This window comes from Podarcis liolepis (assembly GCF_965112155.1).
Source record: "Podarcis liolepis genome assembly, chromosome: 15".
In the NCBI taxonomy this organism is placed as follows: Eukaryota; Metazoa; Chordata; class Lepidosauria; order Squamata; family Lacertidae; genus Podarcis; species Podarcis liolepis.
Window position 1 is genome coordinate 43,795,180 of NC_139566.1, and position 530,275 is coordinate 44,325,454.

At 46.0% G+C, this 530,275-nt stretch overlaps 1 protein-coding gene and 1 long non-coding RNA gene across 51 annotated transcripts; one reads left to right on the top strand and one right to left on the bottom strand.

The window, feature by feature from the left end:
* Positions 1–14,461: 14,461 nt before the first annotated feature.
* On the bottom strand, positions 14,462–387,309 carry NCOR2 (nuclear receptor corepressor 2). 50 transcript variants are annotated; one of them, XM_083476607.1, is made up of 47 exons: positions 386,622–387,309; positions 301,363–301,611; positions 281,995–282,122; positions 270,925–271,099; positions 255,698–255,877; positions 249,163–249,276; positions 228,575–228,631; positions 219,640–219,692; positions 207,218–207,284; positions 199,089–199,261; positions 197,469–197,562; positions 195,765–195,943; positions 191,047–191,101; positions 181,531–181,629; positions 159,000–159,145; positions 156,691–156,863; positions 150,695–150,757; positions 124,734–124,876; positions 105,882–106,035; positions 98,451–98,991; positions 88,722–88,842; positions 86,974–87,202; positions 78,954–79,115; positions 77,246–77,382; positions 75,983–76,088; positions 75,663–75,767; positions 74,601–74,704; positions 68,561–68,711; positions 63,311–63,460; positions 61,176–61,262; positions 60,262–60,368; positions 56,468–56,852; positions 39,002–39,229; positions 38,245–38,493; positions 37,250–37,402; positions 36,742–36,891; positions 36,422–36,584; positions 34,962–35,515; positions 32,672–32,818; positions 32,017–32,165; positions 30,238–30,431; positions 28,849–28,989; positions 27,489–27,634; positions 25,570–25,623; positions 22,824–23,054; positions 20,922–21,098; positions 14,462–19,544 (listed from the first exon to the last, which is right to left on the bottom strand). In XM_083476607.1, the coding sequence occupies exons 2-47, from the start codon at positions 301,465–301,467 to the stop codon at positions 19,363–19,365; spliced, it is 7,461 nt and encodes a 2,486-aa protein (XP_083332733.1). In that variant the 5' UTR covers positions 301,468–301,611; positions 386,622–387,309; the 3' UTR covers positions 14,462–19,362. The 50 variants fall into 50 exon arrangements, with proteins under 50 accessions (XP_083332733.1, XP_083332714.1, XP_083332727.1 ...); XM_083476588.1 differs by having other exon boundaries at positions 37,250–37,399; positions 60,088–60,368; XM_083476601.1 differs by having other exon boundaries at positions 35,076–35,515; positions 60,088–60,368.
* LOC310694061 lies at positions 48,182–57,049 on the top strand. Its single transcript, XR_014519510.1, has 3 exons — positions 48,182–49,094; positions 49,391–50,855; positions 55,202–57,049. It is a non-coding gene; the product is annotated as an uncharacterized lncRNA (long non-coding RNA).
* Positions 387,310–530,275: the final 142,966 nt, after the last annotated feature.

A 530,275-nucleotide genomic window follows, 5' to 3' on the forward strand; every position in this document is an offset into this window, starting at 1 on the left:
GAAAGGTTAGCTCAGTTAACAGTTCTTACTATGCTCCAGGTTGGGCAACTAGTAGACTAAAAATAGGGGCAGAAGACATTCTGCATTGATCTGCAGCTTGTTTTTATGCCCATGGACACCTGCTGTCTCAGATACCAAAGCTCAAATATTTGCAGTATGGATTCTGGTGGACATATTTTGTTTACTGTTTTCGTGTTGACCTTTTGGATGCCTAGTATACCGAAACACCAGTTTGCTTGTTTTTAAAAGTGTGGGTTCTGAAATCTGGTTGGGGGGCGGGAATCAATCCATTGGGCTAATCTGGGCCAATATCCAAGACATCCATTGAAAGCAGTTCTGCATTAATTATCTGAATTTGAGAGGGAGGTGTCTGGCCATGGGTGTAGCTGGGGGGGGGGCGGCAGCGAAGGGCAGCTGCTCCCCCTAAATCGATAAAAATAAATATAAATACATAGCTAACTGAGGTTCTGCCCCCACAACAAAAGGCCTGCCCACCCTAATAAAAATCCCATGTGTCTGGCCAAGGGGGTGGAAGGGGCTCCATTTGTGGGGAGCTGAGACCAGCAGGGGGGGGCTGCACTCTTAGCTTCCATTTTCAAAAAGTAAGTCCCTACATGCTCTAGTTCAGGGGTCAGCAAACTTTTTCCGCAGGAGGGGGCTGGTCCACTGTCCCTCAGACCTTGTGGGGGGCCGGACTGTATTTTGAAGAAAAAAATGAACGAATTCCTATGTCCCACAAATAACCCAGAGATGCATTTTGAATAAAAGCACACATTCTACTCATGTAAAAACACAGTGAATTTCTGCTGCTAGGAAAGCAGAGCCTATGAATTGTGCAAACCTAAAATTCTTATATGTGCTTGAATCCTTCCTGCAGTTGTGGAGGAACACAAAATAATTCAGGCCAAAGATCAATTTTCTCGGGCAGCTGTTAAGCTTTCCTCCCTCCTCCCCCCCGGTAAAAGTACCCTTAAATGTTTCAGGCTTCCTTCCAAGCTTCAAAGAGGGGACCAAAAGTCTCCAGATGGCGTTTAGTGTTATTACTAAGACAAAAGGCTTCATCAAATTACACATTTACATCACGAAGGCGTTTTGATTGTTCCCAAAAGGTGAAATTCAAAGTGGAGGCCTGGCTTCCGGGGGCTGACTTTGCACAGAAAGCAGGTCAAGGGACTGACTACACTACTGGGTAACACAGGTCCAACTCCCCAGGGATTTCTCCCTTTTGCATAAGTATCCACACCTGTTCCAGATTCTTTGCTGCTTCATGGTGAAAGTTGGCCTCCCACGGTGGTAGCACATTTTCAGGGCACTGCCTGGAGAAGGACGTCTCCAATTTCCTTCTGTGCCAAGGGGGTCTGCCCCCCCCTTATAACTAGATCCCACTCTAGGTCCTCTCTGTAGGAATACGTGCAGTTTAGTTCTGCTGAATGGAGCAGCATGAAGGTTGGATCCCTGCTTTTGTATCTCCTGACAATCTAAAAACCTGGCCATTCACAACTGATGGCAGTGCATATATATTTTGCAACTTAAGCCTTGGATACATGGAGGCGCAGATTGCAGCTATAACAAAGGCGGCATTTTTCCATCTCCGCCATGCTAAGCAGTTGGCTCCTTACCTCTCTCGCCCTGACCTAGCCACTGTGATCCACGCGACGGTCACCTCCAGACTGGATTATTGTAACTCGCTCTATGTGGGGCTGCCCTGGAGACTGACCCAGAAACTCCAGCGGGTGCAGAATGCTGCAGCGAGACTCCTTATGGGGTCTTCGCTGCGAGATCATATCCATCCGGTGCTGTACCAGCTGCACTGGCTCCCGGTGGAGTCCAGGATCAGGTTTAAGGTGCTGGTTTTAACCTTTAAAGCCCTATAGGGCCTAGGACCCTCGTACCTACGGGACGGCCTCTCCTGGTATGCCCCACAGAGGAACTTACGGTCTTCAAATAAAAACATCTTGAAGGTCCCAGGCCACAGAGAAGTTAGGCTGGCCTCAACCAGAGCCAGGGCTTTTTCGGCTGTGGCTCCGATCTGGTGGAACGCTCTGTCACAAGAGACAAGGGCCCTGCAGGACTTGACATCTTTCCGCAGGGCCTGCAAGACAGAGCTGTTCCACCAGGCCTTTGGCCAGGGCGCAGCCTGACTCCCTCCTCTGGCAACCTGCACAGACTTTTGCTTAACGGTTGCCATTAATTTGATTTTAATTAATTTTATAATGAATGATTTTAGAGTGTTGTTTGTGCTGTACTTTTGTACTGTTTTATTGTTGTTAGCCACCCTGAGCCCGGCTTTGGCTGGGGAGGGCGGGATATAAATAAAATTTATTATTATTATTATTATTATTATTATTATTATTATTATTATTATTATTATTACAAGAAGTTCAGGAAGGTGCAGGTTGTCTCTCAGCACAGGGGGGGGGGGTAGACCAGACTGGGCAGGATGGTTGGATCTAGTTCATTTGGGTTCAAGTGAGAGGCAAAACTGGTTTTGAGTGGTGGCAATATGCTTAGAATTAAGGAAGAAAGAGGCTTTGAGCACATCCTGAGCCCACTAACTGGTTTTCAGTTCCAGAACTGAGCTCATAGCTTTATCATATAGTTTTGGGGCCTTGGCGAAATCATTAAGATTCAGGCTGGCTTGGTTTTTTGTAAACAAAAGAGTTTACTATACACCACCATCCCAGGTAGAACCTTTTTGGCACAAAGGTGGAGAAGAAGTCTAGTACCTCCTAAGGAAGAATGGCAGTGTAAAATGTTTGAATATGCTGAACTGGCTGGTCTGACGAACAGGATAAGGGAAAACAAAGATAAGGAATATAAGGAGAAATGGACAATGTTTCAAGAACCAGTATAGACAAATAAATAGCTTAGCAGGTCTTGAGTAAATCCAGCAGAGTTGAAATAGATAAAAATATTTAACAGATAACAGTTTGGATGATTAAAAAAATGTGGATTATGTGGAGTAGTAGAAAAGCAAAGGAACCAGGAAAAGAGCGGAAGGGAAGTCATGCTGTGTTTGGTATGAGGTTTAAGTGGGATTTTTAGTTCCACGCTGGCTTGTCTTGAGGAGCCCTGTCTGTGGGCACCTTATTTGCCAAACAGGAAAAAGAAGAAGCAAGGCCCCTGCAAGTGAATCTTGGGGCTCAATCTGCTCTCGTGGTTTGGCAGGCAAATAGCAACTCCTCACTCAACCCTCCTGGCAGGAGCAGCATAGCACCGCCTCCTTCTCTTTGGGCCCCTAGCAGACCATCTCCGTGCTGTTGGACTGGACTCCATTTCCAAGGCTAGCAAGGAGAGAGGCTGGAGGAAGCAGGAGGCCATGGGGCGACCACCAAGCTCATTGGCAGAGTAACAGCAGTGCACACAGACGTTCCCAGCATCTCCAGCAGTGGCAAACCTTGGGCTTTAGAATTTCAGAGGCACTCCCTGGGCAATGCCAACATTTGGAAACCCCTCCTGCGCTGTCCTCTCGGTTTGGCGGCCAGTGCGGGTGAACTGATTGTGCCCCCCAACTCCACCTCTGTCTCCAAATCAAAGGCTCAGGCAGCAGGGGGTAGAAAATACACACTCTCTACTTGTGTCTCAGCATAGCTCAGTGGGTTAGAGCATGGTGCTGATAACACAAAGGTTGCAGGTTTGATCCCCATAAGGGACAGCTGCCTATTCCTGCATTGCAGGGGGTTGGACTAGATGGCCCTCAGGGTCCCTTCCAACTCTGCAATTCTATGATTCTATGACCCTGAAGAGCCACTACCTGCCAGAGTAGATATTACTTGGATAGATGGACATACTGGTTGCTTTCTATCCTTATTGAAGTTCATGGCTTCTTTTAATACCAGGTCTAGCCAACCCAGTGGCTCCATGCTGCCTGCCAGTTATAAGAGACAGACTTGTGCATTATTGGCACCGGAAGAGAGATCTGAGACTATGCAGTTCTTAGTAACCCACTATTCTGAAACCGCATCTCAGACTGCAAGGTTATTGGGCCCATACCCCAGAAACCCTGGCACACAGATTTGCCAGTGCTACTGCTAACAGAGAACTGTTAGATAAAGATTATTTATTTATTTATTTATTTATTTATTTATTTATTCATAAGCTTATACATTGCTGGATCTTTAAAAAAACTCAAAGCAGTTTTAAAAAAGATAAAACAACAAAATCAAGGAAAAAGTTACAAGCCCGCTTAAAAAAACCCCAAAAGTTAAAATGCTGAGATTTAGAATGCCTTGGCTTTCTACGCAGCTGGGCAGGCTTGTCCATACAGGGATGTTTTGGACAGGCCCCCAAAAGGTGAAGGCACCTGCGTGATCTCAACAGGCAGGGAGTTTCAAAGTGCAGGTGCTGCCACAGTAAATGATCGAGTTCTTACAAATGCAGAGCCAGTGTTATATGGTGCCCATATTGGTGCCAATTGTGCTGATTGAAGCAGTCAAGTTGCCACGTCATGAATGCATTAACTTTGTTGCTGATATAACTAGCAATAAAGGGCAGCTTTGGTAAGTAAGGGAGGCGATTATGGATTTGGGCTAGACTGGCCTTGTGATGTACAGGAACAGAATCTGTAGCTGTTGCTGAGCTCCCAGTTCCCATCAACCCCAGGCAGCATGGCCAGTGACCAGTGCTCAGGATGATGGGAACTGGAGTCGAACACCCTCTGGAGTCTGCCCCCCGCTGCTTCAGAGCACCCATCAATCTTTGGCTCTACATGTATGGTAAGCAAACCTCTTTGCTCCTCCTGCCATCTCTTCTCTTTTATTAAATTTGACATCATTTCTGGGCTGCTTGAAACTCAACCCTTCCAGCTCCCAGGCTGTGGCAAGTGATTTATGATGGTTCTGCTGGCTGGACTCCTTAAATATTAATTTCAGTAATTATTAGAGGCAAGAAAAGTGAGAGGATAAATAAAGGTTAACATAAATTTGTACACAAAAAAGGGAGCAGAAGGAGAGATGCCCTACTATTTGCCACCTGCGCTGCTATTCTGGGGGAGACAAGAGATTCTCACCCTCTGGCTGGGAGTTTGAGCACCCCAAAGTCTTCAGATCACTAATAGAACAATGAACAGCATCCCACAGCTGCTCTAACTTTTCCTCCACAATTCCTGCCAACCTTGAAAACCTTTAATGCACTGCCAAAATCAACTCTTTAGCCTGCTGCATCGTTATCAGAGATCACATTTAATTTCGTGGCAAGGCTCCAGGAACTGATGAATGATTTGTTTTGGATTGCAATTGTCAGGGGAGCAGGGAACTCTTCCTGTTGTGAGGAATGTAAGAGATGCTGCTCATCTTTTGGGCCAAGGATGGGACTGTCCAGTAGAATCCAGTAAACTTTAATAACAGCAGCAGCAACAACACCACCACCTCTTTGCTTTCCTGGAGGGAAAAGACTGGCAGCCCATTCTGTCAAACTGGAAACTATTTTCCAGGCACTCCTTGGGATGCCTACCATCCACATTGCCCACGACAACATAGGGAAACTCTTCTGGGAACTTCCTGGAGACCAACCAATTTTCCTCTGTCCAGAACGATAGAGGGGGAGGGAATGAGTGAGTAGGTTATGGAATGGCTCAGTCTTTCTCCTTCCTACTTCCAGACTCCCCCCCAATAAAAAGCAGATAAGAAGTGGCAGTGGGGGTTAGAGCAAGAATTGTTTGGAATAATCTTACTATCTAGATCTGACCTGGCAGTGGCAGACTTGATGCCCTGTGCCAAACCAAAATTTGATGCGCCCCCCCCCCCAGCCCTTGTGCTGCCTTTCCAAAGGCGAGGAAGGAGGCATCTGGCTTTGGGAAGGAGGAGCAGGGGCTCTGGCAGGGTCCTTCCCAGCCTTATTCAACCAGGGACCTTCTACATGCAAGGTTTGCTCTCCACTACTTCCCCAAAACTACAGCCTGACTCCAGGTTCTCCAGGTTTTCACCTGAGGAAGAATCACACCACGAGGCCAACGAGGCTGAACCTGTTGACCTTTCTGCATCAGTCCCATTCTGCATTCTGTTTCTGCCTCATGCAAGAACTGGTTTTTATATAGTTTTATCTAATTTATTTAGAATACCAAGAGCTGCTTTTATATAATCTGATGAGCAGAGCCTCAGCTGCTCATGGCTGAGGAATGGGGCAAATCTGTCAGTTTTGGTTTCTCTCATTCTTCTAGTCTTAAGTTCAGTTCTCCACATTTCTGCAGCAGTTTGCAATTAAAATAAAAAAGAAGTCCTTATGACAATTCATCAGCATTTCAGTGCAGATATATTTTAATATACACATTTTTGAATTTGATTATGCTAAACATGCACATTTTTCGCAAAGCAATTTTCCTTAATATACTTTATTTTTTATGCTGTTTACATGAATATATCCAGTTTTGTGCACACATTACCCTAGTACATGTGATTTCGTAAACATCACTTAGCTGGAGATCTGCACTGCAAAATTCACGGGAATGAGGATTTTGAAGGATCACACACGGTTTCAGAAAGTGTGGATTAGGTAGGTTTGCCTTTAAATGTGAATGGAATCAGATTTCTCCTTTATCCTGACTCCTGGCTGTGATTTATTTTTCCAGTTTATATTTGCACATCATACATTGCTTCTATAGAGACTTCCCAACTCACCACGCCATGGCATTCTAAGTATCCCTTGTTTTGCGGCATATCCGTTAGTTTTTCTACCCCATTTTCCTCCCATCAATTTCTTTGTTGTTGTTGACTGTTGCTCAAAGTACTGCCCCTACTTGTAGAACAGTTTTGGTGTCATATCATTTTAGGTATTCTTCAAAATATTCCCACTCGCCCCTTATTTTGGCTGTCATATTTTCTAGTTCTTCAAGCATCAGTTTATACAGCCATTGTTCTTTTGTTGGAATGCCTCTTTCACCCCAATTTCTGGCATTTGCTCTTCAAGCTGCAGCTGCTGCATAGAGGAATAAATTATATGCCTTCTTTGGTATCTTTTTTTTTAATGATATTTATTAGAAGTTTAAAAATTACAGAAAAAAGAAGAAAAGAAAACAACAAAAAAATTTAACAAGACATACATTACAATACATTAAAAAAGAAAAAAAAACCATAAAAACCAATACAACAATACAGCAAAAAGAACAATAACATTAAAACACACATCCAATATTCCATATCTTTATCTTTCATTTACTTGTTTCATCGACCTCCTCACACCTCCCTTTTTGTATTCTAGTTTAATTAATTATTTCAGCAAATTCTTTCCATCTTTCTCAATTTTTGTTAAATAATTTAACGGTCTAACCTATTAATCAACTCAGCAAATCCTTTCCATCTTTCACTATGTTCTGTCATTCAATTTACCTTAATTTATTTTAACCTTATCTTACCATAAAATACCTTAAAACTTAAAACTTAATACCTATTTATACATAACTCCTTATATCATTTCTACTAAAGCCAAATAGTTTCATTCCAACATTTTTCCTAATACTCATTAATTTTACACTAATTCTCAAAATATTGTTTTTTAAAAACTTTCTTCCAATCCTCATCCAACGTCTCTTCTTCCTGGTCTCGGGTTAAGTCAGTTCTTACTGTCCATTCCATCTAGTCCATCAACCTGGTGATCTTATGTCCGAGGCTCTTAAGTCTTTTCCATGTCCCTTCTGCAGATCTTCTTCTTGTTTATACCTGCACTTTACCTTGTCTTTTGTTGATCTTTTTCTTAATTTCTTTCCTTTCTCACTGAGAAGTAGGTCTCGGGGGGCTCCAACCCAACAATATCTCCGTCTCCCCTCAACAGATCAGCCCATTCTCCACAGTCAGCACTGTAGTCCAGAAAGTATTTAAAAGCATGTTTCAAAGTCCCTCCAAAGTTAAGAGCCCCCGCAACTCCAGACCCCCCCTGGCCCAAAACCAAATCCGCAAAACCAATACGTCCCTGCCTAGGGGGATCCAACCAACTTCCTATCTCCCAACCAAACGATACTCCCTCTCTCCATATCTGACTTTCTCCAGGTTCAGTCTTCAAAAACAGCAGCTTATGCTCCTGCAGGGCCTTGGGTTTCTCCATTTGTGTTACTTGAGGTTCAACAGCAACCTCCTCCATTATCTTCTGCCCTTGCACTTGCCCTGTCAAAACAGGTTCCTGGGTTGGTTCCTGAATGGTTTCTATATGAGTATTCACTGTTTGTCCAAAGTTTTTGACTGCAACAGTCATCAAATCCATCTTCTCATGCAGCTGCTCCAACAAAACGCTTGTCTTGCAAAAAGCAAGCACCAAAACTTCTTCTAAACACATTTTTATCCAAGGTCACAGTCTGGTCTCATGATCCTTAATCTCCACAGCTGTGAAATCCCCAGATCGACTCCAGCAACAGTTTAACAAGCTCCCTCTAGAGGAGACAATTTCTATTTGTATCCATCTTTTGAAAGCAGGTCCAACAAAAGAAAGTTACTTTCATTTTTCAAATATTTTGTTTCTTTTGAATGCAAAAGGCAACACTGGAATCAATATGTTTCTCTTTTTTAATTATCTGTCAAAAGACGTTCCATTCACAGTCAATGAACTTCCCCAAAAATTTCTGTCTCTGACACCCCGTTCCCAGGTTTGAGACGGTGGAAATTTATCTTTCTTTACTCTCTCTCTTGCAGGCTTGAACAATCTAAGATTTCCCCCCTCTTCTCCTGCTTCCAAGAGGGGTTTTGATGGTTATAACTGAAGGAAACTTAGTCCTTTATATACGACTTTCCTGACTTTAGCTTGCAAAGTTTTGCTTCAGTCTATTTACAAAAGCGGAAGGCGGACTTCCTGTTTAGAACCTTCCCGCTTCGGTGCCAAATTAAAATGTTTCGTAGTCCAATTTTCCATTCTACTCACGGGTACTTGTTTAGAGTCCAATTGTCCACAGGAAAAAAGTCAGCGCTCTCCGGCAACGGCTGTGCGGCTTCACTCCGTAAAAGAAGCGGTCGATTCAAAAAGGGGTTTCCCTGCGAGTAGGGGAGGCGCTCTTGGTGTCAGCTGAATCCCACGTTCCCAGGCTTCCTCCGCCTGGGATTTTTGAGGGGTCTCCGCCTTCACCGCGGCGGCAAGACCCGATTTTCACGGAGCGGGTTCCTCTCTTTCAGAGGAACTCCACCATTGCCGATGGCACTAACCCAGAAGTCCCTTTGGTATCTTTTTTTAATTCCTCACGTACCATCTCCCAAAATTCTTTGGCATGTTTGCCGCACCACCACATATGCATAAGATATCCTTCCACCTCTGAGCACTTCCAACAGAATTTAGACCCTCTTTTATACATTTCAACGTGTTTGCTGGCATTAACTACCACCTGTAAACCACTTTTTGTATATTTTCCTTTATCAAATAACAGGTCGCAAAATTCATTGTTCTATTCTATAGCTGCTATTTCAATGCTGTGTCCAATAACTATCGCCCAGTGTAGCATTGTAGTTGTAACTAATTCATCTTTAATCTCCTACTCTAATAGGATTTTATATGTTTTATATATTAGGGTTTTTTTGTTACTTCCCAATACTGTGTGTTGCTTCTGAGCCACCATGATCTCAGAAACACATTTCCTGAGGCGAATGTGTCAGTCCCTGAAAAGGTGAACAGTTGCCTAGACAAGAGCAAGTTACTGTCAATGTGAAAGTGCTCGGAAGAGATTTCTTATTGCACCAGAGAATCTAGTCATGGGGCTTTACAAAGGTGCCGCCATTTCCCGTCACCTTTCCCAAAGCCAAGACACAGCCACGAAAGAATGCAGCATGGAGATTTTGGGAGAGCTGAGAGGCTTTAAGATTCCCCTTGAAAACATCCAATAAAAACAGTCTACTGTGCATGGAAAAGAAGGGAGGGAAGGAGCCTCCAATCACACGTATTCTGTGGTCAAGTGTTTCCTGCCATTTGTTAGCACTGCCAGTAAAAATGAGGGATTGTTTGATCCCCTTCCCTTTTTATCGAGATGCAGGAAATGGCAAGCTCACATTTTGAAAAGAACCCCCCTCCCCGCCGCCCTCTCCTCCTCAAAATATGACATTTAGGGAATAGAGTATTTCAGTGCTGACAGGACGGATCAGCTCAGAGAAGTTGGTGAATTAAAGCAGAGCCCTTCCACACCCTGACAACTTGGCTGCGGCCTAGCCGCTCTTACAGCCCGGTCCCCTTGCTCCTTCCCCCTTTCTGAGAGGAGGAAACATTTGACATTTAGGCCACTGCAATAGTGGGAAATGTTTCTGTGCATTTTTGTGTACTGTGTGTCTGTAGGTGTGCATACTTGGTTTCTGTCCGCTGCTGACACCCACACCTCCCTACCTCCATTTTCCGCTTAGACTAAAAGTCCCATCCAGCTGGAGGGGGCTACTGTGAGGCCAGCACCCCAGGACACACCTGCTGGATAGACATTCTGTGACGCCTTTGAGCCTTCCTTGCTTTGCGCCCAAACTCAAGCTCTGTGGTTGCAAGTGCGTTGCATAGGAAAGGCGAGGATTCTTGATCCTCTTCGCAAAGTTAAGTTGGTGCATTTGTAGTCATGCTGCTGTGTTGCATTTCTGCTCACATTCATAGATCATAGAATCATAGAGTTGGAAGAGACCACAAGGGCCATCGAGTCCAACCCCCTGCCAAGCAGGAAACACCATCAGAGCACTCCTGACATATGGTTGTCAAGCCTCTGCTTAAAGACCTCCAAAGGAGGAGACTCCACCACACTCCTTGGCAGCAAATTCCACTGTCAAACAGCTCTTACTGTCAGGAAGTTCTTCCTAATGTTTAGGTGGAATCTTCTTTCTTGTAGTTTGGATCCATTGCTCCGTGTCCGCTTCTCTGGAGCAGCAGAAAACAACCTTTCTCCCTCCTCCCATTGGAAGCTGTTTCTTCCGCTTCCCTTGTCCATGGCTTTTTTCAAACCCCTGCCTTCCTTTCCTTGACCCTTTGCTCCTTTTCTGTGCCTTCTGCCCAGTGCAGACTTCCCCAGAAGACATAAGCTGTTCTGGGTGCCTCTGGGCACTTCAGCAAACTGAATCCTGCAACCTGACCACCACCACCGCCCCCCCCCCCCGAGTTCAGATTTTAAGACACAGCGGGAGGCGGGGAGTGGGGGCAACCTCTGCTTGAAATTGCAAAATGACACTCCATCATATCCTCATAGCCAAGAATGGTGATGGTGATCTCAAAGTAAAATTGCACTTTATTTAGCACTTCAGAGCAGGGATGGGCAAATGTGTCAATTTTTCTCCCAGTTTCTCATTTTTTCCAATATTCAGTTTAGTTCTTCATGTTTCCACATCAGTTTGTGATTTTTAAAAAAGCCTTCCTCAGGATTTTAGCATGCACTTTTTCTAATATACATTTTTGTATGCAGTTTTGTCAAAGGTATATCTTTTCCAAGCAATTCCCCACCCCCGCCCTGAATGAATTTTTTGTATGTTATTTTCAGTAATCTTTTAATGCACACTTTATCCTTGCATTCACATTTTTGTGCACATTGCTTGGCAGGAGAAGTGTGTTGCAAAAGTTGGAGAAGTGCAAATGTTGAGAGATTTCTTCTTTCTTGTATTTTTGGGGGAAGTGCCATGTAGGGCCACCTTTAAACAGGAACCGGATTGAACCTATTTATTAGGAAGGGTTTGGAAACAATTAATCTACTTCACAGTTTGGGAGATTATCAGCCATTACCAGAACAAATCTGCAAATGGAAGGCGCTTGCAGAAGGAGCTGAAGAATTGCAGTGGAGTTAGGCTGGCATGGAAGGAATGAAGGAAGAAGAAAGGAGTCATTTAAAGAGCTATTTTGCCCCTCAGTGCAAGTCCAAAGTAAACCCCAGGCCTGTCTGTGGTGCCTTTAACAAGGCAGGGCTTTGCTTGCTTATTCCACCTTCCCTGTCTCAGCCAGGTGAAAAAAACATGGGGGTGGGGTCTCATTTAAAAGCTCCATTTATAAGTTACACAAACATGCACCCCTACGTCCTCTGGCATGTTGTCTTGCTGAGGCGCTGGCAGCAGCATACAGGTCCTCGCTGTCCTCGCCGCTTCTCAGCCTTTTCATTTCCCAATTTGTCTTGTTTTGGGAAAGAGTTTGAAAATATGTTCTGTCTGAAGAGCAGCACTTAGTATTCCTTGGAATGAATTGGTTTTGCAAAGTTTCTCACCATATATATATATATATATATTATATCTCACCATTGGAGGGGGCAGTGGTGGTGGGCGATGCAATGGGGAAATGAGCTTTTATTTTGGGGGATCAGTCATACATACCTCTTAACAAACAGACAGAAACAAAAGGCCCCTCAAGATGTCCTTTTCATTGTGCATTCATGACTTTTGTGCTCATAATCTTACTGGGGTGGTCACATACACGATCCTGCTTTCAATATTGTTTCTGCCTGCTAATTTCATGCAGACATACTGCTTTGTTTCCAATCACCACGTCCCAGAGTGTCCTGCTGAAACCCTGATTCAGGTGTGTGTGTGTTGCTTTTGTTGCAAGCATGCCCCTCCTGACGGCAGCCTTTGAATAACATGCCAGGACAACGAATAACAAGCAGAATGTGTGGATGGTCCAGCATAAATCCACCATTACTATTGTTGTCTCACTGTTATGTTGCAAAATACACCTGCTCCAATATGGAATGTGTGACATGGGCTGTGCAGTCAACTGCAATTTAAGTGGCTAAGCTGGGAAAGGTTGCTTGGCTGCTAGGACTAGTCTTGGAGCAGCGTTGTGTAATTTCAGCAGTTGCAGGGCAAGCTAGGCTGGTGGACACCCCTTTCTTCCATGCCCCCCTCTCCCCCCACATGGCTGGGCTTGCTGATTTGCGATCCAAGTTTCTTAGGGATCAGCCCTCCATCTGTTCTCTGGGGGAACAGGATCGTGTTCGGCCACACAGGTTATAATTTCTTCATTGTGATTAGTGAAGTTTTCGGCATTCCCTTTTCTTAGCACTAAAGCAGTTTTGGGGGTGGGGGAAGGGGAGCAGGAAGATCTTCTATCCACCTTAGAAAAGGGCCATTTATGGGACTACGTCTGCACCAAAAACTGCTGGCTAGGTCAGAAAAGCCTGCCTTTGTCCAGACTGGTTTTCTGCCTCTACAATTCTCAACTTGTTCTAAAGCAAAGAAAAAAGGCCTGTGTGTTGGCTTCTCTAGGGAATGATGCTCAATAAAGCCAACGCAAACTGCTGAGGGAGGAGAAATAAGGCCTGGTTTTGGTTCCTGCTCCCTTCTGCTGCCAGCAATAAAATGTACCACCGCCAGCAGCTGAGCACCCCACCTTCACTCCTTCCAAATAAATGAAAGCGCTGGCCTTAAGAAATGCTGCCATCTAGCTGGCCAGACCTGGAACAGACACACATCCTTAAGGAAGACAAACTTCTCACTTGCCACCAATGGTGCAGCAACATTCAATGTACCAAACTTCAGTCCTCTGAATTGTAAAGTGATGCATGTGATTTTACAAGATTGGCATCTATATGAGGAGGTAATGTGGGTCCCTAGCTGACCACAGCAGACTGCTTTGTGGGCAGTTCTCTATGGTGGAGTGGCAAGGTGGGCAGTACAGCTGTGACTTTGTTCAGGTGTCAGAAGTGATGACCTCACCTGCCAGAATGCCATAATTGATGGACCTTCTTTGCTCTGGAAGTGAAAAGGAGGCTTCCAAATTCATTTGCGACAGATAAGCAGAGAGGATGTTGGGGAATGAGGGAAATAACTGCAAGGTGAGTGCTGCTTTCCTTTCCTTCAATAGGGTTCTTACTTTACACTAGCAGATTCAGGAAATGTGTTATTTGCAAGATTCTCTCTCTCTCAGTGTGTATAGACTAATACACTTTCCATATAATTTATACAGAATGGATAAACAGAGCTGCCTACATTTCTGGATTCTCCCTGGGGGTATGAAAGAAAGGACAGCTTAACTTGAGGCACAAAGTCAATCCAGGAAGCCGTGCTAGCAGCTTTCAAATTGTGAACGTGCAAAACAACACTTGAGGAAGTGCTATGCAAAATGTGTTTTAAAGCTGCTCCATGCTGCATTTCCAGCCTCTGGGCTGGGCAAATCTCTGAGCTTCTATGTGATGCTGAACTTCACTTCACATAGCCAATGATTAGGGATGACTATGCAAGTTGAAATTCACCAACATCTGGAGAGGATTACAGGTTCCCTAGTCCTACTTTAGGGTCACGGCTTCCAGATTTTAATATAAGGATGAGGCCCTCCTGTGGCTTCCAGCAACTGGTATGCCAAAGCATACGGCCTCTGCTCACGGACAAACAGCACAGCCATCATGAGTGGCACCCATGGAAAACACGCAAGTCTTCCAAATGAAATATTATAAAAGCCTTAGAGTAGCAGGTGCCCGTTTCCTCCTTTAGACAGTTGCTCTGCTCCACAAGTCTCCCGCTTGGGTTCAGTGGTGAGGACTCCTGCATGCCTTGCCCCATCCTGTCATATGAAATAGCCATTTTTAACATCACACACAAGAATCATGAGAGCTCCATTTTGCTGGCAATAAGCTTCTCCCCTCTCTTTTTTTATTTAAACAGTAAGGCAGTGCTCTGACACTGCAAACCCACAGTGCTTGCTTAGTGGGCATGTAGAGCGAAAAACCAAAATAACAACAGTGAACAAAAACTTCACTTTCAGTAGAAGAAAAAAAACCCCCAACCTTTTAGAGCAAGCTGCATAAATATTTACAACTTAGCAGTTTCTATATACAGTCCATTCTATCATACAACTTGCTTTGAAACAACTATGCACAATTTGGTTGTACAAAAGATAGATTTCTTTTCCCACCCTCCCCCTTGTACATTTCAAACAATAAAATTGTCCTTTTAATCTCTTTTTTTTGTTTTTTGTTTTTATGTGTTTGTACAAATTACAAAGTTGGTAACACTTCAAACTTTAATAGTTTAACATAACTTCCTTTTTTCTTGATTGCACAATTAATAAAAAAAAATCATAGCCAGGTAGCACAATAGAGATCTATATGTCACTAAAACCGACACAAATTATGCAGACAGTTGTGTATGAAGGATGGCTTTCCTTTGAAGCTAACACACAGTGCTCGGTGCTCACCTTACGTAGAGCTAACAGTCAATGGGGACGATGCTCGTCTGCATTTGGTTGAACTGTAGTGAGTTGGGTTTTACCGAGATCTGGCTTGTGTGTGCAAGTGCACACATGGATATGTGCCAGGCCACTGATTCAGGCACAAAGAAAATGTGTGTGCATGTATTTCTTCTACATGCACACGCAAATGGAATAATATGTATACACAGAACCCAAGAGTATATATATATATATAAATATATACACACACACATGTACAGAGAATGTACAATGTCTGGTAATGCGGGAATAACCTTTTGGAAGGGAGGAGGGGCTATTCCTAAATCCCTTAGTGGAATGTACACATGACCTCAACTTGCAAGCAGTGACAAGAGATGGTGTTCCAAAATTGTGAACGTGTCGGTCAAGGAAAGGCTACGTGAAGCGGCACAAATTCAATATGGTCTAACAACAACAATAAAATAACCTCGTCAGCTGTGAGCAAATCCTATCTGATCTGTGCAAATTGTTCTGTGATGAGTATGACAAAAATTTTTGTGGCCAGCAAGTCTACAAAAATGTGGTCTGTGTATGTCACTTAAAAAAACCCAAACACAACCAAGGGAATTTGGACCAGTGATATAAATATGTATATTTTTTAAAAAGAGCAGGGTAAATATTGGTTAAAGTACAAAAAACCTTAGACCTACCCTGCACAATGTTTTTCCTACATGGAGATAATCTGAGTGTAGGGAGAAGCATGCATACCATGATGTAAGAAGCAACAAGCACAAGGCAAGCCGTCGTCACACACAGACTGCCTTTCTGATTTATGTGCTTGTGGTAAACTAAACTTTCTCCCTGCACATGGACTCCACATAGATTATCTTTGCATAGGTAAAAACTATGTGTGAGGCCACCCCCAAGATAAGACAAGCAGTGGCTGGAAGCGACAGGGACGAAGCTGTGCAGGTAAAATTAACACTGCCAGTGTCCAATAAACACAATAAATGCTGCTTCATCTATCACTGGGTTTGTTGGGCAAAACATGATCTATTTTCCAGTTATTATTTGATTGCAAATTAGGATGATTGTGTAAGAGTGAGCTACTGACTTGGCCTAAATGAACTGATGGCAGGAGGGATGCTTTCGTGTTAAGATTGACAGTCAATTACACTGCAGAACAGTCACTGGCAGAAACTCCATCTGTGTCAACAGGCTGACACTGGGTGTAATCCCAGCCAAGTCTCACCTCTTGGCAAGCTATTTGGCCCAACGTTGCACAATCAGCATCCAGTCATGCTTGTGGGGGCGTCCCTTTCCTTGTCAGAGTGGAGTGGGCCTTTTGTCACTGGGAAACAGTGGCGTAGCGTGGGGGGTGCAGGGGGGGCTGGCCGCACCGGGCGCAACATCTGGGGGGTAGGGTTAGGGGGCGCAAATCCACGGGTTAGGGGGCGCAAATTACTCGCCTTGCCCCGGGTGCTGACAACCCACGCTACGCCACTGCTGGGAAAGATTTAAAGGTTTCACTACTGTGAACTGTAGCTCTTGTGACAGAGCCAGGGTTTTAAGCGGCATTCATTGATGACCCCCAAAGTGGTAAAACTTCAGGTCTCGCTAGGACTGAAGAAGCAGGTATCGCTGGCATTCTTGCAAGAATGGTCTTAGGCACATGCGGCTAAGTATATTTCAGTATAAAACTCATTAACCACTTTTCTGCTAAGAACACTCAAAGGTGGTGTATGTGAAATGATAAAACGATGCAAATCAGATGAAGTGACACAAAACAGCATGCAGGCACAAAGTACTGGTTTGGTGGTGGTTTCGTCACTAACACAACTGTGGCTCGGTTCTGGGTTATGACATTTCCCATAAGCTGATGAGCAAACTGTTTCACTGTCTATGCAGACAGATTAAGTACAATATACAGAATAGTGTCTGGGGGGGGGATGCACATGACTGTATTTCTTGCCCAGTGAGAAAAGTATCCTCAGGTGGGCGTCTAGAAGGAAGGACTGGGCATTAAGGGGGGAAGGCCCCTGGTGCAAGCTCAAGGCAGCTTCTACTCGCTTTCTGGTGTGGGCCTAAGTTGGGTTCTCCTGACCCTGGATTTCAGAGTCCAATTTGGGTACATGTTCACAAAGCGGTCTTTTGGAAGGGTGGCTGTGCTGCTTAATCTCCTGCAATCCACATGCAACTTGAGCTGAGCTAAGAGGAAGCAGCACTTGGAAAGGTATACCATGCACGGCTCTAGAATTCCTCCTCTGCCCTGCCTTTTAACCTCCCCAACGTCCTGGCCCTTTTCTTCAGAGCAGTTTGCATGGCGGTCAATCTGTGCCAAACACATGTGCTGGGGATTTTTGGTTTTGCAATCCTTTAGCAACCAGCAAAGCACTGCAGGGCATGAAACTGGAGGCAGGGGAGTGTCATTCTACAAGAACTGTAGCTCTGCTGGGGACAAGTGTTTTAGGAGCAGAGGCTTACAGGATAATGAGATGGATTCTCTCAGTAGATGTTCTTGCACGGAACCTCCACATTTTTGTGTCTTAACTAGTTTAGCAAACAACAAGCAACAGTTTCATCATCAAAACTGGATGGTGTGTGGGAGAAAGATGGGTGAGAAGGAAAACAAAATAGCAAATCTCACTGTAGAAACAAACTCACACAGTACAAAAACTCTGGTGCTGTGATGTTGCTGCTCCCTGGATGCTGTGTCAAAATACTCAGCTTATGAAAACGCGACTCTTGTCTGTTCCTGCAGAGAAGCTGTTCCCCAGATCTGCTCCCTCGAGGGCACAGAATGAAAATGATGTGTGAAAAAAGGAGGAGACTATATATATGACGAAAAAGGAAGCCTAAAGTGTTATGATTGGGGGAGAAGCAAACACCCACAAATGGAAAAACAGAACATTGTGGGCAAGTCACCAAAAACATGTAAACTTCCTGTGAGTGTCTTGGCCTCTCTCACTGCTCCCAAAAGAGACAAATCTCACTTGAAAAGTGTTCATGTTATCTCCATGCTGGAGTGTTAACTATGCAAATAAGGGCCCTACAGTTGTGACTATATATTTATATATATATAATATATTATATATATACTTCTTCATTTTCTTTTTCTTTTTTAAAAAAACTAAGTTAATACATTCTACTGAATTACAGAACCATTTTGTTGGAACATTGTTACCTCTTGACAGTTCCATACAATGGACAAACCCATCAAAAGCTGTCATGCAACATAGAAATCCTCTTTGTACAGGAGCAGAGACCGAAAAGCAGCATATAACACTGTTTTTAACATCCTTCCTTGCGCAAACACACCATTTGCCAAAGGTATCAAAAATATACCCTGTAGACCATATACACAGCGTTGTTTTGAAGAAACAACATATTCAAAACAGCTGCTTCCCCCAATCCCACCCCCCTCTATCTGCAGCTAATGCCAATATAGAGGAATTTGTTTCAATTGCAATGCAAACCCAGCATTCCTTTCTCCAAAGGAACCATTCCTTTTCTTTTCCTGTTTCTGGCTTGTCCTCTGGCTCCTGCACCCAGAGCACTGCTGCCTGAATCTGTATTTGTTGAAAGTTCAGGTGAAGCTCCCCTCCATATATCTCTATGGGTGCAGAGAAACAAACTTATTTAACTGTGAGAAACAGAAGAAACCAACACTTTCTTCCAGAGGGCGGCTCTGATTTGTCTCCCTAAACGACCAACATGCGCCTCCATGGGTGAAACCCCTCGTGAAGGTAAAAAAAGAGGCAGGTTGAAGGAAGGGGCGGCTGAATGAATCCTATTTTCAAGTACTGGATTAACAGGCCACTACAGTGTGCAGAGGAAAGATGGGTCACAGAGGTGGGAACACGCAAGCAGCACACACCATCTTCTCCCAATGGGCCCCCCGTTCCCCCTCTCTCATCTGGGCTGAAGGACAGAATTGGAATCCCCTGAGTGTTAGTAACCGAGATTCAGCGACTGGTTACAGTCCCTTGGGGGAGCTTTCAGGGCTCCCCACTGCTGCCCCCCCCCATTAGCTTGGTTTAATTTCTTGCTGCAATGGCTCAAGGTATCAGCACCAAATTGGGAGAGAGGATTGGGATGGGTTCCATTTGCTTGGTTTGTTTTTTTAAGGCTTTAAAACTGAAGAGATTTTTTTCCCAACTCCCTTCCAGATGTGACAAATAATATCAGCTGACTGGAACAGTGCTGCTCCTGCGCCTGGCCTAGGACAGCCGCACTCTGCGACAGCCAGCCACAGTCCCCAAGCCCTTGGGCTAACTCAACAGCCAACCTATCAGTATCTGTCCATTTGTTGCTGGGCTTTTTCTCCATCTCGCTTCCTCTTCTCCCTCCTCATTCACTGTCCGAGAGGGTCTCGTACTGCGAGACGAGCAGCGGCTTGGGCTCCTCCTCCCAGCCGTGGTGCTGGCTGTTGGAGTTGCCCTGTGGAACGGAGGCAGGCGGTGGTGGGGCAGCTGCCACCAGACCCGTGGGAAGCCTCATTGTCAGCGGGTTGTATGGAAATGGCGTTGAACCTGCGTTGAGACGGGAGGACAAGGCAAGGTCAAAGAGCTGGCCAACCACTGGCCCAGAAGGTCTCAAATTCTTTGTTCCCAAGGAAGCAGCCTCCCTCTTTTCTTTCTTGCACACTTTCCCATAAATGTGGCACTGATCCTAGCATTTATTACTCTCCCGCCTCTAGAAGGCGCTTTATTAATTTAATAGATTTCTGGCTTTCTTCTAAGGGTTAAAATTCACACAAAGAGGATTACAACATATTTTTAAAAGCAGAGTAAATAATCAAACCATTAAACCCCCCCCCCAAATATGAACCAGAGAAGGAGGGAGGGAGGGAGGGAGGGAGGGAGGGCAAGCCTCAGTACAGGCTCTTTAGAAGAGTGTTGGATTTTCTTGCTGGAAGCAGAGGTGACCAGGTTTCATTCCCATCCTGGGGATGCTAGACCTTAGCCTGCACTGCATGTGAATGGAGAGGAGAGCAGGCAGTATGTGAGTTGTGTCGTGCATGCAAAGTATTGCATAAGAATTGGTCCCCAATGCTGCAACCATGAGGTGTATATTGGAGAACATAGCTATGACTGGCTTTTTCCGCCATATAACTGGGAAGCAGGTGCTGGGCAGTTTAAACAGAGATTCCCAAGTGCCAGCAGCATCTAAACTGGGTCAATGAGAAAGCTCTCGCGAGATGAGGTACCATGACTAGAGTAAGCTGAACTGAAGGCTGGTTTGAGGAGGAAAACTGCTGCAGCGTGGCCAGGCTAAGCCTGTTTGCACTGTGTGGCAGGGGACTGGTGGGCTGGCTAAACCACAGCAGGGTGACTTGTCACCTTCATTATTCATTTCTGTGGACACTTTTGAAGTGTTAGAACAATCAGAAAGCGATCACTTTTCAATATCAGCGTCGTCCCTGTGTCCTCTAATAGAACGCATAGCTACAACTGAATCTGCAAGTGTGAGTGGATAAATACAGGGCGTATAAAGACTGAAATCGTCTCACAGATTGAGCAGCGCTATCCGAGATACACTCTATAGCAACTGTCTGATGAGTTTCTGTCAATTTTTTATGACCAGGTCTTCAAATCCTGCTGATGTCTTCTAGCAAATTGTAACAGAACTCAGACCCTATTTGATAACTTCTGCAATCACTAACTACAAATAATCAACATACCTTGGTTGGTTTGATGGTCAAGGCAAATCAGCTAAGAAAGTTCTGGCTAAGACAATCAGGGTTTCTTGTACGAATACATCAGAGGAATTCACTTGTATTGCTGACTCTGGCTCCCTGAAATTCATTTCCTCACATCTTTGTACTTGCTAACACCAACCCAAGTGCTTCCTGACTGTTTCCAGCCACTAGATGCAGCCAACATGGCACAGACTCCTTCCCTTGTTACCTGCAGATGACGGCCTGTCCTCCCAGACGCGGTTGGTGAGAGGTGTCCTTCTGTTACAGTCTCCCTCTGAATGAACCGATGACACAGATGGTGGCCTCTCAGAGGAGGACAGGCCTGGTCCTGGCGACTTGGCCTTGCGGCTGTTGGCTCTGGCAGCAATCTTTGGCTTCCCTCCTCCTGACAAAAGAAGCACCATTCAAACAACCAAATGGTAGCCACGGGTTCTCACATGACTAGGGAGGGCTTGATGCCCTAAAAGGGGCTCTTTAATGACAGGAAGAGGAAAACAATGCTGAGCAGATAGCAGGGCAGATTTAGAAAGCTGGGAGACACAGGTATTAAATCCTTCCCACTCAAAAACTGGCCGCGAATTCAGTATGTGGCCGATGGGGGCAAACTGCTACTAGATTCAGGTTCCCATCATGCAAAATGAAAACTCCCCCCTCCTCCCCCAGCACATCATAGGGTGTGTCCCTTCCTTTTGGCATCTAATAGATAGATGTCAGGGATTCATGGAAAGAGATCCCTCTTTAAGGCTGTGGGTGCTTAGCCTTGGTTCCCTTTTGGGGACAGGGAAGAACTAGGACAAGATCTCCAAGATCTAATGCACACCTGAGTGCAAGTGTGAGTTATCTGCACTATGCTGCTTTTAATGGGACACATCCTCTGGACAGATCCCCAAACAGGCACCTTGCACGGGCTACCAAATGCACATTCTGTGGAAAGCCAACATGGTGCAAACAGGCCGCACTTGCAACTTGGATGTGCAGCTCCTGGTCTGGCATATAATACATCCGGAAAAGGCTGCTTTCACATGCACAAATGGTTTGTTCAGCACAGCAAGGCAAACTATGGCTTGCCACAATTGCAAAGATGTGTGGGCTCCCAGAGAGGAGTCTGCAACAGCTTTGTTGCTTGATGGTCCTTCTTACTCTTACTCTTGCATTGTGTCAAGGTTTGACTTAGCTGTCTGCCTGAACTGGAGCTTGTGATTAAGCCCTCTCCTCACTAACCATGAGTTGGAGCCAAGGTTTGTTCATGGTTTCACCTTCTGGTTAGTGAGGAGAGTGTTTAACCACAGGCCCCTGGCGCAGATGATATGCTGAACTGAACTGTGGCTTAGCTCAGCATGGCAGTAAAAAGGATTGGGAAGGAGCAAAGTGGCTGCCAGCTGCTCCCTTGGCACCCACATGTTGTGCGGTCCCAGTAAGCCATAGTCTGACTTGCTGTGCTGCAAGATCTCTGTTGCTGTACTAGGTGAGGCAACGTGGGTGGTGGGAAGAGGAAACCTTTCCTTCTCTGTTTTTCTGAGGGTGGGACATCACAAACAAAAGGCAGGAGCAAACAGACAAACCATGGACACACTTTTCGCAAGTCTGCATTTGTAAATGAGTATATTGACAGCATGATGTTTAGAAAACAGCTGAACATAAACACCTAGTTCTCCCTTAGCCATACAAATGTACTTTGTTCACACCCTTCCTTTGCACCCTCCCTTCACTTATCCCGGCCCTTCCCACCAAGCCTGGAAGAGGAGTTGGGGGATTTCCTGTTTTTCCTCCATGACCTCAGCATCTTCAACCCCCCAGCCTTTCTGACAATTGCACCCCTCCCCATCAAATAAAGAAAGGACAGCACCAATGGTCAGTGTTCCAGAGGAAGCAAAATGGCACTTCCAGCCTAACAAATTAAAGTGCTTCTTATCAAACCAGAAACTGAGATTAATCGGTGTAATTAAAAATGGGAACAGAAAGTAAATGCCCAAAAGCTTAAAGAGAAAGGATCTGGGGTGGGGGTGAGACACGAAAACCACTAAAAAGACAAAGAGAGAGGGGTTAACAGCACAAAGAGAAGGTTTAATAACACAGCGAAAAGGGCAACAAAGGGGGGAGGGCTGCAGACCTGGCAAGGAGGAGTGCATGTCGTCAATCCGTCCGTCAGCAGTGGTTACAGGCATAGCAGCGGGCAAGCTTGCACTGGCATTCAGAGGGTTAAAAGCATTGGCACTGAGAGGAGAGCGCTCGTCCCACTGCTCGTCATATTTACCCATTAGGGCCTTCCTAATAATTGCCTCCAACCCCATGTTGGTACTGGAGTTTTCTTGGACCGACTGGCTCCTACAACTGATTAACCCTGGGAGGTGTGGAAGGAGGGGGAAGGAGAAAGGAGGGAGGGGGAGAAATTGGGTTGGGGGGAACGGGAAACCAAATAAGAAATTGGGTTGGGGGGGAAGAGGAGGAGGAGGAAAGGCGACAAGGGAGAAGGGAAGAAACAAACAGTCAGCACATTCTTGCAAAGCAACAAACTCTGTCCGGCTGTCTTCTTGGTTCCCCCAAACCCCCTGGCACAGCCAGCTCCTCACCTGCCCCCAAGGAGATTGCAGGGACACCAAAAAGGAAGCAGAAACTACTCACAGATTTTTGTTTCTGGAATGCCACACACACACATTCACACACAGAGAGACTAAAGGACTGAGGGCTGTGTGTACCAGTTTCACATCCAGTGGGGAAACCTTGGGTTGTCTTCCAACTAAATTCTACTTAGATTGGACCCACTGAAATTAATGGGCCTAAATTAGTCATATCCATTAGTTTCAACACATTGAATCCAATTCCTTCAAACGCAGAGCAGTCCCAGGGAGGAAGGAATGCTTCCCCAGGTGTCTGCCCAGCAGCATGAGCTGAAAAAACGTTAAGACGTGGGCTCATGCAAATCACCAGGGAACAGGGCACTTAACTGAGGCCATGACATGACAGGCTCTGTTTGCTCCAAGTGGAGGAATTTCAGTTGTGTGACATCACTGCTTCTGGACACGCTTAAACACAGCACTGAGCAGCAGAAAGAGCAGCGTCAACCACGTTCTCTCACAGCACAAGTGATGTTCATATGGGAGAAAATGCTCTGAGATCAAATCGCTACAGACCTGCAAAAGAATTATGTTCTCCCAGGGAGAGCATGCGGGCTAAGAACATTTCAGGCTGCATTCCTGAGCAAACTTGCTTGGAAATAAGCCTTGCTGAAAGGGGTGGGATGTTGTAACTTCCAGATGTCACCAAAATCACTTTTTTGCAGTTGAGTGTCAGTGAGATGCTGGATGTCCGCAGACAACCATATTACATAGACCTCCACTCCAGATGTGCAGGCAAGTTCACCTTCCTTCTTGGGCAGGTTGGCATGGACAACCAGGAAAGCTGATCTCCCTGGGGTGGGGATCAATATGAGAGTCTTCCTTCAAAAAATAATCTTGATCCAAATGAAAGGGATGGAAATTTGAATAGAAGGAATATAAGGAGTGGCTGGGGAAACTCAGCCAGATGTAGAAATAATAATATCTATCTATCTATCTATCTATCTATCTATCTATCTATCTATCTATCTATCTCTCTATCTCTCTATCTATCTCTCTATCTCTCTATCTCTATCTATCTATATATATATATATATATATAGATGAGTTCAAGTCAGATTTTTGTCAATTCCCTTTTCTCAAAGGATTCCCCTTGCCAACATCCTTTTTCAAAATCAGTGCTTTCATTCATTCATCCATCCATTCATTCATCCATTCTCTCTCTCTCTCTCTCGCACACACACACACACACACACACAAATCTTAATTTTAATGTTTGGCATGTTATTATGTTTTACGTGTGCTGGTCTGATTGGTGGGGTATGAATAATAAAATTATTATTATTCCTCTAAATTTATCCTTTCTAACCAAAAAGCAAACTTTGTCACTAGAAAAAGGAGGATGCCAAACAGAAGGAAGGAGGCAGGTGATGCCCAACTTCTATGCCTCACAGGAGAAACTGCTGATATATAATCTGGAAGTGGATTATTGTCATCTTTTCCATCCTTAGTATACATGGGAATCATTGGGCTGTATCCAACTAAGTTATACGTCATGTTCATGAGTTTCAGTGGGTCTAAGTGTCAGGAGGGCATATACTGGATACAACCCATTCCTTCTACTGTGCTACTTGGATTTCCCAAAATCCAAACTCTGCCACCCAATCTTCATCCTTCCAGCTTGATTCCACTTTCTGATGGTGGAGGCTGTGAGGACAAAAGGACTTCTATATGGGAGACAGGCTGAATAAACAAGTGTGTGTGTGTTGGTATTGCGATTGTGAGTCATTAGAAGCCATGCAGTTAAGGTGCGGCAATGCACAAAGACCAGAGGCGGCATTGTGGGTCAGTAGATTGCTAACCATTCCCAGGGCAAGAGGAGCCAAAATAAATAAAATAAAACTTTTAAGAGAGACTGAGTGATATGGAAGAGAAGGAATGTTCTTTGTAGAAACATAAAACATTAAATTAAATCCAGCCTATGATTTGCTCCCCACTCTGCCTTCCTGGGTTGACTTCCCCATTTCCACACAGGTGCCTTAATGGGAGTTCTTTGACAACCAGTCTCATACAAAATGGCAAATGACGCTCCCTCCACCACTACTTCCACACGACTCTCTTCTGCTGTCTTGTACAGCTGTTCAGGAACATGGCTGAGTTATCAGGAGTCTGACACTTTGCCCAATGAGACTGCATGGCCACATTTGCAATGCTTAAATTCTCTGAAGGCATTTGTGATCTGCAGAGTCCTGTGTGGAATGGGAGTGTCAGACGCCGGATGGAGCGGAAGCACAGCTGTACCTGTTCCAGTAATGGCCGGCATGTTGAAGATCTCTGTTCCAGGTTGCCCGACATCTGGAGGAGGGGGAAAAGAGAGAGCCTCAAGCACAAGTCACATTCCCAGGTAGGCTAATTATAGACTGTAAACTCCCAATCATTCCAACAGGAGGAGTTGCATAAAAGCCCAATACTTTTTATCTTGGAGAGCAAAGATGGAATTGGGTTTGTTGTCCTTGAAAGTACAGAACACCTTGCCTAATACAAGGCACTACCCATTTTTCTTCATTTCCCACCTCTATGGGGAAAAACAAAAGCGAGAGGCTGCAGGACTCGGGGCCACGCCTTGAAGAAGCCATGATGAAGCAGTTGGGATACTGGAGATATTAAGAGGAACATCGCTTAACTCTCTTGTCCAACACAATTGTTCTATGAGTGGCTCGGATAAAATTGAAAGTGACTGCTTAGCATGTTAGGATACAATAAAATACAGATCAATTTGTAGTTAAATGAGCAGATGGGAAGCATTTCTAATACAAATTGTCCACTGTCACAGGGAAGGGCTGAGCTCTTTAGAGGTTTGAAAGCAGCCACCTGGCTGAGTCACTATAGTCTGCTGAGTCTGCACTATACATTGGGAGCAGGATCACATGACTTTCAAGAGTCAAGACTCCTCCCAATGAATCCCAAGAACTGTAGTTTGCTCAGGGTGCCGAGAGATGTTAGGAAACCCTTGTCCCCCTCAAGGAGTTGCATTTTCCAGAGTGAATCAATCCCTGTGGAGTCCTGTAAGGGCAATAGGGGTTGCCTAACAACTCTCAGCAGCCTTAACAAACTACAGTTCCCAGGATGCTTTGAAGGAAGTTGTAACTGTCTAAGGTGCGGCTGGGCCAGATTCAGGCAGGACTGACAGCACTTGTTAGTTTATGACATTCTGAGCAAATGACACCAGGGCTCCTCTATACTGCCACCTAATGTGGATGCTAAGCTTCCCGTGACTCCATTGTGCCGTTCTCCCAATCACTGCCTTCTCACACTTTCCTCTCCCTCAGTTTGGATTGTCTCATGCCAGGGATTCTCCGAAACAAAGAGGGCATGGGGAAATCTGGACTGGGGGAAGGGAAAGTGTGGGAAGGCAGTGATTGGGAGGGTGGGTTATATTAACAACAGGGAATTAATGGGTGTATAAGAAGCTTACTATCCACATTAAACAACGGTATGGATGAGCCCTGAGTTCATAAGGGAGCAGGTGGCACTGTGGTCTAAACCACCAAACCTCTTGGGCTTGCTGATCAGAAGGTTGGCGGTTTGAATCTGTGTGATGGCGTGAGCTCCCATGGCTTTGTCCCAGCTTCTGCCAACCTAGCATTTTGAAAGCATGCCAGTGCTCCCTCGGCCTGAAAGCGAGATGAGCACCGCACTTCATAGTCGCCTTTGACTGGGTTTAACCATCCAGGGGTCCTTTACCTTTAATTAAGGCCACCCTTTTCTTCCGATCTGTTAACTGTTTTACCTGATTTTATTTTCATATTGTTGCCATCTACTTTAGGACCTTGTAGTGAAGGGTGGGCAAGAGATGTTGTTGTTGTTTGTCAATTAATTTATTTGATTATATTTGAATAAACCTGCCTTTGTAATGAAGTAATTACTTTTTAATATTTTGATGCATGTGCCATGGCATTCCCTGTTCACTCTCACACTCAAATATCCCTTCTAAAAATGACACTTGCAATATTCAGCTTTTACATGTACATGCATAAAAATAATAAAAATAAGCTGACCAATTCATCAGGGAAACTCTTTGAGTCAATCAGAATACTTTAGTTGATTCAGTTTGATTAGCTGACTGAACATTGCAGCCCCAACTGTAACCATCACTTCATTGCTCCTGCCCTGTCCCCACAGATAACAGGAATAAATTCCCAGCCCAGAGAAGTCCTTACTGTACTCTGCCTCGCTCCTGCTGTTCGTGCTCAGTTTCTTGATTATCTCTTGCTTCTTGGACTTCACCATAGCAGAATTGCTCTCTGTCAGTTTGCTGAAGAAGGCTGGTGGTTGCACATTGTTTCCTGGAGATTTGGAGCCCATCCTGCACAATTGAAAGCCCATCAAACTGATTTTGTTGGAATCCTGATACCATCATGTTCGGCCTAGAGAGCCCTGATCACAAAATGTATCCCAAATAACAAGTGGCCCAACCTCCTAACCCACTAGCAGTTTCACGCTCAAAGTAATAAATGTTCCTGGAAGGGGGTGATCTATCTGTTGAATAATTGTAGGAAGGATGTTGTGGAGAATGTGGCAAGATTTTTGAGTGACATCATGAAATTACATCACCACAGGTCCTAGGAGCCACTTTTGCATCTCACAACGTCTGAACAGTTTTATCCTAAAGTACCTCCAACTATGTTTTGTCACCTGTGCTGTGTTCTGATCCATGTATATGACGTACTCTTACTACGCCAATAAGGGAGTTTGACTGATTGTTCCTGGAAGGGCAAGGAGTGCCCTCCAAGGGCTGCTCCACACGTTCTCCAGCCTGCTGCTTTTCTCCTATGGAAAATGGCAATTCGGGTTTGCTCTGATTTTAAGCTTAAGAATGTGTTTTTAATGAGCGGGGCAAAGGGAAAACCACTCGGACCCAGGCCTAGAAACCGTGGGTCAAGCTGAAAACTGCTGCCCCCCATGCTTTCTAGGCATGGTACAAGCGGAGGTATGGATGAGCCCTAACACGAATACACGTGCACACCTACCTAGGCTCACTTATACACTGTTCCGCATGCACGGTGCACAATGCACACAGCTGGACTAGGTGAGCCCACAGGCTGCCCCGTTAGCAGGGACAGAGCTCAGTGGAAGAGCACCCACAGCTCAACCCCCAGCCTCTCCAGGTAGGGCTGGGAAAGACTCCTGGGCTGAAACCCCGGACAGCTGCTAGTCAGTGTAGACAATACAGATGGACTCAATGGTCTTACTCCGTGTAAGATAGTTTCCTATGCTTCCCACAACCATGCCTAAGTATGCCACTGATCTAAAGAGATCCCATCTGTTTTCCCTAATCACTGCTGGATGCATTGAATGATTGGTTTCTGAAAGAGTTATGCGGCTTTAGAAGATGATTTTAACCAATCTGCGATGTCCAGCATTCAATACCTGATTGCCCAACCACAGAGCTAGTGTTGTTTGGAAGAGAACGACAAAAATCACTGGTTGCCCAGCGGGGAATACACAATGGGTGGAGTGGGGAGGCGGGATCATCCTCAGAAAACTCCCGCTGGACAGCCCAGCTGCTGCCTCTGTTACCTCTGCTCCAGCTGTTCCCCTTCTCGATACAGGATGGGATATGTGGCATTTCGCACGTGATCGGCTTCTCCCACCCCATCTGGTGGAGAGACGGGCTCTATGCAGTTGTTCGGAGCAGGTGTTCTGATCTGCTCAGGAGACCTGAGGAAGCAAGCAGCAGGACTGCGTGAACCACACGGCTCTCTTTTCCTTCTGACACAGAAGAGTAGGTAAAGGGGTGGGGCAGAAAACCCAAATTTTTAGAGTGGGCAGAAAAGTGACAGACTTGCACTGGAAGAAATGAACAATTGCTATGGGGAAGGCTGGGGCAAAACAACACCACCCCACTCCTGCAAGGTTTTACAGTCTGGGCTTTCCTCTCCATATCCTATTGTGATTCCCTTACATTGAAACTGGACACTACTATACAGTATGAATGTGATTGTGGTGATTGGTGCTCTCAATCAAAGCTTGCAAAGTGATTTCTAGGGAGAGAAGGGGGAAAGAAAGAATAATGCCAGTTCCAATTACTGCTAGTCTAAAACAGACAAGAGCTTCTATTGCATCAGAATACAAAGTGTAGCAGCTCCAAGTCCTGCAACTGCTGGGCCTTTTGAATGAGGTGCTCCCTAAATCGCTGGCTGGTGCCGCTCACTGGAGCAACACTCAGGGGGCATTCTCCAGTCCGTGATATCTGTGCACGGAGTTCGTAAGAGGAAGGTGTGCAGATGGCATTCTCAGTTGTTGCTCCACATCTGTGGAACTCCCTTGCTGTTGAGATTCGGTACAAGAGGAAGGGCTGCAGCTTTGCATGCAGGCGTCCCAGGTCCAGTCCCTGACACTTCCAGAGGACTGCCTGAAATCTCGGAGCGCCACTGCCAGTCAAGTTAGGCTTCACAGGCTCCGCATTAGCAGCTTCCTCTGCTCCTATGAAACTTGCCTTGGGGGTGTATGGAAGGCAAGGAGGATGATTCAGCTCGAAGGATCCCAATAAAGTCCCTTCTCTATCATTCAGAGATTGGGAGGGGGCCGGCCTTGCTGGACTGCGATTTGCAGAGCTAGAATCCAGCAGACAGGAATTGCATCCAGCTTCCTTTCTCCTGGGGTAGGAAGAGGTGAGGAGATGAGTGAAGCAGCTTGCCATGTGTGGCAGCTCATGGATATTGCCTCTCCCGAGGTCCCCCGTTTCACTGACGATACCTGTGCTCCTTTGGGTTTGGATTCTATATCTGCCTGAGCTTTGGACACAATCTCCCTGATCTTAAACCCCATTTGCTTCAGTGGAACCCTGTGCCTTCCCCTCTTGCCCCAGCAAAGGGACTCTCAACTCTGTAACTTTGGCTGGAACACACCAGTAGTATCAGAATGGGGTGAGGCAATGGCAAAGAGACAGGGACGAAGTGGGCTCACCTCTTGCTTTCTTCACTTTCTGGGGAGATTCTTGAAGCAGGGATGTGCTCCATTTGCTGCTGCTGCTGCATGTAAGCCTCACTAGGAGTTCGCCGAAGATCCAGCACAGACCCTGGGAAGGGGTACATAGGGGTCTGGATGTGGGAGTTCAGCTGCTGGGGATGATGGCGCGTATAGTCTTGGGTGATAACCTCCTGCAAGAAGAGAACACAGCTCTGCTTTTGTCTTCAGATCATTCCTTGTGCGATCCAAGCAGCCTGCTATGAGGGAGGCTGAGGATGCAGGTGGCATGCGAGTGCTCCTGCTCCAAGGCGCTGTGAGCACCAGTTGTGTGGGTGGTGTGCTGCAATCTGGCCCATGCAGGTGCTGGAAGGGGATCTATGCACTTCCCCCCCTCTCTTTTCTGGGGGCGGGAACTCAAAGGGCTGCAGAGCCAGAAGAGATTCCTCACCAAAAATGTAGTAGGGAAAACCAGATCTCTTATTTGGGGAAGAGTGGATCACTCTCGGGCAGTCCTTTCCAAGCTTGCACTTTCCTCAATGAAAGCCTGTGTGCCCACTGTGGAACAATGTCTGGACTTTGGAGTGTGATCCAGGGTAGGGTTTATCAACTTGAGGCCTAGGGGCCAAATGTGGCCCTCCAACCTTCTATCTGGCCCTCAGGACTTTCCCCAGATTGCACACGCCTAGGCCACACCCCTCATGAGTGAATCACGGGAGGCTGCCCAGAAGGGAATGAAAGAGATTCCTACCCCTGGTTCTAAGGTTGAATACTCTTGTGCCCACCTGGGCCTTGGCACTGCCCTGTGTGGACCGAGAGGGCACAGCAGAACAGAGCTAGCTCCCTGCTTGCAGCTGTGCGTGGCAGGCAAAGATCAGCTGCAATGGCGGGCAAGGCTGGCTGCCTGCCATTCCAGAGCTGCTCACCAAGGAACCCCTGAGCAACTTCCAGGGAGCTACAGGGCTCCCCAAAACACACAGGAGGACATTTTAAATTCACAAGCAAAGGCACTGGCAGCACCCACATTTTGGAACTCCCTGCCTAAAAGGACATCAAGAGGCACCTTCGTTTCGGAGCCCGCTAAACATCAGGAAAAGCTTTCTGCCACGGATGCTTTAGCTGAGAGTCCTGCCTTGCAGGGGGTTGGGCTGGATGACCCTCACGTCCCTTCCAGCTCTATGAGTCTAAACTTCATTGTTTGGCTGAGTCTACCCAGGTGCTTAGAAAGTTGAGATAACTTCAACCTGTTTTAGTATTATAACTTTTGTATGTTTTAAAGCAGGGTTGTAATTTTTTCTCGATTTTACTGTTTTATCATTTCGTAAACTGCTTTGAGGTTTTTCACAACCAAGTGGTGTATAAATTTTATGAAATAATAAGTAAATAAATTCACATTTTTGCCAGTCGAGTTGGTTATTTTATGTTGTTAGCTGGTCCTACATAATGCTCTACAACTGCAGGGCAGTTAATACTCTGAATGAAAATGTTTTATCTGGACGAGTCAGCCATGCTGCAACCTCCAAGTCATTTATTCTGAGCTTAAAAGCAGAGACAAAGTCTGCTCCATGGATGAGTCTTGGAAGGGGCTGCATGGATCATTCCTTCCAATAGAAAATGACTGTGCTTACAGGAGCTCTGCTTAAACCTAGCCTGGGATTGCGAGGCTTTGTGTGCTATGGACTCTTTCCAAACAAGCACGGCTTTAGCACTCCGCGTCCAAGCCTGTGCAAGCACTCCCCGTCCAATCCGTTGGGAAGCTAAGTGACTAATGCTAATTACATTGATATGCTGAGCCAACGTGACGACCCGCTGGTGGCCTTTGGCGCTCTGCGACCCTTGGAATGGCTGGCTCGGAGACTGCCGATCTTCAGGGAGCTGGTGGAGCTGCTGTATTTGTGAGATTTCTGCTGCGGAAGGCTTAAGAGAACCTATGAGGAAAGAGAAAGATGGGCAGAGCAGCCCAGGAGGAGTTAAGACACCTGAAATTCATCTTGGCCAGATGCTTGCTGCTTCTTTTAAAATTCACATAGGCCATCCATTTCCAGTGCTCTCACCTTTCCTTTAAGTCAAGAAAAATAATCCCTTACGTATAAAGCAAGCAAAGGCAGACAGGCAAAAACCGAACGACAAGAGCCAGTGATGATATGTCAAACATTTTAGAGGTGAAAATTTGATCTGAAGATTGCAAGCACTAGTAAAATCAATGCCACGTGCTGACTAGCAGAGATAGTCAACATGGTGCCCTTCAAATGGTGTGGACTCCAAATCTCATCAGCCAACGTGTCCGCTGGTCAGGAGTGCTGAGAATTTTAGTCCAGAGCACCTGGAGAATGTCAGGTTGGCTTGTTCCTGCTATTGGTTGTGCTTTTGGACAGAGGTGATGCAACCAATGTTCGCTAGGTGTATGGTGGCCCTTTCCAGGAAGTCCCCTCACCTGGCTGCTTCAGCCGTGGGTCGTGCTCCGCCCCGCGCCCTTTCTCAGCCTCCTGGGATGGCTTTGCCCCTTTCTCATGGAGAGTGCTGGGTGAGCTCACGGGACTTATTGCTTCTATGCCATCAGGGCTGTAGCTTCCATGGAAACCTGGAAGGCATGAAAGAGAGCAAAGGGTCTTTTAAAATGGCAACAGCACTCTTTCCTTCCAAGCACTAATGCAGCAGTTGCAAAAGATTCGCGCTGTATTTAACAGAGGGGTGGACAAAAGAAACCCTTAAAAGACTTTCCTGACAGCCATAAAAACCTACGACTGGTTTCCATCCTTGCTCGGCACCTGGTGGTTCAAAGCAATTTGTCTCTGTGTTCTAAACTTGGTGGCACTTACTGATGGGGAAGGAAGGTGAGGAAAGGGGCACAGGGGGCAAATGTGCCAGCTTCTTAGTGCTTCTTTCCTGAACAGAAAGCCAGAGGCTGACACACCAGGAAGCCAAACTAAGTAGAGACGCTGTAGGTATAACATGTGGCTGCTCTCAAAGCAAAATGAAACTTAAAGAGAGATAATAATCAAATCTCACAGAATCTAGTTGGAAGCAGGGAGCCTGGGGGTCACCCAATCCAACCCCCTGCAACGCAAGTGAATTTTCTGTCACCTGTGGAAGCATCTGCATCCTTACATCTCAAAGTGCTTTACTCCCTAGATCTTCCTACTTACAGCATTGGCTTTCCATCAGATTTAGTTGGTGTGCCAAGATGTGCCCATATATAAAGAAACTGGACATGGCTGCTGCCACTCATGCCCTAGCTACACCCAAGCTGGATTATTACAGAAGTTTTTACTTGGAGCTGCAATTGAGAAGTGCCTGGGAGCTTCAGCTGGTTCATTACACAGCAGCCAGAGTGATACCTGGCATGAGCTGGTATGATCATATTACCCCAGTGGTACTTTCGGCTCAAAAGCTTGCTAAATCACTTCTAGGCTCAATTCAGAAGGAACCTCCATAGTACCATGCAGCGGCTTAGCTTTCTGAACTTTCAGGAAATGTCGTTTCATTGGCAGAGATATACAGAGCTAGGGTGTAGTCTGATGTGAACGTGCTTCAGAGCTTGGAAACCCCCTGCTTGGCAGGGGGTTGGACTCGATGGCCCTTGTGGTCTCTTCCAACTCTATGATTCTATGAGATTGTAACTGCCATTAAAGAAAGTCCTAGATGCATGTATTGTGTGTTGGCATCTGTCTGTCTCGAGAGACAACAGAGTGTGCCTTCAGAGTTGAAGTCAAACTGCTGTGTTAGCAGCCCCAAGGCGTCCTCCCTGGGGCACAAGCATGTGTGGACAGCATGCATGGAGGACCTGGGCTGCCCAGATGACAAAGCCCCACTCCAGGCCTCACTGATGTGGTCCAAAGGAGAGCAGAGCAAGACGTTTGGCACCAGCTTGGCTGCAGGGGTTGCCGGAAGGAGGCACACAAAGCGCCATCCTTAGGGATTCCACTCCAGATTTGTGTGAGGTTAACTCCTTAGCCTTTTCTTCTTTCAGAGGAGGTTCAGGATCAGTTTTCCTTCTCCTAGGTGGGCTACCTGTTTGGTATAGACTCTGACCTTTCAGAGGCAGGGAGCAGGACGGTTGTCCCAGCCCCTGGTGCCCAGCTGAATTATGAAGGCAACAACCTATGACAGGGATGGGGAACCTGTGGCCCCTTCCAGGATGTTGCCCCAGCCAGCATGACCAATGGTAACAGCTGTAGTCCCATGACACCGGGAGGCCCCACTACTGCCCAGTGCCAAACACAAAATATACATGCTATGATCCCTATATATCATACAAACACTGAAAATCATGCAACTTATTCGAAAAATGTAAATCTTTGGAATTTGGAGCAGAGAATAAATTAAAGCCCCTGAAAACAAAACTCCATCCCAAAGTATCCATGCAGCATACAGGACTGTTGCCCATGACACTCTCATTCATGTTTTCCTTCAGCCACCTCTTTTTGCCCGTCACAATCACAGCCATGTACCAGGAACGGAATGATAATGCAGAACAGCAGCAGCAACAAACAAAACCAAACCCAAGAAGGCATGTAGATGGGCAGGAGGAGAAAACAAATACAGGAGCAAGAGCCTTCATATGAGACACCACATGAAATAAAACAGGCCGTCACCACAAATGCAAAAATCAAATTTAAAAAATTGATGGGTGAGAAGGGTCTTCGGGGGGAAAAAAGGTATTTGTGTGTGTTTTAAGGCCACAAACTTGGAAGAACCGCCCCGCTCCCCCTCCAATTTCTTACCATCGCTATTGGCGTCGTTACTTAGCGAGCTTCTCTCTCGCTTCCCCTTATCGCAAGAAATTTGACGCATGATAATCACATCTATGAAGCTGGCCGCTGTCATGGTGGTCTTACCGAGTGCTCGGAGCTCCTGTTCCTGTACTGAAAAGGTTTTACTCTTTTCTCTACTGGGCTGCTCACTGGCCGAAACTGCGTGCAGCGACTGCTCCAGGGGCGGGTGGTGCTGAGGGTGGCTTTTCCCCTGTCCTCTGCTATACAGGTGGGTTGGACCTGGCCCAGAGGAGGACAAAGGCCTGGGCTCCATGGCTTTAACGGGTGAAGGCGACTGTTCCAGGCCGCCCCCAGCAGGCAGCTTGGAGGAGAACAGGTTGCTGTCTGCCTGAGGCCGCTCCGCTTTGACATCCTGCGCTCTGGAGGCCTCCTTCTGCATGTGGGCAGGATCCATCATAGAGGTATAGCTGTCCAACCCACCTACGGAGCTGCGTAGTGACGATACCGAGGAGTATCCTGAGGAGCGAACTGGTGATGTGGTGGCGGCAGAGGAGGAGGTGGATCTGAAGAGCAGAAGGCAAAGTAAGAGACCTGTGGGAAGCTTTTTGGGTGGGGGCAGAGGTGGATTTAGGGCACAACTGTGGGTTCCCTGGCACAACTGGGCAAGCGCTAACTAGGCTTCGGGAAGGAGAAATGAGGGCTCTAGCAGGGCCCTAGAGTCCTCCCACCTCCTTCCCAAAGCCTAGTTAGCATTTGCGCAGCTCTGGGAAGGAGATGGGAAGGCTCTAGGACCCTCCCAGAGCCTCACATCCTCCATGTATTTATCCACCCTTTTGGAAAGCCATCTAACCAACCAGCAATCAGAACCTCTTCGGACAGCAAGGTCCAAAAACTAATTATGTACTATGGGCTGTAGCTAGTGCTAGTCCTACTCAGAGTAGACATAAATATATCAGGCCCATTAGTTTCAGTGAGCAACACCGACATTGGGATATAACTTTATGCAAGGCTTTGAGTGTTATTTTTCCTGCTGTTCTGAAGTTTCATTCTGACTCTGTTTCTGTAGTTTCCCTGTTCTCTTCTACAGTATCTATTCTTGCTTTCATGTAGGATTTGCATTTTAAATGGTTGCTGAATGCCCCCCTGGGGACCCTTTTAGGCTGAAGGGTGGGCTTTGAATGTTTCAGGTATATATATGTATGCTACAAACCTCTGCCACATCCCCCACGTGCCACCTTAGCCGTGACACTAAAATGTCCTCTTTGCAACATGATCTGCACCCAATGCAATTTCCTCCCTGCAAGGCCCCAATCGGCAATGTGAAATGTAAATTGACCTGTGATCCTTGGATGAAGGGCAGTACAGAAATTTAATAGATAAAATAAAATATATAATAAAAACATGTGCTGAGCAACCCTGCCCATGGCACGTCAGGAACCAATAAGGCCGTTAGCGCATCTCTGACATACCGCAGAACTGAGGGGGCAAGGTTCTCCGAAGGGATCATCTTCATGTTTGTGTTATGCAAGACGCTGGGGCGTTGCTGGATGTTCTCCTGGGTGCGGGGCGAGACAGGGGAGTGCTTGTGATTGTGAGAGTGTGCTGACGGCCGACTGCTGCTTTGGTCTGTGCCTGCCACAAAACACAAAGAAACACTGTGAAAACTCTAGATGTGGAAACTCCAAAATGAATAACAGTTGAACAAGAAAGAACTTAACCAAGTCCCTGCCAGGCACCTCCACCCGCTGCCCCCCCCCCCCCCCAGGTCACTAAAGGAATGCGATCCAACCTGGTCTCCAGATGGGGGCATGCTCCACAGTGGTTGTGGCCGCTAAGACCGACTTCTTGCGCTCCTTCTCACGCTCCCGTTCACGGTCTCGTTCTTGCTCCCTTTCAGAAACTGAAGGTCCTGTCTGCTTGGTCAGGTGTGTGTGGCCTCCTATGAATCATTAAACACACAGTCTGAACATGCTCAGAAAGCAGATGTTTTGACCTGAATATTAAAGCAGCTATTCTGCAGGCCCCCTGCCAGCAGCCAAAGAAAACTGCAGCCTGAAACATCCGAGGACACCCAGATATAAAATGACATACCCATTTTAAAGTACTGCAATTTTAGCCCCTTAATTTTGCTTTGTGTCCCTTTTTTGGGGATATCCATGTGTTGTTGCTTCTTATTTTCCTCCTCTCCATGTCCCTTATGTTCTTCTAGGCTGAGAGTGCACATGTGTGTGTGTGTTAACTTAGGCTCCTGAAGAAGCCCCTAATGAACTTCAGCCACATATCCAGAACCCGCCTACCTGGGGAGAGTGGGGAGCTGCTGTGTCGGCTGGTGAAGGCCTGGGGGGCACTGTGGATGTATGTGATCCGGTCAATGGAGGCGGCAGACGTGCCCGGGGTGGGGGGCACCAGCACAGGCAAATGTGGCACTTGAGACAGGTCAATTATTCCTGCTAAGAGAATGGAGGGGGGAGAGACAGTCAGGAGAAGCAACATGCCTTGGAACTAGAAGTGCTGTATCAAAAAAGCAGAAACCTCTTGTGGCATTGTAAGACATTGCAGCCTGTGCTGTGTCAGCTGTGAAAGGATGCCTTAATCTGGACACTGGGTACCACTTTCCGACTTTCCTGTCTGCCCCACGCCTCCTGCACTTTTTAGGGAGATCCATCTTCTGAAAGCAGCAAGTTCTGTCCGTGTCACATGGTATCACATCACCTGAAGGGCAAGGCCAGCTGCCCAAACTGCCTGCAGCTTGTTCAGAACGGCAGGCAAAGAGGTGGGCAGACAAAACACAGTGAAGAACCTCTCTCTTGTCAGTTACACTTCATGCAACTTGGCAATGCGGAACAGGGAAAACTACAGGCCTGAGGAAAGAGTTGCTGAAGAGTTCTAGGTAATGCAAAAGCTTCATCACCAGAATTACTGGTGCAGTTAAGAAGACCATTGGATCCCCATGATCTACATGCATCATGTGAAGCATAAAAAATGTTGCAGCTGATTGATGCCTTCACCAGTTAATGTTGCCAATTTAGGCCCTTATGCCTGAAACTTGCTCCGTGTTCACAAAGTCCTCCTGGTCTCAACAACACAGAGAGCCCTATGACACCTTGAATCTAACCAGTGAATTGTGGGAGATACTTTTGCAGGCTTTGTCCAGCAACAGACCAAGTCTGGCCCATGGAAACGTATGCTATAAACGAACATGTGCTTCAAGGATCTCTCTTGCTTTTGCTGCAACAGACAAACACAGACACCTGCCAGAATTTGCCACACAACCCCAAACCTATTTTCGGACCTGCTGCATAATTGAGGGCTAGCGAGGGCTCTCGCGGAGACAGGCCACGCAGCAGGTCTGCCCTCTGGGCCATTGCAGTGGCAGCCGCAGCATTGTGGTGCATCTGCTGGGAGGTGATGTAGTCGTTGATGATGGTCTGCCTGTTCTCCATGGCAGCCGTATCTGGGTAGCCGCGGATTAGGTATGGTGGGTAGAGATGGGGGTACGTAGGGCTAGGAGCGAGGTGCCTTGGCAAGTAATAAGCGGCTGCTGGACAGAACAGAGAAAAGGGGCAATATTAGCTTTTTCATATGCTGTGTGTTTTCTTCAGCAGAGTTTGTTTCAAAACAAGAGAACTTGGAGGGCAATTGGAGCCGTCTCTGCTCTACTAGATCTCTTCTTCAACTCTATTTTTGGCTTCTCACTGTAAGTTCACCACTACCACCCATGTCCAAACTCTTCTCCTCTTTACCTGAACCTTGCCCACCCCCACCCCCGTTCTTGCTGCAACTATCCCAGGGTGTCCGAAACCAGAGATATTCTTCTTTACTCTGCATGTTGCTAGAATGGCCTCAAACATCTCCCAATGTTCTCTGTCCTTTTCCATTGTCTGTTAAATTGTTCTAAACTGAACAATGCATCCAGATTCTTAAGAACTAACCCAGTCGAATCTGTACAGAGAGACTAAGCTGTGTAATGCTGGCCTAGATAACTCAGCAAATTCCAGCCACGGTGATCGTTTCACTGCTGCCATTTTCTGAACCTAAGACATGTTTACCTGCTTCCAGGGGGATTCCTCTGGGAATAGCTGCTGGGTCAAAGGCCAATGGAATGTGTCCCCTGTACAAGTCCACACCACTCACTCCCCGGAGCAGGTGCTCATATGGAGAGATAGGGGGGTGGTGGTCTGCAAGGGTAGCATGAGGCGACTTGGAGCTGGCCATTTCTCTTGGCGTCGGGGTGATCTTTCTGTCCTGGGATACAGGCTTTCCAGCAGCAATGCTCCCTGTCGAAGTAAAAACGGTTTGTTACAAGAGCCTCTGTGGAAACGCCCTCGAGATCTCAAGCCATTCTGAGACAAGTACTTCCCTTTACCTGTTAGATTTGACTGTTGATTTTTTTGGCTAAAATGTTTGTAAAAGTTGAAAAATGAAATTATATATTTAAAAAGAGACAAGCAGAAGAGGTACTGGAAGAGGTTATGTATTTTTTTCCCTCATAAAAATAAAACTACCAAGATGAGAAAACACACAAAAACAACTATTGATGTCTCCAATATCAGAAGTTGAGATTGGGGAAACAATCTCAAATATGGCAAATGGTAATGCACCAGCGCTAGACAGCTTTCAAGTGGAATGGTATAAAACATATACTGATCTCCTGTCACCTAGATTATATCAGTTATATGATGAGATATTTAGAGAAGGAATCAGCTCAACATTATTCAACCATGCTTACATTACTGTTATTCCAAAGCCTGGCAAGGATCTGATGCAATGTGCCAACTATCACCCAATTTCTTTGATAAACATTGATACGAAAATAGTAACAGCAATATTGGCAAATAGATTGCAAAGAGTGATACCAACTATTATTAAAAATGACCAAACAGGGTTTATAAAGACGAGACAAGCTGTAGATAACATCAGGCTGGTAGTGGATTTGATAAATTTAAACAGGAACAGTGAAGATTTAGCTATTGTATACTATCTCTAGATATAGAAAAAGCTTTTGATAAGATCCACAATCTATGTGTGGGAAAAGTACTACAAAATTTTGGTTTTCCATTAGACTTTATAAAATGGCTGCCCACTTTGCCTTTGCTTTTTAATATCTGTTTGGAGTCCCTGGTATGTACTATTAGACAGCATAAGGAAATCTTTGGTGTAATTCATAACTCATTTGAATTCAAATTGGTAATGTTTACAGATGATATTCTTCTATTTATTACGAAACCTCACAGTACTATTTCAATATTAATGCAAAATATAGATTTTTTGGGCAGTATTTCTGGATATACTATAAACTGGTCCAAATCGGAGTTGATGTTAATAGGAAATAACTTTTTGGTTCAACTGTTTAAACAATGCCAATTTCATATTTGCAAAGACAACATTAAATATCTAGGCATATTAATACCACAACTTATCTAAATGAGCATAATTAAACATCAACAAAATATATCATGAGGTATCAATAGACATCGACAGATGAGAGTCATTGAACCTGACTCTGTGAGGGAAAGTCAATGCTCTTAAAATGAGCATAATACCTAGACTACTTTATGTCTTAAGAGAAATTCCAATTCACACGACTAACAAATACTTTCACAAAATTAAATCTTTTACTAGAAAATGCCTTTGGGGCTCTTCAGTTCCAAGAATATCTATGCAAAAAATGCAAATACTGATAAAAGATGGAGGAATTGGGATCCCAGACTTAGAATTGTATCAACAAGGATATTTACTGTCAGGTACACTATTCTGGAGACCCAGAACTGAAAACAACTGTCCAAAATGGGCTGCTTTGGAATATGTAGCACCTCTAGAGAGATATAGCACTTCTAGAGAAATGGCATTTCCGTGCGCTGCTCTGGTTCACCAGAAGCGGCTTAGTCCTGCTGGCCACATGACCCGGAAGCTCTTATGCTGGTTCCCTTGGCGTATAGAGCGAGATGAGCGCCGCAACCCCAGTCTCGTCCGTGACTGGACCTAGTGGTTAGGGGTCCCTTTACCTTTACCTAGAGAGATGGGCAGAACTCGGGTCTAAATACATTAATACTTAAGATGCTACTTAATCAGTAACATCAGTTCGAACAATATGGCACCATATGTCCCCAAATTATAAATTTGACCTTTTGTCCCATGACAAAATGAGTTTGTGGGGAAACAAGTCTTTATAAATCGGGAAAGAAATGATCATATGGAAGAGGTGGATGAATTTGGGTATATGTATTAATGGACATGTACATTGGTAAAGGCTTTCTGGGAAATGATATATAATGAACTAAAGAAAATGTTTAAAAATACATTTGTTAAAAAACCAGAAGCCTTTTTACTAGGTATAATAGGTGAAGAGTTACCAAGTGAAGATAAAAGACTTATGCAATGACAGCAGCGAGAATGCTAGTAGACCAGAAATGGAAGGAAGGTGAAGTACCAACAAAAGAAGAATGGCAGATGAAACTGATGGAATTTGTGGAGATGGCGAAACTGACGGGGAAGATCCGAAACCAGGAAGATCAAGTATTTTCTAAAGACTGAAGCAAATCTGTAATTTATTTAAAGGACCAGTGTAAACAGTTAAAATCACTGACAGGGTTGTAATGACAATTGTAATGTGGATTTTTTTATGATAATTATGGATATTTAATAGATGGATAATGGTAAAAGATGCAGCAAACTTACTCTTAAACATGGAACCCATGGAGGGAGGAAAGGAGGCCCGAAGCTTCAAATGTACCGTATTTTTCGCACCATAGGACGCACTTTTTCCCTCCTAAAAAGCAAGGGAAAATGTGTGTGCGTCCTATGGAGCGAATGCAGGGGGGAGGCAGGCAGGAAAAGCCCTCAAGAACCGCACACAAGCTTTGTGCGCTTTTGCGGGCTTTTCTCTAGGAGGGAGAAGGGACTGACTGGCTGCAGCAGTCCCTTCTCCCTCCTGGGGGAAAAGCCCCCAAGAGCGGCACCCTCTTTAAAGGCTGCGCGGCTCCTGCGGGCTTTTCTACAAGGTGGGGGAATCCCCCCACCTCCCAGAAAAGGCAGGAGAAGCCGCACAGCCCCTTTAAAGAGCGCGCGGCTTCTGCGGGAGTTGGGGGAAGCTGCAGCAGATTCCCTCCTCCCGGGCTCCCTTTGAAGCGGCAATGTGGGAGGGGAGCAGCTTACACTCGTGTAAGCAGCTCCTCTCCCACTTTCCTGCTTCAAAGCAACCAGGGAGGAGGGAAAGAGGGGACCCATGGATCCTCTTCGCTGCTCCAGGCTGCAGCAGATTCCCTCCTCCCGGGCTCCCTTTGAAGCAGCAAAGTGGGAGGGGAGCAGCTTACACTTGTGTAAGCAGCTCCTCTCCCACTTTCCTCCTTCAAAGCAACTACGGAGGAGGGAAGGAAGGGGACCATGGATCCTCCGCTGCTGGAGGCTGCAGCGGATTCCTCCTCCGTAATTGCTTTGAAGCAGGAAAGTGGGAGGGGGGCAGTTTACACTCGTGTAAGCAGCTCCTCTCCCACTTTCCTCCTTCAAAGCAACCACGGAGGAGGGAAGGAAGGGGACCATGCATCCTCCGCTGCTGGAGGCTTCAGCGGATTCCCTCCTCCGTGATTGCTTTGAAGCGGCAATGTGGGAGGGGAGCAGCTTACACTAGTGTAAGCAGCTCCTCTCCCACTTTCCTGCTTCAAAGCAACTACGGAGGAGAGAAGGAAGGGGACCATGGATCCTCCGCTGCTCACGGCTGCAGCGGATTCCTCCTCCTTGATTGCTGGGAGTTTCTCTGGGCAGGAATTCCCTCAGCTTAAGTGGGGTGGGGGAAGTGTGGCAGGTAGGGGGGTACTGAGAGATACATGTCTCTCAGATGAAAATTGGGGGTGGGCATTGTGTGAAGTGGCTGTGGATCTCCTGCCGCAGAACTGTAGGACTGTATAGAGTTGGGAGGGCCACCCAAGGGTCATCTAGCCCAGCCCCCTCACAATGTAGGAATCACAGCTAAAGAACGCCAGGCAGATGGTCCCCCAACCGCTGCTTAAAAGCCTCCAGTGGTGGAGACCCCCAACACCTTCTGAGGTCATAGAATTGCAGGGTTGGAAGGGAACCCCAGGAGTCATCTAGTCCAGCCCCGGTGGACAGCGGGCGCAATCCATCCTGTTGCGCAAGACTAAAGATGCTGTGCAAGGCTAAAGAAGAAGCCAAGGCAGTGAGCGGGATGGATCGCGCTTGCTGCCTTGTCTTCTTTAGCTGCACTGGAGAGGTTTAGCTCCTGGCTGGAGAGGTTGCGCGGCTATGGATCCCGCGCGCTGTCTTGGCTTCTTTGCTCTTTGGGGCTGGTGGGGGGGGGGAACCCGGGCTTCCCCCGCAGCCCCGAGAAGCTCTGGGAGAAGTGGACAGGCTGCATGCAGCCTGTCCATTGCTCTTTGGGGCTGGGGGGGGGATAATATTTTTTTCCTTGATTTCCCCCTCTAAAAACTAGGTGCGTCCTGTGGTCCGGTGTGTCCAATAGAGCGAAAAATACGGTACCTTGTATTTTAATGTTTGAAATGGTTATGTTAAAATGTATAAAATTCTGAAAAAACCTCTCTCTATATATATGGGTATATTAATGTTAGACCAGCTGATAAATGAAGAGGATGAATATTATATATACTGCATCTTCAGAGACAAATACAGATTACCTACAAGTGCTCAATGGCAATATCTCCAGATAAAACACTTGCTAACCACCATCTACAGACCAGCAGCTTTTACAGCCTCAGAGACCCCAGATATATTGAAGCAGTTGATTGATTCTTACGCCACAAAAAACTGGCCGTCAACATATATAAACCTTTGTTATTAGCAAACCAAATTGATATACAGGTACTGAAGGAGGATTGGAATAAAGAATTAAGAGATCTCAATTTCGACCTTAAACAATAACAAAAAATATTTAGAATATACTGGACCCCATTATGTTTAAAAAAGGGCTATCTAAGGTATCTAACTGTTGGAGATGCAACAGGGATAATGCTTCTCTAAAACATGTTTTTTTCATTGTCCTATATTGAAAGTTTTTTTGGCAGACGGTAACTGAAACTACAGTGGTGCCTCGCAAGACGAAATTAATTCATTCCGCGAGTTTTTTCGTCTTGCGATTTTTTTCGTCTTGCGAAGCACGGTGTCGGGAAAGTTTTGGAAAAGCTTCAAAAATCACCAAAGTCTTCAAAAACCTCAAAAAAGGGGGGTGCTTGGGAGGGAGGGAGAGGCGGGCGCGGGGCGCGGCGGGAGGCGGGGCGGAGGTTGCTACCTGAGCCCCCAGGATCGGTTCGGCTCACCTTGCTCCGACCCTTTGCACTACAGTTAGCGCAGTCTTGCTGCTGGTGTCGCCGCAGTAGTCAAAACTCCTACCGGCCTAAAAGTTGTCTGGTGCAAAATCCCTTCTGCAGCAGCAGCCCGAAAGAAAGCGAGAGCGCCAGCCAGCCAGCCGCCCGCCACGGGCAGGAGGGAGCGTCGGTGACGGTGGATGCCTATTGCCCCTGTTGCTGCTGCAGCCGGCCAGCCAGCCAGAAGCGTGCGAGCGGAGAGGAGTGCATCCAGCCCGTTGGACAGGAGCGCGGGGGCGCATCCCCGGTGGCTCCCGAGCTGACCTTGCCTGGCCCGGCGCTTTCCGCGCTGCCAAAGGGCGACTCACCTGCTGCCTGCGCTGTGCCGGGACTAACTCGAGCGGGGGGAGGAGAACACACACTCGCGCGCACACACACCGAGAGGCAAACTTGCCGCAGCCGTCGACGTCACGGGGTTGGAAAGCGCGGAGATGCAGGTAGGGGGCGCCCCTCGCAGGGCAAGCGCCGGAGGGCGCAGGCAGGCGCTCGTCACCGCCGGGGCGCTGGGGGGGGAGACAGAAGGAGCCCCGTCCGAAGAGCCCCGGAGCCTGGCCTCCCTAACTGGGAGTTGTGGGGAGGGAAGTGTGCGCGCCTTGCTATTTTTCGCCGAAACAAAGCTCCCTCTCCCTCAGAACCCGCCTTCATGTGTTCTTGCCCCTAGGGAGACGCACACCGTGTGCTCCGAGTTGCTCCTCGAAGTCAAGTCGCAACTGTATTAACTGTTTTAAGAAAAAGGAAACAAACTTGCAAGACGTTTTCGTCTTGCGAAGCAAGCCCATAGGGAAAATCGTCTTGCGAAGCAACTCAAAAACGGAAAACCCTTTTGTCTTGCGAGTTTTCCGTCTTGCGAGGTATCACTGTATCAACAGAACTGTACGGAATATCCTTACATTTACAGTGGTGCCTCGCAAGACGAATTTAATTCGTTCCGCGAGTTTTTCGCCTAGCGAATTTTTTGTCTTGCGAAGCACGGTGTCGGAAAAGTTTTGGAAAAGCTTCAAAAATCGCCAAAAACCTCAAAAAAGGCTACCACACCGCGTTCTATGAGTTGCTCCTCGAAGTCAAGTCGCAACTGTATTAACGGTGTTAAGAAAAAGGAAACAAACTTGCAAAAAACGCAAGACGTTTTCGTCTTGCGAAGCAAGCCCATAGGGAAATTCGTCTTGCGAAGCAGCTCAAAAACCGCAAAAGCCTTTTGTCTAGCGAGTTTCTCGTCTTGCGAGGCATTCGTCTTGCGGGGCACCACTGTACAAAGCAAAATATCTTCTTGAATTATATACCCAGCACATGGAACCTTACAAAAGGACAATATGAGTGGACTCTCCATGCCCTGACCACAGCAAAAAGACTGGTTCTGATGAACTGGAAAAATAAAAATGCGGCTCCCTTCTATGACTGGATTGAAGACTTATGCAAACTCGCAACATATGAACAACTTGCATATAAACGCAGACTTGCCATGGACAAATTCAATGATATTTGGAATCCAGTCTTACAAATACTGTAATAGGTTAAGATCTGGTGAAGTACAATAACAACCTTGTAAAATATACAGTTTGGGTCCCCCCTCCCCCCTTTATTTCCCCTTTTACGCGGGTTCTGTTTTTCTTTTTCTTTTTCTCTTATTTCCGTCTCATCATGTTTAGTGCACATATAATTATGTACTTTTAAAACTTTCAATAAAGATGTTTAAAAAAATTCAAGACAGAAGGCATGAAAACAGTTTCATTGCATTTAATAATAAATAGAAAGAGAGAAACAAGCCCTTCCTCCTGCTACCGACAGGTGTGTTATCACAGCACTTGAAACCTATAGTAAATACTATCATTTTGTTCTTTGGATAAAAGAAAACAGCAACACCATCCTTATTCTTTATTTTTTAACTTTTCTCCAGATGGAACACTAGTTTCTGCCTCTGTACAGCAGGATTTAACATTCCTTTATTTAAATCCACGGCTCTCCCAATTCAGTTAGAATTCCCACAAAATCCAAAGTCACCCCTTTCTATTTCTTAACCTGATAGCTTCTGTTGATGTTAACCTTTCGTTCATTCTGTTAAACCTTGGCTTTGTGGCAGTTTGATAACTAAATACAACTAAACTAAACATAACAAGAACCCTGCTGGATGAGTTCGAAGGCCCACCAAGTCCAGCGTTCAGTGCTCACAGTGGCCAGCCAGATGGCCTCTGGGAAGCCCACAAGCCTTCTGCCACTCCTGGTCTCAGAAGAACAGCACCTCGGATTCTGGAGGCAGTACATAACCACCATGACTTCTCGCCATTGATGGTCTTATTCACCTCTCCCAACTTTCAGCTGCACTGGATGACCCTGAACTCTAGTATTACAAGAGAAATCCATTTTCTGCACACTATGCAGAATTTTAACACCCCCTCCTTTACTCAGTTTTTCTAAACTAAAAATCTCCAAACACTGTCACCTTTCCTCAGTTGCTCCTGTACTATTATAATTTTGGTTACCCTTTCCTGCACCTTTTCCAGCTGTACAAAATAAATTTCCAAGTTGCAGCAACCTGAACTGTACACAGTATTCAAAGTGTGGTCACACTACAGGTTTGCAGAAAGGCATTATAATAACTGGAGTTTTATTTTCAGACCCTTTGCTACTGGCCCCAACATGGATTTTGCCTTAGCTGCTTCACACTGTGTAGACAACTTCATTGAGCTCACCACCTGAAACAAATCTGTTCTCGTCATCAATGCAGTTCATACACACTAAGGCATTGCTTGGAACTTGACCACGCTATCAGATCTCTTTTGAGAATGCTATATATTACTCACCAGATACCCTGATTCAAAGGGTCATTTCACATCCTTTCCCCCAGGTGTAATTGAATGTGCCAGACATGCATTGTGCCAGGACAGTCACTAGAGAGCCAGGATTGGCTGTGGCTCCCTCCCAAGTGAGTCACAAACCCAGGTTGGCTATCAAGTGTGGAACAGCCGCCTGTGCCATTTAAAGGAGCTGCTGTGCCCCAGTGGTTCTTTCTCAAAGTATATTGATAACAGGTATCTAAATCAGTGGATCGCCAAAACCCAGAAGTACTGGAGCGGGTTACTTCTGGGTTTCAGTGGTCGTGAATGCGCAGAAGCGCCAAACTGCAACCCACGTGTGTGCAGATGCTGGTTGTAAACATGCCTCCTGCACGGATCACGTTCGCAACCCAAGCATCCACTATATAATAATAGTACTAGCACCACCACCACCACCAGCAGCAACAACAACAACCCCACAACTCTACTGGATCACCTTAAAGGGAAAGAGTGGTTTGCAAGTCCTTCCTTAACAGGAGTCTTGTTGTGTTTCAATGGAGATGACGTGCAACACAGATCCATAGAAAAACTGTCTTCTAACGAGATCAAACTAATTGCACGCCTAGCTCAGTCTTGTCTACTCTTTGATCAGCAGCAGCTCACCAGGGTTTTGGGCAGACTCTGATCTGCTCATTTGAACTGGAGTTACCAGGGACTGAACTGGTGACGTGCAAACCATTTACATCGGCCATGGGGAAAGGAGACACAGAGACGCCAAGGGGGGAAGTGGCACAGATCAGTGAGGGCTGGGATTTGGCTTTTGCTCTTTTGGCATAAAGTATGGAGCTAGAAGATCTAGTAGGTTTAAAAGGAGCAGGGGGAATGATTCTGTAAGCATCTAAGGAAAGCGTACACTGAATGTACCCTTGCCTTATATATTCTGTCAGCGGACAATAGGTTAATGTGAAAATGAAAGTGTGTGTGTGTGTGTGTGTGTGAGAGAGAGAGAGAGAGAGAGAGAGAGAGAGAGAGACCCACCCAGCAACCATGGAAAGAATTAAACACATGCAAGGTGAAATCGAAGGCCAGATGAGGCTGACAGCCTCCTCCTCTCCTGGGGAGCTGGAAGCATTTTTGCAACTTGCAGCTGGAAAGATGACAGGCTCTTTACATTTTCCTTCTCATTTGGCAATGGCACCTCAACGTTTAAATACTTGCCTTGCCAGCCCCTCCTGTTCTGGACTGAACAAAGCAAAAAGAGCTTATTTGAGACTGAAAGGAACTGTGCCCATTTCCCAAACCTGCTCTTATCTGAACCAGTTTAAAACAAAGCCTGGAGTGTGACCTGGATCTGCCCGATGAGAACAGTTTGGGTTCTGCAGTCATACAAACACATCGTTTATCGTGGCCACAGCTGCAACAGGCCCAGAATAGGTTGTACACCAACGCTTGCTTTATTTATTGTTCATTTGACTTATTTATAGACTACCCTTCACTCTACGACCTCACAGCACAAACAAATCACAAGGTCATCAAATGATCAACCAACACTATAAAATATTACAATAATAGAACAGGCACGCCTGAAGGATATAAGAGCAGGTGATGAAATTATCCAAGTGGCTCCAAATGTCAATCCCTCCTGAAGACCTGGGGAAATAGCTGCTTCTTTTGCTGCCAATGAAAAATTAACAGTATCTGTGCTCAATGCACCTCAGAGAGAAGGCTTGCTCACATGCTGACACCCCTCTACCTAGATTTCTCCTGGCAGCGGGATCACTGATCGTAACTCAGAGACAGTTCATATGGAAGGAGCCACTACTTGAGATATTGTATCACAAGTTATGTAGTGCAACATAGGCATCTATGGGCTTGGAATCAAATTGGTAATCACTACTATTACATGGATTCGACCCAGACGTGTCCATCGGCACTCTGGTTGCTGCATTCTGCACTAGTTGCAGCTTCCAGATCTACTTCAAGGGCAGTCCCACATGAAGCGCACTGCTGTAATCCAAGCTGGAGGTTACCAGAAGGTTAGCCAGTGTGGTGTAGTGGTTAAGAGCGGTAGTCTCGTAATCTGGGGAACCGGGTTCGCGTCTCCGCTCCTCCACCTGCAGCTGCTGGGTGACCTTGGGCCAGTCACACTTCTCTGAAGTCTCTCAGCCCCACTCACCTCACAGAGTGTTTGTTGTGGGGGAGGAAGGGAAAGGAGAATGTTAGCCGCTTTGAGACTCCTTAAAGGGAGTGAAAGGCGGGATATCAAATCCAAACTCTTCTTCTTCTTCTTCTTCTTCTTCTTCTTCTTCTTCTTCTTCTTCTTCTTCTTCAGAACCGTGGCCAGGCCTTCCCAATCCAATGGTCACAGCTAGCAAACTGGCTGCTGCTGGGATTAGGCACACCTAGGCACTGAAGTCAACTTGGCTTCAACTGGCAAAGCTAGACTGAACTGCACCCCCAAACTACTCAGCCTGCTCTTTCAGATGGAAAGCAACTCCATCAAGGGCAGGCTAAATTCCAAATCCACAGTACCGCCATCTTGTCTGGGTTCAGCTTCAATTTATTAACTCGCCTCCTGGTAACTGACCAACAACACTGGATTCAGGTGTAACAGAGAAAGAGTTGGGTGTTATCTGTATATTGATGATGCCTTGTTCCTAATCACCTCATGACATCTCATAGTGGCCTTGTATAGCAAGATTAATCCTTGAGGGACCCCAGTGAGTAGTTCCCATGGGGTCAAGTAGAAATCTCACACTGCTACTCTGTCTAAATAATCAATGAGGTGGGAGTGGAACCACTGCAATGTGGTGCCCCCAACTCTCTGAGTTGCTCCAGATGGATGCCATGGTTGATGGTGTCAAAAGTTGTCAAGAGACTGAGAAGAAACAAGAAGGTTGTACCCCTCCCTTCCTCTCCCTTTCCCAACAAGAGTCCTCCATCAGGGCAATGTTGCTTTAGTAGCATCATGAACAAGATGAACAGGACACCACAGAATGACTGGTCTGGAGCAGGATTGTCCAGCGGCCTGGCACAGACTCAGCACTCGATTCCACAGTATTTCCTGCACAACAACTTAGGGCTTATCCACACTTGACTTTCCTCCATGCTTTCCAGGCATGAGCCGTGCTTTAAAGCTCCATGTCCAAACATCTTTTTTTTTTTTTTTTTTTTTTGCTCCAGAGTGTTCCCTGCGAAAACCTGTTCTTTAAAGTTGAACTGGAGCAAATGGCAATCTGTGGTAAACCTGGACTGGTGTTCTGATGTTTGCTCTGACTGAGCGCTAAAGAGTGGGTTTTCGTGAGGAAAACTCTGGGACAAACAACAACAATGCTCAGTTGTGAGCTTTTAAGCTCATACCTGTGCCTGGAAAGAGCAGGGCAAAAGGAAAGTGTGGATAAGCCCTTAGTCCGCAAGAACCAAAACAACCCCCAGGCATGGTGGGCGGCTGCACAGACTGTTATTGTTTCCTGCTCTAGACTCATTGAAAAAAGTTGGATGCTGTTGGTGGAAACCACCAATGCCTTTCAAATAGGGCAGGGGCACACCTTATGATTTTTAGAAAACCCACCAAGTACACCTGAAGTTCCAGCAACACAAATATTTCTTAGTACCCTCCTGTACCCGGCAAACTCATTTAGCATCAGAATATGATTAACCTACACCTGAATACTGCCTTTGTTTTGTACCCACATGCCATTTATGCGGTGTGAAATAATGATGAAGGCTTTTTGAGGCATGGCATTTAAATATCCATGCCACTAATCTGCTTTGCATAAGCCAGCAATGGGGAACCTGTGGTCCTCCTGAAGTTCATAGAATCATAGAGTTGGAAGAGACCACAAGGGCCATCGAGTCCAACCCCCTGCCAAGCAGGAAACACCATCAGAGCACTCCTGACATATGGTTGTCAAGCCTCTGCTTAAAGACCTCCAAAGGAGGAGACTCCACCACACTCCTTGGCAGCAAATTCCACTGTCGAACAGCTCTTACTGTCAGGAAGTTCTTCCTAATGTTTAGGTGGAATCTTCTTTCTTGTAGTTTGGATCCATTGCTCCGTGTCTGCTTCTCTGGAGCAGCAGAAAATAACCTTTCTCCCTCCTCTATGTGACATCCTTTTATATATTTGAACATGGCTATCATATCACCCCTTAACCTCCTCTTCTCCAGGCTAAACATGCCCAGCTCCCTTAGCCGTTCCTCATAAGGCATCGTTTCCAGGCCTTTGACCATTTTGGTTGCCCTCCTCTGAACACGTTCCAGTTTGTCAGTGTCCTTCTTGAACTGTGGTGCCCAGAACTGGACACAGTACTCCAGGTGAGGTCTGACCAGAGCAGAATACAGTGGCACTATTACTTCCCTTGATCTAGGTGCTATACTCCTATTGATGCAGCCCAGAATTGCATTGGCTTTTTTAGCTGCTGTGTCACACTGTTGGCTCATGTCAAGTTTGTGGTCAACCAAGACTCCTAGATCCTTTTCACATGTACTGCTCTCAAGCCAGGTGTCACCCATCTTGTATTTGTGCCTCTCATTTGTTTTGCCCAAGTGCAATACTTTACATTTCTCCCTGTTAAAGTTCATCTTGTTTGTTTTGGCCCAGTTCTCTAATCTGTCAAGGTCGTTTTGAAGTGTGATCCTGTCCTCTGGGGTGTTAGCCACCCCTCCCAGTTTGGTGTCATCTGCAAATTTGATCAGGATGCCCTTGAGTCCATCATCCAAGTCGTTGATAAAGATGTTGAATAAGACCGGGCCTAAGACAGAACCCTGTGGCACCCCACTAGTCACTCTTCTCCAGGATGAAGAGGAACCATTGATGAACACCCTTTTGGTTCGGTCAGTCAGCCAGTTACAAATCCACTGAGTGGTAGCATAGTCAAGACTGCATTTTACCAGCTTCTTTACAAGAATATCATGGGGCACCTTGTCGAATGCCTTGCTGAAATCAAGGTAGGCTACATCCACTGCGTTCCCTTCATCTACCAGGCTTGTAATTCTGTCAAAAAATGAGATCAGGTTAGTCTGACATGACTTATTTTTCAGAAATCCATGCTGACTATTGGTGATCACAGCATTCCTTTCTAGGTGCTCACAGACTGTTTGCTTAATGATCTGCTCCAGAATCTTCCCTGGTATTGATGTCAGACTGACTGGGCGGTAATTATTTGGGTCCTCTCTTTTCCCCTTTTTGAAAATAGGGACAACATTTGCCCTCCTCCAGTCTGCCGGGACTTCGCCTGTTCTCCAGGAATTCTCAAAGATGACTGCCAGTGGTTCTGAGATCACATCTGCCAGTTCTTTTAATACTCTTGGATGCAGTTCATCTGGCCCTGGAGACTTGAATACATCTAAACTAGCCAAGTATTCTTGTACTATCTCCTTAGTTATTCTGGGCTGTGTTTCCTCTGCTGAATCATTTGCTCCAAATTCTTCAGGTCGGGCATTGTTTTCTTTATCGGAGAAGACTGAGGCAAAGAAGGCATTGAGGAGTTCAGCCCTTTCTGTGTCCCCTGTTTGCATTTCACCATCTTCTCCTCTGAGTGACCCCACTGTTTCTTTGTTCTTCCTTTTGCTACGAACATACCCATAAAAGCCTTTTTTGTTGCTTTTAACCTCTCTAGCAAGCCTGAGTTCATTCTGTGCTTTAGCTTTTCTGACTTTGTGTCTACACGTGCTGGCTATTTGTTTGAATTCCTCTTTGGTGGTTTCCCCCCTTTTCCATTTTTTGTACACATCCTTTTTTAATCTTAACTCAGTTAAAAGTTCTTTAGATAGCCACCCTGGCTTCTTTAGGCACCTTCCATGTTTCCGTCTTATTGGTATTGCCTGAAGTTGTGCTTTTACTATCTCCCTCTTAACAAACTCCCAGCCATCATGAACTCCCTTTCCTTTTAGTATTACTGTCCATGGGATCTCACCCAGCACTTCCCTAAGTTTTATGAAGTCGGCTTTCTTAAAGTCAAGAAATTGAGTCCTAGTATGCTTGGCTGCTCCTTTCCGCTGTATAGTAAACTTCAGAAGAGCATGATCACTCGCGCCTAATGATCCTTCCACTTCTACCCCACTAACCAGCTCATCAACATTGGTTAGGACCAGATCTAAAATGGCTGTTCCTCTTGTTGCTTCTCCCACTTTCTGGACAATGAAGTTGTCTGCAAGGCCAGTGAGGAATCTGTTTGACCTTATGCTCTTGGCTGAGTTTGACATCCAACAAATATCTGGGTAATTGAAGTCCCCCATTACTACTATCTCCCTTCCTTTTGCATGCTTGGCCATCTGTTCCAGGAAGGCATCATCTATGTCCTCCGTTTGGCTTGGGGATCTATAGTAAACTCCCACAATGAGGTCTCTGTTATTCTTCTCTCCCTTAATTTTGACCCAAATGCTCTCACTTTGGTTTTGAAGTTCTAAATCTTGGATCTCTTCACAGGTATACACATCCCTGACATATAACGCCACTCCTCCTCCTTTCTTGTCTGGTCTGTTTCTCTGAAATAGATTGTATCCCCCCATTATTACATTCCAATCGTGGGACTTATCCCACCAGGTTTCAGTGATGCCTATTATGTCATATTTAGTTTGCTGTACCAAGAGCTCAAGCTCATCTTGTTTATTTCCCATGCTTTGCGCATTAGTGTACAGACATTGAAGTCCATTAATCATTCCCCCGTGTCTCTTATTTAAGGATTTTTTCCTCCCACCACTATGTCTGCGTGCTGTTTGCTCCATTTGGTCTATGATATTTGGATGATCATCTTCATCAATTGATAGACTCCTACCTTCAGGAGCACTGTCTCCCTCCCCCACATTAGTCAGTTTAAAGCCCTCCTGATGAGGTTTCTGAGATTTTTGGCAAAAACATTCCTCTCAACCGTTGTGAGATGCAGCCCATCGCTTGCCAGAAGTCCATCTTCAAGAAACTCCAGTCCGTGATCTAAGAATCCAAACCGTTCCTGTTTACACCATTTGCGAAGCCAGCTGTTCACTTCCACTATTTTCCCCTCTCTCCCTGGGCCACGTCGTTCAACTGGGAGGACGGATGAATGACAATTTGTGCATTTAGTTGCTTCAATTTCCTGCCCAGAGCCTCGTAGTCTCTTTTGATCTTCTGGAGGCTATTGCTTGCAGTGTCATTGGTTCCCACATGAACCAAGAGGAAGGGGTATTTGTCAGTGGGTTTTATGATTCCTTGCAGTCGTTCAGTTACATCTTGGATCTTAGCCCCGGGGAGACAGCACACCTCCCGAGACATCTTGTCAGGCCCACAGATCACTGCTTCTGTTCCCCTCAGTAGGGAATCCCCTATCACCACTACACGCCTCCTCTTGGGTTTGGTCGGGGTTCTTCCGTGAGCTGTCCGTTCCAAGGTCGCCTGCACATTCCCTGAGGACTGACTTTGCTGCTCGTCTTCATATACCTGATCGACTGTAATGAGGGAGAGATCCTCAAATGGAGTCTGTTCTTTGTCTTCCATGCTAGGGGAGAGGACTTCAAAGCGATTGTGTATTTCTAAACAATCAGAGCGAACCCTGAGCCTCCTACTTCTTTGAGTCACGTTTCTCCATTTATCTGGCATCTGTGTTGGTGAACTAGCCTCCTTCTCAGGGGAGTCCCCTGTCTCCTCCTTGGTGGAGAACGGTGTTCTCTGTTGCTTCCAAGAAGAGCTCCAGCTCTCTAATTCTTTGGAGCGTAGCTACACGTTCCTCCAGTTGCTGGACTTTGTCTTTTAAGAGGGCAATCAACATACAATTGCTGCAGGTAAAGCTGCCTGCAACCTTTGGCAAGATGGCAAACATTGCGCAGGAACCGCAGGCGACTGCAGCTGTTCCCTCCCCCTCCATCTTGAAAACGTGTCATTGGGGGTGGCTACAGTGGTCCTCCATCTTAAAAAGCGTGAAGACAGGACAAATAACCCCCGCAAAAAAACCTAGGTCTCCCCCAACAAATGTTTGAGACTAGCTCCCCTAAATCTGAAAGATGGATCAAACTGCGCACGCCGCCCTGCAAGCTCTGATAAGCTCCTCCCACAGCTAATCACCTGACTCAACAGAAACCCTGCCCCCTCTGACCTTTGCACAGGGAGAGCAGCTAATCAGCCACAAAGAAACACACACACAAGAAAACCCTTTTGCTTCTCCTTCAGCTGCTGCCCTGCAAGTTGCTGGACTGCCCCTCAGCACCCCTGACCACTGGCTGGTTGGGACTGTTGTGAGTCCAACAACATCAGGAGGGTAAATGGTTCCTCATTCCTAGCATAAGCAGCACATCAGTACATCTTTAGAAATATAGTAATTATTTCCAGAGAAAGAGTTCATATTTGCTTTCAAAGTCACCCCCAAATTCTACAGTCTTGCTAAATTACACCCCTGGCCTGGAATTTAAAACAAGTTTAAAACTGGGAATCCTCCAAACCTCTTGGCTACAATCTGCCCTGGAATCTTGCTTGCAGAGGGCTGGCCATATGTGTACATTACATAAAGGCCAGCCAAGAGAATCTTCTGTTCTTAGAAATGAACAAGATACTTCATTTAACAAATATGTTGATTCTCTTAAGGCAAGGGGGGGGGGTCACAAACTAATAGGCATAAAGACTGTATTTGTAGGGAGAATAAACGTGCTCATCTTTTTCAAATGCATTGGTCAAGTCTGGAAGAAAAAAATAGGCTGACATAATGAAGTCTCCCTGTTTCTGCAGAAGTGGATCATGCAACTCTGGGAGTAGAAGCCGGCTCTTCCAATATGACTGACAGCTTCCTCAAAAGCAGGTGGAATCTGCAGCGAACCCCCCCCCCCCCCGCTGGCCAAACACTGCTAAAAAGCAGCAGCAGCAAAAGGGGCAACTTTCCTCTTGAAAGTTATCATGGTGGTATGGACAGTAACATACTGGGTCCCGCCCAGAGCTACTGCTGATTTGCATATGCTAATTAAACATGTATATATGCAAACTTGGGCTTTAATGCCTGGACTTAAATGCCACAGAAGGATGTATGCTAACTAATTCCTCGTTCAAATCACTCCAGATAAGCTATTCAATTAATCTGCACTGTACCACAGATCAACCAAAACCAGTTCCTTTTTCATTCATTTACCCCAATTAATGTCCCGAACAACCCTGTTCCAGATAAATTGAATTTCCTTCAATTACCCCTATTTGTTACCCCCTAAGCCATAATTAGTTAATTTATTTCCCCAAATATCCTACCCTGTAAACCTAATTACCTCTGGTTCAATTCTCCTTGAATTCAATATTAACCAAGAAACATTCAGGGCTCTTAAAAGAATGTCTGGGGCCTGTGCCCCATAAGCTCATCCCTGGACATGTCCCTGGTTCCGGTGCCTCACAACCGGCCTGAAACGTACAACCTGAAGAAGCCCCCTAATCCACAGCCTGCAAAACAGGACCACTGACCTTCATGCTGCCGCGCGCTTGGCTCCCTCGTGGATACTGGGGACCCTCGGTGCAAGTGGCTGCTGAAAGCCGTCCCATGGGCTGCCTGGTGGTCCTCATAGGCAAGAGGGCTGTGGCGAGGTTTCCCTGCTTCAGGCACGATCACAGGGGCTCCTCTGGTGATGGAGCCGCCAGAGTTTGTCACTGGGCTGGGCCTGCTCTTCAAACTCTCCTCGTAAGCACTTTTCAAACTCTCCCCGTAAGCTCTTTCCAGAGTCCTTGGGTCCTGCATGACATCCAGGGAATGCAGGGGATGAAAAGTCCTCCCCGGGCTTCCAATAATGGAACGGACATCATGCTTTTTGGCACTTGCCGAAGCGTTGCTGTCATATTTCAGCGGGGTTCCCTGGGGGGACAAGGTGGGAGACAAGAAAGAAAGGTCAGCAAGCTGGCAGGAAAAGGACAGCAGCACGGAAGGTCACAAATGGCTTTCTGAGGCTGCCGCTGGCATTCTAGGCTTCGCTTCGACAGATGAAAGGGGGGGGGGAGGCACACTGATTCGTTTATTTTGTCAGTTAATTCCCATTTGCAGTTTGCCAAGTCTGTATGGAAATTGAGGCCACCGGGTGATAGCAGAGGAGGGATGGGATGGGATGCAGGGCTGCCACTTGCTCTGCTGAGAAGTCAGGCTTCCCTCTCCACCAACTGCTGGCCCCTGGCAGCCGCCATTCCACCAGGCCTTGGCAATGGAGGTAAGAGAACGGATGTCGGGTCCGCTGCCCTGGCAACAGTGCAGAGACCAGAAGCTTCTGGTGCCTCCTCTCCGTGAACTTTTCCACCCCAATTGGTCATCAGAAGAACTTGTACCAAAGTTTGTTTATCTCCTACTCCTTCAATAATGCATTTTCTTTTTGTGTCATGTTGTAAGCCTGAGGGCAGGGGTTATCTTTTTTTAGCAATCTGGGAGCCCATTTTGGCTAAAGAGCATAATAAAATTTATTTAAAACAAACAAACAAACAAACAAACAAACAAACAAATAGCATCAGCTTCCTTTGGATGCTCTTTCCCATCTGTTTTCAAATTTTTCACTTTCTGGGAACACTTTCCTGCACTAACTTCATTGCTATGGAACCCCTATTACCTGTCACGTTGCAGAGGATTCTGGTACATCTTCTAGCCCAGCCTTTCTCAACCTTGGGTCCCCAGATGTTTTTGGGACTACAACTCCCATCAATTCTAGCCAGCATGGCCAGTGATCAGGGATGATAGAAACTGTAGTTCAAGATCATCTGGGGACCCAAGGTTGAGAAAGGTAGTTCTATACAGTAAGTTCATTGCACCAAAGCATTGGCTACAGAAACCAAACCACAAGAACATGTCACACCAAACAATGGTTAAGGAAGTTCAACCCTCTATTCCCTTCTCCTAAGATGTTTGTTTGTTTGTTTGTTTTAAGACCGAAAGGCTTAAAAAGGCTTATTGAGGGCTAGGACTATCCCACTACTGGCTTTTGTTAGTGAGTCTATGAGCCTTTCTGGCTAAAGGTATAAATACCTGCAGTGCTTTTTTAGTAAAAAATGTTTAGGGGTACTCTCATTTTCCTACTCATACTGAAATACTTCCCCTCAACGAGGCCAAACTTAGATTCACAAAATGTTTAGGGGTATGCGTACTGCTGCGTCCCCCCCAGGAAAAAAGCACTGAATACCTGCAAGAAACAAACTCTGCTTTGACTTGATGCTTTAAATGACAAACCATGGTTTGACCTAACTAATTTGGTATGATCAAGATGCATAAATTAACACACTGTTATCACAGCAACTGGAATGCCCTGGTTTTCCCGTACATTTGGAAGCTCAAACTATGGCTTGGGTTCTAAACTATGGTGAGCACAAACCATGGTTTGGTGTGGTATCTGTATTGGGCATCCGCTTATGCAGATGAAAGACCAAGCACATTGGGCCCCATGATCATGTCATATGAATTGAGAATGGACCTAAAAACACATTCAACGTTTCTCCTACAGCTCCACGTTGCAAGGAAAGATCAGAAGCGATGGTCAAACTGGCTTTGAAGGAAACATGTCCAGTGGGGAATCCATGACTAGGAACACTGAAATCACCACTCTACCTCACAACTGGTGGTCACTTACCACCTGAATGATTTATACCAACCAATAGGTTATTCACCATTAGCTACCAATAAAGTAAGCAGAAACCTTAGTATTAAGAAGAGGAGGACATCTATTTCATTCTTCCTCTAGGGCAGGACATAATGTGTGATTGGCAGGGAGTGGCGAGAGGGACTGCTAGGCTGGCCTGGGAGCAAAGGGTGCTCCTGGGTCATTAAATGAGACACCTCTCCCAAGGGGAAACAATCAGCTCTGTATAACAACAGGTGGAACCATTTGAGGCAGGATGCTTAATTCACACATCCCAAAAACGTGGCATGAGGTAAAGTGGTTAGTCACTCTCAAGGAATATCGACATACCCACCTCATCTCTCCATGGGAACAAAGCAGATTTGTAAACAGCCCTCACTGAGGCCCGGCATAGCTGCTATGGAAACCATCCAAATATTTTATCAGCCCACGCAGGAGACATGAGCCAAAAGCTGACTCATCATTAAATGAATCTGGATCTGCTTGGGTATTTTACTTGAAACTTGTAGCAGAGGCTCAACTAGGAGAACTAAAGAGCAAGACCTGGGTTCAAATCAGTCTATGGCCATGCTCTCACTTTGTAGCCTTGGAACAACACTACGACCCAATTTTAGGTGCAGTGCTGAGATAAATGAGTGGCTTCCTGTCCTGGCTTGTTTTAACTAACTGTCACTCTCTGTTTGGAAGCAGTAATAATAATAATAATAATAATAATAATAATAATAATGTATTTATCCCCCCCCATCTGGCTGAGTTTCCCCAGCCACTCTGGGCGGCTTCCAATCAAGTGTTAAAAACAATACAGCATGACGAAGCAATGACGAATAGTGGTTATTTTAAAGCAGATGTCAAGACCCCGGAGTTCGCCACTGACTAGAACCCCCCCAAGTCAGAAGCTATAGTGCTACTGACTGCAGATCCCACAGCACCAGGGCCCCTAAAACTGGACCCCCTGGGCACTTCCCCCTGTGGTGCCTCCCACACCACCTTGCCAGTCCAATGCTATAGGCTGAAGGTCATAAGAGTGCAGGATGAGTGCCCAACCTCAGGTCAGAGTGTTAATGTATTTATTATTTACAGTATTTATATCCGCCCAAAAGTCCTAGGATGGAAATATTCGCAGTCCAAACAAAAAATTACAGCTTGACCCTAAGCAAGATTCTAGTTCTCCCAGAAGGAGTGTACAGCATAGGAGAGATGGGACAGAGGCAGAGTCCCAGAAGGCCTTAGTTCACCACCAACCCTCACTGGAAGAACCTGCTCACTAGGAGTTCTCCATAGCGCTGAGACAACCAGCCTGGTGTGCTGCCTTGCCTCCCGGGCTCCTTTGCAGCACCAGAACATCAGGAAGTGGACAATTCCAATCTCTGCCTCTAGTTACACACAGCAGGAGCTCCTAAGCAACTGAGCAGAGAAGGACACTTGTGTCTTCGCATCCTCCCTACCCCAGTGCCTCTCTGTTGCGGACCGTGTGGATACCTGGGTGATAGAGCCCTCCTTCACAGGCCTCGTCATCAGAGAGATGTCAGGCGTGCGCCTCAGCTCCTCCCTGGGAATCTCATGGATTGACCTTCCTGCTTCCTTCACAGTGGCAACAAGGCCTTCATGAACTGCTTTCATTTTCAACGGGGTAAAACTCTCATGAGGCCTGACCTTGTAGGCCTCGGATAAGTCCCTCGGAGGTGTGCTTTCCCTCTTGAGCTGCTTAGCTTCTCTTCTGAGGTAGTCCTCGGAGGCTTCCACGTAAGATCGAGGTATTCCTGGGGGAACATACCAAAAGACAGAATCCATCAATGGGCTTCCTACAGAAAAGTAACTTCTGCAATTCTCTCTTTTATCCTCCAGATGAAGCACATCACACAATTTTCAACTCAACTAATTCAGTTCATTTGCAAAAAGGACCATACTTGAAGACCAGAGGCCAAAGCGCAGCCCTGTGGGCAACAAACAAAATAGAACACTAAACATGCCACGAAAATTTCCAGGCCTAATTTGTTAACACAGCCCAAAGACCAACATCATTACATAGTCTTTTCTAGCTCACAGAACTGACTTGCATCACTCTGCAGGTCAGACTGTGGTGAGGCTGTCATGAGATTGACTCCACCCCAATGCCAAATTTATGCACAGCCCTTTAAAGTGTCTCCACATGACTGGGACAGAGAACAAAGTCCTCTTCCCCTTACTCTCACTAGTTGACATTGTATTTATAGCCTCCTGAGCCTGAAAGCCCCACATTGGCACACTGCTTTATTATGGGAGGAAGGGGATTCGGGAAACATGCAGGGTGAGTGCAACTCATACCAGCTGCACTCCCCCTTTGTGTCTCCTGGATCCCTTTCCTCCCAGAACTTCCCACAAACTCCCACATCCTCCTGAAGAGATTATTCAGCTGTCATAGGCAGAAGGCTGGATTTGGCTGACAGACAACCTACTGCCTGACCCAAAACAGTTGCCAGAAAAGTAAACAACTACTGAATTAGGATTAGAAAGGAGATTATCAGCATGACAGGCTGACAAGTTCTGCCCACAGGTTAGATTTCCATGCTCCCTTTGCTACACATTACCTTGCGTGATAGAGCCCCGGATGTGATGCGGTTCTTTCAAATTGAGGGGACTGTGGCGGTCGGGTGGGATGGCTCGTCCCATTAGACCTAGAGTTGCCCCACACAAAAGAAGAAACATATTAAGACATTTCAAAATGTGCACTTTTTATGCTCCTCTGTTCCCTCTGAGAACTTCTAGAGTTTCTATAACCAAAAAGCCAGACAGCAGAACTGGAATGAAGAGCCTTCCCCTTACACCTCATTTCCTGTGTTTCTTTTTCATTTTAATTGGACTGTAATTTGGAAACTCCCCCAGCTGTCTCCAAGCTGGCAGGGGCAGACGAAAGTCACATTCCAAAGAATCTAGAAAGCACCTGGCTGGCAAACGTGGAGTTGCAGCTTGTTCCTTTATTACTTTCTGTCTCCTGCCCCCACCCGACTCACTCATCATTAAGCACATGAAAGCACCACAAGCAAATTTTGAAGACCTGCACACAGGGACCTTGCTTCCAATTATGAGGAAATGCAGGGGTCCCCTTCACAAAGGTCCCCAGCAGCACAGAGGCCTCTTTCACAAGGTGCAAGGGAACACACGTAAATAACTTAGCCATAAGCGCAGGGCCAAAAGTGGGTCCAGTGGTCAATAAAGCAGTTTCTGCATGTGCTACAGAGGGAAGTGAGGGGGAGATGGGACTCGTCCACCTGGGAAGGGAGCCCACCTAGGAGAAGAAAAACTCTGATCCTAAACCTTTGCTGCCTTGTGGGCTATCTTCAGGAGAGGAAAAGGCTAATCCTACACAAATCTGGAGGGGAGTCCCTAAGATGGTTGGATGGTGCCTTGTACACCTCCTTCCAGCAACTCCTGCAGCCAAGCTGGCGCCCAACTTCTTGCTCTGATTTCCTTTGGACCACATCAACAAGGCTTGCCATATGGGCAGCCCAGAACCTCCAGACACACTGCCCAGGCTTGTGCACTGAGCAGGTCACTTCAGGGATGCTAACACAGCAGTTTGACTTCACCCCTGGAGGCACACTCCATTGTCTCGAGACAGATGGACGCCAACAAGAAGAAGGGCAGGGCAGCTGGTGTCCTTCCACCAGTGGCCTAACTAGGACTGGGAAAGACACACTGCCCATGTAATCACATTATTAACATGCATTTCCTTGCATGCATTCAAGGTTTTGATGTATTATATCACTGCAATTCTTTTATTTGTTTTTATTTTCTATTTCTCTATTCTGCCATGGAACCTAATGGTGAAGGGTGGGCAAGAATGCTTACTAATAAATAAACACAAATCATAGAATCATAGAGTTGGAAGAGACCACAAGGGCCATCGAGTCCAACCCCCTGCCAAGCAGGAAACACCATCAGAGCACTCCTGACATATGGTTGTCAAGCCTCTGCTTAAAGACCTCCAAAGAAGGAGACTCCACCACACTCCTTGGCAGCAAATTCAATCTTGGGACTGCAAATTCCAGCTTACAAAATAAGAGTTAAAAATTTATTGAGATTCTTCAGTCTTTTCGCAAGCTGAAATAAGGAAATAGGTAACCCAGGATCAACAGGGATGTTATATTCAGGTCTTATGGATAGCAGATTTCTCTTGAGGGTCAATAAAGCATTCCCAGCTTGTTTGGTGTGCATGGAGGCTTATTGTGTAGGATGTCCAAATTAACTTTCTCCTCCAACCCTTCCCCTTTCGTTCTGAATGGTTGATTTTAGATGAAAGGAAACAAGAGGAATGAAATAAATCCCGAGAGACAGAAAGCAGATTAAAGGACACAGATGCATAACGCTGAATGTTTGGATGGAGTGGTCCGTATGCCGCCATCAGAGAAGAAGGCATCAGCCACCTTTATTGGAAACCTGATGCACTGGAGAGAGTACATATGAATGGACAAAGCTGCCTTAAATGGAGACCGGCCACTGGTCCATCTAACCCATACTGTCTACTGTGACTGTCAACAGCACTCCAGGGTCTCAGAGAGGGTTTTCCCAGTCACCTGCTACCCAGTGATCATTTTAATTGGAGATGTAAGGGACTGAACTTGGGTCCTTCTCCACGCAACCTTCCAAAACACGGCAAGGGCAACTGATGACAGGCAGTACAAATTTGACTTGGCTGTATGCAACATTGTTTGTGACAGCCCACCTTCGATGCTAGCAGATGGAAGCTCACGCCCAGATAAACCCCGTGATCCTCTCCCTTCCATCATGTCATAGGTCCGTTTGATGCCCATGGCCTCGTGTGGGGCTCCAGAGTTTCTGCTGTTCTCTTTGGGACACTGTGCAACAGCACCACCTGAAGGGGGAGAGGTAAAACAAAGCAAAATAAGAGGTGCATGAACGTCCAGGTGAAAGATTGCAAGACTGCGGCTCATGCTTAAGGCAGGACCCTGCCCAAGGGGAGTCTCCGAGGCCTCAGTCCAACATAACTCAGCAGCTTTTGTAAACATTCCAATTTGGAGTCAATTCCCGGGAACCAAGTCATGTTTTCCCTCCCAACTTGCAATTCCAAATTTGGTGGCCTTGTGCTTAGACTCACCCCCAAACTTCCCTAGTGCCCGTCTCTAGCCAGCAGAACACTGCAAGTCAAGTCCAGGCCTGGCAGAATTTGCCTTCGCCTTTGCTTTCTTCTCTAGAAAGAGCCCTTTGTGAATATAGTGGCCCTCCCTTATTTTCTTTATGTACTCCTTTAAGATCTCCCCAACCCCCGCACGCTGCTCATCAATCTGTGGAGAAAAGACAACTCAGAACCACTCCATATCAACCTGAACGCAAAGGGGGGACCTGCCTTTCTCCCCCTCCGCCCCCAAATTTGAACCAACAGATGGGCTACAACGCTCCAAGCTTAAAAAGCTGAAGGAAGAAATCTGAGGAGGAAAAATAGCAGAACAGAGGGGGGGGGGGGAACTACAAAGAGAGAGGCCAGTGCTGGGAACATGCTGTGCAGCCAGAGACCAGAATGATAGCAAGACATCTGCTGCGCCTGCTATCCAAACCTCATGCAAGTGAATCTTATCTCTGTACAAGTTCCGAACTCTTTGCTTCCCTTCCGTGAGACCATTTCAGACAACCATTCCTATTTATAGAAGTTCAGATTTACTGCACAGATGGTACTACAGTCTTTATCCATCTTATGAGAGACGATTGGCAGAGACCCAGCAGTGGTAACCCCAAGCAAACCTTGAAAACTACTCTAAAAACTCCTCCCAAGTTGAAAAAGCTGTATAGATTTTTTCTGCACTAGCTACTGAAAGGGGCCATGTGTTCGCATGTGTGGCATAACAAGAGTGCACACCATTACATCACAGGAACACTGAAATGAAGGAAAGTGCCCCTGAGTCAGGCCACTGGTCCATCAGGGTGAAGGTTACTCTGAGCTGGGCTGGTACTGAATACCACCCTTTGCTGCTTCCCCTCTCACCCAGCAACCAAACAAGATATGGGTGTGTGGAAGTAAGCTATTTGGGGGTCATAAAAATGAAATTTCTGCCCCAGTTGCCAATTCTTCCTGCTTTTAACAGGCTCAAGTCATGCAGTCAGAGTTTAAAGGAGCTGAGTTTTGAAACACGCGGGGTGTGTATGTGCATTCCTACATCCTGTCATCAACAAACATCTGTGCTGCTCTTTTCTCCCTCTGCTCCCGAGCATGTTTATGGGAAAGGGGGGCAAAAAGAGAAAGAAAAGGATTTTGTAAACATTTCCCTTCCCCACAGAAGAGCTATTAGCAATAAGAATAACCAATCTTCTGCAATTCAGCTTACAGACGCTGTAAGCTTTTGCCTCATTAGAGCTCTTTTCTTGGCAAGTATCACTGTGGCATCAATGTGTTGACAGTGCTCCCCCCTTCCTGTCCACCAGAACTCAATCACAGATTTATTTATTTTTAAGCTTCTCGATTCGACACTTCCATCCTTACAGACTTTGCTAAAATTCCAAAGAGGACTTTCAGATTTCAATATTTTTCTTTTTAAAAATCCAACTGAGATTTTCTTCCTCTGAAGAGCCAGTGTCCATGTGGCCCAACAGGCTGGTGTTTCACCCTTGTTTCAGCAAAAACCACCCACCAGGAAAGATGCCTAAACTGCTTTTATCCCTGTTGACTCTGCCAAGAGATTTTTGGGTAACTCTTGGCCAAGTCTTTTGTTCAACACTTGCTATCTGGTTGGGAAAAAGTTAAAAGGCAAGAAAGGAAGAGGAAGAAAAGATGCCTTATACATGATGCCAAGAATTTCCCTGAAAAGAGAGTGGGGCATACTTTAAATGCTTATCCACAATTACTTTGCCCTGCTCTTTCCAGGCAGAAGTCTGCACTTTCACGCTCCATGTCTGAGTGGTTGTGGGTTGGGTTTTGGTTTTTTGCCTGAGCTTTCTCCACGAAATCCCGCTCAAAGCTGAATCAGAGCAAATGTCAATTCAGGTTCTCTGTGGATAACTGTTTGCTCCGATTCAGCTTTAAAGAGTTGGTTTTTGCAGGGAAAGCTCTGGAGCAAAAGAAGAAAAAGAAAAAAAAATGCTCAGACACAGAGCTTTAAATGGCATACTGTTCCTGGAAGGAGCAGCTGCTATTATTCATTTTATTATTTATTTAGCCTGTATCCTGCCCTTTTGCCCCAAAGGAACTCAGGGTAACAAGCACATCTATAATTGACATTTTTTTAAAAAAATAAAAAGCAGTTTTTAAACATAAAAACAGTGATCTCAGGTTTGCCAGATACAGAAACGAGGGAGACAGACGCACCTTGCCAGGGCTGCCCCTGAAAAGGCCCTGACATGAGTCAGTGCCAACTGGGCAGCCTCTGATGGCACCACCACCACCAAGGCTTTGTGAGTGGGACACAGAGCAGGCAGGCAGCACTTTCTTGTTTCTTTTTAGACCAGTGGCTGGAAACTCAATCCAGGGCTTAGTACAGGGTTGGGGAATCTCAAACCGTAGGGCCAAATGTGGCCCCCAAGCCTCTCTTATTGGGACTCTCCCAAGGCCACGCCCTCTCACTGGCTCCGCCTCACTCGCCTGAGTGTTTGTGTCTGGTTGGAATGTATCTGTGACCTCTAAAAATGATTCCTGCTTGCCTGGCTAGAGGACATAGAGTGGTTTGCGAGAGAGTGTAGAAACCACCAGACCTCTGTACAAAGGTTAACATTTACATTCATTGCTCTGCCCGCTTTTGCCTCTGGCCCCACCTACCAGTGGTATGTGGCTCTCAGAAGGCTGCCCCTGAGAGAATGTGGCCTGTGGGGTCAGGAAGGGTCTCCACCCCTGAATTAGTAGCTTTAAGTACACACACACACAATGGTGCCACCTTGCAGGAAATGCCGCACAGACTTTGCTAGGAATCCCAAAGTACAGCTGGGGTGACAGTGGCCAGATCGACACTCACAGCCCACATGCATGAAGTCCACAGCAGAAAAGCTAAGGACCAGGTGCGCAGCCTGGAAGTCACTTTGGACTCACAGCTGTCCATGGAGGCGCAGGCCAATTCTGTGTCCAGGGCAGCTGTTTTATCAGCTCCATCTGGTACGCAGGCAGAGACCCTACCTGCCTGCGGACTGTCTCTGTTCGAAGCCGTCCAGAGTGGCGGGGGAAACCCAGCCAGATGGGCGGGGAATAAATAATAAATTATTATTATATTATTATTATTAGGACCCTTGATAATCCTCTTCTTCAGGTGAGGAGACGAGCCCAGAGCAAAGGTCTAAAAGCCGACCCTTCTCCTTTGGCAGCCAACATGGCAGTACTGTTCACATGGCCTGGCTTTAGCTCTGTAGCAAAGACAAGTGGAGGCAGGTGGAAAAATGTTACTGGGAAAGGAAGCCATCCATTCGGAGTGATGTGTAACTTATAGGCATGGTGCAGCTGCTGATTTGTGAGAGAGATGCAGAAGGGCATATGGGGCAACACAGATTAGGATCTGGCTCTTGCCTCCCAACTGTGATCAGCACAAAAAGTGATGCAGTCCATTAAAACAGATATTCACGAAATCACAGTTGCATCTTGCCACGCTGCCAGGGCAGGCAAGGCACGTGACATCACACACCACTGCCAATCTGCATATTCTGCAGCCCTTGCACTCGCACTGCTGGGCCCAAAATACGGCCTGCAAGGTTTATCCCATTCATCGAGTATTCTGCCAACTGGGGCAAATCAAGAAGCAGCCCACTCTCTCAGCCTAACCTGCCAAATATTCGTTCACTGCCCTGGCTTCACTCTGACCAGAACGATACTTGCCTCTGGCTCTTGTAAATGACTTCCAATAGGCATGACCTTACAAGGCCTGTCAGCAGGTTTATATGGAAGCAGGCAATCCTGCTATGCCTGGTTACCACAGGACTGTTCTCTCTACCTTTTGCAGCTTAATGGAAGCATGAGAAACAAGTGGGCAGGAGAGGTTCCCGTGGCCCAGCTGCCCCCGTACTGCAGCCTGCTAGGTGAGGTTTGATTAATTCCCTCTGCTGCTTCTGACCTGCTGGGCTCCTTTGTGGTCTGCTTCAAAATACAGTCAAAGAGGAAAGAGGCAGGAAATACACATGCTCAAATGACTGCTAAGCTTTCTGAAAACAAAGCCATGTAGGCACACTAGGCCCCAAAGGTTTCTTTCCCGTCCTTGGAAGGGGCTTCTCTGTGATGGGTATGTCAATAGGTTCTCCAAAGAAACAAATTGTTCTGATTCAGAGATAACACTAAACCACAGCAATAGCCTTATGAGCAGATTGGAAACAATCTCTCCCTGGTTTAAATGAAATACAGCCTGTTGATATGTCTGAACTGGGAAATGTGGTTAGTCTCTAAACCATGGTGTATTGAAATAAGTTGGGACTGGAAACCATGGTTTGATCTTGGTTTGTTTGAATAAACAATACTTTAAAAAACGCCAGAGTTTGTCTTTGCCACATATACTGACAAACCAGTGTGGTGAGAGCCAGTGTGGTGTAGTGGTTAAGAGCGGTAGATTCGTAATCTGGCGAACCGGGTTCGCGTCTCCACTCCTCCACCTGCAGCTGCTGGGTGACCTTGGGCCAGTCACACTTCTCTGAAGTCTCTCAGCCCCACTCACCTCACAGGGTGTTTGTTGTGGGGGAGGATGGGAAAGGAGATTGTGAGCCGCTTTGAGACTCCTTCGGGTAGTGATAAAGCGGGATATCAAATCCAAACCAAAGTTATAATTTTAACTGGAAGCAGAAACTTCCAACCTCCTCTTATAGCAGTAGTTGAGGGAGAAGGGAGGGTTTGAGCAAGAAACTCAAGCACACCTTAGTGTTATGTCTGAGCTGGGCTGATATTACTAACCCCTTTGCCACTCCTATATAACATATCCTGCCTCATTTTCAAGGGATGCTACTGGCTCCGTCATTCAAAGCCTTCTCTCACAAGTGGTGCCAGAGAGGAATTTTGACTCACCATCGTAGGTCAGGACATGTCCCTTCTTCCCCTCGTAAATGACGTGTCCCTTGGGCAAGGCGTCCTCTCTCACTTTCTCCGCTCTGCTGGGGCTGTCTTCTCCGATTATCCTGGTAATGGTTCCTTTGTACAGCACTTCGGCTGGGGTACCCTTGGAAAGAGACCAAGATCCATATTTAACAGTGTCATAAACAATTAAGGCAGAAGCAGAGTGGGAATATGAGCACGCGCGCGCACACACACACACACACACACACACACACACTGTTCCAACAGGCAAGCTGGACAAAGGGGAGAAAGACAAGCAAACTCCATCCTGCAATGCCACTTGCTGTCACAACCAATAGATATGTACAGCTTAATTATTGATGGGCACAATAACTGTGGCCTGAGTTTTGTCCAGGACAGTGGGGGGTGGGGGTGGCGAAGGTTAAGTGTTTCATCTTAGGTTGCTGGGAAGAGATAAGGTGAGAGGAAGATGGAAATGACAGGGACCACAATTCAAGAAGATGGTGCAAGCCTGAGACCTGGTACGGTAGACTTTCTGTATGTGAAGCTGAAATGGATGCCAACACCCACCCACACACCCACACCTCTCCAGGTTTCTTTGATTTCTTCCTTCTCCCTGCACTGACCCTGAACCTCTGTATTGTAGAAAAGGGACCAGTGGGGATTTATGCCTTTGTGCATTTCAAAAATCAGCTTCCATTAGTCATAGTTGGGACACACCTTTGAATATGTAGAAGCAAATGCCTCTTAAAAGAGGAATCTGCTGTGTGCTAAGTCAGGTCATTGGCTATCTCCTCCAGTCATTCTCAACCTGGTGCCATCCAGATACTTTGAACTACAAATCTCATCAGCTGCAGCCACCTTCCCAGTCTGGGTGCCTGAGAGCCTTTTGTCTGAGTTGCTGAGAGTAAAATCGGGGCCATGGGATATGCAAAGAATGTTCTCTACCACTGAGTTCTAGTCCTACCCACCGCCAGCCACAATTTGCACAGGAGTAGAGGAGTTGTGCTCAGAGGAAGTTCTCCTGAGGCCCACCTTCCCTAGCAATTATTGATTTGGGGAAAGGAATAAAAGGACCACACAGAACCATAGAATTGCAGAGCTGGCCCAAGGGGGGCACAGGTGAAAAACACATAAATGGGGGGCAACGGCACGAGACTAGGGGGCCACAGTGGGAAGTGAGAAGTGAAGAAAAGACAGAAGTAACTGAGAAAAGAAAACAGAAAACAGAGAAGTGAAGAAAATAGAAAACAGAGTAGAGTGAAGAGAAAGTGACCGTGCTTCCCAGTGGATGGAGCGCCACGCGCACTTTGCAGCAACATCCCTTCCTCTTCCTTCTCCCTCTCATTTCGCACTCCATGCTGCCCGCATCTCCTTTGTCACAGGCAAGGTGCGTGGGTGCAGCAGGGTTAGTGGGGGGGGGGCTGTTTCTTTGTGCAAGTATTACTGTGAAAGGAGGTGATCTTGTTCTCACAGCAATATAACCAGATATAAAGAAGCCTTTTTTCTTGTCACCAAGCACAAGGGTCACATTGACTGAGAAATCAATTTTGATGTAATTGTATTTTGCATACATTATAAAAATTATAAATAAAATATGTTCTATTTACAAACAAAACATTTCTACCGGTAGGACAGGGGGCCACAGGAAGGAAACAAGGTCAGAAAGGGGTCACGGTTGGAAAAGGGTTAAGAAACACTGATCTAGTCCAGCCCCCTGCAATGCAGGAATCTTTTGCCCCCCAGTGTGGGGCTCAAACCCATGAGATTAAGTCTCATGATCTACCGATGTATTCTAGAAAAATATTTGCTTGTTTATTTAAAAGCATTTCTATATTGCTTAATATCTCTAATGAGTGCATAGTCTAAAATACAAACAGTATAAAATTAAAACAGAACCACAACCTAAAACCAGTAACACAGCAATATAAAAACTCATAAAACCATATAGAAGTGAATAAAGCAGAAATCATAAGACTCAATCATGTAAAAACAGGGTTGAATCTTATGGCTCAAGTTATCTAAAGATACTTGTGGCTGTTGCAGAAGGAAGGACATTCCACAAAGACACCCCTTGCTTCCTTATTCACAATCCCAGACACAGATTTGAGATCACACCTTGCCCTCTTCAGGCATCAAATCTAGGTAAGTGAAGACTACCAGAATGCAATCTTATGTATAAGTGGCATTTGTTTTGGGGGGGGAGCAGTTAGGCCACGTATTTTAATCCTACCCCTCCTTCATTCAGGAAGACGTATCAGGTGAGCGGATTGCTGAGCTACCGGAATGGTTGCTTGGAGAACATGTTTGTCTTTACAAAGAACTCATATAGAGGAGGGAGAAAGGTTGTTTTCTGCTGCTCCAGAGAAGCGGACACGGAGCAATGGATCCAAACTACAAGAAAGAAGATTCCACCTAAACATTAGGAAGAACTTCCTGACAGTAAGAGCTGTTCGACAGTGGAATTTGCTGCCAAGGAGTGTGGTGGAGTCTCCTACTTTGGAGGTCTTTAAGCAGAGGCTTGACAACCATATGTCAGGAGTGCTCTGATGGTGTTTCCTGCTTGGCAGGGGGTTGGACTCGATGGCCCTTGTGGTCTCTTCCAACTCTATGATTCTATGATTCTATGAACTGATGGTTCCAGGGGGTAAGGCTAAAGGAATGGAGATTGGAAAGAGATGAACAATGCCCCGCCAGGACTCAAGACACAGAACCAGAAAGAAGCAATCAAGAATATCGTGATCCAGCTCTTCACACATCGCTGAAGGTTGCTCTGAGAGCTTCCCTGTTCAATGTAGATGGAGTGCGCTGTTCCTGCGCAAGAGGCACAACGGCGCTGTTTTCAGTACCACGCCTGTTAGCCCAGCTTGACTGATAACATTTGGTGGCAGCTTTCTTTCTACACCTTCAGCTAAACTTCCCCTTTACAGCAGATGTGCTCAGAGGGGATTTGAAAAGAGAGGGGTGGCAGATGGCTGTGGAGAACACAACTCACCTTTAAGCATCTGCATTCTGCACATGCGGCTTATGAATGGGTAGTATTGGCTGTCGCAGCCAAGCAACAAGAAACCATGATTAGCCCTGGAGGATGTTGGGTGGGTGGGTGGGTGTGCACACACACAGCACTGTGCGCAAGAGGGCACTGCCAATCTAAAGTCCTTCTGTGTAGGAAACAGTGTGCAAATGTACATAATGTGTATTAAGTGTATTAAGTGCCTAACACAAAGCCTTACATTACATGGACATGTGATATATATGTATCGGGAAGTTGGAAGCACAATGGGGGCTTCATTTCACCCAACAAAATATACATGTGCCTGCAAAATAAGTACAGAAAATGTTCAGTGAAGGAATTCTATTGCATTAAGGTGCTGTAGCAAAGCATTAAGTGCTGCAGAAAAGATTAGCAACCACCTTCAACTCCAACTTGGGACGCACAGTAATTTGCTACTCCCCCCCCCCTTCCAGCAGCTGAAGTAGCAGAGAGAAAGATAATGGAGGGGGGAGCTACCAAGAGAGGGAGAGAATGACAGAAAGAGACAGAGAGAGGACTGGCAGGCATCCCAAACTGGGTATGTTGAAGACTGCCTCAAGGCAGGGAGCCAGCTGAGTGCGCTTAGCCCAAACCAGCATCCTGAATGTCAGCACCTTGCAAGTGACGTCTAAGCATCCATTAAAGGATCAGTTCTGAGCCCCAGATGTACCCCCCCCACACACACACTCCTGCAAAGGCAGAGTTGTTCTACATGGGACAGAAACCCTCCATCCTTGGTCAGCCCATTGAGTTTGAGGAAGTGAGATATGATCAATAGGATTTAAAACTGAATGCAAATCTTAATGGTTGGGGTGTGACATTGGCAATTTAAGAACCAGTAGGTGTGAATGATTAATGCGGGTGGCGCTGTGGGTTAAACCACAGAGCCTAGGATTTGCCGATCAGAAGGTCGGCGGTTCAAATCCCCGCGACGGGGTGAGCTCCCGTTGCTTGGTCCCTGCTCCTGCCAACCTAGCAGTTTGAAAGCACGTCAAAGAGCAAGTGGATAAACAGGTACTGCTCCGGTGGGAAGGTAAATGTCGTTTCCATGCACTGCTCTGGTTTCACCAGAAGCGGCTTAGTCATGCTGGCCACATGACCCGGAAGCTCCCCCAGCCAGTAAAGTGAGATGAGCGCCGCAACCCCAGAGTTGTCTGCGACTGGACTTAACTGTCAGGGGTCCTTTACCTTTTAGGTGTGAATGATTAAGGGGTTAAAGCACTTCAACTGCTATAGTTTTGAGCTGATGCGCAGTTTTCAGTATTTTTTAAAACCAGCATTAGACTAAAAGGAAGCCAACCTCAACCATTATTACTTGCCTCTGCCGTCTTCTGCAGCAGTTTTGGGCAGCAGCTTCACCCCTGCTAGCAAGCTCATCAGAAGAGCCAAGGGGCACTTGGTTTGAGGAGGCGGAGCGAGTGCAGTTCTGGATCTCCCAGTGACAGGCCTTCTAGCGGCAGCTGAGCTCTTATTTATCCTTCCCAGATAAGGAGCCCAAAGTGAGGGCAGAGGAATCCAGAGTGTTTATAAAGCAGCTTTATAGATCTGAACACCAGCCAGCGAAAAATCTCTAAGGGAAACGGATTCTCTCTGCTCGGTTTCCAGATAAAGCAATAACTCAGCAGCCCAAAGTGATCACCCACTTGGCAGGGATTCTGCTGCTGGAGATGACGGATGGCAGTCGGATCTCTCTGGGGTGTGTGTGTGTGTGTGTGTCCGAGGGACAACGCCTGGAAGAAGACCCAACCCATTTGGCAGCCCACTCTGTTTCCCTTGCCTACTAAATGATACACTGATTTGGGGAGAGAGGTTTGAGGAGCCGCCAAGCCTTTACCCACATTAGCGGCAGACCAAAGCCAGAGAGCCGTAAAAGAATGGCTCGTTGCCCACCTTGTTCCTTTTGCATTTCCTCACAGAGCCTAGTCTACTTCTCATGCTAACAAGGCAGGGGCGGACCCGGGAGTAGGTGGGGGCCGGTTACACGAATTGTTCTCTTTCTGTGCCCATTCAGAATGCCAGTATTTCAATAAATCAGAGAGGGAGGGCAGAGCCTGGTACAAGTAACTGGTTATCATTTGTGCTGCTCAAGTTGTACCTCTCCAGAACATAAATGAAACTTTATAAGGAATAATAAAAAGAAGACCCAGGTCCACTTCAGTAAGTCACTGTGAGGTTTATAATTGCAACATGGGGAAAAATATATTTACACATGCACTTCCAAGGAATAACAATTCCTAGAATATCAATATTGCTAGTAAAAATTATGTAATTAAAAACTGAAATAAATTATTTTATCAAGTTGTAAACTGCCTTGGGTGTTTCGCATGGAGAAAGGTGGGAGAGATTTATTTATTTTAGTCATTTACATGCCACCCAACAATAGAAGTTCACGGGGCAGTTTATAACAAGACTGTAGTTTGAGCCAGTCCTACTTAGGACACAACCTGCTAACGTTCCTTTTCATGAAGACGCTCCAAAGAATGGAACTTCATCCTATGCCTAATCCAAGCATCTGCTTTGGGCCACAAATAGATGCATTTACCCTCCGATGGCACGAGAGAAGCAGAGTTTCCAGCCACGAAAGCATTGCTCCAAAGCTTATGGGGCAAGAGTGCACCAAGTTAAATGTTGCAGTTAGAACTATTGTGGGGTGCCCCTCTTGACACATCCACCTCCCTGCCCTGCGCCCTTCAGCAAGGTTGATGCCTTGGTAGTAAAGCACTTTGTTCTATCAGGCTTCTCAAGCCTTTTCACATTGGGCTGGACTAGATGACCCTCAGGGTTTCCATCTGTCAGCGAACTCCCCTGTGTTGTTCAGCCTTGACCTGGGCCCCTTGGGCTCCACAGCCTCTCTGCACAAATTGAGAAATGCACTCAAGTACACAGGTCTCCCTGGTGGAGAGGGGAGGTGGACAAGCGCTTTCTCAGGGAAGCTTGCCTCCTGAGGAAGTTCCAACCCAATTTTCAGTGACCCCTGGAAGCAGAGAAGAGACCTACGTGTGTGATGGATCCTCGATACGTGATGGGAGACTCCGATGGTGGTCGTGGGCTTGGGGTGCCTTTCGTGATGCTGCCTCCCGACAACGAGCCCAGGGATGTTCCTGCAGGATACAACCATGTCAAAAATGCCGCCAGCCTGGAGGAAGCCCAGGCACTGCAAATGAAGGCACTGGCGGATAGGGTGGGGCTTTTAGACAGGGGTGGGGAAACTTTTTCCAGTTTTTTCTAAGGGCCGCATCAGCACCCGGGCAACCTCTTGAGGGCCACATGCCAGCAGTGGGCGTGGCCAGAAGTAAAAAGGGACAGGGCAATGGGTGTAAATTTCTGGTTTCTACACACCCTTCTCTGCTCTCCCGTTCAGGCAACCAAGACTTCAAGGGCCCATTCTAGACATGTGAATACACTCAGGGGAATGAAGCAGAAGCAGTGAGGGGGGTGGCCTGGAGAGGACAGGGGCCCGGAGAGCTGCAACTGGCCCCCAAGCCTGAGATCCCCCGGGCCCACTCCTGCTTTTAACATGTGCCAGTTTCTAGAGCACTTCTGGACACTTAGGAGGCCACTGTTGGTCCAGTATGCCAGACAGAAACAGCGTCCGCCCAGCTGTATAAGCCATGCAAACAGCTCCTTGGAGCAGCAAGGTTTTCAGGGACACTGAAGAAACATTGGGAAGGACTGCAGCTCAGTGGGGAAGTATCTATCTGCTTTGCATGCAGAAGGTCCCCAGTTCACCCCCAGCATCTCCAGGCAGGCAGGGCAAGGCTCTGGCCTGAAATCCTGGAGAGCTGATGGTTTTATTCTGTATTTTTATGTTGTGAACCACTCTGGGATCTTTGGATGAAAGCTGGTATACAAATAATAGCAATAATGATGATGATGATGTTCTATTTCAGCATAAGGCGGCCTCCTGTTTCCGAGAATCCTGTGCAATGGCATCAAAAATGCTGGGGTGCAACTCTCAAGACTGTACATGGCAGCTTCAGAGAGGGACACTGCAAGTGACCCCCCCGCCCCCCCGCCCAGGGAATAAGAACCTCAGGTGGCACAGTGCCCCTGCCTCACCCCGAAGGACGGAGTTCTCCTGCGACGTCTGCACAACTAAGCTTTCTGGTTGGCCAGCCTGGCTCCGCGGAGAGAGCTGCTCCTGCTTCACTCCGGGGAAAGGCACTAGAAAACATTAACATACCATGCAGCCATGTTACAGTGCCAGAACAGGAGTGGACTGGGGGTGGGGGCAGCTGTCAGGCTGCTTCCTGCCGTAATTTCTCAATATTCATTAACTGTGAAGTCTCTCTTCCAGCTGCCAGCTGTGGCTCTGGTGCTGACAGCTGCATGCCCCACCCCTGCAGTCCAACAGAATGGGGAATATTATGGCGCCTTACCCAGCTTCTTGGGGTCCAGGGTCAGAGGAAGGCCCATGCCGATGGAGCCAATGGGGACTTTTGCATGCTCAGAGCTGAATGGAGTGTGGAGCTGGATAGGCACCCCCTGAAAAGCACATCAAAGGGTGTTGTTACAGGGGAACAAGAGCAACAGGTGCAAGTACCAAAGTAGCTCTGCTGTCACACCTTCTGAAATAAGTCATTACTGCTGCAGTTTGATATTTCATTCATGGAAAGAGGGTGCTGGAGGACTGATGGGACAAGGATTGAGGGCAAGGATAAAGCTTGATAAAGCCAACCACATGAAACAGTCCAGGTAGCCTTTCGCTTATACTACTGTTTGCACAAGCATTTTCCCACAGTCACCTGAAAACTGATTATGGGTTTCGGTGGACCATTTAGGGCTTATTCACACTTACCTTTCCTTCACTCTTTGCAGGCACGGTCCACAATACAAAGCTACAGGTCAATGAGCCTTTTTTGCTCTGGAGTTTTTCCCATTAAAACTTGCTCTTTAAGGCTCATTTGGAGCAAACAACCATGGAAAACCCAAATTGATGTTTGTTCCAATTCAGCTTTAAAAAATGGGTTTTTGTGGGGAACCCTTGGTGCAAAAAACCCAAAACAGAATAAAAACGCCTGGACATGGAGCATTAAAAGCACAGACCTCTGCCTGGGAAAAGCGGGAAATGTTATTGCATTCTGCAGGATTCATACTGCAGTACAATAAAATGCAATCTAAACAATAAAAGAAGTAGAAAACACACAATTAAAGATCAACGAGAATGTTTAATGCAATGAATGCGCTGCTTCTTGTTTTCAGTCATAAATTGACAGACACACTGCAGACCTCCTAAAGGAACCTCATGGACAACTGTTGGTCTGGGAAGCACAATGTGGGGGGAAACCTTATACTTTTAATCCATATTCCTAAATGCAACCAAGGATGTAAATACATGGCAACAATGTCTGTCCAGATTCACGCTAGCCTCCCTTGGTCTCTCCCTCCTTCCCATCCCCGTTGCTTTCCTCACTGTCTGTTTCAGACTGGAAGCTGCTTGGGGGCAGGGACCTGTCTAATTTTTGCCTATGAAGTTCTGCAAAGTGCTGTACATACACAGATGACACTTAGTCTCTTACACCACTACCCCTCCCCTGCTGATACTCTTTGTCTGGGAGAATCTATAAAGATCAGAGCTGCCATGAAAGGACCTGCCTAGCAAAAGGAATGTCTTCCACATGCCCTGACACCTGAGCCTTTACCTGGGAAATAGAGCCAAGGGGCCTTTCAAGAACAGAAGGATGCTTGGTAGAGATGAGAGGGGGAGGGTTGGAGATGGCGGACAATCTCTGGAAGCCCGGCCGAGAACCTTCATGCATGTTTAAGGAGATTGAGTGACCTGCATACAAAAATAAATAAATAAATAAATAAATAAATAAATAAATAAGCAAGGAAAAAAGCAAGAGGCATTTATAATTTCGAATTATATTTTTAAAGAAAGACTGCTTCACTTGTTGTCTCAAGTTTCCAGTTGTGTGTGTGTGGGGGGGGTGTCTGTATGTGTGATAATACTAGCTCAGCTGGTTAGAGTGTGGTATGATAATGCCAAGGTTGCAGGTTTGATCCCCATAAGGGGCAACTGCAGTGAGAGTCATTGTAGACAATACTGTACTAGACAGATTAATGGTCTGACCTGGTACAAGGCAGCTTCCCAAGTTCCTAGTGCTGCCGCCATGGGGCCTCGTGCCTATGAGCACGGAGTTTCCAAGAACGGTGGGACAGAATGTCTCTCATGGAAAGCGCATAAGCAACAGATTATGGAAACTGCTTTCCAAGGGGGCTCATGGTGGCAACTGCTACCTGCACCAGGTTGTTCACACCAGCAAAGCAAGCCCACTTCCGAGTGCAAGGGCCTCAAGGACCCCTCTCCCCATATGACCAACATCTGAGGCCCTTATTTGTGTGCCTCCTCTGCAAGAGGTCCGGAGGATGACAACACGAGAACAAGCCTTTTCTGTGGTGGCTCCCACTTGTGGAATGCTCTCCCCAGAGAGGCTCACTTGGTACCTTCATTAGATACCTTTAGGTGTCAGGCAAAACACATTCCTCTTCTCCCAGGCCTTTGGCTAACTAAAGAATCCATGACTTTTAAACTGCATGTGTGTGTGTGTTATTATTTTGTTTGTTGTTATGTTATAAATGTTTGTGTTTTTATAAAGTGTCCTGTGATCCTTGGATCACAGCAATAACCCAATACCCTTTTAAATGTTCTGTGGGAGGAGGTTACTGGTTTTTATTCTTGTTTTTATTATGCCTTTTTTATCTTGTGTTTTTATGGTGTGAACTGCCCTGAGATCTATGGATGAAGGGCAGTATATGTCAGGAGCGAGCCAGCAATAAATCACTCAGAGTAAGTGAAGTTAACTCTCTGTTAGAAGAAATCAGGATGCGCTCAGAGCTGTCAGGCCTAATGAGCACAGCAATTCTTCTCTGGTAGGTCTTGCCCCTATGAAGCACTTGTGGAGACTGAAGGTCCCTGCCTTCCCACAGCTGCCTAAGTTTCCTCATCTCCAGGGTTTCCCCAAGCAATCTGAGACTGTGCCTGCATGTCTGCCTTTGCTCCTCCTGCTTCATGCCTCTCTCTTGCAGCAGGAGGGGAAGAAACCTGTGCATCTTCACCCGCCTGACTCCCTCATCCCACTGTCCTGTTTCAGCTTCTGCCTCTGATTCTTGGCTACTCTCTGACACAGCTCCCTAAGCCTCTTGACACCTCTCTCCCACCCCCCTGCCACAGTCTTCTCCCTCTTCCCCCTGGGACCACTCACTGCCCACTAATCCCCAGGCTCTGAGCCTTCCTTCCTTGGGGGTTCTCTAGCTGCTGCCTCCCACCATTCCTCTGCATCCAGCCAGTACATGATAGTATACAAATTTAACAACAACGCAACGCAAACCTGATTGAACCTCTCTCACCTGGAGGATTATACTGAAACACGTGAGGCTCAGGGTGTGGAGAGGTTCGGATCAGATCCCTTGAACCTTGGTAGGGAAGCACCGGAGGCCAGCAGGTTGTGATGGAGGGCTCTCCCACCAGCTTTGGCCCCTCCGGGAGGGAGGTGAAATGCACTGGTTTCTCTGCAAGAGAAAACAAAGGGACAGCCAATCAGCAGTCAGAAAGGGACTCCAAGGAGACAAAACACTGGGTTTGGCCGCACAACAACCATATGCAAATCCTCATTCAGCCATGATGCTCATTGAGTGACCTTGTGCGGACAATCAGGCTCATTCTCACACACACACACACACACACACACACACACACAAAATCAAGCAACAACTTCCAGGCGCAGATGGGCCACTGCATATGTAGCAGCAAAGAGAGAGCCGTTCGTATTGCTATCCTGCATCGCTTGAAACGCAGTGCTTTGCAGTGGGACCTGAGCATATATGCAGCTATCAATCACAATTCAAAGAAATCAAGTTTCACACAAGTACATATGAACTGCAGCTAATTATCCTCTATCAATCTAACTAATCTTGTAAAACCTTTGTGGGATGATCTGAAGAGTTTTGAGTTACGAAAAGCTCAGTGGGGGCAGGGAGAATAACAACAATAGGCAACTCTCATATGCTACAATCTGAAGGACACCTTGCGGAGGAAGAGCAGGTAGGAAAGGGTCTTATCTTATCGTGGCAACCAATCTCTGATGTACCCTCATCAGAAACTTTATTTATTTATTTGAGTCATTTATACCTTGTCCCTATTTAAGCCAAAGGGGCTCTCAAAGCAGTTTACAAAAAGACAAACAAACCCAAACTAGTTGCAAAACTAACTTGTTCAGTTCACAGTTCAGTTCAAGTTCATGCAAATTATTCTCTCTCTCTCCCCCCCCCCTCCACAGCATTCAGAATGTTAAACCTACTGCGCTGAAGTATGCAATGTACTTAAGAAGGCTCAGAGTACATCAAAGCACACACACAGAGTGGAAGTTTAATTTATTTTCTCCAACAATTACGATTCTTAGCCTTAAAGGCCCAAAGACGCTAAAGACTAAAAAGCACATTTAAGAGAATGAAGACAAATGAGAAACTGTTCAAAGTTCTACCCCAAACCAAACTTAATTCACATTCAGTTTGCCAGGCGATAATGAAAACTACTCTCGGGTGCAGCTTGGATGTTTTTGAACTAATTCAGTGAACGTAATTAAACTGAACCTGTTCCTTCCAAGCAGAGGACATGGGACCCAGCTGTTGCGCTCCAGCGCCCTGCCAGCCAGCATGGCCAAATCAGGGGCGCTAGGAGCTGCGAGTCCAGCAACATCTGGAGGTCAGCAGCTTCCTGTTCCCTCTGTAAGGGCTGCTTCACCAGGCCTCTGCCCACCAGAGAGGCAAGGACCTCCAGACAGCATGGCTGGGCTGAACATGGTTCTCCTGTCAGGAATGTACTCCTCCTCCATACACAGTACACAACTGTTTAAGAACAAGCCTGATTAAACGTTACCCAAAGCTGATTCTATCTGCTGCTCTGCTTTTAAATCTGTTGCCTTTATTTGCTTTATTCTGGATTTATTTGTCTCTGCTGTTACTGCTAGCCCACCCTGATGGGTGTTTGCACTTAAGCAGGGACTATAAACCGCTGAGTTAAAAATAAATAAACGAAGTTGCTTTTTTCCAAGTCAGAACATTGTGCCATCTAGCTCACTCTTGCCTACACTGGAGTTTGTGGGGACCTTTTTTGACTCGATGGTCACATTCCCTTGTCATCGCCAGGGTGGAGGGGCATATGCCAACGGCAGACATGGGCAGAGCAATGGACGTGACTTTGTGCAGTAGGCTACATTCCAGCCGTGGAGCCTCTCCATCCTCTCTCCAGGCAAGCAAAAGGCATTGCCACAGAAGAACACCCTCCAGCCAGGCAAGAAGATTGCAAGGAGGGTGAAGAGCAGAGCAGCGTGAGGCATGGCCTGGGGAGAAGGGGACCGGCTTGGCGAGAGGATGCAGGGCCAGAGAGAAGCCCGAGGAGCTGCCTTTGGCCCACCCCAGCCGACCTGGCCTAAAGAGTTTCAGGCCAGGGTCCCTCCCAGACCGACCTGGAGATGCCAGGGATTGAATCTGGGACCTTCTGCATGCAAAACAGGTGCTTTACTACTGAGCTATGGCCGTCCCCAAAAGGAATGAGTGAACAAATTATCCGTTTGCCTTTAGTTATGTAAAAACAACTTTACTGAGAGGCTCACAAGCCAACAAACAAATGCCCTTAAGGTCCTTCCAAGCACAACTAATATCTGAGACCAATAGAGAGATGAGGATTGCCAAGACCTTCACAGCACTTTATGTCTACGGAGGCAGGTCCCTCGAGAAAAGCAAAAGCCCAATAAAAAAGGAGCAGCATCACTGTCCCTGTGAAAACTCGTACGAAGGGACTTGTGTGACTCTAAAGTCTGCTTTTACTTGCTCAAACTGCCAGTAATGCAGATGGGGACTGTTTGGAGTTACGCCAGAGGTGAGACGGATACTGAGGGACTGAAAATGACCTGTTCAACCAAGGACTTTTTTGAGGGGGGCAGCCTAGGGCCTCTGCGTGGGCCCTCACAGTGCCAGGGCTTCGACCCTGGAAAGAGCCAAGAGGGAGGTCTATGTGAAACACCCCCCGCCCCCAATGCTTTGATGCGACACCAGTGTCCGGACAGACAATGGAAGGAATGGGCATGGAAAGTTCTCCCAGCCAAGCCTCACCATGTTGGATGCTGCCCCTCAAGGGGGCTATGTGCTCTGCTGGGAGGGGAGATGCAAAGCAATGGGGTTTACTGTCCTGAAATGCCTGTGTGTTATATAGGAATAGCTCCTCACACTTCTCCCTGGAAAGCCTACCTCATACTTCTGAGAACCAGGAGACTAAATTGCGTCCATGTCACCACCCCCCACTTTCTGGCTTTCATGATTTAAGATGTGAAACATGGTTTTTATCTGCACCTTCAAAGGATGGCATGAAGCAGATGGGAGACACGTCAGCATCAAAGGGTGAGGCTTGGAGGCAGACAGCAGCACAGAGGCCTCTGGCTCTTCAACGCCTTGTGCATATTTTCCTTGGTAATTCTCTGTGCTCCTCCCAGACTTCAACTCTCCCCTCACTGCACTCTCTTTGACTCTCCCACAGGGACAGCCAAGGCTACGCACGGAACCCGGGTGCAGGAATCGCAGCCCTTTGGAGGGCCTTTGCAACAAAGGGAAGGCGGCTGCCCCACAGCCAGCAAGGCGGAGGTGCCTTGACAAAATGGGGAAGCAATATGCCAAAAAAAGATTTGTACAAAAGCTCAGCTATGGCCCCATGAATAGGGTGAGTGCGGGGCCACCGCTGTTCTTCAAAGAAACAGTTGGCATTTATTTAACACTTGTTTTGAATAGTTTTCTTTTTAATTTAGCAAACCTGTGTTTGTCTCCACCAAGCAAAATATTTAGGGTTGCAGCCCATCTTGTTCCTACTCAGTAAACCCATTGAAATGAATGAACCTGAATAACTTGGGTCCATTAATTATACTAGGTCTGCTCTGAGTAGAACTTATTTGGAGACAACTCTTGGCATTTCTACAGCACTTTATAGTCCACGAAGAGCTTCACATGCAGTGGGGTGAATCCTGAGATTGTCAGGCAAGTGAGAGTGAGGGGGGAGTGCCATGTGCAGGGGCAGCCAGGGCCCCACAACCACTGATCGGATGTTTCATCCCTAGCTAGCAGGACCCGGGGTCAGGGGTGATGGGAGTTGTAGTCCAACAACAGCTGGGGACCCAAGTTTGAGAAACAATGCACTGCACTATGGGTGTCTCCAGACTGTCAATACTTTGTGGGAGGGATTCAATCACACCGACATATTGGGACTCTAGGTTTGCAATTAAAACCAATTAAGAAGCATTCTGTTGCCCCTAGTGCAACAAATCCACTTTAAACATCCTACATGCCGATTGGGGTGGACCACTCTTTTGTTTTATGACAGCTTTGTAAATAAATAATAAGAAAAGCTCAATGAAGACTGGATGGCGCCTAAATTCTGTGTAAGCTTTGTGCAAGCAAATTAGGATGAAGGTTTAATGAACGGGTTGTCTGGAGGAGTCTACGTCAGACCACTGCTCCACTTAGCCCAGAACATATTGGAAGTGGCTCTCCAGGGCAGCCTTCTCCAATAGGGTGCCCCCAGGGATGATGGGAGTTGGAGTCAGACAACATCTGGAGGGCAGCAGGTTGACAAAGGCTGCTCCACCTTCTTAGGCAGACCTCTCCTTCCCAGCCTTGCAGCCCAAGATTCTTTCAGATGGAGATGCTGGGAGCTGAACCTGGAACTCTTCCATGAGAAGGGTGGTAGCTCATTGGCAGAGCATCTGCAGGTCGGGCTGGGAATATCCCCTTCCTGAAACCCGGGAGATCTTCTGCCAGGGTAGACCTGCCTTTCCAACCTTGGGTCCCCAGCTGTTGTTGGACTACAATTCCCATCATCCCTGACGGCTGGCCCTTCTCACAAGGGATGGTGGAAGTTGTAGTCCAACAACAGCTGTGGATCCAAGGTTGAGAAAGGTTGGTATAGACAATGCTGAGCAAGATGGCAGGCTGGGCTGACTCAAGGTAGGGCAGCCTCCTTTTTCCCCCTAAGCACGAGCTCAGCTACTGAGCTTTAGATCGCTCGACAAAGAGTGCTGTTGCTGTTTCTCCCAAAGCAGCGGGAGTCGGGAAGCCTGTGCAGGAGCTGGGACAACATGTGCTTTTATTTCTATCACTGAGCGTCTGGCGCAACAGGGGAAATGGCAGGGGAAATTCCTAATGGGAAACGGCAGAGGCCCAGAAAAGTGCTGGATCCTGGTATAAGTCCACTGGCTGCAATATCCAACATACGTTATTTGCAATGGATCTTCAGCCTCATGCAAAGGAAAGACGTGTGCTGCACATATCTGGAAAGCTATTCCACCCCCAGCTGAGGGTGGAAGCGCTTTGAAGTCTGAAGTACAAATGCTTTATTTTGACCTCCTCTTGCCATGCCGCAACCTATATTAAAGGGGGGGCTATAACTCAGGGTCTTTTTGATAGAGCAGCTCTTATCCCCAGAAAGAGAGTTACTATTACCATTTATCAAGGCCCTGGAAATTGGAGCAAGAGAGACATCGTTTATACTATCCGTCATCCAAATGCATGCTCTTGGCTTTCAACTGGCCCTCAAAAGGCCAAGCTAAAAAGGGTGGCTAAATCAATAGGAAACATATTGCTAGCTCCGAAGCTGCCAAGAGAAAAGGAAAGAAAAAGGCAACAACCCCACATTCGCACACTCTTCCTCCTCCCTCCCCTCCAACCCCTTGCTCTCGCCTCCTCTGCTTGGCTTCTCCATACAAAAACAAAAAGCAAAACGCAGGGAGAGGAAAAAAACGGGAACCATCTGAGGGAGAAATGAGAGCCAAATGGGCAGCGCTCCCGTCCGCCAAACCAGAAAAAGGCCTTCATGCCAGAGGAGGAGGAGGAGGAGGCCGTGTGTGTGCAAATGCTTTGGCTAGAGCAGCTCCTAGCTGACAATGGTTCAGCCAAAAGACCTGCAGCACCGGGAACCCCTCACTCAGGTCGTGACGGTGCTCTCTTAAAAGCCTGGCCAACAAAGCCGCTCTGGATGTTTGGGCCAGTTTAGCTGGCTCTGTTCTTCACGGGGGGGAGTGGAGGAGATCCCTCCTCCCGCCACCATATTTGACTTTTTTGGGGGGCGAAATCCTCCCATCCAACCTGGGAGAATTGAAACAATGAACTCCCATTGCCTGAAAGTACAGCCCCTTTGCCAAGACAGCACGTGCCCTCCTGCGTAAGGATGACGCATCTCATTACCTTACAGCTCTGGTCTAAGGAACTTCATTCTCTGTATGCAATTCCCTCCCCGCCAGAAGAAGGGTATTCTAAATTCTTTAAGACGGGAATGAGAACAAGAACATTGGTGGGGGGAGAGACCATGTAAAACTAAACAGGACTGCACTTGCTGATTTAGTATATGGCATTTGTCTTGCTTTTGTGTCTCATCGCATCTGTCTGTTCCTGCATTATCTGGAATCAGTTGAGATTCCTGCATTCCAGGGGATTGGTCTAGATGACAATCAGAGTCTCTTCCAACTCTCCAATTCTACTAGAGGGATAAAAGAACTAATGACATACTGGTTGAGGTCAAATGCAAGGAACAGCACCAGGTAAGGGTCAAGGACATGAGCAGGGTGAGAAAGTCCTGGCTAGTAGAATGTGTTTGCACCAGGTAAGTAAGTGCAGTTTGCACGACATCTTGGGTGGAGTCACCTGTTAGTGCTCCGTTCCTGAGTTTTCTTGTGTAGAAATTTCTTTATTTAAAATGGGTCTCACTTCCCCAGATATTACGTCTCGACAGACCTAGGAAACATGGCTAACCAAGACCCAGCCAGACCGTTAGTCCACCTGGCTCAGCCTTGTTTACACTGACTTCTCCAGGGCTTCAGGTGGGTTCTCTCCCTGCCCTACCTGGAGATGCTGGTAATCGAACCTGGGATCTTCTGCATCCAAAGCAGAAGCTCTGCCAGGGAGCTACACTCCGTCCCAGTTAGACACCCCAAGGAATGCAGCCCATCTCCCTGCAGAGCAGGTTCAGCAAGAAGAGCACCTGGCCTGCGTGGAGGAGGACTCAGCTGAAAACCTCAGCACCTCCACTTTAAAGGGCATGCAAAGACTTTTGCTTGAGATTTCTCAGCCGAGGGGGGCTGGGCCAACTCCACTGCTGCGGCTCAAAGACCAGCAGTTTTTGGCTCTTCTGTCTCTTTCCACCTTTCCACCTTGTGACTAAGACACTGCACCCAACTTTTCTTGTTTCCTCCTCCCTCCCAATGCCTTTTCCTCTTGTGTCATGTCTTCATATAGAATGCAAACCTGAGGGCAGGAGCTGCCTTGTTTGCAGCAATTTGTAAGCTGCGCTATGGCTTTTAGTTTTATTTTTCTTACTGCAGAACTGGATAAAAAAATATTTAAATAAATCAGCCTTGGAAAGTGGCAGACTGGCAAGCGGTCCAACTCAGTATAGGGCAGCTTCATGTGCAAGCTGGAGACCTCCCTGCTGGCGAATCTTCTCATAAGTAAACACTTCACATGGCAGGATGGAGTGCCTACTGACAAGGACTTCCTCTGCTACTCACATTCCCCCCCAAAAAAACATGATTGTGTCCCTAAAGATAATATATCATAGCTCAGGGGTGGAACATCCACTTTGAATGCAGAAGGTTCAATCCCTGGCATCTCCAAACAGAACTGGAGATCTTGGAGAGCTGCTGCCAGTCAGTGTAGGCAATACTGATCTAGAGGCAGCAATGGTCTGACTCAGTATAAGGCAATGCCCGTATGCAAAAAGGCAGAGGCCCAGTAAGCTCCACTCTCTCTTAGCACAGAAGGGAGCCACCCAGCAGCGGAAGGATTCTTAGACATGCATTATGAGGTGACCAATTGCAGTGCCTCCTCAAGTGTTTTGCCAATCAATATCAGGGAGGCACAGAGAAGGGAAGAAAGCTACAAACTGCCCATTAGGTGCCCTAGCCATTTCCACCGTGAATGCAGCAGAGAATCTTTTACAGGAAGCCTTGCCCTTCCAGTCAGGGCATTAGCATTGATTCTCCAAGAAATAATGTCTCCAGCTGAACGCTAAAAGCCTTCTGAAGGCAGTGGGGAGTAGCTCACCCCACAGCCCTGGCCCTGCTCCAGGTCTCCTTGCCCCGCTTCCAAATGCAACGGCCGGGGACATTAATAAGAGGGATCTCCCGCCTCTTGGCATTTGATCAGGGCAGAGCGAGACACGATGTTCCCTCTAATTAGCCATGCCTGCCTGACTCTGTGGAGAGAGAGACAGAGAAAAAGGGAGGCAGAGAAAGCTTCCAAAGAGCCCATGAGGTTGGCATGGGGGGCTAATCTCCACCCTCCCCTGCACTTCTGTGACCACTGCCTCCCCGGACCCCAAACACCCACACACCTTCTTTATCAACCACAGCTGGGCTCCTGCTCTGGGCCCTGGGACTGCTGCTCAGTGGGGGGTCCTTTTCAGCTGGCTGCAGCTGCAGCTGCTTACTCTGTGCAGCGTCCTCGTGGGCAGATTCGTGGACCATGGTGATTTGCTGCTGGTAAAGGGCCAAAGCGTGATGAGGCACCTGAGACTTCAGGCTTCCGCTCTGCAGCACTCCCTCCTGTAAACCTTCTGAAATCTGCAGGGAAGGGAAGAAGGGAAAAAGTGGCTGAATCGTGCCATTTGCAGCTGGTGTGTACAAACACACACATGCATGCACACATCCATGGGGTATGAATGAATGCCACACTTCTGCAGAGAGCTTTTAAAAAGCCAGTTTATCCTCACTGAGCCCCTGACTTTCCCCTCCTTCTGGGGAACAGGAAAGAGAAACTGGAACAGCATGGGAATCATTTTTAAACCAAGGGCCTCATTTCCCTCTGGGAGCCACATGCTGGGGTGAGCAGGGCCAGAGGCAAAAGTGGCCAGGGCAATGACTATGACTCTTACCTTTCTACAGCGGGCGACATTCCAGCCATGCAAATGTCAGAGGTTTAGAACTACACTTGTCTCTCCCCATCTCGTCAAACAAGAGGCATTGGCATAGTTAAGTGAAGGGCTGGGGCAGGGAAAGATCGGCACCCTGCAAGACTTGATTTCTGCATCTGTGTGTGCCTGATTCAGCTGGTGCAAAATGCTGTAACTGCACTGTTGCTAGGGGCAGACTACCACCAGCACAGAACATCACTGTTTAAAAGCTTGCATTGGGTGCCATATGCTACTGAGTTACTGTAAGTTCAAGAGTCTTATATTAATTTCCAATGCCCTTGTAAACAACTTGGGTCCAGGATATCAAGGACCTCCTGCTCCCTTATATCCCAACCTGATCCCTGCTATCTCTGGGGTAGTCTCTGCTGGTGGTCCCCCGTGGCTGAGATGCACGTCTCGTAACTGCCAGGAGATGTGCATTAACTGTAGCGGGCTGAAGCCTAAGGAATGAGCCAAACTGAGATGAGGCGGGCATCCTTTTTGCTGAACTTCAGGTACATGACTAGGACTTTCTTGTTCCGGCAAACATTTTGAGGTAGTATTTGGTTCTATGAAAAATATTTATTTTTTATTGTCCCATTTTCTGTGGTTTGATTTTATGTATGCCACTTAGAAATAGGAATGATTAAGCTATACAGTGGTACCTCGGGTTAAGTACTTAATTCATTCTGGAGGTCCATTCTTAACCTGAAACTGTTCTTAACCTGAAGCACCACTTTAGCTAATGGGGCCTCCTGCTGCTGCTGCGCCACCGGAGCACAATTTCTGTTCTCATCCTGAAGCAAAGTTCTTAACCTGAAGCACTATTTCTGGGTTAGCGGAGTCTGTAACCTGAAGCGTCTGTAACCAGAGGTACCACTGTATATAAATGTCTTACATTAAAAAATAAGCGTTCAAGAGCCAGAACAGAGAGACTTGGAGGGTCAGACCCAGCTCCTCGGTCTGAGGTTCCCCTGATAAAACCTGCTGATTGCCTGACTAAAAGCGCAGCAAAGGGCAGGTGCCCTTCAGCCTTGGGGCTAACTCACTGTCACTTGGGGGAGCTGAATTATTCCTACCAAGCACAGTCTTGCAGGGGTCACCCTCTCCTCAAATCCCTGGGTTTAAACACAGCGGGAGCAAAATGTTTTGAGGAAGGTGTTGGAGCTGGTTTGGGAGCCGCTACTCACAATGGGCGGGATGGCAGCAGCTCTTTGCTTCAGCTGCTTCAAGTCCAGCGGCTTCTGAGGCGAGGCGCTGAGCCGGGTGTCATTAGTTGCATTGAGGAGACTGGGCCGGGAAGAGATCAGCCTGCGTGGAAACACAAAGCACTGCAGTTAAGAATGGCTACTGTTATGTCAGGAATCCTATGCCAGGGATAGGGAAACTGTGACCCTACAGATGCACCCCACAGTCTGCTTTCAAAGCAAGCAATCAGTTCAGGGATCAGAGATGGATAATCTGTATCTCTGTACATGATTTTGTATAACATTTCGTCTCACCCCTGACGATTGGTCATGATGGCTGAGGATTAAGGGAGCCAGAGTCCAAAGACACCTGGAGGCATTACACTGGCTACCCCTGATCTAGACCAATCCCAGTCCCAAGAGCAGCCTTCTGCACCTGCTCCACCTCCATCTGCCAACCACCTTCCAGGTGTCCATGTGCACCCTGTGATATTTCTGTTGGGAAGCTGGTAAAACGCAAGCTAGATATTGGTACAGTTCGGTGGATTTGCAGCTGGCTGATTGACTGCACCTAAAAAGTACTTACCAGCAGCTTCTTGTCAACCTGGACATGTGGTGCCCCATGGTTCTGTCCCGGGCCTGATGCTGCAAAGCAGCTCTAGAAATGACTGACTAGAGGAGCAGAGGAGTTACTGAGTTGCTGATATCTTAAGCCAACAGAAACGGGATCCAAGATGATACTGACAGAACAGAGAACTTGGCCAAAATGAACAAAATGAATGCCAGCAGAGATTAAGTGTAATTTTTTGCATTTAGGTAGGAAGAACAGCAGTAGACGTGTCAGTAGACCACAAGCTAAACATGAGGCAGCAGTACAATGTGGCAGCAAAAAGGGCCACTTGCTTGCCTTGCCAGCCCCTGTGCCCAGATGCAGCTGTGCTGGTGCCATCAATTACCTACCCAGTTCTTCAGAGCAGGTGGCACAATCAGTCAGTGTGTCTGACTGTTAGCCAGAAGGCTGGTGGTTTGAGCTCACCCAGGGATGACTGTGAACAGGATTCTTGCATTGCTGTGGGTTGGACTAGAGGACGCTCATGGTTGCTTCCAACTCTACAATTCTATGATTCTATCACCTGCCCATACCTCACTCTGAGTAAAGAAAGTGGCTTATACCCTTTTCCAGGATATAACTGCTCTGTATGGGTAAGCAGGACTCCCACCTTGCCTCTTCCATCCCAAGGAAGAGGAGCACGGCAGTGGAATCCAGGGAGGGTGTCAATCAACCATGAGGGCTGGAAGAACCAAGGTCAGAAGGGGAGGGTGGTACTCTTGTTGCCAGGAACAGACCATCACCCCTGACACAGTGAGCGGCTGCAGGCTCAGCAGTCTCGCAAGGCAGAGGGGTCTTGCAAGCAAGCTTGCCTTGCTCCACCTTTCAAAGCTTGACTTGTGGGAATTGGGACAACTCTGTTGGTTCCACGCAGTTCTAAACTCCTTGCTCTGATCTAGGACTCTCCAAGGCTGGCCTGTTGCCTCCAGCCTGATTAGTCTCACCTTTCCCATCACCTCGTCTGTGTGTAAAGGCTACTGTGAGTCTGTGCTGCTGAGTCTGTACCTCCAGTGCTGCCTCAAGAGCTCTTCCTCCCTATCAGGTAAGAGTCTCTGTCATCAGTTTCTGAGCAGCCATCAGGCAACCTGGAGATCAAGTCCTCTGAGGAAAGCCTGAAGGCGTTGGGAATGTTTAGTCCTGTTTAGTCCTGAGGACTGATGATAAAGGGGCACACACATATCAAAGCCATCTTCAAATATGTACAGTACTGTACAATATGTTATACAGTGGTTCTGCTCCTTCCTCCTGGGCCATGTCCAGAAAGAGGTGTTGGGGGATGAGTGTTCAGAACCCTGGGCTCTAACTTATGGGGTGCCTCAGGGTTCCATCCTCTCCCCCATGCTTTCTATCTATATCATGGGTAGGCAAACTAAGGCCCGGGGGCTGGATCCGGCCCAATCACCTTCTAAATCCAACCCTTGGATGGCCCGGGAATCATTTTTTTACATGATCATGTTTTTACATGAGTAGAAAGTGTGCTTTTATTTAAAATGCACTTCTGGGTTATTTGTGTGGCATAGGAATTTGGTCCCCCCCCCCAAAAAAATATATAGTCCAGGTCCCCACAAGGTCTGAGGGACAGTGGACCGGCCCCCTGCTGAAAAAGTTTGCTGACCCCTGATCTATATGAAGCCGCTAGGAGAGATCATCAGAGGGTTTGGGCTTGGTGTTCATCAGTATGCAGATAACACGCAGCTCTACCTCTCTTTTCAATTAGAACCAGTGAAGGCGGTGAAGGTCCTGTGTGAGTGCCTGGAGGCGATTGGAGGATGGATGGCGGCTAACAGATTGAGGGAGAATCCTGACAAGACAAAAGTACTGTTTTGGGGGGACAGGGGGCAGGCAGGTGTGGAGGACTCCCTGGTCCTGAATGGGGTAACTGTGCCCCTGAAGGACCAGGTGTGCAGCCTGGGAGTCATTTTGGACTCACAGCTGTCCATGGAGGCACAGGTTCAAATTCTAAGAAAAAGAGTTTAGACTAAACATGAAGAAGAATGTCCTGACAGTATGAAGTTGTACAACAGTGGGACAGACTTGTCTCCAAAAGCACCAGCCTCTTCCTTTGAAGAGGTTTTAAAGCAGAGGCTGGGGTCACATCCACACCACACAATGTAAGCATTTGGCTTCTTCCAGAGACTCCTAGGATCTGTAGCTTACCTGTGCAGAGCTGCAACTCCCAAACTACAGTTCCCAAGATTCTTTTGGGGAAGTCATATTCTTTTACTGTATGGTGTGGATTTGACCAGAATAGCCACCTTTCAGGGATGTGGTAGCAGTATGTGTCCTCCAATTGGAACAGAATTGCAGCAGATGACCTTCCCTGCTCAGAAGCCACCTGCAGATGAAAAAATCCTTCCCAAATACAGTGATCTATCAGAACCGGAGCAGAAGCTAAGGCAAACAGCTTTCCAACAAAAAATCGGGACTAGGCCAAGCTTGCCTTTCGTGCTGCAAGCCTAAAGGAGAGTTGAGGCAAAAGGGAGCCAATAGTTAATCAGCAAGTTTGAATTCTGTTCTCAGTTAGTGACATGCTCTGCAAGAGAGAGATAAGGATCTGGTTACGGAGAGAGGAGGCGGGAGAGGAAACAGGGAGAAGGGGAGGAATGACCACATCTGGATTAACTAGAGCGGAAGAGCACAGAGTTCAAGGACACAGAGAGTCTGAAAGTCAAGAAGGTGTTTTATGATGGGGAGTGTGTATCTGTGTATGTGTGTGTGCGCACACATGTTGTGTGTGTGAGAGAGGGAGAGGGAGAGACCAGATGAGTTCTTTTATATGATCAGCAGCCAAATAAGCTCAACAACTCGCTCCACTATGGTGCAACTGCTTGCCAGAGACAAGCCTCACAGATATGCAGTTGGAAACCCTTTGCGCTATCTACCTCATAACAAAATTTTGAGATACTAGCAAAATGCCTGGCAGGACAACAGGTAGGGTACTTCATCTCATGTGGATCTCTTTGTGTTTGTGTGGTAGAAAATCCCCCTCAGTGGCTGCCACATTATCCATCCTCACTGCAGCACTTTCCCTGCCCCTGACCCAGGAGTGAATGGCAGCATTCACTTACATGCGAGCAATAAAAGAGGGCTGACATTGTAATAAGAGGCTGGGGCCTAGCCACTAAAAATCAAGCTTCCTCTAGATCTGCATAGCCTAGTTTCTTTTTTGTGGTCACTCTAGAGCAAGGGTCAGCAAACTTTTTCAGCAGGGGGCTGGTCCACTGTCCCTCAGACCTTGTGGGGGGGCCGGACTATATTTTTTTTGGGGGGGGGGAATGAACAAATTCCTATGCCCCACAAATTACCCAGAGATGCATTTTAAATAAAAGGACACATTCTACTCATGTAAAAACACGCTGATTCCCGGACCGTCCGCGGGCCGGATTTAGAAGGCCATTGGGCCAGATCCGGCCCCCGGGCCTTAGGTTGCCTACCCATGCTCTATGGTAGAATGTTCGTAAGAGGCAAAACTACCTCATGGATACTAGCCAATAGCACCTGAATGAAGACAATTGGTGAAAAAGAGGTAAGCCAAAGGTAACAGAGCAGAAAAAGCCCACATAACGTTGCTCATCCGGTTATTGCTAATTTACTTGCTTCAGTCCTGGATTTGTTTACACATTTGCTCACCCCAGTGTGAGTCTTACAACTTGAAGCAGGCACTTGGAAACATCTGCGCTTACTGGCTTTCACCTATATTTCAAGAGATTTAGGCTACCTACCTCTGGGAGCTTTGCTTAATAATTATGTTTGCTCCTGGGTAAAAACTGTTAACAGTTTAACATCACTGGCTCTTACTCGCTACTCCATCTTGCGACACTTGGGTAAGAAAAAGCAGCCCAGTGCATTAAACTAAGATATCTTAAATAGCAAAACTCACTGGCTTTGGCAAAAAGGGGCGTGCGTGTCTGTGTATTTTGTTCCCTTTACTTTGGGATAACTGACCAGAAATTGAGCTTTAAAAAAACACCAAATTTTTAAAAATCACTGAGGAGCATATCAGAGCTTCTCAGCTGCTGCCACAAGGGCAACAAACACTTGACAAAAGGTTCATCAGGGTTTCTTTCAGAACACCCAGTTCTCAGTCTTGCTTCCTCAGTTTATTTTATTTGTTATTATTTAGAAAGCAGGTGCCAGGAGACTAGGCCCAGACTGAAGAGCAAGGATGTAGAATGGATCTATGGATCCCGATCTGTCGCATGGTTCACGCCCAAGGGGCCTACGAGTCAGTAAGCAATCCCTGGAACTTCTTTACAACCAGCAGTTGGGCTTCAGGCAGGGTCTAGGAGGCCAGAGTATGTAAGGTCTCCCTGTTGAGCTGGAAACAAGAGAGGTCTGTGGCTTCTTGATCCTGATTCCATTCCTGTCCTCCTCACTGCTTGCAATTCTTTTGATACTGATGGCGGATTGTTTCCCAACCTTACTTTTGGATCATGTGTGGGACCCTCTGTGTTTGAGACTATGCTGCACCTTGAACCCTGCTTGGGTAAGCACGTGGATAAATGTGTTTTACCTCCTTAGGCTGAGATCCTGGCTCCTGAGGGCAACCCTTGGAGCATAACAGTGGCGTATTAGTGCCAGGGGATACCAGGGTTTGGACATTTATGGGGCAGGGTAGTCAGAGTCCTAGTCTGTTAGGTAACAGGTTGGAAGGGCAACAGGTTCAACCGTCAAATGTTGTCCCAGGAAGTTTTAAACTACTAAGCAAATAGGATAAGGTTTCTGCTTGGCACCTTAGAACATTCTCTGGTCACCTGACATTAACAGCCTTACCTCTCTCTTAGCAATGAACTGACAACAGTTAACTTATGTCTCTACAGGCTGGCCTTCTGCATTCATTTATATTTAGCATGACCTACAGCTGAACTTTTATTCCTAGCACTGCCAGAAGTCTCTATAAAATATATATGTAAAGATAATTATCTTGGGGGACTAGGTTTTTTTAAAAAACACAACGGAAAGAGCTAAAAGCTGTTATTACCTTTGCTTTGGCTTGGCAAGAGCTGGCAAGAGCGGCAGAGTGATGGAGGGCAGCCAGCAAAGTACTCCCTGAGCACCACTTCTATGAACCGTGCTTCATCTCACTGCTCTCCTCGGGGCTTACCCACAACGTAGCTTTCCGCTGCTAAAATGTGCATGCTGGCAATTCACTGCCTGTGCTGGCCTTTTTATCTGGCTGCAGGCCCTGCTCCTAAATTGCTGAGAGGCACAGTGGATGGTGGCGCCTGGGCCCATCCTGCCACCCAGCCGAGCATCAGGACAGGGCAGGAGCCTTACTTCCTCCTCCAACACCAACACCCCCAGGCAGCCAGTAGCAACCACCTGACACAATGATGGCAGGTGACCCATGCTCCTTTGCACCTGCGGTTTGAAGTAAAACCGTGTAGCTGAATGCAACGGACAGCTGATTGTGGGTGCTTGCTCTGGAGATCCTGGCAGCCCTTGCAAAAGGCACACAGGGGCTTACAGGTGCCACCAACTGGCTGGTTGGTGGTACCTGCAAAGCCCGGTTTCAGCCACGAGCCTTATTTTCATCTGCCCCATACCCCTTATGGTATATGATGTCAGGTAGGCTTGGCCAAGTATCAAGAGGTTTCCTACAGTTGGTCTGCAAAAACTTAACGTTTGGAATGGATCTTGCAGGCCACCCAGCCCAACCTTTGGCACAGCATGGCCACCCAGCCCCTGTTTAAATGCCCCCTCTACTGGTCATAGAGTACATCCCATGTGCAGAGGCAGCAGAGACCACCAGGTGCAGAGGAGAAACAAGAGAGGAATGCAGCTGCCTGCATTTGTTGCCTATGGCATTGGGCTGGCCTTCATCCAGCCAGACACTGTCAGGTGGAAAGGGTTAACGGAGCCTTGTTCAGAGATATCATCATATGAGGAGCCTGGAATAGCTCAGTCAGTAGAGCAGGAGACTCTTAATCTCATGGTCGTGGGCTTGAGCCCGTTGGGCAAAAGCTTCTTGCATTGCAGGGGGTTGGGCTAGATGACCCTTGTGGTCCCTTCCAGCTCTACAATGCTGTGATTCTATGATCCATTGCCGTCATTAGTCCTGCAGAACTGTCAGGATCAGGCATGGGTTGGCAGACTGACACAGGAGGAGGAGGAAGAAATGGGGGGAGAGGCTGAATGGGGAGAATCTGGGTTGGATTCCCGTCTCCAATCAGATTTTGGTAATTTTGGAAGGGGGAGCAGGGGTGCCAGCTTTCCTCTCTGACCTTCCTGAGGAACAGGGAGCCACGGTGGAGGCTGGGGAGCACTTCGGACAGCTGAAGAGGAGAGGTTGAACAGGAGGCAGCTAAACAGGAGCCTAAACAGGGAGAGTGCAGCCTTGTCGCCTAGGACCAGGTGCCACCTCCGCTGATGGGAGCAGACCCACCCCCTTCCAACATAGTGCACACCTGCAATTCTGATATTCCCATCGGGCGAGAAGGTCACCTGAGTGAACACACGACATCTTGTCCATGAAAGGTACTGGGAGTGGCAGGAAAACTTGTTGGGACATCTTCATTGCTCCCTTCCAGGTCTCAGCTCCTTGCTCTGCTACAGAACTCCTGAATTGTGATTCCTGAGTAGTGTGTTTGCTGCCGAGCCTGTCCTGTTACTTGCCTGAATAAATATATCCTACTTACTTACAAGGAAGAGCTTCTGTCTCTCTGTGCTGGGAGGGAGCCAGGACAGTTCCACACAATACAAGAATCAGGCTTCAGTGCAGTGGCACCTACATTCTCATCCTTTCCCATTAAGGTATTAGTCATCTCTGTTGTCTTTTTTGGTGCCTACTGAAGACTCTCCTCTTCCAACAAGTCTTTTAAACGGAGATATTTGATCCGAGTCTACATCTATTTTAAAGCTGTTTATGTATGGTTTTTTAAAGTTTGTATTGTTTTGTATGTGAATTTTTAATTTTAATTTTTGATATATGGAACGTTTTGAACTTACTTTTACATTTATTCTGTTTTGTTTTATGTAATTGTTTTTATTTTTATAATTAAATATTTTACTGTTGTAAACACCCCCCCCCCAGGGTCTTATGGGTAGAGGGTGGGCAAGAAAGCTTCTAAGTTAAGAAATAAACAAAAGAGCGGGGCTTTTTAATCTCCAGCAGGAAGAGGGGCCTCCTGGACTGACTAGGGGGTGACCACTGCAAGGGCTCAGGGGCAAGCACAGAATCCTACAGCCAGGGTGAGGGCAAGACGTTAGGTCTGAAGTGCTCTGGGAGTGATGCAATCACAATGGCTGGGGATGGAAGGATCAGCGTGATTAAGAAAACTTTTCTGGATTAACCAATACACTGCATTGGACCTCCTCCAGAAACTATGGGTAGCCTGACTAAAGGGGGGGGCTCCTGAATAAGCCATTCGCTGGACGCCAAACGCAGACTGAACAGACTGTGAGCACCTATAATTGGGCAAAGAGAGAATGACGGCCTCCCATAACTCTAAGGTAGCTATAGCATATTTGACTTATTTAATTCATTTTCAAAGTATCTGTCTCAGCAACAAATCTATAAATCATTGTCTGCAAGCTTACTGTCTCATTTAGATGAAAGCCAAGATTCCCTGTGAGTTTGGGAACCAGAACTTTAAGCAGATGCCTAAGAATCAGAGCCGTTAACCTTCACTCATATTTAAATACGGCTACTTCTTTACTGTTCGGGTTTGTGTGTGGGCGCGCACTCACACATCTGGCCTGCTTCCACCCTAAGGAAAAATTTGTGCCCCCAATGAACCAAAGGCTTTTGTTTGTTCCTGCAAGTGCCCAACCCTCACTTGATGAATGGCTGTATGGGAGTATGGATCCAAGAGGCATTTAATGAAATTGACCGAGGCTATACACTAAACCACAAATCACCTGTCACCCAGCGAAAGCAGACACTTGTCCTAATCAAGAACAGGCCACTGGCATGAGATGTGACCATATTGCATCACATGACCTTCTTTAACCCCTGACAATGGGCATCGATCCTGAACAGTATGAGCACCAGGGCCATAAAGTTGCCCTTTCAATTACTGTCACTGGCAATGCGAGGCTCAAAGAGCCAAGGCGCCACAAATCATTAAGCAAGTGCAAAACCCCACTGAGGATAGCAGTGCAATAAGTCAGCGACTTTTAAGCTGCTGGTTACAGGAATGGTGCCCATCCACAGGCCGTTAAGAGAAATTTGCAGGCTGTTCTGTTAGCGTACAGGAAGTCATATTTCTTTGGCAACAAACACAACTCTCACTCCTAGATCCAGATACTGTCTCTCACTGCTGGATGGCTGGGACTTGAGTCCTCAGGACAGTGAAAAAGCAACCCCCCCCCTCAACCCCTCATTTCCTTTCCAATTCCTCCCCTTGCCCCACTCCCCAATTGATAAGAAAACCTAAACAATATAAAATCAAGTATGAGGCATTTAAACACCCAGAATGTGAAGTTTCTGATCAAAAGAACTTTTGGCAGATGGAAGCAAAATCCTACAAAGCTCCATAAATTACAACACACGAAACAACTTCCCTTCTCTGGTCCCTGAAGGCATTAGTGATGGGTTAACATGCGTTGAAAAGTCGGTGTCCCTTACAATCCTTTAATTGCCTGTGATTGGTACACACAAGTCAACCCCACCCAACTGAAAACCAGACACAGTTCTACAGAGGCCCTCACTCCAGGAAAAACATGATTTCAAATCTCCAGACACCAACATTAAACCTTTTTTAAAAATGCTTAGGTAACTTGGCAGCTGGGTTTAGGTATTAAGATTGCTCCTATAAGGGTTCCTCCATATGATCTATACATTCAGCATTCATCCTTGCTTGCGGGCATAAAGGTTGGATTATATCTGGTCTTTACTGAGAATGTGTGCTGATTTGTTTGCGGGGAGGTTACATAACAATGAGTATTCATCCTGTTTTGCTTCCTTTTAATCATTTGCTCACCCCACACTTCGCAATGCAATCCCTGTCACTTTCCTAACTGCAAAACAGTAAGTTTCTTTTTTAATGTGGATTTGTTGTGCCACGGCAACAAAGCACTTTAATGATCCACTTTAATTTTGCAAACCTTTCCCAAAATACGGAGTGTCTGGAGGCCTCTTAACTCTTCCACGTTCCCCACTCCATTTGCTCCTCACTCACTTGCTTTTGTCACCAGCATCCTGCTCGTCCATCTCATCGGCACTGCACGTGGCACTGGAGTCGCTGTCAGGATTTGCTCCCTTCCCAGCTTTGTGGTTCTCCTTCTTTTCTGCTTTGGGTGCTCCCTCAGCCCCTGTCACAACACTGGTGCTGGTGCTGCCACTGCTGCTGCTGTTTTCTGTGACCTGGTCACTGTCCTTCTCCTGGTAGACCTCTCCCTTCTCCATTTTTATTTCACCCCTGCTGGGTTCTGGGCTCTTGGGCTTTTCCTCAGCCTCTTCCGTTTTCACCACATCAACTGTTTGCTCCTCTTGTGGCTTCTCTTCAGTGCAAGTTGGTTCAGGGGCCTCCTCCTCCACTGCTTGGATGGTGGCAGGATTTGCTTCTGGGGAGCTAGCGGTTTCCTCCATCTTAACAGCCGGTTCTTCTCCAGCATTGCTTCTGGTGTCTGGGGCTGGTTTGGGTCCATTCTCTGTGCTCTCCTTGGCTTCTGGTCTTGGAGAAGGGAGGCTCTCTGTGTCTGAGCTATTATTCACTGCAACTGGAATTAGAAAAACACATTAAGAACACAAGAGCAACCCAGCTGGGTCAGGCCAGGGGCCCATCTACTCCAGCATCTGGTTCTCACAGTCACCAACCAAATGCCTATGGGAAGCCCACAAGTGCAACAGCCCTCTCCTCCCCGCCTGTGGTTCCCAGCAACCACTGCTTCCGACAGCACTCAGCCATCTATCCTAGTAGCCACATTATTTTCTATTTATACTTGGTGTGGTAGCATTTGCTGTGCCCAAATAGTAACACATAAAGCTATGAGCCCCCACGCCACATCCCCAAGCTGATTTATTTATTTTTTAATAGTCTGAACAGGGCATGGTGCAAAGCTAGAAATTTGATAGATGATTTCCCTAAACTGCATTGGGTGCATGGCATACACACAGAGTGCAAATCTTCTTTTCTATGCACCTATTATTTTTTATTATTATAGGCAATATTTTAAAGATGGAATTTTCACTACAGATACATTCAAGGATATTTTCTTGACACCTTCTTTTGAAGCAGCCACACCCACACCCACACCCCACCCTCCCCACACCTGTATACCACACTTAAACACAGCACCTATTTTCACACAATGTACACCTTCCCCATGCTACACATGTGAATATGACTCATCTAGAATGATTTATAAAAATGTCTTGCTTGTGCTAGACTGTCTGCAGACTTACAACTTAAAAATATATCCAGGGCTACACAAGGAACTGTCCAAGCAGTTTGCTTAAAAAGGACCTAATCAATCAATTTCTCAAACAGAAGGTTGCTCTCCTATAATCACAGATAATCAATAGGAAACTTAAATTACCCCTCACTTCAAGTTCTGTACTCAAAATCACTAATATGGTCTAGAATCGCTCTCTACTTCACCTACAGGAAACCACTGAGGGGGGCAGAACTCTGCAATGCTTTATCCAAGGGAAGGCCAATTGGCCGTCTACTAGCTGGATTCATACCCCAAAGGAATATAATTTACCCACTGGCTACTGAAGGTGTGGTAAAAGTTTGGACCATCACTTTCACTAGTGAGGGGAAGGGTTTTTATTTTTATAGGTATAGGTTGAATACAATGCTAGTCCTACTCAAGGTAGACCCATTGAAATGAACAAAAATGACTAACTGAGGCCTATTACTTTCAGTGGATGTACTCTGAGTAAAATTTAGTTGAATACTGCTGGAAGTGTCAGGGTACAGCTCCACTTATGTGAGAAAGGGTAGGCAGAGAGGAACTGCCAAGCTTCCTAGACTGTCCTCCTTATGCTGACCTTCCTTTGGTGTTAAGATGGGTGCTCTTAGGGGAGGGTTGCCGTATTTCAAAAAGTAAAAATCTGAATCTGGACATTTTTTTTGGCAAAGTTGTTGAGCTTTTATGGCAAAATCGCAAAAAATTGACGTTTTTGAGCTATTTTTATGGAAATTGGCAAAAGCGACCCTGCCGACATGGGTTGCCATATGCCTGGATTTTCCCAGCCATTTTGCTGGTTTCCACCCGGACACTGCTTCCGACTTGAGTATTCTGGATACGTCTGACCTGGCCCCACCTCCTCCTCCATGAGACATACTTGGAGCTTTCTCCTGCTGAGGTGAAAGAGAGGCATGGCTTCCACCTTAGACAGAACTAGATCTTTCATATCAAACATACATTTCCTGTAGTAAGCATAGCTTTCACATTTTGCAAATTCAGGGCTCATCCCTATTTCCTTTTGTGCCATGCTTTCTAGGTCTGAATCGTAGAATTGTAGAGTTGGGAGGGACCAGGAGGGTCATCAAGTGTAACTCCCTGCAATGTAGGACTCTTTTCTCCAATGTGGGACTTGAACCCAGGACCCTGAAATTAAGAGTCTCATGCTCTACTGACTGAGCTATGCCAAGTCTGAGCGGTTTCCCTTGGAAAACCCATGTTTTACCATTGAATTGGAGCTAATCTGCAGAAAACCCAATTGCAGTTTGCTCTGATTTAGCGGTAATATGTGGGTTTTCCCAGGGAAAGCAGTGGAAGTTAAAAAAAAACCCTGCTTGGACACAAAGAGCTGGAAATCCCAGACCTGTGCCTTAAAACGTGGCACAAAAGGAAGTGTGGATGAGTCCTTAGTCTCAGTGTGATTATATCCAGGGAAACAGATGCTTCTCCAACAGAGATTCTGCTGAGCATTTAATCTCCGAATGCCATCAGGTGCAACCCTATGTGTGTGAGAGAGTAATAAAGAGTTCCACACTTGAATGTTACATCTCCATCTGGCTTCTGCATGGGATGACCTCGCATGTCTGAGTGCTTATGGCTCATAACTGAGCAGTCCTTACTGCAAAGTGTTGCCTCTGTCATTGCAGAGCCTGACTAGCCAGGAAGCGGTTGGTTTGTATGACAAGATATGCTTCAGAGCCCTGGAACATTGACTAGAGAAGAAGACATCTCTTGAGCATACTGAAATGGGCCATCTCTGCCTAAACAAAATTTTCATCCAGACAAAACAATTGTGGTCCAAGGAGTTGTGATTTGTTGAATAGGGAACAAGATGCGTGCCCACAGGTTCCCCCTTCCCCATGATCACATCCCTTAATTCAATACTTCCTAAACTGGGAAAGTATGGTTTGAATGATCACTAATAACCAGAATATTAAATCACAGTTGGATATCCTGTTTTCAGGGATCTCTCAAGTCACAATGCTTGTTGTTCAAACACATGGGAGATAAAAGTTTAAGAAACCCAGAAGTATTGATTTGAACACACAGGGAGAGAGGTGTGGAGGGAGGTTGCTGAACCAGAATTGTTATTTCTGAATTAAGCCACTGACCACAGTGTTTATAGGTGCCCCTTGGATTTACTTCAGTATTTGTCTTATGAAGATTCCTTAAGGTTCATAAGATACCTTCTAATACCCACTGAATAGTTTAAAACTGAGGAAGAATCTGGTGCAGGAGGGGGAGGTTACTGTCAAAGTCACAGACTTAGAAAACTAGAGTATATGAATTTGAAGCTAGGTAGGTGGACATCTGCATATTTTAGCCATCTTTGTGTTTGTGAAATGGTTTGGGGGGGGGGGGGAGAAAAACTCTTCTATAACTTTCTCATTCTCTCCAAAAAAATTCCAGTCTGTTCTGATGGATCTTAGTATGTTTTGCCTAGAGAGCAAGATCTCTCCATGTAAAAATAATTATAAAAATAATTCAGCCTCCTCTGAACCTCAGTGAGGCAGTGTTTGTGCTGGCTGCCAAAAAACCCGTCTCCCATCAGACCATCTGTGAAGAAATCTAGGGAGCCTTCCAATATCCCCCCCCCCCCCCAGTCAAAGAGAAGGGAAAAACATGTCAAGGTCAGTAAGAAATTAAATAAAAAAGAATCTGACAAACACCTTCCAAATCCTAAGGACCAGGTTAATAATTAAAATGTGAAGAACTGCCTGGAAATCTTGCATTCCCCTAAAATGGAAATGCAGCTAACTATTAATAAAAGAAGAGCAAGAGGTGGAGTCACTTTGTGGGGAGGGGCATGTTACATTGCTGCAGATTTGGCAAAAGATCCCCCCACTGCTGTGGTTGCCAGAGTGAGCTGGTAAAACCTGTGGGCAACATGCAGAGTACAAACAATTCAGACCCAACTGAGAGATACTGTCAGAGAAAGAAGTGTGTGTGCCTGGATCACACCACACAGAAGGGGGGGGGGGGAAAGCCTTTTTCAGCCTGACATCCACATTCCTTTGGGGGCAGGGGCACATCAGTGGGGGTGGGACCAGAGGCAAAAGCAACAAAAACTAAATTTTGCAGGGTGTCTCTCAGAAGCTCTGGAGAGCAGCTGCCAGCCAATGTAGACATGAAACTGCTTGCATGTGCAGGCCTGTTAAACTCGTCTTCTTGGTAGTGGCTTGGTTGTGGGTCCCCCCCCCTCCAAAAATAATTAAAACAGTTGCAGTAGCATGGAGAAGATCCTCTGGTGTGTGTCATGCAACTTCATGTGAGTAACAGTGGCCATGGGCCACAATCTGAAACAGAGGGCTCCCCACTTGCTTGGGAACTGCTTCTACGTGAATGGGTTTTGCATGGACAAGTTAACATTTCAATGACCCAGCCACTTGCACAGGGACAAACCGCTTGGGTCTTAGCGACAGAATCAGCACCCTCCCTGGATGGGAAGGTGCTGGTTCCCCCATAGAAATCTACGTAGATGGCTGCAGTTGGCCATTTCACCACCACCCTAGTCACACAAGACCCACTGCTGTGTCCCCGTATTCCTTTCCCCCACCGCACGGACATGCCACAAAGAGATTTCGATATACTTTATTAAATTTCCCTTGTTTGTTTCGAGTGTAGAATCTGGAATTTCTGGCACAGTGGAAGAAAAGCTTATAGTGTATATCTTTATATATCCTTTTTGGCTCAGACAAGAAGTTTCTGACCTCTGGTGGGGTGGAGGGGACTGTGTTACATGCTCCACCCTAACTCTGGGATCGTATCCAAGAAGGGAATTGTAAGGATGGCAGAGTGAATTTGAGTGTCTGCTTTAAAATGGAGATTTCAGCAAATGTTGCCATAACTAAAGGAGAAAGTGAGGCATGAAGCCAGAATGCTGGACCGGGGCGGCGGGGAGGAGAGATGACCTCATCACAATCTGCAACATTCAGACATTTCCAGGTGCTAAAGGATCTGAATATAGAGTGAAGCACTCCTGGGGTTTAGGGATTTTGTCTCAAAGTGTACTAGGTGGGGTGGGCGTAGATTAAAATACATTCAAAAATGGTTATATGCAGAAAGAAAGTCCCCACATATCTTGTGAAAGGAAAGGAAGTGCTTTTGGGGGGCTATGCTGGATTCCTACCAAGTGGAATAGTATCCGCACAGCCTGGGGATATCTCACATTTTTTGGCCTCTCCAACCAAATTCCAAGCATCACTGGAGTTTATTTACTTGCCATGCAACTGTGAAAAAACCAGTCCCTCCCTCTGCTCCAAAAGCAGACAATGAGGAAGGAATTTGCAGCATTTAGGCTGGGGTGGGTTTAGCCAAAATGCATCACTGCATGGAATATATGAGCCTGCTTCTCTTCTCAGTTCAGAAAGGATTGTAGGTTTGGGGGTTCAAACCATAAAACTTTTTTTTTTTTAACTTCCCAAGGCAGTGAAGCGCCAGCGTGGGGTGATTGAGAAGATGTTGGAAATCCCATGGAAGAGGCAGTTGATCAGGAAGAACAATGCAAACCAATCATGGGAAAGAAAGCCAGCAGTGCGTTTGAGCGAGGCTGGAAAAGTCCTGGTGTGATGAAACCACCTCTAGGCCTTTCTGAATGCACACATGCGCACACACGCACACCCCCTTGGTATTCACTACACTGAAATGCCTCCCAAATGTCAAATGACAAACTGCTGAGGCAGAAGGCTGACCTGACATTTCTGCTCCTGTGACATTTTAGCCACCTTGGCTCAAAGGTCTGTTCAGTTTCATATCCCATTCTGGATAAGACAGTTATCCCTGTGCCTTCAAGTTATATAGAACGGAGGTTGCAAAGCTCCCAACTCTGTCAGAGCAACCCGCCTTTTGGGGTGTGTGAGGAGCATACGAAAGGTGTCCTCAACATCTGAGCCTACTCTTACAATTTGAATCTGGATGATGCACACTTTTTCTCACTGCTATCTCCCAATCATGCCTGCTGCCCTGACACAGAAGATTTACCTGGAAACTGTTTTGCAATGAGGCACTTACAACACTGATTTGAAAAGATTTCCAGTTGCGCATACCATTAGCCCTTCACTCCAGTGCCAATGAGGTTTTGTGTCTTTTAAAGCTATTAAATCACTCCTACGTAAGTTAAGTGGGGTGACTATTATAAGTTACACACACTTCTCCTAAGCTTGCTGGCTCTGCTCCTGAGTGAGAAATCACCATGGCTGAGCATTTTCAGTTCATCCTCTCCCTGCTCCCTCCCTATCTCTTTCTGGTGCCAACTGGACAATGACATGGCTTCAGTAGAATGGGCAGATACCACAGCACACTCCACTGTACTTACTGATCGTCCAGTGGCTATGAGGGGCCAATCCAGATGTTGCACAACTGCCAAATCAGCCTCACAACTTCCCTATTCCCAAATTCTCGAACACCTTACATGCGTTGAGCTATCACAGTGCTGTGTCTCTGTGTGTTTTCTCCCTCTTTCTCATGCCACACACTGCTCACTGGATGCTGCTGGTGTGTGGGGAACATGCTGTGTTGCAGCTTTACAACACAAGAAAGTGCTAACAGATGTTATGGAGGGAGAATCAAGGAGCTAGACGTGCAGCTGCTGTTGCTAGGGGGGCAGACCTGTGTATAGTGTAATGTTTAGTCTGGGCTTCAAACATTCAGGGGCCAGGAAGGGGGGGGGACAACCCCCCCCCCCATGAGGAGAGACTGCTAAATAGATAGATAAATTGCAATGAACAGAAGACAGGTCAACAATCTGAACTAAGAGAGGACACCGCTTTGGGTGTGAAGCTGAGAGGGGGCACTGCCCTAGCTGTGAACAGCACATGCATATTTAGATGTATGGGTTTCCTGGTTGATGCCCTATTTCCTAAAATAAACAAACATCCGGTCAGGCTCTGCAAACAAGAAACAGCATCTTTGTGAAGGAGCCTGGCTCTCTGCCTGCATGAGTGAGGGCAGTCAAATGTCAGCTTTCCCACATCTCTGACACTGTGTGAAAGTTTCACCCTCACACATCCCTCAGGGCGCCAGCTTCCTCCCTTCTCTGCTGGGCAACTGCTCTTGCAGACATACGGAAGCAGTGACATTTCCCAGGTTACGGAGAAAGCCTCTCATGCCATTCCCCTTGGCAGGACAGAGTTGCCCATCTACCTAGCTGTCTACCTATCTGTCTACCTCAGACAGAACAAGTGGGGCAAGTACTTTACCTTCTGCATCCTCAGCCATCTCCTCCTCGTTGCCACTGGTGCCTGACCCATCTTGCCCCATCTCCTCGTCTTCGGCTGCTGGAGGGAAGGCCGTTTCCTCGTTTTGGACGGTGGGGGCTTTTTTCTTTTTTCTCCTAGCATTCCTTTCTTTCTCCTGGAAAAGACAGGGTGACAGAAACAAATCTTGAGAAAACATCTTCCTGCCGTCATTCCTAATATCAGTATTGGCATTCTCAGTGAAGATGCACTAGAAGTTGAGGTGAGGGGGGAATGAGAGGGTATTATTATTTTTAAACTTTTTATTAAATCTGTATACTGCCCTTCAACCGTAGGTCTCAGGGCAGTTCACAACGTAAATGAAAGGAGGGAGCACCTACCATTCCAGGGTAGAAACATGTTATTTTTTGGGGGGGGGGGTTAGAATGACCACTCCTGAAACTGGCGGGGGCTTAGGGCTGCCCAGGTACCTGGATTTATACTGACAGGGAATACTGACAACAAAGCATGGTGTGTAAGCAGAAGCCTGGAGCTAAGCCAGGATGGGAGTTTGCCTGTGGACATCTAGCGGTTTTTTCGTCTTGCGAAGCAACCCTATTAGCGGCTTAGCGGATTAGCGGTTTAGTGCCTATTAAAGGCTTAGCGGCTATTAGCAGTTTAGCGGCTTAGAAAAGGGGGGAAAGCGGTAAAAAATTGGAACACTCGCAAGACGTTTTCGTCTTGCAAAGCAAGCCCATAGGGAAATTCGTCTTGCGAAGCGCATCGAAAAACGGAAAAACCCTTTCGTCTAGCGGGTTTTCCATCTTGCGAGGCATTCGTCTTGCGGGGCACCACTGTAGTAACACTGCTGATGATCAGGGCTGAGAGTATTCTATGGTTTCATTAAAAGGCTGTGCAAAAGTGGAATCTGCTATCGAGCCAGAATTAAACACCCTGAGGGTATTTCAGTTTCCATAAAAAACATCCACGCCAAAGTTTCCGGCTCTCATCAGCCATGAAAATGAATGGCCAAGTAGCTAATCTGAGAAGCCTGAGTGAGATTTCTAACCACCAGCCAATAGGGCTTCAATGACCAGCTGTCGGAAGCAGAACAGATTGTTTCTTTTTTGAAAGCAAATTTGCTTTAAAAGCCTAGTTTCTTGTAGGATGCCTGCATCTTGGTAGCACTGCTCTACGTTAGTGTGACATTGTTCAGTGTTAGCTTGATATTGTAGGCTGGGTACGTCTCTCAGAGCTGCCAGAGAGAGTGTGGCACGACCCCCAATACAAGGGAGTAGGAAATGGTCCTCAAGCTCTTAGGCTGCACCTGCTCTCGGCTGACCCTCTCCAGAACTGAAAATGAGATGCACAGGCCTGCTTCAGATCCCATCATATTGGGAAGCTGGACTGGCCTCACAAGCAGCTTTATCCACTGGTGCATTTCTGTGGGCTGGACGTTTGTCTCTCATGGCATCCCATAAACAAGGTTAAGATATTTTGCAACCACAAAAGCACAAGACGTGGGATCAAGCCGAAGATTCAGGATCCAGCTTCCTGCCTCCCACAGCGGCTGGCAGGATGTGTCCATGGAAGCACACGACCCACCTATTTAAAGCACCTTTACAGCACACAGCTCCCCCGAAAGAATACTGCAAACCTGAGTCTACCTCTCAGGCAATGACAATTCCCAGCACCCTTCAAAAAACTACAGTCCCCAGGATTCTTTGGGGGAAGCCATATGCTTTCAATGTCTGGTGTGTACAAAGGAGACAAGCCCCCCCCCCCCCGCCTTCTCCCTTTGCTGTTCCCCAGAGACTGGCAATTCACAAGCAGGCTACCTCTGAACCAGATAATGCTTTGTTGTTGCTGCATTTTATTGAGAATTTCTACCCTTTTGCTCTTACTTTTTGTTTTATTTGAACTGTTTTATTGTTGTTTTGGCTAGCTTTATTGTAAAACAGTTGCAAACTGACTTGGGGGTGAAAGGCAACATAAAGATCCAGGAGACAAGCCAATGATTAACTACTTCAGCCCGATGGGTCAGATAGGCTGATGTAAATTCTTTTTATGAATCATTGTCTGGGTCTCATCCTCCTGACATAGCTAATGCTGCAGGTGCCAAACCAAGTTGTTGAAGATTTAGGGCAGATAAAGGAAAGTCCTTCTTCATGTAGCACATAGTCAAACTATAGAACCTGCTCCCCCAGGAGGCAGCCATGGTCACCAACTTGGAAGGCTTTAGAAGATGAGACCAATTCATGGAGGAGAAGAGGGCTATCAATGGCCGTGAGCCACGATGGCTGCGCTCTGCCTCCACAACTGGAGTCAATGCTTCTGAAGACCAGTGGCTGGAAATCACAGGAGGTGAGGATGCTCTTGTGCTGGGATCCTGCTTGCTGGTTTCTCACAGGCATCTGGTTGGCCACTGTGAGAACAGGATGCTGGACTAGATGGGCCACTGGCCTGATCCTGCAGGCCCTTCTTGTGTCCTTAAGGTTATCACCATCTTCTTTTTTTTGGAAAGATTTCACTCTCTATAAGGAGATGCTTCTCTACACTGCATCTTTGTATGCTGGGAAAAGCTTGTTGTGTGGGTTGTTAAAAGCAACCAAGTAAAAGCTCTTAAAAAGTGGTGCACCCCTACACACATTGCCAAACACTTAATTGAGACGCTCCCCCTTCAAACAGAAATGGAAACATCACCTTCGTGATAATACTGAATTGCAAGAACAGGAAAATTGCTGCAACTCATCTTGATAACAGCCAATACCAAGATAAAAACAGCTTCCTCTCGTTTAATAACCATTTTGACAAAGTGTATTTTGAGGTCTACGGCAATATTAGGGACAATGCAGAAGGCTTTCACAAGAGTACATAAGAGACACGTTCCATGTCAAACATTAATTACCTAACTGGTGTGGCTAAAAGGTCATGTCTTTCCCCTTTAAAACACAGGAGGAGTGGTGATCAGGAAAGGGTCCAACCCTGGGCCTCAGGTCTTTCAAAGGGAGAAGCTGTGCTTTAAATGCTTAGTGGCCGCTACACAACTGAATGCAATAGCTCAGTATCAATGCTGGTGTGGGGGAACCTTTGGTCCTCCAGATAGTGCTGGACTACAATTCCCAACAGCCCCAGCAAGCATGGCCAGTGGCCAGGGATGATGGGAGTTTTAGTCCAGCAACATCTGGAGGGCCAAAGGTTCCCCACACCTGAATCGATGCATCAAAGTCTGATGCCGAGTACAAAGCCCTATCAGCTGAGCAGAGGGAAGCAACCATTATCTTTTGAGGGCCATTTTCCTTTGGGAATAAATCCATCAGAAGTCACATCCCTCTGGTGCCAAAAGGAGGTGAGACCACCTTCTTTCTCAATCCCCAGCATCTCCAGGTAAGCTTGTGAGAGAATAATACCGGATACCATGGAGTACTGCTGTTAGTCAGGTGTTGACAATATTGAGCTACATGGGCCAATGATCTGACTCGTACAAGGAAGCTCCCTGGCCTCCTCGTGAATCGCCACCTGCATGAAATTATGCCAATGGTCACAGCAGAACTGGGGCAGGGAGTCTGCTTGGTCATTGGTCTAAGCCAGTCTTCTTCAACTTTGGGTCCCAGATGACAACGTCCACCATTCCTGACCACTGGTTAAGCTGGAGATGATGGGCAGCTATAGGACCCAAAGTTGAAGAATTCTGGCCTTAACAACTAAGTTACTCTGCTCTTCCTTGCACTTACTATGGGTCATCTTCAGCTAGTTTAATGCTACCCCAAACCTGGCAGATGATACAAATTTGCCAAATATAAAATTGATCTTCTATAAATGGCTGAGTTACACCTCAGGGAAAGTCTTCCTAAACAAAAATGTATCCTGAGATGCTTAAGCATCATCACACTAGCCACTGGTCTGATTTCAGCTGATCATTGGCTCCAGAGAGCTGCAGCTACAACACTCAAAGCCTGGTTTCTGCTGCTGCTGCTGCTGTTGTTGTTTATATCCCTTATCCAAAGATCTCAGGACAGTGTACAATATTAGAAACACATTACAAAACATCAATGATCGAAACATAATAAAAAGATAGTAAAATGCATACTGACAGACAGACAGCCTAATAGTAAAATAATTGTAATACTAACAAGAGTCCTGGGTAAAGAATAATTTTTGCCTGGCATCTAAAGAGATGTAATGATGGCACCAGGCGAGCCTCTCTCCACAGTCGGGGAGCTAAGTGCAGGCTAAGCACAACTCTGGGGCAAAGGCTCCTCTCCCTAATGCCCCACCTGAGCTGTGCTTAGACACTTGAACTTATGGGCTTCCTGGAGGCATCTTACTGACCAGCTATAATAAACAAAGATGATGGACTAGATTGACTTCTTGTCTATCTTGGCATGATTCGTATGTCCTTTAGTTAGGCTTGAGGGCTTTGGTTCTTTTTGTTTACTTTTTAAATAAACAAAATAATGTTGTTGTTGTTGTTGTTGTTGTTGTTGAAAAGGTTAAAACTAGCTCAGCCAAAGCATTGGGAAAGTTGCTATATTTCAGCTGCCCCACTCATCTGTAAAATGGGTATAATAATGACCCATCAAAGGAGTCCTATTGCAAGGGTGAATGAGGCAAAGGCATCAAACAAAGCACTCTGTACAGTAAAAGTGCTGGATGAATGATGAATACTCATAGTCACCATTTTCAGGTCTTTATGAAACACCTGGTGAGAAAGATCAGCAAGGGTGACGCCTTTCAAAAGACGGCTTCACCTGGGCTGTAGGAATGGTGTTTCATATCTGATGCTGTTTCCCATCATTAACACCTGAATAACTAAAACTAGCAGGGACCTGCCCGCTGCCTCCTCCCACAGTCGCCAGGCACACAATAATGAATGCTATCCTTGTGCGTGCATACAATGAATGACGTCATGTAACGGTTCCGATGGAAACACTGACTTGGCCACCTGAGCTCAGAGAGCTGTTGAGTTCTCCTTTGCCTCCCCCCCCCCCCCACTTTCAGGTAGAACAAACAGTTCCTCACTTCCCACCCTGCAGGCACAACAATAAACACCCGCTTCTTTCTGGCCTAGCCCTTATCAAATACGTTCGTGAAATCCAAGTTTTCCAAGAAAAGAGATGGGAAGACCTTCCGCACCAGAGACAGGGTAGACTAAACAGTGTCTGGGTTGTGTGCAATTGCTAACCAGCAGCAATATAAAGAACACGCCATTTTCTTCTGAATTCATGCATCCATTCTTGCAAAAGCCCATGAAAAGCTACCAGCCCACAAATGTTCCAAAAAGCTACTAGCTCCTGTCACTACAATGCAAGTGCACAGGGGAATGGTGTGTGTTTGTGTGTGAAGTCACAGGTCCACCTTACTAAAAACTTGCCAGTCACCTGGGAAGTCTTCTTAGAAGAAAGTTGTTGCTGGCCCAAAATAAGCAATTTCCCTTCTCAGCTCTGTGTTCACGTACTGATATGCAGAAACAATTCCCAAAATTAAAATAACCCCAGCTACAAAAGAGGCAGATTTTTGAGGGTGGCAAGGTGCACAGCACATGGGTCCCAGCACCCCACATGGCTGCTTCGTGTATCTCAGACTAATGGAACTCACAAGGCTGTTGTGAGGCTAAAGTGTGTGTGTGTGTGTGTGTGTGTGTGTGTGTGTGTGAAAACCATGTATACCACCTCAAACTTCCTAGAGGAAGGATATAAAGCTAATATAAATACATATGAATGCTATGGGGCTAAACTGCCATAAGCCCCACAGTGCTGTAGGGATTGGGGTTGAGTTGGCAAGCTCTGCCGTAGGAGGAAGAAACAGAGGAGGGGATGATTTGTGGGAACTTGGATTGAAGGATGGGGGGGTCTTGCTTTTCCACCCCAACTTCAGTTGCTTTGGAAGGGCGAGCAGGGATACCAGCTCAACTTCATAGCCCATGGTTTGGAGTTAACTTGTTTAGCAACTTAACCATTGTTTGTTGTAAACCACAGCCCTCTGTTCACACGTAACACGAAGCCGAAATTATTTGGAAGTGAAAGTGAATGTGTCAGAATTCCTTCACTTGGCTGTATAGGAGGAAGAACATTGAGGACACAACCCAGATGATTTGCTCCGAGTTGTGGAGGCTTGTCCACACAGCACTAAATCAGTCTCCCTCAGACGGGTGCCCTCTGGATGTTTTACACTCCCATCAGCCCCAGCCAGCATGGCCAATGGTTAGGGATGCTGTGAGTTGTAGTACAAAACATCTGGAGAGCACTAGGTTGGGCAAAGCTACACTAAGCTGCAGTTTAGTTACATGTGATTGCAACCACTGTCTGAATCATACTTCTTCAGTTGTTTTCCACCTGCCTTTGATGAAGAATATGTGGCATGCAAATGGTAAGCATTATGAGAAACTGCAGAGAATTGCATATATCCAGTGTTAGCCCTACTCAGAATCACCAGAATTAATGAATATGACTAATTTAGGTCCATTAACTTCAGCGGGTCTGTTCTGAGTAAAACTTAGCTGGATATAATCCAGAATTTTTGGGGGGAGACAAAAAGGAAAAGGAAAAGGAAAACCGCCTCCCCACCCCCATGTCAGTTTTTGAGTTCCTTCTCTGATTTATTTTATTTTGTCTAGTTCATTCTGCCTCAATTCACCACCTGTGAGATGGGCATAACAGCACTTGCATCTCACAGGCCTGGTGCGCAGTGAAACAAAAACAAAACAAACAGCGAAGCTCTTGGCAAGTCAAAAAGTGCCGCTTCCTTTTCCAAGGAAAGCCTCGCCTGGGCTTGAACTGCTGCCAGACACAATTTCCATAAGTACTCATTATCAGCAGTTGAAGCAGCCTGTCGCTGGGGCACTGGATGATGCTAATGCGAGCACAGCTACGATCTCGTTACTATGGCAAAGTGGTCTTGGCCTTGCTGCCTCTTACTCGTGTTGTGTGTGACTCATGCGAACTGACGGAGCAAGAGATTAGGCCGGGGGAGGCTGCTTCAAAACCAGCCTTTGAATACGCACTGCTCTCCACTGACAGATGTTCTCCCCGAATGGCTTTTGCCATGGCGCAGTTGGGAGAAGGGGCTGGAAGAAAAAGAAACCCATCGCCTGATCACCGCGTAATCCAAGCATCAAGTGCAGGAGCATCAATGCGGCACAGGCAGAATTCTAGGCTCAAAACTGCGGGGGAACCTAGGGACACAGGAACCTGCATTATACCAAGTCAGACCAATCATCCATTTAGCACTGCATTGCCTGCACTGACTGGCAGCAGCCCTCTAGCACTTTAGGCAGGATTTTCTCTCAGTCCTGAGGGAACTGAACTTGGAAACGCCTGCATGCAAAGCAGATGCTTCCCCACTGACAAAAGAGGGCTTTTCCTGCCCTCAACGTGCTGGAGAGCACTGAGGTGGCCACTGTGATAAGAATTCAATCATGAGATCTGGAGAAGGAACCCACAGCCAATGGAAGTGGACTTGAAATGTCAAAACAGAAAACAAAGAGGCCTTCATTTCAGTGCTTTAATGATAATCTGGTTTGTCTTTGCCTTGTTTCCTTTCTTGGTAGTTACAGAACACATTGTTATGCTGGTGCTCAAAGCACTTTGCCTCTGTTGCCTTGGGAAACTTTACAATAGTCCTGCAAGGGAGGCTAGTATTAGTAATATTGTCAAATTACAGCCAGGAAGGGTGAGATCAGAGAGAAGGGCTTGGTGAAGGTCCAACCGGGGGGGCTACACAGTTAAGCAGGGTATCTGAACTGTCCTCAATGCTCCTCCTCCTTATTTAAAATACTTAGAACAACTATGTTAACATTACCTTCTGCACACCAAGTTCCAGCTTCCAGGGCAGAAAGAGAGTGGGCAGCCCTGGGCTGTGCACACATTGTTGACTTTACACACAGCTAGGTCAATCTTTTTCTCAATTCAGATTTTGAAAATGCATCAGAACACAGGATCAATAAAGGTTGTGGCCAGTGTTGTGTGTGCACCACTTCCCAAACCAATGGTGGGAGCACTTGAGGTGCAGAGTAAATGTGAGTGTGCACACAGCCTCAGCAACTAATTCCTCCATTCTCTGGAGGTTCAGCAGAGACTGAGCCCAAACAGATTTCAGAAGCAGCATTCTGAGCCGTTGATTTCGGTCAACTGCTTGGTATTTGGATGGAGAAAGGATGGAGTTATTTAAATTCAGATTTATTTATTTTGCAGGGGCGAGGTTGCGCACATTATTTTAAATTAATACATTTAACTTGTCATTAGTTTTTGGGACAGAAGAGGAAGAAAGTTATTTATCTACTTAAAACATTTATATGTGTTAAGTCATAATACAAAATAAATTGCAGCCCGTTCTCTATTCCATCTAGTTTGCGTTCAGCTGTTTTACTCTATTTTAGGGAAACGATATTTGAGAGTGACTTTCAAACTGTGTTCTGGAGAAGCCTGGGAGTTCCTCAGAAGCCTATCCGTGTGTGTGTGTGTGTGTGTGTGTGTGTGTGTGTGTGTGTTCCTCATACTGGAAGATCAATACCAACAGACATGTTTCTCAGAGCAGAACCTGTTTGCTGCTACCAACATTTGCAACCTTCCCGTGAAGTGCTCAGCTCCAGGAAGTCAGAGCTCAGGTGAACCAAATCACCCAGTGTGTTGGACATAACATAATGATGGCTGACTGGGAACAGTTATGGACCACAGGTATGAAATTCACGGCATGTAATGCCTTAAGAGAGAATATTATGAAAATGATTTACAGGTGGTACATGACACCAGTCAAGCTTGCAAAAATCTATCATTTGCCCGATAATAAATGTTGGAAATGTAAAGAAACTGAAGGTACATTCTTTCACCTTTCACTGGACGTGCCCAAGGATTAAGGCTTTCTGGGAGATGATTTATAATGAAATGAAAAGGGTATTTAAATATACCTTTCTGAAGAAACCAGAGGCCTTTCTCCTGGGCATGGTTGGCCAATTGGTGCCAAAGAAGGATAGAACTTTCTTTATGTATGCTACAACAGCAGCAAGAATACTTATTGCAAAGTACTGGAAGACACAAGATCTACCCACCTTGGAAGAATGGCAGTTGAAGGTGATGGACTATATGGAACTGGCAGAAATGACTGGCAGAATCCGAGACCAGGGAGAAGAGTCGGTGGAAGAAGATTGGAAGAAATTTAAAGAATATTTACAGAAATACTGCAAAATTAATGAATGTTAGAATGACGTTGGATTGAAGTTAAGTGGTTTTTAGCAGCAATGTTAAAAGGAATATGTAAAAATGGATTGTTAACAGGTGATAATTTAAAGCTATTATATTTTAAGATAAGAGATTAAGATAAAATCAAAGAGGGAAAGGATTTGCTGAACTAACTAATTTGAACTGGAATACAAAAAGGGAGGTGTGAGGAGGTAGGGGAAACAAGCAAATGAAAGATAAGACATGGAAAGACTAATCTGTTTTTTAATTATTTTTATCTTGTATTTTCATTTTTATTTTTTTTCCTTTATTTTTCCTTTCTTTTTTTGCTTATTTTTGTCATATGTTGAAATTTTAATAAATATCTTTAAAAAAGAAAAAAAAAGAAAAAAAACAAATCACCCAGTGTGGCTGCCATGTTATCTGACGCCTAGCGGCAGCTAGCGCACATTGGAATCGGTAGGGCCGGGAGACCAGCAGAGGTAGTGCCAGAGCCAATGACGGGCAGAGTCACCCTCTGAAAGAAGAAGGCACACAGGTGGGACCTTAATGGGGCAGTTCCACTGCCCAGACCTAGTTCTTACTGAAGTGGAAACCTTGTTGTCTGGAAAGCATCACTTCAGATTACAGGCCAGAGACTCACATGACGGAACGCTTGTCCATGCAGGACACTGAGCAGGGGAGAGTGAAATCCCCTCCCCATAGTATGTGCATGTGCAGATATTTATTTAAAAGCCTTTATAAACCACTTTTTATTCCTTAAGCCAGCCTTTCTCCAACTTTGGGTCCTCAGCTGTTGCTGGACTGCAACTCCCATCATCCTTAGCTAGCAGGACCAGTGGTCAGGGATGATGGGAGTTGTAGTCTAACAACAGCTGGACACCCAGGGTTGAGAAACACTGCCTTAAGCAATGCACAATATGAAAACAAGTAATCAGTATTAATACAAAAATACAACATTAAAACCAATAAAGCAGCAATGTAAAAGCACATTTTAAAACCCCAAATGAAACAGATTCCGTGGGTAGTTACATCCAGTGCTGGTTACAAGCTCTGGAGGGTCTACTGGAAATCCTTCAGAGGTCTGCCACTGCAACCCAGTCTAAATTCTGCACCCCCTCACCCGCCCCCCCCAAATCAGGATTGTCTGCAATGCAGAGTTGTTCCTCAGCTGAAAGGTTCACTGAAGCTAGGATGTCCAAAAGCCGCCACCAGACAGAAACAACATGGGTGATAAATCCCAATGCATATTGTACAGCAAGGCTAAGATAAGAACATAAGAACTGCTGTGCTGGATCAGGCCAAGGGCTCCTGTGGCTCAGCACTCTGTTCTCAGGGCCCATGGGAAGCTCGCAAGCAGAACTTGAGCACAACAGCGCACGCTCCACTTGTTTCGCAAAAGCAACCGGCTGGAGTGAGCACTCCATGCACCGCCCGGAACACCCCAGCTGGAGGGAGACAAACCTTTCTCTGTGTGGGGGACTGTGAAGCCGTCCTGCGCTCCGTTTTAACAGGGAGAGTCAGCCCTCACTCTCCAGGCAGGTTTATTTTCTTTAACCAAAGGACAGGCCCTCAAAAGCTCTGAACTAAACTTCGTTCCGAGCATGTGGGGGGAAGCTGTGGAAACATCCAAGCAGCGCATGTGGGGAGAGAGAAACAGGAAGCTCTCCGAGGTGGGGCTGGGGAGCCACATGCTCCTCCTGGCTCCTGATCAAAGGCGTTTGCCGGGAACAGGAGACACAGTCCCTTTGTCACAAGGCAGGCTGCGTCTCCCTCCCTCCCACCTGGAAAAGAAGCCTCCTCCAGCTCTTTCTTTTTCTGTAGTAGGAGTCTTTTGCTTTTCGTGGCGGAAAAAGCAACGTCCCCAGGCACCAGGAGGGCTGGCCCAGCACACCTAAAGGAGCACCTGCTTCCCAATGTGGTGAAGTGGACAGAAGGCAGGAAAGCTAACAGTTGTTGCTGCTGCTGTTCTTAGCCACCATTATTATTTGGGCCTGTGGAAACATTTTCTCTATGCTCCTCTCATCGGGATCAGCACCCCCGTCTCCTCAGAGACACAGAAAGAGAAAGTGTGTGCACACAGGCTTCACTTTTCCAAGGAATCTGGACAAAAACAGGATGCACTAGAAGAATTCATCTGAGCCTTCAAAAGCACCTGCAGCTGAAAGAGGAAGTGGGGAAGACCCCCAACTCTTCCTGCGTCCTCTTTCTATGTACTTTTCAAGGGAGGAAAAGGTCACCCCTCTCAGGATTAAAGGGGCAGTGAGGGGGGGGGCTCAGAGGCTTTGCGCACACTGGGGAACGACCTCAAGGGCACAGTTTTTAATGGAAGACTATAACAATTAAAACATCATTCAAACAAACAAACAAACAAACAAACAAACAAACAGAAATAAAGTAAAAAGGGATAGTTTAAATAGAGAACAGGAGTCATCTCTACTCCCTGTTGCTCTCACTAGCTGGCTGGGCCCAGAAGTCACCAATTCCACCCGCCCTGCTGCCAAAAGCAGCAGTAAAATCTGCACTGCAGGGGAAGCTGAGCCCCGTGAGACAACCTGTGACCACAAGCCAGGGGGTTCCAGGAAGGCCCCTGAAGGCCAAGGCTGCCAAAGTCAACACAGATGCCATAGCCATCCATTCCAGAAAGGGTTGGGTCGCCCCTGTTTCTGAGATGCCACCAAGGCCTAGTCCTCCCCTATAAACTGTGAGAGGCCAGTTGCTCCTTGCAAGAACCTTCATAACATGAAGAGTTGGGGGCCTGGGCTGGCTTGTTTTCGTTTTCCGTAAGATTTTACTAAGGCTTTTTCATAGTACAATAAAAGAAACTAACCTAAATAAAATCAAAAACAAGAGGGGGAAAAAGAGAGAAAAGAAAAAGCAGAGTCCTCTTTCCAAGGAAGATCTTAACCCCTGTCTCAAACAGAAAGGGGGGCCCTCTCAGGTCTCACCTGGGAGCTTCCGTTTCTTCTTCCAGTCTCCCATCCTGCGAGATCTTCCCTACCTGCCTCTCACTCAGAATCCTTCAGCAACCATCTCAACCCTTTTTTGTTTTGTCTAGTGTCATTTCAGATAACAGGGACCCAGGAATCGGACTTGTTTTTTCTTTTCTTTTTTTACGGGTTTCTGAATTGCTCTGGGAGCTTATCCAGCTGGAGACCAGGGTACAGCAAGTATTTTAAGCAAACAAATAAATAACAGATTAACCATTAAGGTGTTTTGGCCGGGTCTCTATCTTTCAGTCTAAAGGTCACCCAGTGAACTCTGTGGACAGGTGTGGATTTAGATACAAGTTAAAAATAAAATGGGAGGATACACCCAAATTTATATAGAGCAGTATTAGATAGATTTGAACCTGGTATTTCTACTCTGACACCCTGGCCATCAGGGCTCTTTTCAGTCACACCCCTTTCCCCAGGCCATGCACTTTGCCCTCCGTGCTCCACACCCTCCTTGAATGTTTTTGCCTGGCTGGAATATGTTCTTGAACTATTATAATGCTTCTTGCTTGCCTGGGCAGAGCGCAGTGTGTGAGGTTGTGTACAAACTAGCCCATTAAAACAAAGGTAACATACACATTTATTTTGTCCACTTTTTGCCCCTAGCTCTGCCCACCACAGGGGGGGTTGGGAACGAAGGGAGAAAACCACAAAAGCTGCCCTGAGATCCTTGGGGAGGGCAAAGCATGAAAAACACTGAAGAAATAAAAATACCTCCTAATTAATTAAGGTGAGCCTAGAAAACCAGCACCTCAGAGAGATGGATTCCAGGCAAGCCTTCTCCCTGACATGCTAGCTTTCTATGCGGGCCTTATTTTTTGTATGGAGAGTTTATTCCAGGAGTGGGAAACTTAGTGCCCTCGAGATGTTGCTAGACTCCAGCTTCCATCAGTCCCAGCCAGCATGATGCGAGTTGTAGTCCAACAACATCTGGATAGCATCCTTCTTCCCCACCTGTGACTTTCCACAGTCTTGACTTAGGCTGAGATGCAAGTTTACTGCCTCAGTTGGAAGTAAGCCTAACTGCAGGATTCCTTGCCTAAGGACACTCACTTGGCTGCAACTCTGCTGAGCTTCCACTGGCAAATTCCAAAAAGGACCACAAGACCACAAGACCAAAGGACCTGAACTTGGTCAACATCTGCCAGCTGTTGGCTTGTAGACTAGCTTCACGGTGTTGTTTAAAACATGCTATTAAAATATGCTATTAATTATTTGTATTCCGACAAAATAAACCACATAAAGAAAAAGTAGGCATTTGTAAAGGTGGGTTCATCAGGGCCCACACTTGTTTTATGAAGGTGGGGGGGTGGCTTTGAGGTGGGGGCTTTTTGGTCAGCTCTAGGCTGCCGTGATTTTAAACCAGAAGGAGAGTTGTGGCTCAGAGGTAGAGCATCTGCTCTGCACGCAGAAGGTCCCAAGTTCAGTCTCCTGCATCTCTGGGCAGGCCTGGGAAACCCTGGAGAGCTGCTACCAGTCAGTGTACACAGCACTGAGCTGGATGGACCAATGGCCTGACTCTGCAAAGCAGCTTCCTATTTTTCTGTGTTCCTATGAAGTCATCGGATACAGGAGGGAAGAACAGGGCCTGTCAGCAACAAGCGGTGGATCACCAAAGACTAGAAGCGTAAATCAGTATAAGAAACCCTTCTTGGGGTTGGCTCAAGACATTTCTCTGCCGGAGGTGAAGGACACAACTGCATGTACAGAGAAGCCGACTGGACTGGCAGCTGAATCCTAGCTCAACATGCCAGTAGGAGGCTCACTGAGGGGGCACAGGACAGGCCCCATGGCACACACAGCTCCATCTTCCAACGGAGTGAATAGCCAGGGAAAACAGATAGGGCACTGGTTCCCAATTAGCTAAGTATGGCGGACCCCTGCTTTTGAAAATTTTGATATCTCTATGGTAGTTTTTGTTATATGAATGGTGCGACCACCAGTTGGGAACCACTGAGCTGGGGGATAGGTGCCTGCCAAGATTTGCCACCTAAGGAGGTTGCCTCACTCTGCCTAATGGTAGGTTTGGCCCTGACCACTGTATCGGAGATAGTGGTGCACTGAGCCAGGCGAACCAAAGGGGTGACTTAGAACAATGTAGACCCTTATAGCCTTCTCCCATTTCCTTCCCTGGAGCTGATCAGACTACAAGCAGCAAGAAATTAGCCTTAATTCTGCTGTTGGGCTCCTCCTCCTGCCCAGAAGGTGGCCCCTCCATCTGAGTGTGCACGCTCACGCACGCAAAGCAGCAAATATGTTTAGGAAAACAGTTTGCTAGATTAACTGCAGATTTTGTCTCTCCGCTTTGTATTCAGCTGTATAACATCTGTTGCTGCCAACAAACAATAGCATTTTTTAAAAAACAACGAAAAAAGAGCAGCAACCAGGAACAGCTGAGTGCTCATTGTCCTTATGCAAAAAAGCAACAACACCCAAGACTGCCGCTGCTTCAAATTGCTCACCCAAAGAAAATGATCAATCCAGGCTAATGACATAAACTAGAGAGAGATGGAGATGCCTAACAATTAGCATGAAGGAGCTGAGATGCTACATCCGAGGAACGGAAGCTGGGGGAAATAATTGGAGCTAGAAGAAGAATTGTGCATGTAAGATTTCTGAAACGCAAACAGGAGAGAAAAGTATGCTGACATGTCCCAAACTAAGTCTGTCACAAAACAGCAGTCGGAGAGGTTTTCTCAAGTGACGTACAGTGGTACCTCAGGTTAAGTACTTAATTCGTTCCGGAGGTCTGTATTTAACCTGAAACTGTTCTTAACCTGAAGCACCACTTTAGCTAATGGCGCCTCCTGCTGCTGCCGTGCCGCTGGAGCACGATTTCTGTTCTCATCCTGAAGCAAAGTTCTTAACCTGAAGCACTATTTCTGGGTTAGCGGAGTCTGTAACCTGAATGCTTTGGCTTCAGGCCTCTAAAAATGTTCCTCTAGTGCGAACAGGAGCAGAAGGTAACCTTTGAATTTCATTTTTGTTGCTGTTGTTCTCTCTACAGATGGCTTCCTGCCCCACTTCTTTAAAACTGGCCCTAGTGAAATGCTGGAAGGCAGCTTTGCTAACTTGCATCCCAAATCCCCTCCTGTCCCGACTCCTCCTGAGCTGCCCTAAAGATCCTGGCGGGACTAAAAGGCTTTTACACTCCCAAGCTAGTAGTAAGCATGCTCAGTGGCATTTCCGAAGCGCCCCTTGGGCCAGGCGGGAGAGCTCTATTAGCACTGAGGCCCAGAACCCCCACAGTGCTTTTAAAATGAAATAACAATAATTGCAGCACTCGGCAGTTCCGGGGCAGCCTGCCGTGTCTCCAAAGTGCTTGCAGCGCATTAGCAGGTTCTAGCCACACTGGGCTTAAATGTACGCCCTCCGCCACAGCATCTACAGCCTCAAGCACAATACTTTTAAGCAGGTGGGGGGAAACTTAATAATTCTCCCATCTCAGGACAGCTGGGATACCCCTGGTACTTTATCTCAAGCTGGAAGAACACACCTCCTCTGCAAAACATGTGAGGTGACATTGCCATGCAGAAAACTTCCTCACCTTCCTGCTGCTTTGCAGGGGATGCAAAAACCTGCAGTGTGGTATTTGCTTTCCAAGTCATTTACTTATACCATTCTCTCTCTCTTTCTCTCTGTGATTTAAAAAACACGACTTTGGTCATAACGCCTTCAAAACAAACATAAAAATAATTTCCAACAAGATAAAATTAAGAATGGAGGAATAAAACCTCAAAAAAGAGCTCCCCAATTTTTAAAAAAGTTGTCTAAACAATAGTAAAGGTAAAGGGACCCCTGACCATTAGGTCCAGTCGTAACCGACTCTGGGGTTGCGGCGCTCATCTCGCTTTATTGGCCAAGGGAGCTTCCGGGTCATGTGACCAGCATGACCAAGCCGCTTCTGGTGAACCAGAGCAGCACACGGAAATGCCGTTTACCTTCCCGCCGGAGCGGTACCTATTCATCTACTTGCACTTTGAGGTGCCAACCGCTTGGTTGGCAGGAGCTGGGACTGAGCAACGGGAGCTCACCCCATTGCGGGGATTCGAACCGCCGACCTTCTGATCAGCAAGTCCTGGGCTCTGTGGTTTAACCCACAGCGCCACCCGCACCCCTTTTTATTGTCTAAACAATAAAAACCCTCAAATGCTGAGAGGCACAGAAATGCCTTACTGGATGCTGGGCAATGAAGGGGCTCACTTAGCATACCTGGGGAGGGAGTTTCACCATCAGGGTCCTACTATAAAACAGGCCCTTTGCCATGTTCCCACCGTTTGTCTTGTTCTAGTCTTGCTGAGGGGGCTGTTATTATAAAATGAGCAACCAGTCCATCTTTCAGGATCCAAAAGTTTGTTCAACAACATAATAAGAAAACAGTTGCTGCAAAAAACCCCGCGGAAATCACCAGACAGGCCATAAGGGACAGATACATGAATTTGTCACAAATGCCCTCTGAAGCAGCTGTGTTTTAACCTGTCAACTGAAGGCTATTAGTGAGAAAGTTAGGCACGTCTTCATAGGAAAGGTGGATCACAATCTGGGAAGCATCCCATGAAGGAGCAGAGAAAACAGAAGGAGCACTAAGGGAAGGCACCAGCACAGAGATGAAGGCACCTGCCTAATATTGACAATTGCCAAGGGGATCAAAGGAGAATTGAAGAGGGCAAGGCAATCAAGGACCAAACAATGACAATTATAACTGTCTTTTCTCTCCCTCCTACTTGCTTCTCAACTGTCTTGCTCCCTTCAATTCTTCTTTGATCCCCATGTCAATTGTCAATATTAGGCAGGCACCTTTGTTATATTGCGTTTTGATACCTGCTAAAAAATTCCTTTAGGCAAGCTTACCCAGACATGCAATTTCAGCATGCCTATTTTTAAACTTTTAAAAACTTGATTTTATCAGTATTTTGGTAATCCTATTCCATCTACTTGTTTCTTAAGTCTGTTGATTTTATCAGTATTTTCTGATAAATATTTTATATAATTCTGTGTGAACCACCCAGAGGTGTGTGGATTTCCCCCCTTCAATTAAGCAGTATCTGAATCTAGTAAAATAAACAAATAGGTCCAGGGGAGGCAGGAAAGCTTCTGCCTTTGCTTTCTCCTCTGGTGCCTTTAATAGCAGCAGCTCCTGACATAGAAAGTAAACAGGATGCTCTTTTCCTTTCCAATTATCTCCATGCCATTAAAAGCTTCACCTGCTTACTTTCTGTCTATCACGTAGCAACGCCAGCAAGAAAAGATGGAGAAGGAGAAGTTCGTGGGATTTCTAAAGGGGGGGCAGGGGGCAGGGAGCAGCAGCAACAACAATAACGTAATTCAACAACAACAACAACAACAACAACAACAACGTAATTCAAACCAGCACCATCTGAAAAGCAACTTGTCCCAAGACATACATGTCAACATGGCCCAAGGCAGATAAAAATAACGGAGTCATCACCACCTCACTGGCCCTTCACCAGGAATCACTGGCCCTTCACTTAATGGATGGGTCAAATTAAAGTGCTCTGAACAGCAACAAAGCACATTTCTCTTTCCTTCTCTCATACACCACAAAGAGTAATGTGAACGTTCGAGAATTATTATTTTTTTTAAAAGTTCATAAGCAAACTTTCTTCATAAGCAAATCAGGATAATTTGAGCTGGGAATTTTTCAGTTTGCATCATAATTCCCCCTGATGCCCTGGAGCTGAGATAGCCAATGGGGTGCCTTCCAGATGCTTCGGACCACAACTCCCATCATCCCAAGCCAACATGGGAAGTGGTCAGGGATGGGGAAAGCTGTGGTCCACCATCAACCAGAGAGCACCATATTGGTTAACCCTGCCCTAGGGAGTGTTTAGCATGCTTAATTTACTTCTATTTAGTAAACAGAACTAAAAACTTTAAAGCTGCCAAGCTTGCCTAAATATTGGATTTGCAGTTGGCACCCATTCTCATGTTTACTTATGAGATGATAAAATTTTCATAGAAAAATGAAGCACTGTGAAAAATTCCACCACATTTCATTGCACAGACATGTGGACCCTTGTTTCTGGAAGTATTTTCACTCAGTTCAAGAACATCAACTCAACTACCTTTGTGTGTCCACACCCACATTTAAAGCACATTTATGACACTTTATAAGTCACGGCATCCCCCAAAGAATCCTGGAAGTGCAATTTACCCTACACAGAGCTACAATTTGCAACACCCTTAACAAACTACAGTTCCCAGAATTCTTTGGGGGGAAACCACAAACTCTAAATGTATGGTGTGGATATGAACTTCAACAATAACTCATCGCTAAGTGCTAAATATGTATTCCTCCGTTATAGCCTAGAAACATCCTTACAGTGGCCGCTCCACACATGGTATATATATTTATGTATTCTAAAAGATGTGAGCTTAAGATTTTTTGAGAATACACCTAAACATGTAAAAGGGTTAATATGACAAAATAATGTCATTTCATAAAAGGAAAGGAAACTGTTGTGCAGGCAGACTCAACAGAGAACCAGGATTGTGAACGGATATGCTGCTGACTGCACTCTCAGTGGCAAACCTGGGTTTTGTTATTATGGACAGTGTGAAACAGCTCTATATCCAGGTAAATTCTGCAGGAGGTAAATAAATCCAAACCAGACACTGCAGACTCATCTTGGAAGATGTGCAAAAGTTCACCAAAATGTTATCTGAGAGGTCACTGCATTTACCATTTTCAGTTTGTGCTGCTGCAGGATCTCATCCAGGTTCTGTCTCTTCTTGTAGTTGAAGTAGAAATTTTTGCACTGGGAGACACTCTTGGATCCCACCATCCTGGAAATGGCTGACCAGTTACGTCCATGTTCAAGGAGACCTGCAGATCAGTGAGACATACATACAGTCAGAAGGGTTGAAACTAGAATTGAAGCCAAGAGGAAGGAAGGAAGGAAGGAAGGAAGGAAGGAAGGAAGGAAGGAAGGAAGGAAGGAAGGAAGGAAGGAAGGGGAGCATTTAGAACAAGGGCTGCAGTTTAGTGGTAGAGCATCTGGTTTGCATGTGGAAGTCCCCAGGTTCAATCCCTGGCATCTTCAAGTAGGTCTGGGATGAAACCCCTGTATGAAACATTGGAAAGCCACTACCAGTCAGTGGAGATCAAGATGGACCCTTAATCTGACTTAGTATAAGACAGCTTCCTATGTTCCTGTGAGGGATTGTTGTTGAAGGAAGAGGAGATAATCTCCTGTGATCAGCAAGTCACAGTAGATAATAATAATAATAATAATAATAATAATAATAATAATAATAATAATAATAGTTATTATTTATACCCCACCCATCAGGCTGGGTTTTCTCAGCCACTCTGGGCAGCTCCCAAAAGAATATTAAAAACACAATAAAACATCTGCCCTGGACACAGAATTGACCAGTGCCTCCATGGACAGCTGTGCGTCCAAAATGACTCCCAGGCTGCGCTCCTGGTACTTCAGGGGCACAGATATGCCATTCAGGACCAAGGAGCCCTCCGCACCTGATCGCCCCCTGTTCCCCCAAAACAGTACTTCTGTCTTGTCAGGATTCAACCTTAATCTGTTAGCCACCATCCATCCTCCAATTGCCTCCAGTCACTCAAACAGAACCTTCACCGCCTTCACTGGTTCTAATTGAAAAGAGAGGTAAAGCTGGGTATCATCCACATACTGATGAACACCCAGCTCAAACCCCCTGATGATCTCTCTCATTGGCTTCATATAGATGTTAAAAAGTATGGGGGAGAGGACTGAACCCTGAGGCACCCCACAAGTGAGAGCCCAGGGATCTGAACACTCATCCCCCAACACCATCCAGGAGGATCGGAACCACTGTATAGCAGTGCCTCCAGCACCCAGCAAAACTTGCTATTGTCTCTATTGTCCCTTGCAATAGCATGGGAAAGAAGACCATCAAAAGAGATATTTTGAGTCAGTGCTCTCTGTGCACCGCTCTTCCATCACAACATGTCTACTTTGAATCTCAGTATTCATTTAAAAAGAAGAAGCGCCAATAGGCATGTTTCTAGCACTCAGGGCTGCAAAGGGTTTCAAAACATGTGGGCAATACCTACAGCAAAAAAAGTGCTTGAAGAAGAGCATCTCATGCTTTGAATCCAGCTCCACACCCAGGTGAGTGATGTGCTGCTTGGGTGTCAGCGATCAAGGAGGAGAGGAGCTCAAACACTTCAGAAGACCTTGCACTCAAACCTCTAGGCACAAAAAACTGTTCAAGGAAGGCAAGCCTCTGAAGAGAGCAAGTCAGACCCAACTGCCATGAACTGCAGACAGGGCCAATCTTTGGGGCACACTATATTCCCTCCCATACGGGTTTTATTTACCTTTATACAGACGTTGTTAATAAATTTGCATTTTATTTTTTATAAATAATAAATAAACACAATTACAGGAACTTCCCCTCAAAATTATTTTCCCCAGCCTGCTGCCCTCCAGATTCTTTGAACTCCAACTCCTACCATCCTCAACCCTTGGCTAAATTGCTGGGACTAATGGGACAGTATGACATGACCAGTCATTCCCAGGTGTAGCCCACCCTTTCCTGAGGCTCCTGGTTTCCTCACCGTTCAGGTCTGAGAAGAAGTTTTGGGTTGGCTGAGAAGACACAGAGCCTGTGAACCTCGCCTCCTTCACCCCCTGAGGGGCCAAAGCCAACAGGAGCTGCATGAGGAGGTGGTTATGGGAAGGAACGGGTCCACACATGCTTTACACACTCCACATGAAAATGCAACCCAAGAGAAAACACTATTTTAAAATTGCCAGCTTGCTGAAAATCCTGCCTTAAAACAAATGCTCCAAAACCAAAGGTTCCCAAATTTTGTTAGCCCTTTATTGGTTTGTGTATTTCAATGTCCCTTCAAGACTCACATTACCCTTTCCCCCCTGGATGGCTCACCTTAGGAGAGAGTGATAAAAAGAACAACACAAAAGATGGAAAACAAGTCAACCAATCCCAAAACATGCTAATATGAAACCGCTGAGTCGGGTTATCCAGTGTTTTGGAGCATGTTGCCAGCAATATGCTGATGACACAGAGCTCTACTTCTCCTTTACATCTGCAGGTGGGGCAGTGGAAGTGCTGGACTTGCCTCAGTAATGGACCAGATAAGAGCCAATAAACTGAACCTCAATCCAGATAAGATGGAGGCAGTTTAGGCAGAGGTGCCAGGAGATGAACCTGGGAATTCCTGCAGGCAAGGCATGTGCTCAGCCACTGAAATAAATTCAATAAAACAACTAAAAATTCACGATGGCTGACAGATGACAGGTCATATTGACCACAAAGCTCTATTGAAAAACGGCAGCAGCAACAATAGCAACAACAACCAGCATGTTATATAGGTAACTTACAACTAACACAGCCCCTCCTAGGGGCTATATCAGGAAAAAATAACAATATTGGAGTCCTTTTCCAGCAATATTATTATTTATTAAATTTATATGCCAACCTCCCTCCGAAGATCACAGGGCAGTTTACAATCGCAAAGAGACCACAAAACCCTTGCGGACACCAGAGTTATCCTTTCTAGCAAGCTCCCAACTGTTAGGAAATGCACTGGGACATCCTTCCACAGAGGAACCCCAAACGGATTGGTGAAAAGCCCCTGGAACACCAACGTACTTTGGCAGACACTCATCAGCTACACAGTCGAGTCAAGGGCTTGGCATTTGAGGAAGAATCTTCTTTCTGTATATAAAGGTAATGTTTAAGCTGCCAAGAAGGGAGAACCCACTCAGAGATTTATTAGATACTGCTGGGGGAGGGAGACGGCAGCGGACAAAACACCAGCACTGCTCTAAGTGACTTACATTGCAAATTAAATGTTGAAAATTAAAAACGTGTCTGCAACAAAGAAATGCAGCATGATAAAAATCATTTACACTAACCAAGCAAGAGAAGCAGAAAAACTGGTATATAAAAAGTCGAACAGGAAGCCCAAGATAAAATATAAAATGTAGCTGAAAATAAAAGACTTGCCCAGCAGAGAATGCCTTCTAAATGGAAAGAAATAAACCCTTCTAACTTTACCTGTCCACCAAATGGGGGGTGGGGGGGGCGACAGTAAAGGCAGAACCTCTCCAAGAAGGGGAGCGCCACAAAGGAGATGCTGGCTGAAAGACTACTGAATTACACTTTGGGGGGAAATATCTGTCTTGAGATTTTAGAAACCCACTGCCAGTTGGAATTGGACCAGCTTTCCTCAATCTAGCGGCCCTAGATGTTATAGACCAGGGATGTCCAACAGGTCAAGCAGGATCGACTAGTTGATCCCCGGAGTTGATGGCAGGCTCCTTTTCCTTTGGGGTGGCAGAAGAGCACCCGCCCCCCTCGCCCCGTCCTCCATATTCGCATGACTGCTGGAACGTAAGACGGAGTTTCCGCTGTGAGGCAGATTGTTTCCTTAGCGATCTTTTGGTGAGCCACTTTCCCCCTTTACTCAATTTTGACATTTTTCTCTCAAGAACGGGACTTTCTTTGACCTGAACCCTGTGAGGAGATTGCAGTCTCTTGGGAGTTGGACATCCCTGTTGTAGACCATGACGCCCATCATCCCTGACCATTGGTCATGATAGCTGGGACCGATGGGAGTGGGGGTCTAAAACATTTGGAAGGTACTTGTGTGCTGGAACAGGCAGTAGTGAGCTAGGCAGCTAATGGTCTGACACAGGTAGCTGTTAACTTTCTCCACTATGTTCACCGCTGAAGAAGAATTGCCCATAGTTCAGTATGCCCCATAAGGCCCACTGCTGGGCTCTGACCTGCTGCTCTGGATTAGGAGAGGAGCAAACATGTGTATTTCAAGAGGCCCAGGTCCAGTCTCAGGCTAAGCTGCCAGATCTAAAGGTCCCCAGCATGCCTAGCTAGGTCTTGTCTTCCAGGGCACATGAGACTCACATTCTATTAACACAAGACAGTACAGGTAACTCACAGCTTACAGACGGTTCAGCTCTGGGGATCCATGCATACGTGCAAAATTGTAAAAAGCCAGGGACCTCTGAGACCACCACCCACCCTCACGCAACCATCCCTACCTGTCCAGGAAGGCCTTGCCCTGCGCATCACTTGCTGGACTCTGGGAAGGAGGCATGAGGGCACTGGGAGTGTTCCAGGGCCCTCACAAGACCTGGCCTGGTAAGCAGAAAGGGCAGTAAGATCTTCAGGTCACTGAGTGGTGGTGAGTGTTTGTTCTTCCAACCTTACAAGGCAAGTCTTTCTTGCCACTATAAGGGCTCACAGGATCTGCTTTTCTGCTCATTTGCTAGTCCCCAGCAGAGTTAGCTGTGTGGCAAACTATACTTCCAGCCCTGCTATTTCTATCTTGGGGTGGCAATAGCAGGCAATCCTAAAGGCACCTTGCTTGGGAATGTGACTGTAGTCCAGCGGCAGTGCACAGCGGTAGTCTTTACACCCCAGAGGGGTGGTCTGGTAAGAGAACCTATCTTTGAGGTCTCGATGGCAGATGCTGCAAGCATATTGTTGAAGCTTAGCAAGCCTGAATTGGTTTCTGGAGGACAGATTTTCCTGGAGGACGTGCTGCCCTGAGCACCTGAATAGGAAAGATAGGATAGTAAGGCAATACAGGCAACTCACAGCATACGATGATTTCACCGATGCGATCTCAACTTTACGTGGGCTGCAGGAAAATAAATAATTAAATGGAGAATGGGGGGAAACCGGCCATGGAAAGAGCCTTTTAAGCCTTCTCTCTGTCATGACATAATCAGTCTTGTTTAGATACCTATTTGGACATCTGGACTGCTTATACTATTTTATATGTCGCTGTTGGGATTGATTTAATATATACATGCTAGGATATTGCATACAAAAGTCTAAAGAGACAGGCAGCATTTGAGGTTGGGAGTCTCTTTCTCTCTCCCTTTTGCAACTTTTGCTTTTCCTTTGAAGTAAAACTCTGTAACACACCTTCACCAAAACTGGGAAGGACCACACAAAAATACCTTCAGGGATGAAGGGTGGACTAGATCTAGTAAAGATCTAGGAGTCAGGGAAAAGACCCACAATCTCAGTTCAAAGAACTTCTTGTGTCAAACACATACCAAGGCCTGATCTACACATGCCGGAGAATGGGATAGGTGAGTCCAGTCCTGACACGGCCTCCAGGCTGCAGGTGGGAGGTACCATTTTGAAACCCAAGTTCACTCTTGGTGCTAGTTTTCTCCTTGCAGGGAGGTAGTCTTGTTTTCAATGCAAGAGAGCGTTTCTTGTTCTGAAATACTACTGTCCATTCTGCCACTTCCTCCTCCCCTCCTTCTACTGTGTGTTTAAGTCCATGGCCAAAACTTCTAGGAGGAGGAGCAGCATCACCTTCTAAACATTCTGAGTCCTTTCAAAGGCACATCCCATCTTAGGCCAGGACATATAGCCCTTTCAGGAAGCACAACCTCATTTTCTTTTCATAAGAAGCTCCCTCGTCTCAAATAGCCCACCCACCCTTATTTAAAGACAGCAGGTTGGAAGCTGGGACAAAAGGCAGGAAAGTAGGATGTAAAAACAAACAAACAAACAAACGCCTGCATTTTTTAAAAAAAAAGTCTGAATTCTGCAATCTACATGAATTATGTAAAATGAATGTGTTTGTTTTTCTTGAATAATTTACGTAGTGAAAAGAGCAAGGGGCAAAGCAATCTCTAGCCCAGTGATAGCCAACTCTCACCAGCCTTAGCCGCCAAGGGAGGATGAGAGTTGCAGCCCAGCAACACCTGGAGGGCATCCCAGGGCCCCCTTGTTCCTATTCAGACATATGTTAATGCTGTGGGGGGAGGAAGCATGTCCTCCTCCCTTCCCCCTCTGCTGCCTTTGGGGTCATCTCATCCTGAGAGCTGGACAGTGGCCTTAGGCAGAACAGAGTCCTAATCAGCTTGAATAAGTTCCTTCTGGATTTTAAATGATTCTAAAATGTGCAGGCCCCTAAAGTCATCCGGGAACATAGAATCTAAGAGTTGGAAGGGACTCCTGAGGGTCATCTAGTCCAACCCCCTGCAATGCAGGGATCCTGCCCACAGCCATCCCTGGTTATCAGTCAGATGCACTGACCCACTGTGCCACCTCAGATCCCCCACTTCTTTCACCATGTGATTGGCATTGTGTGGAGGGAAAAAATGTCCAAGCAGGGCCTTCTCTTAGTGCTTCTTGAAGCTGAAAACTTATTTCACTTTCCCCAGCTCACCCATCATAGCCACAAGGACTAGAACATTGGTCAGTTTGTTTTTTCCTAAAAGAACATAAATTGAGTTTCTCGGCATACTGAGTTTTGCATCCAGCACCTTGCAAAAAACTTGTGTGGAAAAACACACAAAGTCCCAAATTACCTTTTATGTCTCAAAAGAAAGAGAACCAGAGTTAGTTAAATGATCTGGGCTTAAGCCTAACCTCAGCCAAACACCACCCCAAAGTACACCATCTATGCAGCTCTCCCAGAATCAGCTCCTCTTCTGTGACAATGGAAATATTTTAATGGACCGCTGTAGAGGACTGTTGTGAAGTTGTATCAGAAACTGCAAAATGCTCTGCACATTAATAGCAGGTCAAATGTTTAAAAGCAAGCGCTTGTTTTTTGAGAACACAAATCATCCATCCAGGAGCTCAGTGCCATGATTACTATCGCTTTCTTACAGTTATATCCTGCCTCCCCCCCCCCCCATCCACTCAATGCAACATGTATATTCCCTCCACCCCAGTTATATCCTCACAATCACCCTGTGAGGTAGGTTAGTCTGGGAGAGAGTGACTGAACCAATGCCACCCACCCAGCAAGATTCATGACTCATCAGAAATTTGAACCTGTGTCTCCCAGTCCTAGTCTCCCAGTAAACCAACGATGCCAGACTAGCTCCCAAAGTGCTGGACGTAAACCTGGTGGGAAATCGGGTTCAAATTCCCACCCAAACACTAGGCAACCTTTGTCTACTCCAAAGGTTGTGGTGACAACAATATCATTATTATATATTAAGTTTGTATGAATGTGGCCCTTCATTCGATGATTTCAGGGCGGTTCACAGCATAAAAATACAGAATAAAGCCAAAAAGTACATAATAAAAACAGGACAAAAGAAAACAAAACAATAACCCCCTCCCACAATGACATACAAAACGACATGTTGAAGAGGAGTGTTTTCGCCTGGCACCTAAAGGTGTTTAATAACGGGTGGGGTGGGGGGAAGCGTACCCAACCAGCCACGTATGCCGCCCTACGCTTGCGTGATGACATGAGATTAAAATATAACAAATATTGAGAAAGCAAATGGAAGTCCATTCTGGATGCATGCATACAGCCCCCCCCAACCTGGCTCTTGCAGGGTGCTCCCTCACAAGCCACGGCACTCTACAGTTCACGGTGCCTGCCCAGCAGGAATAGCCCTCCCAAATCTTTGGCGGTGTTCCCGCCTCTGATACTCCTGGCTGTACAGGTGTCCCATTTCTCTCTCATTCGGATGGGGCGGTCTTGTTTCCAGCATACACACCTGAGTCTTCCCTGCAGGAGCGAACTGGCAGGTACAGCTGCCCTTATCTTTACAGTAACGAAAACCAAAACACCAACACCTGCTTCCCAAAACTATAATTATCCACACACGCACTCGCCTGGGGAGGGAAATGTCAGCAGCCACCCTCATTCTTGCTAGGGAACACCCTGAGTTACATGGCACAAACAGGCCCATGCTGATCACCCTGTCATCTAAATCCCTCCCCACTGCAACCCCCCCCAGCACAAATCTTCCCATATAAATGCACGCCGTGACATTCAACCTATAAATCACTACCACAGGAACAGAGCACTGACTTCAGGTTGTGATGCACAAAAAAACCCAGCACTTTTTCCTGCTGCTTCCAGCGGAAAAAAGAAACCCAAAGACAGACCTTCAAGTCCAAATTGGCTCAAAGAGATATCACACAGCTTTACAGGGTATTTGTCACACACACACACACACACACACACACACACACACACACACACACACAGAGAGAGAGAGTCCCCCCCCCCGTGCCACACACTCCAATTTTCCACTGCCACCCCAAGTCTGTTTAATGACCCAAGACTTACATTCTCTTCTCCCAGCTTCGCCTGCTGGCAAATCCACTGAAAACATGCGGCAGGCGAAGGAGGGGAGCTCTCCGGGGGAGTCAGTCGTGATAGAGAGGAAAGAGCAAAACAAATCAAAACAAAAAACCAACAGAGAGCAAACAGTGCATTAAAAGCCCTCTTCTCTGGCCGCCTTCCGGCTTTCTTGGCTTTTTTCTACTCCACTCCAGTAGCCGAAAAAGCAAACTGGGAAAGCCATGCTGCGCTCCGCTCCAGCGCTGCTTAAGAGCAGGGGGGAACACAATCCGAAGCCAGGGGAGAGGTCAACAACTCCTTGGGCTCCTTTGTGCGAAGTTGCGGGGCACCCATGCCGGGTCTTTCTCTGCTTTGGGGCTGCTGCTTCCTTCCACGTTGGCTGGTGGGGGGAAAGAGGGGGGAACCCGATAGGAAAAAACACCACAGCACTCCAGCGCGCGCTCTCTCTCTCTTCTCTCTGTCAAGACTCCCACCTGCTTAGCTCCTCGGAGGTTTCCAACTGCCTGGAACTACAATCTGTTAAGGTGGATTGGAAAGTTCTTTCGGATTGGTTAGGCTTCCCCTCTCCCCCCCCTCCCGCCTTACAATCCTCCTCTGCCTTGCTCAGCAGCTGGGGGGGGGGGAGAAGAGGAGGCTGTGAGAGGCAAATTTCAGGAGATGCTCAGGGTGCTGCCAAAACGCAGAGGGCGACCTGCAGCAGGCTTCACTCGCTCATCAAGTCAGCTGAGGGAATGGCAGAGGAGCAGGAAGAGGAGGAGAGCTGGGTGCCTGTTCCAAGGCTGGAGCCAAATGAGCTGTGCGTAATCTGCTCCCTCCCCACCACCTCCCCCTCCCTCCCCACTGATCCTGCCCCCAGGTGACCCAGAAGTTTTCTTCTTCGTCTGAATGTGACCTCTAGACAGAGCGCTCATAAGCAGCATGGCGCTGGCCCAAGACGACAAGGGTGCGGCCAACTTGGCAACCCTTCTCCTCTCTCTCTCCCCTGAATGTCAACAGCAGGGGGAAGCGATCCAGGAAAACAAAGCTTTTCTTAATAGCTTCCTTTGCTCTGATGTGAATCAAAGGGGTTTTTCTTGGCAAAGGCAGGCAAAAAACCCGACAGCTGAGCTTGCCCCGCCTGTTGCTCCCCTGTTCTGCCCCAGAGGTGGACTTTGTCCAGGGCACATCTGCCCTCTTTGCAGGCAAAGCAAGGGCTCTGGAGCAGCATGCAATGGTAACTATTCACAAGGCTCTCCACACCAATAAGTGACCGGCACACCCAACAACATGGGGTGGGCACCACACTTTTAGGTGGGAGGGGGTTCACTTAATTGAGAGGTTCAGGCAGGGTGTGAGGTGTGGGTGGGCAGAGGAGCTGGATCTCTCCACATAGAATCATAGTTGGAAGGGACCACAAGGGTCATCTAGTCCAACCCCCAGAAATGCAGAAATCTTTTACCCATGACCCTAAGATTAAGAGTCCTATGCTCTACTGGCTGAGCTATTCACAGGGCAAGTGCCAACAGAGGGGCTTCACGTATCACACATTTTCTGCATGTGAGTCATGGTGCAGTGTAGTAGATAGAGGGAAAGTTCTGAATTGTTGTCAGCTCTAATCCTGCCTCTGCCATGGACTCAATAGGTTGGCTTAGGGGGCTGAAGCTGCTGAGGTAGTGATTTCCCATACATAATATGGGCAGAATGACCTACCTTGCAGGGTTGCTGCGATAATGTGTGCAAAGTGCTTTGAATGCTGCCAGCACACGTACACATGCCAGAGCTTGTGAGTGCACCAGTGAACCTCCTACTTCCTATGTGGAAATGTACGATTCTGCCTCCCTCCAGCTAAGCAAAAAGTCACAGGCTTTTTGCAAATGTGTACATTTCTTCAGTAAAGATACTCTTGGCTTCAAGTGAAATCTTGCCTCTTAAGAACAAGATAGGCAAGGCAGAGAGTGAGTGGCTTTTCCACAAGAGGGCATCAGGAAGGGAGCTCAGATGGATTTACAGATCAAGGTTAGAAAATGAAAAGAAATCAGAGACATCACTATTTCATCCCCAAAGAGCCCTAATATCCAGAGCAGCAAACTATGTTTATAAGGTGCATTTGTTGACTGACTGAACCCACAGACTGCTCACTAATGGTTGCTCATCATCCTGGGGAAAATGGACCAGTGAGGTGCTGCAGGGTCCTGTCCTGGGCCCCTTGTTGTTCAACATCTTTATAAACAACGTGGATGAAGGAACTGAGGGGGTGCTCACCAAATGTGCAGATGACACCAAGCTGGGAGAGGTAACTAATGCCACCTGCACAGATGGAGAACTCGGCCAAAACTAACAAAAAGGATTTAAACAGGGACAAATGTCAGGTTCTACATTAGGGCAGGTAGAACCAGATGCACCAATATAAGACTGGGGGAGGGCACCTGGCTTGCCAGTAGGAGTCTCAGTAGACCACACACTTAAAATGAGTCACTTAACTGGTGACTGGGGGTGGCTGCAGAGACCATATTTCACCAGTCCTGAAAGATCTGCATTGGTTCCTAGTACGTTTCGAAGCAAAATTCAAAGTGTTGGTGCTGACCTTTAAAGCCCTAAACAGCCTCAGCCCTGAAGGAGCGTCTCCACCCCCGCCGTTCAGCCCGGACACTGAGGTCCAGCTCTGAGGGCCTTCTGGCAGTTCCCTCACTGCTAGAAGTGAGGTTACCAGGAACCAGGAAGAGGGCCTTCCCAGTAGTCATGCCCACCGTGTGGAACACCCTCCCATCATGCGTCAAGGAAATAAACAACTGCAGTGGTACCTCGGGTTACAGACGCTTCAGCTTACAGACTCTGCTAACCTAGAAATAGTACCTCAGGTTAAGAACTTTGCTTCAGGATGAGAACAGAAATCGTGCAGCGGCAGTGCAGCGGGAGGCCCCATTATCTAAAGTAGTACCTCGGGTTAAGAATAGTTTCAGTTTAAGAATGGACCTCCAGAACGAATTAAGTTCTTAACCCGAGGTACCACTGTATCTGACTTTTAGAAAACATCTGAAGCAACCCTGTATCAGGAACTTTTTAATGTCTAATGTTTTACCATTTTTAATGTGTTGTAAGCCGCCCAGAGTGGCTGGGGAAACACAGCCAGGTGGGTGGGGAAGAAGAAGAAGAAGAAGAAGAAGAAGAAGAAGAAGAAGAAGAAGAAGAAGAAGAAGAAAAAGAAGAAGAAGAAGGAGGAGGAGGAGGAGGAGGAGGAGGAGGAGGCAACGGCGTGATGCAGCAGCAAAAAAAGCGAACGCTTTCTAGGCTGCATCAACAGAAGTATAGTGTCCTGATGAAGGGAAGTAATAGTACCACCCTATTCTGCCTTGGTCTAACCACACCTGGCGTTATGGAAGCTTCAATTGAGATTCCTGCATTGCAGGGGCTTGGACTAGAAGACCCTTGAGATCTCTTCCAATCCTATAATTCTATGATTCCCAACCTCAAGTGTTGCACAGGGACGATTGAGGTTCTTGGGACATTACCAAACTTAAAAAGGAAGCACAGAACCAGCTGGCCTGTGTAAATGTTTTGCTGTCAAACTTTTTAAAGGCGACAGAGCCAAGGAATAGCCATCCTAGGAAAAAGAGCAGACTTTGGCAGCTGGTATAAATTATACAAATTAAATGCATTTGGATATATACACTGATATTGCATACATTTGTTCTGCTACTGGAGGTCAAGGAGAGAGTCAAGGATCTGGGGAGGGAGATGAAGCCAGGCTCCCAAAGCATTAGATATGCTTGTTGAGGTCGTCCACTTTCACCTACCCCCAAGCTTTGAAGATATTGTTCTCCAAAGGCTTTCAAGACTTCACAGGCAGAAAGACAGCATGAAGCAACTACATTCCTGAGTCAGACCCTGGCACTAAGGGGCAGCGACTGCAGGGTTTTAGATGTAAGGGTGTTTCCCCAACTCTACTGGGAAGGTCAGGGATTGAACCAAGAATCTTTTGTAGGAAAACCATGTGATCTACCCTGAACTATGGCCCTTCCCCAAGATCAGGGGCGTGGAACCTCTAGCCAATGGTCCAGTCTTGGTCCATGAGGTATTTCCCCCAAACCACATCTACCTGACAGCACTCCTATGGGCCAGTGACATCAGCTGATGAGCAGGGTTCAATACTGTGTTGGCTCTGCCACTTCCCCTGGGGTGTGCGCAATACTGTTCAGATCCCTGCAGGGAGTGTGTTGGTGAAGTAGATCCCTGCAGAGAACAGGACTGAAGTCTCCTCTCATCAGCAGGTGAGCGGAGAGTTCAAACCAGCTTGGTGCTGTTTCCTGGATGCTTTCTCCTCCACCCCACCCCACAAGACAACTTTGCCACGTGGGCAGTTCATGATGACATTGGATGATTGACAGGTGGGTGGCGCTTCCCACTTGTCAAAGTCGGCTCGCAGACATGTGGGGAGATAAAGATCCAGCCCCCAGGGACAAATATTTTCCCCACCCTTCCCCAAAATGGTGAACCTATATCAAATCATGAGCTCCTCCCAAAATTTCACAGTTTTCTATGTTCTTGGACTGGCTCTCAGAAAAGCACCAAGGGCTGGAAAACTGGATTCATATTGGTGTATTACCAAGAAAAGCAGAATGAAGTAACAAGGTTTGAGGGGAGCTAAACTTTTTCATGTTTGCAACTTCAGAAGCGACAGAATATCATCAGAATGTGAATTAAAGCCTAGAGACTGGTGACCATTTATATTATGAAAAAGCATTTCAATTTCAAAGTCCACACAGCGTTTTAATAAGTTAGTATGAATGGAATTTAATCCTCACCAGATTTTAAATTTTTATCTTCACCCATTTCCCCATTTTTCCACGTGGTGTGTTGCACATGTTCAAACGAATGCCACCCAGCTGGACGCAGGCTAATGCTACAATCCAACACACCAACGGTTCCCTAACTGTGGACCATAAGCTTTGTTCACTTGGTCTGACTGCAGTGTGTCCACACTGAATACTCATATGTACTTTTATCACTTCCTTTGTTTATTATATTATCTTACAATTTGAATTCTGTGGAATGCAAACTGTAACACAACAAATTACAATGCAAAAAATAAAAGAAGCAGTAAAAACACAATGAAGAATCCTGCATCATCTAGCACAGGGCATTACAATTGCTGCAACAGGCAGAAAAATCATTAAATGGTCCACCAAGACCATCAGCAGTTTTCAAGTGGCTTGTGGGGGAAACTGCTATAAAGAGTTACTGGAAAGTGAAACCCATTGATCTGAGTGGTATTTACTTTTGAGTAGACATGGACAGGAAGGTAAGTTAGCATGAGCATAGCCGGGGGGGGGGGGAGCTGCCTCCCTAAATCAAGTAAATAAAATTTTAAAAAACTAAAAGTGGAAATAATCGTAAAAGAGGTGGAAATATTTTAGGGTAAAGGGACCCCTGACCATTAGGTCCAATCATGACCGACTCTGGGGTTGTGGCGCCTATCTCGCTTTATTGGCCAAGGGAGCCGGCGTACAGCTTCCGGGACATGTGGCCAGCATGACTAAGCCGCTTCTGGCGAACCAGAGCAGCGCTCAGAAAAGCCGTTTACCTTCCCGCCGGAGCGGTACCTATTTATCTACTTGCACTTTGAGGTGCTTTTGAACTGCTAGGTTGGCAGGAGCGGGGACCGAGCAATGGGAGCTCACCCCGTTGCAGGGATTCGAACCGCCGACCTTCCGATTGGCAAGTCCTAGGCTCTGTGGTTTAACCCACAGCGCCACTCGCGTCCCTGGAAATATTTTGCCCTGCCACAAAAAGGCTCTGCTCATCTCTCTTGCTCAGCCATGCAGCACTTGTACCCTGGAGCAGTCATTCAGTACCTTGACCAGAGTAAAGACCTGGCTAAGGTCAAAGATGGCAGAGGAGCATCTCCGTGGATTACACTTGGTGAGGGTGCACAGAAAAACTGTGCTGGCAGACAGGAGGACTTTAAGAAGGAAGTGCTGAAAAAGCTTTCAGCAAATCCAATAAAATTTGTTTTAGTTTAGATTTTTTAAAAATAAGATGAAAAAAGGCATGTTCTTTGTAATTTTGCAAAATCTAATCTTTAATTGCATGAAAGGTACCCCTTAGTGTTAATTTTTATTTAACTTCCTAGTTTACATTTTTTTAAAAATAAATTTTATTAAGGTTTAAAAATACAAAACTTAGTATTATTTTCCTTTTTTTCAACGAAACCAATATTTTTACCTAGATACAATAAAAACACAGAAAGTGGCAGGGGCGAGAAATAGAGAAGGAAAAAGAAATTTTAAAAAGAACAAAAAGGAGGTTAAAAGAGAAAGATAGAAAATAAGATTCATAACGTTTACTAACTTCATAGTTTTCAAATGACTGAAGACTTTGACAGATTTTTCTGAGCACTTGGTGCCAAAAGAAAGTAATTTAAAGCAATTGTTGTTGAGACATTTCATTCCGAATCTGCTAGACAGAGCCAGACAGAGGATGATGGCAGGCGGGTGTCCTGCTCTCTGCGAAGGGCAATCCTGGCTACACCCCTGGAAGTTAGCTGCAAGTAGCTCCCATCTGAATCAAAAGGACTTGAAGCCACTAACTTTTCACACTGTCAATGAGGCTGCAGCAGAAATAACTTAAGGGCCATTCCCACTTCTGCTCCACCCCCCCCACCCCCAACCCAAGGTTTTTAGGCAAGGGGAAATCAAAGTGTGGATGAGCCCTTAGTCTGGATCCGGTGTCCAGTTCTGGGCACCACAGTTTAAGATGGATATTGACCAGGTGGAATGTGTGCAAAGGAGGGCAAGCAAGGTCACAGAATCATAGAACTGTAGAACTGGAAGAGACCAAGAGGGTCATCTAATCCAACCTACTAGTGAATACTTTTGCACACTCTCATGCCGCCCCAACTGCCCCCTTTGCTTTGAGAAGCTCTGGCACCGCCCTCCTCTCCTGCACCACCTTCCCACCTCACCCAGGATGTATAGCTAGGAGACAGTTTTTTTGCTAGATATTCCACTCAATGCCTCCTTTATTCCTGCTGCCACCAGAGAAAACCTTTTATCTGAACACTTTGCCCTTCGTGTAGCCAAGAACGAGGCATGTCGTGTGGCATAATTAATATAGCAAATATTTGTATGTTTTAAATATTGTAATTTTCTTGATTTCGTACTACTCAGAGTAGACGCATCAAAATTAATGAAGAGGGCTCATTTAAGTCCATTAATTTCAGTGACTCTCCCTTGACTGTAACTTAGTCGGACACTACTGAGAATACTTTATTTGCAAGACAGGGTGGCTGCCATCCTGTGCCACCTTGTATGTGTTATTGGACTCAGTGTCACTTACTCCTAAGATTGTGAACTGCAATGGAAAGAAAATTTCTTTAAAATAATAATAATAATAATAATAATAATAATAATAATAATAATAATAATAATAATAATTCAAAGTAAAGGGATGTGTCATGTATTAATTTAAAACATTTGTCTCCCGACTTGCTGTCTAGAGGACCCCAAGGGCAGCTAAAAAATCATTGCAGACAACAAAACAGATTTTAAAACACTATTACAATAATAAAACAGCAAGCAGGAAAAGAAACAACAAAGCATTAGCAACTATTAAAAAACCACAGGCATCAAGAGAGTCTCTTTTCTTTCCAAGAAGCTCTAAATGCCATCTGAAAGTGCCTGAAGACAGAAAACATCACCTAGAGCTGTGAAGAGACTGTACTAACAAACTATTCTATACAGATTTAAAATAAAATGGCAAGGAGGGGATTTGCACTGAAGTAGCTGAAATTTTACATCACAAAACCCTAATTTTGCAACTAATATAAATCACTCCATGTGAATGTTATGGACTCCCTCCCTGCCCCCAATTTCACAATGCTTTGTGCTTTTGTTAGTCCCGGGGAGGGATAAAAACAAGCAGGGTTCCCCTGCAGACCCTCCCTCACCCTTGCACATGGGGGGGGGGGTGGACACAGAAACACAATTTCGTAATCAAAGAGCTAGAAAATTAGATTGTTGTAAGAAGAGATTCTGAGTTCTGTCTCCATTTGTGCCACATGTTTTCATGTTTTGCGCACACGCACTCCCCCTGCAAATATGTTATATGAGCAGTGAATACAGCTCAGGATCAGTTGATTCCCCGTGTTCTGGACATGATAGGTGTCCTGACCAGGGAAGGGCAGAAAGTCCAGTCATTACCTTCCGCAAAGACAAAAGGCGAATAACATTTTGCACCAAGGAATCTAGATCTGGCCTCCTTTCCAACCGCAGGCAGAGAACAAAGCCTTATTGATGGGGACATCCTGTGCCTTCAGGTGATCCTGGATGCTACAGAGCAGTTGAGAAAGCTTTGAATCTCAAAGGGGAGGAGATGGCTATGCCTAAGGAGATGTGCCTCCTGGGCTCCAGGAGGTGGGAGGGTTTTGAACCACTTCCTCACAGGAGGGGTCATGCACAGGGCAGAGCGGGCATTAGGGCTCATGTAGCAGGATGTGCCATAGTGATAAGCTCTGGGAGCCAGCTGTTCAATATGGAGCTATGGGTTCAAAAGGAGAGTTGGGTCAGCCTGCCAGCAGGTTCCACCACACTGGCCAACATCTCAAGAGTTCTTGCCAATCCAGCTGGATCAAATCAGTGCCAGCTGCTCCTGGTCAAAGAGCAAGGAGGGCCTTGCAATCTGCCAACCCCTAGGAGCTGAAGAAACAAACAGCAACTTGCTGACTATGGTCCCCTACTGTATACCTAAGGGAATGGCACAGTATGTCGCCAAATATCACATGCCAATGTGCTGCAAGCTGTTTCCTCTAACCCTCTGCTTATTCCTGAATCACTCCCTCCAAACACCCACCCACCCCAGAAGTGGAACTGTCCAGACAAAGATTCCATCATTTTACTCTGTGGGAACAAAGCCTGAAATGAAGAACACATACACGCAGCTCAGCTCGTGACCTCTGCATGACAACAATAACGATGACACCGCAGCAGAATTAAAAATGTAGGATGAGATAAAAATTAAATAAAATTTGCAGTAATTAAAAACAATCTCTCTGCTTACAACAACAACAGCAACAACAGAACAACTCAACTCTGCAAAGCTCCTCATGACAGACGGCCAAGTGTGCAGGAGGAGAGCAGCGCGACAGGAGAGACGCGAAGAGCTATGCTCAGTGCCTGCCCCCACACCTCCAACGCATTACTCAGGATGCTGCAGAACTGCCTTCCAAACAAGAATGTGTGAAAAACTCTGGGAGGGAGAGGAGAATGCCAGCTTGGAGAGCTGGAAGCAGGCAGCCAACTTATCCCATATGGAGACCTGCACTTAGCACTGCCAGTCTGGTGCCCAATTGTATTGGCAAGAGTGCCACAAAGACACAAGGATCCAAAAGTGTGCAAGCACCACTCTGGGTGTGCTGCAATGCACAGAGGCTGCTTGCTTTTGCTTTTGCTTTGGTTTCGGTTGGTCTAACAAGTCAAAAGTCTGCTCAGCCCAGATGCCCTTTCGTTCCTCCTTGCACCCAGAAGGGTGTCAAGGGCCATACCTACAAGCTGCAGAACTCTGGAATTCCCACAGGGGACAGGCAGGGTGTATGGGGTGTCAGAGGAGAGGCAGGGTGGTCTGCCCTTGGAGGCGGATGGATCCAATGGGTTTCCAGATAGCTCTGAGGAATTTCCCGACTGATATGCCTGGCGCTCTTGTGGAACATCAAGATGGCTTGAGCTGTTGACATGATCGCCCGTGAGCTCCCTCTTCCACTTTGTGGAGCCCATTTGTGCAGCTTAGGGCAAAGAAAAAAGCTGGGAGGCAGCTTGGATGCAAGTGAAAGAAAAACTAAGACAATTGCAACCAAACACTGGTGAGTGTGCATTATCGAGCTCACCCAGTGGCTGGGAAAGTAGCAAAAAAGGCATACTTTGCTATCTCCATTGCATCCCCATTGCGCCATCCGGCAGAGCTTTTCCAAGTAGTGAGGGGCCTCTTACAGTCTGGCCCAAGAGAGGTGGCTGTGAGTTGTTTGCACAGCATTTTGAGGATAAAATCGCTTGCATCCGCCAGGACCATGGACCTGTTATAGCAGATGAATATTGAGAACTGCCCAGAGCACTGTCTTGTCCTGTTACATTAGATGAGTTTTAGTTAGTAAGGCTTGAGGATGTGGACATGGTGCTTGGATCAGTCAGGACGACCACTTGCACTGTGAACCCTTCCACCTCTTGGCTGAAGGGGAAGGGAAGGGACAGCTGGCTGGGCCAGGAAGGTGATTAATGCTCCTTGCAAGAGAGGGTGGTCCCTGTCTGCTTGAAAGAGGCAGTGTTAAAGCCACTCCTCAAGAAACCCTCATTGGAATCAGAAAATCTAAGTAATTACCAGCCAGTAGCCAATCTCCCCCTTTTTGGGCAAGGACCACCTGTCCCCATATGAACCAACTCAGACCCTGCCATCATCGTCTGAGGCCCTTCTTCATGTCCCTCTCAATGAGAGGTCTGGAGGGTGGCAGCGGCTCCCCACTTGAGGAAGGCTCGCCCCAGAGAGAGCTAACTCACCTGGTGCCTTTGTTACGTATCTTTAGGCACCAGGCAAAACATTCCTCTTCTCCCAGGTCTTTGGCTGATCAACAACCTACATCCATTAAAATCTAATTGTTTAAGGACTTCCGGGACAGCGCCATCGGCAATGGCAGAGTTCCTCTGACAGAGAGGAACCCGCTCCGTGAAAATCGGGTCTTGCTGCCGCGGCGAAGGCGGAGACCCTTTAAAAATCCCAGGCGGAGGAAGCCTGGGAACGTGGGATTCGGCTGACACCAGGAGCGTCTCCCCTACTCGCAGGGAAACCCTTTTTGGGGGGTCCGAAGCGACATGGGGTGAGTGGCGCGGTGTTTTGAATCAACCGCTACTTTTACGGAGTGAAGCCACACAGCCGTTGCCAGAGAGCGCTGACTTTTTCCTGTGGACAATTGGACTCTAAACAAGTACCCGTGAGTAGAACGGAAAATTGGATTAAGTATTAAGAAATATTTCAATTTGGCATCAAAACGGGAAGGTTCTAAACAGGAAGTCCGCCTCCCGTTTTTTGTAAATAGATTGAAGCAAAAACTTTGTAAGCTAAAGTCTGGAAAGTCGTATATAAAGTTCTAAATTTCCTTCATTCATCACCACCAAAACCCCTCTTGGAAGCAGGAGAAAAGAGGGGGATTTTTGACTGTTTAAGCCTGCAAGAGAGAGAGTAAAGAAAGATAAATTTTCCACCGTCTCAAACCTGGGAACGGGGTGTCAGAGACAGAAATTTATGGGGAAAGTTCGACTGTGGACGGAATGTCTTTTGGCAGATAGTAAAAAAAAGAGAGAAATATATTGATTCCAATGTTGCTTCTTGCAATCAAAAGAAACAAAGTATTTGAAAAGTGAAAGTAATTTTTCTTTGTTGGTCCTGCTTTTAAAAGATGGATACAAATAGAAATTGTCTCCTCTAGAGGAAGCTTGTTAATTTGTTGTCAGAGCTGATCTGGGGACCTCACAGCTGTATGATTAGGATCGTGAGACCAGACTCTAACCTTGGGGGGAAAATGTGTTTACAAGAAGTCTTGGTGCTTGCTTTTTGCAAGACAAGTGCCTTGCTGGAGCAGATGCATGAGAAGATGGATTTGATGACTGTTGCAGTTAAAAACTTTGGACAAACGGCGAATACCCATATAGAAACCATTCAGGAACCAGCTCAGGAATCTGTTTTGATAGGGCAAGTGCAGGGGAAAAGAAAATGGAGGAGGTTGTTGTTGAACCTCAAATAACACAAATGGAGAGATCCGAGGCCTTGCAGGAGTATAAGCCGCTGTTCTTGAAGTTCGAATCTGGAGTGGACCGGGGGGGGGGGGTTGGAGTTGTGAGGGCTCTTAATTTTGGAAAGACTTTGAAACATGCTCTTAAATATTTTTTAGATTACAGTGTTGACTGTGGGGAATGGGACTGTGGGGAATGGGCTGATCTGCTGAGGAGAGATGGAGATACTGTTGGATTGGAGTCCTCCCGAGACCTACCCCCCAATGAGAAAGGAAAGAAAACAAGAAAAAGATCAACAAAAGATGAAGTAAAGGGCAGGTATAAACAAGAAGAAGACCTGCAGAAGGGACATGGAAAAGATTTAAGAGCCTCAGACATAAGAGCACCAGGTTAATGGACTAGATAGATGAGAAAGGACTGACAAAACCCGAGACCAGGAAGATGAGATGATGGATGAAGATTGGAAGAAAGTTTCAAAATTGTAAAATTAATGAGTATTAGAAAAGTGTTGGAATGAAATTACCGTATTTTTCGCTCTATAGCACGCACCCGACCATAACATGCATGTAGTTTTTAGAGGAGGAAAATCCGTAGGCATGCCACCCGTAGGCATTCCCTCCATAACACGCACAGACATTTCCCCTTACTTTCTAGGAGGAAAAAAGTAAGTGTTATGGTGCAAAAAATACGGTATTTGGCCTTAGCAGAAATGTCAAAAAGAATTATGAAAGAATATGTTATGGTTAAAAGAATTTGGTATATATAAGTTTTAAGTTTTAGAGTTTTTTAGGTAAGATAAGGTTAAAATAGATTAAGGTAATTTAAATGACAGAATATTGTGAAAGATGGAAAGGATTTGCTGAGATAATTAACAACTAGAATACAAAAAAGGGAGGTGTGAGGAGGTCGTTGAAATAAGTTAATGAAAGTTAAGGATTTGGGAATATTAGACTTGTTTTTTAATTGTTTGTTTATTTTTGTTTTTTGATTTAGATGTATTGTGTGTTGTTACTTTTTTTTGACTTTGGTTTTTATTGATCTGTATTGTTTAATTGTTATGTTTATCTACTTCTTTATCTCTTCTTCTCCTTCTCTTGTCTTTTCTTTCTTCTTTCTTTGTAACTTTAAAATTCTCAATAAACATCATTAAAAAAAATCTAATTGTTTAAATTAAACAATTTGAACTTTGTGCAGGTTGTTATTTTTATTTATTACTTGCCGATCGTATGGTCGGCGGTTCAAATCCCCGCGGCAGGGTGAGCTCCCGTCGTTCGGTCCCAGCTCCTGCCCACCTAGCAGTTCGAAAGCACATCAAAGTGCAAGTAGATAAATAGGGACCGCTTTATAGCGGGAAGGTAAACGGCGTTTCCGTGTGTGGCACTGGTGCTGGCTCGCCAGCTGCAGCTTCGTCACGCTGGCCGCGTGACCTGGAAGTGTCTCCGGACAGTGAGATGGGCGCACAACCCTAGAGTCGGACACGACTAGCCCGTACAGGCAGGGGTACCTTTACCTTTATGGTATATATTTTGTGTTTTATACTGCAAACCACCCTGTGATCCTCAGGTGAAGGACGGTATAGAAATTTAATGAATAAAATAATAAATAAAAGGGTGGGTCTGGAAAGACTAAAAACTACTGGTTCTGTTTAAGACTTTATTTTTTTAAAACATGGTTTTGCTTTTAACAGCCAGGCATAATCCACTATGAGGGTGGCTTTATTGGTATGTTTTTATCTTTTTAAAGCAGATTTTATACTGGACATTTGTTATGCATTATTTATATTTTTTATATTCTTGTTTCCCACCCGTGGCCTTCAGGGACAGTCTGGCTGAATATTTGGATGAATAAATCATTCAAAACAGATGAGAAAGGGTTTAATGGCATGTACTGGGGAAAAGATGGGACGCGGGTGGCGCTGTGGTCTAAATCACTGAGCCTAGGGCTTGCTGATCAGAAGGTCAGTGGTTTGAATCCCCGCGACAGGGTGATCTCCTGCCAACCTAACAGTTCGAAAGCACGTCAAAGTGCAAGTAGATAAACAGGTACGGCTCCGGTGGGAAGGTAAACGGCTTTTCTGTGCACTGCTCTGGTTTGCCAGAAGCGGCTTAGTCATGCTGGCCACGTGACCCGGAAGCTGTACGCCGGCTCCCTTGGCCGGTAAAGCGAGATGAGCGCTGCAACCCCAGAGTCATCCACATCTGGACCTAATGGTCAGGGGTCCCTTTACCTTTATTGAGGAAAAGGAGGATCCTCCACATTTGTAGTAGAGTTTTGCCCAGCTCAGTGACTAGAGGTTTGAAGGTTAGGAAACCACTGCACAGTCACCCCAAGCCATGCATTTCAGCCAATGTGATGTAATCACAGTACAATCACTGTTTAAACCTGTAACAACAAACCCCTTTCCAGACGTTGTACCACTGAAAAGAGAGGGAAGCCTGTCAGAGAAGGGAATCCCATAATTTCCCAAATTTCCTAAAGTGCCTAACTTTCAGGGCTGGATGGTGAACAAAAGGTACACGCTGAGCCAGGAAACAGATAGGTATGCATGCAGAAAAATGGGCAAGCATAGATGGACTCCAAAGATGGAAAGCAAATCAATCTGGCACAGCATTGGCACTGTCCTGGGCATACTCCAGTAGCTGCTGGGAGCTCACTGGGGCTGATGCCAACCCTCATTGCTTCAACATCCTCAGTAAGCAACACACACCCCACTGCCACCAAATTGCTGGTGCTCTTCCTACTGGAACCAAGCAACAACTTGGCTCCAATTGACCCTGCACAGCCACCATCTTTAATTTATCCAAAATGCAGTGCAATAAAGCACTTGATATAGCCCTGTTTCCACTTATCCTCTGCAGCATTTCATTGTGGAACATTAATAATGGTGGCTGGCACAGCTGAGTAAGTGGGGCTGGAAGCATCAGCACAGAAAAAGAAAGCTGGGGGTCACCTTTTGGGTGCTGCTGAAAATAGGCACTCCTTTACTGGCATGCAATGATGGTGCAGAGAGTAAAGTGTCAGGATCTGTAAGGTGCTTCGGAGCTCAAACTAGGGATTAAGGCAGTGGGGATCCAGGCACCTTACTTCCTGCAAAACCAAGCTGGCTCAAGAGCTGAAGGAATTACAAACCTGATGTTTCCCATGCTGCAGCAAAGCCCTTATCACAGCCAAGCACGCTACTGAAGGTCATCAACTCAGCAGGGCCCGGTGGCCTGAGAAACCGGTGAGAGTCTGGCTGGCTGTCTATAAGTAAAGTGCCACGCATGGCTCCTCAGTCTAAGCAACTTGTCTCATGGAATAGCTACAGAGACTGTGGCCAGCATCCTTGATCTGAACCATCGCTTCTTCTGCCTCTGGCCCATTTGCTCCTCACTTCCCTGCTTCAGACCCTAAATCCCCATCTTCTACTTGACCACATTGTCTTTCTTGCACCCTTCAAGGCTGCCGAACTGGACCCCTCTCAGTGGACCACCTCAGAGCTTGGCCACAGCCTGACAAGAGTGCCCTCCAAGTGACTTACACCACCGCAAAAAAAGCTCTGCTCTGTGCAACCACTATTTTAGACTCTGAGGGAGCCACAGGACCCAACCTGTACCCTGAGTGTGTGTAGATACGTGGGTAAAGGCACTCCTTGAGGAAAAGGATTCCTAACCATAGTGAATCAAACCCTGATTTTGCTCCAGTTATTTATTCCGCTCCTAGTTGAACGAGCTAGGATCAGGCTTTTTTTTTTAAGGAGGGGTACTACACCTCCAACAACATTACCGTACCCCATAATTATAATAGCTGCTGTATGTTTTGACAGCCTGTTGGTTCAACGGTTTATTTCACGATAAAAGTGTCATTAGGCAAGAACTTTCCTCTTGCCAGACTTGCATTTCCTTGCTTAATGCTAATTACAGGGTGCTTCCTTCTTTTGTCTCCTGCAGCAATACGTAATCCCTCCTTCCTCCACTTAAGCCTCCCTCTTGCCAAGAGATGCACTATCCCAAGTGCTGCTGAGCCTGTTCTGCCTCGCTTGCTTCTTGACAGCAACCCACATTGCCAACGTGGGGCTCCGCAAAGCAGCCTATACTTGCACCCCGTGCAGTACGTCTGATGTGCATCCATGTGATGCAATCCACTGTGCAACTGCCCCGCAAATAGACCTTGTGCACTCTGAACTGGAAGCAAAATTATGTATCAAGCAAGGTGAAATCCTGCTGGCAGTGACTCATTTTGTACTCATTAATCTGTGTTACAAATGTGCTTGTACTGACAGATTAAGCTCTATACAATTTAACACCTAGAAACAACTTGGTGGAGCAGCTGTCCCAGATGTACCTGCCTGAATGTTAAGATGGAGTGGAGGTGCCCTCATGTTGCTGCCACATTTGCTGAGAATCTGTGGTGGGGTGATATAAGAGAAGACATTGCCAATATAAGTGCCCCAACTGTGGAACTCCCTGAACTCTCAGTTACAACTGGCGCCAACACTTTAGGAGCTCTTGGTGCTAACGGAAGACTTATTTCTTTGCACCCTGGTCTTTGCTTGAAACGTGTTCTGTTGGCCCTGTTTCTTGGATTTTGCTGGCTATGTATTGATTGTTTATTGATTTTGGTGCTGCATTATTATTAATGCATATCAGACCTTTCCAGCATTTTGTTATATACTGTGGCTTTTACTGACTGTATGCTGCTGAGAGATTACAGCATTAATGATGAATGGGTAAGAAATTCCTCAAATAAATTAATGCACCGAGTTTTGCAGGGATTTGGTGGATGGCTTTAAAAGAGAATGAGACAAATTCATGGAGGAGAAGACTATCAATCGCTACTAGGCACAATGGCAATGTTCTACCTCTACTGTCAGAGGAAGTACGGCTCTGTATCGGAGTTTCTGGGAACTGCAAGTGAGACAGCAACAGACTCAGGTCCTCCTTGTGAGCTTCCCAGAGGCCTCTGGGTGGCCACGGTGGAAACAGGAAGCTGCACTCATTAGGTCTTTGGCCTTATCCAGCACTGTTCTTCACATGCAATCTGGATATTTAATGTGGGCAAACCACAGACCACCTGAACGAAGCTTGTGAACCACAGTCTGGGAACCTCAAATCTAGGTAAACCAGCCAGAATTCTGGTAGCTTAACTGTGTACTAGTTGAAAATGTTCTGAATCATTTTCAAGGGTAGCCTCACAAATAATGAATGCATTACAACAATCCAATTTGGAGGTCAGATTATTGTGTACACAGCATCATCAACATGTTTTATAGTATTTTTAATATTTTGTTGGAAGCTGCCCAGAGTGGCTGGGGAAACCCAGCCAGATGGGCGTGGTATAAATAAATTGTTGTTGTTGTTGTTGTTAAATTTTTGCATGTCTCCAGCATTTCCAATGCCTTTTCACTCACTGACTAGAACAGGTAACCAGAACTGGAAGGTGAGAGCAGTCTTCCCTTAACTAAGCAAGTCAACAGGCTACTTGCCTGCACACTTTCCATATATTCACCACAAAACAAAAGACAAGAATCTCAGCAAAGAAGAAAAAGAAGAGAGGGATCGTATAAAATCCTTGAGGAGGCTCAGACCTGCCTCTTGCAACCCAAGTGAATACACCTGGCGCTGCTCACCTCTGGCTGCAGGGTCAGCCCAGCAGGACACAGCAGGGCTACTGCACAGAAGCTGCTCAGACTCAAGGGGCATGTTTCAAATTGCTCACAAAAAACATCTTCAATTCCACAACATATTGCACCAACTATGCAAGCACTGAATAGATCTAATGCCAAGCAAACTTATTCAGGAGACAAGGGACATTTAAAGAGAAAACAAATGAATAGTTTCACCTTTTTTAGCCGTTTCCATCTCCTCCTCTGTCCAACGAGAACTTTCATTCATCTCCAGAGAGGCTGAAAAACAAACCAGAACTGGCTGTAGCAAATGGTGGGGGAATAGAGCATAACTCAATTTTTCTTCCTGCCCCATAGCTCAGGGGCAGAACACCCATTTTGCATCTAGGAGGTCTCAGGTAGCAAGCAGCAGAGCTGGGAAAAACCACTGCCGGAGGCAATCTAGAGCTGTTGCCAGTCAGAGTAGACAATACTAAGCAAGGCAGCTCAATGACCTGACTCAGTTCACCTACTTCTCACTTCCAGTTCTTGAATTGTGGAATTCTTGAACCAACAGCTTTCCCAGCATTGCAGCTGTGGCGAGGGGGTTACAAGGGAAAGGTGGCAGGCGAGGGGCAGGTTAGGCTCCCCGCACTACCTTGGGTCAGCTGCTGAGTGTGTGCTTCCAGCCTAAGCTGGGGGGATGCCAAGGCATCGAAGTTGGTAAAATACTGGGAAACAGAAACAGACATGGTATTTACAGATATAGTGCTAGAATGGAACATGGAAGTGTGACAAATCACACTTCCCACCCAAACTCGGTTTTCTCAAAACCAGGCCCAAAGCAATGAAAATCAGGATGTTCAGACGTAGCCAAGCTTTGTGGAAGGAATTGGGGGGGGGGGCTGGTTATAGTCAGTGCCATTCCTTTATTTTTAGATTCTGAGGCCAAAAGAGAACACAGCATTTCCACTGACAAACGAGCCTGGCCGCTCTTTGTGACATCTCTGAACTGGAAGGGATACAGGAGATGGCATTCTCAGGAGCCACACCTGGATTAACGAAGGTCCTACCTTGGAAAGTCCATGTGGCCCTTTCACTCCTACTTTAAGTTTTGATTTTGGTGGGCATTTGTCCTGCTGGAATCAATTAATTTGAGTGGCTGATCTCTTGTTCTTAACATTGTTTTCCCCTCTGGAGCCCATCTTCAGTTTTATTAGGTTTTCCCCCAATTATATTTTATTAAGTTTCAACATTTTTACCATATGCAGTCATAACACAATTTCATCTTTTCTCTTATTTTTGTCGACTTCCCACTCCTCTTCCATGGAGTTTTTTCTCCCCTTCTTCTGCACCCTATCTTCTATCTATCAAATCATAACCACAATATTATAATTAATGACTTCTGTTGCTCATAGCTCAAATCCAGAGATTTCATCATACTATAATATTTTTAAATAGTCTGAAAAATCAGTTTTATTATTTATTTATAATTTATTATAATAATTTTATTTTTATTATAATCATCTTTCTTACAAATGGTTTACTATTTGTTTTTAAGCTGTTCTGGGACAGCATTTACATTAGAAGTACAGAGGGCATTGGCTCCCACTAATGATCTCCGTCTTCTATCCTACAAGTCTCAAGGAGCACCAGCCTCTGCTGGGTGCAGTTGCTATCCTTGCAATGGCCCAACATTCTGTGGGTTCGCCCTCTGTGGAACCACAGTCAAAGCAGGGGTATCGGCTGGGGGCTGAACCGGAAGGTGCAGGAGGACTCCTAATTTTCAGACTTTAAATTTTTATTTCATGATTTCTACTTCCTATCTTAGCTTTCCATACTGAAACACAGTGGACAAGGGCAGCTTTGAGATTTTGTGTGTGAGGTAACTGTGCGTGTGTGAGAGCTGTTTGCTTCAAATCTTCCACCCTCTACTTGTAAAACATGTCAATTTGGGGGCAACCTGAAACCAAGGAGGAAGGCCTACAATAGCAAACCTCTGTGACTCGTTCAGAAACACACACACACACACACACACACACCCCCCAGTAAGAAAACAAGTTTCCATTTCAAGGTTGTTACTCTCTAAACCAGGGCTCAGAAACCTAAGGCCCAGGGGCCCGAAGCGGCCCACGGAGGTCATTTGACCGGCCCCTGAGCTGCCCCCCAACTGAGTTCCCTGCTTACCCACTGCGCTAAACTGGCTCAGGGACTCACTTCCGTGGTGTCGAACATCGCGTCTGCGCGTGCACAGACGCCAAACATAGTGTCTACAAAGACGCCGCACATCGCGGACAGGCGCTCACGTACACGATCCGGCCCACAGAGGAATCTCCCCAGGACCAATCCGGCCCAGGCAAGATAACATGCTGAGCCCTGCTCTAAACTAAGAGAAAATGTTATTTTGATCACAGTGAAAGATGTTTGGACAGTCTCCTTTATGGAAAGAAAAAATAGCCTTAGAGTCTCTGCAGAAAGAAAAGTTGCAAGAGTCCTAGAAAGACTTAAACAAAAATATAGAAAGCTAACCAGAGACAGGCAAGAGAAAAATCACACTTCCCAAGGCCCATGTCTTGTTCAGAGCCAAGGGCTTGGGAGGCAGAGGAGGGGCTGGCCTTCACAGCTGGAGGGATGGGGTTGCAGCTGGCTCCCCTTGCATGTCAACAGAGGTAGCTTCACCCTTTGCAAAACTGATTCCCCATAATGAGACAAGCTCATATGCGATAAGCACGTTGGGAAGAGGGTGAAAGGATGAAAGTTATCCAAGGAACTGGCATTTACTCAGAAATCTAGCTCAGAAATAATTACAAAACCCCTGGAAAGCAGGCTCATTGGGGCCCTATGATTAGATTACAGCCATGGATGCTTGCCTAAAGTTGTCTGTCGCTGAGATAAAGTTTAATTCAAGGTCTTTCCAGCTCATATCTTGCTCTTTTCTTTTTCTGCACGTGCTTTCAGAAACTTTTATGAGGTCATAAAAATGTAAGAGCCTAACTGATCAGTGGCACCTCAGAAGCTCCTTGTGCTCCAGTCCAGCCACTTTTTTACCTGCCCAAACCTGACATCAGCTTCAGGTAACTGGCAGGCCATTGCTTAGTCAAAACAGACTGTGGAGGGGAGGCCTGGTAGGACCAACGTGACCAATGGACTTGAGGTCCCCCACACCCTGATTTAAAACTTGAGCGCATCCCCATGTAGGTCACATTACAAACAGTTACACATCACTTGGGAAGACAGGCGAACAAATACCAGTGTACTGGAAAAGCAAAGATCACCAGTGTTGAAGCAATGATTCTTCAATGTCAACTTCATTGGACTGGTCATGTGGTTCGGATGCCTGATTATTGTCTTCCAAAGCAGCTACTGTATTCACAGCTTAAGAATGGAAAGCGAAATACTAGTGGACAGTAAAAGAGGTTTAAAGATGCTCTCAAGGCAAATCTTTAAAAATGCAGTATAAGCACAGATGATTGAGAAACACCGGCCTGTGAGTGCTCCAATTGGAGAATAGCCTCTACCAAAGGTGTCATGGACTTTGAAGAAGCGTGAACTCGGGAAGAAAGGGAGAAACGTGCTAAGAGGAAAGCACGTTTGGCAAACCCTCACCATGATCAACTCCTGCCTGGAAACCAATGTCCCCACTGTGGAAGGATGTGTGGATCCAGAATTGGCCTCCACAGTCACTTACGGACACACCATCGACCATGTTCATGGAAGACCATCTCACTTGGCTACGAGTGATCGCCAAAGGGTAGGTCACATTACAAACAGTCATGCCTAGAGGCTATGGAACTGTGAAATGGTTTTTAAATAGCACTCAGCCTTTCCCCCACTATCCCTGCTTATTTCTTTCATTTATTTTTCTTTTTCTGTGGAGGAGTATTTTAAAATGGTACCCCAGCTCTGCAATACGAAGAAACTATCCACTCTACCCCCTCAGAAGATGGCTGCCTCCTCCTGCTAGAGGTGTCTCTCGAACCTTGCAGAATAGCTCTAAGGCTGATGTTGCTAAGGAGAGGAAGCGCCACAGGTCATGTTTTCCTTTAGCTGCAATTTCTGCTGGCATCATCTGTCCTTCGGGACAACTGACCTTGACGCAGGTGCAGGAGGAAAGCCTCGCCTGTGACCGTCCTCAGTGGCATGTTCCACTAGGGAGGACTAAACCCTCCCAGCGGCTGTCTGTTAAAGGAGGTGCGTGAGTGTGAGAATGAGAGAAAATGGTCTCTCCTCCTTTTGCGCCAACTGCACCAGCGGCCTATTCATTTCCAAGGGCAAATCAAAGAAGTGCCAGTTTAGACCTTTAAAGCCCTTTCCAACTGCCTTTGATCAGTATCAACTGGTCAGTTCAACACAAATGACCAAAACCTCAAAATGAGCACCTTCACTGTACAGTGGTACCTCAGGTTACATACGCTTCAGGTTACAGACTCCGCTAACCCAGAAATAGTACCTCGGGTTAAGAACTTTGCTTCAGGATGAGAACAGAAATCGTGCTCCGGCAGCGCAGCGGCAGGCCCCATTAGCTAAAGTGGTGCTTCAGGTTAAGAACAGTTTGAGGTTAATAATGGACCTCCGGAACGAATTAAGTACTTAACCCAAGGTACCACTGTACTATGTCTACTTTCTCTACAGCATCCATACATTTTATATACCTCTAAAACTGCCTTTCCAATTGCTTAATCAACTAGTGTTTGGGTTGATTAATCTACCAGTTAAACTCAATTAAAGCTACAACCTTGGTTGGTATATATTCCAGCCCAGGAATACACACAGGCCCTTTCTCAGTATTCCAAGGCCCTCAAGTGGTTGAGAGGGGAAACTCTTCTAAAGTTTGCATACCAAGAGGCAAGTGAGCAGAAGAAGAAAACGGCATTATAAGATGATCCTAACCCCAAAGAATCTCATTTCTTGTTCTGGTGAGTAACCCCAAGTTGTGAGAAGAAATGAACCCCCGCTCCCCAAAACACCCATGCAATCACTAAAGACAAAATAAAGGTGGACAAGCAGTTGCAGATGCTCATTCTCAGCACAACTCTGGAGATAATTCCAAACAAGAAGAGGAAAAATAGAAGTGGGCATGGCCGTAACACCACCAGATTTTCCTTGTGTTAGGATCCATGGCCACATTCTGCTCCTAAGAACAGCCAGCCACAAATGCCTGTGGGCCCTTGCAAGCAGAACATGAAGTGAGGGGACATAGCTCAGCGGTAGAGCATGTGTTTGGCATCCAGAAGGTCACAGGTTCAATTTATTTAAGCCAGCACCTGTTAGCTGACTGATGGTGACGGCAAGCTTCCCTTGCAACAAACAATTGGGAGTGCTTCAATATGTTCGGCTCCCGACTGTGCACTGGTATCTCCACTGGCTCTTCTCCTGGGGCAGGTGGGCAGGGGCTGGAGACAACAGTCTTTGGGGGCAAATCAGTCCATCAGGCCAGAGGTTTCCTATCCCTCAGGCAAACATTAATGATAATCCCAGAGCACAACAGATACATTTTCCCAGGGGCTACAGTCTATTTTGTGCACCTACTGCTAGAAATACCGGAAGATATTCAGGTATTTCACCATATAAACTGTCCTGGATCCTGAGATCATATTCTGAGGCCCTTCTCCATGAAGTCTGGAGGGTGGCAACACGAGAACGGGGCGTTTTCTGCAGTGGCTCCCTGTTTGTGGAATGTTCTCCTGGGGGAAATTCACCTGGTGCCTTCATTATATATTTTTAGGCACCAGGCAAAAACGTTCGTCTTCAACCAGGTCTTTGGACGATTAATATTCTACAGCCTTTTAAATGTGTTTGTGGGAAGGGGGGTTATTGTTTTGCTGTTTTATTTTATTTATTTTCATCCTGTGTTTTATTCTGTGAAGTGCCCCAATATCTTATGATAAAAGGCACTATACAAATCAAAAAGATAAGACAGACAGACAGAGCTGACAAAGTTTCAGTCCCCGCTGGCATCCTTCCTTATACTGGTGTGCATGTGTTGTGTATGCATCTGGAGGAAGGGTGGTATATATAAACTGAATGAATGAATGAATGAATGGACAAAGAAACAAACAAGCAAACAAAAACAAGCAAGCCATTAATATGCTAAATAATATAATCAATAGTAACTAACTATATGAGTCTCTCCCCCCCCCCCCTTTGCTACTGGTCTCCTGCCTATCGGTTGCGTGCTTCACTACCCAGATGCCACCTCCTCCCTCCATGCCACAGAGGTAGCTGCTCCATACCCAGTTCTGCATTCTGCTGGGGAGCAACCACTTCCTCGCTGTTGGCTTCGCTGGCCATGGAGCGGGTGATGCGGCCCTTGCGCCGGCCCTGGCTGTTGGCGGTTTTGCGCCCTTTAGAAGCAACGGCTTCTTTCTCGTCATTGTCCTCGCCAGACGTATCCTCGTTCTTCTCCCTGTGCGAGCCAGAGTGGGGTGAACAGAAGAAAACTATCAGCATCAACCTGTGGTACTGATTTCCATTGCCTCTCCCTCTTGCAAGAGAGGCATTTTCCCCACTTTGTTCTCTCTGTCTTGCAGAGGGCTGCAGTTTCTCAGCCACAGCTGTTGAGGGACCTAACAGAGACAGGTTGAAGACCAGGGCAGCCAAATCATCTTGGCTCTGTCTCCTCGTTTATCTTCCCAAAAGGGATCAGCTGAGAAACGCATCACGAAGCCCGGATGCCACAAAGCCAGATGCTCCTTCAAGCCAAGGATTAAGCCCCATTAAAGAAAGTAAGCAAACATATGCCAAATCATCCACAGAAGTCAAGTGGTGCTCATTTCACTTCCCTGTTAACCGGAGGACATGCCAAGTCTCTATGGCAATGCTCTGCTGCACAAGTAGCAGGATCAAGCTCAACAGTCCCTGCACCAGCATGTTCCTGCAGTGTAGTGGGACAGACACCCAAGTAGCACTGTTGCAGCAACACTCCAAGATGCAACAGTACACAAGGGCAAAAGGAAGTGGCATAGATGCACCCTGTAAAGTTTTGTGCAAATGACACTGGGGAAGACACAAAAACAATCCTGCTGGATCACCACAAAAGGTCCCTCTGGACCCGAGGTAGGGGACCTTTGGCCCTCCGGATGTTGCAGAGCAGCCAATAGTCAAGGCTGATGTGAGTTGCAGTCTAAATAATCTGGAGGGCCAGACCACTATCTTGTTTCATACTTCAGCCAACGCACACCTCTGGGAAGCCCACATCAGCTCAAGAGTGCTGCAGCAGAAAATACGTCTCAAGCACTTTTTGTTAACAGCATAAAAAAGCTTCCGCTGAGAGTTTCCTTGAAACTCACTGGCAGCCATTCAACACTGTGCAGCTGTGTGTCTGCACACACCTTTTACATTTATATATTGCTTTCTATTTCAAACGTAATTAAGCGGTGTACTGTCTAAAAAAATATGGAGCACGTCACTAATTTGCATGAATTCCTATTTCTATTTGGTTCTCCACTGTTACATTTGTGTTAGAAATTGTCTTTATCATGTCAATGTTATAGCAGTTCATCTGTTCCCCCACCATCCCAATCTGCTCCTTATCACTGTGTGTGTCGTGTTGGGATATGCGTCCTTTGTTTAGTGTCTCTGCAGTGAGTGCCTAGCAATTTCAATCAGAAAAAGATATTGGATAGCGATTCCAGGACTTGGAGAGTTGCTGCCAGTCAGGGTGCATTTGGATGTGGGGTTTGCTGTAGTAGTCTTCCTGGTTACAATGCTAGTGCTTCTGTCCCTGTTCCCAACATTCATTTTACACTGCATAATCCATTTTGTTATGGATCTGTGGCTTTCCGATCCGTATGCTGCCACGACACGCCAAATATCATTTACACCAGTGGGCGTGGTGCAGCACAATAGCATCCGCCAATGGACATGCCGCCACTATTTATGAGTATGCTTGCTTCTGTTCCCTCATGATCCCCCCATGGAAACAACAGAAAAGAACTGGATGCCAGAATACTGCCCCAAATTTCAACATAGGCGTGACCCACGAAAACCACAGGAAAATCACAGCGTGAAACTCCAGCAATTTTCTGGGCTAACAGGGTTAAGCAATTAAAACAGAAATGAGCACTAAACCTCCATCAGATTCTGCTAGATTTCCAGAAGCGGCTTTTATGATGTGTGAAAGATCACATAAAAGGTGGGAATTATCAGGTGAGGAAACATCAGGAAAATTGAATAAAGTAGTCTCAGAGTAGCCAATACCGGGACCTGGAGAACTGCCGCCGTATTGGTACACTCCAGACAAACCAATTCTCTGACAGATTACAAGAAAGCTTCATATGTAGGTCAGGGAATATGTGAAACAAGTTTAGTATTTTGTTTAGGAAAACTGTGCTTCACCTTTCCCCTAATGCTTTCATTTTCTATTTTCACTATATTGTGTGCCATCTGGGACTAGGCCTTGAGCCTTGATTCTGCCAGCCAATGTCTGGGGAACGGAGCGCTTCTGCCTTGCACCTTGGAGGCAGGAAGAGGGAGCTGGTAAGCAGGTGCTGTCGTGCTGGCTCTTGGGTTGCTGGAAGGGAAGAGAAGTGGTCAGACTTACTTTGTCAGTTCCTCTTTGTCGTTTTCTGCTTCTGGCTTCTCTTCCTCCTTCTCTGTGTCTTTCTCCTTTTCTTTTTCATCTTTCTCGTCTTGGCTGCTACGGGGCATCTGTTGCTGCTGTTGCTGCTGCTGCTGTTGCTGCTGCTGCTGCTGAGAAATGGAGAAAAGGGAAGCCGAAACCAATGAGCACCTGGGTGACACTCAAGGGATGCCAGACACACACCAAGGCAGGGAGAGCTAAAAGGAAAGGAGAAAAAGGAAACTCCCCCCCCCCATCCTTCATATTGTTACAGATTTTTTTGTGACTGAATGCAATTATAAGGCAATCGTTTTATTTTATGTTTTTAAGTTATTTATATGCCTTCCGCCAATAAAAAAATATATTTTCAGGGTGGCTTATAAATAAAACAATAAAGCCAAAGTAGAATCTTTTATTTATTTAGATTTCTTGCCCACTCCAAACCATAGCGTCCCACAGTGGGTTACAACAGTAAAATAAACAATTATAAAACAAATAAAACAGCTACAACAATAACCCAGGAAAAGGGTGAAAACAATTAAAAACATTTCCATACAGAGAGCTGCTCCATCTATAAAGATGACACAAACATTGGGCGGCCTTCAACAAACACGTCCCATCAGTGCAAAGATTTCCATTTGCGCAATGGGGCTTTCCTGCTTCTCCTCCCCCTTGTGCACCCTGTGCCCTCCCCAACGCAGGTTGCCGCCCTGAGTATTTCCATCGGCTGTCCCCTCCACCTTAAGGTCTCTTCTTAGACTCACTGAATTGTAGAATTGGAAGGGACCCAAAGGGTCATCTAGTCCAACCCCCTGCAATGCAGGAAACGCAATTAAAGCGTACACACACACACACACACACACACACACACACACCGCACTTCTTTGTGGCAATTGCTCCCATAAACCTATGTCCTAAACAAGGTGGAAATCCAGGTCTAATGTGCCAACACATATATCTTTTACTCTTACCATTTATACAACATGCAAGTTACTCCTGGAAGTGTTTCATCTACATGGTCTATTCTTTTTCAAGATTTGCCATTTAGATGTGCTGCAGCAATGTTAAGAGGAAGGCAAGAATGGAGAGGGAGGATGGTGTGGAGATTTCCCCATACTTTCCCCTGCTGACACAAGGGACAGAAACTTGTTTTTAAGAAAGAAATGAACCAACCAAACTGATGGTCAAGAAGGCAACGCTAGATATAAACTGGGACACAGAAACTTGGGAAGCCGCTTTATACTGAGTCAAGACTATTGGTCCACCTATCTCAATGCTGGAAGAAGTGCTGCCAGTGTAGACCAAGATTTCAGACGGGGTTTCCCTAAGCCCTACCTGGAGATGCCAGAGATTGAACCTGGGACCTTCTGCATGCAGAAGAGATACCCAGCTGTGAGCCACAGCCCTTCCCCCAAGAGGAAAGGCGTCACAAATAAGAAGGTCAGGGAGAAAGGAGTAGAGTGCACAAGGTGCTGAGAAAGGAAGGAGGAGATCTCTCCTGCTGCCAAAAGCAACATGAGTCTAATCTTCTCATCCTTGATGCACTTTCTAGGTGCTGATGGATTTAATGGGAGTGGCCACCCAAGAGGAGAGTGTTTGCAAAAGCTGTAACTTGCACGCACCCTGCACAAATCTACTTTGACCCCCGGAAGCGAAAAGCACAGCTGGCAGAACACACCCATATCTAGGTTCCATTCCCTGTGCTGGTTGGGTCTGCAGTTGTGCCTAGCCCTAACCAGGTGCCAAATGCTAAGTTCTTTGAGGACACACCAGACACTCCACAGGTCGTGGACCTTGGGGAGAAGGCATTGTCTCCTGGAACCAGCATTTAGTATATTCTTGAGAGGCCCACTGGTAGGAGGCCTGTTAAAGAAGCCCTGGAGTTGTTTGGAGGCCACGGAACCAATCCTCTGTGCTTGAGAACCCTGGCACCAAAAGCCCAGGTCCAGGTTGAAAAGAGATGGCCCTTTTCAACTATGTCCTCAGATGCTGTTGGACTACAACACCCATCATCCCTATCCAGCATGGCCAGTGGACAAGGATGATGGGAATTGAAGTTCAAGAACATATGGGAACCCAAGGTTAAGAAAAGTTGCCTTAGACTGTAGCCTGACCTAGCCTCTGGATCATGTTTTGGACTTAGACTGGTTCCCTGTGCTTGGCTTTGGCTTGTTGAGACTATGCTGCAGCTTGAACCCTACTTTCTCGGGTAAATGCTATGCTCAAAGGCCTTACCTCCTGGGACTGAAACTCTAGCCTCTGAGGGCAACTCCTGTAGCATGGCATCTGTTGGGAGTCCAACAGCACCTTCAGGATGCCAGTTAGCAGAGGCCGCCCTCTACAGAATTCACAGCATGATCAGAAGGCCCAGGAACCTTAACTAGGAGTTCAGCAACCTCCTGGCTGACCCTGCGGGGAAGGCCACAGCAGGCTCTATTAAACAGAACGGGAAGGTTCTACAAAGAACATCCTGCTTCCCCTCCAGCTCAAGAAGAGACTTTAGCAGCTGCTTTACCTTTAAAGTTGTCAAAAGAGAGAAATCAAAAGCTGATTCAGACATGCGTAGGAGGAGCAGCTGGAAGTGAATCACTGGAAGGTGACAAGAAAGCTGGAGGATGTGGCTGTCATACCAGTTTACTTTACTCTACACAAAAAAATCCCTTTATTGAAAAAGGGAAAGAAAAGGAAGCACAACTCTAGTAGAAACACACATGCACGATCACACACACATTCCTGCCGCCTCAATCGCTGCTTTTGCAAAATGCTTCTTTGGTGACTAAGGGGACTCTTTGGGCTTCAAAGAGTCACACCTTTTAAGAATGCTAGAAGATCTGAAACCAGATGAAGAAGTAAAAGAATATGTTACGGATTGGCTGCATTATTTTCAGTTAAATGAAATGTTTAAAAAAGAGGTTTTAGAGAGGGGATATTCTGAAAAAGAATCTAGATTTCAACAAGAAATCTTAAACAATGAAGTGAAAATTTTATCTAAAATGTATAAAATATTGTTGGAATGGAATACTGTGGACGAAGAGGTTAAATCTGTTATGATTAGTTGGGCTAGATATTTCGGATATAATATTGAATTTGAGAAATGGACTAAATTATGGAAGGATGGGTTAAAGTTTACAGCTTGTACAACGATTAAGGAAAATGTTATGAAGATGTTATATAGATGGTATATAACACTAGTAAAACTGGGTAAAATGTATAAAGTGTGTAATAAATGTTGGAAGTGTAAGGAGACAGAAGGAACATTTTACCATATGTGGTGGGAATGTAAGAAGGTAAAAAGCTTCTGGGAGATGATCTATAATGAGTTAAAGAAAATGCTGAAATATACTTTTGTTAAAAAACCAGAAGCTCTCTTGTTGGGAATACTGGATAATGAAATTAGTAAAAAAGATGTGAAATTAGTTTTGTATGCAGTAACAGCAGCCAGAATTTTGCTGGCACAGAAATGGAAACAGGAAGAGATGCCCACGAAAGAAGAATGGAGGATAAAACTGATGGAATACGCAGAAATGGACAGATTGACAGGGAGGATTAGGAACCAACGTGACCAGAGATTCTCCGAGGACTGGAAGAAATTTACAGAGTATATCAAAAATTTATGTGATGAGCAAATAACGTTCGTTGGCTTTCAAGAAGCTCTGTGAAATTACTGTTAGAAATATTGTTTAAAAAATATGATGTGATTAAGAGTATTTGAGTGCAATATAATATTGGGAAACGTGAGACGAGGATAAAAAATAAACGGAAAATTATCAGACAAGCTGAGGGAAGTTCTGGAAAAAAGGGTTTAAGTTAAAAATGGATGTATAATTTTGTAAAAATGGTTTTTTTAATGGAAAATCTAATAAAAATATTTGTTTTTTTTAAAAAAAGAATGCTAGAAGATCAAGCACCTCCTCAAACCCTTTGACTGCAAAGGGCATCTACCGCAGCAGCAGACTGTGACGTTGCCAGTGACGTTACTATGAAAGATCTTTTAAGGCTGCAGAAGTATGACAATGCAACATATATTGTTGCATCCACAACGTTTCGAAAGTAATAAGGTAAATTGATCTCATGGGCTTAGATGGAGGGAGAGGAAGGAAACCCAAACAACTTTCACCTAAAACATTGTCAGTTTCACTCCCAAATGGGTATAGGAAATTTCTCATTATAGACATCAAAGAAAACACCCAAACTGTAGTCCATGAGCTTTATTCAGGTTGCCCACAGCACAACTGTATTTTATTGTACTGTATTTTATTGTACAACCATTTCAGTTATATGGAATGCAAAATGTAATACAATCAAATACAATAAAAAGTAATAAAAATACAATTAAAAATCAAACAGCCTCTTTGCAATTGCTGCAACAGGCAGAAACATTATTGTCCCCAAATACCTTCAGTAATTTCAAGTGCTCCATGTGGGAAAAGGTCTGGTGACCACTGCACCAAAGGACAAGTTCTTTGGAGAAACCTCCTGTTCACACCCAGGCAACCCAAAGAAGATGAATGGGGGGAAAAACAGTTCAGAACAAAAACAAAAAAGTAACTTGGAGTTCACAGAAATGAGATCCAACCTGGGAACTCTATAAAGGTATGCATCTGGGTTGCAAAGGAGCACAATCCCCTTTGAGTTCAGCTTATTTACTGCACTTATGTCCTCCATGAAGCTCAAGGCAGCATACATGGTTCTCCCACCTCCTACAACAACCCTATCAGGCAGGTTAGGCTGAGAGGAAACGTCTGGCCCAAGATCATTCAGCAACCTTCATGGCTAAGTGGGAACTTTGGGTGTATTCAACTAACTTCCACTGAAGAGCAGCCTCATTAAAATGAACCACCATGATTAACTTAGGCCCAGTAATTTCAATGGGTCTACTCTGAGGAAATGTTAGCTGAATACAAGCTTTCAACTATGATCTCTCCAGGCCTAGTCCAAAACTTTAACCACTATGCTCTGCTGGTCCTTACACTGTCTACAAGTATGTCAGGAGAGGGCTGCATCTATAGGCTTGGTCATGGCAGCCCCTGATGCGCCAGCTGGCCTGAGTCAGCATCAGGCTTCAGAAGGTCAGGATCTGAGAAGAGGGTGAAAGGGCACGACCACGACATTCTCAATATTGGGAACATGATGCACCAGAAGGAGAAGAACCAGCGTCCACAGTCAAATACAGGCAAGGGTCAAATTCTTAGGCAGCGCCCACAGACTGGAAGAGCAAGCAGGGAGGCCAGGGATTTATAAGGCCTGGTGGGCAGGGATTGGCCCTTTCGGTCAGCTGACTGGGTGTCCAGTTAGGCTGTTACCACAACCCAGATGGTGCCCTGAAATCCCAGAGCATAGTCTACTGGGATTGCAGAGCTGGTGGAACAAGAATGCAAGGACCATCAGCTCAACTGCCTAAGAGGACCCCCCTCACCTCACCCCCCAAAAAGAGCACTTCAGGCCTTAACAACCCATGTGACCTATGTCTCACTAGCAACACCAGCATCCTCTGCCTAGATAAGGAAGCAGTGCAGACTTCTGCTTAATGTTTTCCTGAACTCTTTAACTCCTTTCCCTTTGAACAACTGAAGGAGGTGGATCAGCAGCGGGAGAACCTTGGAGCCAGCTATCATCTCAGATAAAGAACTGGAAAATTCAGAAAAGGGCTCCCCACCTGCTGGCAACCAAACAGTTATCAAGAACAGTCTGCCACAGTTGGCTTGATTAAGTCCTTCAGCCTTTGCCAACCAGGTGCCCTCCAGATGTTTTGGACTAGAGCTCCCACCAGGTCCAGCCAGTAGGGCCTATCCCCACATTACACAGAGGACAGAACTCTGTACCAGTTTTACATTTTTCTTAAGCCACTTCCCACCCGCATATCCACACCAAACACCCCTTTATGTAGTAATCACACCAGGGAGCTTCATCGCCACCAGCCCTCTGCCCTGCAAACATTATATTAATTTGCTCTGAGATTTCCAACCTGGAAGGGCATTAGAACATTATACATAATCAAACACGCTGACAAAGGTACTGTCCAAATCTCTCACAGCTTGTTGCAGAAAATGTAGTTCTGCTTGCAGAATTCAATGACCTTTGGTTAAACTTGGACCAGAACCAAAATACATATATGAGAAAACGGGTGTGAGATTTGGATCAAGGAATAACCAGAAACAATGGAAATGGATTTGGAACAACTTCCATTCCAATATAATTCTAGCAGACCTAAAAGAGAACTATTTTAAAACCCTCTATCAGTGATATTTAGCACCTTAAATTGAATTTAATATATAAATTAGGATCAGAGAAATGTTGGAGATATGGATTAAATAAAGCAGATTACATGCAAATCTTCTAGGATTGTTCTCAAAGAGAAACATTCTGGAAATCTATTCAAGCTAATATCTCTGATATATTAGGATATTACATACCCTTGGAACCTAAAATATTTCTGCTTGGTTATCTAAAAGATGTTATTCTGGAAAATGATCAAGAACTAGCTGCTAAGATTGTTGCAGCTAAAAATGGGGGTGGGGGCAATTTGTCATACTATATCTCAGTGAATTGAGAAAAATTGGTCCATAGAAACTAACTTACTACGAAAGAATACATACCGTATTTTTCGCCCTATAGTACGCACTTTTTCCCCTCCAAAAATGAAGGGGAAATCTGGGTGCGTCCTATGGGGCGAATGCAGGCTTTTGCTGAAGCTTGGAGAGTGAGAGGGGTCGGTGCGCACCAACCCCTCTCACCCTCCAGGCTTCGGGAACACATCTGCAGCCTAGGCAGCCCTGTGGGAGGTCCCGCAGGGATGTCTAGGCTGCGGATAGCAGCCTGCCGCCTGGCGCGAGGGGCGCCCTGAAGCAGAGCACCCCCCGCGCCGGGCAAACATCCGCAGCGTGGGGAGCCTTGCAGGAGTTCCCCGCAGGGCTCCCCACACTGCGGATAGCAGCCTGCTGCCCGGTGGGCGGGGCGCCCTGAAGCAGAGCGCCCCCCGTGCCAGGCAGACATCCGCTGCGTGGGGAGCCTTGCAGGAGTTCCCCGCAGGGCTCCCCACGCTGCGGATAGCAGCCTGCCGCCCGGCGGGCGGGGCGCCCTGAAGCAGCGTGCCCCTCGCGCCAGGCAGACACTGGCCAGCCCCACAAGCTCGGGGGACAGCAGGGAGGCGCAGCGCTGCCATCCCGCTGTTCCTCGACCTGGTTCGGTTTCCCCGACCTGCTTTTTTGGGGGGGGAATAAAGGAAAAAATTTTTCCTTTATTCCCCCCCCCCCCAAAAAAAACCTAGGTGCGTCCTATGGGACGAAAACTACGGTATAAACCAGCCTAACAGCTTTATGGAGGAATGGGCATTTTGGGGTAATGTTTTGGAACAAGTTCAGTGAAAATGTTCGACCTTATGCTGCTTTCAGCCACCTGTAACACCATCTCCTTCTGCTCTTTATCTTTGGCTTATTTTAATAAACAAGCAAACAAACAAAGTGGCTCAATTCTTAGGTAATGGGCAATCCTGGAGGCTGCTTAGTCAGGCGACAGTCACTGCCGTTCTATTAAAGTTTGTGGGACTGCCTCTTCCTGCAGCAAGCAACAGACAAATGTTCAGTCAAAACATCTTCCCATGCCCCAAAGATGCTGCAACTGGGAGGCTGTACTCCAAATACAGCTAGCTGGCTGCATCAAGTGCGGTCCAGAGGGAGCCATCACAATTCCCTGGCTATAAACCAGAATGATGGTCCGGTTGGAAAACAGCTCTGGACTCAGCCTCCAGGAAAGCCTCTGTAATGGAACTCTAGATGCCAGAGTTTGTCTTTAAGGTTGTGTTCAAAACAAAGATGTCAATTCAGTGCTCAGTTACAGGCAAGAAACGGCAATTCACACAACCACATGGGGTTTTCTGTTATTGTTGATCCATGTGATTGTGCTGCAAACAGATGTTATCAGGGCACACAATGTCCCAGTGCAGTGAGGTAAAATGTTAACTGGGCTTGGACCTGGGAGGTGGTTGAATCCCAGAAGTGCCACAAGAAGGACACTCTTTCTTAACCTCCATTTTCCATTTCTAAAATGGGAATGACAGTGACAGTTCCACTGTAACACTGTGAAGGTTGCAAAACTTCCTTGCAAAATAAAAGGGTTATATAAATAGATGGACACTCGCTGGATTACCCCAAAGACCCTTCTAGTTCAGGGTTAGCCAGCATGGTGCCCTCCAGACTACAATCATCCCTGACCACTGGCCACACTGACTGGGGATGATGGGAACTGGAGTCCATCAACATCAAGAAGGCACCATGTCAGCTACCCATGACTAGTCCAACACTCTGTTTCTCCAAAGTCACTAGGCAGATGCCCTTCGTGAGAGCAAGAGAATGGAGGAGGAATGGCCGCCCCCCAATTGTGCCTGCTATTCACACCTGTGCTCATTACTCTCCTGTAAGGCATACTCAAGCAGAGACCTGAGTTTGAGGGTGGGGTGGGTGTGCCTATTACTATAATTATTGTTGAATTTATATACTGCTCTATATCCAGAGGTCTCATGGCAGTTAAATATGGGTATGTATGTATTCAAAGGTGAATGCACAAATTCCCCCTTGCACACGGGGTAGTGGTGGGGAACTGGATTCAGCTACCGGGCCAAATCACTCTCTCTCCCACTCCCCCATCCACTTGTAAACACTGCCGCCACAATGATGTCAGCTGACTCGTTTTAAAAACTAACCTGTGTGAGCAAAGGAGCAGGGCCCCCATGCACAGCACTTTGCAGGTGCCCAAAAAAGCCTTTTCAGTGGTGGCCCCACACCGATGGAATGAGCTCCCCAGGGAGACAAGCCTGGCACCATCATAAGCTGCTTTTAGGCAACAGGCAAAAACATTCTGATTCACCCAGACCTTTGGATCTTAATCTTAGATCTTAATTTTAGCAGGGTGGGTTGGAGATAGAGCTGTTTTAATATATGTTATTTGCATATTTCAGGCTACTTTATTCATGTTTTTATCCTTGTTTATGTGCCTGTTTTTTCAAAGTCACTTTCAGCTTTGTTTAGGGAGAAATGCATAATAATAATAATAATAATAATAATAATAATAATAATAATAGAAGAAACCTCCTGATGGCTGAATCACACCATTTGCAGCTGAGCAGCAAGGCCTGCAAAGCGCTATGCATGGGACTTTGCATGACCTGCAGTCAGCTTTGTCTTACAGAGGCACTTTGTAATTCTGCGTCACAAAGATGTCTGCTAACTTGACAGGAAGGTTGGCAACATCAACCCTGCCCTGTGGGATTCCCTTGCTGATGACTGCAGTGCCTGGAGACAGACAGTCAAGTCTTGCATCCATAGCAGTAACCAGAGAAGGAATAACTGCCGGGAGGACTGAAGAGAGGAGAAACGCCATGGTGCATCTGCAGCAGCACAATCAGCATCGGCCAGGACTCCCTGGTCCCGAATGGGGTAACTGTGCCCCTGAAGTACCAGGTGCGCAGCCTGGGAGTCATTTTGGACGCTGTCCATGGAGGCGCAGATCAATTCTGTGTCCAGGGCAGCTGTCTACCAGCTCCATCTGGTACGCAGGCTGAGACCCTACCTGCCCGCGAACTGTCTCGCCAGAGTGGTGCATGCTCTGGTTATCTCCTGCTTGGACTACTGCAATGCGCTCTATGCGGGGCTACCTTTGAAAGTGAACCAGAAGCTACAACTAATCCAGAATGTGGCAGCTAGACTGGTGACTGGGAGCGGCAGCAGGGACCATATAACACTGGTCTTGAAAGACCTACATTGGCTCTCAGTACGTTTCCGAGCACAATTCAAAGTGTTGGTGCTGACCTTTAAAGCCTTAAATGGCCTCGGCCCAGTATACCTGAAGGAGCGTCTCCTCCCCCATCATTCAGCCCGGATACTGAGATCCAGCTCCAAGGGCCTTCTGGCGGTTCCCTCACTGCGAGAAACCAAGTTGCAGGGAACCAGGCAGGGGGCCTTCTTGGTAGTGGTGCCCACCCTGTGAAACGCCCTCCCATCAGATGTCAAGGAAATAAACCACCATCTAACTTTTAGAAGACATCTGAAGGCAGCCCTGTTTAGGGAAGTTTTTAATGACTGGTGTTTCAATGTATTTTTAATATTTTGTTGGATGCCGCCCAGAGTGGCTGGGGAACCCAACCAGATGGGCGGAGTATAAATAAATTATTATTATTATTATTATTATTATTATTAGGGTTCAACGCCCTCTGGACACCTGGTTGTTTGAATATCCAAACAGCATGGAGCCTCTATACAAATGGTTGTTTAAGAAATGGCTTGTTATCGGGGCGCAGCTAAAAGTGTATTCATATGCAAATATGTCCTACACACTAATAATAATTTTACTATTTGTACCCTGCCCATCTGACTGAGTTAAAAAGAAACTCAACCTTAAAATCTGTTTCCATTTTTCTTAGGGAAAACTCCTTAAAATTACTCCACAGATGGCATCACACTTCTTTGCAAATGTTAAAATTTTTTTCCTCTATGTCACCTAATAGTTGGAGGGGTTGCAACAAACTTGGTGCATATTATCATTTATTGTGGGAATGTCAGCTGGTGCAAGATTTTTGGAATTTAATTTTGCCAGAAATGATAACTATTATTAAAGAAACTATTGTTTTTTACAGAATATTTTATATTGGCAGCACGAATAGTAATTGCAACTATGCAATTTCAATGGAAATCAGTCCCAAATCTTACCCTGGACACTTGGTACCACTCACTCTGAAATACACCTATAATGGAGGATATTATGCCTAATTTGAGACCAACAAGAACAGGCACCTCCAGATGATGATGATAATAATAATAATAATGATGATGATGATGATGTTTGTTTCTTTATATATACCCCACCCATCTGGCTGGGTTTCTCCAGCCACTCTGGGTGGGTCCCAACAGAATATTTATAATAATACAGCGGAACCATCACTTTCAAGAAAACCCTCATCACCTCTGGGAAATCTGGAGCTATACTTGATAATCCAATACTGTTGATAGCCCTAACTTGGGCTTTGCTATTTAAACCCAAGTGCCACTCTATGCATTCTACATGCCTAGTTTATAGTTTTGTTTTTCAGCTTTTAATGCTTGTCTGCTGTTATAATTGTTCTGCCTGTTTTATATACATTGTGAAATCGGATGTATGGGTGTGACCTGGTGCCCTCCAGAAGTTGATATACTACAACTCCCATCATCTCTCACCACTGAGCTAGCTGGCTGAGACTCATGGGATTTGGAGTCCAACCACATCCGGAATGGTCACAGCTTCCCTATCCCTGTCCTAAAGCAACTCTGGCACATTTCTGTGGCAAACATGAATCAATTATTGGCTGCATCTTGCTTGTGCTGCATTTCTAGTGTTTTCGAGTTTGCATTTTAAATTTTCTTGTACATTGTCTTGAGACCCAATGTGTAAAAATGTGTAAAATTTTCCCCCAAACAATCTTGTTCTGCCTGCCACTGCAAGCAAGGCACCCTGCTGACTACAGTTCTCCAAATTACCGACAGAGAGTCGGCAGGTCAGGCGCTCTGAGAAAAACTACAGTTCCTGGGGTTCTCTTGGGACTGGGGACAACAACACCCACCTAAGTTAAGACCTATTTGTGCCTGTACAGAAGCAGCCTTAGTGCCCTGCAAAACAAAAATAAAACCCATCAGCTTCAACAGGTGCAGTTCCAAGCCCCGCCCTGCCCTCCGCGCACTCCAAAATAATACTGTGGTGTTATGAAAATAAATGTGCTCCTTCCAGGCCACTGCTCAAAGGCACCAGGCCTCGTCAGCTGTTAGTGATCGGCCCCTGGGGCCTTGAGGCTGATGGCATCGTTCCCTGCCTCCGCATATTAATTATAAACAGCTGCTCACCTTTGTCCCAATTTCCAGTTGCATCCTGAGCGGCCCAGGCTGCCAGCATTCTCCCCACCCCACAAAAGTAGGGGGGGAGCCGAACGAGTTGCACACTCCACTTAGTTCCCACATCTACGCAATTGCAAGCACACACACATATCACCAGGGAAACACCACCCAGCAGATAGCTTATCTTCAGAATAGCACGCTGGCTCATATAAACAGAGCACAGGCGGTTGCAACATTTTCTGCCTTAGCCATGCCAGACTGAATCTCTGAACGGACGCTTCTCTCTCCCTCTCCCTCCTCGGGACCTGTTCCTGGCACCCTCCTTCCCACACGGCCCAAGCGTACGAGGAACACAGTTCCCAAACCCCAACAGCCTCTCTCTTCATCACCCTGCTCCAACCAACTTCCACGGCTGCGAGGTTTTGGCGGGAAGCAGCTGAACAATTGGGGAGGGGAAAGAGAAGACTTTGTCTTTTTGGGAGAAGTTTCCACACACGAGACGCTCAAAAGACACCCCTCACCTCCCCAACACAGGCAAGGACCCCTTTTTAAAAGCCTGGCACCCTGAACCAGCCAAGGAGGAGGGGAGAAGCACGTCCCCATTTGGCTCTTGAGGCAAAGAGGACTTTCCTCGAGCCTTTGTGGAAATCTCCTGCCAAAAGCTCCCTCGCAGCAAGGTCCAGGCCAAGTCTGTCCAGAGCACCGGACGTCCCTGCCTTCCCCCAGAGAACCCCCTGTCTCCCTGCAGAAGTGCTCAGCCTCCAGCCCTGCTGCCCCAGAGAGCCCCCCCATCACCTCCTCCTGGTGCCCCCGGTGCCTTTTCACAGCTCGGCCATCCCAGCTCGGCGTGCCTTACGCTCTCCGACTCAAATGGCTTCCTGGCGATTTGCATAGTTGAGCCGTAAACCAGCCACGGCATTCCTGTTATGATTTTGCAATCTACTGGAATAACACGGTCGCTCTCAGTCGAGCCGATGAGTCATGAGCTATAAAACCACAGCCCTCGTCACCGGGAGCTTGCAGTGTTGGCTACAGCCTGAGAGTGATTAATATCTGAGGATGGCAAACTCAACCCTGCAGCATGCCTGCCTCCTAATTTCTCCCTCCCCTCTCCGATTCCTAGGCTCTCAGAGGGTGCCAAGGTCCTCGTCTCTGTTGCCCGGCCAGGACAGGACACAGGCAGCCACGGTAATTCTTCAAGACAGTTACCCAGTAACACACAAATGAAAAAACAAACAAACAAACCCTTGGATGTTGGTTTGTCTGTGTGACTCAGGAACCAACTCTTGCTTTTTAAAACTTCTGGAGCTCTGGCTTTTGATCAAAATCAAACATATGTACATGCTTTGTTCCTGGGACAAAATAACCTTCCATCAAAACACACCACAGATCTGCTCCAGTCACAAAATGGGTCTAATAGGGGTTGTTTATTTGGGTTTTTTGCTTCCCATAATTGCTTCTTTGATGACAGAAACAGCCACTAGGCCATTTGCCCACTTCGCCATGTCCCTGGACAACAACCAGGGCAGGTTTTCCTAGAGGGATCCTTGGCCAGCATTATCACAGAATTGCAGAGTTGGAAGGGACTCTGAGGGTCATCCAGTCCAGCCCCCTGCAATGAAGGAACCTCAATTAAAGCATCCATGACAAATGGCCATCCACCTTCTGCTTAAAAACCTCCAAGGAAGGAGAGTCCACCACCTTCTGAGAGAATCTGTTCCACAGTTCTTGCCGCCAGAAAGCTCTTCCTGATGTTGAGTCGCAATCTCCTTCCATGTAACTTGAAGCCACTAGTTCAGGTCCTACCCTCCAGAGCAAGAGAAAACAAGCTTGCTCCATCTTCCATGTGACAGCCCTTTAGATATTTGAAGGTGACCTTCATATCTCCTCCCCGTCTTCTCTTTTCCAGGCCAAACATACCCAGCTCCTTCAAGCACTCCTCACAAGTCTTGGTTTCCAGATTCTTGATCATCTTGGTTGCCCTCCTCTGCACATGTTCCAGCTTGTCAATATCCTTCTTAAATTATGGTGCCCAGAACTGGACACAGTACACCAGCTGATGTCTGACCAAGGTAGAATAGAGTGGTGCTACTACTTTCCTTGATAGAGGCACTATACTTCCTGTTGATGCAGTCTAGAATAGCATTTGCATTTTTTGCTGCTGCATCACATTACTGACTCAAGTTAAGCTTGTGGTCTACGAAGATCCCTAGATCCTTTTCACGTGTACTACTAGCAAGCCAGGTGCCCCCATCTTAAATTTGTGTAGCTGGTTCTTCCTGCCTAAGTGAAGAACCTGACATTTCTCCCTAATGAAATTCATTTTGTTAGTTTGGGCCCAGTTCTCCAATTTGTCAAGGTCTTCTTGAATACTAATTCTACCTTCTGCAGCATTAGCTAGCCCTCGCTGCTTGGTGTCATCTGCAAATTTGGTGCGCATCCTCTCAATTCCTTTCTTTATCCAAGTTGTTTATAAAGACGCTGAACAATGCTGGGCCCAGGACAGAACCCTGCAGCAGTGCAGCCCTCTCCAGGGATTCTGCCATCTGTTCCTGCCCCCCACTGCCTACTGACACTGATATTCAGGGGCATTTTGGTCTTCAGAGTTCCACTGAGCTATCGTGGCTCATTACAGTAGCTGGATCTATTTTGCCTTCATTTTAACAATTCTCCCTTTAAATCCATCTAAAACCAGTGGCCACTGCCACTGAATTCTTTAGCTTAACTGGGCTTTTGTGCAAAGAAGCACAGCCCTCAGTGCACCCTGGTCACAAGGACTTTGCACGTGATTTGACTACATTTGAACGCATTTCACACAGGCAGCAATTTTGTGCAGATATCTATATAGATATGTGCAGGGCTCATAATAACTTATATGTTTAAGATTTGTGTACTGAAAGCCACAGTATCTGCAATGTAAATTGATGGAGGTCTGCTATTATTCTACTACTGGTATTATTATTATTATTATTATTATTATTATTATTATTATTATTATTATTATTATTATTATTAGCTTTTCCTTCTCCCTCCTGTATTTTTTAATATTTTTTCTTTCCTCATTAAATATGCAAGTAAGCTAAAATGTGTGAAAAGAGACCAGTGCTTCACACACAGACAGAACAATCTGTCCGCAGACTGTCTCGCCTGAGTAGTGCATGCTCTAGTTTTCTCCCGCTTGGACTACTGCAATGCACTCTACGTGGGGCTACCTTTGAAGGTCACCCAGAAACTACAATTAATCCAGAATGCGGCAGCTAGACTGGTGACTGGGAGTGGCCGCCAAGATCACATTAACACCAGTCCTGAAAGACCTTCATTGGCTCCCAGTATGTTTCCGAGCACAATTCAAAGTGTTGGTGCTGACCTTTAAAGCCCTAAACGGCCTTGGTCCAGTATACCTGAAGGAGCATCTCCAGCCCCATCGTTCAGCCCGGACACTGAGATCCAGCGCCAAGGGCCTTCTGGAGGTTCCCTCACTGCAAGAAGAGGGCCTTCTCAGTAGTCATGCCCACCCTGTGGAACACCCTCCCATTATGTGTCAAGGAAATAAACAACTATTTGACTTTTAGAAGACATCTGAAGGCAGCCCTGTTTAGGGAAGCTTTTAATATCTGATGAATTATTATATTTTAAAGTTTTGTTGGAAGCCGCCCAGAGTGGCTGGGGAAACCCAGCCAGATGGAGGAGGGGGTTATAAATAATAAATGATGATGATGATGATGATGATGATGAGTGCCGGCGTGGTTGCTCGAGAGCAAACAGGCAAGACTCCCCGTTGGTATTTCAAGTCTTTATTATCTGTCCAAAATGTTCACAATGCAGATCGACTCTTTTCCATGTCTGCTCAGTCGCTAGCAGAATCTGGGAGTGGGTGGTTCTTAAACTTTCCCCAGCAGAGTAGTCTCCTGAAGCCCATCCTACGCCTCCCCTCTCTGCGCCTAAACCGACTGCGCAGAGAGGGCGTGGGCAAAGGGGAACCTGCCTCCCCCCCCCACTTTGCTCATGCTCGGTGCTGTGGCTCTCCCTGGCATCCTCCGAGCCCTGCACCCCTTCCCTCTGGAGGCGTGGCTTCCCTCCTCTGCGGAGGAACTGCTGCTTCTCACGATCTTTGGAGGCTCCCTGTAACCCAACTGCCCTTCAACCTCTCGCCTCTGAGTTGATGGCAGTTCCCTGACAATCATCATCATCATCATGAGTGTGCTCCTGGTGGACCTTACTAATCATTGCATGCAGAAGACAATGCGACTTCTAGCATACACAGAGTCATCTGGGGCCCTACTTTTTTTTTTTTTTTTTTTAAAGGATATTATATACAAGAGGCAGCAGGAAGCCATGTTAGATAGGGAGGTGTTCAGAGGAACACAGCAGGTCAGCTTTACCGGGCCTTCTGCCTCAACTGCCAGCATCCATTCCAGCTGCAAGAGTGGAAGAGGTAGGAAGAAGGACTGTTCCATTGCAGGAAAACCAGCTCCATCACTAGGCTCCTCCTGTCCTTGAACTGTTTCCAATCCAGCTGGTCATTTTAAGAACTGTTCTTTCAACTTTTAAGAACTGGTGCCTGAGGTTGCTTTTTCTCCCCCTTCTTCTCTCTCCATCCCCCTTTCTTCTTGTGTTTTGTCTTTTAGGTTATAAGCCAGGGACCGTCTTGTTTTGATCAACTGCCTGTAAACCGTTGTGTGAGAGTTGGTGGCTGAACCGTTAGGTACAGATGTTACAAATAAATAAATGAGCAGCATCAAGTACTTCCATGGGAATTGCTCAGGGGGGCACATATTCTGCAAGAAGGGGCATATGATATGTAAAAATCCAAGTACTGACACCTGGCCTGCCTAAATCTAAGGGTCTGGTGCTGCCTATCCAGCACAGCATTTGTTGCGGCACTATTTCCTCTGAAGAAGACCCAATAGCCTGAAGAATATGCCATCCTGTGTAGCAGCCTCAACTACAATATTCCCAGGTGTGATGGCCTGGGAATCTGATTCAGAATCTGAACCTGAGGAGTCCCAGCCTGCACAGGAGTCCCTGCTTCCAGGGCCGGCCGAGCCGGGGCAGGGGCTTGAATCTGAAGGGTCTGCACCTGTGCCGGATCTTCAGGAGCAGACACCAGATGTATCCACTCTGGCTCCGGAGGTGATTGAGGGCCCATTGCCTGCAGGTGTGCCTCTCCCAGCCAAGTCAGGGGAAGGTGAAGCTGCCCCTGGGTCCAGTAACCCTCCAGCCTCTCCTGAGCTGCAGAGGCTCAGGGCAGAGAGGTGGAGGGAACTAAGTTCTCTGAGGAGGAGCGCTCGCCTTAAGGCCAGGAGAGGCGGGTCACCTGTGGGCCGGGACCGCCCCTGGCCTCAGAGGAAATAAAGGCCAGTCAGCCCAGCCCCAGGTTGCGGGAGCAACGTCGTTGGAAACCTGTTTCTGCCAGCACCCAGACCTGTTCTTCCAGAGTACCCGTCCACGCCCGGCTTCTTGCTCTGGACCCTGCTTCGCCCCTGCTGGACAGTCTCCAGACCCTCGACCCAGGACCGGACTCTGACCACGCCTCACGGTAACCTCCCCCCGGGACCAGCACACCAGGTCATACTATAGGCAGGTCCATCTAAACTAGGGATGGGCAAGCCAGAGTTCTAATTCATGATTTCATGAGTGTGACAAGGTGGGAGGGAGGTAAAGGGGTGGCAGAAGAAGTGACAGCAATAGGGTGTGTCTGTTTTTAACCTCTGGCCCCACCTCCTTTACATCTGGCCCCTCCCACCACGGGCACATGCCCCAATAGATATCTGCGGAGGGAATGCTGTTTTCAGCAGATTCCCAGCCTCTGAGGGAAACCTCTTATTTATAGCAGGGAAGGTTAATTGTACCTCTGGGGTCATCTTTTCCATTCTGCAAATCAAACAGTAATGTGGGTTTTCCAGAAAATTATTAACTGGAAAATTTCCCTACACAAATTGGGCCATGAAGCTGGAGAGAAAGCTGTTGCCCACTGCCCCCACTACTCCCCAATGTCTTTCTTGCAGGTTTCCCACAAGCGTCTGGCTGGCTACTGTGAGAATTGAACTAAGCATTTGCACAGAGGAACCTGAATTGGGGGAAATTTCAGTTTGCATGGGGAAATTTTTCTGATGCCCTAGTAGGTGATTTAATTTGGTATGCTTATTTTACATGTATTTAGTAAACAAAGTTTTTTAAAAAATTCTTTATTTAGTAAACAAAAATACTCCCTGGAAAAGACCCTGATGTTGGGAAAGATGGAGGGCGCAAGGAGAAGGGGACGACAGAGGACGAGATGGTTGGACAGTGTTCTCAAAGCTACCAGCATGAGTTTGACCAAACTGTGGGAGGCAGTGGAAGACAGGAGTGCCTGGCGTGCTCTGGTCCATGTGGTCACAAAGAGTCGGACACGACTAAACTACAATAACAACAACAACAATGATGTTGTGTTTGCAAATGGCATCCATTCACTGTCACTAATGAACTTAGGAAACGGATTTTTTCCCATGGAAATATTAAGCAATGGAAAAATTTCCATGTTAAAAAACCTTCCACCCCACATCACTGAAAGCATCTAAATGTTACTTTAGGATGACCGGCTTATACAACAGTGACAGATTCAAAACAAGGTGTTGGTGAGTGGTAAGACCCAACCAACTAGACTTGGGACATATAAGAGTAAGTACTTCTTTCCACAGCACACAGAATTCACTACCACAAATGTACAAATAGTCAACAACTTGGATAGCTTTAAATGGTGAAAGATTTATACGATCTGAGGAGAAACCAGAGTATAAATGAGAAGTACATCAGCTCCTGGTCAAAAACCAATGGCACATAAGGCCTCTTCAATAGGTCTTCCATCATCTTTTCTTACCCACCTGGGTATGACACTGCCCTCAAAACTGTGAAGGACGAGGTTATGGGATATTGCCTTTAGTGATTTGTGATCTTGCTCACATGTGACCTGTGGCCCATCTGTGTCAGGAATCCAATACCTACAGGGTTTTCTGTTATCTCCCTACCTTAAGAATTTGACTATCTAATTACTACCATCTGTTTTCTAAAGACAGATTAAATGTTTTCCCTTCTGAAATGCTGAGGGGAAGATTGGCTGGTGTCCATACCAAGCTAGGCTGTGCCCATGTTCCCAGGATATTAAATGTATGGAACACATTTTATTGCATTGTAGTTGAGACAACATCTAATCAATCCAATACTAAAAGAACAACCTGGAATGTCAAGGTTCTCCTTGAGGATAAGTTTGATACTATTACATTGTCTGTAGCAAAATCCTCTCAGAGGCAGCAAAAATCAGAAATCAGTATCTATCTACCGGCTAAAGCTCCTCTATTGGCTAGCAAGGCCGATTTTACAGCTTAATAACTGTTGATATTTACTACTGTTGTACTATTTTGGGTCCATGGACTGCAATAAGGCTGTGTGTGTGTGTTCTTCAAATGGGGATAAGACTACTAATCGTGTGGCGATATGCTTGCTCCAAAGTCAAAGGCTTTGAACACTAGTTGTTGGTGAACAACAGCAACCACTTTGAGATGTTTGAAAATCAAGTAGTATATAAATTTTATGGAATGAATAAATAAATGTTCTTCTTGCAGGGTTCCAAGAGACACCTGGCTGGCCCCTGTGAGAGCAGGGTGCTGGATCAGTTAAGCCACTGGGCCTGATTCAGCAGGGCTCTTCCTAGGCTCATACAATGCTGCTTTGCCACCAGTTTTAATACTGTTTTGCAAACATCTCCGTAGTAATTCCCCCTCTGTCTTCCTTCCCCTCCCCACCCCCGCCTCCCCACGTTCTCCATTGTGATGCTGTGACATGAAGTTTGCTCCCTTACATGGTATTGCTTTCCAACCAAATCTGTTTTGGGGAAGCTATTCTTAAAAGCAAGCTAGCAACCTTCTTAGCCCAGAGCCAGCCAAAAACAGTCCAGCATATTGAGGTGGAAAATCAAAACTGCGCAGCCCCACGCCACGCCGCATGCGCGTGTACACACAGCCCACTAGACATGTGGCAGGATCTTCCAGAAAGTTTTCCTCCATGTGCCCCACTGAAATAAATGAGAGCTGAGTCAAAGCATAGCTGAACTGCTCAGCTGCTCCTAAGGAAAAATAAAAGCACTTAATAGCTTGGGTTATAAAATAATGCACAACTCAAGCAATGTCAGCCTGGATCTTTTGTTTTAACACATAAAATGTCCTAAAGTGTGGGTGAAGAAAAAAGTCTTTGCCTATTTGCAGAAAGACGACAAAGGTGCCAAGCAGACCTATCTAGGGAGGCTATGCCATCACCAGGATGCCGCCACCAAGAAAGCCCTTTTGCTAGTGGTCACCTGCTTCAGATAACCTGCATTGAGCTTCTTGAAAAAAATGGTGCAGAAATGGCAAGATATTTAACCATGACTGGGCATTTTAGTCACATCACACCAGTGCTTTGTCCATGACACTGGTTCCCAGTCTGTTTCCAAGCCCAATCTAAAGGTAGATTTTCATTTTTAAATCCTCCATCACTTGGGACCAGGTTACCTGAAAGATCACTTTCTCCTGCACACGCCCACCCAAACATCTAAAGTAGTGGTTACCAGAGCATGGCTAACACTCTACTCTGACTTGAACTAGTTTCACGGAGTTTGTTTATTTGAAAGAATTTTGGAACTGCTTAATGTTTACAAACTGCTAAGCAGTGGGTTGAACCACAGAGCCTAGGACTTGCTGATCAGAAGGTCGGCGGTTTGAATCCCCGTGACGGGGTGAGCTCCCGTTGTTTGGTCCCTTCTCCTGCCAACCCAGCAGTTTGAAAGCACATCAAAGTGCAAGTAGATAAATAGGTACCACTCCAGGGGGAAGATAAACGGCATTTCTGTGTGCTGCTCTGATTCGCCAGAAGCGGCTAAGTCATGCTGGCCACATGACCAGCATGGCCGGCTCCCAAGGCCAATAAAGCGAGATGAGCGCCGCAACCCCAGGGTCGGCCATGACTGGACCTAATGGTCAGGGGTCCCTTTACCCTTTACCAGCATACATAAAATAACATAAAAGCAATAAAACAGTATCATTAAAAGCACAAAACAGGATTATAGAAACAGGAATTCAAAGTTTAAAAGGTTCATAACTTACAACACACGAAAAGCTTGGGCAAAAAACATCAGGGCTGTTTCACAAGATGTCCAAAGCAACTAACAGATGATGCTTCACATAACAGAAGATGCTTCAGATGGATCTGCTAAAGAGCTGAACCTGGGAAGGTGCCCTGCCAACTGAACTATGGACCTTTTCCAAGGCAGATATTGCCTACTCCTAACGGCAGAGGCTCTCCAAGGCCACAGGCAGTGGTCCTACCCAGCCCTACTAACAGAGACCTCCTTAAGTGGAGATGCCAGTGACCAACCCTGAACCTTCCATGTGCCAAGCAGGTGCTCTACCCCTGTGCTAGTGGGCCCTGACCTCCCTGCCTCCTACGCACCTACTCATTTTATGGTATGAAGGGTTCACATGCGCACCAGTTTTCAAAATAGTTGCAGGCCCAATTCAAGTTGCTGGCTTTAACCTAGAAAGGCTCACACAGTTTATTGCACACAGCACAATATACATAAAGCCTTACAAGGCTGGGGACCCCAGTACTTGAAGGAACATTCATTTCCCCATAGAAGGCCCTAAGATCATCTCAAGAGGCCTGCCCCCAAGGGCCCATGCCCGCTGAAGATCGGGGGGTGGAGGCTGCAGCAGGAGAGGGCCTTTTGGGTGGTGGCTCACCACTTGTGAAATGCTCTCCCCAAGAGAGTGTGCCCACCTGGTGCCCACTTCCACATCTTTTTGGTGTCACCTAACCTTTCTCCCAGGCCTTTTAATAACCCAGGCTTCATGTGTCAGTCACATTTGAATTGTTCAATTTGATGGAAATCATGTTTGCACTTGAGGTGGAGATTTCACTGTTTGTCTTTCACAGTTGCTTTGCTCTATTTATTGTATATTCCATGCAGCATATACTAGATGTATTAATTTTACTGTTAAGTCTTCAGGGACTTCAGCATAAGGTGACTCAAACTTAGTAATAATACTAATTTGTTTTTATTTACTCAGCCTGTGCCCTGTACAGATTTCTGCCCCACAAAGACAATTATGGAATTGTAAGCAACAAACAGTCCCATTCATACTAGCTAAATTCTACCTCCATTGTTGGGAGGAAATTTAATAAATAATAGTAATAATAAATATGCCTCAAAGTATCAGTTGCTGGCAATCACAGGTGGGGAGAGTGCTATTGTGCTCAGACTCTGCTTCTGAGATACCCAAAGGCATCTGCTTGGCCACTGTAAGAACAGGATGCTGGACTATGTAGGCCTCTGGCTTGATCCGGTCGGATTCAGCCACCTCTGCAATTCTTAGTGACAATTATTATTCAGAGCAAAGCCATGGGGTCTGCAAGCAGAAGATTCCAGATTCAGTCTCTGGCATCTCCAAGAAAAAGTAGGAATGTTCCCTTGTCTGAAAAGCTGAGGAGCCACTGTCAGTCAGTGTGGTCGGTACTGAGCTAGATGGACCAAGAGTGTGACTCAGTGCAAGACCCCTTCCCATGCTCACTTCCACATGGTCAATGCATGACAAATTAACAAAACCTCCATCACATCTGCTCCACAGGACCACCTCTGCCTTCCTCACCTGGTTCTTTCCACGCCTCCGGTAGTTCCTTCTCACGAGGTTCTTATAGTTCTCATTCTTCTTGGTCAGGTAATAGTAGAGGACGCAGTCGGCCACCGTCTACAATAACACAGGATGGGGACAAGAGTTAAGGTGGATAACTGGAGGACTAGTTGTGTGCACACTGAGCAATGAAATGCATAAGCAGCAGTTCTGTGGTCTGTTAGACCACAGAACAAAATATTTATTCTTCATTTGTACGTTTACAAACCACTTCACAATCAACAAAGTGGGGCATCATAAAATAAAATAAGATAACATAAGTGTTGCATCTGCAGCCCTCTGAAATCAGTTACCAGATAAAATTAGGTAATCATTCTGATGTTTTGGCATTTGTGGAAGATATTATTGTTTAAGAAGGCTTTCCTAGAAGTGTGACCCATTGTAAAAATGGTTTTATTGTTTTTCGTTGACTGATTTTGTAATCTGTTGTTTGCACTTAGCATATGTTATCTCATTAATCCCTTACACAACAACCTAGCAGGGTAGGTCAGTATCATTGTTTCCACGGTGAAGTTGGAGGGCTGAGATGGAGATAAGCAGCTTTCTGAAGGCTATCCCATGAGTTCATGGCACAGGTTGAGATCTGAACCAGGAATGTTCCTGACAACTGATTACACTAGCACCATATCTGTGCTTTCAAACCCTTTCTCATTTTACTGTCATTTCCAACTAAGCACAGATAAACAAGGATATAATATCATCATGCTGAGAAAAGTATGACCTCAAATTTCAATTGGCATTATAGGATTGTGACACTGTTCCGTTATGCAGCAAATGTCAACAAGTCCCCATCTCAACTCCTTGATTGTAAATGCTAACATCCTTGTTTCAACTACAGGCCAAACGTTCTCCAGCAACTCCTCTTGCAAGGGTCAAGGTTCTGATTTCCAGTTCTGAGCTAACAGCGTGTTGAGATTCCTGTATTGTAGGGTTGGACGAGATGACCCTCAGGATACCTTCCAACTCTACAATTATTTGATTCTATAATAGAGCTTTTTCGACAATTACAAAACCCCTTTGCTTTGCTTCACAGTCTGCTTTGACTATCTGCAAGATAGATGAGAGTCAGGGAAGTCCCAGCTATCCTAGCCTATGGCCTGTGAAACCTCTGTGACACCCACTACCCTCTGTAACCAATACAGATTGTGGGCCATCCCACACGACACCACCCATCCTCCTCTGAGCAACAGCTACTTTCTGTTGCAACTTCCTCTGTCTGTCTGTCTCAGCTGATATGTGCAGAGGCAAAAGACATCTGGTTAGCCTGTTTCCTTTATTGAGAATCTTTCCCTACTCTCTCTCCCCCGCCCCCTGCCAGTTGGGGCCTCAAGTGGAGCCAAAGGTGGAGAATTAAAGGGGAGGAAGAAACTCTGCATTGAGAAATCACAATATAAAGTGTTAGAGAACTGATACATGCCCTTAAGTGAATTGCATCTCTGCATTCTGGCAGAGTTTTATTTCAGGCATTATGGAAGACTGCACAGGAAAAGATGGAAGGACTGACCCCAGATGACTGGAGCAACTAAAAGCAAAAGGGGGAAAGGAGGGGGAGGAGGAGGAGAAGTCTATCATCCTTTAGCTTCAGTGGAACACTACATATAACCTGCCATACAACTGTCAGCAGCCATTATTTCCACCCATTAAGCTTGCAAGGTGGAACACACTTCACTTTCAGGCTGATGCATTCAGTTTCCCGCTTTCGGGAGCTGTCAACTGCATTCCAATCCCAGCGTGCTGAGGAAAGGGCAGGAAATCAGCTCCTCAGCGGTGTTTTGAGACTTGACAAGTTATATTTCAAGAGCAAAAAGGTTTCCCCATCCAGCTTGCTAGCAGATTAGCTCAAGATCCGGATCTGCCCAAAGCAAGGCTTCTTAAAATGAAGCCACATGAAGTTATTGTGGGTGGGGGGGCCCTTTGGATAAGGCCAAGTCACTGCGTTGCTCCACTGAGCTGCATAGGATATGACTGCACAGCGCATGTCTTGTAGTTCCTCCACTGGTGTAGCTCATGGAGCCATAGGAGGCTTTGAACAAGAGTGGACGAATCTCAATTTTGGAATCGAGAACCACTGCCTCTCCCTTGAAACCACCATGGGGCACATAGGGATGGGAGCACAATTTGTTTGGTTAGGATCTTAAGGCAAGTCTATGTAAGTTGCTCTTCTGAAATGCAGCCAGCCATCAAAACTCACACATGGCAATGCACTTGTAACCCCCACCTCCCCAAAAAGCATGCAAAAAGAGGGGTATGCACACCCAAAAACACACAGATTAGTGAAAATAACGTGCATTATATTAGGAAAATTGCTTTGCTAAAATGTGTAGTCTGAAAATTTTCATACAAAAATGCATATACAGTGGCACCTCAGGTTAAGTACTTAATTCGTTGCTATTCTGGGGAGGTCCACCTCCAAGCTAAATCATGCTTTTGGATCCTCTGAAGTGACTGCAAAACTGGTCTGTGTTGTACATACATACACACTTGTCAGGGGTTCAGGAGCAGAGGCAAGGGCAAGGGAGGAAACAGAGAGCGAAGGGGAGGAGGCAGAAGAAAAGATGAGTGATGACGACGACCCGAGATCTCCGAGTCTTTCCAGTGAATCAGAAGATTCACAGAAAGGAGCACCAGTGGCCAGGGCAAGGGGGGAGTCTAGGGGGGCACCCCAGGAAGATAGAGCCAGAGGGGACTCAGAGGAGAGCAGTTGGAAATCGGGACCAGCGTCACCGCCAGAGAGCAGGGAAGAGGAAGGGAGCCAGGGGGCAAGCGCTGGCAGCTCACCACAGGAGGGAGGGCATGAGTCAGGAGTGGCCACACCTCCATCGGGGAGCGAGGAAACGGTCAAACGGAAAGTGGAAAGTTGGGCGCGCGCGCCAAGTTCAAATGCACAGGAAAGTGACGCAGTGGGCAGTCCTGAAAGAGAGCCAGGTCCTAAAGCCCGGCGCAAGGAGACAGGAGGGTCCGGGGGGTCGGCGTCAGAAGAATCCAGGAAGGAAGAGACCCCGGGGGGTAGAGGGACCCAGAGGAGGACAGTCAGGCGGAAAAGGTGGAGCCGGGCTAGGATATTAAGTTGGTGCACAAGGGGCGGAGACTCAGACGGAGCTTCGCCGATCTAGCCACTAGATGTAGAGTTGCACGCAGCAGCTTGAGAATGGAAACTGTAACTCAATAAAGACTTTTACTTAATGATCGCTGGCTAGCGTGATCCTCTGTGAGCTAGGATCTTTAAGCAGCTCTGACAGTAAGCTCCGTCTCATAATTGTGGGCATCTACAGCCTCGAGGAGGGGAGAGAAGCAGGTGCCTACTAGCCAGCTCACGAACGGCAGCCGACATGACGGCTGAGCAGCAGATAGCGGAACTCAGAGAAGCAGTGTCACAACTGAATGCCGAGGCTCTCGCATCCAGGAAGAGAGAGGAGGAGGCAGCTGCCGCCTGCAGGGATCTCCAGGTCAGGTTAGACGTGCTTACAAAGCAAGGGCAACTGACACCCAGGCAGGAGGGAATTGGGTTGGCGAGACGAACAGGCGGTCTGGTCTCTCACTTCGATGGGAACCTGCAACAGTATCCCAACTTTAGAGCAGACGTACTGTGCGCACTGCAACTGCTGAATAAAGACTTTAGAGATGAGCAAGAGAAAGTGGGATTCATCATGTCCCATTTGCATGGGGATGCTAAAGCATGGCTGCGCAATTTGTGGAGAGATAAGGATCCGGCGCTCCAAAATGCGGATGCCTTTATTAAAGCGATGGATGGGTGTTTTTTATCAAGCATTGACGTGGATCTTGCCCGGAAGGAGGTGCATGGACTAAGGCAAGGGAGGGCCAGCGTGAGGCAGTACCATGCCCGCTTTTTCGCTTTGGTCAGTGCCCTGGAATGGGACAGAGATTCGGCCCCTGTAAGAGACCTCTTTTGGGAGGGGTTGCACAGCTCGATTAAAGATGAAATCGCGAGGGGGGAGAGACCCCGGACCACGCAGGAGATCGTTCAAAGGGCGCTGGCGGTGGGGGTGCGGATGGAAGAACGTCCATGGAGCAGGGACGAAGGGCGTGGAGGGTGCGAACCAGCCAGGGGCTCCTCCTTCCTTCCCAGAGAAGCAGCGCGTGCGCAATCCACGCCTCCGCCAGGAGGAGGGGCGGAATCTATGGAGGTTGGAAGTGCAAGGGCTCAGTCAGCAGCCAGAGCCCTAGCACCGGTGACAGTGAAAGCGAAGCCTCCTAGAGGGAACAGGAAGTGTTACATATGTGATGATCCACAGCATATGGCGAAAGAGTGTCCCCGGAGGCTCCACAAGCACACTGCAGCCTCAGCAATGGTGACTGCAGCAACGCAGCACGGAGAACCACAGCAGGGAAACGACGCAGTCTGGCTGGAGGAAGAGGCGCTGGGGCCCAGCCAGACGTGTTAGTGACGCAGTCCCCAGAGATTTTACAGCCCGTGAACCCCCTCCCGCCCAAACCAGTAGTGAGGCTCACCGCATCGCTCCAGCTGCCCAATGGAATCACCATGGACGTGCCAATCACCATTGACTCAGGAAGCAATGCGGACTTTATAGGGCAGGACTTTGTCGACCGGCACGCTATACAGTTGCTGCCTGCCACGCTGCCCCTGCAGGTTGTCACGGTGGATGGCAGGGAGCTGCTCGGGGGGCAAGTGGTGAAGCAGACGCCACCAATGGTGATGCGACTTGGGAATCACAGAGAAATCATCAGCTTCAACGTCACTCAACTATCGGACACGCCCATTGTATTGGGCATGAGTTGGCTGGACAAGCACAGCCCAACGCTGGCTTGGTACCAGAGGCAACTGACTTTCGGCTCTTCCTTTTGTGCTGAACACTGCATCGTGCCCCGGCAGGAAGGAGAGGAAGAGGAGTCACAGCTGCTGCTAGGCACGCTGCAAGCGATTCCCCACAAGTACGCAGAATTTTTGGAAGTTTTCTGCGAGAAGGAGGCAGACAGGCTACCCCCTCACAGACCATATGACTGCAAGATTGACCTGCTGCCGGGGGCGGCGCTGCCTAAAGGGAAGCTGTATTCCATGTCAGAGGACGAACTGCAAGAACTCAAAGAGTTCATAGATCATAATTTGGAGCGCGGTTTCATCCGGGAGTCCAAGGCAGCGGGGGGCAGTCCTGTATTCTTTGTTAAGAAGCGGGACACGCCCCAAAAAAGACTTGTAGTGGACTATCGCATCTTAAACAGTGTGACCAAGCCATCGGACTTCCCCATGCCCCGAATCGACGACCTCCTAGCAAAGGTGCGGAAGGGCAGCGTGTTCACCAAGTTGGACCTGCGAGGGGCGTACAACCTCATTCGCATGCGGGAAGGAGATGAGTGGAAGACAGCCATGTTCACGCCCCTGGGCACCTACGAATATAGAGTTATGCCTTTTGGATTGCAAAATGGCTCTCACGTTTTTCAAGCTTTCATGCATCACGTGTTGGCGGGACTTCTCTACAAGACGTGCGTCTGTTTCTTAGATGACATCCTGATCTTTTCGGAATCGCAGCAGGAGCATGACAGACACGTCAAGGAAGTGCTGAGCAGGCTAAGGCAGCATAGGCTCTACGCCAAGCTGGAGAAGTGCCAATTCGACGTGACTGAGGTGGATTTTCTGGGCTACAAGTTGTCTGACAAGGGGCTCGCCATGGACAGCGCCAAGGTTCGAGCGGTGTTGGATTGGAAAAGCCCACGCAACCGGAAGGAGGTCCAACGGTTTGTCGGCTTTGCGAACTTCTATCGCAAGTTTATCAAGGGCTTCGCTATGCAGACAGCGGCCATCACAGACACGCTTAGCTCCAAGAAAAAGAAGTTCATCTGGACAGAGCAGGCGGAGCAGTCCTTTCAGGCACTCAAGCGTCTCTTCGCGTCGGAAGAGCAGCTGCTGCATGTCGACCCCAGCAGGCCGATGAGGGTGGAGACAGACGCCTCGGACAGAGCCGTGGGGGCAGTCCTGCTGCAGAAAGACCCGCAGGGGGTTTGGCGGCCGGGAGCGTTTTACTCCAGGAAGCTCAGCAAGTCCGAGCAGAACTACACCATCTGGGACAGGGAGTTGCTGGCCATTCATGCAGCGTTCAAAGCGTGGAGGCACTTCCTGATCGGAGCCAAGCACACGGTGCAGGTTTGCACGGACCACAAGAATCTGGAGCACTGGCGCACAGCACAGTTCCTGAACCAGAGGCAGATACGTTGGGCTGAGTTCTTTGCGAACTTCGACTTCCGAATAGAGTATGTCCCGGGGGACACCAACATCATGGCGGACGCTCTCTCCCGTAAGCCACAGTATCTGGAGGACGCAACGCCAGCGGCCGCCATGCACATCTTCGCACCAACAGTGTGGGCGTGCGCCGCGGCAACCGTGGACCTGGAGGCGGTGCGACGAGCGTTGCAGGATGACTCCTTCGCGCAAGCAAAGATGGCAGAGGTGCAAAGGGGCAAGGCGGCGACCGACGGTTTCCAGCTGAGAGATGGATTGCTCATCCGTAAAGGGGCCATCTACGTGCCGGGAGACGAACTTCGCGCCAAGGTGCTGCAGCAGCTGCACGACGCGCCCACTGCCGGGCACTTTGGCAAGGAGAAGACGGTGGAATTAGTAGCCAGGGATTTCTGGTGGCCCGGAATGAGAGGGGAGGTCGCGGACTACGTGGCGAGGTGTGACACCTGCCAGAGGGCCAAGCGAGTGCACAGACCGCCGGCCGGACTGTTGGAACCGCTGCAAACTCCGGTCGAACCATGGGAGAGGGTGGCCCTGGACTTTGTCACGGATCTGCCCAGCTCGAGGGGCAAGACGGCAGTGCTGGTGGTGGTGGATTTGTTTTCCAAGATGGCACATTTCATTCCGTGTGCTAAGGTGGCCACGGCGGAGCAAACCGCCAAACTGTTCATAGACCACGTGTTCAAGGTTCACGGTCTGCCACGGTCTATTCTGTCCGACCGGGGGCGGCAGTTCATCTCGAATTTCTGGCAGAAGCTGATGGGCTTCCTGAACGTCAAGATCAACCTGGCGTCGGCGAGACACCCGCAGACCAACGGGCAAGCGGAGCGGGCCAATGCCATCATGCAGCAGTACCTGAGATGTTATGCGAATCAACAGCCTGCGACGTGGGTGGATTACCTGCCGCTCGCCGAGTTCGCCTACAACAACACCAAGCACGTGTCCACGGGGGTCACGCCGTTCTTCGCCAACAACGGGAGGCACCCCAGAACCTTCCCGGGACTGGAAAGACTGGGGGAGGGGGAGCCGCAGACGGCAGATGCGTTCGCGTCGGAGTTGCAGGAAGTCCACGATCAGCTGCGGCGCCACCTGGAGCTGGCCAAACACGCATACAAGGTACAAGCGGACAAACACAGGAGGGTTGGCGAAGAGATCCACGTGGGAGACTGGGTCTGGTTAGCAGCCCACGCAGTGCCGGCCAGGTCGTTGGCCAAGAAGAAACTAGGGCATAAGCAACTGGGGCCCTACCAAGTCGAAGAGCGGGTCAACCCGGTAGCTTTCAGGCTGGCGCTTCCGGAGGGTTCCAGGATGCATCCGGTGTTCCACAGATCGGTGCTCACTCCCTACAAGGCACCGCACAGGTTTCAGGAACCCGGAACGGCACCGAGTCCGTTCAGAGACAGAACCGGGCACGCGGGAGTGGCACAGGAGGAGCGCATCAACGAAGTCACGGAGATTTTGGACTCCAGACGGGGGGAAGAGGGGGTAGAATACTTTCTCGCCAAGGAGGGCACCCCGGCCAGTGCGAACAGCTGGGTACCGGGCTACGCCTTGGACGAACCTCTGCTCAAAGACGAGTTTCATGCCCTCTTCCCACATAGACCAATGCCACCAGACTTTTTCGACGACTGGCTTTTCACGCCCACGCTTTCGGCCAGCACGTTCCGGGGGTTCGACTCGGACGAGGACCCGACACGAGACGCCCGTTCCCCGGAGGGGTCACCCTCGGGATCTGCCTCAGAACCCTCGTATTGGTGGGACGATAGACCAGAGGAGCAGTGGCGCAGGAAGTGGCTGGAAGGTCCAGGACGAGCGACGCCGCCAGGAGGAAGTGAGGGAGAGACGGACATGGACGTTTTCGGGGACGACCCTGGTTTCGAGCACGGCGGCACAGAGATGGAAGCGGAGGTGACCGTCGTCGACGAGAGCAGGGAGGAAGACCCGGGAGACTTCAGATGGAGGCCCGCCACGGGAAGCGAACGATATCCGACGTTCGTCCCTTTGACACAGCAGCACCCAGCTCCCGCACCAGAAGGAGGGGAGGGGGGAATGGGGGGCTTCGAGGGGGGGGATGTCAGGGGTTCAGGAGCAGAGGCAAGGGCAAGGGAGGAAACAGAGAGCGAAGGGGAGGAGGCAGAAGAAAAGATGAGTGATGACGACGACCCGAGATCTCCGAGTCTTTCCAGTGAATCAGAAGATTCACAGAAAGGAGCACCAGTGGCCAGGGCAAGGGGGGAGTCTAGGGGGGCACCCCAGGAAGATAGAGCCAGAGGGGACTCAGAGGAGAGCAGTTGGAAATCGGGACCAGCGTCACCGCCAGAGAGCAGGGAAGAGGAAGGGAGCCAGGGGGCAAGCGCTGGCAGCTCACCACAGGAGGGAGGGCATGAGTCAGGAGTGGCCACACCTCCATCGGGGAGCGAGGAAACGGTCAAACGGAAAGTGGAAAGTTGGGCGCGCGCGCCAAGTTCAAATGCACAGGAAAGTGACGCAGTGGGCAGTCCTGAAAGAGAGCCAGGTCCTAAAGCCCGGCGCAAGGAGACAGGAGGGTCCGGGGGGGTCGGCGTCAGAAGAATCCAGGAAGGAAGAGACCCCGGGGGGTAGAGGGACCCAGAGGAGGACAGTCAGGCGGAAAAGGTGGAGCCGGGCTAGGATATTAAGTTGGTGCACAAGGGGCGGAGACTCAGACGGAGCTTCGCCGATCTAGCCACTAGATGTAGAGTTGCACGCAGCAGCTTGAGAATGGAAACTGTAACTCAATAAAGACTTTTACTTAATGATCGCTGGCTAGCGTGATCCTCTGTGAGCTAGGATCTTTAAGCAGCTCTGACAACACTTTATTTTATTTATATGCTGTATTTCCATAGTTCATGCTTGAGGCAGAGTACATGAAAAAAATATGTAAATACAACATAACAAATGTAGTTGTAAACATTAAATAAAGCAACCAAACCCCCAAATCTCATAAAGAAAGATTATCACACACACACACACACCACCACCACCACCACCACCATCAACAACAACAGTGAGAACTACCTCCCCCCAAAGCAATGCCCCAGGCCCAATAGTCTGCTCAGCAGCCTCAGCTTTTGTAGCTGGAGTCAGTCTGGGCCCCACCCTCCCACACCAGGTGAAAAAATGCCTGCGGGGGGAGAGCAGATCTTCCAGGACTCACAGCCAAGATGCAATCTAGATTGAACAATTTGGGCAAGAAAAATCTTTGCTTAAAAAGGTAACATAGGAAATGGGGGAGGAAGACTTACTTTCCGGTCCAAAAAGGAAGCGATGAGGCCAAAATTCTTTGGATGCTGCATGAACCTAGAAAACGGAAACAAGAGGGGCAGGGGGTGGAATTAAGAGGCAATTATAAAGGGTGTTTCACTTGAAAATCCTGATTGATTTTGTTCAAAGAAACAAAGCAAAAACGTTTCTGTTTCCTGCTGGTCCATGTGCTGATCATAGGCCCTTGCTCAGCAGTGGTGAACTGTTGGCCAGTGGGTCTAATCAGATCCCCCACACCTTCCCATTTGATCCGGAAGGCCACTGCAGCCAAGCCACACTCACCTGCCTAACACCTGATGTCATATATAGGTTTATCAGGTCTCTGCCTGTATAGTAAAAATGGTTGTTGTTGTTGTTGTTTTTGATGATGATGTGTGGGCCGATGTGCTGGTGTGTTGTTGGTGCGCGGCAGGTAAGGGCACAGCTGTGCCAGAATGGAGTTTGCAGGCACTGCCAATCAGCTGAGTCAGTGCTTGCAAGGCTCTTTTACCCTTGCTCATGTGGTTTGATCTGAAACCACAAGGGCAGAAATGGGTCACTGATACAAACATCAAGTGATTGACAGGCAGGCGGTAGCCCCACCCACCTGTCAAACTTGGCCTGAAGGGGTGGAGAATATAATGCCTGGATCTGCTGCCCACTCCTGATGGTATCTGTTTTATTTTATGATTTTCCTTTTTATCCCACCCTTCCTCAAGGGATTGCTGCTGTACTACCTAACCCTGGTGTTAGGCTCTGTGCAGCAAGTCCTGAAGCAGGACGTCTGGCCACCAGGATTCCAGACAGTATCTCATGGGCCTATAAATCTGGCATACTAGCTTCTGGGCTTCAAGGGTGCCATCTAGGCCACAGGTTTAGTCAGCTGATCCCAAAAACGAATCCCAGCGCACAAGAGCCCCGTATAGCCCAGGCCTCAGAGCGAACGCCTCATTTCAAGCGCAATCAGTTCCTGCTTACAGGGCTTCCCAGAGGTCTCTGCTTGGCCACTGTGAGAACAGGATGCTGGACTAGACGGCCCTCTGGTCTGATCCAGGGATAGTCTTGTGAAGGGAAGGGACCACCATTCAGTGGAAGAGCATCTGTATTGCATGCAGAGCGTCCCAGGTTCATTCCCAGAATCTCCAGGTGAGGTTGGGAATGTTCCCTGCCCGAAACTCCGGGGAGCCACTGAGAGTCAGTGTAGACAATACTGAGCTCCAGTGCCAGGCAACTCCCAATGCTCATGCTGCCCCGCAGTATCTTATCTCCTAATTGCTCCCTCAGAGCACCGTCTTCACGTGCGCTGGTCTTGAACCTACCCTTTTGTGCTTCAGAACTTGATCTTCTGCCCAGCGTGGACTATGGCCTCCTTCTGGACCTCATCTACTAATCGGCCTTCCTTGGAACCTGGCTTTGCCTGCTCTGGTCCCAGTTTCCACCTGCTGGGCTGACAGCCAGTTCCTCTGGGCCTTGGCACTTGGCAGTCTGAGTCAGGCTGCTGCTGAGGCACCTGGTGACTCCAGACAATGAGAAAGAAACCCTGCTCTAATCTACATAGTCCTGGCCTAGTTTCAGCGTCTTCGTCATGCTGCTGTGTGGCAGGATCTCAGCCATTCTAGATGAAGGTGGAATAACTTTGGTGACTAAGAAATTGTCTTTTCCACATCGGACTATAAACAGGTGTAGTACTAAATATAGCTGGACTGAAATTATGATATTAAGTGATGTATACTAGTTTACTGTATTTGGCAATTAAGACATATAACTGATGTAAAATCAATGTATTCATTTTATCCTGATATTATAGTTTTCATGTAAGTCCATATCAGGGGTGGCTAATTTGTTGGGTTCAAGAACCACATTTGCTGTTGGTCAATCCTCTGAGGACCATGTGTCAGCAGTGAGCAGGGCCCAAGTCTGCACAGCCACACATGCACACAAACCAACGCAGACACCTCTTTTTGTTTCTGGAGCATTCCAGCCTGTTAGCGGTGGTGTCTTGGAAGAGGGAAAAGAAGCATCAACAAATTTGTTGGGGGCAGATGGTCTACTTAAAGTTTGTAATAAAGTTTTGTAATATAAAAATATGGAAAACATTAGCATTCAGTGCAATATTTGTGCCCAAAAATGACTGGAACTCTTGAGAACTGTTTAGCCCTTTTGTAATGGGTTTTATGGTGGGAAACAACTACTGCCATTGGACTGTTTTATTTATTACAGGGTTTTTGCACGTGCCTTCTGCTCATCCTTTCAGCAGAGGGGGCCCTTTCGGTAGTTCCACTACCTGCAGAAGTTCAGGGTTTGCCCAGCAAAGCACCTTCTCTGCAGAGGTCAGGGGTCAGCAAACTTTCTCTGCAGGGGGCCAGTCCACTGCCCCTCAGAACTTGTGGAGGGCTGGACTATTCTTAAAAACTAAAACAAAAAACCACGAATTCCTGTGCACACTGCGAGGGGGGCAAGAAGGCCTCCTCCCCACGACTTCCGGGGTGGCGCCATCGGCAATGGCGGACTCCCTCTGATCTGGAGGGACTAGCTCCACGCGAAACGGGTCTTTTCCGCTACGGCGAAGTGGGGACCCTTTCAAAAATCACAGGCGGATGAAGCCTGTGACCATGGGACTCGGCGGGCACCCTTAGCGCCCCCCCAACCCACGAAGGAACCCACTAACGGGCTCCGGAGCGAAGAGGGGGAAGTGGCTTGGTGCTGAGAGTCAACTGCTTCTTCCGTGGAGCGAAGCCGCACAGCCGTTGCCGGAGAGCGCTGCCTTTTTCCTGGGACAATTTGGCTTCTAAAATAATCACCCGTGAGTACTTAAATTTCGGACAATTGGACTTTAAATAAGGACTTGCGAGCAGAAATGAAATTTGGACTTAAAAGTTTATTTCAATTTGGCACTGAAACGGGAAGGTCTAAACAGGAAGTCAGCCTTCCGTTTCTTTGTAGATAGATTAAAGCAAAGACATGGCAAACTAGAGCTCAGAAAATCGCTTGTGAAAGACTAACTTTCATCATTTAAAATTGTTGAACCCCCTTCGGAAGCAGGAGAAGAGGGGGGGATCTTTTTCGGACTGTTTAAACCTGCAGAAGTGAGTGTAAAGTAAAGTAACTTTCCACCGTCCTGATCCTGGAGCGGGGTGTCAGGACTGACGTTTTTTGAAGCTCATTGACCAGAGACAAACGTTTTTGACAAATAGCTAAAAGAAGAGAAACATAGTGATTCCATTGTTCCCCTTCGCATTTTAAAGGAACAAATATCAACAAAATATCTGAAAAAGGAAACTTTGTTGTTAAAAGAAAGAACAAATAGAAGTTTTCCCCCTAGAGGGAGGCTGTGAAACTGTAACCAATTCCAGGGAGCTTGCAGCTGTTACAGATTACAATCGTGGGAATAGACTTCTGACCTTGCAGGACAATGTATTCAGAAGCTCTGTTGTGTGCTCTCTGTAAAACAAATGCCCTACTGGAACAGCTACATGAGAAGACGGACTTGATGACTGATGCGATCAGAAATTTTGAACAGGCAGTGGGAAATTATATGGAGCCCACCCAGGAATTAAATCAGGAGTGTGCCCTGACAGAACAGAGGAGGGAAGAGGATGTTGCTGAATCTTGGGCGCCAGAGATGGAGGGAGCTGTGGCCCAGCAGGAACATGAGCTTTTGGATTTGACAAATTAACTTGGAAAAAGCCAGATTTGGAAAGATAAAGTTTGGTTTGGTTTGGAAATGGGGGTTTGGATAGACCCCCCTATGCAGGGATGTTTGGACTTTTCAAGTCTGGCAATGGGCCGTGAGATGTTTGGGGTTGTGGGGGTCGCCAACTTTGGAGGGACTTTGAAACATGCTTTTAAATACCACATGGAGTTCAGTGTGGATTATGGAAAAGGGGCTGATTTGTTGAGAAGGGTCAAAAATATTGTTAAGCTGGAGTTCCCACGAGTGAAAGGAGAATATGAAGAAGAGCCGCGGAAGGGACATGGAAGGGACTTAAGGGCCTCGGATATAAAGTTACCAGATTAATGCGCTAGATCGATGGGATAAAAAGGACTGACAAAACCCGGAACCAGGAGGAAGGGACGTTGGATGAAGATTGGATTGTTTTTATTTCTTCTTTTTTACTACTAGGATTGTTTTATGAATGTTAGAAAAATGTTGGAACGAAATTACTTGGCTTTAGAAAAAATGTTTAAAGAATTATGTAAGAATATTATGGTTATGAGAAGTTGGTTAAAAAAAAAGTTTTAAGCTTTAAGGTTCTTTACAGTAAGATAAGATGAAAATAGATTAAGGTAATGTAATGACAGAATATTATGAAATATGGAAAGGATTTGCTGTGACAATTAACAACTAGGATACAAAAAAAGGGAGGAGGAAGAGGTCAAAGAAAGAAGGTAATGAAAGTTGAGGATTTGAGAATGATGGATTTGTTTTTGAATGTTTGTGGTGTATTTTTGTTCTTTGAATTTGTATTGTTTGATGTGGTTTGTTTTTTCTTTGTTTTTTCTTTTTCTCCTTTGTTTTTTTTTTTGTAATTCTAAACTTTTTTCAATAAATATCTTTTTTAAAAAAAAAAAAAGTCCTCCTCCCCACACCCCCCAGCCCCAGCCGCCTTCTGGGTTTGCCGCCTGACTCATTCACCAAAAGGCTGGCTTCCTCCCCGCCCAGAGAAAGAATAGATGAATAGATGTGACTACGAATGGGCCCCTCCTCAGCACAACTCACTTTTCTCGGAAGGTTTCTTTCTCCTGCTCGCTCCACATGTTCATCACCTGCCGATCTTTGTACACCTTCATGGGGTCGTCCATGAGGCCATTCATGTTAATGAACTTGATGCGTTGCTGCTCAGCATCGTACAGCATAGGAGGGATGACAGCAAGCTGGCGCATCTGTTTCTCCAGATTCTGGGCAGGGAAAGCAGAGGAAAACAGGTCGCACTGAGAGCACCAAAGGAAAACTGACCCAAGAATGAAGAAATGAAAGACCAACCTTCGCCAACCTGGTGCCCTCCAGGTGCTTCGGACTACAACTCCCATCAGCCTCAGTCAGCACAGGATTACAAAACACCTGGTAGGCACTAGGTTGGTGAAGACTGGTGTAGGTGCTGCACGAAAGAAAGGAAGTTATCAGGGAGAAGCCAGGAAGTGATGCACAACATTCAGTGTTGAGGAAAGCTGCTGCTGAGACCAAGAGAGACCCACTGCATCTTCCCTCTCCAAAAAGGAAAAGCTTCAGCATTAACTGAAAGATGCTGTCTGGATTGTAGCCCCTAATAGGCAAAGGGTTTTTGGTATACTAAAAAACAGACCATAAAATTTTTGATATTCCCATGCAAAAATGACAAAAAAAATAGTTGGGGGGGGGAGGAAAGGGATAGGGTTGCGGACCCCCTGGGTGCTTTTTGCAGACCCCTGATTGGGAACCACTGGGCTAGAGGATGGACTGTGTGGCTAGGCCAGCAATTGTGTGTTGCTCTAGAGCTGGGGTGGTCAGCCAAATGCCCTCCCAATCTTGATGGGTTCCAGCTCCTATCGTAAGTGGCTGTGGTGGCTGGTGAGCATTGTAGTCCAACACCATCTAGAGGGCACCACGCTGGAGAACGCTGCTGTAGAGCCTCAGCTGTTTCAGCGTGAAACAATTCTCCCTAAGAATGCACATACAATATATAGGATTTATCACATTAGGCACACTTAGGGAAAATAGCACTGTCAATGGATATCAGTTATTGTAAGGCATTGTTTTGTTCTGTTTAACTTTTTATTGTTTCTTTCTTCTTTTTTCTGTAACTATTAAATCTCTAATAAATATTATTTTTTTTAAAAAAAGTCAATGGATATCAGTTATGACGGTTCTCTGGAACCCTCTATGTGTTCAGGATACTGGGGCTAGATAGATCTTTACTCCAATCTGCTAGTGCCTTTTTATGTTCTGATGACAATAACTAGGGAAGGCACAACCTAATAACACTCTGACATTTTTATCTTGCTGAGGCCCAGCAGAGTTCAAGGGAGCATCAGAATCCCAGAGGAAGGGGCACCTGACAAAGAAACAATTCAGGAGCCCCCTTTTAGAATGGCGTCACTGAATCTCATCAGCAGTGATAGGTAGCATCAACTGGCAGACACCACAGAAGCTAACAGACCCAGGAGAGGGGAGAGAGAGAGAGAGAGAGAGAGAGAGAGAGAGAGAGAAGTCTCCCTAAGTCCCCGTTTAGGGTCCTGTCAAATCCATCAAGGCATCACATTCCCCAACACAAGACAGTGTTTGCTAAACACAGCTTGGGCTGAAGCTAATGCAATTTGGCAGCAGTGTCAACAGTAAGTTCCAACGCCAAGGTCTGTTGTGGCTGCACTGGTTTCCCCAGAGGAAAGGAAAGAGAAGAGAAGGAGAGAATGCAAAAGGAAAAAGAAAACGGTGACCCAGCCTCACCTCTTGTTCCGAGAGCCCATCAATAATTTCTGACACCTCGTGTTCGCTGCGTGCCGCAGACATGGAGAGGCCACTGCCCCTCTGTCCTACCCTGCTGGGAAACGGCAAAGAAAGTGCTGAAAGATTTATGCTCCATTTTGCACTTGGCAATGTATCTTCTTAACAATTACTGTGGCTGCTTGCGTGCGATGAAACAAGTGCCACGCAAAGAGTGGAGAGGTCAAAGCTGGGAAAGGTGGAACCTGTGTGTGTGTGTGTGTGTGTGTGTGTGTGTGTACACATGGCATGGGGCACAACAAGAGAAGAGCAAACTTTACTGATAGCTCAGTCAAAGAATCAGAGAGCTGCCATGCAGATAAAACCAGCATTGAGGACTGGCTTCAGAGACTTTTTCAACATAGAGGTGATGGCACAATCACTGCCACAAGCTGACACCTGTGCTGTGGCCACAAGTCTTGCACACGCCACAGTATGTACCCAGATCCAGCTCTTGCAACTGGAGCCACTGAGTGGGTGAAGGAGGCGGCGTGCTTGGAAAGCCAGTCTGGACCACATTGGCTCATCTTTGTGGGTTTGGAGGACTGAGACCATTGTACAGTCTCTGTGCTAAACCAGTGATAGCCAAATTCCTGAGCTTTCAGGAACCGGATCAGACCTTTCCCAGCCAAGGTGCTTGAGGACTGCATCACCCTTGGCAACAGAATTCACTGCCACGAGATGCAGAGATGCCCACTAACTTAGGCAGCTTCAGAAAGGAGATCAGACAACTTCACAGAAATACACCTATCAAGAGCCACCCGTTATGATGGGTCTACATGACCTCCCACAAAGAGAGTGTGGCTCGGAGCACTAGTGGCTGGACTAATGGGAGCTGCGTGTGCTCTTGCCCTGAGGTCCTCCCGGGGGCTTCCCAGAGGCATCTAGCTGGCTCTAGCCAGAACAGGACACTGAACCAGCTGGGCCTTTGGCCTGATCCAGCAGTGCAATTCTTATGTCCATACAATAATATTTCCCCCTCTGGTTTTAATTAGAGGAAATTAAATATATTTATTTTATCTAGAGAGGATTTGGGGCAAGGTGGTGGTGGTAACTGAAGGGGAACCCAAATGGTTTGGTGCAGGGTCGACTGAGAAATTTATTGCGTATTTGATACTAACTTTTGTGTATTCTTTTTCAAACTTTAATAAAATTTATTGGGGGGAAATCAATTTATTTGTTGTTGTTTTAAAAGGAAAGTAACTGGAAGTAAACAAACTGAAAAAAAATCAGATTTGGGTTCATCTGGGACATGTTGCAAAATTAGCTAAAAAAATTATCTCAGGTGATTTGGACTAGAAATTAGTTGGCTTGACTTCTTTGATATTTCCATTCTGAATTCACATCTATGTACTTAATAGCATATTAAAATTCTATGCAAATTTCTGCTCATGGACTTCTTCCCCAAACCATTTTCGCGAGGCTGCTGCCTGGAGGCCAGCATTTTCCACACAAGGAGCTAGAGGAAAAGCCCCTTTTTACCACAAGACATTCCTCTCCACCAGAAACTGACATGCCATCTTCAGTGCCAAAGGAGTCTTAATGCTCTCCTGCCAACACACACTTGAACACGACTCCACTAACCTCTGCATGCGCTCTTGGAGTTCCCTCTGTTTCCTGATCTCTGGGAACTGCTTCTCATAATATTCACGTACTTTGCTTTCCTTTGCTCGGCGCCGGGGGTTGTTTTCTATGCGCTCCACTTTCTTTTCCCAGGCTTCCATAAGCTGGTCATAGCGCTGGCAAAATTTCTGTTCCTGAAACGGTGGGTTTTGTGCGGAGGGAGAAGGTGAGGGGAGAAAGAGAGGGTGAGGGAAAGAGAAAGAGAGCGGGGGGGGGGAGAGATCAAAAATGGTCCCTTGGAAGTCCATTTCAAATACCTTCTCACACCTCAGCAGCAAGGTCTCAGAGGAAAATTAACAACGATTCTCAATGCAAAGTCACAAAACTGAAGAACATGGCAAGGAAGATAAGCCATACAACAATCTCCTCATGTGCTCAGTATATGAAACAAATCTTTATCATTTAAGTTCTGGTGATAAATGCTTCTGGAAGGAGGGGGAGGTGCTAATGAAATGTGCAGTCTAGGAACATCTAGTCACTGAGGAACAGGATGTGGCGAGGGTGGTAATCACCTGAGACAAAGATGATTGTACATTAGGCAGGTGAAGGTGCATTAGGCAGATAGGATGGGGGAGCCCCAAATCCTGCCCCTTGAGCTTGAGATTTTATTCAGTTGAGCCAACTGATTAAAAGCTGCTCCCACAAAAGCACGAATGAGGATATAAATGGGTTTTGAGCCCAGACTTTCGGGAAATCCCCGAGAGCTTATCAAGGGGGTCCTTAAGGAGAAGATCAATGATAATAATAAATTATACGCCGCCCTTCCTCCCAAAAGAGCATGGGGCAGCAAACACACAAATGACAAAACACTTAAAATATATAAAAGTAATTCCAGTACATATGGAAACTAGGAAAGAGGTTTTTCAGAAGCCAAAGGTCTTCAGGAGGTGCTGAAAAGACAACAGAGATGTCTAATGCTTGGGTGCCAACAAGCAGGTGCCGCAACATTAAGGATCTGGTTCCTATTTTGTGAGGAACAGACTTCCTGATAAGGAGGACTTCCTGATCTGCAGGAGGCCCTCCCTTGAAGAGTACAAATCATGGTGGTCAAACTAAAAAATGGTGTGGCTGGAAAAGGGACAGAAAATAATCAAGGGCTTGAAGCAAATTCCCTATGAGGAAAGGTTGCAACTAGGTTCCTGAGTTGTAATGAGATTATTGTGACAACTGGGTGTTCACCCTGGGACATTTCCCAAACCGCTCTGTGGGGTCCTGGAAAAAACACCAACGGTCTCCTCAGCAGGCAAAAGTGGGTGGCAAAAGTTCATGGTAGTTTTGAAAAGCACTGCGGTTTTAAGAAAACACACACACAATTAAACAAAACAGGTAAAAGGTAAAGGTAAAGGGACCCCTGCCCCTTCATGGATCACTGCCTTGCCGTGGCGAAGGGGCCTGAATAACTCAAGATGAACAGGTCATAGTGGAGAGTTTTGACCAAACGTGATCCACCTGGAGCAGGAACCGGCAAGCCACTCCAATATCCCTGCCAAGAAAACTCCATGGACAAAGACAACAGGCATATAAAAGTTATGATGCTGGAAGATGAGCCCCTCAGGTCGGAAGGTGTCCAACATGCTACTGAGGAAGAGCGGAGGACAAGTACAAGTAGATTCAGAGCTGATGAAGCGGCTGCGCCAAAGCCGAAAGGATGCTCAGTTGTGGATATGCCTGGAAGCGAAAGGAAAGTCCAATGCTGTAAAGAAAAATATTGCATAGGAACCTGGAATGTAAGAACCATGAACCTGGGTAAGTTGGATGTGGTCAAAAATGAGATGGCAAGAACAAATATTGACATCCTGGGCATCAGTGAACTAAAATGGACAGGAATGGGCGAATTCAGTTCGGATGACCATCATATCTACTACTGTGGGCAAGAAACCCGTAAAAGAAATTGAGTGGCCCTCATAGTCAACAAAAGAGTGGCGAAAGCTGTACTGGGATGCAATCTCAAAAATGATAGAATGATCTCGATACGAATCCAAGGCAGACCTTTTAACATCACAGTAATACAACTTTATGCACCAACTACTGGTGCTGAAGAAACTGAAATTGACCAATTCTATGAAGACTTACAAGACCTTATAGAAGTGACACCAAAGAAGAATGTTCTTCTCATTATAGGGGATTGGAATGCTAAAGTAGGGAATCAAGAGATAAAAGGAACAACTGGCAAGTTTGGCCTTGGAGATCAAAATGAAGCAGGGCAAAGGCTAATAGAGTTCTGCCAAGAGAACAAGCTGGTCATCACAAACACGCTTTTCCAACAACACAAGAGACGACTCTACACACGGACATCACCAGATGGGCAACATCGAAATCAGATTGATTATATTCTCTGCAGCCAAAGATGGAGAAGCTCTATACAGTCAGCAAAAACAAGACCTGGAGCTGACTGTGGCTCAGATCATCAGCTTCTTATAGCAAAACTCAAGCTTAAACTGAAGAAAGTAGGAAAAACCACTGGGCCGGTAAGATGCAACCAAATCCCTTATGAATACACAGTGGAAGTGGGGAACAGGTTTAAGGATTTAGATTTGCTGGACAGAGTGCCTGAAGAACTATGGATGGAGGCTCGCAACATTATACAGGAGGCAGCAACTAAAACCATCCCAATGAAAAAGAAATGCAAGAAAGCAAAGTGGCTGTCCAACGAGGCCTTACAAATAGCGGGGGAGAGAAGGCAAGCAAAATGCGAGGGAGATAGTGAAAGATACAGGAAATTGAATGCAGATTTCCAAAGAATAGCAAGGAGAGACAAGAAGGCCTTCTTAAACGAGCAATGCAAAGAAATAGAGGAAAACAACAGAATGGGAAGAACCAGAGATCTGTTCAAGAAAATCGGAAATATGAAAGGAACATTTCGTACAAAGATAACCATAATAAAAGACAAAGGTGGTAAGGACCTAACAGAAGCAGAAGAGATCAAGAAGAGGTGGCAAGAATACACAGAGGAATTATACCAGAAAGATATGAATGTCTCGTAAACCCCAGGTAGTGTGGTTGCTGACCTTGAGCCAGACATCCTGGAGAGTGAAGTCAAATGGGCCTTAGAAAGCACTGCAAATAACAAGGCCAGTGGAAGTGATGGTATTCCAGCTGAACTATTTTAAATTTTAAAAGATGATGCTGTTAAGGTGCTACACTCAATATGCCAGCAAGTTTGGAAAACTCAGCAGTGGCCAGAGGATTGGAGAAGATCAGTCTACATCCCAATCCCAAAGAAGGGCAGTGCCAAAGAATGCTCCAACTACCGCACAATTGCACTCATTTCACATGCTAGCAAGGTTATGCTTAAAATTCTACAAGGTAGGCTTAAGCAGTATGTGGACCGAGAACTCCCAGAAGTGCAAGCTGGATTTAGAAGAGGCAGAGGAACCAGAGACCAAATTGCAAACATGCGCTGGATTATGGAGAAAGCTAGAGAGTTCCAGAAAGACATCTACTTCTGCTTCATTGACTATGCAAAAGCCTTTGACTGTGTCGACCACAGCAAACTATGGCAAGTTCTTAAAGAAAGGGGAGTGCCTGATCACCTCATCTGTCTCCTGAGAAATCTCTATGTGGGACAAGAAGCTACAGTTAGAACTGGATATGGAACAACTGATTGGTTCAAAATTGGGAAAGGAGTACGACAAGGCTGTATATTGTCTCCCTGCTTATTTAACTTATATGCAGAATTCATCATGCGAAAGGCTGGGCTGGATGAATCCGAAGTCGGAATTAAGATTGCCGGAAGAAATATCAACAACCTCAGATATGCAGATGACACAACTTTGATGGCAGAAAGTGAGGAGGAATTAAAGAACCTTTTATTGAGGGTGAAAGAGGAGAGCGCAAAATATGGTCTGAAGCTCAACATCAAAAAAAACAAAGATCATGGCCACTGGTCCCATCACCTCCTGGCAAATAGAAGGGGAAGAAATGGAGGCAGTAAGAGATTTTACTTTCTTGGGCTCCATGATCACTGCAGATGGTGACAGCAGCCACGAAATTAAGAGACGCCTGCTTCTTGGGAGAAAAGCAATGACAAGCCTAGACAGCATCTTAAAAAGTAGAGACATCACCTTGCCAACAAAGGTCCGTATAGTAAAAGCTATGGTTTTCCCAGTAGTGATGTATGGAAGTGAGAGATGGACCATAAAGAAGGCTGATCGCCGAAGAATTGATGCTTTTGAATTATGGTTATGGAGGAGACTCTTGAGAGTCCCATGGACTGCAAGAAGATCAAACCTCTCCATTCTGAAGGAAATCAGCCCTGAGTGCTCACTGGAAGGACAGATTGTGAAGCTGAGGCTCCAAGACTTTGGCCACCTCATGAGAAGAGAAGACTCCCTGGAAAAGACCCTGATGTTGGGAAAGATGGAGGGCGCAAGGAGAAGGGGACGACAGAGGATGAGATGGTTGGATGGTGTTCTTGAAGCTACCAGCATGAGTTTGATCAAACTGCGGGAGGCAGTGAAGGACAGAAGTGCCTGGTGTGCTCTGGTCCATGGGGTCACGAAGAGTCAGACACGACTAAACGACTAAACAACAACAAAGGGACCCCTGGGGACGCGGGTGGTGCTGTGGGTAAAACCTCAGCACCTAGGACTTGCCGATCGCATGGTTGGCGGTTCGAATCCCTGCGGCGGGGTGAGCTCCCGTCGTTCGGTCCCAGCTCCTGCCCACCTAGCAGTTCGAAAGCACCCCTAAGTGCAAGTACCGCTTTATAGCACGAAGGTAAACGGCGTTTCCGTGTGCTGCACTGGTGCAGGCTCGCCAGAGCAGCTTTGTCACGCTGGCCACGTGACCCGGAAGTGTCTCCAGACAGCGCTGGCCCCCGGTCTCTTAAGCGAGATGGGCACGCAACCCCAGAGTCGGTCACGACTGACCCGTACGGGCAGGGGTACCTTTACCTTTTTAAAGGGACCCCTGACTGTTAGGTCCAGTCGTGACCGACTCTGGGGTTGCGGCGCTCATCTTGCTTTATTGGCCAAGGGAGCCGGCGTACAGCTTCCGGGTCATGTGGCCAGCATGACGAAGCCGCTTCTGGCGAACCAGAGCAGCGCATGGAAACACCGTTTACCTTCCTGCCAGAGCGGTACCTATTTATCTACTTATCTACTTTGACGTGCTTTAACTGCTAGGTTGGCAGGAGCAGGGACCGAGCAACAGGAGCTCACCCCATCGCGGGGATTCGAACCGCTGACCTTCTGATTGGCAAGTCCTAGGCTCTGTGGTTTAACCCACAGCGCCACCCGCATCCCAAAACAAAACAGGAACAACATATAAATAATGAAGTACATAGAAATGCTTGTCATTTCTCGATGACAGGTCTGCAAAAATGCTGTACAATACAGTTCCTTAAGTAGATAGAATGAGAGCAAGAACTTTCACACACCCCTTTACACACACACAAACGTGAACAGGAGTATGACTCAGTTGGCAAGAGGCATGGGGGGGGGGGCTGAGCCGATTGTCCAGAACCCAAGAGGAAGGTACACATTAAAAACCACATAAACTGGCAGGCTTCCATGCCCCCCCACTGCTGCCCCAAAAAGACTGAAAGGGGGGGGGGGAGGAACCAAGAATGTTCAGAGAGTCCCTGCAGTAATCCTCTTAGGCCTCCTGGAATTACTCTGGTCTACCGCAAAAGCATGGCCGAAGCTCTCTAACAGTGAAGAAAAGCATGTGAAATCCATCTGACGAGAAGGCCACAGCCATTTCCTTTCAAGCTTGAGTCTCTGTCCTGCAGTCTTCACTGCACAGGCCCATCCTTAAGGACTGCCTGGAAGTTTCCAGGTTGATTCCCCTCACCTTTATCATGGATGGTTTGAGGCCAGTGTTCCTGAGAGGCCATTCTTCCCCTCACAGCTTCCATAGAGGTGCTGCTTTTTAACCTTGAGTGGCTCAAGCCTTACATTCCTGAGAGACCACTGTTCCCTTCACAATTTCTACTGTCTGTGCCAAATAAATAAAACAGCTTTCCACGTGGCAAGAACTCAATGGCCTGGGCACGCAGATTGGCATTTTCTCCTTAGGTGCTTCTTGTCACTCACATCTTTTCCTGCTCCTTTTCCATGGCCAACAGCAATGTGCTTTGAATGCCAATTGCCGGAAACTGCAGGAGAGCCCTGCTGCACTCAGGTCTTGTTTGCAGGCTTGAAATAGGCATCTGGTTCACTGTATGGAAGGCTAGATGGGCCACTGGCCAGATCTAGCAGGCTTCCCTTAACTTCTTATATTCCTTTGGCCAGAGTTCCTATTATGCAAGGTGTGGATAAACCTCTGCAGGTGGCAGATTGGGAAGAGGTATGGGTCCAGTCATGGGGATATTATGGAAAATCTGACCCACAGGGCAAACTCCATTGTGAACTTCACCAGAGGATACCTTGCCAAAGGCACAACTTGTATGCTGTCTGTGTAACCACACAGAGGTCAAAACAGTCTCAAAACTCCCATCATCCCTGACTACTGCGCACGTTAGCAGGAGCTGATGGGAACTGGGAGTCTAGTAACACCTGGGAGGGTCTCTGCCTGCCATAAAGAAACAAAGACCAGATTGACAGCAACTCACAGAGCAGCACAGGGCAGGGTTAGTCACTCTAGCCCCAAATGCCCAGGTAGGAAAGTTTGGCCTGCCCAAAATGAAACAAGCAGCACTTGGTCATTTCTCTGCTTCATAGCCCTAGTGATAAAGTGCCTGTATTTGAAAGAGGGGTGGTTTCTTTGCAAAACAAAGTCAACCCTTTCATTTTAGCAACAGCTTAGTGGCTTCTTGAAACAGGTCTAGATCCAGCCAAGAACAAAGTGCTGCTCTGCTTCAGCTGTGCTTGATGCCCAGCCAGGAAGAGAAATAGAAAGAGATTCAAGTTCGAGCTCCCAATTAATCCGGCTGAGGATTCAGTCACTTGAGCTTCTGTTTAGCTCAGTACCTTGAAACACCAAGCATCCATCTGACAAAACGAGTGTTCCAGCCAAACAGCATCTCCTCTGCTAACTAGTTAAGCTCTGAACTGTAATCCCTTTAGAATGATGATTTCAAAATAACTTCCAAAGAGCTTTAGAAGTAGTGGCAGAAAGTGGAACAGACCCCAGTTATGCATCTTGTCAAAGCATTTAAGATACTGGCATGACTCAGTCAGTACTGCTAGGATCTATGAGTAAAAGGCTGCAAGGACCTGGCCAGATTCTTCAGAAGCTGTACCCACATCTAGGCTTAAGAACACAAGAAGAGTTCTACTGCATCAGGTTAGAACCTCATCCAGCCCAGCATCCAATTCTTACAATGGCCAAGCAGATGCCCATAGGAAGCCTGCAAGGAGAACCTCAGTACAGCAGCGCTTTCTCCTCTTGTGATTCCCAGGAACTGGCATTCAGGGGCACAGTGCAACAGTGGCGGCAGAGCATACCTATTGCGGCCAGGAGCCACCGATGGCTTGAAGTGTTCGGAGAAACTGAAAGCCAAAGGAACTCTAAACAGGTGGCAGCTGGGGCCTTAAGCACAGGCGGCAAAGGGTCCTACTCAGCTGACCAGGCAACCCCCCCCCCTGCAATTTAACCCAGGGATGACTAATCCAAAGACATCATGTTGCCTGCCAATCACACAGGCTGAATCCAGAACACGAACACGGTTCTGGGTGGCTCGCCAAGGAGGGTGCCTTCCCACAAACTAGCAGTGTAAACAGAAAATGGGGGGGAATCATTTGCATGGATTGTTGACCTAATGGCCCCACTTTATTCTCCCACTAGCAGTGCTCATTTATAGCACCAACTCCTTCCAGTTTTAGCTATGCTCCTTCTTTAAACACTTAATTTAAATACAGTCTGGTTATTTCAAAAAAGCAAAACTCCCCTCCCCCTGCTTTCTCTACCTGTCCATTTCCCCTTGTCCTCTCCATCTACTTCCTCTGACCTGCTCTGCATCAGACTTCCTTCCCCAGGGATCAACTTTTCTTTCCCCTGCAGATCAACACATCTCAGTGCCACAGTGGGGGTGAAGCTGCATCCTCCAGGATCTGCATACATGAGTTGCCAATAGACGATGTAACTCCATCCTGGATGTTTGTTTTTTAAAGGAGTCCCACAGAAGCCACTGGGGCATCACTTACCCACTGCTTGCGAGCATGATTTCTCCTCTTGAAGTATAAGATTAACTTCTTCCGCATTGCCTGGTTTCTGTGAAGGAGAAGAAAAGGTAAGATTCTGTTAAAGTGCCTCTCTCTCCTTCTCCCTCTCCATCTCTCTCTCGCACACACACAGTTCTAGCATCAGTCTGCAAGGTCATTGTTCACACTGAGTTTTCTCCATGGCATGATCCTCAAGAGGCACATACATGCTTCCAAACCATGCAGAGAAGGTTCCAGCAGCATTTTCTCTGGTCCACGTTTTAAACAGCTGCAGAAGTTTAACTGAGCACCTACAGGCACCTGTCACATGCAAATTGCTTATATAGACGGTTCACACAAAGGTGGGGGAAAAACACAAGTCCTTTGGAATTACAGACAACCTGAAGAAAATTTCCCAGCACAACTTCAGTGTTATTATTTTTATTATTTATTAAATTTGTATACCACCCTTCATCCGTAGATCTCAGGGCAGTTTACAACATGTTGATGGATAACTGAACCCAACAGAGTACAAAAGGCTATTTGAATGAAGTTCTTTTTGCAGTAACTTCATTGAGCAGCTACAACAGACGTCTACATCTACACTATGGTTTTGAAGGAACTGCTGTGTACCTCTACACCACAAACTTGCATTACTACAATAATTATTGATATATTATACACACACATAAAATATAGTGCATAGAACCTATAAAACACAAAATATATTCACATTTTAAATTGATGAATATAATTCTTACACAGTATAACAAACAACTGCTATATATTACTTTTATATAATAACTTAGATAAACTGTCATTCATAGAATCATGGGAATAGTAGCATTTTCAGGAGATCAAAATTAGGATTCTCTAACAACACTCTTAGCAAACTACCATTACCAGAAATCTTTAGGGGAAGCTAAGACAGCTGAACTGGTATAAAACAAGCACATATTTAAAGTGAAGACAAGCCGCAGATATTTGCATGTGACCAAAATTTTGCCTGGTCAATCCTCACATAAATCTAAATCTCTTTGTGCTGAAGGCAGGGCAACCCATTTGCCTTCAATGCCCCCCAGGAATCAGCTGGTGCAACCCAAGAATAAGTGTGCCTCGAAGCAGATGACCGTGCAAGCGAGCAAAGTTACGTGCTGCAATAGCCCTTTAGATTCCCTGTGACTTTGCTTAATTGACTGAGCTCTGAAAATCATCAGGCCAACCTGGGGCATATGACTTTTCAGTTGCGGGCCGGAGACCATCCGATCAAAATCTACCTTTCCTAAGTTTGCTATCTGTTGCCACAGCTGTGTGACTCTCACCAAAGCGGAGCCCACTCCAAGCCTCCCTTTGTGCCCTGGTAGACTCAAACGATTAGCCAGGACAGGTACATACATTACTTTGTGGAAGTGGCCTTTTTTTAACCAGCTACATGAGGTGACAAGCTAACACCAGGTTCCCAAACAATGGCCATATTGAGCCCCATTTTCTCCAATTTGGCTGCAAAGGCTTTGATGTAAAAATAGGACACAATTTCCAAGGTATTGCTTGGTAGGGTAGCAGCTTCCTCCTTCCAACTGGTAAACAGGAGCTGACCCTCTGAATCAAAAACCCTCTACCCCATAAGCAAAAGCAACAGCAGAGGGAGAGCCCTCTGTGGTTAACCCAATTACAGCCAGCAAGAAGGGCAAGAGAAGAAGCAGGTCCACCATTAAACAATTCCATTACAAATCAGTCTGTTCCGTTTTGATCTGGTATGCTGAAAAACAACAACAGAACATCATCCCTCCGCTGCTGTTTGGAACAGCATCTGCCTCTGCAATTTAATTAAGTACCACAACGCTCCAGCTTGATTTATTTTACATGCATGTTTCTAGGTCTCATGGTGGGAGCAACAAACAAGCTTTTCGGGGGGGGGGGGGGACAACAACTGTGAGTCAATGAATGCTAAACAACAGCAGTACGGCAATGCCCACAAGCCCGTCCCTACAAACTTTGTGCTTGTTGCCCTGGGTTCCTTCAGTAGGGAGGCCAGAATAAAAATTTAATTGCTAGTAACAACAACAGTAAGACCTCTGAAGATGGTTTAGAAACTTCAGCTGGTGTAGAATTTGGTAGCCAGGTGTGCCTCACTGTGGTAAGATGGTTTGAGCGCATTACACCGATGCTGGTCTGGCTGCACTGGCTGCCCATTAGTTTCTGGGCCCAACTCAAAGTGTTGATTTTGACCTATAAAGTCTTAAATAGCTCAGGACCGCACTAACTCAAGGACCACCTCTTGCTATATGAACTGACCGGGACCTGAGATCAACACCTGATACTCTTCTACGTGTGCCTCCTCCACCAGAGGTCCAGAGGGTGACAACATGAGGACGGGCCTTTTCTGTGATGGCACACCCACATTGGAATGTTCTCCCCCAGGAGGCTCAACTGGCACCTTCATTACATCTCTCTAGGCGCTAGGTGAAAACACCAGGCCTTCAACCAGGCCTTTGGCTAGTCAACAACCTATAGCCTTTTAAATGTGCTTGTGGGAGGGGGTGGGGGAGGGGGTGTTAATGGTTTGTTTTTCTTCTTGTTTTTATTATGTATTTGGTTGTGTTTTTATATTATATTGCTATGCTGTGAACCACCCTGAGATCTTCAGATGAAGTGTGGCATACAAATTTATTAAATAAAAATAAAACAAAACCAGTAGGAACAACAAACATGAAATAAATGGCAGATCTTTAGGTCTGGGCAACCAGCCTCTGGACCCCAGGCTTAGTTCTTGGTATCATGCAGTGGTTTGGGGAGATAAACTGAATGTCCCAGGTTCGAGTCTCAGCCCAGATAGCAACTTACTCAGTGAGTTAGAAAAACCATTAAATTTCAGCTCCACCCCCCAAACACATGAGAATAATAGCAACACCCTATTCTGCAGGGCTCTCACAAGAAGAACAGACGCTATCTTTATAAAGCACTTTGAGAAAGTGCTACGTATATACTAAGTGTAGAACCAAAATGGTGCAGCACAAGGCTGGAGGATCTCAAGTCAGGGTCAAAGGTGGCCTGCTAGGGCCTCCCCATTTCGCCTGTGAGGTCATTTTGGTCGAAGTCATGCTCACCCGTTCTACACTTGCTGCCATTATGGGGCAGATAAGAGCAACACTTCCAAGGAACAATCAGGAGCTTAATTTCCCCACTGTTGCTCTGCGGGAGCAAGGCACACTCCCACTTCCCTCTCCCAGCATTGCTCTTTGAAGCAGCTTCTCACTGCTCCTTTAAACTTATGAGAATCATGAGTTTAATGGAACACCACAAAGCAGCTTCCCAAAATCTTTCAAACAGACCTGCACTGCTCCTTTAAATCTCCAATTTTCCCACCCTGTGCTTTGAAGTCCCAACAAATGGGGCTTCAAAGCACAGCATACCCAATGTCAGGTGATTGACAGGTGGGTGACCTCTCCCACCTGCCAAATTTAGCTAACCAGGAGTGGGGAGCCTCAACTCAGCCAGAAAGCTCATCAAGTGACTTTTTCCAGTCGCCACCTCTCAACCAAACATATCTCACAGGGTTGTTGTGAGTACAAAATGGTCGGGAAACTACTTTGAAAAAGTGTAGTACAAAATGCAATAAATAAATAAGAATTCATTATGAGGCAACTAATAAACATCAAATTAAATGACAACTTATTTGTTTAAGGGGTGTTTATCCTAATAATAGGTGTTCATGGAGAGCCAACCCAGTTTAACACCATTGTGGTTGCTTATTTTTGTGAAAGTTAATTGCTCAGCAGATCCTATTCCCATCTTGTTTTCATCACTAGGTGTGTGGCCTAGTGGTTAGAGTGTCAGACTCAGTCCTTGAATGTCAGGGTTCAAATCCCCACTCAGCTGTGACACTCACTGAGTGACTTTGGTCCGGTCACTGTTTCTCGGCCAGACCCACCTCACACGCTTGTGGTGAGGATAAAATGAAGAAGGAGAAAGTCAAGTGCACCCCTTGGAGCACCTTGGCAAAAAGGTGGGATATAAATGTAGTAATACATAAGATGAATAAGAAAACCCCATTGGAATTGTGCAAAAACCACAAAGCAACAACCCAATTAAGCACTCGGTGCAATGAGGCAACAGCAAAGGTGAGCTCCTCCTGTTCTGCCCTCATTAAGGACGGTGGTAAGTCATCTGTGAAGGGCCTTCCCACATGTGCTAAAGGTACCACACCATAAATCAAACCCCTGAGGTTAAGGAGAAGGGTTTCTGGTGCACAAGGGAGCAGCTCCAAAAGTGGGGGGGGGGGGGCAGAGAGAGAAAGACAGCAGGAGAGGGAGTAGAAGACCATCCCAGCAGCCTCACCTTCTCCCTGCTGGGCAAGACAGCTGAAATAAGTCAATAACAATCTTTTTCAAAAGCCTTGGGAACTGCTGGCCCAATCCGAGAGCAATGCAGGAGACCAGGAAGCTGTAACACAGAGACTCCAAGCACATCCAAAGGGCCTGAGAGAACAGAGATGCTTTACAATACCTGCCTCAATTATTCAGTTTTGCTGGACCCCCAAGGAGGTTAGTATGGAGGAGTGAGCGAGGCTGAGCTGGCTCTGTGCTTTTGCAACGGCAGCAAAGAGTTTCGAAAGCTGCAAAGCGTTTCCAAAGGGGCTGGGCTGTCTTGGTTTCCTTACCTTCTGCCCCCCACCACGCCTTGTGCGAGGGAGGGGGCACTCTGCGGATCCCACTCCGCTTCAAAAGGCTCCTGTGAGCATTGCTGTGCTTCGCAGCCAGTCCTCGCTACGTGCCACTGCCGTTACTTAGAAACCGTTTGCGAGAAGGTTAATTCGGGCCATGTATCGGAGGAAGCACATGTCGCGGTCCCTGGAGGCATAGCAAGCAAGCGAGGCTGCAGAATTTCTGCAGCGCAGCCGGCAGAAGGTAAAGAACTGACACACACCAGTGGGAGAGGCGCTCAGCGACTGCAAACAGCACTTTAGAAAGGTCAGAACTGCAACACGCCATCACCTCCCCAGCAACGATCTTCTAACTGTTTACATCGATTAAAAGGGAAGGAAAATCAGAGATGGCAGAAGCGCTGGGGAGGCCTAGAGGGTGGGACCAAGCTAAGCACACAGAAGCTCACCTTCGTAAGCAATGCAGAGGTTACATTTTTGGCTCTAACGGGCTCTTCTTTATTAAAAATAAATTGTAAAAAAATCCCCCAGACCTTGAGGGATACTTACATATAAAAAGTAGCAGGGTTGTTGTTTTTTTGCTTTTTTAAATGTCAGCTGTCCCTTTTGCCGTGGGAAGCTGTCTGCATGAAAAGATAGCTGCAGGGTTCAGAGCTGACTTTCATTTTTAAAAAAATTAGAAGTTCATTTAGTACCATTTCCAAAAATGTAACAGGGGAGATCTCTGCATCAAGACACTTACAATCTAAAATTCAAAAGGCAATATATGAAGAGGAAGGAATTGGAGACTGAGAGCAAAACAAGGGAAATTAGGTTTATTAGCAGTGGGGCAAGGGGACTAGCTTTGGCCAACGCAGCATGACCAGGCTCTTCCTACTTGTACTTGGGCTGGACATGCTGCTTGCCCACGACAGAGGCTGGTGCTAAACACCCAGGTGCCCTTCACGGCCTAAAAAGAGGGTCCTGGGCAAGCACAATTCTGGGTTAGCTCCTGGTTCAAACCTTGGAGTGCCTTACACCAGAGACAGGGATCCTCCAGCCTTCCAACAATATTTGTAGGGTTGCAGGTCCACCTACTTGCCTTCCTGAGGAGTACTAGCTTCTACGTGAAACGTCTGTAGGGTCAATAGCCAGCATAAGCAATGTTTATTCCCCCTGCTTAAAAGCCACTGGGCAAAGAGAACAATTCCACCTTAACGCTCTCATCGGGCACAGTTCCAAGCTCTTTGGAAAAGAAGTCTGTGAAAGAAGTTTGGTGTTTTGTATTCCCTGGCCCACAGCCACCTGAATATCTCTGGCCAGCCTCCAGGGGGGTTAACAGCTTCAGTATATTGTGTAAACGTATGCTGCACGTAGATTAAAAAACCCAAAGCCAGGGAGTGGCTGGCGGGGGAAAGGAGAGAGATAAAGGCAGCGGAGATATAAGAGAGGCCAGCTTTCCTGAGATGAAGCTGGAGCCAAGAGAGAGACAAAAGCATGTCTGTTAGGTGGTCACAAACTTTTATCGCAGGTATTACATTACACAGGAAGCCTTTTGACTCATCCAAAAGCCAGGATCAACAACAGCAGAGAGCTTGGCAAAGGGGAACGGAAAGAAGGGGACCAAGTAGGGCCGGCGGTTCAGATGGCAGAAATCAAACAGAAGGAGATGCCCAGGAGCTGAGGAGGAGCAACCCTCTTGCCTTTGCCCTTCCAGCCTAGGAAGAGATTCGCGCTGGCAGGTTTGGATGGAATGAGGCAACCCCAGTAAACAGGAACAGATGGTAACTTCATTTGGTCTGCATTTCAGAGAAGAAGCTTAATTCTCAGTTCAAAGGTTTATATGTGTGTTGGTGGTGTAATGTGATCCATGGGTGCTTGGTCCATGTCTTGAGTTAGCACATCCCCCAAGCTGCTGGACGTTCTGAGTTGCACTGGGTTACAGAGCAGAGTTTGAGTGTACGACTTGCTAAGTCATTCACCTTCCCTTTAGTTCAAGAATGCAGAGATAGGTATAATGGTCTCTAGGGCATTGCCTTCATTATGTTCTTGTATGCATGGGGCTCCTGATGCAAATCCTGGTGTTGCCCTGTTTGCTGTCAGGGTCTGACTCTGAATCTGTGAGAGTCCGGGGAAGAGGCTGTGAGCAGCGTTAGCTAGCATGGTGACAGTGTTAGCGGATCTCTCTGTACCTCTGTATCTTTACTACAGATACCAGAAGATCTGTATATAGTAGATAGCAGTGTTCAGCTTTGTCTTGTGTCTGGAGACCATAAACACTTTGCTACTTTTAGCTGTGTGGCAGAGGAGTTTTCCTCTAACTGGGACTCTGGAAGAAGCTGTTGTGCTGGAGCAGGAAATCTCTGAAGACTCTGCTGAGACATCACAGTGGCTGAGGTGTGGTGAACTAACAACCACCTTCCACAAGTCACCAACATGTGTGTCAGAGGTGCTCTGTAACTCAGTGGCAGGAGTTTGCATATTGCATGCAAAAGGTCTCCGGTTCAACCATGACATCTCTGATTTAAAGAAGGATCACAAAGCCAAACTGGCTCCCCCCAGATACTACTGGGCTCCCAATTCCCACCAGCCCCAGCCAGCCTGGCCAATGGTCCAGCCCTTTGTGTTGGTCTCATAGATTATGCGGAAAGGGTGTGGCTCTGTGGAAGAGAACCTGTTTTGCGAGCAGAAGGTGCCAGGTTCAATCCCTGGCATCTCCAGCTAGAGTTGGGAATGCCTCCTCTCTCAATCCCTGGAGAGCTACTGCCAATCAGTGTAGACAACACTGAGCTAGGGGGACCAAGAATCGGACTGCATATGAGGCAGCTTCCTATGTCCCTTCCAGTTCAGCAAAATCTGGAAAGCACCGGGTTGACTACCCCTCAGCTAGAGGGAGAGGTAGAAGGACCTGTTGTAAAACAGCTTCCTATATTCCTACTCATACTTTGCTCGCCACAGTTCTTGGTACCTCATCCACTTGGGTTGAGGTGGGGCAGGGGAGAGGGAATGGTACATAGTATTTGGGAGTCAGGGGTTGAGGGAGAAGGAAACCACCAAGGCCAGCAACATGCTACTCAAGCATTTAAATAATTCATCCAAACACTTTCTTGCAAGCTCACAAGAGAAACTCTGGATGCTAGGGAGCAGAAAAGGGACGTGGGGAGAGTTTTTAATTGAGGGGGTTGCCAGCTGTGTTTAAAAGGGGAAAGGGAATCAAGCACCCAAGAAGACTATACTAGTATGTGGCCACCTTGGCAACTTGCTGCATACCTTCAGCATGAAGCAGAGCGTATTACAGAGAAGAGAAGGCAAAAAGGTCAAAGAAGGAGAGAGCCTCCAAAAGCAAGATTTTAATAATTGAAAACAGTAGAAATGCAATCCTTTTATAGCCCTGCTCTTACCGGTGCAGATTCATTAGGGTCACTCCAGGCTAAAGGCATTTGAAGCTGTAGCCCAAGGAGGGGTTGGTAGCAGTGGGATTGCAGCACCTGCCTTGGAAGCAGAAGGTCCCAGGATCAAACCCTACTGGCATCTCCCGGTGGGGCTGGGAGAGACTCCTGCCTGAAGCCCCCGCGGGAGAAGAGCTGCCACTCCGTGTGGACAATACAAAGCCACGTGGCTCTTCAGATGCTGGACATTAACTTCCACCAGCCTCAGCCAGGATGACATGAGCTGGAATCTGAGAGTGTGTGGAGGGCCATGGGTTTCCCATCCTTGTGTTAAAGATCCCATGCTATTTGTTTATTAATTTATACACTGCCCTGGCTACATGCCAAAAATGACTTCAAAGCAGTTTACAACTCTAAAATCAAGATATAATTAAAATTAACAATAGCCATGCTTAATTAAAATATACAATCAAACTATCAATCAAAAAGCCCAACAGTTTGGAAAGAACAGCTAGATCAATAAAATCAGCTCAGGGGACCACCTGCCTAAACAGATGAATCTTCAGGAGCTGGTAGGATGCCAATACTGATGAGGCTCCATCAGAGTTGGCATTCCACCAGCTCCCAAAGACATACCTGGTTAGGCTGGCATTCCCCTGAACCCAATTTCTGCTACAAGGGAGGGAAAGGCCTCTCTCTGCCTCAGGTCTGGGAGAGCCACTGAAAGTCAAAACAGTGTCAAAGCTGGGCTGGAGTCACTAGAGGCCAGATTTTACATTAAGGCAGCTTCTTGTGTTACCACCACAGCTAATGTACAAAGTCACAGTGAAGCTCTTTAAGCCACACTGCATCTTGGTCTCCCAGGGAGCTGAATGCAATGATTTAGAAGCTCCTGAAATTGCAGATGCAGGAATGAACTGGGGCATGAAATTAATTTTAACTGTGCACTGTTAAAAGGCAGAAACATTAAACATCCAGGCATTGGTTACGTGGATCAAAAGGGCACACTGTGCACAGGAAGAGAGGACAGCCTTATGGGGCCAATTGTTAAGAATGACATGCCAGAATGGAGACTCATCATCACATCTCCAGGCCCACAAAAATGCAACAATGGCGTACCTTGGTAGCAGTGGAAGGAGAGGCGAAGGAAGGAGAGGGAACAGATAGGAGGACAAGGAGTTTCTGGGCTCAGAGGCTCCCTGGGCAGCCTCAGAATTGATTGCATGACTTCAATCACGGGTGGGCTACCTTCCGAGGGTAACATTAGCCATACACAAGAGTATGCCCATTAAAACTGGTGGAGATGGCTAACTTCACTGAGTAAAACGTATTTGGATACAACCCTATGGTTTCTTTCATTTTAGTTAAACACACAGAGAGACAAGTTCCTAGTCCTTGTTAGTTGTGCGGCACTGAGACCGAGAAGCCAAAGATAAGAGGCAAAAGGAGGTTGGGGGCTGGCAAGGGCTTCTCGCAGTCTTCAATGCTGTTTCTCAGTCCAACTACGGCCTTAGGCTCAGTGGCAGAGTATCTGCTTTCCATGCAGAAAGCCCTAACTTCTCCAGGTACGACTCCAGGTACAGCAGGTGGAAAGCTGCTGCCAACCAGTGTATGGAAATACTGAGCCAGGCAGACCTGTGGGCTGACTCGAGATAAGGCAGCTTCTGGTGTTTGTTCCCCTCCAGGTTTGCTGTGCCAAGTCTCAGCTGCACAGGGCCACAAATGCCAACCCAGCAGTCCATTCCGATTTTATCTCCTCACTCACTGGCTTGGGCTGACAGCCTCCGGGCAGCAATACAAGCCTGCTGTGGCTGTTCTTAGGGCGCTAGCATTACACTCCCTCCTCTAGCTGCACTGTGGCTGAGCAGGCAAGGGACAGTCCTCCAGAGGGGACCACAGAGGATATACATTACCATCATGTTCCCCTCAGTGCGTTCCTGAATGCCAGGGCAGCCACCCACAGCTGACAAGAACCGCATTTAAGCTATCCAATGAGGTGAGCCACTAGGAAACATGCAAGGACTGTGAGAAATGGCCTTTGAATCCTGAGCTGCACCTATCAGGGTCTGGGGTTGGGGGGTGGGAAAGGGCATGCACACTGCCTCAGGACCAGTATCTCAGGGTCCCAGGATATGGCATGAAGCAGGGGTCAGCAACCTTTTTCAGCTGTGGGCCGGTCCACTGTCCCTCAGACCATGTGGTGGGCCGGATTATATTTGGGGGGGGGAATGAATGGATTCCTCTGCCCCACAAATAACCCAGAGATGCATTTTAAATAAAAGGACACATTCTACTCATGTAAACATCCGTGGGCTGGATTGAGAAGGCGATTGGGCCGGATCCAGCCCACAGACCTTAGGCTGCCTACCCCTGGCATGAAGGCATAAGGAGCTGCCACCCTGCTAAAGCTAAGTGGGTGTGGATCTGGTCAGTACCTGGTATATGCCACCTTGGGATCTATGATGGAAGACATGAAGAATATAAATATAAGAAATGCAATGCCACACCGAAGACCACCCTGGCCAGCTCTGGCAGGGGAGCCTCCTGGGCAGCATGGCATCTGGGGCACCAAAAGAACTCCAATACTGTCTCACATACACACTGTTTGAAGGGGAAGCACTCAAAACCTGGGAACTAGAGAACTTTGGCAGGGGGCTGGTTTGTTCCTTCACCCCACCTCCCCAGTCTTGGCTGCAGCGAGGTTTGAAATCTGTAGGTCCACAACAGGAGACCTCTCCCACCTCCTCCAGCTGGTGATGCATGACAGAAATAGGTTTGCTTATTCTGGATCAATTCCTGGATTTTATGATCTTATTATTGGTGGCATTAACCCCCAGCACCCAGAAACGCAGGAGGTTGCCAACAAGTCTACTAGGCCTCCCCAGATGAGGCGGAAGAAAGGCCCTCACAGTTGTCCTTCTCCCATCATGGAAGCCCAACCTCCTTCTGCCCACTGCTGTGTAAATGTCAGCATCCAGCCCAACAACTCCCAGCCTTCCAAAAACACGTATTGGGACTCCGTCAGCCATCCCAACCCAAAGCTAATAACAAAACACCAGGGAGAACATTAAAAGTCCCCACAATAATGAACAGGTCCAGGGAGCATTATAGCCAAAGCAGGGCCAGCACAACTGTTAAGGAAGGCGAGGCAGCTGACTCAACCAGCAGAAGCTGAGGGGTGGCAGTGGCAGGAAGACAGAGATGAATCTCGCATGCAGCCTGCCATGTGGCCTCTATGTTTGCCTGCTGCTCTCAGTACGACGGAGCGTATTGTCCTGTCACTTGCCAGTTCTGTCAGCTTCTGTACATGGAAGGTGCCACCCTTTCCTTTGCTTCAAACACCAAATATGTATCAGGAAAGCCAAAATATTAATGTAATGGTGGAACCAGAACAACAGAGATAAAGCACAGTGCTCCCAGCTCCCTCCCCTCCTCTCTGTCTGTCTGTCTGTCTGTCTGTCTGTCTCTTTTACACACACCCTTCGCTACAGTTTGGCTCAGTCTTCCAAAGCATGGCACTCAGTGGACTTCGTTGGACAACAACTCTCATCAGCCGCAGCCAGCATGGCCAGAGATCAGTCATGATGGGTGTTCTAGTCCCAAACATCCAGATGTGGCCAGGTTGAGGAAGCCTGATGATCTACACCAACTCAAAACCCACACCTGATCTGCTGTAAGAGCTGCTGTAAGATGACACACTGCGGTTGTGGTCTTTTGGGGGGAAGGACAGGAAACTAGACTTAAGTTGCAAGGCTTCACTTCAGGATAACTTCTGGATCAGGTTGGAATTTCCGACCTGAGCACCAAGGGACCTGGCCTCACTCCCCTCGTCCCAATCTTCTGGCTGTGCTGACCAAAGCCACCTTGCTCCCATGGCTAGTGCAGGATCCTCTACAGACATCCCAAACGAGCTCTGTGCAAGTGCAGAATCCTGTTTGCTGAACTGCTCAGGGATGGTGAAAAATGCCATGAATCTTCAGGTCGTTTCAAATCTCCCATCCAAACACAGGCACACGAACGTCCCCCAATTCCCTTCTCATCACACCCCTTTCTGTTTTCCAAAAGCGGATTCCCTCCCTCACCTTCCACAGCAATTACCCACCACACTCTAGCCACCCCTGCTCCATCTCTCCACTGACTCCAAATGACAAACCACTTAGGACATTTTGCTGCTTCAAGCCTCAAAAGCAGGAAACGCAGCACGAGGGCAAACAGGAGAGATGTCCCCTCCTGCTTTTCTGTCTCAGCTGCGGAGGAAGAGATTTGAGGCAGGAAGGGCAAAGAATCTCTTTCTCCCCCTGCCTTAATCTCACTAATGCACAGACATTTGAAAGGAAGGCGGGGAGGGGGTAGAGAGAAAGAGATGGAAGAGGACTTTATTGCCATGTACTTACATTTTAATGTTCTCATGGTATTGCCTTGTGTCTGAGGGCTGGTTGTAGAGTGGCTGAAAAGGAAAAGGAAATTTGAAGTGTAAATCACAGCGTGGGCTAGCATATCATAATTATGGAGCGCTGACAGCAAGACACCCTGTACCGCTTGTGAGCTTTGGCTCCCAGGGAGCTGAAGGCGCGCTAAGTCCCTACAACTCCAAACGTCAGTGCCAAAGGCCCACTTGCTCCACCGCCCACCCACAGCCTTCCACCATCACCTGAGATGCTTCTCCTCTCCATTCGCTTCTACTTTCTTCCCCAAGGTGCTGCCTGCCTGAGTCACCGCAGAACCAAGAATACACTGTTCAAAAGCAAGCTTGTTCAGAAACAAGCAATTTGCAACGTAACTCCTCTGAAGCCCCATGTGCGACACAGCAGAGAGTAGCAGGCTGGGGAGGGGGCAGGCTATTACTCACTTTATGGTGGAAGTAAATGTTCACGTCGCACACATGGGAACTCAGGGGATGGGCCGGGGATGTGGGGAGTGTGGCTGCAAAGGACAGAGCAACCTCCACAGCTCAGTGGTAAAGAACAAGCTTGGCATGCAGAAGGCTCCACACAATCAGCCCTCAGCATTTCCAGTTTTAAAAGACTCTCAGGAAGCAGAGTTGACTAAGATGCAGCTGAGATGCTGGACAGCTTCTGCCAGAGAGGGCTCATCCACACTTAGAAAGAACAGGTCAAAGTGGTTTTCTGCTTGACCCACGTGTTCTAGGCACAGGTCTGAGGGGCTTTCCCCTTGCCCTGCTCCTTTCCAGGGAAAAACCTGCTCTTCAGCAACTGAATGGAACAAATGGCAATTCATGAGAAACCTGAATTGTCATTTGCTCCAACTGAGCGCTAAAGAGCAGTTTCCCCCAGAAGGAAGCAGCAGGACTCAGTCCGAGCAGAGCATGCTCAGGAACATAGGAATCTGCCTTATACTAGGTTGGGTCATTGATCCATCGACTGGCAGCAGCTCCTCAGGGTCTGAGGGTGATGTGACCCCACAATCCCAGCTGCCTTAGGGCTGGGGTGGGGCCTGGGAGGGAGGGTGGGCGCCCTGCTTCTACACCTTTCAAGGGCACGAAAGGGGAGACCTATTCTGCCACCAGCCAGGGAGCTGTGAGATTCCCTAGCAATGACCAAAGATGTCAACCAGCCGAGAGGAGGGAGAGGAGCCATGGGGAATGACCTCTGTCCTGCTGACAAAGACTCAGTCGCCTCCACCACGGGGAGCAGACCCAGGATCCCATTTGGAGGAGTGCATGCCTCCAAGCGCTCCAGTGCCATAGGAGGAAAGAGCCTTGCGAGTGAGCAGGCCACATCTTGCCTTTCATAGCTGGCTATTTGTCGAGACACATTTGCAGCTCTCGTATGATCTCAAATCCTTGATGCAGTTCTCAAACTCACTTGGGCGTTCTGCACCTATAGCCTGCCCTGCACCAGTGCAAGTCTTGAGAAAAGCTTTCTTACTCTCCACGTAGAGATGTAAAATTTACAGAAATTGTCAAGCTTCCCACCCCCACCCCTGGTTTTTCTGGAAGAAACTTTCCTCCCCTTGTGACAATGGCAGAAATTGCATTTTGCGCTTGCATTTGAGAGTTGTACTCTCAGTAATGGTCTGTAATTATCTGATACTGTGCACAGTCTTACATAAAGGTCTCCCTGCTGCATAGTTCTAGAAATAATTTTGGACACCTGGCCTTAACATTTTGCTCACTGTTCCAAAAGAAATTATTTCATAATCCCACCCATCCCCAATGCATTCCCCCCCAAATCTTCCTGCTTTTGGGGGGGTGCAGAGGGAGATTTTGGGGCAGTGGAGATTGAATTCTTTCCAGGGCCTTCACATCTCTACTCTCACATGAGAGCCTCTGCTGCGGAATTTGGGATGGGAGCCTGGGCAGCGAGGGGACCTTCCCAGCCCCACCTGGAGACTCCAGAGAAGGAACCTGGGACCTTCAACATGCAATGTGGACGCTCCGCAACTGAGCCATGGTTCTTCCACAGTATTGTGAGGTTTGTTTTTATGGCATAGTGAATTTATAGTAGTGTTTTTAAAAGACTTTTAAAAGTCTCTTAGAGACCTTTGGGTAACAAGTAACCAACAAGTATAAATAATAATAAACAATAATAGCAACAACTATAATGATGGACCAAAGGCCTCGTTGAGCTGGGATATACTTTATGTATGTTCTTTTGACCAATAAACACCTAAGCATCAGGACAAATATGTATCAGAAAGCCTAGCCAGAAACTACATTTGGCCATACACAGGGTTGGATCCAATGCTACCCCTACTCAGAGTACACCCATTTAATTAATTTGTTAACAAATTTAATTAATGCAGGCCCATTAATTTCAGTGGGTCTACTCTAATTAGAACTTAGCTGGACACAGATGTTAACTGCTGCATTTATATTTAATGATTTTAAACTGAACCATCCAGAGAATACAGCTGAATGGGCGAAGTGTACAATTTTTTAAACAACAACAACAAATTTCATAAAGGGATTGTGATTTGGGTCCCTAGAGAAAGCAAATGGTGCAGCAATTCAAGAATTAAAACTCACTTTCACCTGGAACAAGATATAACAGCTGCTCAGGGTGAGCCTTGAATCCAGTCTTGATAGTGGATCTATTCCCTCCCCCCACATATCCTGATGATGTTCGGGAAATTTATCTAATTGCTTTGTTTCAATACTGCAGAAGGGTTTGTTGACACCCATCCACTGTTACAAGACTCTCCCCACTTCTCTCCTCTCTATCCGTTTAATTTTTCAGACAGAAAACAACAAAGCTATAAAGAAAACATCTTTGGAAAACCACAAAAAAACGGTAAGGTCAATAAATACAGTCCAGTAACTTTAAAAATATGCACACACACACATACCCAGGATCTATTTCCCTAATTTCCAGGTGGGCAGCTATGTTAGTTTGTTGCAGCAAAACCAACAGAGAGACTTGTGGTATTTTCAACACAGACAACTCAATGCTGAATTCCTTTCATGTACTACAACAGAATTCAGAGACTGTGGAGAACACCAACCTGTACAGTAAAACTCTGTTTCTGTTGGTTTTTTTAAAAAGTGAGAGGGAGGGAGAGCTGTCTCCTCCTTGCCTTCCCCCAGAAAGATATTTTGCATGTCTAAAGACTACATGTTCAATCTCTGGCGCTGCCACTTCAAAACATACTGGCTATTAAAACACCCGCCAGAACTGCTGCTGGAGTGTCACTGCAAGTCAAAATAAGACAGCCCTAGGGGAGGTGGAGCAGGCATGTGATTCTTGCGTCTTCAAAACAACAAAGCCCAGACCAACCCAATGTGTGAATGAGACTGAAGCCCTTCTGGGGAAACATCCTGTCGCTCAGTGACTTCTCTGGGCCTTCTCACTTAAGGAGAAGGAACAAAGTGCCCTCAAGGCCACCTTAAGCAGCTACCTCCTCAGACATGACTAACACTTCGCTTATGAATCATTCATCAAAATTATGGCCATACTTGGGCTGTTTCCAGATGAGTAATGCAACCAGGGCCTTCGGAGTTGAACACTAGTCATGAGTTGGGAAGCTGCAGAATGTCCCAATTTTTTCAGGGTCAGCACGACAAATTCTCCCTGTCTGCTGTGCAAGTTGAGGCCAGCACAAACTAGAGAAAGCAACTTGCACAGGGGATTTCCTCAAACAAAGTTTCAGAGTGAAAGTTTGAAAATGAGTCGAGTGGAAGCCAGGCAGACCAAATGGCACAGCTTCTCCTGGGATGCACTGCTACACCACACAGGTAGATGGGTTATGGTTTGAATAACCCCCATGCATTTAAAAAACAAAACAGAAAACTAGGAAGTCAGAGAGAAGGACTTTCTGTCTGAACATGTTTGTGTTTTTTTTAATCTGTAAGGAGGCACATCCTCCTTGGCCACTGGGCCATGCTAGGTGCAGCTGATGGGAGTTATAGTCCAGTCACACCTGGAGAGCTCAGGGTTGGGGAATGCAGGATTGAGGCATGGCAGTTTCATAGGTCATAAGTCTCTCTTGATGGAGCCAGGTGGGGGCTTCATCTCCCAGTTTACCTTCAGAACTCCCTCGCTTTGCACTGTATCGCAGACATGGTTGTCTGTGCACTGACCCCAGAAAGTGTTCTATGGAAATTAATCACAGTCACACTTTGGGGAGCATTTCGCTGTATGCAAACCATGGAGTCATTTCATGAAGCCACCTGAGCAGGAAATGTTACGAGTGAAGCCAGCTGATTCCCATCTCCAGGTGGGTCATTGTTTGCTTCCTCAGTGCTGGGGCCATGCATTTACACCACTGGATGACTGCAGCATCAAGTGATGCCTTGCATGTGGGAATAGAAGCATAGATTTAACAATACGTCTAAAACTAAGAGAGACTGGAAGGATAAATATTCACCAACTGTAACGCAATGGTCTGAAGACCTTACTGCCCTAGCTATATTCAAACTTATTTCATATAGCTGTCAATTTCGGGTGGGTATCTAGGTCAGCATCCAGACAGCTTATATGTTTAATTCAAGCATGTCCATAGTCTGGCCTGCGGGCCAAATCCGGCCCGCTGGTCGGTTTAATCCAGCCCCACAGGCACTGAGGCTTGCTCACCCGCCCACCGGTCGGCTCTTGCAGCCACTCGCCGTGCATGAGCCCTGAGTGCGGCTCTAGGACCTGCCCAGCCACAGTTTCATGCATGCGCCTGCCTCTCTATCCCGGCTGCTTGACTGGCTCACGCAGGTGCCCAGCGTGAAGCTTTAGGTCCCGTCCACCCGTCGGCTCTCGTATGTGCCCTCTTTTGTATCCCTGCCGGCGACCACATAACACGGGTGACTGGTGTTTGGCTTTTTCTCCCACCCGCCATTTGGCTCGTGCTGCGGATCATCTGTGACTCCTGCCTGCCGTTTGTCTGTGATCTGATCCAAAGGGTAGTTCAAAAGTATTTTGTGCTGCTTAATCATAAAAAAGGTCAACAAGTTTGGGGTTAAATCCCAAAAAAGCTCAACAACATCAATCCTAAAAAAAGGAGACTTTGGTAGGCTAGCTGGAGCAAAGCTGCAGTTTGGTATTATACAGCTTCCTGTGTAGTTTACCATCAGAAATCATTTGTGGTATATAGAATGGCATAGCTGGGGGGGGGGGAATGGCCCCGGTGCAGAATTGGGGGAAGAGGGGCAAACAAGACACCACCCCTAGGCCCCCAGCACCCAAGCGCCCTCCTATCAGCAACAGGGACTGGGTGAGTGCGGAGAGCTCCCTCTGAAGGTGAAGAGCACCCTCCGCCCCCTGCCCTGCCCTGCCCCCCCCCCAGCTGGCAGGCAGGCAGGCAGGCACTCACACGCCTTGCAGGGACAGAGCGTAAGGCAGGGCTCAGCAACCTTTTTCAGCCGTGGGCCTGTCCACCGCCCCTCAGGCCATGGGGTGGGCTGGACTATATTTTGAGGGGGGGAAATGAACGGATTCCTATGCCCCAGAAATAACCCAGAGATGCATTTTAAATAAAAGCACACATTCTACTCATGTAAAAACACCATGATTCCCGGACCGTCCACGGGCCAGATTGAGAAGGCAATTGGGCCACATATGGCCCATGGGCCTTATGTTGCCTACCCCTGGTGTAGGGGGTGCTCTTCACCCTCTGCGCCCCACTTCTACCCGGTGAAGAGTAGCCTCTGCGCCCACCCCATGAGGCATATGAGCACCCGTCAGCAGCGGGGGCTGGGTGATGGAGGCCTCCACTCTCACCCAGCCCAATGGGTGCCTGCGCACTGGGCAGGGACAGGGTGGGGAGGGTGCTGTTCACCTTCCTAGCCCTGCCATCACCTGGTGGCTGGCTAGCACACTCCATCCCTGGTTTTTTTTTGGGGGGGGGCGCCCAAGCTCTTGCGGTGGGCACGGGTAGCACTATGCCACTGAGTATATAGCACGTTACTCCCAAAATCTGAACAAACACACTCTCATGTGCCGGAGTAGCCACAAGAAGGGCTTAGACAATTAAAAAGGAAATCTGTTTCAGTGAAATGCAAATTCTGCAATAAGGAAAATGATTTCAACTCACATTGAAATTATAAATATGATGTGACTTGAATCCAAATTAACCTTCTGTCAATCAAAGAGGAGAGGCAAAGAGTTATAATGAGCACTGGTCCCACCCACTAATCACTGAAAATTCTGCTGAGACTCTCCCCTCCACAATCTAACAGTCACTTTAATCCTTAAAAAAACAAACAAACTGGGGTTTGCCAGTGGGCCTGTTCTACACGGCCAGTACCAATGTTCCACACTTGAACTGCCAAATCTACAAAGCCACAGATGTAAGTACTAGGGATGTGATCCTTGTGGGGTATTTGACTTTATGTACAGACCCAACCAACAGAAACTAATAGCACACTATGTTACCATAGCTGTCATTGTATGGACTACTGTAAAATGGGGCACATCAACACTATAGAGTGAAAGCACCCTTTTACCATTTTAAAAGTCAAGGCTCCACCCCCCACCCAAGAATCCTGGGAACTGTAGTTCGTTAAGGGAGCTGAGAGTAGTTAGGAAACAGCCTCCAAGAGGTGCAATTGACAACACCCTTAACGAACTACAGTTCCCAGGATTTCTTTGGGGGAAGCCTTGGCTGTCAAATGGTAAAAGAGCACCGCCTGGATGTGAATGCAGTCAGGGAGAGGAGGCCCACCAGCAAATCCACAGAAGACATCAGTAGGGTTTAATTTTGAAAGGATGGGAGGCCCACAGTGGGGAAGGGGGTTGGGAAAGATTTTTTACTTGAAATGATTTAATTGCTCCAAAGAGACCAGCCTATTTTTTATTTTTAAAAAACTCTGAAAGACCACAGTGACATCCACCATCACCCTCATACCATTTATGAAGGTGCCATCCAGGTGGCTTCCATTCCTAGGCAGGGTGATAAGCCACAGTGCAAGTCGCTTACGTACTGCAGCCCAAAGGCATCATCACAGCTGCCTAGTAACCACAGACAGCAACCAGAGTGTCACGACCGGACATGAAAGGCAGCAGCCAAAGACCAAAAGGAGCCCTTTCCACAATTCACTGTGCAATTTACATCCAGCTGCTTCCTGCAGCCACTGGGCAGGCTAAATTTAACAAATTTCATGTAGGAATTGAGGGGTATAACCTGTTCAAAAGGAATAGACCAAACAGGAAGGGAGGAGGAGCAGCATTATATATGAAGGATGTGTACACTTGTGAAGAAATCCATGACATGGAGCATGAAAAGCAGACTGAGAGTATATGGGTAAAAAATGAGGAGAGAGAAACAACAGTGACCTTCCTGTGGGTGTCTGCTACAGACCGCGAAGCCAGACTGAAGGCTTGGATGATGCCTTACTAGAGCAGATTACCAAACATTAAAAAAGAGAGAAATAGTAATCATAGGGACTTCAACTTCCCCGATTTCTGTTGGGACTCAAATTCTGCCAAGAGTGTTAAGGTCTGACAAATTCCTCCATTGCCTCACTGACAATTTCATTTCCCAGAAGGTGGAAGAACCAACAAGGGGATCATCTATCTTGGACCTGGTCCTCACCAATAGGGAGGAACTTACTGATGAAGTGGAAGCACTCAGAAACTTGGGAAGAAGGGATCATGTTTTCCTGGGTTTCAGGATACAGAGGCAAGGGAAAACTGAGCGTAGGTGGATACACACTCTGGACTTTAAAAAGGTCAATTTCGAAAAGCTGAAGGAAGTACTGAGTGTGATCCCATCATCAGAAACACTCAATGAGAAGGGAGTCTAAGAAGGATGGGAGTTTCTAAGAGGAGAAATACTGAAGGCTCAAATACAGACAATTCCAAAAGTAAGAAAAGTGGGAGACATCTAAGGAAACTGGTGCGGCTGCATAAGGAGCTTACAGGTGAGCTGAGAGTTAAGAAGGGCATGTATAAGAAATGGAAGAACGGGGAAGTCATAAAGGAGGAGTACACACAAGTAGCCAACAGTTGCACGGGGAAAGTCAGGCTGGCTAAAGCTCAGAATGAGCTTTATGAATGAAGGTTTCTTTGGCTACATCCGAAATAAGAGGAAGAACAAGCAAATGGTAGATCCCCTCTGTGGGGAAGACAGAGAAATGCTATTAGGGGACAGAGAAAAGGTGGAACTACTCAACACCTACTTTGCTTCTGTCTTCACCTAAAAGAAAAGCAATGTCCAACCTGGTGATAACAGAATAAATGATGTAAGGAGGGAGCTGCAGCCTAAGATAGGCAAAGAGGTAGTAAGGGAACACCTAGCTACTTTAGATGAATTTGAATCTCCAGGGTCTGATGAGCTGAATCCAAGGGTACTAAAGGAGCTTGCTGTTCTTGGATAACAGTTGAGGTCCCTACAGACTGGAAGCAAGCAAATGTTGTCCCCATCTTCAAAAAGGGGGGGAAGGAAAAGGAAGACCCAGGTAAATACTATCTGGTAAGCTTAACATCGATACCAGGGAAGGTCCTAGAACAGATAGTTCAATGGTCAGTCTGTGAGCATTTAGATAAGGATGCTGTGATTACTAAGACCCAACATGGGTTTCTCAAAAATAAGTCATGCCAGTGCAGACTATACTGGAGTGAATGGGCCAATGTAAGGCAGCTTCCTCTGCATTCTGTTGTCACCAGGCAGGTGTTCTCAGCCCACTGGCTCTGTCTGCTAAGCTTCCTGCACCAGAATCAGGCCAGCAGGCCATTCTGAAATCAGAGGGAGCCTTCCTTGCAGATCTCGCCATCATGCAGATGCTGGAGTCAGTCTACCTCCTTCTCAACCATTTGGCTACCCTCCAAAATCCAAGGATGGAAAGGGGGGGGGAGAAGGGAAGTATGCAGGGGAGGTGGGGGCGGCTGCAGGGAGAGAGAAAAACACTGTATGTATATTTGTTAAAATCAGAGACAGACTTACCAACTCCACCTGAGGTCCCAGCCCTTCCAGAATTCTGTGTGCTGCTTCTGCTTTTTTCTGCAACAGTGAAAAGGAAAATAGGAGAATGCTAAATGACTTAACAACTGGAGTCCCACACTTCCAGGTTTCACTTGCTTCCCCCCTCCCTCAAATTTTCCCTCAAAGGCAAAGGGCCTACAGATTTAACCTCATTTCCCTCCCCACCCTTCCCCAAGGCAAGAGGAGAAAGGTTAAAAGCGCAAAGAGAGACAGAGACAGAGAGAGAGACAGACAGAGAGAGAGAGAGAGAGAGAGAGAGAACCCTCCCACACACAGCGCAATGTCACAGACTGGGAAGGGTTTGAACGGCTGCCAAGCTGAAAAACCCAAACAAGAGGCACACACAGGAAAACTCTCACGTATGCTTCAAGGTCTCAGCTGCAAAAATGAACCATGGGACGGGGAAAAGGATATATTCCGCTTGTGGTGCCTTAGTGACAATCTAGCACAAGACACTCACACATCAAAAAGCCTTTCTCTCTCTCCCTGCAACAAACAAATTCTCTTTCACTTTCAAATTGTCTGGGTACTGTGCAATCACTTCAGTGGCTATCCAAGAGTGGAGGCATTGTGGGAGAGAGGGGAGGGTCTGCTTTGCCATGCCCCCTTTTCCAGGAACTGGCCTTGTCAAAAGGATGTGATCAGAGTAGCACCACCATCCTTGGGTCATCTGCCCTGACCCACCCACCAGCACTCCTCCCTCTCCTCTTTATCTTCCTGCTCTTTTCCTCCCCAAGCTAGATTACCGTATTTTTCGCTCTATAACACGCACCTGACCATAACACGCACATCGTTTTTAGAGGAGGAAAACAAGGGAAAAAATATTCTGAATGAAACAGTGGACGTATCATTTTTGTGATTCATGCTGTGGCCACAGACATGTGATCTGATGGTGAATTTGGGGTGACCCAATGCAAAAATCCTGAGAATCCCTGTGGATCCATGCTTTGTAACCACGTTTTTGCACCATTGCAGCCCCAGGCAACAGTGGGTGCGTGATTTTTTGGGGGGGGGACAGGCTGTAGCCATGGACATGCTATGTGCTCTGATGGTGAATTTTGGCTGACCCAATGCAAAGATCCTGAGGATCCCTGTGGATCCATGCTTTGTAACCACGTTTTTGCACCATTGCAGCCCCAGGCAACAATGGGTGTGTGATTTTTTTGGGGGGGGACAGGCTGTAGCCATGGACATGCTGTGTGCTCTGATGGTGAATTTGGGGTGACCCAATGCAAAGATCCTGAGGATCCATGTGGATCCATGCTTTGTAACCACATTTTAAGTGGGGAGGGAAGGAAAAACACAGAAGGCTAAGAATGCAGGAGAGGGCTATAACGTGAGGAAAGGAAGGCAAAAGTTTTCCCCCACCCACCCACACAAGCCAGCCACTGTTTAAGGATTTCATCCTTTTAAATGGAAGAAAGCATATTTGAATGCTGTGTGTCTCCAAAAACAAAAAGCAGGAAGTCAAATCAGAATTTTAAGCCGAACCTGTAATCTCTCTTCCCTTCACAAACATTGTTCCCTCCGGAGCAGGGACAGGATAGAGCGACGCTCTGCTTTCCTCTCTTCTTGCCTGGAGGGGAGGGGCTTTCCCTGCTCTTTGTTCCGTTTGAGCAAACACAGCAACGAAACAGAGCAGGGTGGGCAGAGAGACCCTGAGGCAGAATGCAGGAAAGCAACAGCTTTCTCACGGAGCTCCCTTCTCCCTGAAGCGCGGTTTGATTTTTGCCTTATTTTTCGGCTACAGGGACCACACATTCGCTGCATAACACGCACAGACATTTCCCCTTCCTTTTTAGGAGAAAAAATCTGCGTGTTATAGAGCGAAAAATACGGTACCTTGTGCTCACAGAAATATACACAAAACAAGCACACATGCTCTTGAGGGGACATGTCAGAACAGGGCTTGGAAGAGTCACAGGCTCACGGCACCAAAGCGATTAAATAAAAGATGACCTTTCCACTCACACACAGGCTGCTTTCCCTGGTGATTCTTACTAACAGCCTGGTAAACCTGCTACCTAAAAGCAAAGAGGGCAGGTCCAGGAACAGACGGGCCTGGAGTCAAATCCTTCCACAAATGGAGCGTGGGGTTTAAGGCACCTTACGGGAGCAGCACCCTGAGCAAGGGAAGTTGGTTCACCCCCTCTGAGGATGCATCATCAAGATCATTTGAGGAAAACTTGCTCTCGCCTAACAGCCTTCCAGTTTCCCAGTGCATGGCACCAAAAGGAGTGGATATTATTCCTTGACCATGCTTGTTAACAGGGAGTTCTTATCAGCATTGGCAGTTTTGAGTATGCAACCATGGGAATGTAGTTTGTAATAATCTCATTATAAATATCTCCCAATTAGTTAGCATCCAAATTAAAAACTAGGCTCTGTGCAATTAATAAAAAGACGTTTGTGTTTCAACCATACTGCAGTTTAGTGTGACAAGAGCCTGCACATTTCCTGCTTCCTATTCCTCCTCCAGCACAGACATGGAACATTTGGAAGTTTTCACTGCTGATTTCAATTAGGAACCGTTTAATGTAAGGCTCAAACTCTTAAGCTGTGGTTAATCGTTTGTTTAAACAAGCAAGCTTCATAACCCATGGTTTGAAGTTGGCTTGTTTCAAACAAACCATAGTTTAGATTAAACAGTTTGCGGACTGTAAGAAGAGTTTTATAAGACCTCATCACAATCGCACTAGAGGAGGAAAAGGGCACACACAAGCCAGCGTATCTCTGAAGCTAATTTTCACCATGCAAATTATGGCTTTCTGTGGCATTCAAACATAAACCATTGTTTTGTCATATGCAAATGAACTGGATAATGTATTGGACTCAAACACTCCTCTCTTGCCCATGTGGAGTGGGGGGGTGTCTACTTTTTAATTTGTGGCAAACTATAGGCTGTCAAATATAGAAAATTTAAATTTTGAGCAGACCACAGTTTGCTATATCTGGATGAAACAGTAAGCTATTAGTTGCCGCACATTAGAAGGAGATGTAAAGGAGAATGGGCAGTAGGGTCTCATGAGGACAAACCATAGTTCTGAACCAACAATCCTCCTCAGAGATTTACAATACAGGGAAAAAAATATAAAGAACAATGAAGAAAGTAGAACAAGAAGTTACTCTGGATGGATGGATGGATGGATGGATGGATGGAGAGATCTTATTTGGGGGGGGGGGATTAAGACCTGAAAGTTTCTGGCCCTTTGCGGGGTGTAGAAAATAACCACCTTGCAAGCAAGAATGTGACAAATCAGTCAAGAGAATGAGCTCTGAACCAAAAAGTCCCTGTTCAAATCCCACCTGTATCATAAAAGTCATTAGATGGCCTTAAACAAACCCTGACTATCTGCAGTATGGGAGTAAAATTTCTGGACTACCTTACAAGGCTGTTGTATGAACTTTTGAGATAATGCATGTGCACTCTAAGGCGTGATATAAATAAAATATTGTAGGAAGAGGCCTAATGGATCAGAACAAAAAGTTCCCTCTAGTCCAGCATCCTGCCTTCCCAAAGCATTCAACCAAATTGTTCTTTCATTTTACTTACAGTACTTAACTGTATTGCCATAGTTTAAGTGACTTGTAATAATCCAACAGCAGGGAACATGAGGCCCTTAGATGTTGCTAAGACCCCCAACTTCCATCAGCCCCGGCCAGCATGGCCAATGGTGAGGGAAGGATGGGAGCTGTAGCCCAGTAACATTGAGGGGGGGGTCGGGGCAGAATAACCCTGCAGTAACCAATAAAAACAGGCAGGAGAAGAGAGCAATGTGAGAAAGGTCCAAGAGAAGTAGGGAGCAAAATTAAAGCAAGAGACAACCTTTGCAACCCTGTCTGAAAGTCAGTAAGGAGGAGGGAGAACCTGCTAACAGGGGTGGGGGCCATTTCATAATCTTGCAGCAACTTGCTTTTTTCCTAATTTGCAACAGTTCTTATTTCATGCAGGATGCTGGGTTCCAATTATATCTCAAACCAGGGAACTGCCTCTTTAAGAGATTCATATGCAAGGATGGACAGAGAGTAGATGAAGATCCACTGATAGATCTGGGCTGATAGGCAGTTGACCAGCAAAGATTCTGGCTCCCAACTGTTTAGCAACAGCAACAAAGCAGCTTTCCTCCTCCTTTCTAAATTTAGAAAGGCAAAAAGCTCAGAAGGCGGATTTTTCACGTACTGGTAGTGGAAGCAAGAATGCTCAGAGGCACAATACTCCTTAATTCTAAGGTCAAATGCACACCATACATTTCAAGCACACAGAAAACTGTAAGAATCCTGAGAACTGTAGTTTACCCCTCTCATAGAACTACAATTCCCAACGCCCTTAAAAAAACTACAGTTCTCAGGATTCTTTGAGGGCAACAGTGTGCCTTAAATGTATGGCACCTTTCTAGCCTAAGAGTAACTTGCTAGATTCTGAGTCACTCTCTTTGACCTGGCTCGAGTTGGTGGATTCCAAGCGGTGTTAGAAACTCAGATATATAAACTAGGTGCCAAACGGCTCATTAAACCAAGGTTACAGTCACCAAAACAGAATGTCTAGTTGTCATTTTGTGGTAAAACAGCTCTAAAGTCTTATTTTTCAAATGATGGACTATCAGTTAAACATCTGGCTAGTTCAGATAACAACCTTGAGCTAGGTTAAGAACTTTGAGAACTTAAAGAAGAAAAGTCACTTGATCCAGGGACAGTCCACATATATTGGCCTCTTCTAACCTCTTTTTCTTGATGGTGACTGCTCCTGCTCAGAAAGGGCAATTTGGTTCCAGAAATTCATTCTAATTGTGCAGATTAAATAGAATGGACAGAATTCTACAGGATGTCGTATTAATGTGTGGAAACAGTTAAGATGTAATGATCCCCAGGCATGCACCTCCAGATGGTGGAGATGTCTGGTGCCATCCTGGCACCTGGACATCTTCACTTGGTCGCAAGTGGCCAATAGCCAGGTGCAAAATGAGCCTAGTGCCTGGTTAATTCCGAACACTGATTCCACGGTTCTAGCAACAACAAAATAGATCTGCTTGCCTCTGCCATACAACCATCTTGACTACTTGCTATCAATAGGCTAAAATACTAAATATTATTCTGTTTTCATTATCATCGTCCTCTCATGCCTAACCACTTGAGGAGAATACTGACCATAAAAGGATAAAGTTGGGCTTCCTGGTCTGCCAAGCATCTAGGCATACACAGCTGGCAACACACATTTCTTGGATGCTAGCACAAGTGACCTCAAAAGATGGTTCAAGTGGGGAAGTTTAACTCTGCAGGTGGCAAGGGCAGCATGCAGCAGGATGGTTGAGAGAGCAAAGATCTCAGACTCTTCCTTGAAAAAGAGGTGCTGGGTCTCTGGTCTGTCTGGAAACACCCACTATAGAAATGCTTTTGCCCCTTGACCCTGGAGATGTGGGGACTCTAGTTGTTCAGCAGCATTATCGCAATTTTATTTGTTATATGGTTTCATTGTATGTTTCAAACTGCTATGACATGTTTATGAATAGTGGTATATAAATATTTTTGTAAGTAAGCAAATAAACAAATTATGCTTGCTCAGGGGCGCTCTCACCTATAGGTTTTGAAACTGAGCCCTTGCACTGAAAACAGGTGCCAGAGCTGAGCACTAGGGAGCTAAGTTTAAGCTATGGGGAATCAGCCCTAAGAACATAAGGAGAGCCCTGATGGATCAGGCCAAAGACCCAGCGAGTCCAGCATCCTGTTCTCACGGTGGCCAGTCAGATGCTTATGACCTGACTGCAATAATATGTGGGGTCCTAGAGGATACTTGTGGTTCCTACTTGCGACTCTCAGCAACTGATATTCAGATGCATCTTTCGTCTGCCAGGATACGGGGAGCACAGCCACTGGGCTAGTGACCATTATCCTCCATGAACTGTTCTGATCCTCTTTTAAAGCCTCCAGGTCGCTGACCATCACCATATCCTGAGGGAGCGAAATGCAGGGCATGGTAAAGCACTTTCTGTTGTCTGTCCTAAATCTTCCAATATTCAGGTGTGTTGGATGGCCCCCGGTTCTGGTACCATGAGAATTTCTGGTACCTGTTCACTTTCTCCCCACCCTTCTTCATCTTATGCACCTCTTACCTTTTCTCTAAACTGAAAAGCCTCAAACCTTGCAGCCATTCGTTGCAGGACAGCTGCTTCAGCCCCTTGATCATTTGATTGCCCTTTTCTGAACCCTTTCCAGCACTGTAGTATTCTGTTCGAGGCAAGTTGACCCAAATTGTATGCAATGTTGTGGCTGAACCCTTTCCTAATGATCCCTAGCGCAGAATCCACCTTTTTTCATGGCTGCCACACACTGGGTCAACCCCTTTGTCAACCCCAAGCTGTTGTTCTTATTGTCACTCACCACCAGGTTCAAACCCCAGGAAAGTACATGTGACATGCAATACTTTTTGCCCCATCATGCATCACTTTGCACTTGTTTACGCTGAACTGCATCTGCCATTTTGTTGCCCGTTCCTCCATTTTAGGGACAGCCTTTTGGTGCTCCCTGTCACCTTTTTCTAACTACCCTGAACAATTTGGAATCATCAGCATGCTTGGCTACCTCACTGCTTACCCCTAACATACATACATTCATTCATTCATTCATTCATTCATTCATTCATTCATTCATTCATTTTATCTGTATGCCACTTTTACTCTCTCTCTCTCTCTCTCTCTCTCTCACACACACACACACACACGTTTGAAGTGGCTTACAACAAAGAAACAGGGAGGCATTTCAAACAAACATTTTTAACGATAGATCGTTTATGAGCAAGTTAAGAGGATAGGGTCCAACACCGATCCTTGGAGAAGAGTATACTTAATACACCTCTGCCACTGGGAGAACTATCCATTTATTCCTACTCTGACCTTCCTGATCCTTTAACCAGTTGCTGATTCACAAAAGAGCCCTTCTCCTCTTATTCCGTGACTGCTAAGCTTATTTCAGAGTCTTTGCTGAACCCCTCTGCACAATGAAAGCGTCTCTTGGACACGTTACACAGCCGGTGACGCCATCCAGTGGTCAGCTCTTGAATTACCACCCACAAAAGACCCTGTTTCAGAGTCTGCAACTTCAGGCGGACTTTCAAAGGAGCCACAGGGAGGCTGAGGGGGTGAGTCACTGCCAGAAAAGGGAAGTGTGAGCACAAGCCTAGTCAAACCACATCTGAGTGACAGGGTTTTTAATTGATCTAATTCCAGGAGGGAAAGGAAGCTTTTTTCCTTGTGCACATCTCTGCTCCCCAGAGAGCAGCCCAGAGGCCTGGAGCTCATTCTGTGACCTGACAAGACTCTTCACAGTTGGTTGCAAAAGGCAGGAGAACCAGCAAGGAAGGCTTCAGGGTTATGGGGGGTTACAGCCAGGCATCGCTCAAGTGTCCCGTGTGCATATGCAGAAACACACACAAAACAAAAATGCTGGGGTGGATGTTTCCATCTCTCTCAGCTTCTGAAAACTATGCTTTTTTTCCTGACAAATGAAACTGTGGACACCTCACATACAAGCGTGTAATACATACCAAAATTTACTATTTACAATATAACTCCCCTGCATTCCATAGATAAGATATACCAGTTTTATATCACATTTTCCCCTTGCTATTTCAACAGTAAAAAGACACAAATAACTCTAAAATCAGGCTTTTGCTTCATTTAACCAATGATGGGGGGTGGCAAATCTTAAAACTGTTCCTGCCTTTGTCCCTGTTCTCCTAATCTGACATACAATGGTACCTCGGGTTATATATACTTCAGGTTACAGACTCCGCTATCCCAGAAATAGTCCCTCGGGTTAAGAACTTTGCTTCAGGATGAGAACAGAAATCGCGCAGCAGCGGGAGGCCCCATTAGCTAAAGTGGTGCTTCAGGTTAAGAACAATTTCAGGTTAAGAACGGACTCCCAGAACAAATTAAGTTCTTAAGCAGAGGTACCACTGTACTAGTATGATAATAATACTTTTAAGTAAATCCTATTTCTGTGAGTTTAGACATTTCCTCAACATACCATGTTTTGCTAACCCAGTCCTGTTCATTACTTCCGAAGTTTGCCATTTAGCAGCTAATAATGTTTTTGCTGCTCTTCACAGATTTTTCTACTATAAAATAAAATACTTTGGCCATGCATCTGCCTTCAAACAGTCCAAGAGAACTTGTAATGGATTTGTAGGTGTGGAATAAACAATCATACCTTCCATTACCTTTATTTTTTCTCTCCCCATGAGTACTAACTTTATCACAACTCCACCAAACGTGCACAGACTCAGCTTCATTTTTTTCTACACTTCTTACAACACCAGTAAGCTTAGGAACAGATACTTGCTAGTCACTTTTGAATCCAACAAGGGCAATAAAGTATCCTGCCTGACAGTGTCATTAATTTTTTCCAAACTTCTTCCGTGGTATTTATCTGTAACAGCCTTTGCACATCTTTGGTGCATCTTCATTAAAATTAGGTAATAGGTCAGATGAAATTGATTTGCAGGGCAGGATCTCATCTGCGAGCTGACAATCAGCCCTGCCAGACTTTCTGTTTACTATGACTAATTTCAATGAGACAAGTGTGAGTCACTTTCAACTGTTTCTGGGCGCACATTCATGTAAGATTTATGCTCTGCTTACATCACATTGAGGCCTCCTTTCCAGAGAGAGGGCGATTCAGAATACAGTGACACACTGCAAACAGCAGGTCATATGGAACACATTCGCACTGTGTTGAGGAGGGAGTTTTGTGTTATTGTTTTACATACACCACAATGCCAACCTGATATTATTTTGAGTGTCAGTTTTATTGCTGCTGTGTGTTCTCTTGCAATCCTCCTTGGAAGCAATTGCTAAATTAAATGTGTCTACAAACCAAAATATATTCTGCTATTTTTAAAGTACACTCCCTGTTTAGAGCTCTGTCAAACCTCTTGCAGGGAGAAAGCTCCAGACATGCGGGACATAAGAACACACGAAAGCTGTGCTAGATCAGACCAAAGATGCCTCTGAGAAGCCAACCAGTAAGACATGGGCACAAAACCACTCACTATAGTTCTCACTGACTGGTATTCAAAGGCATAGTGCCCCTGATATGGCAGTTTTCATGACTAGTAGCCAGAGATAGCTGTATCCTCAATGAATTAATCTAAGAGCTTATCTACACTTACCTTTCCTCCGTTCTTTCCAAGCACGGACCTCAATTTAAAACTCTGTGTACAAGCACTTCTTTAAAGGTCACTCGGAACAAACACCAAGAGTTGACATTTGCTCCGATTCAGGTTTAAAGCACCAGTTTTTGCAGGGAAATCCTGGGGGAAACCAAAAATGTTCAGACGCTGAGCATTAAAGTACGGGCCTCTGCCTGGAAAGAGTGGGTCAAAAGGTATGTGTGGATAAGCCCTAATCCACCTTGGTGGCCATCTCTGCCTCCTGTGGGGGCGAATTGAAGAAGTCTTTCCTTCTATGTGTCCTCAGTCTCCCAACATCCAGCCTCACTAGATGCCCATGAGTTCTAGTATTATGACGGAGGGAGGAAAATCTCAGTCTACCCATGTTGTGTATGACATGCATTATTTTACACACCTCTATCTTACCCCCGCTTACTTGCCTTTTTCTATTTTTTTAAAAAAATAATATTTATTAATAATTTCAAAATTACAGAAAAGAAAGAAAAAAAATTAAAAACAACACTACAATACATAGAAAAAAAAAGGAAAAAAACAAGACATAAAAACCAATGCAACAATACAGCAAAAAGATAAAAAAGAAGGGGGGAAAAGACACAAATCCCATATTACATATCTTTAACTTCCATTTGCTTGTTTCATTGGCCTCCTCACACCTCCCTTTTTGTATTCTAGTTTGATTGATTATTTCAGCAAATTCTTTCCATCTTTCTCAATTTTTACTAAATAATTTATCTTGACAATTTAACCTATTAATTAACTCAACAAATCCTTTCCATCCTTTCCCCATATTCTGTTATTCAAATTACCTTAAGTTATTTAACCTTATCTTACCAAAAAATACTTTAGAGCTTAACGCTTAATACTCGATTATACATAACTCCTGATATCTTTTCTACTAGAGTCATATAGTTTTATTCCAATATTTTCCCTAATGTTCATTAATTTTAGGCTAATTCCCTAGGGGGAAAAATTTCTTTATAAATTTTCTTCCAATCTTCATCCAACGTTTCTTCTTCCTGGTCTCAGGTTGTGTCAGTCCTTACTGTCCATTCCATCTAGTCCATCAACCTGGTAATCTAATGTCCAAGGCCCTTAAGTCTCTTCCATGTCCCTTCTGCAGATCTTCTTCTTCTTGTTTATACTTGCACTTTTCCTTGTCTTTTGTTGGTCTCTTTCTTAGTTTCTTTCCTTTCTCGTTGGGGAGTAGGTCTCTGGGGGATTCCAACCCAAAATTATCTTCGTCTCCCTTCATCCAACCAGCCCATTCCCCAGAGTCCCACTCCTCACAATCATCAATGTAGTCCAAAAAATATTTAAAAACATATTTCGAGGTCTCTCCAAAGTTAAGAACCTCCTCAGCTCCAGACTCCCCCTGGCCGACTCCAACTTCAATCTTCAAAGACAGCGGCTTATACTCCTGTAGGGCCTCGGGTCTCTCCATTTGTATTATTTGAGGTGCAACCGCAACCTCCTCCATTATCTTCTGCACTTGTCCAATCAGTACAGGTTCCTGAGTTGGTCCCTGAATAGTTTCTGTATCAATATTCCCTGTTTGTCCACAGTTATTAACCACAACAGTCATCAAATCCATTTTCTCATTCATCAAATCCATCTTCTCATGCATCTGTTCCAGCAAGGCATTTGTCTTGCATAAAGCAAGCACCAAAACTTCCTGCCAGCTCATATTTAGACAAGGTCAAAAAGGACTGGTCCCACGATCTTAATCTGACAGCTGTAGAGTCCTCAAGTAGACACAGCAACAATTTAGCAAGCTCCCTCTAGAGGAGACAATTTCTATTTGTATCCATTTTTTTTTAAGGCAAGTCCAACAACGGAAAATTACTTTCATTTTTCAGATATTTTGTTTCTTTAGAACGCAGAAGGCAACATTGGAATCAATTTATTTCTCTTCTTTAGCTATCTGTCAAAGTATTCCATTCACAGTCAATGAACCTCTCCAAGAATTTCTGTCTCTGACACCCCGTTCCCAGGTTAGAGACGGTGGAAACTTATCTTTCTTCACTCCCTCTCCTGCAGGCGTTAAACAAAGCCCCCCCCCCTTTTTCTCCTGCTTCCAAGGGGGTTTCAGTAATTATAAATGAAGGGAATTTAAACTTTTTAAATGACTTTCCAGACTTTAGCTTACAAGGTTTTTGCTTCAGTCTATGTACAAAAAGCGGAAGGCGGACTTCCTGTTTTGAACCTTCCCGCTTCGGTGCCAAATTAAGATATTTCTTGATCTAATTTTCCGTTTCTACTCACGGGTACTTGTTTTAAATCCAATTGTCCACAGGAAAAAGTCAGCGCTCTCCGGCAATGGCTGTGCGGCTTCACTCCGTGAAAGTAGCAATCAGTTCGCAGCACCACACCGCTCACCCCACTTCATTCCGGCGCCCCAAAATGGGGTTCCCGGTGTGTGGGGGGCGCTCCTGGTGCCCTGCCGAACCCCACGTTCCCAGGCTTCCTCCGCCTGGGATTTCTAGCGGGTCCCCACCTTCGCCGTGGCGGGAAGACCCAGTTTCCACGGAGGCCTTTTTTTCTAAACTAAAAAGCCTTTCCTCACAGTGGAATCCCTCCACCCCCTGGATCATTTTGGCTGCTCTTTTCTGGACCTCTCCCCAGCTCTGCAATATTCTTTGGGAAGTGCAGCAACTAGAGCTGTACACTGTATTCCCAGCACCGTCTCACCATGGATCTGCGTGAAGGCCTGTTTCTGAGTGCACTTGGTGTCTGCAGGCAGTATTGTGAAGAGCAAACAGCCACCAGCTATACAGACCCCACCCTCAGAGCTGCTGGGTAGGTAAGAACAAGGATGTTTATGGCAGAGCGGCAAGTCAGCTAGGCCATCCTGAGTCACACACCAGTCTTGCTGCAAGTGCAGACAAGTTATTTTATCAGAAACTCAATCCTAGTATTCCAAATACTCATAAAGGTTATGGATTATGTTATCATTCAGAATCAAAACTAAGTGTGGAGTAGGGCTCTGGGTAAGCATGCTTGAATCAGGGACATACTTGAATCAGCAAGACAAATTTAAGGAGTACCTTTACAGGGCATGTCCATGAGTGGGGCTGGCTCCCAGGAGGCCTACCAAATTTAAAGTAGGGTATGCAAAGTGCACCTAGAGACACAGGGCAGATCTGCACCATGCATCTAGAGCACATCTAATGCACATTTAAAGCACGTGATTTCCCCCAAAGAATTTTGGGAACTGTAGCCTGTTGGGGGCACTATTGCGAATCATAGCTCTGTGAGTGGGACACTACAGTTCACAGGACATATGGTGGGGATCTGTCACTGCTGAACCACTAAGTGGAAGTTAAAGCCCACTGATCTCAGTCACTGGGGGATACTTGACATTCTCAAAAAAGAGCTTCTATTTACATGGCCCTATTTCTTCATCTGCATATTTTAGCCTGGCTTGTTTCTTGGTCACACTCAAGTGTAACCGTGTGTGTGTGTGTTTACAGATGATCAATTGTCTTCCTTTAATATCTGAAAATGGCCTCTCTTCCTAGAACACTGAAGATCCACAGGACAAACTGCATTGTCACCCATACTACAACATTAATGAATTACTTGTTCATTTATTGCATTTATACCCTCCCTTTCATCAATTATAAAATTCAAAGTGGCAAATACTGGGTCCCTAGGTGGTCTATCATTCGGGCACTGAACAGACCCAGAGCTGCTTAGGTTCAGCCAAGTGAATGCGTCATGTGCCCTCAAACCAGGCCCTGAGACGGTGATATATTTTTTTCGTTTCTGGAAATGCTAGTCCAAATATTTCCTCTACCATTCAATGTGTACATAAACACTACAGCTGGAATGTAAATATACAGCTTCCCTCCGGTGGTCTGATTTCCACTGTGCAGTCTCTTTGGCATCAGAGTAAAATATCTTTAGTCCATAGAATAAGTAGCAGGCAAATTCCTGCTAACAGAAAAGCAAAAGGGACATTCTTCAGAAAATTCCCCTGCCCAACTCTCCCAGGCATGGAGACCTTCTTGCAGGACACAATGCATAGCAATGGAGACTTCCTGTTAAATTCAGCAAGACAGGAAGTAGTGTTGATCTGTCCATAAAATTCATCCCACAGCCAGACTCTCCCAAACCTGCGTATCCTAGCAGAATAAATGAATCACACTGTTCTATCCCTTCCTTACTGGCGCTACAGTTTCATTACTACAACCAAACACTGACAGAAATATCACTGCACATTCAGACACCTTGCAGGGTCACTGGCATTACTGTCACTGAGTAATAGATACCAGGGAGGCATAAATTTGATGGTGACATTGACTGCTCCATCATGCAGAAGGCCCTCTAGCCCAGGGCCATAGCTCAAGGGTAGAGCACCTGCTTTGCATGCAGAAGGCCCCAAGTTTAGCCCCAGCATCTCCAGGTGGGGCTGGGAAAGACCCCCAGACTGAAATGGTGGGGAGCTGCTGCCAGCCAGTGTGGACAACATGCTGAGCCAAGTCGACTAATGGCCGGGCTCAGCATAAGGCAGCTTATTGCATTCCTACGGATCAGTACAATATCACACTGGGCCACTTAAAGATACGGGCATCAAGTTTGGTGTACTGAAGTTGCCAACTCACTGTGCTTAAAACCTTCAGAGAGCCTTCCTGAAAAAGCGTTTCAGAACCAAAAAAGTAAGAAAATTATTATTATTATTATTATTATTATTATTATTATTATTATTATTATTAATTATTTATATCCCGCCCATCTGGCTAAAGTAACCTCACATGTGGCCAGTGAGGCAGCCTGGAAAAATGACAGACCGACATGAATGATCTAATGAGCTGCAATCTCAATGCTCGTAGCTCTTTCACTGTCCCAAGGGGCTTCTGCTTGCTACACCCCAGTAGGAATTTGCTCTGAAAGGTGTTCTTAAAACATTTGATTATTTAAGGAGCTAGTCAGATTACTCCCAGGAGGAGCTTTTTGGAACACAGAGTTCCTGGAAATCAGGACAGCATGCAACGTATTCTGTTGCCTTTTATTCTTTTCCCAGGGCAATGATGCAGTGAGTGTCAAATCTAGTTTCAAACCCCCACGTAAGCAGGGAGCTCAGTGCTTGAACGGCCTGGGCCAAATTGCGGGGATCTCGATTCAACCTTCCCATGCAGGATTACTGCGGGGAGTAACTGTGGGAAACCCCTCTGTATGCTGCCTCTGATCTGCTAAGGGTTTAACAAGACCTGGTATTTCCCCACCCAATATATCCAGGTTTCAACCCCACAAACAGGGCAGGCCCACACCATACAGTACATCCAAAGCACATTTGAAGCATGTGGCTTCCCCACAAGGCTTGTGGGAAATGCAGTTTCCCCCAACAGCGCTGCATTTCTTAGCACCCTTAACAAACTACAGCTCCCAAGATTCTTTGAAGGAAGCCGTGTCCTTTATATGTGTGCTGGATGTGCTTTGAATGTATGGTGTGGGTGTACCCTGAAGCACACCGTTGCACTTCTAACCTGCAAGTCGCAACCTTCCTTCTTCAGTCCTACGAGCTCCACTATGATTTCTCCACTGTACAGTGAAAAAAATAGGACTCCCGTCTGAGATATCTGCTATTAATTTCAAACAGTGGGGGCAAACAAAAGGGGAGGTCCGTTGCCTTCATGCTCAACTTGCGGGCTTCCAAAGGCATCTGGCTGGCTCCTGTCAGAACGCAGGAAGCTGCCTTGGACTAAGCTGGACCACTGGACCATCTAGCTTAGCACTGTCTACACCAGCACTTCCCAACCTGGTGCCCTCTAGCTGTGCTGCACTGCTTTCTCAGTGCTTTCCCATTTGAAGAATGATCTTCCCAGGGACGTATGCCTGGAGCCATCACCCTCTGTTTCTAGGCTGGGGCAACCCAGCCAAATGGGCAGGTATAAATAAGAAAATTATTATTGTTAATTATTAGGCACCGGGGGGCGGGATTATGCACCCAGGTCCTTTAGACCTCAATTTTCTTTCTTTTTTCTTTTAATTTTTATTAGACCTCAATTTTCTGCTTATTTTTCAGTAGGGTGTGTTGAGTTGGATTTCCTGGATATATTGATGTGCATTTTAGGATGTTTAATTCTTGTTTTTGTAAGCTGCTTTGAGTTAACCTTTCTGGAACAAAGCAACCAAATAAGAATAGTAGCAATTATGATTACACCGCCTGGAGATGCCAGGGACTGAAACTGGGACCTTCTGCACCCAAGGCAGCTGTTCCACTGCATCCCAGATGACTAGTGTGGCTCTCCAGCTTTGGCCTATGAAGTGTTGGCTTTCTCTGGGATGCTTTAATGAACTGCGCTGTTTTACTGCGATGCTTTAACTTCCCCCTTCCCTTCACCAGATTATAAATTCCCCTGCAGGCCTGCTGGGTCAAAAGGCAAGGTAAAAATATTTCAGTAACTAAAAGGGAGAGGAGAGACAGAGTGTACCTACAGATAAAATCCAAGAACATCTTGGGAAATGACATAACTTGCCTACGAGGCACTGCAGGCGATCTAGTTCCTTGAGGCTGCAATCTAGACATACTTGCGAGGGGAGCAAGCTTCACTGAACGATCAAGCCTTACTCCTGAAAAAGCATGTTTAGGATTGCCCTGTGAGTCACTCATGTGCTTCAGCGGTTGTCAGAGGGGGCTTAGGCTTTTGCGAGGCGAGTGGGAAGAGATGAGGAAACTGGAGTTATTTTGAGAGAAAGAGGGAGGTGTTTTTCCTGGAATAATTCCAGTCACCATTCCAGAGAGACGGCAGCTGAACCATGCTCTGGATTTTATTTATAGCATTGCTCAGCTCCACCGCGCCTCAGAACAAGGCATAAGCATTTCCATTCAGGATCCAGCTTTCTCACATGGATGGAGGCAGGAAACACAGAGAGTGAGCCTTGCTGGGAAAGCAGGCCTCCCTCCTATTCCTCCAACTGGGGAAGTGCCATAGCTCAGTGGAAGAGCACAGGCTGTGCGTGCATGCGGTCCCCAGTGCAATTCTCAGTAACGGCTGGCAAAGACTCAAGGCTGGGAAAGAATGCAATACTTGTATTTATGGGTGACTTCAACTATCCATATTCAGTCACAAAAAAGAAGGGCGGCAACCCTGGAACGCGTCTTTGGTGGCGCCCAGGACCAGATGCAAGACATCAAATTTTAAACTAAATATACATGTAAATGACCAAAAGCCAAGAATATCCAGCATGGCCACCTTTGCCTTCAAAAGAGGAAACTCTCCCCAAATGAAGGGATTGGTAAAAAGGAAGTTGAAAAGCAAAGGCAAGAGCAGGGGTCAGCAAATTTTTTCAGCAGGGGGCCGGTCCACTGTCCCTCAGACCTTGTGGGGGGCCGGACTATATTTTTTTGGGGGGGAAATATGAACAAATTCCTATGCCTCACAAATAACCCAGAGATGCATTTTAAATAAAAGGACACTTTCTACTCCTGTAAAAACAGGCTGATTCCTGGACCATCCGTGGGTCGGATTCAGAAGGCGATTGGGCCAGATCTGGCCCCTGGGCCTTAGTTTGCCTACCCATGGGCAAGAGGGTCAAATTACTCCAGAATGCTTGGGAGTTGTTTAAAAACACATTATTGGAAACTCACTTGGAGAGCACACCACAAATCAGGAAAGTTACCTTGAGAGTTAAGAGGATGCCTTGCACAGATGACAAGCAGAGTCAAAGAAGCTATTGCTATATGACCCGGAAGCTGTACGCCGGCTCCCTCGGCCAATAAAGCGAGATGAGCGCCGCAACCCCAGTGTCGGTCATGACTGGACCTACTGGTCAGGGGTCCTTTTACCTTAGAGGAACAAAGGCTTCCTTTCAAAAAATGGAAGTTTTGTCTAAATGGAGAGAACAGAAAGTAACACAAAAACTGCTCTCTCCATGCAAAAAGAAAAATTCCACAAGCTGACTGTAAAGGCTGATCCACACTCATCTTGCCTCCGCTCTTTCCTGGTGCAGCACACAATTCAAAGCTCTGTGTCCAAGCACTTTCTGGGTTCAGAAATTTCCCTGCAACCATCCACTCAAGAACCTTGCCCAGGAAGGGGAGAATGGCAACTGGCTGTTAGTTACTTAAGAGTTTTCAAATCCAGGGAGGGTTGCTTGAGGAGTGGTTTTACCACTGCCTCCATCAAGCAGTCAGGGACCGCCCCTCTCACAAGGAGGCACTGATCACCTCCCTGGCCCAGCCAGCTGTTCCCTCCCTGCTAGTTTTTATCAGCTAAGGGGGCAAGGGTCCAGAGCACAAGTGGTCGCCCTGACTGATTCAAGCACCTTGTCTGCATCCTCAGGCCTTACCAACTCATCCAGCACAACAGGACTGGAAAGTGCTTGGGCACCTTTCAATATTCATTTGATACAAAAGTGGACTCAAGATCACGGTGGATGCAAGCAATTTTATCCTCAAAATGCTTTGCAAGAAGTCACAGCGAGCTACCATTGGGCCTGCCGCCTCTTTCAGGCCAGACTATGAAAGGCCCTTCACTACTCAGAAAAGCTCTGCCGGATGGCACAATTAGGATGCAATGGAGGTAGCAAAGTATGCCTTCTTTGCTGCCTTCACTGCCACTAGGAAGGCTCAATGATGAGCCCTCACCAGTGTTTGGTTGCATTCAGCCGGATCTTCCTCCACTTGTGTCCAAGCGGTTTCCCAGCTTGTTTCCTCACCCTAAGCTCTGGAGCCAAGAGAGATCCACAAAGCAGGAAAGGGAGCTAAGAGGTGATCGTGTCAATGGCCCAAGCCATTCGGACACTCCAGAAGTTGGCTAGGGCTTCGACAGGAGTGCCACCCATATCAGCTGGAAAATCCTCCATCAGCCTTCAGGGGCAGACCATACTAATAGGTCCCCTTCCTCTGCAAGAGGCGAAAAGGTGCTGAAAGCCCAAACTTCAACAGGAAGTGATCTGGCCATGACAATCCACTGGTGTCAATGTCCCCCACTTTTAAATCACCCTCTTTCTGCCCAGCCAAGAAAACAAGGTTCAGAATGTGACCTGCCACACATATTGGGCTGGCAAAATGTTGGTACAGCCTCATGGTCATAGGACTAGGAGAAACCTCTGCCTGAATCCCTAGAGTGCTGCTGCCGTTCAGTGCAGAGAGAGCACTGAGCTGGGTGGGCAAATGGTCCGACTCTGTACAAGGCAGCTTCTACTCTCCTAGATGGCCCTTTGGTCAGATCCAGCAGGGTTCTCTTCTTATGGGAGGTGAGTGTTTCTAACAGAGTGAGATGCAGATGACTCAGTAAGGAGGAAATGGGTTGCTGGGGGTGGCTCTGGAGACTGCTGCTAACATTTCCTCTGCAGAGTGCAAACGAAGAACATTTCCTTTCAGTGGGTTTCTGAGAGTGAGGTCTCTATGGTCTGGCAATGAAATATCATAAACCTGATGGGAAAACAAAACTGGTTTCCTTCTCCAATTCTACCCCAAGGACTTTTTTAAACCAGCAATTAGAAACATATTTTACACTCCTTCATTACTCTATCTGGATATTTCCACTAGTTTATTTGGCTAATGAACTGGGGGGAAAAACAAAAACCCAAAACCTTTGGATCAACTAAAAATGTTCCCTGATGATGATGATGATGAACTAGTTGCTTTGTTTCCCACAGCAACTCAAAGCAACTTACAATATTTTAAGCAAAAAACACATACATTAAAACCAACATTAAAAAACCCTACATTAAAACATCATGTCCACCAACATATGCATCATCTAAAAACAAAAGTAAGGTGGTTTTAAAATATTTAGAACGATGCCATTTTTTTTACTTGTAAACTCACAGAAATTTGGGTTGCAATTGCAGTCCCACTTCCCAAGGGAGTAAGGCCCCACTCTACTGGGGCTTACTCTTCAGCAGATGTGTATAGGACATCAGGTTGGGTTATTGCATTTAAAAACTCATATGATTATTTATAAACAGCTGGCAATTGGATTTAATTGATTCATAAATGATAAAAACAATTACTCTTATGTCCAATGTCTCCTGAAAACACACTTTGTCCATGAAGTCTTTGGCACAACCTTCAGATCCAGAAGCTACACCTACACACACCAACACACACAATCTGCAATTGTTTTAACTGTTTTTATACATGTAACTGCTTTATATGTGTTTTTATATTGTAAATTGCTTCAGGGTGCCTCACGGGAACCAATTCATAAATGAAATAAATAATCATTAACCACTGGTAGCTAATAGCCACCCACAGATGGAACCTCCATGAATTTGCTTATACAATTGCAGGGGGTGTTCATAAGATTTACCAATAAAATGAATTCAACACTTACAGTACAGCCATTATTCTTTAGAGGTGGGGACGAACTCACTACTTGGGGTGGGGGAGAAAGTACTTCAACTCTCAATTTTTTAGCATAACGTTGTGTGTATTAGACAGGCAGCTATGCCCTTTCAGATATACAAGTGCTGAGACAGAGAAGGAATTAAAATTTAATCTTATTGATTTTTACAGACACAGTCCCAAGAGCCAGTAGACATTGCTGCATCACACTGGGTTTTTTTCCTTTTTTTCCTTTTCTTTTTCTTTTTTTAAAAAGCATTTTTTTAAAGCCAGCAGGTAGTAAGACATGGAAAGAGACTCTTGGAGCTTCTCTGCCGCCAACTGTCACCCTCTCCCGGCCTGCCTCTCCACCAGAGGATTTGGGGAAGGGGGAGACTTTAAAGGATCCAGAAAACCAGGATGCTGCGCCTTAATTGATCCTTTCACGAGAGAGGCTTTGCCTTTTCTTGATGCAGCACAAGCCGTGAAAGGGAAAACGCTGCAGTGGGTGTCCTTACATGAACTCTCCCTCTCCAGCGAGAAAGAGAGCGCTGACGAGGAAAAGACAGAGAGAAACGATGAGGTCAGCTCCCAAAAAAGGAAGCTCGCAGGCGGTTGCTCAAAGGCTCACTTGCATCTGAGAGAGAAAACACCGCAGTCTTTGTGGGCGGGTGAAAAAGCAGCCAGTCTCCAGGGGAAGTGCTGGTGCTGCTGCTGCTGCTGCTCCGCAATGCCCTGCAAGGCTAGCAGTAAGAGAGAGCTGCTTTTAGCAAGTTGGAGAGCCCAAGGGGGAGAGGGGAGAAGAGAGGTGCCAGACACACTAGATGGGTTGGCAGCGAAATAAAGGACTGCGGTTTCCTGTGGTGAGGGGCAGATAAGCCATCCAGATCTGTGCCCCACTCCCAGAGATAGCCAAGTGAGGAACAAGCTGTGCAAAACAGTAAACGCTACAGAATAAATTATGCAAGATAAAGAGAAATCTTACAGAAGGGCACAATTTGGATAACTGTGACCCATTCAAGGGGCCAGCTCTGGGTTGCCTGAGCAGAGAATTTCCCCCAAAGCACCAAGCACCTCAGGACTTACCCGATTCTCATCATAGATTATTTGGACCAGGCTGCGATGCTTGGACTCAATAGGTGGAGGGGAGATGGGCTTCTCTGGCTCCAGTGGCTTTGCTGCTTCCTCCTCCAGCTGCTGCTGTGGGATTTTGAAAAGGGAAGAGAGAAAAGTGTGAGCACTTGCATGTGGCATTGCTGTGCTCACAGAGTCTGCCATTAAGGCTGGGGAACCTGCTGTGGTCTCTCCAGCTCCCAACAGACCCAGCCTCCATGCTCAGCGATGAGAGGAAATTGAGCCCCACATCTGGAGAGCAAGAGGTTGCCCACCCTGCTCTAACTCTTCATCACTACTTGCACAACTGGTTGAAATTCCCTAGCACCCACAGATGCAATGATTTACACAAATGTGACACATACTAATTCTGGTTGGGGTGAGTCACATGCAAAACAGTTGGTTTTGAAGCAACTCTCACCTTTAAGTTTCTAGCCCGTATGATTTTCGTCAAGTGTAGATCTAGCCTTTCCTAAGCTATTGTGAACCTGTCTGTTCCAATGTATAGAGTGCCAATTTGAAATTCTGGCTAGGATTCACTGGCAGGTTAAATTTCGAGAAAGAACAGATCAAGTTATTTCCCCCCACCCCACAATTACAGCCAATTCATCAGTCGAAGATTATTAAGAAAGTTCAGTTCACTCAGCCCTCACATTATTCCAATTGTGATAAAAGGGATTCTGGTCCAGCTGTCCTCCTCAGTACAATAGCCTGGTTCACACATCACACTAAACCATGGTTTGTTTAGTTTAACTATGATGTGCTTGAATGTGTGAATGCAGCGCAGCTGACTGGGATAGCCCAGTTGGTAAGAGCATGAGACTCTTAATCTCAGGGTTGTAGGTTTGAGCCCCACATTGGGCAGAAGATTCCTGCACTGCAGGGGGTTCAACTAGACGATCCTCTTGGTCCTTTCCAGCTCTACAATTCTATGATTCTGTGACTAACCATGGTTTGTTTTCCAACAACAAATCATGAAATGAAGCCAGAGTTTCTTGTTGTTTATGAACCAGGATTCTTTGAGCTAAGGTTTGATGTGAGACCTAACCCCAACAACCTTACTGTACCATGGATCATTTGGCCACCCCACCCCAGATGCTCACCAAGCTACAGAAATAGGAGGCAACAGAACCTGGTAAACCAAATTTTGAGAAACAAAACATAGCTTGTTTGCTTGCCTATGAGACAACACCTTGTTTGTTTGTTTGTTTGTTTGCTTGCTTGTTTTTTTAAAAAAACAAAACCCCAATGATTGGACAATCCATGGCTCAGTGTTATGTGAGAAGGAAGCCAGACTGGTGCTATTAATAGCTGGAACAATAGTTACACCAAGCACACAGACAGCCTTCCCAAGCCTGCTTGGATTTTTTTGCCTGAGCATGGATGCTAAAAGGAGGGGGAAAGAGTTGAAGGCCAAAGGACCTTTCCAAGGGCTGCGCACAGTCGAGCTGCAATGATACCTGGGCATTACCCTTTGGGGTTGGAAGGAGAGAAAGGACAAGGGGATCAGACACAAGCAATGGTCTGCCTGTCTACTTGCCTCTTTCTGACATCTTGGAAACTCTAGCTGCATCAGGGTCTACTGAGCCAAGCTCCAGCATTGCAGAGCATGCCCAACAAAAGGCATTGTTGGATGAACTAGGCATTATGGAAGACATGCAGCTGCTCCTGAAAGAGGCCGTCCCACATCTCTCTGCCAACCTCCCTACTATTGCCTAGGATGGGGAACCTTTGGCCTTCCATCAATCCCAGCCAGTAGGGCTACCTGTGGGGTTGGTCCAGAAGCAGCAGCAGCTGCAGAACATGGCGGCTTGGCTACTTGCGGGGGGGGGGGGATTGGACTACTGATAGCATATAACACTTTGCTTGCAGAATTTGCAATGGCTGCCAATCTGCTACAAGGTCAAGTTAAAAGTGTTGGTACTAACACATAATGCCCCATACCAGTCGAGAATAATGGGAGTTATAGTCCAGCAATATCTGGAGGGCCAAAGGTTCCCCATCCTTGGTTTAGGAAAGCCAGATGTGTGGCATTGCAGAGCTCCAAGTTTCTTTAGTTCACTCATTGGCGGCAGCTGGTGGGAATAGGGAACCTGGAGAACAACATCATCACCCAACTCCCACCAGATGCATCATTTCCCATGGCACCCAAATCCAGCCTTGGAAGGAACTAGCCAATTCCCAAGAGCTGGAGACGGTCAGGAGGCCAAATCAGGCCATGAGACAAGTGGCTTTTATACCACAGTTGAGCCCAGGAGCTTAATCTGAAAGGATCCCCCATAGGTATGCTACTGCTTTTTTGCAGAATATATGCTCCTGATTACCCAGGAGGACTCCTGTGTTGCAGACAAAATAAAATAATAAAATATCAGCAGCCACGTTTTATCCCAGAAAAGCATGTGCCTTCGCAAGAAGCAGGCAGCCAGCGACAGAAATGTCTCCTCAGCACCCTCTAAAAGCAATAAAGCCTGGCCAAGCAAGCAGCCTCTATTGGGATTTGCAGATAATGCAAAAGACAACAGAAAATAAAAATAATGCAGGTCAATGTGGACATACAATATATTTTATTATAAAGGTCTAAAATGTTTGGGGGTGGGGGAGAGAAGCCAAGCTTGTGACCTTTATAATCAGAATGAGTCTTGGCAGTTTACCAGTTGCTCTTCCCACTCCCCAGCCAACAATTGCGTGCCATCTCTCCTTCCCTGCAAAGAGAGAAGCCCCCTGCTGCGGCTCCTCAGGAGGGGGTGGCAGCATGACCCTGACTCTCCATCAATGCTGCAAATGTCCAGCCAGTCAGTTTCTAAGAGGAACTCTGAACCAATTTCTCATTTGAGTTGCAGACAAAAATATCACAGATGTTGGTCATGCACTTGGGAAGTTATAGCTCTTCTCCACTCAACACTCAAAAAAGGCCGCTTGGAGCCTGGCTGTGTTGGAGAGCCTTTGGGCAAATCTGCATCAGCCCAGCCAGCATGGCCAATCACCAGGCACATCTGGAGGTGCACAGGGTTCCCCACCACTGAAGTACCGTGTTGTTCCCACCAACCTGGGACCTTGAGGGTTTGGGGCAATGAGGTCATTCCATTCACACAAGGACTTCCGTGTGTGCAACAGAATGCCCAGTACAGACTGGAGGGGGGCAGATGGGGCGGAGAGAGTGGGGGGAGTTCTGTTGCAGAAGCAGAAATTCTTGCATGGATGGGATGACTTTGTTGGATAAAACCCTGTGTGTCCCAGAAGATAGTATCTTGAGGTGCTAGATTGGACAGAAGTCAGAAAGTAGTGCAAGAGCTGAAAGATCCTGCTCCCTGTATTTATTTGTTTTTCACTAGACCAGGTCAATCAAGAGATTCATTCTGCTCGCTAATCAGAAGGGTTGGTGCTGCAAACCACTAATGCCTTCTGCATCTGAAAAGGGCTGCAAGGTCTGAAACCAGACAATCCCTTAGACTAGTCCCCAGCCTTTGGCCAACAGGCTTCCATTTCAAGTCTTGTGACTTCCTTCACAAATTTGGTTTTAGGTACCAACATTCAAGATAAGTAGTTAGAACTCAAGAAGAACCAATGGGAGCTTATAAATATGGTAAAAGGTGCAGAAGGAAGCCCATGTGGGGAGGGAGGCTAAAGGAACCGGGCGACTTGCTGAAGACACTATATTAAAGGATAACACCTGTAAAGTTCTCAAATATTTAAGGAACCAGCACACATTTTAAACTGTGGAACTTGATCCTACAGGAGGCAGTGATTGCCACCAACTTGAATGGCTTGAAAAAGAACTGGTCAAATTCATGGAAGGCCAGTTTATCGGTGGGTACTAGCCACAATGGCTATGCTCTGCCTCTGTGGTCAGAGGCAGCAACACTTCTGGAAACCTCAAGATGGGAGAGTGCTTTTGTGCTCAGCTCCTGCCTAGGGGTTTCCCACAGTCATCTGGGTGTCCATTGTGAGGACAGGAAGCCGGACTAGACAGGCCACTGGCCTGGTTCTTCTTATGCTCTTAGATTCTTAATAAAGCAGGTTACACTCTAGTACAGTTTGTTCTGCAAGCTCTGCTATTCCACTCACCCCCATGGATCACTACTTTATCATACAGTACATGGCAGCCCTCACTTGGAAGACCACTTTGAACAGCTTCCAAATTAAAAACATGGCTTCAGCCAAACTCCTGACATAGCTTTATGGAATGCACAGCTCTAGTGTGGGCAATGTTAGGAAAATATCTGTCATAAAAGAAGCCACCTTATCCAGTCTGTGCCTTCCAGATGTTTGTTGAACTACTATGCCCATCAGCCCAATGGTCAGCGATGATGGGAGTTGTAGTCCAGTCACATCTGAAGGGCGTCAGGCTGAGGACAGCTACTGTAGCATATGGGCTAACCAACTAATTAAGATGTGGCTTTCCATTAAGAGAAGGGGGTGGGGAGACAATGGTCAACAGACAAGACCTTCTGCAACATTCAAGTTGAATATGTCTGGGCTGCAGACAGACTCCCCACATTGCAAGCTGTGGCAGTTTTGTTTCATCTTCCATCTTCCATTTTCCACTTTTTGTTTCCATTTTCTGAAGTCTCAAGGATGTTGGCTTTGCTTGCATGGCCTAAAAATGTGACTCATTATTTCCTGGAGGCCTCCCAATGAGAGGGAGGGAGAAAATGCACTGAAATGCAAGGCCCATGTATACAACATGTTCCTGATGCTGCTGCAGATGGAGCTCCACCTCGCATGAATGGTTTGCTCCCTGCCTTTCTCCCTCCATTTAGCATCTCAAGAACCAGCAATAACCAAAATGTTCCTGGAAACACACACCCCTGTGCAGGAAGCATCTGTTGGCGTTGTGACTAATCAGAAACAGCCCACTGCATTTGACTGTGCCGTCCTTATGCAGTATGTTTGTGGGGGGTTGTAAAGAGCAGTATGGTTGTGATATGGGGTGGGTGGGTGTGCTCTGCTCCTGGAACTTATACAAATGCATCCATCAGACACATTTGCACAGGTCACTGTTAATACTGAAGCACTCCCCACCCCCCGAAGACTCCTTTCAATGAAAATGCCTCCAAATGTTTGCAAATCCAAATGTTTTATCTACTTGGATCTTTAAACTTGGCAACAGAATAAAACAAGGGAAACGCCATACCTCTCTTTCCCTTCCCACTGCTGTCTTCCCTCCACCCACCCTCCCAAGATGGTAGTTCCAGATGTTGCAGTCACTCTATAGGGCCTGGTTGTGCAGCTGCTTCTGAAATCTTTTCCTCTCTTCAGCCCCTAAGCCCTCTCAATAGCGCTGTGACAGACAGCAACAGAAAGCAGGTGTCTGGGATTAATTAAACTTGTTTTGCTTGGGGGTGGGGAGGATTCTTCCACATGCACAGAGAAGACAGCCTGCCTTTATGCTTAGGACAAGTTCTTTGCTATCTAAAAACTAACCCTCTCAGCATACACACATGGAGAATCAATCTCCTGAAAATTAGGGCCATGTCTAATCAAAGTTCTCAGCTAAGCACTTGGGGGGCAAGAATCTCCAAAGCTCCCTCCCTCTATTGGCATCTGCTTGCCCACAGCTGTTTGCCCCTCTAGGCAACTGCTTCGCTGCCGTTCTCTTGTTGCTCCTCACAGTGCAATTCCAGTCAGTAAGGGAACATACTGCAAATGTGATGCCTCGCTGTCAAACCACCCAGTTAGAACTGGCCTTGTGTCAAAATCACTGGTGACAAACGAGGCTAATTCAGAGTGAGGGCAATGATCCCCATATCAAATTAACCTTCCTCGGAAGGTGCAGTGTCAGGCTCCCGTCCCAAAGCACTGCAACAGTGACTCTTACTTGCAAAGGAGGTGGAGATCTTTATTCAGGCTCCTGGTGGCACAGGCTCAGCAGCAAGCACAAGGGCCAAAGTCATGATCCCAAGGTACATGAGCAAGGTAGGAGGTTCGCAACTGAACAGAAGCCACAATGACACCCCAACAGGGCAGGCTCACCCACAGAATTCTCACACATACAATCCCACCTAAGAAGGTGGCACTGGGTTCTTGGTGACAAGACTGTCCCTTATGCCTCCAGCTGTGACGCTTCCTGTCAGAGGCTCCTTCCAGTCTCACTCCTGCTTGAGTCCCCCATCAGCTCCTTCTTCCTCCTCCTGTGTTTGGGGCTGCCAAACCATGCCAGATCCTGACAGAGCCAAAGGACCCATGACAGTTGGGGGGGGAATGGGGAAATGTTTGCCCTGAATATGACACACACAATGGAGTTTAGGAAGGGAAATGCAGCTGGTATTGTGGTTGCTGCTGCCTTAAACATTACACACCACCCACTGTACTATACTAGTAGCATGCCTTTGCAGGGCAGAGCTGTGAACTCACGTGGCCGACTTTGGCTCAAATGTCTTAAAACCAGCTCATTTCTGTGGTTGGTTGCACTCTGAAACACACTGAAATGCCAGCTGTTACCTTATTAGCAAAGATGAGGTTCAGGGAAGCCATTTCAGTGACAGCAATTTTGGGGGGGAGGAATTACCTGTTTTTTCTTCAACTTGGAAATCTGCTGCTCAACCATGGTGATTTCACGGTCAACACGGTCCATATTCTGGATCAGCTCCTCCTTAGACAGCCTGGATGGCAACAGATCCAGTTCAGAGTCAGGATGGACAGGGCTGGCTGGTGAAACCGGCTCCAGTTTTCCTGTTAGGCCCCGATCCTGCAAAGTTGAAAGGGGGAGAAAGGCAGATTAAAAAACACTCTTGTACTGCCATTAAAGATCTTGCTGAGGAATCCTCAAAGAAAGTTCTCAGGAATTCCCCGTTTGGCTGTCTGAACACACCAAGCATGTGCTTTGGTTGTATGGATGCAGGCGTAGTGCACCCCTCCCAGACATTCAACATTTCACATGTGTTTCTTTCAAAGTAGGCACTAGCTGCTTTCATAAGTCCTTCCCCCTTCTCTTCCTTTCCTCACACAGAGGACAGATGGCTGGGTGTGTAACCTTAAACCACTGAGGAGGCGCATGGCTGTCACTTTAGCAGCTGCCCCTCACAAAGAGGCCAAGATCCAAGTTTGCTACCTTAATCACAGGCAGCCTCCCCAACCAGGGGAGCGGGGACGACAAAGCGACCATTGTTTGGTAGTACCAACTGGTGTTCCCTACACTCCTGGCAACTGGGAGGCCCCTTTGGGAGACATTCAGTCAAACCTAATAATGCATATTCTTGCCAGTTAGCATGTGAAGGGGTTAAGACCACAGAGCTGAATTGCTGATAAGGAGATTCAGACCATAGAAATGTAATTGGTAGAGAAGGTTCTCTGTGATGTCATTTCCTCTCCTCTCCAGGGAGAAAGAAGTATTTCTTGTTCCTTCCACCTTCTCTCTCTTCAACCAACCATGGAAACAGACATCTGTCCACTTGTTCCACCATCAGGCACAGGCCTTTTCAGTCTGTAACCTGTTTCCCTGAAAAACAGGGTCATAAAGGGAGAGTCCAGTCTAATGGCTAATTCCTATGCATTCGATTAAAATGTATGAGATTTAAACTTTGCTCAGCCCTGTGCTTTTCAAATGCAAGCGGTAAGCTGATCCTTTCCCCTGCTAACCTACATATGTGGGTCTGTAATGAGAGAAAATGTAATTAACTATATACCTTCACCTACCCAATAAAACTCACCAGTTCCCTCCCCTTTTTTACTGGTGATTCACTCTATCTGGGCAGATGCCAGACTCTTTTCCTTGTCTTGAGATGACCAGCAGAGGAACATAGGAATCTGCCTTATACAGAGTCAGACCATCTGGCTCCACACTATCTACACTGCCTGGCAGCAAATCTAGAGTTTTTCCAGTCCTACCTGGATGCCTGGGGTTGAAATGGGGATCCTCAGTATGCAACGCAGGTGCTCTACCACTGAATTACGCCAGGTGAGTTATTATATCACGTCTACAGGCCTTCAACCATCCACAAACACCGTCTCCTGCATTCAGCCTCGTCAACTTGTTATTTAGCTCTCAGTGGGCAAGACCTTCATTTTATACTCAAGTTTAGAAGCATGAGAAGAGCTGATAAGACTGAAAACAAAAGGGCAACTCCCTTAAGTATGAACAGATTTACTGCCCAACAACCAAAACTGCCCAAAACCACTGATGACAACTCTCCACTAAAAGCAGATTTGTGTTGATGGTGACAAGCATTGGAGCCACGCCAGTAGTGTAGCGTGGGGGGTGCAGGGGGGCCGGCCGCACCGGCCGCAACATCTGGGGGTTAGGGTTAGGGGATGCAAATCCACGGGTTAGGGGGCGCAAATTACTTGCCTTGCCCCGGGTGCTGACAACCCACGCTACGCCACTGAGCCACGCAAAATATTAAGTCTCCAGAAGATGAAAGACCACAGAGATGCATGCTAGTTCGCTCACCTGCACCAAGGCTTCCTTCTTTTCACTTCCTAAGCCAACCTTCACCAACCTGGGGCCCTCCACGTTTCAGACCAGATGTGGGGAACCTTTAGCCCTCCAGTTGTTGCTGAACTATCATCCCTAGCCATTGGCCACACATACTGGGGCTGATGGGAGTTGTATTTCAACATCATCTGGTAATACAAATGTTCCCCACATCTGTTTTAGACCACTGGTCTTCATCCAGTAGGTTGGAACCCACCTACCAGGTCACAGCCTGGTCTAAAGAGGGTCACAACTGCAGCAGTACCACCATACAAATATATGGCTAAAAATCTGAAGAAGAAACTGTTCCCCAAATACATGTCTGGGTTATACATGGGCCCCAGGTCTGAAAAAGCTGAAGACTATTATTTTAGAGTAGAATTCCCATCCTTTGTGACCCCTGGCCATGCTGGTTGGGTCCAAAACATTTGGAGGATACCAAGAGCTCAGTCAGTAGAGCACAAGACTCTTAATCCCAGGGTTGTGGGTTCAAGCCCCGGCTTGAGTGAATGATTCCTGAATTGCAGGGGGTTGGACTAGATGACCGTGGACCATTTCAGCTCTTCTATGTTTCTATGATCTCACATTTTTGCTTCTGATCCTGCCCACCATTGATAGGTACCCCTTCCCTCCCCAACATCCTGACAAAGCATTGTGAGTTGGAAACTGACTTGTATTGATTAAGACCTTTGGTCCATCTTGCTCAGCACTGCCTACTCTGACTGGCAGCAGCTCTCCAGGGTTACAGTGAGGGGGCTCTCTCCCAGCCCTGCCACTGACATTCTGCATGCACAGTGGCTGCTCCAGCACTGAGCTGTGGCTCTTCCCCCTCTTGGAAGAATCGGTCATTTCAGAAAAAAGCTGCAAAAAACCTAGCTCACTCTCCTGACAGCATCTCCCTTTTCACTCTTTCCCATTAATTGTTCTCCGCAACAGCTGCTCACAGCTCAGGGCAGTTTTATGAAAATCTGTCTCCCCTCCACCCCCTCCCCATCTCTGCACATATTGTGTAATTATACCAGTAATACTAAAACTCCAAGGTACACTTACTGTTAACCAGGAATAAACATCAAATTGCGGGGAAAGGGAATAATTTCTGCCAAAACATCGTTGTGAGGAATGAAGCCACTGCTTTCCCACCCCACCCCCACCCCCAGGAAAATGCAATCCTTGGCATTTCCAGCTGTGAGACTTTGGGGCAGCAAGGAAAGAGGAGGCTTCTGCCCAAGAGTATGAAGAGCTGGGTGGCTAAGCTGTGGCTCTCAGTTTGCTGCCAGGCTCCGTCTCTCATCAGTCTCAGAGGACAGCCACCTGTCAGTAAGCACAGCCAAACGACAAGAGTGATGCGAGTTGTGGTCCAACAACATCTACTGCTATTACATAACTCTGCTGCTCTAAATCTTACACTGGTGGCTCAGACACTACCAGGCCAGGTTCTTCTGTTAATTGACAATGCCCGTAACAACTTGGGTCCAGGATACCTTTAGGGCTGCCTGATGACTGAGATCTTTGGGGCAGCCACTGTTAGTGGTCCCCATGGCTTGGATGCACAGAACAGATCCACCAGGAGCTGTGCGTTGACTATTGTGGGCCCAATTTTGTGGAACTTGAGGTCAGGCAGGCACCCTACTTGCCGAACTTTCAGGACTCACTGAATCTTTTTTACTATTATAGTTCTAACAGGCATCTTAAATTAATTCTGATTTTATAGTTTTAACTCATTTTTAGTTTCATTGTACTGAGTTTCTCTACACCGCTTAAAGGCAATTGTCATTAAGCAGCATATAAATTGTCAAAACAAAGCACTGGGAAAGGCAGAAGTTAAACCACTGCCAGCCAGAATACCAACTGCTGATGGTTGGCCTTGTGGTCAAGTCGTAATAATGTAAGAACAGCTGTACTGCATCCGACCCAAGTGGCATCTAATCAAATTGTGACCAGCTAGAGCAGGGGTGGGCGACATTAAAGCAGAATGAAATGGTGGAGTTCCACAAGAGCTGTGTTCACAGGTTAGGGCCAAACCAGTTGTAATGCTAAATAAAGCTTTGGACTTAACTCTTTCCTCCCCTGTTGCGGCCCTGACTAAAACTGCCCCCCCCCCCTGCAGCTGGTATTTGCATTAAGAATAAAGTTCCCATTAGCCTCAGCCTTTAAACAATGGCCTCACTCACACCAGTGGGGAGCTCCTGTGCCATTCCTGCTTTCCCAGGATCTCTTGTCCCATTTTGCAAATGCTACACTGGGAGTTTCCTAAGCTTGTGCTTCATAGAATAATAGAATTGGAGTTGGAAGGTAGAATCATAGAAACACAGAATCTTAAAGTTGGAAGGGACTAGAGGGTCATCTAGTCCAACCCCCTGCAGTGAAGGAATCTCAGCTAAAGCACCCATGACAGATGGCCAGCCAACCTCTGCTTAAAACCCTCCAAAAAAGGAGAGTCCACCACCTTCCGAGTGTGTCCATTCCACTGTTGGCTCTTACCACCAGCAAGCTCTTCCTGTCCTACACAAAAGATCCTTGAGTCCCAGAATAAGGCTTTTAACTGCCCCCCCCACCCGCCTCCGCAAGTATGTACCCAGGGACAGCCCAAGGACAAGATCAGGCCCATTATTTTTAGCATCCATACAGAGCTGGAGGGATTCACACGCTTCAGGTTCTGCATCCTCTCCTCGAATCTCTGCAGTTGGCATCTTTCTCTGAAACCAGAGGAAGGGGAAGCTGGATGCCAAGTCTCACATACTCTCAGGTGGAGATGGCACACAAGTCGCTGGTGCCAAACCACACTTGATGTCTGAGCTTTACACAGTGTATGGGGGAGAGCTGCTGCTGCTGCTGCTGCAAAACACAACTGCATAAAGGAGGCGAGAGAAGAAGAGGGGAGCAGAGAGGAAGATGAAACTGGATGCAAAGGATGAGACTGGGTGCTCCAAGGAAGAAACAACTGCCATTAACACACACACACACACCAAATCAAAGCAGGAGCAGGAGCAGGAGCATCATCCATCAGGCTCAGCAGCCCATCCAGAAGGCCTTTTGCAGAAGGTCCCAGGTTCAATCCTCAGCATCTCCAGGTAGGGCTGGAACCCTATCCCAAACTGCCACTCTCCAGATGTTGTTGGATTCCAACATCCATCAACCACAGCCAGCATGTGCAATGGTCAGGGATCATAGGAGATGGAATTAAAAACATCTGGAGCGCACCAAGTCAGAGGCAGCTGGTGTACATAATGCTGAGCTAGATCCTAATGGGCCAACGGTCATATGCGGGATAAGGCTGCTTCTTGTGTTCACTCAAACCCCTTGCATTGTAATATGCTTCTTTCTTCATTAGATTTTTATTCCAGTGTCTTACAACAAATTCAAAACACCACACAAAATGAGTATGCCATTTTTGCAAAAGAAATATTCAAAAACAACAGCAAAAGCAACTTGAAAACAAAAGACACACAACAATATCTCCTTCACCTGGGAGTGAAATTTCCATTTCAGCCAGTTTCCTAAATGGAAGAATAGAGGTGGCCGCGCATTAATCCTTGCGCATGGCATTCCAAATGCACTACTTCTCCTAGTCAGCACCAGTCACACCTCAAACGGTTGTGGCGCTCTCAGTGCAACCTCCTCTGGCATTAATGCAGCTTTCCCCAACTTTCTAATGTCACTAGACTCCAACACCCATCATCCATGACTGCTAGACATTCTGGCTGGAGTTGTTGCAATCTGGAGTCCAACAACATCCAAAGGGTGTTAAACCAACCAAAGGGGAGGCAGGGGAGGCCACCCCCCAAAAGAGAAAGGCAAAAGTCATTCAGAAATTTTAGGAAAGTGATTTCATATGGGGACTTCCCCAGACAGCTTATTTATTGCGCATTTATCCTGAGTTGCATGCACAAAGTTTACACAGAGGTTAGACTATGTCCTGACTTTACTGAGTGTTTGTTCTGAGTTGTTTGTGAGGAGGTTATATAGCAATGAACATTCATTCCATTTGCTTCCACAGTGGTTATATGCCTTCCCACTAATAAATAATTCAGCCCACACTTTACAGTACACTTCACCAACACCTTTCTAACCACAAAAAGTTTACTTTTAAAAAAAGCAACCATGAGATTGGTTTCACCACGGCAACAGAGCAATTAATCCACTTTAATTGCACAAGCCTACTTTTCCTGTATCCTTCCACAAAATAGTGACAGACTGGACACAGCCTGTTTGAGAAGCAATCCGTTCAGTAGCAGGCTCCATTGGCTCTCATGGCCAGCTTTAAAACAAAATTAATCTGGATAAGTATAACTAAGAGGGCAGCAGTCTCCTTAAAGAATTAGTCAGGCAGGCAGGTTTGAAATATATTAATCGACCAAACCTATACTTTAATAATAATAATTCAACACAGAACATGATGCGCTCTTTATTTTTCCAAAGCTGTGCACAGGTGACAGAAGATATGCCTATTTTAATAGGGCACCTGCCACCCACAATCAAAGCAGTTTACAAAAAGAATAGAACAATAATACCAGTGAAAACTCTTAAAAACAGCTATATAAAATATTAACAAAATAATTAAAATCAAGGGTAAATCAAAAGCAGATTAAAACACATGCCAACATTATACATATCTAGGTAGGTTTGTCTAAACAAAAAATGTTTTTAGCAATGAAGGCCCCTGCCTGATGTCAATAAGCAGGGAGTTCCGAAGTGTGGGCGCTGCCACACTAAAAGACTGGAATTTTTCAAGTGTGCAACGAGTATCGTATGGCACCTGCGGCAGTGCCAGTTCTGCAGACTGAAGCGGATGAGAGGGGTAAGGTGATCTCACAGGTAATATGACCCCAAGTTGTTGAGGGCTTTATATGGTAAGAGTAACACCTTGAACTTAGCCCAGTAGCAAAACAGTAAGCAGTGCAGGTCTCTGAGCACAGGTGTTCTGTGCTGATAGGGTCTCCCTCCTGTCAGCACTTGTGCTGCAGCATTTTCTGCACTCACTGCAGCTTCTGGATCAAGCGCAAGGGAAGCCCTACGCTGCAGGAATCCAGTCTTCAAGTAACCAGTGCATGAATTACTGAGCCAAGCTTCCCTGATCCAGGAATGGTCACAGCTGATCTTGAGTTTCTAGTAAAAAAGAATAAAACAGATATCTCCCACTTTATATCCTGAGAGGTTCTCAAAGCAGCTTGCAAAAGGTTCTCATAATAAAAATCACATTCACGTCCAGTATTTGGAACTGGTATCAGCAAAAGAAGCACTGGGGCATTTTTTTGCCCTCACCCTTAGTCTTCCCTGTTCAGGGGCACCCAAAACATGTTGGCACCTGAGGCGAGCCACAAAATGGCACATGCACACCTCCTTCCAAAGGAAGAAGGGATGAGGGGAGATATACATCTGAACGAAGGGCTAATACAGATTTGCACTGGGAGGTGGGAGGAGGCCAGCAGCACCTCCCAGAGGCAGCTGTGGGGGTGGCATTGTGGGGGGTGCTAGAGGGGCAGCAGGCGCACCAGGGGCAGCGGACAAGCATTCCTTGGGGGCCAGATCTGCTGCTGTTGTGGATTCTGCCACCTAAGGCAGTCACCCCCCCTTGCCTCATGAGGGGGGGTCTCTGATGCTGCTCTTCAGCCTCCACCTGCGAAGCCACAGAGGCCACTGGTGTCCTTGGAGGAAGGGAGGGCAGCTGAGTCGCCCAACCCAGGATGCAGACAAGTTTGAGACTCCAACTTCGCCAGTCGCCATGGTTTAATGGCGAGGGGTGATGGCAGTTCAACAACACCCAGAGGGCACCGGGTTAGGGAAAGCTGTTCTAGAGAGCTTGGGGGGGGGGGAGAAGCAAGGGAAAAGCTATTCTGAGCCTAGTGCATTTCCTTTAATCTCATTTATGAGAAGAAATTGGGTGGGGGGGACACCCCAGTGCCCTTTCAGCCCTCTTATCAGAGAAAGGAAATGAGATTTCTAAAGCTCACATTTAGAGAGAAGGCAGGGGGAAGGGAGGAAAGTGAATTTCCACTTGAGACACACTTCAGCCAACAGCTTTTGTAATGGAAATGTCGCTCTCTGGGAATGCTCAGATTTCAGATGGGGCTTTTGGGGGAGGGGGGAGCTGAAACTCCTTGCTCAGCCCTTTGAATGCTAGCTCCCAGGTGACCATCTGGGAGGAGCAGAGGGGGAGAAAGAGATTTGCCAGACCATTACTCAGCACCATTGGGGGGTGCTAATGCTGGGGAACAGGCCTGGATTGACAGCTTCGTGAATGGAGGTCGCTTTTATTCAATCAGTTCCGCAAACGAGATTGGCCTCCCAAGGGTGCCCCCATCCTTCCACAGCTGGGCCCGTCAAGGACCCAATTACATTATGAACTCTGCTTCAAGGGAACCAGTGCAGGGGGGGGGGATTACATCCCCTCCACAGCCAGCGCTCGGGGGGGGGGGGGGACTGAAAGGAGGTAGAGCAAATAAGAAAACAGCCCTGCACTCTTTCCATAAATAAGGGCTTGGATTAGGACTGCCAAGCTATATAGCACTGACCCAAATTATTGCAAGTGTTTATATGGCTTAGGCTCATTGGTAGTGCCCATGCCTGGTATGCAAAGCCCCGCCCCCCCTTCAATCTCTGGCATCTCCAGGCATCTTCAGCAGCAGGTGCTGCCGCCAGTTCAAGAGGACATAAGAAAGAGCCCCCATGGGCCCCTTAGCTTCATCAGGCCCTGGCATGGCTTGGCAGCTCCACATGGAGGAGGAAGGAGATGAAGCAGAGTTGGGGGGGGTGAAGGCTGGCATCCAGTAATGGAAGATGGTAGTTCTCCTCTTTTGAGTATCAAAAGAGAGGGACCTGCCACTCTCTCCACCATCCCACCTGGAAAGGGGGCTGGAATCCACTCAGACGGAACATTCCCTTAAAGCAAGAAAGTCTCCCAAGGGAGCTCGCTGTGCCTTGGCTTTAAAAAGTGGGGGGGGGGCACCACAACTGCCCCCTTCATTGCTCCTGCTCAGCTCCAAATCTCTTGCCTTACTTGTATTCTTTGGAATCACAACTTCTGGACCCTGAGCTGGCCTGAATTAAGATCCCTTTCGCACTCACAAGCCTACTGCACAAGGGGGAAATGGAAATTCATTGCTCTACGCACTTTTGCCTCTGACCCCCACCCAGCACAGGCATGTGGGCCCCAGAAGGGAACGTGGCCCTCAAGATCAGAAAACCTTCCTCTCCAATGCTTGTGTAAAAACTGTACAAAGCTAAAGCTTCCAGGTTGGCAACTTAAGAGAGAGTATAATTTTGTATCTCCTTGCCTTCTGGCATTTCAGCCGCCTCATTATCATGCCTTAAGGATGCACTGAATGAGATGCTGAAGCCAGCATCCTGTTGGTGTAGTTCAGCAAAGCTTCTCATCAGAAGGAGAAGAGGGGAAGAGAAAGGGAGAGACAACATTTCTTCCAATTACAGAGGTGGAATCCACGAAGTTAAGGGATTCACTTTCACCCAGAGCAGACAGGGTGAGGTGTCACCTTGTAATATTGATGGAACAGAACGGAAAGGTCTAATTATGTAAATGATGAGCTGGGCTTGCTAAGAAGGAGCAGCCAGCCTTAACGAGGAAGGGGGGTCTCTTGCCACAGTTACAGCTTGAAAGGTAATTTAAACAGTGGCTATAAGCGTCAATCAAAAAGGCAAGGAGCAGAAAGAGGCAGAAGATCACTTCTAAAAGCTGCATCCGAGTAGCGGGCAGACACACAGCACAGCACCAGGTGAATAAATTCCCCGGATTCTGCTCGTCTTTGGCATCTCTCTATAAAATACACAGTTGACAGCCGATGGGAAACAGAACAAGAAAGCCCAGCCTCTCAGACTCATAAGATCAGAAGCCTTCAACCTTTCCAAACTCAAAATATATATGCCTTTTTCCTTTGTGGCCCCCGCTATAATGTCCCTAACCTCTTCTCACAAACAACAGCACACTTGAAAATTGAAGATCAGTATGTTGTATGAATCACTTTCAATTGTAAAATCAATGCATGGCATAACTTGTAAATCAATCTCAGAATTATAGGGGGAAAGGTAGGGCATTAAAAAGAGCCCTGCTGGATCAGCTTGAAAGCCTGTCTTGCCCAGCATTCTGGACTAACAGATGCTTCAAGAAGCCAACCAGGAGGTCGCTGTTGCTCCCTAGCTATTGACAGATATACTGCCTTTGGGAATGTGGGTTCCATTTAGCCATCGTGACTAATATCCACTGCTAATCATACAAATTAGATGGTAAAGCCACCTAACCTAGGTCAGTGTGAACTATTGCATCTTGTGGCAATGAGTTCCATAAGTTAACAGGTGTTGTGTGGCCTGCGGAAACATCCCAAGGGCCAGGGGGAGGCATGGGCCTGAGCTTCCCTAACACTGTGTGACAAAACAGAAACAGAGGACCACCAGTGGGAAAAATAAAGCAAACATTTCTCCACTGAAAATAAAATGCTTGGGATCTGCTCCCTGAAGGGATAGTATAGATAAGCATAGGCCACTTTTTAATCTCCTCACTCACACTACAATATCACACTGTTCAGCCTGCACTACTTCATTTTAGCCACCTTGGTTGTGTTTTGTTTTGTTGTTGAAGCAAGATGTGGAATCTGTGAAGTTACAGAGACAAGGTAGCGTCTCTGAAGCATGTGTCGCTTTGCCTCAGTGCTGGGCTAACTGCATCCCGGTCCGAAAGGCAGGAACCATGCAGTCAGCAGCATCGCCAAAGGCCAGCCCCTCCTGCCTCACGGCCTTCTCCTCAGGAAGCAACCATGATCTCTTTGCAGAGGAGAATGGGGAACAGCTCTCCACTGCCCCAGTGCACAAAGCCACTGTTGTCAAGGGAATGTCCACTTGGTATTTTCACTGCTTTCTCCCCAAATGTAAGCATTCAGAATGAAAATAACAATATTGTGTCTGAGAGGAGGCGAAATAAATCACAGACTTAAGTTGGCTCCCTTTAATCCTATGATATCACACTGTTTCTTTCACCCACAAGCCTGTGGCTATCTTTTTATTTGTTCGTTTGCTGTTAATGTGGATGTACTTCATTAGTACATCCACATTAGTACAACAACTGTTGCATTCAAAAAAGAGTAAGGGAAAAAAATCTTTTCATATACTTCCCATCCACGCCTTCCATGGTTTCCTCCCTATTCCCAACCTATCCACGTCTTCCTGTTCTTCTAAATTTTCCTCTCTCCTTCTCTTTATCTCATGATATAACTTGCACTGCTGAATTATAATCACCCTGCTAGGTTGATTGTCTTACTATAATAATTTTTCATATATAACACACAATCCTCTTTAAGTTCTTTTTCATCTCTGTTTCTATTAGTCCTACCCACTAGTTCCGCATATTCCAGCAGTTTATGATGCCACTCTTCTTTTGCTGGAATCACGTCTGTTCTCCACTTTTGTGCAAGTAAAATCTGTGCAGCCGTGGCTGCATATATCAATAGACTAACTTGTTTTGGAGGGACTTCTGTCGTTATTATACCCAGAAGATAAGCTTCTGGGTTTTTAGGAAAGGAGCTTTTAAATATTTTTCCCCCAGTTTGCTATGGATTAATTCCCAGTAATCTTTAATAACCCTACAAGACCACCACACATGGTAGAATGTTCCTACACTCTCTCTATGTTTCCAACATTTATCACTCTCTGCTTTGAACATCTTTGCCAATTTGTTGGGAGTTAAATACCACCTATGAATCATCTTAAGATAGTTTTCTTTTAAAGTGTAACAGGCAGTAAACTTCAAGTTGTTTTTCCAAAATTGTTTCCATAAGCTTAGGTCAATATTATGTCTATTATGTCCCGCATCCCTAGCCCAGCTGATCATGGATGACTTAAGAAACTCTTCCTTCGTTTCCCACTCTAATAATAAATTATAACCATTAAAAAGTTTTTACCTTCAATCCTAATATCTCCTTTTCAAATTGTGATTGTTTGTCTGCAAAACCATATTTTTGCCTGCCTTAAACAGAGCATTAAGTTGATAATAGTTTAGCCAGTCTGTTACATACTCTTTAATTTCTTCTTCTTTTTTTCATTTTTTGTTCCCTGCCCCCCCCCCCCTTTAAGATCTCTGTATGTACCCCACTCAACAACAGTGGCTATCTCACAGGTTTCTTTCTCTCCGTCTCTCACAGTGGTGACTTTTTCCTTGAGAGTTTCTTTTTAAAAAATGATGGAAAATGTGTTGCTGCCTCTGCAAACTCCTCCATTTCTTCCCAACCTGGTAGTGATGGGACATATTTGGGAGAAGGAAAAGCTAAGGAATGAACCCAGAGTGGAGTCCGTAAGACAGTTGGATGACGCCTTGTATGCCTCCTTCTGGCAACTCCTGCAGCCAAGCTGGTGTCAAACAAACGTCTTGCTCTGCTTTCCTCTGGACCATGTCAGTGAGGCCAAGGCGGGGATCTTGACGTCTAGGCAGCCCAGGACCTCCATACACACCAGGTCCCAGAAAGGTTTCTTGGTGCTGCTGGAGCAGCAAGAACAACATGGCTTGACTTCCCCCACAGAGGCATACTCCATTGTCTCACAAGACAGACAGATGCCAACAGGTGGTGATGGTTAAGGAGCTGGCAGCTGTGGCGTTAGCACACACATTTACTGTCTCTGTTCAAAGAGCTACAACCCCCCTCACCACCACCAACACCAGAGCTAGATCACTCAGTTAGATATGAGGCCCTTGCCAAGTGGGAGGCCTGCTAAAGTCTAACGCAGGATTCGGCCATGACCCAGACCCACTGAGTGTGAGTGTGGACAGTGTGGGAGGACAGAGCCTATGCCTGCTTAATCCCTGCAACATACAAGAGCCCCAGATTCCCATAGGAGAAGGAGAAGGAAGGTGCGGGGGGGGGGGAGGAATAGCCATTTCTCAGCTGCCTGATTTTGCAAAAATCCCTCATTAGCACAGCTCCACACACCGGCCAGGCAAAGCAGACATACTGCTCAGTAAGACCCTATCCACACTATAGTTTAAAGCAGTAGCATGCCATTTTAAATGGTCATGGCTTTTACCCACCCAAAGACTCCTGGGAAATGTAGTAGTTTGCTAAGAGTGCTGAGAGCTGTCAGCCCGCTATTCCCCTTACAGGGCTACAATTCCCAGAGTTCCTTGGGAAGCGGGACTGGCCATTAAACCATTTGTAGCTCTGTGAAGAGAATAGGGGGTCTCCTAGTGACTATCATCACCCTTAACAAACCACACTTGTCAGGATCCTTGGGAGAAGCCATGACTAATTAAAGTGGCATAATAAGGCTTCAAATGTATAGTGCAGATGGGGCTTAAGGTGTTCCCTTACACCTCTGGAATGACTATGAAGAATTCTGTGGGCTAAATTCTGCCAGTAAACAAGTTTTCTATGTCCTTCCCAGCTGCCCTCCCAAACAAGATTTTTTGTGTTGTCATTTTCGCCACCCACAATGGTCTGACTCTGTATAAGGCAGCTTCCTATGCTCCTATGTTCCCCACAGTCACGTCCGCTCCCCAGACTATGCTTATTTCCTCAGCCCACGATCTCTCACTCACTCTGCTCCACCATCCACTCAAATGATTTTGCCTGGCTGGAATCTGTTCTTGAACTGGGATATTGCCCAGGGAGTGAGAATGCCCAAGCTTTGCACCAAGCCAGAAGACAAAGCAGCTTAATCTACAGAGAAGGAGTCACCAACTAGGCCTCCTCTAGTTCTCACGAAATACCCTTGCTGAAATTAGGCTGTTGGCTGCTGCAGCCAACAGAACATAATGCGATGGGTGTGGGGGGTGTTTGTGATGTGTGTATTGTACAAGCTTCTCCAGTTTGCAAATTTGCCCATAGGCCCAGAAAGGTTGAAGATGATGCATAAATTATTCCCAGCAAAATCTGTGGTCTAAATCTAAATTAGACTGCTTTAAGTTAAGAAAGCCTTAGAGAAAAACCAGGAGTGGAGCTGGGATAGAAGACTAAGTTCTCATTTCTGGCACTGATCAGAGGCACCTTCTTTCTTAACTACGCCTGCATGCACACCCACACACCCCACTACTTTGCATCTGCCTCCAGCTGGTGTACCTCCAGGTCGCAGTGAAAGACCAAGTAGATCATACAAGGCCAAAAGTCCACCCCACAGGGGCACATAAATATATTACAACTCACTCGGAGAACGATTATAGCCCACTCAGACCGCCATAGACAAACAAAACTGGCAATTGAGGTTTGTGCCAAGCATTTGCAGTTCAGAGCATGCTTTTCCAAAGCCAGAACTGCAGCGAAATTCAAGGCCTCCGCAACTGAGCATCCAACACTCAGTCTGAAAGGGACACACAACAGCCTCTAGTCCAATGTGCAGGGGCAGGACTATCACTGCCTGCAGCCAAATCGTTTATTCAAATCCCTGCCCCTTAAGAAACCCTCCCCACTTCTTTTATAGCCCTGGGAACTCCTTGCCTTCTGTGCTTCTACACACTCCTTCCCAGCTTCTTCCCCATCATCCTTTCCCTCAGTCACCTCCACCTATTTTTTCTCTCAACTCAACCGACTTGTATCCCACTTATTCTGAAAAGAGCTCAGGGCAGTGTGCATAAGGCTAGCCCATGTTGTTGTTATTGTTGCTATTATTATTTAAATCTGAAGATCCTGAGGCACTTCACTACAGAAAAATACAAAATTAGAATACAAAATACTAATAAAAGCAAAACAGAAACAAAATCTTCACAAAAACTCTGTAAGGTGGATTCACATTGAGAGGCAATAGCTGATCAGTGAGTGAATGTCTCAGCTGACAGAAGGAAAGGAACCTCTATCCACTGCACCACACCACTGCTTTCCATTCCCCAGATTCCTGCTTCCCAACCCACTACTCTGCTCTCTCGTCTTTCTGCCACCCTTTGTCCTTCAGTTCACTTACACCAGCAGCCCTCCTGTTCATCCAGCTTCCAAAAACCTTGGCTTGCCCTGCAGACAATATTGCAGACAAATCCATTACGGTTGCAAATCCTTCCATTTGGCAAAGCAGAATTTTGTGGGGTCTGCAAGGTGTCCGGTGCATTCTGGGGTCAGGCCCTTATGCTGCAAAGCGTTCAGCCAGCGGGCCCATGTAAAGTGAAGACAACGCCAACATTTTAGTTCCTCTGAACCAGCCTCTAAGACCAGCAAAGGTGAGAGTTCTAAAAATCCATTTGCTGGCTGCATATTGCAAACAGCTAGAATATTGCAGACCACACAGACAGTTTTCAAGTTGCCCATTGTATTTCTCCCAGCCGCCACCTCCTCCTCCTCCTCCTTTTCCTCATCGCAAAACCAACATGTACTGTACTGCGTGTGCCTGGCTCCTTGGCTTACCTTGGAGAGATCCTCCGTCCCTCCCTGCTGACTGAGCAGAGGTGAATGTCTCAGCAAAGGCTCTTGCAGCAGCTCCAGCCGGGGCCGTTTCGTCTCAATGAACTCAATTTCCGACTGTTTGCTCAGGTCAGAGAGGTAGGAATGTGACTCAGCTCGGGCGTGCAACTCCTGCGACCTGATGGGGAGGCAAAAAGAAAGGATCCGTTACAGGGCCACAAGGCAGCCTTAGTCCTGGGATGCAGAGTAACACCTGCAGTCCAGAGAAAGCAAAAGAAAGGGGCACAGGAATTATGACTGCTGTGACAGGTAGTGCTGGGTCCTGGCCTAGGAGCCTTGGTGAAGGACAGTTTCCTGCAGCTTCTCCACGAGCCAGAAAAGGGAACTGTGAACAGTTCAGGCTGAGACGTCCTCACACCCTCCCAGAATCCTCCCAGTCCTAAGGATCACACGAGTGCACACAGCCGATCCTATGGCACTGCCTGCTATTAATAGATTCATTGATTGAATTTGTATACTGCCTCACTATAAAGACTCCTAGATCTGCTGCTCTTCCTCAGTAAGCAAACCCTGCGAAGAAGAAACACGCTCACACACCACACTATAATCTCTCTTGCACCACCCAACAAGGCTGAATATCTGCCATTTTGCCTCTGGGCTTTCTGTTGTTGCTTCAGGTGCTTGACAGTCTTTCTTCCTTTCTTTTTTGAGAACATTTTATTAAATTTTCCAATAGTAACAACAAAAGCATCATCAACAGATTTTAAAACCATAATTTTATTTTACTTTCCTCACCGCCCCTTCTTGGTTTCATTGTCTGATTCTCATTCACGCACGTCGTTAAAAGCTTGACAGTCTTTCAACCTGAGTGCCTGACACACTATTTGTCACTATGCTGAATCTTTCCCATTTGCTAAGCACTCTCTTGTATTCATAGCATGCATCCTCAAAACAGCTCCTTGAGGTAGGCCTGACATATATCTCTAGGGCAGAAGGCAACTTGAATCCATTCCTCCCAAGTCTGCACAGCATACCATTTCCCTCAGCTTGAAGTCTCAGCCTCCCTTGGCCATTGCAGAGCTTTCCCAGGGAAAGAAGCCCCACCTGGATTCCCTTTTGTAATCACAATCTGAATCAGGTGCCACCCCCTGCCAGGCCCTGCTCTTGCACAGTTGTGGGCCATGGGAAAAAGTCACTGTGGTCGGGAAGCTTTCACTGGTGCCAGAAAATATCAGCTGATCCTCTCTCACCCAGTGGGTGCAAGGGAGTCTCATAACCAATGTCCTAGTCTCCCTGGGGCTTCCCTCCTTTAGTCAGTGGGGATGCACAAGCTGAACCCCCCCCCAAACCACCCTCAAGCATCCAGTTGCCCTCAAGAGTCGTTGTAGGGTGGAAACTGGGAACCTGTGGCCCTCCTGGTACCCCTGGGTGATTGTAAACCACTTGAGGATGCCTTGTGGCTTGTGAGAAACAATTGAGAAATAATCATACTAGCCATACTTAGCTGTTGCCCTTGTTATGTTGCTGGGGCTGCTGGGAGTCCAACAGCATCAGGACGCATGGTGCTGATAACACCAAGGTTGCAGGTTCGATCCCAATATGGGACAGCTGCATATTCATTCCCACATTGAGGGTACTGGACTAAAACTAGATGACCCTTGGGGTCCCTTCCAACTCTACAATTCTATGATTCCATGACTGAAAGGTGACGACAGGAGATGAAGAGGAGGAAACCCCTTTGCAAACCTATTTGGCTGCATCTTAAATCTGGTAAACCTATTGTGGCATCCCATCTGGCATTAGCATTGCAAGTGCTACCTGCTCGTCTCCCCAACCCCAACCCACCACCATCTTCCCAACCCCTCAATCAAGAGGATTAATTGCTTTCAATAAGAATCGCAATTAAGCTTTCCCCTCTCAACACACTCCGCACGTCTGCTTCGGAGGGCTGCAAGCAAACGTAGGCTTATTAACGTGCACAGAATGTATCGTTTTTGACAAAAGGACCATACTTCTCGTTACCATGGGACAAATGCTTCAAAACCTTAATTGCCAGGAAGGGGAAAAGAAAAAGGATAAAGAAAACAGAATTAAAAGCGGGTGAGGAACCCTTAACAACGACCAGCTCCAAGAAAGAATGACTCACAAACCTACCCAAACCTCCTTTGAAAACAAACTGCCTTGCCTTTACTACTATGGGGGGAGGCAAAAATGCACAGGGCAAATTTACATGTACAGCCATTTGTTACAGCTTCCATTTCTTTCCTCAAGACGGAAGTCTAATGATTAATCTTCCCCGCTCCCCTCAGAAAAGCACTACACATAATGAACTCTCTATCCATATATTGAATTTTTCTGAAGTGACTATGCAGATACAACTGTACCCACCTACCCACCCTGGGTATTCAGGTAGAGTGAAAGATGGTGGAATGAGTGGGGCAAAGAAGGCATGAACTGGAATAACGGCAACGTTCTGCTTGAGGGCAGATTTTTGGGGCCCCACTCAGGTGAATGATCAGGATGTGCCCCCTCCAAACAAATCAGGACTGGCTTACGCCACTTCCTTCAAAAGGTGGTAAAGGTAAAGGGACCCTGACCACTAGGTCCAGTCGTGGCCGACTCTGGGGTAGCGGCGCTCATCTCACTTTACTGGCCGAGGGAACCAGCGTACAGCTTCCGGGTCATGTGGCCAGCAGGACTAAGCTGCTTCTGGCAAACCAGAGCAGCGCACAGAAATGCCGTTTACCTTCCCACCGGAGAAGTACCTATTTATCTACTTGCACTTTGACTTGCTTTCGAACTGCTAGGTTGGCAGGAGGAGGGACCGAGCAACAGGAGCTCACCCCATCGCGGGGATTCGAACCGCCGACCTTCTGATTGGCAAGACCTAGGCTCTGTGGTTTAACCCACAGTGCCACCCGCATCCCTCAAAAGGTGGAAATGCCACCTAAATAAGACCTCCCCATAAGACATGTGTGGGGACCCTCAGGCTCCCTGTAGCTGGTCCTTGGGACTCTCCCCAGATGCACACCCTCCCTGTTTGCCTTTGGGCTCCTGAGCTGTGATAGTGCCTCTTGCTTAGAATTGCAGAGTTGGGAGGGACCACACAGGCCATCTATTTCAACCCCCTGTAATGCAGGAATATTTTGCCCAAGGTGGGACTCGAACCCGCAACCCTGAGATTAAAAGTATTATGCTCTACCAACTGAGCTGTCTCAAGCTCATCTCAGCGGAGGACAGAGAGGGGTGCATGAGCATATAAGGAAACTAGCCAAGTGTACAAATATAAAATTTACATATGTGGCCCCTGCCTCCACCTGCTGCTGGAAGGTTGTCCAGAAGGGCATGCAGCTGTCTGGCTGAAAAAACATTCCTGCAGGACCATGCAGTCTGCAGTCCAAGACTGTTGTGCCGCAACACTGAACAAGGCTAGGCTAGGGCTGAGGGTGGTTAAGCCTGAATCTAGGCCAGGTGGGTTTCCCAAACCAGGGTGCGGGAGAGGGGGAGTGTGGGATCCACCAACTGAGGTCAGTTCCCAGAGTTAGAAGATGGAGCCTGAATTTCAGGGGGCTGGACTAGATGACCCTCAAGGTCCCTTCCAACTCTAAAATTCTATGGTTCTATGAAATGCTGAAAGCAGAGAATACTGTTCTGTTGGCAACAAAAACATTCAGTGCCTGGGGAAGTAATGGTGGTGGTGAGAATGTGCTAAGCTGGTTGCACAGTGTTGAGTGAGGAGGGAGAGTGATCTATTCACCTAAGACAGTGGTTCTCAAACTTTGTTCTCTGGGCCACACGAAATATTTCACTGAAAAGAAATACATTGGAAAACACAACCAGGGTTGTCCTCAGTATCACTTGATCCTCTTGCTCACATTTTGAAAATATATCTATCCATATTCTACAAATAATTTTTTTAAAAAATATATTATACTACACTGAGATGTTCATGTGTTTCCTTGATTGTCCTTGAATCTTCCCACCACACTGGCCATCCTCTTCTGCCACACCAGTGTGTGCACTACCACTGACTGAAGATATATCCCCCCACTAAAAAAGGCAACGGGTGAGTCTTGTCCTTGCTTTTCTGGCAATTGGCCTGTTTTGAAATCTGCTGGCCGGGTAAGAGAGAAAGTATTTATATCAGATCTGGCCAATCAAGAGATTTTGTTCTGAGAGGAACAGGGAACATGGTCTTCTCAGTGGTGGCCACGTAACTGCAAAGATTTATTTTGAGTGAGCCCAGGCAAGCCCCATCCTCCAAATATTTAAACAAGCCTCAAAGACCTATCATTTAGCCTTTGTGGGCAAATTTAGGAGTTGGGGTGTAGGTGCTATCCTGATTATTAATGTTATGCTAGGTTACTGTTACTGTATTGTTAGTACCAAATGTGAATATTGCTTGAATGAACTCAATGTTTTGCTATTATGTTGTATTGTGCACTGGTGGATATAAAGTTCATAAGCTGCATTGGGAGGTATGGTTTTGTTTCTTTGTGTTTTTAGCATGAAAAGCAGTCTTTATAAAACAAATGTTGCTTGCCTATTAAAAGGGTTCCATACCCCTTTGGGCCTGCAGTGGGTTGTGAGGCCTATGGAAAAATAGTCCTGGGTAGCTGCATGACTCCAGCCTGCAACCTGAACTTTCCGTGTTCAAGCTCCAAAGTCTCTGAGCCCACTTGCTTCCAATCTCCTTCGGTGGCCTTCAGCAAGCCTCCCGCTTTCTGCCAGAGGCCATATGGGGGTAATAATACTGCAAACATACAGATAATGATACTTGCAGAAGGGCTGCCAGCTGAGATAAATATATGTGAAGTGTTTCCTGCTGGTTTTCTACAGGGCAGTGAAAGAAAAGCATAAAAAGCCAGGGATGGCCCTCCAGATGCTGTTAAGACTCCGACCCCCATATAAACCCCAGCCTGCGAGGTCAGTAGTCAGGGATCACAGGAGTTGGAATCCATCAACATTCAGAGGGCCACCAGATTTACATATTGTTTCTACAGCACAGTGAACTACAAGAAAACGCCACCTGAAGCAAAATGAGCAGGCAGAGGCAGGCTGGAGGACTGCAGGTGTGGCTCAAAGTGTACAACGGGTGTTTTTGAATGCCAACCCATCATTAGTCCTGCTGGCCAGCATGTCCCAATGCGCCAGGGATGGTAGAAGCTGCAGTCCAGCAAGTCTGGAGGGCCTCAGGTTCTCCATCTAAAATGGAAAACATGCCAAAACCCACATTCCCATTTTGAGCTGGAGGACCAGCATCAACCTGTTTTGACTCCGCAAGGCACACGGTGCTTTCTCCAGCCCACCTTCCGATGGTGATGTTCCCTGGGCACTCCCTTTCTTAAAAGGGGGCACTACCCTTCTGTAGCGTAAGGCTTACCCCTGAACACTGAAGACCATTCTGCTGTGATCTACTCCAACTTTTAAGGGAAAATACATGCAATTCTAGTCCTTTTCCTACATTAATATATTCACTTATATGCTTTCTTACCCACCCTCCACTGTGAGGTCCCAGAAGAGGCCACTGCAATGCAATCATGCTTCCAATTGAAAAACCGTTTGTATACAATTGTAAAAATACAATGCAAAACCATTTCAAACAAAAGCAGCAAGGTACAAATTAAGCAAAAACAGAAATACCTTAACTGTCAAAGGCTGGGGTAAAGATCTGCATCTTCAAAAACTATGCACCAAAGGTGCTTGATGCACCTCTCTGGGGAAGGAGCTCCACAACTTGGGGGTTGCCACAGAGAAAGCCCTGTCCCAGACAGCCATTCCTGACACTTCTGAAGGTGGCAGTATTACCAAGAAAAAACCCTCCACTGATCTTAGCACTCAAGAGGGTCTCTGTGGGGATGGAAGCAGCTTTTCAGACATTTGGGGCCTAGACACCAACGTGAGCACCTTGCATTGGGCCTGCAAATCTTGATGTTTCGAGGGCACACTTCAAATATTCCTGGGCAACACTACACCATTTCTGAACCGGTTCAGGGACAGCCTAGGATGTTAGAAATATGCCTTGGGGTGGTGATCAGACAAAGAAAAGAAGCAAGATTGCCAGCACATTCCTCTGCAAGTATTTGTGGTACAACGTGTACGAAAAGGAGACCTTAAAATAACTTTTCAAAGCTCATTTGTCCCAGCTGGCGGGGCCCACGGCACACACGCTGCAGGGGAAACCTTCCAGAAAATGGCCCACAAACAATAGAAGAGGTGTGGCAAGGCATAGCTTAGTGGTAAAGCGCTGTCTAGGTGTTGCAATGTTAAATGCCTCACAACTCCAGATAAAAGTGCCTCAGAGACAACTTGCACGGCTCCACAAGCAAAATATGGCACAGATCTTCAAGGACTGTACCAATTTAACTGCAGGCGAGAGACTGTGTGCTTGAATACTACTACCAGATTTGGAAGGCATTGGTGCTGGATGCAGGCAGTCTGGCCCCTGGCTAACAGCTTCAGGGACACACAGAAGGCGTGGAGGCAGGATCACTGTTCAGCCTGAGGGTCTGAACAATAAAATCCCTTCAGAGCAGGATTGGAGCAAAAGTGGAAGCAGCCAACACTCACCCACTCCCCTAAAAAAACAACCAGTGATGTGCTTGCAGGATGTGATCCTTAGAAACTAGAGTCATAGAAAGCTGCCTTACTATGGCAAAAAGGCTAGTATTGAGGCACAGTAAAGATAAATCTATGGCCCCCTTTAGTCAATGGATTGAACATATGACAGCACTCGCAATGTATGAACAACTTGCTTACAGATGTAGCCTTTCTACGGAAAAATATAACAATATTTGGAAAGCTTTTATAAAAAATATAATAGGTTATAAATAACCATATATGTATTTGGATGATAACATTATATACCTGTCAGATGCTGCTGGTGGTTGCTTGCAAGTAACCAGGCAGGACTCCAAACCTGTCTTTTACAGGTTTTTATTGTGAAAACTATTTACAGTGCAGATCTCCAAAGTGCATGTCCGTCTTAGTCACTTACAGAATCCGGGAGTGGCCCCTTCCGGCTTCTCCCCCAACATAAGAACTTTGACACCCCAAGCCTCCGCCTCCCTTCCTTGTGTTTTACCCCTCTGCGCAAGCTGGGCGACGGAAGAGGCGTGCGTCCCTCCTGGCCAGCCTGGCTAGGTGAGGCACTGGCTCAAGCCCTTTCCCCTCTTCTCCACTGGAGGGGTGGCTTTCCCCACTGATGGAAGAGGAACTGCTCCTCAGGAGTTTTGGAAGCTCTCTGTATCCCAACGCCCCCCTGCCTCCCTCCCCTGTTCCGATGGCAGTTCCCTGACAATACCTGTAAACTGAACAAGCATATATGGAATTCAAGTTGTTTGCATGTATAGTATATAATATACCTTTAATTTCATTTTCTTCTGTATTTACTTTTTATTTCTACTAAATTTTGTTTAATTAAAATATTATCAATTAAAAAATTAAAGAAAAAAATAGAAGGCTGACTTATATCAGATTGTTATTCCATCTAGTTCTGTATTGTCAACACTGGCTGACAATAATTCTCTAAGGTTTCCAGAAGGGAATCTTTTCTAAATCCACCTGGAGATGTTGAAGGCTGACCTGGGGTCTGTATCTCCTCTACCACTGAGCAACTGCCCTTCCTCCTAGAAGGAGCCTGATCTGAAGGCCAAAGAAGATGCAAGCAGATGTGGAACCTGACAAACAGGGAGGGAGGAGGCAGGCAGGCAGCAAGACAGACAACACAGATTCTGGAATATAAAAATAACTCAGAACAAGCCCCAAAGCTGGCCGTTACATGGGCATGACTTGGCTCTGAGCTCAGGAAGAAGCAGCCGAATACCCGCTAGGCATGCACATGTGACGTCATGTTGGGCCTGTGGGGACAACGTTCTTCCACTGCTCTGCAGCGTGAAGTGGCCCACCAGCAGACAGACTGGGAGAGCCTCTCCGATCTGAGTCTCCTTCGACCACGGGGCAGGGAACCCAAGGGCAGAGTTTTCTTCTAAGCAACCTGCCGATGGTGGGCAAGGCCAGAGGCAGAAGTCGGCTGAGCAAATCATGCGACTTTTAACTTGGGACATTGGGCTAGTTTCGGCTCCTGCCCATCTCTATCATCCATCCAGGCAATGAAGGGGCAAAGCAGGGCCAGTGAGGGTTCTGGCTCAGCAGTCCTAAGGAGGGGCCAGAGGGCTGAAGAAAATGGCTTGGAGAGGCTGGAGGGTTCCCCATACCTGCCTATTGCCAAACAGAACTTGGATAATTGATTTCACCCCCTTTTTTGCCTTCACAAAGCCTTTGGAACATGCACCGGGTGGTATTTAGAGGGCATTGTGAGCTTCAGAACCTCAAGGGATCATAACTGCGAAACACATTGTTATGTAGATCGCTGTGAAAGCTTCACTTAGTGCAGAGCATGACAAAGTTGTCGGGAGTGATTTTGTAGTGTTCAGGAGAAATGTTGGGAGAGGTCTTGGAGCACAAATAGTGGCCTTTGCTGTCAAAAAACAGACAGCGCAGCCCAAGGTGAGGGGAAGGAGTGAGGGAAGTTCCACACCAGGAACAAGGAGGAAAGAAAGACTGACATCCAGATCTGCTGCCTTGAGGATCTTGCTGCCTCAGGCGGTTGCCTCACCTTGCCTCATGGGTGGGCCGGCTCTGCTGAAGCCTGGGCTGGGGAACCTTTCTCAGCCCAGAAGCCACATTCTCTTCTGGAAAAACTTCCAGGGGCAACATGCCAGTGGAGGAGGAGCAACAAGAAACCTTTGTGCAGGAGGCTGGCTGCTACACACAAACACTCTCTCTAGCCTCCATTCCAGCCAAGCCAAGTACTCATGGAGGATGCGAAGGAAGCCCAGCAAGAGGAGTAACCTGGACAGAGGGAGTGTGGCTTTGGGGGGGGGGGACCTTGAAGGCCAGATAAAGATTCTTGAAGGCTAACTTTTGCCCCCCAGGCCTGAGGTTGCTCACCCCTGCCACGGCCCCAGCCGCTGTTCATGTGGCACATGGGGTTCATTTCTGGAGCTGCTGAGCAGCCCACCAGCTATCAATCAAAAAGCTCCTCTCCCTCCCTCCCTCAGTTGCTCTCTTGCCTTTCCAGAAGCAGAAGCATTTCAGCCAAAAGGAGAAGCTGAAGGAATGAGAAGGAAATGCGCTGTTGTGCTGGTGATGAGGAGAAGACCAAGGACTGTGAGTAAGCTGCTTTGAAAAACAGGAGTGTCTTACGAGAACTGACAGGCAGGCGAGGAAGCGGGGTGTGGATGAAAATAAAAGAAAACCGGGGCTCCAGCAGATTTCCGGTTAACAGCCATTTCTGGAGGGAGGTTATTGTGGTGGCACCTTCCACAGTACTCTGGTCAAGCACTCAACTAAGATGCCACACAAAGGGAAGGAAAAACTAACACTCAGGGCGTCAGACAGCAGATGCGCAGTGAGTCGGTAATAATCCCCCCCCATCCACTCCTCTCCAAATGTTCTCCCACCTCAACCTACTGCTCCCATCAAACTTTGTAGGACTGCAACGCCGATCAGCGCCAGCCAGCATGGGCAACAGTCACAGCTGATGGGAGTTGTATTCACCAAAAAACATCTGGGGGCAGCAGGCTGGGCAAGCTTGTTCTACTTCAGGGGTGGGGAACCTTTTTCAGCTGGTGGGCCACATTCCTTTCTCAGCAGCCTTCTGAGGGCCACATGACAGTGATGCCCGGGCCAAAGACAAGCAGAGGAGCAGATATATTTTACCTTTCTACAGCAGGCTTGTTCCTACTGGCACCCCTCTCTATCCTCCACCCAGGCACGCAAGTGGCGTTAGCCAGGTGAAACACACACAAGGAGGATTCAAATGCATGGCTGAGGGTCTGACAGAGGGTCCAGGGGGGCCATATTCAGACCCTAGGCCTGAGGTCTCCCACCCCTCTTCTACCTAATGCCAAGGGGTAGAGGATCGGCTGCAAACCAGCCTGACACAGAGAGCCCTGGTCCATGCCAGGCTTGGCCTCCTGCCCTCAACCGTTTTTCCTCCTCCCCTCAGAGACACAGCAGCAGTCTGTGCTTGCTGTTTGCTTGAATCCTCTCCTCCAAATTCACAGGCCTCCCTTGTGCCTGCCGCTCCTCCCCACCCCCTGCCAGCCCACAAGAGCCAGCTGCCTCAGCTGGAAGCTAAGCAATCGGAACCTGGGAACCCAGCCAAAGCTCTTACAGATGCCTCTAGCTTGAATCTGCGCGCGCGGGGGGGGGGGGGGGCTCAGCTGCATGGACGGCTGCGCCTCCCCACTCCTCTGGCGAAGGAAGGGCGAGGGGGAAATGAGGGAACCGCTTCTGGTGCCAGAGAAAGCCCAAGGAATTTTCCTGCTTGGCAGGGGGTTGGACTCGATGGCCCTTGTGGTCTCTTCCAACTCTATGATTCTATGATTCTATGAATTTGCTGTGGCTAGCCCTCACCAGCACTGCAGCCTCCAGCCACCAATAAATCCAAGAAACACAAAGAGGGGGAGCGTGGGGGTGTGGGAAAGGGCCTCAAGAGGTCACCTAAGTCCACAACTGCTGCACCAAAGAAGGATTAATTAGGCCTGAGCCGCTCTTGACATATGTTTATGCAGGTCTATATTTAAAAACTTCCACTGATGGAGAAAGGAAGGAACTCCACGGCTTCTCTTTGGCAACCACTTCCAAGAAATATTGTGGATATTTTTCTGGCTATCATAGACCACAAAGCTGGGAAAGGCCACAATCAAATGATCTCACCAGGTAGATCCCATTCTTGAAAGCATCCCTTGCCAACACTCATACAATTCACCAGAAACCTCCAAAAGGAGGACACGCTGGTTTCTGAGCTGGTTCCCATGTTCTGTGTACCCTTCAAGGTACTGGATGAACAGATCAGTTTATTTTTCTGTCCATTTTGGGTTTGTTCATTTTTGGGTCCATTTCGTGCCACTTCTGCATTAACCCTTGGGTGGTGGTGGTTGTTTAAACACAAAAATTTGTATTTCAAGATTTTTGCAACCTTTCCCTACAGACCCACTTATATTGGTGCACAAAGCACTCTGTACATAGCACTACACACGCAACCGCTCCTTGCATTCCCCTTACCTTTCATTCCCTGGCTGGAACTCCGAGAGTAAGGAGGGCCTCCTCCGCTGCGGCTGCAAGATAGACCCAGGGGGAAGGTGAGAAGGGTAGTCCCTGGAATGGTGCTGATACTCCAAGAGTCCCACATCCTGAGCAAAAAGGGAGGGGGGGGAGAAAAGAGACAGGATTTGCAGAGGCTTTCACATAGGTTCCAGCTGCCTATTACACACTCTCAATCTTCCCCACAATAGGACTGTGTGCCCTCCACACTAAAAGCACACCCTCAAAAGATTCGGTAGCAAGGGAATATGCATTTTGTGACCTGCATACACTATGCAAGCTTACATCTAACAATTTCTATAATTCTATTTTGCATCATTGTTTTGCCAGTCGTGTGGGGTGAGCAAGAAGCTTTGAAGCAAACCAAAGCCCCTCTGGAAACCACAAAAAAAATCTATTTTTGACAGGTATCACACATGAACTTTTCCAACTTACCTCTGCAGCCTCTAAAAACCAGAAACATGTTTGCTTTCACCCTTCTTTAACCAATAAAAGGAAGATTGGTGGGGGGGAGATAACCTTATGATGTAAGAAAGAAACTGCTCCTGTTCCCTTAACGGGTACCCAAGAGCCCATATAGAGTCCTTTTGTAGGTTCTCTATAGGTAGGAGAAAATAACAGAAACCAACTAGAGAATATTGAGAAGCAAAGCAGATAGCAAGTCTGATGTTTATTAACTGTTGCAACAGGCTGCTCCCCTCACACGCAGAAAAGGAGGAGGACCCAGAACAAAGGTGTGCCCGCCCTTATAAAGACATTTTAAATTGCCCGCCCTGGAGTCCAAGACCACCCCCAGAAACATCATACCTACATCACAAAAGAGGCAGTCTGCAACAGAAATCTGAATGCGTTGTTTATCTTATGTGTGGCAAGTTACCTGATTGCATTATCTGGGTTTTGGCCACTCTTTTGTTATTATAACTACTTAATTCCTGAATCTAGGTCACACCCTGTTCATATCTTGAATGTGCCCTTAAGACAGGATTTGTGAGGAAAGAGACAATGGAGAGGTTTCCCACTTTGACCTTGCAGAGAAATATTTGAGGTCAATTTGTTCAAGACCTTTTCTATGGGGTTTCAGACATGTGGTTTATATATAGTTATGAATATATATATGTATATGAGAGAGACCTTAAAATTCTTATAACAATAACAACAATGAAAGCTGACATTCCCAGAAAGTTTAGTTCTGAATCAGAGACCAACAGACCATGCAGAGCCCTGACCATAGCGATCCATTTCTTCAGATGTTAGGAATGTATTAAACAGCCTCACACAAATCTGGCTGTCCAGCTCAGCACTGTCCACAATGACTGGAAGCGGCACCCCCCCATTTCACAAAAGGGTCTCTCTCATCCCTACCTGGTGGGGTGGGGTGTTGAACCTGGCACCATCTGCAAGCAAAGCAGACGCCCTACCACTGAGCTCTGGCCTTGGCTTCCTGCAGAGGATTACCACTGAGGAGAACCTCGTCAGAAAGCCTGGAGGGCTGCTGCCAGTCAGTGCAGACAATATTGAGCTAGATGGACCATTGTAAAAGAAGAAGCAAAGTCTCAAAGTGGTATTAAAAATAAGTCTTAATAGTCCGAGATACAGTGTCTTGATAGCAGAACCTGTGCCTTGTGCCCCTAAGAAAGGTTGTCAACAATCAAAATGGCCAGACATTTTATTGTTCTGTTATTTGATCAAGACCTACACTTCAGTACCACCTTCCTTTTGCTTTTCGGTACCATTCTGCACACATGCACACACTTCCCCACCCCGCCGCCAGGCTATCACTATTCTGCCTTTCCTTCAAGAAACTCAAGATGGCTCTCCCTTCCCCATTTCACCTGTTGTAAACAAAATCTGCCCTTTTCCCTTACGGGGTACCCAAGAGCCCATATAGAGTCCTTAAGTGGGTTCCCTATCGGTAGGAGAAAACAACAGAGGCCAACCAGAGAATATTGAGAAGCAAAGCAGCTAATAAGCCAGATCTTTATTAAAGCTGTTGCAACAGGGTCCTCACTCCCCACCCGCAGGAGGGAGGAGGAACCCAGAATAAAGGTGTGCCTGCCCTTAGGTAGACTTTTCAAACTGCCCAGACCACCCGCAGAAACATCATACATACATGACAGAGGGGGTGTAGCCCAGGACCCCCCCCCCCAATACATCATAAATACATCACAGAAAGAGGTGGTTTGCAGCAAAAACCTGTCTGGCAGAAAACCTGTCAATGGTCACTGATTGGATCACCCGGCCAGGCTGGCCAATCTTTTGTAATGATAAACTCTTCATTCCTCAGCCAGGTCACAGGCTCACCCTATTCACATCTTCAATGTGCCCTTAAGGCAGGATTTGTGATCACAGAGACAATGGGGAGGTTTTTTCATTTCCTCCCTCCTTGCAGAGAAACATTTGGTCAGTTTGGGAGAGTCAAAATGGTTTCAGGACTGTCTTCATGTACTGTTTCAGACATGTGGCTTATGTATTTATGCACGTGTTTGCCTTGTACATTTAATTTATATATTTGAGACCTTAAATTCTTAAAATACACCCTCACAACAGCCCTGTGAGGTAGGCCAAGCCAAGAGATCGGGACCAATCCAAGGGCACTCAAGTGAGCTTCATAGTTGAGTGGGGATTTGAACCCTGGTCTACCAGTCCAGGGCCACCAACTGGCTCTGCTTCACAACTCAAAAGGGTCCCATGGGCGATGCATCAAAGAGTTTCCTGAAGGAAGATCTTTGAGAAAGCTCTGACCTGAGCCATTTGCCATTATCTCAAGGATGTCTCTTCAAACACTCTCAGAAGGGGAATATTTGTTTCAGAGAGGGCAGGATGGAGGTGCTATTTTATTAAAAGGCACATCCATCTCATTCCTAGACCCCTCCAAAAAGGAGAGGGCTCCCTCAGTTTAATTAACTGAAAAGCTCTCTGCCACACCTATTAAACACCTTGATATCTCAGCTGTTCCTTATTAGCCCACAGGAAAGGGAGGGGAGATGCTGGGCAAAGAACAAAGAGCAAATTATTTAGAACCTAGGCCAAAGCCACATGATACCAAGAGCAATTTCATTAAAAAATGGAAGACCTGGCAGCCATAACGGAGTCACCGTGCAAAAATCCATGAGGAAGGTAAGTCAGTATTTTAGCCGAGCCAAAGGGGGATTTCAAAATCTCTCTTAAAAATCCCTTAAAAGAACCTGAAAAGGGGGGGGGGGAATCCTGATGTTGTGGATTTGGGGGCAGCTTTTCTTAAAAATCTTTTTACACACCCACCCACACCCCCTCCTCACACATACAGCCAAGCGCATTGTGGAACCAAGATTCATCATACACAAACCTGTTTATAGGTCTGAAAGGTAAAGGACCCCTGGACTACCCTCTACCACATCCTTTTAAATTAGCCTTTGCCAACTTAGTGCCCTCCAGAACTTGACTGGACTCTCTCCCAGTCCTACCCGGAGATGCTGGGGACTGAACACTGGACTTCCTGCATGCAAAGCAGATGCTCTACCACCAAGAATTCCACCCCAGGACTGTGGACTTAGAAAACTTTTATTTCAGCAGAACTACTCTTATTTATTACTTAAAGGTAAAGAGACCCCTGGCCATTAGGTCCAGTTGGGGCCGACTCTGGGGTTGCGGTGCTCATCTCGCTTTATTGGCCGAAGGAGCCAACGTACAGCTTCCGGGTCATGTGGCCAGCATGACTAAGCTGCTTCTGGCGAACCAGAGCAGCGCACGGAAACGCTGTTTACATTTGTAGCAGGAACCCCCCCCCCAATCATTCTGTTTGTGCAAACTTCACACACACACTCACTCACACCTACATACGCCACATTTCTGTTATAAATTCATAGAAAATCAACCATACATCAGATTTGCACTGTTCCATTTTTATTTTACTCCATATGACAAGGACTATCAAAGGGGGGTGACTTGGTTCTGGTCAGCCATAATCCCTTCACCATCCCAGCACATCCACAGGAGCCCTGCCCAGTTGCTATGTCAACCCTGATGATCCCAGACAGAAGACAATCAGGATCACAAAGAACTTGCATATGGGAGTGGATTCAGCATGGACTGAAACAAAGGACAATAATCAGATCTTCCCTCTGGGGGCAGGAAACTGCAAACCCCCCCTTTGTCTCCTGGAAGTGACTCATGAGCAGGGGGAAAGGAGGAACCAGCCAGGTGACAGGACACTCAGGTTACCACCACAACTCCTCCCTCAACCCCTCCTTTCTGTAATGTATGCATGATGTCAACCCCTTCTGTAATGTATGCATGATGTCAACCCCTCCTTTCTGTAATGTGTGCATGATGTTTCTGGGGGTGGGCTTGACCTGGAGGATGGGAATTTCAAAAGTTTTTATAAGGTCTTGCAGACTATCTTTCTGGGTCTTTCCTCTCTCTTGCAAGTGAGGGGAACACCCTGTTGCAACAGTTCAATAAAGGCCAAGCCTACAGGCTGCTGTTTTGCTCCAAGTTATCCTGGTTGGTGTCTTTGTTTTTGTCCAAGGGAGCCCTCGGATTTTTCCGGTAACACATTTCAGCCAGAGCGGTACCTATTTATCTACTTGCGTTTGATGTGCTTTCAAACTGCTAGGTGGGCAGGAGCAGGGACCGAGAAACGGGAGCTCACCCCGTCGTGGGGATTCAAACCGCCGACCTTCTGATCGACAAGTCCTAGGCTCTGTGCTTTAACCCACAGCGCCACCCGCGTCCCTGATTATTGCTTAGCTGAATGCAAGGCAAGGTCTCAGAGCAGGGTTCATACAATTCTGGTGTTTACAGAACCAGAATTAGGCAGATGGTTGGATGGCCACCTGTCATGGATGCTTGAGTTGAGATTCCTGCATTGCTGGGGGGTTGGACTAGATGGCCCCTGGGGTCCCTTCCAACTCTGATTCTTTCTTTTGCAAGCCCCCCCCAAAAAGGTGCTGTCAAAAAGAAATAAAAATATAAAGTATGAGGCAATAACAATGCATTAAACATTTCACATTTTGTAAGAAGTGAAAACGGAACATCTATCAAGCAGATGGAAAGAGCAGACAAAAGACAAGCGTTATTAGCCACAAACCACAGCCTGGGTCTAGGTTATCAGATGCTTAATCTTTTTGCATGGACAGCAAAAGTCTTCCTTTTCTTGGTCACGCTGAGCTCCTGCTCTGAACATGAGTCTGCACACCAGACATTCAGAACTGCTCCACTTCATAGCAGCCTGCACCCAAAAGGCACTGAACAGAAACCATTCCGTAGTTTTCTAAGTCACAGTCCTGGGGTGGAATTCTATGCTGTGCCATTACCCATGTTCCAACTGCACGAACGTTTCAGCTTACCCCCCTCTCCTCTCCCTGCATGCTCTTCTCTCAACTCCCTCAAGCCAATTTCAGGAGGGGGGGGCGGAGGGAAGACCTGTATCCCTGGTCAGTAACTTAGGTCACCTGTGCTTTGCAGCAGGAATTCCATTGCCCTGGCATGATAAACACACTTAAAAAATAATAATGCATGGTTAGAAAAGTGACAGGGAAATGCACTGCAAGTTGTGGGATGAACAGACAGACAGCAGAAAAGATGTGCAAGCACTTTGAAAGTGAATCAGGATGAATGCTCATAGTAGTACAAACCTCTCCGCAAAAAAATTCTAAATAAAAGCTCAATAAAGACTGGACATAGTCTAATCTCCAAGTAAACTTTCTGCAAGCAAATCATGTCATCTGAACGGGTACTTAATACACACAAGCACCATGTTTTGAATTAAGGCAAGAACAAAGACCCTTTGGCCCTACAGACACAAACTGTAACTGATGTGGTTGCCGCTTAGAATAGCCTCCCTCAACTTTGACCCCTCTGTTTAGACTAGGAAGACCATCTGCCTCGGCCAGCCTGGCCAATGTGTCCAGGACGATGAGAGTCCAGCAGCACCTAGAGGGCCCAACACCAGGGGAGAGCAGAGCCCTCTTCTCAGGCACGCTGAAGGATCTTGTGGGAACCTTTCAAAATGCACTCCGCTTCTCTGCCCACATCTAAACAAATCATGCCACCCGGAAACAATTCTTCAGGTTGCTTCTACAAGACCCCAAGCTTCCCTTGCCACACCTCTTCATGGGAACTTAGGAAGCTGCCTTATCCTGACTCCGCGGAGCTCAGGGTATCAAGCAGTGGCCTCTCCCAAGCCTATCCAGGCCTTCTGCATGCAAAGCAGTGGCTCTGCCGCGGAGCTCCAGCATTTCCGAGAGCAATGAGCAAGTGCAGCTGGGAGAAGCCACCATCTTCCATCCACTTTTGGCATTTGGAACAGGGAAGCGTTCTATGAATGGGAGGCTGGGGATTAAAATGACTAATTTTCCTGGCATCCCAAGAAGGAGAAATCTTTAAAATACTTTTCTTTTGTCTCCCCCGCCCTTCTCTCTCTCTCTCTCCCTCTCTCTCTCTCTTTCTTTCTACCAAGTAACTGTAAAATATATATTATTACTTGACAGCCCCAAAAGCTCAGCTTTGATATTTCCTGACATTTCTGTCTTCATGGGAAGCTCCCAGCTGGAACCGAACCACCAGTGTGCCAGCCTGGCTTGCCTTTTCCTTGCTGCTTAGCCTAACACCACCACAATAAAATCTTGTTTGTAGCAGAGCAGAGGGCCATGCTGAGTCCAGCCAAAAGGAGGAGAAAGACGACATGGTGATATCTGTAGAAGAACCAATTGAGTCAATCCTGAAAGTATTACAAGAGATAAACAAATTTGGCAAGGTAGCAGGCCTTAATAAAGATAAAATCAAAATCTTGGTTAAAAATATGAATGATGCAAGTAAAAATAAATTACAAGATGTGTCTGGATTAAAGACTGAAAGGAAGGCTAAGTATTTAAGTGTAAATCATATAGATCTGTTTAAAGATAATTATTTAAAATTATTTATTTATATATAAATAAAAATTAAGCAGTTTGTATTTTTTCTAAATAAATAAAAGAAACACATGCTGCCGGGAGAGGGATTATAAGCAGTAAGGTCAGAAGAAAAAGGGACAGAGAAAAGCACAAATGGTGATAATTACATTTTTAACAGTGACCATTCATGAATACACCATGCTAATAACACAACCAGTACTGTTAAGCCATTAGCATATGTAATGTGATGAAAATCCATTGTGCTGATTCAATCCGCAAGGGATAGCATTTGAACCTCCTGATTAATTATCATTCAGCAGTTTTCAAGTCTCTCTTTGAAGCTCCTCTCTGCTACTTTGGCCACTGTAAGGTCAGTTGCTGAGGGCCTGAGAAGCTGAACTGTTCCCCAACTTGTTTTTCAATATTGCCATTTCTGATACCAATTTTGCATCCAATTATTGTCTTACGCTGAGACTGGACTGTTTCTCCTATGTAGAATACAGAAGGTCACTGTCAGCACTTTCAGAAAATGAGCAGGTAAATGAACCTCTGATGATGTAGATGACATTATTAGGTCCCATAAAAGCGTTGCCATGACATGGGGAACAAAGTTGGCATCTGGATCTGCTAATGTGACCTGCTAGTTAAATAGCTGTTTTAGGTTGGGGATGGGGAGCAGGACTGTATCAAGGAAAACACAGGTCCCTGTAAATGAGAAGCATCCTTGTCTAGGATGAGCTGTAGGTAACTGAGCATACCTTTCCAGGGCTTTAGTGTCTGTGGTTGTAAATTACTTTGAATCATTTCTGTGAGTAAAATGACCAAGAAATATTAATAATAAAAATGACAAGAGCTGGGAGCTGTAAGTGACAACGGGTCCCTTTTTATTCACATTAATAAATTAAAAAATGAATAAAGGGCAAAACTACCATATTGACTGAAACACCTTGTCAAAAAACTGGGGTCTTCTAATACACGGGTAGTGGCGGGGGGGGGGGCAGCACGCCTGCCAACCAGCTGGTTGGTGGGAGCGCAACTTCCCCTGACGCAGGAAACGATCTAGGGAGTGTCTCCTGCCTGCAGCTGCATTGGGGGGGAGAAGCTCAACAGCTTTGGGCCATCTCCCCTCATTTTCTTAAAACTGAGTCCCATAAATGGGGGGGGGTGTCTTATACATGGAGGCACCTTATAGATGGAAAAGTACGGTATTTCCACAAATTTAGCACAGGTCTCTTAGTGATATGGGTGCCAACCAATAAGTAGCACCCATACCAAACCTCCACAGCAAACTTGAATAACTCATCTTTTCCCTGACTTTGTGGCTAACATTAAAATCTCAACTGACTCACTTCCCTCTCCCAACCATTTCTGCTTACCCCTACTCACTGAAAACCTGCACACCCTAAAAATAAAGGGGGGAAAGCAATACCCTTCAAGCACTATTTTCTTCAGGGAGAGATAAGTCTACTGTTGCAGGAAGCCACATGGAGTCCTGCCTGGGTGTCCTGCATGGACAGCAAAGGCAGGAGACTGAGCAAGATCAAGACTCATGGTTTTTTGGTTTTAAAAAAATCAACAAAGGAAAAGCAGCACTAAAAAGATGAAGAAATTAAGGAAAGTCCCAACTCTCTGAGTTCTGGCAAGAAGACCAACTTCCCAAAAAGCAACTGCCATCTATAGAATAAAACCACAGCAACTGCAGCAACATAGATGTAAACTTGTCTGCCAGAACTTCCTTTGTGCCCCACATAGTTATTAGTTGCAGCATTACACTTGTTTCCTGACTTCATTTCAAGGAGTTTGGGGGCAGCCTGGGAGTTTCGCCTCCACACCTCAGGCAGACCTCCTGCCTCCTTCACTTCAATGATGTTAAATGGACTATTCAGACCAGCCAACCTGTTGCCATCCACGTTTCAGGCTACAACACCCATCTTTCCTAAATACTGGTAAAGCTGGCTGAGACCAAAGAGAGTTGTAGTCCAAAACATCAGGAACAAAACAGGTTGGAAAAGGCTGGTTCGGGTCACAGCACACAGGCAGGTCCCCATTGTGAACCCTTAAGCTTCAGGCTTGTTCCGTGCAACAGCAGCCAGTCCTTTGTGGTAGTCAAACTGGGTTCTTCTGTCTCATCAGAACAGACAAAGAGCCGGCTGGATCAGGCCAATGGCCCATCTAGTCCAGCTTTCTGTTCTGACAGTGGCCAACCAGATGCCTCGGTGGGAAGCCTACAAAGAGGACCTGAGCACAACAGCACCTTCCCCACTGGTGATTCCCAGCATCTGTAATCCAGAGGCATATTGCCATTGACAGCGAAGGAAGAACAGTGTGGCTCATAACCACCAACAACATGATCCTCCAAGAATTTGTCTAATCCTCTTTGAAAGCCATCCAGGTTGGCAGCCATCTTGTGGGAACAACTCCCCTAGTTTAACAATGAGTTGTGTGAACTCAGTACTTCCTTTTGTCTGTCCTGAGTCTTCCAACATCCAGCTTCCTTGGGTGTCCCCAAGTTTTAGGGCTAGAAAGAAAGAGCTTTCCTCCACCACTTTCTCCAGGCCATGCCTTGGCGGTGATCACACCAAGCTTCCCCTTAACTGTTGTATTCCCAGTTTTGGTGAATTTGCTCCTACGGTCATCACGACAAGCCACATTTACATCCAGCCTTTCCTCCAAAACATGCAAGAGCTGTATGGTTGGGGAAGTCCCTTCTGAAAGGAGCTTGGCCCTTACATTACAGTCTTTCAAGCAGTCTTTGCCAAACTAGCACTCTCCGGGAGTTTGGACTTCAACTCACACCAGCCTCACCAGCATGGCTAGGCTAGCTAGGGCTGATGGGAGTTGTAGTTCAAAACCATTGGAAGGCGCCTAGTTTGAGTAGGCTGGCTTAAAGACTTATTTTTTCAGTGCTGCCTTTCCCAAAAAGTAAAGCTGGCTCATGTGATCAGAGCTGATTTCTAACTGTTACGTATACCAGTCTGAAATGCCTATGCATCCAACGTGGTCCTAAAAGGCTGACTGTGAATGCTTAAACAAATGTAGGAAACTCTCTCATTTCAATCTCATGAGATCACTGTGAGGTCCAGGACTGTTCAGTAACCTTCACAACCAGGCAGGGAATTTAACTTGGGAGTCCCTGGTCTAAGCGCAGCATTTCATGTGCTACAGCCACAGGTCAGCATAATACATTTAAGGGAGCTTGTGAAGGGACTCAAGTATTCCCAAGGGTTTGACATCTTGAAATTTATCAGCGGAGAGCAATGACTCCAGCACTAATGCCTGGAGACCTCTACGATAGCAGCACTGTATTTCAAAAGAGACAAGAACTGGCCACACAGTGGTTTTTTCCAGAGGTTTGAGGCTACTGCCAAAATATGTGGTGGTGCTCATTAGTTTAGAGAGAGATTAGACAAATGTATGGAAGATAGGTCTATCAGCTGCCAGAAAACATAATGGAAACTCCATGCACAAAAGCATTATGCACAGTTGTACCTTGGATCCCAAACGCCTTGCGAGTCAAACACTTTGACTTCTGAATGCTGCAAACCCAGAAGTGAGTGTTCCGGTTTGCAAATGGAACGGAACTTCCATGTCTTCCGATTGGCTGCAGGAGCTTCCTACAGCCAATTGGAAGCCGCACTTTGGTTTCCAAACATTTGAAAGTTGAACAGACTTCCAGAATGGATTCCGTTCGACTTCCAAGGTACGACTGCATCTGAAAATCAGTTGCTGGGGGGCAACTGGAGGGCTCTCCTTCCTGTACAGCCAGCTTGTAGACTTCCATAGCTGCGAAGAGTTGTAGCTCAGTGGGAGAGCATCTGCACTGCAAGCAGGAGGCCCCAGTCTCTATCCCTGGCATCTCCATGCAAGGCTAGGAATATGGAGAGCTGCTGCCAGTCAGTGGACCAACGTTCTGAGTCAGTATAAGGCAGCTTCCTGTGTTCCCGGAGGCAGCCAACCCACTTTAGGAAGCTGGTTGCTGGACTGGGGGGAACTCTGACCTGCCCTTGCAGGCCTCTTCTTACATGCACAGAAAAAACCTGGGTGTGGGTGGGTGTAAAGCTCATTGCATGTGACTGATAGAGGAATGTGCAGGAGAGGAGAACTGACCAATGACTGACCATTGAACTTTCATGTGCAGGTCAAGGATGGTCAACAGAGGCTCCAAAGACATCTGGAGTACTGTACAGTGGTACCCCGCAAGACGAATGCCTCGCAAGACGGAAAACCCGCAAGACGAAAGGGTTTTCTGTTTTGGAGGCGCTTCGCAAGACGAATTTCCCTATGGGCTTGCTTCGCAAGACGAAAGCCCATAGGGAAATCTCCAGGGACCTCTTTTAAATGCTGGTGGTGGGGAGCAAAGCCTTTCTCCCCCTCCGGCCTTTAGAAGAGGTCCAGGAAGGCCGGCGGGGGCCGAAAGGCTTTGCTCCCCACCGCCAGCATTTTAAAAGCAGTCCGGGATAGCAGGGAAGCGCTTCCCGCTATCGCGGACGGCTTTTGAAGGCAGGCGGGGGGGAGCAAAGACTTTCGCCCCCCGCCCGCCTTCAGAAGAGGTCCAGGACCTCTTCTGAAGGCGGGCGGGGGGCGAAAGTCTTTGCTCCCCCCTGCCTGCCTTCCCGGGAGAGCGGAGAAAGGCAGCGCGTTTCTCCGCTGTCCCGGACGGCTTTTGAAGACAGGCGGGCGGGGGGCGAAAGTCTTTGCTCCCCCCTGCCTGCCTTCCCGGGAGAGCGGAGAAAGGCAGCGCGTTTCTCCGCTGTCCCGGACGGCTTTTGAAGACAGGCGGGCGGGGGGCGAAAGTCTTTGCTCCCCCCTGCCTGCCTTCCCGGGAGAGCGGAGAAAGGCAGCGCGTTTCTCCGCTGTCCCGGACGGCTTTTGAAGGCGGGGGGGGCAAAGACTTTCGCCCCCGCCCGCCTTCAGAAGAGGTCCAGGACCTCTTTTGAAGGCGGGCGGGGGGCAAAAGTCTTTGTCCCCCCTGCCTGCCTTCCCAGGGGCTTTTACATCGCCCCGGACAGCGGAGAAGTCCTCCGCTGTCCCGGGCGATTTTAAAATGCCGCCCGCCAGCATTTTAAGATCGCCCCGGACAGCGGAGAAGTCCTCCGCTGTCCCGGGGTTTTTGTAAAATGCTGGGGGTGGGAAGAAAAGCCCTTGTCCCCCCCCCCCGCCTTCAGAAGAGGTCGGGGGACAGACTGTCCCCGGACCTGGTCTGAAGGCGGTTTCCAAAGGAACGCATTAATTGATTTTCAATGCATTCCTATGGGAAACCGTGCATCGCACCACTGCGAGGCACCACTGTATAAACAAAACATATGCACTATGCTTCCAAAGCTCATTGCACACACTGCTCTTCTCCTTCCATGACAACCACATCTTTAACATATGCACGGTAATCTCCACACATATTATAATTCAACAGATTAGCACCTGGAACTCTGTCGTAATAGGCTACACAAAATGCATAGTAGTATAAACATGTCTGTAAGACACATTTTGATCTAAAGAAAATTCTGATGGGAGTTATTATTACTTATTTAGCCAAAACAATTGGAGGGCTCCAGCTTGGCAAAGGAATCAGTGTATCGTTAAAGAAACAAGAATTATTCAAATAGGAATCCACACAGCTACACTGAAAATGTGCAACACCTGGAATCCTTCTAAATCAAACCTTAGGTAAAGGTAAAGGGACCCCTGACCATTAGGTCCAGTCGTGGCCGACTCTGGGGTTGCGGCGCTCATCTCGCTTTACTGGCCGAGGGAGCCGGCATACAGCTTCCGGGTCACGTGGCCAGCATGACTAAGCCGCTTCTGGCAAAACCATTAAGCATGGAAAGGCCGTTTACCTTCCCGCTGGAGCAGTACCTATTTATCTACGTGTTTTCGAACTGCTAGGTTGGCAGGAGCTGGGACCGAGCAACGGGAGCTCACCCCGTTGCGGGGATTCGAACCGCCGACCTTCTGATCGGCAAGTCCTAGGCTCTGTGGTTTAACTGCGTCCCTAAATCAAACCTTACATCCATCACTAATGAGGGTCAGGCCAATTTTTATTTTCCTGGTGTGGAAGACATTTCTGGGAGCAAGCCAGAGGCAGACAACTACACAAAATCACCAAGGCTTGTCCCTGCTTTTCATTTTTTAAAATTCATTTTACTCAGTCAAAATAAATTAAAAAATTAAAAAATTGTCCAGTAGCACCTTAGAGAGCAACTAAGTTTGTTCTGGGTATAAGCTTTCGTGTGCATGCACACTTCTTCAGATACCATTTTGACTGTGTCAGACCAACATGGCTACCTACCTGAATCTAGAATCATTTTTACTCAGTTTTTTAAATTGGTATTTTCAGCATTTTTAAAAAAGAAGGGGTTCTCTTCCATTCTTTGCCACATTCAAAGAGAGATTTCTGGGAAATCCTTCAGCCCTAAACAACCTCAGGTGGACTGGACTCATTTGAATACAATAATTAAATTGCCTTTTCTGGAAAAAAGAGAATGGGGAAGAACAGGAAAGAAAAGTGGGATAGTACCTATTTTAGTATTTTTCTAGCTCTCAGGAGTGTTATCATGTTCACCGCATTGTCCAGCATAAAAGCCTGGGTGTCAACCCAGAGATGTGTGTCAGGATGCAGGAGAAGATAGCTAAATGGTGGCCTCCCAGGCTGTGCACACAGGAGGTCCCTGGTGCAAACCCCAGCATCTCCAGATTTAAATATATACAGTGGTCCCTCGGGTTACGAACATAATTCGTTCCAGAGGTCCGTTCTTAACTCGAAACTGTTCTTAACCTGGGGCGCACTTTCGTTAAAGGGGCCTCCAGCTGCCACCGCGCTGCTAGCACGCAATTTCTATTCTCATCCTGGGGCAAAGTTCTCAACCCAAGGTAACTCTTCCGGGTTAGCGGAGTTTGTAAAATTTAAATCAAATGCACCCTGTGATGCATATCTGCAAGGAGTGTCACCAACATGAAAAGTCTGGAAAGCTCTGCCCAAGAGCACTGTATGTATAAAATTTGTCTTCCTCATCTATCAGTTGGTCCTAGGTCAATACACCTGTTACCATTCAGTTTTCCCATATTACCATCTTTTTTCCAATTATTGAAGTAGGATTTCCTCCAGAGAGTAATTTAAGCATGTGAAAATGGATCAAATTTATTTTTATTAGCCAATATATCCCATATCTTTTTAACTGAATTAATTGTTCCAAGAGTTGTTGGAACTTTCAGATATTTTGATCCTAATACTGTCCACCCAATCAAAGGCACTATATATGTATATTCTAAGGTTGCACAATTTTGGAGATTAAGACCATCAGCAGGTCTCCAATGCCTGGTACCTGTCAATAAACAAGTAATAAATAATAAATAAATCCACCTTCCTTAATTTGTAATTTGCAAATTGTGGCAGCATGCGGGGGGGGGGGGTGTCTTTCCCATTCCCTGTTACCTGGTTCTTGACTTTTCTTCAACTGGAGAGGCCAGGGATTGAACTATAAGACCTTCAGCATGCAAAAGGATGCCCCAGACCACTGAATTCTAGTCCCCTGGGGGAAGCACTGAAAGTGCAGCAGTAAATGTGTTTGCCAAATAAGACCACCTGCAGCTGTTCAATTTCCCTGCTTCTTCCTAATCAGTGGGAAAGCCATTTGTAATGGAAAAGTTCAGTACTGCAGCAGCCGAGCAACAGGATCCGCCACAAACAAATAGGTACAAAGCCAACATTGCTCTCTGTGAATCATTTATAGCAGCACAGAGTAAATGGAGCTGCAGCACACCAGTGCGTACCTGTATGCTACAAAGAGCCAAAGACTATAGTATCATCACAAGGAAATAGACATTAAAACAGTGGAGACATCTTTAGGTCCACGTGAGAAATCCTCCATCCTTGGCAAACAGATGTTCCCTATTAAGGCAGCAAGGGGAAGCTCAGTCCCAAGAGGGCCTGTTTTACAAGCAGAAGGTCCCAGGTTCAAACCTTGGCACCTCTGAGTAGGGCTGGGAGAGACCCCTGGCTGAGAGAGCCACTGCCAGTCACTACAGGCAAAAGCTGAGCAAGATGAAGCAATGGTCTGACATGGCATAGGGCAACAAACTATGTTCCTAAGGAACTATAAAATCTAGTGGTAGGAACATGACGCCTCTTGTCTCTGCACTGCCATGGTGGCTTGACAACTCTTTGTCCAAATGGCAGTACTAGTGGCGGTCAAGTGACCCTAATCAGCCAATGGAGTCCCACCTGTAACTATAAATCGTCTGATTCTGGCCCAGTTTCTCAGTCCGTGCAATTCGCTACTCTGAGCAAGTTGAGCTTCTAGAATCTTTGACCCTGCTTGCCAGCTGAGGGTCACTCCAGAGGGTCACTCCAGAGCCCGAACCCAGACCATCACCATAAGCTAGCTGGTCCAACTAAAACTCCCACATTGCTTCCAAAAACATTCAAGGGTTTTGCTCGGCCTTTGCGGAAAGCAAGTTCCAGGAAAGAGCCACAACTTGCAAGGATAACTATCCATGTCTGTTTACTGATCTGTTAATAATATTATTATTAAATATTGCTCAGCGCTTGTTATCAAGCAGCTACAACAGGCTACATCTCACCAGCATTCCAAAAATGATTGCCACCAGCAATGTTTTTGCCTGATTGTTTTCGCCTGGCTGAAATGTGTCCTCGAGCTCTTGCCTTCCTGGATTAGGGATTGAGAAATAAAATACTTCTTCATGCAACAAACACTGGAATTTGCTCCCAAGAGGCAATGATGGCTACCAACTTGGAAGGCTTTAGAAGAGAATTAGACAAACTCATGGAGAGACAGCTATCAATGGCTACTAACCATGACGGCCCACGCTCTGTTGGAGGCAGCAATGTTTATGAATACCAGGAAACCACAAGTGGGGAGAGTGTTCTTGTGCTCATGTCCTGCTTGCTGGTTTTCCGCAGACACCTGGTTGGCCTCGATGAGAGCAGAATATTGACTAGATAGACAGGCCACTGGCTGTTTTATGTCATTAAAGAGGGATGTGTGAATATGTGCAGAAACTGAGCTACAGTATAAACGTAAATTGTGCACCTGTTGTTGCACCCTCTTTTTCTTCTGGCCCCACCCATCACCATCATATGGCCCCAAAAATGTGTTCTTGGTCTGGAAAGGGTTCCTTAGCCCTGTCTTATGCAGTTAATAGCTACAGGAACCCTACCAAAAAACAGAGAATTCTCTGCATTTAAATTTCTCTAAGAAGATAAAAAGGAGGCTATTGATCAAGCAGGTCGCCCTAACTCACAGCCGCCTGACCCAGCTTTTTTCAAACAAGAGTTGCAGATTCAAGACAAAATAAGGGATCTGGCACTCCTTTGTAATCAAATATGTTGCTTCAGATAAGGGTCAGCAGTGTAAACCAGGTTGAATTACTCATTTGGCTCTTATCTGCATGGATGCAACAACAGGCTTGAGAGACAACAGCATCTTCATTGTTCCAATGACCTTGTCCTTGTCATCAATCTGCAAAGCTGCTGGTTGCTGGGGGGGGGGGGAGTGTGTGTGTTAATCTCTTTCAGGTAGCGGCTAAATCAAGGCATAGCTCCTGCTTATGGGGCATGCTGATTTCCAAGGTTACTGCCACTACAAAGAACAAATGTGAACAGTGCTTAGAGGGGGGGTAGGAGGCCCTTCACTAAAATCCACAAACCTAGAGTCCATGCCCCACCTCTCCCCATAGTCTAACCCAACAGCGTGGAAGGTCATAAATAATAAACAAACAAATAACCAACAGTAGATTGGGAAAAGTTTCTAACTCCCAACTGTTTATAACACCAGCAACAAGAATGGCCTCCAGTGACCTGAACTTTTCCCACCCACAACCTGCGGGTCCTCATCCTCTGATCTTGCAATTCCCCCCCCCCCCCTGGTGCCACAGGGCCTATGACACTTGGCTCAAGAGTGGTGAGAGTGGCCACCTTTTCCTCCCTTCTGTGCAGAAACTAGGTAAAAAAAATCAACATTCCTTCATCCGACCACTTTTGCCTCTGGCCCCACCCACCACTGACATGCGGCCCCCAGAAAGCTGCCCAGAAGGGAAGGTGGCCCTTGGAATGAAAGGGGTTCCCTAACCTTCGTATAGGAGTTTCCTAAGGACTGGCACCACAGCAGACCCTCAAGCCATGCCTTCCAGCCACCACCACCGCCTAGTTCCTCCCAGCATCTTCTCCTCTGCCCTAGGAAAGCACACACAGACCCAGAAAGCCGTGAGATGTGGCCATCAAGGTCAAGACTGGCAGGAAGTGCTAAGTTTGCATGCAAGGAACAGCCCCATGATTTACCAGGTGATGAAAGAAAAGAAAAGAAAAGAAAAGAAAAGAAAAGAAAAGAAAAGAAAAGAAAAGAAAAGAAAAGAAGTCTGAGCTAGAAGAGGAAAACATTCTCCAATTCAACCACATTTTCCCTCCTCGCCCAACAAGCTCACTTCTTGGTGTTGTTGTTTTAGCCCAACCGTGAGCTCAAAAACGAACACAAATTACTATGTTTGCCAAGGGTAAGGCTGGGAGCGGGCAAAATAATGGTGCCAAAGTCAATATCAAAAAATGTTTAGAAACATTGGCTAGAGTCGTGGCTGGGGTCAGAACTATGTCACACATTCAGAGAAGAGAAGGAGATGCGGCCCAATTCAGGGCTTTATAGAATTCAGACTTTATAAAAACAAGTAAAAATATATGTTTCTAGACCTAGTGATGGAGAAGACATGTTTGAAAGGGCAATAAGACCTCTCAAGCAACAATTGGGGGGGGGGGGGTGTCTTCTCAACTTGTGTGCTTTACTTAATCACAGGATCCAGCTTCTCCTCTTTATGAATTTCTGATATGCTAGTGCAAAATTGTGATAGATGTGCTATTTAAAAATACAACACACCTGCAGACCTGAGTTTAATCTGCAGCAACCATCTTTGCCAATCCAAAAGCTATTGCCAGAAGGTTGGGGTGAGCCTCTTCTTCAGCCACCTCCTAGCAGGCACAGTCATTTCGGACTGGTTCTCCCCTGTTCAGAAGGAAGCTAAAGGGTGAACTGCGCTGGCTGAGGAAGGGTTAATTTGAAGACATTAAGTTAATCTGCAGATTGGATTTTCTTGGAGAAAACAAAATGGTGTTGATCCAGATAAAGCAAGTCACAACCAGTGGAACAAGTTTGGTTGCAACCAGTTTAAGCTCGCTGTTTTTAATGGGTGCTCAGGGCTGACCATAAAAAATACTCTCTGTTTTCCCCACTTCTCTGACCGCAGGTAGTAAAGGGGCATTTCAGCTATTTTTGCAGCGGTCGGGAAAGGAAGGGTTGAAAACAGGAGGAGATGCTAGCAGCATCAGTGGCGGGTGCATTCTTCTAGGGAGCTGGTGCCTACTGTTTTTATTTCTCATCAATCCAGTGGGAATTACTATATATCAGGGGAGAGCGGTGGGTAGAGCCAGAAGCAAAAGTGGGTGCAGCTACAAAAGAAAAGTTTACATTTGTACAGTAGGCTAGTTCCTACACGCACACACCTCTCTCAATCCTCTAGGCAGAAAAGCACGAATTCAGGCATTATTAGCATTCAAGGGCTACTTTCCAGCCAGGATGTGATGCATATAGGATGCGAGGCAGGATCAGTAGAGGATAAGCCCTAGGAAGCGTTTCAGGAGCCAGATGGAGAGGCCATCAGGGCTCCAGTGCCTGAGGTTCTCCACCCCCCATCTATGATGCAATGTCATTTCCCCATGACTTCTGGAAAATAAAAATGGTGGCCAGCTGCAGGACAACTTTCACACGCGGTCACATGTTGAGCACTGTCATCTCAGCCTTTGTGAAAAGCCAGTTAAGCTGGATTGAACTGAAGATGCTTGAACATGGCATGCCTCTTTTCTTCCCAAAAAAGTCACTGGGTCCCACTTCACAAGCTCAGCTGGCACCACAAGTTGGCATGCCTGTGTATGTACTGAGGGGCCCACACTCAAGAGGTAGGCCCACGGACAGCTGCCCCCTGGACCTACTGTAGATATACACACTTAGGAAGGGGGCAGCATGGAGGGTGTCATGACCAAGGAATGGGCCGTGACTCTGGGGAAGAGCACCTGCTTTGCATGTCGAAGGTCCCAAGTTCAATCCCCAGCATCTCCAGGTATTATTATTATTACTTATTCAACTTATATTCCACCCTTTATCCAAAGATCCCAGGACAGTGTACAACATTAAGAACATAATTTACACAGCACAATGATAAAAGCAGTAGAGCTGGGAAAGATTCCTGCCCGATAGACGGTAGAGTGGCTGCCAGTCCGTCACATGAGTTACTGAGTTACATGGAGCAATGGTTTGACTCGGTATAAAGGCAACCTCCTAAGAGCCCTCTGTAACCTGGGGCCAGCACTGTCAGCCACACCCAGGCTCCAAACCCCTGGCCACCATACAATTCACTTTCTTGATTAAACAGAGGAGAAGAGAGAGCGCCACACACTCACCACATGCTGTTGACTTATGGCTACCGGGTAGGACATGGCATGAGGAGGATAACGGGGTTCACTCCCTCGCCACGTCTGCGCCACAGGTTGGGTAGATCCAGACATTGTGGAAGAAGTCCAGAGGGCTCTCACTTTTTCTTGTGTAGATATATATATAGAGAGAGAGATTCCCAGAATCCGTGATGCGAAGCACTAAAGAATCCTAGATTTCCTCCTCATTACGCACATGTTGGACGACTCATGCTGCGACTGAAAGGTAAACAAGAGGAGAAGAGAGAGAGAGAGCGTTAGAGCACAGTCAAAACCACTTTGGGAAGAGGCCACAGCTTTGTGGCAGTGTGTATGTTTTGCATGCATAAGGTCCAGGCTTCAATTCCCAGAATCCGCAGGCAGAGTTCAGAAAGACTCCTGCCTGAAACGCTAAAAAGCTGTGGCCAAGCAACACAAACACTGATCTAAAGGGTATAGTTTCCTAGTTTCAACTGACCCAAGCAAACCTGAGAAGAATTCAAGCCAAAGAAAAGGCCGTATCCAGCTACGTTCTATCAGAGCAGAGCCATTATGAACCCTTAGTTCCCTCCACTTCAACGGGTCTACTCCAAGAAGAACTGAATAAGAGACACCCTCAACTTCTAGCTCTTCTTATCACTCGATAGTCATTCCACCACTTGCCAACCTCTGTTATCTTACCCAGGTATGTATTATTTAACTTTACTACAATGTTAAACCAACGAGCAATGAATTCTTTACTTGTAGAACACTCTTGCCAGATAAGCCCGCCCTGAAGAAAGGCTTGAAGGCAGCAAGCTCTCTCTCCCCAGCTACTGCCCCCCCCCCAGCCCACAGGAAGTTCAGCTGCCATCTTGATTAGAAGCCAATGGCAGACTGATCCGCCACCAGAAATTTGTATGATCCTCTTTTAAACCCAGACACCGCAGGATTGCACTGTCAGTCATCTCTCTTTTTTATTTTAAAAAGTTAAGAGAAAATAACTAATTCTTTTACCCCTTCCACATAGGGGATGCCTTCCCAGTCCCTGGTTTTGGTTGCCCTCTTGCAGTCCATTGTTACTGAACAGATAAAGATGCAGGAATGTGAAATGTCCAAACTCTGCTTTTGCTTCCCTGCACCAAAGTGGAGACCACCCTGATATATGCAAAAATAAAGCAGAGTTTTACAACCTGCTGGCTTTTTATGGACACTTACAACCTATTTTGCTTGAAGATGGTCGCGCGCTTCGCTTTGTCAGGTTTTCTATTAAAAGTAACGAATGTCTCCATGCGCGCCCTTGACTGCCAGCTGTTTAAAGAGGCATTAAGCTTGGTTCCTGGCATTAACTCTTAATTATACAAAGCATAAATTGCCCACCGCTGCCTGCAGGGCAGATGGGAAAGCTGCTACCACTCAGCTGCTGCCCATCTTCTCGGAAGCACACAACTTCAGCCCACTTTTCAAGAGCACAATTTTATTTAAGGTTTTTTTGCTTTCCTTTTTGCAAACCTTGCAGCAGAACCAAGGGGCAGACCTCCCCACCACAAACAAGGCTGCTTCCTTTTTACTTTCTCCTGATCTCTGTTGAAGCTGAGAAAAACAAGCCAAACAGACATCGATTTCAACTGAAAGTGGAACGCCTGCACATACAGAAGTATTGAGAAAGAGGAAGAAGAATGTCTCTTCCCCCACCCAACCCCTCCTCAGCCTACAAAATCAGTCTGCGCTGATAAAGCATCCCCACTTGACCACAAAAACGGACACCAGAGGGGCTGCAGTTCCATGCCTGCTTACATGCATGTCGGTTGAGGGATAAAACAACTGCCAAATCAAGATGCTACACACACTGGCTACCTCAAGGCTGGGTTACTGCAACATGCCCTATGTGGGGCTGCTCCTGACACTGGTCTCGGGGGTGCAGACAGTGCAGAATGTGGTGGCTAAGTAGCCCAACACAGGACACCTTGCCAGTGGGATTAGCACCAGCTGCCAGTCCGCCACTGGGCCATACTCAAGCATTGGTACTAACAAAAAAAGGCCCTATACACCTCAGGACCAGGTTACCTGAGAGACCGCAACACCCCTCATATACCCTATAAGTCACTGTAGTCTGTGCAAGAGATTTTCTTTCAAGTTGCAAAGGTATCAGAAGCCCTCTTAACAATAATTCAGAGCACAGCTTTTAGTGTGGACACTGCCCGTTCTGTGGCGCACCATTCCTGCCCAGAAAGGACAGGCACCCACTATTTGCTCTTTCCAGAAACAACCAAGGTTTTTTTTGTTTCAACAAGCCTTTCTAGAGGGATGAACAGGTTTCTGCCACAAATGTCCACTTCACATTGCTTTTAAATTAATCTGGTGTTCTTTCTGTGTTGTCTTTTAACTATTTTAAGGTGTTTTCAATGCATTTTGCAAATTACCTAGATATATGTATGTGGAAAGTGTTTCTTCATTATTATTATTATTATTATTATTATTATTATTATTATTATTATTATTATCATCATCATCACTACTACTACTACTACTATTAACCAGGCAAAGTCTTGCCCATATGAACCCAATCCTGGAGGCAGAACTGCCATAACCAAACTGTCTAGAGTAAGTTTCCATCCCAGAGACATGAATCCACTGAAGTGTAAAGCCTGGAAAAAACTCAGCTGCATGTCGGGGATGAGGGGATGGTGATTTGTGGTGGCAAGGGAGAAACCTGCCCTTAATTTGGCATTACTGAAACTCTTGGCCTTAAAGTGGAGGCTGGGACTGTGAGATACAGACATAGGCGCCGACTCCATGGGGCCTGAGGGGGCCCGAGCCCCCTCAAAAATTCGTTTGGGGGGGCTCTGCCCCCCCAATAATTTAAGAAAATTATTAGGCACCTTGCCAAAAACCGCGCAGGGGATTCCGGCGCGCGCCTCCCAAAGTGACCGGGAGCTCCTGAGAAGGGGCGGGCAGGTCGGTCAGTCAGAGGAAGACCCCCAGCGGCGGGACTTTAGAAAGGAATGGAGCCGCGGGGCCGAGGAACGGCGTATTCGTCGCCGGCGAGGGACCGGGGTGAGGGGAGAATGGAGGGGACGGGAGTTCCCGCCGCCGGAGCGGGGCTTTTTTTCTGGGTTCGGCTAAGGTGACGTTGGTAGGAGGGGGTGGCCGCCTCCCGGCGCGAAGCCTGGGGAGGGCAGGCCGGTTCTTGCATGCAAAAGCACCACTGCCATCCTGCCGCCAGTATGGACCCCGGTATGGGCCCCCCCAATATTTTTTATAAGTCGGCGCCCCTGGATACAGAGGATGCTTTGCTTTCAAGCTTCAGAACAGAAAGTTATCATGGTGGTGCAGAACAAGAAGGGCCTCTGCAACGGGCAGGCAGTAAGAAGCTTCTGCACTGGCCAGGACGGATATAAACGAAGCAGCCTGGTTTTCTATACCTTCGACTGCTCAAGAATTACAAGATTCCTCACAAGTCCAAATTCCATATTCAGAATCTCCACAGGCTAGTAGCTGAACATTACTTCCATGCTGGTGGTGCGATGGCATCCTTCATTGACCAGAGGGCAGCAGGCTAGCTTAGGTGGTACACAGCAGGGCAGGTTGGGACTCGAGGGGAAGCGTGGTAGGCTGCCATCCTGGGCCGTAGCCCTACTCATAGTAGACCCCACTGAAATTAATGGACATGGCTAACTGAGGCCCAGTAATTTAGTGTGTCTACTTTGAGTAGGACTAGTATTGGCTACAGCCCCCTGCCCATGCCACTTGAGACAGCTGCCTCATTCTGCCCAAGGGTAGGACGGTTCTGCCTCCAGAGTTACCTGGACTCCAAACAAATTTAGAAGTACAGGTCCAACTATTTCTTTTTCTCATAAAGCACCATGCAGACAGAGAAAGGGTGGGGGAGGGACCAGCAAAAGAAGGCCCCTTAATCCTTCATAAAATCACACTGCCTGAGAAAGTAAGTAATGGCAGACAAGCTGGATTTAGGGAAGGATGTCCGTCATCACAACTATTTCCCTGGAACACAACTGGTATGGCTGAACTGAGCTTTCTTTAGATGGAGGTCAAGGCCAGCTTAAAAAACAAAACACACAAACATAACTGCAATGTAAACCAGTGTCCACATATGAGAAACTCAGGAGAGAAAATAAACTGTAAGCACATGATGAGTTTACCATACAGGGAAGATAAATATCCATGCTTACCAACTGATCTGCATTCTTCACATATATTTAAACAACACAATAGCCACCTTCATTTCACCAACAGCTCGTAATAATCCTCCATTTGCAGGTCCCTTGTGCTTGCATATTAGGATAAACGATGCTTTTCTAATTTCCCTTCAATTTTAAGCACCTGTGGGGGGGTATTCTCTCACTGAAATGTGATGCTCATTTGATTCCCCCCACATCACCTTCCTAACACACAGAAATTGTATTTCTGGCAGAAACTATCTCTGATGTCTTTGGAATGTCACGGAAGGCGCCTGCTAGAAATTCCTTTGTTGAACATAATTGCTTGGATCACAAAACAATATTTTTAATGATTGAACATCCTGAATAAAAGCTGCAAAATACGTGCCTTGATTGCTTTGAACTCTGCTGCATCGCTACACAGCTTTTGTTGTGTTCCTCCATTTCAAAGAACATCAACCAAACCAAAGAAAAAGCCCCCACATGTTTTAAATTCAGGGTGTTCTTCCTCCCAAAATCGCCACCCCTTTTCCATTTTGTTTTGCACCTACTGGTATGGTTTGGGAAAGCAAATGCTAATTTCCATAATGGGCCCAGGGCATTCTTGCAAACACTTCCATAAAATTTAGGAGCCCAAAAACTTTTTGAAATCGCCCACCGCCGTAACCCGGCATGCTCAGCATCATACACTGGGAATCAAGGGAAGGAGGCAGGTGGTGTGTACAATTTTTCTGAAGCTTCCCTAGCTAATTGCCTAGAGTAGTTTTAAAAATTATCCCTGACAACTTGTCCTGCTAGCTAGGGCTGATGGGAGTTGTAGTCCAACAACAGCTGAAGACCCAAGTTTGAGAAACATTGACCTAGAGGCAAATCCTAAATGCTGCAGATGAACAGGTAAGTGACTGTTTGTTTGCTTTTTTGAGTATCACCAAGGAATACAATATGGCAAAGTTTTCTTTACATTTTTTTTAATCCATCGCTTTCTTGGAAGATGGAGCAAACTTGTTTTCTCCTGCTCTGGAGGTAGGACCCCAACCAATGGGTTCGCGGTACAAGAAAGGAGATTCTAACTAAACACCCAGAAAAACTTTCTGACAGTAGGAGCTGTTTGACAGTGGAACAGACTCTCATGAGAGGTGGTGGCCTCTCCTTCCTTGGAGGTTTTTAAGCAGAGGCTGGATGACCATTTGTCATGTATGATCTAGTTAAGATTCCTGCACTGCAGGAGGTTGGACTAGATGACCCTCATGGGTCCTTCCAACCATACGATTCTAACATTCTCTAAAAATACTGGTTTCAATATGTTTCTCTATGACTCTTGCTGCTGGTCCTTGGACAACAAAAATTCTCACAATAATCATCACAAAAGCGCTAAAAGGTAAGTCTTTGGTGTTATCTACTACAGAAAGGAGTGTGTGCTGCTTTCTTTTTGCAATGGAAAGGCAGGAGAGGAATGCTTACAATAAAATATGCAAACCAACATCACCACCACAACCCCTTTGCTTGTTTACCCATCTCTATCCCACCTTTGCACAAATGCCTCAAGGCAGCTAACAAAATCCATTTCAAGTCAAACACAGTAGGGAAGGAATAAAACAAGAGCGATCTCTGCATTCACCTGCAACTATGGTTTATTGTAACATGCAAACTGGGCCAACATACACCCACAAGGAATTTCATTAGCGCAAGTAGTTTCTGAGCTCTGGGAGCTGTACTGCGCCTAAGATTTCAGATTAAAACTGCGGAGTGGAACGAAAGGAGGACCTTTTTCGGCATCCCCACTTCTAGCTTCTCTGTGAAGACTGGAGAAGAGACCCTCTTAAGAATATTAGCAGGGTGGGCAGGAGAAGGACTAGACCCTGTGAAAAATGAACGTAATATTATAGCTGCAGTTCATTCTTTTTCAGCTTTGTATTCTTGCCACAAAAAGTGTGCCTAGACATTCTGCTGTTGCACCCATAACCTAGGTTTAAGTTGCCATTTAGCTCCTAGCTTTCCTATCTCAGTTTCTAACATTGCCTGCTTCTCTTTCGGGGACACAAACCCATGCATGACTAAGACAAATGCCTTCCTGCCACCTCACCATCCCACACTCCACCCCCAAGTCTGTCTGTCTGCCTGCCACAAAAAAGTGCATGGCTCTGGGCAAGGTCTGCTTTCCCCCTTTTCAATGCCTTCACCACTTAACTGCCAGCCCTTGTCCAAGTGAAGCATCTTTATTAGTTCCTATTATTAGAGTCCTCATCTTCAGAGAGAGAGAAAGACACTTTCCCAACATGACTCACAGCAGCCTTCAATTACTGATGAGGATGCAAGCAAAATAAAAGGGGGGAGAGAGAGAAGACATCTTGATTCTGAGAGCTGTTATTGTATCTGGGAGGCTTGAGAGTCAAAAGAGGGAGGTGGGGTGGAGTGGGGTGGGAGATGCTCCGCCTGCTTCCATTTAAAAACAACATGCAAAACACAGGGTCATATAGATGACTTGCTGAGTACGTTTTAGGTTAAAGTCACTTCTCATTTAGAAACAAACGCCAAAAGGAAAGGTCAACCAAGCAGCAAACAGGACATTAAAATCCAAAACATGATACACTGACTTTAAAAATATTTGTGTGTGTATTTATTACCCAAAGTCATTTTGTTGCCAACTTTCAATCTTCCATATACCTTGAAATTGTTTTTTTGGGTTGGAGGAAAAGGGGCAGGAGAAAAGGGGCAAGACAGACATATTCAGTAATTTTTTTTTTAAAAAAAGTGGGTTTCTTACTCACTCTTACACTATAAAAGTACAGTGGTAAAATCAGTGAAAACAATGTGCAATCAGAGGAAGTGGGTGGGCCCTGTAAAATCATGGACATGAAAGAAGCATTCTCTTCTTCACAGAGCACTCTACCTTCCTTTGATTCAGGTCTGGTGAAGGATCACTTCACCCCCTAAGTCCCAAGCAGCAGTAGTCCTCAAGAGGACATGCTGGTACAATTAGCTACTGACTGGGTCCATGGTCCATCTATAAGACATGGAATCCAAACTGCTTTGGAAGTATGCCACATGGCAGGTCCAGTGGACAAGGATGGTGGGAGCTGGGGTCCCGCAACATCTGGGAGGTACCAGTTTGGGAAAGGCTGGAACCAGACCAACAAACTGGACATAATGAACAAAAACCCTGCCTCCCAAAGTCTGTGTTCCTCACTACCACTGTCACTCCTTTTTCTTAGCCACCAGGCATTGCCCTCCACCAAATAAATAAATTTGCACCCTCAATCCCAAACACTGCTGGTTGTGTGCCACTGTGGCCCTGCCTAGAGTATCAGAACTGGAGACTTAGGAGCCATCAGGTTGCAGAAAGCAGAAGCAGCAGACAGGTCATCCCTTTTGTGCCATGAGCCTTCTTTTCCCCTCCCAAACTGACTCAGCTATTCATTTCCCCTCCAGCTGCATCAGCAGCTATTCTGCAACCAAGGCAGCAAAAACAGCACCTAAGAGCAATGGCAGAGCTGACGGGGGAGAGACTGCAAAAGGCAGGTGTACAAAAATTGAGATTAGGTGACAAAATATTTAAGCTAAGAGGGCTTGGCCCCTGCACAAATTTATGGGCTTACTAGAAATCGTTTGCATTCCAGACACATTATAGGTCAAGTGGGAGGGGAAACAGTCTTTAAGCAAGCACATTATGGAGATATCCAGCAGCAGCAGCAGCAAATCACAATCTGTGGTCTTAATTCTATTTGAGATGCAACTAGGGAGGGAGGTGGCGGCTCACCCAATCATGTTTATGTAGCCCAAGGGCTAAATGTAGCCCTCTATCTGGCCAGTTTAGGATTCTTCCAGGTGACGCCTCCTTTCTTGTTGTCCAGGCCACGCCCATCACTGAAAGTGCTTGAGTGTTTTAGTCTGGCCGAAATGCATCCTTGAACTGACAAGGGTTCTAGGTGACAAGGCTTCACTTTTCCATTTCACCTCTCCCATCCACCGATGAAGAAAGCCAGCCTCAGACTCTCCGCGATGCAGGAGGTGAGGCCCCCTTGCTCCCCACTCCAAATCAGCTGGTCAGGGTGAAAAGGAGATCTTGCATCCTCTAACCCAGATTCCCACAATTCAGCCTCCCTCTGTTTCTTCTTTCTCCTCTGCCTGAGCCTGCCAATCCAAGCTGGAGCCCGACAGTGTTGTAGTGCTCATCACATCCAGAAACACACCGGTGCCTGAGACCGGGGTGGGGTGACGCACGGGACCCCCTCCATGGGGCAGGGTATCCAAGTGGGCGGGCTACGCCACCTGAACAAATGCATCCCTCCCAAAAGGGAAGCAGTGGTGTGCGCCAGCCCAGTGCTGTCAGAAAAAAACATCAAGGGGTGCATCCTTTTTCTCAGGAGGGAAATCTGCAGGCCAGCGCACACCAGCCGCGCCCTCCCGGGTGTCCCTTCCAGGTGCTCTCCTGGCAGCGTAAGCCACCCTGCTTTTTTCAGAAGTGTTGGGCCCGCTGGAGGGCAGCCACAGCCAGGAGGCAGGCAGCAGCTGGGGCGCCCTGCAGACCCTGTGCCACCTGCATCGCACCCCACACTATGTTTCCAGGCAGCGCCGGGCCCGCCCTCTGGAGGGAACCCTGCAGCCCATGGCCCCCGCCCCCCTACTGTAGAAACACCTGGCTTTTGTATGGCTGGGAATGGGATGCAGCCTGCTGTGATTCCCATCTGTGCTCAGCCCACTGTGCCTCTGGCCCTGCACATTGCTGGCATGGTGGTTTCCCATGAGGGAATACTCTTGACTGAAAAGGCTTCCCCATTTCTGATCTAACTCATTGTGTTGGACAGATATGGGTTTCATTCAGACACATAATTTGGCTATGGGCAGTCAGCTCCTGCACTCCATGATCTGGACTGGAGTATCAAGAACAATCTCTGTACTCCCTCCTCTATTCATGTCAGCGGTTTAGGGAATAACATCCTGGTTTGAACTAATCATTGAGATATGAGAGATTTGTTCTGATTGTTGTTTAAAAGAATTTGTAAAATTTGAAAATTTAATAAAAAGGTTATGCAAAAACAAACATATATTGGGAACACCCTGGAGAGCTCTCCTGGCTCGCAAGGAGACCCTCTCCAGAGCCCGAAGAGGAGGCTCTGGGGAGGGACTCCTCACAATCCAGGAGGACACTCTGGGGTTCTCCCCATTTCTGGGATCCACTTCTGGGTTCCCGGCACCATGCATGTGCGAGGACATGTGCAAATAGAGCGCGTGTAAATTGAGGGGGTTGCCTGCAGAAAGTAGCATGTGGCTCATTCCCAGTCCTCCAAACCAATGTGGGCTGTGCCTGCTTCTATTCTGTCCCTGGTGTCATGTGGAATATACCAGTAATAATGATTTGAAGTATGCTTTGTTTTATTTTCAGTTCTATATTACCATTTTGGGTGTTCCTCACCTTGGGGCCTTCGAGTGAAGAGTTCACTATAAATATTTGAAGTAAGTAATAATCTGAATCCAACAAAGGGTTGGACTAACATCAGACGCCATGCAATCAAAGCTCCTACTGCAAGGTAGAGTTGTCCCCTTTCAAGTTCCCTACAATACGCCAATCTATAAGAACGGCCAATATAGCAGAAGGATAGACAGAAAGATTTAAACCTCTCCATCCAGCCAAGTACCATGATGTTACCTGCTGCAGATTCCGATTCTGCCATAGTCAGTGTGGCCAAAGAAACCGCTTGGGGGCTGGATTCAGTCCACAGACCATCAGTTCACCACCCCGACAAATAGTCTGCACGAGTAGTAACTTTTGCAAACGTACAGTGGTGCCTCGCAAGACGAAAAGAATTCGTTCCGCGAGTCTTTTCGTCTTGCGATGTTTTTCGTCTTGCGAAGCACGGTCCGTCGCAACTGCGCCTCTTCAAGCGGCTTTTTAAAAAAAGCGCAAGACGTTTTCGTCTTGCGAAGCAAGCCCATAGGGAAATTCATCTAGTGAAGCAACGCAAAAACGGAAAACCCTTTCGTCTAGCGAGTTTTTCGTCTTGCGAGGCATTCGTCTTGCGGGGCACTACTGTATTTGCAAGGCTGCTTAAATCCCAAGCATGAATATCTGACAGCCAGCAGTGCATAGGAATCTGCCGTATGTTTCCTTTCTCACCAGGAGATGGTCCAACAAGGAGAGTTAAAGTCCCATTTTGACATTTGTGTCATTTTAAGTAAAGCACAAGATTGAAGTAAATTGGATTAAGTGCAAATCTTCCTCAGATGTTTGCGGTTCGGACTGATTTATAGATAGATGTCATTTTCACGTCACTCTGGGTTATTTAAGAAGCCTCTTGGCTGCTGCTTCAACAGTATTATTACAAATCACACATGGAGATGACTCTGAAGCAAAAGGCAGGGAACAAAATAGCATATTACCCACAGCAGCTCCGAAGGAAGGAGAAGTAGGTGAGAAATGACATTAATAATGATCATACAATAAAAGTATCTGGAAAATACAAATGGCTCAGAGAAATAAAACAGGGAAAAGCAAAACAATGAAATCTTGTTGCACCTTAAATACTTAACAGATTTATTGTGGCATAAACCTCACATAATTGCATTTTCCCCGGTAACTGCATTTGTAAATAATTGCAAACACAATTATGTGTAATCACATTTTCCCTGCAGCATCAGCAGCAGCCAACCTTGTTTTGGCAAATGCATCAAGCTAAAACCCAATGTTTTGTATTTCAAAATGTTTACCCTTTGTTCCACTAGTTTACATGGTAGCTTTCAAAAACTATATGCAGATAAAGTGAAAAGACTATTAAAAAAAAAAACAACCCCAAGAAAAGAGCAGTATACAGTATACAAGCATACAAAGAATCTGAGCTCAGCAGATATTTGGTGTGATTAAGAATCATACCCAAATGACCGAGGAGAGTTTCCAGTTTGCTTGCATAATTTGCTTGCAAAAGGCCCCAGGTTCAATTCTAGGCAGTTGGTCTGTCTGTAAGAAGCACTTAGCCGCCTGGAAGCTCTACTGTAAGGTTCCCCAACCTTCTTTGTTCACTGACCCCTTGATGAGATTATAAAACTATCATTGAGCCTGGTCCAGATTGTTAGGCGTCTAACTGAAATAAAGTCAAGCAATATAATCAATATTTATTAATCACTGATGCCCCAAAATCATAAAAAAGTAAAAAATAAATATTTTATGATTTTCAGAGATTCCTCCCTAGCAAGGGAAGTACACTCTGTGCATGTCCACGCCTTTTATTTCTGTAGCTCATACGTTCTAATTAGATTTTTCACACAATACCTCATGGACTTTTCTACCCTTTTTGACCCTATCAGGTCTTATTTCACCCCCTGCACTGTCCCATCAACTGGAGGGGGGTCAATATCAACCATTTGGGGAAACCCTGCTCTAGAGCAATCCATCTAGAGTCAAGCAGGCTGGCCCTTTTGAATCAAGAGGCTTCTCTTAGCAAAAGTGGAGCTAGCGAGGTATCTGGGGCCCCAATTTATGGCTCAGTCTAGGGCTGGCTGCTGCTAAGTCAACATCTGAGCTCTGCTCTCATGGAGTCTGCAGCCTAAGCTGCCCAGGGTAACCTTACCTTGCCTCTGCTGAACTTCTGTTGGACTCACCAATGACTGCTGGTTGGTAAGATTCTACCAAATATTATTTATTTTTATTCTTTAGGGTCTTGTCCCACATCGTCAGTACACTAGTATTCCCAAGGTGACTAACAAAAACCAAACAAAAGCACCATACGATCAATGAGAGGCCAATAAACGTAACAGAACGGGGGGGGGGGGGGGGACTTATCTGAAAGAATGGATAAATTTTGAATCAAGGTCAGAAACAGGGAAGGAGCCAGAGATTAGCTGGACTGAGCCACCAGGCTCACCTGACTTGCTAATGCAAGAGTAGGCGCTCAGGTTCCCTGAAGGCAGGTGTATATAACTGAACTGCTAGAGATCAAGAAGCTGGAGCAACTCCCCTATGAGGAAAGGTTACAAGGGGGGTGGTTAGTTTAGAGTAAAGGCAAGTAAGAGGAGACACGTTAGTGGAGGTGGTTGTTGTTGTTGTACCCCACCCAAGTGGACAGTGAAAAGCTTTTCTCCATCTTTCATAAAACTAAAACTTGGGGACATAGAATGAAGTTGAAAGTTAACAAACGAAAATACACTTCTTAACAAAGCATATAGCTAAAACTCTGCAATTTGCACCCACAGAATGTAGTGGTGGCAATGAGTTTCAATGGACTTAAAAGAGGATTAGACAAACTGGTGAAGGCAGCTATTCTGTACCTTCACTGCCAGAAGAAGTATGCCTCTGAGTCACAAGCGGTAAGAGGGCTTTTCTTAAGTTCCTACGAAATGCTGTCCGTTGCACATTTAACATGTATCAGGAAGACGCAGGGAATCTCCTAAGAACAAAATGAAATAAGCAGGCCACAGAAAGCTGGCCAGCCTCCCCCGACTCCCGTCCTCAGCTTTGTTAATGGCTCAAGATGTTATGGCCTCCCTATTCATTACAATTCATTTCTGAACTGCCACTGAGTCCTAATCCAAGGTGGGTGGGGGAAATATTTCCTCCATCAGAAGCAGGGTCTTCCTACATTATTTAACATGCATTCTGTAGGCTAAACTGACAGGCCTATTTTACTTTAAAGAAAAGCTAATTGAAAAAAAATTGCTCCTCCAGGTGTCAACACATTGATAGGGTTTCCCGCTGTTTCAGACATCTTGATATTTCAATTTTAGCAGTATGATGGGCCTGCGGGAAATCGGAGAAGGGAAAGCACTTGTACTCCAAAAAGAGAAACAGTGGAGCTGAGGAGAGTCGTTTTATTTCTAGAGAAAGGGCCTCGGGGAACAATGTGCCTCTCTGGAATTGCGAGATCTGGTTCACCAATGCATCTGCTCCTTCAGAAAGGCGAAGAAAAGCAGGCAGGTGAAAGGGAGTCAGATAAAGGCCTGCACCCCCAGCCCCCTCTCACACTTCTTGGGGCTCAATGGGACTCAATGGTGATCCGGGAACAGACTCCATCGATGGTGGCACCACAGACAAAACAAGCCAGCCCAAGCTTGCCTCCCTGTGATTCCCCATTAGCTCAAGGGGACAAATTAAAATGGACTACAATCTAAGGCGCAAATTCAGCCAAGAGCAGACCAGTTACACACCATTCAAGTGCTTATAGGAGGAAAACACACTTTTTAAAAGCACCTCTTAAGGCTGACCCCCCCCCCACACACACACACCTAGGTGTCTTTTTCTGGTTCACATTGGGTTCTTTCTTTTGCTTTTAGTTTCCTAAACAGACCTTAAATATCTGTTTGTTTCAAACGGTGTTCTGTTAGAAATGTCATGAGTTGGGTTTTGAAATTTTGTAATTGTCTTATTTGTTTTTCAAGAACTGTTTTAAACTTTAATTAGATAACTGCAATTCCCCGCACAGAACTATAATTCCCAGCATGGTTGAACGATCCTTCTCAGGAAGCTGTTGCTCTGTAAGAGAAATTGGGTGCCTGGCTAACAACTCTGAGCACCCATAACACAAACTACACTTCCCAGGATACTTTGAGGGAAGCTGCCCCTGTTTAAAGTGGCATGATAGTGCTTTAAATGTACAGTGCAGATGGGGCTTAAATGCTCTTAGGACACATGGGAATCCTATAGCTAAGTGGATTTGCACGTTCTGAGACAGTGTGCCCCTTCCACACTTTCTGCAGTTCCTTAATTTTATTTTTTAATATCTTCTACACATCCAAATTCATTTAATTTGCTCATTTAATTATCTACTTTAAATATATACTCTTATGAAACTGCAGGTTATTACAATAATCCTGCTAATGTTTTGATCTGTTTGCAATTTATCTGTAAATATTCAAAAAAACCATTTCCATTCTATAACAAAAAAGTTTGTTATTTTGATTTCTTATTCTTCCAGTAAGTTTCACCATTTCTGCATATTCCATAAATTTTTGTATCCATTCTTCCTTTGCTGGGACTTCTGCTTCTTTCCACTTTGGGGCAAGTAGCATTCTTGCTGATGTATATACATAAATAAATTTCTGTCCCTATAATTCCCAAAAGAAAAGCTTCTGGTTTTTTTACAAAAGTTATTTTGAACATCCTTTTCAATTCATTGTATATCATTTCCCAGTATGCTTTAACCTTACAACAAGATCACCACATAAGATTAAAAAAAACCCTTCTTTCTCTTTACATTTCAAACACTTGTTTGATTTAGATTTATACATTTTTGCCAGTTTACTCGGTGTTAGATACCAACACTATATCATTTTTAAATAATTTTCTCTTAAACCATAACATGCTAAATTTTATATCCATATTCCACAATCGTTCCCAAACTTCCATGTCTGTATTATGATAGATATCTATTGCCCAGTGTATCATTAAGGATTTTACCTGCTCATCCTTTGTCTCCCATTCCAGTAATATTTTATACAATTTAGACAACACTTTTACATTACATTCCAACAGGTCTTTCTCCGGCTCCCCAAACCCCCGCATCCTATCTTTCTTAAATACTTCATTCAAATGATGATATTGTAACCATGTTGTTAATTTCCCAGATAATTCCTCTTGTTTTAACAAATTTCTATAAGATGACTACCCTTCTATCATATTCTTTTTCTTTACCACTTTAGCTTCCAGCGGTGAGAGCCAAAGTGATGTTCTTACCTCTAATCTATCTGTTATATTTTATCTGCACAATCAGAATGAATTTCTGGAACCAAATTGTTTTTTTCTAGGCAGCCTGAGCAGGAGCATTCACCATCAAGAAAAAGAGGATGGAATAGGCCAATGTATATGTACACTGTCCTTGGATCAAGAGATTTTCTTCTTTACGTTCTCAAAGCTCTTAGCCTGGCTCAAGGTTGTCATCTGAACTAGCCGGAGATATAACTGAGAATCAATCAAAGTCAGCCCATCATTTGAAAACTAAGACTTTAGACCTGTCTTGCCCAAAAATGGCAACTAGACATTCTGTTTTGTGACTACAGCCTTGGTTTAAGGAGCCATTTGGCACCTAGTTTTTATATCTGCATTTCTAACACTGTGCTTTAGTTGAGGTTGGACTAGATGACCCTTGGGGTCCCTTCCAACTCTACAATTCTAGGAATACCAGTTGCATGTTTCTTGCATGGATCAAAATAATGTATCCTTGGAAACCCAGTCAGTAACAATGCATTAAATCCCGCAGCTTTCTCTCAGTACCCCAACCAAGGCAGGCCTACCCAAAATAAAGCCCTTTATCTCTTGGTTGGGGGGGGGTTGCAGCCAAAAATATGAGTAGTTCTGTCCCCCCCCCCATTTCAGTTCTGGCAGTGAGTAATAACTCCTTGTAACTATGGTAACCCTGCCGTCCAAAGAGCCTGTGGGCGAATTGACACACCACTAGGAGGCCTGATGGAGGCGCAGGGAGGGAGGGAGGGCTCCAAAAACCATAGTTAAGCCAGCCGAAAAGCCTTGTCTCCCCACCCCACTTTAAAAAAACCATTTCCTTCACTGCAGCTTAACCGATTTCTACTATCAAGCTTCTCTTTCTCCAGTTTTGCAGGGGTGGGTGAAAGGGGTGGGTGGGTTATGGGTTGTAACCAGCGAAAAATTAATGAAACTGACTTAACCAGGTCCACTAATTTCAATGTCTTTACTCTTGAGTAGCACAGGAAACAAAAAACCTTTTATTTCCACACCCTTAAATTTCATAGAATCTTAGAATTGTAGAGCTGCAATGGACTCCGGGGCTCATCCAGTCCACCCCCATAACACAGGAATCTCAATTAGATCATACATAATTTGCTTTACGTTTTGGCTATGTTTTCCAGTGGGTTGCTGCATATTATTTTTGGAGGTTTTTCTTGGAGGTGGGTCCCATAATTAATTATAATTGCCTTCCACATACATCCCAAGGTGATGTACAAAATAAAGACAAATAAAAAACAGGCACCAAAAATAGTACAGAAATTAACAGAAGCTAAGTTTAAAAACAATTTTAAGAATGAAACTCTATGGCAGATATTTATACATCCAGCTGGGAAAGCGGTTTTTTTTTGGGGGGGGGAGATGATGTCGTTAGCTGTTTCTAGAAAGTGCAGATGTTGTGCACCTGTGGTATCTCAAGAGGGAAGCCGTTCCACAGAACAGGGGCAACCACACGGAAAGCCCTGCTCTAAGATACTGCTGAGCAGGCAAATTCTCATCCTATATACAAATAGTAACCTCATTCTCCAAAATGGCACCATCCTTGCACAACAGACAACAGACCTAGGGGAACCCCAAGATTTGCAGAAGTACAAAAAAAACCCTGTAGAGAACCCCCTCCCAAACACCCCAACATAGATGGAGCACACTGGTTAGCTGCTGAGAAAGGAAACCTTGGGGGATGGGATGGAGTATCCTGGGAGAGGGCATGGCTGACTGGCAAGCTTGATGAACAGCAACATTCCACATTGCAACATTTTGTTTCAGGTCCCCCCTCCTACCCCCCACTTCTTCTTTATTAACAGATTTGCCAACTCTTTTACATTGGTACCTCGGGTTACAGACGCTTCAGGTGTCAGGCTCCGCTAACCCAGAATAGTACCTCGGGTTAAGAACTTTGCTTCAGGATGAGAACAGAAATCATGTAGCAGAGGCGCAGCGGCAGCGGGAGGCCCCATTAGCTAAAGTGGTACCTCAGGTTAAGAACCGTTTCCGGTTTAGAACGGACCTCCGGAACGAATTAAGTTCTTAACCCGAGGTACCACTGTACTCCCTTCATGCAGTCTAAAATAGCTGCTGCGGTTCAACCAAAGAACAAGGGTAGGTTGGAATGGCTCGCTCATTTATTCTTTCATTCTTTCATTCTTTCATTCTTTCATTCTTTCTTTCATTCATTCTTTCCTTCCTTAAGTTATTTATTTATTTAGACTCAGAGCAACTTACAAAATAAACACTAAAACCAACTAGAACAAAAACTTAAAAACAAAAGACAGGACTTACAGATCCTGCCCCACTAAACATTAAACCCTTCGAATTAAGGGCCAGAAGCCTGAGTAAAAAATGAAAGATTCTGCCTGGTGCCTTAAAAAGATGGTGTGGGCAAGCCTCTCTGGAGAGATTGTCCCACAAGCAGATTACCCAAGAAAAATCTACATTGTCATTTGCCTACTTTATTTGTATCCTGTGTCATCTCCAAGAGCTCAGCAGGATTTATAGGGGCTTCTCATTTTACCTCATAACATCTCTGCAGGGTAGGTTAGACTGAGCCCATGCAAACTGGCCACCAAACGCCATCTTAGTAAGAATCATGAACTGGACTGGGAAAGTGTTTCACATACAGCAAATCTGCAAATCACTTCTGCAGAAACAAGATGGAGGTTTCGTGTAAATTCTGCAAGAAGGGTAGTGACCAGAGCACCTTCCACGAACCTGGCAACCTCCAAGTGTGTATTACAACTCCTATTGTTGTCAAGGAATTTAGTTAAAAATATCTTGCTAGGTACTACATTGTCAAAGGGTACTCTTTTCTTTTTGTGTACAACATAAGGAGCCTCTCCCCCCCCCCCCCCGCTGCTGATAGGAAACAGTCCCTAGATCGTTTCCCGCGTGCAGGTAGGGAAAGCATCACGGGAAGTGGCACTCCAGCCAGCCAACAAGCTGCTTGGCACCTCCCCCCATGCCGCTGGAAGCACTTCCCATGTGCAGCGGCATTAGGAGAAGCTGTGCGCCGCCAGTCAGCACCCCCAGATTGCTCCCTGGGTGCAACGGCATCTCCCCCCCCATGCCACTATCCATATATTGGACGACCCCGGTTTTTTGACATGATTTTTGTGTCAAAAAACCTCATCCAATACATGGAAAAATACGGTAATTGCTCTTCTGTAAATCTGGAGGTCACAAGGATGGCAAAGGCTGTGTTAGAGAAATCAGGAAGAACCAAGTTCGAATTCCCCTCCATCTAGTAAGCTCACTGAATGGCCTTCGTCAGTTACTACTTCTCAGGCTAATCCAACTCATTTCTTGGGAGGATAAGACTGATAGGGGGCGGACCATGTATACTAACCCTGAGCTCCTTAAGTGCAAGGGTAGTGTTTGTAAATAAATAAATAAATAAATAATATTGTGTGAATCAGCACCACAATCTTCAAAATCACACCTCCTGGTTTCCATATGAAAGTGGCAAGGAGCCTACCACCTCCTCTGCAATATGTCATTTCCCCCTATAGCAATGCAATTTACTCTGCCCATATCAGAGCTCTTTTTCATACTGTAAAATGCAGAGAGAACCGCTTATATAATAAGCTATTAGCATGTAAGGGGCCCATGGGATCCCCTTGCCACATTTCCACGCTGCTCTTGCATTTGGGGGGGGGGGGGTTGCAGGGGAGAGCCTTTTCCAGCCATTAGAAGCTGGCGTTCAATGCTGAAAGCATCCAGGAATTCCACACACCACAAAAACCCTGTTTTATAGCCTCATCAAATACATAAGCACTGGAGCACAGTGCAAGGATCCTTTCCAACACCGGGTAAATACATGCAGATTTAAAAAGTGTTCATGGGCTAAGACTGAGCTTGTGCTCAAGAAGGAAAACCAGCTGGTGGCTTTCAAAACAAACAAAGCAAAAGCCCCAAGGGACAGTTTTAAACCCTCCCTGTGAAAACCCTGCTCTGGCATGGATCAATGCTTTTGATGAGGAAGAGAGAAAGAGAGGGGGAAAGGAGCAGAAGAACACAGAAGAACACGTCCTTTAATATTTATAGCACACCTAAAATGTACTCCCAACACTTAGAGCCTGGTTTATGCCCAGGCAACTGGCAAGAGCAAAAGCTATGCGAGCTTCTTGTGTGTGCTGAAATCCATTTAAAATGTGCTTTCCATGTGTGCAGGGAACTTCATTTTCATTCATATCTATATTTCTTTTATTGTATTTGTGGATCACCCATCCCACCAAGTTCTCTGGGTGGGTTTACAGAAAATAATAAAAATACAGTTAATAATTAAAACACAAAAAAAAATCCCAAAAGCAGTAAGCCCAGCCCCAACCACAAGCCCAGAAACCCACAACCAAATAAAATCACCAAAACAAAATCCCAGTGGCTTAAACTATCTAAAACCAGCATTAGAATCCAAGAAAATGGAACTTTATATTTTAACGTGTGTGTGGCTGGCTTTTATACTTAGAAGTCTACTTTGGCATCAAGAGGTACATACTTGGTGCAATGACTGAACACGGTGATCAACTGAGAGTTAAAAGACCTGGGAGAAGAAAGCAAGCTTTGCAGGTGCCAGGCAAGCCTCTCTTGGGAGGCCCTTCTAGAGGTGGGGGCTACTTCTGAAAAGACTGCAGCCCAGCAGCACCTGCTGCGTATCTGTGGGGTGGGGAGCAAACATGGAGAAGGGCCTTGGCATGACAGTGACTGATGGCCCAAATGGACACACACACACAAGCACAAGCACAAACACACTGGTGGCATGCTAATGAGAGCTTCGCCAGAAATCCTTTTAACAAAAGTTTTATTTGTTGATATTTCAGGATTTTCACAAATATTCACTGTATTTTACTCCCACCCTTTGTCAAAGAAGCTCACTAGCATTTGCCTTGAACAGCAGAACACAAGAGGTGGTGCCCCCCTCACCTCCACCGCCTGCCCCATCACCTGCGCTGCCAGCAGAAGCAAGAGTTTGCTGGAAGCCACAGCTGCTGCTGGCGCTTTGTGGGGGCCGCTGCAAAGCAGGTAACAGAAGCACGGCCCAGTGAGGCAGCAGGTTTCTGTTTCACCAAGTGATGAAGCAAGGCGCACCTCCCCGACTCAAGATGCTGTACATGGTTTCCCCAACTCCATTTTATCCTCACAGTAGCCTCACGAAAATAGTTTAGGCCTAAAGAGTGAGTGCCCAGACCAGTCACCCAGTGAACTTCATGGATAAGCAGGGCTTAATATTTTCCAGCACCGAAACTCAGAATTCAATCTCCAACTGGTCTCTCTCCCCATTTGTTCCCAGGTGACACCTTTGAAGAGGAAGCCGGTATGGACACATCCAAAACAGGACACTGGAAGAGGTGCAATTCCTGCCCAAATGTTTAAAAGGGGTAACCAAAACACCGTGTGCCTATGGTGTCTATAATACTACAATTACCAATACTCCTGGAACAACTCCACTTGCCATTGTTCTAAAACTAAAACAGAGGGGAGGCACCTCCTCTACAATAGCTGCAGGAAGTCACTGTTATACTCACTCGTAAACCAAGATTTGGATACACTTACATTTTAAAATATAACTCTTTGTCCCACAAAGCCATGTATCTAATACCTTCAGATGACCCACACATTTTTCCAGCTTCTTTTTTGTTCCTGCTTTGAAGAGACAGAGACACAAACTTGAAAGGCACTGAAGAGTTCAAAGCCATTTATAATCAAAGAATCTGGAAATTTGCAAAGGGCAATTATACCCAGTTTGCATGCGTACATCCAACCCCTTAAATTGTACACAAAAAGCAACGACATAGAGCAGTCTTTGGTCACCTGGTGCTGTCAAAATGTTTTGCGCTGACATTCTCACCAACCCTATCCAGTAGTCCAAAACATTGGGGGGGGGCACCAGGTGGGCCACAGAGAATTAAAGAAAGGGGATAAGCACAAGCAATTGCTATTCAGGCAAGAAGACCAGCAAGCAAAATTGAACCTGGCCTGAATGGGATATAAAGGCCTTGAAATACTGGTCTTCCTCTTCTAATCTTTTATTTCCACTCCCCTTTCCCCCAGTGTCTTGTAGTCTTATTTTGAAAGTTTGGTGGCAAGTCACCTCCCTCTATTTTTAAATTGATGTGAGCCACTTTGAGAAGAATTGCTGTCTTAAAAACAGGGAGAAAATACAATCAATCAATCAATGTGTAAAAAGGTAAAGGTACCCCTGTCCATACGGGCCAGTTGTGTTGTGCGCCCATCTCACTTAAGAGGCCGGGGGCCAGCGCTGTCCGGAGATACTTCCGGGTCACGTGGCCAGTGTGACGAAGCTGCTCTGGCGAGCCAGCACCAGCGCAGCACACAGAAACGCCGTTTACCTTCCCGCTATAAAGCGGTTCCTATTTATCTGCTTGCACTTAGGGGTGCTTTCAAACTGCTAGGTGGGCAGGAGCTGGGACCGAAAGACGGGAGCTCACCCCGCCACGGGGATTCGAACCGCCGACCATACAATCGGCAAGTCCTAGGCGTTGAGGTTTTACCCACAGCGCCACCCGCGTCCCTTCAATCAATGTGTAGGGGTAGCATAAACCTAGAAAGTTTGGTTGAGGCGTGGGCTATGAAAAGTCTGCTGCTGCTAATGGACTACATGGAGATGGCGGAGATGACTGGTAGAATCCGAGACCAGGGAGAAGACTCAGTGGAAGAAGATTGGGGGAAATTCAAAATCTATCTGCAGAAATATTGTAAAATTTCTGAATGCTGATGACATTGAAATGAATTGTGGGGGTTCTAGCAACAAGATAAAAACTAAGATTAAACCAACAACAGGTAAATTAATGGGCTATGAATTTGCTGAACTAACTTTGAAAAGGGATACAAGAACGGGGGATGTGAGGAAGTCAGGAGAATATGTGAATTTAAGTTCTAAAATTAAGAAAGAAGGATTTTTTGTGTTTTTTATATATGTTTTTTCATTTTATTAGTTTTTAATGTATGTATTTTTGTATTTTGTATTTTTGTGCTAAATGTGTGTTTTGTTGTATTTTGTAGTATGTATTCGTGTTTTTATTTTTCTCTTGTTCTTGTCTTTGTATTTTTCTATACTTTGTAAAATCCAATAAAAATTTATATATATAAAAAAAGAAAAGTCTGCTGCTGCTTCATTACTATTGCAGGTGTCTCCACACTTGTGGGGGAGTTATGTTCCAGGCCCCTGCGCACCTAAGTGAAAATTGCTTCTTAAGTGGTGAACATCCTCTAAACCCCCTTTAAACATACTTTCAGCTGCTTTCTCTTCAAACCACACCAAAAAGACTATATCCAAAAATATCCACTACTAGAATTGAAACTCTGGGGCTGGCAAGAGGCTGGAGGACGCGTGAGAAAGTAGCAGCCCCGCTGTGGCTCTGGTCTCTTCAGGGCTTCCTCCACCCTCACTGTGCAGGCTCCGGGAGGGTCTCTTTGAGAGCCACGGGGACTCTCCAGCTCTCTCCTGCCATTTTCAGGTTTGAACTTATTTATTAAATTGTTTCCCAGCGCTGCACATATACATGGTCACGCACGAGTCAATTATGTATAAGTGGGGGGCACCTGTATTATATTCCCTGACTGCCCTTCCCCAGCAGATCCCAAGCTGGGGTACAATCCTCTAAAATTTAACATTAAAGGGGACTTCCGGGTTAGCGCCTCCGGCAATGGCGGATTTCCTCTGATCGGGAGGAATCCGCTCCGTGGAAATCAGGGTCTGGACCGCCACGGCGAGGCGGAGACCCACTAAAAACCACAGGCGGGAGAAGCCTGTGGACGTGGGATTCAGCTGGCACCTTTTGCGCCTCCCCTACTCGCAGGGAAACCCGGTTTCGGGGTTCCGGAGCAACGTGGGGTGAGCGGTGCGGTGCTCCAAATCGTCTGCTTCTTTCACGGAGTGAAGCCGCATTGCTGTTGCCAGAGAGCGCTGACTTTTTCCTGTGGACAATTGGACTTTAAACAACTACCCGTGAGTAGAATGGAAAATTGGATCTTTAAATTTGGCATCGAAACGGGAAGGTTTCAAACAGGAAGTCCTCCTTTTTCTTTTGTAAATAGATTGAAGCAAAGACGTTGCAAACTAAAGTCTGGAAAGCCTTTTGTAAAGGATTAAATCTCCATCGGTTAAAATTACTAAACCCCCCTTGGAAGCAGGAGAAGAGGGGGGAAATTTTAGATTGCCTAAGCCTGCAGGAGAGAGAGCGAAGAAAGATAAACAGGCTGCCAGTAAGATCGACGTTTTGGGAAAGTTCATTGACTGCGAATAAAACGTATGTTGATAGTTACCGTATTTTTCGCTCTATAACACGCACCTGACCATAACACGCACATCGTTTTTAGAGGAGGAAAAAACATTCTGAATGAAACAGTGGATGTATCATTTTTGTGCTTCATGCTGTGGCCACAGACATGTGATCTGATGGTGAATTTGGGGTGACCCAATGCAAAAATCCTGAGAATTCCTGTGGATCCATGCTTTGTAACCACGTTTTTGCACCATTGCAGCCCCAGGCAACAGTGGGTGCGTGATTTTTCTGGTGCAGGCTGTAGCCATGGACATGCTATGTGATCTGATGGTGAATTTGGGGTGACCCAATGTAAAGATCCTGAGAATCCCTGTGGATCCATGCTTTGTAACCACATTTTTGCACCATTGCAGCCCCAGGCAACAGTGGGTGCGTGATTTTTTTGGTGCAGGCTGTAGCCATGGACATGCTATGTGATCTGATGGTGAATTTGGGGTGACCCAATGCAAAGATCCTGAGGATCCATATGGATCTATGCTTTGTAACCACATTTTAAGTGGGGAGCGAAGGAAAAACAAAGAAGGGACATGAGAGGGGTGTGCAGAGAAGCAGCAGGCTAAGAATGCAGGAGAGGGATTTAACGGAAGGGAGGAAAGAAAGGCAAAAGTTTCTCCCCGCCCAAGCCAGCCATCCATCTCTCTCTCTCTCTCTCTCTCTCTCTCTCTCTCCCCCCCTCCCCTCTCTCTCCCTCCCGCCCCCTCTCTCTCTCCCCCTCCCCCCCTCTCTCTCCCTCTCCCCCAGCAGCACGGGAGCAGAGAGAGGAAGGAAGGACGCTCTGCTCTTTCCCCTCTGCTTGCCTGGAGGGGAGGGGCTTTCCCTGCTCTTTGTTCCGTTTCAGCAAACACAGCAAGGAAACAGAGAAGGGTGGGCAGTAAGACCCTGAGGCAGAATGCAGGAAAGCAGCAGCTTCCTCTTTTCAGGTTTCCCTTCTCCGTGAAGCGCATTTGAGTTTTGCCTGATTTTTCGGCTCCAGGGACCACACATTCGCTCTATAACACGCACAGACATTTCCCCTTCCTTTTTAGGAGAAAAAATCTGCGTGTTATAGAGCGAAAAATACGGTAGTTAAATAAGAGAAATATATTGTTTCCATTGTTTCCCTTTGCACTTAAAAAGGAGAAATAGTAACTGAAAATCGAACTAACTTTGTTGCTGGATCTGCATTTAAAAGGACGGATACAAATAGAAATTGTTTCCCCTAGAGGGAGCTTTTGAAACTGTTGCAGGAATGGAGCTGGGGAATTTTCCAGCTGTAGAATGTTGACAGAAGAAGCCTTAGTGATTGCATTTTGCAAGACAAGTGCTTTATTGGAACAGCTTCATGAGAAGACGGATGTGATGATTATTAAAATTGACAATTTGGGACAAAAAATGACTGATTTGGGACAAAAAGTGAATACCTATACAGAAATCTGATTCAGGAATCTGTTTTGACATGGCAAGCTGTGGAGAAGACCAAGGAGAAAGTAGTTGTTGAACCTCAAGTAATTCAAGTGGAGAGAGCCCTGGCCTTACAGAGGCAATTTGATGAACATAAGCTGTTGCCTTTTACGATTGAATCCAGAGAAAGCCAGATTTGGAGGGATGGAGTCCCGCTCGGATTGGAGAAGGAAAGTTGGATAGATCCCCTTATGCAGGGATGTTCTGGCTTTTGGGATCTGGATTTGGGTCAGGGGGAGATTGGGGTTGTGGGGGCCTTCAGCTTCGGCGGGATTTTGAAATATGCTCTGAAATATCTTTTGGACTTTAGTTCTGACTATGGAGAATGGGCTGACCTGTCGAGAAGGAATAAAGACATTGTTAGGTTGGAGTTTCCCCGAGATCTCAGTGTCAAAGGAAGGAAATTAAGAACAAGATCAGCAGAAGATAAAGTAAAGCACATGTATAAATATGAAACAGATCTGCAGAAGGGACATGGAAAAGAGTTAAGAGCCTCGGATAGAAGATCACCAGGTTGATGGACCATATGGAATTGATAGAAAGGACTGACAGAATCCGAGACCAGGGAGAAGAGACGGTGGAAGAAGATTGGAAAAAGTTAAAAAATTTATTTAGAGAAATATTGTAAAATTAATGAGTGTTAGAAAAACGTTGGAATGAAATTATACGGCTTTAGTAGAAATGTTATAAGGAATTAAGGATAAATAAGTTTTAGGGTTTTAATGGTAAGATAAGGTTAAAATAAATTAAGACAATTAAATGACAGAAAACAGTGAAAGATGGAAAGGATTTGATGAAATAATTAATAACTAGAACACAAAAAAGGGAGGTGTGAGGAGGTCGATGAAACAAGTTAATGAAAGATGAAGATATGGAAATATTGGATGTGTTTTTAATTGTTTTTGCTTTTGTTTTTGTTTTGATGTATTGTGTCTTTTGTTTTTATATATATATATGTACTGTAATGTATTGATTTGTATTGTTTATTGTTTATTTTTTCTTTTTCTTTTTCATTTCTTTCTGTAATTCTTAAATTTTTAATAAATATTATTTTTTAAAAAATAACATTAAAAACTGTTTTAACAAAAACTGATTATTTTCATAAGAATCTACTTTACATGAGCAAGTATTGTGAAAGTTATTTTACAACTTTTAAAAATTGTTAAAGTAAAAGGTTTATATTTAAATGGAGTCCATTCACACATGTTTGGTGCAAGCAGGCAATGGGAGATCAAGGGTTGTAAACAGCGATTACATTACTAGTTTGATCATTAGGCCGCTAACGACCGAAATGCTTTCCCTTCACACATTCCTTATTTATGCCCCCAACTGAAGGTGAGCCATTTTTTTAAGCATTCGTTTAAGGGGATGGGGGAGAGCTGCAGGGCGACTGGGAGGAAATCCCAGCAATTAACTCAAGGAGTTCCGACAGCAAATTACACTGTTCAGTCATGTGTGTTCCCAAATGGCTTGATAAAAAGGATTTTAGAAGAGAATGAGCAAGAATGGCATTCCTAACAATTAGCTGAGGTAGGATGGTTTAAGCAAGCTTCCCCACTGCAAAATACCAACTTGTCACAAGCTAAGGATGAGAGGGGCAATTATCAAAATCAATCACCATGTGGCACTTGGTAATTGAAGGCTCAAACATTACCTTGGGCTGAGATCTCTTCACACACAAGAGCTGTCTGTGCAAGCAGGCAACATAATACATGTAAACTGCAAGCTTGCAGATCTCTGATGCAGCAGAAACTCTCTAGCTTCCACAGTGTAACTTTAACACATTCAGGGCCACCTAGTATCAGAGACCTGAGTCCTGTGCTCAACATCTAACGGTGCCCTTGCTGCTCATGCAAATCTCTGGCCTGTACAAGTGAGACAAGTAGTCAGAAGTCAAACTTACAAAAAGCACAGAAATTGTATTTAGTACTTTGGACAAGTGGCATGCATACACGTACGCAGGAATGCAAGCATCTTTCTGGCATGCAAAGGTTTTATTATTTGCTAGCATAAATAATACATGTATATTTATATAATGCCGGCACTGTGCAAAATTATTGATTGAAAATATACGGTCCCTGTCCCAGACAGCTTGCAATCAAGAATTTGCAGGTGAAGAGGCAACAGAGCAAGCAGAGTGAAATGGAGGAAGAGGTAAACATTTATCTCTATCTAACCTTAGTAAGATATGGGGGATATGCAGCAATGCCAATCCTGATCAATGAGTGGGATCAAGGCAATTTCCTGGTTCACAGTTTGCACTCATCACACAACTTTTCAATTTACAGAAGCTTTGCCATCTGTATTGTGTTTCTCTTCATAAGAGCCCAGTAAAATAGGTTACTATTACTCACATTTTACTGGTAGGACTGAGGCTTAGAGATGGGGTTAATAGGGTTAAGCCTATACGAAGGGGTCACGCTTTCCGTTGGTGGCAGAGCATCTGCTTTTCATAGTCTGAGAAAGAAACCCACCTGAAACCCAGTCATCGAGTAAGCAAGACTGTGCTAGATGGACAGGCGTTCTTTTGATGGGGAGCCCGGAGAAGAGAGGTTCATATTGAAAGGATTTTCCCTACATGTAGAACGGCCATGGGGAACCTTTTCGGTCCGAGAGCCACATTTCCTCAATCCAAACTTTGCAGGGGGCACATAGCAACGTCAGAGTCAGATATTTGCACAAACACATACATACATACATACATACATACATACATATACCCCATTCAGGTAAGCAATGGGCATCAACACAGTCCAAATACACATTCCAGTCCGCGGGGAAAACACAGAAAGCAAAGGGCAGGAGTGCGAAAGGATACGGTCTGTGGAGGGGTGAGTGGCACAGAGTCCTGAGAAAATTTAATAAATAAAAAATAATTCTATGTCTTTTTAAATGTGTTTTGGGGTGCTGTTATAGCTGTGTTTTGTTCTTGTTCTTATTTTGTATTTTGATGCTGTGAACCCCTGAAATCTTTGGATGAAGCGTGGTATACAAATTTAATAAATAAAATAAATAAACGATAACCCAGAAGCCTGAAGGAACACACTGAATGCTTCATTTTATGGCAAACCACATTATACATAATACATTTCATGTTCCTAAAATAACAAAGTGACTTTCAATCTGTAAAGGATGTTAAAAATGTATAATTTCTCTCTCACACACACCCAAAAATATTCTCCCTGCCCCCATCGCGTCAAAATTTCCAGAACTTTTACATTTTTATTCACAGTTGACAACACTACGCTACGTGGAGCCTGGCATGGTCTGAAGTAGCAGATTCAAGTGTTGCACATGGTTTTCAGGTCAGCTCACCCTCCGGCACTGCTCTGTCACCTGTTCATAGCCTCAGCTGTTGAACCTTAACACGTGCATTTAGGATGCTCACTGTATTCACCGCTCCACATTGACTCCTAAGCTGAAAAGAACATCGTCACTGAACCGCATACTTCCGATACCCAAATACCAAAAGAAAAAGGACCACACTGTGGTTTTCAACACATTTCATCCTTCACTGGAAACATGACAACAAGCCCTTATAAGATAAAAGCTATGACAAAGATGGATAAACACGTTTCGCGGAGATGGAAAATTGGCTGGAGACGTCAAAGCCATTTCACTTCAATATCTGGTCTGTGAGGCATCAGTGCACCCAATTTAGCCTTACTAAAAAGGACTAAAAATAGAACTAAGAGGTTTATATTCTGTGCACAGTGGCCAAAAATAAAGCCTAGTTGTATTTTTTAAAAAGAAAAGCAAAAACCTGAAGTGGTAACAGAAAAGAAATTCAGAATGATAAAATGAAGCGGAATTGCCACTGGCAACAAAATATCCAAAAACATCTTTTATTTGTGGAAATTTGCACCTCACTCTGTAATTTATGGCAAAAGCGACTGAGTAAAGGAAAACTGCAGAATGCAACTGCAACTAACCAGTACAAAATTACTACTGTATAAGATAGCCAAGGCTGAAAGTTCGGATATAAACATGAATGAATGCCATGTTGGTGTGATATAGTCCCTCCAACAACTTAAAAGGGCTTTGAGGACTAAAACGCATAGAATTGCTTGTTCGGGACAATGCCAGTGGGCTTTGCAGGTGTGCCCTGCCTCAGTCACTGGATTAACCCTTTACATGTTCAGGTGAAGACCCGAAGACAGAACTTGGAACTCTTCCTCTGAAGCTGGTAAATTAAAGGCAGGAAAAGATGGTCTCATGTTTTCACTGTTCAAGTGATGTACAAAATATTTCAAGTTAAGAAAATGTTTAAAGTGCAATGTTCAGGGAAGACTACAGCTGATATTTCCCCAAACTTGGCTTCCATGCCTGTGTTAACTGCACAAAGCCCAACTGCTTTCTTCCACAGGGAGAATCTCTGCCAGAAGTTGCTCTAGTTGATATATTCTTGTGGCTTAGACATGTGACAACAAGGGCTCAAAGGGAGCACAAGAGGGGCCCCCTAAATTGAATGCAGCTTAGATTTGACCATGAAGGGCCTATTCACACTTCTTGTCCCACTGCTCCCAGCTCCCCAAAACCACTTTAGGAGCAAATGGCAATTCAGGTTTTCCCTGCATTGCCATTTGTTGTGATCTATCGCTAAAGAGTGTGTTTTCCCTTTGAAAGGAGCGAGGCAAGGGAGAAACAACTCGGACCCATGCTTTCTAAGCATGGCACAAGCAGAAGTGTGGCCGAGCCCAAAATTGCACCTGCCAACTGTATTAATTTCTCCATCAACTTTTCTTAACCTTACGACCAAGGAGGCTGGCTCCTGGAATTATGCTACACCTTGACAGCCCCTTGAGCGAGTCTGTTAATTTATTAGACACTTCAGTGCTCCCTCAGTCAAATCTACCAGTCACTGCTGTCTGTTTGGGTTTCTTAAGATGTGGCAACCTTTATGAAACCTGTGTAGTCAGGGCTAGAAGGCCAACAGAAGGCACAACAACAATGGCCACAAGGCAGGAGAGAGACCGGCAATAATGGCCAACCATGGTGGGAGGCAGCAGACCTAAAGAAGGAAGGTCACCCTTACAAATTAGGAGTCCCCATTAGGTTTCCTTGATGCACCTCAGATTTGAGGAGGACGGGCCTAGGCCTCCCCAGTATTGAAATGTCTGAGAAGGATTCTAACAGCCTGGTGCTATGCAGAATCAGGGGCACCTAAACTCATGGAATCAAGCGCTTGGGAGACCTAACCCTGCAAAGCATCAGGCCTTCACCAAGTCTTTCAGACAATTCATTAGGGGAGCTCTGGGCCCTGTTTTCTCTCTTCCCACTCTTCTCAGGAGTTAGGGCAACATAGGAAAGTACATCCTACCAAGTCAGACCCCTGGTCCATCCAACTCACTACTGCCTACACTGACTGGCAGCAGCCCTCCAGACTTTCAGGCAGAGGACACTCTCTGTTCTACCTGGAGATGCCAGGGATGGCACGCAGAAGGTCCCTGGTTCAAAGCAACGGTTCTGCTACCAAGACACAGATCTTCCAATTATTTCACTGACAATCAGGGTTGTGTTTCAGCAGATCCCTTTTTGTTTGTTGTTTTTTAAACTGTTACTGAAATAGCAGTGCTTTTTATGTGTTTAAAAAGAGGCCTACTGAAGCCCTTCTGTTCACCTTGGGAACCTTTTTTCTCTTCCTGTACATTTTCCCCCTTGCTCCCAAAGAAGAAGCATCACCCACCCACCCACCCACCACCCTATATTTCTTCCTTTTTACCTTATTAAAAAGAACAGGCTGCTATGTGCCTTACAATAACTCCAGCTTCCTGGCTCCAGGAAAGGCAGTTTTTCCTTGTTTGCCTTTGCTGTGCTCTAAAGAAAGCCAGTTGTATTTCAGTCATCCCCCAAGAGCCTTCCAAGAGACAATCCAGGACAAAGGCATTGACAGACAATGAATACAAAAAGAGGCAACAATGCTTTCAGGATGCAACTTGCCCATTCTTCGTCTCCTTACACGCAGGCCTGGGAGGAGGGGGAGAACAAGGAGGAGAACAACGACAAGAACAATTCTGTACCTGGACAACGCTGTAACAAGGTGCACTCTGCAGCCTATTTAATCATTATGCAACCTTTTTCAAAAAAACCAAAACAAAACCCTACTGCCACATATTTATTTGGCTTCCACAAATCATTCAGAAAGAAAGTAAGGGGCTGTGCCTCACCTGGTCCTTTGAAATCTGACCCACCCTTTTCCACCTTTTCTTTTTAAAGCTTATGCCAGACCTATGTACAGTACTTCTGAATCTGCAATCACAACAGCAATAAACTTGAGTGTAAAAGGAAGTGAAAGTATTCAAAGGGACAATTTCTCTGACCACCACACTTGCAAGTAATCACATACAGACAGCGTGCAGCAGTGCACAGAATGTTGCACAAGTAAGACACCGCTGTGAAGCTCAATGGGTCACTGACCATCTCTTAGTCTGACCTACCTCACAGGGGTGCTGTGATGATAGAACTGGGGAGGTGGGAAGAAGAGAGCCTTGGAGGAAAGGACAGGGGGGAACAACATTAACATTCTAGCATCCTGTCCCACCTCCCCCCCCCATCATAGGATTTACTCTCTCACACCTTCCCCATGACTGTGCCACAGTATCCTCTCCATCCAGCACAGAATGAACAGAATCAGCCCTCTCAAGCAGTGGCTGCCATTTATCTGCACAGTTTCAGGCAGCAGCTGATCAGCCACATTAGCAGGCACATATTCCCCCTTTTTGTTTGGCAAACTTATAAACCACTTAACCTTTTCGGCCAAAATCCCAAAGCGGCTTAAAGATATTATGAATTCAAAATACAGTAAACTCAATAAAATAATATAGATGAAAATAATTGTGCCATAAATAAATTGTAAAAACTTCATCACTTATGACAGCAAGTCAGCAACTGGACAGGGTAACACCCCCAAGCATCCAAAACATGTGTTTTTAGGAGACATCTGAAGCATCCCACAGACAGAGCTTCCCAAATCTCTTCTTGGGTCAGCGTTCGAGGGGGCCAGTGCTACACGTGAAAAGGCCCATTTCCCAGAGGTTTATTATCGTAAAGGTTGATTCGGCTTGTAATAGAGAAGGTACCCTGGTCCCAAGTTGTGCTTTATGCTTGGCTGAGTAGCAAACAGGCAGCCAGTACAGATCCCTAAGCAGCAGTGCAATGTTGGTGTGGCTAGATCAAGCTTCCTCCAGATGTTTTTGGCCTACAACTCCCATGATCCCCTAGCTAGCAGGACCAGTGATCAGGGATGATGGGAATTGTAGCCTCAAAACATCTGAAGGGCCGAGGCTGAGGAAGCCTGGGCTAGATGTGCCACCCTTAAATCTATATGCAGCTTCTGAACCAAGCACAAGAACTGCCTCACGTTACAGCAATCTAATATAGGAAGTTTGGTCCAAGTAAGCAATTTTTAAAAAATAATATTTATTAGTTTTCAATTACAATCCAATAATAGCCTATTCATAACAATAGCAATTTATAATACAATTATTAATACCAATCGTTCAAATACCGAATTATGTAATTTAGATAAAGTGGCCCCTTGCATGCTAGATCTGATGATTTTCTTTTTTCTGTGTTCTCTCCACTGGTGAAATTGATGTCAAAGACAAGGCCCGACTTTCTTGCAGTAAAGGAATATTGAATCATTAAATTGTAGTGTTGGAAGGGTCCATGAAGGTCAGCTAGTCCAATCCCCTGCAATGCAGAAATCGTTTGTCCAATGTGGGGCTCAAACCCACAACCCTGGGATTAAGAGTCTCGTGCTCTACCAACTAAGCTTTCCAGCCTGAAAAGCACTCTCTGCTCTGCCAAAGACTCTTTTCTCTCTCTCTCTCTCTCTCTCTCTCTCTCTCTCTCTCTCTCTCTCTCTCTGATTCTTTCATAGGGCAACAGACTATTCTTGGCACTGTGGTGGGAAAAGCAGTTGACATATCATATGCACGGTTCTTTCCTGTGCTCTGCTGACCTCCATGTAATTTGCACATACTCCTAAAAGCACTTGCTTCAGATATTGCACAGCAATGGGTTCTGTGTCACTCCCTTTAAAAATGGGTGTAGGAGCTATACTGGTGGTCCAACTTAAATGGGGAGCTATTCACAAACATTGCAGGAGCTCAGGCACTGGCTCCCACCTGCACTGGGGCTGCTACCTGCAAGCCATTTCAGATTGGAATTCCATTCCTGGGTCTACAAAGTCAGGTGATACTGGCAGACTAATCCAACGCTACCCAAGAACTAGGAAGGCTGACATCTCTGCTTACTTCTTTCTGTCTGAGCAACTCACAGCAGGAAGAGGCCATTTTCATCCTCTTCCTGCTGTCTCCAGGCTTCTGGCTCCCAGACAGTCTCAAGGTACCTGCCTGTCCTTGCCTGACAATTATGTCATTAAAAGCACTTAGCATATTTCGCCATACTATTGCAGGGCTCAAGGTTTATGTTCCATTACACATCACTTTTTATCTTCCCTGGAAATACTGGTGCATATGTTTCAAAATTAAAACAAGAAGTAGCATTAGAACACACATATAGATTTTGATCATCCAAGCTTCAAAGAAGATTCTATATTACACAAAACAAATAGAATGCTGATAGAGATATCAAACCAAACAGACCAGTGGTTGGTATAATTATATAGAAGTTATTCCTTTATTATGAGATCCAAAAATATGACTTGGGAAGGTGATATTGTGCATTTTCCATATGATCTAACTTTAAGGTGGCCATGCGCACTCAAAATGGCTGCTCAGAATGTTCCTCCCCCCAGTTCAGAGGTCAGTAAGTCAGGAAAGAATGTTGATGGTACCATTTGCTATCAGATAGGAGTGTAAATATACGAGGTCACTTTCTTACATTTCTACAGGACCCATAAAGCCAGAAAACAACTTCCACACCAGCCCCAGGCTAAAAGGCTCTCACTTCCACCAGTCAACAGGCCTCATTTAGCTTTTCTCAGCGTTTGCTTAGTTACAACAACGCAGATGCAGTTTTGACAAAAACACTACATTCTGCAAATGCAGTTCAGTCCTCATAGTGGGGGTGGGGAAGTCCATCTACAATGCAAAATTTAAAAATGCTTAATGACTTCCACCCCAAAATCTATGAGTCATGTTTGTGTGTTGCAACAAGCTTTTAAAAATAAATCAGTCAATCCCAATATTTTCAGGAGGAGGCTGTGGCCATTAAAACTGCTCCCAAGCCAATTTGTATTTCAAGTGTGAACATTCCCTCAATTAGGGATGGGGACCCAGAGGTTGCTTAACTCCCAAGCTCACATCAGCCCCACCCAGCATGTTCAAGCTGCAGGGAGGATGGGAATTTTAGTCCAGCAACATCTGGAGGGCCACAGGTTTCCCACCCCTGTCCTAGATTGACTGGAAACATGAATCCCAGAAAAGGATTCTACAAACAGCCCCCCTCCCTATGCTTCTTACAACAGGGGATATTTGCCCCATATCCATGATAAATACACAGCACCCAGGCACACCACAGCAGCAAATGTGCTATAAATAACCAGGATAAGCCAGTTAAGAAATTCCTTTCAGTAATTCCATCCTATTACTTCTGGCTCTTCATCCTTCAACTGCTATACACAATTCCGACTCCTTGGTATTTGCCAGTCAAATATTTATAGACTATTAGCAGTGCTAGTCCAGGGGGATGGCTGCAACGCAAGAGAAGAGAACATGCTTTGCATGCAGAAGATCCCAGGTTTAACTCCTGCCATCTCCAGTTGAAAGTACCAGGTACCAGGTGACAGGAAAGATCTCAGCCAAAGACCCCAAAGAGCTGCTGCCGTTCAGAGTAGATATAAGGTAAAGGTAAAGGTACCCCTGCCCGTACGGGCCAGTCTTGACAGACTCTGGGGTTGTGCGCCCATCTCACTCTATAGGCCAGGGGCCAGCGCTGTCCGGAGACACTTCTGGGTCACGTGGCCAGCATGACAAAGCTGCATCTGGCGAGCCAGCGCAGCACACGGAACGCCGTTTACCTTCTCGCTGGTAAGCGGTCCCTATTTATCTACTTGCACCCGGGGTGCTTTCGAACCGCTAGGTTGGCAGGCGCTGGGACCGAGCAGCGGGAGCACACCCCGCCACGGGGATTCGAACCGCCGACCTTACGATCGGCAAGCCCTAGGCGCTGAGGCTTTTACCCACAGCGCCACCCGCGTCCCTAACAGAGTAGATAATACTTGGCTAAAAAGACCAGAGACCTGACTCGATTCCTGGTGTGATTCCATTAAGTCAGTGTGCAGTCAAACATAGGAAGAGATGCTGGTTTAGGAAAGGGCCACAGCTCCAAAATGGGGATCCTGTTTTGCACGCAGAAGGGTTGCAGGTTCAATCCCTGGCATCTCGAGAGACCTCTGCCTGAAACTCTGGAAAGCTTCTGTCGGTCAGTGTAGACTATACTGGGTTACATGGAACAATGATCTAATGATGTACCAGGATCCTATGTAGCCACAGCACATCCTCATAGAAATCACTGAGCAATTTGTGTTGTGAAGGCCAGCAGTTTGTCCCCACAAATGAGGTTGCTAGAATTTATTCCAGCTTTGGTTTTTTATTACATAAAAGCAAGCAAGCAAGCAAGCAATCCAGCGCTCCTCTTTTCCCCTTCAGAATTTAGGGAACAAAAAGAGAAAAACCCAGCTAAATGTGAGGGAATTTAAATCGGCTTCTCTAGCTTCTCCCCTTAAAAAAGAAAATGTGTTGCATATCTTAATAAAACTATTTGTCTCACTTCTTTGTGCCATTTCTGTGCAGGAAATACAAACAAACATGTTTGTTCCATACCTAGAATTGAACGCAAAAATATTATCCGAAGCACTTTGCAAGGTATGGCAGAGTATGGAGAATGAACTCTCACCAATTTTGCTCCTGAGTTTGGACTTATCCTCAGCTTCAAACTTAGGCTTCAGAAGAGCTCAGAAACAGTCACATCAGTATGCCTTCAGAATGCAACACCATGTCAGATATGAGGTTCCTTCCACCACACCCAGCCGAGTCTTCTCTGCATGCCAGAGGACACAGGGAGAAGTAGAGCTGGTGGCAACCACAAACATTAGCTGCCTGTTACGGCTGGAGAAAATGTGTGAGCCTCTCTGCTCACCGTGTGCAGGCAACGGGGAGGAGCTGCAGCTCACCTGCTTGGCATGTAGAAGAACCCCAGGTTCAATCCTCACTCAGCATCTCCAGAAGGGCTGCCTAAAACCCGGCAGAGCTGCTACCAGCCAGTGTAGACAATACTGAGCTAGGTGAACTCTGCAAAAGGTTATGAGGCCAAAGTTAGAAAGGAGGGCGTCGCAAGGGGGGCGGTGCGCCCCGGGTGCCATGTCTAGGGGGGTGACAAGAAGGCACCTTGCAGGGTGCTCACCCCACCGCCACTGCAGCCACATGTGGCGGATCCTCTGTTCGCGGCTGCCATCCGTCCGGCATTTGCGTGGCGCCGGTGGCAAACCGCTACGTATAACGCATGCACGGTGTCGCACACATGCACTATATGTAGCGATGCCGCACATGCGCCCTACGTAGCGACGCCATGCATGCGTCATACATAGCGGCGCAACGCATGTGCAGCCGGCAATTTGCCCCACCCCAGGTGTCAGTTAGCCTTTGTTCGCCCCGGTGACAAAAGCCAACAGGTTACGAGCAACCACAGTTCTCAGCTTGGCTACCAAGGAAGCCAAAGACTGGACCTCCAAGGCCACCCTATGCTTGGGGCCAACTGAAAGGTACTCTGAGGCCTACGCACTCTGCGGCAGCTTTCCTCAACCTGGTGTTCTCCAGTTGTTGTTTGGCCAAAACTCCCATTGGACCAAATGTCTAAGGAGTGATGGGAATTGTGATCCAACAACATATAGAGGATACCAGGATGGAGAAGGCTCTTGGAAGAGACACACACTGAGGCCACAGGGATGGGGAGGTGCAGAAAACAGCCTTAAACATCAGCTCAAATCACTTTCAAATCAGTAAGCATGGCAGGGCAATTTGCCACTGGGCTACACTTCCAAAGCTGCCCCCTTCACTCTCTTCTCCCCAACAGCTGGACATTTTCACCATCAGGTTACTCTGTTTTTAAACAGATCTTCCAACCATAACAAGCAGAACCCAGGGAGGGCTTGAAACCGGCAGGAAAGAGAGAGTTTGCAGACAGTCCCGTCTAGACAGATTTGCATCCTTGTAAACACAGCAGTCCCTATTTTGGGGGGCTGCCACCTGCCCCAGAGCCAGAGGCACTGGGATGCAGTAAAGCTCTGTGTCTGATCAGAGCTTCCTTCACAAATGCAATATGACAACTGGAATGAAGAAGGGGGCAGTGAGAAGAAGAGGAGAGCCACATAAACGCTCCTTTTCTTCTGTCACAGCATTGCAGCTGCAAGCTGGCCAAAGCAGTGCCCAATTCTGAACAACTCCATGTTGATCAGATAATTTATTTATTTTTTTTATAAAATTTTTATTGGTTTTACAACATTTTTAAGAAAAACAAACAAACACTAAAAAAGACAAACATACACGTGTAATTTCAAACATATTTTCATAAACCTCTTTTCTTGGACTTCCCCATACCCCCCCTCTCTGCATCCCAATGTCCATAATTCAACTAGCAACTCCCAATTGTTACTTTCCAATCTCTATCATCTTAGTCCTCTTTTATAGTCTAACCTTATATCCCTGTACCCTTTTGCTTCTGGAAACCACCACATTTTAGCATTCATTAAGTTTATAGTAGTCCTTAAGGTAGCTTTTAAATTTTTTCCACTCCTCTTCCACCGTCTCTTTTCGTTGGTCACGGATTCTGCCTGTCATCTCGGCCAATGTCATATAGTCCATCACTTTCATCTGCCATTCTTCCACAGTGGGTAAATCTTGTGTCTTCCAATACTTTGCGATGAGTATTCTTGCTGCTGTTGTGGCATACATAAAAAAAGTTCTATCTTTCTTTGTCACCAATTGGCCGACAATGCCCAAGAGAAAGGCCTCTGGTTTTTTAGGAAAGGTACATTTAAGTACCTTTTTCATTTCATTGTAGATCATTTCCCAGAAGGCCTTAATCTTCGGGCATGTCCACCAAAGGTGATAAAAGGTACCTTCAGTCTCTTTACACTTCCAACATTTATTATCGGGCAAATGATAGATTTTTGCCAGCTTGACTGGGGTCATGTACCACCTGTATACCATTTTCATAATGTTTTCCTTTAAGACATTACATGCCGTAAATTTAATACCGGTGTTCCATAACCATTCCCAGTCAGCTGACATAATGTTATGTCCAACATCCTGAGCCCACTTAATCATAGCCGATTTAACTGTTTCATCCTGTGTGTTCCATTTCAACAGCAAGTTGTACATTCTAGATAAATTCTTAGTATTGGGTTCTAACAGTTCGGTTTCTAATTTTGATTTTTCCACCTGGAAACCAATTTTCCTGTCCTGTTTAAAAAATTCCATTATTTGACGATATTGGAACCAATTTTCTACTTTATGCTTCAATTTCTCCTGACTTTGTAGTTTGAACTTATCTCCATCCTGTTCTAAAATTTCCCAATACTTCGGCCATCCGACCTCCATATTGAGTTTCTTCACTGCTTTAGCCTCCACTGGTGAGACCCATCTAGGGGTTTTATTTTCCAATAGATCTTTATATCTTATCCAAACATTAAACAATGCTTTTCTAACAATGTGATTTTTAAAGGCGCTGTTAACTTTATCATACCAAAGATATGCATGCCAACCAAAAGCGTTATTAAAACCTTCCAGATCCAAGATGTCCGTGTTCTCGAGGAGCATCCATTCTTTCAGCCAGCAAAAAGCTGCTGCCTCATAGTACAATTTTAGGTCCGGCAGGGCAAAACCCCCTCTTTCTTTAGCATCTGTCAATATCTTAAATTTAATTCGGGGCTTTTTGCCCTGCCAGACAAATTTCGAAATGTCTTTGTGCCACCTCTTAAAACATTCCATCTTGTCAAGAATCTGCAAGGTCTGAAACAAAAATAACATTCTAGGCAATACATTCATTTTGATTACTGCAATTCGGCCTAACATTGACAATTTCAAATTTGACCATATTTCTAGATCTTTTTTAATTTCTGTTGATCAGATAATTTATGCAAGTATATAAACAGTTTCTCACCTGGTCACCAATGGAGGGTAAAGTGTCGCTCCAAGCGACCAGGCATAAGGCAAACACTGCAAACCAGCAGAATACAGTTTTCATTCTGTTGCTTGGTGCGTTCTCAACTGATGTTTAAAAACTGTATTTTTTAAAAAAAATACTTATTTCTTAAAATTTATATATTGCTTGACTGTAGACAAAAACCTCAGAGATTTGACCCAAAAAAAGACAATAAAATTAGCAGCAATACCAAGAAAATGAGCAAGGTAAAGAATAGTTTTTTTGTTTTTTTTTTTAAAAAGATTAAGCTAATCAATCAAGTTGGTGAAACTTTGCAGTAAACAGACAGCCGAAATAAGTACAGAGAAAATGTGTTCTTACTCTTCAACATTTGTTGCTTTTTTAAAATGAAAGTACATGTACTTGACCTTGCTATGGACCTGTGGTTGGTCGCCTTGGTTGTCCAAGGGGCCTGGTAGGAATTTTTATCCAACTGGCAAATTGGCACCAGCCACTTGGTTTTTCGCCTACCTGGTAGCAAATCATCACAACTTTTAGGTATTGGCGGTTAGGCATTGGAATATGTTGTTGGTGTATTGGAGGGCAGGGTGTGGCCATCGCCTACCCCTCCACTTTATGGGTATTGCATTAAAGGAATCCGGTGGTCGTGGATCCTGTCCGATGCCCTGCTAGTGGCTAGGGCCATGGCACGACCCCGGGTTACATCAGGGGGAGCTTACAGTTGTATTTACATCAACAGGCTCCTCCTACTGGTGGTTAACCCTTGTTAGACTCACCCCTTCCTGAGGGGATGGAGTCAAGCTCTGTTGTTTTATCCAATGCCTAAGCCAATACCTCTCACATGCTGTAATTAATAAAGTTGTGTGCACAGGGCTCCAGTGTTGAGGCTGGTATCATATGCTTTCACTTACTCAGAAGTGTGATGACAGCCATACAAATAATTATTTCTAGGGGGTGAGGTTTGAAGGAGGAAAAGCTTTATGAATAGACATTTGGGGTGTGTGGAGGGGCAGGTAAAGCAAGCAATATATTTGCATCAGGCTAATGCATTCCATCCCCTCTCAGCAGGGGACAGAAAGGAGGAGACATGGAAACACATCAAAGACAAGTGATGTGTATAACAATGTGCAAATTCAAATTGAAATGCAGCAAAAATACTTCACTGCATTTCAAGACATTAATGTGTGCACACAGCCTTATTTTCTGCATCATGCTGGCTCATGTTAGGAAACAGCACTGCCAGTGTTGCATAATTTTTATCTCCAGTGAACTGCATCAATTTGGCATGCATTTTTGGAAGCACAAGAGCAGCATCTGCCTGCTCTGGTCTGGCAGGAATGTAGGGCAGAGGTTACTACAGAAGCCTTAGGGAATGGAAACGAAAACAAGATCAATAGTGCACTATGTGGTTAAACCTGCTTGGGAAGAGAAATTAATTTCTGCTTTGCCAAAGGGGAAACTTTCCCCCAAAATTTAAGTCAGCCACCTGCCAACCCACCATCCAGCAACACCACTCCAGTTCAATTACTTCAAATTTTTACTTTCACTTGCCTAAAGAAGGCAAAAAGCTGCCAATTCACCATTCATCAATGGGACAAACTACTGGGAGTACTGAAGTTCTGCAAAACCTGGTCTGTTTTATCATCAAAGCAAGACATTAACTGTCAGGCAAGCAACGTACACCTTGAAAGAGATCAGCGGCACATTAAAATTCGAATTTCATAACCAGCAACCAAGAAGACCACACTGTCCTAAGTTTCCATTCTCTGTCCATAATTCTAGTTCAACAAATCCTCTTAACCATAACGAGTGTTGGGTGTGCAAAGGTCGCTCAGGACTGCTTGGGTGTCACACCTTAGCTCCCGATAGGAAAGTGCCCCAAGGTCATCGCTACATAGGTGTTAAACAGCAACAGGGATGAAACTGAGCCCTGAGGAACCCCACACTGAAGACTCCACTGGGCCAAAGAGCCCTCGCCAAGCATCACTCTCTGAATGACTGCTCTTAGTCTGCACATAGTGTGCACCTATTAGAAACTTCTGAAATATTAAGCTGTTTAGAAATGGTTTTGGTTTTGTTTTTCATCTTTCTGATGAAAAGTGGTATAGAAATACTGGAAATAAACAAATAAAACAGGCTAATTTATATGTAGAGGTGTATATATAAATGCAGATTCTCATGCAAATTCAGAGAGGGGGAAACAAACTGTTTCTTGCCATCAGGGCTTTTGTGCATACAAATCTTGTCCAACATCTAACACCGAATTCTCCTCCAACATCTCACACTCCCTCCCTCCCTCCCTCCCATCTCTTGTTCCACACCCCATTGAGCTCTTTCATGTGCTTACAAGTTTCCTGTTAACACTATGCAAACATGATATCAAGCAACTAAATATCAATACAGCCTATGCCACAACTGGAAAACAAGAAAATAGACTGTGTGTAGAGCAGATTAAAAAGTTAGTTAAGCTACACATTTTATCATCTTGAAATTAAGCAAGTAGATTACATTCCAGAAAACATATCCCCATTTGGGACATGGTAACACAGAAACCTAAGCTTGAGTGATGTAACAAGCCCCCCCCCCAACAGTCTGAGATTATAAAACAGCCCCCCTCTCCCTTTCTGAAATCCAGATTTATTTATTGGAGGGGAGTAGTTTCTATTACTGTTATGTCTTTCTTGTACAATTTTCCAGACACACTTAATTCTCAACTTGTTTGCCCTGCCTCTTCTTTGATGAGCTCAGGGCATCTGCAGGGCAACAGGTTGGAGAAAGCCAGCATGGAGGAAGGCAGGCTAGATAATGAGGAAATTTGGGGGCATGGCAGCTATCAGCAGCCTGCACTATTACCTTATTAGAGAACATGTGCCTGCTCAAGAGGACCTTCTGATAGTCTGGTTTAATTATTGCTGGGTGCTTATTTATTGCAATGGTTGTCTTGTAGGGATGTTCTAATTAATTGGCTAGTTCTCTTATGAGCCTAAAGCCGGGGTTACCAACCTTTCTGGGCCTGTGGGCTCATTTGCAAACATGAGAGGCTGTTATGAGCACCACACACACCACAACCAAGTACAGACCACAATCTATTCTACTGGCTACAAGCCTAATGGGGTTGGGGGGGATGGAGGGGTCTCTGTGGGCAGCAGGAACAGTTTCTGAAGATGCACAGGTGCCCACAGGTGCCACCCTGGCAAATTCTATCCTAAGCCATGGTTCATTTAACGAAAGTGCAGCATGCATGAAAGTACATACCCAGCCAGGAACCATAGTTTGTTTACCAGCAGCCAGTTGCTTTTGGCTTAAGGACCATGGCTTATTTTAACAACGGCTTCATGTTACATGCGATCTGAACAGCCTTGCTTCAAGCTGGTCTGCTTGGTTATCCCACCTCAAGATGCTCCACACACTGCAGAGGCACAAGTGAAGAGCAGCTGCATAATATGTGAGTCAAGCTTTGTAGAAACAAGTCACAGCTTATCTGCTTGTTCATGAGCCTCTGTGCTGTGTGCTGAACAAACTGTGGCTTAATGTGATGTGCAAACTCAACCAATTGGTATGAACTGTATATTATGTTTACTGAACTGTTAATTTTCCCTTACTGAATTGTCATTTTATAAATTATTGTAGCTTTTATATTTGGTCAGTTTTCATATTGTTTAGTTTTACTGAATTTGTTTTGTGGTGTAAGCTGTTGGACACCTGGGGCTTCATTACTTTTAGAAGGAAAAGCAACATATAAGCATTAACTGAAATAACAATTCACTGAGCACTGAAAGTTACCTTTCATCTTCAATATCTCACCATCTTCAATATCTCAAAGAAGCACAGATATTGAGGTTCTGGTAGTGTACAGAACTGATTAAATGAATTACAGTGGTACCTCGGTTTAAGTACTTAATTCGTTCTGGAGGTCTGTTCTTAACCTGAAACTGTTCTTAACCTGAAGCACCACTTTAGCTAATGGGGCCTCCTGCTGCTGCTGCGCCACCGCTGCACAATTTCTGTTCTCATCCTGAAGCAAAGTTCTTAACCCGAGGTACTACTTCTGGGTTAGCGGAGTCTGTAACCTGTAGCGTATGTAACCTGAAACGTCTGTAACCCGAGGTACCACTGATTAATGGATTATTAAAGGGATTTAATTGGTTGACAGCCTTTATTTTAAAGAAGACAGGAATAGCACTAGGAAACCTTGCTAAAATAACAGATTTGCCGTATTTTTCACTCCATAAGATGCACCTGACCATAAGACGCACCTAGTTTTTAGAGGAGGAAAAACAAGAAAAAAAAATATTCTGAACGAAACAGTGGATGTATGATTTTTGTAGTTCATGCTGTGGCCACAGACATGATATGTGATTTGACGGTGAGTTTGGGGTTGCCCAATGCAAAAATCCTGAGGATCCATGTGGATCTGTGCTTTGCACCATTGTGGCCCCACACAACAGTGGGTGCGTGATCTTCTTTTTTTTTTTTTTGGTGCAGGCTATAGCCATGGACATGCTATGTGATCTGATGGTGAATTTGGGGTGACCCAATGCAAAAATCCTGAGGATCTATGGGCTTTTACCTCCCCCCTCCCAGGCAGCCTCCTTTATCTCTAGCGTCCCTTATCTCCCTTCCGATCGCCTGCCGATCAGCTGCTTCCTTTCAACACCCCCTTCCCTCTTGTTTGCCTTAGTGTCTTTTCCTTAGCTGGAGCAGTTTTTTGCTCCTCCTTTTCTTCTAATTTCTCTCCTCATTGCTTGTTTTAGTATTCCTGTGTCCTCTCCTTGCAAGTTCACTGTCTTTACCTCCCCGCTCCCAGGCAGCCTCCTTTATCACTAGCATCCCTTATCTCCCTCCAATCTCTTGCCGATCAGTTGCTTAGCGGCTTTGTTTCAACACCCACTTCCCTCTTTCTAAAAAAAAGAACGTGATCTGCTTTTCGCTCCTGGGCAATTCGGCTCCAGGGACCACGCATTCACTCCATAAGACGCACAGACATTTCCCCTTACTTTTTAGGAGGGGGAAAAGTGTGTCTTATGGAGCAAAAAATACGGTATATAAAAATGAGCCAAACATTTTTGATAATAATGAGCTAAAGCAAAAAAGGGGGAGTTGAGTGACTATAACCCCTTCTGAATGAGAAAGCCCTCCATGCACTCACATTATTAAATTAGAAACTGCCTCATTATCTGTCATGTTTACTACCTCTATGCAACCATGCTAAACAGCAGCTGCTTTTCATGTTTAATAATCCGCCCATTCATAATTGAACAGCAAGTAGTACTGCAATGCACAGAGGAATTAAATCCTGCAAATTTTTATAAACGAGAGAGAGAGAGAGAGAGAGAGAATATTAGGTCTTTTCATTAGCATTACAAATAAAAAAAATGCACTCACACAGAGAAAGAAAAACTATCAACATGGTTTGGGGTTTACTTGCATAGTAAGTGAGGGGGAGGTTTTTCCGAATTACATATGATCTGCAAAAAGAAGTTAAGAAAGGAGTAGGAGAGGAACTGCATGTCTTATACACCAAGGACTTCATTACCTCAGGGGCAATATGTTTGTGGAGGCATGGTGGTGTGGGAAGGGGGCAGAACTATTGCCATAACACACTCCCCCCCTCACCTCATGAAGATATTAGGCACATGCATATTAGGAAAGGAGGGGCAATTTGGCCCACAGAAGTAACCGCTGCATCGCCTGAAGACCTTCTTATGCCAACAGGCCTTTGCAGCAGCTTAATTTGTATTTTTTATTAACTAGTCCCCGTAATGTGGCTGTGCTTTCTGTTTTAACATCGTAGACCGCCCTGAAATCTTATGATATGGTGACATAAAATTACTTAAAATCTGCACACTCCCACGATTTCCCTGTGGTGTTTGCCATTTTGAACAGCCACCAACAAGGGCAAGGAGTGTTCCCAGTGCCAGTGGCATCTAGATTTTCAGCCACCACAAACTGTTACACCAGTGTGCACTGACTGACAAGCCCACTATAAATCATAAGACGCGCCCAGCTGTTCACCATCTGCAGCGTATATTACATAACAGCAAGTTAAGATCAGCGCCGATCAGATACGACCAACTGAGGGAGGCCTGCTTCAAACCTGCCACGCCCAGATTGACCTCTATGAGAATCAAAGCCTTCTCTGACTGCAAAAAACCCCAAAGGGCACAGACCACACAGTTCCACAGGCTCCACATCCAACCCCATCCCTTCTGACCTTTACAGCCAATGGTTTCCACACTCTGTTGATTGTTGCTGCTGCTGCTGCTGCTCTCGGTCCATTTTTTAAAAATCTGAATTACTGGCCTGGTTAACATGCTGCCTTAAACAAACTATGGTATGGCTTACCAGAACCCTGCACATACATGCACAGGCGCCCACCGAGAGGAGCCTGCAACCGCTTTGCTCCTCCGTGGTTTGTCTCACACCCTCAGTGCACTGGATGAAGCTAAGGTTTGGCTTAGGAGTCCCAAGAACACTGACTCACCCTTAAGCTCTCTCTTCCTCACTAACCAGGAGCTGCAGCCCAGTGGCTGTGAGCTCCTCTCTGGGGGCAGCAAAGCCTGCACATTTGCACAGTATTGCAAAGTCATAGTTTGGGCTTCCTGTGACATGGAAACCAGGCCGTCAAGTTGAATTTGTTTATTCATTTGTTTTTTGCTTACTGCCGCCTTTCACCCAAAGTTCCCAGAGCAGTTCACATAAAACATCACAATTTTAAACAATACAAATCATTTAAACCAAAAATACAAAACAAAAAACTGAACTAAACAAAAATCACAAAAAAACACAAAGGGGAGCGTGCATCACACACACCAGGAGAGGAAACATACACTCACCCATAAGTGTGGGGAAATTGTTATGATTATTACCAGATTTGATAGTTCCTTGTTATCCAAAGGTCTACAAACTGGCTTACAATATGTTTTAAAACTTTAATGTAGATGCTTTATCCCATAAAAAGCAAAACAACCCACCCCTATAACAGCCACAGGAAGTTTTGGCAGTAAGGAGATGCATTTAAAATTTTCATTTTTACCATAGCCCACTTTGAAATCTCTTCATTTGGGGGTGAAAAGTAGTCTAGAAACATTTTGGAAACGAATACCGTAAATTAAATAAATGTGCACACATGCGCACGCTCCCCACCATAGTTTTTGCCACATTTCACAGAAATAAAGCCTTGCATCAATAGAAGAGAGGCCCTGCTTTGAAGGGTTTGCACAATATTGAGTCATCAGCACCACCAGCACAGAGGGACAACGCTAGAGGACAACTTAATTACCTATACAGAACAGGCTAAAAATAGAGAGCAACACGCTGTACCACTGTAACGTTAGACAAAGCCCAAAACAACAATTACATCGGCAGAGGAGAAAAAGAACAACCTGCCATCCATAAAGACGTCAAGGACTCCAGAGAACTTCATCTCCGCCTCTTGAGTCTCATTTGAAAATAAAAAATTGGCTTCCCTCAGGAGGGAAATAAAAATTAAAAAGAGAAAAACAGGCAGCTGCTGGATAAATGGAGGGAGGGAGCAATTTAATTTGCTTATCAACAGTAGAGCTTGGAAGAGGCACGAATTACATCACTTGACAGATGAGCCAAGATATTTGTAACTAAATACCATGATGGCCAGTGGGGAAATATTTGGAGGTGCCGCCTGCCTGTGCAGCAAGGAGAGAGGACTGGCAGCCCAGCCAGCCCAATTCTGCCACACTGCAGACCTCGGCCGTTTTCTCCCAGAGCAAGGATGGGGCCCTCCAGATGTTGTGAAACTACAATTCCCATCATCCCCAGCCATTCTGGCCACCAAGTGTGGCTGCTGTTCACTGGGACTGGCAGAGGAAGTGACAGACAGAAACAAGAACCAACGGTAGGCAGAGAAAGCCAATTCTAGTTTTGCTCCCTGGTGAGTTCTGCAAGGGCAAAACTGAGGTCAAAGAAGAGGAAGAACAAAATATATATCCTCACTGTATGTGAATAAATGACAGGATATATATTATATAAATATGGTAAATGGCCTTATAGGATTTTCTTCTTCTTCTTTCTCTTTTTTCTTTTTCTTTTTTTAAAAATATTCTTGTTCTGTAAACTAGTTTGATTCTTATTGTATTTTATGTCAAAAAAAACCCAATAAGAAATACTTTAAAAAGGGGAAAATAATGAAACAAACTGATAATGCCCTTCCCTCACTGCAAGAAGTGAAGCTACAGGGAACCAGGCAGTGGGCCTTCTTGGTAGTGGCACCCGCCCTGTGGAACGCCCTCCCATCAGATGTCAAGGCAATAAACAACTATCTGACTTTTAGAAAGTTTTTAATGTTTGATGTTTTATCACTATTATTGTTATTGTTATTATTCTGTTGGGAGCCACCCAAGTGGCTGGGGAAACCCAGCCAGATGGGCGGGGTATAAATATATTATTATTATTATTATTATTATTATTATTATTATTATTATTATTATTACTACTACTACTACTACTACTACTACTACTCTCCAACAAACACATTTAAAAGGATAGTCTGTTAATCAGCCAAAGGCCTGGTTGAAGAGGAACCTTTTTTGCCTGGTGCCTAAAGCTGTATAAGGTGCCAGGTGAGCCTCCCTGGGGAGAGCAATCCACAAGTGGGGAGCCACAAAGGCCCCTTCTCATGTTACCACCCTCCAGGCCCCTCATGGAAGAGGCAAACAAAGACGTCTCAGACTATGATTGCAGGGTCCAGGTCGGTTCATGCATTTCTCTTTAGTAAAACTTTATCTACAAAGGCTCCAATCTTCAGCAGATGTACAGGTTTACTCCAACATCGGGGGGGGGGGGCTATAGGATTCCCATCCCACCTTGATTTGACGTATAAATATAGCAAATAGAATGCATGGAGAACACTAAATGCCTGAAGAGCTACTATAAACTGTTTGGCATTGTAATGCACATCTGCAGACGGAGAAGCTTTAACAAGTATAAACACACACACACACACACACACACCCAAAAAAGAAAACTGCTTGTCAAGATCTGGAATGTCAGCACTAAATCCCGGAAGCATCTGAGTGAAAAATGTATCTGGGAGATGGGGAAAACATGCCTCAGCATTCTTCGATTTAGTTTCTGCTGCTTGTTAGTCAGTATATGATAGTTTGGATTAATAAGAAGTTCATTCACAAGCAGCACAATGCCATGGTTTATTTGTCCTGAAAGATTTGTAAAACCTCCTTCTAGCAGCAATGACCCCATGGGCTTTGGTAAATCTTGGGCAAATCTCAGGAAAGGAGGAGGGAGGGGAAGAGAGAGAGAGAGCGCGCTGGTGGTAGTAATGCAAATATAATTTAAGATCTTTGACCATTCTAAAGCACAATATCCATTAAGTTGTTGTTGTTATCATTTTATTAATAGCTATCTTCATACCAATCCTGACACAAGCATTCCCATGATCTCCTGTTTTAATGGGGTTGGTTTTACTATGTATTTTAATAATGGACATTGATATTTTAATGAGATTGTTTTATTGTGTGCTTTAACTATGGTCTATCTTTAATTATTGTTCATTTTGACAATGTTGTACAATTTGTTTTATGCTTTGCAATCTCTTTAGAAGCCATCTTGGCATTAAGCAGTATATAAATAATTACGTATAATATTGCCTCCGTTAGCAGAGGTAGAACACAGTCATCATGGCTAGTATTCATTCATACTTTAAAGCATGGGTAGGCAAACTAAGGCCTAGGGGCCGGATCCAGCCCCATCGCCTTCTAAATCCGGCCCTTGGACGGTCCAGGAATCAGCGTGTTTTTACATAAGTGGAATGTGTCCTTTTATTTCGTAGAATCATAGAATCATAGAGTTGGAAGAGACCACAAGGGCCATCGAGTCCAACCCCCTGCCAAGCAGGAAACACCATCAGAGCACTTCTGACATATGGTTGTCAAGCCTCTGCTTAAAGACCTCCAAAGGAGGAGACTCCACCACACTCCTTGGCAGCAAATTCTACTGTCGAACCGCTCTTACTGTCAGGAAGTTCTTCCTAATGTTTAGGTGGAATCTTCTTTCTTGTAGTTTGGATCCATTGCTCCGTGTCCGCTTCTCTGGAGCAGCAGAAAACAACCTTTCTCCTTCCTCTATGTGACATCCTTTTATATATTTGAACATGGCTATCATATCACCCCTTAACCTCCTCTTCTCCAGGCTAAACATGCCCAGCTCCCTTAGCCGTTCCTCATAAGGCATCGTTTCCAGGCCTTTGACCATTTTGGTTGCCCTCCTCTGGACACGTTCCAGTTTGTCAGTGTCCTTCTTGAATTGTGGTGCCCAGAACTGGACACAGTACTCCAGGTGAGGTCTGACCAGAGCAGAATACAGTGGCACTATTACTTCCCTTGATCTAGATGCTATACTCCTATTGATGCAGCCCAGAATTGCATCGGCTTTTTTAGCTGCTGCGTCACACTGTTGGCTCATGTCAAGTTTGTGGTCAACCAAGACTCCTAGATCCTTTTCACATGTACTGCTCTCAAGCCAGGTGTCCCCCATCTTGTATTTGTGCCTCTCATTTTTTTTGCCCAAGTGCAATACTTTACATTTCTCCCTGTTAAAGTTCATCTTGTTTGTTTTGGCCCAGTTCTCTAATCTGTCAAGGTCGTTTTGAAGTGTGATCCTGTCCTCTGGGGTGTTAGCCACCCCTCCCAGTTTGGTGTCATCTGCAAATTTGATCAGGATGCCCTTGAGTCCATCATCCAAGTCGTTGATAAAGATGTTGAATAAGACCGGGCCCAAGACAGAACCCTGTGGCACCCCACTAGTCACTCTTCTCCAGGATGAAGAGGAACCATTGATGAGCACCCTTTGGGTTCGGTCAGTCAGCCAGTTACAAATCCACTGAGTGGTAGCATAGTCAAGACCGCATTTTACCAGCTTCTTTACAAGAATATCATGGGGCACCTTGTCAAATGCCTTGCTGAAATCAAGGTAGGCTACATCCACTGCATTCCCTTCATCTACCAGGCTTGTAATTCTGTCAAAAAACGAGATCAGGTTAGTCTGACATGACTTATTTTTCAGAAATCCATGCTGACTATTGGTGATCACAGCATTCCTTTCTAGGTGCTCACAGACTGTTTGCTTAATGATCTGCTCCAGAATCTGCTCCAGAATCTATTTAAAATGCATCTCTGGGTTATTTGTTGGGCATAGGAATTCGTTCTTTTTTTTCCTTTCCAAAATATAGTCTGGCCCCCAAGATCTGAGGAACAGTGGACCGGCCCCCTGCTGCCACGATTAAGAAGCACATTGACAAGCTGGAACATGTGCAGAAGAGGGCATCCAAGATCATCAAGGGTCTAAAAACCAAGCCTTATGAGAAATAGGGCTGGGCAATATCAAGCTTTCATCTTTGCGATATATCACCAGCTAAACATTGCAATAAACAGTGGTACCTCGGTTTAAGAACAGCCCTGTTTATGAACTATTCGGTAAAAGAACTCTGCAAAACCGGAAGTAGTGTCCCGGTTTGGTTTGAGAACTTTACCTCAGTCTAAGAACGGAATCCAAACAGTGGAAGGGCACCAGTGGCAGGAAAAGTGCGCCTCAGTTTAAGAATGGTTTCGGTTTAAGAACGGACTTCTGGAATGGATTAAGTTCGTAAACCGAGGTACCACTGTAATGATGTATCACAAGGTCCGAAATAAGGATGGAGGCATTGGCTGGCTTCAGAGTTTTCCCCATATTGTGATTTGTGATTTTTGCACGTCCGCATGCACACTCACACATGTTTTGCAATATATTGCCAGGTCAAAAATATGAAACCAATTTCATGATATGGTCTTGAAACTGGTTTTGGATTATATATCAATATATTCCCAGCCCTAATAGGGAGCTGGTATGTTTAGCCTGAGTGCTCACTGGAAGGACAGATCCTGAAGCTGAGGCTCCAATACTTTGGCCACCTCATGAGAAGAGAAGACTCCCTGGAAAAGACCTTGAAGGAGAAGGGGACGACAGAGGACGAGATGGTGGGACAGTGTTCTCAATGCTACCAGCATGTGGGACCAAACTGTGGGAGGCAGTGGAAGACAGAAGTGCCTGGCGTGCTCTGGTCCAGGGGGTCACGAAGAGGCGGACACGATTAAGCAAACAAAAACATACATGGAAAAGAGGAGACTGAGAGAAGATATGATAGCCATCTTCAAATATCTCAAGGGCTGTCACATGGAAGATGGAGCAAGCTTGTTTTCTCCTGCTCTGGAGGGCAGGACCCATTTCAATGGACTCAAGTTACAAGAAAGGAGATTCTGACTAAACATCAGGAAGAACTTTCTGACAGTAAGAGCTGTTTGACAGTGGAACAACCTCCCTCAGGAGATGGTGATGGTCATGGATACTTTAGTTGAGATTCCTGCACTGCAGGGGGTTGGACTAGATGACTCTCAGGGTCCATTGCAACTCCTATGATTCTATGAACAAGTTTCAGATATACAGGTATAGATATATACCTGCCCATGCTGTCTAGAGAAATATGTTTTTTTCATGGTTGTCATATGGTTGTCATGACTGGGTGCTATTATTTAATATGTTTAGGTTTTACATGCCCTGCCTTTAACTGGATATATTATTGATTTTTTTGTTTCTGTTTATTTGTTTCTCAGGTAGGTCATCAATTGTTAATAACACACCCCTCTGCGCTATGAAGTAGTCCAGTCCAGACTTCTCCCACCTCAGTCTACAAACCACACTTGTTCAAAGGGCCCTCCCCACCTCCACTGCCACACCATGTTCTGCGTCCTTATACATCAAAAGGCAGAAAGAAAAATCAAGATCAGCCAGTAATCAATAATCTCCCTCAAGCCAGGCCTCCAGCGACCCCTGACAGAATTCAAGATTATTTTTTCCTCTGTTTCCCCCAACTCCCCACCCCACCAAATTTCCCTTTGGCAGCTGAGTCAACAGCTGCAATCACACTCAGGCTGCTCTCTTTGAGCTCAGAAATCACGCTCTGGAATCAAGGCCCCCTCGCTCTCCACCCTGCCACTTTTCCAGAGGCCACTTTTTAGCTGTGGGGCTCGCTTACCTGCCAGCAGCCTTGAGCAGGGGCAAGACGCCTAGACAAAGCCCAGCAGGGCATGACCTACGGATGCCACTGGCAAAAATGTCCCCACTGCTGTGTCATCTATTAGCTCATAATTTAAGTCAGAAGGCAAAAAACCTTATATTAACTGGGTGGTACCTAATGCTAGTACTACTCAACAGTAGACCCACTGAAATTAATGAACCAAATGGGTCTACTCTGAGTCAAACTTGGTTGAATTGTACCCTGCAGATATTTAGGAAACATGGTAATCTGCTTTTCTTAAGTCAGACCATGGATCCACATGGCTCGATACTGACTCCATCGACTGGAATTGGCTTTCCAGGGTTTCAGACAGGCGACATTCTCAGTCCTACCTGAAGATCACTGAACCTGAGACATTCTGTATGCCAAGCAGGTGCTCTGACACTTTTTAAAGCAGGCAATAAAAACTTAGTCAGTGGTGATTTTTCATAACTGTATTGGACTACTGTTACTGTGCTATTACTCTGTGATTTTATGGTGCGAATGATTGTGCAGCATTAATATTTGCCATTGCCTGAAACGTGTTGCATGATATTGAGGTTGAATGTTTTGGTTTTAATTATGTTACTTTATCAATCATTAATTTGTTTTAGTCAGCCACCCTGTGAGAAATGCTTTTCTCCGAATCCCGTGACTTCCCTTCCCCCCTCCCCTGGTTCCTTTATTTTCTTTTTCAACCACATATCATTTCTACTCCAAATTATTTTTCTACCTCAAATTTCTTACATTATTTCTAAAATTACAAGTGCTCTTAAAACCCTGTCAATGTTTTAACCTGTTTACAATACGTTTGTAAGTACAGTAGTACCTCTGGATGCGAATGGGATCCGTTCCAGAGCCCTGTTCGCATCCTGAAGTGAACGTAACACACGACTGTGCGTCTGTGGGCTGTGTTTTGCCGCTTCTGCGCATGCGCATGACGTCATTTTGAGCATCTGCGCATGTGCAAGTGGCGAAACCCGGAAGTAACGCGCTCCATTACTTCCTGGTCGCCACAGAGCACAACCAGAAAATGCTTAACCTGAAGTGTACTCATCCCAAGGTATGACTGTACATAATAAACATTTCCCATTCTTTTTAAAATTTCTTGTCCTCTTCATTTTTTAGCTTTCCAGTTAATTTAGCCATTTCAGCATAGTCCATTAACTTGGTTTGCCAATCTTCTTTGGTCAGGACTGTCTTAAGTGTTATCCTGAGTTGCAGGTCACACACACAGTTGGGGACTGGGGAGACTTGTAAACACTGAGACCAGAACAAAATGAGATGCTGGGGAGGGGGAAAGATTGTGGTGCTTATTTATAGAGGCCATTCTCACTCACACACACAATCATGGTTGGTTGTTGATAACACATTCATCATTGCATTGGTAGGTCAATTAATAGATGTTATGTGATAAGAATCCTTTGACTCAATTTGATCCACAAGCGATAGCATTGTTAGAATTTGAATACTTTTTATCGAACTCACCTGGAGAGGAGGACAGCTGCAGAAGCCAAGAGGCCCAATAGACGAAGGCTGAACCTCTCCACTCCTTGCCTCGGCCAATTAAGGTATCTCAATTTCTCCACTTCCTTGGCAGCTTCTAACTACCACCCCCACACCACATGACAACTCTCCTGCTTCTGGGTCAATCCATGGCTATCCATCAGCTGGATATGCCATCACACCCACTGAAACCAATCCAAAAAGGTCCATCGTTAAGACAGAAGTTGAGGACAACTACACAGCTGCCTGCTCTGGTGCCACAAGCATAAATGACCTACATGAGGACAGAGGAGTGCTTGTGAATGTTTGTGAAGTTTGTGAGCCAGAAATTTATTTGCAAGGCTATGTTGAACTTCAGGAACTGCATGCAACACAGCCTGGTCTTGCTGCTCTCTCCTACTCCCATTATTATTAGCTCTGGGAAGGAAAAGCAGCAAAAAAGCAAACATTCACCTTTAAGTTTATCCACTGAAGACCTCCCTCTTGACTTAACCTTTAGGTTCTTATCTTGCCCTTATAAAAGGCCACCTTCCAAGACTCCAATTATTTGTGTACACACAAAGCCATACAGGGAGCATCACCATGCCAAGACAATGAATGTTCCATCGTTGCACTGAATTTGAGAGGAGACAAGGGGGTCCCCCCGGTTCCTCTGCACCGCCAGAAATCTTCCAGAACAACTGCATCAGCAGTGTGCTCTTCAAATCCTGTGCGCACTCTTCAGCTCTCTAAATTCTCACTAACCCTCAGGGCTCCCCGGAGAAGCAAAATGCACATCCAGGAGAGGGGAGAGGAAGAAAGCCACAGCGCAGAACAGCTGAAAAAAATAGGCTCATTTCATCCTCTCATGGCTCTCTGCTTATTATTAAGTTGCAAGCGAGAGAAGGGGGAAAGAAGTGAACAATGAACACGTTTGCCAAAATGAAGGCAACCAAGGGAGCCTTAACCAGGGATTGTCTTCACATGGATAGCAACTGTTGCAATAGTGGCGGACCAGAGCTTGCACTAATCCTAAATTGGGGGGGGGGGTCCTTCTAAGCAGAGGCTGGCTGCTTACTTCCACCTTGGGTTGCTGGACTGTAATTCCCATTACAGTGAACGCTCGGGTTGCGAACGTGATCCGTGCGGGAGGCACGTTCGCAACTCGAAGCGTTCGCAAACCACAGAGCCGCGTCTGCGCACGCATAGGTCGTGATTCAGCGCTTCTGTGCATACACAAAGCATGATTTAGTGTTTCTGCACATGCGAGAGCGCCGAACCCAGAAGTAACCCGTTCCGGTACTTCCGGTTTCGGCGCGGTGCGCAACCCAAAAACACACAACCTGAAGCATCTGTAACCCGAGGTATGACTGTTTATCCAGCCAGCTGAGGAAATGGTCAGGGATGATGGGAATTGTATTCCGAAAACTTCTGGGGGACCAAGGCTGAAGAACACTTGCATACATAGCTTCCATCAAATTTTGCCTAAACTGGAAGCTTCAGGTCAAATTGGGAGGTTTCACTTGGGCAAACATCTGAGATATTTCAAAGAAAGGATAACACTAACCATCTTTTCCAGGCAGGATTCTGTGCATCCTACATACTAAGAGCAGCTCACTCTTTTGGCCCCAGAGCCAAGGCTGACCAACCCTCCCAAGGGCCATGTGTCTACAGTGGTCATGGCCAAAGTAGTCGTGGTCACAGAACACGCCTTTGCTCTGATGCTTATATGCGTACACCCAAGCCACATACCTATCACCTTCATCACAACTCATTCTCATTCTCATTCTCTCTCTCTCTCTCATATACAGAACATAACCTGCATCCTTGAAGACCACTCATGCCACACCAGCACCTAGGGTAAACAGCTCAGGGGTTCAATATATGCTTTGCAAGCAAATGGTCTGTTTCAATCCCCAGCATTTCCAGGAAGGACTGGGAAAATATTGTCTTAAGAGCCCCACTGCCAGTTAACTGACAATACTTACTACATGTACCAGTGACTACTTGATATAAAGGCAGCTTCCCATGTTCATAAAGAAATTTCTTTAGAATTTTTGCACAAATCCCCACCCACAACTTAGTGCCTCTTTTTTGTGGGTTCCATTTCCTGCACTTCTGGTTTCGCCTTAAAATTGCACAACCAGTAGCATGGGAAATTGCTGTCAAGATTCAGGCAGATTGGCCAATCCTATCACTCAGATTCAGACTTTGAGAGCAGGCTCTCTTGTCAACCCTGAACGTGCAGCCTCAGAACTGTTCACCATCTGCAATTAATTTATAAGAAAAACGGAGGGTTCTGTAGCCCTAGGAACCGCAGCCAACCTACAAGTTTCCATTTCCCTGAAGCAAGCTGTTTCTGGAAATTATGTGCTTCAGCTATGACATAAGTCTCTGAAAGACTGCATTCTTCCTCTCTCCAAAAACATGACGAAGAGGCAAGTCTCCTCCTTACTACACCAAGCCTTCGGACTTCATCTTTTTCCCTATGGAATATCTCACGCACTGTCTATGATCCTAAACGTCCCACAAAGCAACCCAAGGCCATGTAGAAAACAACACTAGACATTGCCTGACACTAGCAATTACCACCAGATCGCAGATACAAAGCCTGCTATTGATCTATTCCTAAAGGGAAGAACAAGCTTTCCAGTTTAAAAAACCCCACTGGTGTCACATTATTAAATTCTGAAAGGATAATAACAACCCATCGGAGAGCTGTTATTTGTATCTTCCCCTGTTTTCACCTAAAACAAAAGGGAGTGCAGAAGCATAGTCAGAGCACTGAAACATAAAGAGTGACAAAAATTATATGAATACATGACTATATCCATATCTAAACCGAAGGCAGGCATGCCAGCACTGTTCAGGTAGACACACTGATGGCAGTCCATGGGGTCCTGGCACTACAGCAACCTCAGAGACTGCTGACAGATGGAGGAGAAAATGCACTTACAAAACCAGGGATGGGGAAACCTGCTGCCCATCACCCCAGACCACAAGACATTCCATCTAGGGCTGAGGGGAGTTGCCACAATGCTCAATGGATGATCATCATCTCTCAGCCTACCATACTACACTGGTCCCTCTGGTTACGTACTTAATTCGTTCTGGAGGTCTGTTCTTAACCTGAAACTGTTCTTAACCTGAGGTACCATTTTAGCTAATGAGGCCTCCCGCTGCTGCTGTGTGATTTCTGTTCTCATCCTGAAGCAAAGTTCTTAACCCGAGGTACTATTTCTGGGTTAGCGGAGTCTGTAACCTGAAGTGTCTGTAACCTGAAGCGTCTGTAACCCGAGGCACCACTGTACACAGGTCACTATTAGGATAAAACCTTCTGAGGAATCCCTGGGTCCCCTGAACACAGCTGAGAACCCCAACGGCCGTGGGTCACTAATACCATGCTGCCACGACCACTTCTGACCTGGAGCTACGCAAAGCCATGAGTTGCCGAAAGGGGTGGGTGAAACTCCAGAAAGGCTCTTCTAAGTAACCCCCATTACGGAAGATGCCAAGCGCCCGTCATCGGAGGAGTTCAGTGAGGCATGAACACTTCCGCCCCGAGGTGCCCTCGCCTTAATGGCCCCCTCAGCAAGGCCTGTCAGCAAGAGACAGGCCCAGGATTTAGCCAGGCCTGCTTGAGTTTCAGATGGCGAACAGCAGCAGCAGCATTGATCCATTTGTCGTCTGGTATGTTGCCATGGAGACCACAAGTCATTCCCCCCAACCCCTTTTTCTTCTTCGCCTCTTTCCCCACCCCCCTCCTCCACCCCACCCCCCCTTGCAAGCTTTTGAAACTGACAGCTGGGCACTCAGGAGACCATTCTGAGCGCCGGGGACATTAAATCCACAAAAGAGGGAATAGCGGGGTTTATTTTATGTTCTATTTTGGACCCAAATGTAAATCAAGACTTCCAGGCAGGCCCTGCCTCCTCTGCCTCCTTCTGCTCTCTCCACCACCTCCCTCCTCGTCGCTCACTCACAGTTCCCCTCATGAAATAAATATTACTATAATTGAGTAGGCTTTCCGAAATGCCGCTCTGTGGATTTTCCCAGCACTCTATAGCCAAAGAGGCTTTGTGTGACAGGACACATTCTGCAGTTCTGCAGAGGGTACAAAAGCACTGCGTCACTTTGCCAGCTTCCTCCCTTCCTCTTTATTGGAGAGAAAAAGGGGACCCTACTCAATGTTAGAAGGCTGTTGAGGGCCAAGTTTGGATTTGAAACTTAACCAAAGGGACTTGGAATCCAGTGTGTAATTCTGGCAGCTTGCCTTCTTGCATCTTGAAAGGCAAGTAAACACAACAAGTCAAGATTAAAACAGTTTTGGGTAGGGGTGCCAAAATAAATAAATAAAATCTATGCAGTTCCCAAAAAAGTCAGTGTGGGGAATCTCCACATGGTGGAATGAATGTGGCTGCCCGGGCCTCTCTACCTGGCCCATGAAACCCTGCCTAGGACACTTCCCTGTGCATCCCTGCACCCTCTCCAAATGCTTTGGCCTAGCTGGAATCTGTCCCTGAACTGTGGTAATACCTCGTTTATCTGGGTGGGTGGTTTGGTGGGTGGGTGTACGCATGCATGCGCAAAAGAAAGCCTCCAACATCTGCATGGCTAGAGGGTTGCCTATTGTGCAAAGGTTAGAGGCACACCTGTTGCTCCACTCACTTTTTGCTTCTGGTACCGCCCACCACTGGTAGGCAGCTCCTGGCAGGTTGCCCACAAAAAAGGGCTAAGTAAAAAATAAAAGACAAATCCTCATCTCTGCCTTACAGGCTGATGAGATCTCAGCTTGACCTTTGGGGGGGTCTAGGAGAGAGAAGAGCTTCTCTACATAGGAAGCTTCAAAGGGGAGGGAGCAACTGCCTGGTACTACTTGTGACTGTTAAGTCGTCAGGAGAGTGTTGTGGCTGAATGGGAAAACTTCCAAAGACCTTAAATGTGCAGGAAGATTTGCTTCCCCCCCTTAAATATTCTGGACTCAAGTCATGGTGCATAGCAGAGAGAGAGAGAGATTTATACATTGTTGTCTTATTAAATTGTTTATACTGGTTTTGGTTTAATTTTTAAATAAACGTTATTTGTTTTGTGACAAAATAGGCTGTCATTTCTACGGCATTGTAATTTTAAATGTCGGAAGCCACCTTGAATAGTATTTTTGCAATGGAAGGGCAGGATCTTTCTCTCTCTCAGGCCCCCCTTGAGCTCTTGACCAAAGACTCCTGTTGTAATTGCAGTGTTGCTTTAGTTGAATTGTTTCGTTGTAAATTTTAGTTACTGGTTGCTTTACTGTGTGTTTTTAATTATGACTGTTTATATTTTAATGTCTGTGCAATGAGTTTTCATGCTTTGGCATTAAGCAATGTATATATCAATTTTAGAACATTTTAAAAGACTCAGGAAAGAGTATGTGTGCCATTAGGGCAGGAATCCACAGATAAAGTAAATCAGCCATCAGTATCCTTTGCTACCCGTAGCATGGACCCATATTGATCAGGCGAGGACCACCAATTCTGCTTCCCCCCCCCAAAGTACATGAAAAGTGGGTGCTCTCAATCCCCTCCCTTGCAAGGCCTAAGCAGCCAGGCCTTTCTTAGGAAACAGCTCATTCCTGCGCAATGCACAAAAGGTTCTTTGAAACCAAAGGTGCAAAGGGAGAGGCCGTTGCAGAGAGAGAGCAGAAGCCAAATTCTTTATGGCTATAAAGGGATCCCAGAGCCAGCTATCCAGGAGGAAAGACAATGATAGAAGTGAAAAGAGAAGAAAAGCAGGAGAGAAGAGCTCCTGTTGGGAGGCTGCAACCCTTAAGAGTGGTGTAAAATGCTGCCTGAGCACCAGCCAAGACCTGCGTGTGGCATTTCCTGAAGGTTACCTCTAATAAGTGCTGTCAGCCTGCCAAGCACAGACAGCCTGCAGAGCTTTTTATCCCACAAGCACCCGCCCCAATCCTCTGGCACTCTCTCCGAGGAACACGGCACAAAGCCACCCAGACTGCCTTGTGATTGTCACAATCTGTGACAGCAAGGACTTGCAAAATAAAAATCCATTCTGTGTGTCACAGAGGAGGCAGGTGTCGGGAGCCTCAGACCTGGTGGAGAGATGATGGCACACCACAGGCTGGGCTGCAGGGAGGCCAAGAGGGAAGAAAATCTCTCATTCAGATTCAGAAGGAAAAGAACTGATTTTGAGGCAAAACTGAAGCAGGAGACACAACAGCTAGCCGGAGGAATCTGTATGTGGGAAGGGGACCCTCAAACTGTTTTTTGGCCTGGAAGACTAAGAAACTGTTGCATGCACCACAGAACAGCCATTGTTGGGGGGAAAGCCGGCAACACTCCAAACCCCCCTCCCCAAAACAACCACGTGAATACTCATATATGCCCCCAAAACAAAGAGTAAAAAAGCAAACCGTGCCCCCAAAGTGAGCTATCATCCCAACTAACCAACCAGAGACTTTATAAAACCTCTGTTCTAAAAATTAATTAATTAATGGGAGGATCAAGGGGTTGGGGAAGGAAGATGCTGTGGCACCCACAGGTGCTATGTTGGGATCCTTCCCACATAGGAAGTCCTGCTATGTACCAATGAAGTGTCAGGACCTCACTTGCAACCAGGAGAAATTAGGATTCAGGGTTGGTGTGTCAATATGTGACCAACAAAGGTAACTACAAGATCACCAGCTTTGCTCCTTCCTGTGGATCTGCCTTTCTGCATCCAGAACCATAGTCCCCCTTCCACGCACCCACCACAGGAGAGATTAAATCCAAAGACAGCAATCTCAAATGCTGTCCTCAACATACCCCTTCTCTGCCCGTAATCTAGAACACAGCATCAAGACACTTACTACACAGTGGCTGCTGCTGGTGAAGTAATATTATGCACTAGCGCACACAGCATACTTCAGTAGGGATTTACAACATCAAAAGCAGAAACATTGAGTCAAAGAGACACATACAGTTGACAGTAAAATGGACCACAGGATCAGACCACAGGCTGAATGTTCTGCCGAAGTTATATGCGGAACAGACAAAAGAAGAGCAGTCACTTCTAGTCAAATCCAGGGATGCAGTTGCTTCTGCAAATGAATGAAACACATATTGGAAATTATTTCACATTTCTGGGGGCCATAAGCTTTTAGGCAACACCATCAAAAAATGTGCAGATGCCTGGTCGGCCACTTAACTGGGGTTTCCCCCCAAAGTCAGCAAGGATGTGTTTCCCCACCCCCATCCCAGGTTACGTAACTTTCATTTCCATGTCTTTCAGCTACAGCTCAAGTTCAAGACCTATATTGAGTAAGCTACAATAATCCTCTTAGGAATTCCCCTCACATCCTAGCTTGAACAGACCTGCAGGAGAGAGCTTACAGGGTTGCCTCCAGTTAAAAAAAGTAACCACAGGCGGACACACTTTTATTTATAGCCCTGAGAAATGAGAAGCACGAGATAGGATACTGGAAGCTGAAATGAAGAGATCACAAAGCACTGTCCAAATAACCTTCTCCCCCCTCCACACACAAGATCATCAAAGCTGTTCTTAATCATGCAAACACTCCCACATATATATCCCAGGAGCCAAAGTGAGTTAGCACCACCACACTCAAGGAAAACAGAGGGTTTTCATGGACAGAAAGAATGTGATTTACTGATTAAAACAGGCTAATTTCACTGTGTCCTGGTCTAAAAGCACAAGGGAAGCCCAATGATGTCCCATCAAGAGTTTAAGGCTGGAGTACAAGGTTCCCCAGCCCTTCAGCACCTTGGACATTTCAAGTCATTTTATTAGCTTTGGTCTCTGCAAATGCCTAGCTCCAAATGAAGTTCTATACATGTGGTGCCATCCCAAAGCAGCTAGTTGACTGTTAAAGAGCCCTCACCTTAATTTTCAGTGTTTGGCTCCTATGGGGTTGCAAGGACATAGGTACCATGAGAGACTCCTCTTCTGAATCAGAGGGAGGCAGCAAGGCTGCATCCTCCAGTCAGGAAGGTCTTGAGTATGGTCCTAGCAGTTCTTCCCCGAAAGATGAAGCCAGAGCCACATCATCCTCTGAGTCCATCACACTGGGCATGACCCCAGGGTTGTGGCACCTTTCTCTACTCTAACTGGCAGTGGCTATTTGCGGTTTCAGGCTTTTCCCATCATCCACTTTTTTATTTTAAAAATGGTGGGTGCCTAGGATTGGACCTGGGATCTTCTGCATGCAAAAGCAGAAGTGATCCACCATTGAGCTATGGCCAACCACTGACTTGTGGTGAGCTGAAAATATCTTCCAGGTGACTAAGCCTGGAGGTTCTCTCAAGGTATGACCATTTCAGAGAAGAGCTGTGAGTTTCATAGAGTTTGAGGCATTCTGAAGAAAATCCTAGTCCCACTAGGAGAAAGAATGAAAACTCTGTATTATCATTTCCTCAAGTGTACTTAAGAGATTCCTTACCTCTCTCCAATTCAAAACAACATTTCTCTCTATCAGTAGTTCATTAAAGATTTGTTCATTATGGGCCTTCCTCAACCTAGTGCCATAGATGTTGGATTCCAACTCCCATCAGTCCCAATCAGAATAGGCACGGTAGTTCAAAACATCCAAGGCACCAGGTTGGGGAAGGCTGACTTATTACAAAGCAGCAACTACTACCATACTTCTGCTACTACTTAAGAAGAGGAACCGTAACTAAAATTAGAATGAAAAGTTTTGAATAGCAAATATATTGCCCCTTTGAATGGTACAAACTATCAGGAAGTCCAGAGGCTTCAAATATTTAGATTATTTCCCTGTATATATAAACCCTCCTTCCCTGCACATCATAACGATGTCCTAAAAGGTAAAGGTAAAGGGACCCCTGACAGTTAAATCCAGTCGCAGACGACTCTGGAGTTGCGGCGCTCATCTTGCTTTACTGGCCGAGGGTGCCGATGTTTGTCCGCAGACAGTTTTTCCGGGTCATGTGGCCAGCATGACTAAGCCACTTCTGGCAAAACCAGAGCAGCGCACGGAAATGCCGTTTACCTTCCTGCCAGAGCGGTATCTATTTATCTACTTACAGTTTGATGTGCTTTCAAACTGCTAGGTAGATGCATTTGCTTCAGTTTTCCTGACCCAAGAGATCCAAGTCAAAGTAAAGAGCATTAGCAGTTGGAGAGGTTTCTGTGTCTCCAGGGTTTTATTATCATGCCAGCAAAAGGGATTTCTAGCTGTTTGACCTCAATTAGAAGCCAGGCCCTGCCCCACACTCAAGAAGCAAGCTATTCTGTTCTCTGTGACTGCTTTCAAGCAGCGCACCTTTCTTACCCATCCACAAACAACCCCCCTTGTTTAATTCAATTAAGTAGACACTTGGGTAGACAGGGTTAGAAGGAAGGCGCATTTTTAAAAAATCCAAATTTTAACTATCAGTTCCATAGAAATATGCCAACATTTAAATTTTTGCTTTTGAATATGCAGCTGAATGGGGATGGGAGAGTCGTATAGTCTTGCTGTACAATGGTTATGTTAGTACAATTTTTAAAAAATGTATAATTAATCCACATTCCAAATGGATAGAATATAGGTTGCTATTGTTGTTGTTGTCTTCATCCCACCTTTAAAGCTCACAAATCCTCTCAAGACCAAACACAATATAGTTGTAAACTTTTTATTCCGCTCTCACACATCACTAATGATAAATAACGATTTACAAGTTTGGTACCTTGAGAGAATCTCTGTCTCAAAGAATCTTACAGGGGGGGGGGGGGAGGTTACATGGACAATGTACAAAACTTATAACATAGATTAACACATCAGAAAATAAAAATGTAAAAGCAACATTCATAGTAGAAAGGCATCCCAGAATAAAACAACTTTAACCTGCTATCATAGGAAAGGATCAGTAGTGGTCTTTCAGCAGATTGAGGCCAGGTGTCCCCAAAATGTTTCTGGGAAACGTCAGGGCTCCCATGAACAGACTGAAAGCCACTGGTCCAATAACACCTGCAGGGCCACCAGGCCACCATTGCAAGATTACAATATTCCCCCAGGAGTAAAACTGTGTTATGAGACAACTAGCAAACACAAATAAATAAATTAGAGGATTATGAACGACATAATGCTTGGCAGGGGGTTGGACTCGATGGCCCTTGTGGTCTATTCCAATTCTATGGGGAGGTGTTTTTCTCCTTCCTTCTCCTGATTGCAGAACACCCCAAGGAGGTCATTTGTAGTCCGTTCATAACTGATAAAGGTAAGTAAATCTCCATGCAATCCATTATTAACTTACAGAATTCATGACTACAACACGGGCCAAGATTCAGCAGCTGTGATGGCTTTCCCAAGCAACAAGACAAATTCACAGCAAAGAGCTTTTGACAGCTATTAACCATGGCCATCACTACCTCCATCTCCCATCAGCCATCAACCCCAGCAAGCATGGGCAGCTGGCGAGAGTTGTTGTCCAGAAACTTCTGGAGCACTGCTGGATCTGTACCCCTGGAATGGACAGACTGGACAGTGGGTCTAGGAAGGCCATTCTGATGCTCACTTTCCTTTCACCAGCTTGGAAGGTTTTGCCTCCACATGAGAGTTTAAAGATTACCCAACACCAGGAAGAATAATGTTCGCAGGCAGGGTGTTGCCTGTCCCTTTCCAAGGCAAATGAACTGAAATGAACCACTGAGCTTAAGCAGAACATGGGCTTGTGTATTTATATAGATGCCAAATCCCAGGGCTATCAGTAACAGTCTCTTCAGTAAAACCCAGATTACAGTGCTGGAATCTCTAAACTCCCTCCTGCTTGCACAGGCACATACAGGGGCTTCCAACTGCTCTCCACCATTTCCTCATTACCGAAAAAGGATGCAGATTTATTTATGAGGCCGCAAATCCACTGCAAAACACAACTGGAGAAACAAACCCCAAACATCATGGAATGCTACATATTACGATGCTATTAACATCCCACCTCTCCTCCAAGGAACTTAAGGTGGCATTCATGGAACCTCCCCTCCCAATTTTATCCTCATAACCACCCTGAGCGGTAGCTTAAAGTGACTGGCCCAAATGAGCTTTATTAACTGGGTGGGGACTTGAACCCTGTGTCCCAGCTACTAGCCTGATGTTCTAATCGCTATACGACACACAGCATGAAATGTAAAACAACACAATTCTCAGTAATAATATCTAAGCTCTTACCTTGAAAAATTATTAATTTTTTCTTTAAAAAAGGCTACACTTCTAGTAACATATTTGTCCCTTCATACAAAATTCTAATATAGCATCAATTGAACTACTAGGTCAGGCATGTCCAATAGGTAGATTGCGATCTACTGGGAGATTGTGGGGTGTTCCTGGTAGATCCTGGTTGATCCTTCGCCCCTCAGCGATCTCCTTACAAAAAAGCAAAAAAAAAACAAACCACCAATGTTGGCTTACTGAAAAAAGCTCCACAACTTTTGCCTTTCCCAAAAAAGCTCCACAACGTTGGCTTCCTAAAAAAAAATCTCAACAACTTTGGGTAGATCACTGCCAGTTTCTTTATACTGTGAGTAGATCGGAGTCTATTGGGAGTTGGACATCCCTGTACAGTGGTGCCCCGCAAGACGAATGCCTCGCAAGACGGAAAACTCGCTAGACGAAACAGTTTTCCGTTTTGGAGGTGCTCCGCAAAACGGATCTCCTATGGGCTTGCTTCGCAAGATGACAATGTCATGTGAGTTCCTGCGGGGTTTTTTTCCTTCCCCCCCTTTTTCTAAGCCGCTAAGCCGCTTATCAGCTGATCCGATAAGCCGATAAGCCGCTAAAAGCCGCTAATAGCGCTAATCCGCCAATCCGTCAATGGGCTTGCTTCGCAAGACGAAAAAACCGCTAGACGAAGAGAATCACAGAACGGATTCTTTTCATCTTGCGAGGCACCACTGTACTAGGTAAATGCTCTAAAAGTGTCAGGATCTAATCTTTCTTCAGTACATTATAAAAGTGGTTCCCAAACCTTCCCCCACACCCACAATCCACTTGAAAATTGCTGAGTCTTTGCAAACTACTTAATATTTTTTCTACCTGTTCTGGCAAATTGTTGTGTGCTATGCTAGATGCTGTACTATTTTAAATATACAGTAGTTAAAAATAGTACAGCATCTAGCATAGCACACAATTTGCTTAAGTTATTGCATTGTATTTTATTGTATAGTACACCTGCATCTTACATGATTTAACTTGTGTGATTTCAGCTGGTGTGATTTCAATGGGAGCAGTGGGGTGCTACTGTCGGCTCTTACAGGAAGTCAGATTATCCCACAAGAGCATCCTGGACACTCCCAGAGCTGGAGTGCAAAATGGGCCTTGCACAAGAAGCAAGGCCAAGTGCTTAAAAGCTCTTTTTTTGCATTGGATAACTCCAAATGAACATGGTGTGAAGAGAGCTTTCAAGCTTTCCAGGCAAGGCCTACTGTTCTCTCTGCCCTCCCCCCAACACCACTCTGGCTGCCTTATAGAAACCAGGCTAGCCAGCTGCAGTGGCCCCCATGGTAACACCATTTTGGCTAGACATAATTTTCGCTTATACTGGTTACCCTTGGAACCTAAATGCCATGTAAGATGTGAGCCAACTGTATTACAATTTGAATTCCACAGAATATTAAATAATAAAAAAATAAAAGCAAGCCATAAAAATACAAAAAAAACCACTTTTGACATTTCACAGACACACAGCAGACCACCTGAATGAAGTTTACAGGCCACCAGCAGTCTGTGGACCAATGTTTGGAAACTTGTATAGTGTAGCATTTACAATAAAACATAACATGCAAAGCGTTTTCTGATAGACCTCATCACTAGGGCATAGGCTTTCTTCCACTGGAGTCTCACTAAACTGACTCTCCGGGTGAGAAAATTTAGGTATGTGTTGATTCTACCAAACAAGTTATTATGGGCTGCCCTGCCTAAATGGTGGCTTTAATTTAAAGTGATTAAAGTGATTAAGAAGGCCTGGGGTGGGGGGAGCTGAAAATTAGAGAGTGTAGTACACCTACAATTGCTCTGCTCAGACACCAGTTGTGTTTCTTAGCTGCTTTTCAACTACAAAGGACTCTAAGTTGCATGCATTATTAATATATTGGCCATCGTCACTATCTTCTTTTAAAAAGCAGGAAAAAAAATAAAATTCAGATTCAGCAGATCTTCAGGCTGGGCACACCTAGCAGTTATGGAACAGGCTCACCGTCAAGGGATAAGAGGTCTCAGTCACTGCAAAACACACTGGAATCAACAGAAACCCTCTCCTGAATGGCTCCCAACTCAGCCTTCCTATCAGCAATGAGCTTCATATAAAGCTTCCTGGGACAGATTGGCACCAACACAGAATGCTCTATCCACAAGCTTATGCCAGGACAAAGGACTTCCTAGCAAAAAATCAAGAATTTCTGCATCGCAGGACACTGTTCTGGTTTCCTTCAAGAATAATGTGGCTGGCAACCCAGGAGGCTGCTTGCAAGCCTTTGCAATTAAAATTCCATTTTTACTCACTTGAACAAATAAGCGGAGCAAGCTCACTGCAGTATATTGGCTGCAGAGGGAAAGACTCCTTGCCTCCACACAGGATGAAAATAGAACAGTGAAAATGTTATTATTTATTAAATTTATATATCACCCTTCATCCAAAGATTACAGAGCAGTTTACAGCATAAAAATACAAAATGAAAACACAAAATACGTATCATAGTAAGAACAACAAAAAAACAATAGCCTCCTCCCACAAACACATTTAAAAGATCATAGATTGTTTAATTAGCCAAAGGTTTGGTTATAGAACAGGGTTTCCCAAACTTGGGCCTCCAGCTGTTGTTGGACTACAACTCCCATCATCCCTAGCTAGTAAGACCAGTAGTCAGGGATGATAGGAACTGTAGTCCAAAAACAGCTGGAGACCCAAGTTTTGGAAGCCCTGTATAGAAGGACATTTTCACCTGGCATCTCAAGATATGCAGTGAAGGTGCCAGGCAATCCTCCTTGGGGACAGCATTCCACAAACAGGGAGCCCCCATAGAAAAGGCCCGTTCTCATATTGCCTTGCCACCCTCTGGACTTCTCATGGAAGGGAGACACAAAGAAGATGATTGCAGGGTCCCAGTCAGTTCATATGGGGAGAGGCAGACATGAACCTCCTTGTCACGCTATCTCCAGGTAAGGTCTGGAGGATGGTGAAGAGAGAGCAGGGCCTTTTCTGCAGTAGCTCCCTGTCTATACAGAGCACTCCCCTTAGGGATGCCATCTTGGCACCAACTCTGTCATCATTTTCATGCCAAGCAAATATGTTTTTGCTTTCTCTGGCATTTTGGCAGTACTAGCAAATGGCTGCTTTAACTCTGTTTTCAGTACACTTTTGTAGTATTACTTTATTTTATTTTTGTTGTAAATGAGTCCAGGACAGTTTGTTGTATAAATTCAATAAACCTAATCACAGTGCTATTTTGGTATTTTTTAACAATATAAGTTGTTTGTACCCATATCCTGATATAAGTGTCATGACTGCTAGCAGAAAATGGATGTCATGAGCAAAAAACAAAACGGTCATTACCAAAAAGGTATTGCCTTAACCTAACTATTTCATGAACAGAAAAGCAGCTGCAGCCTTCCTACCCTGATTCTTTGAAGTACAACCCCGTCCCCCAAGGGTGTTGCTACCAGAGACAAATGTTACCTCACACACAAACCTACAAACCCTTGAAACGACAAGCCTCCCCCCTCTAAGGCGCACACCCCTCTCTTCTTCACAGCAATGGCAAAATGGCTCCCAGTGGCCCACTCCCTCAGTCAGAGCCTTTCAGGCGTAATTAATTCATTTGTGCCCCAACTTTATTTCATCTTTATTTAAAACATTTGTTACCCACTCTTCCCTAAGGCAGGTATCTGAGAGCAGGATACATAAAAAAATTAAAACACTATGTATTTAAAACACACCCACCCAAACATAGCAACCCACTCTAAACCTCCAGAAAACTAACCCCTCTTGACAAAGAAGTCTTCTGCTGGCACTGAGAGCTCCTGCGGCTGAGGCTCCTCTTGCTATCCCTGCAAGCCTGTATGATGGGGCAGACGACTGAAAGAAAGCACCTCCATCCAGACTCCTCTTGCCCTCTGCACCTATCACTGTGTTCTAAAATAGCAGTATTTTATTTGAGTCTACTTCTAACAGCGCAGGTTTGGGGCAACCTTTTCAACACAGGGGCCACATCCCCTCCTAGGCCACCTTCCAGGGGCCACATGCAGAAACATATGTGGGTGGAGCAAGCTTTGCGCAGTAGGACACTTTCCAGGCCCACAAAAGCCAAAGGTTTCTACACATCCCTACACATGTTTATATTCAGGCCAGCAAGTTCAAGCACATATTGCAGCCAGGCAAAAAGCACTCAAGAAGGATGCAGAACAGAGCCAGTAAGAGGCCTGACTGAGAAGAGTCTGGAGGGCCAGGTAGAAAGGCTTGGAGGGCCACATTTAGTCCCAGACCAGAGGTGCCCCCCCCCCCCGTTACAGAGGATAAGGCTACTTATGGCCATTAATCATGACAGCTGTGTGTTATTATTTCTGTGCCAGAAGCAAGTTCTGAGTCCTCAGCACATAGCAGGTCCCATTCAAATCCAGGGCTAGCATTCATTTATTACAGCAAAAAAGCAAGAGAGTCTATGGATACCTTAAAAACTAATGGATTTTCTTCATGGATCAGCACCTCTATTGTCTCCACTTTTGAGAGGCCTCAAGAGTACTAGGTTAATTAGCATCCCCAGTTCAATCTGGTCATTTTATAACATTGGAAAGATCAGCCAAGGAAGGCCACAGCTCAAACCAGCCAGCTACTGGACTCCAAGTGAGACTTGACCCACCCCCTTCCAAGCGATAACAAATAGTCTATTTTAGTAGCTTATGGGAATCCTTAGTTGGCACAAAACGCACTCTCATTTACAGGACAGTGAATGAACAATACCAGAAAACAACAGCTTAGGTCAACAACCAAGAAGCCAAGAGCAGCAGCTCAGCTCAGGACTTTTTGTTTGGAGAACTTCATGTGCCACCAAATTTTCTGAACCAGCCTGGACAGATCTACTCACAGGCACGTCTCCACAAGCCGAAGAGAATGGCATAACATCCAAACCCACAAAACTGCTACTCAAAGAGAGCAAAAATAAACTCTGTGTAGCCTTGAAGAAGTTGGGTAGGAGATGCTGCTCATTAATTACTTTCTTAAAAGCTGTCAAGACTGCCAACAGATTTGTGGGTTTAACAAGCAAGCCACCTCTAACCGCTTAGCTCAGATATATCAGTAGTCGCCCCAGTTCATCTATCATAAATTGCATGCATCTGTTATAACAACAGCAGCTGCTAAAGCAATATTGCCCCAAACCAGGAAAGTTTTATTGCAAACAGTCCAATTAATAGAAGTGTCTGACATAACTTCTATAAGCAAAGTGGCACATCAGATGGAAAACATCATACAAAAATCTTTTGCAGATGTATGGAGACCCTTCTTTCATTATGGGGACTCCCCAGGTTTTACTTATATATTCTCTAATATTTCTTTTGTGCTAAATAGCCAATAAAAATAAAAAATGGCCACCCAAAATTTAAATATCAGAGTATGAAATTTTTAAGAATAAGACAAAACAAAACAGCAAATATAGCAATTATATGGTACAAGATCATCTTATAATTATTATTCTATCCATTTCTGATATTTAGGATGTAAACACTGTTGCTCACACCCAGGAAAAATGCTGGGCCAAACGAATGCCCAATGAGGCCAAAGCATGCTCAACTGACCAAAAAATAGTGGCTGTTTCAGGGGAGAAAAGAATTGGGTGGGAATGGAAATGCAATGGAGTTTCCTGGAGAAGGGATTGCTCTACACAACATCATTTTGTTCCAGGTCACTCTTTTCCTGAGTTCATAACCATTTCACAGATATTCTTCCAGTAGTTACATCAAAATCATGTATAGGAGGCTCACATTACCATTCTCATAATGGAGCAGAGATAAGGGGGAAATATTATTATTAATTTGACTTCTTTGTTGCTTTACTACAAAAACTCTCACAAGTGACTTACAAACCCTGAAACCCAGCAGGAAAAAAATATTCAGCAGAGAACTTTCTGCACAACAGACCACCAACCAACTTGTAATAATCCATCAAATGTCTGGGAGAATATATAAGTTTTAATCAAACACTATAATAATGTTAGTGATGGCTCTAGGAGAAACTCATTGGGGAGAGTATCTGACAGAGAAGGAGCTACAACCGAAAAGGCCCTCCCCTTGCTGCCACTCTCTCCGAGGGAGGGCATCAGGTGAAGACCAAAGAGTCTTGGGTAGATTCTTATCAGAAGAGGTGCTCCAAAAGATATTGGAGTCCTGGCCCACAAAGGACTTTATAAATAAAAAACAGCACACTGAATTGGACCTAGAAACATATTGGCAGCCAGCACAGCTCTGTTAAGATGCGACTTATATGATCAGCTCATCTCAAGCCTGTCAAACTTTAGATGGCCTCACTCTTCACCAGATGCACTTTCCAAAGCATCTTTAAAGGCAGCCCCATGTAAAGAACATTGCAGTAATCCAAGCTTCAGGTTACCAGAGCACTGATGACTGCAGCCAGGTTATTCCTGCTCCCATAGAGCTAAAGCTTACAAAGCAGCAATTACTACCTCAATCTAAAGAGAGGCAACACAAGATGGAGAAGTTTTTTACATCTATGTTTTCAAGCAGGCAACAAGAACCAGACCTTCAGCAGGCTTCTGCATAATCTGACCAGTTCAAAAGGTTTACTAGTTTGTTTGGCTTTGGCAAACATAGAAATGAAGTGGATTAGGGCCTGTTAAATATTGAGCAATATTCATGTGGGACTGAGTAGTTATGGAAGTTTCACTACAGGCTTGTCAACCCCTCCCCACCACTCTCATCCCAAAAACATTCTCCCCCACCTACTTTCAGTTTCAATAGCATAATTACATGAGCACCAAATCGCAGTTTGCAACACAATTAGAAGGAGAGCTGAAAGCAGTGGATTGTGCTAACCATGGTTGAAGTTCGCTGCATGTAACTCTAACCACAGTTATTTGTAACTAAAAGTGAGAACATCCATTCAAGGAAGAGAAGAGGAGCACCTAAGCCTTTGCAATGCTCCTGATCACCTAACCATGGCTAGGAAATGGGGCAGTATTATATCCACACAATGCTAAGAAATATTACAGTGGTACCTTAGTTCAGGAACTTAATCCGTTCCAGAAGTCCGTTCTTAAATCAAAGCCGTTCTTAAACCAAAGCTGTTCTTAAACTGAGGCGCACTTTCCCTAATGAGGCCTCCCGTCGCCGGTGCCCTTCCACCGTTCAGCTTCCATTCGTAGACCGAGGTAAAGTTCGCTAACCGGAACAGTACTTCTGTTTTTGCGGAGTTCTTATACCGAATAATTTGTAAACAGGACTGTTCTTAAACTGAGGTACCACTGTATTTTTAATTCAAAGCAGTCTCTGCATTGTACATCCACTGTATTTCCCAAGTTTTTGAAAACTACTCCATGAGTTTTATGTTTAAAGTGTTTTATTGCCATGAAGCATTTTATGAAGCAGCAGCCAAATCCCATCATCTTGTTGTATATTGTATTATATTATATTGTAATTATATTATATTATATTATATTGTAATTATATTATATTATATTATATTATATTATATTATATTATATTATATTTTTTGCACTGGAGTTGGAAGCAGCCCTGCAACCTGCTCCTTTGTGCTCCACTTCCTGCACTTGCCATTCCCCTTAAGGGACCTCCTACCAAGTTGCTTGTGTTGTTGTGGGTTCTCTTTTCTCTTTTTAATATGCTGAATGAAAAAGAAAGCACCCAAGGGACCACGAAGGAAATGTGAATTTAGCAAGCTTGCCCAATTTTGCCTCTGAAGGAGCAGGTTAATGCATTGCTGAATCAAAAACACTAAAAATCGGCTAAGTTCAACACACAAGAGGGGAAAGCAGCGACCTGGAGGTAAATCTATGTTGATGCAGCTTCTTGGGAAATGAGTTTTGTGAAGGAAAAACAAAGAATTCTTATGGTAAGAGGGGAAAGTCTAAAAGAGGGATTTGCCATGTAACAACAGTATTTTGGAGCTCTATGATGCAAAGCGTTTCAAACATCCTCGCTTCAGGGGAAAACTTTCTGCTGACGAATCATTCACATGCCAGGGAACCCCTGCGTCTTGTAAGGGTTTTGAGAGCATTTTAAGGCACACACACTCTGTCCACCCAAGGCACATTGACATAACCAATTTGGGGCCTCCCCATGAACTGAGGATGCCACTTTCAACACACTGAACAAGGCCAGCCCTACCATGAAGAGTCAGGCAACCACCTCAAGCCAGTGTGGTGCAGTGGTTAAGAGCAGTGGACTCGTAATCTGGGGAACCGGGTTCGCGTCTCCGCTCCTCCACCTGCAGCTGCTGGGTGACCTTGGGCCAGTCACACTTCTCTGAAGTCTCTCAGCCCCACTCACCTCACAGAGTGTTTGTTGTGGGGGAGGAAGGGAAAGGAGAATGTTGGCCGCTTTGAGACTCCTTAGGCTAGTGATAAAGCGGGATATCAAATCCAAACTCTTCTTCTTCTTCTTCTCCTCCTCCTCCTCCTCCTCAGGTGCTGTTCCTCCCAAGCGCTACAGTTGTTTGAGGGCAGAGCTGAGTGCATCACACAGCCTGCTCTGTGCCTGCTGAACTGGCCTGCTGCCCTGAAGAACAGTGGGAGGAAGCTGTCCCACCTGCAAAGTTGCAGTTAAGATTCAACTACCAGTCACGCTGACTTCTGCATAAGGAACAGTGTAGCACCGTCTTGTATTCTAATTCCCCTTCCATGGCTCTGCATCCCAAGAAAAGATTGGTACAAGTAGGCGAAATGCATTTCTGGGAAATATTTCAAACACAAGGAGCCCAGTCATCTAGTCTAGCATGTGTCCAGCAGAGTCCTCCGGATGCCTCTGGGTGATCACAAGTGAGGTACAAAGGTGATGGCCATTCAGAGTTATTTGTTTGGGTATTTAGAGCAGCATGCTACCTGTTAAGTGTTGATAACCCCAGACTATGTGAATTTGTGTGATCCTTTTAAAAAGACACCCCTGCTTTAATTCAGTGTTAGAAGCTGGGATAAGAAAGGCTAGGAGCCAAATGGTTTCTGGGACCTGGGTTGTGGGCGCCAAAACAGAATGTCCAGTTGCCGGGTGGTGGAGTCGGCAACACTTTATTTATTATTGTGATAAGCATAAATTAATATGCAATCACAATGACAAATTTTAAGCAGAAACTGTTAATACATCTTTAATTTGGTGTTTATAATAAAAATATTGGTATCATAATTCAGTTTCAAAACACTCTACTCTTTATTGCGAAACTCCTTAACATATACTTCGAGGCTTCAAAGCACATACATTTCAATAATCCTTGAGTGTCAGCCAGGCGCAAAAAATGGCACCCAGACTTTTGGAGGTGCTCGCAAATGGAGAATCTTTGGGCAGAAAATGCACCTGGTGCCCTGCTAATTTCAAACCCTGTGCTTAATGCTTACCACCACACTGCCCAGCCGAGGACCTGGTCTCAGGGCAGATGATGCAGCTGCCTTGCTGAAGCTCAGCTGGTCCAGACCTGGGGGGACATAAATGTACTAGCTCAGAGGTGGGGGACCAGAAGCCCTTCAGATTGAGCTGGACACCCTAGACAAGATGGCCAATGGGATGGGATGGTGGGAGTTGCAGTCCAACTTCTAGTGGGTCACAGGTTCCCCATCCCTGAACTAAATGAACAAACATGGCTGCTAATTATGCATTGTGCAAAGAAATAAGAAGTATTAGTGTTGGTCCTGAAACTGCTGCTAATCCATTCAACTAGACTGTAGCATTCGGTGTAGGGACGAAGCCTGCCCTGATTATCAACCTTACTGTGTATTAAGCTAAAGTGGGAGATACTCAAAACAAAATTTAAAAATTCCTTCCAGTAGCACCTTAGAGACCAACTAAGTTTATTATTGGTATGAGCTTTCGTGTATTTAGGCTCAATGTTGTTTGAGCCTAGGACCTGCCGATCAGAAGGTTGGCGGTTCGAATCCCCGCAACGGGGTGAGCTCCCGTTGCTCGGTCCCTGCTCCTGCCAACCTAGCAGTTCGAAAGCACGTCAAAGTACAAGTAGATAAATAGGTACCACTCCAGTGGGAAGATAAATGGCGTTTCCATGCGCTGCTCTGGTTCGCCAGAAGCGGCTTAGTCATGCTGGCCACATGACCCGGAAGCTGTATGTGAGATGTGAGATGAGCGCCGCAACCCCAGTCGGCCACAACTGGACCTAATGGTCAGGGGTCCCTTTACCTTTACCTTTAAGTCATCGCCAACACCTTGAATTCTTCGCCATATTCTATCAGTAGTCATCACAGCTCTTTCACCTTTAATGGCAGCTCCACATACAATGCATTAGATTAACCCAACTAATGTTATGGGGCTGCCAACTACCATCATCCCCAGTCAGCAATCCAGTGGTCAAGGATGACAGCAGCTATAGTCCAGCAACATTTGAAAAGCCACAGGTTCCCCAACACCATCATGTTCTCAGTAAAACAAAGACACCACACAAAACATACTTCTCACAAGCCATATGTTCGGCGGGAGGGGGAGCGAGAATTTCTCAAGAGTTATGATGTACTTGCCCTCCCAAGGCTAACACCACTAATCCATCTGAACTAACCATCTATTTTCTTTTTGAAAAGTTCAAGGAAGAGTAGCTGGGAGGCAAACATTCCAGAAGATCAGAGCTTGGAGAAAACAGGCAATTAAAATGGAGTTCTCTGACGCATTAAGACCTTGCCCTGCACAGAGACTCTACAGTGAAGGTTTTATGGTGCTTTGGTTTAAAAAAGAAACAAAGAAAAGAAATCCACTTAGATATCAAAAGCAAACTCTGCCTAACCACAGAAGATGTTTGGGCTTTCAGAGCGGAGGGAAAATAAATTCTGGGAAGGTGATACTCCCACCCATGTAAACCAAAATATGCAGATACTCTGGAATACAAATGAACAGAGTTTCCAGTAAAGAGACGATTGATTGATTGATTGATTGATTGATTGATTAATTAATTATAGAAATGATTATTTTGAACAAGATGTGCTAAATATGAAATGGTGTTTGTGCTAATAGCTACTGTTGTCAAACGCCTACGGATGTTTTTATTTTTACATTTGATCCCACCACTTTCCCTGAGAGAAATCTGCTTAGCAGCCAGTGTATTTGCATATTTTTAAATGTATCCATTGGTTCCAGGCAGTTTAAGGGAACTATCAGTAACTAGCAAACTGCACATAGTCATTTTGATGGATGTGGGCTGAACAATTGGAGACTTGTGCAGGGAGAGGAGGGAGCCCCAGCCTACAAGAGATGGGCAAAGGGCAGGCTCTGCTCTCACCACAACCTTCTTCCAAAACACACTTTTACTCTTCCCCAAAAGAAGCGACCGACAATCATCCAGAAAGAAAGAAGCAAAGAAGCACACTTGGAATCAATGAATCATGGGAGCTATATTCTGCCACTGTCAATCTCGACCCAACCACCACCATCGCGCCAGCTCCCTTGTGCAGTCTGCCCCTTGATTTGACCAGCCACATCCTGGGCTTCATTGGTCACACCTGCATGTGACAGAATGTTGAAAAGTGGCTTTTATCAAGATAGGTCAGGAGAGAGAGAAACAGCACCTTGGATCAAGACATAGGAAACTCCTAAGAAGTCAATGCTGGTGGTGCAGAAGGGATGGTGTCATTCACACAGCCACCTGCTCTTGTGGGAAGATGCACTGTGATATTCTGCCCTAACCTCAGTAATAATGCTGATAAGGAGCACAGACATACTGCTCTCAAAGCGTTTAAGAGAGGGGTAGGAGATCATTTTGGCTCCATGGGCCAACTCTTTATCAGGATCTGCCTCACAGGCCAAATGTGTCAGGTGGGTGGGGTCACCCACCTGAAAACCAGTCACTACCACCCCGTTTAAGGGGAAAGAGTTTAATCCACACCCATCAGCTGATGCATGGGGACCAAATCCTACTTCCTGATCTGTGCGGTTCTGCTCCCTGCTAAGAGCAGAGCACAAAGCTAATGCGGGGTTAAAGCCTGTTCTCCTGCCCATAAGGTGATGGGCAAGCTGGTGCAGTTTGGGGGAAATAGCCTTATGGGCCAAACTGGAGCCCCTGGTGGACCAAGACTGCCCACGAGTCATTTCTGGTTTAAAGAACGTAAGGTGCATTTTCTGACAACTACCGTATTTTTTGCTCTATAAGACTCACTTTTTCCCTCCTAAAAAGTAAGGGGAAATGTGTGTGCGTCTTATGGAGCGAATGCAGGCTGTGCAGCTATCACAGAAGCCAGAACAGCAAGAGGGATTGCTGCTTTCACTGCGCAGTGATCCCTCTTGCTGATCTGGCTTCTGAGATTCAGATTTATTTTTCCTTGTTTTCCTCCTCCAAAAACTAGGTGCGTCTTGTGGTCTGGTGTGTCTTATAGAGCGAAAAATACGGTACATTCCAAGGCAGGTCAGAATTATTATCCCCAAATTACAGACAAAAAGGCTGAGGCTGAGAAAGAGAGAGGGGGGCTTACTTAAGGCCATCAAGTAAGCTCATGGCCAAGACTCATTTGCCAGTACGCAGCACCCACGCCAGCTCTAATTAGCAGCTGTCTCAATTCCAGCTCAGGATTAAAAATTATATTTCAAACATTTAAGTGGCTGGGTTGCATTACGGTGTGCAGAGCACAGCTTATTACCTCAATTAAACAGCCTCCAGATAACACCTCCGTCGAGACAGATACTGCAGTATCTATTTTAGCCCATTAATGAATCAATTAAAAGCAAGGGAGTTTAAGACAAAACACACATCTATCTATTCGATAGCACAAGCTTTCATATATTGTCTTAGTTTGCATATAATTATCCCAATTGTCTCTAATTGGAGTTGTGAGGTTGGCTGGTCTATTAAAAAAAGGAAAATAATAAAAATAAGAAACATGAAAACATTGACTATGAGACTGCTTGCATCAAGAATAGCCTTACCAAGGAGGAACAAAAATTAAGAAGTATTCACAGCAGGCACAAAGCGCACCAGATTTTGTTCATGTGCTGCTCTCATTTCCTCCCCAGTCCCACAAATAAAATGTTATCTGTATACCATGAATAATTTATACCCATTACATGCTAGAGCAAAGTGCCAAAATCCCTCCTTCCACAAGTCAGAGGAAGGTGAAAGGGGTTTTTCCTCCTTAAACACACACACACACACACACACACACACACACACACACACACACTCTTTTTTGGTTGCTCAAAAGAACTGCTTCACTGCTGAGAGTAATTGCTAAGACACACTTCAGGCTACGCAGAGGCGTTCCAGAGAAACAAACTGTTAAGTGTTTATAGTTTCTGCACAAAATTATTCCTTTTTCCCTCACAGAGAGATGAACCAAGGACACTCGGTGAGTCATTGACTCGGGAAGGAGCCTCGGAAGAAAGAAAATCAGATGCGGCAAAGAAACCTCTGTGTGTGCAGGTCTGTACCTTAGAACGGGAAGCTAATGTGCGGATGCAATACTGTCCAACCTCCTAACCATGGTTAGGAGACGACCAGGATCCTTCTAGGGTCCACACGCCTCTCCATCCCTCTCCTCCTGTTCTAAAGTGTGAAACCTGCTTCAGCCCCTGCTTTAAAGTCTACCATGGCTAGCAGCATTGAACTTGGTAAAGATACCTGCTAACCATGGTTAATGCAAACAACAACAACAACAAAATGGGAGGGAGGACAAACCTGATCAAGAGGGGAGAGAAGCCGTGTGCAAGTCTGATGGGAAGGATTTTTAAATTAGTTTTAGTGATTAAAGTATCCTTCAACTGAATTTCCAGGATGCTTTGAAAGATTTATAGAGGGATAGGTGCATTGCTCTGTTGTAGCAAAGGCAATGAAGAGTCTTGTGGCACCTTAAAAATAGGAGCAAATCTGTTATGGAACAAGTTCATCCATTAAAGGTTAGGCCATAATAGATCTGTTAAGTCTTAAAGATGTCATAAGACTCCTTTTACTAAATTTAAACAATAAAGCAAATTTTAGAATCACACATTAAAAATATGCTGTTATGCATGTTGTTGTGTTTTGCCTTGTACCATTCAGTTTCTTTGTTTGCATTTTCTAAAGTAAGAAATAAACTGTATATATTACCACCAGTGCTTTTCTTCTAGAAAAAGGGTGCTGGCATGCGTACCCTTTACCCCCAGAAAAAAGCACCGATTACTACCACCATCTCTGAAGGAGTCATACATACTGTGTGGTAAACTGCATTTCCTGCCTCCAAACTAGACCATCATCTGCAGAAGGGAGCTATCATCACTGACCCACCTCCTTGGAGAATACCAAAGCTGGCTGTCCTTCGCAAGGTACCTCTCACATCCACCAGGAAGACATTTATGCTCCAAGGCTCCTTGAAATACAGGACTGTGCTCTGGTCCCATTTCAAAACATTCCAGTAACAGAGGCAGCACGCTTCTGAAGACCAACTGGCCTGGGGTCCCCAATGGGGAGTGCACTGTTGTACTTGGGTCCTGTTTGTGGACTTCCCACGGGCATCTGGTTGGCCACTGTGAGAAGAGAATGCTGGACTAGACAGGCCTTAGGCCTGATCCAGCATGGCTCTTCTTACAGTATTAAAAGATGCTACTTGAAAGAGCCTATCACTAACCTAATGGCCATCGTAAGCAAAATAAAGAACCTTCCATGCCCTTCCAACTGAGTGAAAACAATAGGAGGGCTCAGACAAGAGAGGAATACTTGGCAGACTGAAGAGACCTCTAGAAGTCTGGGTTCAAACAGAAGCTGACAGGTGCAAGGAATTTACAGACAAGCCAAAATTGGAAGGGGGGGAGGGGACGTGTTCACCATCCAATTATTCACACTAGTACAGAAATATTAAACTAAGCTTAAGCATGTTCAGCATCGGGGGGAGAGAGCATGTGACAGCTCAAATCTTTACTTCCAACTTTATTTTCTAATAGCCTTCATTTTCACAGCCATAAAGCAAATTGGAAGTTCTCTAAAGTCCTGTTCAAATTGGCAGTGCTGTTCTCCCTTCACATTAGTCAATGTTTGCTCAGGAGCTCTTCAGAGGCATAGCCCTCTCTTCTACGGTAAAGAATGATCATTCACTCTGCTGCTTGGCAGGTTCATAGCCCTGGTGTTCACCACAACCTGCTTCCCGTCTCCCCTGCATTAAAACCACCCCCACCCCCCTTTCCTCTGTTCCTCAGCCCCCAGCATTTACTGACAGTTATTTCAGGGCTGTATTGTTAAGGGGCCATGCCAAGAGAAAGAGACAGAACACTCACCATGCAGCCTGCTACTTTATGGTGAACATTTCCTCAAGGGTTGCTAATAGCTCACCGGGCTAGTAATTAACTAAAAATAAATTCCTGAAGAAATCTGAAGCCACACCTCCAAGAAGTGTGGGGACCAACAGAACAATGCATGCCATGACGACACAAAAAGAGAAAAAGTTTGAATTTTGGAACAGCCAGGGCAAAGGTAACCAAAAAGTCCATGAGCAATTCTGGAGGGGAGGAAAGGGAGTGTAAGACGTTAGGGAATGAGGACCAACACCACCTTGGATCCAGTACTATCTGCCTCTACTCCCAACCTGCTTCCCACTTAACTCAACCTGCTGTAACATCTATTCATAAGATCCTAGACAAAAAACTCAGCTATAATATATGTGCTGATTATTACTAACATAACTGGATGTAGTTGAGATTGTTGGGGAACTGAAACTAATTGCATGTTTGTTCCTATGTTCAAACTTACTTTTTTTGAATAAAGAAAGTATATACAGACTGTAAGAGCATATAGCAGTACCTCTAGTTGTGAACAGGATCCATTCCAGAGGCCCGTTCGCAACCTGAAAAGAACGCAACCCGTGTCTGCACACGCGTGGGTCGCGATTCGCCGCTTCTGTGCATGACATCATTTTGCACGTCTGCACATGCGCGAGCGGCAAAACCTGGAAGTAACCCTTTCAGGTACTTCCGGGCCGCCGCAGGACGCAACCTGAAAAAATGTATCATGAAGCAAACGTAACATGAGGTATAACTGTATTGCCTGGAAACAATATATATAAGTTGCACATACATACATACAGAGTTAACGAAGAATCTGCTTAGATGCAGTGGTGGATTCATAAATTACACCTGAATCAGCAATAAATTTCAGAAGTCCAGACACCAACTTCCTGCTTTTACATACTGAAGCCATATAATTAATAAATACATATAGACACAGTCTATTCCCAGCAATTTGGCAACCTGTTAGCAAGCTCCATGCCAAAACAAGAGCAGGAGTCAGAGTAGAGTTCAAACCCATAAAAGCAGATTAGGAATTGCAAAACATGACATGTGTTTATTTTATGTTCGCAAAATAACAGAACACAAAAGTCACCAGCACTAAGCAGGCTTCTACAGAATTTCACATCTGGCTCCAAGAGGCACCACTCAAGGAAGGACAGACCAAACAGTGCCTTTGCAGCAGGTAACACACCTCACAGAGGTTAATTACCTGAACTTGTAGAAAAAGTTCAGTCATTTGCATGCTGTCCTGAAACAACCTGTGCCCTGACTGTACTTTATACCGCTGTGCGGCCAACAGTCTCCCTTTGAGCCAGGCACGCATCACAAGTGAGCTGTGGTTTCAAACTAGGTTTCCAAGGAACCTGGGGTGAAGAGGAACAGTTAATGGTGGAAGGGGTTTTTTTTTGGATGACAATTCGCCCACACCATCTGGTTGGGCTGCTCCCAAGATGTGTGAACAGGGAGTGCACAGGACAATGCAAAGTCCAAACAGACCTCACCAGCCTCCACATGAAGTGAGCATTCTGTCTCAAACATTCTCCAGAATTTTCCACAATTTTCCACAGCAAACAGAACAGTTCCTCAGCAAAAGAAGTCAGCTTATATTGAGAAGACAATTGGTCCAGACCTCAGAGTTACAGAATAGAATCACAGAATCACAGAACTGTAGGGTTGGAAGGGATCCCCAGGGTCATCTAGTCCAACCCCCTGCAATCTGGGAACCACAGCTAAAGAATGCCTGGCAGATGGCCATCCAGCCTCTGTCTAAAACCTTCAAGAAAGGAGAGTCCACCACCTTCCAAGGATCTACAGTCATATCTGGGTTTTCAAACGGCTTCGTTTTCGAATGTTTTGGCTCCCGAACACTGCTAAGTGAGTGTTCCGGTTTGCAAATGTTCTTTGGAAGCCAAACGTCCAACAGGGCTTCCTGCAGCCAATTGGAAGCCGTGCTTTGGTCTCTGAATGTTTTGGAAGTCAAACGGACTTCCAGAACGGATTCTGTTCAACTTCCAAGGTACGACTGTACTTCTTTCTTCCTTCCTTTTTTACTAGAACCCCGATTTCCACCAGTTGTAGTCAGGTGTAAAGTAGTCAGTGTTAGAAACTAGCTAATCTAACTGCCAAATGGCACCTTAAGCCTAGGCCTCAGTCACCACAATGGAATGCCTAGGCACCATTCCATACCCCAATGAGATTTATTTATTTATTTATTTATTTATTTATTTATTTATTATTTGCATTTCTATACCACTTTATATTTTAAACAACAAATCTCAAAGCAGTTTACAACACATTAAAACATCAAATAAAACAATTCAGAATAAAATTAATTCAATCTTCAAGGAAAATATTTCAGATTCTTCTTTTAAGTGACATTTTGCTTTCCCCAGTTGCCAACCTGGCATCCAGAGATCTTCATGTGGTTGCAAATGGACCCTCGTCAGTTGCAAAATGCGCCTGGTGCCTGGCTAGTTTTGAACACTGAAAGTAGTAGATCAAAGCAGAGGTATACACTAAAAATAAAGAAACAGAGCACTCAGTCAAGGACTTAGTAATCAGTACCAGAACCAAGCTAGCATGTATTTTCCCAAAAAAAAATCCAATCCTGGTTTCCCCCTAAGCCGTCTTTTTCTACAGCCTAATTGTTGATATGTTGGGGATGATCTGTTGCTGTTGCTGCTGCTCAGTTGGGAATCAGAGGCTCTTGCAGATACTCTACAAATCACCTAGAAATCCTTACCTTCTGCCTAGACCTCTCTAAACCCCTCACAGAGCTACAATCCCCCAAATTCCCTGATCAGAGGGGTTGATCATTAAACAGCTCTGAGAATTGTAACTTTGGATAGCGATAGGGGTTTCCTTAACACGCTCAGCACCCCTAACAAACTACAGTTCCCAAAATTCTTTGGAGGCTGTTTAAAGTGGTATGATATTGTTTAAAATGTATAGTGCAAAAAAAAAAAATGTATAGTGCTGATGGGGCCAAGGAGAGGAGACTGCAAGTATGTTTTTCCACCCTGACAAAACTTGCTAAGGTGTTTACATGCAGGGAAAAGAAAAGGCAGCAACCAATCACAATAAAGAGTTGTGTGGCTGAGGTGAGAGCCTATAAAGCTCCTTGGGGAAGTAGGAATAATATAGGGTCAAAGAGCAGAACTCCTGCCCCACACAACTCAAGGCTGCCTGCAGCTTTCATAAATGACTGTACGAATTTCCTCTAGAAGAGAATGTTGCAGACAAAACACTGTATGAAGCCTCCATTAACCCTGGGACAAGACACCGTATCTAGACTATTCAGGAACGTGGGATAGGAAAAGCTTGCCAACCCAGTAAAGATGAAGGTGCATTTGTGTTTGGTTCACATAGGCAGGAAATGAAAAAAGGCACACCGGGTGTCAAGCCTGAAGAAGTCCCCTCCATGCAGCAGGTTCAGCTAGGGATAGGGGGCAGCTGCCTCCAAGATGGGAGTCTTGGACTGAGTCTCCTGCCAACTGCTCTTTGTGCAGGCCAAGAAGCAAGAAGAGAAATGTAAAAAGGCAGCAGAGTTAGGAACAGTGGGAAAGAAGAAACCTCAAAAGCAAAAAACCAACACAACCCGAGTGCAAGAGCATTCTGAGTTTCTTCCTACAAACACAGATGCTCAGAAATCCAACTTCACTTTCTCAACCAATATTTATATATCAACCACCGAAGTCAACACAGAAGCATGTTCGATGCCTTATCAAAACAGGAACCAAAGCTGTGTTTCACCACAAGCGCATTGTTTTCCCACAGGGTGCACACGCAAACTAATGAAGGAAGATGAGTTTACTCAGGGAAGCTTTCTGACTGCAAGAGAGACAGGACAGGGCCTCCTCCAAAGGACCAAGGTTGCCCAAATGCCAGCTGAAACCTTGGAGAGCCCTTCCTCATTAACTCCAGGAACCCAAGTCTCTGGCTTTGCTGTCACAAGTTTGCCATGTGGCCATGGCTTGGAAAAATAAGCAGCCCAGTGGCTCCTTGCCACCAAACCCTCATCAAGGAAACAGGAGACATAAACAAACAAAATGCCAGCAAAAAGGAACCACCATTTGGGTGACCAGAGGAGGAAAGAAAGGGGTAAGAGTAGAAGCTGTGCCAGTCCCCGGCCCCACCTGAAGAGTTTCCTTTGCAAATGTTGTTGAGGAAAAAGGAGACAAGTCTCAGGCGTGTTTTGATCACAAAGGGCTGTGATTTCAGCCACATAACTGCCTGCATTTTCTACTCTTGAATAACCAAAAGCACACACGAATTGGCACCTATTTGCTCCGGATTCTGAAATTCTAGTATGTGTTTACAATTCCAGATGGGGAACCACTTTCTTTCCCTGAGTTCAGGAGCGCAAAGGACACCATTTGTCACTTTCCTCCCTCACGATGGCCTACGCCAGGTTGAGAAGCTGAGACAGCGCAAGTTCAGTTAAATGCATTTCTGGTACATTCTCTCGCTTTCTCCATGCAGGCCCACAACCCCATTATCTACAGGTTTACGCAACAGTAAGCCAGACCAAGATCAACCGGTCTTACTCTCAAGTAAGCGTGCGCAAGATCGCTGCCTCTCTTGGAAACAAGCTCCAAAGACTTGGATGCAACTTTTAGTCGCAAGTTAAGGGATCAAAATCCTGGCCTGTGGCTCCAAAGCCGGCGGGATCCTGACTTGGGTCAATCTGCCCCCGGCCGCCGCACACACACAACCAAGCGAGGCTTGCACCGACGGAAACCAGCGCAGCTTCGGAGTCACTGCCAAGCTGCAATCCTACCCACGCTTACCTGGGTGCAAACTCCTTCTTCCGAGGGCGCCGTCGAATCCTAAGCAAAGAATCAAGTCCCAGGGATTTCAGCCAAGGGAGAATTGGGCCGGGCTGGAGCCTTGCTCGCAAGTAAACTTTGCTGGAATCTACCAGAGCTTAAGTCGAAGAGGGCAGGATCAAGGCGCTAGAAGACTTTCCCAGAGTTTGAGGGCTGGAAAACTATCTCACCACGTCCAAGACACGCGCAAAATTAAACACAAATTAAAATTGCTCGGCGGGCGGGCGGGGGAGGGGGCGCCGTCCAACCTGAAGGGAATTCCCAGGGTCGCCCCCCCCCCCGCGCACACACAGCACTTCCAGGGAATTTTCTACTAGATGCACAAGGAAAGGAGAAATTGAGGCGGAGAAGACCGCGACGGAACAAGGGGGGGGTTTGTTGTGTTTTGAATGCTGGGATTTGCTTCGCTTCTCTCTCCCCCCCCCCGTTACTCCTCCTACACGCAGGAACTCGTGCAATATCTCTTCCCCCCCCCCGCCCGATTTTCAAAAATGCATTGCTTTGATACCGTCATCTCCGTTGCACATCCAAATATATATTTTTAAATAATAATAATAATAGGCAAGACTCCCGACCTCTCGGAGGCAACGATCGAGACTGGGGGCGGGGAGAGAATCGGCCTTGATCTCTCCGAATTTTCCTGCCCTCTTAGCACTGAAAGAGCCTGACTGGGGGGGTGGGGGCGAGATTTGGGGGAGCGGACCAGGAGGCGTCCCTTCAATCTTCCTCCGCCTTACCTTCTTGCAAACCCAGCTGCTTTTCCCTCCATCGCTGCTTTTGAACTGTTAATCCCTTTTGTGTGTGTGTGTTGTTTTCAAATTCCTCTCTCGCTCCAGTTTCAGAAAGATCAGCGAAGTAGAAAGCTTGAAAAAGGGGGGGGGGTCCTCCGAGGTTGCAATACAAAAAATGTTTAAGATAATATTTTTAAAACAGCGAGGAAGAAAGCAAATCCGATAAACAGCGATTAAAATATATTCCTCAAATCAATCCCGGGAGGAAGAGCAAAAGGCGCCTCCGGTTCTCCTCCTTCGCCATCTGCCTGGCGTGTTTTGTAAATCCGAAAGCGGAGCGAGCGAGTCCCGGTGTCTCTTGCTCCGAGTGCCCGGAAATCTCTCCTCTTTTTCTAAGATGTCTGAACCTACAAGCAGCAGCAGCAGCAGCAGGAAGAGGAACAGCAGAGGCGGCGGCGGCGGCGGCAGGAGCAGCTCCTCCGGATTCCCTTTCTGGAGCCTTTGCAAAGCACCAAGTTTGAGATCCTCATTCTTTCTGAGATCCGGGGAGGGGTGGGGAGCAGGAAAGATTGATAGCTGCGCTCCGCAGCAGCAGCAGGCAGCTCACGCCAAAAAAACACGGCTCAGCTTTTGCTTGCAACAGTCTCGCTCCGCCGTCACCCCGGCTCCTCTCTTAAAGGGCCAGGTGCCACTTGGTGTGCAGGGGCTCATGTCTGTTGGTGTGTGATGTGCACGCCGAGTGTCACTCTGAGCTTCGATTTGATTGCCAAGCAGTCGTGAAGGAAGCAGGAGGCGCGGAGGATGCAAAGGCACCCAGCATACAAAACCCTGCGAACTTTGTCACTCTGCAAAAATAAAAAAGGAACTCCGGGGCGGAGAGAGTGGGTGCCTTGTTTTTCTTTTCAGCCAGGACTCAGGCCCAAAACTGGCTCGACTGCCAAGTGCTGCCCTACATGAATTAGAAGAAAGGTACATATTTCCTCTGAACATGCGCCAAGTGCATTTTCCTCTTCACTCAGTTTTATCCCCGAAAACGGAGCAAAGCAGAGCAAAGTGAGGGTTTAAATGTCATTACTGAAGTGAGTTATTTTTAGGCAGTATTAGTATTCTTATTCTTATTACCTGTAGTTTTATACCGTAATTGCTTTTTTATTGTTGTAAACCACTATGGGGCCTTATGATAAAGCATGGTTAGGAAACGAAAGGAAGGAAGATTAACATTATGTTCATCTCCCACCTTCTCTTCCAAAGAGCTGAGGTGATGTACAGGGTCCCTGTCTTGATTTTATTCTTACAAGAGCCCTGGTTGGGCTGAGAGATCCTGACTAGCTCATTGCTCACCCAGGAAGCTTTGTACAGAAATTGAACCGACTGCTAGTCCAGCCAGACATGGGCAAAGCGGTGGTCAGGGACGATGGAGCCTTAAGGAGAGCAGCGCTGGGCCTGGCCAAGAGGCCATCGAAGCCAGCATCCTGTTCTCATGGTGGCCAGCAAATGCCTCTGGGAAGCCCAGGCGCGCACTCTCCCCCCTTCTACCATGGGACGTTGGCCTCGGGTTGCACAGCTTTGCCTTAATCACACTATCATCACACTGACTTTCTGAGGCACAGGACAGAGCCACACAGAACCTGCTTTTTTGATGCCAGAGGTCTTCCTCCAGCAGGAGAAGTGATGGGAACATATCACCTCTGAGTATGTGGAGAGTGCCTTTCCACACATAGCCATGTGCACACATCACTACAGTGGGACCTCAGGTTACATACGCTTCAGGTTACATACACTTCAGGTTACAGACTCCGCTAACCCAGAAATAGTGCTTCAGGTTAAGAACTTTGCTTCAGGATGAGAACAGAAATCGGGCTCCGGTGGCGCAGCAGCAGCGGAAGGCCCCATTAGCTAAAGTGGTGCTTCAGGTTAAGAACAGTTTCAGTTTAAGTACGGACCTCCGGAACGAATTAAGTACATAACCTGAGGTACCACTGTATATACCTTCAGACTTGTTTGGGGTTAGGAATAAGAGTCTACATGTGTCAGGCGGCAGAGGAACCAACCACGGCAGGTTGCCAGGAGCAGAGAAGAGCAGGAAAAGTCCTTACCATCTGCTTTTTATTCAATATTTACAGAGAGGCTTGGGAATGCAGCCTCTTGGAATAATGGCCTTGTCCCGAGTAAATCTCCCCTACCCTTCTCTCCCACTTCCTCATTTGTCAACAGCACCACCCTCCTTACGGTTGCCGCTTAGGGCCATCTGTCTCTGAGCTCTTTGCTCTCCTACTTTTAAGGCTCGCTGGGTTCTGGGAGATGGTGGATCTGGAATGCTTTCTAGTGATAACGTGTCAGCCAGCTGCTCCGGCTCTGCCTCCTCCTCCTCTCCCATTATTTCCCAACTTTTCCTCTCATCTTCCTCTGAGATGTGACCTCCCTCAAACCCCTGTTGTAATTCTGAACTATCATCTTCTTCTTCTCCGGAAGGGTCTCCACCATTCCTCCTCTGCCCAGTCCCTGACAATATGCCAGGGATTGTGAATTCCAGGATGTGTGTACTCAAAATTACTTAATGTTCTTTCCCCCCCAAGGGTAAAGGCACGCGCGCACACATGCACACACACATGCACACACACCTTTCTTCATCAGCATCCACACCCTCAGCTAGTAGGTGGGCAGCTGAACAAACAAGGGCAATGAGGAACAGCAATGGCAGTCTGGAGTTAGTGGTGGACCCTTCTGAGAAGGTGGGGCCTTAGTAGCAGAGCTGGAGTTAAAGGTGGGCTTGGTTGGCCCACATCCTAGAGGAGGGGTCGCTGCCAACTCCTGCAGCCTCCTGGCCCGGCATCTGCTTGCTTGTTGTGTCTGGCCACTTGCTCTCCCTGAGAGACCAAGCAGAAAGAGCTGTAGCCTCCATAAACCTTGTCAATCCTCCCCACCATCTTTCCAGGAGGTGGCATGGATTGCAGTATGGATTAGGCCAGAGGGAAAGGCAAGTCAGTAGCAACACTAGTAAGGAGGAAGTGGGTGCATCCAGGGCAGAGGCCCCGCTGAGGGAATCGTGCACAAGGAACACACACGCCTCGAAAACCAGGAACCACCCCTGCTTAGCACCTGCTGAAAGATGCCATCCCCTATCCATAGCTAGCAAGAGCAGAATACATTGTGCAGCACTGTCAAGTTTACAATGTAGACAATGCAGAATACATTATGCAAAAGTGAAATTTGCAGGAATGACACTGGCCACAGAACTTGGACTTTCACGTTGGAGAAGTTTGGCTGAAGTTGATGCGGAACTATTTTAAAGCACAGAATACATCCAAGCCCTAGCTCTGATGAATGCCTCCATCTGTACCAGGCATAGCTCTTGAGGAACACTTCGGCATTTCTATTAACAGCAGTGCTGTGAACAAAGCTCCCCCCAAAAATCCCGCTTAATTGGGGGAAAGTTTGCATCCAGGCATGTGTCTTAATGCTGAGTCATACTAAAAGGCTCTTAGGTGCTGCAGAGTTATGACTAAAAGTTTTCAACCTCTCTAGCTTCAGAAATATCTGCCCTGAATCATCTGCTGAAGAAGTCTTGCATGTCTTCCATGGAATCATTGGAGGTTTTCAAGCAGAGGTTGGATGTGTCATGGTTTTGCTCCATAATGATCCAGAGCAAACCTCAACCCATAGCTTAGCAGAGTAAACACAGTGCAGGGTTCCAAAAGAGTTTCAGAGAAAATCTGCTTCATCCAGTATTATTTACTGAAGGTAAAAGAGCATAACAGTTCACAAACCCAGCTGTACAGGATTGGCATAGTCGTTACAAATCCAGTTCCTGCAAAACCTTAGCACTTGAACATACTACGTACAGATCACCACACAGGAACAAAAGACAGAACCAAGAAGAAGAGAGAGAGAAAGTCAGTCTCCTTCTGGCCTGTTCTTATAGTTTGCATGACCTTGAGAGAAAGTTCCAGAACCTTCTTGAATCAATAGAATGGAAAGCATTTCTACACTTTAACATGTACCTAAAAAATGCAAGCCATGACAGGATGGCCATCTATCATTCATCCTTGAGTTGAGATTCCTGCCTTGCAGGGGGTTGGACTAGATGGCCCTTTGGTCCCTTCCAACTCTACAATACTTTGATTCTATGAATCCTAGGTGTTGCAGAGCATTCTGGGATGTGTTCTGGGGCTCAGTTTCTGCAGCTCATTGGCGAGATCTGTTGGATCTCACTGAACTGAGACCTAGGACACAGCTGACTGTTTTTATCTATATGAAGATCTTTCCTTTCTGCCTCACAAAGTGCACATGACAGCATTTCAGGCATATTAAGGGCCATATCAAATTCAACCATGATTGCAGAAACATATCCCAAGCTATACATTTCAGCCTGGTGCCCTACAACTGTGACTGTGCCAATTCATTGTCCCCCTCCCATTTTTGTGTGCACAAATTACAGTATTGCATGATTTTCAGCATCTTTTATAGTCCTAATGGTATCCGACTTCAACAGTATGATTGAACAAAGAATATATTTTCACAAAACATGTTATGTAGTGGCAGAAAGCTCTTCCTCACATCAAACGATTTTTCAGATATTACGTTGAAAGGTGGTGGGTGGAAGCAAACGCCTCATCCAGTTAGAATCCAGGTGAGCTTCGTGCAAGTAAATCAGAATGATGCTCTGTAAACAGGAGGAGCTCTGAAATTTTTTCCAAGCCGCTTGCCTATTGACAAGGGGTTTAAGGGGAAGCTGGGCATCTTTCTGCCAGGGAGGCTGTAGCAAAATCCTGCAGTGAAACCCTGCATCCAGCAAGGGGTTGGACTAGATGACCCGCCAGGCCCATTCTGCCTCTGTGGTTCTCTTGTCTGGACTGAACATACTGCCAGTCACTTTCATCGGGTGACCTGGTGTTCCTGCATTATAAGAGAGCGAGGGAGGGAAAATGTCTCTCTCCCCACCGCACCCTGCTCATAAATTTTAGAAGCCATGATCCTGCACTTCTTAAATGGCTACCAATTACATCTCCCTACAGAGGCACTGCTTAGAGGACAGATAGTGCAGCAAATGTACACAAAATAAAAACGAAATCCTCATTTCCGGAGCCAAGATGTTCTTTGACACACCTGGTCTGCAGCTGCCCTTTCCTGCAGAGCGGAGGCTGTGCGGGTCAGAGGGCAGCCGCATATTTCTCCAGAGGCCTCTGATCAGAGGAGCGAGCCAGAAAGCACTCTGCACATTCCTTAGATGCCTGCTCCCCCCTTTCCTCCCACATCTGCCAGGAGGCTTTGCGTGGGCTCTTTGTCTCTCCAGCCACACTCACATGCCAATGCCTTGCACTCTGGTTGGCACCAGCCAAGGTTATCCTTGCTGGTGTTTGCCGGCGCTGAGTTTGCATTCCCATGCTGACTTTGCATGATATGCAGTTTGCATCGTTGGAGCGCTGTCTATTTAGCAAGGACCAAGAGCCAAGTCACAAATTATGAAATTGCTAGGTGTTCTGTCCATGCCAATAGGGTACCTTAGCCATGCCTAACTTGGAGCCCTTCAGATGTTTTGGACTACACTTCTCATCATCCCTGACCCTTTGCCATGCTGGCTGGCAAAATATATGGAGGGCAGTAGGTTGGGAAACGCTGGGGTTGCAGTGTGCCCCCCCCCGGTTGGGATCACGTGGTAGTGGCAATCAGTGCCGTGGGCCCCTCACATTAATTTCCCCACAATGCTCCAGATGAAGCATCCCACAACAGGAGCCAAAATTTTAATTTGCTACAATGCTCCACATGTCACGCACATAGTGGATAAATTCAGTTGGTGATTTCGTTGTACTGGGCAGCAGGAAAAATATTTAAAGGGAAGCCCACAGCATGTTTTCAATGCTAGTGAGATTTTTCTTACCATCCATCTTCAAATGTTCTAGGATGCAGGTGCGGAAGTTATGGGCCTCTACATGTCACTGTGGAAGAAAGGGCAGTAGCTCAGAGACAGAAGATCTCAGGAATAAACAAGCAAATACCAACAATTTTTGCTCCTATTTCCATTTTTGTTAGAATTCCCAAACATCAATACTTTTCACACTCACACAGATGTCCTAAAGTGATTTACAGCATAAAAGACACTAAAACCACGTATAAAACTATCATAAAACAGAATGCCCAAAAATGCTATTTCAATCATATTCATAGAAAGGAACCCACACTAGTACAAGATGAGCACTAAAACAAACAAAAAAGGATAAAAATAAAATAAAATATCACTATCCTCCACATTAATGGTCAAATGTCAGGGTAAACAGAAATATTTTAGCCTTGTACGCTTCCCTGCGGAGAGTATTCCAATAATGGGGAGTCAACCCTGAAATGGCCCATTCTCGTGCTGCCACCTTCCACACACAGAGAAGGGTCTCTGAGGACAAACACAAGTTCATGTAGTGAGAGGCGGTCCTTGAGGTCTTAGGGTCCTGATCTGCATAAGGCTTTATAAATCAAAACTAGCACTTTGAATTAAGCCAGGAAGTGCAGGGCAGTGAGAGGAAGCAGTGGAGCAGAAGGGTGGTTTGTAGGATCATGTCTCCCCCATTACCACACTGTACTAAGCAAGGGAATGGTATTCTAACATTCTCTTGGGTGCCACATCTGCTCAAAAGGAGTGGAAACTTAGTTTTAAAAAAGCCAGATTCCTTAGGAATGACATCAGGCAACTTTCCCAGGTAATGTTAAGCCAGCAGTTGGGCAAATTACTATTATTTGCATTTGTGGGCACATGTCATTCCTCTCTTTGCTTATAAATAAGTACCTGTTTTACAGAGTGCATAATTGGACACAAACTAATTAAAAACAAAACAAGGAGCAAAAGACCAAATATGCCTTGAAGCACTAATGATTAATGTGATACTGCCAAACGTGCTGGGCTAAGCCAAGTATTTTGAGAGGTGTGTGTAAACTCTGAGCTGCTCCTTCACATTTCATATCCAAACAACCACCTACTATTGATCACCAAGATGTCAGTCTCAGTTCTTCCCTCCTTCTAAAGACAGCTGTCCAGGTCACTGTTGCCAGATCAAAATCTCAAAAATTAAGAGACACATCAAAACTAAAAATAAAAGGAATAAAGGCACAGAGATGGCCATTATCTTCCAGCAGGATTTGAAAATGAAGGAACAATCCTTTTAATTACAACTATCAGGCCATTAAAATCAATCAGTCCTGGGGTTTCCATGCTTTCTGCCTTACGGGAAACCTTTCAACATTGATTTGTTCGCAAAGAACCCCCACATATCACAAACCCCCATGGCCAGCTGTCTGTGTGTTTAGTTATGAAGGTGACCGTTTTCACATTGCTCCAGAAGGAGAAAAGCATCACCAAAGAAGAGGGCATAGATCTGCATGAAATGTGCATATGTTGATTTATAGAGAGAGAGGCACACATTTAGAAATCATTACTATAACATAACTTAAATAGAAACACAATTATGTCTCACCATAGTGGGAAAGACCAAGTGATTTGTGTGTCTGCTCAGTCTGCCATCCAGGTGCTAATCTCTTAGAAGTTTTGATGATTAAGCAATACATAAATCCTGCTAAATTAAAAATAAATAAATAACTGCTAATGGTCACTTCTGTCCAAAGGTGGAGTGGCGCATAGGTCAGCAATAAAACCATAAATCAGTCGATGTCATTGAAGTTAACTCTTTATTCAAATAAACCCAAACAGCTCAGTCCTAGTGGTCACAGCAAGGGTGCCAACTTTAATAAAATAAGGGGGGGGCAAATCACATGATGAGGCACATGCACACCATTTGAATGGCAGTGCCCATCAACTCTGGGGCAGGCAGCCCCCTCAAATACTTTAGGGGAGGGCAAATGGATCTCAGCCCCTGGGAGTCACAGCAACCCTTCTCAGTAGGTCTTGCCCCAAAGAAGCAGTTGCGAGGACTGAGGGTCTCTGGCTTCCCACCGCTCTCTAAGGCTCCTCCTCTGGTTCCTTCCCCAGCGTCTTGTCTCGTTGCTCTGCCCTCTTGATTTCTCTTCATTGAAAGGGGGGGCAGGTCACAGCAGAAGGGGGAGACTCCCTGGATTATTCAGCAACCTGCCTCCACTCTTCCTCTTGACCCCTCTCTGCTTCTGCTCCTGATTCTGGACTGCTCTCTGATACTGCCTCTTCCTGCTCATTAAACCCTGTTGCTCTTTCAACTTCTGACACCTCCTCCTCCCAGTCTTCTCCTCCTGACCATGCAGCCTCCTCCTGCCACCAATCCTCTGGCTCTGAGGCTTTGTCCCCCGGAGGTCCCCTTGGGGGCTCCCCATTGATGCCTCCCACCACTCCTTTGCATCCAGCCAGTCCATGACAGCTTCATGTCCTCTGCTGCTCTCTCTTCTTTCAATCATGCTCAGACTAAACAGCCCATCAAATAGAGGACACTTTCAAACAGGGGTCTGTCCTCTGTAAAGTAGGACAAATGTTCATACTTCTAATGATATGCAGCTTTGTTTCATACTTTGGCATACTAAAGTACTTGGTCAGGCCATTTGTCAAGAGGCTTGGTGTACACACACCTCCTCCTCCCCATTTCTCTCCCTCCTTCCCTTTCGTGGTCCATTCTACACACACACACACACACACACACACACACTTCTGAATATGCACTAACCATAGTTTACTTCCCAAACAGCACTGGAAACTGTGGTTTGGAATGGAACATAGGAAGCTGTCTTAAAACAATTTGTTCACCTAAGTTAGGGATGGAGGAGTAATTCAGCTTTGTTTGCATTTTAATGAGAAACTTGCACTTGTCAAACCAATACACAAACAAAAACATATCTAACCTTTGAAATTTGCTAGTCTCCCATTTTTGCAATGCAGTTCTCCAAATAACATACTGTGAACACAAATGCATGTATTAGAAGAATATGTGTATGAAAATGTACATGTCAGTGAAAATATATATAAAATGCATTATTGTAGGATAAATTATTTGCAAAAATGTGTTTACTAGTTAAAACCATACATAAAACGTGTATTAGGAGAGATAATAATTTTCATGATTATTTTTTTTAATCACTGATTGCTGCATAAATGTAGAGAACTGAAATTAAGTTTGCAACAATTAGAAACTAAAAGAGCTGGAATAGATAGTTTAGTCCACTCCTGGTTGAGACCAGTATTGTTTATGCTCATTGGCAGCGACTCTGAAGGGTGTCAGACAACTGTCTCTCACATCACTGATTATATCTGATCTGTTTAACTAGAGTTGACTGGGATTGAACCTAAAGTGTTCCTCAGGGCTGGCCCAATACCAGACCCTCCAAGTCCCCCTATTTTCCAGTATACTTGAAGGAGTGTCTCCACCCCCATCGTTGAACCCGGACACTGAGGTTCAGGGCCCTCTGGCGGTTCACTGAGAGAAGTGAAGTTACAGGGAACCAGGCAGAGGGCCTTCTCAGTAGTGGTGCCCACCCTGTGGAACGCCCTCCTATCAGATGTCAAAGAAATAAACAACTATCTTACATTTAGAAGACATCTGAAGGCAGACCTATTTAGGGAAGTTTTTAATGACTGATGTTTTGATGTAATTTTAATCTTTTAAACCCAGCCAGATGGGCGGGGTAGAAATAATAAATTGTTATTATTATTTTTATTTTCCAGGGACGTCCCTGATTTAGAAAACCTGTCCCGGTTTCTGATTTGATCCTGGAATCTCGGACAGGCGCGTGTCAATGTTAACACATGTGATAAAGTCCATCAGGGCTGGGGGGGGCACCCGCGCCAGTTCATCCTTAATGCGGGGATGAAGTCCCTGATGGAAGTGGAACCAACAGGCAGCTTCATTCCACAGGGTGTTTGCAGCCCACCGACGGAACTCTGAGGCGTACTCCGTAACCTGCTGGAGGTTCTGCAGTGCCATCTCAGCCGCCTGGGCACGATTCGGCTCCCCAAACATGCCCTCTAGGGCGGCAATGAAGTTGTCCAAATTCCCCAGCAGAGGGTGATCGGCCTAAAGGTTTAGAGTGACCCAAGAAAGTGCCAGGCCCACAAGGAGGCTGACCATAAAGCACACCTGGCTCCGTGGGGTGGGAAAGTCTGCTGCACAGGTGGCGAACATCAGCCGACACTGGCATACAAAGGCTCAATGGGCCCCACGCTCCCCCCTGAACCTCTCTGGCGATGGGATGAGGGGAGCACATTGGGCCGGGGCTGCAGCAGGGGCCACTCGAAGCACTTGAACCTCCCCCTGGAGCATAGCTACCTGCGTGTGGAGGTTCTGCAGCACTGTGACAAGATCAACAGGCCGGGCTTCGTCCATCTTGCACCCTGGCTGGGACGTAGGTTGGCCACAGCAAACTGTCATGGTCCGGTTCACGGGCGATCAAAGACCTGGCTGGGGATGTTGGGACGGGGGGCAAGATGGCGGGGTGGGAGCAGGAATGGGAGTCCAGAAGCCAGGAGTCAGAAAGCCAAGAGTCTGAGGGTCAGAGAGCTGGGAGTCAAGAAGCCAAGGTTCCAGGGGTCAGGAAGCAAGGAGTCAAGGAGTCAGGGGTCCGAGGATCAAGAAGCAAGGAGTCAAGGAGTCAGGGGTCCGAGGAACAAGAAACAAGGAGTCAAGGAGTCAGGGGTCCGAGGAACAAGAAGCAAGGAGTCAAGGAGTCAGGGGTCCGAGGATCAAGAAGCAAAGAGTCAAGGAGTCAGGGGTCCGAGGAACAAGAAACAAGGAGTCAAGGAGTCAGGGGTCCGAGGAACAAGAAGCAAGGAGTCAAGGAGTCAGGGGTCCGAGGAACAAGAAGCAAGGAGTCAAGGAGTCAGGGGTCCAAGGATCAAGAAGCAAGGAGTCAAGGAGTCAGGGGTCCGAGGAACAAGAAGCAAGGAGTCAAGGAGTCAGGGGTCCGAGGAACAAGAAGCAAGGAGTCAAGGAGTCAGGGGTCCAAGGATCAAGAAGCAAGGAGTCAAGGAGTCAGGGGTCCGAGGAACAAGAAGCAAGGAGTCAAGGAGTCAGGGGTCCGAGGAACAAGAAGCAAGGAGTCAAGGAGTCAGGGGTCCAAGGATCAAGAAGCAAAGAGTCAAGGAGTCAGGGGTCCGAGGAACAAGAAACAAGGAGTCAAGGAGTCAGGGGTCCAAGGATCAAGAAGCAAGGAGTCAAGGAGTCAGGGGTCCGAGGAACAAGAAGCAAGGAGTCAAGGAGTCAGGGGTCCGAGGAACAAGAAGCAAGGATTCAAGGAGTCAGGGGTCCGAGGATCAAGAAGCAAAGAGTCAAGGAGTCAGGGGTCCGAGGAACAAGAAGCAAGGAGTCAAGGAGTCAGGGGTCCGAGGAACAAGAAGCAAGGAGTCAAGGAGTCAGGGGTCCGAGGAACAAGAAGCAAGGAGTCAAGGAGTCAGGGGTCCGAGGAACAAGAAGCAAGGAGTCAAGGAGTCAGGGGTCCGAGGATCAAGAAGCAAAGAGTCAAGGAGTCAGGGGTCCGAGGATCAAGAAGCAAGGAGTCAAGGAGCCAGGGGTCCGAGGATCAAGAAGCAAGGAGTCAAGGAGCCAGAGGTCCGAGGATCAAGAAGCAAGGAGTCAAGGAGCCAGGGGTCCAAGGATCAAGAAGCAAAGAGTCAAGGAGTCAGGGGTCCGAGGATCAAGAAGCAAGGAGTCAAGGAGCCAGGGGTCCGAGGATCAAGAAGCAAAGAGTCAAGGAGCCAGGGGTCCGAGGATCAAGAAGCAAGGAGTCAAACGCAGCAAGGCAGCGATCATGTTGCTGTGGCAAAGAGCTGAAGGGGAAATGCTGATCTTAAATCCCTTCCTGGCTCTTGCCATCAGGTGTATTATTTGGAGAAAATTGGCGTTGTTATAATGAAGTTGTTATGGCCCCTTCAGAACAAACTTAGGAAGGCCCTAGTCCTGCAGAGTCCTATTGATCCCATGGCCTGGCTCCTGCACGCCCACCTGCCACCAAGGAGAGAGCATTGGAGGCTGCCTCATACAGAATCACAGAATTGTGGAGTTGGAAGGGATCCTGAGGATCATCTAGTCCAACCCCCTGCAAGGCAGAAATATGCAGCTACGCCGTACAGGGTCAAACCTGCAACCCGGGTGCTATCAGCACCATAGCTAGTCAGACCAATGGCCCACATCGCTCAATATGGTCGGTGCTGAACAGGATTTCAAACAGGAATCAAACATCACATCCGCACCATACATTTTAGCACATTTTTAAAAATCAATATTTTTCTTGATTTTCCAATATTGTTCCATAACAACCTCATTATAACAACGCCAATTTTCTCCAATTAATACAATTATTAAAACCAATTATTTATATACCGAATTATACTATTATATAATTTAGGCTTCAAGGAAGGAAACCAAAGCACAAAATGAACACTCAAGCCCTTCAAGATCCTATTGAGTGGGATTGCTTACAAACGACTCTTAAGGACCACCTGCTTTCAGAATTCCCTGATAACATTGAGGAACACTGGACCAAGCTAAAAACATCCATTATTGCAGCCGGTGAACAAACTATTGGATACCAAACCAAGAAACACCAGGACTGGTTTGATAAGAATGACGGTGAGACTGAACACATTATTGACAAGAAACGGAAGGCCTTTCAGATCTGGCAAAGAGATAAAAACTGTGCAACTAAGAAAAAAACCCATGCCAATGCTAAGGCTGAGTTTCAAACAGAAACCAGAGAACTAAAGAATACCCGGTGGATAAAAAAAGCTCAAGAGATGCCACTGTACTGGAAGAAGCAAAGATCACCAGTGTTGAAGCAGTGATTCTTCAACATCAATTTCGTTGGACTGGTCATGCTGTGCAGATACCTGATGATCGTCTTCCAAAGCAACTACTCTATTCCGAACTTAAAAATGGAAAGCGTAATGCTGGTAGTCAACAAAAGAGGTTTAAAAACTCTCTCAAGGTAAATCTTTAAAAATGTAGTATAAACACTGACAACTGGGGAACACAGGCCTGCGAGTGCTCCAATTGGAGAATAGCCTTTACCAAAGGTGACATGGAGTATCTGACAAAGTGTGCATTACACACGAAAGCTCATATCTTGAAAGCTTATATTTAGTTGATCTTTAATGTGCCACTGGAATTATTTAAAAAGATTTTTTCATCTTTCATCTTGTTATTTATTATGGACTTTGAAGACGCTGGAACTCAGGACAAAAGGGAGAAACGTGCTAAGAGGAAAGCACGTTTGGCAAACTCTCACCATGACCAACTCCCGCCTAGTAATCTATGTCCCCACTGTAGAAGGACATGTGGATCCAGAATTGGCCTCCTCAGTCACTTACGGACCTACTGTTAAAACCGTGTTTATGGAAGACAATCTTACTCAGCTACAAGTGATCACCAAAGAAGAAGAAAATAAGAAGAAGAATACAATTATTAAAACCAATTAGTTATATACCGAATTATACAATTTAGTTAAAGTGACTTCCTGATGTGCTAGTTTTGATGGGTTCCTCTTTGGGGTGTTTTCCCCCCACTACGTTCCCAAATGTTAATAATTTAAATTACATTCCCTTCAAGATAGTAATTCTTTACACAACAGCTATAATCTTATGGTTTCAATTTGTGTTAATATATTAAGTAACTTATAAAGTTTCAAGTGAGGTACTCAGTCTGTAATCATTGCTCTTATCCTGCATGTGGTAATCCCCCCAATAATATTGTCCCAACCATATATGGTGTTGTATCCTTCATTCTTCAAACTGTTGATCTTTCCCATGGGTAGGCAAACTAAGGCCCAGGGGCTGGATTCGGCCCAATCGCCTTCTAAATCCGGCCCGCGGACAGCTCCGCCACTAAAATCTGGAGTGTGAAAAGACTTGGGAGTACAGAAGCACAAAGCTTGTTCATTGTGGCCAAATTACACTTTGACCATTATCTATGAACTGGATGCTCATATGTTTGTCACGTAAAGAACTTACATTGCTGCAGTAAATGTAATTGGCATGATTGCTGCATTGGATATTACTCAAGAGTTTGCCATCAAGGTTATGTCCAAATCAAGAATTGCCAGTCAATCCCAGCTTGTTTAAGAGTGCACCTGTATGATACACCTGCTCATTTAGGAACACCCTTAATCCATCTCAGGTTATCATTTAAAACAAACATGTAATGTGTGGAATGGCCTAAAGTACAAAGTGGTATTTAGTGGAAACCCACAGAGCTAAAAGGTCTGGAGTCACAGAAGACATTTCGCCTATTGGATGAGCCCAGTCCAGAGAATAAATAACCGTCTCCTGACACATAAATAAATTGCTGCAGCTTTATTAAATCAATATTAATTCATAATCTTTAATGCACAATTACAGTTCTATCTCACATACAAAACTACCCTCTCTTCAAAACCTCCCATCTGTCAGATTTATAATTAGCTTATTACTGGCCATATATCTGCTAATAACTTTTCCCTGAGCCCTGTGAGGTGAATTAAGGAGAGCTAATAAAGCATGGCTGGTAATCCATTTACAAGTCTGTCTTACATTTTTGTCCAGGCTTCAAGTTAAAAGATACATTTGAAGCAGAGAGGAGGAGACGTATGGGATTTCCTTCACACGCCTCAAAATTCCTTGGCCTTTTCAGATTTAATCCAGTCTAGAAATCCGGGCCCAGCAGGGGCAGTTTACCTGGTTTTCTATGGTGGGTTAAGAAATACGGTAAATTCAGGAACTCAGGCATAAATGTAGGCTGTGAACACCTTCAAAGGACATTTATAGCACAGTTTCCCCCCTCAAATAATTCTGGGCACTATAGTTTGTAAAGGGTCGCTGAGAATCGTAACCCTATAAGCAGTATACCACCTTTTCCTAATCCTTTAAGGGCAATAATGTGCTTCAAATGTGTTTTAAAAGCATAGTGTGTATGGAGCCACAATTTGGTTCTCTCTGTGTCTTCCCCCTTTTAAGTACAAATGGCTAGCATAAGGTATGTGTAGGCAGTGGGCAGGTGGGCTGGTAAAATTTAATAACTTTTCAGATGTGTTCACAAGGCTGCCAGCATGCACAAAAATACGAGATGTGTTAATTTCTTAATAACTGCAAACAAGAAATATGGTCACATCTCAGCAGTGCATAGTTTATTATACTCATAAGCTGCAAGTTGTGGTGTTGGGAAATCTCCAAACACGGTCCTGTCATCTTATCATATTTATTGGAAATTGGCAAGGTTTGAAAGAGGGGTCCCAAGTCCCTAAGCATCACAAAGCCTGACACTCAAGGCATCTCTAGGATGCAAGCTACTACACGTTAAACAGCCACTTCAGCTACTGCTTGTTTTCACTGAGGCATATCAAGAGTGTCTGTGTGCTTATGCAGTCCTGATGCCTCACTGCCCCAGGCTGCTTGTGTACAGACAGCCTGGGAGGAAGCCATAATGATCTGAGTTGGGCAGGAAAGTCAAAGTCCATTCTGAGTTATCTGGGGCACTCAAGATCTAGGGAAATGAAATGTTCTCCGCTTTTTGTAGCCATTACAAGGCACGTGAACCAGTGGCGTAGCGTGGGGGGTGCAGGGGGGGCCGGCCACACCGGGCGCAACATCTGGGGGTTAGGGTTAAGGGGCGCAAATCCATGGGTTAGGGGGCGCAAATCCATGGGTTAGGGGGCGCAAATTACTTGCCTTGCCCCGGGTGCTGACAACCCACGCTACGCCACTGACGTGGACAGAAGCTAGACCCAGGAGGCAGCAAGGTCAGGACACTTCCAGGGCCTCAAGGTTGGCAAAGAGCCCACTGTTCCAACACAGGGAGCACCCAAGACCAGCAGCAGCCGCTTGAAAGAACTTGCACGTCCTGTATCTCAGGCTAAGGAGCCCTCAAAATCCTAGAGCTAGCAGCGTACCCAGACACCATTGATACCTCCACATTTATTCCATTCCATTTGTCCAGGTGGACACTGTCACCTGCCTTCAAACTTACCAAGCCCAGCAGCTCCATGCAACCTGAAGTGATAATGCCAGGCTGTCAAAGCAGGTCGGTTCAGCTATTGTTGTTGTTTAGTCGTTTAGTCGTGTCCGACTCTTCTTGACCCCCTGGACCAGAGCATGCCAGGCACCCCTGTCTTCCACTGCCTCCTGCAGTTTGGTCAAACCCATGTTAGTAGCTTTGAGAACACTGTCCAGTTTAGTTATAGCTTCTGCATTTACAGCAGCTGATGCCCATCAGACCCTTGGGGACTTTGTTCAACCTATGACCCGGAAGAAATGGCCACACCTCCCTCTCCTGTACATAAAGCCATGTGGGTTCATTTGAAAGCCCAAGTTATAGATGGTCTCATAGTTAGAAATAGTGCAACATGGTCCCTTAGAGAAGTGAAGGACCAGAAATAATAAATATTACTAAAGAAACTATTGTTTGTTGTCCAACATTAATGCTAGGGGATATTTTTGATGATACCAATATGGCAAAAAAGATGGACTTATATCTGATCCTGGCAGAACAAACAGTAATTGCTACACAATGGGAAGCAGCCCAAAATCTTGCACTGCATGTTTGATACCACCCACCCCCTCTGGAATATGGCTGTTTGGGAATTCATCAAGGACTAGAACCTCCAGACACATTTTACGTTATTTGACATTCTTTTATGACATTTACAGCAGAACCATCATTTTCAAAACAAACATCATCACAAGCCTGGCAAATCTGGAACTATACTCGATAATCTGATACTGTTTTTATATTTTAATTTTTGTCTGTTATTATAATTGTTCTCTCTGTTTTATATACATTATAAAATTAAATAAAAAAATAAAACACGTTAAACCTGCCCCCCTTAAAAAAAGGGGTGTGAAGGACAGGTGGTTGAGGAAGTAACTATTTTCACTCCCATTTCTTTCCAGGCCTTCATATCTCAAGTTATTTGCCTGCTCCTAGCTTGCACATTAATTCTCTTCTCATATTGTTTCCTGCCCCTTTCGCTGGGGAAAATCCAGTTTTTCTAAAGGCGAGAAAAATGCTTTCCAAATCCACACCCACTAACGTCATGAATGAAATCCCATTTTATGAGAGGGGGTTTGTATATATAAGCTTGCACATTGAAAAGGCTTTTTGTGTACTTTAGAAACTGGGGGAAGAAGAGTCATAAATTCCACAGATGGAATACTGATGCTGCAGCTGTTAGAAGCATCCGGGACAGAGTTTGGAAGAAGAGGGGGTCTTGGAACAATGATGCAATACAAAAAGCCTTAAAATGCTCAAGGCGCGCGGGAGGTTGAGAGACCATGTTATTCAAAGGTGTGCTGTATGAGATACAGGCCCCCCCACGTGCCATCTGCAATTTGCAGTTTCCTTCTTAGCAGCAGTCTCTGTATAACGCCCCCCCCCCTTTTTCAAGTTTAGGCTACAATCTGAACTCCCTCTTTGGAGTGAATGTAAGGGGTTGCTTATGCAGCAGGTCCCAACAGTGGGACCACGTGCAACATCAAAAACAACTTAGGAAAGCCCTCAAGCTTCAAAAGCAGTTTGTATTCAATGTATGGGGCTGCTGTTGGGGGCTTGCGGGGGGACACATAATAATACCCTCTGCAAATGCAGAGCTCACAGTGGGGTTTCCTATGGCATCATGAGCACCATTCCCCACACAATAACTGCCACCTTGTGAGATTATTTAAAGCTGCCTGTGCACGGGGAGAGTAACAAATAAAATGGCCCTTGTTCTAGCAGTAATTGCATGGCTCTAGAAAAGGATTAGCATTTGTGCAAAAGATAATAATATATATATAAAAAATAATAATATAAGAAAGTGTTAACACGAATCTGCCCGCTGGACTCTGTGGCCTGGTTATGACCTGAGGCCTAGAGCAGCTAATGACTCAGCCGTTTTTATCATGGAGGGCGGAAGTGGTCGTGAACTACTGCGGAGGGAGGGAGGGAGGGAGGGAGGGGGAGAAGTGATTGCTGGATAGATTGGCACTGGAGGGCAGCCTTCTCCTGCTCTGATGGATTGGTGCCAATGCCGTACAAACCATTTGATCTGCATCAGTCTGGTCTATCAAAGGGGAGAGCATGCTTTGCCTCTGAGGCAGGAGGGGGAATACAAAGCAGCTATTATGGAGACGCATATTCCTCTCTGACTCACACTAGGATTCTGGCTCGCACAAGAGCTCCTCATGCAAGAACATAAAAGCTCAGAGACACTGGAGCGCTATAAATAGGGCATATAAACTTTCAACTGACAAGGCTCTGATTTCGTTATTGTACCAAAAAGAAGGAAGCACAGATAAGGGCTGACAAACAGGGGAGCAGAAGGGAGGGGAAGAACATGGAAGAGAAATTTGCTCCTCTTAGTGACATTATTTATGGCAAGTCAAATGCATTTAGAGCTATTACTTGGCACATCCGATTGAATGAAAGGGGAGAAAAATAGATGAATCTGCCTTTTGTGGCATCTCCAGCGAATCTACAATTGTGCGTAAACACATATTTAGTTATACAGTAATGAATATGATTTGGGAAGGATGAAAATAAATTCAAGAAACAAAACAAGAAAGAGGGCTGAGATTGTAAATGCAAACCTAGAGTGTGGGGCAGATTCTGCAATCAGTTGCTGTGGGTGTAGATGAACAAGTGATGGGATCTGGATTGTCAAAGAAAGAAATATTGGGGTCAAGGCAGACAGTTACTCAGTTATAATGTTGATCTGGCAGCAGTGAAAAAGGCAAACTGTTTTTCGGCCCCTTGGAAGCTACATTCTGGGATACTGCAAGGGACAATCTGATCTCCAGTGCTATTTAATATCTACATGAAGCCGCTGGGAGCAGTCATTAGGAGATTCAGGTGAGCTGACATCAGTATGCTGATGACACTCAGCTCTACTTCCCCATAACACCTGAATCAGCAGAGGCTGTGGAGTCCCTGGGCTCCACAGTGGTGAGATGGATGATGGAGAGAGAACAAGCTGAGCTTAAATCCTGGCAAGACAGAAGCACTGTGGGTGAGTAGCTCCCATGTCCGAGAAGTTGACCCATTGCCTATCTTGGATGGGGTCGTGCTCCCCCTGAAGGAGCAGGTTCACTGTTTGGAGATCCAACTCTGTCACTGGAGGCTCAGGTAGCCTCAGTGACTAGAAGTGCCTTTTACCAACTGTGACTACTTTGACAGCTAGGGCCATTCCTGGACTGGAAGAGCCTGACCACAGTAGTTCATGCCCTGGTCACTTCAAGACTGGATTACTGCACTGAACGCTCTGTGGGGCTCCCTGCATGCTTGATCTGGAAGCTGCAGTTAGAATGCTGCAGCACAATTGCTGACAGGAGGAGGCCTTGTCAGCATGTAACACCTGTGCCCAGAGGTCTGCACCTGTTGCTGATCTGCTATACAGCCAAGTTCAGGGTGTTACTGTTAGTATATAAAGCCCTTAACAACTTGGGCCCCTTTGAGATCACCTTATTCCATATGTGCCCACTCAACTGATTCAATCAGCACAACTGGCACTTTTGCAGGTGCCATGTGATACCCACCCCACATTTGTAAGAACTTGGTCACTTAATGTCGTATCACCAACACTTTGGAACTCCCTGCCTATATCAGGCAAGCGCCTTTATGTATTCTTTACAGCAGCTGCTGAAGACATTCTTATCTAGACAAGCCTTCTCAAATGTTTAGAAAGTTTTCATGAGTTTTCATTTGTTGTAGTCTATTCTATTGTGCTTTTAACTTGTATGTATGTTTTAAATTATGGTTGTAATTTTTTAGTGATAATTTTATTGTTTTATCTATTTTGTAAATCATTGAGTTTTTTCTACAATCAAGTGGTATATAAATTTTATTAAATACATACATACATACATACATACATACATACATACATACAGCACTGTAGACTTAGGTCCAGGCTATCTCATACGAACCTGCCCAGGCTATGAAATATTTGGGAAGGCGCTTCTTTCAGTCCCGCCCCCTCACAGGCATGCTTGGTGGAGATGTGGCAGGGGACTTTTTCAGTGGCTGTTCCCAGACTTTGGGACTCCTTCCCTAGTCAAGCTAGACTAGCTCCCTCCTTGTCTTTCAGTTGGCAGGTGAAGACTCCCCAAACAGGCTTTGGGGAACTGACTGCTTTTAAAGGAACGGGCTGGTTCTGAAATGCTTTTATTGCAATGATCTGTATGTTATCATATTTACACACACACATGCATGAACACTCCACTCCCATCTATTCTGCATGCAGTGCACTTTCACCACTGGTTAATGAAGCCATGTGGACACACAGCATTAGCCATAATCAACATCTGTTCTGTAGTTTCTTGATAAATCTTGTGTTTTGATGCTTTCCCCTCCATACCAGCTTCCATCCCATTTGAAAACATAAACAATATGCAGGTATTCACGACCCTTCTCCACCCACTGAAGGGGACAGACTGCAGGTGACTTGCAAAGACTTCGAGCCGTACTGTTCTGTACAGCAACAAGCAAATGCAATTTGAGATGCAGCCCCCCCAAATAAAAAATACCTTGCTGTGTTTTAAAGCCAGCAATATGTACTTAACTGAATCTTATACTGTCCCCATCTCTATTAAAGTATGCAAACACTTTTGCATAAATCTTCTGGGTTACATAATGATCCATCAGCACATTTATAAAGATGTTGCTGCAAGATCCATTTAAAAAGAGGTTTAGTGATTAGAGGAGGAAACCTGCACAGCTTTGCTTGTCTTGTCACCATTTTATAATTTCATAAAATAAGATTTTAATCACTACTCTTCGACCCTGCCTCTACCATCAGAAAAAGCCTCCCCCCCCCCAAGCGGAAAGATTCACAGGACAAATATGGCAGCAGCCCTGGGCTCTCTTCATTATTAATTAGACTTTCTTTGGTGAGGAAAAGGGAAGAGGGAAGGAAGGAGGAAGCATAATTGCAAGCTTCCAGTCAGAACATTCATTATCATGATAATACAAAAGGGGGAAAAGCGGGGAAAGGATGCCTGGCTGCCCTCCTCCGCCAGAATGTCTGCCTGTGCGCAAACATGTTCTAATTACTCTGCAGCGAAGTGTGTCATTTTCACATTTACCTCAGTGCCGAATGAGATTCGAAAGTCAAAGTTAAAAATAAAAAAGGTTAATCAGTGCCTGCCTCCTCCAAGGATTAGGAAAGTCCAGCAGCAGCCCATTAATATGTTTCTTTTCCCTTCAGGCCTAAAACAGGCAAAACGGTATTAAGGAGTCACAGCCCTGTGGATTTATAGCCCACACATCAATTTCTGAGGTAAATTTTGAAGCCCACGTAAGCCTGGTACTCAGCGCCTGTACGAGGTCAGCGCTAGCCTTCAGGTTTTGGAGAACCAGGCTGTTGAATTCAAAATTTACCTCAGAATTTGATCTGTGGTCCAGCTTCTTCCTCCTCTGTTTTGCAATCCTGCTTGTGGCAATCTCCAGAATCCATTTTTGCTCTTCTTCAGAATTTCCCGTTCCTTCAGCTGGCTTCTGTTTATGTCCATCCCTGAGGTGGCCCAATCCCCTCAGATAAGGCAGGAAACGTGCCCACGGCCTGCGGGGGTTTGCTTATCTTCTGCACCTTTATCATCCACACGTCAAGCAAATGATAAAAGAGCTATAATTTATAGTAATTATTAACAGAGGTCATTTGCAAAGTATTCAACACATGAGTCACATCACTTGAAGAATTGCCTTATTGTGCCAAAAAACAATAAATGGTTTCTAGTTGGGGTTGGACTAGAGCAGGGGTCTGCAACCCGCGGCTCCGGAGCCGCATGTGGCTCTTTTACACCTTTGCCGCGGCTCCGGGGCGGATACTAGCGAGGGGAGGAGGCGCATTGTGCGCCCCAACACTCCCCACTGTGGCGGGCGCTGTACTGGCTGTGACGTCGCATGGGGGCGGTGCGTGCGTTAGTCACGCACTGTCCCGACGTCACCTTCCCGGTTTTGCGGCTCCCAGTTTTTTTTCTTTGGAAACGGGTCCAAGTGGCTCTTTTTGTCTTAAAGGTTGCAGACCCCTGGACTAGAGGACCCTTTTGGTTCCCTTCCAACTCTACATTTCTATGATTCTATTAATCTATCAAAGAAATCTGTTGTGATTTTGTCTTGCTTCTTTGAATCTAATCAGTTTTGCCATAACTACATATTCCTGTGGTTTAGTTACCGTTTAGCAAATGTGGGACTAGAAGACAGCTTCCAAACCTTTGTGCTATCAGGGTGGTTATACATGATGTTGCTTTCAATACATACTGTTTGCACCTGCTAAAGTTTTGGGGCAACCACAAGGCTTCATTTCCAATCAGTAAAGACCCTGCAACTTCTTGATGAAATCCTGTGACAGTTTTTCTGTCCCACTTTCATTGCGCCATAGCCCTTCCCAATAGCAGTAATGTGGTAGCATCAGGAAAGCATCACAGAGCAACTAATAAAGCAGAATAAATCTACCACAAATGCACAATTATTGTGTGAAGAACATGTTGCAGCAACTTGGAGGGTCCTTAGTGCAGCCTGTGCGCTGCAACAATTATTTATGAGACCAGCTCACACAAAAGCTTTGGTAAAAATAAAATTGCACAAGTTAACAAAAACAGTAGAGGATCCATTTCTGTTTAACTGAGTGATCTACACCACCCAGCAAATTTACATGCCTGACGTATATGACAGTAACAACCCTAACTAATAATTATTATCACTCCTAGCAGCAAACTCAGATGAGGCTAAAAGAAGAAAGGCCAGCAGCCATGGCTCTGCTCTCCTCCCCATGCTGCCTCCACAGTGGCCTCTCAGCAAACAGGAGGCTCTGCTGGTCTCCTCCCACCCCATGGAGGAAATGGCGGGGGCTGCCCTGTGCCCTCTGGGCTCTCCCAGGCTCTACACCCACTCAGCCACTCAGCGTGGGCCACTTTCCCAACATGACGACCTTTGATTCCCACTTCAGCACTGATTCCCTCCCTCTGGCTTGTTCCTGATCTTCCCTCCCCTCTTCTTCGCTGGTGGGGCAGGTGTCCTGTTGTGGTTTACCAAATGTCTTGGGCTGGCCCTGGAGGGAGGTATCAGCCTGCTCAAGGGAACCCCAAAGTTTTCGGGGGGGGTGCATCACAGGACTTGTTACTGCCTCACTGCCTACCATCTTAGGAGGCATGGCACAAAAAGTTTTATTTAGTAGTTCCCTCTCCCCACTTTACCTCTTCCTTCCCCACAGGGCGGATAAAAACAAGCATTACTGTTCTTCATTTAAAAAGAGATGAAACCAGAGCTGAATTCCCTGACAGGAAACAGATGACCTTTTGTTCTGGGAATATGCAGCGCTCTCCCTTTCTTTGACTTTATCACCGAATGAACCCAGCATGCATGAAAAGCAATAAGGCATGAGGCAGTCATCTCTGTTTGGCTTAGTCACCGGCAATAACATTAAGTGGAGAGGCAAAGCAGGCGGGTGGGGGAGGCATTGGCATGAAAGACGAGGGATGTGGTGCAAGCTGTCCAGGCCACAGTAGCAGAAATGTGGATTGATAAAGCCACAGGTCTGGAAAAAAACACCAGTTGTACTCGGGCAGTGTGTGGCAATTAGTATTTGTATACTTTGTGGGGTGGGTAGCAGCTGGCATCTCCTGACAGGAATCTGCCCTTATGGGTGATTGCCAGGTGGCACACATGGCTAATTTGTTGCTCTGTGAGCGGCTGCAGCTCAACAGTTAGGAGGGCTGTGCAAATCTGTCCCTTTCAATTTCTCATTTTTCCCAAAATGAGTTTGGTTCTTCACATTTCCATATCACTTTGCAAACTTTTTCTTTAAAGACTCCTCACTAAAATTCAACGGCATTTCAGTGAGAATTTCTCCTAATATACACACTTTTACAATATTTTGCCTACTATGCATATTTTAGCACAGCAATTTCCCCCATATACAATGAATTTTTGTATTGTATATTTGCATATATATTTTCACACAAACCTAGACAGCATCTTAAAAAGCAGAGACATCACCTTGCTGACAAAGGTCCGTATAAGTTAAAGCTATGGTTTTCCCAGTAGTGATGTATGGAAGTGAGAGCTGAACCATAAAGAAGGCTGATAGCCAAAGAATTGATGCTTTTGAATTATGGTGCTGGAGGAGACTCTGGAGAGTCCCATGGACTACAAGAAGATCAAACCTCTCCATTCTGAAGGAAATCAGCCCTGAGTGCTCACTGGAAGGACAGATCCTGAAGCTGAGGCTCCAAGACTTTGGCCACCTCATGAGAAGAGAAGACTCCCTGGAAAAGACCCTGATGTTGGGAAAGATGGAGGGCACAAGGAGAAGAGGACGACAGAGGACGAGATGGTTGGACAGTGTTCTCGAAGCTACCAGCATGAGTTTGACCAAACTGCAGAAGGCAGTGGAAGACAGGAGTGCCTGGCGTGCTCTGGTCCAGGGGGTCACAAAGAGTCGGACACGACTAAACGACTAAACAACAACAACAAATCATTTATTTATTTTATAGAATTTATATACTGCTTGATTGTTTAAAAAAAAACCCTCAAAGTGGTTTACATAGAGTAAAAAAATAATATTATGAGTAAAAACACTTAAATTAGCTGTTCAAATAATAATTAAAATTAGCAATGAGCTGAAAACAGATTAAAACACGTAAACATTCTATTTGTGCAGGCTTGTTGAAACAAAAATGTTTTAAGCAGGTGCCCAAAGAGTACAGTGAAGGCGCCCGTCTGATGTCAGTAGGCAGGGAGTTCCAAAATGTGAGTGCTGCCATACTAAAAATTGATTTCTTAAAAATGTGGAACAAATATTATGTGGCACCTAGAACAGTGCCAGTTCTGCAGATTGAAGCAACACACTGGGCATTTATGGGACAAGGTGATCTAACAGGTATATGCACACTTTACACTAGTATATGCATTTTTCAGCTCATCATTTGGCTGGAGAACTGATTTCCAAAATGCAGAGAAATTTGAATTTCTAAGGATGGCTTTGTTTCGGTCCGTGCATTGGTTTGGAAAGTGCAAATTAGGTACCATACTTTTTCCGTGTATTAGATTAGGGTTTGATTAGGAATGATGTCTGCTGCAAGGGCTGCTTTGGATTGGCTGCTGCTTTGTCAAATGGGCGGGTTATTAGCGGATGCTTCAAGCGCTATTTTGGATTGGCTGACGCTTCGGCAATTCGGCTTCTGTTGCTTGAAATTGTGAGCGTTTGCCAGTTGGGTGAGTGATACTTGGTTTGGCATTCCCACCCGCCCCAAAATCTGCTCATTTTCTTAAATTTGAGGGCCCCCCCAATAGGGGGCATCTTATACATGGGGGTGTCTTATAGACAGAAAAGTATGATAGGTTGTTTTTAAATACAAATGAATCGAATTTATTCTCCTGTCCCTAGAGGCAGGGCACATACTTTGCAGGGTCAATCCCTGGCATCTCAGTTAAAGAAGGAATTGGCAGTAGGTGATAGAAAAGCCCCACCTTTGCCTGAGATACTCCGCTTTGTACAGTGGTACCTCGGGTTACATATGCTTCAGGTTACATACGCTTCAGGTTACAGACTCTGCTAACCCAGAATTAGTACCTCGGGTTAAGAACTTTGCTTCAGGATGAGAACAGAAATCGTGCAGCGGCGCAGCAGCAGCAACAGGAGGCCCCATTAGCTAAAGTGGTGCTTCAGGTTAAGAACAGTTTCAGGTTAAGAACGGACCTCCAGAACGAATTAAGTACGTAACCAGAGGTACCACTGTACTGGGAAACCAAGGCAGGGCAGTGCTATAGGGCAGAAATCCAGAGCCCCACTCGGCAGAAGCAGCACAACTGGGTTGGCTTGCCACATTTTGAAAAACGTAAAGCAATACATATATCTGTCTAAAAAGCGTCACCCCACAATGAAATTAATAGCTCCAGTGTCTTAAACTGGTAAGTGAGCTACAATGGTTCTCGGATTGAGATAGCTTTACCACAGTTGTCCATGCATGTAACCTCACAATTGGATTACTGCAAAGCATTCTATGTGGGATTGCCTTTGGGGCTTTTCCGTCAGGTGATTTTGGTGCAGGTTGTAGTAGCTTGGCTGCTGGTGGGGGCAAGCTAGTGCCAGCATATAGCCAGTGGCGGAGCTTCATGCTCCGGGGGGCGGAGAGCAGGCAGGGCGGGGCTGCCGCATATCCCAGGGGCGTGGCGCTGGCACCCCACCGGGATCACGCTGCCGGGGGCAGTGCGCTCCCCCCGCACTCCTCTTCCTCTGCCAGTGCATATAGCACCTTGCTTGTGGGATTCGCACTGGCTGCCAATTTGCTACCAGGCTAAATTCAAGCTGCTGGTATTGTTACAAGCTGCCCAATCCCTGCCAAGCCATGTGCAGGATTCCAGGGGTCTTGGCCTTCAATCAGGGTCTGTGCTCATTTGCACAACTGAAGATGCAGCTTTATTTATTTTGTAAGGGGGGAGGACACCCACTCGCCATCATCCTCTGTCTGGCTCTGTCCAGCAGATTTGGAATAAAAGTCTCAACAACAGTTGTTTTAAATTACTTTCTTTTGACCCCCAGGGCTCAGAAAAATCTGTCAAAATGTTCAGTCATTTGAAAACTAGGAAGTTAAATAAAAAGTTAACATCAGGGAGTACCATTAATGCTGTTAATGAGTATATTTAGCAAAATTGCAAAGAACACGCCTTTTTAATCTAATTTAATCTAATTTTAATCCATTTTAATCTAATTTTAAAAAATGTAAACTAAAACAAGTTTTCAGCACTTCCTTCTTAAATTCCTGCTTTTCTTCCAATGCAGTTTTTCTGTGCACACTCAGTAACGCGTGCCATCGTTGACCTTAGCCAGGTCTTCACTTCTCACAAATGACTGCTCTATGGCACAAGTGCTGCATGGCTGAGCAAAAGAGACGAGCAGAGCCTTTTCGTAGGGTAAAATATTTCTGCCTCTTTTACTAGGTCTGCTATGTTCAGCTCTTTTAACTGCTCTTCGCTGATTTTCTTCTTCCACATGGTGTACCATAGTATAGCTTTGGAGCTGAAGTCTATCATTCAATTGGGTTGCCGGTTGGATTGCTAGATTGCGCCACAATATCATCCAAGTGAGCTCAGCGAACATTTCAATTTCAATTATTATTATTATTATTATTACTTTTAGTTTAGTATGTTTATTTACTTGATTTAGGGGGGTACCTGCCCTTGATCCCTGTCAACATAAATGGGCATGGTGAAACATGTGGATTTAAGTGGTCTCAGGCATGCTGGGCCTTATGCCCTGAGAGCTTTAAAAGCATTCCTCAGCACCTTTAAATGAACTGGGAAGAAGATAATAGGGAATGAGTCCAAGCATTGGAACGTTTGCTTAATGGCTCCCGATGACCCAACCTCATCAGAATGCTATAATACTAGCAGCACCCTTTCCAGTTAATTACATTATGTGGCAAAGGAAAATTATTGGCAACTTCTGGAGGGAAAGAAAAGAAAACCAACCAAAACCATCTATTATATTTAAAGGTTATATTCTCTTTCATCTGAAATTCATTATGGTCTCATAATTACGTTAACAGCTTTTTAAACCCTTGACTCTAGCAGCCCAATTAAGGCATTCTCTGAAAAGTGTCGGTTTGAACTTGGTAGGTGGGAGTGATGGAGGGTACCCAAGCTGGTATCCTCCAGATATTTTGGACTACAGCACTCATGAGTCCCAGTCAGCATGGAACTTCAAGTTCATTCTCTTACGTATGCTTTATACTCTTTGGGCATTTACACTTAAAGATAATAATTGTTGGGGACAATAAACTATTCCCATGCCTGTGTGTGTTGTTCTTGATCTGTAGTCCAAAACATCTGGAGGGCACCAGCAGTGGCGTAGCGTGGGGGTGCAGGGGGCGCCGGCCACACCGGGCGCAACATCTGGGGGTTAGGGTTAGGGGGCGCAAATCCACGGGTTAGGGGGTGCAAATTACTTGCCTTGCCCCGGGTGCTGACAACCACGCTACGCCACTGGGCACCAGCTTGTGGAAGACTGGAGTAGCTATTTAAAGGGGTAGTGATGGTTAAAGTGTGCTGGTGAGAAAGCAGGTTTTTTCCATGGAAAAAATGTTCCTGGAGATGTCAGGGAAAGCAAACATTAATATATGTTATCATAACCCACACTGCAGCTACAAATCAGATAAAGTGAGGGGAAAGTAGCATCCTTGGCTGACAGTGTTGTTTTTTTAGATGGAGCCAGAGACAGCGGTTATAATGCGAACAAGGACATTTTAAAGATACTGTATGTTCAGACCATGAAGATGCAAACATATATGAGATACAACAATGCCCACACCCTCCTCTTGCTCATGACTTGTCTGGAGGAACAGCAGCCAACTCCTAGGGTGTGTGTGGAAGGAGAGACAAAGCAGATGGAGTGTCCTGGAAAGGGGCATGGCTGACTAGCTGGACAAGAGTGCTCCATATCCACACTTCAACATTTTGATGCAGTTCCCACAGGTGAATCAAGAAATTAGAAAAGGATCTCATATCTCATCACCTCTTCACCCCAAAATGCCATTTGGACCACTCCAAATTACAAATACCTGTCAATGGGGATGGCCTTAAAAAGTTTGCAGCCTCTCATTTCTGAAGCAACCCCACTGTGCGGTGACACACTACTGCTGTCCTTGCACTATTTTAAGCTTTTGGCCTCACTTTGTGAAAAGTAGTCTCTGGCTCGTGGAAGCTTACGTTGTGTTTACTTATTATTAAATTTTTATCCTGCAGTTCCTCCCAAAGGAGCCCAGAGTGGGAAACAAGTGCTAAAACAATAAAAATATATTAGAAATGTTCTAATACAGATGCAGACTGGAAAGGTCTTACCTTAAAAGGCTTGGTGGAAGAAGAAGCTGTCCAGTCACCCAGTGAGCTTCATAGCTGAGTGGGGATTTGAACTCTCATGAGTGTGACACAAATTTATTATTTATACCCCACCCATCTGGCTGGGTTTCTCCAGTCTCTCTGGGCGGCTCCCAACAGAATATTAAAAACACAATAAAACATCAAACATTAAAAATTTCCCTAAGCAGGGCTGCCTTCAGATGTCTTCTAAAAGTCAGATAGTTTTTTATTTCCTTGACATCTGATGGGAGGGTGCTCCACGGGGTGGGCATGATTACAGAGAAAGCCCTCTGCCTGGTTCCCTGTAACCTCACTTCTCGCAGTGATGGAACAGCCAGAAGGCCCTCGGAGCTGGACCTCAGTGAGGCTGAGTGATGGGGAGTGACTGCTAGATCTACTAATTCTAGGAAATTACAAAAATAATGGCTGCTTTTCATGCATACAGGCCTACCTCTCAAAAAATAGAAGCAAACAGGGTGGGATTAGAATTGGGGTTAGGGAAGAATCTGCAGTATTGAAGATACTGCTTAAGAAATGTCAAAATACACTATTTGCATCGCCTTGTTTCAATTAACTTCAGAGCTTCTCACAGTGGGAGGCCGCTCTTGATCAAAATAACACTTCATTCTGCTTGCCTTGTATCCTATTTTTTAAAATGCTTTTCACAGCTGATGTAATACAGTGCACTCTGCACCCTGACAGTTGCTATTTCTGATGGGACCTGGGGCTGTGATTCAGAGAGCAGGCCCAGCTGCATTGTAAGCTTAAAGAATTATGCTACCACTTTAGACCGTCATTGTTTTCCCGAAAGAACCCTGGGAAGTATAGTTTCTTGATAACTGAAAGTTGTTAGGGGCCCCTAGACCTGTCAGTAAGCTACAATTCCCATAGTTCCCTGGGAGGAGAGTTGATGGTTAAACGACTCTGACAACCGTAGCTCTGTGAGGGGAATGGGGTCTCTTCAGAACTCGCAGTGCCCTTAACCCTTTAGAGTGGCATTGGCACTGCTTTAAATGTACAGGCTTGCTGAATGGCCCAGATGTGCACCATCTCACTGTTGACCAATTCTTGTCAAACAAAAGACCCTCCTCCAGTGCCAGGGCTATGTGTGTTGGCCCCAATCCCATAGAATGCAGAAAATCAGGACCAGCCCCACATCATCAGCGTCCCTGGTGAAGAGCGTCTTTGGCAGTCCCTCCAACTTCTGATTACATTTTTTTTAATTGTGTATGTATAGCTCATTTAACAATTTTCATGCCAGATTTGCATGCATGATTTATCCCTGTCTAATAAGCCTGTATTTATTTGTGCCATATGAACTGTTTGAACTATTTGTTTCAGCTATTGATAATGACAGGCGTCCACACACCCCAAACCTGATATCCTCAGAAGTTACCTACATCACCTGCAGAAAACCCACAGAATGTAATCCTTGGCATAGATTCCACTTTCCTGGGAACATCATCTTTCATGTAGGAACCAATTAAAAGGTAATCTATGGTCCTGATGACAACAACAAAGATATGCTTGAGATTGAGTGTGGGTGATGCCTTCTGAAACCTTAGAAGGCAGAGAGACACCTTAACACAATATCCACTGGCTGGAGGCAGGGCCCTATGTTTTGCTTGCCTTTCTCTCTCTCTCTTTTTAAGGAGACTAAATAAAAAAAATCCTTCCAGTAGCACCTTTAAGACCAACTAAGTTAGTTCTTGGTATGAGCTTTCGTGTGCAAGCACACTTCTTCAGATACGAAGATACGGTATCTGAAGAAGTGTGCTTGCACACGAAAGCTCATACCAAGAACTAACTTAGTTGGTCTTAAAGGTGCTACTGGAAGGATTTTTTTTATTTTGACTATGGCAGACCAACACGGCTACCTATCTGTAAGGAGACTAAATTATGCTAAATAGTTTTTTAAAAGCCAAATTAGTTATACAAGACAAGGCAAAAAAATACCTCATTTGTGTTTATTAGTCGCATGCTCTAGTGGAATGGAAGCCCATCACAGGCCATACCCCAACATTACTTTGTTCTGCATAACTTTATCCTTTAGCAATTATTTTGAATTTTGTGTGTTTAATGAATGCTCAGAGTCTTGGCAACTTGTATGCTATGCCTCAGCACTTTTGCATGCATTCTTCTGGAATTGTGGGACGAGCACACACATATAGGGCTTGCATGTCACTTATTTAGCAACTACGTAACTATTTTCACTGATTTTGTGTATATGGAGTTCTGCCTTTTAAACCACTGCCTCCTCTTCTTCTAAGGCAGGACTCCACATGGGTTTTCTCTTTCCTCCGTCAGGCACTGCTGAGTTGACAGATGTTACAAAACTTGGAGTCTGGCATTATTGTCATTCCACAGGCACCTTCAATCTCTCTATCAGAACCGAAGTGAGCACTGTGGCTCAGCAGCCATGGTGTCCACACAGGGCCACTTCAAGGTTTTTAAACGAGGCCTCATTTGCTCCGCCTGCATGTTTTTCTGAACTAAACAGCTGCTTGACTAAGGTTCCCCCTCCCAGCAAGACCCCACCTTTTCTGCATTCCATCAATGAGTGGGATGACCCCCTAGAACTGCTTTCTTTCTCCCACCCCCTACTTTTTTAAAAAAAAAATGTTTTTATTAAATATTTTAGTTTACAAAAATATGTGCATTGTTACAAGCGAATAGTAAAGAGAACCTGCACAAGTGATGCTGACACAAAACCCCACACATACACTAAGCAGAATAGAAGCATTGCCCCCCGACCCCACCCACCATTCCCCCCTCCACCACTTTCCCCCTTTTCTTCCTAATGCAGGGGTCTGCAACCTTTAAGACAAAAAGAGCCACTTGGACCCGTTTCCGAAGGGGAAAAAAACTGGGAGCCGCAAAACCACTGCGACATTTAAAACAAATATATCTCCGGAGCCGCGATCTGACAGCGGGCGGGAAGGTGATGTCGGGACGGTGCGTGACTAACGCATGCACCACCCCCATGCGACGTCACAGCCAGTACAGCACCCGCCACAGTGGGGAGTGTCGGGGCGCACAATGCGCCTCCTCCCCTCGCTAGTATTCGCCCCGGAGCCGCGGCAAAGGTGTAAAAGAGCCACATGCGGCTCCGGAGCCGCGGGTTGCAGACCCCTGTCCTAATGTAACACTAATGTCTCAACAAATGAAACTGATCTGTAGAAAATGTAACTTGAAAAAAGAGGCAGGGCACACATTTGTAAAAAATATGTTTAACGTGTGTGTGTGTGTGCATTGTCTCTTTTTTCAAGTTGTGTTTTCTACAGATCAGTTTCATTTGTTGTGAGACATTAGTGCTACATACTGTGTTAGGTTAGGAAGAAAAGAGGGGGAGAGTCAATGGTGAGTGGGGTGGGGTGGGGTAGTTATGTCCCACCCCCTACTTGAGCACTTTCTCCGCCTCCCCTTCCAGCCTAAAACAACAACAACACACACATCCAAGCTGGCTGCCAGCAGAATTTTCAGCTCAAATCCTTCCTTCTGAAAACCCACCTTTCCCGAAACTTGACCTTAATCTTCATCCTCAACCAAAATAAATCCCATGGGCATTTCCAGGCATGAGGCAATTTGGTTTGTCATGCCAGAGTAAGTGGACTGTTTTGGTCACAATACTCATTTGCAGTGCTTTTTTTCTTAAAAAATGTTTAGGGGTACTCTAATTTTCCTACTCATATTGAAATACTGCCCCTCAATGAGGCCAAACTTAGATTCACAAAATGTTTAGGGGTATGCGTACCCCTGTGTCCCCCCAGAAAAAAGCACTGCTCATTTGCATGCTGAATGTCTTCTTTTCTGTGTTAGGAATGATCAAAAGTGCATAGGAAGGGGTGCATCAAAGTATATATCAGCCTCGTGATAATGTTCTGTTTGTAATCCTCTGCGCTGTCACCTGGAATGAGCCTCAATAAGCAGCTGGACTCACTTCCAAATAAACATGCACAATTTTTCATATATGTGCATCCGTGTCACTCTCTTCATTCATTTGTTTGCTACCTTTGTCTGTCCCATTCAGATCTTCGCCTCGCTGGCTCCTTGATTGCCAACCTTAGATTATTAACTCCTCAAGGGTTTACAGAATTCTGAAACTAGCTAATAGCACTGTATAAAAGAAACATAAAACAGCCAGGTCAGTATTTTCAGCCTTGCACCAGAACCCATATGCAAACCCCAAGTTCCCAAGCCTTTCCAGGCTACTATTCAAACACATCCCTAACATGGTTGTTCAGCCTGCCCTTGGAAAACCGACAGACATGATACAGATAGCTGCATTTTTCCAGCTTTGGGAATCTAATAGAAGGTCTGGAGATGGAAGGGGGATTTAGGCCAGGAAAATGGGGCCTGGGGAAGACATACACATCCATTACCATAAGTACTATGGCTTCAGTGCATTGGACAGTCAGAGGCAGTGTGCTACCGAATAGCTGCTGGAAAGCACAGAAGGGGCGAGTGTTCGTGTGCTCAGGTCCTGCTTGCAGGTTTCCCACAGGCAATCTGGTTGGCCACTGTGAGAAGAAGATGGTCATTGGGCTAAGTCGGCAGGCTTTTCTCCTGTTCATACATTATGTTCAATCAGAAACAGACATGCACAACCCAACAACTCTCCACATTAGGTGTTTTCAATCACTTCTGTTTTGCATCTTGCTCTGTGACTGCATGAACAACATACATTTGAAGTGTATGCCCCCCCAATAATAATCATGGGAACTGTAGTTTACTCCTCACAGAGCAACCATTGACAGCACTCTTAGCAAACTACAGTTCACAGGAGTCTTTGGTTGTGTGTTCTTTAAATGTGCTTTAGATAGATGGCAAGATGTGATTATGATGTGCAAATCTGGTACCTTAGGGAAAGAGCTGCCCACCAAGTTGAACTGATCATTATCCTTGTGAGTGAGATTGACTTAACACAGGACTCTTCTGTTCTTTGCAACACGTGGTTCCATCTTTAGACCACATGGCATAAGGTAAGAAGTCTCATGGCCATTTCCTACACAAAACAGCACCAAACCGATGCTTGAGTGTACACTATCAGGGAGCCACAACACTGATAGTGAACATGCCTGTATGATACTCATGTTTGCAAGCAAATGTTCACATTTTCCATTTTTAGATGTGCATGTAAATGTTGGGTGCACACTAAAAATGAAATGCGTGAAGCAGGGCTCTACTCTTAGCCTGTGAGCTTTGCAAGCATGATGTGGACATGTACACTCTCCATAGCAAATGCATTACTCAACATTCCACATCGGTGAGACGAAGAGAAAAAATATTTGGGCCAGAGTGAGCGGGACAAATTAATAACTCAACACTGCCCCCGCCCTCGCTGCAGGCTAGGCTGACATCCAAACTCCCAAACTTAACAGTCATGGTTTTCCTCCCCTAACCCTGCCAATAAGCATCCGGATTCTATGCTAAATTAATTTTCCAGAAATTGGAAAGGCTTACATTGATGAATGGAATGCGGGCAGAGCAACTGAAACTCTCTCCAGCATCCTCCTGACTTAGCCTACTTTTCTGGGCCAAATACAACAAAACGGGTGGGATGGGGAATTAGATCCCATTTCAATTAAAAAACTGAAGACTGAGTTCCAAAGATCAGCCCATTCTGTAAGCTTGCACTGTTTACAAAAATTTACCTGGAGAATGTCAAGGCTACTTGCGGGTGGCTCTGTGGTTTAACCCACAGGGCTTGCTGATCATAAGGTCGGCGGTTCGAATATCCGCAACGGGGTGAGCTCCCATTGCTCGGTCCCTGCTCCTGACAACCTAGCAGTTCGAAAGCACGTCAAAGTGCAAGTAGATAAATAGGTACCGCTCCAGCGGGAAGGTAAACGGTGTTTCCCTGTGCTGTTCTGGTTCACCAGAAGCAGCTTAGTCATGCTGGCTACATGACCTGGAAGCTGTATGCCGGCTCCCTCAGCCAGTAAAGCGAGATGAGCGCCGCAACCCCAGAGTCGGCCACGACTGGACCTAATGGTCAGGGGTCCCTTTATCTTTACCTCAGGCTTCAATACATCATGCATGATACATATTTGCATGTATTTGCATAATTATGGGGGGGGGAGAAGAGCAAACTATCCAGAGCCTCACCTCTTGACCATTGGAACATCTGCACACAGCAGTGTAGCAACCCCCACTGACACCTAGGGCGGACCAAAGTTGTTGAGCCATTGGCCATGACAAATCTGAATCAAAAATAAGTACAGTGGTACCTCGGGTTAAGTACTTAATTTGTTCTGAAGGTCCGTTCTTAACCTGAAACTGTTCTTAACCTGGAGCACCACTTTAGCTAATGGGGCCTCCTGCTGCCGCCACACCGCCGGAGCACAATTTCTGTTCTCATCCTGAAGCAAAGTTCTTAACCTGAAGCACTATTTCTGGGTTAGCAGAGTCTGTAACCTGAAGCGTATGTAACCTGAAGCGTATGTAACCCGAGGTACCACTGTATTGTCCAGTGGCTCCATCCCCCTGCAGCCGAGGAACCGCACTGCCTCCTGCAATCTCCCCTGCCACCCTTAAACAAAACCCCCGATGCACGGCAGCAAGCGTAAAACATTGCAGACCCCCGTGCCGTAGTGGAGGCTGCTGCTCACAGACTTCCGCTGCGCTTGCTGCTGATGTGGTGGCTCCTCTATGAAACAGCTTTAAACAGCTTGTAGCAGAGTTTCTTCCTGGTGGCAGACGACAAGAGACTTGTGCAAAATACTCAGTCAGGAGTTACTTTATTTCTTGGCTGGTTCACAAGCATTTTAGTTGTGACTATATACAAAACTATTTATGTACACTTTCCCACCACAGTATAAACTCACAGCGTGTGGGTCCTCATTCCTCCTGCAGGGAAGTGCAATCTGTAACTGTAAAAAAAAGTGCAACCTTTTTATTTTCATCCCCAGCTGTAACCAATCAGCCTAGAGTGTCACTCCTAACCTTTAAAGAAAACTTCTTTAAAGCTACAAGCACCTTTTTCTGTTTCTTTGCAGAATGACTTCCTAACATGCTGCCCTGTGGACCCCCCCCCCCACTCAGTGCAGACCGCTCCCCCCGCTCCTGGCTCCTTTCTGGAGCCTGAGGTTCCACTGAGCATTGCTCACCACTACCCATTTTTCAGGCTCACATATGCAAGCACAATGGCAAGAAACACAACTTCTGACATAGTGAAGTAGCTGCTGTTCAGCTGTGTGGCTGACAAATGCACATTGGTGCAAGTCTCTCAGGTCAACCAAAAAGATATGACAGGAAAGACAGGAAAAGGAATGGGGAGGGATGAAGAAAACAAAGTCCAGGTACCCAAACTTTCCAGGTCAACTTTCCAGCTACCAGAGCAGATGGCGAGAACATGGAACTGCAGGTGCAGCTATCAGTCCAGCCGGGATAAGGTAAGATGAGGGGCTGATGGGATCCCACATGACCCTATAAAACTTCTGAGTCTAGAATGGTCTCAGCAGTTTGTCTTTTGGATAAAGAGCAAGCTGTCAGCAGACTTTTAGTTGGCCATAGTCCATCTTTCTCAACAAAAAGCAGCGGAATGTGGGTCCGAAGCAGGTGAAGTCAAACTGCTGTGTTGGCAGCACTGAAGTGACCAGGGCACATGTCTGGAGGTCCTGAGCTGCCCAGATGACAAGACTCCCCTCTCGGCCTCACTGAGGTGGTCCAAAGGAAAGGAAAGCAGTACGTTTGGCACCAGCTTGGCTATAGGAGTTGCTGGAAGGAGGCGTACAAGGCACCATCCAACCATCTTAGTGACCTCACTCTGGATTTGTGTAGGGTTTGCTCCTTAGCCTTTTCTTCTCCTGAAGATGTCCTGCAAGGCAAGAGGTACAGATTCTCCCCTCTACAACATGCGCACTAACCGCCTTCTTGACTCAGTATCTGTCTCATCTTCTCACTCTACTGGAGCCTGTCTTTGCGTGCAGAGAACGTCCCTAACTGACTGAGGGTTTGAGACCCATTGGCTACCCTCACCTGGTTTGGTTGTCCAGCCGAAGCCAATCCTGGAGTGTGGCCGCTTTCACACACTGACAGCTTCTAGGAGCCACAGGTGAGAGCTGAGTGCAGGGTGGGGACCAAAAGTGGAAAACTATCCCAGAAAGAGCATGGCATGTCCCCCACCAGAGGTACTACCCCTCCTCTAACATGGCAAACACCTCAGTTAGCAACTATCCCTACTAGATCCCTGTAGGATAAATTAACACCTAGTCAGCCCTGGCATAATGTGCATGTTTAAAATCTCCATCTCCCCACACCCTCTCACAGCAAGGGGAAGGGGAAGACGGAACATGCCTTCCTTTATTTATGATCAAATTATTCTAACAGAAAAGAGAACTTGATCTTCTGCCCTGTAATAGCTTTTTGGTGTGCCTCTCTGTGAAGAGCTCCGTTTTTAACCTTCAGACCATGATGAGTGTTTTTGATTCTCCCCTTGCAGGCTTTTAGACAGCCTGGTTTCAGCTAAATGTCCTTTGGAAGTACTGACACAGCTGAGCAAATCTCCCACTGGAAGGTGCCCTGTGTTCTAAGTGTGGCAGGAAAAGCGCTGTGGTGCCCTTTCATTGTCATGATCAATTACCATGAAGCAAAATTCCCCACACAGCTCCTTTGAGGGGAGGGAGAGCATTCACTTCATGGTTAGTGCTTCAAATGTACTAGTTCGATTTTTCAAAGTTCACTGAACTACTTCAGAAATCTCTGAACTACCCCTGCAATTAGTTTCTGTAACTGCTGGGTGAACTGAACGTGAATTAAATTTGTTTTGGGGAATAAATTTGGATGATTTCTAGTTCATCTTCAAGTTCATTCTCTTATGTATGCTTTATACTCTTTGTGCATTTACACCCAAACACCGTAATTGTTTGGGGAAATAAACTATTCCCATGCCACTGTGTGTGTTTTCATCTTTTTCTTGATCTTCTTAAGTATATTTTACACTTCAGCACAACAGCTTATAGCATTCTGAATTCTGAAAAAGAAAAAATGCCAAGGATCATTTGGATAAACTTGAACTGCGAACTAAACACAAACCAAAAAAGTTCATTTTGTAAAAGGATGACTGTGAAGTGGAATTAGTCCCTTTTTGGGACATGTCCTTGAATGAGAACTAGTTCCTCTTTAAAATAAAATTTCTAGGTTCTGTTCATCATATCCACTAACAAAAGAGGATTGGCTCTTGCGCTTGTGTTGCTCCACCTCTCCCTGACAACCTGGAGAGCAAGAGCATAAATGGAAATGCCTTGCAGGGTTGCTCTAAGCATGGCTTCACCCTCAAGTTGCTTTTGCCAGTCTTCCAAGCATGCCTTTACTCCCATGGTGCAGCTAAGAGCCACGCAGGGGCATCAAAGTGTACCGCCAAATTCCCTGCTGGAAAAGCTGGATTCTGCAACGTGTGTGTGTGTGTAGACACATACACATTTGCAAATATGAATAACCTTGAATAGCTCCTCTTACAGAGTCACCACCTGCAGATCACAAAATATGTGACACCAAAAAGGACACTAATTTGCAGTTTCTTTGAATACATTAATCTATATGTGTACATTTCTTCCAATATACATATTTCTGTATGCAGTTTTCCCTAAAATGTACATATTTGCAAAGCAGTTTCCTCATATGTAATGCATTTTTGTATGTCATTTCCTATAATATATGCATCTTTGTGCACACTTTCCGCTTGTATTTATAGAGTTTATAGAGTTGGAAGGGACCTCAAGGGTCATCCAGCCCAACCCCCTGCAATGCAGGAATCTCAATTAAAGCATCCATGACTGATGGCTATTCAACCTCTGCTTAAAAATCACCAGTGAGAGAGAGGCCAGCACCTTCCAAGGGAGTCCATTCCACTGTTGAAGGGCTCTTACCGTCAAAAGTTTAATCAGAATCTCCTTTCTTGTAACTGTAATGCAATGGTTTGGATCCTACCCACTGCAGCAGGAGAAAACAAGCTTTCTCAATCTTCCATGTGACAGCCCTTTCGCTATTTGAAGATGACTCTCATATCTCCTCTCAGTCTCCACTTTCTCAGGCTAAACTTACCCAGTTCCTTCAAGCGCTCCTCGTAAGGCTTGGTTTCCAGACCCTTGATCATCTTGGTTGCCCTCCTCTGCACACATTCCCACTGCTCAATATTCTTCTTAAATTGTGCTGCCCCAAACTGGACACAGGACTCCAGGTGTTGTCTGACCAAGGCAGAATAGAGCTGTACTATTACTCCAAAGTGGTGTGGATTTTTCCAGGCCTTATGGATGTAAATATGCTATATACTTATATAAATTGCATGGGGAAATTCCTGGTAAAATCTCCAAATGGGATTTCCAGTACTGTAGTTGTTTTGGAAAGCATGAAGTAGGCAAATTCACCTTTAAATGCAAACTGAATCCCGTGTCTCCCTTCATGAGAGCTGGAGTCCTTCCCAAGGCCAACCATCTGGCCTAGATCAGCACCACTTCTGGACTCCATGGTCCTCCCTGCCTCATTGGACTCTTGATGTAAGAGGTGTGGAAACGGAACTCTTTTTTTTTTAAAAAAATAGTTTTTATGAAATATTTAAACAAAACATATTATCCAAAAAACATGCCACCCTTAATTTTTTCCCCATTTTCCTCCCTCCCCCCACCCCACACACAAAACCCCCACCCCCACCCCCCGACTTCCCTCAGTTCCAGTCTTTGGTTTCTCTGAGATTTAGTGGTCTCCTGAACACCAGGCCCTCGGTGCCTATTGTAGACGTAAATCAGATTCCAGATTCCAGTCAACAAGATGGAGCTTAGCAGGCCCTGTGTAAACTCCAAGTTTTCCAGTTTGTGAACTGAAACATGCAGTCCTGCCTCAGAATAGCTGAACATGCATATCCAAATCCCTGCTCCGAGTGCTATGTCTCCTAGCTGGCTGCTGACGAGAGAGTCCTTGTGCCAGCACCATCAATGCAAACAACTTTTCTCAGCTTTTATGATGTGCCTTAGGCCTCAGCTGCTACTGACCTGATGCCGGAGAAGAAAGAAGCTTTTCAATCCTCATCACCACCATCCAGTCAAACAAAAAACAAAAAACAAAACCACCAGCTGCAAAGTGAGATTCAGTGTGACTATTAGTGAAAGTGGCACAAACAGTGTATGCTTATGTTCCAGAAATAAAATTGGAACATTCACCTAGTTCAAGTGGAATGCAGGAAAAGCAGGATGGAGAGCCACACATGCTAAGCACATTTGTGCATTTCTTTTCTCCTGTTACCTTTCCCTTATGGGGTATTCCAAAGCCCCTATAGAGTCCTTAAGTGGGTTCCCTATCAGTAGGAGAAAATAACAGAGGCCAACCAAAGTATATTGAGAAGTAAAGTGGCTAGTAAGCCTGATCTTTATTAAAGGAACTGTTGCAGCAGGGTCCCCACTCACCACACACAGGAGGGAGGAGAACCCCGAGCAATGGTGCGCAAGCCCCTATATAGACTTTTGAAATTGCCCACATGTAGACCAGCATGAGTAGACCATGTAGACCAACTGTAGACCAAACTGCGGGAGGCAGTGGAAGACAGGAGGGCCTGGCGTGCTCTGGTCCAGGGGGTCACGAAGAGTCGGACACGACTAAATGACTAAACCACAACAGCCCAAGACCACCACCCCAAAACATACATGACAGGAGGCGGTCTCCAGCAGAAATTTGAGTGTGTTGCTTCTCTCCTGTCTGCCAGGATACCTGATAATGCCTTACTTGATTGCCTTTTCTGGGTAGCCTGGCCATTCCTTGGAGATGGTAAATACTTTGTTCCTGAATCTCTTCTGCATATTGATAAGTGTGCTCCACTTAGCAGATACTTGCCAGACTGTATTTGAAAAGGGAGGTGTAAGCCCCTACACAGTCAAAAGAGAATTGGAAAGCTTTTCCCATTTCCTTCCTCCTTGCAGAGAAATATTTGAGGTCAATCTGGGAGAGTCAAAATGGCTTCAGGATTGTTCTCCTGTACTATTTCAGACACATGGTTTATATAGTTATGTATGTGTTTGCCTTGTACATTTATGAACAGTTATTTTATATTTGAGATCATGAAATTCAACCTTAGAATTCTTATTACTGCACCTTTAAAACACATTAGAAGCACATAATTTCCTTTGAGGGATTCTGCGTCCTATAGTTTACCCCTTACAGAATTATAATTCCCAGCAACCCTTAATAAACCCTGGAATTATCTGTGTGGGAAAATGTGTTTTGAATGGGCTTTGGAGTGTGTGCACAGCCTGGGAAAGGCTACAGCTGAACTGCAGGGATATCCATGGCAGTGGAAAGGGGACTTACAAGGTCAGCTGTCCCTTTCTGAGGATGCCCCTCTTCCTCTCTGCCCCCAGAGATGGATTCCTGCCCTGCCCTGGGATCCCGTGGGACCACAGGGTGCAGGGTGAGATGCTCAATTGCGTCACTTTTAGTTAGTTTACTCATTCAACATAGGAAGCTTCCTTCTACTGAATTAGGCTTCACCTGACTCAGTGTTGTCTACACAGGCTGGCAGCAATGGCTCTCCAGGGTTTCAGACAGCTGTCCTTCCTGGCCATACATGCATTCCTCATGACACAGTTGCAGAATAAAAACATGTTTTGTACTAGGGCTTCTCAGACTGTCTGATGTGGTGACGCGCAATTACTTCCTCATGCCATGTGCCAGGGACTTGCACCATATTTGGTCCCAGAAGCATCCCACTCAACCTGGGCAGTGGTGGAGCTTCTCCGGACCAACAGCCAATGGCTCACAGACCAGCACCAGTCTGTGGACCACCATTTTGAGATGCACTGCTCTACATGATTATAGATGGTGCACACACGTGGGGTAGTGGGCGCACCAATTAGAAGAGGTGTTCCCCAAGGCCCATATAAGAAAAAATATTACAGTTATTAACTTTGTGAAAGCAAACAGCTGACCAATTAACAAGGGGACACCTTTGCTGCATGGCTTCCCTCAAAAAATCCTGAGAACTGCAGTTTGCCCCTCACAGAGCTACAATTTCAAGCACCTTTGGCTACAGCTCCCAGGAAGCTTTGGGGAAGCAGCGAGCTTCAAATGTGCTTTAAATAAATGTTTTTAACCTGATTCGTTGACTGAAGGTTGCAGCTCTGGTCTTTGCTTGGCTGCTACGTCACTGTAAAATGCAGCTAGGCGCATCAAAGCTGCATGTTCCCTTCCCAGTTTGGCAGGGCCAGAAACAGTATCTCCTCCATGCCACACTCTTAGAAGAATGGAGGGAGTGTCGAGGACATGGCTAATGTTCTGTTGAAAGATGACTTTTGGGTCAGCGGTGGTAATTTTTAAAATCACAAGGGTGGAAAGCAAAATGCTCTCAGGGGGCCAGGAAACCTTGGGAGAAATAATATTTGGAAGAAGGTCACACGTCCAGATAAAATAAGTGCCAGGCACGTTTGTAATTCCTTCTGGTGACTCAGATGAGGGGAGGAAGAAAATCCTCTCTGGTTTCTCCCTTGTAGGCTTTTGCTTCTTGTCTTTTATGCACTGTCATTGCAAGCTTTGGACAGAACTCAGAGGCAAGGTGAGTCAAGAGTGAGACTGTCAGACACTGGAGATGCCTGGAGGTCCTCCTGTTTGGGTTGCAAGCCAGAGAGTTGTGAGTTTGGGGGGGGGGTTAGCCTGCATGATGCCCTGGGGTCCTGCATCCAGCAAGGGTTAAACTGACGGAGTATTCTATTGTTGAACTAGCCAGGCAAGCTTCTAGGTGAGGTGGTCACCCTAACTATAGTCCTTAGTATAATAAAGGAGGTTGCTCTGTGCCAGGGGGCAAATGGGTGGGGCCCCTCCCCCAACTGGCTGGTAGTGAGGAACACAAAAGCCAGAGCTGCATTTGAGAGCTGGGCTAGAAGCAGGCAGAAGCCAGAGAGGCAGAGCCATGCTTGATTTCTGATTTAATCCAAGGCTGTGACTGTGGGAAAAGCAAGACCTTCTGGGGTGAGCCTCTCCCATTGCAGGCTCAGGTTGCGCATACATTTGTAAATAAACCATATACCATAAAGACACCACAGTCTCCGCTGTCCCTCATTCCAAGGAAACTGGACTCTGGAACCCCTGGAAGCTCACAGCACTTGGAGTTTGGGGTGGCAACACAAAGAAGAGAAGAAGAAGAGTTTGGATTTGATATCCCGCTTTATCACTACCCGAAGAAGTCTCAAAGCGGCTCACATTCTCCTTTCCCTTCCTCCCCCACAACAAACACTCTGTGAGGTGAGTGGGGCTGAGAGACTTCAGAGAAGTGTGACTGGCCCAAGGTCACCCAGCAGCTGCATGTGGAGGAGCAGGGAAGCGAACCCGGATTCCCCAGATTACGAATCTACTGCTCTTAACCACTACACCAGACTGGCCATACAGGCCTTTGGGGGGCATTGCTATACCAATCACATGCTTGTTTGAGGTGGAAGGAAACAGGCCATTCTCTCTCTTCATCTTTTTAAACCTTCAGAGCATTTGCAACCCCCTCTTCCATGCCAGAAGGCATGGCTTAGAAACACTGTTGATCCCGGTTCTTGCATTGTGTACATACATAATGCACTGATTTAGTACACACGTAATATGCATGTGGGTCACACAAATTCAATTCTTCCTTGGGCACTTTTGTGCACATTTGTCCACACATGAGCACTTCCCGTAGAGCTCTGTTGCAGTACACAGCCACCAGTACAATAAGACTTGCACTGGCAATCAGGCTGCGGAAGAGACCGACCACCATTGTTCTCCCTGACATTTGCCTTTGCAGCTGTCAGCCTCTTCTGGAGGAGAGGTGTGGAGGCAGCTGTATATCATCTACCTGGCCTTGGATCTACCTGCAGCAGGACCAGAACCAGAAACTTTATGGCTGGTTAACTTTCAGATTTGCTTTGTGTTTATGTACTAGATTGGGTGTGTGACGGGGTATGTAATATTCAATTTGTTCTGTGTTTGCTAAGTTGTTGATTTTTGTTACTTTGACTTCACTGGCATGTTCTGTATTTCGATTATTTGAATCTTTGCTGTAAGCTGCTTTGGGCACAGCTTGTTGTAGAAAAGCGGCAAATAATTTAAACAAATAAGCAGACAAATATTGGACTCAAGAGCCCCAAGAGCTCCTAAAGTAGCATAAAGAGCACTTCTCTGTTCCCACATTCTCCTGCAAACCATGAGCCGGACTCCAAACCTTCCATAGTGATGTATTTCTGTTTCTCTCCATTTTGTGTCCTCTATCACAACTGCCCTGGGATCTTCAGATAAAGGACGCTATACAAATTTTATAAGTAATAATAATCTGCCGACAGTTCATTTTGAAATCCTTGGAAGATGATGGCATTCCTGAGCATGGAAGGGGTGGGTTTGGGGGAGGGGCAGGGTCTTGTGTGTGCTGCGTTTTCTGCTGTCCTTGTTTATTTTAAAGAGAGGGCTTTCCATAAGAGGAGGAATAGAACACCCAATAAAAGAGAAGAGGTGCTTTGGAAAACCGTTAAAATGATATGCATTGAAATTCAACTAGGGGGATACAAGGAAGTCACTTAACAATGTTAAGAAGATTAGTTTTAATAAGGTTGTGATTTATGTTTGTTTGTTTATTTGTTAGTGTGTTTTTAATTTTGTGAAAATCAATAAAAAATTTGGGGGGGGGGGGGAGAGAAGAGGTGCTGCAAAGGTTTTATTGGGCTGGGGAAATGCCATGGACATAAAGAAAAGCCAGCTCCCATTGTGCTGAAACCGACTTGAGCACATAAAATGCTGCCATTGCGGACGGTGCTCAGCACACAAATGAATTCAAGGCCAAAAGTGTGCACAGAAATCCATGCAGGATTTCTTTTACTTATTCAGATTCCTTCCACCCCTACCCCCTAGTTCCATGGGCTCAGGCTGGGCAATACATCTCTGCCCCCTCCCTTAATTTTATCTTTACAATGGCCCTGTGAAGAAGATTGGGATGAGAAGACGTTATCACTTTTATTTACTGGAAAAATGCAAGCTTTTGCGAAGGGTGGTAGCCCCGGAGTATGGGTATAAGAGGAGTGATAGGCTGCACAGTGTAAGGGCTGTGAGGAACATAGCCAGCAGCCTTATACCAAGTTGGACCATTGGGTCCATCTAGTTCAGTATTGTCTACACTGACTGGCAGCAGCTCTCCAGGGTTTCTGGCAGGAGTCCTTCTCAGTGCTACATGGAGATGCTGGGACCCTTCTGCATGCAAGGCAGATGCTCAGCTACAGTGCTATGGGCCTCCCCCTTCAGAATCTGCCACTACATCACTGGTTCTGAGCATATATATAACTGAATGAAAAGAGTTGGAGAAAGAACAAGGGGAAGGTGGCACCTGTCTATCTCAAGAGGCAGTGGAGTGGAGTGCACCTCTGGTGGTGAAGTCAAACTGCTGCATTAGCAGCACTGAAGTGACAGCAAGACCCCCCTCTCAGCCTCGCTGGTTGGAGAGCAATGCATTTGGCACCAGACTGGCTGCAGGAGTCACCAGAAGGATGCATATGAGGCACCATGTAGCCCAGCCGTCTTAGGGACTCTACTCCGGATTTGCGTAGGGTTTACTCCTGAGTCTTTTCTTCTTCCAAAGCTCGGCTCCTTCTTGAGCACTAGCTGCAAAAACTCAGATTTTCATCTCCATGGGAGCTTGAATATAGTAAAATTATTTCTTTCAGTACCTACCCAGATGTGTTTTGTAGCCACTACTTCCCAATGGCCATCAATGCTCATTTTAAGCAAACCTTTTGTAATTGTCAGTACCCATTAAAGAAATATCTTCAGCCATTGAGCTAAACAGAAGCCTGGAAGAACTGCACTCGTTGTGTTTCTGTATGACCATAAGAATGATGTTATGGCTACTGCCTGACCATTCCTTTGTTATGCTGAGTGCCAGTTAAAAGTGCAGAATAGGCTGCTAATGTTTCCTCAGTGGCAGCTAATGGCCAGGAAATGGAGTCTTGGGGAACTGTGCTTTCAAATGAGATACTCCTCAGAGCTTGGAGGAGGTGACAGTCCTGTAGCTCCCAGGGAAAGGGAAAGGTCAGCTCTGTCTGTGGGGGGGGGGGAGGAAGTGATAGGAAGATTTTAGCTGGAGTTAGCAGAAATCGGAGATGTAGGCTGAGTGAGAAGCATGCAGCCAAATAAGAAATATATATAAATAGGGGAGGGGGTTGGGGAATAATATTCCCATAGCATCATTAGGTAAAGACCCCGTTTCTGAAATCCTGAAATCCTGGGCAGTGGCGTAGTGTGGGTTGTCAGCACCCGGGGCAAGGCAAATAATTTGCGCCCCCTAACCCATGGATTTGCGCCCCCTAACCCGTGGATTTGCGCCCCCTAACCCTAACCCCCAGATGTTGCGCCCATTGCGGCCGCCCCCCCTGCACCCCCCACGCTACGCCACTGATCCTGGGGACATTACTGAGACAACACTGAACTGGATGGACCAATGGTCTAACACAGAATAAAGCAGGGGCCAAACTAGGCTTTATTTCACCCTGGTCAAAGACCCACGTTGGCACCCCTCCACATGCTTTTGGGTACACACACACAGGCTGAGAGCCTCAGTGGCACCCCTCTGGAGACTTCCCCTGGGGCAAAAAGACTCAGCTAGCACCCCATAGATATGGCATTGAATAAAGGAACTTCATTTGCTCATTGGGCAGGGGGCGAAATCTGTAACCAGAGTCAATAGGAAAAAGAGTGCACATTACATGTGATAGAAAGGGCCACACATCCTTGGGAGAGCAGATGTTTAGCGTGCAAAAGTTTCAGGTTCAATCCCTGGCATCTCCAGGTAAGGCATGGGAAGACCCTGGCTGGAAATCCTGGAGAGAGCGGCCGCAGGTCAGCATAAGCACGACTGAGCGAAGCACAGCAATGTCCCAACTCAGCCGGGCGCAGCTTCCTATGTTCCTAATTGCCGTCTTGGGTCAGGCCAAAGATCCATTTCATCCAGAATCCTTTTTCAATAGTAGCCAACCAGATGTCTTTGGAAACCTCACAAGCATGGCACACACGTAATGCCCGTTCACTCTGGTTGTGCACCACACCAGGGGTGCTTTCAGATTGCTCCTAATTTTGGGGTGGGATTCAGTTGTTTACTACCAAATTCAATTTGCAGAATTACAGTGATATAAAAATTGGGGGTTTTGCTTTTGCCGCGTAACTCCCCATGGGACTCTGAGTCCCCTAAGTCCATGATCAGTCAAAGAAGAATGGATGGTGGCAGAACCCAGTGGAAAGCAAGGCAGACATTTATTTTTCTGTTGCAACAGAGTTTCCTCCCCTCCTTCCAAGGAGGGAGAGACCATGAACAAAAGTGTGCAGGAAGCTTTAAAGACTTTTGACATTGCCCAGCCCCCTTAGCCAAAGACCACCCCAAAATCACCATACATACATCATAGGAGGCGGTCTACAGTAGAAATCCTGTCTGCCCAGATACCTGATAATAGCCGCTGATTGCATTTCCTGGGCAGCCTGGCCATTCTTTTGTGATGGTTAATATTTTAGTTCCTGAGTCAAGCTCACAGGCTCACCCTATTCATACACAAATATGCCCTTAAGACAGGATTTCTAAGCAAAAGGACAATGGGAAGGCTTTCACCATTTGCCTCCCTTAGTGCAGAGGAATATTTGAGGTCATTGGGAGAGTCAAAATGGCTTCAGGATTGCTCTCCTATACTATTTCAGACACACAGTTTAGATATTTAGATATGTGTGCATTTATGAATATTTATTATATATTTGAGACCTTAAAATTCTTATAAGAACAGCTGACCAGCAGGTCGTGTACAACAAGCCTGCTTTACCTCCTCCACAAAAAACTGCAGGTTGTTTGCGATAAGGAATCAAATCAGAACAAATTATCAGTACATAGCCAACATTGTCTAACCTCCCTGCAAACTATGTGGAAATCACTTAGGATGAATCCTCAATAAACAGGTCATCTGAAAGTGACCCTGGTTGCTGGCTCTGGAAGGTGGTGCTTCCATTTAGCTCTCAGTTTATAGTTGTTGATAGAAATATCCCCCATCCCTTTGTCTGCTTTCTCCCAAAATAACTCCTCTCTTCCACCTGTGAAATGAGACAGAAGGTATTTTTTGTGCATTTGTGCCTGGCACTCTTCCCAAAAGACATCTCTGTCTGAGGGGGCCGTGCTGACCTGCCATGCCCCAAATGAAGGCACAGGCGATGGAACAGAGGAGAGACAAAAGGAGACTTTGTACTGACTGAGCCACAGGCCCAAGTTCTGACACAAGAAGGACCTTATCTTTCTCTGTCTGAGTTAAGACAAGGGCTTTAGAAGTCTGACTCATTAATAACTCCCCCACACATACACACACAAAGAACCTTTTTATCAGACAAGCTGCCTTTTGTGTTGTGCTTCCCAGCTCAATAAATAACAAAGATAAAACATGGATTCTAGGATGGAGCAATACATTTGCAGCCCACTTCTGTCAGAAAATGTGCCTCCAAGGAAGGGTATTTCTTTCTTTCCAAGGACTCAGCTAGATTGGGAAAGAAAAAGTGTTTTGCATGCGTTGGATATGCATTATAACCCTGTGACACCAGATGGTGCTCTGGAGTTCTGTTTTTGCCAACAGGATTTCTCAGACAAAGTTTAGAATGCGTTTTCCTGAAACGCTTCTTTGATGTGTCTAGATCCAGCCCATATGCCTGATGAGAAGGGGCACCTGGCCTGACCCCACAAATAACCCAAGCAGCTGCTCAGGGGTGTAAATAGTTTTAGCTACTCTTGCTAAATGTGAAGGAGATAATTGCAAAGAAGTTGCATGTTCAGACCCAGAGACCTCCCCCCAAAGACATACTTGACTCAAATTAGAGCTTGGTTTTTGGCAGAATTTAGGCCACAACTTTATTGATTACAGAAGGTGAGTGGTTGCATAGGCTCTGGTTCGACTAGCTCCCTGCACCCTTGCAGGCAGCACTGACCCAGGGCACCAGCATAGGTCAGCCTAGGGTGAACACCTGGATAAGCGGAAAGCCGGGAACAGACTATGTTCACCACCCAGATGCCCCCCTGGACTCAGGCACGGGCACCACCCCCTCTCGGGGGTTGACCAAACCACTTGAGTCCCTGGATTCCTTTAACGGAATACCCTTCTCATAGGGATGGTGAGACCATTCTCCCATCCCTATCACCTGAACCAGTGCCTATCTGCAACCTTACAAGTTGTGACGATTTGCTACGCTGCAGGCGAAACCCAAATGGCAACAGCCAATAAGCCAAGTGGGGAAATTCCTGCCGTGCCCCTGTCCCAATATCAGATGACACACGATGGCACAGCAAGGTCAATTGCAAAATGCCCTAAAAATAGGGAGAGGTGAGCGGGTGTTCCGAATGCACGAGCCGAAAGAGGAAGCTCTGGGTCACGTGCATGGGTATATATAGGTCCCTCGATCCGTTTGGACTGCGCCCCATTGGCCAGATTGAACCCAACAAAGAGGGACCTACCAATCAGGTGTTGGGGTGTCCAGTCTCACCCACCCACAACACAGGAGGTCGGTCTCCCGGTCTTTGAGGGAGGACACCATCTAACACCAGAATCTTGCCAGAGAATCCATTGCATCACTAGAAATTACTGTAGTACAATATGCAGCACTGGGTGTGAGGTTTGGGGCAGTGTGTCTGGTTAGTTTCAAAGTGATGAGCCAAGACCACCTCCAAGTTTAGCTTGGCCATCTCCGTTGGCACGTGGATGCAAGCTGTAAGCAGCCTTTGGTTTAATCCAAAGAGCTGTAGCTCAGTGGCGGAGAATCTGCAGAAGGTTCCCAGGATTAATCTTTGGCATCTCCAGGCAGGACTGGGAACGTGTGTTGTGTATGAAAAGTATGGTGTGCCTCAGCAGTCACTTTCTCCCGTGAAATTCCCTGCTGCAGGCACAGGACTATTTGTAGCTCAACTCTGAAGAAATGTTCTATGTGGTGGCAGCAGTCTTGGATACGAGGATCAGAAGGCTCATTGGAAGGAACGCAGTGTTTGCATTTCACAAATGTGCAGCTGTGAATTTGAGTTCACACCTCTTCCTTGTGCTCACAGCTTTGGCACAAACTGGTTTGAATCCTTTTAAATCATTACTTGCCTGGGGTAAACAAGGCAAGACTATATCTAGCCAGGATAGCTCAGCTGGCTGGCCTTGTGCTGATAAGGCCAAGGCTGCAGGTTCCATCCCCATATCCCTGTATGCATAGTCCTGCACTGCAGGGGGCTGGACTAGATCAGGGGTCAGCAAACTTTTTCAGTAGGGGGCAAGGAAGTTTCGTTTCCTGTTCTGCCCTGTATTCATATTCATTGTACACAGCACTATGTCTGTTCCACTGCAGTTCATCTTCTGCCAAAAACTATCCTCTTGTACCTCCTATGCAGAGCGCTGGTGCTAAAAGTAAATAATAACTATTGGTGCCACCAGAAAGTCAGGATTTTCTAATGTTTTATTGAAGCACTTCCTTACTCCACAATTAAACAAAGCAGGAAAGAAAATGTACCTTATCTTTGAAAGTACAGAAACTTCATTTTTAAGTGCAAAAGTGAGTCGAGGAATTTGGGAGCAGGGTTTTGACGACACACAAGAGCCTTTTTTGTTCTAAGGAACGCTCTCCCCAGGGAGGCCCACCTAACATTACACAAATATGTTTTTATGGGGGGGGGGCATTTGGACAGCCACATGATTGGATGTTTGTCTTCTTTTGGTGTTCATCTTCAGTTGCATGGGTTGGTTATGATGGGAAGGAATGCTTTTATGATACAATAATTTGGATATGTTGTTTGCATGCTTATGTAGTTTTAATTATTGTACAGTATTTGTACTTCAGTTGAAAATCACTTTGGGGCATTTTGTAGTACGAAGCTATATATAAAACTCATAACCTAACCACTAGCCAATTCCATCCCCACCCAAACTTGCTAAAGGGAAGTTGATGGTCATGAGGCCACGTCCAAAGCAGATGCTCTAACTGACTAAAGTAGTGTCACATGGGCAAAGCCCTTTTCCAGGGCAGTGACTCTTATTACATAAGAAATAAGGTGGTGCATATTTAGCCACAGTTAGGGATTCCCCTAGGCGTGCTCTGAAGTCAAGTAGGTACAGTGAAAACAAACTCCTTGATCCACTTAAAATATCTCAGGTGATAGCAAGTGATAGGCGGAGATGAAAAGTAACATCAATTACTAGTGTTTAATTTATGCCCATATTTTCTATGAATTGTTTTATGTCTAAAGAGGACTTGCAAAGCATGGGAAATGAACACTCAATAATTTTTTTTTAACCAAGGCAGTGACAATATAATACCCAATGAACAACCTTAAAAACTATAAAACAGAATAATTAGGCAAAAATAATTTCAAGAGCAGCTGACCATTGGGAATTAAAAGCTTGTTTCAGTAGTTGAGCTTTCAAAATGCATTTTAACAGCAGAATGGGAGGGATCCTGATGAATCTCCACAGCGGCCTGTTTCACCTGGCATGATAAGCCAAAAAAATGACTTAACGGGTTCACACAAATGTGTGATCTCCCAAAGAGGAGCTCAGAGATGCTTTGATCCTCTCTGGTTCTTTTTCTTCCTGCTTCACACTAATCTAAGACAACACTTGGCTTAGTGTGTCATCTGAACCCAGGCTTATAGTTAAACTCTCTTCTCAGTAACCACAAGCTATAACCAGTAACAAGCCTTGGCAGAGAGCAGGGAGGAGCAAAATGGCTGCAAGCTGTTTTCTGGGAGACTGCAGAATTTGCAGGGTCCTGGTAAGCCACAGTTTAGTTTAGTTTAGTTTAGTTTAGTTTAGTTTAGTTTAGTTTAGTTTAGTTTAGTTTAGTTTAGTTTAGTTTAGTTTACTGTGTTGTGTGAACTTACATTCTCCTGCAATTGGGATCATAGAATCATAGAATCATAGAGCTGGAAGAGACCACAAGGGCCATCGAGTCCAACCCCCTGTCAAGCAGGAAACACCATCAGAGCACTCCTGACATATGGTTGTCAAGCCTCTGCTTAAAGACCTCCAAAGTAGGAGACTCCACCACACTCCTTGGCAGCAAATTCCACTGTCGAACAGCTCTTACTGTCAGGAAGTTCTTCCTAATGTTTAGGTGGAATCTTCTTTCTTGTAGTTTGGATCCATTGCTCCGTGTCTGCTTCTCTGGAGCGCAGAAAACAACCTTTCTTCCTCCTCTATGTGACATCCTTTTATATATTTGAACATGGCTATCATATCACCCCTTAACCTCCTCTTCTCCAGGCTAAACATGCCCAGCTCCCTTAGCCGTTCCTCATAAGGCATCGTTTCCAGGCCTTTGACCATTTTGGTTGCCCTCCTCTGGACACGTTCCAGTTTGTCAGTGTCCTTCTTGAACTGTGGTGCCCAGAACTGGACACAGTACTCCAGGTGAGGTCTGACCAGAGCAGAATACAGTGGCACTATTACTTCCCTTGATCTAGATGCTATACTCCTATTGATGAGGCCCAGAATTGCATTGGCTTTTTTAGCTGCCACGTCACACTGTTGGCTCATGTCAAGTTTGTGGTCAACCAAGACTCCTAGATCCTTTTCACATGTACTGCTCTCAAGCCAGGTGTCACCCATCTTATATTTGTGACTCTCATTTTTTTTGCCCAAGTGCAATACTTTACATTTCTCCCTGTTAAAGTTCATCTTGTTTGTTTTGGCCCAGTTTTCTAATCTGTCAAGGTCGTTTTGAAGTGTGATCCTGTCCTCTGGGGTGTTAGCCACCCCTCCCAGTTTGGTGTCATCTGCAAATTTGATCAGGATGCCCTTGAGTCCATCATCCAAGTCGTTGATAAATATGTTGAATAAGACCAGGCCCAAGACAGAACCCTGTGGCACCCCACTGGTCACTCTTCTCCAGGATGAAGAGGAACCATTGATGAGCACCCTTTGGGTTCGGTCAGTCAGCCAGTTACAAATCCACTGAGTGGTAGCATAGTCAAGACCGCATTTTACCAGCTTCTTTACAAGAATATCATGGGGCACCTTGTCAAATGCCTTGCTGAAATCAAGGTAGGCTACATCCACTGCGTTCCCTTCATCTACCAGACTTGTAATTCTGTCAAAAAATGAGATCAGGTTAGTCTGACATGACTGCAGGCTCATCCCAGCTTTATTTTGTGCCCTAAGAAGGGTTTTTGCCCCTCCCTTTCCCTGAAAAACCTACCCTTTACTGCCGAATCAGAGCAAATGGCAATCTGCCTGACCTACCATTTGTTCTGATTCAGCATCAAAGAGTAGGTTTTCCTGGAGTAAGCACCAGGGCAAAAAAAAAAAAAAAAAAAAGCACTTGGACATGGAGTTTTAAAGTGCAGACCTGTGCTTAGGAAATGCAAGGCAAAAGATAATTGTGGATGAGCCCTGCATTGCCAAGGGCTCTTCCACAAAACCTCTTGCCTTTCTCACCTTCTCCTGATCTTCTCACCTTAGAGATGGTTCACACTTCTGCTTGTGCAGTCCCTAAAAAGCACAGATCCGAGAGTTTTTCCCATTATTTAGTGCTAGATTGGAGCAAATGGCCATCAGAGGAAAACCCAAACTGCTGTTTCCTCAGATTGAGCACCAAAGAGCAGTTTTCTCTGGTGGGGAAGCAGTAGGACAATAGGAAGTGGCTAAGCCTCAAGCCTCAAGGGAATGAACTTGTTCCTTCCGACAGCCAGGAGCAAATTGCATGGAGCACGTAACACACCTTCTGTCCATCTGAACAGGGACACACATGACACCGTGTGACATACACTGATCCAATTTCATTCAACCACAGAATGTGGAATGCACTGGAGAGTCCTTGTACCCCTGCTGATTTTGTTTACCTTCAGAACGGTTTTGGGGGTGCTGATAAGTTTGTTGCTCTTGTTCACTTGGAAAGTTGGGGTGTGTTAACATCAAAAAATGGGAGAAGGCCCTGGCGTCCTCTGCACACTGCTCCAAAAAGTGCCTAATTTTATGCTCCCCAGTTTGTACCACTCATTCTGTCAGGCTGATAAGCATGCAGACAGTCTGATCTGCACAAAAATACCCACAATGGATAGGAAATTGGGAGGGGGGGAGGCACAACACAATGGGAGAAGGAAAATATATCAGGAAAGAAACACATCAACGAAGAGGGAAGGCTGAACCTGCTGTCTCAACTGGTAACCCTATTGGTATAACCACTTCAGTATTTCAAATCAGTGTGACTTTTTCAGAACCCTAGGAAGCAATATCTAGCTCTGGATGCTGCCACTGATATGAATGGTCCTTGAGGAGTGGGGTGGTGTGTGGGTGTGTGGAGAGAAAGAAAACAGACTAATGGAGAACTTCTTCCTTTTCTCCCCTTTCAAAAAAGCACAGTAGGCAGTGTGTATAATCGGAGAAGATTTACTAGACTCCGCTGTGACTAAGGCGCAGCGTAATTAGAATATGGAAAGGACCATTTATCATTCGCCAGAATGAGTTAGATATTTTCCCACTACTCAAAAGAACCTAACACAGAGGGGAAGGGGATGAGAGAGAATAAACAGAAATTCCAGGCTTTGCAATGGCCCGGAAAACATTAACTTCAGGCAGAAAATTATTTGAAAAAACAAACCAAAAACAAGCTCCAGTGACAAAGTCAGTCTGCCTCTTCAGGAAAGGTTGTGCAGATCTCCCATCAATTTAGTTAACACAGGGAAGTGCCCACACCCCATTTGAATGGCAATGCTCATCAACCTGGGGGTGGCCCCCTCAAATATTTTTTTTGGGGGGGCAAAGAGCCCTAGGAATTGGCTCCTATGCAAGGCAACATACATGGTCCTCCCTCCCTCTTAGATCATTACAACAGCCAGGTAGGTCAGGATGAGAGATGGTGACTGGCCCAAGCCCCCCCCCCCCCAGTGAGTTTCAGAACAGAGTGGAGATTTGAACCATGGTTTCCAAGGTTGCATCCCACTGTTGCTGTTGGGCAGCTTTCAATATATATTCATATATAGTCAACATATATATATTCCAATATATATATTCCAACATTAAATAACCCCTCTACAGGGCTGCCTTCAGATGTCTTCTAAAGGTTGTATCTCCTTGTCTCAGGGGTTGTCTAACACCATATCCTCCAACATTTCTCCGACGAAAATAGGGATGTCCTAAGGAAAAGCGGGACATTCCAGGATCAAATCAGAAACCGGGATGACTTCTGTAAATCCAGGACTGTCCCTGGAAAAGAGGGACATTTGGAGGGTGTGCATCCTGTAGGTTCTTGAGAAACCTTGTTGTTGGACGCATTCCCTCTCAACCAGCTTCCACCTGATTTGAAAAAATAAGCCATGTTCACTTCCCATTTAAGCCGAGGTGTGTACATTTGAGGCAGCCGTTGCGCATGGTCAGATGACAGTGTATGCTCACATGAGAGCTTCATGAATAGAAGTGTGTGGGGGGGTGCAGGTGCAGGAAAACCAACAGGAAATGAGCATGGTGTGAAAACATCACTGCCCCTTCTCTGCTGCATATACAGTGGTACCTCGTTTTGAGTCCGGGATCCGTTCCGGAGCCCCGGACACTCGACGAAAGGGACGCTTGACAAAGCGCCACTCTGTCCATGCACGTGAGCGGTTTTGCACTTCTGCGCATGCGTGAAGCGCAATTTAGTGCTTCTGTGCTTGTGCGAGCGGCAAACCCGGGGTAACCCGTTCCGGTATTTCCAGGTTTGCAGCAGACGTTCCATGAAATGGACGCTAAACAAGGTGGATTCACAACGAGGTACTACTGTAGGCAACTGGTGCACCCATTGTCCAAGTTTGTGGGCAGCTAAATGTGACCTGTTTCTCAGCAAGCCTTTAGGCCAGTGGTTTTCAACCAGTGTGTGGTAGCACCCTGGGGTGCCTTGAATGATGGTCAGGGGTGCTGTGGGCAACGCTGGCCTCTGTCCCTCTTTCCTTTCTTCCCTCCTCTGATGCCCTCTCGCATCTCTGCCTCCCAAAGGCTTGCACAGCTGCTTGTTGCAGCAGCCCTGGCTACAAGTTCCCCAGGCGAATGGACCTCTGGGGCTGGCCAGGGGGTGCTGATTGCCAGGAGCTGAGGCAGCCTTGGAGTAAGCAAGCAAGCGGACGAGGGAGCCCAGCCAGCCAGTGGTTTGCACATTTTTAATGGAGTGTGATGGAAGCACCTGCACTGGGTGTTGAAATTTTGTGACCCTAACAATTTTGCACCCAGGGCAACCACCACTTGTGCCCCCTCCCGCCGCTATGCCCCTGGCTTAGCCTGTGAAGAGGAGACTGAGAGGAGATATGATTGCCTTCTTCGAATACCTAAATGGCTGTCAGAAGATAGAAGATGAAGCAAACTTGTTTTCTCTTGCTCCAGAGCGTAGGACCCTCACCAATGGATTTAAGTTGCAAGAAAGGTGATTTCCAACCAGGAAGAACTTTTGAGCAGTAAGAGCTGTTTGACAGTGGAACATACTCCCTGAGGAGGTTGTGGACTCTCCTTTCTTGGAGGTTTTTATTTCTTATCAATAAAAAAATTGGTGTGGTGTCAGCAAATTTTCATTCTGAAAGTGTAACCCAGTGTAAACCCAAAAAAGTTTGCGCGCCACTGTAATGTAAATAAATAGGCCTGATCTTTACAGCCCTGAGACTGTAGCACTTTAGCAACCTACACGACAGTTTTGCCTAGAGAAGGGAATGGGATGAAAGACAGCAGGTATTGTGTACACCGCCTGGCTCTTGCACCCCCCCACCTGCCCTCTCAAACATTATCCCCTACCTCCACCTAACATTTGCTCTTCCCGGTGCAAGAATGCTAGCAATCCTTCTTCAAGAGCTGGTATGAGGCTATCCCTGTTGGCAATTATTTGCCCAACTTTGCAAGTCTGGTGGCAAATGTTTGGTATAATGGTATCAAGGCTTCTTTTATCTGAGTGCTGCAGCCGATTGAGTCCTTTCTTCTGCCACCTTGACACACACACAGAGAAGAAGAGCCCACTCCTGGATGAGCAGTCGCTAGACTCCAAGCAAATGTTATCAGTCACCTGCCAGCTGTGTCCCAATGAACAAAGGCACTCTGTTAACCCCCTTCGCCCCCTTCTCTCTGGAAGCCAGGCCAGAATGCAGCTGCAGGTATGAACTCACTTCTTTGAAAAAGTGCCATGCGCCCCCTGATCCACATTTGTACTTCTAAGTCATCTCTTGATGGCGTAGCTATCGAGTGAGAAAGGGGGAAGCTTGAACCAGTTCTTCAATGAAAGCAGCCCACTGAGAACCGCAGGGGAATTATGACATGGGAGCGTTAGGCCCCCCTTTAAAAAAACTTCTTTTAAAGCTCACTTACAGGGTAACTGGGCACTCTACAAATCACAGTGCCAGCATGACCCCCATCCATTTGCTTTGTTAATATGCTCAGACAGACTTGACTCAGGTGTGTGCACATTGCACATTATAGAAATTTAATAAATAAACACTGTGATGGGACTGGTGGTTTTGTTTGTTACTATTTAAGATATGTTGTGTGGTTTTTTTAAAAAAAATATTTTATTAAGGATTTTCTTGTTTTACAGAAGTAAGTGTAATGCCTCGTTGTTGTTGTTTTCCATGTAACATTTTTACAAATCCGTTTCATTTGTTGAGGCATTAGGGGAGAAGAAAAAAATGAAAAAAGAAAGGGGGGTGGAGAGAGGGAAGATGGATGGGGGTGGGGTCGGGTGGCGTGTTTCTATTATGTTTAATGTATGTAGAGTTTGGTGTCAGCGTTGCTTGTGTTGTTCACTTGTGTTCCTTTGGTGGTGAGAGAGGTTGGGGTTGGCCTAGGGTGTGATTGTTTGCTTGTGATTGGCTGTGGTGATCTTTGTTTTCGTGTGTGGGTGAGGTGGGTGGGTGTTTTGGATCAGGTTAGCCATATTGATTTGTATGCTGTTGGTGGATTATTGTCATTGTCCTGTTGGGCTGTGTATGTGATAAAGGGGAGCCATACCGGGGTGAAGGCGTCTTCTTCTGTTTGTCCCCGTGTCAGTTTCAGTTTATTGGTTAATTTTTCTAGTAAGGCTGTTTCCCATACTATTTGGTACCATTGGTCCATGCTTACTCCCAACAGTGCGACGCGGCAGCTAAAAAAGCCAATGCAATTCTGGGCTGCATCAATAGGAGTATAGCATCTAGATCAGTGTTTCCCAACCTTTTTTGGGCAAAGGCACACTTGTTTCATGAAAAAAATCTCGAGGCACACCACCATTACAGCCCCGTGACGTCAGCGCGCAGCGTCACGCTGGGAGGGACATGAATTGCTAGCAAGTTACATAATCACCTCCTTGAGGGCTGGCTCATCTTCTCCGAAGGCAGAACCCCATTAATTAACAGCACAGACTCACACCATAGCCAAGACGAGGGGGGGGAAACCTCAGTCATGCACAGTCATGCACATGTGGGGGCTAAATGAGGACGAAGACCGGGCAGAGAGCAGGGTTCAAATCACCCCACCTGGCCAGGACAATCCCTGGGTGCTCCCTTGGGCCACTCGCCTGACCCACCTCGCAGGGCTGTTGTTGCGAGGATAACACGGGGAGAACCACGCGCGCCCCCGGGAGCTCCTTGGAGGAGAAAGCGGGCGATGAATGCAATGCACGAAATATATGAGAGGCGACCAGGTTTTGCAGGTGAGGGGCCCCCGCCAGCCTCCGCTTCCAACACCCGGCGCAACGACGCCGAAGTTTCCCCCCGGGCTCGGCTCGGGGAGCAGCGCTGCTCCCCCCCGGCTCCCCTTCGCCCTCCCGGCTCTCTCTGCCGCCCACTGGGGACCCCCCTCACCTGCCAAGTCCGGAGCGCCGGTGGAAGTTGCATGCATGCATGCAGGGCGCCGCGTTGCCATTGCATTGCACTGCACTCCATGCAACGCATGCATTGCCTTGCACGCCCGCCAAGGGGTCTCCCCGCGGTCCGATGCGTCCCCTCCGGCGCGGATGCAGCATTGCAAAAATAACAAAACGCCCGGCCCGCCAGGCCACGCTGGGAAACGTAGTTCGCGCACCCCGCGCAGCCGCAGAGCCCAAGGGCAAGGGGACTACGGATCCCGGCAGCCCCCGCGCCGGGGACTGAGGGGGAGAGGCCGGGTGCAGGGATGGAGGGACGGGTGGGCGAGCGAGTGAGTGAGTGGCAGCCGCCAAGCCTTGGCCGAGAGCCAGGAAGGGCCTCCCCAGAGGAGGAGGAGGAGGAGGGAGGCGCAGAGCGGTAGGGAGGGAGGGAACCCCAGGGGTCATCTAGTGACGGCGCCCCAATCGAAAATTTGACTTTTTTTAAAAAAAAATCTTTCGAATTTTTTAATTTTTCCCGCGGCACACCAGGCAACATCTTGCGGCACACTAGTGTGCCGCGGAACAGTGGTTGGGAAACACTGATCTAGATCAAGGGAAGTAATAGTGCCACTGTATTCTGCTCTGGTCAGACCTCACCTGGAGTACTGTGTCCAGTTCTGGGCACCACAATTCAAGAAGGACACTGACAAACTGGACCGTGTCCAGAGGAGGGCAACCAAAATGGTCAAAGGCCTGGAAATGATGCCTTATGAGGAACGGCTAAGGGAGCTGGGCATGTTTAGCCTGGAGAAGAGGAGGTTAAGGGGTGATATGATAGCCATGTTCAAATATATAAAAGGATGTCACATAAAAAACCAAGAATAAGCCCCAAATACCTGCACCTCCCCACCTCAGAAGGAGGATGGGGAATCCCCAACATAGAAGCATATTACATTGCCAACCAAATACACCATATAATCCCATATATACTGGAAGATGAGACAAAACAATGGGTACACCTAGAGGGGGACACAATTGAAAATACCTGCACCACAACATACCCACTCCTCCCAAACAAACTAAAGAAAATTCCCACAACACTTAACAGGTACACACAGACCATGCTCAAAGCATGGAAAACACAAATAGGCAAACTATCCCCAACCCCATCCCCACTAATCCCCCTGGCGTACCACCCATTATTCCACCATGCAGCACAAAACCTCCAGATAAAAACCTGGCAAACCAGAGGCTTATATCGCCTAATAGACTTTTATAAAAATAACAAACCTTTGTCAACACAAGAAATACAAGACAAACTAGAAGACACCCAAATGCCCTGGTTAACACAACACCAACTACATGCCCTCTTAAACAACCCAACAGTAAAATCAGCAGCAACTAGGCCCCTGACAACCTTTGGAAACCTCCTCCTAACAACAAAGGGAAACGGTAAAGGGACGGTATCCGCAATATACAAAATACTACTCCAAAATCCCGCAAATCCCCTAGAAGCAATAAAAAAACAATGGGAGAATGACATAGGCTATGAGATTAACCCCACTCAATGGACCAGAATGTGGTCTAAACCCCCCTTTAAATCCATATCAACGAAAAGAAAAGAACTCACACTGAAACTCACCTACAGGTGGTACCTAACACCAAGGAAACTAGCGCTAATACGCCCAGGAACCTCACCAAAATGCTGGAGAGGGTGCACCTCCACAGGCACATACCTCCATATGTGGTGGGAGTGTCCCAAAATCTAACTATTCTGGACAACAGCCATACAAGAAATATGTAAAATAACTAAGCAAGTAATAGGCATCACCCCTGAATTGGCCCTACTAAACATCTTCCAAGACAACAATGCCCATTTACACCACAAAGAACTCATAACCCACCTGGTCTGAGCAGCCAGAAACATCATAGCCAGACGCTGGAGAGACCTAGAATAGAATCATAGAATCATGGAATCATAGAATCATGGAATCATAGAGTTGGAAGAGACCACAAGGGCAATCGAGTCCAACACCCTGCCAAGCAGGAAACACCATCAGAGCACTCCTGACATATGGTTGTCAAGCCTCTGCTTAAAGACCTCCAAAGGAGGAGACTCCACCACACTCCTTGGCAGCAAATTCCACTGTCAAACAGCTCTTACTGTCAGGAAGTTCTTCCTAATGTTTAGGTGGAATCTTCTTTCTTGTAGTTTGGATCCATTGCTCTGTGTCCGCTTGTCTGGAGCAGCAGAAAACAACCTTTCTCCCTCCTCTATATGACATCCTCTATATGACACCCAGTTTCTTGAGTGCTTGTTCAGAATTGTTTGCATGGAGGTTGTCAGACATCATGCCAAGGATTCATTCCCTTTCTGGGACATTTTGCCGCCATTACTTTCATGCACAACCTTTAATTGTGCAATTTCATAGAATCATAGAATCATAGAATCATAGAGTTGGAAGAGACCACAAGGGCCATTGAGTCCAACCCCCTGCCAAGCAGGAAACACCATCAGAGCACTCCTGACATATGGTTGTCAAGCCTCTGCTTAAAGACCTCCAAAGTAGGAGACTCCACCACACTCCTTGGCAGCAAATTCCACTGTCGAACAGCTCTTACTGTCAGGAAGTTCTTCCTAATGTTTAGGTGGAATCTTCTTTCTTGTAGTTTGGATCCATTGCTCCGTGTCCGCTTCTCCGGAGCAGCAGAAAACAACCTTTCTCCCTCCTCTATGTGACATCCTTTTATATATTTGAACATGGCTATGATATCACCCCTTAACCTCCTCTTCTCCAGGCTAAACATGCCCAGCTCCCTTAGCCGTTCCTCATAAGGCATCGTTTCCAGGCCTTTGACCATTTTGGTTGCCCTCCTCTGGACACGTTCCAGTTTGTCAGTGTCCTTCTTGAATTGTGGTGCCCAGAACTGGACACAGTACTCCAGGTGAGGTCTGACCAGAGCAGAATACAGTGGCACTATTACTTCCCTTGATCTAGATGCTATACTCCTATTGATGCAGCCCAGAATTGCATTGGCTTTTTTAGCTGCCGCATCACACTGTTGGCTCATGTCAAGTTTGTGGTCAACCAAGACTCCTAGATCCTTTTCACATGTACTGCTCTCAAGCCAGGTGTCACCCATCTTGTATTTGTGCCTCTCATTTTTTTTGCCCAAGTGCAATACTTTACATTTCTCCCTGTTAAAATTCATCTTGTTTATTTTTGCCCAGTTCTCTAATCTGTCAAGGTCGTTTTGAAGTGTGATCCTGTCCTCTGGGGTGTTAGCCACCCCTCCCAGTTTGGTGTCATCTGCAAATTTGATCAGGATGCCCTTGAGTCCATCATCCAAGTCGTTGATGAAGATGTTGAATAAGACCGGGCCCAAGACAGAACCCTGTGGCACCCCACTAGTCACTCTTCTCCAGGATGAAGAGGAACCATTGATGAGCACCCTTTGGGTTCGGTCAGTCAGCCAGTTACAAATCCACTGAGTGGTAGCATAGTCAAGACCACATTTTACCAGCTTCTTTACAAGAATATCATGGGGCACCTTGTCAAATGCCTTGCTGAAATCAAGGTAGGCTACATCCACTGCGTTCCCTTCATCTACCAGGCTTGTAATTCTGTCAAAAAACGAGATCAGGTTAGTCTGACATGACTTATTTTTCAGAAATCCATGCTGACTATTGGTGATCACAGCATTCCTTTCTAGGTGCTCACAGACTGTTTGCTTAATGATCTGCTCCAGAATCTTCCCTGCTATTGATGTCAGACTGACTGGGCGGTAATTATTTGGGTCCTCTCTTTTCCCCTTTTTGAAAATAGGGACAACATTTGCCCTCCTCCAGTCTGCCGGGACTTCGCCTGTTCTCCAGGAATTCTCAAAGATGACTGCCAGTGGTCCTGAGATCACATCTGCCAGTTCTTTTAATACTCTTGGATGCAGTTCATCTGGCCCTGGAGACTTGAATACATCTAAACTAGCCAAATATTCTTGTACTATCTCCTTAGTTATTCTGGGCTGTGTTTCCTTTGCTGAATCATTTGCTCCAAATTCTTCAGGTCGGGCATTGTTTTCTTTATCGGAGAAGACTTAGGCAAAGAAGGCATTGAGGAGTTCAGCCCTTTCTGTGTCCCCTGTTTGCATTTCACCATCTTCTCCGCTGAGTGACCCCATTGTTTCTTTGTTCTTCCTTTTGCTACGAACATACCCATAAAAGCCTTTTTTGTTGCTTTTAACCTCTCTAGCAAGCCTGAGTTCATTCTGTGCTTTAGCTTTTCTGACTTTGTGTCTACACGTGCTGGCTATTTGTTTGAATTCCTCTTTGGTGGTTTCCCCCCTTTTCCATTTTTTGTACACATCCTTTTTTAATCTTAATTCAGTTAAAAGTTCTTTAGATAGCCACCCTGGCTTCTTTAGGCACCTTCCATGTTTCCGTCTCATTGGTATTGCCTGATGTTGTGCTTTTACTATCTCCCTCTTAAGAAACTCCCAGCCATCATGAACTCCCTTTCCTTTTAGTATTGTTGTCCATGGGATCTCACCCAGCACTTCCCTAAGTTTTATGAAGTCGGCTTTCTTAAAGTCAAGAAATTGAGTCCTAGTATGCTTGGCTGCTCCTTTCCGCTGTATAGTAAACTTCAGAAGAGCATGATCACTCGCGCCTAATGATCCTTCCACTTCTACCCCACTAACCAGGTCATCAACATTGGTTAGGACCAGATCTAAAATGGCTGTTCCTCTTGTTGCTTCTCCCACTTTCTGGACAATGAAGTTGTCTGCAAGGCCAGTGAGGAATCTGTTTGACCTTATGCTCTTGGCTGAGTTTGACGTCCAACAAATATCCGGGTAATTGAAGTCCCCCATTACTACTATCTCCCTTCCTTTTGCATGCTTGGCCATCTGTTCCAGGAAGGCATCATCTATGTCCTCCGTTTGGCTTGGGGATCTATAGTAAACTCCCACAATGAGGTCTCTGTTATTCTTCTCTCCCTTAATTTTGACCCAAATGCTCTCACTTTGGCTTTGAAGATCTAAATCTTGGATCTCTTCACAGGTATACACATCCCTGACATATAACGCCACTCCTCCTCCTTTCTTGTCTGGTCTGTTTCTCTGAAATAGATTGTATCCCCCCATTATTACATTCCAATCGTGGGACTTATCCCACCAGGTTTCAGTGATGCCTATTATGTCATATTTAGTTTGCTGTACCAAGAGCTCAAGCTCATCTTGTTTATTTCCCATGCTTTGCGCATTAGTGTACAGACATTGAAGTCCATTAATCATTCCCCCGTGTCTCTTATTTAAGGATTTTTTCCTCCTACCACTAGGTCCGCGTGCTGTTTGCTCCATTTGGTCTATGACATTTGGATGATCATCTTCATTAATTGATAGACTCCTACCTTTAGGAGCACTGTCTTCCTCCCCCACATTAGTCAGTTTTAAGCCCTCCTGATGAGGTTTCTGAGATTTTTGGCAAAAACATTTCTCCCAACCGTTGTGAGGTGCAGCCCATCACTTGCCAGAAGTCCATCTTCAAGAAACTGCAGTCCGTGATCTAAGAATCCAAACCGTTCCTGTTTACACCATTTGCGAAGCCAGCTGTTCACTTCCACTATTTTCCCCTCTCTCCCTGGGCCACGTCGTTCAACTGGGAGGACAGACGAGATGACAATTTGTGCATTTAGTTGCTTCAATTTCCTGCCGAGAGCCTCATAGTCTCTTTTGATCTTCTGGAGGCTATTGCTTGCAGTGTCATTGGTTCCCACATGAACCAAGAGGAAGGGGTATTTGTCAGTGGGTTTTATGATTCCTTGCAGTCGTTCAGTTACATCTTGGATCTTAGCCCCGGGGAGACAGCACACTTCCCGAGACATCTTGTCAGGCCCACAGATCACTGCTTCTGTTCCCCTCAGTAGGGAATCCCCTATCACCACTACACGCCTCCTCTTGGGTTTGGTCGGGGTTCTTCCGTGAGCTGTCCGTTCCAAGGTCGCCTGCACATTCCCTGAGGACTGACTTTGCTGCTCGTCTTCATATACCTGATCGACTGTAATGAGGGAGAGATCCTCAAATGGAGTCTGCTCTTCGTCTTCCATGCTAGGGGAGAGGACCTCAAAGCGATTGTGTATTTCTAAGCAATCAGAGTGAACCCTGGGCCTCCTACTTCTTTGAGTCACGTTTCTCCATATATCTGGCTCCTGTGTTGGTGAACTAGACTCCTTCTCAGGGGAGTCCCCTGTCTCCTCCTTGGTGGAGACGGTGTGCTCTGTTGCTTCCAAGAACAGCTCCAGCTCTCTAATTCTTTGGAGCGTAGCTACACGTTCCTCCAGTTGCTGGACTTTGTCTTTTAAGAGGGCAATCAACATGCAATTGCTGCAGGTAAAGCTGCCTGCAACCTTTGGCAAGATGGCAAACATTGCGCAGGAATCGCAGGCGACTGCAGCTGTTCCCTCCCCTTCCATCTTGAGATCGTGTCGTTGGGGTTGGCTACAGAGGTCCTCCTCTTTGTCAGCAGGCAGCAAAATAAAAGTAGTCGGGAAACCTATAAAATAAATAGCACATCATCTCTCACTTGGCTCTGGCTCCACAGTCTCCTTGTCTTCTGCCCTATCCATCCCAACGGACACCAGACACCACTGAGGTACCCTGTACATTCATAGAATCCTAGAACTGTAGAGTTGGAAGGCCCCTTAAGCGTCATCTAGTCCAACCCCCGCAATGAAGGAATCTCAACTAGATCATACATGACAGGTGGCCATTCAACCTCTGCTTAAAAACCACCAAAGAAGGAGAGTCCACCGCCTCTTGCAGGCATCTGTTCCACAGTCAAACAGCTATTTTGTCAGACAACAGCATGGGTAGGCAAACTAAAGCCCGGGGGCCGGATCTGGCCCAATCGCCTTCAGATGGTCCAGGAATCAGTGTGTTTTTACATGAGTAGAATGTGTCCTTTTATTCAAAATGCATCTCTGGGTTATTTGTGGGGGATAGGAATTCATTCTCTCCCCCCCCCCAAAAAAAATAGTCCAGCCCCTCACAAGGTCTGAGGGACAGCGGATCGGCCCCCTGCTGAAAAAGTTTGCTGACCCCTGGACAACAGCATGAAGATGATTTCAAAACTGAGCCCACTTGGTTGGGGCGTAGGGTTAAGCATGCAACCCCCACATCTAATTGGCCACTTTACCAGCCAAGGTGTGAAATCTCGTTAGAACATTAGCTCTGCCTAACAATAAAAAAATACAGCTGGGGAAATTGTGTTGAACTTGCAAGGGGAAGAGAAGAAGAAAGCCTCACACACTGCTGGGAATCAACACCTTCCTGGTATAACTGTGATGCCACCCCAGAATGGGCCAATTCCAGAAGCCTGCTTTAGCTACACAGATTAGGAAGTCAGTCTAGAAAGTTTGGAGGTTTCATTTCATTTCACTTTTAATTTGCATGCTGTCTTATTATATACAAAAGGTGGTTTACAAGCTGAAGGAACAACAAAATATATATAACAATCTTATAACAATCTGATCCAATGGAAATAACAGAATCATAGAATTGTAGACTTGGAAAGGTCATCTAGTCCCACCCCCTGCAATGAAGAATCCTGCCCACAGCCGTCCCTGGGTGGACGTGAACCACCAGCCTTCTGGTTAACAGTCAGGCGTGCTCACCCATTGCACCACTAAGAAGGCGTAATAATAAATACGACTTAAAATAAACAGCTTATATCAAATAAAATCATACTCAACGATCCATTGGAATATAATGGTGCACAATAAAATCAACTCTCAAAATATCAACACATAATAATTAAACAAAAATTCACTCTCAACAATTACAACAAATCATTACCAAATTATTTGCAATAAAAATAACAGCAAAATTAGAACACATAAAAAACCAGGTGAAAAGACTGATTTGTGCAACAAGGTCACATCACTTATAAAGTTATTAAAAGAATTTTGTTTTTTCTTTCTTCACAGTCACTCTCTCTTAAAGGTGGGGGCTCTTCTGCCCTTGTTCACACTTCCCAGCCGAGGGAGCTGGCAGGCCATTGAGGCAGCCAAGCTGTTAAAGTGAGATGGCTGTGGCTTTTCACCTCTCAGGGCCTTCCCCAGCTCCTTTCTCCTCGTGCAAACCCCATCAACCTTAACACAAATGCGTGCTGCATCCCAGAACTTCCAACGCCCCAGACCTATAGCCAAGCAAGAGAGGGAGATCTGTGGCCCCTGAAGATATTGCTGGACCACAAACTTGACCATCCTTGACTGTTGGCCATTCTGTCTGGGGCCGATGGGACCTGGGAGTGCAACAACGTCCAGGGGGCTGTGGGTTCCCCCTGCCCTGCCCCTTGGTTGCAGTTCCAGTCTGAAGAATACCTTCAGACCTCCTCTTAAGACATTATTATTATTATTATTATTATTATTATTATTATTATTATTATTACTCCCCACACATCTGGCTGGGTTTCCCCAGCCACTCTGGGCAGCTTACAGCATATCTAAAAACAGAGCAGGGCCTAGGAAGCCCTTGCAGCCAAGCCTGCCCTTCAGAGAAAGAGCTTGCCTTGGTGTGGGGACTCTGCCTCAGAAAGCCACCATTTCCTGCTTCGGATCTTCCCTCTTAGCCAGGGCCGGCCCACCCAGGAGGCAAGGGAGGCATATAAAAACTGTTCTGAAAATGCTTTTTAAAAAATACAGTGGTGCCTCAGGTTACAAACACTTTGGGGAACCCAGTCAGATGGGAGTGGTAGAAGAAATTACTATTATTAGAAGAAGCATATTCTTTTTATTTTGCTCTTCCCTGGCAGCAATTCCATTACAAAAGTTGAGAGATTGTAGCCCATGTTTCCTGAGTCCTTATCCACAAGCATCAGTTGCACCTAAGATGATCACAGGGATATGATTTTCTCTTAGTTAGGGGGTGTGGGATAGCAGTTGTGGAACAACATACAAAGAATTCCATCAGCACCACTTTCTTTTTCTTTTTTTAAAAGAAGCGCAATAAATGTGAAAGTGAGGTTGCTGGAGAAGTGGGAGGAAGGTGGTCTCTGAATCCTTTAGACCGTGAAATTATCACACACAGACAGAAGGGTCGACTGAATTTTTCAACTACCATTCTCTAATGGAATCATTAAGAACAACGCAAAGCCATTCCGCTAAATTGTCTCCAATTTCTGACGCTCCCTGGAGAACATAATCAGCTCCTCCATGCTGAGAGTTATGATTAAGTATCCGTATGTTGCCTCACACTTTGCACTAAACTAACAGCCAAGGTTAGAACTGGATATGGAACAACTGATTGGTTCAAAATTGGGAAAGGAGTACGGCAAGGCTGTATATTGTCTCCCAGCTTATTTAAATTATATGCAGAATTCATCATGCGAAAGGCTGGGCTGGATGAATCCCAAGCCAGAATTAAGATTGCCGGAAGAAATATCAACAACCTCAGATATGCAGATGACACAACTTTGATGGCAGAAAGTGAGGAGGAATTAAAGAACCTTTTATTGAGGGTGAAAGAGGAGAGCGCAAAATATGGTCTGAAGCTCAACATCAAAAAAAGGAAGATCATGGCCACTGGGCCCATCACCTCCTGGCAAATAGAAGGGGAAGAAATGGAGGCAGGGAGAGATTTTACTTTCTTGAGCTCCATGATCACTGCAGATGGTGACAGCAGCCACGAAATTAAGAGACGCCTGCTTCTTGGGAGAAAAGCAACGACAAACCCAAACAGCATCTTGAAAAGCAGAGACATCACCTTGCCAACAAAGGTCTGTATAGTTAAAGCTATGGTTTTCCCAGTAGTGATGTATGGAAGTGAGAGCTGGACCATAAAGAAGGCTGATCGCCGAAGAATGGATGCTTTTGAATTCTGGTGCTGGAGGAGACTCTTGAGAGTCCCATGGACTGCAAGAAGATCAAACCTCTCCATTCTGAAGGAAATCAGCCCTGAGTGCTCACTGGAATGACAGATCCTGAAGCTGAGGCTCCAAGACTTTGGCCACCGCATGAGAAGAGAAGACTCCCTGGAAAAGACCCTGATGTTGGGAAAGATGGAGGGCACAAGGAGAAGTGGACGACATAGGACAAGATGGTTTGACAGTGTTCTTGAAGCCACAAACATGAGTCTGACCAAACTGCGGGGGGCAGTGGAAGACAGGAGTGCCTGGCGTGCTCTGGTCCAGGGGGTCATGAAGAGTCGGACATGACTAAACGACTAAACAACAACAGCCGAGGTAATTTTTGTGGGGAAGGGGAGGATTTCTTTGCCCAGAAATTAGATCTGTGGAGGGGCCACTTAGAGGAGCTGAAGGGGGGATTTGGGCTCCACCTTTCAAAAGACACACCGTCTCAAAATGGCGGCTAACAAGCCCCTCACTCTTCATCGCTGAGGCTGCTTCAGAGGCAAGCTACACATGTAGCTAGACACCAGGGATCAGATCACCCAATGTTTTGATTATTTACTTTTAAACAGTCTTGGGGGCGCAGACTAATTTAGTAGCATTTTTAGGGCTATTTCCCAGATCTAAATTGTCCCCCTCACCCCCACCATCTCTAATCTTGCTTTTTTCTGCTAGGGAAAATATGCACATTTTTTCTACAGTAGTGGTAACAGCTATGGGTAAGATATTATTTAGATCAGGAACTCAGTATAGGTGGGTAAGTGTCTCTCCGACCCATAAAAATGCTATAGCTGCATTCAGATTCGGAGTACCTCATGACAGCTAGATGCACAAATTTGGAGTACCTCATGACAGATGCAGCTAGATGCACCCCACTTTTTATGTGAGGTTTGCTGGTCTCAGAAACAGCAACTGGTCCATTGCTACTCTGAATTCTTAAAGCTAAAAAGGTACTTGAACCCAACTCTCCCCAAACCCAAGTTTCTAGACTCCTGGCCTCTGCACCACCACCACCCCGCAAAATCAATGAGGGCTGGCTGCAAAATTATGCATTAGCCTACTTGGGCATATTTTTAGGATCCAGCTTTGGCATCGCTCTGGGAGCTTGCGGGACTGGAGGAGGGGGAAGCCCTCCGCCAGCCTTCTAACCAAGTCGGGGGACAGCGGGAAAGGCGCGCTGCGCCACCCCGCTGTCCCCCGAGCTTGTGGGGCTGGCGGTGGGGCTCTCCAGGCTTCAGTGAAAGCCTGCATTCGCCCCATAGGACGCACACACATTTCCCCTTCATTTTTGGAGGGGAAAAAGTGCGTCCTATAGGGCGCAAAATACGGTATTTGGCCACAACTATCAGTGACCAAAGACCAAAAAATGCTTGCCAGCCATGGTCTACCTTAGCTGGGAGAGGCTCTTAGCATCTTAAGCAGACAGAGGCCATTTCCAGATCTGGTCTCCAAGATTCTTTCTAAGGTTGCCATATGTTCAGGTTTCCAGGACATGTCCTCTTTTTTGAGGCCAACATGGCCACCCGGGCAGACTTTTACATTTTGCAGGCAATGTCTGGGGGTTTGTTTGTTTGTTTGCTGTGCCCCGGAAGTGGAGGTGACGTGTTTTAGAGGTCGCTTTGGTTGGTTGTCCCAGAGATTCGGTAGGAGCTGGGGTATGGGGTTCTGCCTCCACCACCGCCAGCTTCCCACCAGTGTCGCTGCCCGGCCCGCACGCCTTTTTTCTTGGCTCGGGAAGAGGTGAACAGGTCTGGCGGCGACACCTCTCCCCCCCCCCCCGGCTGCTGCCACCCCGGCATGCGCCCACTCCAACCCCCAGTGCTAGCAAATGTGTCCTCTTTTTTAATCTTCAGAATATGGCAACCCTACTGGAACTGGAGACGGCGGAGACGGAGCCTTTTTAAATGAAAAGCATGTGAGTTAGGGTATCGCATCTCATGGCCTGGGGTCCCTTCTAGTTCCTACAAGTCTTTGGCCTCTCACAGCAACCAGGTGTCTCTTCCAGAGGGGTCCAGCTTCCAAGCTTGAGAACTCCAAGGTTGAGGCAAAACTGCAAGAGTGAGGGCCTCTAGAAACAGAAATGACTGTTGACAAATTCCCGTGCCTTTCCTTAGCTGATCACAGCTGCTGATCTCTGGATGAGGTCATGGTATAAAAGGCATTTGTTACTTTCCCAATAGGGCTACAGTGGTTGTTGTCTTGTTTTCATTGTTTTCATTGTTTCATTCATATATGAAATACACATACACACACACCACAAGGAAAAGTTGTGTCACATGTGCCCAAAATGCACATATCTGTTGTTGCTTTGCTTACAAAAAGAACGATGGGAAATTCAGCAGAACAAAATAATATTATTCCACTCTAAAGTTTCAACAGCACTTTTTTTTTGGTTTTTTAATATATTTTTATTAAAGAGTTTTTAGTTTACAAAAATACATGCATTGTCTCTTTTTTCAAGTTGCGTTTTCTACAGATGTTTCATTTGTTGTGAGACATTAGTGTTACATACAGTGCTAGGTTAGGAAGAAAAGGGGGAAAGAGGGGGAGCGGGAATGGTGAGTGGGGTGGGGTCCGCTGGCAAGGACCCAATTCTTCTACTAAGTGTATGCGTGGGGTTTTGTGTCAACGTCACTTGTGTGGGTTCTCTTGACTATTCACTTGCTGTATTTCTTTGGTGGTGAGAGAGTTTGGGGGTGGCCTAGGGTGTGGTTGTCTTTGATTGGCTGTAGTGAAATTTGTTTTTGTGAGTGGGGTGTGTGTGTGTTGTTAGCCAGGTTAGCCAGATTGATTTGTATGCTGTTGGCGGGTTCTTGTTGTTGTCTTGTTGGGGTGTGTATGTGATAAAGGGTAACCCTACCGGGGTGGAGGCGTCTTCTTCTATTTGTCCCCATGTCAGTTTCAGTTTGTTGGTTAGTTTCTCTAATAAGGCTGTTTCCCATACTGGTTGATACCACTGGTTCATGTTTATTCCTGACAGGTCTCTCCAGTGTCTGGCTATGATGTTTCTGGCTGCTGAGAGTTGAGCTGACATTATTCTAGTGATTATTCCTGACATTATTCTAGTGATTGTTGAATGTTACTTTTTTATATAGGTTACCTATTTTAAAGTTATGTTTTATTATCACATTTTTGTATTGCATTACATTGTTATAAGATGTACATTTTTTGTTTCTTCAGCTTGTAAACCGCCTTGAGTATTGTAAGATAGAAAGACGGTATACAAATTAAAAATGATGATGATGATGATGATTACTTTGTGCATGTCCAAGTTACATTGTCCATCTACTTGTATCCAATTCTTTCTTTTATCATAATAATGCAAATGTTTCTTCAAATCCTGCTGATGTATCAGCTTGTATACATTGCTTTGATATATATGCAATAAAAACTTCCTATTCATTTTTAATTTTTTATTATCCTGATTTCTGAGTTTCTCTGTTAATTTAGCCATTTCCACATATTCCATTAACTTAATTTGCCAACCTTTTTTGTGGGGATCCTTTCCTCTTTCCAGCATTGGGGTATCAATACTTGTGCAGCTGTCGTCGCATTCATAAAGAGATTGTTTATATTTTTTTGGTATCTCCTTTCCTATAATTCCTAATAAAAAGGCTTCAGGTTTTTTAACAAAAGTTATTTTAAACATTTTTTTTTCTATTCATTATATATCATTTCCCAAAAGTTTTCATAACTTTACATTGCCACCACTTATGATAAAATATGCCTTCTACTTTACATTTCCAGCATTTTTTTCTATTGATTTGTACATCTGTGCTAATTTAACAGGTGTTAAATACCACCTAGACATCATTTTCATATAATTTTATTTTATCAATGTACAAGCCATACATTTCAAATAATTTTTCCAAAAAATTTCGCATTCTGACATTTGGATGTTATGTCGCACATCCTTTGCTCACTTTATCATTACACATTTGACATCTTTATCCTTAGGGGGTTGGGGACAGTTTACCTACTATTTCTTTCCAAGCTTTAAGCATGATCTGTGTGAACCTGTTTAGTGTTGTGGGGATTTTCCTTAGTTTGTTTGGGTATGCTGTGGTGGGGGTATTTTCAGTTGTGTCCCTCTCCAGGTGTACCCATCGTTTTGTCTCGTCTTCTAGGATATATGGGATTGTGTGGCGTACTCAGTTGGCAATGTCATAGGCTTCTATGTTGGGGATTCCCCATCCTCCTTCTGAGGGGAGGTGCAGGTATTTGGGGCTTATTCTTGTTTTTTTGTGTGAGAAGATAAATGAGTGTAATTTTTTTCCTGCCATTTGTGAAGGGGAAATCCAGATTGGGAGGGTTTGGAATAGGTAGGTTAGTTTTATCATGACTATTTTGTCTGAGAGAGTGAACTTAGTGTTGTTCCATCTCCTCAGGTCTTTGTTGATTTGTCGCCACAAGGGGTTGTAGTTGTAGAGGCATAATTTGTTGAGGTTTCTGGTTATTTGTACCCCTAGGTATCTGAACTTGGTGCGGCAAAGTTTTATCTTGGTGATGCTGGCAAATTCTTTTGGGGTATGAGGGGGCGTGTTGAAGCACATAGCCTCAGATTTTGCAAAATTTAGCTGTAGCCCTGACACCATTGCAAACGTCTTGAGTTCTCTGATTAGGGAGGTTGCTCTGTTTATGGGGTCTGGTGTTGTGACCATTAGGTCATCTGCAAAGAGCCCTAATTTATAGGTTCTGCCTTTTATTTCCACTCCCTTGATGTCTGTGGCTGCTCAGATCCGGATTGCTGGAGGTTTCAGAGCCAGGATGAATAGGAAGGGAGACAGTGGGCATCCTTGTTTTGTGCCTCTGGATTGCTATGGCATTAGAGTCCATACTGTTAGTCATGCATTTTGCTGAGGCTCGGGAGTATATTTGTTTGAGGGTTTGTAAGAAGTTGGGACCAAATTTTATGTTGGTTAGTACTGCTAATAGGTATTTCCACTCTAAGCAATCAAAAGCTTTGAGGATGTCTAGGGACATAATTGTCAGTGGGAGTTTAGTTGCCTTGCTGTGTTCAATCAGATTCAGTAACATAGAAGCGTTGTTTTGGGAGCTAGCTGACCTGACCGGAAGGGTCCACGACCAGAAGGAGGAGGAGTACCAAGAAGAATGGAAGAAATTTAAAGACTATTTAGCTAAATATGTTAAGATAAATAGAATTACTTGCGAGCATCAGATTGGCCTAGGATTTAAATAAGTGATGTTGTAGAATACTACAGTAAAAAAAAGGAAAAGGAAAAGGAAAAGGAAAAGGAAAAGGAAAAGGAAAAGGAAAAGGAAAAGGAAAAGGAAAAGGAAAAGGAAAGAAAGAAAGAAAGAAAGAAAGAAAGAAAGAAAGAAAGAAAGAAAGATGTTAATCGACTAAGTAAATCTTGTGTGAAAATAGTTTTGGAAAACTGCTACAATGACATATATGGAAACTCAGCCAGGGGGACTCGAGGAAGCCACCCAACAATGTTAACAAAAGTGAATTATTACAGGCGCCCAGACTGGAATGTTTGGCTGGTGTCTCCCAGGTTTTCTTCACCCAAATGTCATAGAGGCCCCTGTTTTGGGGGGTTTCCTTCAGAGGAAGGTTGCCCATAGGGTTGGAGGGTGGGAGTCTTTCAGGGAGATGCCTCTCATATTCAGGTTGAGGTCACCTCCCAGGATTGCTTCCGCTTCAGAGAAGGAGAGGAACTTGTTTAGTGTTTTCTGAATGAACTCTAGATGTTTCGAGTTTGGGGCATATATGGAAGCCAATTGTCAGTTTAGTTTTGCCTTCTAGTGTCCCTTTAGCGAAAATAAATCTGCCTCTTTTGTGTTTTAGGACTGTTGCGGCTTTGAAATTCAGGTCTCTACTGAGTATTATGGCTACTTTGCGGGCCTTCTCATGCACACAGCCATGTCAGACAAAAAATACTAAAATACAAAAACTTCTAAAAGTTATATCAGTTTCATTCCACTTAACTGTCATGGCTTCTCTCTTTCCCCTTCAACCCCCCCCCCCCGCAAGAATCATGGGAATTGATATACCGGTAGTATTGTTATGAGTTTGGCGCGGGGGGGGGGGGGAGTAGCTTGTATGCCAAGACCCTTCTAATTCCTGAATCCAGCAAGGGTTAAAACAGAACCTTCCAAACTTTTCATGTTGGTGACACACTTTTTAGACATGCATCATTTCACGACACAGTAATTCGGTTTTACTTGCAAACCAGAGATTAAACTAATCCCTTTCCAGCCCAAGGAAGAACGTGGGGAGCGTTCGTCGCAAGACACACCTATACACTGCAGCTGACACACTAATGTGTTGCAACACACAGTTTTGAAAGCTCTGTGTTAACATCTAAGCAAGGATTCAAATTCCTGGAATAGCTAGGCTAGCTTCCTGGTGAGGCAATGGGCCATTAAAAAAACAAAGAAAGTGGATCAGCACCAGAGAACCAATGAGTGGGGTCCCTCCCTCAGTTTGCTAATAGTTAGGAAGACAAACTGCAGAGCTGAGTGATGTGAACTAGAAGCTGGAAGCAAGGCTGGGAAGGCAGAGGGTCAGAGCCATGCCTGATTTCTGCTTGAATCCAAGGCTGTGGCTAGGGGAGAAGGAAGGACCACCTTGGAGTGTCAATGCTATGAACCCCTCCATTTTAGTCTCAGGTTGTGCATATGTTTAAATAAAGACACCACTCATTCTGGAGGAAACATGAACCCTGGGCAAGCTCCTGGAACCCCTGGATTCTTGCACCACTCAGAGATTCGGGTGGCATGCAACAGGATGATGGGGCTCTAAACATAGGGTGCAGACATGGCCAGTGACTTGTTCACAGTAATTCAAACAATTTTTTAAAAAGAGAAAGCAAAGATAACCTACAAAAGGGGTGCAGGCCTGACAGGGTGCTGTGCGCTGTTGCAGCCTTTTCATGATGCCCTGTAGCTGGAGGGCAGCTTAAGAAGGATACAATAGGCATGCACCCTGCCAGCCCTGCGCCTCTTCTGCCAGTCCTGAAAAGCAGTGCTGAGCTCGCAGGGCTCCATGAGTACGTCCCTCAAAGCAGGGCAGCATCGGCCACGTTGCCTGGCTGGGCCACCCACTGCGCAGCCAGGCAGGTGGCACAGCATGGCCCCACTTAGTTCCAGTGGGTGGGGATCACTCCAGCGGTGCGCCCGCATCCCCCCCCATGGTGCCCCATGCACACCCTGGCACATGCCCACCTGCCCTAGCAAGCAACGCTCTGCCACTGTACAGGAGGCCAGTTTCTACACACTTGCCCTTGGTTGTCTGGGCACATTCCATCCAGACACAAACACTCAGGGGTACAAAGCAGAGCCAGGGAAGGGTGTGGTCTGGAGAGAGTTAAGAGGGATAAGTAGAGGGCCAGATTTGGCTCAAGGGCCGGAGGTTCCCCACCCGTCTCAGCTTCTTGGCCTGGGCTCTCAAGGCCTCTGGGGTGCCTCTGTCTCCTCTTCTGGCAACACAGAGACAGAAAAGGTTCTGGGGGGGGGGTCCCCAAGCCTTACTTCCAAGGGCCCCTCAAGGGGATCTGTGTAAGAAAACAAAAACACTAATGTCATGAGTAGAATGCCTGGCATCTGGTGGGCAGGGCTTTTGTGTTGTGCCCCCAAATTGGCCCTTCCTTTTGGGTGTTTAGTTAAGTTCAGTTAGAGAGACTGACTGTCATTCTTGTCTCATGATGTTCTTTTAGTTTCTCTCAGGCAGTATGTTACAGTTTTCTTTATTACTAAAATTTTGTTTGACATATACATGAGCCGCTTCCTTTGCTGATGAGTGGTGGAATAGCCTCAACTGGGTGAGTAGGGGATATTCCCCATCTTACAGGAGGATGGATTTTTGAGTCAGCCCACCCTCCACAGGGACCCTCTCTGCTCTGAGGCCTCTGGGTCAGGCGTGAGAACAGACATCTCGGTGGCCAGAACAAGCCTCTACTCTGGAAGCAAGATTTGGGTTTCCTTAAGGCCAGATGCGCCCTCTTTTCCCGTCTCTGTGTTGCAAGTCCTGCATTTTATGTTGTCTCTGAATAGTTGGCTGATTATGAGGAAAGGGAAGGGGGGAACCTATCCAATTCCACAGAGAGCCATTTATTTTCATGTTTCCTGAATGGGTCCGGGGGAATCGCTTTAGCATAATCTTTTCTCATAACAGGACCGCTCATTCTTCCAGCCTGACATGTTTATGAGACTAGTACAGGAGCTGAGGACAAGAAGCCCATTTCTGTTCTAGAGAATCAGAAACCGCAGGCAAACCAGCTGAAACCTTCCCACAAAATCCACACACACACACCCTGTCAGTCGCCTACTTGTCTATTTTGGCCTGATGCCGTTCACATGAGTGAGAAGTGGAGTTGCGGGGGGGGGGGAGGTGTTGTGCATTCATGTGTGTGTGTCTAAGAGAGAGAGAGGCCTTCTTGGCAGCTAGTCAAAGGCTTGACTCGATGGAGAAAAACATTTTTTAAAAGCCAGCTGCTGTTAAAAGAGGGTTATTTCTGGCACCGTTTCCCCCACCCCACCCCCAATTTGTGCTTAATGAAATCTTTTCAAACAGATTATTCCTTCGAGGAAGAGAAGGAGGGAGACACAGACCATTTTGGGTTGTGTCTCAGGAGTGAAGCAAGGGGAAGCCACCCAATTCAGCTCAGTCACACAACGCACACCTGCATTTCCAAGCTGCCACCTTTCACCCGGGGCTTTTCCCCCCTGGGAATACGCAAGGGGACGCAGGACCAGCACTGTTTTTTCTAGAAGAAGAGCACTGTGCGTGCCCCTCACCCCACCCCACCCCACCAATACTATTTGTGCCTCTAAGCTCACCATTCCAACTCTCAGCCCCCACTAACAACCAGGGGGAATGTCATTTCTCGCACCCCCCTTCCACATAACTCACACAGAGCACTCTTCTGTCTCCATCTGCATATCCATAGCTGGCTTGGACTTCAGGTTTGGACAAGAATAATTTGGTCTTGGCAATCTCCACCTCATTCTGGCATAGGAAGGGAGAAGGAGACAACTTGAGTTGGCAAGCTGTGAGTTACAGGTTGCAACCTTCTGGGGCTCAGATCACGCAACCAGTTACTGATGTGACTAGCAAAGCTAGGAGACTTGTGTCGGATGTTGCCAGACTGCCCATCGCCTACCAGGTTTCGATAAGCCCTGCCCACAAATCACCAGGTGCCAACAGGGATCTGCCCTAACCTGCAAAATTCCATACAGACAGGGCTTTTTTTCAGCTGAAACTCACTGGAACTTAGGTGTGTTCTGGCACCTCTTTGGTGCGTTTCCAGCAGCTCTTTAGGCTGTGTTCGTAAGTGCACAAGGTTTTGTTGTTTATTCGTTTAGTCGTGTCCGACTCTTTGTGACCCCCTGGACCAGAGCACGCCAGGCCCTCCTGTCTTCCACTGCCTCCTGCAGTTTGGTCAAACTCATGCTGGTAGCTTCGCGAACACTGTCCAACCATCTTGTCCTCTGCCATCCCCTTGTCCTTGTGTCCTCCATCTTTCCCAACATCAGGGTCTTTTCAAGGGAGTCTTCTCTTCTCATGAGGTGGCCAAAGTCTTGGAGCCTCAGCTTCAGGATCTGTCCTTCCAGTGAGCACTCAGGGCTGATTTCCTTCAGAATGGAGAGGTTTGATCTTCTTGCAGTCCATGGGACTCTCAAGAGTCTCCTCCAGCACCATAATTCAAAAGCATCAATTCTTCGGCGATCAGCCTTCTTGATGGTCCAGCGCTCACTTCCATACATCACTACTGGGAAAACAATAGCTTTAACTATACGGACCTTTGTTGGCAAGGTGATGTCTCTGCTTTTCAAGATGCTGTCTAGGTTTGTCATTGCTTTTTTCCCAAGAAGCCGGCGTCTTTTAATTTCGTGACTGCTGTCACCATCTGCAGTGATTATGGAGCCCAAGAAAGTAAATCTCTCACTGCCTCTACTTCTTCCCCTTCTATTTGCCAGGAGGTGATGGGACCAGTGGCCATGATCTTCGTTTTTTTGATGTTGAGCTTCAGACCATATTTTGCTCTCTCCTCTTTCACCCTCATTAAAAGGTTCTTTAATTCCTCCTCACTTTCTGCCATCAATGTTGTGTACAAGGTAAACACACATATATACGTACATAAACCACATGTCTGAAATAGTACAGGAGAACAATCCGGAAGCCATATTGACTCACTTAAATGGCCCCAAATATTTTCTCTGCAGTAGAAGGATCTTGGGGAAAATAATTTCCGAATAGTTCTTTTCACTTCCAGGTTCCCTCAAACGCTGTTGATGGATGAACTTCTCATATGAGGTCTGGTACAATGGATTTGAGAGCTGAGGTATTTACCATTTCAAAAGAATGGGCCAGACTGGGCAAGAGAAGACAACCAGCAGCAGCAGCAACAACAACTTATATCCCACCCATCGAACTGGGTTGCCCCAGCCACTTTTGCTTCCAACATTAATATAACATAATATAATTAATACAATACAATACAATACAATACAATACAATACAATACAATACAATACAATAATATCATAATATAATTGATATAATATAATATAATGGGTCGTGGGTGGCACTGTGGTCTAAACCACTGAGCCTGAGGCTTGCTGATCAAAAGGCCAGTGGTTCGAATCCCCGCGACAGGGTGAGCTCCCATTGCTCGGTCCCAGCTCCTGCCAACCTAGCAGTTCGAAAGCACACCGAAAAGTGCAAGTAGATTAATAGGTACTGTTCTGGCAGGAAGACAAACAGTGTTTCCCTGTGCTGCTCTGGTGTCGGTGTTCTGTTGCACCAGAAGCGGCATAGTCATGCTGGCCACATGACCCGGAAAAACTGTTTGCGGAGCAGACAAACACTGGCTCCCTCCGCCTATAAAGCGAGATGAGGGCCACAACCCCAGAGTCATTTGCGACTGGACTTAACTGTCAGGGGTCCCTTTACCTAATATAATATAATATAATATAATATAATATAATATAATATAATATAATATAATATAATATAATATAATATAATATAATATAATATAATATAATATAATATAATATAATATATGATACAAGCTTCATCAGGTATTTTGAAAGACAGTTCTTCTCCCTCCCTCCCTACACTAGAACTTGTGGACGTTCAATTCAGCTGAATGCCAGAAAATTCAAGACAGAGAAAAGGGAGTACTTCTTCACACACAGTTGAGCCATGGAACTCACTTCCACAGGAGGCAGTGATGGTGAACAAGAGGGGTGGCTTTAAAAGACCACTAGACAAATACATGGATTCCTAGGCTACTAGCTGTGATGGCTGTGCTCTCCCCCCCACTGCCAGAGGGGTTATGCCTTGGAATAACTGAATACAGTGGTGCCTCGCAAGACGAAATTAATCCGTTCCGCGAGTCTCTTTGTCTTGCAGTTTTTTCGTCTTGCGAAGCAACCCTATTAGCGGCTTAGCAGCTTTAAGAAAAAGGAAACAAACTTGCAAGAACTCGCAAGACGTTTCGTCTTGCGAAGCAAGCCCATAGGGAAATTCGTCTTGCGGAACGACTCAAAAACCGGAAAACTCTTTCGTCTTGCGCGTTTTTCGTCTTGCGGGGCACCACTGTACCAGGAGGCGAGGGAGCTCTTGAAGTCATGTCCAGCTTGCAGGCTTCCCCCAGGCTGGGGGAACGGTGGGAACAGAATGTTGCATTAGTTGGGTCACTGGCATGATCTGGCAGGCTTTCCTCATGTTCTCTTCTGAAAATGCTAGCCAGTGGAGCTTATTTCAGGTCAAGACTTGCAACCCTGTCCATGGAACAAGAAATATTATTACTATTCTTTTGCCCTATTCTCCTCTGCGGAAATTCTGTCATGATGAAAGAATTTAAAAACTCCCCATTTCCTCTAAACACAAGAACATACACACCCACCCTATAGCAAAGGAATATTGCTTTTCAAAAGTCTGTACTTCATGAGTTGCAGTCCCAGAGGGAAGAGCCACTGGTTTCCTAAAGGCTGCGTGAGTTATATGTTTAATAAGCCATGTGTGGTTTCTGTGTATTTCAAAGCAAACACAAAACCAGTCACATTTTTTTAAAAAGTTGCACGCTAAGCAATGGTGTCTGTCGGCTCATAGAACCACCACTTCTGTTTCTCTCTCTTTTCTAATATTTCCAATCTTAACTTTAGCTCACCACATTTCTGCATCCTGCATTTAATGCATTCTGCATTTAAAAAAATCCTCATGAAAATCTGTCAACATTCTAGTGTGCATTTCTTCTTATACACACATTTTTGTACACAATTTTGTGGCGCTGTGGTCTAAACCACTGAGCCTAGGGCTTGCCAATCAGATGGCTGGCGGTTCGAATCCCCGCGACAGGGTGAGCTCCCGTTGTTCGGTCCCTGCTCCTGCCAACCTAGCAGTTCGAAAGCACATCAAAGTGCAAGTAGATAAACAGGTACGGCTCCGGTGGGAAGGTAAACGGCTTTTCTGTGCGCTGCTCTGGTTTGCCAGAAGCGGCTTAGTCATGCTGGCCACATGACCCGGAAGCTGTACGCCGGCTCCCTCAGCCAGTAAAGCGAGATGAGCGCCGCAACCCCAGAGTCGTTTGCGACTGGACTTAACTGTCAGGGGTCCTTTACCTTTACCTTTTAATGCAACTTTACCGTAATATAATGAATCCCCCCATGCTGTTTTCAGTAATATACTTTTATGAGTTGTGGAGTGATGTCGATCTGGATGAAGCCCTTGGTCCCCTTCCAAACTCTGTGATCCTCTGTCTGTGAAGGTAGACTGAATAAGCCTGGGGAAATTGGTCAAACCAGTTCCTTTGTCAAGGTAGTGGCTTTGGTTGGCTAGTTAAGTGCCATGATTTTTTATAAAGAAGTTGCTCTGTGCCATGGAATAAATGGCTGGGCCTTTCCCTCATCTGTCTCACCTAGCTCACACGCAAGAGAATATTAGCCAGAATTGTGTGAATGAGCTGAAAGCAGGAGTCACTAAGACACATAGAATAGAATCATAGAATCATAGAGTTGGAAGAGACCACAAGGGCCATCGAGTCCAACCCCCTGCCAAGCAGGAAACACCATCAGAGCACTCCTGGCATATGGTTGTCAAGCCTCTGCTTAAAGACCTCCAAAGTAGGAGACTCCACCACACTCCTTGGCAGCAAATTCCACTGTCGAACAGCTCTTACTGTCAGGAAGTTCTTCCTAATGTTTAGGTGGAATCTTCTTTCTTGTAGTTTGGAACCCATGCTCCGTGTCCACTTCTCTGGAGCAGCAGAAAACAGCCTTTCTCCCTCCTCTATGTGACATCCTTTTATATATTTGAACATGGCTATCATATCACCCCTTAACCTCCTCTTCTCCAGGCTAAACATGCCCAGCTCCCTTAGCCGTTCCTCATAAGGCATCGTTTCCAGGCCTTTGACCATTTTGGTTGCCCTCCTCTGGACACGTTCCAGTTTGTCAGTGTCCTTCTTGAATTGTGGTGCCCAGAACTGGACACAGTACTCCAGGTGAGGTCTGACCAGAGCAGAATACAGTGGCACTATTACTTCCCTTGATCTAGATGCTATACTCCTATTGATGCAGCCCAGAATTGCATTGGCTTTTTTAGCTGCCGCGTCACACTGTTGGCTCATGTCAAGTTTGTGGTCAACCAAGACTCCTAGATCCTTTTCACATGTACTGCTCTCAAGCCAGGTGTCACCCATCTTGTATTTGTGCCTCTCATTTTTTTTGCCCAAGTGCAATACTTTACATTTCTCCCTGTTAAAGTTCATCTTGTTTGCTTTGGCCCAGTTCTCTAATCTGTCAAGGTCGTTTTGAAGTGTGATCCTGTCCTCTGGGGTGTTAGCCACCCCTCCCAGTTTGGTGTCATCTGCAAATTTGATCAGGGTGCCCTTGAGTCCATCATCCAAGTCGTTGATAAAGATGTTGAATAAGACCAGGCCCAAGACAGAACCCTGTGGCACCCCACTAGTCACTCTTCTCCAGGATGAAGAGGAACCATTGATGAGCACCCTTTGGGTTCGGTCAGTCAGCCAGTTACAAATCCACTGAGTGGTAGCATAGTCAAGACCGCATTTTACCAGCTTCTTTACAAGAATATCATGGGGCACCTTGTCAAATGCCTTGCTGAAATCAAGGTAAGCTACATCCACTGTGTTCCCTTCATCTACCAGGCTTGTAATTCTGTCAAAAAACGAGATCAGGTTAGTCTGACATGACTTATTTTTCAGAAATCCATGCTGACTATTCGTGATCACAGCATTCCTTTCTAGGTGCTCACAGACTGTTTGCTTAATGATCTGCTCCAGAATCTTCCCTGGTATTGATGTCAGACTGACTAGGCGGTAATTATTTGGGTCCTCTCTTTTCCCCTTTTTGAAAATAGGGACAACATTTGCCCTCCTCCAGTCTGCCGGGACTTCGCCTGTTCTCCAGGAATTCTCAAAGATGACTGCCAGTGGTTCTGAGATCACATCTGCCAGTTCTTTTAATACTCTTGGATGCAGTTCATCTGGCCCTGGAGACTTGAATACATCTAAACTAGCCAAGTATTCTTGTACTATCTCCTTAGTTATTCTGGGCTTTGTTTCCTTTGCTGAATCATTTGCTCCAAATTCTTCAGGTCGGGCATTGTTTTCATTATCGGAGAAGACTGAGGCAAAGAAGGCATTGAGGAGTTCCGCCCTTTCTGTGTCCCCTGTTTGCATTTCACCATCTTCTCCTCTGAGTGACCCCACTGTTTCTTTGTTCTTCCTTTTGCTACGAACATACCCATAAAAGCCTTTTTTGTTGCTTTTAACCTCTCTAGCAAGCCTGAGTTCATTCTGTGCTTTAGCTTTTCTGACTTGGTGTCTACACGTGCTGGCTATTTGTTTGAATTCCTCTTTGGTGGTTTCCCCCCTTTTCCATTTTTTGTACACATCCTTTTTTAATCTTAACTCAGTTAAAAGTTCTTTAGATAGCCACCCTGGCTTCTTTACGCACCTTCCATGTTTCCGTCTCATTGGTATTGCCTGACGTTGTGCTTTTACTATCTCCCTCTTAACAAACTCCCAGCCATCATGAACTCCCTTTCCTTTTAGTATTACTGTCCATGGGATCTCACCCAGCACTTCCCTAAGTTTTATGAAGTCGGCTTTCTTAAAGTCAAGAAATTGAGTCCTAGTATGCTTGGCTGCTCCTTTCCACTGTATAGAAAACTTCAGAAGAGCATGATCACTCGCGTCTAATGATCCTTCCACTTCTACCCCACTAACCAGGTCATCAACATTGGTTAGGACCAGATCTAAAATGGCTGTTCCTCTTGTTGCTTCTCCCACTTTCTGGACAATGAAGTTGTCTGCAAGGCCAGTGAGGAATCTGTTTGACCTTATGCTCTTGGCTGAGTTTGACATCCAACAAATATCCGGGTAATTGAAGTCCCCCATTACTACTATCTCCCTTCCTTTTGCATGCTTGGCCATCTGTTCCAGGAAGGCATCATCTATGTCCTCCGTTTGGCTTGGGGATCTATAGTGTTGTAAATAAAAATATGCCCTTTTCCCTTATGGGGTATCCAAGAGCCCATATAGAGTCCTTACATAGGTTCCCTATTGGTAGGAGAAAATAACAGAGGCCAACCAGAGAATATTGAGAAGCAAAGCAGCTAGTAAGCTTGATCTTTATTGATCTGTTGCAACAGGGTACTCCCCTCACACGCAGGAGAGGAAGAGGACCCAGAACAATGGCCTGCAAGGCCTTATAAAGACTTTTGAAATTCCCCTTCTCTAGATCAGGACCACCCCCAGAAACATTATGCATACATCACAGAAGGGGTGTAACCTAAGACCACCCCTCAGATACATCCCACCTACATCACAGAAATTTAAATGTTGTTTTTCTCTTCTCCTTGTTTATCTCCTGTCTAGCAGGTTACTTGATTGGATTTTCTATGGAGCCTGGCCATTCTTTTGTAGTGCTAAAATACTTATTTCCTGGGCCAGGTCACAGGCTCACACCTTATTCAAACACAGATTAAAGGAAGAGACAATGGGGAGGCTTTTCCATTTTTAACCTTGCAGAGAAAGGATTTGGTCAGTTTAGGAATCAAAATGGTTCCAGGTTGGCTTTCCTGTGCTGATCTATGTATGTGCAGTTATGAACATTACTATATATCTAAAACCATAAAATTCCTATCACAATATTCCCCCCTTTGGGGCTAGAATTTTTCTTAAAAAATTTTTGCCCCACAAATAATAACATCGTATGTTGTAAATGGATGTGTTTGTATAAATATATCATAAAAATAACACATGTTGCATTTTGCTACTAAATTACTTGTGGCATTCTAACACTTTGGGAGAGACCATTTACTCAATAGTGTTCTATGCTTTACACCTAGCAGGAAGGTAAGGTCCACTAATGACTGAAAAGTGCAGTTTGCTTCCCCCCCGCCATTTTTGTGTTCTCAGGTGTCAAGGTAGCTCTTCTGTGGTCTCACACTGACAGTGCTACAGCAACACATCCTGTCTGTTGAATCCCCTCGGGGCTTTCATTTAACCATGTTGCCTGGCATTCACCATAGCTGGCACAGGTTTGGGCATCTCGTGAGGGAGAGGTCTTCGCCTTGGCCTTTAGCTATGGGATTTTATTATAGGCTGTGGTCTTGTACTCATGGAAGTTGCTCACTTGCACTTAAAGGACCAAAAAGCTAATTGCAGCCTGGATACACTTGCCCAATTCAAACTGAGTCCAATTTGAATTTATCTTGCCCCATGGTTCTCAACTCTTCAAACCAATCTGTTAAAAGAAAACCATTCTTAACAAGGGCAGTTGTCCAAATAAGTCAATTTAAGTCTATAAGAAATCATTCCTGCTAAACCAAAGCATATCCACCTTCATGTTTCTTAGAAGCTTCTCCTTGGTAAAGCAAGTTTTAGCACATTTTTTAAAATGGGTAGGGAAGGTCGGCATAGTGCCAGGTGGGACAACGAATTGTGGTTATCTAAACATTGGACTACACAATAGTGTGAGCTATTAGAAAGTATAAAATGCATGAGAATTCTCCATTGGTGTGTAAGCAATAAGACATTAAACATAAAAACAGTTACACACAATAAATTGTCTCTGTTATTCTTCTCTCCCTTAATTTTGACCCAAATGCTCTCACTTTGTCTTTGAGGTTCTAAATCTTGGATCTCTTTACAGGTATACACATCCCTGACATATAACGCCACTCCTCCTCCTTTCTTGTCTGGTCTGTTTCTCTGAAATAGATTGTATCCCCCCATTATTACATTCCAATCGTGGGACTTATCCCACCAGGTTTCAGTGATGCCTATTATGTCATATTTAGTTTGCTGTACCAAGAGCTCAAGCTCATCTTGTTTATTTCCCACACGTTTGCTCTGTGCTGGACTTTGGGCATTCCCTGGAAACCTAATGGAGAAGCAACATCTATCTGCTGGGGTGTTAATGCTGTGAGCCCCTCCATCCCATGCTCAGGTTGTATATATGTGTAAAAAAATCATATATCCAAAAAACACCACAGTCTCCACTGACCTTCATCCCAAGGAAACTGAACTCTAGGTAAGCCCTGAAACCCTCCGAGTCTCTCACTGCCTGGAGACTGGGGTAGCACATAGCAATAGGCATTTATATGTATACTTTCCTCAAATAGGCACTGCAACAAATCCACCTCTTCCCACCCCTAGACCCAACATCCCAGGGAGGCTGGGATAGCAGAGCACGAGACCCTTTATCTCAGGGTTGTGGGTTCAAGCCCCACATTACGTAAAAGATTCCTATCCTATGATTCTATGCAGCTTCCTACTAAGGTCATGCTGCAGATGTGGGGAGTCCAGTTTTGAATGCTTCTTCATGTTGACAGAGAGAGAGAGCTCTCTCTCTATACAGAAACATAACTCAGCAAGGGCAGAGGTTCTAACCCAGATCTTTGCCTGCGATGCTACTCTTCTAGCTGCAAGGAGTCTGACTCACCATTAAAAGAATCCCAGTACAACTCTGCTCTACTAGTCTTCTACTTGTGGGACAAACTGCATTTATTTGCTTTGAATGGTGCATTGATTGAAAACTGCTTTTGAAAACTCTGGCTATACTTTCTGGATGAGACATAGACATACCTGGTGGTTGAAGACTTGCTTTCCTCTTCCCTTCTCCTGCCTCCCTCAGCAATTTATTGCAGCTTCTATAGCCTACATATACGTGTAGGAGGGGTATTTAAAACGAGGGTCCTCATAGGGTCCTCTTCTTTGCTCTTCAACCCTAAGCATGTGCAAATCTGGCTTTGTTGTAGCTGCATGGAGCAGAGGTGGAGAATGGCCACAGCATGGTCCCAGCAAAGCCCCCTCCCTGCTCCTGCTCCTCAAGTCTTGGTGCTGGCTCTGGATTTATCAAGTTCAGCATTATTAGGTGACATTTGAAGATGGAGGATGGAGAAAGAAAAAATACAGTTCCCTTGTGCCATATTCCTTGGGAAATTATGTCTGAATGTAACAGCAGAACTCATTCTATGTGTAACTTAAGGGTGAATTATGTTATCAGTAAGCCAACTAACCAAGAGGGGCATGGGTGGAAGTGCTGCTTAGCAACCAGCCAGAGTGGCATGATCTCAACTGAGGTGGCACATGCTCTGATTGGCTAGGTTGTTCTGAGGAACTTTTCCTTTATACTTTAGTTGAATGTCTTCCTGTTCCAGGCCTAAAATAAGAAATACAAAGCCGTCATTCCTTTGTTTTCTCACTGTTTTGTTCAGTTTTCCTGAGTAAAGTGCTACTAGGATTCCTCTTCTCTCTGGACTCCATCTGCATTATTTAAGTGATTTTGCTAACAAATTATTCACATCACAATTCCACATTCTTCTTTCACAAAGATAGTGACTGTTGCTGCACAGGCTTTCTTTTTTAGCTGGTGTGTACAAATTGCAGTACACATTGTGCAGCCAGGAGAGAGATTGCTTTCCCATATGGGCTCACAGGGGCTGTGAATTGGAGACACACTCAGCCAGATGGCTCAATAGCTCCATGAAGTCAGTTGAAAAGAATTTTAGAACCAAATCCAACTTTTTGTGCAACTGCCACCCAGAGCAATGGAGCTCCCCAACCAGCGCTCCTTCTGATTCACTACACACTGCTTCCGGAAGTTTTGCCAGACTTTTTGATGCCAAGATTCCAACATAGTAACAACACTAAACCTCTTTCAGTGCCTGGCAATAATTGCCCCTGCTGCAAAACTCTCTTGAGTGTATTCTGAATGTTAGTTGCAGTAGTTGTTAGTTGTAGCTTTTAGACATAAGCAAAATACTCTCTATGGGGGGAATGCAAGATAAGTGTAGCTTTTTAATATTAATGTGTTTTGTTTTGTTGTAAAATAAAGAACATTCTCTGGGTGACAATCCTGAGGGGTGGGGGGGTGGGGGAAAGTGGCTTTGCTGCTTCTCAATTTATGATATCAGCATCTTGCTGATATACAAGGTGTGACTGGAAAGTTTGGTGAATGGTCACAGAAATCAGACATCGATAAATATTTGAACATACATACCTTACAGGTCTTCAAAGTAGGCCTTCTCTGATACAATGCACCATTACCAATGTTTGTAGAACTGTTGGAAACTTCTGGAGAAGTCCTCTTTTCGTACTGTTTTCGGTTCCCTTGTCACAGCAGCTTGGATGTGTGAAATGTTGGAAAATCTGTGCCCTTTCAGTGCAGATTTCAGTTTTGGAAAAAGAAAGAAATCCGGTGGAGCTAGATCGAGAGAATATGGAGGATGGGACAACTCGGTAACCTCAGTAACAATTTCCTGCAGAATATGCAATTCTTCTGCCACCATTCAGACGAACAAACGCCAATCCCACATCAATAACTCACAAACTCTGTCGACATTTGCCAACGTTCTGCTCATCGATGGTCTGCCAGACAGAGGGTCATCTTCGATGATTTGCCTCCCTTCACGGAAATGCTTAAACCACTCATACACTGTCTTTTGAGTTACAGCTTCATCTCTGTACACAATTGTGAGCATTTTGTGGGTTTCCAATGCTGATTTACCCAATTTGAAATAGAATTTCATATTGACTCTGCTCCATTTTCAATCGCAACACACTGCACTATTAACAGCTACTAAACACTACCGCATGAACGTAGGCCTGTCAACAAATGCCAAGACACGTGTGCATATGTTAGCTGAGATACGGCCGAAAGCCTCCCAAGTGTCTCCACCAAACCGGCAGTTCCCATTACAGGGGTGATTCACTCTACTTTCCAGTCACCCCTTGTATATATGTCAGCAACAGCAATTGTGGGAAGGGCAAGACTGATTAATCCAATTTCTCTGAGTACCGATTCCCTGAAATACTATACCTTCTTATCTTTAGGATTTTATATTATGGCTAGTTCTCTACTGGAGCAGTAAAGAGCATTGATAGATGATCCCTGTTCCTCTCACTGAGCTATAACTCCCATAGTTCCTTGGCAAGAGGGATTGATTGTTAAACCACTCCGGAAATTGTAGCTCAGTGAGAGGAATTGGGGGGGGGGGTCCTAACAACTTTCATCACCCTTAACACTTCCCAGGATTCTTTGGGAGAAGTCTTGATTGTTCAGACCCTTAAAGTATCCCTATTTTCCTGCCACATTCCTGGATTTACAGAGGCCATCCCAGTTTCTGACTTAATCCCGGAATGTCCCATTTTCCCTGAGGACATCTCTATTTTCATCAGAGAAATGTTGGAAGATATGGCGTTATCCGACTCCCAAACGATCTGAAGGAAACCCTGTATAAGGAAGTTGTTTATGTTTAATGCAATCCAGTCAGATGGGTGGGATATTAAGAATGGAATAGGATGTCCCTATTTTCATCAGAGAAATGTTGTAGGGTGTGCTGTTTAAAGTGGTATGGCACTGCTTTAATTTTTTAGTGTGGATTTGGTGTAGATTGGGTGCCTAATTTATGGTCCCTCCAGGTATTTTTGGACTACATTTCCCATCATCCCTGATCTCTGGCTAGGCTGCCTGGGGGTGATGGGAGTTTTGAGTTCAACAACATCTGCAAAGCCACAAGTTCTCCACCACCGGATTAGATGAAACCACCAGTTTACAGCCATTTGTACAGTCAGGGCCTCAGTTTTGTCTTTGAGAAGTCAAGGAAGGGCCAAAGATTTATCGCTGCAGAGCTGTTTCCACTGACTCATCCTGCCACGTTCTCTTGTGGGTGTGAAGGGAGAGGGGAGGGTTGCTTTCTATATGCTTTCTATACCTTGTACCTTGTACCTAAGAAGGATCTTCATATGTACCTAAGAAGGATCTTCATATTTTCTGTCTAAGTCAATTTCTTAGCTAGAAATAACTTCACCTGCAAAAAGGGCCCCCCGAAGGAATGCAAGATAAGACAGAGACTGCAAGTTAGAAATAGCCTCGCTTTCTTACCTTAGGAATGCAAGATAAAAAGGACACATACGGGGAGACGGGAGGAGGAGACGGGAGGATGCAGGATGCTTAGAAAGACACTATAGGGAACAATAGGGAGGGCTGTTTAGAGGGCTATAGACATGCTAAAAATAAGTTGAAAACTTTCCAGTTGATTGGGGAGGAGGGAGAAAGCCCACTCAAGGTATAAGAAAGTCTGCAGAGGTGTATTTTCTGGGCAGTCAGTTTTCCAGAATTTATTCTGCTGGCTGTCTCCTGTGCACAGAGAATAAAACTGCTTTCCTCCAAAGAAGGATCTTTTCTGGTGTTTTCTTTTACTCTCTCTCTGGATCTGAGGACGCGGGCCAACGATTCCCTGGCATGGACTAGGCTCAGCCTACAGGTGCAGTGCATTTCCAAATTCTGGTGTTTTTCTGCCACCTGCATGACATTTTTTGTAGTTTTATTTAGCATTGTTATGAATCATTAGCACACCAAATGCTCCTCTGAAATGATTCATCAAGAAGGAGGTGAAAGGGGAAGCCAGCAGATCAGCAACAGATTAAGAATCCCAAACTAACAATAAGAATACATTGAAACAGGATCATAAATCTGTTTGTTCAGAGCATGTAGATAAATATTTTCCCTAGAACACTCAACTTATCTGAAAAGGAAGAAGGAATTAAACACAGAAATAAAAATGCCAGCTTCAAGAGCACTGGAAAGAGTGGGAGGGAGCAGGGCGTTGGCAGTGCGCTTCAGTGTGAGTTTCCAAGTCAAAAAGCTCTTCCTTTTCAGAGGCAGCAAGTTCGGATTTCAGAAGTGTTGACCGGCTGCCAAAGTCTTGATTTTCATTTAATTTAGAAACATATAACCCATTTCTTGAGGAGCTTTGGGAGGAATTCAACATATCTCTCAGTTTAAGTCCCTTAACAATGGTACCTCGGGTTACATACGCTTCAGGTTACAGACTCCGCTAACCCAGAAATAGTGCTTCAGGTTAAGAACTTTGCTTCAGGATGAGATCAGAAATCGTGCTCCGGCGACGCGGCAGCAGCAGGAGACCCCATTAGCCAAAGTGGTGCTTCAGGTTAAGAACAGTTTCAGGTTAAGTATGGACCTCTGGAACGAATTAACCTGAGGTACCACTGTACTAGCTGCAAGTGGAATGGTTTGCACAAAGACATGTGAATCCGGAATTAGAAATTCTCGCTAAAATGCTGACAAATTTTCTCCTGGGAAAAAGAATTCACAAATTGATGTGGAAATGTGGAGAGTGATTGTAAGATTAGAAAAAGGAGAAATAGAGAGAAACCAAGATGGACAGATTTGCCCACCCCTCCTGTCAGGCCCTCACCTCCTCTTAAGAAAAGTTTTTACCTTCCTTACAGAGTACCTGGGTGCAGTACAAAGCCCAGTGCTGCAGAGATGCCAGCTCACGAGTCATCTTCATTTGCCCAGAAGCCACGGTTCAGCCAAGGTGTCTACATGCAGTTCAGGCAGCCATGCTGTGTTGTTGTTGTTGTTTGTTGGTACTAAAGGGTTAAGAGGTAACAAGTCGCTCTAATCACTGAGCAGCTGGAAGCCATTAAGCATCCAGGAATGTGAGTTAGTTTGTATAAATAGTCAGTTCACCCGTGTGTTTTCTCTCCCCCCCCCCCCGACCTGACTTGCAGACTCAGTTTGTGGCCATGGGCGTGTTTGCTGATATGAGTTAAGTTTAGAGTAAAGTTTTCTTTATGCCGGAGATAAAAGCATGTGTGCTTTATCGCCAGGGTTTTTCTTTTGTAAATAAAGTTTTTTCCTGAGTTCCAAAGTGCTTGCTCCAGGATTCTTCATTGAAAGGTACTGACTCTCCTGCCTTCTTCAACCGCTGCACGAAATTCTCTGCTGAGATAAGACTTATGGCGTTGGAAGCGCACTGGACGTTTACTTAACATTAAACTAATTAAAGTTTAATGGACATTGTTGTTGTTGTTTTATAATTTTATTGATTTTATGCACAATCTTAACAACAGAGGACTTTACAACCAAAATAAACCAAGACAGAAGCAATAACATGACTCTCATGTTTTCATTTGTACTAAATTCTTCTCAGATTTCCTTATTTTACTATTCTTTAACTTAAATCTTCTTCTTTTACTTCCTTGTTTTTAACCTCCTAAAACACATATTTGTCCTCTACAATTTTCCAGTTACAGTCATACCTCTTGCTACGGTTGCTTCAGGTTGAGCGTTTTCAGGTTGCATCCCGCGGTGACCCGGAAGTACCAGAAAGGGTTACTTCCAGGTTTCACCACTCGTGCATGCGCAGATGCACAAAATGACACCACGCACATGCGCAGAAGCGGCGGATCACGACCCGCATGTGCACAGGCGCGGGCTGCATTCCTTTCATGTTGCGAACTGACCTCCAGAACGGATCCTGTTCACAACCAGAGGTACCACTTTACTGCCTTATACCTCCCCCTTTACCCATTACTTCCCTTCACCCATGTGCGATCTTCTCTTCCCACTGTTTTTTCTTGTTGTGTTGACAGCTATTAAATTTGTTTTTCCATTTGTATTGTAATATTCTCTTGTATCCTTGTGTACTTCAGGCTACTGTATGTTAAATTTAAGCTCTGAAACCAAATCTTATATATTCCTGTACGCATTCTCATTCTTTGTAAGTTTTTCTAATTGATGCCATTAGTTTTGCCATCTCCGCAAATTCACAAATTTTAGCTGGCCATGCTAGTAATTCAGGTATTTTTTCTGATTTCTATTTTTTTGCCACTACTATTCTAGCTGCTGCTGTTGCATACAGGAATTTTGTCCTTAGGGATGTCACTGGATATTAATCCCAGCAAATATGCTTCTGGTTTTTAAGAATTGAGCTCTTAAATATCTTTTTGAGCTCTCCATGTACCATAGTCCAAAATTGTTTGACCACCTTGCACCCCCACCACATATGATACAGTGTCCCCACCTCTGTTTTACATCTCCAGCAGAGGTTTGAGTGTTTTTTTTACAAATCTTTGATAATTTTACTGGGGTGAGATACCAGTGATAGAACATCTTCATTATATTTTCTTTTATCAAATACCAAGCTGTAAAGTCTATATCAGTTTTCCAAAACAGTTCCCATCTGTTTAAGTAGATTGTCTGGCCCAAATCTTGCGACTGTTTAATCATGTTTCTTTTATTAGCTCATCTTTCAGCTACCATTCGATGAGTAAGTTGTACATTCTCGATATAATTTTCTTGTTTGGTTGCAAAAGTTCACTTTGAAATTTTGATGTTTTCTGTTCAAATCCTATTTTTTTATCTTGGTTAAAAAGATGCACTACCTGATGATATTGTAACCAACTGTTACAATAATCCTTGATCTCTTCATAAGGTTTTAATTTTACATTACTGTGCTCTTTTATTAATAACTGTTGGCATGTTGGCCAGCCCTTTCCCATATTTGTTCTTTTTACCGCTACTACCTCCAAGGGAGACACCCAGCAGGCTTTCTTTATCTTTGGTTCTCTATTTAAGGCCACGTTATTGTAAATTAGATAGGCGTGCCATCTATAGTGGTTGTTCCATCCTTCCAAGTCAAGAATCCCTGTTTTATTTAACATGGCCCAGTCTTTGATCCATCCAAGACATGTTGCCTGATAGTAAAGTCTCAAGTCTGGAAGTCCAAACCCCCCACTTTCCTTGGTGTCTGTTAACAGTTTGAATTTTATGCATGGCTTTTCCCCTTGCCATATGAATCGTGATAAGTCCTTTCTCCATTTTTTGAAAATATCATATTTGCTGATTATCGGGATCATTTGGAATAAGAACAGTAACTTTGGTAATATGTTCATTTTAACAGTCGAAAGTCTCCCCCATATTGATTGTTTTAACCTTTGCCAAATTTCTATTATTATTTTTATTTCTTTCCAGGTTTTATTATAATTGTCCTCGAACAGATTAATATTCCTCATTGTTATATAAATTCCCAAATATTTAACCTTTTTTACAATTTGTAATCTGCTTGTTTTTTTCTAGATTCTTTTTCCATTGTTCATCCATATTTTTTAATTTTTTTAAATTCAAAATTAAAAAAAACATCTTATCCAGAAACATATCATCCTTATCCCCCCCCATTTTTCCTCCCCCCACAGAACCCCACCCCCCGACTTCCCTCAGTTCCAGTCTTTGATTTCTCTGAGAATGCTGTTTTCTGCATGTTACACATTTGTATAGATCCTCAAACTATTTAGCTGATTATTATCAATAAAAGGTTTGTGAATGTTTATTCAAAGCCAGCCAAGGAGTCCAGTTTGCTTTGTTGAGTCTTCAAATACTTTGTAAAGGGTTCCCATTCATCTTTAAAACCACAGTTATCCTTGTCCCGTAGCTTATATGTCAATTTGGCCAGTTCTGCATAGTCCATCATTTTTTCTTGCCATGATTCTTTAGTTGGGGTTTCTTCAGTCTTCCATCCTTGTGCTATTAGGACCCTCGCAGCCGTTGTCGCATACATGAAGATGGTTTTCAGCTTTTTTGGCAGATCTTTCCCTACAATCCCTAACAAAAATGCTTCAGGTTTTTTAACAAATGTTAAATGGAACATTTTCTTCAATTCGTTGTATATGATTTCGCAATTTTTTAAAAATTACATTACAATCCCACCACATATGATAAAATGTCCCCTCCTTTTCCTTACACTTCCAACATATATTTGAACTAGTTTTGTACATTTTCCCTAACTGCACTGGTATCGTGTACCATCTGTACATCATCTTCATGTAATTCTCCTTCAATAGGGAACAATCTGTAAATTTTAAATCAGTTTTCCATAATTTTTCCCACTCTTCCATCATAATGTTGTGACCTACATCTTGTGCCCATTTAATCATAACGCATTTTACCTCTTCATCTTTCGTCTCCCATTCTAATAGTATGCTGTATTTACCTTTAGTAATTTCACTTTCCCTTCAATCACTTCAGTTTGAAACCTAGATCTTGTATAACTGAATCCTTTCTTGCTGTCTTCTTTATGTGTTTCATATAGTTGTCGATAATGCAACCAACTTTGAAAGTGGTCTTTGAACTCATCATAATCTCTTAATTTCCATTTTCCATCATGGTCCTTTAATAAATCAACATATGTGAGCCATTTTCCTTTCTTTCCAAGTGGTTTGAGCAGTAATGCTTCATGTGGTGAAAGCCACCACGGGGTCTTTTGTTCCAATAAGTCTTTGTATCTCTCCCATACTCTCATTAGTGATTTCCTGATTATATGGTTGTAAAAACTTCTATGAACCTTCCCTTTCCCGTACCATAAGTATGAGTGCCAGCCAAATCTGTTGTCATGTCCTTCTAGTTCTAATGCCTCTTGCTTGTCCAATCTCATCCAGTCCCTGATCCATACCAAACAAGCAGATTCATAATACAATTTAAGGTCTGGGAGGGCAAACCCGCCTCTATATTTTACATCTGTATTTTATGTTTTATTCCTGGCCTTTTGCCCCCCCAGATAAATTTTGAAATCACTTTCTGCCATTTTTTTAAACATTCATCTTTCAGGATGACTGGTATTGATTGAAAAAGAAATAGCATTTTTGGCAACACATTCATTTTAATCGCCGATATTTTTCCTAACAATGAGAGATTCATTCTACTCCATATTTCTAAATTTCTTTTTACCTCAAGCCAAATTTTTTCATAGTTATTTTTAAATAGGTTTATAGGGACGCGGGTGGCGCTGTGGGTAAAACCTCAGTGCCTAGGACTTGCCGATCGTATGGTCGGCGGTTTGAACCCCCACGGCGGGGTGAGCTCCCGTCATTCGGTCCCAGCTCCTGCCCACCTAGCAGTTCGAAAGCACCCCTAAGTGCAAGTAAATAAATAGGTACCGCTTTAGTAAATGGCGTTTCCGTGTGCTGCGCTGGTGCAGGCTCGCCGGAGCAGCTTCGTCACACTGGCCACGTAACCCGGAAGTGTCTTCGGACAGCGCTGGCCCCCGGCCTCTTAAGTGAGATGGGCGCGCAACCCTAGAATCGGACACGACTGGCCCGTACGGGCAGGGGTACCTTTACCTTTATATTTCTTGATGTTAACCAAATTCCTAAATATTTAACCTTTTTATGGACTTCAGTCTCAATGTTTTGTTCTAACTCGGTTCTTTCTTCTTCCTTCATGTTTTTAACTAATAATTTAGTTTTATTCCTATTTAGCTTAAATCCTGCCACTTCCCCAAATTTCTGAATTTTTTCTATAACTTTAGGGAGTAAAGTTTTAGGTTCTTCCACTGTTATCCACTGCATACGCTTTTAACTTGAATTCACTTTTCCCAGTTTTTACACCTGTAATCTCTTTATCTGCTCTTTTTACAATTTGTAATCTGCTTTTTTTTCTAGATTCTTTTTCCATTGTTCATCCATATTTTTAACCATTATTTTCATTTTTTCTTTATTTAACCTAAATCCCGCCACTTTTCCAAAGTTTTCAGTTATCTCTAACAGCTTCTTTATACTATCTGTTGGCTTCTCCATCATCACTATCATATTGTCTGCGAATGCCCTAATTTTATATGAATTTCTTCCTAATGTTATGCCTTTTATTTCCTCTTCTTTTCTTATAACCTCATTTAATACTTCCAGTGTTAATATAAATAGGAGGGGGGAGAGTGGGCACCCCATCTTGTTCCTTATTGTATGGGGAAATATTCTGTCGTGTCACTGTTTATTATTAAATTGGCTTTTTGGTCTTTGTATATTGCTTTTATTCCCTTTAATATTGGTGTTCCCAGTTCGAGTCTTTCCATTAATTTTTCGAGAAATCTCGCTACGTTATCGAAAGCCTTTTCAGCATTGGTTAGTACAAAGGCTGCTGCTTTTCCTGGGTTCATATCTAGGTATTTGATGGTATCAGCCACTAGTCTTACACTGTCGCACATCTTCCTCCCTGGCAGGAAAGTGACACAATTTAGTTCTATCTTAGGGTTGCCATAGGTCCTCTTTCCCCCGGACGTGTCCTCCTTTTCAAGGGTAAAATGCCAGTCTGGGGGGATTTGTTAAATATGCCAAATTTTCCTGGGGTTTTTTGTTTGCTACCCTTGATCCCACCTTAGGTATACCTCTATTGGGCACACCTCCTGTCATTCAGCAGTACTGTGGCGCTCATTGGCTCAAGGGCCTCCCTTACCTACCTATGTCCCGCCCTCCATCGCCATGGGATCTGGTGTCTCCCGCCTGCCAACTTGATTCACTTCAGGGCCTGCTTTTCAAGGGGCTTGGCAGGCCGGGTTGGGTGGCAGGCAGTGTCCATCAGCCCTCTCTTCAAATTAATTGGATGAAGATGAGGTCTCTCCCCTCAGCATCCCGCCCCAGCGCCTGGCCTCTCCTGGAGCTCAGGGAGGGCTGTGCTGGAGAGGCCAGCTGTTCCCAACCCCTCTTTTCTCTCACCCCCTTTTTCTGCCTCATTCCCTCTTTCCTCCCCTTCCTACCTCCCTTGCCAGGGCTTCACCTCCGTCTGGGTCTCTTCCCCACCTTCTCCTTCTTTTCTCTGGCAACTTGGTGGTTCCTCTTGGGATCTGATACCTTTGTTGTTGTTTAGTCGTTTAGTCGTGTCCGCCTCTTCGTGACCCCATGGACCAGAGCACGCCAGGCACTCCTGTCTTCCACTGCCTCCCACAGTTTGGTCAAACTCATGCTGGTAGCTTCGAGAACACTGTCCATCTCATCCTCTGTCGTCCCCTTCTCCTTGTGCCCTCCATCTTTCCCAACATCAGGGTCTTTTCCAGGGAGTCTTCTCTTCTCCTGAGGTGGCCAAAGTCTTGGAGCCTCAGCTTGATCTTCTTGCAGTCCATGGGACTCTCAAGAGTCTCCTCCAGCACCAGAATTCAAAAGCATAAATTCTTTGGCGATCAGCCTTCTTTATGGTCCAGCTCTCACTTCCATACATCACTACCGGGAAAACCATGGCTTTAACTATACGGACCTTTGTTGGCAAGGTGATGTCTCTGCTTTTTAAGATGGTGTCTAGGTTTGTCATTGCTTTTCTCCCAAGGAGCAGGCGTCTTTTAATTTTGTGACTGCTGTCACCATCTGCAGTGATTATGGAGCCCAAGAAAATAAAATCTCTCACTGCCTCCATTTCTTCCCCTTCTATTTGCCAGGAGGTGATGGGCCCAGTGCCCATGATCTTTTTTTTTTTTTGATGTTGAGCTTCAGACCATATTTTGCGCTCTCCTCTTTCACCCTCATTAAAAGGTTCTTTAATTCCTCCTCACTTTCTGCCATCAATGTTGTGTCATCTGCATATCTGAGGTTGTTGCTATTTCTTCCGGCATATAAGTTAAATAAGCAGGGAGACAATATCCAGCCTTGTCGTACTCCTTTCCCAATTTTGAACCAATCAGTTGTTCCATATCCAGTTCTAACTGTAGCTTCTTGTCCCACATAGAGATTTCTCAGGAGATAAATGAGGTTATCAGGCACTCCCATTTCTTTAAGAACTTGCCATAGTTTGCTGTGGTCGACACAGTCAAAGGCTTTTGCATAGTCAATGAAGCAGAAGTAGATGTCTTTCTGGAACTCTCTAGCTTTCTCCATAATCCAGCGCATGTTTGCAATTTGGTCTCTGGTTCCTCTGCCCCTTCGAAATCCAGCTTGCACTTCTGAGAGTTCTCGGTCCACATACTGCTTAAGCCTACCTTGTAGAATTTTAAGCATAACCTTGCTAGCATGTGAAATGAGTGCAATTGTGCGGTAGTTGGAGCATTCTTTGGCACTGCCCTTAGAATCATAGAATCATAGAGTTGGAAGAGACCACAAGGGCCATCGAGTCCAACCCCCTGCCAAGCAGGAAACACCATCAGAGCACTCCCGACATATAGTTGTCAAGCCTCTTGCCCTTCTTTGGGATTGGGATGTAGACTGATCTTCTCCAATCCTCTGGCCACTGCTGAGTTTTCCAAATTTGCTGGCATATTGAGTGTAGCACCTTGACAGCATCATCGTTTAAAAATTTTAATAGTTCAGCTGGAATATCATCACTTCCACTGGCCTTGTTATTAGCAGTGCTTTCTAAGGCCCATTTGACTTCACTCTCCAGGATGTCTGGCTCAAGGTCAGCAACCACACTACCTGGGGTGTACGAGACATCCATTTTTTTCTGGTATAATTCCTCTGTGTATTCTTGCCACCTCTTCTTGATGTCTTCTGCTTCTGTTAGGTCCTTTCCACTTTTGTCTTTTATTATGGTAATCTTTGTACGAAATGTTCCTTTCATATCTCCAATTTTCTTGAACAGATCTATGGTTTTTCCCATTCTGTTGTTTTCCTCTATTTCTTTGCATTGTTCATTAAAGAATGCCTTCTTGTCTCTCCTTGCTATTTTTTGGAAATCTGCGTTCAATTTCCTGTATCTTTCACTATCTGCCTCGCATTTTGCTTGCCTTCTCTCCCCCGCTATTTGTAAGGCCTCGTTGGACAGCCACTTTGCTTTCTTGCATTTCCTTTTCATTGGGATGGTTTTTGTTGCTGCTTCCTGTATAATGTTGCGAGCCTCCATCCATAGTTCTTCAGGCACTCTGTCCAGCAAATCTAAATCCTTAAACCTGTTCCTCACTTCCACTGTGTATTCATAAGGGATTTGACTAAGATTGTATCTTACCGGCCCAGTGGTTTTTCCTACTTTCTTCAGTTTAAGCATGAATTTTGCTATAAGAAGCTGATGATCTGAGCCTCAGTCAGCTCCAGGTCTTGTTTTTGCTGACTGTATAGAGCTTCTCCATCTTTGGCTGCAGAGAATATAATCAATCTGAATTCGATGCTGCCCATCTGGTGATGTCCATGTGTAGAGTCGTCTCTTGTGTTGTTGGAAAAGCGTGTTTGTGATGACCAGCTTGTTCTCTTGACAGAACTCTATTAGCCTTTGCCCTGCTTCATTTTGCTCTCCAAGGCCAAACTTGCCAGTTGTTCCTTTTATCTCTTGATTCCCTACTTTAGCATTTCAATCCCCTATAATGAGAAGAACATCCTTCTTTGGTGTCACTTCTATAAGGTCTTGTAAGTCTTCATAGAATTGGTCAGTTTCAGTTTCTTGAGCACCAGTGGTTGGTGCATAAATTTGGATTACTGTGGTGTTAAAAGGTCTGCCTTGGATTCGTATCGAGATCATTCTATCATTTTTGAGATTGCATCCCAGTACAGCTCTCGCCACTCTTTTGTTGACTATGAGGGCCACTCCATTTCTTTTACGGGATTCTTGCCCACAGTAGTAGATATGAATTCGCCCATTCCTGTCCATTTTAGTTCACTGATGCCCAGGATGTCAATATTTATTCTTGCCATCTCATTTTTGACCACATCCAACTTACCCGGGTTCATGGTTCTTACGTTCCAGGTTCCTATGTAATGTTTTTCTTTACATCATTGGACTTGAATCTGGTGTCATTCGTAGTTGACCTCTCCCACACACACTGTCATAGGCGACTTATTCAGGTTTTCAACTTCGGCTTTTGACCTCAATACGTGCTGTTTATCACAGCTGATTCCTCTGTTCGTCTTTATTGGAATCGGAGGGACCAGCCTGTGCACCATGCGCCTTGCTCTTCACAACCCTGATGTCAGGTAAGTGCCACCCCTCAGGGCAGGATCAGCCCTTGGCATGGTGCTGACAACTACCATCCCCGCAAAACTACGTCACGTGCTCCCCGCCTCCCAGTGGCCCCTGGGTGTCCTTCACTGTTGGATGCGAGGCAGCGCTTTTGAATGGGACCTCAGCTGGACTCCCATCCGTGGCAGCTGCCCACTACTTTACGCAACTCAGAATAAATCACAGGGATGCCAATGACTTGTGGTTCTTCCTGCCAAATTGCTTATAAGCCCATTAAAGTTGAATGATTAGAGATCCTTTCCTGCCACTTCTGAGTCACCTTCAATGGTAGCCCCACGTAGAACGCATGGTAGTAGTCCAAGCTGGAGATAACGCTTAACCATGCTGCCCTCTTTCAGTTCTATGCAGTGAATGCAGACAATGACAAGCTGAAAAAAGGAGCGCCCAGATATCTGAAGAGCAAATGAATCTGGGAGCTAGAGTTTGGGTCTTTGGGTTTGATGCTTTTGTAACTGGATCTGTAATGGCTTTTACTCAAATACAATAAATGATTGATTGATTGATTGATTGATTGATTGACTGACTGACTGATTGGTGAAAAAGTGCTTTTTTACTGAGATGCTAACTTTCTCTCTTCATGCCATTCCTTGAACAGCAAAGATAAAGCTTCCTTTCATTTCTCTGTTCATTGGTGCATTTGACTAGTGTTACGTGGAGGGAAATGCAGCCCCTGGGCTGAAAAATGTCCCCCTCCTGCCCCCTTGGGTGTCCCATCAGAGGGTGGCTGCATCTGGCTGTGCTCTGATGTCCATCAATCCCATCCTCGTCGCCAGTGTTAAGTTGTGGGCGAACACATCAGACGACACAGCGATTCTTTAAACAGCTCTTCTTTATTCAGATGCCAGAACAGAACTAGGCTGAGGAGCTCAGTCAGCCTGCTTATATAGAGCTCCAGAACAATGCAACTGTTGCCATTTTCTAAAACTATCCAATCACTGAACGTCACTTTTCGATCCTTCATTTGCATACAAAACTATCCAATCACTGAACGTCACTTTTCGATCCTTCATTTGCATAACTATCTACAGTATCCCCCTGCTGGCCCAGGGTGAGAACTTCAGTACATAACAGCCGGTGCAGACCACTTTCTCAGGCAGGTTTGTCAGCAGCGTTGTGTTTCTGCCAGCACCTCCTTAATTTTGCCAGCTGCCAAAAGAGACCCAGCAAAGAGGCTTGTAGCAGCCATCCCCAACTTTGTGCCTTCCAGATGTTGTTGGCCCAACTCCCATCATCTCTGACCGTTGGCTATGCCGATGGGAGGTGGGTTCCAAAAGCATCTGCATTGCTATCCTGTGCAAACGAACCTGTTTGCCTGGGAGTTTTGGGTGGGCAGGAAGGTGAAGGGAATCCAGCTGGTTCATGGAGCGGGTTCTGCTTTTATCTGTTTTGTATAAGCAGTGTTGGATCAGTTTTATTCTTGTGTTATATTCTAATTAAGCTCCCCTGGAATCCTTGGAAGAAAGGCAGGTTAGAAATTCTCTCATAAATAAAAATTGCAGCGGGAGACTTAACAAGCATTAGTTAGCAACCTGGGAGCAGACGTTGTCTGCCCAAGGAAGCTGCTTGTTTGTGTGCAGGTGTCATTCAGAATAAATAACAAGATGAAATATGAAAATATCTTTTTTAATAATTCCAGTAATTTAGCTTTAGTATGTATAAAGGGACATGAATCCAATATCTCCATTCAGACCAGGTCTCTCCATAGTCTTTAGTTTGGTAATGAGTTGTAATTCAGCAATAATTCTGAATAATACATATATTGTTTTTCCCATCGATTTTTGTATCTCCAGGCATCTTGCATGTTAAAGGTTTTGCCCAATTGAAAGAAAGTGAGGTAACCTCCCTTTCCTAGTTTTTCTTTCCTTTTCTGTTCTGTCAAGATTGAGGTGACCCATTGAAGTCTCCCATAAGCATGATCTCTTCCTTATTATTATCACTGACTTTGCCTCGACTTGTTTAAAAGCCTCATCCCCCGCCTCCATCGGGCCTAGGGGACGGGGCCTGCACTCACCGCCACAGTTTAGAGGCCTGAGCAGATCCCTGCAGCAAGTGACAAAAATGGTTTTAAATGTTTTAAGTGCTTTTAATTTGCTGCACCTTAAATGGTTTTTTTTATATATAATATATAATTTTATTTTATTATTTTATTTCTACTTGGGGTGGGATAAGTATTTAGTTACAATTGTTTCTTGCTTTGATTTTATTTTTATTATTTTTTAAAGTTATTATATAGTTTGTATTTTGCTTTTTAAGGAGACGGGTCAGGGCTGCCTGGGAGTGGGCCTCAGCCAATAGAATGGCTGGGGCAGGTTCCACAGGGGGGAATGTATTGGGACACCCGATCTCGGTGATCACAGGCAGGAGGAGGAGTTATGCTAAGACCAGACCATATCATTACTGAGGAGGCAGGTTTAGTCGTTGTTTGAGGACTATCCCTGCCTCCAGGTCTGGTCCTGACCAGAAGGATACTGGAATCAGCAAGGAAAACTCACATGACCTGAAAGTGTTGCTGTGCAATGTCATGTCAATGATGAATAAAACCACTGCCATCCACGACTTGATTGTGGATGGAGGATTTGACCTGGCATGTGTGACAGAGACCTGGTTGGATGAAGCAGATGGGCCTGTCCTTGCTGCTGCTTGCCCACCAGGTTTCTCTTACGCACAGCAACCCAGGCCTTGTGGGCGGGGAGGGGGGGTTGCAGTGATTTTTAGGAAGTCATTAGTCTGCACTAGGCATCCTATTGGGAAGACCCAGTTTTCTGAGTGCATGTTCTGGAAGTTGGGCAATAGGGGCAGTACAGGATTCCTTTTGGTGTACCGACCTCCCTGCTGCACCAAGGATTCCCTGTCCGAGCTGCTTCAGGTCGTGGCGGATGTCCTCCTGGAGACACCTAGTTTGGTTGTCCTAGGGGATTTTAACATCCATGCTGACACGACCTTATAAGGGGCCACTCGGGACTTCATGGAAAGCATGGCCTCTATGGGGCTGTCCCTGAATAAGACCAGACACGGACTACAGTTCAACGTTGAGCCTACCAAGTGGCAATGGCGACGGCGAAGAGGGCCTTCTTCGCTGCCTCTATTGCATCTACAGAAAACAGCAGCAGGAGACTCTTTCAGGTGGTTCGCAATCTATCAGAACCACCTGCACCACCGGGGTCTGGTAGGGACCCCAAGATCTCCTGCAATGCTTTTGCAAAGTCTTTTGCAGATAAAGTCGCTCAGATTCAGAAGGAGGTAGACTCCACCGTGGGAGCAGGGCCAGGGCGGGAGAGTGCTAGAGTTCTGTCTGGTCCTGTTACATGGGATCAATTCCAATCTGTTACCTCCGAGGATGTGGACAGGCTGCTTGGACAAGTGAAACCAACCACCTGTCTCCTTGATCCTTGCCCATCCTGGCTTATAAAAGCTAGCCGGGAAGGGCTGGGCGATGGGCTTCGTGGGGTGGTGAATGCTTCCCTCCGTGAGGGAGCCTTCCCAGACCTGATGAAAGAGGCGGTCATTAAACCGCTTCTTAAAAAAACATCTTTAGACCTGGCCAATATGGCCAACTATCGCCCAGTCTCAAATCTACCATTCTTAGGCAAGGTGATTGAGCGTGTGGTTGCTGAACAACTCCAAGCACACCTGGAGGATGCGGACCATTTGGATCCCTTCCAATCGGGATTCAGGCCTCATCATGGGACTGAAACTGCCTTGGTCGCACTGGTTGATGATCTCCAGAGGGCTAGGGACAAAGGTGAGAGCTGTTTCCTAGTTCTGCTGGATCTCTCAGCAGCCTTTGACACCATCGACCATAACATCCTTCTGGACCGTTTAGAGGGGCTGGGAGCTGGGGGCACTGTTATACGGTGGTTCCACTCCTTTCTCATGGGCCGTGACCAGAAAGTGGTGGTGGGGGATGAGTGTTCAGACCCCTGGGTTCAGACCTCAGGGTTCCGTCCTCTCCCCCATGCTTTTTAATATCTATATGAAGCCGCTGGGAGAGATCATCAGGGGGTTTGGGCTGGGTGTTCATCAGTATGCAGATGACACCCAGCTCTTCCTCTCCTTTAAATCAGAACCAGTGAAGGCGGTGACGGTCCTGTGTGAGTGCCTGGAGGCAGTTGAAGGATGGATGGCGGCTAACAGATTGAGGCTGAATCCTGACAAGACAGAAGTACTATTTTTGGGGGACAGGGGGCAGGCGGGTATGGGGGATTCCCTGGTCCTGAATGGGGTAACTGGAATGGCATAAATTTGACACTGGAGTGATTCTATATGAATTTTTGAAGTTTTCTCATTGAGCCAGTACACAGAAACATTTATCAGTGAGCTGTTACATTTGGTAATGGCAGCGGAGGCCCTCTGAAAAGAGATAGGAAAGAATTGTGTGACGAAGTGTTTTATGGGGCATTTGCAGTGGGGGGGGTGTTCACTGGAGGGGCAACCTCCCCAACCTTTCCATAAATTCCTATAGCACAGGCCCACATTGCTTTTTTGAGCAGCATGAAGCCTGCAGGCACCCGAGCCACTCCCAGGAGAGATGCGAGGCTCGGGGGCGCTGCAGGCCCTGCAGTAACTGCTGCCCCCTGTGGTCTCTACTGGGCATGCAAGGGCCGGGATCACAGCGGGGGGGGATGCCTGGGAGGCCCTGCCAGCAATCGCTCACATGCTGGGGGGGGGAGACATGTAATGTGACACATCACCTGACACACGCCCCCAATGTGGGAGGCAAGTTGGCGCCCTTAGCAGAAACAAATGAAATAATGGGCATCAGGGTGAAGAGATCCCTGCCCCCTCTCTGGTGTGTGTAACAATGTACGAAAGGGACTTGAAATACAACCTTGGGTGAGTTTCAAGCCGCCAGAGCCAGTCCACCCATGAGGCGGGGTTAAGTGACCACCTCAGGTGGCATAAATGTTCCGCCCACCCCCTGCTTCTGCCCAAACGCCCCTCCTTTTGCAGGCAAGAGAGGAAGGCGTTCCAGCATGCGGCGCTGCCTCTTGTCCCCCCCCCGGGGGGGCAGCTATGCTTTGCAAAGTGCTCCAGCTCTTGCTGAGTTCTGCTGCAGTGGGGGAGTGGAATTGGAGGGGCCTGGGGGCAGTGGGGGGCAGGACATGGCAATTCCTGTTTCCTCTCAGGTTGCAAAACGGGACTATTGTGTACACAGCTTTGGAGTGAGGATTGGGGTATTACAAGCGCACATGTAGTTTTGGAAGAAAATAAGGTGAAAACCCCGTGTGTAAAGTACATTCTTCTTCAGCAGGTTTGAGGAAACTTTGACCCGCAGGATGTTGCTGAACTGCAACTCCCATCAGCCTCCGCAAGCTTGCTCAATGGCCATGAAAGGGGCAATTTGCTGCGCTCACAATTCTAATCAGCCCCAACCAGTATGACCAAGGGTCAGGGATGATTGCAGTTCTAGCATGGCTACAGCATCCAGCTTATTTTGCCAAGAAAATGGCAATTGTGCTCTCTCAATTGACTCAGCACATCTTTTGCTGCTTGTGTGCCAGGAAGCTAATGTGTGAATCACACAAACAGAAGAAATCAGATCTGAAGGACCTGTTTGCAATATAAAGCCCCCATCTGGAAGCAGCCTAAGTATTTTTGTAGTTCTGCAAACCTCAGGGCTCTCCTGAGCCTGCTGACTTCTTGATATCAGCATATAGGATTACAGAGCTGTCTTGAATTTCTGGTACTGTGCTCCTCAGAAGGAAATTGATCCTTCAGAAGGATAGAAACTTCCTGCCATTTGGGGAAGTGCAGCGGTTGGGGCGTGGCAGCGGCAGGGGAAACCGGGCCTCACTTCCCGGCCAAGTCTTTGCAACAGAGCAAGCCTAGGCTGGCACCAACTCCTACAGAGCTCCCCACTGCAGAAACACACATGCACAACACGCTCTCTTTCACACGCACTCCATGGAAGGGCACACATGGGATGCAATTACTCAAAGAGACAAAGAGCGCATCCAGCGATGTGCTGCTTGCCAAAGCTCTTGGCAGGCTAGGAATGGAGATGATTACACCATATTTCTTGAGCACAGCTGCTGCTGGCTCAGCTCTGCATCTATATTTTAGTCGTCTTTTCTTCCAGCGCAATTCTCAGATGTGGCAAGAGAAGGGAAACACAAGAGAGAAATTGTCCCCTCTGGAGAGTGTCCTCTTTTTTTGTGGGGAGGGCAGGGGAAGCACAGCTGAGGGAGACAGCACAATTCTGGCACTCTGGATGACTTTCCAGTTGAGTCGGCCTTGTTTTGTGGGGATTTCTTGCAGCGACCTTCCCCTGACCTTCTCCACCTCAAAGAGTTGTTTATTGGGTTTTCTCTGCACCCTCCAGTGGTGCTGACAGGCAGGAAAGGCAATTCTGAGGGGGGGGGGGAGAAAAGGGGGGTCCTCCTTTTCTTTGTTCATTTTACAAATTTGCAGGAGGAGGAGGAGGCCTGTCTTCCGAGGGGCCACTGGAAAGGACATGGTGTCAAAGTGACCAGAGTGACACCCACCCCTGGCGGGGGGGGGGGGGCTAGAACAGCCTTCCTTCCAGGCTGACCCTCCCACCCATTTGTATTACTTTTTTTATACCGTGCTTTTCATAAAAACTCAAGCATTAAACCCAACAAAAAACACTTCAAGGAAGCGGGTATCTAAAAATGAGTTTGCTTACCTTCCAGGAGAGATAATTTCACAGCTGTGGTGTCACCACTGAAAAGCTCCCTATTTCCAGAGGGGCTGGGGCAACCCAGTGAGATGGGTGGGGTAAAATTATTATTATTATTAGAATAGGACATCCCTATTTTCATCAGATAAATGTTGGAGGATATGCACCTCTCCACAAGCATTAAATTAAATTAACCATTAAATTATCCAACTGGGCTTATTTTGCTTAATAGCTTATGGTGATGCTCCCCTGGTAAAGGTTTTGTTAGGACATCTGCTATCCTATCTTCTGTAGTAGGACAATACTACAGATCATAAACACTTGTTCCTGTGAATTAATTTTTTTAAAAAAAAATCACATCAGTATGTTTGGCTCTGGGGTTGGGGTCCCATTTAGCCTCCATTTGAAGAGAGGTTTAGAACTTGAGCAACTAAGGTAGGTTTAAAAACACAGACACACACACACACACACACACACACAGGCAATGTGTTACATGATATGGCCATAGAATGTTACCAGCAACTGAACTGCCCTGGAGCCAGAGCAGGAGGAGAGGTTGGGTCAACTTTCTGGAACTCACTAAGACACATTACAGACACATTTCGGCAGTACATTTAGGATATTTATCATCCTAGAAGCTTTTAAGGAAGCTCTCAGTCTGGAGTAACACTTGGCACTTAATTACATTAGCGTTGAGCTGCCTCAGCTTTATAGTTCAAGACTAGATGTCTGGTGGGGTGAGGCATTATGAATAATGCTTATAAAGAGCACCTTATTTCAAGGAGTTCAAGATGTTGTCTCCATCAAGGCGAGGCCAGAGTAGAGAAAAGTGACTGTCCTAGTAAGCAGAAGCTTGCAGGGGACAGTAAGAGTCCCATACCCTCCAAGTGTCCCTATTTTTTAGGGACAATCCCGGAATTACAAAAGACATCCCAGTTTCTGATTTAATTCTGGAATGTCACGGTTTTCCTTTCTCCTGCATGTCTTGGAGAACAATTAAAAGTGGGTAGGTGGATGTCTATATGTGCAAAAAGAGAGTCCTATTTCTACTGAAAATAAAATACCTGCACCAATTGAAAGAAATGGTGAAGCTGACATACAAAGTCCTTGCCGTAATTTTGAAGGAAAATGTCACCAATCCACTTTAAATTATTTCATTCTAATGCTTCAGCAGCAAGCCATTTCTTAGAAAACTTGTGGAATGTTGATTCCTTTATTGTAAATGGAGCCTTTCACTGCCTACTCAGAAGTAAGTCTCACTGTATTCAATGGAGCTTACTCCCAGGTAACAGGAGGAGAAGAGGAGGAGGAGGAAGAGGAGGAGGAGTTGGATTTGATATCCCGCTTTATCACTCCCCGAAGGAGTCTCAAAGCGGCTAACATTCTCCTTTCCCTTCCTCCCCCACAACAAACACTCTGTGAGGTGAGTGGGGCTGAGAGACTTCAGAGAAGTGTGACTGGCCCAAGAGCAGCTGCATGTGGAGGAGAAGGGAAGCGAACCCGGTTCACCAGATTACGAGTCCACTGCTCTTAACCACTACATCATGCTGGGCAGCCTTACACTGCAGTCCTAAGCATTTTACTAAGTCCCACTGAGTTCAATAGGATTTACTCTCTGGTATGTTCCTGAGCATATTCACAGTTTCTATTACTATTACTATTACTATTACTATTACTATTACTATTATTATCATTATCATATCATCCTACCTTACCCCAGACTCAAGGCAGCTGACAGCTACAAATTTAATTTCATTCCACTTATCTGTAGAAGGTATTGTGAGGCAGGTTCAGCTGAGAGGTTGTAATTGGCTCAAGGTGACAGATGTAGATGTGTATATGTTGGAGGGTAAGGAGTCTGACGGTCTCTAACCAGCCAAAGTAACTTTGCTAGGTATGTTTGCAGGTTCACAGGGCAGGAGCAGCCAATATGGTGCCCACCAGATGTTGATGAATGACGGCACCCATCAGCCACTGGTCACCAGCCAGCATGGGACACTGAGAGTTGGAGTCCCTCAGTCTGCAATATGCCATGCTGGCTGCCTCTGACAAGCATTAGCGGTTGGTTGCTCCTGATCAACTGAGACCCTGCACTGACCAAAGTTCTTCCTAGACTTTTCTTCTTGGTGGTTCAAGCTCAGTACTGTCAGTGCTCAGGGATGTCTGGCAATATTCCACTGATCCACCAAGCAAACACAGAAAACATTCTGTGTGGGACATTATTGCAGTCATACCAACAATTCATGTATTGTCAGATAGGCACACGAAGAGGCTGTCACATGGAAGAGGGAACTTGCTCTTTTCTCCTGCTCTGGAGGGTAGAACGCAAATGGCTTCAAGCTACAAGAAAGGAGATTCCAGCTAAACATCAGGAAAAACTTTCTGGCAGTAAGAGCTGTTGGGCAGTGGAATGATCTCCCTTGGGAGGTGGTGGACTCTCCTTACTTGGATGTTCTTAAGCAGAGTCTGGATGGCCATCTCTCATGGGTGCCTTCACTGAGATTCCGGCATTGCAGGGGTTGGTCCAGATGACCCTCGAAGCCCTTCCAATTCTATGACTCTAGAGGAAGGAAGAGAACCCAGCCTTGAAAAACTTTATAGTGCATAAAGGGTTGTGTTTTTAGCTTCTATTCACGCCTGCTTTGTGCAGAAGGATTTTCAGTGATGAAGTGACCCGTTCCGTTCCCAGCCATCCTTGCCATACTGATCAGCTTAATGGTTAACTGCTTTCTTCCAATTTACAAACTAATTCATTAAGTGCAAAATGTCATTACTGCTAAGTACTACTCATCAGACTGTACTACTCCACTGTCCCCAAAGCTGATGTGACCTTTGGAGGCCATCAGTCTCTTCTCTTAATGTTCCCTGTCACTTCCTTGTGTGGCATTGCAGTTGCACACTGGCTCAAAATTGATGAAACAGGATTGTGAAGTTGACACCTGCATAGGTCACAGCAAAAAACAAGTTTAGAGAAAGTAGTTGCATACATACCATGGAATCATAGAGTTGTAGAGTTGGAAGGGATCCTCAGGGTCATCTAGCCCAACCCCCTAAAATGCAGGAATCACAACTAAAGCATCCATGACAGATAGCCACCCAATCTCCACTTGATCATTTTGGTAACCCTCCTCTGCATACCTTCCAGCTTGTCAGTATTCTTCATAAATTATTGTGCCCAGAACTGGACACAGTACTCTAAATGGGGTCTGACCAAGGGCAGAAGACAGTGGCACTATTACTTCCCTTGATCGGGATGTTATACTTCTGTTGATGCAGCCGACAACAGCGTTTGCTTTTATTTGCTGCTGAATCACACTACTGACTCATGTGAAGTTTGTGGTCTATTAAGCCCCCTAGGTCTTTTTCACATGTACTACTGGCAAGCCATGTGCCCCCCCCCAATCTTATATCTGTGTGACTGGTTCTTCTTTCATAAGTGTAGAATCTGACATTTGTCCCTACTGAAATCTTTTTTGTTAGTTTGGGCCCAGTTCTCCAACCTGTTAAGGTCATATTGAATGCCAATCCTGTCACCTGCAAATTTGATGAATATCCCCTCAATTCCTTCACCCAAGTCGTTTATAAAGATGTTGAACAACAAGGGGCCCAGGACAGAACCCTGGAGCACCCCACTTGTCACTTTTTTCCAGGATGATGAGGAACCATTTGTGAGCAGTCTTGGGGTTCAGACAGTCAACCAGCTACAAATCCATCTAACAGTTACCTCGTCCAGCCCCATTTCACCAGCTTCTCCACAGGAATGTCATAGGAGACTATTTCAAAAGCCTTAGTGAAACAATATGTCCACAGCATTTCCCTGAGCCACCATGCTTGTAACGTTAATAAAAAGAAAGAAACGAGATTTGTCTCTTGGTAATCACAGCATCCTTTTCTAAGTGCTCACAGATTGACCGTTTAATTATCTGTTCTATGACCGTTCCTGGTTGGTAGTTACCTGGGTCTTCTTTTTACCCCTTTTTGACGATGGGGAGAACATTTGTCGACCTCAAGCGCTCAGGGACCTCACCTGTTCTCCAAGAATTCTCAAAGGTTATACACAGAGGCTCTGAGATTCCATCTGCAATCTCCTTTAGTCCCCTTGGATGCAGCTCATCAGGCCCTGGAGATCTGAATTCATTTAAAGTAGCCAGGTGTTCCCTTACCAGCTTTTTCCCTATCTTGGGCTGCAGCTCCCTCCTTGCACTGTTTATTCTGTTATGGCTGCTTTCCTTTTGAGTGAAGACAGGCAGTGTAGGTGTTGAGCAATTCCGCCTTCTCTCTGTCACCCAAAAGCATTTCGCCATCTTCTCCACAAAGAGGACCTTTTACTTTCTTGTTCTTCCTCTTCCTTTGAACATAGGCCCAGGTTGTATATATGTATAAATAAACCGTATATCATAAAGACACCACATTCCAAAGGAAACACGAACCCTGGGTAGGCATCTGGATCCCCTGGAATCTCACACCGCTGTGGAGATTGGGGCTGGTATGCAACAGTACTTAAGCTGTAAGCAGATCAGGGCAGAGATCTGTCTATTGCTTGTTGCATGTCTATTGTGAAGTAGCATGTTTACAGTGCTGCTTCATTAATTTCCATTTTTCCATTGAGCTGTCTACCCTATTTAAACCTTGTCAGCAGATGGAAAATCTGACTCTCAACTAGTTTGCCGATTGTATTTAAATATTTGTGCATATTGGCAAACCCTCACTAGGAGGCAACCTTTCCAAAGTTGTCAAATGAAGGCAGGATCAAAAAGCCCTTATAGCCTACAATCCAACCAAAAGCTTTACCACTACAACTGCAAAAATAAAATAAGAGTTCAACTTCTGAATAATATATTTAGGAGGATGCAAAGAAACAAATGTGCTGTTGCGAGCTGCACACCTAATTCATATAGGCATTATCATGTTAATACCAAGAGCCCAGTCTGGTGGTAATAATGCCCTTATTCTCTGCTACTTCCTCCGTGGAGTAAAAGATCATGGAGCATTAAACACAGCGGATGTGCCCTTTGAACCCCAAACTGTTCCTTGAGCAATAAATCAGAAACCTGCCACGGAAGCACAATGGCTCAGAAATTAATTACCAGATAAGGATGTCTGTCTGGTCTCCCCCACCCCCAATCTCAAAAGAGAAGCGACATTGGTGCATGTACACCCAGACACAAAGAAGGAAAGGGAGAAAATAAAAGAAGAAGAGTCAGCAGAAGTTCTTCCTGTAACAATTGCAGTGAAACTCGGGGGGGGGGGCACTTGGGGCAATTACTGGTGCCATTAATGCCAATAGCCTTGTGTGAATTTGGAGCATCTTCAGGAGCTGAACTACTCAGAAGTTTGGCTGGGAGGAAGTTACCCGACAGACAGGGTCTGCTACCATGGCAATGCCAGTTCCCTTGTCTGCATATGCCTGACATCCATCTTCATAGGGCTGCAGTTCTTTTGAATTCCCCTTGACAGTAAGACTAAGCTTTGGCAGCGGAGAGAAGGTCATCAGCTCCCTTTTCATTGCAATCCTGCTTCCCATTCCCCACAAGAGGTGTGAAAATGGGATCTGCAACGGTGCCTTTAGTAGGAATAGCAGATGAAGCTCTTCAAGGCACAGAAGTAAACACAATCAGGTCTAATATGAAGAGCCCAGGAGCAGGAATGGTAAACAACAAGAACAGAAGATCCCACCAGGTTTGCCACGTGTACATTAGGCTGGTTGCATATCCCTCTGTCATCCGTCCAGGCAAGCAGGAAGCATTACCGGTCAGATCTAGCCAGGCAAAAACACTACAGGAGGTAGCTGTTTAAATCTTTTGTTGGTAAATAGAACATGTTTTATCAATATTTTTTAATAATTTATATAAAATACAGTTACATTAAATGGTAGGAACATAATGAAATATTGTTGAAGCAGTATGGACTAGCACATGAACCTGACCTCTGAATAATAAACTAATATACTAATAATGATAATGAATGTTTTTTTATACCCTGCCCTGCCTAACCCTGAGACCTGCGGGTATAGGGCGGTATATAAATTCAATAAATAATGATAAAATAATAATTGATCTGGACACTAGACTTCTGTTGATGCAGCCTAGAATAACATTAGCCTTTTTTGCTGCTGCACCACACTGTTTACTCATGTGAAGCTTGTGGTCCACTAAGACCTGAAGGTCCTTTTCACATATGCTACTGGTAAGCCAGGTTCCCCCCCCCCCCATTTTCTACTTGGACATCTGGTTCTTCCTGCCTAAGTGCAGAACCTTACATTTGTCCCTTATGAAATTCATTTTGTTAGTTTGGGCCCCGTTCTCCAATAACTGCCAGCCTCCTTGGCCATAGGCCAGGCTGGCTGGCTCTCCCTCCTTTTCATAGCTGAGTTCAGACTGGGGGCCAGGCAAGAAGTCCCAGGGAGAGAAGCCTCAGGGAATGTTTTGAGGTGTGGGGAAAGACGGCCTTGGATGTGTGAGCCCCGTTCACATATACATTTCATATAGTAAGTGGCATATGTGTAAAGGGAGTGGGACACTCTTCCTGTGCTTCAAGCAGAGGTCGCCAATGTGGTGCCCGAGGGCACTCAGGGCCACAGGCTATTTGTGTGACCCCAATGTCCTCAGGGCTTTATTTTCTTTTCCAGCCATGCTTGCTGTGATTCCCGCTGCATTCCTGAACGAAGGAGCCTGGTCATGCAGATATGCACGTGTGTGCTGTTGTAAATTGTTACGGAAGGGGGGGGGCATGTCTTCTTCACTACAATATATTTGCTCAATTTCTCTAGGACTCCATCACCCCTCCCCTGTCCTCCATAATCTCCCAAGTAATCCTGTCAAAATCACTCTGCCAAACCTTTCCTCCAGGCGATGCCAGGTGACAGACTATGCGTACATGGACCATTGTCTTCTCAGGATGTGCTTATCTGCGCATATCTCCAGCTCTGCATATTCCCCCTCCCTCCTCCATATGTTAATCCAGTGTAACCCAACCTCTCCTTAATGTATTCATGATGTAATCTGTGTAACCCAACCTTTCCTTAATGTATTCGTGATGTAACTGGGATGTATTTTGCACTGTATTCTGGGATATGGAGGGAAATTTCAAAAGTTCATGTCACCCCTTTCTCTCTGTTCAATCTCGCCTTGAACCTGTTGCGCAATAAACTTGGATCTTCTGCAGTTTGCTCCTGCGTCCGGCTGAGCTCATTTTTCTTCCGCAGGGACCCACGGACTTAGTCCGATGAGCTGGGTGGCAGAGTAACCCCGCACCCAGATTTTAGCCGTAACAAAATAAAAATATGCCCTTTTCCCTTATGGGGTATCCAAGAGCCCATATAGAGTCCTTACATAGGTTCCCTATTGGTAGGAGAAAATAACAGAGGCCAACCAGAGAATATTGAGAAGCAAAGCAGCTAGTAAGCTTGATCTTTATTGATCTGTTGCAACAGGGTCCTCTCTCACCACACGCAGGAAAAGAGGAGGACCCACAAAAATGCTGTGCAAGGGCTTATAAAGACTTTTGAAATTCCCATCCTGTAGATCAAGACACCCCCCCCCCCGAAACATTATGTATATATCACAGAAGGGGTGTAACCTAAGACCACCCCTCAGATACATCCCCCTACATCACAGAAATTTAAATGTTGTTTTTCTCTTGTCCTTGTTTATCTCCTGTCTGGCAAGTTACTTGATTGGATTGCCTGGGGAGCCTGGCCATTCTTTTGTAGTGGTAAAATACTTATTTCCTGGGCCAGGTCACAGGCTCACACCTTATTCAAACAGACATATCCTTGAGACAGGATTTGTGAGGAAAGAGACAATGGGGAGGCTTTTCTAGTTTAACCTTGCAGAGAAAGGATTTGGTCACCCGGAGTCCTGTGTCCAGTTCTGGGCACCACAGTTCAAGAAGGACACTGACAAACTGGAACGTGTCCAGAGGAGGGCAACCAAAATGGTCAAAGGCCTGGAAACGATGCCTTATGAGGAACGGCTAAGGGAGCTGGGCATGTTTAGCCTGGAGAAGAGGAGGTTAAGGGGTGATATGATAGCCATGTTCAAATATATAAAAGGATGTCACATAGAGGAGGGAGAAAGGTTGTTTTCTGCTGCTCCAGAGAAGCGGACACGGAGCAATGGATCCAAACTACAAGAAAGAAGATTCCACCTAAACATTAGGAAGAACTTCCTGACAGTAAGAGCTGTTCGACAGTGGAATTTGCTGCCAAGGAGTGTGGTGGAGTCTCCTCTTTTGGAGGTCTTTAAGCAGAGGCTTGACAACCATATGTCAGGAGTGCTCTGATGGTGTTTCCTGCTTGGCAGGGGGTTGGACTCGATGGCCCTTGTGGTCTCTTCCAACTCTACGATTCTATGATTCTATTCTATGATTCTATGATTCTAAGGTCAGTTTAGGAATCAAAATGGTTCCAGGTTGGTCTTCCTGTGCAGTTGTATGTGCAGTTATGAACATTACCATATATCTAAGACCATAAAATTCCTATCACAGTGCACATACGTTATTTTATTCCCTCAGTCCCACAAAACCAGAAAACTGTGTGCACTAAAAATTTACAATTGCCTGACTGTTTCAGGTTGCCAGAAAAGCCCCTCCTTTTGTCTTTTGTCCGATGCTGTAACCAGGCACAGTACTTGCAGTAATTAACTTTATTGCTCAGTAATCAAGGAGTCAGTCAGCACACAGCACATCCATCAGATAAGCAGAATTCAGAATCAGAAGAATCTTTATTTGCATCAGCCACTAGCTAAAGCAATAAAATAAAATGTACTGAAGATAGAGGTAAAAATTTAACTATACAAAATACATTTTGGAGGTTTATGTCAATAATCAAATAACAGATACAAAATAAACAAAATTCCTTCCAGTAGCACCTTAGAGACCAACTAAGTTTGTTATTGGTATGAGCTTTTGTGTGCATGCACACTTCTTCAGATACCAAATAACAGATCTTATTCTAATTGCCTCGCTAAAAACCTTGCAGTTTTTTGCTGTCACCTGATCATCTTGAGCTGCTAAAAGAAAGGACACAGTAGCAATGGTTGAGCTGCCTGGCATGGGCAATAATAGAGGGGTAATAACCTCACTCCTCAAATCCTTATAAAGAGTGCAAGCCAGAAGCACATAAACCACTGACTCAATACTGCCATCTCCACAGGGACATAACTGTTTTCCCAGTGGAATTTTTTGAAATTGACCCTTAAGTACAGCCAGTGATGCTTCCTCTCTGTCCCACCACAGGTGCCTCCTGCCACCACTCTTCCTTGTCTAGCCAGCCCCTGACATCCTGTGTGCTTTTTGCACACTTCCTGGCTGGGATACAACTATCTGTGCACATGCCCTGGTAGTAATGTATCAACGTTCTAGAATCAGCCAGTGAGAAGGGGAGGCCTAGTGACATAAACAGGGAAAGATCAAATTGCTCCTCATGTACAAATTCAAAACTATATGTGGGGGGGACAACTCAGGTCTATTTCAAATGGCAGGGGAAAGTAGATTAACAGCTAAATAATGCTCAGATGTGCATAAGTCCTCTCATCTTCTGCCCTCCCCTTTTAAGGTTTCTATGATGAAAATAGGGATTTCCTCTTCCATATTAATAATTGAAATTTTATTATTTATATCCCACCTATCTGTCTGGCTTCCAACATATATAAAGCATAATAAAATATTTTAAAAAATTTAAAACTTCCCTATACATGGGGAAAACTTCAGGTGTCTTCTAAAGGGTGTATATTTACTTATATCCTTGGTTTGGGGTTCTCATAATTCCATACCCTCTAACATTTCTGCAATGAAAATAGGGACATCCTACCATACCCTCCAACATTTCTCTGATAAAAATAGGGATGGCCCAAGGAAAAGCAGGGCATTCCAGGATCAAATCAGAAACTGGGATGGCTTTTGTAAATCCAGGGATGTCTCTCGAAAAGAAAGAGACTTGGAGGATCTGACAGTGTGCATGTGCAATGGACACCACACTCCTTACTTTCCATGTGAACCAGGGAGACATGGCTGTGCTTTTCACACTTGGCCCTTCACAGTATTTCTTCCCTTACACTGGAACGCTCCAATCGCTTTACAGAAGCGCTCCGATTCAAGGTTGACTGAACAGGCCGCTCAAGTGTGTGGCAGGAACCACAAAAACAGCCTGGTAAGACCCCCGGGGTCTTGCGCTCAGCACCCTCGCCTTGAAGCAATTTAACTCCAAAAGAAGTGTCACGTTCACATCAAGCACCAGCTCCTATTCTTATAAAAGATATTTCTCAAAGTGCTACGCATTGGCCTCATTTTTGAGCAACATCCATTAATGTTCAGGCTTTTGATTTAAGCTTTCATTAACTTTTAAGTCTGAGGCAATGCTGCAAGAAATCAACTACCTTTGCCACAAATCACAATGTTATTATGGAAAGAGTCCAAGGGCGATGGAGAGGATGGAAGAGGCGGGTGGAGGAGGCAGGAAGGGGAAAACATATATTACCACAGGTGTGTCTCCCCCCCCCCCCCGATTAAAGAGGACATGAATTTAAACTACTCAAGGTTTACAAACCCCTCCAGCAAAATCCTATAAGCTTTTACGTTTATTGATTCATAGTTGAGAATTGTTTTTTGTTTTACTTTTTTGGTAAGGGGGGTATATTTCTTCCTGTATTATCCAGTTGGAAAGCCAGACCAAAATTATTATTATCAGGAAAGCAAACCAATATAGAAGCGCTTACCAAAAAATGTCTGTAAGAAACCTTGATAGCCGTGACTAAAGAGAAATTATTAATAATCCGCGTCAGCCGCTTATAATTGGAGCAACATCCTTTTGTGAATTTAAATAGCTTCCACTGAATTACAGCTTCTGACACTAATCTAGACAGATTTATCGCTCCATTTTGTAGAACTTAGAGGGACTAGAAAACCAGCACCTGTTGCTAATTCACAGAAGCAGTGGCATAGCTAGGGCTTTTGCCACCTGGGGCGGTCACTGAATTTGCTGCCCCTCCCCTGTTCCTCATCTGGGAGTCCCGCCAACTTGCCACGGTCCTCCCCTTTGCTCCAACTATCCTTCCTTTCTCTCCCCCCATCCATAGCTGTCAATGTTTCCCTTTTTTAAGGGAAATTCCCTTATTCCAAATAGGGTTTCCCTTAAAAAAAGGAAAAAGTTGACAGCTATGCTCCCATCCCGCTTCCCAAGGGGTGGGAAGGAACTCAGTTCTGTCACCTCAGACTCCACCTCTTCTTCTCTTTATTTATTGCCTCATCATTTTATTTGTTTCTCAAAAATAGTACAAAGAAGGAGCAATAAGGGAGAATGTAACCTCTCATACCTGCATGCTGCTTCTGTGGACAGCTATAATACTGCTCAAGTATGGTGGATTTAGGTCGTGTCATAGGCACCCCCACCCCTGCGACAACCCCCCTTGGGCATTCTCGCGGCCAGCAAGGCCTGGCCCCTCAAGGTTGGGGGTGCTTAGCCCCACCCCAATTTTGGGGGGGAGGGCTGAGGTCCTCTCAGCCATAGGAAGTCGGCACCTATGGGTGGTGTGGTCAGATGAGGGCTGCCATCTTAAACCTTCCCAAATCTAGGTAAGTGCTTCACAAAAATCCTTGTTTAAAAAATCCCTGAATTGCAGTGACGCTGGAGCCCATCAGAACTGCTCCTCAAAGGTATTTTTCCAGGGTGAAAAAGGATTTAAAGAGAGGCAGGAGTTAAGCAGGGAGGTGGAAAGGTGGGAGACAGCACACAGAGAGAAAGAGTCACCCTGTTAATCTGTTCTCAGCATAACAAAGAGCCTTGAGATGCGTCAAAAACACACCACATCAGGAAAAGAAACTTGTCAGGATGCTGTCAGTGGCTCCTGGCTGCTTGCCCAGAAAAGTATAAAGACAAGGAAAAGTTTCTTACTGCCCCTTTTTATTTCAATCTTTAGAGAGATGGCGTTGTCCTGAGTGAATCTCCACCCCCTTCTCTCCCACTTCCTCATTGGTCATCGTCTCCTCCATGGGTGCTGCTATGTGCCCTCTGTCTTTGAGCTCTTTGCTCTCCTACTTTTAAGGCTTGCCGGCTTCTGGAGAAGGAGGGTCTGGAATGCTTTCTAATGACACTGTGTCAGCCAGCTGCTGCTCTGGTTCTGCCTTCTCCTCCTCTTCCTCCTCCTCTCCCATTATTTCCCAACTTTCCCCCTCATCTGCCTCTGAGCTGTGACCTCCCGCAAACCACTGTGGCAAATCTGTACTGTCTTCCTTTTCCTCCTTCCTGGAAGGGTCAGGATGGGGAGGTGGTCTCCACCATTCCTCCTCTGCCCAGTCCCTGACAAAACTCATGAATACAGGAGTGGAAGTGCTTACGTGCTATGGAGTGCGTTGCCGCCAAGAGAGAAGCAGCTCTGTGCAGCTCAAAAGCGCCGGTGGGGAGGCTCGCTCTCACCTCTTCCCAACCCCTGCTTCTGCCTCCAGGTGGGGGCTGTTAGGGCCTGAGTGGGTTCAGGGGGTGGTGGCACAGGCCCACACTCTCCCACCGCCACTGCCATTGCTCCAAAGATGATGGGGGGGAGGAAGAGCAGTGCAGCAGGGCTCCTCTCTCTGTGTAGCCCTGTGGCACCCATGGCGGATCGCCCCCTTCCTCCGCCAGTGCACAGAAGGCCAAAGCGTGGCCAAAGAGATTTGGTGAGCAGTAGTTGCAGGCCATCTTGACTTGCCAACCCAACAGATTCACTTCCCAGAGCAACAAGGAGGAAAGGAGGTGTACACTTGCTAGCCAAATCATGTAGGCAGAATCGTAAGAACTGGAAGGCAGCCCATTGGCCAATCCAAGTCACACTCTCTGACTACATTTGGGTCGAATAAGCTTGCAATTTACGTGTGTTTAACTTATGCACATTCAGCTTCCAGCACTTGGCAAAAATAAAAAGGGGGCAGACGGGGCGAGCATTCATGAAAAAATACTTTGGCAATCCCACCCACCATTGAACCCAATGTGTTTTGACTATAGGTGTTTTGGCTTTAGGTACGATCCCTGGAAAGTAACCCCCCCCCATAAGTTGCTTACTGCATTCACAATTTAAAATGTCCCCAATGCATTTTATGATAGAGAAGTGGAACACACAACAGAATGGAACAGGAACACTGTAAAATGGGTGTTCCTCTTCCAGTCCAGCATGGCTTTCCTGAGGATGCTATATAAGCTGTAAGGCTCAAGCTGGGCATTCTGCTCCACCAGTTCCTGGTTTGCGCTCATACTGGTACTCTAAATCCCATGCTTAGTCCTCATCCGGCTGTTTTGTCTGTGTTTTGAGGGGTTGTCCCCTTATTTTATTTTATTTTATTTTTATTTTTTCTTCTTTTGCAAACTTCAAGAGCGGAAGCTGTCCTGTCTGGAGTCCTTGGTCCCCCTAGCTCACTGTTGTCTACACTGACTGGCAGGAACTCCCCAGGACTTCAGGAGGGTCCCCCATGGAGAGGCCAGGGGTTGAACCTGGAACCTTCTGCCTACGGCCCTTCCACTGATTCCGCTGAGCATGCAATGCCTCCCTCTTGCTTCTCATGGGCAGAACTTTGACTCCAATCCTACTGGCAGTCAACCACCTGAGTTTGCTGTTAGAGGGAGTGGTGAGCCTTCAAGAAACAAAAATATATTGGGGGGGGGAGCCCTGAAATCTCTCTCTTCCTAGATTGGAACCAGAGTTCTCTTGCAAACAGAAGTACACAAGCGTGTTTTCTAGCCCACACGCCCTGGATTCAGAGAGGACAAACCAGTTTAAGCCAGTCCTGCAAACGGGTGCCACTTAGTGAGTGTTTCAAGGTGTCTTTGGACAAAGCATCCTAATTTGCCCATCAAAGTCCGTTGTCAAGATACAATACAAGTTTATGGAGGCTTTACACAATGGAACAGCAAGGCTCACAGAAATACCGGTAGTTAATTCCACAGAGTATTCAGATCTTGCTTTTCCTAAAACTGTATGTAAATAGGTCTCGGTGCTTAGAAACTTTCTAATTTCAGGAAAAGTATCTCTCTGAGGGGGAGAAGAGAAAAGCAAATCTTTGATTAAATTATGCTGAAGCTGAGATAGTATATGAGTGAAAAATGAAGCTGATGGGTATACAAGGCTTTTGTCTGCTTAAGAACCATAAAGAACTAAGCCGAGGATTAAGAAAGGGGGTGGGAATTGTGTGACCAAGTCACTGACTAAAGTGTTCTGAAATACTGTTGTAGGTAGTAAGTATCATTACAGCTATTTTTCTAGAAATGGAGGTGCCGGAACTCACCATGAACGCCTCCCTTGTTCTCTTAGAATGGCAATGGCGCCCACCTGAGAGGTGCTGGAACCAAGTTCTGGAGAGTTCTGGCTGAGTATCATTATTAACACATGTCAGGGGTTTAGGAGCAGAGGCACGGGCAAGGGAGGAAACAGAGAGCGAAGGGGAGGAGGCAGAAGAAAAGATGAGTGATGACGACGACCCGAGATCTCCTAGTCTTTCCAGTGAATCAGAGGATTCACAGAAAGGAGCACCAGTGGCCAGGGCAAGGGGGGAGTCTAGGGGGGCACCCCAGGAAGATAGAGCCAGAGGGGACTCAGGGGGGAGCAGCTGGAAATCGGGACCAGCGTCACCGCCAGGAAGCAGGGAAGAGGAAGGGAGCCAGGGGGGAAGCGCTGGCAGCTCACCACAGGAGGGAGGGCATGAGTCAGGAGTGGCCACACCTCCATCGGGGAGCGAAGAAACGGTTAAGAGGAAAGTGGAAGGTTGGGCGCGCGCGCCAAGTTCAAATGCAGAGGAAGGCGGCGCAGTAAGCAGCCCCGAAAGGGAACCAGGTCCTAAAGCCCGGCGCAAGGAGGCAGGAGGGTCCGGGTCAGCGTCAGAAGAATCCCGGAAGGAAGAAGCCCCGGGGGGTAGAGGGACCCAGAGGAGGACAGTCAGGCGGAAAAGGTGGAGCAAGGCTAGGATATTAAGTTGGTGCACACGGGGCGGAGACTCAGACGGAGCTTCGCCGACCTAGCTACTAGACGTAGAGTTGCGCGCAGCAGCGTGAGAATGGAAACTGTAATTCAATAAAGACTTTTACTTAATGATCGCTGGCTAGCGTGATCCTCTGTGAGCTAGGATCTTCAAGCAGCTCTGACAGTAAGCTCCGTCTCCCTCTTGTGGGCATCTACAGCCTCGAGGAGGGGAGAGAAACAGGTGCCTACTAGCGAGCTCACGAACGGCAGACGACATGACGGCTGAGCAGCAGATAGAGGAACTCAGAAACGCAGTGGCACAACTGAACGCCGAGGCTCTCGCATCCAGGAAGAGAGAGGAGGAGGCAGCTGCCGCCTGCAGGGATCTCCAGGTCAGGTTAGACGTGCTGACAAAGCAGACACCCCGGCAGGAGGGAATTGGGTTGGCGAGACGGACAGGCGGGCTGGTCTCTCACTTCGATGGGAACCTGCAACAGTATCCCAACTTTAGAGCCGACGTACTGTGCGCACTGCAACTGCTGCATAAAGACTTTAGAGATGAACAAGAGAGAGTGGGGTTCATCATGTCCCATTTGCATGGGGATGCGAAAGCATGGCTACGCAATTTATGGAGAGATAAGGATCCGGCGCTCCAGAATGCAGATGCCTTTATTAAAGCGATGGATGGGTGTTTTTTATCAAGTATTGACGTGGATCTTGCACGGAAGGAGGTGCATGGGCTGAGACAAGGGAGGGCCAGCGTCAGGCAGTATCATGCCCGCTTTTTCGCCTTGGTCAGTGCCCTGGAATGGGACAGAGATTCGGCTCCTGTAAGAGACCTCTTTTGGGAGGGGCTGCACAACTCGATTAAAGATGAGATCGCGAGGGGGGAGAGACCCCGAACCACCCAGGAGGTCGTTCAGAGGGCACTGGCAGTGGGGGTGAGGCTGGAAGGACGTCCGTGGAGCAGGGACGAAGGGCGTGGAGGGCGCGAACCAGCCGGGGGCCCCTCCTTCCTTCCCAGAGAAGCAGCGCGGGCGCAATCCACGCCTCCGCCAGGAGGAGGAGCCGAACCTATGGAGGTTGGAGGTGCAAGGGCTCAGTCAGCAACCAGAGCCCTAGCACCGGCAGCAGTGAAAGCGAAGCCTCCTAGAGGGAACAGGAAGTGTTACGTCTGTGAGGAGCCAGGGCATATGGCAAAAGAGTGTCCCCAGAGGCCCCACAAGCTCACTGCAGCCTCAGCAATGGTGACTGCAGCAACGCAGCAAGGAGGACCACAGCAGGGAAACGACGCAGTCTGGCTGGAGGAAGAGGCACTGGGGCCCAGCCAGACGTGTTAGTGACGCAGTCCCCAGAGATTTTACAGCCCGTGAACCCCCTCCCGCCCAAACCAGTAGTGAGGCTCACAGCATCTCTCCAGCTGCCCAATGGAATCACCATGGACGTGCCAATCACCATTGACTCAGGCAGCAATGCGGACTTTATAGGGCAGGACTTTGTCGACAGGCACGCTGTGCAGTTGCTGCCGGCCACACTGCCCCTGCAGGTTGTCACGGTGGATGGCAGGGAGCTGCTCGGGGGGCAAGTGGTGAAGCAGACGCCACCAATGGTGATGCGACTTGGGAATCACAGAGAAATCATCAGCTTCAACGTCACTCAACTATCTGACACGCCCATTGTATTGGGCATGAGTTGGCTGGACAAGCACAGCCCAACGATGGCTTGGTACCAGAGGCAGCTGACCTTCGGCTCTTCCTTTTGTGCTGAACACTGCATCGTGCCCAGGCAGGAAGGAGAGGAAGAGGAGTCACAGCTGCTGCTAGGCACGCTGCAAGCGATTCCCCACAAGTACGCTGAATTTTTGGAAGTTTTCTGCGAGAAGGAGGCAGACAGGCTACCCCCTCACAGACCATATGACTGCAAAATTGACCTGCTGCCGGGGGCGGCGCTGCCTAAAGGGAAACTGTATTCCATGTCAGAGGACGAACTGCAAGAACTCAAGGAGTTCATTGATCATAATTTGCAGCGCGGCTTCATCCGGGAGTCCAGGGCAGTGGGGGGCAGTCCCGTATTCTTTGTTAAGAAGCGGGACACGCCCCAAAAGAGACTCGTAGTGGATTACAGGATTTTGAACAGTGTGACTAGGCCATCGGACTTCCCCATGCCCCGAATTGACGACCTCCTCGCAAAGGTACGGAAGGGCAGAGTGTTCACCAAGTTGGACCTGCGGGGGGCGTACAACCTCATTCGCATGCGGGAGGGTGATGAGTGGAAGACAGCCATGTTCACGCCACTGGGGACCTACGAATATAGAGTTATGCCTTTTGGATTGCAAAATGGCTCCCACGTTTTTCAAGCGTTTATGCATCACGTGTTGGCGGGGCTTCTCTACAAGACGTGCGTCTGTTTCTTAGATGACATCCTGATCTTTTCGGAGTCGCAGCAGGAGCATGACAAACACGTCAAGGAAGTGCTGAGCAGGCTAAAGCAACATAGGCTCTACGCCAAGCTGGAGAAGTGCCAATTTGACGTGCCGGAGGTGGATTTTCTGGGCTACAAGCTGTCTGACAAGGGGCTCGCCATGGACAGCGCCAAGGTTCGAGCGGTGTTGGATTGGAAGAGCCCGCGCAACCGGAAGGAGGTCCAACGGTTTGTCGGCTTTGCGAACTTCTATCGCAAGTTTATCAAGGGCTTCGCGATGCAGACGGCGGCCATCACTGACACGCTTAGCTCCAAAAAAAAGAAGTTCATTTGGACAGAGCAGGCGGAGCAGTCCTTTCAGGCACTCAAGCGTCTCTTCGCGTCGGAAGAGCAGCTGCTTCATGTCAACCCCAGCAAGCCGATGAGGGTGGAGACAGACGCCTCGGACAGAGCCGTGGGGGCGGTCCTGCTGCAGAAAGACCCGCAGGGGGTGTGGCGACCGGGAGCGTTTTACTCCAGGAAGCTCAGCAAGTCCGAGCAGAACTACACCATATGGGACAGAGAGTTGCTGGCCATTCACGCAGCGTTCAAGGCGTGGAGGCACTTTCTGATCGGCGCCAAGCACACGGTGCAGGTTTGCACGGACCACAAGAATCTAGAGCACTGGCGCACGGCACAGTTCCTGAACCAGAGGCAGATACGTTGGGCTGAGTTCTTTGCGAACTTCGACTTCCGAATAGAGTATGTCCCGGGGGACACCAACATCATGGCAGACGCTCTCTCCCGTAAGCCACAGTATCTGGAGGACGCAACACCAGCGGCCGCCATGCACATCTTCGCACCAACAGTGTGGGCGTGCGCCGCGGCGACCGTGGACCTAGAGGCGGTGCGACGAGCGTTGCAGGGGGACTCCTTCGCACAAGCAAAGATGGCAGAGGTGCAAAGGGGCAAGGCAGCGGCCGACGGTTTCCAGCTAAGAGATGGATTGCTCATCCGTAAAGGGGCCATCTACGTGCCGGGAGACGAACTTCGAGCCAAGGTGCTGCAGCAGCTGCACGACGCGCCCACGGCCGGGCACTTTGGCAAGGAGAAGACGGTGGAATTAGTAGCCAGGGATTTCTGGTGGCCTGGAATGAGAGGGGAGGTCGCAGACTACGTGGCGAGGTGTGACACCTGCCAGAGGGCCAAACCAGTGCACAAACCGCCGGCCGGACTGTTGGAACCGCTGCAAACTCCGGTCGAACCTTGGGAAAGGGTGGCCCTGGACTTTGTCACGGATCTGCCCAGCTCAAGGGGCAAGACGGCAGTGCTGGTGGTGGTGGACCTGTTTTCCAAGATGGCGCATTTCATTCCGTGTGCTAAGGTGGCCACGGCGGAGCAAACCGCCAAACTGTTCATAGACCACGTGTTCAAGGTTCACGGTCTGCCACGGTCTATTCTGTCCGACCGGGGGCGGCAGTTCATCTCGAATTTCTGGCAGAAGCTGATGGGCTTCCTGAACGTCAAGATCAACCTGGCGTCGGCGAGACACCCGCAGACCAACGGGCAAGCGGAACGGGTCAATGCCATCATGCAGCAGTACCTGAGATGTTATGCAAATCAACAGCCTGCGACGTGGGTGGATTACCTGCCGCTTGCCGAGTTCGCCTACAACAACACGAAGCACGTGTCCACGGGGGTCACGCCGTTCTTCGCCAACAACGGGAGGCACCCCAGAACCTTCCCGGGACTGGAAAGAATGGGGGAGGGGGAGCCGCAGACAGCAGATGCGTTCGCGTCGGAGCTGCAGGAAGTCCACGATCAGCTGAGGCGCCACCTGGAGCTGGCCAAGCACGCATACAAGGTACAAGCAGACAAGCACAGAAGGGTTGGAGAAGAGCTCCACGTGGGAGACTGGGTTTGGTTAGCAGCCCACGCAGTGCCGGCCAGGTCGTTGGCCAAGAAGAAACTAGGGCATAAACAACTGGGGCCCTACCAAGTCGAAGAGCAGGTCAACCCGGTAGCTTTCAGACTGGCACTTCCGGAGGGTTCCAGAATGCATCCGGTATTCCACAGATCGGTGCTCACTCCCTACAAGGCACCGCACAGGTTCCAGGAACCCGGAACGGCGCCGAGTCCGGCCAGAGACAGAACAGGGCACGCGGGAGTGGCACAGAAGGAGCGCATCAACGAAGTCACGGAGATTTTGGACTCCAGATGGGGGGAAGAGGGGGTAGAATACTTTCTCGCCAAGGAGGGCACCCCGGCCAGTGCGAACAGCTGGGTGCCGGGCTACGCCTTAGACGAACCTCTGCTCAAAGACGAGTTTCATGCCCTCTTCCCACATAGACCTATGCCAGCAGACTTTTTCGACGACTGGCTTTTCACGCCCACGCTTTCGGCCAGCACGTTCCGGGGGTTCGACTCGGACGAGGAACCGACACGAGACGTCCGTTCCCCGGAGGGGTCACCCTCGGGATCTGCCTCAGAACCCTCGTATTGGTGGGACGATAGGCCAGAGGAGCAGTTCCGCAGAAAGTGGCTGGAATGCTCAGGACGAGCAACGCCGCCAGGAGGAAGTGAGGGAGAGACGGACATGGACATTTTCGGGGACGACCCTGGTTTCGAGCACGGCGGCACAGAGATGGAAGCGGAGGTGACCGTCGTCGACGAGAGCAGGGAGGAAGACCCGGGAGAGTTCAGATGGAGGCCCGCCACGGGAAGCGACCGATATCCGACGTTCGTCCCTTTGCAACAGCAGCCCCCAGCTCCAGCACCGGAAGGAGGGGAGGGGGGAATGGGGGGCTTCGAGGGGGGGATGGATGTCAGGGGTTTAGGAGCAGAGGCACGGGCAAGGGAGGAAACAGAGAGCGAAGGGGAGGAGGCAGAAGAAAAGATGAGTGATGACGACGACCCGAGATCTCCTAGTCTTTCCAGTGAATCAGAGGATTCACAGAAAGGAGCACCAGTGGCCAGGGCAAGGGGGGAGTCTAGGGGGGCACCCCAGGAAGATAGAGCCAGAGGGGACTCAGGGGGGAGCAGCTGGAAATCGGGACCAGCGTCACCGCCAGGAAGCAGGGAAGAGGAAGGGAGCCAGGGGGGAAGCGCTGGCAGCTCACCACAGGAGGGAGGGCATGAGTCAGGAGTGGCCACACCTCCATCGGGGAGCGAAGAAACGGTTAAGAGGAAAGTGGAAGGTTGGGCGCGCGCGCCAAGTTCAAATGCAGAGGAAGGCGGCGCAGTAAGCAGCCCCGAAAGGGAACCAGGTCCTAAAGCCCGGCGCAAGGAGGCAGGAGGGTCCGGGTCAGCGTCAGAAGAATCCCGGAAGGAAGAAGCCCCGGGGGGTAGAGGGACCCAGAGGAGGACAGTCAGGCGGAAAAGGTGGAGCAAGGCTAGGATATTAAGTTGGTGCACACGGGGCGGAGACTCAGACGGAGCTTCGCCGACCTAGCTACTAGACGTAGAGTTGCGCGCAGCAGCGTGAGAATGGAAACTGTAATTCAATAAAGACTTTTACTTAATGATCGCTGGCTAGCGTGATCCTCTGTGAGCTAGGATCTTCAAGCAGCTCTGACAACACATGATAAAGTGACATCTACCCCTCTCACAATCCCCATCTTATTATTCTCTACTAATTTAATGAATTTTCTACATAAAAGCCACTTTAAATACACTTCCTGAATGCATAAAACTTGGCTTCCTCCCCCTTCACCAAAGAAAACCTTTGCCAGAAATGTTCTCCCTGCACTTGCAACCTGATACAGGGTTGCCATACATCCAGAATTTCCTGGACATACCTGGAATACTGCTGTTGGAAGCAGAGTCCGGGCAAAAAATCTGGACATATGGCAACCCATGTAAGCAGTGTTGTTTTTGCTGATAATTGTAAAACAAAAAACAACCCCCCCAACCCTCCAAAACGGTGCCCCCCAAAAAAGCTCAACAATGTTTGTGTCTGGATTTTCTCTTTTTGAAATATGGCAGCCCCACCTTATCCCAAAATCTATGTGCATCCATGATGTTCCCATGGACCTCTTGGGTGCCCAGGTTGTTCTGTCCCTTCACAATGGAAACATCTTGCTGATGCAGAGAGTAGTGTGCGAGCGGATCAGGCCCTATCATTAAAAGAAACAGATGACCTTTTGTGCATGAGGAATCCAGCATGCACGCAATGTATCAGGTCTCCTGCAGCTGTAAGAATTATCTGGATTGAAGTGGTGGGTACCCGGGACTGCACGATAATGTACGGAAATAGGATCATACAGTGAGCAATTATTTGCATTGGTGTCGGCATCCGTCTGTCTCGCAAGACAATGGAATGTGCTTCAAACTGTTGTGTTAGCAGCACCATCAATGCCAGATTAAACCCTGTGGAGGCCCCTGGGTAGTCAAAATCTCAGGGCACCTTTCGCAAATTATCTCCTAATACGTTTTTGTAATTTTCTTTCAAGATCAAATCAGTATTATTTTGATGTTGTTGCAGGGACCTTAAAAAGCCGTGGGGCCCATAGACTGGTGCCTACTCTGCCTATTTGGTAATCTGGCACTGAGCACCATAGTGACCTCTCTGGGGCATAAGCCTGGGCAGAGTGCATGGAGGTCCTGGGCTGCCCACATGACAAGACCCAAATGTGGTCTTCCTAAGTAAATCTGTTTACTAGTAGGCCAAAATTGAGAATTACCAAGATTCCTGGTGGTATGGAAGACTTGAACTCGGTCCCCGCAAAGCCAGCTCAGTCTTTAAAGGTATTCTCCCCTGTTTGTTGGAGGCTGTGTCCTCCAGCTCTTCCTGATGAATAAGAGCCAGAGTCACTCAGTCAGGTCACATCTCCCAAGCAGGTTATCTGAGTACATTTTAATACAACTGGAGGGAGATAAGTGACAGCCTGGCTTAGAGAAATGGTGGGACCAAGAGACCAGGGTCCTGTATGACAAAGAAATGGGGGGGGGGACAAATAGAATGGGACAGTTAAAGTTGCAGTTCTAACCATGTCTACTTAGAAGTAAGTCCTGTTGAATTCAACGGGCCTTACTCCCAGGTAACTATGGTTAGTATGCAGCCTTACTCTTTTAATGAACACAAGCACTTTTTGTTTAGAACTTATTTGTACAGTTTGCCAGCTAGGAAGGTTATTGTCTCTCTTTGCTTTTTTAAAACATGATTCCCCTTTTTATTCCTTTGCTCTGTATATCACATCCTTTGAATGATGTGTTTCATGGCAACTGCTTTGTAGCACCAGGCAAAAGTTTGGTGGAGCAGAGAGTTATGAGAACAGCAGAATAAAATGTTCCACTGTTAATCTTACAAGTGATTACATCTTATTTAAAGGACTGGAGTTAAGATAAAATTCCTGTCAGCGACAGCAGAGATTAAAGATTTAAAAGACTAGAGAGGTGTTTCTTGAGAAAGTGCAAAGGAAGCTTGAAAGAAATCTCTGACACATCTCCTTTCCGAAGCTGCTATGAACCACAATGCACCTTGTGCTATCAGCAAGCTCCAGGGTTGCTGAGGACTCATTCACAGACTCATGCACAGCAGTAAATGATTCAAAACTTGATTTCTCACAGCCAAACATGCGAGCACAGACTCTCTTGAGAAGCCATGAATTGAAGGTGAGGTGTGATGATCACTGCTTCATAATATTATGAGTAGGGATGTAAGATGAAATTCTTTTCCATTCTGCTCTGCAGCATTGCTTCTGTTCTTCTGCAGTTCATCTTCCGCCGAAACCTATGTTTGTCATCGCTGTCAAAATTGTGTAATTATGTAATTTATGCAAATCATGTTGTCATGATGTTATCCCATATCATTTGTTCCTGTGCAAAGGAAACATAAAACAAATGGTAGGCAGGGGAAACAATAAATGATGAGTGGTTTGTATACTGAAAGCAACAACAACAGTGAACACTGATCATATTCACTGGATTGATTTCTGTTCTGGACATAGGACAAATAACATTTGTCCTGGACAAATTTGTTCTGGACATAGGACAAACATTGCCAACTTCCGCTCCTGTTTCCTGGAGACTGCTTTGATTGTCCTGTCAAAGTCCCCCTTGCTAGGAAGATTGACTGATTGGCCTAAAGTGACTATTAGGAAATAGTTGGATAGATATCTGAATTGTGAGAGCCATATTGGCAAAAAGGGGGTCACCTCTCTCCCTGCACCCACAGCTAAAAGTGATGTTATCCAGGGACTCGGCAGTACTTTTGGCTCACAGCCTATTTCACCTGGCTCTTGGGGTCCTCTCCCACCCACTAGCTGTTCATTCGAGAACAGCTAAGGGGGGAAATGACTATGCTGTTGCGCAATGTGTGCAGTAGCAGCATAAGATCCACTGCAAGAAGGTCAAAGGAGAGGGGGAAATAACTATCTGCAGAGACAGGATTGTCTTTGCAAATATACAAAAAGTGTCCATAGAATTTGCAATTTCATGCATGCAATTTTCAGGATACAATTGCATTTTGAATTTTGTGGCTCTGAATAGCTGTAAGGCAAGGCTTGTTCTGAATATTCTACTGGGACTACTGAGTTCTTTTTGCAGGCCAGATAAAGGGTGTAAGAGAGGTGTTTTTTTGTTATTAACACTGTTTCAAAAAGTCTATGGAAAGTGAAAGTTTATTAACTTGTTTCTCCTATATGCACAAGCTACTGTTTCTTGACTTCAGGTGCTTAATTCTGTCACTTATTTTCATAGAATCATAGAATCCTAGAATTGGAAGAGACCACAAGGGCCATCGAGTCCAACCCCCTGCCAAGCAGGAAACACCATCAGAGCACTCCTGACATATGGTTGTCAAGCCTCTGCTTAAAGACCTCCACCCAGCTCTCTCACAATGGGGAGGGGGCCAGGGACTGGATGTGGTTCTGCAGGCCACCCCCCCTCACTGGCCATGCTTCATAGCCCAAATGTTTATACTTGTCTGAAGTGAGTCCTTGAGCTCTGAGAACGCCTCTTGCTTGTCTGGATGTGGAATGGAGAAGAATATAGGAATATGTGTGCAGAAACTAGCCTGCTGTACAAAGATGAAATTCACATTAATTGCTACTCCCACTTTTCCCTCTGGTCCTGACCAGCACTGACATGTGGCCCTCAAAAGGTTGCTGAGAAGGGAATATGCTGAGAAGTGCCCTACTCATGTTCTCCTGTGCATTGCATTAATTCTGAAAACAGCATGCAACTCAATTGTCCCAGTTTAAACGGGGCACCCCAGAATTGCAGAAGCCATCCCAGTTTTTGACTGGATCCTGGAATGTCCAGTTTTTTGGTCCGGTGCTCGGCTTCAGCCAGAGCGCTCAACCAAAAAAACAAGCATCCACATTTCAATCAGTGGGATGTTGAAGGGCATTAAATAGAAGACCTATTCTATTTTTTAAAGACCACAAGTATGAGGCTTCTGTCAGGGGAAGAGGTCCTAGTACCCTGTCAGAATAGCAAAGAGCTGTGGCCTTGCATTGGGAAGTGCAACCTTGAAAAGCTTTAGGGATGCTGGTCAGGCCACAGATCATAACCAAAGCATTCTCCGAAGCCTCACAATTTCAATAATGCAGACAAGGAAGTCAGGGAGCAGTGACTGGGGTACTAAGCGATGAATACATCAGACTTCACGAGGCTGGTTTTGTCAGAGTGGTAAATGCCATTGTTGCCACAGCCAACGCTGCAAAGGATTGCAGAGCATTACAAATGAACTAACTTTTGCAATTAAAGGAATCATAACAGGTCCAGTGCTGAAGTACTCACACGGCAACATGTTCCCACACAGATATTAAGCTGGTACTGGGGTAGGAGCTGGCTTAGTATAGTGGTTAAGAGGTGAGGATGCTTCCAGACATTTATTGAACTGCCATCCTGATTTGTGTGCACAAAGTTTGCAGGGCGATTAGGTAACAGCAACTATTTATTGAGCTTTGTTTGTGAGGCGGTTCTACACAGTTGCGCCTGGTTGGCATCCATCTGCCTTGGGAGACAATGGAGGAATGTGCCTTTGGGGGTGAAGTCAAACTGTCGCTTGTGCCTGCAGTAACTGGAGAGACCAACATGGGAGAGACAGGTTTAGTTGCAGCTGGGGCAGATGCACCATGGCGTTTCTTCTCTCTGCAGTCCTCCCAGCAGTCATTCCTTCTCTGGTCACTGCTATGGATGCATGACCTGATTATCTGTCTCCAGGCACTGCAAAGGATTGTCTGCAATGTTGCACCAAGCAATGGTTATTCCACACTCTCCAAGTTGCCCAGAAGGCAATATGGCTGAAAAGGTTTTGCCACCCTCGGTGTAGCTGGAATATAGCCTACTGTACAGTCATAAGGAGGTCACACCTGTTGCTCTGCTCACTTTTGCCCCTGGCCATCCCTACCACTCAAGGGCACCAATTTCCCCCCACATTAAGGGGGTTCGGCCACGTGACGCCTTTGTCCGTCCCAGGCCCTGCCCAGCTCCTGGGCTGCTGGGCAGAGGCTGGGGTGCGGGATGGCACCTGGCAACGGATGTTTCCCCTTGATGCTGAGGTGGGGCTCAGCCTCTTGCCCGCCAATATTGAGGGGGCTGAAGCCCCTTCCTCCTCCTATAGTTGGCACCCCTGCTACCACTGGCGTGCAATCCCCAGAAGGCCTGCCCTGACAACTACGCCATGCTGTTTCTCATCTGTGGATCTTGCCATGGCTAGGGAAATGGTTGCTCTATGCAGCACTGGGAGTGGTTTACACCATGCTGTGCACATAAATGTTTTTTAAAAGCCCATCACAAGCTGTGCTAGGAGAACAGCCTTCGTTCTCCAGTGAAGGAATGAGAGGTAAACAAGAGAGGCTGGTGGATTAGGCAAACCAGCCAGAGGGTCCTCAGCGGGTCTGCATGTTCTACAGCTGAACAATTGAATGGCCCTGGCCCTGTGTTTTGGTACCCAGGCATGACAAAGCATTGCAAAAAATTATGAAGCTATATAAATAGCTTTGCAATAATGTCTTTACGACCTGAATGTCATTTAAGAATGTCAAAAGTGTTTAGAGGTAGCCAGGCTTGTATATTTGAGTGGCTGTCCTGCCTTGTAGGTTTCATACAACCCGGTGGGTAGGAAGGAGCCAATATATAGCAATACACTCTAAAAGCCAGTATTTGCATGAAAAAAAAATCTAAACTAAATGCATTCCCTTCAAACCTTTGCTAAAAGAGAACAATGCAGTTATCCAGGAGGCCCCCTTTCATGAGCTCCATCGACATCTTCACTTAGGTACATTGCTCATGTCCCCCACTCCCCTCAAATGCCAGGAAAAAATCCAGAAAAAAAATAAAAAATTGAAATGCAGTTAATTAGTTATATTCCAACTATTACAGCAGAAAACAATGTTTTTTTAAAAAAATGAATATAGGGGGCTGAAATCCTTAACATGGTGAACATGGTGGGTCACCATGAATAAACACTGTGTGCACAGGATTGTAAAGTTATAAAAATAAGGTTATCTGGGAAGCGTAGCTCAGTGAGGATTTTGATGCAGTGAATGTCATTATGGGCTACAGATGTTATGGCTCCTCACCCTCCAATGAGACAATGGTTCACTGGGAAGAAACTTACTTAAGTCTGTGATGTAGATATGCTCTCACTTCCCAAGTCAAGTTTGAATCCTAAATTTCCCCCATTAGCCTTTCCCACCTGTTTATACCCATTGCAATAATAATAATAATAATAATAATAATAATAATAATAATAATAATAATAATAATAATAAATTTTTATTTATATCCCGTCCTCCCAGGCCAAAGCCAGGCTCAGAGCAGCTAACAACAAGTAAAAATAGCACAGTGTACATAAAATCACACAGTCAATTAATTAAAATACATTCTAAAATCAATTCAGAATCAAATTAATGGCAACCCTTGAGCTAGAGTTCTATGAGGATTGCCAAAGGATGTGCCCTGGCCAAAGGCCTGGTGGAACAGCTCTGTCTTGCAGGCCCTGCGGAAAGATGTCAAGTCCCGCTGGGCCCTGGTCTCTTGTGACAGAGTGTTCCACCAGATCGGAGCCACAGCCGAAAAAGCCCTGGCTCTGGTCGAGACCAGCCTAACCTCCCTGCAGCCTCATTTCCCACATATTGGGCTCATCCTCACTTCTGTTTTTCCTGTGATTTATAGGCACAGATTCAAGAGTTTTCTTTTGTCGCACAGCTTTCCCTGGGAAAGCCCGCTGTTTACTGCTGAACTGGAACACGCATCAGTTGGTTTCTTTTTACAGAATGTTTATTCCAATTCAGCAGTAAACAGCAGGTTTCCCCAGGTAAGGCAGTGGGACAAAAGAACACATACGCTCCAACATTTCTCTGATGAAAATAGGGGTGTCCTATTTAATAATGATAATGATGATGATGATTTATATCTCTCCCATCTGACAGGGTTGCCTCAGCCACTCTGGGCGGCTTCCAACATATATAAAAACATACTAAAACAGTAAACATTTTTTAAAAATTCCTATACAAGACTCCATTCAGATGTCTTCTATAGGTTGTAGTGTTATTTATATTCTGGGCTCGGGGGTTGCATATCTCCATACCCTCCAATATTTTTCTGATGAAAATAGGGATGTCCTTAAAAAAATAGTTGGACATTCCAGGATCAAATCAGAAATGGGGGCAACTTCTGTAAATCTAGAACTGTCCCTGGAAAATAGGATCACTGGGAGGGTCTGAGAAAAGCCTCTTGGACGTGTGCCCTGAATCAGGAGTGTCAAAAACCCAAACCCCCGTTAAAATTAATTTTCACTGAAGCAGCTGACAGGTCCCTATTTTTATAGAGGATACAGATTTCCGCTCTCCACTGCATGATGCAGGGACTAGAGACATTAGTGTTCCCGGGCATCCTGCGAGGGAAACATGGTAATTTAAATCAATGAGTTATTGATCCATTTTTCATGCTCAGGAAGATAAAAGGGAGCGTGTTATTTCAGCTTGTACTTCTAATGACCTCAGAACCTATAGCATAAACCCACTGTAAAATATTTTGTCGGCTAATAAGGGAGGGATTTCAATAACAGTGGGCCTAGAGGAGCAGAAAAGCATCGGCAAAACAGCCTGCTGCAATCCACGGCCGACCTGGATATGGAGCTGCTTCTGGTAGAAAGCTAACACCCCAAAATTCAAAAGTAATCTTTTCCTGAGATGGCAATTTCTCTTTTGTGGGGAGGGTGGAGGGGGCTTCTGCAAACCTTGCAACTTAAAACACAAGAGCCCTGCTGGATTAGGCCAAAGGCCCCTCTACATACCCGGCAACCATCCTGTTTTTCTCAGGACACCCCAGAATTATAGAAGCCACCTGGCGTCTGATGGGATCCTGGAATGTCCCACACTCTCATCCAAATCAGCCGTCTCCCGCAAGAGTGAGGCAGTGAAAGACGCGAGTCTGAATGCTGGAAGGTCTGCATCTGGCCCGGCATCTTGTTCTGACTGTGGCCAAGCAGATGCCTGTGGAAAGGCCACAGAGGAGAGCTGTGTGGAAGACCACTCTCCTCACCTGCGATTCCCGGGTACACAGAGACGTGGAGGAGGAACACAGCCATCGCGGCTTGTAACCCTTCTCCATGAATTTCTCTACTCCTCTTTTAAAGCCACCTTGTGGCAGTGAATTCCCTAGTTGAACGATGTCCTATGGGAAGAAGTGCTGTCCTGAAACTTCCAACACTGAGCGGCCTGCAGTTCTGTTGTAAGAGAGGGAGAAAGGCTTTATCCACCTTCTCCGCATCGTGCATAACTGTAAACACCTCTATCATGTTCCCACTTCCTTAGCCATTTTGCTAAATTAAAAATTCCCAAATGTTGCATTCTTTGCTCATCGCAGGGTTACTCCAACCCCGTGGTCATTTTAGAGGCATTTTAGGTCTCCCAAAGCCTGCTGACATCTCCTCCTAAGGGGCATATGGTGGTGCTTTGGCTACATAAGGATTTGCCCTCACAGAACTGAGCCTGCTACAGGTAAATAGGATTTATTGCATATGTACCCCACCCTTCATTCACAGAACTCATGGAGGTGGAGGTGCTCTTCCCTGCTCCCCATTTTATCTTCACAACAACTCTGTGAGATCAGGCTGAGAGATCGTCATTCAGTGAACTGTACAAATGGTGTGGGATTTGAACTTTTATCTCCTTGATCCTTGAACTCTGCACACTACAACACACATGGGAATGTATGGATGAAACCCAAATTTGTTCTAAATACGAATTCCAGGGGTTCTTGAGTGAGTGTTGAGACAGGGTAACAGATTTGAATCTGGTTTTGAAATAAGCCTTGAAACTACTTGCAAAAAAAAAAGAACCTCAGTGTTTTTGGAACAAGAATACACACACACACCCTTCAAATTTTATCCAAATTCAGCCTCTGCATCAGGCTGATGTTTATCATGGAGAGCTTGCTTGCTTGCTTGCTTATTTATTTATTTATAAGTCCCAAGGCAGGTTACAACAATCTAGTATAGTTACAAAAGCTAGTAAAACACAGGAAACTATTATAACCAAAACAGAATGGTATATAGTTTCAGCAAAAGAGGTAGATTCCACAGAACAAAACAGCTTAACTGTTGAAGGCCCAGGATGAAGAGGTGCGTCTTCAGCATACAGCAAAAGCACTACCTTTGTGGATTTCCACAGCTTAGGAGGGGCCCTCACTCAAGCTGCCATTTTCTGGACTCCTGCGGGCAGTGGATCTAGGAAGCTCCCTGCCACTCCCTGCTGATCCTGCAGGCGGCCTTTCAGATATTTGGGGCCTAAGTCACTTAGGGCTTTAAACACAAGCCGGAGCCCCTTGAATTGGGCCAGGAAATAATTTGGCAGCTGTCTGAAGGAGGGGTGGCACATCTTGTTTTGCCACCTGAAGCAAAACAGGAAGGTGCTACCCTGCCTAGCTGCCACTACTTCGCCAAAGCCTCCTTAGCTGGGTGGTGTGTTGGCACCCACAAAGCAATGGCATCAGCACCAGCTCCTGGCAAGATCTTGCGCAGCGCACAAGATCTCATAAAATTTTGGTGAGATCTTGCCAAAAGCTGACACTGCCTCTTGGGCTTCTGCTGCCTGAGGTGGGCCGTCCCTGGTCTAAAGACGAGAGGCGGGGGTAACGCTATTCAGCCTACGCAGGGTGTCAAATGAACGAAATTTACCACTGCTCATAACAGCGTCGATTAGATATTAGTCATCTCTGCTCCAGAAGAGAACAGGGTTGCCTCTAAACTTTTCCAACTAGGGTTGAGAGCAGGACAGTCTTCCCCAGCAATCTAGCAGACAGCTAATTAACAGGAAAGCCAAATCTCCTGCTTCACCACATTAAACCAGGAGATGGTGAGCCAATAAAGCCTGCCAGTCATCAATCAAAAGGCATTTCCGAAGTGCGTGTCGGGGGCGGGGAAGGGAATGCTGCTTTGACAAAGGTACATGAGAGGTTCCTACAGACAGGTTGCCCTTCACTACTTGATGGCTCAGAGGGAAACGCCATGCGCCAGCCAGCATTTAAGAAATTAAACCCACAACGCGTCGCAGTGCCATCTTGCAATGACAGGAGCCTCTCTGTCAAGAGGATAAATCCTTCTGAATCACTTTGCTTCAAGTGGGTGGCTCTTTCCAAAATTGCAAATGGCAAAGATCTAGTCTATCCAGATGGAAATGCAAGACAGCCATCTGTCGTGGACAAGGAGTCCCAACAAACCAAAACATATTTATCTTCTTCTAAATACCTTTGAAGAAAGGTTACACCTTTGAGTCTTTTTTTAAAATAATTTTATTTATGAGTTTCAAAAGCTTACAAATTAATATATTTTTTCCAAATACACATTCATGTCACATTTGACTTCCCCTCCACCCCCTCCATGGTTTCCCTGTCATTTCTAAGTGCGCTGCATATTATAGACATTCTATACTTTATCTTTTCCATACTGTAATCCAATAAATATTCAACTGCTGTTCTTTATTCAAATCCTACCTGCATTTTTACATGTTTACAATAATTCTTTAAATATAGAACAAAAGGTTTCCACTCCTCCTTAAAATCTGCCTCTCCTTGATCTCTAGTTTTCATAGTTAAATTTGCCAGTTTGGCATATTCCATCAGTGTTAACTGCCATTCTTATACAGTAGGAATCTCCTGGTTCTGCCATTTTTATGCATAAAGTACTCTTGCTGCTGTTGTGGCATACAAGAATAGGTTCATCTGTCTTCTTGAAACTCTGACCCAGTTATCCCTAAGAGGGTTTTTTCTTTTTAAAAAAATTGTCACCTTAAACATTTTTTTATCTCATTATAAATCCCCCCCCCAAGTCCTTAGCCACTTTGCATGTCCATCACATATGATAAAAAGTGCCTTCTACTTCTTTACATTTCCTGATTTCTCTGCCTAGTTCAGCAGTTTGCCAACTGACTTCTGGAGAAACCAGAGGCTCTACAGAAGCTGGTGGTGGAGGAGGAGGGAGGTTCTGAATGAGAAAAACAGCCATGAAGGGCTACCAATGGCTCCTATTTATGAAGGCTGTGTACCACCTGGATTTTAGGGCGTTGGTAGTCAGTTCCCCCCCACAGTGCCCCAAGCTGAGAGGGCACAAAATTGAGAAGATCCATAACTGATAAGTTCTATTTGGGAGCACCAAATGTTGGGCTTTTACAGGGCGCTGTATTATGAATGATGACCAAAGTCCGCCCCTGATCAGAGGCTGCCAGTTGCTGGACCTACGAGTCAGAGATAGGTGTGCTCATGTCTTCCTCATGGTTGGCTACTGTGAGACCAGAATGTGCTTTGGCCTGATCCAGCAGCACTGCTCTGAACTCTGCTTGTTAAGCCACTCTGCAAATTGTAGCACTGTGAGGGGAATGGGATGTCTCCAAACAGCTATTAAGCAAGAGGTCCCAGAATTCTTTGGAGGAAGCCATGACTCTTTAAAGTGGTATCATAGTGCTTTAAATGTATGATGTGAAAGTGACCATAGTAGTTAAATGGTGAGCACCGCTGGTTTTGATAAGGGGTGCTGCTAGATATGGGCCATGGGACACAGACTCCCCACTTTTTCCCTGAGTGCCCTGAGTGGATACATAAATTGGGGGTGGGAATTGAATTACTGGTAGGATCTTAATTTGGGGCAATGACTTAAGATAACTTTCTCTAAAGATGATCTGAGGTTAATGAATGGGGTAACTGAAGGGGAGCTGAACTGATTTGGAGCAGAATTTGTTGGGAAGTTAATTGGGTGGGGCAAGTATATTGAAGAGGAACTGATTTGGTGTGATCTGTGTTGAAGTACAAATTAATTGATTGATTTATTTAGGGAGATGTGGATAGGACTTGACTTCTGTGACATTTAAAATCTAAATTTGTGCTTATACATGTAAGCAAAATGCATATTTGATGTCATTTGTGTGTATGAGATCTTTAAGTATTAAGAGTTAGTGAAGGAGACAGTAATCTGACTTTTTGGATCCTGAGATCTGAGATCTTTAAGTATTAAGATCTTCCTGAGATCTTTAAGCATTAAGAGTTAGTGAAGGAGACAGTAATCTGACTTTTTGGAACTAGAGTACAAGAAGCAGTTTGGGGGGATGAGCACTGACAGTATACAGTTAGCTCTTGATCCAACTGATGTTGCTGTATAAGTCCACCATGTCTGGGGGCTTGCCATGCTCATTAGTAAGCAATATTACGTACATAACCATCACTAAGGCTGTTTCCAGACGGGTGTTTGAGCACCAATCATTCATCCTCATTTGTTCACTTAAAATTTGAAGGAAGTTAATAAGCATGCAGGGAGGTTAGACAACATCGCACCAAGTGTTATCCCACACTCTCCAGTGCATTTCTTCATCACTCATCACCACAAATTGGGGGGGGGGTTAGGTGGGGTTGTTACAAATGAGCTCCAAATTGATTTTAATTGCACAATCTGAATTTTCTGGTTTGTAGTTGAAATCCACCCAAAAAATAGTCATAAGACCACTGATACTGTAAAGATGTCAATAGAAATTGCTTCCACGTAGGAAAGTGACGAGAACAAAATTGGAGTGCAAAGGATATTATTATTGTCATTATCACTTATTTCATCTTCAAATATCTCAAAGGCTGTCACATGGAAGATGGAGCAAGCTTGTTTTCTCCTGCACCAGAGGACCAATTCAAGTTGCAAGGAAGGAGATTCTGAATAAACACCAGGAAATCTTTCTGACAGTAAGAGCTGTTCAACAGTCTCCCTTGGAGGTTTTTTAAGCAGAAGCTGGATGGCCATCTGTCATGGACGCTTTAGTTGAGATTCCTGCATTGCAGGGGGCTGGACTAGATCAGGGGTCAGCAACATGCAGCCCTTGGGTTGGATGCGGCCCACGAAGACTGTTTTACCGGCCCACGAGCTGCCCTTGAACCGAGCCACCTGTGCACCTGTGCACTGTATCTGACCATTGGTCCATCCAGCTGAGTACTGTCTCTACACTGACTGCATCTCTGCAGGGTTTCCAGCAGGCGGCGCTCCCAGCTCCACCTGGAAACGGCAGAGATCGAACCTGGGACCTTCTGCAGGCAAACCAGTTCACTGTCCTTTTCTGTTGGCTCCAGAGGAGCAAAAGATCAAAGCCAGGGGAGGCTGCTGCTCCTCACCACTGTCCCTCTTCACTTGGCCAAAGGGCAGAAGGTTTTCTAAGTAGTCCGCTCTGGTGTAGCTGTTTTGTTTTTTTAAAACTAGCCAGCTTTTATTGGGGAGAGAGAGCCAAGCTGCATCAGGACTTGGTCTATATAGTAGACTAAGCCCTATACTGTAGAAAGTTTCTTGGGCCAAGTAGCAGTGAATCCTGCATAAGCAGGCCTTTGCATACCACTTGCCTGGGCTCCTTTGGAGGAAGGGGTCAGTTAGACATCTAATGAATTAACAGGTAACTTTATCTATTGTAAACCGCTTTGACATCACCAGATAGTAAGTGGTCTATAAATGGAAATACAGTAAGTCTGTAACTTGCACGTATTTAACTTGCACACTTTACACACTTGGCAAAATAAATAAAATAAATAAAAATAGGGTGGAAAGGGGGCAGACATCCATGAAAAAAGACTTCGACAATTCCACATGCCATTGAACCAAATGTGTTTTGACTACATGCAATTTCGGCTTTAGGCACAATCCCCAGAATGTAACCCCTGTGTAAGTATTAATAACAATATACAAAATATTTTAACAACTGAAAGTCTTTTTCACAGCGTAGGAAAACAAACATTAAGAACCTTTGAAACCAAGACTAAGCAGAAAATTGGCTTCTATAGCAACCTTCATGTGGCTTCTGGTTAAACTGGAACATAATTAGTTGCAGTTCTGCAAAACTGGGAGAAAGTTACTTGCAGTTGTGCAAAAATGAGAAATAAAATGACTTGCAACTTTGCAAACTTAGGTTTTATTTCCCAGTTTGGCAAAGTCAAATAATATTTTTAAAAAAACAACAAAACATTAGTCTAGCAATTAAAGCTCTCCCCCTCCCCAAAAGGCTAACTCATCGTGTGTGTGTGTGTGTGTGTGTGTGTGTGTGTGTGTGTGTGTGTGTTCCTTACATTACAGCCTTTTGTAGAGAGTCTACTGGTTCCTCCTATGCAAATATATATAAGATAATAGTTTTGTTGTGCTTTATCATTCTTCTGAGCTAGTTGTCTTTCACTTTCGAGCTTATAGCAAGAGCCTCTGTGCACTTTGTTGCCGGATGTTACGGAAAGCAATTAATCAAAAGTCCAACTCAGCCCCATAAAGGAAAGGTTAGCCGAGAATTGGGTGCTGCCACCGAGAAGCAGTTAAATGAACTGCATGCCTGCCATTTCAAATGCTGCAGAAATGCCACTTAGTCCATTAACCCTTTGCTATGGTATTTTGGATGCATTTTAAATGGGTTCACTTTATAACCAGTGGCCTGCCAAGCTGAATGAGCAAACCAGCCATCTAGGGCAGCCTGCTGAGGTCTGGGCAAGTCTGCCAGAACTGAGAGGGAGAGGGTCTCACCCCCAATACACAGCTTGTGTGCTGCATTGGGCTGGGTGTGATTCCTACTATGGAGGGGCAAAGGGAGCCAGTAGCCAGTCTCAACATAGGAAGACAAAAACAAGCATGCTGGTTCAGGCCAATGGCTACCTAGTCCATCACCCTCTTCTCACAGTGGCCCCTTGGAAGTCCAGTTGCTGGAAACCGTGGGGGGAGGGGAGAAGGCTGCCCTTGGGCTCATGTTCTGCTTGCCGGCTTCCCACAGGTGTCTGGTTGGCCACTGGGAGAACAGGAGGCTGGACTAGGTGGGCCGCTGGCCTGATCCAGCAGGCTGCTCGCAGGCAGGACCAGAATGCAAGACCACTCTCCTCACTTGCGATTCCCAACAGCTGGTATACAGAGTCTTACTGCTTCTGACACTGGAGGTTCAACACAGGTATCATGGCTAGTGGCCACTGAAGGCTTGGGAAGGAGGTAGCCTCATCTGCCTTCATCCTGTACAAATGCTGAGGTATAACAGGCAAGCGACTGTCCCCTCTGCTACAGACTGTGGATGCAACTTCACCCTGGGAGTGCAACTGGCACCATTTGTGCCACTTTGGCACCAGGCAAAGACTTACCTGTTTGCCTGGGCCTTTATTAGTGTCCCACTGCAATTCAAGAGCCACTGGGTCACTCTATGCATTTTCATTCTATATTAATGTGAAGAGATATGTTGCATTTTACGTGTGTGTGTGTGTGTGTGTGTGTGTGTTTGGGATTGAAGTTGCTTTGCGTTTCTAAATTTGCATTGTACTCTGGCATTCCTTCTGATCAAAATGATACTGCAGTAATCAATCAGCCAGCACTGGGGGGAAATCAGCTGGCAAAATAGCATACTTGGGGGATTAATGCCTTTGGCTAGGGAAACAAGCAGCTCTTTGCCTTTTGCCTTTTAACAAGCGGCCTTGATTACTGCATTGACTTCGCCTTGACATTTGGGTAGTAGAAGGAGACCATTATCCCAAGATGCTGTTTTGCACCACTTTCATTATCTCAAAATTATAATGATAATTATGTAACCAGGAGGAGCTGGAGGAGGAGCAGAAGGAAATCATGGAATTAGAAATATCTCTGTTTCAGAGAGCTGGGTTATGGGGGGGCAGGGAAGAATTCCTTTTTCTCAAAAACTGGATGACAGACTTCAGGGTTCTAGTAAAAAAATGCAGGGGGATAGTAGATCCGAGAAACTTGAGTTTCGCCAGTGGGAGCCAGATCCAAAACAGTGGCACAGGGAACGAAGCTCATTACAAAATGATGGCTCAGTGGCGGTGGTGCAGGGGTGAAT

Excerpts from the sequence above, each read along its gene's own strand:
- NCOR2 (XM_083476580.1), bottom strand. The coding sequence starts at position 301,467 with ATGTCTGGATCTACCCAACCTGTGGCGCAGACGTGGCGAGGGAGTGAA. Across the intron at positions 195,944-197,468 it reads ATGGGCTCTCGGAACAAGAG|AATCTGGAGAAACAGATGCG; the intron begins GTGAGGCTGGGT and ends TTCCCTGCCCAG. Across the intron at positions 30,432-32,016 it reads CGTTGGCTCAGCATATCAAT|GAGGTTATCACCCAAGACTA; the intron begins GTAATTAGCATT and ends CTCTTCTTGCAG.